The sequence below is a fragment of the Artibeus jamaicensis genome, unplaced genomic scaffold (genome assembly GCF_021234435.1).
Source record: "Artibeus jamaicensis isolate MK-2021 breed Jamaican fruit bat unplaced genomic scaffold, CSHL_Jam_final contig_252, whole genome shotgun sequence".
Classification (NCBI taxonomy): domain Eukaryota; kingdom Metazoa; phylum Chordata; class Mammalia; order Chiroptera; family Phyllostomidae; genus Artibeus; species Artibeus jamaicensis.
Window position 1 is genome coordinate 1,762,799 of NW_026521538.1, and position 498,760 is coordinate 2,261,558.

General features: G+C 47.6%; 19 protein-coding genes, 1 long non-coding RNA gene, 1 other non-coding gene and 1 pseudogene across 45 annotated transcripts; 14 read left to right on the forward strand and 8 right to left on the reverse strand.

Annotated features, from left to right (window-relative positions):
* Window positions 1-365: 365 nt before the first annotated feature.
* On the reverse strand, window positions 366-67,058 carry ARHGAP19 (Rho GTPase activating protein 19). 3 transcript variants are annotated; one of them, XR_005081632.2, is made up of 12 exons: window positions 66,988-67,058; window positions 39,703-39,968; window positions 38,729-38,809; window positions 37,066-37,275; window positions 33,844-34,070; window positions 31,762-31,848; window positions 25,645-25,710; window positions 22,218-22,409; window positions 17,622-17,720; window positions 13,841-13,951; window positions 4,306-4,587; window positions 366-707 (listed from the first exon to the last, which is right to left on the reverse strand). XR_005081632.2 is itself a non-coding variant. In XM_037138930.2 (12 exons), the coding sequence occupies exons 1-12, from the start codon at window positions 67,041-67,043 to the stop codon at window positions 4,577-4,579; spliced, it is 1,485 nt and encodes a 494-aa protein (XP_036994825.2). In that variant the 5' UTR covers window positions 67,044-67,058; the 3' UTR covers window positions 4,494-4,576. The 3 variants fall into 3 exon arrangements, 2 of the variants coding, with proteins under 2 accessions (XP_036994824.2, XP_036994825.2); XM_037138930.2 differs by lacking the exon at window positions 366-707 and adding an exon at window positions 13,212-13,290 and having other exon boundaries at window positions 4,494-4,587; XM_037138929.2 differs by lacking the exon at window positions 366-707 and having other exon boundaries at window positions 715-4,587.
* Window positions 35,588-35,694, forward strand: LOC119044559 (U6 spliceosomal RNA). Its single transcript, XR_005081635.2, has one exon. It is a non-coding gene; the product is annotated as a U6 spliceosomal RNA (small nuclear RNA).
* LOC119044486 (coiled-coil-helix-coiled-coil-helix domain-containing protein 2-like) lies at window positions 49,637-50,105 on the forward strand (annotated as a pseudogene).
* A 15,336-nt stretch (window positions 67,059-82,394) lies between the features above and the next one.
* LOC119044523 (proto-oncogene FRAT1) lies at window positions 82,395-84,713 on the forward strand. The gene has a single exon (XM_037138931.2). The coding sequence runs from the start codon at window positions 82,595-82,597 to the stop codon at window positions 83,426-83,428; it is 834 nt and encodes a 277-aa protein (XP_036994826.2). The 5' UTR covers window positions 82,395-82,594; the 3' UTR covers window positions 83,429-84,713.
* Window positions 84,714-96,520: 11,807 nt separating this feature from the next.
* On the reverse strand, window positions 96,521-99,010 carry LOC119044524 (GSK-3-binding protein FRAT2-like). Its single transcript, XM_037138932.2, has one exon. It carries the CDS (start codon window positions 98,619-98,621, stop codon window positions 97,944-97,946), a length of 678 nt encoding a protein of 225 aa, XP_036994827.2. The 5' UTR covers window positions 98,622-99,010; the 3' UTR covers window positions 96,521-97,943.
* A 17,478-nt stretch (window positions 99,011-116,488) lies between these two features.
* RRP12 (ribosomal RNA processing 12 homolog) lies at window positions 116,489-144,935 on the reverse strand. The gene is made up of 34 exons (XM_037138933.2): window positions 144,724-144,935; window positions 143,912-144,141; window positions 141,867-141,950; window positions 140,766-140,842; window positions 140,118-140,223; window positions 139,861-139,977; window positions 138,592-138,730; window positions 138,371-138,498; window positions 137,171-137,269; window positions 136,498-136,589; window positions 134,655-134,766; window positions 134,399-134,496; window positions 132,803-132,917; window positions 131,678-131,820; window positions 131,315-131,436; window positions 130,369-130,433; window positions 130,115-130,277; window positions 129,531-129,685; window positions 129,195-129,262; window positions 128,541-128,634; window positions 127,155-127,313; window positions 126,933-127,013; window positions 126,610-126,715; window positions 126,308-126,415; window positions 125,668-125,825; window positions 124,179-124,270; window positions 123,816-123,980; window positions 123,524-123,696; window positions 123,195-123,329; window positions 120,591-120,640; window positions 118,511-118,583; window positions 117,654-117,721; window positions 117,277-117,359; window positions 116,489-116,930 (listed from the first exon to the last, which is right to left on the reverse strand). The coding sequence occupies exons 1-34, from the start codon at window positions 144,860-144,862 to the stop codon at window positions 116,828-116,830; spliced, it is 3,900 nt and encodes a 1,299-aa protein (XP_036994828.2). The 5' UTR covers window positions 144,863-144,935; the 3' UTR covers window positions 116,489-116,827.
* A 15,272-nt stretch (window positions 144,936-160,207) lies between these two features.
* PGAM1 (phosphoglycerate mutase 1) lies at window positions 160,208-166,663 on the forward strand. The gene is made up of 4 exons (XM_037138934.2): window positions 160,208-160,473; window positions 163,604-163,878; window positions 164,377-164,557; window positions 165,541-166,663. Exons 1-4 carry the CDS (start codon window positions 160,335-160,337, stop codon window positions 165,708-165,710), a joined length of 765 nt encoding a protein of 254 aa, XP_036994829.1. The 5' UTR covers window positions 160,208-160,334; the 3' UTR covers window positions 165,711-166,663.
* A 4,565-nt stretch (window positions 166,664-171,228) lies between these two features.
* EXOSC1 (exosome component 1) lies at window positions 171,229-176,940 on the reverse strand. 4 transcript variants are annotated; one of them, XR_008391072.1, is made up of 9 exons: window positions 176,855-176,940; window positions 176,631-176,746; window positions 174,702-174,776; window positions 173,688-173,776; window positions 172,896-172,929; window positions 172,225-172,275; window positions 172,009-172,093; window positions 171,813-171,910; window positions 171,573-171,663 (listed from the first exon to the last, which is right to left on the reverse strand). XR_008391072.1 is itself a non-coding variant. In XM_053662472.1 (9 exons), the coding sequence occupies exons 1-8, from the start codon at window positions 176,883-176,885 to the stop codon at window positions 171,879-171,881; spliced, it is 513 nt and encodes a 170-aa protein (XP_053518447.1). In that variant the 5' UTR covers window positions 176,886-176,940; the 3' UTR covers window positions 171,578-171,663; window position 171,878. The 4 variants fall into 4 exon arrangements, 3 of the variants coding, with proteins under 3 accessions (XP_036994832.1, XP_036994833.1, XP_053518447.1); XM_053662472.1 differs by having other exon boundaries at window positions 171,578-171,663; window positions 171,878-171,910; XM_037138937.2 differs by lacking the exon at window positions 171,813-171,910 and having other exon boundaries at window positions 171,229-171,663.
* A 159-nt stretch (window positions 176,941-177,099) lies between these two features.
* ZDHHC16 (zinc finger DHHC-type palmitoyltransferase 16) lies at window positions 177,100-187,618 on the forward strand. 5 transcript variants are annotated; one of them, XM_037138944.2, is made up of 13 exons: window positions 177,106-177,161; window positions 177,319-177,548; window positions 178,441-178,551; window positions 180,688-180,935; window positions 181,077-181,271; window positions 181,420-181,508; window positions 181,890-181,918; window positions 182,558-182,691; window positions 182,829-182,876; window positions 183,737-183,822; window positions 184,447-184,570; window positions 184,782-184,852; window positions 185,677-187,618. In XM_037138944.2, the coding sequence occupies exons 3-13, from the start codon at window positions 178,443-178,445 to the stop codon at window positions 185,789-185,791; spliced, it is 1,248 nt and encodes a 415-aa protein (XP_036994839.2). In that variant the 5' UTR covers window positions 177,106-177,161; window positions 177,319-177,548; window positions 178,441-178,442; the 3' UTR covers window positions 185,792-187,618. The 5 variants fall into 5 exon arrangements, with proteins under 5 accessions (XP_036994838.2, XP_036994840.2, XP_036994841.2 ...); XM_037138943.2 differs by lacking the exon at window positions 177,319-177,548 and having other exon boundaries at window positions 177,100-177,268; XM_037138947.2 differs by lacking the exon at window positions 178,441-178,551.
* Window positions 186,496-214,698, reverse strand: MMS19 (MMS19 homolog, cytosolic iron-sulfur assembly component). 4 transcript variants are annotated; one of them, XM_037138942.2, is made up of 31 exons: window positions 214,547-214,698; window positions 206,347-206,395; window positions 204,230-204,330; window positions 203,336-203,421; window positions 202,871-202,945; window positions 202,386-202,455; window positions 201,891-202,019; window positions 201,739-201,800; window positions 196,385-196,471; window positions 195,888-195,962; window positions 195,424-195,501; window positions 194,755-194,893; window positions 194,347-194,501; window positions 193,672-193,750; window positions 193,308-193,433; window positions 193,033-193,114; window positions 192,704-192,801; window positions 192,450-192,599; window positions 191,375-191,530; window positions 190,462-190,558; window positions 189,894-189,996; window positions 189,682-189,750; window positions 189,335-189,461; window positions 188,799-188,899; window positions 188,596-188,652; window positions 188,268-188,454; window positions 187,985-188,067; window positions 187,695-187,859; window positions 187,360-187,419; window positions 186,961-187,061; window positions 186,496-186,882 (listed from the first exon to the last, which is right to left on the reverse strand). In XM_037138942.2, exons 1-31 carry the CDS (start codon window positions 214,659-214,661, stop codon window positions 186,855-186,857), a joined length of 3,090 nt encoding a protein of 1,029 aa, XP_036994837.2. In that variant the 5' UTR covers window positions 214,662-214,698; the 3' UTR covers window positions 186,496-186,854. The 4 variants fall into 4 exon arrangements, with proteins under 4 accessions (XP_036994837.2, XP_036994835.2, XP_036994834.2 ...); XM_037138940.2 differs by having other exon boundaries at window positions 192,450-192,623; XM_037138939.2 differs by having other exon boundaries at window positions 192,450-192,623; window positions 192,704-192,804.
* Window positions 214,699-214,991: 293 nt separating this feature from the next.
* Window positions 214,992-270,421, forward strand: UBTD1 (ubiquitin domain containing 1). Its single transcript, XM_037138948.2, has 3 exons — window positions 214,992-215,595; window positions 264,325-264,552; window positions 269,326-270,421. The coding sequence occupies exons 1-3, from the start codon at window positions 215,526-215,528 to the stop codon at window positions 269,709-269,711; spliced, it is 684 nt and encodes a 227-aa protein (XP_036994843.1). The 5' UTR covers window positions 214,992-215,525; the 3' UTR covers window positions 269,712-270,421.
* Window positions 270,422-271,962: 1,541 nt separating this feature from the next.
* On the forward strand, window positions 271,963-280,206 carry ANKRD2 (ankyrin repeat domain 2). Its single transcript, XM_037138846.2, has 9 exons — window positions 271,963-272,083; window positions 275,233-275,337; window positions 275,648-275,803; window positions 275,901-276,008; window positions 277,485-277,583; window positions 277,927-278,025; window positions 278,835-278,933; window positions 279,040-279,138; window positions 279,979-280,206. Exons 1-9 carry the CDS (start codon window positions 271,997-271,999, stop codon window positions 280,126-280,128), a joined length of 1,002 nt encoding a protein of 333 aa, XP_036994741.2. The 5' UTR covers window positions 271,963-271,996; the 3' UTR covers window positions 280,129-280,206.
* A 431-nt stretch (window positions 280,207-280,637) lies between these two features.
* On the forward strand, window positions 280,638-303,587 carry HOGA1 (4-hydroxy-2-oxoglutarate aldolase 1). Of its 4 annotated transcripts, none has more exons than XM_037138951.2 (7): window positions 280,638-281,155; window positions 292,710-292,838; window positions 293,005-293,132; window positions 293,584-293,718; window positions 293,964-294,060; window positions 295,640-295,773; window positions 296,457-300,823. In XM_037138951.2, exons 1-7 carry the CDS (start codon window positions 280,945-280,947, stop codon window positions 296,541-296,543), a joined length of 921 nt encoding a protein of 306 aa, XP_036994846.1. In that variant the 5' UTR covers window positions 280,638-280,944; the 3' UTR covers window positions 296,544-300,823. The 4 variants fall into 4 exon arrangements, with proteins under 4 accessions (XP_036994846.1, XP_036994847.2, XP_053518433.1 ...); XM_037138952.2 differs by lacking the exon at window positions 296,457-300,823 and adding an exon at window positions 295,880-296,399 and having other exon boundaries at window positions 280,639-281,155; XM_053662458.1 differs by lacking the exon at window positions 296,457-300,823 and adding an exon at window positions 300,830-302,661 and having other exon boundaries at window positions 280,640-281,155.
* CUNH10orf62 (chromosome unknown C10orf62 homolog) lies at window positions 282,414-291,318 on the forward strand. The gene is made up of 2 exons (XM_053662468.1): window positions 282,414-282,418; window positions 284,762-291,318. The coding sequence occupies exons 1-2, from the start codon at window positions 282,414-282,416 to the stop codon at window positions 285,681-285,683; spliced, it is 927 nt and encodes a 308-aa protein (XP_053518443.1). The 3' UTR covers window positions 285,684-291,318.
* Window positions 303,588-304,738: 1,151 nt separating the features above from the next.
* MORN4 (MORN repeat containing 4) lies at window positions 304,739-315,569 on the reverse strand. Of its 2 annotated transcripts, XM_037138954.2 has the most exons (6): window positions 315,415-315,569; window positions 308,871-308,960; window positions 308,636-308,728; window positions 306,811-306,925; window positions 306,287-306,396; window positions 304,739-306,028 (listed from the first exon to the last, which is right to left on the reverse strand). In XM_037138954.2, the coding sequence occupies exons 3-6, from the start codon at window positions 308,700-308,702 to the stop codon at window positions 305,880-305,882; spliced, it is 441 nt and encodes a 146-aa protein (XP_036994849.1). In that variant the 5' UTR covers window positions 308,703-308,728; window positions 308,871-308,960; window positions 315,415-315,569; the 3' UTR covers window positions 304,739-305,879. The 2 variants fall into 2 exon arrangements, with proteins under 2 accessions (XP_036994849.1, XP_036994848.1); XM_037138953.2 differs by lacking the exon at window positions 308,871-308,960.
* Window positions 315,570-319,926: 4,357 nt separating this feature from the next.
* On the forward strand, window positions 319,927-348,800 carry PI4K2A (phosphatidylinositol 4-kinase type 2 alpha). Its single transcript, XM_037138956.2, has 9 exons — window positions 319,927-320,421; window positions 330,727-330,927; window positions 335,042-335,173; window positions 335,803-335,956; window positions 339,350-339,411; window positions 340,875-340,974; window positions 341,703-341,836; window positions 342,347-342,406; window positions 346,348-348,800. The coding sequence occupies exons 1-9, from the start codon at window positions 319,987-319,989 to the stop codon at window positions 346,507-346,509; spliced, it is 1,440 nt and encodes a 479-aa protein (XP_036994851.1). The 5' UTR covers window positions 319,927-319,986; the 3' UTR covers window positions 346,510-348,800.
* Window positions 348,801-349,841: 1,041 nt separating this feature from the next.
* Window positions 349,842-357,047, reverse strand: AVPI1 (arginine vasopressin induced 1). 4 transcript variants are annotated; one of them, XM_037138958.2, is made up of 4 exons: window positions 356,925-357,047; window positions 356,551-356,803; window positions 351,346-351,640; window positions 349,842-350,419 (listed from the first exon to the last, which is right to left on the reverse strand). In XM_037138958.2, the coding sequence occupies exons 3-4, from the start codon at window positions 351,630-351,632 to the stop codon at window positions 350,272-350,274; spliced, it is 435 nt and encodes a 144-aa protein (XP_036994853.1). In that variant the 5' UTR covers window positions 351,633-351,640; window positions 356,551-356,803; window positions 356,925-357,047; the 3' UTR covers window positions 349,842-350,271. The 4 variants fall into 4 exon arrangements, with proteins under 4 accessions (XP_036994853.1, XP_053518513.1, XP_036994852.1 ...); XM_053662538.1 differs by lacking the exon at window positions 356,925-357,047 and adding an exon at window positions 352,162-352,219 and having other exon boundaries at window positions 356,551-356,918; XM_037138957.2 differs by lacking the exon at window positions 356,551-356,803 and having other exon boundaries at window positions 356,925-357,046.
* A 12,912-nt stretch (window positions 357,048-369,959) lies between these two features.
* On the forward strand, window positions 369,960-375,713 carry MARVELD1 (MARVEL domain containing 1). The gene is made up of 2 exons (XM_037138962.2): window positions 369,960-373,267; window positions 374,841-375,713. Exon 1 carries the CDS (start codon window positions 371,262-371,264, stop codon window positions 371,781-371,783), a length of 522 nt encoding a protein of 173 aa, XP_036994857.1. The 5' UTR covers window positions 369,960-371,261; the 3' UTR covers window positions 371,784-373,267; window positions 374,841-375,713.
* Window positions 375,714-377,184: 1,471 nt separating this feature from the next.
* On the forward strand, window positions 377,185-381,468 carry LOC128626959 (uncharacterized). Its single transcript, XR_008391073.1, has 3 exons — window positions 377,185-377,249; window positions 380,706-381,033; window positions 381,371-381,468. It is a non-coding gene; the product is annotated as an uncharacterized LOC128626959 (long non-coding RNA).
* A 6,440-nt stretch (window positions 381,469-387,908) lies between these two features.
* Window positions 387,909-427,042, forward strand: ZFYVE27 (zinc finger FYVE-type containing 27). Of its 5 annotated transcripts, none has more exons than XM_053662453.1 (13): window positions 387,909-388,101; window positions 389,292-389,489; window positions 393,544-393,614; window positions 395,024-395,210; window positions 398,062-398,157; window positions 399,202-399,314; window positions 399,998-400,137; window positions 400,681-400,752; window positions 402,024-402,044; window positions 402,207-402,351; window positions 406,041-406,087; window positions 406,268-406,349; window positions 406,622-407,270. In XM_053662453.1, exons 2-13 carry the CDS (start codon window positions 389,293-389,295, stop codon window positions 406,765-406,767), a joined length of 1,317 nt encoding a protein of 438 aa, XP_053518428.1. In that variant the 5' UTR covers window positions 387,909-388,101; window position 389,292; the 3' UTR covers window positions 406,768-407,270. The 5 variants fall into 5 exon arrangements, with proteins under 5 accessions (XP_053518428.1, XP_036994858.2, XP_053518429.1 ...); XM_037138966.2 differs by lacking the exon at window positions 406,622-407,270 and adding an exon at window positions 407,359-408,953 and having other exon boundaries at window positions 387,912-388,101; XM_053662454.1 differs by lacking the exon at window positions 402,024-402,044 and having other exon boundaries at window positions 387,910-388,101; window positions 406,622-407,265.
* On the reverse strand, window positions 415,457-420,942 carry SFRP5 (secreted frizzled related protein 5). The gene is made up of 3 exons (XM_037138967.2): window positions 420,298-420,942; window positions 418,162-418,239; window positions 415,457-416,500 (listed from the first exon to the last, which is right to left on the reverse strand). Exons 1-3 carry the CDS (start codon window positions 420,818-420,820, stop codon window positions 416,154-416,156), a joined length of 948 nt encoding a protein of 315 aa, XP_036994862.2. The 5' UTR covers window positions 420,821-420,942; the 3' UTR covers window positions 415,457-416,153.
* Window positions 427,043-478,189: 51,147 nt separating the features above from the next.
* On the forward strand, window positions 478,190-493,944 carry GOLGA7B (golgin A7 family member B). Of its 2 annotated transcripts, XM_037138847.2 has the most exons (6): window positions 478,190-478,435; window positions 485,555-485,632; window positions 485,781-485,906; window positions 490,441-490,593; window positions 490,677-490,778; window positions 491,954-493,944. In XM_037138847.2, exons 1-6 carry the CDS (start codon window positions 478,424-478,426, stop codon window positions 492,056-492,058), a joined length of 576 nt encoding a protein of 191 aa, XP_036994742.1. In that variant the 5' UTR covers window positions 478,190-478,423; the 3' UTR covers window positions 492,059-493,944. The 2 variants fall into 2 exon arrangements, with proteins under 2 accessions (XP_036994742.1, XP_036994743.1); XM_037138848.2 differs by lacking the exon at window positions 485,555-485,632.
* Window positions 493,945-498,760: the final 4,816 nt, after the last annotated feature.

Here is a 498,760-nt window from a genome sequence, read left to right on the forward strand (position 1 = left end):
ATACTTGCCATCTGCCAGGCACTGCGGAAGGCTGATGGTTCTCAGTATTTTGGTGGTGGATGACTCCCTGGGATTTTGGCAGAAGCTTTAAAATCTCTCCCTTAGAAAAGTTCAAATATACACAAAATTTTACATAGAATTACAGGGGCAGACGACATCCTGAAGTACAACCACAGACCCCAGATGAACACCTTTTGTGCTAAGCCCTTCCATCTGAGAGCACGGCACCACTGAGACTGGGTACCGCTGCCCCCACCTTTCAGGGAAGAAGGTTACACCCAAGTGACAGACACAACAGACACCCAGAGGCATCTGAACACTGTAACTTGCCACCCTAGATGAAAACGTCATTTGGTGTTTACTACTACTGTACACATCACTCTTTATTTTTAAATGAGGAAATCAGGGTTATACAAGAAACTGAAATCTGCGCAGAGCATTCCAAACCCAGCCGTGGGAAATCAGGGGGCTCTGAATTCTGGGAGGCTCCCATCTCACAGCCTATCGGCCGAGACTCACTGCCCCCGAGCCCACCCCTCCCACAGGAAAACAGGCCGAAGGTTTCCTTGGAGGTCTCGTGCTCCTTGGAACAAGAGGCAGCCTCTCTGGCAATAATACCTCAGTAGTACTGGGGGAATTTTTAAAAAGGCAATCTCTCTTTAAAATAATCCATGAGTCAAAATTTGAACGAAGAAACCAGTCCAAGCCTATGGATATGAAACAAAAGAAATTTAATTTCAGAATATTACATGAATAAAAAAGAAAGACAATGCATATGATTATTTCTTTACAATTACATATATATAGGATATATAGTCAAACAAGAGTAAAAAAATGGTGAGAGTTAATAGAACCTTGTTTCTCTCGAGCGCACTCAGGGATAAGTGCAAAGGCAGCTTTTTGCTCAGCACAAAGGACCCTGGGGCGGGGGAGTTTTCCCAACAGGTTCTGCTGGTCCCCAAACATGTCTGGGGGAGTGTTCCATGGCTCTTTAGCATCAGCTGTGGCCTTGCACACTCCAGTTTCCATGGTAACCCAAGCACTCAGGCTATTATGTACGCCACCTCCTCACTAGCCCCTCCATCAACTCTCAGCATTAGTTGTCTAGGAAAGCCAGGTTTTTATAGCAGTTTTAGACTGGGTTAATTACCACTGGCCTGAAAAGCTCATGCATCTTAGCAACCCAAATCTTCCCCCCCGAATCTAGGGCACTCCTGCCAGATGCTGGTATCCAGATGTGGGACTGGGTGCTGTCTTCAGCACAAAGACTTCAGGGCAAGGATGAGACTCTCCTGGGGAAAGGTGTTCTACTTAGAAAAGACTCCAGAACGAGAGCCATCAGCTTCAAGCATCTGTGCAAGGTCCTACATGAAGTAAGGACACAGATGAGGTCCAGGGAAGTCTGATCCCAAAGACGGCTCCCCCAGTTATGCATGGCCACACCGCTGGTCACGTGGGGCACAGCCCCATGGCCACAGGTTCTCCTAGAAGGCAGGATTTTAAACCATGTCCTAACAGAAGGTCCTGTGAGGGGAGCTGAACAGAAACACTGCTTCTCGGGAGGAGAGAATGGCTCTGCTCTGCCACTCCAGAATCAACTGGCTTCCGTACAGGCCAACCAGACCACCACCTCTGAACACCCAGTGGTCACTGCAGTCAACAGCCCTGCGCTATTCCATTCCCCAAGGGGGCTCCCTTGCCAGCGCTGACTGACTCTGGAAGGGCGTTCAAAGTAAAGAGCAGCTGTGGTTTCACTTGTGAGTAAGTAACAGCTCCTTTAATATGTTGGCCGTTCAGATATAATCAGTATCTCCAAATCCTTTCACTGCTGCAGTGGAGTTTTTCAAGCCAGATTCATTGGTCCCAGTGCAAAAGTCCATCCTTGTAAAAGGTAAGAAACTGGTTTTCACTGATTCAACCAGTATAGCTCACCCAGGGCAGATCTGAGCCAGTGAGGTCTGTGTTCTCACACTTGAGCCCTCTGGCACAAAACACCGCCTCGTACTGACCCATAGCAAACCCTTCGCAACTGATCCCAGGAAGAAATGCAATTTTACAAGCCAGAAGAAGAGGCATTTCCAAAGAGACTGTTCCAACGTGAAAAGTAAACATTTTTTAAAATCTTACAGATTTAAGAAATTGTTAAATACTGACTCAAAAATACCAGCCCACCGAGTCAGAGGGAGGCAGTACCCTTCTGTGGCAAATGGAAAGGGTTTTTGTCTTTGAGTTCTCCATGAGGTTCCACAGGATTACAGCACTTACAAATTACAAGGCAGAAGGCTATGCTATTTCATTTCTCAAATTTGGATTCCAACTGGATCACAGCTTCTATAAAAAATGACCTATCACACCCTTAAAGCAAGGAAAAGCATGTTTAATAAATAACTTAAATGAAACACATGTACCCAAACACAGACATCCACTGCCCCAGGGACAAACTGCAGTGCACACGACGGCCCTGTGTCCCCCACCCCAGCACTAGAGCACCGCCGACTCCACAGGATGCAGGACAGTCCCCCGGTCCCAGGTGCCTCCCTCCAACAGGACCATGGAACAAACTCGATGACAAGGGGGGGTCAGGTCACAGCTCTGCTCCCTCCGCCTGAGGCCAGACCACGAGAGACAGTCCGCACCTGTCCAGGTGGGAAAGACGGACCATGCATGGAGTGAGGGGAGGACACTCCTTCAGTCTGGTTGCACCAGAAGGGGCTCCCATTTGAATTCACTGGCAGCTGGTACAAGGAATTCTATTTTTTTTCAACAAGGAAAAAAGCCAAATAGAAACCTGTGCAACTGAAGTTGCTAATAAGGACTTTTAAGAATAAAACTGCTCTAGAGAAAGGGGCCTGTAAGCAGGTCTCTACTCCTAACCATCAACTGTTCACAACCCATCAAATTGGAAGGCCAAATTTTAATTTATTTATTTTTTCTTCACAACTGCTGTTACGGCAGCAAAAGAAACAGCATATATGGAAAAGAGGGTTCACTCAAGACACAAAATCCGACTCCGCTCCCAGGGTCACCTTCCATTTCGGCAGTAACACAGCATTTCCAACGGTCTGAACACAGGGCAGCCAAACAGACTCTGCTAGGCAGCTGCCTCCCCACAGAGGGCCTGACTCAGCTCCAGCACACGGGCTGAGAGCAGCTGCCCAGCCTCTCGGAGCAGGCCCAACAGGCGCCTTCTCTCCCTCGACATGCTGCTCCCCTGGCTGTAAGTATTTACAAGAGATCAAAGCCACGCCACTGCTCACCTCAAACACTTGTGAACATCACCACCCAGCCAAAGCCCCAGCTCCAGCCCCCTCTCCACATCCTCCCCGTGCGCATTACAAGGAGAGAGGCTGTGCTGCTCTTTCTCAGAGCTCTGGTGATAAGCCACACTGCCTCCAAGTGAGCACATCCTCTCCTTCGAATCCTCTCAGCCCTGCAGAGACTGCTGCCATGCACTTCCTCCCTCTCAGTCCAGCGGCTCTCACAGCCCGCCCTGCCCGCGGGTCCCTCAGAAGGGTGCAGCATGACCCCGCCCTGAGGGGGAGTCCTGGACATCAAGCTAGCCGGCCTCATCCCAGTTACAGCCCCGCTTCCGCCACACACAGATATTTCAGCAAACCTCCGCTAGGCAGTCAGAGACTTCGCTGGAATCACAGTGATCTGGCACAGAAGGGCTGCCCCCCCCCCCCCGTGGGCGCCAGAGATGCTCTGCGTTCAAGAGGAAACTGAACAAAGGACACGAGTTCGGCAATCACACCATTATTGGCATCACTAAGGAGAAAAGATCAGGGGGAAGAAGAGAGAGTGGAGGAAAGGAGAGACACAATTTAATAATTAACATTTGTTAGAATATTAGACCATTCTGAATTCTCCTTTTTCAATACTGCAAGCCAAATACCTTGCAATGTCAGGCCCAAGAAATAACGAAACCTTCCCAAGAAAGCCATGAAGTCCATGGACACAAACAAGGTACTGAGGAACACAGCCTCAAGAGACAAAGATTTCCCAAAGGTGCAGGTGAAAAAAGGAAAGACTTCCGGCTGGGAGCCCATTTCAGTTACACACACAAAAAATAGCTTTTAAAAATGAACAAACAACAAATAAACAAGAAATGACAACAAAAATACCCAACACTATCAAAACAGAAAAATACAAATTATCAGTTAAAATATGACATCAACCCACTAGGATTGACAGTACTTAAAAAAATACTGGCAGTTGAACACAAATCTTGTATTTTTAAAAAACAAAATATGCTTAAGCAAATACATGGAATGAGCACCAGTCTGCCTGGTTCTACCCACTTACTGTGCGCTGTGTAAGCTGCTTGGCTGGTTAGTGGTTTCCCCATAATATTAAAAAGGAGAGAGGGTTGCTAGCACTGGTTCAGAGGGCAGAGGCTGCAGAAAACATCCAGTGAGTGGGGTTAGAGATATCAGTCAAGTCACAGGATTAATTAACTTTCACAATTCAAAACACAGCAAGCAAGCTGCCGGCCCAAGCTTCTCTGTGAGCAGGAATGACACTTGGCCTGCTATAGAGAAACTTCTGGGTGGACAACAGGAGAACTCTGGATCCTTCAGAGGAATCCTAGATTGAAAGAAAAATAAGAGCATTAAGCACGTTTAGAAATATTTCTTTTTGAAAATATCCCACCTCAAAGCTAGGGAATCTACACTTAATATTTTCTAAAAAGTTTGATTGAGAATTGATGAATCTCTACCAAGTAAACCTCAGTTTGTCCACTTGCTCTAATCTCAGTTCATTACATCATCTCTTTTGTTTAAACCACAGTTTATATTCAATACCACTCTGCACCAGTGTCAGATGTTTGGCAAAGTGGCCAGAAGACCATGCACTCTACAGAGTGGTCCCCCTGCCGCCCCAAGCACCCACCTGGCCCACACCCATTATCTTGACATTATCGACGACAGTCCCCACACTGCAATCTGCGTCTCTGTGGCTAGTCTGCAACTACTAACTTGTACTGCTTAGTCCCTTCACGTTTTTCACCCAGATCCCCAAGCCCCTCCCCTCTGACAGCTGTTAGTCTATTTTCTATACCTATGAGTCTGTTTCTATTTTGTTTGGTTTGTTCATTAGGTTCCACATATAAGCGAAATTATATGGTGTTTGTCTTTCTGTCTGGCTTACCTCACTCAACATAATACCCTCTAGGTCCATCCTTGCTGTAACAAAAAGTAAGATTTTCTTCTTTTTTATAATCAAGTAGTATTCCATTGTATAAATGGAATATTACTACACAGCTTTTTTATCCACTCATCTACTGATGAGCACTTGGATTGCTTCCAAACCTTGGCTATTGTAAATAACACTGCAACGAACACATCATCTTAACAGCAATAACAGCTACCACTTTACTAAGTGCCTATTTTGTGCCAAACGCTACTCTAAGCTCCTTACTACACTGTATCATTGTTCCTCACAACAACCTGTACATGACATGATGCCCTTGCCATTTCACAGATGAAGAATCTGTAGCCTACACAAGTTAATTTGCCCCAACATCAACACTAACCAAGTGTTTTTCAAGTTCACATGATGTGAGATAATATTTGGTAAATAAAGCTAATTTAAGTTTGGTTTAATTAAAACTAGTATGTCTTCAGAGTATCGACATTAAATAAGTTTCTGTATAACACCTTTGGGGATACAAGATTCTAGTGTTATTAAGTGTTTATCTTTCTTTCTCTTCTTTTTTTTGCTATTAATTGTTTTTGAGGTTTTCTTTACGACCTGTAAACGGGACTCAATCCTTAATTCTTCTAGTTTCCTGCAATATTTAGAAACTACAACTCTTCAAACTAACATTTCCAGCTTTTCTCCCACCCTTCTGTCTTGGCAACACTGAGAACTGAACGCCCCTTTACCTGGAACCTTGCAAGCTAAGGTGGGACAACTTGATATGAGCTTCAGAGAAATTACCACAACAGCTCATGTGTGGACAATCTTCATGCCTACTGTTGTATGAGCCACTCAGAAAGGTCAGCAGAGACATTCAAACTACAAACCAAGAGAACCTATCCCATTGCCACTGCCTGCCCTCATTCTATCTGAAGATGCTTTGAACTTGGCATGGAACAATCTTCTTGATTGGCTGCCTTCAGAACTCAGAAACTGAGGTTATAATCTACTCCAATCATTAGCCTTTGTTCTTTTTTTTTTCTCCACAGATACACCTCTTACTACGTACCTGCACCATTACTAGGAGAATGCACTTGCACCACCACTTCCCAAAATGAAACACAACCGTTTAACTGAACTGACCTATTCTCAGAACTAAGAGACCGCTTAGATGACATTTAAAGCAACTCAGGACAGGTTCGAGTCTGCTTACACCAGACAGCTAAAGGTGTTAAAGCATTTCCCATTACCTAAATCTTCAAACAAATTCATAGGGCCCCTAAGATCACTGACTTAGTTTCACTGCAAGACTCCTCAAGTTTGGGACAATGACTACAGGCTAATTTCAAATTACTGCCTGTGTAATTATTATAGAATTTGCTACTATAATCCTATTTAGATGTATACTTTCTGTGTTACAATGTGCCCTTCTACCCCTGACTTTTAACATATCAGCTACCCAGGCAGTTAAAGTCCTTGCCATTAACTCTGATGCCTCAGCAACATGGTGGATGGCAGTGTTATTCCTGACAGCTACTTTTCTTTTTGGTAACGTAAGTGTCTGACTTAAGCTTTGATGGCTGAGGCAGCCATTTCAGAGAAACATCCACTTCAAAGACAGCTCTCTCCAATGAATGCATGGCCAAGCCACAGTGAGCAGATACAGAGCCAGGCCCTCTCCCCCTGAGGCTCCTATGCTTTAGAGATATTGATTTCAGTAAGTGACCATTTGGGCCACATGTTTTTTCTTTTCTTACCCTTTAAATTCCCACTCATATGTCTTAAATTCACCAGTGAAGACTGAGTTCATGAAACCCTAGGCCCCAGTGAAAGCAGAACTCTAGACCAATGCACTCTCTCTCTCCTCATGGCCTTGCTATATAGCCTAAGGTGGGCTGTGTAATTTCTAGGTCTTGTAAGTAGTAAACCTATTTTTTTCCCAAAAAAAATGCCCTGAAGGGCATCTTGCAATCATAATAAGAACCACAATGGCCAACCCAACCACAACACTGGTTAGTGATAGGCTGAGAGCAGCACAATACAGCACTGGTACCTACAGCACAAGGCATGGTCGCCACTTAGAGGAAGAGAAGAACAAATGACAGGAGGCCACGAGTATACCCCTAAGTCTGGCCTCCTCTGCCTTCCAAAAGACAGACCAGTTACAGAAAATACATGTGAAGTAAGCGTTTTAGTTCACTTGGTGTACTCAGTAAGAATTCAAAGGAGCGAGTACATCTGGCTGGGTTAGCTAAAGAAGGTTTCAAAGAGGAGTTGCGGTTTAGGCTGGGCTTTGAAGAATAAGTAAGAGGCTATCTTTATTTTTAATTGAATTTATTGGAGTAACATTGATTAATAAATTAGAATGGATAAGATTATTTTCTAATTATATTTTATTGATTATGCTAGTACAGTTTTCCCAATATTTGGCCCTTGGCCCTCTTCCACACAGCACCCCCATTCTCTCAGGCAGTCCCCCCACTATTGTTCATGCCCATGGGTCATGTGTAAAAGTTCTTTGGCTACTATATTGTAGCCAAATGTACTTTACATCCTCTTGGCTATTCTGTAACCACCTATTTGTACTTCTCAATCCCCTTAGCTCTTCACCCATTTCCCCACAGCCCCCTCCTATGTAGCAGCAACCTTCCAAAGGCTCTCTGTATCCATGATTCTGTCTCTGTTCTTGTTTGCTTAGTTTGCTTTTTAGATTCAATTGTTGATAAATATGTATTTAATGCCATTTAACTGTTCATAGTTTTGATCTTCTTTTTCTTAAATAAGTCCCTTTAATGTTTCATATAATAATGGTTTGGTGTTTGAAACACACAAAATTGACAAGCCTTTAAGCATACTCATCAAGAAAAAGAGAGAGGACCCCAAAAATAAATAAACAAATAAATAATGGTTTAGTGATAATGAACTCCTTTCATTTTTTTCTTGTCTGGGAAGCTCTTTATCTGCCCTTCAATTCTAAATGATAGCTTTGCTGGGTAAAACAATCTTGGCTATAGGTCCCCACTTGTCATGATTTTGAATATTTCTTGTCAATCCCTTCTAGCCTGCAAAGTTCCTTTTGAGAAATCAGCTGACAGTCTTATGGGAACTCCCTTGTGGGTAACTAATTGCTTTTCTCTTTCTGCTTTTAAGATTCTCCCTCTTCACCCTGGCTGGTGTAGCTCAGTGGATTGAGCACTGGCCTGCAAACCAGAGGGTCATTGGTTCAATTCCCAGTCAGGGCACATGTCTGGGTTGCAGGCTAGGTCCCTAGTGGGGGGCCACGTGAGAGGTAACCACACATTGATGTGTCTCTCCCTCTTTTTCTCCCTCCCTTCCCCCTCTCTAAAAATAAATATTTTTTTTAAATAGGTGAATGCAAACAGAAACTTAAAAAATAAAATTAAAAGAAAAGAAGATTCTCTTTATCTTTAACCTTTGCCATTTTAATTATGATGTGTCTTGGAGTGGGCCTGTTTGCATCCATCATAATTGGGACTCTTTGTGCTTCCTGGGCCTGCATGTCTATTGCCTACACCAAATTAGGGATGTTTCCTTAAATTACTTTTTCAAATAGATTCCTAGTTTCTTGCTCTTTCTCTTCTCCTTCTGGCACCCCTATGAGCAGAATGTTGGACCTCTTGAATTTGTCCCAGAGGCTACTTATACTTTCCTCATTCTTTTTTCTTCTTCTTGTTCTGACTGGTTGTTTTTTGCTTCCTTATATTCCAAATCATTGATATGATTCTCAGCTCCATCCATTCTACTATTGATATCCTATATACTGTTCCTTATTTCAGTTAGTATATCCTTTGATTCTGACTGGATCTTTTTATGCTGTTCAGGTCCTCACTAAGTTCCTTGAGCATCCTTATAACCAGTGCTTTGAACTCTGCATCTGATAGATTACTTATCTCCATTTCCTTTAGCTCTTTTTCTAGAGTTTTGATCTGTTCTTTCATGTTGGCCATGTTTCTTTGTCTCCTCATTTTGGCAGCCTCCCTGTGTTTGTTTCTATGTATCAGGTAGAGCTGCTATGACTCCATCTTGGTATCATGGCTTAATATAGTATGAGTCCTATAGGGTCCAGTGGCACAGCCTCCTCTATCACCCATGCTGTGTACTCAAGGTGCATCCTCTATGTGAGCTGAGTACACCTTCCTCTTGTAGTTCAGTCTTGATTGCTATTGGCAGGTCAATGGGAGGGGTTTACCCAAGCCCGTCAGCTGAAGGACTGGCTGTAACCACTGACCACCAATCTCCACCTTCCATGGAGGATCACTGTGTGGGGTAGGGTGGTGGTGCTCCGACGTGGTCTACAGCTGTCCACTGGGTGCAGTGGCCCTGGGGTTCCCTGATGGTACAGGCCAAGGTCAGCCACCACCTACCTTTTGCCAAGGGCCACCCAGCATGAGCTACAAAGCAGTCTGCAGATGGCTCCCACTTGTGCTGGGCTTGGAGGTTCCCAAGCGAAGCCAAGCTGTGAACCTAGGCTAGCTTCTGCTAGTGCCAGGCATGGGTCCACTTAGCATGAGATATGGGGGCTAGGGGCTGGCTGAGGCCAGCTATTGCCTATTTGAGAGGACTTAGGAAAATTGGCCAAGACAAGCCATTCATATGGCAAAGCCACTGTTAACAACTTGGATGGGCCCATAAATTATGTGGTGGAAAGCCTCAGGGAATCACCAGGGCTGAGCAAACAGTATAAGCCAGGTTGATGGAGTCTCAGATATGGCACCCAACTGCTGACTCTGTGGTTCTATGAGGGGGAGGGTTCAGAAAAGGAACAATGGTCTCTGCCTGCCATGCTGTCTGGGAGAAAGCTGTTCCCTAGCTCTCACCCTGATGCTGGATACTGCAGTTCCTCCCTGTATGCCACTAGTGCTTTTCAATCTGCCACCCCGGTGCTGGAGCTCAGAGGGAGTGAGTCTGAGTAAGTCTATGTGTGAATCCCTTTAAGAGGAACTGCTTGGGAATCCAGTAGCTTCTTCCACTGACTCAATCCTCACTGGTTTTTATAGCCAGAAGTTATGGGGACTTATCTTACTGACACTGGAACCCTGGGCTGAGGTGCCTGGTGTGGGCCTCAGACCCCTCATTCCTGAGATATCCTTCCTGAATTTTTATCCACCACATGTGGATGTGGGACCACCCCATTTCTCATCTCCATGTCTCCACCCCTCCTACCAGTCTGGATGGATGTAATTTCTTTAATTCTGTAGTTGTGGGACTCCATTCAACTCAATTTCTGATGGTTCTGAGTGATGGTAGTTGAGTTGTAATTTTGACGTGGTTGTGTAAGGAGGCAAGCCATGTTTACCTATGCTACCATCTTGACCAGAAGTCTAGAAAGGGTAAGATTCTGATTGCTGAAATTAATAAGTGCGTGCCTGTACTCACATATACACTCTCACTCACACACACACTTTTATACTCTAAATACCAGAGACTGACAATAAATAAATATAAAGGTCTTTAGTAGTAGCATGCAAGGATTGCTTAAGAACCCAACACATGGGCCTCCAGGTATAGGGAGAGGACCGTTTGCCTTTCTTAATCAAACTGTCATCCTGAATCAACTCCATGACCCACCAGATCAGCAACTTGTTTTGAGCAGGGACACTCCCCATCCCCCAAAAATAAGTAGGTGCTAATTCAGCGGTTCTCATCTGGAGGGGATTTTGCCCCCTTCTCCCCGGCAGACTTGGTAATGTCTGGAGGCATTTTTGATGTCACGACTGGGGAAGGGTGCTACTGGCATCTAGTGGCTAGAGAGCAGGGATGCTGCTAAACATCGTACAATGCACATGACAGCCCCACAGCACAGAATTATTGAGTTCCAGTTTGAGAAACTCTGTGCTAAATACATGCCTTTTTGGAGTACTATAAATGATGTAAATTACATTACCTTCTTCAAAAAATATTTGTTCCTTTTCTAAAATCACCATCAATAAAATTGAGGGTTGTATTCATTGTGTAAAAAAAAAAAAAGATGATGCAATTCAATCGGTGGGACTGGAGACTGCAGAGAGTTTATACATATGGAGATGCAGTTATCACACAGGGAGCAGAACTGAGCTGTTGAAGGAAACCAACCTGCTAAGAGGGGAAAGTAAGGGCAGAGGTGGGCCAAGAACTTAAGGCAGAGTTCTGAAAAGCACAACAAGGTGGAGGTGCAGTAGCTTACTCTCAAAAATGACAGTCAGCTACTGCAGAGAAGGAAGAGAACTAAAGAGGAAGGAGGAGAACAAGACTTGTGTAACATCATGGCAACCAAGGAAGGCACATTTTGAGATAGAGGAAGTGACCAGGGAGAGAGCATGATGAAAACGCCATTGCCTAATCCTATGGAAGGTCATTATCAGTGGGCCTCAACTTTTCTGAATCACTAACATTTTTGAGAATTTAATAAAAAATACATATTCTCTCTGCCAGAAAAATGCACAAATGAGCCTATATATGAAATTACATCAACGGTACCAGGAACTGTATTAGAGCTTTATGAAGTCCACAGTTAACAAGGCAAGCATCCCTGCTCTAAAACTTCTTGGTAAATTATTATATTAAACTGGCTTGTTTTTTTAAATGTATTTCTTCCAAAAGCAGAGTTGTCGATAATAGAAAGATTTAACTATTTCTTGGCTATCTTAAAAAATGAGACCTGGCTGATGTGACTCAGTGGATTGAGTGCTAGCCTGCGAAACAAAGGGTCACTGGTTCAATTCCCAGTCAGGACACATGCCTGAGTTGTGGGCCAGGTTCCTGGTAGGGGGTGTGCAAGAGGCAATCATACACTGATGTTTCTCTCCCTCTCTCTTTCCCTCCCTTCCCTTCTCTATAAAAATAAATATATAAAATCTTTTTTAAAAACATTAAAAAAATGAAAGCAACAAAAGGTGTAACTAATACAAAATAATGTATCCTTCAAAAATACCTTATGCTTGGTTTTGACCTATGGATATATAGGGAGAACTATTTAGACACGCATAACTCAAATACCAAACATGCCTCAATCAAAGAGCCCAGCTAGAAATCAGAAGCAAGGTAGAAAGAAAAGAGTTCAGATAATTTATTCAAGGATAAGTAAGGAAACTGTACTGAAATCTAATCTTTTGGAACACTATAAAGATGTATCCATAAATACTGGACTTTTGTTCTCTTTCTATTGCTGATGTCTCAATAGTAATTGTGCTCAAGTCTCAGACATAAAATGAGCCTGTCAAACCAAAGATCACTTCTGCTGCCACACAAGCGTAATAAAACAAGACCAAGTCTCATCCAGTTGTCTTTAGTAACAATTATGACCACTTGTTTATCCTTAGATAATCACAATGTGCTTCCAAAACATTATTTCAATTGAGCCTCAAAAGAAGTCTCTCAAGCAGATACAACTACTATCCTCCTTTTCAGAGGAGGACACTTAGGCTCAAAGAGGGTGGATGGTTTTCCTCGGCCAGAGGAATGATGACTCCAGTCAGGTCTCACTACAAACCCCCTGGTCTTTCCAGTAAAACACATTCCTTGAAGGAAAGCACAGTAGCTGCTGCCTTTTGCCAGAAAAACCCGGGCAACCAGCAGTCCTGGCATTAAATAGTCCTCTTTGTCCTAAACCTCAAAAACATCCTGTATGTGACTGCCAGCGTCCGTCAGCAGGAGCTACCTACCTGGAAAACCTCACTGAATAAACACAGCTGAAGTCCACAGCTAAAAGGAGCATAACTATTTCATGTTCACTGAGCATATCTGTACTTGGTTTCACAAATTAGTTATTGGCTTTTAATCTGTTTAACAAGTACTCTGAAGATACTTTACATGTGTCCCATCTGTCCAGGAACACAGGGAGCGGGCGGGCCTGTGTTCACAGCTCGGCCCCTCAGCACCTGGGACAGTGCTGAGTAGATGTTCAATAACCATCTGCTAAGTAAACTCAAGGGCAAGGGCCCAGACTTGTAATTTTTACATTGCTTCTAACTACAACCATACCACACTGGGAATTTTTAAAATGCTACTGACTGACTAGATGCAGAAAGGAACCACATTCAGTAAGAACACAGAGCAAGTACAGTTAGTACCTTTTTTCCCCTCTTTTTTCCCCTCAGACCATTTCAGTATTGTTGGTGTCGTCACAACAGCTGGAGACCCAGGAAACAGCTGTAACAAGAACATTTTATAGTGGCTTCAATACTCTATGGCATTCCTACAGACAGGCTTTGCTAACAGAGGAATTATTTACTGGTTCTATTTCAATGTGAAGAGTTTTACTGACATACTTATATCTCCTGAGTAGCCATGCCCGGGATACCCTGGAGGACTCCTCTGCGGGTGATGCAGCGCCAGGCTGCCCGGCTCAAACGCTACCCACCCCGTGGAGTCTCCTAATGAGAAGTGCTCTCTCCAGCACTTCTGCGTTCACAGAGCTATTTCACTGTATTTGTCTTCTTTGCTTACAACAACTGGCCCTGTCTTCCTTGAACTCAAAATGTGTTTGTTGAATGAATCTATAAACACCTATAGAAAGATGACAGTCAGTATAAATAAAAGGACTAATTGAGAAAAAGACATAGTTCACAAAGAGAAACACATAAGAAACATAAGTTCACATAGTTCACATAAGAAACACAAAGAGGAGGCAGTGTATCCACCCCCCCCCTTTCTACAAGTGCACACATACACAGAGGAAGCGCACAGAATGGCATCTTACTAAGCGCAGATTTTCTTTGCTGGCTCTCTTCGATTCACCAGCCGCTAGAGATTCCGGAGTAGGGGCCTCATTCTTCTTTTCCGACATCACTTGATTTCCCAGAACCTTCCGCTGATTAAGAAAGAGAAAATACTGGATTTATAAACGGCTGCTCTACCTCTATTACAGCTATTCTGGCCTTAAACACAAGTTTCTTTCGTTAAGAAAATCTCAGCTTCCTAATCAATTCTCCCAGACCATTTTATACGAAGGAGGGCAGGCAAACTGTTTTACAAAACAAGAGAAAAAGAAAGCCCTGAAATTATCGCCTGCCTTTAGGCGATCACTTTACCTCTACATTTAAAAAGACTGCCGCATTAAAAGCAACTTTATGGTTGATTTAAACACGCTAATACAGGCAATCACAGTATGCTTGAGACCATAAAAGAAACACCAGTTGCTTACGCGTACAATTTCTTCCCCAGACATGTTATCTCTGGCAGTTAAGAGTCCTCCCCTCCCCTCCCAACTCAAAAACAGTTACACTGGGTCCAGCTACGTACGCCTTTGCTTTCCTGTCGTGTCCTCGCCCAGGACTGGGAAATTTGGAGAACTTCTCTAAGACTTTCTAACACAGCCACAGGAGGGTACAGGCCTTCTTAGAGGGTCACATGACTGCACGGACACGCAGAACGAGACTAAAAGCCCTTTCATCTCTGAACAGCTTAGAAGTTGGTGTGACCTAATGTAACAGCTGGCAGTAACAATTCCACCGTCTTTGGAGAAATCTTCCCTTTTTCCTTCTCAGGGAATAATTTGAATTCCCAAAAAAGAACATATGAAAACTAGAACATTAAATCCTACAATATAGGCCCTGGCTGGTGTAGCTCAGTGGAGCACGGGCCTGCGAACCAAAAGATCGCAGTTCAATTCCCCGTCAGGGCACATGCCTGGGTTGCAGTCCAGTTCCCAGCAGGGGCCAGTTCCCAGCAGGGGAGCCATACATTGATATTTCTCTCCTTCTCTCCTTCCCTTCCCTTCTAAAAAGATAAATAAATAAATAATTTTAATCCTACAATATAAATATTACCAGCCATACTCAGAATGTTCTGATGTGATAAATTAGTTACATGAGGGAAATTCTGGAGGAAAAAGTCTAGCCCTCCTCACCCCCCAAAAAAGGAATCAAAGCAGGATACAAATAAAATAGGTAAAACAGAAATGTTCAACTGACTCCTTCCGGAAGTCAGACAGCACCCCAGGGTAAGCTGATTTAGGGATGCTGGGGCCAAAGGCCTGGCTGTAAAGCCTCCAATGAACTTTTATTTAAAAGACATGTTGCTCCACTGGCATTGAGCTGAAACCTACATCTACTACTAGCCCAAAAGCCTCTTTGCTTATAATGAAAACACTTTACCCTTCATTTTACAAAATGTACTAATATTTGTGTTTAAAATTATTGTTCTAAAATGTTGTATCCTGACAGAATTATAAACTCCTTTGTAATTCTAAAGCTCTGAATTCCCTCTCAATAAAGTCATGGGCAGCTGCCAAGAGGATGCAATATATTTACATTTCAAGCAACAATTAGCAACACATCTAAACCAACTGCAGCAGAGCTCACTGTGAAAAGAACACTATACCCATCTACCTTCAGTTAAAGAACACTGGTTTGACCAACAAAAACTTCTTTGACTCTAGCTTTTCTTGCTATCAATCATCCCCACACAGGGAAGTCAGAGAGAATGACAGACTTCCAAGTAAAATGAACCAAGGATGTTCATTTTATCTGCCACGTCTAAGCAGGTGAATGGATGTCTACAGTTCTAACAATGGGAATTTTTTTTAACTATGATAAAACAGACATAACATAAAATCCGCCACTTTAACCATCTGCAATGCACAGTTCAGTGGCATTAAGCACAGTCACAGTGTCGTACGACACTCACCACCATCCATCTCCAGAACCTTCCATCTGCACCCATCACACAGTAACTACGGTTCCCCTCACATTCCTAGTCCCTGACAACCCTTCCACTTTCCGCCTGCAAGAACTTGACCATTCTAGGTACCTCATATAAGTTTAATGATACAACACGTGTTCTTTTGTGACTGCCTTATTATACTTAGCACAATGTTTCCAAGGTTCATCCATTTGTAGAATGGATCAGAATGTCCTTGCTTTCTAAAGCTGACTGGTGTCCCACTGTATGTGTCACATTTGGTTTGTCAGTGGACACAATGTCCTCTCCCTTCTGGTTATTATAAATATGCTTACTATAAATGTGGTGTACAAATGCCTGTTAGTATAACTTGCTTCTAATTGGTGGGGTGGGGGTATACTCGTATATCCAGAAGTGAAATTATTAGACCATACAGTAACTGTAATGTTTTTAGAAACCACCACTCTGATTTCCATAGTGGTCACTCCGTTTTACAACCCCGCCAGGGCGCACAGGCAGTCTGGCTTACACACACCTCGCCATCGCTCGCCTTCTGTCTTTTCTGAGCACGGCCACCTAGTGGTTATGGGCTGGCATCTCACCATGGCGGGGATTTTCATTTCCCTGATGATAAGTGATACTGAGCGCATATTCATGTGTTTGTTGGCCATTTGTATCTCTTCTTTCTAGATATATCTGTTTACAGACCTGTGGCTATTTTTTCATTGGTTTGGGGTTTTTTGGGGGGAGGGGTGCTATTGTAAGAGTTCCTTTTATATTCTGGATAATATTAGCCTCTTATCAGATATATGTTTTACACATATTTTCTCCCATTTTGTTTGTTGCCTTTTCTCTCTGTAAATACCAAAGGAAATTTTAACATCAAGCAAACCTAATATTCCAGAGGTTCCTGATCCCCCAGGGGATCAGGATTGAGAGTGAATTCTAAAGTTCTATCAATGACGTTAACTAGGACCAAAATTAGAGTTAGATGAAGTTGCAACTGCTAACAAGTGCAGCTTCCTGGAAAAAGTATATATGTTACAAGGTATATACCTATTTTTAGGGCACACTTTTTAATTTCGAGCAAAGAGATCCTTAATTGTTGCTAGACTTATAGATTTTAATAATGTTAAAACAATTTTTAAAAGAAAAACAGTAGAATACAGAATAGTGCTAACCTTGATCCAAGTTAACCAGAACCTTGCTTACTTTAGTTACGGCTGGAAATTTGAACCCCATAACCCAGTTATCTACTGCCACCTGTTGACAATATCCCTCAACTACAAGCTCAGTTATCCACAAAGACTGGTAAATTGAATCTGCAAACAGTGATGCCAGCAACAGCACAGAAGTACATACTGTATTTGTTTTAAAAACAAGGTTTGTAATGAATTGTACACAAAGGAAGAAAATACAACTAATCAAATGTTAAGCTCACAAAAATTTGAGTTACCTAAAACTCACAAAATCCATTTTCTAACAATTTTCCTAGTCTCTGTCAACCATCTACCTTCTCCATAACTTCAGCAAACTGCATAATGAAGTATGTAGCACAAAGCAGGTCACGAAGCAGAAGAGACTCTCTACACAGCTCAGAAATACAGGCTCTGTCCTCAATCCCGAAAGAAGGATGAGCCTTCATTTCTTTTATTCCTCACTTCTCCGGTCCCAAAGCTTCTCTGATTTGAAGCATAGCAAATGCTCAGAAAAATAAAAGCCTTTCCGAATTCTATCCTTATCCCCTTACACAAGTGCCCTTCATAGGACCCCAAAGAATAGAAGAAAGCTGTTTATGCATAAGAACAATCAAACTCTTCAGCTTCCTCAGCCAAGGCTGAAATTGATCACACACCTACCTTAATAAGGCCACTGAAAGAGCGTGAACGGGCTCTCTTCTGTACCTGGGGAGTAGACGGTTCTCGCCCTGGTGTTTGGGTCACAGATTGCTTATTAAACTAAAAGAAAACATAGGGAACATTTTGTTAATATTCTCCCATCAATTGATAGCATTCTGTGACAACCATATGAATAGCTAAGTGTAAATACCAAGAAAAGTCGAGGGATAAGTGAGTCTGTGCATATACGGATTAGTAAGTAGGGTGGTGAGCAAATCACGAAGGCAGAAATGACACCAAAAAACAAGTCCAAACTTACTAAATTAGTCTAATGGTTAATTAAATTAAGTGCTGTACACCCCAAAAAATTGAATGGGAATCAGATCAAGCTTCTAGAATGAGATCTAACTACCAGTTTATGACAAACAGAGGACTGAGGAACGTCCTAAATAACACAAGAATGCAACCAGTACGATCCAGACCGTGGGAGATAAGGAGATCAGCAACCTGATTCATTTCACAAATAAAGTGTGGAAACAGGGCTGGGGAGAGGTAACGTGTGTATGTATCTTTAAATGCAATGCAGTGTCCTGGATTGGACCCCAGAACAGAAAAACGATATTGGCAGGAAACTGGTAAAATCTGAATAAAGTCTGTAACGTTAATAGTGATGTAGCATTGTAAAGTTCTTAATTTTGACAATGTTAACATTAGGAAAAAACTGGGTGAAGGGGATGTGAGAATTCTCTACACTATCTTTGCAATTTTTCTCTAAATGTAAACTATGTCAAACTTAAGAGTTCATTCCAATAAAACTTTGGCAATGTGTAGGGGGAACAAGAGGGATAAAAGAGAGGGAGGGACCTGTATAGTAAAGAGACCTGGCAGATGTACCACCACCACCACAAAATGCATACCCTTTGATCATGCCATCTCTAGAGAAAAATCTACAGTGAAATACTTGTAACAAAAATGTATAAACTAAAAATTGATCATATTTCCCCCAAATGCCCGATGGACGGCAACCTATGTATACATTAGGTTGTACATGATGAAATATTGTGCAACCATTAAAATGTTTATAGCCTTTTAATGACATGGAAAATGTTCATGACACAATTTCATTTATTTATTTATTTTTCCAAACCCTTACCCAAGGACTCATTTACTTATTTTTTTAGGAAGAGGGGAAAGGAGAAAAAGGGAAAGGGAGAGAAATACTGACATGAGGCAGAAACACTGACCAGTTGCTATCACTGACTATCTATAGTGATAGTCATTATTTTTATAATTATGGAAAAAAATAAATAGTAAAATTATAGTTTCTTCTAAAAGAAAGAATAGTATTTTAGGGGACTTGTAGTAAAAATGGAGGCATAGGTAAACATGCCTCACCCCTGAACACAACTATAGCAAAAAATACTAGACTACAAAACAAGTATCATCCAGAACTGTCAGAAAATTGAGCTGTGTAGAAGTCTGACAACTGAGGATTTAAAGAAGCCATGTTCATCCAGACATGCAGGGGGGCAGACACATGGAGAGGTGTGAAGAGGTGCCCAGAGGCACAGAGAAATGTGATGACAACAGGAGGTGGATAAAAAACAGGAGGGATACCTCGGGAGTGAGCCCCAGTGCAGACCACCCAGCCCAGGGTTCCAGCACCAGGAGCTAAGTCTCCATAACTTTTGGCTGTAAAAACCAGTGGGGTTTGGAGGGGTAGAAGAAACTGTGGGATTCTCAATAGATTCCTCTTAGAAGACCCACAATGGACTTAGGACTCATGCAGACCCACCTGCTCTGGCATTCAGCACCAGGACAACAGCTGGAAGAACATCAGTGGTATATGGGGAGAAAGTGAAATGTGGGTACTGGGAGACAGCTTCCTCCCAGGCAAAACTCCAGAGGCCAAGCAGCAACACTATCACCTCTGCGAGCCCTCCCCAACACTGAGCAACAGGGCCGTGACAAGGGTTGCCCCACCCTGGCAATTACCTAAGGCTCCATCCCATATAACTTTAACAGGAGCAATTTTCTACATAGGCTATGCTACTAAGACAGGGAGTCAAAGTAGCTCTATCTAATACAGAGAAACAAACACAGGGAGGCTACCAAAATGAAGACAAAGAAATATGGCTCAAATGAAAGAACAGAACAATACTCCAGAAAAAGAACTAAATGAAATGGAGATAAGTAAACTATTGGAAGAGCAAAAAATTGAAAACTTATTTGAAAAATTAATGAAGGAGAACTTCCTTAATTTGGTGAAGGAAATAGACATACAGGCCCAGGAAGCACAGAGTCCCAAACAAGATGAACCCAAAGAGGCTCACACCAAGACGCAGCATAATTAAAATGCCAAAGCTCAAAGATAAAGAGAGAATCTTATAGCAGCAAGAGAAAAGCAGAGAGATACCTACAAAGAAGTTCCCATAAGACTGTCAGCTGATTTCTCAAAAGAAACCTTGCAGGCTAGAAGGGACTGGCAAGAAGTATTCAAAGTCATGAAAAGCAAGGACTTACAACCAAGACTACTTTATCCAGCAAAGCTATCACTTAGAATTGAAGGGCAGATAAAGAGCTTCCCAGACAAGGTAAAGCTAAAGGAGCTCATCATCACCAAGCTATTAAGATATGAAAAGCTACAGGGAATTAATTACATAAGAAAAAGAAGACTAAAACAATGAACATAAAATAGCAATAAATTCACAGTTATTGATAATTGAATCCAAATAACAAACTAAGCAAACAAGAAGAATAGAAAGAGAATCATAGATAAGGAGATCATTTGGAGGGTTATTAGTTAGGAAGGAGAAGGGGGAAATGGGGGGGAAAAGGTACAAAAATTAAGAAGCACAAATTGGTAGGTACTAAATAGACAGGGGGATATTAAGAACAGAATAGGTAATGGAATAGCCAAAGAACTTATATCCCACAGACATGAATTAAGTGGGGGGATTGCTGGAGGGGGTGGGTGTACCAGGTGGAGGGGGACAAAGGAAAAAATTGGGACAACTGTAATAGCATAATCAATAAAATATATATTTTAATAGCAATATTTTTAATGCAGGCAAGGAGTTTTCGGACAGACATAAGAACATCCTTATGCTGTAATATTTAGTGAAAAAGGAGAAGTAAAAGAAAGTATATGGTATAATCAAACTATTTAAAAATATATCCATATTTGTTATCCAAAAAAGACAGAAAGAAATAGACAAAACGTAAACAATGGTGGGATGCGTGATTTTATTTTCTTCTTCTTCTTCTCTATAATTTGTTTTTCTTAAAAAATTAAAATTAAAAAGAGCAAGCAAAAAACAATGTTAAGACTTTTCCTTTATATCATATTTAACCCTCAGTGTTCTAGATAAGTCATTCTACCTGTCCTATGTGAATTGCTATCTTCATTTCTACCAAGAATCAAATCACTACACTGCTTTGAATCTGTAAAAATACTCAGCCAACACCCTCTAAAATTTCAGTCATATCACACTTTGCTAGATGTCAAAGTAACTTCATAGTGACAGAAAACTTCTCTTAAAGGACCCTGTCAATTATTAAAAACAGCTCAAGTCAACATTTTCTGAGCACTTAAATCTGCCCTTATGGTTGAGATTAGTTATTAAAAAAAAATTAAAGACAAAGACTCTTCCCCCAAGAAGGACCCAGCTAAATAAGAAGCAAAGAGACTGCCCTAGCTGGTGTGGCTCAGTGGATTAAGTGCACACCTGAGAATCCAAAGTTCACTGGTTCAATTCCCAGTCAGAGCACATGCCTGGGTTGCAGGCCAGGTCCCCAGTTGGGGGCATGTAAGAGGCAACCAATCACTGTATTTTTTGCATGTTTCTCTCCTTCTCTTTCTCACTTCCTTCCCCTCTCTCTAAAATAAATAAAATCTTTTTAAAAATTTTAAAAAGAAGTCAAGAAACTGACTTTGCCCATTCAACTAAAATGCAAGAGGGTCTGAGATAAGATAAATTTCCTGAGAAACTAATCAAGTCAGCAGGATTTACTCAAGCTACACTTTCAATCTCAAAATGGCAAATGAAAGACCTCCCATGACTCCAAAATAAACAAACTTAGCCAATTCCCATTTCTAATATCAAGGCCCTTGGCTAACAGTGTTTTCTAACTGTAAACGACTTACTAAGAGTTTCCGCTTCTGCTCTGCTATGCCAATCACTTTACAGAGATTCCCTCTAATCTTTACAACATGGGCATTACAATCACCATTTTATGAAAAAGAAAACTGAAATTCAGAAAGGTTATTTGACAAAAAAATATGAAGGATTTAAACTTCAGGATAACATACTCGTATTGCAATTGCTGGTTCTCTCTCAGCAAACTTGGTACATGACCAGATGAGAGAAACTTTAACCACACTTGGATCCTTCCGTTTAACTGGGGAAACCCCAGAGTCTCCACCCCTTTGTCTAATGGGCAGCAGCACAGAGATGGCATTGAGGTTCCATAAACAAGTTTGCTTTCATGGCTGAGCCAAAGCTTGAGCCAATAAGAGCCAAATATTAAATGAGATTCTTAACAATATTCCCCAGTGATTCTGCACCCATGATCACATTCCTAGAGCCCTGTCACCGTTCCCCTGCTCTCCGGTACCTGTCTGATGAGCTGTTTCTTCTTTGCCGACTCTGGCATATTGTGAACGTGTTGGAATAGCTCTCTCAGCGCCTCCTCCGTGCGCTGCTGGGTCTTTTCCTCATGACAGCAGGAGTCCATCCGGTTCCGCTTCTGAGGTGTTGCCAGTTGGAAGGATGCAGAATGACATGAAGTTGTCAGATCAAGATCATCCTAGAGAAAATTTAAAAGTAAATTAATATATCCTACCAGCTTTATATCCAGGTTCCCACAACCCCGGAACTAAAAGAAAGGTAAGGGTGTGGGGAACATGGTATATTCTTATATCCAGGAACAAGAAAAGCGTAAAAACTATTATCAGCCCTGGCCAGTGTGGCTCAGTTGGTTGGAGCATCGTCCTGTGCACCAAAAGGTCGCACATTCAATCCCTGGTCAGGGCGCATGCCTGGGTTGTGGGTTCTGTCCCCAGTAAAGGCACATATAAGAAGCAACTGATCGGTGTTTCCCTCTCACACTGATGTTTTGCTCCCTCTCTCTCTCCCTCCCTTCCCCTCTCCCTAAGCATGTCTTTGGGTGAGAAATAAGAAAACATCTCTTCAGAGTCTATATAAACTTTATTTAAAAAAAAAACTAAAACTCTCATCAGATAAAGAGAAACCTGTAATCACAGACTACATTAATAGCTACTCCCCTGACCTGCCCAGTCTAACCCGACCTAAACCTAAATTCATTCAGAATTATTTCCACCAAAAGTAATACAAGAGCTCAGTGTTCAAAGCATTTGTTATTCTCATGTATTTTCACTGCTATCCTATGAAGTAAACAAGGAAAGTATCATCATTCCTATTTGATTAAAAAAAAATGAAGCTCAGCCATATGTTTAAACTTCTCTAAATACTAAGTGACAGACCCATCGTTGAGCCCAAGTGAACTGGTTCTTGGCTGATGCTCCTTCCCACACGACGGCGTGATGTGACAACTGAGTAGCAGTGGTGGAGGGACAATAACAACTCTCTAAGAAAAATCACACCCCAGTTAAACTAGTTGAATCAAATACTGTGTTCCTGGTCACACCAGAAACATACAGGAGCAGGAAAAAAGAGCGTAAGATGACAGCTTCAGTTTCTAAACAAGGCAAACTAAATAAAAATTATGAAAAAGTACTTGTGGAATTTTTTTTAACTTGTTACTTCTAAAGCTCAATAATCATATGTCATCTTGTTACTAACATCACACATTTGCTTTCTAAGCTCATGTGGTCTCAAGTCTTCTAGCTATTTGATAGAGCGTTTTGTCAGTACCTTACTACTGACCCTGAAATAAGACTGCATTGCGTAAAATTGTACTTTTATCACCATAAAACATTTAATACATTGGCCATTTGCAGACTGTTTATCCCATATGCGATAAGGATGCATGCGGACTTTCCCGAAAGCCTTTAAACACACAGCCCAGTCGCCAGTGAAGCGCCTCAGAGAGCAGACTCTGTGTAGGGGCATTTTTATTTCAAAGTATAACTTTCTTCTCAGTCTTTTTCTTATCTCAAAATAGATCTCCCCAGAAAGAAACTAACCAAGTCATCAGGATTTACTCAAGCTACACTTTCTTTCCCAAAATGGCAAATGAGACCCCTCTCATAACTAGAAAATAAGCAAACTTAGCCACAAGAATTCCTATTTCTAATATCAAACAAGGCCCTTGACTAGATTATTTTCAAATCTAATAAAAACATTTTGTTTTCTATGGCTTTGATTTGATTACATACTATGTTTTAAAACTCCATTAATTTTATTTTCAGAATATGTTTTTAAAAGCTGGGAACAGTGAAACAAGAGCCTAGGATAGACGAAGCAACAGGAGAGAGATTAGGTAGGGACTGCTTCGCTCTCTAGAAGTGTTATAAAAAAGGAATTTGTTTTTTAGACTCAGTTGTTGATAGATATGTATTTATTGTCATTTTATTGTTCATAGTTTGGACTCTCTTTTTCTTAAATAAGTCCCTTTAACGTTTCATGTAATAATGGTTTGGTGATGATGAATTCCTTTAGTTTTTTTTCCTGTCTGGGAAGCTCTTTATCTGCCCTTTGGTTCTAAATTATAGCTTTGCTGGGCAGAGCAATCTTAGCTATAGGTCCCTGCCTTTCATGGCTTTGAATATTTGTTACCAATCCTGTCTAGCCTGCGAAGTTCCTTTTGAGAAATCAGCTGACAACCTTATGGGAACTTCCTGTAGGTAACTAACTGTTTTTCTATTGCTGCTTTTAAGATTCCCTCTTTATCTTTAACCCTGGCATTTTAATTATGATGTGTCTTGCTTGGTGTGGGCCTCTTTGGGTCCATCTTATTTGGGACTCTGTGGTTCCTAGACTTACATATCTATTTCCTTCACCAAATTAGGCAAGTTTTCTTTCATTATTTTTTCAAACAGATTTCCAGTTTCTTGTTCTTTCTCTTCTCTTTCCAGCACCCCTATGAGGCAAACGGTGAAATATTTGAAGTTGTCCCAGAGACTACTTATACTTTCCTCATTTTTTTGGATTCTTTTTTCTTCTTGTTATTCTGATTGATTGTGTTTGGCTTCCTTATGTTCCAGATCATTGATTTGATTCTCAGCTTCATCCACTTTGATGTTGATTCCCTATAAATTTTTCTTTATTTCAATTAATGTATCCTTCTTTTCTGACTGGATCCTTTTTTATGCTGATGAGGTCCTCACTGAGTTCCTTGAGCATCCTTGTAACCAGTGTTTTGAACTCTGCATCTGATAGGTTGTTTATCTCCATTTTGTTTAGCTCTTTTTTCTGGAGTTTTGATCTGTTCTTTCATTTGGGCCCAGAATCACAGACACAGAAAGCATTTGATGGCTGTCACATAGGAGGGGAGTGTAGGGTAATGGATGAAGAGGTAAAGAAACTAAGAAGTACAAATTGGTAGTTACGGAATAGCCAGGGGCCAGGGGATGTAAAGTACAGTATAGGAAATGGAGTAGCCAAAGAACACGTGCACATGACCCATGGAAATGAACAATGGTGGGGGGACTGCCTGAAGGAGTAGGGAGTGCTGGGTGAAGGGTGGAAAGAGGGAAAAATTGGGACAACTATAATAGCATACTCAATAAAATATAATTTAAAAAATAAAAAATAAAAATCTTAAAAGAAAAAAAAGAAAAGAAATGAGCTGAGGTGGGTCTTCTTTGGCTCACTGGAAAATCAGAGAAAGGGGGCCTTGGAGACAGGTCTGGGGGTTAGCCAGGGACAAGCTGCCATTGCCCACTGCTCCTCTTTTGCAAGTCTGATGGGGTCTCTGAGAGTTGAGGAGACACACCACTGAGGAAGAGGAAGAGGGGGAAGGGAAAGGCTCAGGTATGCTCCCAGGAGTGAGAGTACACTAAAATGCCATTAATTTTATGTTCTCCTTATTTGGTCTAAAAGCAATTTCCTATTCTTACCTTTGATGCTTGAGTTCTGGAGCCCAAATAGTGCAGTCTGGCACATTCCCGAATGTAAACAGGAGCCTGGGCAGGTTATAAAAGAAAACCAAGACCAAATAATTATAGTATCTAAAATTTTTTATGACTTGAGGACAGTGGTTCTTTGTTGCAGACCCCAACCAGCAGAGTCCGCCTGTTGTGGTATACGACGAGAATCAATGCACAGGCAAAACAACCCTGTGTGGAAAAAGGGAACAGGCACGACTACTCTCTCAAGGGGAGAGTGCCTGTGGTGCCTCGGCCACTCCCTGAAGAGGGGAGTGCCCTGACCCTTGCCTAGACAGGCTTTTATTGTTTTACTGGGGTCTTACATCAAAGAAAGACTTATTATCTATCACACAGAGCATTATTATCTACATTTTAGGTACAATCAAGGAAACAGAAATAGCATGCAGAGGGGGATGGCAATGAGCTCCTTAGCTCTGTCCTTGGGAGAGCTCACACGGGTTTTGGGAGTTACCTTGAGGATAAACAATATACATCTGTCGCTTTAGACCAGGGTGAGGGGGTTTTAGCAAGAGCAAGCCATAACAGTCTGTAAGTATTTTCTAGGCCTGATTCCCATGGGAAAACTCGGTTTGAAGGTCTGGCTCCTGTCCACCACTTCGCATCTGTAGGTTTTCCATACAGAGCTGAGTCACATTTGCCAGGCCAAGACGAACTGGTCCCCTACAGTTCTTGAAATAATTTGACTGCCAGATTACTTTGAAAAACATTCTTCAAAATGTCCTATTCTATAGATTCCACCAAAAAGATAATATCAACAAATCTGATGGGAAAATTGTGGGAAGACACCACTGTAGTTGTTCCTGTTTTCAGAATCAAATATGGCATAAAATACTCAAATGAGCCAGAAACAAAAATATACATATTTGTAGTCATGCTTACACTTGACCAAAGCCACCCCTAAAATTCTTACAAACTACAAATGGTCATATTTTAGAATCGCTGTATAGAAAATGCCATTTAGAACTCCTGTGGGGTAACAACAGACACAGAAGAACTCAGCTTACTGCTCTACTGCTCAGAATCCTGTAATAAGAATCCTGATATAGTCCTAGTAAGTATGAAATAATATACAACCACTATGGAAGAGAATTTAGCAACGTCTAAGAAAATTACATTTGCATTTACCATCTACCCAGAAATCTCAATTCTACAAATCTATCCTGAAAATATAACTTCAGAAACAAATACTTTTGGATAAGATTAATCAAAAGATTAAATACACCTCAAATATCTGATAACAGGGGACTGACTGAATGAACTTTTATACATCCGTTCAATGCCATCCTATGCTGTCATTAAAAATGAAAGAAGGAAGGGAAGGAGCGAGGGCAGGAAGAAGGGAAAAAACACTATGTGAACTGACATGGAGTGATTCCAGGAACTACTGTCGTGACAGTATATAAAGTATTGGGGGGAAAATGAAGAGGAAATAAGAATATACAAATATACACATTTATTGGGTTTTACAAAAAGAAACACTAAGGATAAACTAGAAAACAATGTAAATAATAAAGAAAAGAACTGAGATTTGTCTGAGTAAACCTTCTCATGCAGTTTTGACTTTTCAACCATGAAAATATACTACAGATTCAAAAAATAAAATTAAATCCAAAGGAAAAAAGGCAAACCCTAAAACTGAGCCCAAAGAGGAAAGATAAACATACCTGTATATCAAATTGATAATACAAGCACAGAGAAAGGAATTATCTCCCCTAACTTTTGCAAACTGTATTCTGATGACACATCCTCAGTGAGATAGATCCAAGGGAAAAGAAACTGCAAGGAAATCTTAAACTTCCATCAGTGGGTTTATGTAGGTTTGCTGTTAGTAGTAACAGTTATATTATTTTGAAACCAATTTATGTACATTATAGGATAAAGCAAATAATATACATAAATGCTATAAAAATCTGGAATTTACAATAAAGGAAAGAAATACAAATATAAGGTAGAAGTCAAGGGAAAGCTCTGTAATGCTAAATCTTAACTGGAAATATTAATATGAACTACTGATTTTTGTTAAAAATTTTAGTCTACTTCCTTGCCCTCAAAGAGCCAATGACACCACAGAAACAATGAGTAAACCTAGTGTTAAAGAAACTGAGGCTCCTTGGAGAAAATTACTGATTCTAGTCCCAGGGTAAAGCAAGAACAGAATGAGCAGGAGACACTTTTTTTTCCACTTTTTTTTTGATTGGTTGATTTTTAGAGAGAGGAAGAGAGAGACATCAATTTGTTGTCCCACTTATTTATGCAGTCATCGGTTGCTTCCTGTTGGAACCCTGATAAGAGATTGAACCCACAACCTTGGCTTATCAGGACAATGCTCTAACCAACTGAGCCCCCCACCCAAGGCAGCTGGGGACATTTTATGCCGGAAAGGAGACACTCGAAGAGTAATAGAGTCCTGTCAAAAAGACACAACAGGAACTAGCTGTCAAGGACAATCACTAGCCAAATCTGCGACAATCTGATTATCAAAATTAGTACTAATTTGACTAACACTTTGAACAACTAAAAATATGAGTCTATAGTGATATTCATAAAAAAAAGAATTAGACAGAAAAAAGGAAAACTATTGTAAAAGGAAGAAAGTCAGCTAATAAAGATCAAATAATAGAATGAGAAAAACCACTATTTTATAATACCCAGTCTAATCATAGATTCCAGCAGGATTATCAATGGATTCTAAAATTATTATATCATACAGTCTCTCTGCAGGTTACTTACTGTACCAAAGGGGGAAAAATATGTATATTTATATTGTGATATGTGGCAGTTAGCAAATAAGCATCATAAGAGTGAGGCAATCTGATATTCTGTGCCTTGTAATCTGATGTAATAGGATGCAATATGATATACACAAACATCTTTGCCAAAATTGCTTAACTTGAATCTAACTTCAGTTTATAGGAACTATTGATTATAGAAGGGGATAGAGGAACAAGTTAAATGGCCTCAAGAAAACAGTAAGACTAATTTAGAATGTGGGATATTCTATAACACAGTTGGCCTGAATACTTCAATATATCCGTGATGTAAAGAAAACGCATGATTGTTCCAGATTTCAAGAATGACATAATAATCAAAAGGAATTCATTAACCTCAATTAGCTTATGTTTTAAAAAGCAGCAGCAAAATATAATCTTAAGATGAGTGAAGAAATTCTTGTTGATTATCTGGGATATGATAATGGGACTGTGACTGACAGAAGGATATCCTCACTCTCAGGGGATATGAGCTTAAGCATTTAGGGTGCAGGACAATGAGGTCTGCCATTTACTATCACAACCACAAAAAATGTATGAAAATATAGAGATAAAGCTGAACATCTGCTGAATCTGAGGGAGAGTTACATGAATGTTCACTGTTTTATTCTTGGTACTTCTCTCTACATTTGAAAAATTTCATAATAGAGTTGTTTTAAAAAAAGTCTTCTGACAGAGATTTTATCTACAATTTAATTTTTAGCTTGAATACTATAAAACAAAACTTAGACTAAAAAGAATTTCCTCCAAACAAGAATATGACAGAACCCACACCACCTATTCTATAAACTTTAAAAACAAACAAAAACAGCCCTGGCGGCTGTGGCTCAGTGGATTGAGCACCAGCCTGCGAACCGACAGGTTGCCAGTTCAATTCCCAGTCAGGGCACATGCCTGAATTGCAGGACAGATCCCGGGCTGGGGGCGGGCGAGAGGCAACTGATTGATGTTTCCCTCCCTCTCTTTCTCCCTCCCTTCCCCTCTCTCTAAAAAATAAAAATCTTTTTTAAAAAAGCTTTCTTTCTCTGGAGTGATCAACAAAGGCTCAAACAGTGCTCATAATAGCCTGGAAACAAAGATCGAGTAGCGAACAAGAATCAAAACTGCACGGATGAGAAGCTGAAAGAGGGATCTGTAGGACACAAGAAAAAAAAACAGTAAAAACACAGACTGAAAGACTCTGATCATAAGAATTTGTACCAAGCTAAAGAACATCTAAGAGACTGCTCTAGTTTTTCTTTAAAGTTTGTATGGCCTGTACTCTCAAAATCCTCCACAGTGATTTGTTATCTTACATGGTTAAAAAAGTGGGGGGTGGGCTTTGCTAGTGTTAAGGACCGTGCAGTGGGAAGATTATCCTAGGTTATCAGGGTGGGTCCAATATGTAATCACATGGGTCCTTAAAAGCAGGGACCATTTCCCAGCAGTAGTCAGAGGAAATGTGACTAGAAAAGAATGGTCAGAGGTGAAACATTGGTGACCTTGAAGACGGAGGAAGGGGACAGTGAGCCACAGAATGTGGGCAACCTCTAGAAGGTAGAAAAAAGGAAGTAAACAGAGTCTCTCCTGGAACATCCAGGATGAAATACAGCCTTGCCAACACCTTGATTTCAGCCCAGTGAGGCTCATCTCAGACTTCTACAGACCCATTAAGATAATAAATTTGCTCTGGCTGGTGTGGCTCAGTGGACTGAGTGCCAGCCTGAGAATGAAAGGTCACTGGTAAGGTTCTTGGTCAGGGTACATGCTTGGGTTGTGGATCAGGTCCCCAGTTGGGGGCCTGAGAGAGGCAGCCAATCAATGTTTCTTTCCCTCTCTTTCTCCCTCCTTTCCACTCTCTCTAAAAATAAATAAATAAAATCTTTTTAAAAAAAGAAATCTGTGTCATTTTAAGTCACTTAATAAAAATTCTTGATAATGAAGTACAAGTATACAGTTTCAGTTTTGCAAAATGAAGAGCTCTGGAGATGGATGGTGGTGATCACTGCACAGCAATGGGGATCTAATCTGTGAAAGGGGGGGTTCTAGGACAGTGACCTCACAGGGTGATCTGATCATAAATTTCTACCTGGGGAGGTCATGGTGGGTGGTCACAACCAAGTCCTCTATCCTCTTCAGTAAGAGGTTTATAAGCAAGCCCTGTCTGTTGTTCTTGTGTCTCTAGGTTAATACACCTTTGAAATACCAGAGTAATGCCCCTTGAAGAGAGGATTAACCCTCAAGAAAGCATAATCTGGTTAACTATCCCATGATCCAATCCCTGCCTTGCTTTCTCCTACCTCCACATGATCTTCCTTACATTCCCCCCTCAATTTCAAATGCACAAAAGAAGCTACAAAACAGTTATTCTCCGGAGCATTTTCAGATCTTGCTCCTCAGCATATGTCATCAGTTTGGTTGAAACAAACTCTTATAAAAATTCTCTACAGTTTTGGATGCTACTTACATTGACAAATTAATGCCACTGAACACAGTTAAGAGGATAAATTTTGTCATGGGTATTTTACCACAAAAAAAAAAAAAAAAATTAAAGAGGAAACAAAAGAAACCAGACTGGATAATCTTAAAAATTTTCAGCCTTTCCAGATAGCAAAAGATGCTAAAATTAAGAAATTCGCTATCAGAAAAGTGAGCTCTAAAGGAAAGACCGAGAATGTGACTGTGCAACCTTTACTTATAAAATCTTACAAACATCAAAAGGTCAGAATATTCAGTCACACAAAGGGCCCTTTCAAGAGAGTCAAGGTGTGCTTCGAAGATCCTCTCAATCAAACCAGAGGGTCCCTAGGAAGCTTAAAGGTATTGTCCCTCAGCCTTCTCAGCAAGAGATCAAGTACAGAAGGGTTTTTCTTCAAAAGATTTGTACATGTGGCTTTTGTCTAATGAAGTAAATCCCGCTGAAATCCACAGAAGACCCACACAGTTCTTGAGAAAATTATGTTGGCAGCCCAGCTACTTTGGACTAAAAGGGACAAAGTTCAAAATGAAAGAAGGCTGTCGGACCCTCCAAATTCTACTGGCAGGAAGCAGGCAGGATAAAACGACTCAGTGGCTAACATACGTGGTTCCTGATGAAATAGGAAGGATGGCCAGACTGCGAAGCCAATTACCAGGGGCAGAGCCCTAGCAGCCTTCAGGTACCTGCTATCCCCCTACCTGGGTTGCTCCCTCCAGGTTTTGCTGTCTAATCTGCTCTTCTGACCCCCTTTGTTATCTGCTCATTTTTACAGCCCTCCCTAGAATCACACCCTGCTCCACCCTCCTCGTCTGTTACCACCCAATCCCACTCCTTACCTACCTTAAAAAGTTTCTGGGAGTGTTTAATCATAAAAGCCATCCCATTGTTTAACTTTGTGATATTCTCTTGAAGGTCATTTGCAGTGACCTATGCAGAGAAAAACAAAAACAAAAAGGGGGGATTAAGAATTGGCAGATACTCCATTTACTTACCAATAAGCTTATTCTTTTAAAGTCTCAATATTTCCACAAGAATGACAAAATCTAGAGGAACCATATATCTCTGCAGTGACCAGGAAATCCTTAAGAACAAATCTTCATTTCCTGATCCTGCTTGAGAATCAGACATGCAAGCAGAGTTGCTAAAGATCTAGTCTGGGAAAAAGTCAGGAAGAACAGAATCTATACCAGCCACCAAGGACACCAATTCCCTCTTCAGAGAAGCTGGAGTTTCTCCAAAGACAAGAGAACTGTCACTACCGACTGACACCGGAGGTGTCATCTGTCTCTCGAGAGCACACGGTCACATTTGATTGCCTTCTCCTGTTTCTCCTGCCTCTGTTGTAAGCACTTAAGCATCTCTACTATCCTAAAGCCCTCACCCTCAACACGTATTGTTAGTACTTAATTTTTGCTTTTAGTAAGATCTCTTATATACTTTTCTTTACAGGCACGGATTACTCACTCACTCCTTTCCCACAGTTTCATTTAGCTGGTTCTAAAATCCTTAATGTGGACAGGCATTGGTGTGTCCTTCCTTCTCGTCATCCAACCATCCTCCCACCCTCACCCCCGCCCCCCACAACCTTTCTCTGGGGAGAGCTTTCTGGCCCGGGCACTTTGTATTATTTTTTTCACTAGTTACTTGTTAAGTAAAAATGTACCATATAACCCCTTCTTTACCTTCCTTTTCTCATTTCTTATATCCCCCAAATATAAGTCAACTATATCCATCTATTTTTATTATCTTGCCAACCACCTTGTCAGGTAAGTGGGAAAGGTATTATTATGCCCAATGTACAGAGGAGGAGGCTAAAGCATAGAAAGAGTAAAGAATACAGGCCACAGCTGGTTTGCAGCTTCCGACTCAAGTAACCTGGCTCCCAGTTCATCATACAGTAAAACCTGTGCTATGAATGGTCAGGGATATGAACCTATGTACCTCCAGACCAAGAATCAGGTCAAAAGATTTTAGATAATCTATTTTTCATGTAAGTCTTTGAGAAGACCATGTTCTCAGTAATAAGAAGCACATTCAGGATAGTTAGGACAAAGCAGGATTGTTCTACATGTCATCTAAAAGCTTAGTGACATTATCCTGTAAGATTAAACAGCTCTATTTTTTTTTACTTATTTATTTATTTGTTTATTTTTAAGTATTTTTATTTATTTATCTTTAGAGGGGAAGGGAAGGAGAGAGGAGGAGAAACATCAATGTGTGGCTGCCTTTCATGCGTCCCCTGCTGGGAACTGGCCTGCTGGAAACTGGCCTGCAACCCCGGTATGTGCCCTGACTGGGAATCGAACTGCAATTGTCTGGTTCGCAGGCCCGCGCTCAATCCACTGAGCTACACCAGCCAGGGCTATTTATTTTTTTTTAGGCAGAGAAAGGAAAGGGGGTAAAGAGAGAAACGCTGACTTGTTTGTTGTTCCACTTATTTATGCATTTGTTGGTTGATTTCTGCATGTGCCCTGACCAAGGATTGAACCCTCAACTTTGGTGTACTGGGACAACACTCTAAGCAAATAAGCTACCCAGCAAGGATCAAAGAGCTCTATTCTAAATTTATACCGTGCAATCTTCAGGAATCAATTTGATTTCCCAAGATGGGTTTCATGTTAGGAAGGAATTTATATTAACCAGTCAAAGTGAGTATTCTTGTTTACTTAATAGTGACAATTTTCCAGAGTTTCCACTAGCAAATTGCCATTCAGGTTTGTCAAAGATTGATTTATAAGTGAGATTAACAAGAAGTGGCTCCTTCAAGTTTGACGACTCTTAAAGGAACTAATAAAGTCAGTCCCTAAACTTGTTGAATGAAAGACTAGACCTTGGACCCTTGATGGCCTCACCAAGGAACAGTCACAGGATAAGGCCCAGCCCAAAAGTCTCGCAATCTTTGCTCTTCCCCTGAACACTCACATTTTTTGGCCACAGGACATGGGGTGCAAACATAAGGGCTAGGTTATATGCAGACATCTTATTCTTGTCTTGTTTCTTTGCTGTCTGGTACAGGAGATCAAGCAATAACTTCAGCAGGTTACGATTTGGTGGAGGGAGAATGAGGAAGAGCAACTGAAGAGCCTCAATTTGCCGCGCCTTATCCGGTACATTGGTCTTGTTTCCTTTGTCATCAAACTGCATCAAATCTTGAGGACAAAAGAAATGATTGCAAAGGAGGGATGAAATACGAGCAAGAAAAGGAGAACATTGTCCCTACTATTCCCCTCCCCTCAACTCCAATCAAAAAGAGAAAAAAGAAAGAAATCTGGCATAAACAGAGATTATAGCATAATATAACAACAAAATAACGTCAATATGATTTAATTATAAAAAGAAAAACCCAGTCAAAAAATGGACAAAAGACTCCAAAGAAGATACAAACCGCCACTAAGTGTATTCAGTATCATTAGCTATCAGGGAAATGTAAATCAAAACCAAAATGAGATACTACTTCATACCCACAAGTATGGCTATAATCAAAAAGACTGAACAAGTTTTGACAAGAATGCGGAGAAAATTAAATCCTCCTACACATTGCTGGGGAGAATATAACTTGGGACAACTACTTTGGGAAAAAGTTCCTCAAAAAGTTAAACACGGAGCTACCATATGACCCAGCAATTTCACTCCTAGGTGTACACCCAAGAGAAGTAACAATGTGCCCACACCTACCTTTCAAAATTCCACCCCCTCCACTTTTCCTCACCCAGATGCTTGTCGTCAAAAATAAATGTGAGAGTGACTTATGCCCTGATAGCAGGACAATCCGAATTCAGGCTGCTCCTCAGGGAGCCCGAGTCACTGTTTCTCCCCAACAGACTATACAGGTTGTCAATGAAAACAGTCCCCTGGTTCATCGAACTTTCAAAGGACACAGATAACTATTTGGGTGTAACTCCTATCAACCTGAAATGATCGCAGCGTGTTGTTTAAGCTGTCAAACTGCAATAGTAAGTCCAGGTTTAGGAAAGACAGATCCTACTTCGAGAAACTGTTCCCCGTTAATATGAAATAGAAAATAAAAATCACTTCCAGTGATCAGCAAGGCATAGCAAGCACTACAACTGTGCCACACCTCAATATGACCTCAAAGAACAGTGAGTGGTGGGGTAATGAAGGGGAGGGTTTCAAACACTGCCCTAAACTAACCCAATGGGAAAGCAAACAGAAAAAGCCTTCTTCATGTTACCTTTGTAAAAAGAATTTATCAATATTTTCCATATCTTTTTCAAAGATTCAACAATTTTATTTCTCTCCAAAATAATTGCAAAGTTATATAATGTTCTGCTAATATTTTTTCAAGTATATCATCTGGATTATTACTGATAGCACTAAAAAAATCTAACCTTATTAGGTTTTAGAAATTTAAATTTGGTTTTCTTTTCAGTAGTAAAAATTATTGAAAAGAAAAAATCTTATATTTACTTTTCTAAAAATTAGAAGCAAGAGCCCTGGCTGGCATAGCTCAGTGGATTGAGCGCAGGCCTGCAAACCAAAGGATTGTGGTTCGATTCCCAGTTGGGGCACATGCCTGGGTTGCAGGCCAGTTCCCAGCAGGGGACACACGAGAGGCAACCATACATTGATATTTCTCTCCCTCTCTCCTTCCCCTCCCCTCTAAAGATAAATAAATAAAATCTTTTAAAAAAATTAGAAGCAAGAAGTGCTTGCTTCGGCAGCACATATACTAAAATTAGAACAATACAGAGAAAATTAACACGGCCCCTGTGCAAGGATGACACACAGATCTGTGACGCATTCCATGAAAAACGATCAGAAGAGGGAATCATGGGCGGGGAAGCCGCAGCAGCGTAACAGCTGTGCAGCTGAAGAATGAACCCTCCACCACACAGGCACACAGGAGGATGAGGAAACTAGGAGCTGGAAACGAACAACATTCTCCAAGGCACATTAAGTAAAACAAATAAATAAATATAATAACGTACCATCACATAAAAAGAGGGAAAAGGAATATAAGTACTTCTAAGTCTATAAACTATCTCTGAAAGGCTACATTAGCAATCATAGCATGGTTTGCCTCTGGGAAGAAAAACTAGGTGCTGGGGAATAAGGGTGGGAGAGAGTCTGTTCACTGTATACTCTTTTGAACACTTTGAACTTGAACCATGTGCGTGTATTGACTATTTAGGAAGCAAATAACATTTCTGAAAAAACAAACTTCAAGGAGCATATACGGTAATGGAAAAAATACAATAATAAATAAAATAATAAAGTAAAAACAAACTTCCTTGGGATAGTGAACACACAATATAATATGCAGATGATGTATAATAGAATTGTACATCTGAAACCTATGTAATTGCATCAACCAATGTCACCCAAATAAATTCAATTTTTAAAAAATCCTGGGGAAAAGAAAAAACTCCCAAGAGTAGAGATGATCTCAATTGAGGCATGACAATACATACCTAAAGCCCCAAACTAAGGGAAACATACCAAACCTATAACCATCTTGGTAATGTGAATTGATCCAATGAAAGCATACATTTATTAGGCAGCTAAATATTCAAAGCACTATACTAGGATCCCTGAGAAATAAAAAATAAATAAAACTCAGATTTTATCTCCAAAGAAACTAATTTTTCCCTGGCTGGTACGGCTCAGTGGACTGAGTGCTGACCTACAAACCAAAGGGTCACTGGTTCAATTGTAGTCAGGGCACATGCTTGGGTTACAGCCCAAGTCTCCAGTTGGCAGCAGGCGAGAGGCAACAGACTGATGTATCTCTCACACATCAATATTTCTCTCCCTCTCTTTCTCCCTCCCTTCCCCTCTCTCTAAAAATAAATAAATAAAATCTTTTTTTAAAAAAGCTAATTGAGCAAGAAAAGCATTTCATTAAATCAAACTTAGCTGGCCAATACTTCTGAGTACCCAGGGAAGTGCAAAAACACCATGAAGTTTTAACCAATATTAGCAGAAGTACTTTTTTTTCTTATTTTGTTCTGTTTTTTCTTTTCCTTTTTTTGGGGGGGGGTCTAGCTGTGGGTGACTAGTTGTGGTTCTTGGGTTTGTTTGGGGTTTTTTGGTATTGTTATGGGTTACAAACAGAAAATTCCAAAGAAATTTACTAAATTGAAAGAAATGTATTGACATCTTGATCTCACCTCCCATACTCACCAGCAATTTTGAGATGTGCATGGAAATGTTTATGTGTCAGCAAGGGCTCAGGTAACTCTCCTAGAAACATCTTCAGCAAGGTGGCAATGTCATTTGAGTGAAACTCCCCTGATTCCAAGTCAATATCAGTTCCATTATTGAGAGCATCCCTTAAAATCTGCTGTCGGACACTATTCCCTGGCACTCGAAACAAACCCTCTACCCGCAAGTCTGTTTAGCATGAGAGAAAACAGGGGACATGCAAAAAGGAAGCAAAAAGAGAAAGTATGATTAAAATAAGTCATCTAAAAGGCTACTTTACACTTGAAAGTCCATGGAAAAGGTTTTTGCCCATTTGTCCAGAGTAGTTTAGAACCCACTCTCCCCTGAGGAGATATCCTGAACACCCGAGCACCTGACTGAGCCGGTCCACCCAGGAGTCATTCAACATCCTGAGGCATATCTGGAGACCAACTTTAACCTAAACAATAAAAATGAGCTTGAAAAATAAATGCGAAGAAAAGACAGCTCTCCCTGGAGGCCCCTCTCCTTTGCCATCCAAGACTTTGTTTGAAGGGGCTGAGTTCATATGTGGAGGTTTGTTGCTGCTACAGTTTCCCAGCCTAAAATAAATCTAGAGTCTCCGTTTCCTCTGGAACTGGAACTCTAACCTGTCAGATCACCTTTGTCGAAGATTCCTGGAACCTTCACGCCATCCCAACTAAACTATGCTTCCCTCCCAACCAGGTTCTAAGCTAATATCAAGGGATAAAAAAGAGAAAACGTACAGTTTTGGTTTGCTCTGAAAGAAGCATGCGAGTTCATGTGTTCAGTTTGGGTATGTACTTATCTTCATAGAACTCCCTAATTGAGAGGACCAAGTTCAAACCCCTAAAGGGCCAGGCAGGTAACAGTACATGAACAAGCAGGAACCATCACAAACGGAGAGCACACACCTGTGCTCCAGCTGATGGGGAAGTGGCAGCAGGGCCCAAGGATGTCAGAGCTTCCTGTCACCCCAAGGAATTAAAATCCTGGATTTTCCCCATTTTAAAACACTGGTAACTAATTTTATTTTTAATTTAACCCTTTGCCAGCCAAACAATACATGAATGTAGATGATAAGCCCTCAGGCTGCCAGTTTGCTACCTCTGCTCTAGCTCCTAGCGGTGTCCCACAGAGAATAAGCCATTTATTGATAAATGTTGTTGCATTTATCACATAACGGCCCACGTTTCACATACACTCAGCTGTGCCAAGCACTTACAGCAGTGACGTAAGCAGCATGACTACTAAAATAGAAAATGGGAATTAAGTGAAGAGTGTATTTTGATCATAGAATTCTAAAGAGGAAAGTGTCTTTGGTGATAAACCATGCTTCCCTGAGTAAATGTTATAATTCTCAAGAGACAATGTATTTTTCCAGAAAAAAGGTCTCTCTGAGTCAAGGGGAAGATGTGATTTCATAGACCGTATCTAATTTATATACATCATTGAGAATAAAAACAAATCAATACATGAGATGAAATTTAAAAGAGAATAGAAACATGCTACCTGAAAGCATCACTGATTAGTGCCTTTGTAGATGCTTAATCGGCACACACTAACTCAAGGACGTCAGCTCTCCGCAGAAAGCTGACAATTCTTCATTAACAAAGAACAACAAAATTTCAAGTAGTCTTACTTTTATGTAGATATTCAATTAACTGGTATATCTGGGCAATGCCTTCCTCTGTCAGTGGGGATCCAAATATTACTCCTTTTTCTAAAAAAAAAAAACAAATACGATAGGACAGGACCATATTTTCCACAAACAGTACACAATCAGCAGACTGAAACCTACGTCACAGTTCAGCAAACGCTTTCACAAGGTCAATTAACAAAAACCTCGGAGCTGGAAGCACACCAGAACATGCAATCAAAACAACTCTCAATCAACTCTGCAAGTTTAATGTTAGACTGCAGGTTCCTTGAAGGCAAAGACCATCTTCTTATTTAAGTAACAATACCTGAAATGCTGATATTTAATTTAAAAAAAAAATAGGTAATAGCACCTCAGAGTCATAATTGTCAAAGCATGACAGATTATCCACTGGAGTCGGCACAGGGTCTGATCGCTTATCATGTTTAAACTTTTTGCTACCTTAATAATTTCCTTATATTTAATAAAATAAAATAGTACCTCTTTAATATCAAAAGCAGCACTACAAATTATTTTCTGAGAAGGCTTTTTTTTTGTTAATTCATAGGTATTTGCTTCTTTAGAGCATTCCATGGAATGAAAATATTTGGAAACTTAACAACTGCAGTGAAAATAGGAAAAAAAAAGTTCAAATTATCTTTACTGTACTTCTAGCTGTATAATTGGTTTTCTTAAATATTATTTTAGTATAGTATTAATAGGGCATGAAAATCAAGGTGCCCCTGATAAATATGTAAACTAATAACTAATATGTCATCTCTTGAGGACCGATATATATTTGCTTCAGTTTATCTAGACTATTTTTACAATTTTTATTGTTACACTACTTAGGAAAATGAAAAAAATGACTGATTTTGCTTTATGGTATTATCAACTCCTCAAGGAACATGCAGATGTGAAGAGTGACACCCAGGAAGCCACCGAGACAGGTGCACCCTTCCCAGACATTCTCTTACCCTTTCGCTTGAGAGACATCAGAGACCGGAAGAAGCCTGTCGCCACACCAGCCCCACCGGGCAACTTCAGGTCCACTTCTCCCATCAGCTGAGCCAGCTCGGTTCCAGGCAAATCAATGAGCCTTGTGATATTGCTAACCACCAGCTCAGTGAACACCTCAGGTTTCTCATGCCGGAGTTTTTCCACAAAAAAGTCAGGGTTGAAGATGATGGGCTGGCCTCGAAGGGAAGAGTCATTGCAGATAACAAAACTGCAAATGGCATCACTGAAAAACGTGAAACAGAAGAACCTTGGGGGGATCGTTTTTATGTCCTTCTCATGCCCTCTCAACCACATAATTATTCACTCTTTCTGAGGGTTAATCTACACATTGGCCTTTTGGAAAACCTTATTCTTAATCTGTTCACCGCACAAAAGAAGACAGTTTTGGACTGGTTGCTGTTTAAGCTATTCCCACCTAGTTCTCAGAAATTGAGTTTAAAGAAAAGACACCAGATAGACAGCCTCTGTTATATGACCTGAACTTGCCTCTTAATTTCAGGGATACAACGTAGGAAGACACAGACCCCTACAGCCTCCCAAATCTAATGACATACTAGAATTGGTTGTCACATAGACGTTTCCTCATTAAAACAGTGAAACCCTGGATTATCACTTGTAAAACATCAGACCTGCAGCTGTTCCCCTAACACAGCAATGGGTAATCATCTGACTAAGGCCTTCTTGGGAATATAGCCAATACTAGACAGTATTTCCTATGCAGTGACCAACTGCTGCCAGCACCATGTTCAGACCAGTCTCAAACACCACAGGAACCATGTGCCAGTAAACCTAATACTATTTAGGAGCTAAAACTAAATTTAAATAGTGTCATAGGCATTTTAAAGACAGTTATCCATAGGGTTCTTGGGTTCCTGGGTCTCTACACAAGAAGGCATTTCTTTATAATTAACTCCCTTTAATTGAGCCAGGCCCTCTTGAATTCTGTTCCTCATAACCAAAAATTCTTCACTAGAATGTAAGGCACAGTATGTAAAATATAAATTTAATTCAGCCTTGCCCAGATCCAGAAATAGGTTTTATTTAAAAATCCTTCAATCCTGAATGCCTCTGTCCCATCACCGAAGTGCAACTTTTTCTCAGACAGATTCTTCTCCCTAAGGCACTTGAAAAAGTCAGGAGTATTTTGCTTCTAACCTCACTCTCCTATCACTGAATAAAAATATTCAGCAGATATGTTCTGTTGGCCCCTGATCTTCGCTGGTATTCCGCTCCTCCATTATTTGGGTTGTACTCCTGGCAAAGCATCTTAGACTCTCAGAAATAATTCTCTCCCTGTTCTTTGTTTCCTAATGCCTACCTTTTACTTTTAATATGTTACATATAAGAACTGTGTTATTCCATCTCTTTTAGCAGACCCATCATCGCCTGTTTGTACCCATTACCAATTATCTCTAATGGCTTGTTCTACTTCTTATTATATAAACAGTAATCTATTATATAACCGATGAGCAGCTATAACACAAGCCCGAAAGGACAAGTAATCACATCTGTCAAGCAAGGTCGAAATTCACCTGACTCATTCAAACATTTCCACAATAAAAACAACCACAACTTAAAAGCCTTCCACAACACCTAAGCACCAAAGCACTGTTCCAGTGACAATGACTCCTCTAAATAATAAACCTAACTAATCTATAACACTTTGCCAACACTGCATGGATAATTTTTAATGGTATAATGAAAACAAAGCACAGGTAAACTTCAAAGTTCAGCTCTACTTCCTTGAAAAATTATTACATAATTTTAATCAATAACCCAAATCTTCAGTTAGTAGCTACTATATTCCTTCTTTTCTCTAAAATGATAATACATAATAAGAATTGACACAAAAATTAAAAATTATTAATGTGTTCTCAAGCCAAAAAGTCATTAAAGAAAGAAAACTTAAAATGCCTGCCTCCTCAACCTTTTTACACACTAAGGTAGGTTATTTTTTCTGTATAAACTTAAAGATGCCAATGATTATAATATAAGCCAATTAAAATCAAAAGCGACTTTATCCTAAACTGTTCACAATGTCAGTTTATTTCAGTCAAAAGACGAAAGTCAACATGAAACAATTGTTTATAATCACTATGAATGAAAAATTACTACTCCACAGAGAGAGAGCCAGAAAATCATGAAATGTGTCAGCACTGAAAAGTCTTACGGTTCATCAGTTTAAACTGTCATTTTACAGATTTCACATCCCTTTTCATTCTGAAAACCAGATTTCAGATCAAATAGTTCTAACATATAAATGTACATAAATAGCATCCATTGTGTCCCTAAAATATAAACACATACTCACATGTAACCTCCGGATCTTTATTATCATCCCAAGTAAGACTCAGTTAAGAGTCTAAAACTTGTACCTCAGTCGACTCTATGGCACTAAACTGGATCAAACACACCAGCAAGAGAGGAGCTAGAAGTAGCTAGAAGAACAAAGTCCCAACTACATTGTTTCTCAAAAGACTCCTTCCTACCTGACCACTGCCCCCAAGTCCACTCCTTCCTAAGTAGGTAGAACAGGTAAAAAAATGAGTAAGTTCAAGGCTGCCCCTACCTGTTCACAAAAAACACAAGAAAAAGATACCTTGGGAGTCCTAACACACAAGTAACAAGCAATCTCCATTTCCTTTCCCCTTCTGCTTTTTTTCCCCTTCCTTCCCACAATCATTCACTCTTGTTTTGCCACACTTTAATTTCTTTAACTTAGTTTTTTCCCCTTCTTCCTCACTTTTTCTGAGTAGAGCATCTGGCAAGGTAAGATGTAAGAGAAACTATTTTAAAAAAAAAAGAAGCAAAATGGAAGATGAGAGATGGAAAAGACAGGCATGGTGGGCTATGTTTTTAAATTATCCCCATATCACGAAGACTGCTAACCCCTACCACAGAATACAGGATTCCACAATATAAAGCAGAGAATATCCAAAAGCATGGCTAAGAATTGAAGAGATTTCAAGGAATAAAGAAAAAATACTATATTTAAGCAAATACAACATCCTACTCTGCCATATCTTATTTTAAAACAAACTCTAAGTTTGTTCCAGTTCAAGAAAAATAAATTTCTTACATAAGAGTTGAAAGCTTCGGATGAGGCATTGGTAAATGGAAGAGACAGGGAAAAAGCTTTCTCCTTGTTTCTTGTGACAAAGGAACCCTCCTTTCCCCGCCCCCCTGGAGCCTACACAAATTCCAGGCATGTTACAGGACACAAGGACACATTATGGGGCCTGAAAGGCGGTACTTATTCGGACTCTAAGCACTCATCTGCAAAAAGGAACAAAAAAGAAATTAAAAACTGGACCAGTTCATTGCATTTGCCAATACACAGATGAAATCCAACAGTAGTCTCCCATCACACTGGAAGTTGTATTAGGTGAAACAATCACGTAATGCAGGAATATAAGAACAAGTAGTTTTATAAAATGGAAGGAAGGTGATCCCTACCTCACCTCATACACAAAAAAATAAATTCCAGGCAGAAATAAGATCTAAATACAGAAAGCCAATCTTTAAAAAGTTTAAAAAGAGTATAGAAGAATAAATTAATGAAGCAGAGGAAAGGTTTCTTAAACAAGATAAAAAGTACAATCCACAAATAAAAGACTGATACACTGAACTACATTAAAATTTAAAATTTCTACAAGCAAGTGGCATTTTAAACAAAGTTCTTAAAAAAATGAAGTCACATGCCTCTGGAGAGAGGAACTGCATGAAAGCAGTGGGGGAGACACTTTTCACTGTATGTATGCTCTTTTGTACTTTCTGGATTTTTGATTCATGTGAACATATCTATCTATTCATAAAAAATAAAAAGCAAATTTCAAACTTTAAAAGTAATAATAAAAGATAGCCATAAACTGGAAAAAAACTGTTTTGCATTTAAAAGGATTAGCATCCAGAATTAATCAGTATGCCTAAAATTTATTTTAAAAATACACTCAACTCTCTGACTGGCTTTATCCAAATACCATATGATCTCACTTATATGCGGAATCTAATGAACAAAATAAACTGATAAACAAGATAGAAACGGAGGCCTGGATAACATGGAACAGACTGACAGCTGCCAGAGGGAAGGGAGGCAGGACGGGGTAGAAGTGGGCAAAGGGGGGATATCCATAATAGTGTCAACAATAAAAACAAAGTTAAAATAAAGTTTAAAAAATGATAATAATTTAGAGAAATTGTGACCATTCTTTTTTCATTTGTCTTTTCTTCCTTTTTTGAGGAAATCCAATTGTTCCATAGGTAACTGAGGTTCTGTTTATTTATTTTTCAACTTCTTCCCCTATTTTAGTTTGCTATGTCTTCAAGTACATTAATCTTTTTCCTTTTTTTTTTAAATTTTATTTATTTTTAGACAGGGGGAGAGAGGGAGAAAAACATCAGTATATTGTAGCCTCTCACATGCCCCCTACTGGGGACCTGGCCCACAGCCCAGGCATGTGCCCTGACTGGGAATCAAACCAGCAACCCTTTGGTTAGCAGGCAGCGCTCAAACCACTGAGCCACACCAGCCAGGGCAAGTTCATTAATCTTTTATTGTCCAGTCTCTAGTCCACTATTAAGTCCATCCAGTTAATTTTTCCTCTCAGATATTATGTTTGTCAACTCTAATAATTACATGTTTTCCTAAATCATTAATCTTTTTGTCATTATGTTCTTGTTTTTATTTAAATGTTTGATCAAATTGGCTAATGAAACCATGTAGATATAGATATTTCTTTGTGAGAAGGTTTTGAATTATATATTCAATTATGTGCATTGGCTATTCAAATTTTCTATTTCTTGTATTAATTTTGGTAAGCTGTGTATTTCTAGGAAAATATCTATTTCACATAAATAAGCTTGTCTGTAACAGCCCTGCAGGAACTTTTTAGTGTGTCTGGGTTCCATGGGCATGTCCTCCTCCTTGTCCCTGACATTGGTAATTTACGGTTTCTCTTTTTTAATGTATGGATCTGATTGAAGGTTTCAATTATTATCAATTATTAGCTTTGTCAAGGTCTTGTTGAATCCCTCTATTATGTTTGTTGCTTATTTCATTCATTTCTGCTCTTTTTTGCTTCCTTTTTTCTACTTTCTTTGCTGGATTCAAGATCAAAGTGGCACTGCCAATCAGTGGGAAATGGATGACCGGATAGGAGGAAGAAAAATTACAACTGACACCTATCTCACACCGTACACAAAGATCAATTCCAAATGAACTGTAGGTCTAAAGGTTAATAGCAAAATGATAAACCTACTAGAAGGTAATATACAAATATATTCTTAAACTTAAGATGGGTAAATAATTTTTTGAAGTATTAATCATAAAGAAAAACATTAACAGATTTCACTTCATTAACATAAGAACTTATAGTCACCAAAAGAGACCATTAAGAAAGTGAAAAAGCCAGAGAATGGGAAAGTATAACTGCAATATACATAGCCAAAAAAGGGGAGGGTCAAATCTTGATTATATTAAGTATCCTTACTAATCAATAAGAAAAAAAACAATGACCCAGCTGAAAAGCTGGCATGAGATTTCAACAAAATCTCATAAAAAGAATAGCCAAATGGCCAATATATTCATAGAAAAAGCTACCAATACATTAGTCATCAGTGAAATGCAAATCAAAAAACAATGATAGACTAGCCTGGCTGGTGTGGCTCAGTGGATTGAGTGCTGGTCTGCGAACCAAAAGGTCATGGGTGGGGTTCCATCAGAGCACATGCCTGGTTGTGGTTGCGAGCCAGGCCCCCACTTGGGGGTGTCCAAGAAGCAAACTTTCTCTCACACATTGGTAGGTTTTTCTCCCTCTCTTTCTCCCTTCCTTCCCCTCTCTAAAAATAAATAAAATCTTTTTAAAATAAATAAATAAAAATAAAAATTGTGGCATATACAATGGCATACCTTACAGCAATGAAAACGGACAAATTCTAGTTATATGTACCGTCATGGATGAATCTCACATACAATGATGAGCAAAAGAAGTCACACATACACAGAAACCATTTACTATATAATGCTATTTATATCAGATTTTAAAAACAGACAAAACTAGAGTATTTAGAGACACTTGCTTAAGTGGGGAAAATTGTAAAGAGAAGCAAAGATTTATTTACCATAAATTTTAGGATGATGGTTACCTCTGGGGATTAGTACTTAAGAGGAGGCCTGAGAATATGAGAGGAGATTCTAGGCTGCTAGAAATGCTCTTGTGATAATCCCTGAGCTATGGGAAAAGGGAGGGGTTCATTTGAAGTAAATATGGCAAATATTAAGATTTGTTGAATCCAAGTGCAGGAAAAGTGTTGATATTATTCTACATATTCATATGTATAATCAACATTTTTCATGTCAAATTATTTTAAAGAACTAAGTAGTTTTGACCTAAACTTTGGTATAACTTGATGTACATATCATAGAAAATCAAAGTACATACTAAAAGTTAATTTCCTGATCATAAAAGTTTTAGATAGCCAGAACCAGAATTAGGCTAGGTGTGTAGGCACAGAGATAGCAAATGGCTTCAGAATTTAAATGCATATACTAGGTAACTATCCCAAAGAGTGATAAAGGCAAGACCTATCCCTCAAAAAGGATAATTTTTATATCCTATTTATAGTCTGCAATGATTACTTTTACCACTAGATGGAACCCTACATGAAAGGTGATATGCCTAGTGAAAGAACTAGATACAGAACCCACAGCTAAAAAATCAGTTACAGAAAAATGAAATGCATGTACCTTTGAAGCATGTTGAAGCCATCAATCAGCAAAATCCAAAGGGAAAAAACCTGTACCTGCCAATGTATCTCTTGGCTGACTCCTATTAAAACTTCATACCCACAAAACTAAATGTTTCCTCCCTAGTGAATTGCTTAACTTGATTTGTTCTCCAAGAACCACAACCTTGGCAACTCCATCAAAATATGAGCTATATTTAAAGTTCCCTAAACCTAACTTACCACCCTGAGAGAAGTATGCACTCTCTCACTGCTTTCCCACCCTATGAAGCATGGCTCTGAAACATGACTTGACACGCGTCCCTTTGTTAGACAGGAACACATACAAGTAACAAGCAAGAGGCTATTATTCTTTCCTTTTCTACATGTCAAATTTAAACTGGTATCATAAAAGTTGTGCATAAAGAAATAAAACAGACCCCATATGCCTATACTGGCCGGGTTTTGTTGTTTTTTGCAACAAAAACAATACAAAGTTGATAAGTAGTACTGTAAGATATCAGGGAACAATATCCAATTTCTTAGACAAAAATCCTGAAACATTTACATCCCAAGGTCTGCCTTTATGAGTAGCTGTCCAAAGTTTTGTATTATGAACCTCCTATCTTTAATGTAGATTCCAAAAGTCTGCAAAAATATATTTGGCCATTATATTTGGTCTCAACTTGAACTATTCAATAAATTCAAAGTATTAGAGTAACTTAATCTAAATTAAATTGGAAAACTACTTAGAGATGAAAGATTTTTTTCAAGACAGTATGCTTATAAACCAAAATTAATGACATAGGGCAAACAGAATACCATATTTTGCCATGTACAATGTGTTCCCATGTATAATGCACGCTCACATTTTTTGCCCCAACTTTCATGAAAAATTTTTTTTCATTTTAATTTTTTAATTCAACTTTTTATTTATTTATTTATTTATTTATTTAAGTTTAGAAACAAAACTGATTATCATATTCCAGGGTGTTATTTTGCATATAGATATCATTGCTTTCTACAGTTACATTTTTAATGCATAAGCCTAAGTAAAAGAATTAAAAACATCAGTCCTGCCCTGGCTGGTGTAGCTCAGTGGACTGAGCACAGGCCTGTGAACCGAACAACCGCAGTTCGATTCCCAGTCAGGGCACATGCCTTGGTTGCAGGCCAGTTCCCAGCAGGGGACTCACGAGAGGCAACCATACGTCGATACTTCTCTCCTTCCCTTCCCCTCTAAAGATAAATTTTTTAAATCTTAAAAAAAAAAAATTAGCCCTGGCTTGCGTGGCTCAGTGGATTGAGTGCCAGCTTGCAAATTAAAGGGTCACTGTTAGATTTCCAGTCAAGGCCATGCCTGAGTTGCAGGTCAGGCCAGATCCTCAATTGGGGGCGTGCATGAAGCAACCACACACTGATGTTTCTCTCCCTCTCTTTCTCCCTTCCTCCCCCTCTTCCTAAACATAAATAAATAAAATATTTTTAAAAGAATTAAAAACATACAGATACAGAATTAGTACTACCCATGTAAAAATGTAAAAAAAAATCCTTATTTTTCCCTCAAAAATTTGAGCAAAAAAGTGTGTATCATATACAACAAAATACAGTAATCTGTTTTTAATTCTAATCAGAAGAAAACTCATATCATCACTTGAAATATATTTACTAAAGACAACCAACACTCTGCTTTTACTTTTAACATTTATTTTATGCTGAATTTACTCCCAGACCATAAGCTTTCGTTCCTTCAGTTTCTTCTTGGTATCTTTTCCCTTTGTGCAGCCTCCTCTTCTGATTTAGGGACAGTCTGCTCCTTTTCAGTAGGATATCTCAACGTGGCAGAGACAGCTCATGTGTGGGTCAACCTGCCCGCGAGCTTGGTAAGTTCTGTGCCACATCTTGGGAGCTTTGCTCACCTGGATGTGCTCAATGATCAGAGAATCTACATCTAAACCCTTAAGTTCTGCATTACTCTCTGCATTTTTAAGCACGTGCAGCAAAAATTCAGCACTCTTTTTGGGCCACCGACCCTGTGTCTAGCCCCACTGTTTGGCCTGAGTACACCTACCAAGCTCCACCACTGTAATGACGGAATGGCACATGTTGCTTGTGACGTCTTTCAGGTACTTGGTGGCTTTTCAAGTGTGCATACCCTTGAGGGTCTGGGCAGTTTCATGATTGTTCTTAAAGTGAACATGAAGATTTGAACCTCTCGATTTGCATAAATTCGTGGAGGTTTTTTGGATCAAGTGAATAGCAAACCATTTTCAGAGGTCACCTCTGGCCACTTTCAGGAAAAACGCAAGATTTCTTGATTGCTTATCTCTTAACCTAAACATTTTTGGAAACCTGACTTCAGATTTTTGCCCTATGGAATAACATGTAATGTTCTCAGTCAAAAAGGCTAATTACTCTTCCTCAGAGTAACAATAACACTAATTTATTGATATACATTTATTTGTCAATTTTTATTATTTTGGATATCACAAGAATTGGTGTTATAGTCACCCCTCCATATTGGCTTGTTGCAGGAACAAAAAACATTTTAAAAATGTTACATTGTTGCCGACATGACATCAACAGCCAGGCCTACTGGTGGGTGCATCTATACTGAACATGTAGAGACTTCTGTCCTTGTCATTATTTCCAAACAATACAGCATAACAACCATTTACATTAGGTATTAAAAGTACTCTAGACATGATTTAAAGTACACAGGAGGATTTAAGTGGGTTATATTCAAATGCTACACCATTTTTAAAAGATTTTATTTATTTATTCTTAGGAAGGAGAAGGGAAGAAAAAAGAGAGGTAGAGAAACATCAATGTGTGGTTGCCCCTCACGTGACCCCTACTGGGGACCTGGCTGGCAAACCAGGCATGTGCCCTAGACTGGAAATCGAACCGGCAACCCTTTCGTTTGCAAGTCGGCACTCAATTCACTGAACCACACCAGCCAGGTCTAAAATAGTACACCATTTCGTGTAAGGGATTTGCACATCCATGGATTTTGTTGTGAGGACCGGGAGTCTTAGAACCAATCCCTCTAAGATACCAAGGGGTAACAACAATTCTGTTGCTGCTCATAGGTGGTATGCAATAGGTAGTTTACTTGTATTAGAAATGTAACACCAGGCACTTCAGACACAGAGCCACAGCCCAGTTATGATTCCATGTGGAAGCTGAAGTCCCACCTCCCTCGTGGCCCCCCTGGCCAGCAAGGCACCTCAGGTAAGAACTGCACCCAGGCCAGCACAGGCAGCTCAGCCACCAACACCAGCTCTACCATCTGCTATGGACTCACCTGCTGCTGCCCTCCAGAAGCCAGGTCTCATGGTCCAGATGGCAACCAGTACAGCTGGTGTGGCTGTGGGCTCTGCTGTCAGCCACACGCTAGGTCATGCCATCCCTGGGGGCTCCAGTGGAGGAAGTAATGCTGAGCCCTCAAGGCCTGACATCACTTACCAGGAGCCTCAAGGAACTCAGCCAACATCCCAGCACCAGCAGCAGTTTGGCCTGTGCCACTGTGTGATGAAAGTTTTTGGACTGTGCACAGAACCAGAGTGACCTTAAGCTTTGTGAGGTTTTCAGCAAGGTACTAAAACAGTACAGGTTTGCAAATGGATTAGCCTAATCAAGAGGTTCATATAGAGGAAATGGAAAATCATCTCTCATGACCAAGTTAATTTAGTATAAAGATATAATTGATAGTGAAAGTATGAAACTACCAGTTAAACCTCTCTACCATTAACTTCCTTGCCTCAGAACTGCAATGGAAAACAGTGTTCTTACTATATAGCAGTTCACTGAGGTGGCATTGAATTTGGGGCTGGGCAAATGTTTGTGTGGCCTCCTTAAACCAGCTTGTGTGATGCTATGTTTGTGAATCAATTAGAATAAAGTGATTTTCTTAAAAAAGAAAGAAAGAAATGAAAAGTAACACCAAGCCCTGGCTGGTGTAGCTCAGTGGATTGAGTGCACGCCTGCGAACCAAAGTATCACAGTTCAATTCCCAGTCAGGGCACATTCCTGGGTTGCAGGCCAGTTCCCAATATGGGACGCACGAGATGCAACCATACATTGATATTTCTCTCCTTCCCTTCCCCTCTAAAGATAAATAAATAAAATATTTTTTTTAAAAAGTAACACCAAATATCCTACTTATTTAGAGAAAGTTCTGTAAGATACTTACTGAAAATAAATATGGTGCCTTGTTATCTATGCATAAAAGCTATTGACCCCTTGCCCTGGACAAGTGGCTCAGTTGGTTGGAGCACTATCCCATGCATCAAAAAGTTGCTGGTTCAATTCTGGTCAGGGTACATATTTAAGTTGCAGGTTCAATCCCTAGTCAGGGCTCATATGAGAAATAACCAATTGAGGTTTCTCTCTCACATCAATGTTTCTTTCTCTCCCTTTCTCTCTGTCTAAAATCGGTAAACATATCCTCAGGTGAGGGCTAAAACAATAGCTATTAATCCTTCAAAAAAAGTAGTCAAAGCTTCAGGAAACTCTCTTTTCTACAGACTTTAAACATCATGAGCCTCAGGCTATTAAAACTCATAAAGTATTTCTGTATATGATCATATTAGGTTTCAAAAGACTATTACCAAACCCACTTGTTCCAAAGTTCAGAGTGACACTATCCAAGAGACAATAAATGGTTTTGCTCTGGCACATAACTGGTTCATATCTATACAAGTTTACATATTGAAAATTCTCAAGAGAGTCAATACCTTAGTCAATATTCTATCAACCTAATCACAAGTATCTTCATCAAGTAGCATAAGGTTAATTGCTTTTCTGAGACACACGGTAGCCAAACAAGAAATCAGAGCCACTCATGTGTCATTAAAACCAAACTAACCATGATGTACTGAATGCTTTGCAATTTTAAGAAATTATAAGATATAGGAACAAGAGACCAAAGTAAGTCTCTGGCCTCCAAAGGTTAAAACCACTAAGCACTACAAGATTGTATTTATTTTGCTCCACTACTTGTATTTTCAAAAATACAAATGGCCAATTCTAGTTGCAATTAGCGTTTGGAGGCCCAATTAGATGACTTTGAAAATTAGGTTGCAAACAATTTTTGTTTTATTGCACCTGCATATATTAGCCTCCTAAGCACCAGTATTTTAAAGAGATCTTTGGACATATGTCAAACTCCTCTGAAACTGAAAGTTATTACGAGACTTTTTTCCCTGTAGCAAATCTTAAGCAACTGCCACCTTGGTAAACACAACATGTACACTTTCCCGCCCAGCACTCTGAATGACACCAACTGATAAGATGATGTAATATTGAAAAGATAAATTCTAACATATGAGATTTTATGCTACATAAATTATATAATAATTTTGAAATTGTTAAAAATGTAAATATTCCAATTTGTTTCAACACTTTTATTTCTGAACACCTAAAAAGAATCTATTGTCAGTTAAAATGTTTATGCTTTAATAAAATTTAGATTTTAGCCTCTGTACAATTTTAACACACATACCCCAGACTCAAATTTTCAATGAAAATTGTTAACATGATGCCATAAGTGCATGTTTCACATTGGTGCACTGATTTTTAATATTTAAAAGCCATGTTTATTTAATGAAAAGCACAGATAAAAAAAAACAACTGATCTCTTGCTTAAGGTCATCCTAACAATTAAAGCAGACTGAACACCAGCTAATTGAGGAGAGCTTGGTCACAAGGATAGCTGCCACAAAATGACCTCACCAAGAGGAAATAACGAAGTAGACCTTGTTACTTGAATGAAATAACTATTATTGCAAACAACAGAGCAATTGGGGGATTCTATAATTCAGAAACCTATAAAATGATAAACAGATTTAAGTATATAAAAGTTAGCCAAACTTCAAAGGGCTTCTTATACAATGCATGTAGTGATCTCTGACTAAAGTATAAAAAAAATTTTTAGATAGTAAAAAGTATATAATGATAGTGTTGAGTAAAATGTTACTAAATACATTGCTGTACACTTTCTTGGCTTTTGATCTTCCCCTATTTCTTGTTTTTTGGTGAGTTTTTCTTTAGTTTCACTGTCACTATATACTTGGCTTTACTGTTGTAATTGTATTCAGTATGAAAATAAGACAAATGAAGAACTCTGCATTATATATATAATCCCAAAGTAATTCTATAGTTAGTTTCTAAATAATGAGGTTCTCTCCTCCCAAAAAGTATAACTAAAGCACAGTAGCAAATTTAGTTATCATTATAGTGACATGCAATTACAAATTTAATATTAAGAACTATGTAATTTCTATATTTCATTCATGATTTTCTTTTTTTATTGATATTTATAGAACCTGGTTGAGACACCTTTGTCTCTAATCAGATAACATAGTATTTTAAAGAATGTAAAATACTGTTTTACTTTTTTATTACAACACATTTCAGAAACTTGGACGAAGATGAACCAAATCATTTCTATGGTGAAAAATTTTAAAAAAAAAAGAAAACTCAGTTCATATAATCAGGAACATTTTGAAGTGAATGTAGCTTTATATGTTATGTTGGATAACACTTTCTGTTGAACTGGGAGAAATTTATCTGTTATAGATTGGCTAAGATAATTGTTGTATTTTGTAATCTTACTGAATGCCAAATTAGTTTTTGTGCTATGTAATACACTCTGGTCAGTAAGCAAATAAATAAATAAATAAATAAGGCCTAAACTTAATTACCTTTATTTGAAACTGATCTATATGCTTTTAAGGAAAACATCTAATTTTCATACTTGTAAGTATAAATAATATTTTAATTATGTAATAACTCTTCAAAAGCTCAAGGGTTGCCCTGGCTGGTGTGGCTCAGTGGACTGGGCACCAGCCTGTGACCCAAAGGGTCACAGGTTTAATGCCCAGTCAGGACACAGGCCTGGGCTACAGGCCAGGTCCGCGGTTGGGGGCACTCAAGAGACAGCCACACACTGATGTTTTTCTCAGTCTTCTCCCTCTCTTCCCCTCTGTCTAAGAATAAAATAAATAAAATCTTTTATTTATTTTTTTAAGATTTTATTTATTTTTAGAGAGGAAGGAGAGAGGGAGAGAAACATCAATGTGTGGTTGCCTTTTGTGCGTCCCCTGCTGGGAACTGGCCTGCAGGGAACTGACCTGCAACCCAGGCATGTGCCCTGACTGGGAATCGAACCGCAATCCTCTGGTTCACAGACCTGTGCTCAATCCACTGGGCTACACCAGCCAGGGCTTTAAAATTTTTTTTTTAATAAAATCTTTTTTAAAAAGCTCAAGGGTTAATATTATGGCATAACTAAATTCAGCTGGCAGGAGTTTGAATTGAATTTTTCTTTTTCTGTGGTTCTGTTTCATTCTTGCAGTAACAAAAATTGGTGTCTAGCTTTTAGGTGATAGCTCAACCTGACCAATTGCCTATATTTAATTTAGTAAATAATTATTGTTATTTATTGCTTTCATCTTAATATCTTAACAGCTACAGCTCCACTGCCCCAGTAGCTCAGTTAAAGCATCCTCCCATACGCCAAGGTTGTGGGTTTGATCCCCAGTGGAGGCACATACAAGAAGTGACCAGTGAAGGCATAAAAAGGTAGAACTATAAATCCATGTCACTGCCTGTCTGTCTCTCTCTCTCTTTCTCCACCCTCCACCCACTCCTCTCTTTCAAAAATTAATTTAAAAATCTTTTTTAAAGTCCCTGGCCAGATAGCTCAGTTAGAGCGTTGTCCCATACACCAAAGTTGCAGGTCCAATCCCCAGCCAATGCACATATAAGAATCAATCGATGGCCCTGGCCAGCGTAGCTCAGTGGATTGAGTACGGACCTGTAAAGGAAAGGGTCTCCAGTTGGATTCCCAGTCAGGGAACATTCCTGGGTTGCAGGCCAGGTGACCAGTAGGGGGCATGCAATAGGCAACCACACACTGCTGTTTCCCTCTCTTTTTCCTTCCTTTCCCCTCTCTAAAAATAAATAAAGAAAATCTTTAAAAAAAAAAGAATCAACCAATGGATGTATGAATAAACGGAACAACAAATCAATATTTCTCTCTCTTCCTCTCTCTGAAAAATCAGTAATTGTTTTAAAACATTAATTTAAAATTTAAAAATTAAAAGTTATGGATTCATACAAACGTATAGTTGTGAATTTGATAATAACACACTTCCCATGATAAAATGTCATTAGCAGTCACTAACCTACTCCACATTTGAATAATTATTCATAAGGTAAGTTTTGAGCAAAGCTTGTCAGCATCTGACAAGACTGCTCTAATACTCCCCATGATAGCATTATACTTAATTACAAAAAAGAACATTGGTGGATGGTCTAATCTACATTAATATAACAGCTGAACATTTTTAACTTTTTTGAAAAATCATAATTATTAATAAATTTTCTAAAGAACAATGGTTTTCCCACCAGATTTTAAATAGTACAAATAACCATCACACAAGACAGCTAATTGCCAATTGCACAGCACAGACAATAAAAGCTCTAAGAATTCAAAAGTAGGAGAGTATCTCTCCCCCACATATAAGAGTTGAGATCTAAGCTAGGTCTTAAAAATGAGTAAAGTTTGGACATTGGAAAATAATAATCATAATACTTAAATAAGGAACTGTTTGTTTGTTTGTTTGTTTGTTTGTTTGTTTGTTTGTTTGTTTTTAAGAAACATACAATGTCTTCTCCACATAACAGTGGAGAGCCCTTGTCATGACAAACCTTAAACAGAGGGAAGTTCACGGGAGAGTTAGACGGCAGCAGGCACCTGCTGTTTGGGCCCCCTAACCTCTACTTCCCCCTTCCTCTGGTAACAGCACCCCTATTCTCCTTGGAGCACTAACCTCTCTCCAGCTTTCAGTCCACGTGGTTTGGTGAGCTGATGCTTCCTTCCCCCTGGACACCAAATGCGAGCAAAATGACCCAGGAGTAACTAATCAAAACACTCTATACTCCCCAATGACTGAGGCAAAGACCCACAGGCCAGAACAGGACCAAAGGACTCAATTCCAAAACTCTTGCTAGACAATAAGATTGCTTAACTAACTAGTGGAATGTATGGCTAAAGCTGTTGGTGGTCCTTTACTGCCACCTTTTGCGAAGAACCTGCCTTCCTATGAAGCAACAACAGAGGACACCAGACCTAAGAGAGCCAGAAACAGATGCCTAGTGACACTGAGATTTGAGATCACCAGTACAGATTACGCTGAGCTTGATCTATACGCTGAACTTTTCAGTTTCTTAGGCCAATCGATAATGTCTCTTTTTACTCAAGCTAGTTTGAGTTTAAGTCTCTGTCACAAACAACTGAAAGAATCCTAACAAATATAAATATACAAAACTGCCTCTGCCCTGACTGGTGTGGCTCCAGTGGCTTAGGCAACATCCCTCAAACGGAAACGTCACTGGTTCGATTCCTGATTAGGGCACAAGCCTGGACTGTGGGCCAGGTCCCAGGTTAGGAAAGTGCAAGAGGCAACAAATCCATGTGTTTCTCTCCCTCTTCCTCCCTCCCTCCCCCTCTCTCTAAAAATAAATAAATAATCTCTTTTTAAAAGAGAAAACTGCCTCTGACAGGAATCTGGGCCCTCCTTTCCCCATCTTCACCTTCGGAGCACAGAGTGGTCATCCTGGGTCCCCTGCCTCCCTACCTCCTCCTCGGCCTAGTCTCACTTCTTGCTAGACTCATGATGGTCCTGGCCCCCAAAGCCTGCCCTTGTGGCTGTGGCTGGCAGCCCCTCCTAGAAAGCCACCCTCTCCTCTCTATATTTTCCTTTGTTAATTTTTGTCTTCTCTCTTGCGCTTCTCCCTTTCACAACATTATTCAAATGCTTCTTAGCTTTCCATAAACCAGTCTTGGTTTTTCTTCCAATGTGACTGACCTTCAGTTCAGCCAAATGCACCAATCACAGCATACACAAAAAACAGCCTTTAGTTCTTCAGCTCAACTTATTTCAGCTATTTTCACCGTTCACATTATTCAACAGTTCTCGTAAAAATAAAAATAAAAACTTCCAAATTTAATGCTGTTATGCCAAATAACTGATTAAATCTAAATGAAGAATAAGAAAGTATTAGTCTGATAATACTACCCTTGTTCAAAAGATTCATGTGCAATACTCAGCCCTTGGCAGAAATGTAGTAACTCTTCTAAAATTATATATACATATATATATTTTTCAAGATCATTAGAAGCACAAATTTCTAAAGCTTCATAGAACTACATAGCAGTAACCCCACATAAAAAAAAAAAAAAAAAAACCAAACAGGGAAACGTGAAATGTCAAAGTGGCTTGCTCAGAGACACAAACTGCTTTAGTTGAAGGAAAATTATCCATAAACAACATACCCTCCAGAATCTTTGCAAGTTTGAAACTGCAGGATCAACAAGGCAATACTATATATTTTAAATATCAACATGCTTCAAAGTGTATATATAAATAGTTGGTAGGTTAAACATAATTTAAGAGTCTTGCTTCAGGTTTAATATTCTAGAAAACTGTCATTCCATTTGGAATGCATATTGACTTTTTGTTGAGGGGTTTTTTTTAAGATTTTATTTATTGCCCTGGCTGGTATGGCTCAGTGGATTGAGCGCGGGCCTGCAGACCAAGGAATCACGGTTCGATTCCCAGCCAGGGCACATGCCTGGGTTGCGGGCCAGCTCCCAACGGGAACGCACGAGAGGCAAACATACAGTGATGTTTCTCTCCCTCTCTCTTTCCCTTCCCCTTCTGAAAAATGAATAAATAAAATCTTTTCTAAAAAAGATTTTATTTTATTTTTAGAGAGAGGGGAAAGGAGGGAGAGAGGGAGTGAGAGAAATATCATTGTGTGGTTGTCTCTCAAATGGCCCCCACTGGGACCCTGGCCCGCAACACAGGCATGTGCGCTGACTAGGAATCAAACTGGCGACCCTTTGGTCCGCAGCCCACGGTCAATCCACTGAGCTACACCAGCCAGGGCTGTTGAGGTTTTATTTATTTATTTTTTTAAGAGGGGAAGGGAAAGAGAAAGAGAGGGAGAAAAACATCAATCGGTTGGCTCTCACACACACTCCGAACTGAGGACTGAACCCTCAACCCGGGCATGTGCTCTGACCAGGAATGGAGCCAGAGACCTTTCTGTTTGTGGAAAGGCATTCAACCCACTGAGCTACACACCAGTCAGACCTAGACTTTTTTTTTTCAGCCAAGAAAGTATGGGTGTATTAGTTGAGGAAACAGCACCAAGCCCAGAGTCACACGTAAGCTAGTGCTCAAAGACCTGGCTCCCCGCTGGCTTCCAGAGTATGGGTTATGGGGAAAATCATTAATTGTGGTGGCTAATGAAGTTGGGGTCAAGGACTGTACTGATTGTGGGGGCCAGGGTAGGGAGTGGTTCATGCATACAGACTTTTACAAGCTTACATGTGTTTTGGTGCAAACTTAACCACAAATTACTTTTTTGTCCTCTCTGATTTCTTTCTGTCCCTCCTCATTCACTAAGATCTTACACACCACCTCATACTTTTCTATAATTAGACTTAGGAAGTGCTAAACAAAAGGAAGCTTTGAACATGGAGATAAGATGATTCTTCACATGTACCAGTTACCGATTTATTCCCTCTTACCCATCATTGCTTACTCTGCAAAAATGGAACCAGAGCCTTTAAATAGACTTCCTTTTCCAGCTGGCACAATATTAAGCATTATAACAGAGGACACTGAAGAGACACTGCAGGAGAAAGGGCCTTTCCTGTCTGGGCCCAGGGTGCCCCTCTAGGCAAGCTCCTGCTGTGTGCACAGCCGCCCCAGCACCGGCCCTGGCAGCACAGGCAGCTTCTCCAGTGATGGACTCCTTCCTGCGGTATACAAGTCAGCAGCACCCACAAGGCAGTAGCTTCCCAAAGCTCCACAAGGCAGTAGCTTCCCAAAGCTCCTCTCTATAAACAACTTTCCCCAGTGCCCTAAAGGGTGAATTTCTAGCAGATTCCACAATGTGAATTTCCAGTAAGTTCCATCACAGCAACTTCTCTGCCATTCAAGGATCCAAGGCCATGCCTTCTCTAACAAGGTCCAGATCTCTACCCTAGGGGGCTTCTTCCTTACACAGACTATCTCACCCCTTAGAATTATAGCTGATTCTTTTTACCAGTTTATTAAGGTATAATTGACAAACAAAATGGTAAGGTATTTAAAGTGCTTCATCTTAAAAATAATAATAATAATAACCTAATCAAATGTGATGTCTTTCCCAAAGATAAAATGTGCTAGCAATGTGGCATATATAGCTGTCATATTCCTCATGCAAATTACCAAATTTGCATAAAGCAATTGGCTTCTCCTGAGTCTGAATGGAGTCGGTCTCCCCAAAGAGATCTAACAGACACAATAATTCTTGACTTCCAATTAAAACAAGAAAAGTGTATGGGAAAACATATTTGCCAATGATACCTCAGACAAGGATTTAATCTCCAAAATATACAAACAACTCACACGACTCCTCTCTAAGAAGACAAGCAACCCAATTTAAAAGTGGGCAAAGGACTTGAACAAACACTTCTCCAAGGAGAACATACAGAGGATCCAGAGACATATGAAAAGATGCTCAATATTGCTAGCTATCAGAGAGATGCAAATTAAAACCACAATGAGATACCACTTTACACCGGTTAAAATGGCCATCATAAACAAAGCAACAAACAAGTGTTGGAGAGGTTGTGGAGAAAAGGGGACCCTAGTTCACTACTGGTGGAATTGCAGACTGGTACAACTACTATGGAAAACAGTATGAAATTTTCTAAGAAAACTAAAAATGGATCTGCCTTTTGACCCAACAATTCCACTGCTGGGATTATATCCTAAGAACCCTGAAACACCAATCCAAAAGAACCTATGCACCCCAGTTCATAGCAGCATAATTTACAGTAGCCAAGTGTTGGAAGCAACCTAGGTGCCCATCAGTAAATGAATGAATCCAAAAATTATGGTACATTTACACAATGAAGTTCTCTGCAGCAGAAAGAAAGAAGGAGCTCCTACCCTTTGCAACAGCTTGGATGGAACTGGAAAGCATTATGCTGAGTGAAATAAGCCAGGCATTGAAAGACAAATACCATATGATCTCGCCTTTAACAGGAAGCTTAACAACAAAACAATCAAGCAAGCAAAATATGACCAAAGACACTGAAATACAGAAAAGGGGGACAGCGACTAGAGGGGAGAGAATTTCAAGGGAAAAGGGGAAGGGTTTACAGGAATAAGTATAAAGGACACATGGACAAAAACTAAGGGGGATGGAAATGTGCGGAAGGTGGGGAGCACTAGGAGGGTGGGAGGGAGGGAGGGAGGAACACTTTTACTCCATCCCAATGGTAGTAAAAGACAGAAAACTGTACTTGAACAATTAAAATAAATAAATTAAAAAAAAAAAAAAAAACAAGAAAAGCCCTGACTGGTGTGGCTTAGTGGGTCAGGTATCACCCCACAAAGTGAAAGGTCACCACTTCAATTCCAGTCACAGCACACATCTCATCTGGGTGTAGGTTCAATCCTTGGTCGGACAGCATGCGAGAGGCAACCGATAAGATGATTCTCTCCCTCGTCGATGTTTCCCTCTTTCTCCCTACCTTCCTCTCTCTCTAAAAATAAAGAAATAAAATCTTTTAAAAAATAGAAAAAGAAAAGATTGCCAGTCTCTGAAGAACTTCCACACAACCAACTGGCAAACTCCCTTACCTTTTTTTTCCTCTTTTTTTGGTTTTCTTTTGTGGGGGTTTCTTTAAAATCATTATTCTACCCACTCTGTTCAGTATCTGATTCATTTGGTTCTAAATACATTTCACCCTCTGAAAAAAGGATATGTGGTCATCATTAATTTCAAGATCTCATCCTATCAGGTGATAGTGGCTCTGCAACCAAAAGTTAAGGGGCAAAGAAAGGTGAGCCACTTACCAGTTTATGCAGATTAATTTTATAACTCTATTTCCTTTTCTCCCCCTCCACCAAAACTAGCCTTATCTACAAATGATCAAATTTGCTAAGTCAGATAATTGATAAAAATATAAAACATAAAAGATATAGATTCAAGAAAGACCCCTGAAATAGCTACTCCTAACTACTCATCAGATAGAATTTGACAGCGGAAATACATAACTGGACTCAGATATTTAAACCATATTTTCCCACTTAACTTGTTTATGTGAGAACAGAAAGGCCTTCCTAAGATCAACAAAGGTTCCATCTACCAGTTTTCTTGAAGTGCCACATTGCTGTCTTATTATAGAAAGAACAATATAACTAAAACGTCTTCAGGAAGTCATATGTTTAGTCACCAATATTCCATATTCTAAGGTGTATGGAAATTAAACTAGCAAGATACAAGACCATTTCCGCATCTTCAGGCAACTTCCTTATTCCAAAACATTTCCAAAATGGGATGCAAGCACACTGTAGTCTTCACCTAAGCTTCCTGCTGCTCCTAAGATCCAGGAGAAGCCTTGGGCCCCCATACTTTGACACCGCTAGCATATTAACGTCACCAATTTTTCACAACTGATAACTACCACAGCTTGCTCCGACTCCCCCACCCCACATGTTCCTATTTGCTTTTTCTGATTCACGGTGGGGTTTTTCCCCCGTAAATATTGAGGTTAAAAAGTTTGTGACTCTTTGTTATCAATTTCCTCTCTTCATCTAATAATAGCACTTTCTTTTTATGTCTCTTTTCCAAATTCAAAAATTTCCCAATTCAAAAAATAGTGAGCTGTATTTTCCTACTGCCAATTTTGTGGGGAGGTGGCAATATTTTGCTTTCTACTTTAGCTTTTTCCTCTCTTTGACCAGTAGTAGTCTCAATATTTTTATGCTACTATTGGCAGCGTGGATGACTTCTGTTTGTAAATTTCCCTTTAGTATAATCCATTTAAGAGTAACTTGAAGGTATAATAAATGAAGTAAGTTCATTTTTAAAACATCATTCTAGCTGACAATGGTCAGAAATAGGGGAAACGGAGTGTTTATCATCAATAGGTCAAAATATAACCTGGAAATCTGTTGGGGAACCTCTGCCCACAGACCACCACCTCCCGTAAACCACGAATGAGAATACCATATTTTTCAGACCATGAGACGCACCTAGGTTTTAGAGAAAAACAGGAAAAAAAAATTTGAAGCAAAAAACGTGGTAAAATATTTAATAACATAAATAACATAATATTTCACCAATATTATGTGTCACCCCACCAAGTGTAAACAGACCTCAACAACAGCATTAACAACCACTATTCCTCCCAAATTAGGGGGGGAGGAGGGGCGTGTCTTATAGTCCGAAAATACGATAAGTCTACCAAGACATGATCTGCTTGGGGAGGAATGGTAGCCGATCTCTCAGAGAAGGACCTTGAGCCTGTTCCTCAGTGGGCTTTTATTGGGTTCAATTTGCACAGGAATACAGGTAAAGCTCATCAGTAATTGTCAGGCAGTAATGAACATTCAAAAAACTAGGAAGGCTTATTCTGAGTCAGGGTCAGTAAGCTAAAGGGCCAGGAAACTTTGGAAACTCATTTCAGGCTTGGACCCTTATCAGAAAATTGAGGATAGTCTTAGCAAAGCAGCTGCACAGGATTTTATGCATTCTTTCCAGGTCCTGATTGCCCTGGGGGACCTCCTGTTCCTGCCTGCCCAGGGCTACACTGCATTGTTTCAGGCTTAAGTCAGATGGGGGAAGTAAGGCAGCTGAGAGATTAGGAAACTTCTTACAGACAGAATGAGGACTCAGGCTATGTCAAAGCTGAGGGGTGAGGGTCCATCACCCCCTTTTTCTATGGCCCCCCAAGTCCTTCCCTGATGGCCCCATCATGACCATGCCTGTCTTAGGTCATCTCTCCCTTGAAGAATCTTACCTATCTTTGGCTAACCAGTCATCTGCCCAGGGCCAAGCAGGATGAAGTAAAGGGGGCAGAGGCAGTGCCCCTGCCAGGTAAATAAGCTCTGTCTCCCTTAGTGCCTTATGGTCCCAAGGTCTTTTTACTCAGCTTTAGCCATGGTGGATTACAGCTTCTGAAACCAGGCAGGGAGGTTCTCAACAGAAATCTTTATAGACAGAACAATTTTTCTTATTTAATTCTTTGATTAAAACAATTTAAAGCATTTCTACTTATTAAAAACAGGCTTAAAATAATGAGGAAATAGAAAGCTAGACAGTTCTAAACAATGGTCACATATTCAATATACAAATATGAATGCACATCATAGTCAACGTTACTGTAATCATCAATATTGTCATAATAACTTGTATGGTAACAGATGATTACTAGACTTATTGTAGTGATCACGAAGTAAGGCATATAAATGTTGAATCACTATGTTGTATACCTGAAACTAATATAAAATTGTATGTCAACTATATTTGAATAAAAAATATGAGAATATGTATTATCTTGCATAAATCAGACAAGTCTTTTCTCTTCTTTATGGAATACAAAGGACCACAACATCAGAAAGGTTAATACCTGAAGGGCAAACAAGAATTTGTATGGTATTTATTACCACAAAGTAATATTTTATATCTTAGAAATGATAAAGACTATTATTCATTACTAACCACCTACAGAACTGGAAATATGAATAATAATATATGTGTCCTGACCTCAAAAAGCCTTACAGAAACCTAACTTGTCTTTTACAATATGGAATTGATAAAATGGTTTCAGGTTAAGATAAGATTCCATGAACACCTATTGATCATGTAACTAATACTATCACCAAAATTTAATTCAGTTGGCAATAACCTTTCAGAATACAAACTATTTCTGCTACAGAATAGTATTTTATCTTCAGGTTTTCATCACAATTCAAGATTTTACAACAGGATGAGGGATTATCTAAGCAAATTTATTGATCACCTCTATGGTTTCTGGGCTAAAAATGGTCGACCATTTATAGGTAGCTCCAAAAGTGAAATACCCTTCCCTATATTTAAAATTATTTTTAAAGATATTATTGATTTATTTTTAGAGAGAGGGGAAGGGAGGGGGAAAGAGGGGGAGAGAAACATCAATGTGTGAGAGAAACATTGACTGAGTGGTTGCCTCTGTCGCACCCGCAGCTAGGGCCTGGCCCGCAACCCAGGCATGTGCCCTTATGAGGAATCGAACCAGCAATGGGACAACACCCAACCCGAAGAGGCACACCAGTCAAGGCCCCTATAAAATTTGTAATAACACATTCAACCACTCCCATATCAGCTAGGGAAGGAGCTTGGTGCCCACTCATAAACCCAGCTTCCCAAGGCTTGGAATCCCTAATTCTGAGGCCTACTCAGTATAACCAGTACAAAGAGACACTAAACTAAAGAGTTAACCAATTTACACTGACACAATTTATATAAGATTCCTCTACTGTAGCGATCTTCAACAGGTGCGCCACAGTGACGCAAGAATTTTTAAAACATGCAACACCTGACTATTAAGTCAGGGGCAGTGACTTCTTTTCCATTAAATTGTCCAAATTAAGAAATGACGGCAGCCAAAACAACAGCTGTCCAGTGTGAATGCCCTGACTTGAACCATAAATATATAGGTTCATATATCAGAGTTGCATCTTATTGGTCATGTCACATAATAAGGTTGTGTCTGATTAGTTAACTCTTGGTACCAGAAACCCTTATATATAAATATAGGCACCTGGATTTTTTAAAAGTCACTTTGGAACCCTGGCCAAGTAACTCAATTGGTTAGACAGTCATCCCGATACATCAAGGTTTCAGGTTAAATCTCAGGTCAGGCCACATACAAGAATCAACCAATTAATGCATAACTTAGTGGAAGAATAAATCAATCTTTCTTTTTCTTTCTCTCTCACTCTCTCCCCCTCCTTTCCTCTCTCTAAAAAAAAAAAATCAATACATTAAAAGTCACTTTGGAGCAAAAACGATAGGTGTTACTAATTTTCTTTTTGTAAATCAATCAAATTACACCAATTTTTTTGTCAGATCAGCAAAAAGTGTTTTTTGGTGTGCCACAGAATTTTAGTAATTGGTATATGTGTGCCATGAGACGAAAAAGGCTGAAAATTGCCGCTCTACTGAATTCTAATATACAGGGTCCGGCAGAAGTAAGGTCTGAATATGGATGGTAGGGTAACAATATGGGTATGACAAGTTACCGTTTTAATTTGAACATTTCACCTCAAATGTCATATGGTGTGCTTGAGTGTGATACTGTTATGTTACAGCATTATGATTTTGTACTAAAAAAGGGGTGTTAGTTATGCCAGACCCTATATATGTAATCAATTAAGACAACTAAGATCTCAAAGCTGGGCCAAGACCAACTGAAAGTTCCTTCTCAGAAATGCTGAATTTCAGTGTGATGGCTTAGAAGAATATGCTCTGTAGAAATAATGATTTTCTAAACTGCAGATCTCTATAATCTGTTCTTTTAGTTGCTCTAGGAAATAGAAAATCTATCAAGTATTGAATGGCTACCTGCAAGGCTCAGTGCTAAGCACTTTAAAGGACTTGTCTAATTTAATCCTGACATTTTCTGGAATAGACATCATTACTTCCATTCACAGATTAAAAAAATGAAGCTGAAAGAGGTTTAAAAATTGTCCCAAGTATTCTATTCTTTTTGGTGCTATTGTAGATGGGATTATTTCCCTAGGGTCCTTTTCACATATTTCATTGTTTGTGTATAGAAATGCAATGATTTTTGTATGTCAATTTGCATACTACAACTTTATTATTTATAACAAGTTTTTTGTTAAAATTTTTAGGATTTTTCTATATATAAGAATATGTCTGCAAACAGATTACTTTATTTATTCCTTTCATATTTAAATGCCTTTGGTTTTTTTTCTTGCCTAATTGCTCTGGCTAGGATTTCCGGCCCTACGCTAAGAAGTGGCAAGGGTGGGCTTTCATGCCTTGTTCTTGATCACAGCGAGATATTACTTCACACCTGTCAAGATACTATTATCGAAAAAGGGAGGAAAAGACACATGTTAGTGAGGACGTGGAGAAACTGGAACTTTTGTACACTGTTGATGGGATGTGGGTGCTATGGCAAATAGTATGGAGCATCCTCAAAAAATTGAAAATAGCACTATCATACAATCCAGCAATCCCACCTCTGGGTATTTACCCAAAAGTATTAAAATCGGGATCATGAAGAGTAATTGGCATTCCCATGTTCACTGAGCACAATTAAGAATAGCCAAGCCCTGAACCGTGGCTCAGTTGGTTGGACATGAACCAAAAGCAAAAGGTCGCCAGTTTGATTGCCTGTCAGGGCAAGAAGCAGCCAGCCAATTGATATTTCACCTATCAGTGTTTCTCTCCCTCTTTTTCTCTCTCCCTTCCCCTCTCTCTAAAAATAAATAAATAATTTTTTTTTTTAAAAAAAGGCCCTGACCAGTGTAGCTCAGTTGGTTGGCCATCATCCTGCAAAGCAAAAGGTCACCAGTTTGATTCCAGTCAAGGCACATGTCTGGGTTGTGGGCCAGGTCCCCAGTCACAGAATGTACAAGAAGCAACCAATGGATATTTCTCCCTCACACTGATGTTCCTCTCTTTCTTTCTCCCTCTCTTCCCTTCTTTCTAAAATAAATAAATTAATATTAAAAAAAAAACCACTAGCCAAGATGTAGAAACAGTCTAAATGTCCATGGACAGATGGATGAATGAATAAACAAAATGTAGTAAATACAAATAATATTACTCGGCTTTCAAAAGAAAATTCTGCACATGTGAAAACATCATGCTAAGTCAATAAGCCAATTACAGAAAGACAAGTACTACCTGATACTATGTATAGGAGGTATCTAAAATACTCAAAGTCATAGAATTAAAATGAGTGGAAAAATAGTTGCCAGGGGCTGGAAAGATCGGGAAATGGGGAATTACTAACAGATAAAAAGTTTCTGTTAAACAAGATGAATAAGCTCTTGAGATTTGCTATACAACATTGTACCTGTCAACAATACTGTATTGTACACCTGAAAATTCACTGAGTGGACAGATCTCTTGTTAAGTGTTCTTACCACAATAAAATAAATTCTTATTCTTAAAAAAACTGGCCTAAGGATTCAAAAGCATTTCTCACCGACACCCAAACCTTCGCTCTGCTCTGACTTAACCACATATACTGACTCTGCGCCCAGCAAAAAGTACCGAGAGTTCTCTCCCAGAGCTGTGTGACGTTGGGGAATTCACTTAACAGTGCTGGGTTTGAGATTCCTCCCAATCAAGATGGGTCTCAGCGCAAACGCAGGCAGGCAGGCAGTGCTGCCATCACCAACTGGTCGGTTTGTGCCGCGGATGGACCTCCAACGGGCCGCAAGGCCAAGCGGTTTGCCCAGCGCCTAAAGCACAGCGCCGCGCGGGACCACTGAGCCTCAGTCCCAGCAGACGCGAAACATAGTGGGAGGATGGCACAGTGTCCGGCTCTGTTAGGTCACCATGACCCAAAGAAAAGGCGTCAGTACGGCCAGCCCACGGACTCGTTTCCTAGGCAGCTGGACTAAAAACTCGGCTCATACCTCCGACCAGATTCGCGAGCTGGCACCTCCCCTTCACTGTGCGTCTGGGTCGCCATCTTAGTCAGCAAACTTCTTTCACCGCCCCCCACGTTAGGCCCCGCCCCCACACCTCTGGATTGGCTAAGGTGATTCCCCTTCTTCCATACGATTGGATAACTTGACCAAGTAGAACAGTTTCTTTATATTACTGGTCTATTCAAATCACTAACCGTCATTGGTCTCCTCCTGCCCTGGCGGAATTGAGACAGGTTGGGGCTGGGGAAGAGACCCAACCGGAACGCCTGCCAGGAGTTGCAGTTTCTCATTTTGAGTAATCCTTCGGGCTGCACCGACGTTTTGGTTCAAGTCAGATATTGGTAGCCTACGCTCGAATTTTGTCTTGATGTGTAAATCTCAGAATTACAAAACTGTCGTATTTAAAAGTCATTCTCAAAAATGCACGATTTCGTTTTCTGTCTTTACACAGAGAGAGCAGCCTAGAAGGGTAGGTACAGAGTGGAAACCAAGAAGTATTTATTATTACATTTAGTTCACAACCTTCTCTCTGCAGATAGTCACAGAGCGTAGCAGCAGGTCACTTATGCTTCATTCAACCCGCTCCCTTGTGTCTTCCCAGAAAACCCACAATGTTTGCATCCCAAGTTTGAATCATGGAACCAGAACCGGCAAAACTTTGTCCCTGGCTGAGCTTTAATCCTCAGTGGTAGAAATAACCATAATTATGCTTGCCCCCCTGCCTCAAGGGCTTCTAGTGAAGATTAACTGGGGTAACAGATATGAAACATTGTAAACTTAAAGCATTATCTTTTTTCTGTATTCTTTTTTTATGCTGGATTTTTCTAGGGATATTATTTCTATTGCGCCTTCTGACATCTTTGACCTGAAGTTCTCCCAGCACTCTCCTTCTCTTTCACTAAGCTCTGCCCACATGTTTCAGTTTCTCAACAAACCCTGCCTCAGAGCCTTTGCCAGTGTTGGTTGTAGTGGCTGACCCAATTTTTACTCAATTATCTTTCAGATATCAGCTTAAATGCCGCTAGTTCAGATGCCTTCCATGATCCTCCCTCGTATAAATCAGTTCCCCTGCTAAACTTTCTCATAGCACTCTATATTCTTCCTTCATAGTTCTTATCACAATTTATAATTACATAGTTATTGTGTGATCATTTGTTTCACGTGGAGCTTCCCAACTAGACTTTCTGCCACAAGTGGACAGAGACTACGTCCATTTCGCTCTCCATGACCTCTCGCACATAGCAACCTTTCAAGAGTTATCTTTTGAACAAAGTTGGGTTGGGGAGGGTTTGCCTTTTTTATTTTTTAATTACAATTGACATTCAATATTATTTTATATTAGTTTCCAGTGTACAAATAGTTAGACAATTATATAATTTATGAAGTGATCCCCCTGATAATTCTAGCACACTTGGTACCATACATAGTTATTACAATATTTTTTTACTATATTCCCTATAGTAAAAAAATTCCCTATGGCCCTGGCTGGTGTAGCTCAGTGGATTGAGCACGGGCCTGCGAACCAGACAATCGCAGTTCGATTCCCAGTCAGGGCACATACCTGGGTTGCAGGCCGGTTCCCTGCAGGCCAGCTCCCAGCAGGGGATGCATGAAAGGCAACCATACATTGATGTTTCTCTCCCTCTCTCCTTCCCTTCCCCTCTAAAGATAAATAAATAAAAATCTTAAAAAAAAAAATTCCCTATGTACTTTACATCCCCATGATCTTGTGACCAAATTCACAAACAAATCCGTAGACTATATTATCCAAACCAAAAACTGAATCACATGTTCTAATAGATTATTTCAATTGATAATTCATATTAAAATTTGATAAAAGTATCAAATACTGGAAACTATATTTTATTAACCAATGTCACCCCAATCAATTCAATAAAAAAGAAAAGAAAAAAATGATAAATATATCAAATAAAATTGCACCTAGTTTTATGTTTAACAAATTGTTTTTGTTGAGCAAATACATGAACAGAAATACTAAATTCAACAAACATATATCAGTGAAATTTTTTATTGAATACCAAACAGCCTTGGAAAATCCAGCCTCATAATTTACATATCTATGTAATTTACATGTGTGTAATTTACATACACACGCACACACACACAAAGCAGGGGACCAAAGACTCAAATTCTGCTCTTTCCTCAAAGTATAAACAGGGTTTTCTCCCTGCCCCACGACACCCAGCAGATCAATTGATTGACTAATTGAATGAAATTGATTCTTTCACTCAGAGGAAATATTCAAAACTTTAAAGTATTACCACTATGACTAGGAAGACCACCACACAACTATATTTCTAGTTCATCTGTTCTGATGCCATATGAGGGGGGACCCAGAAAAAAATGGAATTTATTTATTAAAAAATTGTGTTTATTCTTATATGTTTAAACTTCAGTCACCTTCAAAATACTCTCCATTTTAGACAATACACCCAATCGAGACAGTTTTTCCACTGCTCAAAACAGGGTTTGAACTCACCGATTCTGATGCCCTTTAGTGCTTCTGCCATTTTTTGTTTCACCTCTTCCACATCAGGAAAACATTTCCCTTTGGGGACTCTTTTCATCAGGGAAACAAAAAAAGTCACTCTGGTCAAAATATGAGGTAGGTGATTAGGGAGGCTGGGGCACAGGGGTCATGCTGTTTGGGGTCAAAAACTGCTGAACACTCAATGCGATGTGGGCCAATGCATCTGTAAGTCACCCATCATGAAACAGGCAAGTGCCTTGAAAGAATCTTCAAAAAATATTCACTGCAGCTGAACACAGCCTCTCACAACACCAGCTTGCACACTGATATGAAAGGGTTCCTAGAACACTCACCGAGCAGAGAGGCCTATACTACAAGGGGCCTGCCATCCACAAGATAATGCCAGAGTTTTTTTGGGTCCCCCCTCATATTTAGCGTTTGGGGTAATATAGTACAGTAGTTAACATCAGGGGCTGTGGAGTTAATGAGCCTAGGTTCAAATCCTGGCCCCATCACTTCTAGCTATGTGATCCCAGGCAAGTTACTTAACTTTCTGATTTCACTTCGTTTTCTGTAGAATCAGGATAGTATAACTCTCAAAGGGGGATTAGGAAGATTAAACGAGATAATCTCTGAAAAGCTGCTTAGCAACAGAGTCTGGCACATTCCAAGACTAGATAAATGTTCCGGTTATATGATAAATATCAAGAATGCTGAACACCTGCCCTGGCCAGTGTGACTCAGTTGGAGTAGCGACCTGTAACCTAAACAACATGAGTTTGCTTCCTGGTCCGAGCACACGCCTTAGGCTGTGGGGTCAACCGCCAGTCTGAGCATATCCAGGAGGCAACTGATTCATGTTTCCCTTCCTCCCTTCCTCTTTCCCTTCCTTTCTAAAAGTGGTAGGAAAAAATGTCCTCAGGTAAGGATAAAAAATAAAGACTGCTAAACTCCCTTCTCACATAAGGCTTCTATCTCCATCGCTGTGTGGTAAGGACACTACATTACCCTTGCCGTTACAGTTTAATCAGTTACTCTGGAGAGGGGACTGTTTCTCCCCAAAACCGACAGTTGTCCTGTGACTTCTGATTAAAAGCAAGTAACATTGCTGAGTGCTCTCAAATCACACACCCACCCCAGCTGACAAACCCTCACACTCTGGGTCTGCAAGGGTGTCTCGGCTCCCCTGAAATCATCCTTACTCCGACTGGGTACTGTTTGTCAGCCTGGTGATAAGCATGGTTGTATAGAAGGAATTCATGCAAGTTCAGAAACTCATCTTGTTTCCAACTACCTGGCTGAACAAAAGGTCACAGAAAAGTGGCCCCTGCCCCGGAGGAGTTTATAATAGACTCAGGAGACAAAGTGAACACACGTAAGTCACATAGTGTCTTACGTGTGTTCTAAACAGAAGACAGTTTAGACTTGTGGAGGGCTAAGTACCTCAGTGGAGATCGGACTCCCAAAAATTCAGAGGGGCGGAGAAGGGAAGAAGGGCCCGGGCTTTCAGGGATGGTTTAAGAGTCAAGGCATGGGTTTGAGTGGGCCGCAAATGTCACTGCACGTCCATCTACCTACCGAAACAGACTTCAAGCTTTGGGGGCAGAAGGAGTGATCTAATCATCTTTGGGTTTCCAGGCCCTATCCTCAATGGAAGGGGGGGGCGGGTAGACGGGGAGGAAGCTGGGAGAGAAGTAGAAGAAGGAACAACATGAAAGAGAAAGACAGAAAAGGAGGATCTGTCCCTGACCCTCACCCCAACATCACGCTCTCCAAACCTCCACCTCTAACCACACACCCCAACGATGCAAGTGACTTGCAGTCCGGATGAATTGTTCTGTTTTCCACTTTTTTTCTTGCTGTTTCCTCTGCTTCAATTCAAACAGGATATTTTGATGCCCACATCAAAATATAAAATTATCACATGCACAGCGAACATTTCTGAGCCTTGCATTCAGACTGATTAGGAATGTGGTGAGGGTGCCTACTGAACACTTTTTTAAACAAGACTAAAAATTTAATGGCTCATTTTCTTGTCAAAATGGCCAATAACCCCACCAAAATATCACTTCCTCACGTGTGATATCCACTTCCCCTTTCTTTGCCAGCTAAATTCTGTTTGTTATGATAAAGTCTTTGAAACCACCTCTTCAATGGCTTTCTCATCATCTGTTTATATTTAGGTATATGCTCACTTCAGCAGCATATATATGGAGATTAGAGACATCCTGCCTTTTGCAACAGCATGGATGGACCTGGAGATTATTATGTTAAGTGAAATAAGCCAGGAGGTGAAAGACGAATACCATATGATCTCACTTACATGTGGAATCTAATGAACAAAATAGAAACAGAGGTGTGGACATATAGAACAGACTGACAGCTGTCAGGGTGGGTGTCGGGGAACTAGATGAAAGAAGGCGAAGGAATTAACCAAAGAACATATATGCATAACTCATAGACATTGACAACAGTGCGGTGATGGCCAGAGGGAAGGGGGTGCAGAGAGGAGGGGGCTGGGTGGAGGTGGGCAAAGGAGTGTAAAATGGGGATATCCGCAATAGTGACAACAGTAAAAACAGAGAAAAAATATAAAAAATAAAATAAATGATTACAGATGGGAAAAAAGAAAAAATATTTAGCTTTTTTCTGTTTGTATTGTTTAATTACACAAGTAATACACAAAGGCATTTTCCTTGTAAAAAAAATTTCACCTGACCAGCATAGCTCAGCTGGTTGAATGTTGTCCTGCAAAGTGAAAGGTCGCCAGTTTGATTCCCAGTCAGGGCACAGTTCTGAGGCGCAGGCCAGTCCCCAGCTGGGGGTACGCAAGAGGCAACTGATCGATGTTTCTCTCCCACGTCGTCATTTCTCTTCCTTTGCCTCTCTCTAAAATAAATAAATATAATCTTTTTTTTAAATTTCACATACAGGTAAAATCTTTCTCATCTACCACCCCCCCGTTGTAGTTCTAGAAGCCACTATTTTCAATTTGATACGCGTCCTTCCAAGTCATTTTCTCTACAACACACTTATTCAACAAATATTTATTGAGAGCTTACTGTGTGCCAGGCACTGTTCTAGGCCTGGAGATACAGGCATAAGCAAAACAAAGTCCCTCTCTTATAGCATTACGTTCTAATGATACCACATGTATACCTAAATAAGTACTTTGTTTTTCTTTATTTTTAGATTAAATGGTGACACACTATACATATTATCTTATACACGGGTCCTAGTGATCTTTCTGTGTCAGAACACAGCCATCATTCTTTTGAATTGCTGTGTAGTGTTCCACATGACAGATGTTCCCTGGTTTATTTAATCCATCCCCTCCAGTTGCACATCTAGGTTTATGTCAACCTGGCTTGCAATCACTGGAAACTGACCTTGACTAACAGCAAGTAGATTTGTTGGAAGAATACCAGGTTAAAGAACTGGCAGAAAAGAAGGGGTTTAGGGACCCAGATTCCCCACCAAGGTCACACCATTCATTGCCACTTGGCTTTCAGCACAGTGACCCTCCGCTGTTTTCCCACATGTTCTTGTGTCTCTGTGTCACTCCCTGGAGAGGCAGAGGCGCAGGGGCGAACATCAGGCTGAGCCTAGGAAATATGCCTCCCCCAACCCTTTTTGCCAGGAGGAAAGCCGGGTCTTCCACCAAAGTGGGAAATTACCCCCCAAAGGGGAGAAAAGTTGAAGAACAAATGTGTGCTACAAATTATTCCTCTTTGCTTCCTGGGGCACCTGTTTATTCTGGACTGGGGCAAAGCTTAACCCTTTAGTCTCCTTCAGATACACCAAAGACTAATATCTGCAGTGTTCCGTTAGCTGAAACAAGAAAACTGTCTTCAGCTTTGCTGTAAAATCTACTTCAAGGTTGGCTGCCGCAGGGTGAGAGAGTCGGGGAGAGAACTCAGTGAGACTAAGGGAAGAGGAACCAATTCTGTGCAGCTAAAAGCGACCAAGTTCCGGGCAGCAACACCCAGGTAAAACTCTGGGGGTCATTTCCCCCAGCCGGAGAACAAGCTGAGCAGCAGCCGGGTCACCGGGCAAGAGGCTGGCAAAGAAAAGGAAGGACTAGAAGCACCAGCATTTGTGAGTGGGATTCACCATCTGTCAGGCACTGGCACTGGGCCTGCGTTGGGACTATAGTTGAATTAGCCCTGAATCCTACCCTCAGAAAGCTCAGACATAGCTGGAGGGTGAGGGGGGCAGGCTGCCTGGGCTGCAACAGAGGCAAGGACCGAATTCTCTGAAAACGTGAAGTTATTTCAAAGCAGCCAGGCCTGAGAGAGACACGGGGTGGTACTGAGTCTTACGGGACAAGGTGGAAGGCCGACAAACCCACCAAATCGTTTAGAATTGGAGTCTCTCTGGCCTCTCTCATCAGAAACACCCAGACCTCAGGTCAGGAGGCCCCAGGTGCTGATAATGTTTCTTTTTTTTATTTTTATTTCTTAATTTATTGATATGAAAGAGAGAGAGAGAGAATTATTGTTCCAGTTATTTATGCATCCATTAATGGATTCTTGAGCACACAACCCTGACGTACCGGGATGACACTCTAACCAGCTGAGCTACCCGGCCAGGACTGATGGTAAGTTTCAAAGCGGTAGCACATGCAATGTTCAGGAATGAGTGGTACGTAGTGACTCACTGTGTTGAGGGTTATCTCCACAGCCACGTGAGCTGAAGCACGGATGGATCCTTTCTTCCTGCCACTATAGCCCATTCTCATAGAGGATATTTTTGTATAGAGAGAAATTTTGCATCTAAGTCTTTATAGCTATTAGGAAGTAGGGTAAAGGTCAGGAAAGGCCCCAAGCCTTCTCTCACCTCCCTATCCTCTACACAGGAGCCTTCTGAGTCAGCTTCCAAGAGTTTCCCATTCAAAATCAGAAAGCAAAGGAAACTGTCCTTCAGCCCTTTTTAGGCCTCCAGTCATCCCCACCCATAGGATCCATCCATCTCCTCTCAGAAATGTAGGAAGCGGTGCCCTGGCCAGGTAGCTCAGTTGGTTAGAGCATCCTTCCCAGGCATCAAGGTTGCAAGTTTGATCCACAGTCAGGGCATATACAAGAAACAACCAATGAATGCATAAATAAGTAGAACAACAAATCTCTCGCTCAAATTATTAAATTTTTAAAAATTAAAAAGAATATAGGAAGTAAGATCTGCTTTGCTCATGTATTCACGCTTTCCTGTGAATTAAATCCAAGGTTACCTCTTCTGGAATATGAATTTAAAGGACTATTCTAATTGTGAAATAAAGGCTTGTCACCTAGTTAAAATAATTTCACACAGTCATTTGGATTGAGAAACCTGAAAACCTTCTGGGGACTCAACAATTGTGTCTCAGGTTACCACTTTACATTTGCTGTAGAAATAGATTTGTTGGTGTGATTGGTTATGCCGTTGGCTTCTCCCACTAGACTGCAGGCTCTACGGGTTAAGGATTATATTTGGTTTTGCTTAACCAACTATTTTTTAAATGAATAAAGGAACAAATGAATCAAATAAATCAAAGAATAAGTGAAACAATGAGGTTACTCGGGCCCTACAGAAAAACTATATGCTGTCTCTACTGGACTTAGGTTTTCGTTTGGACACATCCAGCATCTCTTTGGGGTCCTCTGCTCCCCTTTCCTCAATCCCTGCATTTTGGGTGGGACTGACCCTATCTCTGCCTACAGGGGTGGGCAAACAACTCAGGCCTGGCCAATCAAAGGACCTTCCAGAAGCAAGGAACTTACAGTCTAAACCAGTCTAAGTGTAGATAACTATAGTATAGTAAGTACAGTGTGCAGTAAGAGCCCCACTGGGGCAACTGAATGGGGTGGGAAGGCAGAGGACAGGAGAATCCACTGCCTACCGGGGAGAGCAGAGATAGCCTCATGGAGGAGGTTTATAGCTCAACTAAGACTTCAGTGGGTGGAGTCATTCTCTGCACAAAGAATAGGACCAAACACGGGGATACAGGAACATGTAAGAAGTGTTTGAAAGCTGGCAAGTGCCCCGTTTCACAGGAGCAAAGGTCTTCTGTGGGGGTGGAGGACAAGATAAGGTTAGAAGAGCGGACCAGGGCCAGGCCTCTGAGAGTTGTGGATTCTGTGTTAAGAAGCTGAGGGTTTTACTCAGGAGGCAATGTGGACCTATTCGGAGCGGGGGTGGTGGGTAACCTGAGTAGGGTTGGGCATTAGGAAGTTGATCTGCCAGAAGAGTGGATTAAAGGGAAAGAGGCTAGGGCCCAGCCAAGGAAACATGAAGGGCATTGGCAATGGGACCAGAAATAGGGCATGACTACTGGCAGAGGCACCGAAGGAAAGAATCAGCAGGCCTTGGGGAATAAGAACCAGGCAGAGTTCAAAGACCAGACTGCAAAGCCTGAGTAACAGCATCTGGGAGTGGTTTGAAAATGGCAGGTTCTGACATCAACCAAAACCAGGTTTGAATCCTGGCTCTGGCACTGGTAGTTTGTATCATCTTGGGCAAATTTTCTCATCTCTGTGCCTCGGTTTTCTCATTCATGAAAGGAGATAGTACCTAACTCAGAGGTTATTGTAAAACTAAAGGAAGTAATATTGGTAAAGCCCTTTTTGGGGTGCAGGTGCCAAGCATGGAGTTAAATACTCAGTACAGTTAATGGGTTTTGGGGATTATGTAAATACCCTGAAGTTCAATTATGGTGATGATTGCACAACCTTGCAAATATACTAAAAACTGTTGAATTGTAAATAAATGGATGAATGTAAGGTATGTAAATTATATCTCAACAAAAACAGCTTTTAAAAATAATCAATATGTAGTAGGTACTATTATCATCTGCTTTGTTTCTTCCTCTGAGTACTTCTCATAGGCCTAATTGGCATTGCTCTCCAAACCATCTTTGTGGATTTTCTGATTATATTAGCATTGTCTTTTTAAAGTTCCTGGTTGGCATAAACACGATAAGAAAGAATGTTATTTCTTTCTCACATAAATGTTATTTCTTTCTCACATAAAAGAGATAGAGAGGTAGGCAGTCTATGACTGTATTTTGTCTTCAGACATTGTTTGAGATTCCTTCAAGTCCACTGCTGTCTCATATTTTAATATGGCTGCTAGAGCTCTAACTGTTACACCCACATTCCAGGCAACACAATTAAAGAAAAAGAGAAGATCTTGCTTTCAAAAAGTACCACACAGCACTTCACATTTACATCTCATTGGCCAGAATGTAATCATATGGTCCCATCTAGCTGCAAGAGAAGCTGAGGAATGTGGTCCCATGGCTCTGGTGCTGCTACAACTTGGGGCTTACTGAAGGGGAGAATGGTAATTGGGAGACAAACAACCACCTCGTTATAGCTACTGTTTAACAAAGGGAGGCAGACTACCTGCAGAATAAACCTGAAACCAATATAATATTGTATGTCAAGTGCAATTGAAAAATAAAAAAATATTTTTTAAGATTTTATTTATTTTTAGAGAGAGGGGAAGGGAGGAAGAAAGAGAGGGAGAGAAGCATGGATCAATTGCCTCATTCAGGAACCTGGCCCACAACCCAGACATGTGCCCAGTCCTGGAATCAAATCAGTGACATTTTGGTTCACAAGCTGATAATGCTCAATCCACTGAGCCACACCAGCCAGGGCTAAAAAATGATTTTTTTTTAAATGGAGGCAGAATACAAAATAATATGTAAATGCATAAAATATCTTTGAAAAGAATCCACAGAAAACGATAGTACAGTTTGCATCTAGGGAGGAAAACTGCGTGGCTGGTGACAGAGATGGGGGAGCGCTTTCATGTTACTCATTTTGACCTTTAGAACTCTGAACCATGTAAATGTATTTCTACTCAAATAAATAAAATCAAAATCTTTAAAAAGATGTTGTGAATCTTTTCACAAAAGGAAAATGAATTCACTATGCTTCTCACAAAATGGAGAAGCATAGTAACTATGCTGCCTGACCACATGTCTCCTCCTGATTTCCAATTCGGTTGACACTACCACTGTCCCAGGCATCCAGGCAGCCAGATCTGAAACTGCCTTCCCCCGACACCCCAATCACTCTGCAAGTTTGTGCATCTACTTTTCCATTCCCACTGCCACTATTTGGCAAAGGCAGTGCAGTCATTTCTGCAGCCCCAGAAATGGGAACACTAATTGCATCAGCCTATTTGGGATTATCTAATAGTCCCTGCAAAAATATTTTACTGACACGGCCACTTTTTACCTATGATCAACATGCAACAGGCTTTATGGGCCCCTTGTCTTTTCATCTCTTCATTCGTTATTCCTGTTCTAATGGTAGACCTCCTCGCTGGGCCTAGCATAGCAATCAGAGAGGCTCTCAACCCTTCGGTTTTTCCAATGATTCTCAGAACCACCCCAGAACACATTCCAAACAATTCCTCGAAACAAGTGCTAGTTTCCTGGGGCTGCTGTAACAAATTACTACAGATGTGGTGCCATGAAACGACAGAAATTTATTCCCTCAGAGTTTTGGAGGCCAGAAGTCTGAATCATTCGGCAAGGGCTAGTTCCTTCTTGGGGACCCAGTGGGAAAAGCTGCTCCATGCTCTCAGCTCATGCTGATCGCTGGCTGTCTCTGGTGTGTTTTGTGCTGGTGGCAGCACCACTCCAGTGTCTGCCTCGGACAGGTACATGGCAGTGTCCCTGTGTCTCCGTGTCTCCGTGTCCAAATCTCCTTTTCATACCAAGATACCAGTGCCTGCATTGAAGCCCACCCTAACCCAGTTTGACCTCAACTTAACTTCATTAGCTACAGAGACCCTAAAGATCACATTTACAGGTTCTCTGTGGACAGGAATTTAGAGAAAACCCTTTTCAACTCGGTGCCCTACTCAAGTCTCCACCTTTGGGACTGCATTCCTCTAAACCTCCTCCCAAATCTTGAATCCTTTCTACTTCCATAAGTAGCAAAATATTCTAGGCTGCTCCATCAGAGTTAGCCCAAAGCCAGTTAGTTAACTACCCAGTTACAGACCCACCTGGCTCCTAAAAACTTGTTCAACCAGAGGCCTGGCTGAACCCTATCAACAGCCTCAGGACATTTTCCACCCTATCTTCTCCACCCTTCCAACAGCCTCAGGACATTTTCAGTTTCTGCCTTCAGGTTTCCAGCCTTCTCTAGCCACTCTACTGAGAGGTGTTTAATACTTCATTAGCACCTCTTTGCATCTCGGTGTGAATCCCTTAATCTCTTCCATTCTCTCAGTACAAATCCCCTTTCTCCCACCAGCCCAGCTCCAAAAGGCTTCCTATCTGGGAGCTGGGAGGCAACGCAGGAATTCGTAAAGGCGCCAGCCTGCGTCTGCCTGCCTTGCCACCCCTATGGCCCATAACCCTAGGGGTGCCGCGAGCCTCTGAGGGTGTCGAGCCTCATTCCTGCCATACCATTTGAAATCCTCCACAGTGGGCAAGAACTCAGTCAACCCATGGCAGACTGTCCGCACCCTTTCCACACCCGAAGACTGGGTCCACACAATCCCCCTGCCAACCAGCCAGCAGGTGTATACTTCCTCCCTTCCTTCCCACTAGTCAGCCCTCAGCGCCCCGTGCCCTGGGCAGTTCTAAAGGAAGTCACAAAATGAATCACTTCTTTTCTGTAGCTTTTTTTTTCTAACATTTTATTCTCAACATTTTTAAAAAGTCAACAAAAGCAAGGATTTGATAGTGGACTACTCTATTAACCCAACACCTAGATACTACCACTATATGTGAACATTTAGAAACTGAGACCTACTTCACATAGCATTAAATTCACTTTAAAGTGAATTCTAAAAACCACAGACACTCCACGTTGCAGATGTCAGGCCACAGAAAGGTCAGCATGGCACTTCACACTCTCCTGGTAACAGACTCTGAACCGGAGCAGCCTAGAAGATGAACTCTTCACAGGAAAACCCACATTCTAAAGGCAATAACCCCAGAGCGTTTTATCGCATGGGTGGCTGGCCTAGCTGCCTTACCCAACTTTCTGGTACCAGAATTCTGCCTGTGATCCATTCTCTGTCCCCGGGGCAGGACTCAGAAACAGTAACCCTACTTTGCTATGCGAAGTGGTGCCCAGCGAGCACCTGGGGTTGTACCCCAACCCCCTTTGCCCACTACACCTAACCAAAAACCTAACTTCTGTGTGTCTTCGAATCCAGCAAAATTCCTGCACTACGGTGCCTCTGGGATGGGGGGGGGCGGGGATGAGAACCGAAGGGGCTCAGACTAACTTCAGCAGGTATAGGGAATTCACAGAGCTCCTGGGAAAGTAGGGGTGCACGCAATAACGCTCATGAGGGTGAAGACCCCTCCCCAGATAAAATGTACGGCGAAGAAGTGGGAGACTGGGACAGCTTCCCCCCAGGGGGCCTGTTACCTCTGCTGCCTGCTTGGCCCAGTGTAACTTCGTCAGGGGAGCCGTCCAGTGTGATATGAGTGGGTGGCAGGATGCAGAGCTGGAGAGGTCCCCTGAGCAGATGCCCTGGTAAATGAAGAGCTATCACCACACCACACAACAGAGGGATCGAGGGAAAAGTCCAGGAAGAGGAAATTAAACCAGGCCAGAAGCATATTCTTAAATCGACAATGTACTTGAACAAAAATGCTACCTCAAACATTGTGCTTCCCGACCATTCAGATGACTGTGAGTTGAAGACAAAATATGTGAGGTAGAATGGTTCTTTGAAGACCTTAGTAGTCTAAGTTCTAAAGAAAGGTTTTCATGTGAGGCACACAGGGCAACTGGCTTATCAGCAAGCTCTTTCTCTCCCTAGCTAGTCAGCCCAGCAGCAACAAGATCAACAACAATAATAAGAGTACTGGATATGAGAACATCCCTCTGGTTAGTGTGTTGATGAGAAAACAGGACTTTGAAATCATTGATAGCAAGTTTCAAACAGAACATGACCACTCGGAGAGACTGTGTCCATGACATCAAGCTCAGGGATCACTGGAATGGAATGGGAAGAATTACTGAGTTCTAGCTACAAAGAAGAGCTACATATTGCCTCATCACAATGGGCTAGAACATGTGATGTCTTCACTGGAACCAGTAAAACTGTTTGCCAACAAAAAATAAAAAACAAAATGAATTTTGAAGTATACACTTCAGTGGTGTTTAGTATATTTGCTCTGTTGACTCCAGAACGTTTTCATCACCCCAGAAAAAACCCTGCACCCATTAACACTCCTAGTTTCCCTCTCCTCCCATCCCCTGGCACCCACTAATTTACCTTCCATCTCTTCAAGCTTGTCTGTCCTGGAAATTTCATACAAATGGAATCACGTAATATGTGGCCTTTTGTGTATGGTTTTAAATTAGGTAATGTCTTCAAGATTCCTCCACGCTACACTAGTACTTCATTCCTTTTTATGACGACTAATCTTCTGTTGCATGAATAGATAACATTTTATTCATCCATTTATTAGCTAAGGAACACAGGGGTTGTTCTACTTCTGGGCTATTACAAATAATGTTGCTAAGAACATTTCTGTACAAATTTCTGTGTGAACATATGTTTTCGATTATCTCAGGTAGGAACCTAGGAATGGAATTGCTGGGTCATACAATAACATCAGCATTTTATATGTATGCTTTATCACGAATCTACCCACTCTTCTGCCCATCTCACTTTTGTGCACTCGAGAATAAATTGAAAACATTAATACACCTCACTCCTAAACTCATCAGCATGTCTTTTAACCAGAATTTAATATTTGTTTAAAGCTTTTTCATGTACAATTCACAAGCGATAAATACAATGAATTTTAACACACACATACACCTGTGAAACCCCTACAGTGTCACCAAGATAGAGGACATTACCACCACTCTAAAGTTTGCTCAGGCCTTTTCTAACTCAGTCCTTGCTCTCACTCCACCCTCTCCAAGGGTGATGAGTCTCCTGATTTTTTTCCCACCATAAATTAATTTTTCCTGTTCTGGAAATTCATATAAGCAGAATCATGTGGTATGTGCTCTTTTTTCCTCTGGCTTCCTTTTCTTATAGTGCTGTTTCTGAGATTCGTCCGTGGATTGCATGTAACAACATTTCCATCCATCTCGTTGCTTAAGAGTATTCTGTTATATTGTGTATGTGCCATAGTTGATTCATTCACCTGTCGCCAAACACTTGAGCTGTTTCCAGTTCATGGTTTTTAGGAATAAAACTTCTGTGATTACCTGCCTGTCGGCGTGGACGCAAATCTATGTTTTTACTTCTCGTAGGTCAATATCTGGGATTGGAATTGAATCATAGGGTGGGTGTGTGTTTAGGTTTTCTTTTATTTTTATTTCTTCTTTTATTTATTTTTAAATTTTAATCTTGTGTATTCTATTACGGTTGTCCCAATTTTGCCCCGTTTGCCGTCCTCCGTCCCACCCCGCCCCCTCCTCCCGCAGTCCATCCCCCACCTCGTGGTGCATGTCAAATACCAAACAAACGCCTATCCTCAGTCCTTCTCCTCTCCATCCTCGCCTCACGCTCCGGGTTGTGACTGCCCAGCCGCTGGCACCCTGGACCTCAAAAGCGCAAATGCCAGAACCAGACAAGTTGACACGCTTAGAGGAGGGGAGCGTGTGGGCGTGTGAGTGTAAGTTGTAGGTGCTGTGTGTGGAAAAAACCAATATAGTCCACACAGGTATCCATTGGCCAGAAATTCCAATCACTCCCGCCTAAAAGAGCGAGGATCAGCTCGCCATTGCGTCCTCGCCGACAGTATTTAAGACTGTGGAGCTCAGAGGGAGCGAGGCTTCACGCGGGACCCGCGCCCCGGGGCACCCCGCCCCCCAAAGGTACGGCGCACCCCTGCTCCCGCGCAGTGGTTGCGCCCAGCCGCGACGTCACCCATTGTTTACAAATCAACCCGAGCCGGTAGCATTCCGGCTCTCACTGCTGCGGCGCGCGGCACGAGTGCCAGACGGTCTCCGGCTTCCGCGTCTGCCCAGCCCCGGCTCCAGCCCCGGCCGGATCCTGGCCCCGGCCCCGGCCCCAGCCCCGGCTCCGGCCTCGGCTTCGGCTCCGCACCCGGCTCTGCCGCGGCCCACAGAACCGCCAGCGACGCCAGCGAAGCTTCGAGTTCCCAGGCTGGGGGACATGCCGTGCCCGAGGGAGGAGGAAGAGGAAGCCGGCGAGGAAGCGGAGGAAGAGGAGGAGGAAGACAGTTTCCTCCCGCTGGAGCAGTCAGAGCCGCTGGGTGGCTCGGGCGAGGTGGACCGGCTGGTGGCCCAGATGGGCGAGATGCTGAAGCTGAACGCGGCGCAGGACAGCCCTGCCACCCCGTGCGTGTCCCCCGGGCCACCGTTGCCGCCCCCGGCAGCGGTGCGGGCAGACGGGGCAGGGCCCCCCGTTCTGCCGCTGCTTCTGCCGCCCGCGCCGGCCGAGTCGATGGGCACAGCGTCCCCGGGGGCCGTTCGCTGCGCCCTCGGGGACCGCGGCCGCGTGAGAGGCCGGGCTGCGCCCTACTTCGTGGCAGAGCTCGCCGCGGGTCACGGCGCCCTGTCCCCATTGCCTCCTCAGTCCAGCCTAGACGGGCCTTCGGGAGACGACAAGTGGAGCGCCCCAAAGCAGCTGTCCGGCCCGTGCCGACGAGGATGGCTTCGGGAGGCCGCGGCCGCCCACCGCCTGCCGCACCGACGACGACGTGGGCCCCGGACCGACGTCCACGGCATCGACGACGATGACCCGTACCGGCTCCTGCAGCAGCTCGTGCTCTCGGGGAACCTCATCAAGGAGGCCGTGCGGAGGCTTCGATTAAGAGGGCCGCGGCCACGCGAAAATGTTGCCCAACGCCCGTTCCCGACACCCCCGACGGCCACAGCACCCGAGTCCGCGTCCTCCAGCCCTCGCGCCGTCTTCAGCGACCCCGGCGCGACCGGAGGGAGCGCGCCGCTCAGAACTGGCGACGGCGTCCCTGTGCCGGGCAACTAGTGCCCCGGCAGTGCGCGCCGCGCCGGCCTGTGCCCGGAGCGCCAGGGAATCCTCCAGAGGCTGCATCTTTACTCAGACTGATGAACTCACACTTCCGACGCGGGAAAAGAAGCTAACGACGAGGAATCGAAACATCGCCAATGTGTTCGCGGGGCACTGAGGCCAAGGGCCCTGGTGTTGAAAAGCAGGGCTCGGTTGGCCCTATGTAAGGCATATTACAGAGCGCACCCCCAGGTCACAGTCAGTAGGGCCCCTTATTTGGCGTGACCATTCTCGGAGGCACCTACAGCCTCCCTGGGCCTCCAGCCCGGCGACCATGAGGCCACAGGTCGTGCTTCTCGGGATCGCCATGCTCCCTGAGGATGAGGATGACCCCAGTTACTTGTTTTACGTTTTCAGGGTTGGTTCCTGACTCACTTTGGGGGGAGGGGAACACGAGTAGACGATCATTTCAGGGAGTACCTCAAAACTGCCAGACTTGAAAATTTACAACACTTAAAAAAAAAACCATTTTGTGTCTTTTGGGGTGCTGATTCTTAAAACACACGGTACCATGAAAGGACCTTTTCTCTGTCCCTGCTTTGTAACTGGCCGCGGTTCCCCCGGTGGAGGGGAAAGCCGTGGTGTGTCCAGGGTGGGGATGGGAGGTGGGCGGTGCAGCGCTGGAGTCTCCTGAGGACAAGCGCACAGCCACCGCCGCGGTGCAAGCTGGCGGGGACGTGTTGGGCGCCGGCACCTCCCGCGGGCCGCCGTACTCAGGGCTTTCATGGAAACAGTCCAAAGACGTGGCCTCGGGTCCCTCCTCTCCCCCTCAGCTCTGCTGTTTTACCCAAGAGGGTGGTGCTGGTGCTCCTGGGGGCCCCGTCTGGGGGCTGGGGAGACGCCACGTGACGGGCACTCCAGGGACACCCAGCCTCACAGCAGCTTATAATGGGCTCTCCAGGGCCATTTGCAATAACAGCTGCAATTCCCCGGGTAGACAGAGTTGATTTCCTCCCTCTGCCCCTCCCCCAGCCATGCCAGCTCGCCTTTGTAAGTGAAGGAAACCGAGTAGAAAATGTGACCCTCCAAATGGAGAAGCTGCACGTTTTGCCATTGTAAACCGTGGTGAAGTTCGTAACGTACTGTTCACTCACTCTGAGGGATTGAAGACCGGTTAGTTGGTGTTCTAGTTTTATAAGATTCAATGGCCTGTTCATCATCCAGATGTGGCTATTGACATATCTACACTTCGTGCTGGAGTGTCTGGAATTGTGGCCATCCTGATAATAGGATTTTAACTTAACTGAAGTATCTGTTTTCAATAAATGAGTTTCATTCCTTGTTTGGTTGTATTTTATACTTGCTGTCTGTGGGAAAGATGCACAGTACACATTTCTCTGATCTCCATAAACATGAAAACACTTGAAATCTTTGTCAGCCCAGCTTGCAGATGGTAATTAGAGTGTCTTTGTGTCTGAGCAGCTCACTAGTTAGACAGGGTCTGCTCGGGGTGTGTGTTGGTGCTGGCATGAAATTAAATCAAAGTGAGGTCAGGTTTTAGACCAATCCCTTTCACCAAAACCCAGGTGTCCAACCATTTGGCATCTCTGGGCCACACTGGAAGAAGAAGAGTTGTCTTAGGCTACGCATCAAATACACAAACACGAATGAAAATGAGCCAAAAAAAAAAAAAAGGTTTTAAGCAAATTTTTGTGTTGGGCCACATTCGTAGCCACTGTGGACCACATGTGGCCCATCGGCCATGGGTTGGACACCCCTGCTAAAGCCTGTGGATTACTAGTCAGTGATGGAGATGTTTTATGAAGCTGCTTCTGCCTGTTTTAGCAGAGAACATCAGCTCAGTCACTGCAGACAGGGAGGCTTATCTTTTTTTCTACTGTGGTCACTCATTATGTGGGCCTGTTCTACAAGGGGGCCCAAAGGCCGAGCAGCTCTGCTGTAGGGGCTGCTCAGGACGCAAGCCTGTAGTGGGGAAGCGGTGGGAGTGTATCAAAGGGTTGCTCTCAGCCTTTGGCTTATCTGCTGCCTTCTCTCCCTAAGAAGTGACCTAACAGCCCATCTCTGTCCCTCTGGTTCTGAATTACTTCAGTCTACTTCTTAAAGGAAGGAGCCAGGCTGTGGACAAGGGTGTTCGTTTAGATTCAAGTTCACTAATAAATGGGGACCTTGGACAAGCTGCTCAGCTGTGGACCTCCATTTCCCCCCCCTGTATGACAGATGAGAAGTGAGATGAGTAAAGCGTTCGTGGAGCCTGGCCCTCACCAGAGATAAACAGCCTTTAGTCCCCACCCCTTCTTCCCAGGACACTCCTAAGAGGCTCAGTGATCCTCTGTCTCTCATGAAACAAACACATACCATGCTTCCAAAAGTCCTTTCTGGACCACTTAGAGTTCTTTCTAACTTCCTTTTTCACTCAGTGCTTGTGGTCTATACCTCCCCATTCTCTCCAACACACAGACCCCGAGGGTCTGGGAGCAGTACCTCCAGAACACACCTAGCCAGCCATTTCCCACTACTTGCCCAGAAAAGGTTGTAAGGGGCTCAGTCCAGTGCTACCTGGTGAGGGGAGGAGGATTATGAAGGCTCTAACACAGAATGAGGAAGGGGACCTCCAACAGTGCAGTGGCCTGTCACTTCTGGGCACCGCAGCAGGAGAAAGTGGTGCTAACTTGCCGCGACATTGGAGCAGCCCTGAGGTCCACGGCCTGCTTCTTAGCTGGGGTGGGATTTCTGGGAGGTCAGTGGGTTACGGTCAATCCAGAACCCAACTGGTCATGATTTGATATCACTGCACCAACTGTGTTGACTTCTCGTAATGAATGGTTAAAGCTAGACTAAACCATAGGACTCATGTAGTATAACCCCTCATCACGAAAGGAAGATTGGAGAAAACTAATGCCCACTATCAAACACTTTATTTATATTGTTTATTGATTCAAGAGAGAGAAACATCGGTTTGTTGTTCCACTTATTTATGCATTCATTGGTTGATTCTTGTACCCAGACCAGAAATCAAACCCACAACCTTGGCATATCAGAACAACGCTCTAACCAACTGAGCTACCAGCCAGGGTACCAGCTACTTTAAATGTACTGTAACCCTATACCTGTCCTCCTTTTTCAAAGTCCTACAAGGTCTTGTTCATCATCATAAAATCCTTTTTTGGAAAACAGGTTTACAGAACTGATTTTTCAAGCTTATTAGACTATTTATAGGTGGAAAAATAGTCCAGGGAGGGGGCAGAGCAGAGTGACCAACCAAAGTCATTTTTTGAAGTCATTTCAGAGCACAGAATCCAGATCTCTTTCCAACAGCCTGATAACCAACACACAGTTCAGTACTGTTTACTGCACAACTCCACACACACATGCAATAGGAACAGTGCCCCTGTGGCTGTCCGGTGTGGCGGCCCTGCCAACGGAACTCTGGGAAGCCGTACTCCAGACCCCTAGGCTGAGCAAGGGGAAGCTGTAACCATTCTCTCACAAAATGCTCAGCAACCTATGAAGACAGTTGGCCACAGAAAAGGGCCTGAGATAAAAGGCCAGAACTATACCCTCAATGAAAAACATGCAGCATAAGCACAGAAATTGGCAAATAACAAATGATTCAAACAAAAGAACACAGCACTTCACAGAGAACTCCAGAGTCAGCCACCCAAGGACTTTATTCTAAATTAGGCATAAGTGCTACAATATTTGGATTCAATTTTTACCCTCTTTGGCTCTCTCCTTTTCCAGCTCAGAAGCAGATACATGGAGCGAAGATCAGACACCACTTCCCTATCCAGCAAGGTCTGTGTTGAACCCTGTGATCCCTTCCTTCCAATCAGAAAAGAGTTACCCTGGCAACCAAATTACTAACTCACTCAATTAGCTCCCCCTTCTTCCACTGATGCTCAGTAATCACAGAATGCCAGCCCTGGGAGAACTCAGCCTTCCTTGGTCTACTGCTACCACTTCATTTGGAGATGGAACCCCAGAGATGTTTCCACGTGGAGGTTGAACACCGTGAAGGCAGGTGCAAGCAAAGGGCCAGCGCTTCTGCCTGGATTGCCATCCATAGCTGAAGGGAGAACAAGTCACCCGCCCATAACGGTGTTTCCTGGAAGGCATATAGATAGCAGGGTGGGCTCTGCAGGAAGCCCTCCTTTGCTAGCCGCATGGTTTGGCACAGGGTCCTTTGCCTCAATAATTTCAATGAACTCATCTGCAAAAGAGGGAATAAAAATAGAGCCTAGCCTGAAGAATTGGGTGAAGATTAAATTAGATAACATCTGGGAAGCAAATAGCAAACAAACAGTCAAATAGTAAAACAAGTGGTATTTTATTATTTGTTCTTCTTTCCAGGAATATCTAGAAGCTATTGAACCAAGGCCAATACTTTAAGTCCTGCCTCGTAATGGCGTCTTCAGCCTGCTTCCTCCAAAGGTCAGACCACTTCCTTGAGCACACATGCCTATTGGAGAGGTAAGCACTCAGGAAAGTGCACAGGAAGGCATTACTCCATCTAGAAGAGGTTTACTCAGAAAAGGGTGGAGGTGCCCCCCCCAACCTAAACCCTGAGAGCAACTCAGGACTGGAGCTGGTAGAGGAGAGGCCGCAGGGGTTGTTACAAAGGGAAGGGTTTGTGGCGAGGACAGCCTGGGGCCGCAGCTCTTAAATCCCCTATCTCCTCTCAGAAAACCCACCCCCTCCTGACTCAGAATCAGTGCTTGCCTAAAGTTCTATGAGCCTGCCCTGTCTTCTCCCCTCTATAATTCATACTGAGAAAATTATGCAATTTCTCCACAGGACAGGATCTTCACATTTATTTTGCTCTCACTCTTCATTTGATTTACTTCATCATAGGCTTATCTCAGGAGCTCATATATGAGTGTCTTCATTTCCCAAAGAGACTGTATATGCTTTGGCAGCAAAGGAGTGACAAGACAAAGAGAGTGTTTTAGGCAGATTATGTGGTACCAGAGCGTGGGGGATAGACAGAGGTTACGGGTGAACATTTATGGTCAGCGAGACCAGTTGGATGGCTGTTAAAACCTCCAGGCACCTGGTGATAAGGGTCTGGATGGGAAGAAAGAGGAAAAGACAAGATACACATTCTGAAAACTCTAGGCCTCAGTACAGTGCAAAATGCTGGCTCTGGAGCCAGCTGTCTGGGCCACAGTCCTGGCTCTCTCCTTTAAAGCTCCTTCCTGTGGCCTTGGGCAGGTCACCTCATCTGTCTAACCTCACGTTCCTCATCCACGAAGTTCCATAATAAAGTCCCTGCCTCATGAGGTTGTGAGGATTCATTGAACCAATACTAGTAAAAATGCTGAGGATACTGCCTGAAAAATCGCTGCATTTAGTAACAACACCTGGGTATTGGCATCTAGTAAATATTTGCAGAGCAAACAAATTGGGCAATTTAAACAGACTTGTGGAAGCTAAAGGTGTGGGGTGCTTGGGGCAGAGGTGATGAGTGGTGGTGCCTAGAAGTTCAAAGAAGATGGAAAAGGAGGGATAACTGCTAAAAAGGGAAAACAGGGCCACAGGAAGGATCTGCTCAACCAGGAGAGACATGCGCCTGCCTGACTGAAGGATGAGAAACTGAAGGGAAGATGCTATAAAGGACGACGCTCCTTGAGGCGGGAAGGGATGGGGTTCCCTGGGCTGGCCAGGGTCCAGAGGGATTGTAGGGGTAGGTGTCCACATGACAGCATCTTATGTCACTAACTGTCATACCACAGCAAAGCTTGGTGTTGAAACTACCTCATATAACTGTCATGCCCAGAATGGCCATGTCTCTGTCATTACTGTATGAAGGAGGCCTTTCTCTCCTTACCTTATCTACAATAGAATGCAAACTAAATCTAATACCAAAGAATTTTTCAAATGCTCCCCCTTATCAATTAACTGACTCATAGGAGGTAAAATTCACAACCCCCAACTGATAAGCTAATTCAGGCAGTTTATTTGACTTATTGATTTGGGTGGGTTAAAAAAGTCGCAAGCTCATTATCTCATCTTGTTACCTTTGCCCTGCCATTTGCCCATTTCTTTTTTACTGTCTAAATCAAATGCTGTAGCCTAAAGGGTGAAAGCTGGTTTCCTTAGGTGTACCTGAAAATCTCCCCAGACACAGGAGTGAGTCATAATCACCTTTCCCCAGATGCACCAGAAATTGTACTTTTCTTCAGGTGGGTTAAAGAGGGGAAGAACTCAGGGTGCAGATGTTCAAAACACCACTTAATAGTGACGGTAAAGGGAATCTGAATAACTTCAGTACTCAAACAGACAATGAAAGTCATTGAGATGGAGAGTGAGATATAAGGGTGTTGGGAACTGCCCTGCCATGGGGGTGTTCAGAAGCTGTAACCCCCCCCCCCCATGGCTAAGGCTGAGTAAAGAGACCATAAGCCGCTAAGGAGACAGAGCTTATCTTCCCATTAGGGGTGCCACCTCTGCCCCCTTTTACTTCACCCTGCTTTGCCCTGGGCAGATGACTGGTTAGCCAAAGATGGGTAAAATTCCTCAAGGGAGGGACAACCTAAGACAGGCATGGGCATGGTGGGGCCATCAGGGAAGGACTTGGGGGGCCATAGAAAAAGGGGGTGATGGACCCTCACCCCTCAGCTTTGACATAGCCTGAGTCCTCATTCTGTCTGTAAGAAGTTTCCTAATCTCTCAGCTGCCTTACTTCCCCCATCTGACTTAAAAGCCTGAAACAATGCAGTGCAGCCCTGGGCAGTCAGGAACAGGAGGTCCCCCAGGGCAATCAGGACCTGGAAAGAATGCATAAAATCCTGTGCAGCTGCTTTGCTAAGACTATCCTCAATTTTCTGATAAGGGTCCAAGCCTGAAATGAGTTTCCAAAGTTTCATGGCCCTTTAGCTTACTGACCCTGACTCAGAATAAGCCCTCCTAGTTTTTTGAATGTTCATTACTGCCTGACAATTATTGATGAGCTTTACCTGTATTCCTGTGCAAATTGAACCCAATAAAAGACCTCTGAGGAACAGGCTCAAGGCCCTTCTTTGAGAGATCGGCTACCTTTCCTCCCCAAGCAGATCATGTCTTGGTAGACTTATTTTTATCCGTGGCAGACAGGGGTGCTTTGTGAGCAGAGCCCCCCCCCCACATAAGGGAGGGCTTTTTGCCAGTAATGGAAAAAATATAATAAACATTAAATTTAAAAAAAGAAAGAAAGTCGCTGAGCAAGATCTGATTTAAATACCCTGGACTTGACCACAGAGGACATAGAAAGTGGTAATACAAATAGATATAGCTCTGTGTTTGTAGATACACTCACATACCCACAGTTCCTCAATTTACCTTCTAGTCTCCCTTGGTTTTTCTTGATTATGCTCTCACTCTCTGTCTGGTCTTTTGTTTCTTCCTCCTCCCACATAGATCTAATGAGCTAGTCTTTGTAAAGTACTTAGACCTGGCACAAGGTAAGCACTCTGTACATTAGCTAGTGTTATTAACTACTTCTCAACTGACAGCATCTCCCAGGCTCAATCCACCCCTCTTAGCTCTTTAGCTCTAAATGCCAAATATTTCATCTTCAACCCTGATCTCTCTCCACCTTCTAGTCATTTATGAGGCAAGAGGCTGCTGTCTATGTAACTTCCCAATGAAACTTCTAATCTGCTCTCAGGGCACCTCTTCCACATTCATATATACACAAGACAGTGAGCCTCTCCTTACCACTTCTCTATTGCTTCGGTCCTTCTGGGCTCAAGGCTTGCAGATGTTACCAGGGAAACCCAGGCCTCAGTCCCTGCAGAAGATGAAGTTGTCTCAACTCTGCCCACACCCATGCCCCTAGATTTGTGCCCATCTGCTCCTAAGGGTTAGACATATCCCAGCCACAATCATTCCTGAGCCACGTACTGGGAATATGCTATCCCAAGCTGCAACACCTTGGAAAGGACCGTTGCCTCCTTGACACAGAGATCCTGCCCCAAGCCCAGGCTCAGAACTAAGCTCTCTACAGCCTTTGCCAATGGCTGATCAGTTCCAGTGGCTCGGGTAGAGGAATAAAGGTGTATGTAGACACAGCCAGGTGACAGAAGAATCACCTTAAGAGCCATGAGTTCAGATCCTGCTCTACCACCAGTATTTCCTACCTCTCCCCTTTGAAAAGGAACATCTTGTGAGAGGCGCCTGCAGAGCACCTGCCTGCAATAGGGCTCTGTTCCCTTTCCCTCCTTGTCCATAGTCACCATTCTAACTTCATTCCTGAGTGCTGTTCCAGCCATCCTGCAGACCCACAGGACATCTGCACTTGGTGACACGCTACCAACTTGGTCCTGTGCTCTTGTCTTATAGGACTTGAGGGTCTACAAACAGCAGCCATGTACCACTTTTTATCTGTGCTCCTCTTATGAAGTTCCTAGTACCTTATGTGAAGATTTTGGCCCCAAACCTGCTTGTGGGTTCTTCCAGGATGTGTGAAATCCTGCCTCATCCTGGATTCCCAGCACCTTCCACATATGTGTCTGGTATTCAAGACAAGTTTGAGAATGGTGATGCTGTTGTGTTGAGGTATTTAGTGGGCCAAGGTTTGTGGGATGCTCTTAATAACTTTAATAAATCCAATGTGGGAGAGCCAAGATGGAGGCATAGGTGGAAGCACTTCGCCTTCTCACACAACCAAGTTTAAAAACAACAAAGTTTTAGCAACAAAAATGCAGCCAAACCACAGAAAATTGAACTACACGGAAGTCTGACAACAACGAACCCTTCAGCCAAACCGGTAAGAGGGGCAGAGCCAGTGGCAGAGCCAGCAGCAGAGCGGAGTCGGGCAGGAAAGATCCACCAGACCCATCCGGGTGAGCAACCCAGGTGCGCCAGCAGCCGTGGGCGGATCCCAGGTGTGGAGAAGTGGGCAGACCCACTGAGGGTGCAAGGTGGCGGACCCACTGAGGGCGGACTGTGGTCACACATTCATGCGCAGATAAACCAGTGAAGGAGCTAGCGGTGGTGAGACAGACCACGCAGGCCCCAGCGGTGAGAAGCGGCAGAGAGAGTCGCCATTGTCCCTCTCTGACCCCACCCCCACATACAGTGTCACAAATCAGCGACCTGGGTGGCCCCTCTCTGTCCATGCCCCCACATACAGCGTCACAAAACAGTGACCTGGGTGGCCCTGCCCTGGTAAACAACTAAGGTTTTGCTCCTCATACATAACAGGCACGAACAGATCAAAACATGGCTCAAGAACAACTCAGAGCCCCAGAGCCAATAAATCTAAATGATGAAGAAATAGCAAAACTTTCAGATGCACAGTTCAAAACACTGGTGATCAGGACACTCATAGAACTGGTTGATTTTAGTCACAAATTAGAGGAACATATGGAAGCTAAACTAATTGAAAAGAAGGGAAATACACAGGAAACCAATAGTAATGGAAAGGAAACTGGGACTCAAATTAAAGGAGTGGACCAGAAGAAGGAAAAACATGACCAAACAGAAAAGGATGAAGAAACAAGAATTCAAAAAAATGAGGAGAGGCTTAGGAACCTTCAGGACATCTTTAAACGTTCCAACATCTGAATTATAGGAGTACCAGAAGGGGAAGAGGAACAGCCACGAGTGGAAAACTTATTTCAACAAATAATAAAGGAGAACTTCCCCAATCTGGCAAAGGAAATAGACTTCCAGGAAATCCAGGAAGCTCAGAGAGTCCCAAAGAAGTTGGACCCAAGAAGGAACACACCAAGGCACATCATCATTACATTAGCCAAGATTAAAATGGAGGAGAGAATCCTAGAAGCAGCAAGAGATAAGGGGACAGTCACCTACAAAGAAGTTCCCATCAGACTGTCAGCTGATTTATCAAAAGAGACCTTACAGACAAGAAGGGGCTAGAAAGAAGTATTCCAAGTCATGAAATCCAAAGACCTACATCCAAGATTGATCTCTCCAGCAAAACTTTCATTTAGAATGGAAGGGCAGATAAAGTGCTTCTCAGATAAGATCAAATTCAAGGAGTTCATCATCACCAAGCCCTTATTATAGGAAATGTTAAAGGGACTTACCTAAGAAAAAGAAGATAAAAAAGAGGAACAGTGAAAGGACAGCAAACTCAGTTATTAACAACCACACCTAAAACAAAAGCAAACTAAGAGGACAGCTAGATCAGGAGCAGAATCATAGAAATGAAGATCACATGGAGGGTTAGCAACAGGGGAGTGGGAGAAGGAGAAGGGGGGAGAAGGTACAGAAAATAAGTAGCATAGACAGTAGATAGAAAATAGATTGGGGGGGCAAGAATAGCATGGGAAATATAGAATCTAAAGGACTTGAGACACATGGTCATAAACTAAAGGGGGGTTAATGGTGGGGATGGGGGTGTAGGGTGTAGGGGAATGAAGAGGGGAATAGAACAACTGTAACAGCATAATCAATAAAAAAATTTAAAAAAAAAGAAAATAGGGGGGAGGGCAAGAATAGTATGGGAGATATAGAATCTAAAGAACTTGAGACACATGGTCATAAACTAAAGGGGGAGGAATGGTGGGGGAGGGGGTGTGCAGGGTGGAGGGGAATGAAGGGGGAATAGAACAACTGTAATGGCATAATTAATAATATATATATTTTTTAAATCCATGGAAAAATAAATAAAAATAAAAATGCTAAAAAATTTAAATAAATAAAAATAAAAATTAAAAGTGAAAAAATCCAATGTGGGAGAAAATGGTGCTAAGAAAGTCTCATGTAGGTGGTACAGTATGACTGGAACACCTGGTTGAAGGAAGGAGATCCTAGAGCTGGACTGCCTGGGTTCAAATCCCAGCCTCGCCACTTAAAAGGTGGCAACTTCAGGCAAATAAATTTCCTGGGCCTCAGCATCCTCATCTATTAAATGGACAAAATACACATGCGCTCCCTCCCAGGAGCATGCCCACGCCTCTCTCCCCCCGCAGGAGTGGATCTCCTGAACTCCGGGGGTCCCCATAGACCTGCAACCAGAGGAGCAGTGGGCAGCAGCAGCCGAGCCCGGGCTGACCCCCCTGAACCTGTCTCCAAGGTCCCCCTTTCTCTCCCTTTCCCGAGAGCCAAAGGAGCCCTGCCAAGGGTCTCTCCTGTTGCTTCTGTCCTAAGCCCTTCCTTGTTTCACTGTCCCCAGCTTTCATAAACATACTGTCCGATACCCTGGCCAGGCAGCGAGCTCAGTGAGTTAGAGGTTAGAGGGGTACCAAACTCATTTTCACTGGGGGCCACATCAGTCTCCAGGTTGCCTTCAAAGGGCCGAATGTAATTTTAGGGCTGTATAAAAGTGACTATTCCTTAACTAGGGGCAAAGAACTTCGTGCCGCCGCTGGATAGAGACAAGGTGCCAGGCTGGATAAAACCAGATGGAGGGCCTTGTGTTTGCCATCTGTGGGTTAGAGCATCATCCCGACACAACAAACCGCCAGTTGGATCCCAGGCTGGGGCGCAAATAAGAATCAATGAACACAGAAGTGGGCCAACAGATTGACGTCTCTCTCTCTTCCTATCTAAAATCACTTTAAATAACTAACTAAATAAATAATGCTAAAAAAAATCAAAGAATAAAACAGCGCCCACTTCATGGCAGCCATGACAGGATGAGATGCTCTAATATAATTTAAAGCACCCAGAACGGTACCTAGTACCTGTGTGTTCAGGAAATCCTACCCCCTAGGATTTTGAAAGCAGAGAGGCAGTGTGGAGGTGGCTTTCTGAAAGGAGTTCAGGAAAAGGGACTTAAAGGGCACAGAAGCAAAAGAGGAAGTGACAGCTTGTGCTCGTTGTGGAAAAGAGGTGGCTGAAGTGTTGGGGCGAGTGAGGCGCATTCAGGAGACATATATGGGCCCCCTAGAGGAAGAAGGGCCAGTGGTGGTAAGAGTCAGCAGCTATGCCTTGGCTGATGTGGCTCCATGGATTTAGCCCTGGTCTGTGAAGCAAAGGGTCACCGGTTTGATTCCCACCCAGCACACATGCCTGAGTTGCAGGCCAGGTTCCTGTTTGGGGATGTGAAAGGCAACCAATTGATGTATCTCTGACACATCAATGTTTCTCTCCCTCTTTCTCCCTTCCCATCTCTAAAAATAAATATATAAATAAAATCTTAAAAAAGTAAAATCAGCATAGCCCTGACTGGTGTGGCTCTGCTTGGTCATCATCCTGCAAAGTGAAAGGTCACCAGTTCCATCCCCAGTCAGGGCACGTGTCTTGGTTGCGGGTTCAGGTCCCAGCCGAGCATACACGAGAAACCAACCCATGTTTCTCTCTTTCTCCCTTCCCCTCTCTCTAATAAAAAGTAAAATCTCTTTGAAAAAAGAATAAACAGCTATCATTTGGGGGCATTTAAGTATCCCAGACAACTCAGATCCTCACGTGACCCTCCCAACTACCTTATTATGTATTGGTTTACAGGTGAGAAAAGGGAAAAGCACAGAGCAGTGACTTGCCCTAATGACACAGCTAGTGAGCAGCGGGGCTGACTCCAACAGTCACTGCGCACCAGCCTTCCCCCTGCAGCTTCAGCGTGGGAGGGTGCCGGGCAGGACAGGCCCCTGGGGGGGCTGGTTAACTGCACTGGGCCAAGAAAATCTTCTTAAAAAGGGCAGGGGAGCGAGTAGGACTAGAAGGTGCTGCTTTGGTTAATCTCCTGCTTCCAAAACCCAGCCCTTTTCCCACATGTTGGTACTTTGCTATAAAACCATTTCCCTTTCCCTAGACCACAGCTCCCGAGTGGGCCAGCCTCTCAGGGGGAAACAGGCTGGCTTTGCCTGTACCCTTCCCATTCTTTACACAAAACATTCAGTTGCGAACACTCCCTCCACCCCTCTCCAGATATGAATCCTTGGCCTCCGCCCTCCAGCCTAGAAAGTGTTTCTGGAATAGGTTCTCATTCCACCAAGGGAGTGGGAGCCCACCTAGCAGCTTTTAAAACCCTGGCCCTAATTCTCTGGTCTTGTGGACCATCAATCCAGAAAGCACCAAAGTCCTGCAGGGCTGCCAGGACTCTGAGCTGAGCCCGGGTCTCCCCAACTGCCTTCTTCCTTGTTAAGGGTACCCCCAAGTTCTTTTCTTTCCCCCACCTCCCACCAAAAAGCCAAAGCATGCTCCAAAACAAAAGACGAATTTATTCAGCAGACATTTTAATTAAGAAATCCTATAAATCAGGACCGCCACAATTTCAGACACTCCGGTGCGAAGTGTACGTCAATAGCTACATCTGGAGGATGAACGAGCCATTGAATCTTTTTTTAAAAAAATGGGTTTAGCTACCTTCAAGTCTGGGGCTGGGGGGTAGCACTTCACTTAAAGTGCCATCAAGTTTCACAAGGGTAAAGCCGGCGGTTTCTCCTCTCAGCGAGTCACATTTTAAAGATGGTTTCAGTCACTTACAAAGAAGAGTTAGTGGCAGGAGCAATGTACGAGGGAAGAGGACCCATGGAGGCTCAGGCCCACGGATCCACACAGGGCCAGATCAGAGCAGAACCACCACCAGGGTCCCGGTGTCCCATGCAGACACCAGAACGGGTGGATTAATACAGGCAGACTAGGAGAACTGGAGAGAGGCTCAAGAGATTGTTTATGACCGTTTCTGAGAAAGCTCAGGGCATGGCCAAAAGTGGCCTCATGAGGAGGAGGAGTCTGGAAGGAGGAAAGCACAGGGAAAAAAAAAACCAACAAATAACTCCCCCCACAAGTCCCTCTATGCCTGTGTCTCTTCGGGAGACTCCAGAAGGTAGGAAAGCACAGACTTGGCTTTTTTTTGGAGCAAGAGGAAGAAAGGACAAGGGGATGAGTTAGCTCTCCCAGGAACCCCACAGCATTCCCCGTACAGCAAACCGTGACCTTGAACCACAGGTGGCAAGGTCAGTCATTAAAAAGCCCAAATCCAACTCCAGTTCGATCCACCTTTCCACCTTCAAAATTCTCCACCTCCCACCCCATAATTGGACCTCACATCTCCCACCTTGACCAGCCCCTAACTAAGTGGGAGGGAAGGGGCGATGCTAACTACCCACTGCCAAGCTTTTACATTCCTCTTTCCTCCGGAATTTCTTTGTACACCAATTGTAGCACCATTTTCACAAAGCTCCTCCACCGGAAAATAAAGAAAATGTACTCGTGTCATTAAGTTTTCAAGTATTGTTCTAAAGCCCTCACGAATTCCCGCCCCTTGTGGCCCTATCTTTAAACAATCCAAGAACACGACACCCCCAAGGGTTAAGTCAGGTACAAATCAATAAAAGTAGCTGCCATAGTTCTCCCAGTTTATCCCAGGTCCTTGGCCCAAAGGTGGCCGGGAAGTTCTCACGCGGCACAGACGTGTCCTGGCCGGTGCATTTCTCCACGTTCAAGTTTTTTCCAACAGCCTTGCTGGGGCCGGTAACTTCTTGGCTGGAGGTCTTTCCCAACACTCCTCCCTGCAGCCTCGGCTCTCGCTCCCAGAACGGCGACGGTGGCTTCAGCTCAGGGTGGGTGAGGGCAGGACGTCTGTGCAGCGGCCTCCACTTCCTACTTCGGGGACCCCGGGTCAGTGCAAGGCACCCGAGGACTGCAGAGAGACCGGCTCCGGTCCGCCGCGGCCTCCCCCAGTCCCGGAGGCGCTGGCCGGGCCTGCAACCACAGCGACAGCTCGCTGGATCCTACGCACAGCTTCCTTGATGAGGTTCCCCGAGAGCACGAGCTGTTGCAGGAGCCGGTGCGGGTCATCGTCGTGGGCGCGCGTGCTGGCTGGGGGCCATCGTCGCTGCTGCAGGCGGCGGGAGGCTACAGCGCCCCGCAACCATCCTCGGCGGCACGGCCCTGGCAGGGCGCTGTGACCTGCGGCGAACTCGGCCACAAAGTAGGGCGCAGCCCGGCCTCTCACGCGGTTGCGGTCTCCGAGGGCGCAGCGAAGGGCCCCTGGTGGCGCTGGGCCCACCGCCTCGGCCGCCACAGGAGGCAGAACCGGAGGCTCGGCCTTGTCTGCCCGCACCACCGCTGCCGGGGGCCGCAGCAGCGGCCCGGGAGGTGCGCACGGGGTGGCAGGGCTGTCCTGCGTCGCGTCCAGCTGCAGCGTCTCGCCAATCTGGGCCACCAGCCGGTCCACCTCGCCGGAGCCGCCCAGCGTCACTGACTGCTCCAGCAGGAGAAAACTGTCTTCCTCCTCCTCTTCCTCCGCCTCCGCTTCCTCACCGGCTTCCTCTTCCTCCTCCCTCCGGCAGGGCATGGTCCCCAGCCCAAGAATCTGAAGCTCTGCAGGAGTCTCTGGCGACTCGGTGGGCCGCAGTGGAGCTGGGTGCAGTGCTGAGGCCGAATTCGAGGCTGAATCCGGGGCCAGGGCTGAGGCCGAAGCCGGGTAGCCGGGGGGAGGACGCGAAAGGAGAAGACCGGCTGGCACTCTTGCCGCGCGCCGCAGCCGCGGTAGCCAGAATCCTACCGGCTCGGGTTGATTTGTAAACAATGGGTGACGTAGTGGCTGGACGCAACCACGGCGCAGGGGCGGGAGGAGAAGTGCGAGCAGGTACAGCGTCGCGGGCAGTCGAGGGCAGGGCAGGGCCGTGGCCGGAACCTCCCCTTGTCTGACCTCGGTATCCCTCTATATGCGGCTCCTGGGTGTGGGAAGACCTTCGTGGGTCCCCGAGTGGATGAGCCACACAAAAAAATGGTGACTCTGAGGCGACCTGGGTTGGTTTCTGCCACTCGCAGACACACCCACCCACACTCCTAACCCCTCCTCCTACTCCGACACTAGCTCCCTCCCCACGTGTCATCAACGCTTGAGATGGCCCTGCTCCTCCCCCGCGCACCCGCCGTCACCGGACTGGGGGTGGTGGGGGAGGAGCGGGCCGCGGTCGGACTTCCGAGAGGTGGGGGTGGGGAGAGGGGAGAGAATTGAGGGTGCTGAGGAGCCATCGCAAAGGTAGGCGGAATCGATCTCAGGTGGGGTTTCCGAGGTACGCCCAGTCCTCAAGCACTTCGTGAGAAGGACGTGCCACCGCATGGCTGAAGAGTTGACTTTGTTCGTTAAAAAAGGAAAAGATTCAAATTGAAATATAGGGCGATGAAAACACATCTCTCACAATCATAGGACTCAAACGCGATGCACATGAAAACATTTTTTCCTTTACAGTTTTTTCCATGAAAGTGTTATACGACAGCCACGTATACAAAGTTACACTTTTCCCCTTTGGTATTACACCATAAACGGTGTTCTTGTTATTGCATGCACTTTGAGAATGTAATCATTACGTAAGTTTCCATCAAGTGGCTGTACCATACATTATTAAGTCCTTTAATGTTTACTGTTTATCTAATTTCACTGTCGTAGATAAGTTTGTGACTGACATTTTTGTGTGTAAAACTTTCCATGTTGATGAGTGTTTTCTAAGAATATATTCCCACGAATGAAATTTAAGGTCAAAGGATATGGATATTTTAAGGTTTCTGAGAAACCTAACAAACTGCTTTCTAGTTGGGTAAATTTCCTCTCCCATCATTAATTTGTGAACACATTATTCATGGCACCTTCAACTAGTATTTGAGTACTATTGTTAACTTTTTTGCTGGATTCATAGATGGAACTGATAATGCCTTTCAGGTTTTTTAAATTATTATTTTACTTAAGTACAGCAGTTTTCAAAATGTTAATTAACTGCATTTCTTTTTTTGTGTGTGTGAATTATTTCATAAGTTCTTCCTATTGAGTTTTTCTTATTTGCATGACTCCTCTACATCCCAGGAGTTAACTCTTTTCTTTCATATTTTGGTATGAATATTTCGGGTATTTTTATTGGCTCTGTACAGGGTTTTTTTCCCCCCACTAACACTTAACAAACTTTGATGTAGTCAAATTTATAAAATCCCTTTCTTTGAGACTTCTAACACATTGCTAAATTTAGAGTCTTCTTGCCTCCAGAAAGTTACTACTCAGTTCAATTTTTTTTTTAAAGATTTTTTCTAATGCTTTGATTTTTTCCAAATCTATCTGGATTAATTTTGCTCTTGGGTGCAGGGAGAGGACATAATTTTTTTTTTCTTCAGAGAGCTTGCCACTCAGGGCTATATTTTTTCGTTAGGACAGAGGTGTGTGGGAAGTATAAACACAAGCTTGGGGTGGTGAGCTCCCAGCTGCTGTTAAGCTGATGAATGTGAGCAAGGGTGGGGCTGGGAATATTTTGATCAGGCTGTGATGGGGAGTCAAAAGAACACTGAACAGGTTGTACAAAGACCCAGATTCAAGTCTCATTCCTGCCATGTCTGAGGTGTGTGGCTTCTGGCAAATCAGTTTACAAGTGTGTTCACTTGTAAAATGGAAAAAATAATCCCTGCTCTGCCTCCCCCTGAGGATTGTGTTCAGGATCAAATGAGATAATGGGAACAGGCTTTGTTGGGCATTATACAAATGTAATGTGGGATTAGGTCCATGGTTTACTAACTGGGGCCTGGCCCAATTCCAGCAACTCCCCCAGGGAAACAGCTAATATAGTAATGATGAGGGACAGCTCCCCTTGCAGCCCACTAAGTAAAACATATCCTAAAGGCATTACTTCCTTGAACTTGCTAGGTGCCTTGTATTCTGCCTCACATCTACCCTGACCTGAGAGTGTTCAAGGCCCTCTTGGAGTCAGCCCAGAGGCTCCCAAGTTCCAAGGTGTCACTACAACCAGTTCTGCAGGTTTTGGTGACAGATCCCTTCCTGACAGGCAGCCTTCCTCCTCCATCTCCGTTGAGGGCTCTTCACACACTTTACTGATGAGCACTGAAAGCCGTTCCCCCCAGAGAGAGTGATTCTCATTTCACTCTGATGGTACTTACTGGCGAATTTCAAGGGGAATGAAAATTAGGGGAGGTCTATGGATTTCAGCAGAGTTAAATGGTAATTTTTTTCCTCCTCTCTGTAAGATGATGCTGCCTATAAGTAGAGAAAAGCAGTTTTATGCTCCATTGACTTTAAACATTAATGGGGCTGGTGTTATTGTGTCTAACCCCGCATGCCTGGAAGTCGTTTTTGTCTTCTTGTCAGGGTAATTCCCATAGTGTTCTTAGTACTATAGGAAATGGAGCTTTGAGATGGCATTCTTTTAAAAGTCTTCCCTTTGTTATGTTGCTTGTGTGTGGAGATTGCTATGTAAATATGCCCGGAACTTGGATATTATACTATTCATTATAGAGATGAATTCATTACAGAAGACCAGCTCCATTTTCTGGGGGCACCTCTCGGGAGAGCTTTGAGAGAGAGAGAAGTGCTGTGTCGGACCAGTGGGAGGCAGAGAAGTGCCCTGGATTAGGAATCAACATATAAGATGCTAGAGAGGCTCAGATGCAATTAAAAGTAATGAGAGGGTATCAGAAAGGGAAGCGATGGGAGCTGTGTGCCTGGCATTCTGGCGGCCTCCCTGGAAAGGCACAGAGGGTGTTCAGAAGCAGCGGTGGAAGGACACAGAATGCAAAGATTTTCTGCATTAATGTAGACTGCATTGAAATCCTTCCCAAGGAATCTGCTTTCCGCGAATGCTTTGTTTTTCAACTACCTGCACTCGGAGACCCCAGCTGAGGTGAACAGGGGTGGACACTGGGCTGGGAAACCTGGCTGGATCTAGTCACTTCATCCTTCTATGCCTCAGGTTCCAAATCTGAAAAATGGGGAGGGGTCGATCCCTTCTTTACAAAATTGTTATGTTACATGAGAACGTGTATGGGAAGGCTTATCACACAGACCCAGGTAATGATATTAGAGTTAGGTTCTGAGGAGTGAAAACAGTTGTAGTGATGTTCAAGTCTAAAACAAAGGCAAATTCTGTGCTTTGGTCCATCAGTGGGTGAATGGATAAAATAAACTGCGGCACACCCATACTCTATAATATTAGTCTTAAAAAAATGAATAAAATATTGATGTGCTGCAACATTACACTAAAAAACATTGTACTCAGTGAAACACACCAGGCACCAAAAGGTCCTGTCTTGTGATTCTGTTTATATGAAATATCTAGAATAGAGACAGATAAATCTGTAGAGACAGAGAGCAGGTTGGTGTTTGCTTAGGTCGAGGTGGGAGGGCCCTGGGTGGGGGAGGGTGACTGGTAATGGATGTAAGGTTTTCTTATGGAGTGTGGAAATGTTTTGGAACTTGTTAGAGGTGACAACATTCTGGGTGTACTAAATGCCACTGAATTATACACTTTAAAATGGCTAATTTTTGCCCTGGCTGGTGTGGCTCAGTGGATTGAGTGCTGGCCTGTGAACCAAAAGGTTGTTGGTTCAATTCCTGGTCAGGGCACATGCCTGGGTTGTGGGCCAGGTCCTCAGTAGGGGATGCATGAGAAGCAACCACACACTAATGTTTCTCTCCCTCCCTTTCCCTGCCTAAAAGTAAATAAATAAAATCCTTTTAAAAATAAAATAAAATGGCTATTTTAAAAATATATATTTTATGTATTTACTTTTAGAGAGAGGGGAAGAGAGGAAGAAAGAGAGGGAGTGAAACATGGATGTGTGAGAGATACATCATTCAGTTGAGTCTCACACGCCCCCAAGCGGGGACCTGGCCCACAACCCCACATGTGCCCTGACCAAGAATGGAATCAGCAGCTTTTCGGATGGCAGGCCGGCACTCAATCTACTGAGCCTCACCAGCCAGGCCTAAAAGTGGCTAATTTATGTTATGTGAATTTCACCTCAGTAAGAAAAATTCTATGCTGTATCTGCTACTTGATCTAGTTCTTTCTTCCCCTCTTTGTAATTGTGACTGTCATCCATTTGCTGATGTGAAGTAATCACGTTTTCACCATCGTTTTAAAGCAGCTTGCAGATCTTTCTCCACTTTGAGATCACCCAATTCCCTCGCTCCTATTGTGTGGTTTTCTGGCTGAGATGGACGGGGTCGTTGCTTTTCCTCAACATGGAAGTGAAGGCTGGCCCTGGGGCAGCCAGGGGCCCACAGTGGGCCCGAGAAAGACCTGCAGTGATCCTTCCCATCCCCAAGTTTTCTTCCAGTCACTGCCCCTCTCCTTTGTGCTAAGGATGTAGGCCGGGGAATTAGCTGCGATACAATGCATAAAGGGAAAGGGATTCTTTTAAATAAATTTACCAGCCAGGTAACCATGATTAAAATTTGCCTTGGAGAAAACTCTGTTCAGATGAAAGATTAGTGGTTGCCAAAGGCTAAGGGAGTCAGAGAGGCTGTTGTTACAAAGGGAAACAGGCGAACTTGGGGGTGGCGGTGATGGACCCGCTCAGTGTCCGATTGTGGTGAAGGTCACACACATCCTTATGGGCCTTAAAAACTCAGAACTATACACGGAAGCAGCAAAACAAACTGCAAACACACATACCATATACTGATAATGGTGGTGATTACATGGGTGAAGACATTTGTCAAAACTCAATGAGTGCATAAAACAACAAAAAGAAAAAACTCAATGAACACTTATATGGGTGAATTAATTATTTGTAAAGTATACCTCAATGAAGTTGATTTCTTAAAATCTGCCTTGAAACATGAAAGACACGGGCCCTACGAGTTCTCCGTAAATCACACCACTTGGGGAAGTAGGAGAGATGACAAGTGGGCCCCAGGCTCTGCACCAGACCAGGCCTCTCAGGGAGAGAGAAGTCCTTCCCGTCAGGGACCCAGCTTGGGAGGCTGTAAATCTGCTCACTCCATCACCCAACACATCAGAGAGCACCTGCACTGTCCTGGAGTCTGTGCCCACTTCCAAAGCCACAGCAAACAATAGAGGCAGTCCTCACAGAGCTTCGCAGTCCCTGGTGGGCAAAAGAATGGCCCTCCAAAGAAGCCTGCCATCTAATCTTGGGAGTCTGTGAATGCTACCTTATATGGCAAAAGGGACTTTGCAGATGTGATTGAGTAAAGACCTTAAGATGGGAGATGACCTGGATTACTAGGTGGGCCCAATGCCATCACAACTGTCCTTATAAAAGGGAGGCAGTCAGGGAGTCAGAGAAGATGTGATGATAGAAACAGAGGCCAGACCACTGTAGCTGCTGGCTTTGAAGATGGAAGGGGGCCGTGGGCCAAAGAATGCAGAAAACTCCTGGATGCTGGAAAAGGCAAAGAAACAGATTCAGCCCTCTGTTGGGAACCATCCTGCCTGGTTTCCGAAGCTGTAACCCCACCAACAGGTGAAAAGGCTCCACAGCTTGAGGACCTTGAGACCATAAGCCACTAAGGGGATGAAACTTATCCTCCCAGCAGGGGCGCAGCCTCTACCCCCTTCACTTCACCCTGTTTGGCCCTGGAGGATGATGGGTAAGAGTCCTCAAGGAAGGAACAACCTATGAAAGGCACAGTCACCAACAGGCCATCAGGGAAGAATTTAGGGGATTGTGGAGGAGGGACAAAAGACCCTTACCCCTCTGCTTTGACATAGCCTGAGTCCTCATTCTGTCTGTAAAATGTCTCCTAATCTCTTGGCCACCTTACTTGCCCTGCCTGACCTAAGCCTGAAACAATGTGGTGCAGCCCTGGGCAGGAACAGGAGGTTCCCCAGGGCAATCAGGACCAGGAGAGAATGCATAAAATCTTGTGCAACTGCTTTGCTAAGACTGTCCTCAATTTTCTGGTAAGGGTCCAAGCATGAAATAAGTTTGTTTCCCAAGGTTTTACAGCCGATTGGCATCTCCCAGTCTACCAGACCCTGACTCAAAAGGACCCTGTGATCCCAGAAGTGTTATCTGTAAATCATACCTCCTTTCTTTGGTATGCGTTGTCCGGAACTGCCCCACCTGGCGTCTCCCAGTCTACCAGACCCTGACTCAAAAGGACCCTGTGATCCCAGAAATGTTATCTGTCAATCATACCTCCATTCTTTGGTATGCGTTGTCGGGAACTGCCCCACCTGGCGTCTCCCAGTCTACCAGACCCTGACTCAAAAGGACCCTGTGATCCCAGAAATGTTATCTGTAGATCATACCTCCATTCTTTGGTATGCGTTGTCGGGAACTGCCCCACCTGGCATCTCCCAGTCTACCAGACCCTGACTCAAAAGGACCCTGTGATCCCAGAAATGTTATCTGTAGATCATACCTCCATTCTTTGGTATGCGTTGTCGGGAACTGCCCCACCTGGCGTCTCCCAGTCTACCAGACCCTGACTCAAAAGGACCCTGTGATCCCAGAAATGTTATCTGTCAATCATACCTCCATTCTTTGGTATGTGTTGTCGGGAACTGCCCCACCTGGCGTCTCCCAGTCTACCAGACCCTGACTCAAAAGGACCCTGTGATCCCAGAAATGTTATCTGTCAATCATACCTCCTTTCTTTGGTATGTGTTGTCGGGAACTGCCCCACCTGGCGTCTCCCAGTCTACCAGACCCTGACTCAAAAGGACCCTGTGATCCTGGAAGTGTTATCTGTAAACCATACCTCCTTTCTTTGGTATGCATTGTTGGGAACTGCCCTGCTTGGTTTCAGGAGCTGTATCCCCCCACAGCCCCCCCATGGCTAAGGCTCAGTGAGTGACCTTAGGACCATAAGCCACTCAGGAGACAAAGCTTATCTCCCTGGCAAGGGCGCCACCCTCTGCCCCTTTTACTTCACCCTGCCTGGCCCCCAATGCTTGGTCGGTTAGCCAATGACGGGTAAGATTCCTCAAGGGAGGAACGACCTAAGACAGGCACGATCATGGCGAGTCCCCAGGGAAGGACTTGGGGGGCTATAGCAAAAGGGGGTGATGAACCCTCACCCCTCAGCTTTGACATAGCCTGAGTCTTCATTCTGTCTGAAAGAAGTCTCCTAATCTCTCAGCTGCCTTACTTTCCCCTGCCTGACTTAATCCTGAAACAATGATAGAGGGCGGTGCAGCCCTGTGCTGGAAAGGGTGGGTTCCCCAGGTGATCAGGACTATGAAAGAATATATAAAATCCTGTGAAACCTGCTTTGCTAAGAATACTCTCTATTAAATGATGAGGGTCCGAGCAGGAAACGAATTTGTTTCTCAAAGTTTTGTAGCCCTTTAGCTAACAGACCCTGACTCAGAATGGGCCCTTGTAGTTCTTTGTATGCTATCTATCGTTTGATCCTTACTGCCTGACAATGATTAATGAGCTGCACCTGTATTCCTGTGCAAATGGAAACCCAGTAAAAGCTTGTCAAGGCAAGGGTGGGCACACTCTCCTCTTGAGAGAGTGGTGGAGAGGGTTAGAGGCACTCTGCCCTAGAGAGAGTGGCTGTGCTGTCCCTTTTCCTCCATAGGACTCAGTAGTCCATGTGAATGTATCTCGTCTCATCCATAATGCCGTGGACACTGGGCCGGTGTCCAAGTGAACGCATCCCTATGCAAGCTAAACTCAGTAAAAGCCCATTGACAGAGAAGCTCGAGACCTTTCTCCTCTGAGAGACTGGTTAGCCTTCCCTCCCCAAGCAGATCATGTCTTGATAGAATTATTCTTATCCTTGGTGGCTGGGAGAGCCTTGCGGGCAGAGCCTGGACACCACCCTTGGTCCCCAAAGCCTGTAAGACGGAGCACAGCCCTGCTGAGCCACCTCAACTATAACCCAGTGAGATCCACTTCAAGCCTCTGAACATCAAAACTGTAAGGTAATAAATTTGTGTTTTTTTAAGCCACTAAGTTTGCAGTGATCTTTTTTACAACACCAATAAGAAATTACTACATGGTCTAATACAGAAAAATGTGTAAATAAGCAACGACTGTGCCCTGCCTTAAACACGGGTTGTAGAAGGACTGGGCACCACGTGCGATGGCTTCAACACCAAGGAGCGGCTCAACCCAGTCACAACGAGTTAGGAAATAGGTTTTGTGGAAGTGACCCAGGCTGACAACTCAAGTGTGGTGTTGCGAAGTGTTCACGAAAACCTATTCCCGCTTCCCTGGGGACACAGCTGGAATGTTTCCCAGTCTCCCTTGCAGTGAAGTCCTGCCAAATGACTGACTTCTAGCCAGGGCAATGTGAGCAGAAATGATGCGTGCTGATCCACAAACACCTCCTATGACCATCCAGTGCTCTTTCCTATTGTGCTGCGGGGTGTCAGTGCTCAGGGCAATCTTGGAAGCTCTGCATGGCAGATGGCACGCCCACCCCCATTCCCACTGCACAACATCTAGGAACACCAGTACAGAGTCTCAGCAAATCGGAAAACAACTGAGTTGATCACTGAGATTTTGAGATGTTATAGCATCTAGCATAACGCTAGTACAGATGGAAAAAGGTTAACAGCAAAAGTGGAGCCCTGCCTGGGGTGGCTCAGTGGATTGATTGCCGGCCTACAAACCAAAAGGTTGCTGGTTTGATTCCTGGTCAGGGCACATGCCCAGGCTGCAGGCTGGGTCCCAAGTTTGGGAGGCAATTGATCAATGTTTCTCATATTCGTGTTTCTCTCCCTCTCTTTCTCCCTCCCTTCCCCTCCCTCTAAAAGTAAATAAATAAAATCTTAAAGAAGTAGAGAGTAGCAGGCCAAAGCAACTTGACAGAGCTCAGTGTGGCAGGGGCGGTGTCTGGGGAGATAGAAGGGGAGCTGCACTGGTAAACACTAGGTTGGTGTGTGAGCACAGACCTGATTTGCATTTTAAAAAGAGCAGTACCCTGGGGGTACCATGCTCCAGAGGAGGGCAGACCCCAAAGAAGCGAACACAGTGGCCAGATGCCAGTTCGGATTGATGGTGGAATAGAGGCCTCCCTGCAGTAGAAGGGCTTCAGGGTCTAATGGGATTCAGTCCCACACCTCCACTCCCACAAGTCAGAGTAGAGTGGCTTTTGTTATTATTGCTGGCCTGCCCCCTTGGGGGCCCACCACTGTTTCCCACGTCCCACAGGCCCTCTGCTTCGTGGAACCTGAGTGGGTTTGTCCTCAAGAAGGCAGGTTGCTTCAGTTTGGTCATTCTGAGTTAAGTAGTTTCCTCCCCAAGTAGTTTTGCTTTTGGTTTCCTGGAGGTGGGAATGGATAGGTGAGTCCACGAATCTGTAGACTCTGACAAGCAAGTGTACTCGCAGCCTTCTCTTTCTCACTTCAGACCCCTGCAGGCAGACACCGGGGGTCTCCTTGGAGACTGTGCTGGTCTCAGCCATAGAAGAACCACATGACCTCATTTGGGAAAATGTAAACCCCTCCTACCTACCTGCCCATTTGGATATGCAGAGTTGAGGACATTGAATACATTATTCTTACCCTTCGAGGGCCTCTGACGTTAGACCAACGAGCTGTCCGTGGACCTCTGTGGCTCACAGCCTCCCCGTGTAGTCCTGACCAATGTCAGAGGGGCCACTGGATTGGGAGTTGGGGACCTGGGTTCTAGCCCTGGTTCCTCCAGTCCCCAGAGGCTATGGGACAGCAGTCCTCGCTCTGGGCCTATGTTCCCATTTGCAAAGTTGCCCTGAAGGCTGCCCTGGCTCTAAGGTGCTGGGAGGGCAGCTTGGCTGTTATATCCAGGTCTGTAACTTCTAGCCCTTCCTAATGTTACTCTCACACAACGAGGACGGCCAGTCCTGAAACCGCTGACTGGGTGACAGGGAGACATTCTGGTTCCAGCCCTGTGAGATGGACATCGTGGAAACCTCTCTCAGGAGCTGCTCTCAGTGCCCTGTGCACACCGCGGCTCTGCCCTCTGGCTCCAGGCCCACCACAGGCACTTGTAGAAACCCATTAGCCTCCATTCGGGGGCTCACTCTTTTCTCCTATATTATGTGGTTTTAATAGTCTCCTTTCCAGCAGTCTTGCTGTATACTTGGCTTTTACTTTATAAATTTGTAGCTATAGATGGACTATGCAACTATGCATTTAAATAAAAGAAAACTGCTGTCTCCCCCAAAGAACAGACCAACCCTGCAATGTTAAATCAGATAAGAATTTAGGTAATAATGCCTAACATTTATTTGTGGTTATTGCATGCTATATACTGAGCCTCCTGTCAGTTCTAGCAAGGCCAAACTCTTTTTGGCTCCAGGGCCTTTGCACATGCTACTCCTTAGCCTGGAGCATGGTTCAAAAGTGGGTGAGAGGACCTTTGGCAGCTCCCTCCCCCAACACAAACACACGAGCGACATTGGTATGCAACGGGGCGCCAAGACAGGTCCCTGCCTGAGCCCACTTTTCAACCAGATCACTGTGCTTAGGCCCTGGGTTTCTGGAAATTTTGGAGTCTTGCTTGTTTAGGCAAACAACCTAACCTGAAGCCTGCTCACCATTCCAATCCTAGAGGCTCTCCCACCATGGCTCCCTTGTCCAAATCAGGTCCCTCCATGACATCTGCACCTAGATTTAACAGCACCACTCCATTCGTGTGTTTTATTTACCTGTCCCCTCCTCAGAACCTTTGTGAAGGCAAAGATCCTGTCTGGTTTGCTTACTGCCGTATCTCCCATACCTCACAAATTGTTTTCTGGAAAGAAGTCCTTTGCTCAGAATAAATGCACAATGCAAGTGTGTGTATGGGAGGTGGGGAGGGATCAAGAATACGGAAGAAAATGACATAAAGGAAGAAAGGAAAGACTCGCAGGCCAGCTCCATATCCCTTCTGGAAAGTAAAGAGAAAGCAATACCCAGCAAGCAGCCCCACCCCTCCCTGCCCTACCCTGCTGCCCTGCCCCTTACAGGTCTCAAGAAAGTCAGCCCTGGGACAACTCCACCCTCCTCTCCCCTAGTATGAAGAAACCTGTTCTGTAATTGTCTTTAGTGCCTGTCCCAGGGTTTTAGGGGTGAAGAGCCTGCAAGTGGATGAACGGGAAGGGGAACAGCCTCCCGGGTCCCAACTGTACCAGGTGTTTTGAAATTCACAGGCAAGCCTCTTTGGAACACTATGTTCTCTGGGGCTAAGTTGCCTAAGGTGCAACCACGTGGGCTTGAATTCTGGAGGCCTGGGACCTACCTTATGGCACCTGCTTAACTTTGCCTTTGGGTTCTCAGCTGTCAAGTGGGATCATGTTCATAAAAACTACAATCATAATTTGACCGTGGCAGGGATCAGAGATGATGCATGTGACCGAGTTTGCTAAGTCGGGAGACTCCCTGCAGCCCGAGTCATTGTGGCTTCTGTGTCAGCCCAGGAGATGCAAGTCGGCCGGGTGTGCATTGGATGTGACCGTGCCTGTGTGGGGTCCTGAGGGGTCCACGGGGAAGTTCTCTCGTGGGCAGGAAAGGACTGTGTTAGGGTTAACACAGATGTCAGCCTAGGCAGCTGATTATTGTTTGTTTGGAAGGTGTACCCCACCTACTTGCAAGGAGTTGAACTAACTGCTGGACTGACCAAGGCAGAAAGTTTTAGATAAGTGTTATCTCACAACGATCCAATCAAAGTACGTGGTTATGTAAAATGGGCTCGGGGAATAATAAATACTGCACCTCGTCATGTTTATAAGCATATTTACAACTGAGGGCTGGTCCCAGGTTATCGGCTAGGTATGTACTTCAGGCTTGGTGGCCTTGAATCCAAGATGTACGGCACAGCAACTGCTCTGGTTCAAAGCAAGCCTTCCCAAGAGCCCGCGAACCTGCAGAGGAGCCACAGGGGCTGTACAGGCTATTCCTGGCACCATCCATCTCCCTGTCATCGGTGCCTCAGATCCTCCCTGAAATCCTCATCTACAGTCCTACCAGTGTTCTAACTGGTACTTACGGGCCTAAGGGGTGAAATTCCTGGAATCTGGAAGTCAAGCTGCCCTCTAGAAGTTAAACCTTTCAAGTCCACACATGATGGATAAAGTAAGTTATCTGTTCAAGGTCCCAAAGGGAAGAGGACTCCTCCCCGGTGAAAGCTGTACAAGTAGGGTTTGGAAATTCAATCCAGGCATGCCTGCACCGAAGGAAGCGTGAGCCAAATGAAATCTCAGAGAAGCTTCTGAACAGCAGGTAAATGGCTCCAACGAGACCAGAAGACACCAGAGAGGATGGATCTGGCTAGCCTTGCAGCACTAACTGGAATAAAGGGGGACTCAGGGCAGATGTGTTCCATCTAAAGCTGTTCTACCTAATGACATTTTAAATGTAACACTTGTATGTTTCCCTTTGCCCTGCTTCACAGTCACTAAAGCCTCGAAGCCTGACTTTCTCTGCAGGGGACAGTAGGTACAGAGAAGTCACCACAACACCAAGTCTCAGGTTTTCATTTTGACTAAGCCCCCTGGAGTTATTATTTGTCCTCTCTGAATGTGACCCACTCTGATCTTAGACTTGCAAAGCTGGTATCCAGACTGAACCCAGAATGAATATGCGGCCTGCGACAGGGTAGCAGGGGATCACACCCTCCATCCACAGTCTTAACATGTACTGGTAATTGACTACAGCCTTGAAATCTCATTCTAGGCCCTTTCGTGACCCATCAGTGAGATTCAGAATGGGAGAACACCTTCTGCCACTGCAGCCATGGCTCTGGGTGACTCGGCTAGCCTCTAACAGGCTGGTAAATGTTTATAATGGCAAAAGCTACACTAAGTATGATTTCAGGAAATGGAAAGCCAGCTTACATTGCTCCAAATCAAGGTTGTTTCCCAAGTACAGTTATCTGTCTATTCATAATAATGTATACCAAAAATAGAACAAGAGCAGTCATCATGTCATTTTCTAAATATTGCTTTGCACATGTTCCAGCATCTAGTGATGGCATTGAACTCCTGTGTACATCAAGGAGCAACATACTTACAGGCTCGAGATCCTTTGTAAATAACTGAGCCAGGTCCACAAGACAGATGCTTAAGCCAGGCCGTTGAAAACAATGTTCATGGGACTTCCAGCCAACGTGGAGGGGTAGGTAGACACATTGTGCCTCCTCACACAACCAAAAGAGGGACAATAACAAATTTAAAAACAGAAAACAACCAGAACTGACAGAAAATCGAACTGTATGGAAGTCCAAAACCAAGGAGTTAAAGAAGAAACATTCATCCAGACCAGTAGGAGGGGTGGAGACAGGCAGCAGCTGGAGGACTGGGGCAGGCTAGGCAGCAGCTGGCGGAGCGGGTGTTCCCACATCCGCGTGTGGAAAAACTGGGAGGAGCAACTGGGGAGCGAGACAGACCATGCGACCCAGGGCTCCAGCTTGGGGAAATAAAGCCTCAAAGCCTCTGACTGAAAACACCTGTGGGGGTTGAGGTGGCAGCAGGAGAAACTCCCAGCTTTACAGGAATTTGTTGGAAAGACCCACAAGGTCCTAGAACATACACAAACCCACCCAACCAGGAATCAGCACCAGAAGGGCCCACATTGCTTGTGGGAAGTGGGGCAAGTGACTGAAAACCAGCAGAGAGCAGAGCAAGTGGTTGTTCCCTCTTGGCTTACATACATCATCATAACGCAGCAACGTGGGTTGCCCCGCCCTGGTGAACACCTAAGGCTCTGCCCCTTACTACGTAACAGGTGTGCCAAGACAAAAACCAAACAAACAAAAAAAGGCCCAAAGGAAAGAACAGATCAAAGCTCCAGAAAAAATACAACTAAGCAATGAAGAGATAGCCAACCTATCAGATGCACAGTTCAAAACACTCGCAATCAGGATGCTCACAGAGTTGGTTAAGTATGGTCACAAAATAGAGGAAAAAGTGAAGTCTATAAAAAGGGAAATAAAGGAAAACGTGCAGGGAACCAATAGTGACGGGGAAAAAAAGGGATTCAAATCAACGGTTTGGAGCAGAAGGAAGAAAGAAACATTCAACCACAACAGAATGAAGAAACAAGAATTCAAAAAATGAGGAGAGACTTAGGAACCTCCAGGACATCTTTAAATGTTCCAACATCTGAACCATAGGGGTTCCAGAAGGAGAAGAGGAAGAGCAAGAAATAGAAAACTTATTTGAAAAAATGAAGAACTTCCCCAATCTGGCAAAGGAAATAGACTTCTAGGAAGTCCAGGAAGCTCATAAAGTCCCAAAGAAGTTGGACCCAACGAGGAACACACCAAGGTGCATCATAATTACATTTCCCAAGATTAAAATAAGGAATCTTAAAAGCAGCAAGAGAAAAGGAGACAGTCACCTACAAAAGAGTTCCCATTAAGACTACTAGCTGATTTCTCAAAAGAGACCTTACAGGCAAGAAAGGGCTGGAAAGAAGAAAAGGCAAGGACCTACATCTACGATCGGTCTATCCAGCAAAGTTTTCATTTAGAATAGAAGCGCAGATAAAGTGCTTCCCAGATAAGGTCAAGTTAAAGGAGTTTATCATCACCAAGCCCTTAATTATATGAAATATTAAAGGGACTTATCTAAGAAAAAGAAAAAATATGAATAGTAAAATGAAAACCAACTCATAGTTATTAACAACCGAACCTAAAAACAAAAACAAACTAAGCAAACAACTAGCACAGGAACAGAATCACAGAAATGGAGATCACATGGAGGGTTATCGGTAGAGGACTGGGAGGGGGACAGAGCGGGAAAAGGTAGAAGAGAATAAGTAGCATAAATGGTAGGTAGAAAATAGACAGAAGGAGGTTAAGAATAGTATGGGAAATGTAGAAATCAAAGAACTTACATGCACAACCCATGGACATGAACTAAAGGAGGGGAATGCAGGTGGGAGGCTGTGTGCAGGACAGAGGGGACTAAAGGGGGGAAAAATGGGACAACTGTGATAGCATAATCAATAAAATATATTTAAAAAATGTTCATGAAGTGTGTGCCCTGGTAGGGTAAAAACTTTGTGAGTCAAGTGGAAATTTAGAATATAAACTTGTATTTTAAAACTACTATTTTTTAAATATATATAAAAGTGCTGTGTATAGAAAAATAAAATAGGAATAAAATGTACTAGGGGTAACAGAAGAATTTGGATGAAGGGTTCTAACCTTTTTACATTTACTTTTTGTTTTGCCCAAATGTTCTGTGAATCTTTATTACTTTAATGGTGAAATATAGAATACATTCTCATTTTCTAAGTTACTCTCTGAAGAAGTATATGAAACCAAGAAGTATGAAAAAGGACTTCTTGATTGTCTTAAGTAATTTTCTTACATGTTGCAAACAATAAAGGAGAAACCACGATCAAGCAGGACCGAGGCAGCCTTGAAACGAGACAGCAGACTAACAGGACAGTCTCTGCGTATTAGTCTACTAATAGACGAACTGTGAGGGCAGTTCCCACCAGGCCTGCGGCCCAGAGTCTAGGGTGGGGTTGGCTGAACCTGCCCCACCTGTGTCCAGACATGTGGTGAGCAAAGGGCCTTTGAAAATCCCCAGTGTTGACCAAACCCTCCACCAACACAAGGGTTGCTGTCTTGGTGCAGTCAGGTGGGGTATTCTGTCTTCCGCAGCTGAGAACGAGTAGAAGATGGACACCAGAAAGGAAAGCCAGAAGAAAGTCTCTGAGTCTGACATTGCCAAAAGCACGGGGAAATTAAAGTGGCAAATCTGGCTCTGGGTGGAGGCCCTCAACCATTGTAGTTGCCTTTCAATGGAATGAGCCTTGTGGGGAACACTCCTGATTCCCCCTCCCCCTGCAATGTTGAAACAAGTAGCTTTGCCTTTTGTAACAGCTGTTTCAAATACCTGCAGTTTCTGGGACAGATTCTTGCCTCTACATCCAGATAATGTGCATTTGAAGTCTACTTCCAAAATTGAGTTCAGCGTAGCACAAACACCAACCTTTCTTGGTCACCTGCCCCTCCCACCTTTGAAATAAAACAAAGCTTCTTAGAAAATATGCTATAATAAACAAGTTGGTATCAATTTCTTTTTTAAGACATGGGTAATTGAAGGGCCCGTGGACATGGATAACACTGCGAAGAGTGACTATGGAAGTGGGAGGGTGGGCTGGATGGAGGGGGCGAAATACAGTACATCTGTAATAGCATAAACTACAAAAGAAAACACTGGGCAACTGGCTCATGCCTGTACCTACTTACATGAAGCTCCTATTACCTGTGGTTATATTTCCCAAGAAAAGAAATTGTAAAGGGCTGGCCCTGACTGGTGTGGCTCAGTGGGTTGGGCACTGTCCCACAGACCAGAGTCCCGAGTTCAGTTCCTGGTCAGGGCACATGCCTGGGTTGTGGGCCAGGTCCCCGGTTGGGGGCATGTGAGAGACCACTGATCAGTTTCTCATACATGAATGTTTCTCTCCCTCTTTCCCCTTTCTAAAAATAGTTTTAAAAATATTTATAAAAAGGCCAGATAGGCTTAATTTGACCCGCCTTGTGACCAGAAGTGTGACAACAGGGGGACGCCTTTGCAAATCCCTAATACCACCTCTACTGGCCACCTTTTCTTGCTTGCTATCCAATTTCCAGACTGTGAACAAGGAATGCAAACAGCGCCACCTGTGGGTGAAGTGTGGTTCCTTTATGCTTCCTGGCCCAAAATCAGCAGGAGGAAATGTCCTTATTTGGGGACAGAGGATGAGCGCCCTCAGAGGATGAGTGGAAAGGTGCAGAAGGCCTCCTGGGAGCATTATCAGAGCCAAGGGCATTAAACCAGAATGGAAACCATTAAGGAGTGTTTATGTGGTCTCATCTGAAATGGGGAGATTCTGAGATGAGAAATGCTATCAGTCAAATGCCAGGGGACAAAGCCTAATTCCTCATATTCTGGGGCACGGAATAGCACTGGGGCTTTTGCTTCTTGATGCCTGCCGGGAAAACACCCCCCCCTCGGGCTGATGGACAAGTGACCCGAGGAGCAAGGCAGGTCTGCACCACTTCCTTCTCTGCTCCAGACCAACAAAGCTTGGGCTTTTTGGAATCACATGGCTCTTTGTACCAGAATTTGATCTACTTGTCTAGGAGAATGTGAGGATCAGACAGGTGGGTGATGGGGCTGCGCTTGGCAGATGGAGGGACTCCTAAACACTGCTGCATCAACGTGCAAAGTGGCTGGGAGAAGCCTGGGCCCTGGGGCAGCCATGCTGTAGCTTGACCACAGCTCCACAGACCAGCCCCGGGGCACTGGCTGCCTCTCCGGATGCCCCACATGTCACCAGACTGGGACCATAAAGTGAAGTAGGGGAGACCTCCTGACACAGGTAAGTGTCCCTGAGCAAGATCCGGAGGCTGACCTTGGGCTATCATGCTATGCCCCAGACTGGATCCGGGGATCGAGAGGAAGGGGTCAAGACACTGATGCCAAGGACCAGACATTGTTCCTGTCCCTGAAGGGGGTGAGTGATGAAACACAATGTTTCTAGGGACAATGTGTATGGTGGTGCCTGTTTATTCTGTCTGGTCACAGCAAACCTCACACACCAGGATGACAGCCGAGCTGAGAGTGCCACGTGGCAACAAGCAGCTGGAGGAAACAGAAGACCGTCTCCCCTGCTGCACACGGCCACTCTGGGCGGAATGCGCGGACGCCCCACTGGCCTTCTCAGAGGCACCGAGGCCGCATTCCCATCTCCAGGTCCCAAGGACATCTCTAGAAGGCAATTCCCGTTTTGAACTTCCAACATCCTGGGTGCCGCTAGGAACCAAGCCCTGGTCCCAACAAGTCATTCCGAGTCCAGGCTCTGCCATGGAGCAGCCCCGGGGCCCTGGGGCTCAGGGCCGACGGTCCTTTCTGCGGAGCTTGTGCCCCACCTGGGATCCCCGCCGGGCGGCCTTCACTAGGCCTTTGAACTGTCCCTGCAGCTTCACCTTCTTCCTACAGGAGCAAGGAACAGAAAAGTCACATCTCACCGAGAACAGGCAGCCCCCTTTTCCCATAATGTCAGAAGATGGCCCCTGCACGACCAGCAGGGACAGGGGCGTGGGAGTGCTGCCCAGCACAGGGTGGCACGCAATCTGCATAGACAACACATTGCCCACCACATTTAAAAGGGCAATTCCAGTTAACTACACACGTAGGTACCAACTACATGAACTATTTAACTTTTTACAAGTTAAAAAGTAAATATAAAAAAACTGGAAGAGACGTGAGCAATCGAGTTGAGAGTTTAATGAGAACACAGGTCCCCGCCTCCCTGCCCCTACCCCGCCCAGCACCGTACCTGTGGTTGAGCTTGGTTCTGCTGAGGGGAATGTAGGCATAGGGGTCGAGCTGACCTTTCTTCTTCATGTCGCCCTTTGCTTTCTGCTCAGAGAAATGGAGTCCGCTAGGAGGGTGGGGTTCCCCTTCCGCCCATTCCCTGTTGACAGACCCCACATCCTTCCTGCCCTTCGTTCCCTGCCTTAGGTGGCACAATGACTTTCTGTGGCTCTGGAAGGCCAACCAACAAAGGCCTGGACTTTCAACACTCACAAGACCTCAGTGTGCTCCTAGTCTGGCTTCACAAAGGTGACTTTCCAAGACAGGGGTAGGCACAGCTTCCCACCCTTTCCTAGACACTCTGCCAGGAGACCCCTTGCCCCCATGGGCAGCTCTTACCTTGGCCTTGTATTCAGCCCCAGGTGTAGCCTTCTTGCCCACAGGGCGATGGATGCCAGAGCCTCCAGCTAGAGGGAGAACACCGAGGCCAACAGTCAGACAAAGCCAGCAGAGCCTCTTCCTGGGAGAAGGTGATGGGCACCTTCTCTCCGGAGAGCTGCTGGGGAGAGGGGTCCTGGCCAGGAATCTGGCTCTGTCCTCTAACAACCGAGGACAAAGACCTTTCTCAGAACGACTGTCCACTGACTTGAAAGACTACTGGGTTCCTCAGACTGACTCGAATCCAGAGACCTACCAGTGACCTCTGGGGGCATGTATTCTCCACTAACATAAACTTCCCTCCTCTCTTAAATGCTCAATCTGCCCCATTTGTTCTAGGAGAAAGAACACAGGCTTTGAAGTCTGACAGACCTGGGTTCAACTCCCAGCTCCAACATCAAGCAAGTGTCTTAACTTTCTGGAGCCCCTTAAGCCCACCTGTAGAATAAGGCACCATTCTCACTGTATATAATGAGGCTTTCTGTCATTCAGATTTCACACCGACACCGTGAGACAGAACCGCAGCTCTTATTCCACCATATAGATGTGAAAACTGTGTCTTAAAGAGATCAAGATATTTTCTTCAAGATCAGTGTCATGCCCAGCCTGCATGTCAACACAGTTGTGGATGGAATCCGACAGTACTGCCTCAGGAGGATTACATCACCTGGTTGTACCCAGTTGGTATCAGTCAGTCTTTGCTGATACCAACTGGGTGCAACCAGGTCATGTAACCTTGTGGCTTCACCTGCAACAAACCTTGCCTAATACAGGAGACAGAGAATAGAAATTCCAAAACAGAAGAGTGGAAGCCTCACCTTGGTACTGAGGGGGCATCTCCAGGTCCTCATCATCAGCCTCTTTCTGATACTTGAGCTTCTGGTGTTTTTTCTATAAAGAGGTAAGCAAAGTTCATGAACAAGGGGATGTGATCATCTTCACTAATAGTAACAGTACAAGCAGGCACAACCTGCATTAGCAGAAAAGGGCCTCTGCCAAGCACCTGATCACCTCCTTATAAATGAGGACACTAAGGCTCAGAGAGGGCAGGTCACTGTCCAAGACTACACAGCTAGGCAGTGCAGAAGCAAGCTTCCAGCTCGGGTCCCCACTGCTGAGCTTGTCTCGGCTGCTCCATTGCTCTGCCTCTCCATACTGAAGTCTTCCCATGGGGCCATAAGTGCCCATCTGGGTACCTTGACCTCAGCTGAGCCCCATTCTTCCTAGCAGGGTCAATGAGGTCCTCAGCCTCGTTGGAGAGAACGGTGTTACCAGTTCCTTGCTATACACAAACTCCACTCTGCCCTCTCCAGGAGTCAAACACTCACTGATCCCCTACTAAGTGTGAGACCTTGGGGTACCCATGGCACAGGACCAACTTCCTGTGGCCCAGGGGCTCTCAGGAAGATGGGAGACCCCTGCTCACACCAGCACAGGGGTCCCTCAACGATGCTGCCATCCCAGGAGCTGTGAGCACGAAGCAACGAGACAAGTCACCTCACCTGATTATATCCAACAGGAAGTGACTTAGCACTTAGTACATGCCAGCACCATGTTAGGGGCTCCAAGCAGGAGAGGTGGGTCTGGCAGCGGGCAGCTCAGACCCCCAGGATGTCTGAGTCTAGAGACTGACAACCAGGCCAGGCAGAGCAACACTATGCAGGAGGCCTCAGATCCAAGGGCTGGCTGCCATGCTGTGGTCTGTGCCATAATGCCCGGGAAGTCTCTTCAAACGACAGATTCCTGGAGCTTAAGTTGCCCAGGGATCCCCAGGCCGGGGGGCTTCTGACCCCTACTCTGAGGAACACTCACTGGCTTAAGCCAGGGAGAGTGGAGGGTGTGCTAGGCAAAGGGAACAGGCTGGAGCACACACAGGGTGTGTCTGGGAGACGGGGGCACTAGTTCCATTGGCTGTACCCCAGAAGAATGGACTCCTAGTGGAGACACAGAAACTGGCTAGAAATGGGACGCAGGCTGCATCAGAGAGTGACAGCTCAGCTTGTTCCTGGTTCAGCTGGCAGCTGCAGCTGTCACTTGTACCCTGGCATCTTGATAGTGCCATAACTGCAGGCAGAGGAGTGGGATTCAGCAACTGCCATGCATAAGAGCCCCTGGGGATCTCGATGGCAGGTGATAATCTGCCATGAGCCGACCCTGGAGGTTGGCTACCCCAGGTCCTTCTCCCGTGCCCAGAGATAAGGAGCCCCAGTCCTGCTGTGCTGAACCATGGGGCCATTGGGCGCGAGGGCTGTGGTCAGTTCCCACCTGCCAGCAGAAAAGCAGGCTGTGGCCAGAAAAAGATTTCCAGGAAAAATGCAGTAACAAGAACTTGGTATCACTAAGTACCACACACCTTACATATAAACCAGGATTTGTTTAGGCCTGAAGAAACAGACACTTAACAACCCCATGACCTTGGGCAGGATACATATCTTTTATGAGCCCCTCTGGAAGTGGGGATGGTAAGTCACCCCCATCTCCTGTAACTCGTGGGGCCCTCGGCACCCCTCAATGGTGGGTGCCCCCACCCCATGCAGCAGCTTGCCCCTTGGTGCCTGCAGGTCAGCTGTTGCCCTTGCAGCCTGCACAGCACTTGTCCTCACGGAGAGACAAGGGCTTTATCTCCTTCCTCTTCAGCCAGACAGCCCAGCCAACACCTAAGGAAGCCCCAGGTGCTTCTGAGAGAGCCTCGCCCCTCCCTCACCCTGCAGAGAGGTTAGCCATGACACAGGCCCTGCCCCCAGCACACACACCTACCATCCACAGACAGCCTGTGGTGCATGTCCCTGATGCTCTGTGGAGCAGTCGGGGAGCAGTGCAGGTGAGGTAGTGAGAAGCTGTTGGGCCTAAGGCTTAGGTCTGAGGGCCCCCAGCCCTCCATCGGCAGGAATTACTCACATTCCTGATGCCCAGGTCTTCCACCAGGTCAGCCATCTCTTCATCCTCCCCTGGAGCCAAAAGGAAGAACAGCTTGTGAGCACTCAGAGAGGCCTCATTTCCCCAAAGCCCCCCAAATTTCATCCTGCCTCCTCCTGGCTCATCAGGCTGAAGGTGCTGTGACCTCCAGCCCTGGAAATCCTGTGTCCGTCTGTGGGAGACAAGACCCCTGAACACTGAGTCTCCCCTCCCCATGCTCGGTCCCAGGGACAATAGCCCTTTCAAGAAGTGGGGATCCGCTTCTGAGGTAAATACAGCTTTCTTTGCAACTCTAAGAAAACCCCAGGTTTGCGGGGAGCCAGGCACTCCTGCAGCCCCAGACGCCACTGTGCTGGGAGTACTGCTTTACTCTCCTACCTGAGAACTTTTTGTTTGCCCTGTACATGCTGGGCATTCTGTGGGGATATTAAGAAAGTATGAATCAACAAATTCATTCTAAATTGAGAAACTGGACTGTATTAAAATTTAAAAGCTTCTGTGTGCCAAGGACACATCACCAGACTAAGAAGCCACTATGGAATGGGAGAAAATATTTGCAAATCATACATCTGGTAAAGGGCTAGGAGCTGAATATATAAAGAACCTCTACAACTCAATAACAGAAAAACACTCTAGTTAAAAAATGGGCAAAAGGACCTGAGCCGACATTTCTTCAAAAAGATACCCGAGTGTACAGGAAACATAAAAAAAATACTGACCAATCACAAATCACTAAGGAAACGCAAATCAAAACCGCCATGAGATACCACCTTACAACTATTAGCATGTCTACTACCAAAAAAAAACAGAAAATAAGTGTTGACGAGGATGCGGATAAACCAAAACCCATGCGTCCTGTGGGCGGGCACGGGACACCGTGCAGCTTTGGGGAGAACAGTGTGGTGGTTCCTCAAAAACCTCAGCACAGAATTCCGTGTTGTAATATGACCCAGCAACTTCACTTCTGGGCCTGGGCTCGACCCGAAAGTGGGATCTTGAAAAGATTATTTGTACATTCATGTCCACAGCAGCATTATTCACAGAGGTCAGAAAGTGGAAGCAACCCAAGAGCCCAACAGATGAGCGGATAACAAAGCGGTGCACACACACAACAGAGTAAGGCCAGCCTTAAACAGGAGGAAATTCTGACCCCTGCAACTGCCTGGGGGAACTCTGAGGGCACTAAGCCAAGTGAAGTAAGCCAGTCGCAGAAGGACAGGTACAGAATGATCCCACTTATATGACATACCTAGACTCAATTCACACTCAAATTCACAGACAGTAAGCAGAATGGTGGATGTCGGGGCTGGGGAAAGAGGACATCGGGAATTGTTCAATGAGTACAGAGCTTCAGTTTTGTAAAATGAAGAAGTTCTGGAGATTGGTTGTACATCAGTGTGAATATACTGAACACTGCTGAACTATACACTTAAAAATGGTTCAGATGGTAAATTTTACGTTACATGTATTTCACCATGATTTAAAAAAAAACTATCAGTATATTTTTAAAAAAGGATGAAATTGACCAATTCGAGGGAAGACAAACTCAAAGTCAATCAACAATCAGGTGACATCACAAGAGAGCGCGTGACTACCTGCTGAAGACTGGGCAGTCCCTGGACTTGCCAAAAATTCTGAGGGAACAAGGCTTTGGAGGCTGAAGGGCCGTGGAAAGGCCCCAAAGGACTGGAGCTGACTGTAAAGAGCGGGAGGTTTTCGGAAGGAAGGAGAGGCGGGGGGCATTTTAGCACAGGGCGACATGCACAAGAAGGGAGAGAGACGGGAATTACCGAGGGTGAGAGGGGAGCTGTGACGAGGCCACACCAGAAACTGCATCGCCACATTACCCCTGCTCGCACAGTGCTGCTCAGGTTACCCATGTCATCTCCACAGCTCCCCTCTGGGGCAGGTGTTGGTACTGCACCCATTTTGGTCCACAGTCAGAGTTCAAGGGGCAGGGGTAGTGGGAAAGCACTGTTTAGGAAGCTGCAGTGAGCCAAGGGTCCAGGGATGATGGCAGTGGGGGTGAAAAAAAGAAGGGGAAGACAGATCTACTGTAGAAGACCCAGGCTTTTATGAACTGACAGATGACGCGTGCAGAGGGAACAGGAAAGAGAACGCAGTACTCAGAGGTCTTACACCTGAGTGGCTCCCGGACCACAGAGTACAGTGGACTCAGAGACCTGGGAGTGTCCGAGTCCGCCTCTTTCTACCTCTCCACGAGATTCTGGGCCTCAGCCAAGTTCCCAATTTGGCAAAAAAAAAAAAAAAAAAAAAAGGAAGAGAAGAAACAGAAGACAATAGAGACCAACAGGGTATATCACACATGGTAAGGGGAAGTACTGTATTTTGAAAGTTTTGTTTGAATTATAGAATTGTATAAATGGCTGCGTTACAACATAAAAAGGTTTCTTAATGTAGTCAAAAAAGTCTGAGAAACTCAACAAGTTTGAGAACGCTGCTGTAGATACAAGCTGTTACTACCTCTGCTCCCACAACAAATGGACTGAATGAGTGAGTGAACAAATGGGCAAACGAAGGATGAACGACTGCTGCTGCACTCCCAGAGTAGACAGGTGCCCCCACCTTTAGTGCCTTCCTCTTCCTCCATCTTGGCGGTGGCAGCATCTTCTTCCTCCTCCCGGATGATCAGGCGGCCATCTGCGCTCACTTTGAAGCCATGGTCCTTCTTCTTGCCCCGCCCGGCCCCAGGCTGTGTGGCTGGCATGACAGAGCCGGGCAGTGAGGAGGTGGAAGGCCAGTCCTAACCCACTCAGACCTCATCGTAACCGACAAGACCAAGTCTGTGTCCTGGTGCCCACCTGCCTCTGTGGGAGCCACCGTCACCCCCACCCTGAATCTGGCACCCAGGCAAGCCTGTTTTCTGAGCTCATGGGCCACTACTTCTCACTTACCTAGGACTCGCTGGGCCACCTTGGGGTCCAGGAAATTGAGGGGCTCATCCCCACCACCCTCCTTCAGCCAGGCACGGCTCCTCTGCCCAGTCAGCCTCCGCTGCTCCTTGCCCCGGCTCCTTTCCTCCTCCTCATTTTCCTCGTCCTCGGAGTCGGCCAAAATCTCCTCGATGCTAAAGAGAGAAGCCCTGAGTCAGGGCACTCCCAGGACAGACGGAAGCAGTTGGACGCCGTCTTGGTAGGCTTCGGCTTAATGGGGACCAGATCACCAAGGCCCCATCTTAGGTCTCACCTGTCACCTTTGCCCTGGGTGGGCTCTTCCTTCTCCTCCTCCTCCTCCTCTTCCTCAGCAGTCTGGCTCAGAGCACGGTGCCTCTTGGCCCGGGCCTCAGCTTTTCGGACATTGGCCAGGACTTTGTGGTACTCCTCAGGCAGCAGCCCCTTCACCAGCTCGAACCTGAGGGGCAGTGAAGGGCAGGTGAGGTGCACTGGTCAGAGTGCACCACCCAGAAGTAGCAGGGGTGTAGCCAGTGCTCTTCTGGCCACAGGGGAGAGACTGGTCCCCCGGCCCATCCCCTACTCTGCAGGGTTCCTGGTGGGATGAAAACCCCTCAACTCCTCCCCTGACCATCCTCCCCCCATCCAGTGCACAGACCCAAACTTGCGGATGAACTTGGTGAACAGGTTCCGAAGCTTCATGCGGAAGTGCCGCCGCATGTCATCCGACAGCTTCCCGATGGCATCCATCTGCAGAACAAGGCACCAGGGGGTTAGGGGGAGGGTGCCCCCTACCCTGCATGCTCCTGCACTGCTGTCCAGAACAGGGACATGTAGGGACCAAGCTGGCTAAGAGGTGAGGGCAAGCATGGCCCTCTTCCTGGCTCAGCCCTTGGTCCACGTAGGTTCCCCAGTCTGGGCAGCCCCTACCTTTCCCCTAAACCCTCCTTTGTGATGATTCCTGACCACGATGCACAGATTGCAGCATTAGAGTCCTCACACGTACTGTCTCAGCGAATCCTTAGAAGAGCCCAGTGAGGCAGATATTATCATCACCCCCAATTTACAGACAAGAAAACTGGGGGACCAGAGGATTAAGTGGCTGCCAAGTGGCCACAGAGAAAGGAGTTAGCCCAGATCTACCTAATTCCATGGCCCATACTCTGTCCCCCCACCACCAGGTTTCTCTTGGTTTCACATGTCCCTTCTGCTGCCCTGAGTTAATTTCTGACTGGACTGCACTCAAGCCTTCATGTAGCCTGGCTTGGGAAACGCATGAGTGGCAAATATTATCTATAGTGTCTCATAACAGGGCCCCATCAATCCTTCAATGGGCTTTTATCGATTCTCATAACCCCAGAACAGCCACTGCTCTGGCTGTTCTTCCATCTTTGGTCTCCAGTTAGGCTGTGCAGGCTTTTGCAGGTTAGGGGCAGGCTACTCTGACTCTCACTTGCCCTTTCTGCCTAAACCCAAGGCCAGAAACACAGATGACAAGCAAGATCCCCCCTGGAGGTCTGATGCAACTCTACCCAGCAGGCAGGGGGAAACTGAGGCAGGGGACACTGCAGCAAGAGGGTCTGAAAGATGCTGCTTGCTGCATGCCTTAGGCCCAGCAGGAGGGGGCAAGGGGACCCAATACCAGAGGGCTCGGCAGGCCCTCCTGAAGCCCAGCAGGGGTATCCAGAGGAGCCTCCTCAAACTCAGATGGTCAGGATGCAAGAAGCAAAAAAGAAAAAAGAAAGAGAGAGAGATGAGGGCCCTACCGGGGAAGAGCTCAGTCTCACTCCTGAGTTTTGTGTTGTTCCCAGGGCTGCCGTCTCCAGCACTGTGACCTGGGGCAATCTCTGGCCTCAGTTTCCTCATCTACAGAATGAGGGATGGCCCTGTCCACTGGCCTCTGTCCTGTAGAGCCCTTGCTTCTGCGGAGGAGCCGAGGTGGGGGAGGACCAGCAGCAGCCTGGGCACTGTGCCCCTTCCTCCAGCAGGCCGGCCCTCCCCTAATGGTTCCTTCCAGGGCGCTGTTGTATAAGATAGTGTGCAGCTAAATAAAACTGTTTGAAACTTTCTGGCCTTGAGGTTCACTGGTTCCATGATGGCAGCCCAGAGGCCACATTGCCACCCACAGAAGGGAAAGGGGCCCTTACCACTAGCTGCACATGCTTGGCCAGATGTGCCACATCCATGACAACCACGGCCACCTTGATGAAGCCCAGTGCTGATTTGACCACGTCACGGGTGCGGGAGGCCAGGAGCAGGCACACGTTCTCCAGCAGCTGCTCCACCGTGCTGGTCCCCATCAGACCTGTGGTGACCAGAGGGCCACTGTCAGAGAGGCCCAGACCCCAACCAAGACCTGAGACCAGAGACCCTGCCGGGTCACAGAGTAAGAGCTAACACTGGAGACTTCTGTATGCCTGGTCCGGTCCTAGTCACTTTCCATGGAATGTCTCCTCTGGTCCTTCAGCTACCCCAGGAGGAGGTGCTACTTTTCTCCCCCATTTCAGAGGTTGAGTCAGGTTCCAAGAGGATCATAAACTTGCTGGTAAGAGGGAGAACCAGGACTGACAGTGGGTGGGAGACCCACCTCCTCTGACCCACTCGGAGAATGGGGAGCAGGGAGGGCTATGCTGGGCAGCAGAGAAGGAAGATGGCTGGGCTTAGTTCCAGCTTTTCTCCCACCCTCCCTTGACCTTTCCCCTATCTGGAAGCCACCCTGTCTTGACCTCCTAGGCATTGTCCTACTCTGAGGGCAGGCTTCCCAGGCCTTCAAGAAACAGCATTTACCTTTAAACTCGAAAAGGAGGTGGGTCAGGGCCAGGATACTGCAGCTGACCATGGTGACAGCGCCCACGAGCCCGGGGTAGATCAGGATGAGATAGCGCTGCAGGGCCTCTGGGAGGGCAAGAGGGCAGGACAAGCTGCACCGGGGCCAAGCCCAGCCCACACGCTGTGCCTTGGTCCCACCAGGGAGGGGGTGCTGGCCAGACAGTGCAGCCTGCCCAGGTCCAGAGCCAGTGGTTTTGCAGGGTGCTTCCCAGGCCTGGGAGCAGAGCATCCACCCCAGCCCTATGTCACCCAGGCCTCACCTTCCTGGCTCGGGCCAAACCGAAGGAAAGCGTGGCCCATCTCCACCAACAGGGCGAAGGCGTTTTTCCGAGCGCCCACTGACACCTCCTTTGTACACAGGATCACCTGCCCAGACAATCCCATGAGCTCATTCTCCTGAGCTGGCCACCCTGGGGTTTGTAGCCCGGGGCAGAATGGGCAGGTAAGGGGACCTCCTCTCCTGGGCAGTGAATCGAGTCCACCCTCAGCCCCAATACTGCCCTCCCCTGATCTCAACAAGCCTTTAGAAGCCATACTCCAAGGAACCCCCAATACACACATACACCCCTCTTCCGCCCCTAACCTCCGGCACAAGGGCAGTGATGAACTCCTCATGCTCAACAGTGAGTTTCTTCACGATATGTATAAGACACTTCAAACGGGGCTGCAGGACAGGGAGGACAATGATCAGGACCCCTTAAGGCCACCCCAGCCCCCGAAGCCTACAGAGCATCTCCACCACAGTCCTCTCCTGGTGTTGCCTGTTCTCTCTCGGACACAGCAAGGCTGCCCCTGGAGTCCTCACCCTCTTGGCAGGAGATGAAGTGGTTCGCAGCGAGTCCAGCAGGGTCTTCTTCAGGTCATCCAGGTGGCTCTGCACGAAGCGGGCCCCGGGGCCCTGGGGGCAGGCACACACTTCCTCCAGCACGCGGTAGGCCTTCTTCTGTACCCCATGGGCCTTGCTCTAAGAGGGTACACGGGGGGCAGAGGTGGGTGAAGAGGGTGGCTAGGGCTCCACCACCCATCTGACGACACTCACAGAGCAGTCACCACTAACGGAGGCCAGCACTGGAGGGGAATCAAAGAAGCTGGCCTTGACTCTGGAGCTCATGGGGTCTGACAAGAGGGCCATGAGTATGATGCTGAGAGGCAGATAACTCTGGCCCTGGCTAGTGTGGCTCAGCGGGCTGAGCTCCAGTTAACGAACCAGAAGGTGGTTAGTTCGGTTACAATCATGCCTGGGTTGCAGGCCAGGCCCCCAGTTGGGGGAGTGCAAGAGGAAACCGATCGATGCTTCTCTCCATCTTCCTCCTTCCCTCCTTTCTCTCCAAAAAAATTAAATCTTTAAAAAAACTTTTTTTTAAAAAGAGGCTAAGTCTGTGCCACATGGAGATGCTGTAGGGAGAGAAGCCCGCCCAGCCTTCTAATCACTCCACTGACCCACCTCTAAGAAACACCCACACTAGCAGCACGGACTCGCAGTGCCTGGAATGCACCAGGCCTGTTGTGCCTGCTCATCTTTCTACTGTCTCCTCTTCTTTGCCTAGCCCCTTACTGTTCCAAAAGTGCTCTGTCACTCCCCTGGGACACCTCTCCTGAGGTTAGGTGGCGCTGCCCTGGACTTCTGGGTCTGCCTGCATGTTCCACCCCAGAGCACTTCTCACTGCTGAGCAACTGCTTATTAAACTGTCGCAGTGGTGACAGCTTTCAGAGGGTCACCACTGGCCTGAGTTTTGCCTGGTGACTAGCCACAGCATATCGGCAGAGGACCCAGCATATGCAAAGGCACAGAAGAGGCCCATTATATCTGGAACTCGTTGAAACAGTTTAATGAGGCCGGAGTGGTGGCAGGGGATGAGGGGGACCGGGTGGTGGGAGTAAGTAGACAGAAGAGCAACCTGGGCTGGGACGGCCCAGTGAGCAATCCAGGCAAAAGGGGATGGCCTCATTTCTACGGGAGATGCCTTGGCAGGTGAGGCCTGAGCACGGCTGCACATTTTAGTCACTTTGGCATCAATGTGACAGACAGGCTAGAGAAAGCACAAAAGGCAGCCACAACACAAGAAAGCAGATGAAGACCTGATCTTGGGCCTCAGCAAGGGATGAAGGAAAGAAGACAGGCCCCACCCTGCCAAGGCGCCCACTCCTCCCCCAGGTGCGGTTGCATGGGGTGCCCAGACCCAGGGCTCACCTCTAGGTAGGGTCGGATGGTGGAGTACAGCTTGCTGATGGCAAATTCGTCAGCGTGAGGGGCCAAGGCCACGACCAGGTCCAAGACAGACAATCTGCACAAGGCCAGGAGACCAAGGAGGAGCTTAGTGAGGGCTGGAGGAGGGCACAGACTAACAGTGTCTTTACGTCTACTGTGTGAGGAGGGACAAGTGGGAGAAGTCAGGATGAGGAGGACAGGGAGCCTCCAAGGAGCCTGTGGACGATCACCATAGCCTGCAGCTAACTGAGCATCCATCAGGTACCAGGCATTGCTCCGGGAGCTTCACCTGTGTTACCCCCTTCACTTCTCACAGCAACCCTGCTGGCAGGCACTATGAGCATGTCCATTGTACAGACTGAAGACACGAAGGAAAAGAGAAGGCCAAGGCCTAGGCCTTGTCCAAGGCCACACAGCCTGTGGGATCTGAGCCCAGACAGTGAGTCTCCAGGGCCCTCGTCCTTCCCTAGAAGGCTGCACTGCCGCTTCAGGAAGGAGCTGGTCATGCCTCACAGGAGAGCTGGAGCACTCAGTATCTGAAGCCTTTCCTAAATTATTCCAGAGAGAACCCACAGGCTTCTGCCAGACACACCCTCTAGCTTCCTGTGCTGCCCCAGTGCAAGTAGGGCACTTTACCTGGTGAAGTCAGAGCTGGCAGGGTCGAGCACCTTCTCGCTGGCCTTTTCCAGGAAACCATTCACCAGCTGGCAGCCCCAAGGGAAAAGGAAGGCATTGTTGAAGGGAGAAACAGAGAGTACAGCAGGTCACAGAGCTGTACCTCCTCCCCGTCCCGCTTAGAAGCCTCAAGCCCAAGCCCAGCCCAACTGCCACCAACAGCATCTGGTTTCCTGTTCTCCACATGGCACACGCCCAAGTGAGCCCTGGTGAGTAGGGCCTGGGCCTTTCTAGTACACCCAACCCCAACCCTCGCCACCTAAGAGCATTCCCCCCACCCCCGGTTCACCAGCTCACCTGAGGCTGGGTAATGGTGAGGTAAGTTTTGATGGTTTCTAGCACAGCCCGGCGAGGGGCTGGGGTGTCCCCAGCTGCCACAGGCTGCCCATACAGATTGAAGAGAATGGGCAGGAAGTTCTTGGCAAAACGGCTCACTTCGGCACGGTCAGCCTCTGGCAGCAAGAGCAAAGATCAAATGAGAGGAGCAGGAGATGACCCCGTAGGCTGCAGCCCAGAGGCACCCTTTTGGAGGACCCACGGCAACACCACGGACGTGGGCTTTACAGGACTGGAGAAGCTGAGGCCAGGGCAGAGAGAACTGGGTGCCACCATGGGCTCTGCTCCCACCTCGTTCCCATCCTGGCAACAGTGAAACCCTTCCATGCTGACTGAATAACTCCCTAGCTGTCAGCGCACTAGGAGTAAAGAGAGGAAGGGGCAGTTGTTGGCATCCTTGGGTCCCCAGCAGGAGCCCCGGGTCCTTGCAAAGAATAAACTGTGGCTCGGACAACGAGCCTTAGCAGGCCAGGAGATGGGGCAAGGGGACTCACGCCATGGCAGCCATCCTCCTTCCAGCCCCTGGCCCCCCAGCCCACACGTACCTGCCTCACAGCCCTTGGTGATGAGAGTGCGCAGGGCCTGGCACACCGTGGCCCTCAGGTCTGGGCGCTCGCTGAGGGCTGTGCCCAGAGTCCGCGCCAGCCCTTTAAAGGAGACGGCCACATCTATGGGCCTCGTGCAGAACCCAGGCAGGAGGGTCCAGATCTGGGGAGGGAGAGGACGGTAAGGGAGAATGACATCCAGAAACCCACGGGCCTGCACTGCCCAACCCACATCCCTGCAAGTGACCCCTCACCTGCCACTGCAGCGTGTCATAGATCTTGGACTCCACCACGCTGCCCTCCTGGGCCAGGTCCATTGCTGGAGTGTGACAGAGGACACAATGTGACCTGGGGCATCCTCCTAGCCACCAGGCCTTACTTTCACCCAAACCAAAAGCCCAGTGATGAAGACAATTATCGGTGATTCCCTCCTCCCCATTGAAACTGTTCCTTCTAAAAACTGCAAAAGACCTGCACAAAACAGAAAGCACTGTCTCCCCATAACCACACTCCCCCAGGGAAAGCCACCATCTCTTCTGACCTGCAATGCTTTCAACAAACTCACACTTTAAAAAAAATAAACAGGACCGTACTATACATGTATTGTTCTGAAACCTTGTTTTACTTGACAACTAAAATTAAGTTGATAATATTTACAGAACAATTTCTATGTACCAGGCTGCATAATAAGCCCTCTGATGATTATTTCGTTTAATTCTCATGCAGTAATTATCATTCTCATTTTACAGACGAGGAGCAGACCCAAAGGAATTGAATAAACTTGCCTACAGTCAACAATCTGGAGTGGCTGAGCTGAGACTTGAATCTAGTCTGTTCAACTCACCCTCTCCCGAACACGCCCCCGTAAGGCCTCTCTCTGTGACGGCCACACTGCGTTCCATAGTGGGCTTCACTGAAACCCGCTGACGGATGTGGGGTCATGCTAGCATTTTTGCTCCGAACATCTCTGCATACATGTAAACTGCTGTGTGTGTGCACGATTACTTCTTAGTGGGAGAGGGGGCTGGTGTCTGCCTGCCACAGGCAGGGGGAGGGACAGCCCCACTGAGGCTCTCAAGCACTGGCTGGACATCTGTTTGGCAGAGGGAGGTTGCCGAATGTCCTAGGACTGGGGCGCTGGACCAGGAGCCTTTCCTGACTCCTTCCAGCTGAGCCCGAGGACTGTGGTGGGCCCCATACCTTTGCTCTTCAGGGTGGTAGCCAATGGCAGGAAGTAGGTGGTGAAGAAACCAAGTCGAGTTTCCCGAACGTGGTCCCGGATGACGGGCAGCAGCCAGCTCCGTGGGAAATCCAGCGTCTCTCTGGGAGGAGGCAGGACAGGCCCAGTGGGGAGGAGGCGACGCCCCGGAGGGCACACACCCAGCAGCGCACCCTTCCCCTGCTGAGCTGAGGAGCAGGTCGAGCTCTGCTCTGGACTCTCTCGCTGACCCCCCCGCCGTGGCACATGGAGACTTCGCCCAAAGGAGTGAATACCCTCCTGGGGGAGAAAAAGCCATCTCACCCCCTTGGGCTTGTACGCAAGCCAACCAGGGTCACACTTACTCAGAGCCATCAATTTCCAGAGGCACAGCCTGTAAAACCACCTCAGGCCCCATGCTGACCACCGCAGCCCCCACTGCCTTATCCAGAGCTGCCGTGTGGGGGAAATGAGGGGAGAGGCGCAGGTCACACAGGGACTGGAGACACTGGAGCAGAGAGATGAGATTATATATCAAGATGCGCTTACAGAGCGAGCACCCACGGCTGAATCTGAGCCAAAAGCTCAGGATGATGAGGTCAGGAGCGTGGGCCCAAGTTAAGCTCTGGGTCAGAGGTCACAAACCAGTAACCGAATGTAACCCGCTGATGTGTTCTACCCCTCCCCAATGCCCCAGGATTTAAAAAGAAAAATTCTGTACTCCTTAGTACATATATAAATCAGGAGACTACATACAAATGCAGGTTTCTACTTTATCGTCCGGCGAAGGCAGATCTGTGTGTGATGGGTAGCGAATGGACAGTGTGCACTGAGGAGCGGCTGCCTGCTGAGAGCTGTACCCTCTGGTTCAGCACAGTACCCAGACCCCCTCCCCGAGCTTCACTCCTTATGCACCTCTCCTAGAAAGCCAAGTCTGCCATCCACACCTACTAGAGCCCAGGTCCGGCCCCCCAAGGGAGCCTGCCATCCCAGGTGGAGGGAGGGGGTAGGTCAGCGAGGAAGGTGCCACAGGGCCTATGGATGAGACGTTTGGGGTCTGTCCTCAGGTCCCACCCTCTCCCTAAGCTGATCCCTGATCCTCAGATGGTTCATTCTGGGTTGCAGTCACCTCCCTGACACCTACAGCTGATCGAAACAAACACCCATTCATTACAGAAAATTTAGATAATTAAAAATGAGAAGATCCAGGTTGGGGTGACAGAATCATACTGGTTCCCTATTCAAAACCATCAACTCCACTCAACGCTAGTGAGAGATGGTGGGGAGGGGATCCTGCCCCCTGCCTGCTCCTTCCAGGACGGCCCGGTCACCTTCCCGGAGACACAGTACTGGGCACCTGCTATGAGCACTGCGGCGGTAGGCAGAGTCGAAGGGCACAGATAACACAGACAAGGGCCCCTTCTAAGAGCCCACAGTCCCAAAGTCCAAGTGCCACTTCCTGCCCTGGCCCCAGCAGCCCCCTAACTCACCTTCTTCATCACAGGATGGGCCTGCCTCCCAGACGCCTCGAAGAAGACACACAGAAGCTGTAACACGGAGCTCCAGGCTGCATGGAATTTGTACGTCAGGCCCTCCTCCACTGCCCTGCCAAGGGAGCAGGTGGTCAAGGCCATGGCCGTGGCCCGAATCCAACCAGGAAGTCAATGCTGCCACCGTGAGCTATGGACTGCCAGCCGGTCACTACGGGCAGGGCCCCAGGAAAGGCCAAGGGGCGAACTGACATTTCTGGAGTGCCCACACTGCTCCCCATACTAAGAGTTTAAGTTTAATTTATGTAACCCTCACACTTAAAGAAAAACATGTAAGGTAGGTTATTGGTTCAATCTTCAAATGGTGAAACTCAGAGATGAACTAACCCGCCAGGGTATCTGCTCTGTCACTGTCCCAGGCTCTCTTGGCCTGATCCAACGTGGGAAGGCAGAGTAAGAACAGGTAGTCTAAGCAGAACGGGGAAGCTGCACTAGCGATGGCTGGCCCAGCTGCCGGCCCTGTCCAGCATGTGCACACCCTGGTCTACTCCATCTCCCCAAATCTAGCCCCCTGGAGACTTCAGGCAAGAATGGCCAATAGGGGCCAGTGTGGGGAAAGGGATGGGCTGGGGACGGTGCAGCTCTATTCCTGTTTTCCTGAAACTTCACTCCAGATGTGTCCATAGGAAACGGGCCCATTTCCTCATGAGGCGCAGTACTAAAAGCACCACACCTTGGAGCTGAGCAGAGAGACCCAGCAGAGGTACCAAGGATCCTAGCCTCTTTCTTGGGACCACTCGGTTGGTGCTCCAAGGCTCCACAACGCCCACCAGGAGGGTGAGGATGGTCAGTGGCCGTGTTCATGAACGGCTCCTCTCGGAGGTGTGGAGAGCACATCACCACATGACTAACAGTGGGCTTTGTGGCCAGGCTGCCACTTACTAGCTGGGTGACCTCAGCTTGTCCGTGCATAAAATGGGGTCAACTCCTATCTCCTAGAACCAGGACTAATACTAGTAGTCCTAAGCGCTCCACTATTGGGCATCTCACTATGTACCAGGTACTATTCTGAGCACTTTACACATAGTTACCTCATTTAATCCTCACCTGTGTTAGTCCCCCAGCCCTTTAAAAAAAAGGGCGGGGGGGCTTATTTATTTATTTTTAGAGAGAGGGGAGGAGGGAGAAAGACAGGGAAAGAAATATCAGTGTTGCTTCTCACATGTTCCCTGCTGAGGATCTGGTCTACAATCCAGGCATGTTCCCTGACTGGAAATCGAAATGGCAACCCTTCAGTTCACACGGCAGCACTCAACCCACTGAGCCACACCGGCCAGGGCTGCGTTAGTCCCTTTTAACTGACGATGACCCTGAGGTATTGAGGTAGAGGAATGTGCCCTAGGTGACTGGCCTGATGGTCCACTCTCAGGAGCACCACACTCTGGCACCTGGTGCGTGGCCGGTGCTCGAATCACAGAAGCCACCCTGGCACTGTGTGCACGGCCCAGAGGAACTGACGAGCAGAGACTTCTCAGTGTGAGGAACCTTCTACAAGGTACACCTTATGCCTTCTAATCTTAGACGTTATGTTCTCACCTGAACATCTTGGCGACACACTGGGCAGGGCCTGAGGCTGAGGAGGTCACAGAGCCGATATCAGCCATGTGGGGAGCAACGCATTCCTTCAGGATCTCCTGCAAAGAGGCCACAGCTGTCTGGACCTAAGGTTTTGGGAAGCCTACCTCACCCAAGAACCTCCTCCCAAGATGCAGCTGGAGGCAGCCAGCAGGAACTCCTACGCTCTCTGCTCCTCCCACTAAAGCTGGGGCTTGGGGTGGGGGGGCCGAGGTACCTGGAGGCTCTGGGTGGCCGCTGCCACCACCTGAGAGTGGGGAGAGAGGAGGCAGGTCGTCGCAGTTCCAAAAAAGCGAGGGAGGTGGCCCAGGCCCAGGTCCCGCTGTAGCCTGCCAAGACAAAAGAATTCTGTGGGGCCTGCCTGGCCCTGGGCCCAGGGGACCTGGATGGCCCAGGTCCAGTGACAGTCACTCATCTGGGGAGCTCTACAGGGCCCTTCCTGTGGGCAATCTTTTTTTAAAGTGCTGTCATTCAAGTAATAACTACAGGTGACAAAAAAAAAAAAAAGAAAAGAGAAAAAGTTGAACGGTCCTCAGGTACAAAACTAAAGTCTTCCTTACCACACCTTTCTCCCAACTGCCCCTCAGATGCACTTCCCAGGAGAAAATCAAGGTTAAGTTTCTCTAGTGCTCTTCTAGTTTTTATACATATACAGACATACAAAACAATAACAACTGCTAACTTTTATGTAACATTTATTACAAACCAAGTACTGATGTAACACGCATTAATTAATTTAAACCTAAAAAAAACCCTCCAAAACATTAAAAAAAAACCCAAAACCCTGCAAAAACTGAGATTAAATCTTATTACAATTCCCATGTCATAGATGAGGAAACTGAAGCACAGAGAAGTTGAGTAACTTGCCCAAGGCCACCCAGCTAGTGGAGGGAGGGGTCAGGATCCAGACCCTGGTAATCCGGCTCCAGAGTGTACAAACAATCACACTACCCATGCTGTTTCACACCTTGGTTTTTCTCAGTCTGCCTTGGAGGTCTTTGCACATCAGCACGCACACATTTACTTCAATTATTTCTAATGGTGGCCTAGTATTTCACTGTTTCCATTTAACCAGCCCCCTTCTAGGACATGGTTAGGTTCTCTCTAGGTTTTTTGCCACTAGCTATGGTGCTACAACAATATCCTGGGACATCTACCTGACACAACTTTGGAGTCCTTCTACAGGCTAAATCCTGAGAAGTGGAGGACGAGGCTATTTGGCCATTTTCTGGCACCTCCAGGTGACAGGTGGTTTGGTGCAGGGAAGGTGTAGGCCTGGCAGACTTGGCCGTGCCCCTTAACAGCCTCATGACTAGCTGGTGCGCAGCACTTTAGCTTCTGGTTTATGAAACGGGCTACGACCGTCCCCATGGGGTGGAGGTAACAGTGGTGACACATGGAAGCACAGAACCCAGCATGGTGCACGGGGGAGAGCAGGCCGGCGGGACCCTCCAGTGGAGGGGAGGACAGACACACCCAGGTGGAGCCTCAGGGCCTAGAGGGCCTCCTTCCAAGCAAAATGCAAGTTGCCAATTGACACACCCATTTTCTTCTCAGCCTTACTTGGGAAAAGTGGAATTATCAAGAGGCTATTGCTATTAAATGGCCAAGTTCAACTGCGAGCGTTATCATAGAGACACAAAGCAGAATCTGGGTTCACAGGATGACCCCAGAGGAGGGGACTAGTAACCAAGGTCAGGAGTGGCGTAGACCTGCAGAAAGTAGATGACATCCTGTGAGAAGGAAACCAACTGCATGGAATGACAGCCAGAGGTGAGGAAATTAGGACAACACTTAGGCCCCACCTGAGGGGCCAGTACTCTTGGCCTGCCCTCGAAGCTCTGGGAGGAAAGGCAACAGCCTCGGCTAACACAGGCTGTGCTACCCAGCTCCGTGCTTCATAAAAACGGGAGGTGGTCTGCAGTATACCCAACGTGGAACTGCCGCCACCCCCAGAAAGCAGAACCCCTCTCCAGCTTCCAGATCTCTTCCTTTCCATGTGCACTGCAGGGCAGGTAGCCTGCCTGGAGGCCCTGGGACGCCCCTTCACCTCACCTCACCTGACCAGGTTGATGTGTGCTTTCTCCATGACCTTGAGCCAGGCCAGCAGGGGCTGTAAGTCATTCTCACTGGGAACATAATCATACAAGGCCTAGAGATGAAACAAGAAATAAGCAGGTGTCTGAGCACATGTGTTCAGCAGCAGCCCAGTGACAATGACCCCTACCACACACCTAGTCACCAGCCGGTCCCAGTGGCAGGCCTGCACAAGCAGCCCCAGAACTCAGAGCCCCCTTGCCTGGCCTTCCCAGCTCCATGAAGCCCCTCCAATTCTGCTTCTAGAGAAGAAAAGTCTCTAGAACAGTTGAGTGTCACGGGTCACACAACCCACTGTGAACCTGACAAAAGCCACAGAGCTATTCTCTGGAAAAAGGCACATGAGCACATAAACACATTTTGCAAACAATTTTTGGACTTTCTGCACCTTTCCCCAAGTCCATTCACAGATCCCTGAAGCTGAGAACCCCAGCTCAAAATACCATGAGACCACGCTGAAACCGTTTGTTCCGAGTCAGCTCCTCCAGCTTCTGTGGGTGCTGACATGGCTTTGGTGGCCAGTCTCCTGGCGGGCTGTCTACCAGTCTCCTGCAGCGGGGCAGCCTGGCCCAGCCCATTCAACCTCACTCTGCAACAGGCAGCAGGCCCGTCCCACCGCCCCCCACCAGGCCTCACCGTGATGATCTGGGCGTTGAGCTCTGCAGGCAGGGTAGCAGGGCCAGGCTTGGCATGGAAGAGGCTGTGAAAGGCCTGCATGGCACAGGCTGTCACCAGCTGGAGAGGACACACAGGCTTAGTGGGCAACCCGCAAAGCCCCAGGTTCCTCAACCTCCCACTCCCGCCAGTGGGCTGGGGGGGAACCCAGGCCCCTGAAACTCGGGCATGCTACCCACACCTGGACACTCCGAGCACGGTCACTTTTGGAAATCTTGGCAGCCAGTAAAAAATTTAAATGACTTAAGCAGAGACAATAAAGAAACATGACCAAAATGTTTTTAACATCAAGGGCTAAAAGATAAAAGAGTAGGCTACAAATGGCATGCATGCTGTATTTCCAGCTGCACTTCACGTTTTTACTATGTTAGTTTATGCAAGGAGAAAATGTCTAAAAGGACACACAGTGAGTTGGGGCACTGTTTATCTTAGGAAATGAGACTTGGAGAGAAATAAAAGACTTGTATCTTTTATGGTACATGTTTCTGAATGGTTCTTTCCTTTTAAATAAGGATCATGCAATTTTTATAGTAAATACTTTAAAACATGTGGATGAATAGACACTACAAACTTGGGACGGTTAACACACAATGTAACATATGTATGATGTATTATAGAACTGCACACCTGAAACCTACATAATTTTATTAACCAATGTTACCCTGACAACTTCAATAACAAAATATGGAAAAAAACCACTACAAGGGAATACATAAAAAGTAGCATAATCGAGCAAGGGTGGCAGAAATGTCGGAGATCAGTTTTTACTTTTATGTATCTTTAAGGTCGCCACACAGACATCAGTAAGTTAGGAAAAGAGAGAATAACTGTGACTCTGGTAGAGTAGAACCAGAGGCAGGGAGAAGACTGATGCTTCACCTGCCCCGCCACAGTCCCAACCTCCCTCTGCCCTGTCCTCTGAGAGGGCAGCTGGACCAGCACCTGCAGGACGGCCCAGCCTGGAAATGCTGGGAATGATGCCAGGGATAGGTGGCGTCTTGGCTGTAGCTAAGAGCAGGGTCAGGGCAGGGAGATACTCAGGACCTACTATGGTCTGACCAGGGAGTTCGCCAAAGCCAGCACCACGGGTCTAGGGTCTGCAGCTATATCCCCACCACCCTCTGTGTGCCCCTGCCTGCCGGCTCTAGAGCCTGAGCTCACCACATGGCTCAAGGTCATGACCCTGAGGAGAGTCTCACTGCAGCTCTTCACCAGCCCTTCCGGGAAGCAGGGCAGCAGGTCCTTCAGCAGTGTCAGCATGTGCAATGTGGTGGTGGCCTCCTTGGAGCCTGGCAGACAAAGGGTAGCAGAGACTCCATCCCACGCTCTGCAGCAGGCCCTGTCTTCCCCTGCCAGCCCCCTGCCCTCAGCCTGGCTCCCACCTCCAGACTTCTCAATCTCCTGAATGCAGAACTTGGCCGTGGAAATGGCAGCAGGGTGATGGGCAGGAGCCTTCTCACCAAACATGAATTCACTGCCCTTGATGACTGAGCACACTCCATGCTGGGCGGCCTTCCGGATCTGAGGGGCAAAGAAAGGGGGTCAGGGCAAGGTCAGCATTCAACCAGCAGCTCAGATGGTGGGCACAATGCTCCATCAACAAGTGGTGACCATACGCTCCCCACATGTCTGATGTTATACGTTGGGCTTCAAACGTATACACCCAAGCAATACATGCATATAGAGTGTATATGAGCTAGACAAACCCTGGCTCCAACTCCTGTGATCCTCCTAACTCATCCAACGGTCCTAAGCAAGCCAGAGAGCTTCATCTCTGAGCTTCCGTGTCCTCACCTTTACAACAGGCACCTGATCACTCAATCAGCAACAACACCGAATGCCCACCTAGCCAGCACTGTGGCAGTGAACAGGGCAAACAACTCATGTTCTACAAACAAACGTCCACCAGAAAATAAAAGTAGTTTGTAGACAATAAAATGAAGTTTTTTTATATGACAGTCAGTAAAGTGTCCCTCTGGTAAAGTGACATTTCAGCAGAGACCTGAAGAAAGTCTCTGAAGGGAAAAGCACGTGGGTACCCGGGGAAAGAGGCCTGAGCTGCCTGGGTGACAGTGCTCGACACAGAGGCGGTCACTGTGACTGTCGGTACTACTACCTGTTCCCTTGCCCTGACTTTCGGGAAGTTACGGCCGATCACCACTTGCTGAGCACATGCCACAAGCAGTTCCTGCGCCATACCCATGAGGAACACCTGAGTCTCCCTATAACCTCACAGCAAGGTTGATATTATTATCCCTCTTTTATGGCTGGAAAACCAAGGCTCAGAGAGTAAGTAACTTGCTCAAGGTCAGAGCATAAGCTGTGGGTCCATTATCCAACCCAGGCCTGTGTGACTCCAAAACCCTCTCCAGCTTCCTGCAATCCTCCTGCCACTGTACCTAACACGCCACTACCCAGTCAGGCAGCAGAGACCAGAGGGCCTGACAGGGAATGACTCTCCTGTAGGAGGAGCTGCCCTTGCCTTCTGGAGCCCAGCAGACGGGGCCTCAGTGGGAAGAAACGGAACCTCGGGGCAAGAGCCCAGAACTCTGGGCAAGCTGCCCACCCTACTCAGACCAGCCAGGCCAGCTGTGCCCTGCCTCCTGGAGTGGCAGGTCCATTCCCATATTCTGGCCCCCTGGCAGCCTCACCTTGGGCTTGGCATGCACGGTGAAGCTCAGCAGCCCATGGTACACCTGCAGGGTCACAGGGTAGCCCCAGGCCTCCAGGTCCTGCTTCCGCAGAAGGGTGGCCAGGCAGGAGAGAACCTTGAAGAGGAGAGTCAGAGTGTCTCAGTTCCGCCCTCTTCGGCCAGGCAGGGAAAAAGCCCAGCTTCTCACTGACTCCAGAAAATCCCAAAGGGGTCTCTCTGAGAGTCCAGAGGAGAAACTGAGAACCAACTACTAACCCATCGGAGGGCAGAGGTGGAGCCACTGCTGGCTTGGGCTGACAGGATGTCCATGAAGGCTTTGGAGGTATCTGAGAACTTCTTAATGAGCACGGGGCTGGGCACTCTGTGGGGAGAGAAGAGAAAGTCAGAACTCCAGAGGGGCCTCCGAGGGCAGACGGTGCAGCCCCAGCCCTGGTCTGAAGGAGGAAGCTGGACAGAGGGAGGCAGTGCTGGCCTGTCAACTCAGCAAGTTACCAACAGTCAGGACAAGAACTCACCCTTCCTGACACCCAGTATGTGAGCGCTCTGTGGCACCTGAGCTCCCTGCCTCCCTCACCTTCTCCACCACTCAACCCTGTACTATCCACAAGATGGGCCCTTATATACTCAGGCCAGTCCTCTCCCTGTCTTCCCCCTGCAGGTCCCCAGACAACCTGGTGCCAACATCCCACCCCATCCCTCCCGCCCCATGGGCTGCACCAGGGCTGCCCCTTCCCAGGCGCCAGCACTCACACTCTGTCCACAACCTCCCAAGCTACCCTCCTCCTCTTGCAGAATGCCACCCAATACTCCACTAACTTTTTGCCCTGATGCTATTCCTCCTGTCCACACTCCCCTTTCCTCTCCGCAAAGAGACTTGGGGTTCAGACAGAAGCCAGGACTCACCGCTTCAGGACGAGGTTCAGCAGGTAAGCCACAGCGGCCAGAGACTCCGAGGACTCCACCGCTTCCATGGTCGTCATCTGAAGGCCAAATCACAGGGTGTGAACAGGAAATGTGTCATGCTGAGCAAAGTGGGTGCTGGGGGACACCATGTGCCCAGCAGAATGATTATGACCAAGAAGGTGTCAAAGGTTCAAACCCCAGCATTGCCACTGTCTTTGGGCTAGTAACTTAACCTTTCTGCAACTCAGTTTCCTCCTTTGTAAAAGAGGGATAATAGTACTGACCTGTAAGTTATTGTGAGATTTAATTGAATTAATATATATGAAACTATTAGAATATTGTCTGGCACATGATAAAAACCCTGTATTGCCATATAATTTAGTTCATTATTCTAGAACAGAGAATGGCAAGCTCTTTCTGTAAAGGGCTGAATAATATTTCCAGCTTTGCAGGTTATTGACAGTCTCTGTTGCATATTCTTCTTTGCATATTTTAACAATCCTTTCAAAATAGAAAAACCAATTCGAGATCACAGACGGTATAAAAACAGGCCATGGGTGAGATTATGCCTTTGGGCAGTAGTTTGCTAACCCCATTCGAGAACAGTGGTTCTCAAACTTTTACACCCTTAATAATTATTGAGGATTCCCCAAAGAGGTTTTGTTTATGTAGGTTATATCTAATGATATTTACCATAACAAAATTTTAAAACACAAGAATACACAAGCACAATTCCATTAGCTCTCAAAATAATGTCATCAGACATCACATAACTCTGGAAAACTCCATGGTACACTCATGAGAGTGTGAAAGAAATAAATGATGTTCTAGTATTACTTTGGACATAATTTTGACCTGGCCAACTTCCCAGAAGGGTCTGGGGGACCCCAGACCACACTTTGATCTATGAAGCCTTAGTCATCTTCATAGATCAAGGGGAATAAATCCAGAGTAGTGGATTTTTGTTTTACAAGAATAATGCAGCAAATACCATCTGTCTTACCAAGCCACTGGAGAATGACTGAAGTACTTCCATGTGTTGGAGGCAGTCATTCACTCCCCACATGTTAGCACCTCCCCCACCGAGTCACGCCCACTCACCAGTGCTGCAAAGTACTCGGTCTCAGTCTCCTTCCCTCCCTGGGAGCGAATCACCTCTGTGACAGCAGCCAGAACAGCACAGATCTGTGTATGACAAATATTTTAGATCTAACCCCACCTAATAGTAGCTTTTTTTCCTTGCTCCTTCACAAATTAATTTTCTGAAAGCCCAGAGACTGACAAGATGAGCAGCATTCAGAGCCAGGGGTACAGACCACTAGGCCAAGGGCACAGGAAGCTCGGAACATGTTTGCTGCAATTCCACCCCTAGGATACTCTTCTAGAAATACCTGCACATAAGGGGAAGAGGAACAGCCATGAATAGAAAACTTATTTGAACAAATAATAAAGGAGAATCTCCCCAATCTGGCAAAGGAAATAGACTTCCAGGAAATCCAGGAAGCTCACAGAGTCCCAAAGAAGTTGGACCCAAGAAGGAACACACCAAGGCACATCATCATTACATTAGCCAAGATTAAAATGAAGGAGAGAATCCTAGAAGCAGCAAGAGCTAAGGGGACAGTCACCTACAAAGGAGTTCCCATCAGACTGTCAGCTGACTTATCAAAAGAGACCTTACAGACAAGAAGGGGCTGGAAAGAAGTATTCCAACTCATGAAATCCAAAGATCTACAACCAAGATTACTCTATCCAGCAAAACTTTCATTTAGAATGGAAGGGCAGATAAAGTGCTTCTCAGATAAGATCAAATTCAAGGAGTTCATCATCACCAAGCCCTTATTATATGAAATGTTAAAGGGACTTATCTAAGAAAAAGAAGATAAAAAAAGAACAGTGAAAGGACAGCAAACTCACAGTTATTAACAACCACACCTAAAACAAAAGCAAACTAAGAGGACAGCTAGATCAGGAGCAGAACCATAGAAATGAAGATCACATGGAGGGTTAGCAACAGGGGAGTGGGAGGAGAAGAAGGGGGAGAAGGTACAGAAAATAAATAGCATAGACAGTAGGTAGAAAATAGATAGGGGGGAGGGCAAGAATAGCAGGGGAAATGTAGAATCTAAAGAACTTGAGACACGTGGTCATAAACTAAAGGGGGGAAATGGTGGGGGAGGGGGTGTGCAGGGTGGAGGGGAATGAAGGGGGGAATAGAACTGTAATGGCACAATCAATAAAATATATTTAAAAAAAAAGAAATACCTGCACAAATGTGCAGGTGTTTATGTGTAAGTGTGTTCACCGCAGCAACAAACTGGAACAACCAAGCAGCTACCAACGGGGCTTTAATATTATACTCTTATTATTTACTAAATAATGATAGACTCAAATACTATGTAGCTACTGAAAACAATTAGGAACAACTATGTATATTAACAAAGAAATACTGTTCAGTGGGGGAAAAAGTTGCAGAACACTGTATATAAAATATAATCATGCTTCAGTAAACCTAAAAATGTAGATAAAAATACAAAAAAGTCTAGAACAGTAATGCTGACAAGAGGTTATTGTGCATCTAAACTGTGGCTAGTGTGACTGAGGAACTGAATCTTTAATTTTAAAATTGTAATCAATTAAATGTAGACACATGTACCTGATCCAGTTACTGGAAAATAGATTTAGAACAACTTGGATATATGAATCTACTTTTGCAACTGTAAGTTTTATGAACTCTAACTACAAATCAAGTATTTCTAATATAGATATAGCATCCAAATGGAGATGTTAAGGGTAAGATACACACTAGATTTTGACTAGTATGATAAAAGTAATGTAAACATCTCATTATTGTTTTGTAGTGAAAGGATATTTTGGATATAGTGGGTAAAGTAAAACATATTATTAGAACTAGGTACAGGTAAAGAGAAAAATGTTTGGAAAATATTTCTACTGTGAAGGACTTGACACTTGAGCATGGGAGATGCTGTTAGAAAAAGCAGGGAATGGAACCTGCCCTAGAAGAAGTAATAAGTAGGGGACACAAAGGGCAGGAGAGGTGACCCATCACCCAGACAGCAAGTAAATAAAAGATATGAGCCCATCCCCTCTTCACTATCCCATGCCCTCCTGACCCTCCCTGATACCTCCTTGTGGGCAGCCGAGTTAGACTCCCAGAAGCGCTGCACTTTGCTGAAGGTGACATTAGTGCAGTCGGAGAGGCCGCTTAGGAAGGTGGCTGAGGACTTCTCCGTGAGAGCCGGCGGCTCCTCTTCTTCCATGGCCGCCTCCCGGGCTTCACTTTTGCCCAGGCGAAAGGACCCAGATTGCAGCTCATTATGCAACTTCAGCGCATCAACTGTCAGGTCGCTCTTTCCTGCAAACCGGAGGCACAAGGTAAGACCCTCACTTCTACCCCTTTGGCCAAGAGAAAAAGAACCATCACTCGAAAACGAACCGGAGGAGTCCAGGCCCCCAACTCCAGAAGCTGAATTCTGAACGAGGTCTTCCTCATCGCGGGGAGTATGGATGGGAGGAATAGCATCAGGGAATTGTTAAAAGAACAAAGGTACTGTACACCTAGAACTTAGAAAACCCTCCAAGTAAAAGTTTCTGCTTCCCTGTCCTAATGAAAGAAACGCCGGTGGGAATCGTCTGGGGGCTACCCTCAAGGGGCATGGAAAATAAATGAAGGCAAAAGCGCTTTGAAAAGAGCCTCCGGTTAAGTGCAGCCCAGAGTCCCAACTCTGATATTCAGACAAGTCATTTCCCTACTGTAGTAGACTCAGTTTTCTTATCTGTTAAATGGGGCGGGTGGGGCTTTATAGCAGGCACCAGATCCGACGACGGTCTAAGAGATGAAAGGTCCAATGCCTGGGTCAGGGAAGCCCAGACCCATCCAGACCCAGGCCTGCCCAGAACCCAGGCGCCGACCGTGACCAATTCGCGACCCTACTACCTGAAGGCCGGCTGAAGAAGCGGCTGCGGGCGGCCTGGCGGTGGCGGCAGATGGCGGGATTGCTATCGCTGCTGTGGCCTTTCTTCCAGCGTTTCAACTTGGCGGAGACACCAGAGGGCAACTTCCCGGAGCGACCCATGCCGACTAAGCTTGAAGGACCCGCTGCCAGGGACAGGAAAAACTCCCGCAGAACTCACGTGGGTTCCCGGGTCGCTTCACTTCCTCTTCCTCTGAGGCCACTTCCGGATTTGCATCCGTTACCATGGCAAAACAGTCAACATCCGGGTTTTATGTTCCCTCAAGGCTCAAGATGCCTGAGGGGCTCCCAGAGATGCGCTGCTCCGGAGGACGAAGTGTTCCTAGGGAGACCCTTGGCTCTTACTGGAGAGTTGTACCGGAGTGTTAAGCTAGAGGTTCCCCCAACAAAAACCACGAAGTCCCCCACAAACCTGGCTTGGGGGATGGAAAAGCTTACCGTGCCTGAGCCAGAAGCATAAATCCCCGCCAGAGGCTGGAGCCCCCGCCACGTGTAGGAGATTCAGGGTGAGTATTCAAACTAAGCCCGGGCAGCCATTCACTCTTTCAGTCACGCGGGTTGAAAGGATGCAGTTTGGATTAAGAGGTTGAGAACACTGGGACACGGAAGATGGTGATGCTGGGAATTGCAGAACCTGCCTAGCCAAGCACGGATTACTGGGAGAAGAGGGTAATGCTGAACTGAGACGGAGGGAATGTTAAGCTGCGGGCTTCAATTTTGGGTTTTTGTTCGTTCGTTTTTTCTTGAAAGACAGTACCTCCTAACTGGCATATTCTGAAACCGGCCTGATTTGGCAAAAGGGAGGCAAGGAGCGCGTGTGCGTTCGTGAGTGTTTTAAGAGAGTGGGACTTAACGACAGAAGTCTGCCATTATTTTAAACTTGTATAACTGTTAAATAAAGTCCTTTCCTTTTCACTAAACTCTGGCATTGGGAGTCACGATTCTTGGCAGTGGGCAATCGGCCCCCACATCTATCTCAGAACTGCGTAACGTAGGCTGAGATTCTGTAACAGGGCCGCGGTTCTTGGCCACAGGAGGGAGCAGTATAAAACTGGAATTCCTTTACAGGTTAAAAAACAAACCTACATTTCTATTCTTTTTAAAGATCGAACTTCAAAATTTAAGCATAAAAACAAATTTATCTGAAAGGTCAAAACCTGGCCGAACCTGGCAGAGTAAAAATTAGTTTGGCTTGAAAAGAGGAAAAAACAGCGAATGATGCTCGAAACCTGCTTAGTTGTTTTAATTTATTACTGGCGATACCTAATTGCTGAGCAGTCCTTGCCTGATGAACAGCACTAAATCCACTCTTGTTAATCTCCCAGTTCCGCTTCAGAACCAGCAACCAATCCAGAATGCATTTCCAATCCCTTGCAACCCCCTCCAAAATCCTGTAGCCAGAACCCAAGCCTTACAAAAGAGCTGCCCTCCCCTCTCTTGAGGGGAATTGCCTCCTATGCTTCAAATCAATAAATCTGATTTTTTTCAGACCAAGGCTTGATCCTGGTGGGTTTTGATTGGTTAGGCTTTAGCATTCATTTTACAAATTTTTTAACTCCCATTAATTAGACACTTTGAAAGTCAATCTTCAAAATCACCGATTTTTAACTGGTGTGCCACAAGAGGAACAGTGCAAGAATTTTTAAAACATGTAATACCCCCTGACTATTTAGTCAGGGGCACTGACCTCTTTCCTTTTAGATTGTCAAATTAAAAAATGTCAACAGCCAATACAGCAATAGCCATCGGTGTGAATGAATCAAAGTTATAGCTACTTATGTTGTCAGAGGGGCAAAAAATATATATTTTTGGTATGCTTGCAGAATTTTAGTAATTAGTTTTTGTGTGCCACAAGACGAAAAAGTTTGAAAATCACTGTTTAAAATGAACTGGAAGTCAACCAAATTTTTGCATCCAGCTTCTTTCACTTGATACAACGTGAAATTTTTCCCTTGCTGTGATCTAAATGTTTGTGTCCTCCCCAAAATTTGTATGTTGAAATCCTGACTCCCCAGAATAATAGTATTAGGAGGTGGGGTCTTTGGGAGGTACTTAGGTTGTGAGATCGGACCTCTCATGAATGGAATTAGTGCCTAATTAGTGCCTACAAAAGAGAGTGCCCCGCGTGGCTGGTGTGGCTTGGTGGATTGAGCATCTGCTTATGAACCAAAAGTGGTTCAATTCCCAGTCAGGGCACATGCCTGGGTTGTGGGCTAGGTCCCCAGTTGAGGGCATGGGAGAGACAATTAAGTGATGTTTCACACATCAATGTTTCTCTCTCTCTCCTTCCCTTCCCCTCTCTAAAAACAAATAAGTAATTTTTTTCAAAAGTATTACCGAAAAAAATAAATAAATGAGACAGAGTCCAGAGAGATTCCTAACCCCTTCCACTATGTAAAAACACAGTGAAAAGGCACCAGCTATGAACCAGGAAACAGGCATTTACCATCCACTCTGACACCCTGATCTCAGACTTCCAGCTGTCAAAAACTGTAAGAAATAAATTTCTGTTGTTTATAAGCTACAAAAATGTCAACACTAAAGCTGCCCTACTTCAGGTACATCCTGGGAAGGCAAGGTTCTTTGGAAAAGACAAGGATACTGGGAAAATACAAGGCAGCAGGAGTAGAGGAAGACCAAATATGAGATTGATTGCCTCCATAAAAAGCCATAAGCACAAGACTACAGAAGCTGAGCAGGGCTGTTGGGGACAGGACATTGTGGACATCACTCGGTCGCAGAGTCACTAGGAGTCGGAGTCTGAGCCAACTCAATAGCACGTTAACACATTCATAACTGCCCAGCTGGTGGTGTTTTGTTACAGCAGCTTGAACAGAGCAAAAAATCCTGCAACAAAGTTCCTCACAACTGGTTGCAGTTGACTCTGGGGAACTTGTGAAGAACATACATTCCTAGCATCCTCTCCACAATGTAAACTCCACAGTGACGGGTTTTGTCTGTCACTTTCATTCTCAGCACCTGGAAAAGTGCCTGGCACATAGTAGGCACTCAACAAGTTACTGTTGAAAGAGTGAATGAATGAATGAATATATGTGTTGTGGAGACAAAAGGGACTAAAACAAGGGCACAGATTATAAAAATTAAAGAATAAATATAAATACCAATTATTGTAATTAGTCTTTATTTAACCAGACAGAGATAAGAGTTTCACTTCACAGTTTGAAACTGAAAGCTCAAAACATACATTTCTGAGGGAGTTAAGAGGTACCAAAAATGAGTTTCCATCCAAGAATCAAGGATCTGGGAATGGAGAGTAAAGGGAAGAATGGAGTGAAATTCACAAAACTACAGTATTGAACTTCACCTAAGTAGAATCAGTGATACTGGAAGCAGACACCTGAGGGGTCATCTAGATCCTGGACCACATGCTGGTCAGTATTTTCATTGTTCTGCAGTAAAATAAGTTCAATATAAAGATGCTGGTGTTCAAATGCCTGTTCTTCCATCAAGCAAAAGTGAAAATAAGTGGCAGGGTTTTATCAGACACTATCATTTGCCAGAATAAAGAGTTGGCAACCTTTTGTCAGTCATCTCCTTTTAAAAACAAGTTTACTAATACAGGAAACCTTAGAATATCTGTAAACCAAATATTTATTTGAATGTCTGAACCAACTGTTCATTTTGCCAAGTCCAGAAAAGGTGAAGTGATTTTCCCAAGTTCCCACAGCTTGGTGGTGTATTCAGTGAGATACAGAAAGTGCTAACCGTGAAGGAGAAGAAGGGTGCACTGGAATACATTAAGCGTAAGAGGTTCTGCTCATGGAACGACACCACAAAGAACATTTAAAAAGGAGCCAAAGAGTGGGAGAAGATATTTGCAGTACATATTACTAACGAAGTACATCAGAATATATTTTAAAACTCCTACAGATCAATAAGAACAAGGCAGACAATCTCATAAAAAGAATGGGTAGGAGACAGGAACAGGCACTTCACAAAACTGGGTATCTGTATGGTCAATACACGTGAAAGGATGTTCAATGTCATTAACCATCAGGGAAATGCAAATTAAAACAACAATGAAATGCCACTGCACACCCACCAGAACAGCTAAAATGGCTAAAATTAAAAAGACCAGCAATGTTTTTCTGGCGGGCAGCTCAGTTAATTAGAGCAATATGCTAAGGTTGCAGGTGTGATCCCCGGTCAGGGCACATAGGAATACATAAGTAAGTGGAACAACAAATCAGTGTTTTGCTAACTCTCTCTCATCCTCTCTCTCAAATCAATTAAGAAAAAAAAAAGACTAGCAATGCTAGGGGGTGTGGAACAACGGGCCATATAGTAGTACATATAGCCCATAGGAGTACAAACTGATACAACCACTTTGAAAAACTGAGAGGCAGTATCTCTTAAAACTGAAAACACTAATTATACTCCATAATGCAGCAATTCACTGCTGGGTATATACTCAACAGAGATGTATACTTACATGCATGAAAGACACATATGGTGATCTTTATAATAGCCAAATACTAGAAAGGACCCAAATATCCATCAACAGTAGAATGGATAAGTAAGTTACGGCGTGCGGGTAGAATGGAGTATTACAGTATTCAGCTGTATGCAGCAACGAGAGTGAGCCAACAACTGCTAATGCCACGGCAGGTGCGGTCTAAGTTGAATGACTCCAAACACAGAAAAGTACATATTGCGTGATTCTGCTTAGATGAAGTTCAAAACCAGGCATAACTAATCTACAGTATAAGAAGTCAGGCTAGCATTCACCATGTGGTAAGATTCTAATTTTTTTATTTATCAGGAGGGAGTTTACAGGGATGTATTCACTGTATGATAATTCACTGAGCTCTGCACTCCTAATTTGTGTACTTTTTGGCTTACTAAAACTAAGTGGTCCTCACACAGAGCAGAGGGAGCATCAAGATGGTGAGAAAGGGTCACTGCAGAGAAGACAGCCAAGCAAGCGCTGACACAGAACCCTGCACCCTGGCCACAGGAGTCAATGCCTCCACCTTGTGGCGGGCCCCCACTCCTGGGACACAGGCTGAGACCGGGGCAGTAAGGCAGAAAAAGGGAACTGGTGGCCTGTGGAGGAAGAGGAGGCCCAGTTTGGAAACTGTTGTAAGCAAGCTGGTATTCATGACCAGAGGTCTAGTTATGAGGAGAGTTTACTCAAAGTATTGGGTTCGCATTTTTTGTACTTTACCACAGGACATTGAACAAGGGTTTAACTTCTCCGAGTCTCCATTACACATTCTCAAAAGTGTTGATAATAACACTGACCCCACTGGGCTACTCTGAGGATTCAATGTGAAAGTGTGTGTGTCAACATATGCAGAACTCCAAAAATGTTAGCGGTATCTTGCGAAGGGTACAGTGGTACATCTTTGCCACCAGAGGGAGCCCTACAGCCAAAGCTAAAACCCTACAAAGAGGGAGCAATAGCAGGTAGGCAGGCTGGGATTTTGCAAATCACATGGGGAGATAGACTCATGGTCATGGCAGCCTTCCCATCCTTTTCCTAGGCAGTAGACACCTGCTGGCCTCCAAATGAGTGTGCATCACAACTGGATAGAGCCCTTGAATGGACCACCAGTCTGGAATGGGCAGTGGAGAGCCAATGGTCATCTGTGGGCCCTGCATCCTGAGATAACAGCTCCAAGCCTCCTCCAGGAGGCATGTGGTGAGGGAACAAGAGGCGTCCAGAAGGCATGAGCACAGACTCTCTCAAACCTGCACCACAGCGTTCACCTCCGTGAAGGACCAACCTCCCCAACCCTGAATTCCAGCAACATCTTCCACCTGGAAGCATTAGCCATCTCCATGATTAGCCACTCTATGTATAGCTAATGGAGACCACTCACATCTGTGGGACTGGTGCTGTGGTTATACCCTCTGGGTTGGAATCCAAGGACTACCACTTGCTGTGTGACCTGCCGCAAGTCATCTTCCTCTCTGAGCCTGTTTTCCTCACCTGTAAAATGGAGATAAGAAGCCTATCCATAGGGTTTATGTGAACTAAATATGTGAAGGTAACACATGTTAAGTGCTTAGCACGCTGCCTGGCCCGTAGCCAGCAGGCAATAAATGTAAGCTAATTATTACCTTCCAAAAAAACTCTCCTTGAAATCCAGAACACCATCTCACCTATTATTTAAGTGAGGAGGACAGAGCGAATGTCCTCATTTCACAGATGGGGAAACATGGACTTCAGTGACACCCCCAAGGTCACACAGTTGGTTGACGGGCAGGAGCCTCTTCTGTATCACTGCTCTTAAAACCATCTGTGAGGCTCGTGTGGAGGGAACAGAGGTGCTGCACTGAAAGCACTGAGCCCAGGGTGGGCAGGAAGGCCACTTTTAGGTCAGTGGGGTTGTAATCTGTTATGACACAGTGCAGGAGGAAAAGGAAATTGAGGCCTAACTTATTGGCCCAGACAAAGAGGAAGTGGATGGTCTGGGTGCCCAAGCTCTGGGGGAGGGAAAAGGCCTTTATCACCCTGGGCAGCCTGTCCCGACCATGGCGGTGGAGTTGCAGCTGCTCCAGAGGGTTTCTCTGAGTTCTAGAGCTGCATTAAAGCCCAAGCTTTGGACTTAGGCAGCCTGCCATTGGGGCCACATCCTAGGTGTGACTGTGGGCAGGGAGTTGAACTTTCTGAGCCACCATTTCCTCTTCTAAAAATGGGGCTGCTGTTCCAAGGCTAAAATGAAGTAATGTGTGCAGGATGCTTAGCACCGTGCACGGAACATCGCTGTTGCAGAAGACTGAGTGTCCCTCAGCCTCAGAGCACTGACATTCCATTTGACTGAAGAAGAGTTTTTAGCAAAAGAGATGGCTTTCCAGAGTGAATCTGAGGAAACAAGCACATGGCCTATGTGCTGAAGGGGAAGAGGACTGAAATCTGGGAATGGTGGATGAGCTCCTGTTCAAAGGCCGAGACCATCCCCAAAGTGGAGTCCGCCCTGTTTCCCACCTGAGTGTAGGTATCCATAACTGGCAGCGTGTCTGGGTGCAGAGAAACAGCATGATCACCCCTCTACCCAGGCATCCTGAGGCCTGGAAACTCATCCTTACTCCAAAATTAAACCTTTCTTCATTTGCCACTTCAACCCTGCCCTCATTCTGCTCAGGACCCTTCTTTTGGTAAGGAATCACGTTCAGCTGCTGTAACAGAGACCTGGCTACAGTGGCTTAAACAGACAGGGTGAATTCTTTCATATCCAGGCAATCAGGAGGTAGATGGGAAGTTCAGGCTAGCATGGTGGCTCCACAGAGTCTTCAGGATCCTGGGCTTCCTTTGCTTTTCTGCTTTACTCTCCACACTGTGTAACTTTCATCCTCAGTGTCACCTCATGCTCCAAAGATAGGCTGCAGGAGCTCCAACCATCACATTCACAATCCAGGCTGATACCTGGACTCAGTACGAAAGAAGGGAAGAGGAGCCAAAAGGGCCACAGCCTAGCCAAGTCATCTCCCTTTAAACCAGTTCCACTTACATCTGATTGGCCAAAAATTAGTAATTTAACTGAATGTAGCTGCAGAAAGGAAAATATAGTCTTAGTCAAGTGCATTGCAGCCTTCTACCCTCCCTTCAAATAAAATGCAGTCCCCACTGGATCCTTGTCTGGAAGAAAGGTTGACCCTTTTCAAATTCACCAATGACACCGTAGAGGCTAGCAATATTCTAGAATATGAGTGTGCCTAAGGAAAAAGACCACCTCTCAATAGGTAAAACAAAAGCTGCATCTCTTACTTCAGGAGTCAGAACAATGACTGTTAGGTGCAATCTCTTTGAGTGGAGAAGAGAATGATCTAGGTGCTGGGCACTTTCAGAGGAGGGGAGTTTAGGGACTGGTTGACAAGCCACAATGTGGCTGTTGCTGGTTGGCTGGCTTACAGACGCATGCCCACTGAGGCAAACTGTCATTGTTCAGTTAAAAAATGAGTTGTCACTGATTAAATGGTTTAAAACGTGTGTGTGTGTGGGAGATTGCTTGTTGCCATGGCAGCATGCAACTGGAAGTCTCTCTTTGGGTGTGGGAACTTACTTTTCTCCAAGTGTTCTTTAGCTCGAATCATTCACCCTCCCACTGTTACTTTAGCAGTGGGCCATGTTTGCTCAGGGTGATAAATCTCTGGAAGGATTTAGAGGCTGCCTGGGATGAGACACCTGCCTGGTCCAGGCTGTGGCCACAAGGCCCAGTTCCTGTCATCTCCCTGCAAGATCCTGGGGTGGGGGAATTATCCAGTTTGAGGATCAGGGGAATTAGTTTTATAGCAGGGAGGGCCCTGGCCCAGGGTCACATTAAATCAGAAATGAGACCTAGGTGCCTGGACTCCCAGTCACTTGTCCCAGAAGGCAACGTGAGGCACCAACAGAGTGTGGGGTCCTGGGACCTGACTTCACAGTCAGTTTTTGCTGCTGCCTCCACTGAGGCCTCTCCATCCCTCCTTCAGTCTCTCCCTTGGCTCAGCAAGAACCACAGGTGCTTGCCAACTGCACCCCTGAGGGTCACCCCAGAACCGTCTGGGGAGATCTGGAGCCGTCACTGAACGCAGATGGGCACAGCTGCCGTCACAGGTCCCCAAAGCTCTCCTCCCACACCCACTTCCCCGCCGTTGAGCAATGGCTCTTGGTGGCCAAGCTCATGTGGTTTTACTGTTGTTTTTTATTTTAAAGTAATTTTTAAAGCTTTTTAAAAAAGCTTCATTGAGATGTACCGGTACATGGTATTCACTGCGCCCATTTAAGGTGTGCAATTTAATGGTTTTAGTATCGTCGTGGGTATAGGCATCACCACAGTCGAGTTTATTTTTAAAAAACTTTTAAAGAATGTATTTACTTAACTTTAGAGAAAGGGAAAGGAAGACAGAGAGGGAGAGAAACATCGATTGGTTGCCTCTTGCGCGCCCCCAACCAGGGACCTGGCCTGCAACCCAGGTGTGTGCCCAGACGAGGAATCAAAGTGGCGACGTTTTGGTTTGGGGGATGGTGCCCAACCCATAAACCATACCAGTCAGGGCACCACAGTCAATTTTAGAACATTGCATCACGTCACAGAGAAACCCAGTATTCCTTATTTATCACCCTCAACCCCCCAGCCCTAGGCAACCAGTAGTCTGCTTCCCATCTCTATAGATTCACCAGTTCTGGACATTTCATATAAATGGAATCATTCCATTTATTCATTCCATTTATCCATCATTCCATTTAAATGATTCCATTTATATGAAATGATTTGTACTACATACTGTAGTATATTACCTTTTGTGTCTGGTTTCTGGTGGGTTTTTTTTTTAATGATTTTACTTATTTATCTTTAGAGGGAAAGGGAAGGAGAGAGGGAGAGAAATATCAATGTGTGGTTGCCTCTCGTGTGTCCCCTGCTGGGAACTGGCCTGCAACCCAGGCATGTGCCCTGACTGGGAATCGAACCACGATCCTTTGGTTCACAGGCCCGCACTCAATCCACTGAGATACACCAGGCAGGGCTAAATTTTTTTACTGAGTATGTTTCCAAGGTTCATCCATGTAGCATGTATCAGTGCTTTATTCTTGTTTATGGCTGAATAGCATACCGTTGTATGGAGAGCCCACATTTTGCTTATCCATTCTTCAGTGGGTGAACTTTTGGGTTGTTTCCCCTTTTGGCTATTGTGAATAATGCCACTATAAACATTTGGGTTTTTGTGTGGACATAAGCTTTCGTCCTCTTGAGTGTACACCCAGGAGTGGGGTTGCCAGATCAGATGGTAACTCACGTTTAACCATTTGAGGAACTCATGAGGGTTTCTGATGGTTGTTGTCTCTTGTCCATGATTCCTAGGCTGGACAACCCTGAGCCAGCTCCTGCTGTGACCTCTGGGAGACGGGCATTTTCTTCCATTGCAGTCAGAAATATAACAGCACCCCTGCCCTATCCCTGGCAAAATCCTCAACAGGAGTATTGGAAACCTGGTCACCTTGCTGTCGGCGGACAGGTACCATTAATAGCTTTCCTCAGGAAGTAGTCACTAAGTGCTGACCTACAAACATTCTGACAAATCTGTGTACTTGTGGCAGCCATGAAATTATGCCCCTAGGGTCTCATACAGCTGACTGACCGAGGGTCCCAGCTGGGTCACCCTGAAGCCCCACTTAGGTGGAGGTCATGATGCCTACAGGCCGTCCAGCCATGACTCAGTAGCTCTGCACCAAGGCTACAAACGTTGGCCTGGTCAGGGGAGACCAGGGACTTCGCTGAGGGGTGATTTTGGTTCAGATTCCCCAACAGCCTGGCTGAATTTCCCTCAGAAATGCATTGCAGCCTAAGATGCTTCCACCCACCCAAACTTCCCTCCCTCCACCCTTCTCTTGGGCCTACTCTGCCAGCCTTGTCTTATTCCCTCCGCATTTCCTGTCTCAGGCATACACTTTATGCAAATTATGTTTTGGCAATTGCTTCTCAGAGATCCTGGACTAACACACTACTAATTTCCCAGCCATTCCCTAAATATACCACAAATTATTCTCAAATAACAAAGTGTCTACCTGTTTTATACTTAGAATTTAACCCCAAAAAAATGTAGACAGAACAGTTTTATGTGAGGAAAAGGAGAAGAATCAAAAGGGTTTGCTTATTGCCCGGCTTTGAGCAGTTTTTCAAAATTTAGTTTATTTTTAGACAGAGGGGAAAGAAGGGGGAAAGAGAGGGGCAGAAGCATCGATGTGTGGTTGCCTCTCACACACCCCTCATTGGGGACCTGGCCTGCAACCCAGGCCTGTGCCCCAGCCAGGAATTGAACCAGCTACACTCTGGTTTGCCGGCCAGTGTTCAATCCACTGAGCCACACCAGCCAGCACCGACTCTGAGCATTTTGTCATCACAGTTATCACACGCAGGGTCTGGAGGCAGAGGGCCTGGCATGCCCCAATGATTTCTTTTTAGAGACTGAGTGAGTTCCTTCATCCAGAAAAAAGGGCTTGTACTGTGGCTGGGCCAGACACTCCAGTCTGAAGCTTGGTTTTAGGGTCCGAGCAGGGTGGAGGTGGGAAGCTGCTGCCAGGGGAGCCCTAAGATGCCCCAAGCCCGCAGCCAGACTCTCCTCTTTCCTTTCCATTTGCACCAGTTCTGTCTCTGTTCATCTTCAGATGGTGATCTGAGAGGGCCGGAGCATGCATTTTATCCCTCCTTGAAGCACTGCTTTCTTTCCTAGAAGCCCAGAGTCTTGAGGCCTAAGCCTTCATCATCTGGGCTCACTCCCTCTTCAAAGCGGAAATCCTCTGCTCCTCAGACACCTGGGAGACCCGAACATCCAGCAGTGAGTTCACAAGATGTTCAACAAGTAAAGACATGTGGTATCTTGACAGGGAGGCCTGTGCGTGGGCAGCCGCCCCTCCTTCCGCTCGGCAGAAGACTTGGTTTGCCCCACCACAATTCTAAATTCTACGTCTTTCGCTCAGTGTTCAGAGCATAAAAAGGGAGATACTCTTCTGTGGCAAAAATAGATACTCTTCTGTGGGAAAGGAAGGCTCAGGGGGGCCTTTGTTGTTTTAAGGGACAGTGAAGGGTCATAGGGCTGTGACCACTGATGATCCTAGTGTGAGTTCCACTGCTTAACCAATAAGCTGGCTGTGGAAAGATGTCAGTCCTGGGAGTTTCCCTGAGGCCTGAGGAATTAAAGCGCTGAGCTAGAAGGGAAGCTGTCTGCCCTAAGGGTTTAGAGGCTGTCTGGAGGCCACTGGCAGAGAAGAGGGCTGCGGTGGATGAGTGTTGCTGGCTCAGGAGATGACACTAAAAAGACTCTGAGAACACAGATGCCCAAGCCCACACTCCATGCAGCAAGGGGACTTATTGGCCACAGTTGCTTCCTGAAGGACAGAGAGGAAGGGCAATGACCTGGTTAGAAGTCTCAGGCTACCCTGTGATCAGAGCCCCTTGCACCTGCTTTGTTGTCAGAACATGTGAAATGTGTCTGGAATCAGCCCTGACAAATGTCTATGTGTCTATGTGTCAATAGAGATAACAATTAAAAATTTAAAAATGGAGTGGCAGGCAAAACACACTGGTTTATCCTTACCCTTACTGACGTTTGAGAAATCACCTTGGCTTTGTAGGCTCTAAGCTACTTCCCAGATTTGTAATGCTGTGAGAGGTACTGACTGGATGCTGTGGCAGATGCTGCGATAGATGCTGGCTTCCTGCATCCGTGGAAGCCACGGATCCTGGCTTCCAGCTGCAGCTCCTTGACGGTCCTCACAATGGTCCTTCCCATTCCCCTCACTCTTCATATCTCTCTGGGCTCCTGCATCTCTTCCTGACACAGCAAACCCCAACTTGGGGGCTTCTCCAAGGATCATCTCTGACTTTTCACTGATGGACGTGGTCCTCTGCCTATCCCCTTATGTTTTGAGTGGCTCACCTCACTTTCCTCATCTGTTACATGCGAACTGGGGATACCAGGAAGTGGGGGCTCACAGGTGAGGATCTTCAAGGTCTCGTCCAGTTCAGACAGTCAAAGATACTGAGGTTGTCTACTTAGGCAAAGGCATCATGCTCGGTGCATGTGCCCATCCTCAAGGAGTCTCTAGTTGAGTAGATCTGATGCATACATTTAAACCCCCCCACAAAACTCTAATGATCCAGGTACATATCCTGTGAGGCTTATAAAATTATCAGAGTTCTCAGAATTGCAAAGAGATGATAGACTCCTTCAAGAGACAGAAAGGGTTGGTGAAAAAAATAAAATAGGATCCCTGAACTCCTTCCAGGCTGGTGGCACAGATACCCTTAGCCTCCTGCCCAATGTATCCTACTAATTATCGAAGTTACAATCCCATTGGACAAGCCACCCCCTTCCATCCTGCTGGAATGGAAGTCTGTCCGTGGACCTCAAGATTCACATCCTTTTTAAAAAATTAATTTATTTTTGAGACTTTATTTTATTTTTAGAGGGGAAGGGAGGGAGAGAAATATGGATGTGTGAGAAATACATTGATCTGTTGCCTCGTGCACGCCCCCAAATGGAGACCCAGCCGGCAACCCAGATATGTGTCCTGACTGGGAATCAAACTGGCAACCTGAAGGGTTTTGTGATAGACTGGCCCTGAGTCCACTAAGCTACACCAGCCAGGGCTCACACCCTTTGAAATGGTACCCTTTGTTAAATCTTTTTTGCCTTCTTGATCACACTGCTAATAATATATTTTGTTAACATGTGAATAATATATTCATTGTTATTTATGACTATTTGCTAGGCACAGCGCTAAGTGCTTCCCACACACATCTCATTTATTTCTCACAACAGTGCTTTAGGTGGTTACAAATGTGATTGTTGTCTAGTTTACAGAGGTCAAAACTGAAGATGTGAAGTTTTTTTATTATTAATTTTATTTAGCTATTTTTCAAGTAAAGTTTTTTGAGAAGATGTGAAACTGAGTGACCCATCTTAGGTCCCACAGTTAACAAGAAACAGATATCTGAACTCAGGTCTCTCCCATCTCACACTTTTTATTCATTTCAGAAACGTGAGCCCCAGCTAGACAAAAAGCATAGAAACCTTGACTAGAAGCAGAGAGCAGGGTGAAGAGAAAGGAACATGGCAGGAGTTAGACTAGGAGCATGGATTAGGGCCAAAGCAGAGGACAGAAGGTGTGGTCTGAAAAGCTAGTGTTAAGCTCTCCCTGGGAGGGCCTGGGCATCTGGTTGGGATGGCCAAGCAGCAGGAATGACCAGAGTGAGAAATTCCTAAGAGGAAGTCTTTCAAGGACTTCCATTTGGGCCACACCTGCAGTTTGAACACCAAGTCCTTCCAGCATAGTCCCTGCTTTGCAGCCCCGGAGTTTTTTGAGTTCTGGGTACAGCTATTAGTGCTGGATTCACCCCAGTCACCTCTCCAGTCATGGAATGCCATCTTCGCCCAGCTGCAGAGAACAGAAGCAGTGGAACACTGTGGTTAGAATCCTGGTTTCTCATCCACTTCTCAGCTGTTTGGATAAATTATTTCTCTGGGTCTGTTTTCTTATGTGTGGAATGGAGCTATAACAGCTCCTGCCTTATATGAATTGCTAGAGGGTTGAGATAATACATTAAAAAACTTGACACACTAAAGCAACAATAGCAATTATGATGATTGATCTACAAGCCAATCGTTATGTGTTTTGGTTCATGTTGTTCCCAAAGAAACTGTTTCTTTGCCTCTCAAATCCTTCCCACTCTTCAAAGTCAACAAATTATTAAAATGTGGAGGCCATAGAGAGTAGCAGGTAAGAGTGTGCATGGATTTGGGAGCCCAGCCTAGGGTTGAATCCTGGATCCTGTAACCTTAGACAAGTGACCTCGTCTCTTGGTTTCCTCATCAGTAATGGGAAAACCTACCTCATAGGATCATTTTGAGGATTTGAAGAGTAAATAAGGTAACTTTTGCAGAACACTTATAACACTGCCTGGTGCACAGTAGTTGCTTCATGAGTGTGTGTTAAAAACTTTTCTAGAATCTCTGTCAAAATATAGCACACAGCCCTGGCTGGTGTAGCTCAGTGGATTGAGCTCGGGCCTGTGAAGCAAAGGGTCACTGGTTGGATTCCCAGTCAGGGCACATGCCTGGGTTGCAGGCCAGTTCCCAGCAGGGGACACATGAGAGGCAGCCACACATTGATGTTTCTCTCCCACTCTTTCTCTTTCCCTTCCCCTCTAAAAATAAATAAAATATTTAAAAAATATATAGCACACAGCACAACTTCACTGTGGCACAGACAGCACAGAGCTATCCACAGAAGCACATATATTTAAACTGCTGATTGGGTGGAGGAACAAGCAGAGGCTCTTCTCTTTCCGGAATATTTGAAGGGTTCTAGGGCTTCTCTGTTGGAGACCCAGGAGGTCTAAAGGCTGAGACTAGGAGATGTGGGATAAAGAGCTCTGTGTTAAAGAGCATGGCTTGGAACCAGTGGTCAGAGCCTTATATGTAAAGTAGATCAGTGCTCACTGAAATGACATCAATACAGCTATTTACCGAGCATCTTTCAGGTAAATGGGCACGCGCTAAGTACTTATGATGTCCTTTTATAGAGGAGGCTGCGTGAAGTTACTCGAACTGCCCAAAGATACAGAGCAAATAGAATGAAAGCGTGAAGATTTGTATATGAATCAAGTTCTGTGTGTGGCAGAGCTACGAGCGGTTCAAACGATAAGGGCTATTACAACGAGAGTCTTATGAGTAAGAGCTATCTAGAAGGGCAGGGTGACTTTTAAACACTCTGGCTGGCACGTACGCCCCAGTACCACCCAAGGGGCCCGCCGCCCAGGGCGCTTACGTGCGCTCCGTGACTGCCGCGGTCGACCCAGGGCGACTGCAGAGGCCGCATGCGCTCTGGTGTACCACGGCTCACCCCCCCCCCCTGCGGCCGCATCTCTCCCCCCGCTCTCGCACAGGACGCATGCGCACAGCCGGCGGGCGACAAGAGTTCCCTGCAAGTGGAAAGATTTACGGCGAGCTACTGTGCCGGTGCTGGGCGGTGGGGCGCTAGTGCGCAGGCGCGGCTGGGGCAGCCCGACTTGCCACTCCAGAATCTCGGCGAGCCCCAGTCTGCATCGCACTCGGAACTGCCGCCATGGCCGCCTACAAGCTAGTGCTGATCCGGCACGGCGAGAGTGCGTGGAACCTGGAGAACCGCTTCAGCGGCTGGTACGATGCCGACCTGAGCCCTGCGGGGCACGAAGAGGCGAAACGTGGCGGGCAGGCCCTGCGAGGTGCGGAGAGGGCCGGGCTGGGGTGAGGGTTGAAGGCCCGAGCGGGCACTCCTCGGTTAGGGCCTTCTGGCTTATCCTCGAGCCCTCCCGGAGAGGGCCGAGACCTTGGACTTCATCTCGCCAACACTTTATTTTGCACTTGAGAAAATGGGCCTGGGTGTGTGTGTGTGGGGGGGGGGGGTCAGCTTGCTCAAGGTCACCCAGTAGTGAGGGCCGCGTGCCAGGAAGTGGAGTCGGGGCAACCTCCCCGCAGCGGGTTGTGCTTTCCACCACACAGCCTCGCGAAATTCTCCTTTCTAGTCTGAGCATTTAGTAACTTAGGGATAGGTGGTCAAATTGAATGCCCGGTGTCCTCCAGCTTCTGTAACCAAGCCTTCTTAAGAGGCTGCTGTGGATCCTGTGAGGCGACGGGCCACACGCTTATCTCCCACTGTGGAGGGAGTGGCGCGGAGCCGGGGGGGTGGGGGTGGGGGGGATCCGGCAGGCATCAAGAAACCAAGAAATCCACGTTCTTGTATAGGCCTTTGCTGCTCAGCAGTATTCCACAAATCCTGTCCCCATAATGTATCCACAAACGTAATTGAATGAATGAATGATTTGAGTCAATCCTCTCCACAGCTCCATAAAGTATGCAAATGTTATGCTCCTCTTCACCATCCCCTCCTGACCCTCTTTTATAGTTGGGATAGTGAGAATTGGAAGAAAGATGACTTGTCCAAGGTCGTATCTTATTTAGTCCAGCGCCTTGGCCTCACTTCTGGGGTTGAGTAACGCAGTGGGTGTGAGGAACTGGTAGGCTGCTGGCCAAGGACTCTCTGGGCAGAGGTGGAAGTGGCAGTGAGATAAGCTTGCCTAGGCAGGGTTGCCCCCTTTGGCAGATAGGTCTGTGATTTTTGAAATGCTAATAAGGGAGCATTCCCTGCTGCAAGTGGAAGAATCTTTGGACTGAGGAGGTGATTTGTCCAGATCTGGCTCTGCTCCCTTCTAACCCGTGGACAAAGAAAGTCATTTAAAAGGGTCACTGATGCCTCGCTGATGTGGAACAGGTATTTGGCCTCAGGTTGCCTTCTCTAGCTTCTTGCCTTCACTGTAGATCCTTTTGAAATAAAGCAAAGGTTTGGAGAATCTGAGAAATGTAATTTTGCTGCAGGTGTGTGAATGCTTTGGATGGCTGGGATGACCTCATACCGATTAGGAGAGGCAGGGACAGCAAAGTGCTGGTAAAGGAGGCCATTTTCTCTCCTGCTGCCCGGCCGGAAGAACTGTATAGGTTGGTCTGGGGTGGTTTGCTGATGGCAAAGAAATTGAGGCTGTGCTCTAAAACTGATCAAAAGGTTAAATCTGTAATGTTAAAATAACAGACCCTCTTTCAGTTTTTAAGTAAATGTCGGTAACATTAGTTTTATTTTTTAGGTAACATTAGTTTTAAAAACTCCCATTAAAAAATTTAATACCTACTATGGGCATCACAGATGATTATATTAAATAATGAAAGATTAAAAGCAAAACTTTGAATGATGAAGATCATTATGAATAATCTAATAATATAAAAGACCTGAAATAAATACATTAAGTTTATCAGGGCTTTAAGTGATAGTAGCACCCTGGCTGGTTTGGCTCAGTGGATTGAGTACTGCCCTGCAAATCAAGGGTTGCTGGTTTGATTCCCAATCAGGACACATGCCTGGGTTGCTAGCCAAGTCCCCAGTGGGGGTGGGGGGGCGCGTGAGAGGCAATTGCACATTGATGTTTCCTCCCTCCCTTCCCCACTCTAAAAATTAACAAACCTTTTTTAAAAAGTGGTAGTAGTGTTTATATACTCTTGAATCTGATTCCAGGAGGAAGCTAGTAAGAACTGAGTTTTCCCTTGCAGTCTTGCTTCTGGGGGATGATGGAGTCCACATCACACCACACCGCAAATCCATCCCTGGGAGTGCCCCAGACTATGCTTTGTTTGATGGGCAAGTTAAAGGAAGAGGCTTTAGAGTTGTGTTAAAGGGCCCTAAGGGGAACTGCTTTTCTCCTTGGGGACCTATTTGTGTATCCCATTTTTGTAGTCCATGGAGAGTGGAAATAATTGCAGTGAAATAACCAGTTGCTTTTCAGCATGGGAGCTGAGACTTGCACTGTGGGTTGTTGCTTCCCACTGACTCAGCCTTTTATTGGGGCACCTTTTCTCTCCTTAAGGTTAGGGAGGAGGTAGCTGAGCCTAATAGGACTTGTCCTGAGGCTCAGTGATGAGCTGTGTCCTCTTCCCTTGTGGGTGGTTGGTGGTTTCCTAGTGGTTAATCCTTTCTTCTCCCACCAGAGTAGTTCTTATTTGCCTCATTTTCAGTTGAATGACTGGCAGGAAAATTCACTTCACATTTCATTAATGACTCTTGGCAACCTCAATATGAGGTAATATTCAGGAAAGTGTGTTATATTCCAAAGAAGGCTTTGTAGCCTCATGGAGGAAAATAGGACTGTCTTCTTGACCTAAACCATAAGGAAGAGTCATATTCCCCCTTAACTAGGGATGGAGAGTAACTTTCATGAGACATGATGTAAGATTAATCATTGTAACCTACTGGTTGGGCCAACAACTCCTTTTCAAAAAGATTTTTTTTTTTTTTAGAGCAAGGGGAAGGGAGGGAGAAAGGGAAAACATCAATGTGTGGCTGCCTCTCACGCACCTCTTACCGGGGACCTGGCCACAACCCAGGCATGTGCCTTGACTAGAAATCAAAATGGCAACCCTTTGGTTAGTAGGCCAGCACTCAATCCACTGAGCCACACCACCCAGGGCCCAAAATAAAGTCTTAAAATGTGTTTAATTAAAGCACAACATTCTGGGGACTAGGATAGGCAGCACAGATGGCAGGTTAGTTGACTCACACTACATTTAGGACTGGGGTTAAATGCATTTTTGGGAAACCACTGGGAGGTATGTCATGAAGTGTAATGTAAGTTGACAAATTTTATCTTCCCTAAAGGTGGAATATTACAGTTTTTCCTGCTGGAGTGTACAAAATTGAATATTTAGCCCAATATTTTTCTTTTGGACTGCCTGTGTAGAGATTATATGTAAGAAAATTCTGACTCCAGAGTCAACCTGATTAGCTTACTACTTTGAACTTACATTTTCCAGATGCCGGCTATGAGTTTGACATCTGCTTCACCTCAGTGCAGAAGAGAGCAATTCGGACTCTCTGGACAGTGCTGGATGCCATCGACCAAATGTGGCTGCCTGTAGTGAGGACTTGGCGTCTCAATGAACGGCACTATGGGGGTCTGACTGGCCTTAATAAAGCAGAAACTGCTGCCAAGCATGGTGAGGCTCAGGTAAAGATCTGGAGGCGCTCCTACGATATCCCACCACCACCGATGGAGCCTGACCACCCCTTCTACAGCAATATCAGTAAGGTATGTACGAGTCTGTACAAAGTGAGGTCTGGCCCACTCAACCTAGGACCAGGGATTGAGAGTCTGGGCCTCACTCTGTAGCTTTTATTAGTACAGCCTAGTCCCATGACCTTATAATCTATGTTAAAATAATTCATTGTAATTCTCCTTCTCCAAGAAAGGGCCCTCATTTGCTAAAAGATTTAATTGATTGTTTGTTATATCTCCACTGCCATATTTTGTAAAAGTCATAGGGTAGGGCCTTCCAAAGCCACAGATAGAAGGAATTGGGAAGAGCCTTGTTCTCCATTTCTGTTTCTTTGAACTATTAGTTTTCCTAGTAGTGGATGATGGGGGGAAAAGGATAATAATTTTCTCTTTCCAAGTTCTCAGCTTCATTCTGTGCCCTGGGGAGAGACCTTTATCCGTCACTTTGACCCCTTGGTGGGTGAGGCATGGGCAGAACAGATGGAACTGCTAATAACTGAAGAGCTTGGATTGGGTTCTGTTGTTGTTTAGGATCGCAGATATGCAGACCTCACTGAAGACCAGCTTCCCTCCTGTGAGAGTCTGAAGGACACTATTGCCAGAGCTCTGCCCTTTTGGAATGAAGAAATAGTTCCCCAGATCAAGGAGGGGAAACGGGTACTGATCGCCGCCCACGGCAACAGCCTCCGGGGCGTCGTCAAGCATCTGGAGGGTATGTGCGGTTTTCAGAGGGGCCCTCACGAGGGATAAGCAGAACTGCCACTAATCGGGGATTTAATTACTTCGTAGACAGAAACCTTCTGGAAAGGGTGAGGCATATGTTAGCTTTAGAGATAGTCTGGGTTGATTCCTAAAGGAAACACACCCTGTACTACATACCCTTGTTTCTCAAAGCATCTTCTAGAGAAGCAGAGGTGGCCGGATCCCCTGGGGTCCCACTTCAGACTTGATTCAGAAGCTGCAACTGTCACCCAGGTGATTCAGATACACATTAAAGTTTGAGATGCCCACCTCTAGACTAGGATTGCCAGTTGAAATTGCTGATAAAACCCTCCTTAATCATACCTTAACCACAACCTGGCACAATTTCACACACAAATCTCAATTAGCATCTTTTTTTTTAATCCTCACCCGAGAGTATGTTTATTCATATTAGAAAAAGAGGAAATGGCGGGAGGGAGAAACAGGCACAAACACTGATGTAAGAGAAACTTTGATCAGTTGCCACTGGTAAGTGCCCTGACCGGGGATTGAACCTGCAGCCTTTTGGTGAGCAGCATGACGCTCCAATCAATGCAGCCACCTGGCCAGGGTTCCAGTTCGCATCTTAAGTTGTCTCACCTGAGGGTCTAGAGGCCAGATGTGCTGATTTTTTTTGGCGGACTGGATGAACTGCATAGTGCATCTGTGACATATTTAAGTCCTGCTCCACTGTGTGCTTTCGGACCCCACTGTGGGAGATCCGTGGCACATACCTTTCATACTTTTTCCTGCTTTTCAATGGCTGAGAAGTAAGTAGTGGGGGCACTCCTTGGGTGATCGATCTGTATAACATAGATCGTTATTTCAAATTTCAGAAAGGGCATCTTGTTTTAATTCCTACCAAGGCCCTTTGTCATCTGGAGAATAAATAGTAAACCTAAGGGGTGTTGTGGAGCCCTGTCTTACTTGGCTAATCATGGTGGGTATTTTCAGGTCTCTCTGAAGAGGCTATCATGGAGCTGAACCTGCCGACTGGTATTCCCATTGTCTACGAATTGGACAAGAACTTGAAGCCCATCAAGCCCATGCAGTTCCTGGGGGATGAAGAGACCGTCCGTAAAGCCATGGAGGCTGTGGCTGCCCAAGGCAAGGCCAAGAAGTGAAGGCAAGCAGGCAGACTACTTTCCCAAGGACACCCTCCCCACCCATCCCACTCCTCTGCACCTCTCCTGTGCACATGTCACACTGACCACGTCTGTAGACTTCTTATGTTGTAGCTGCGGATGGGGACCAGTGGCTCCTAATTCCATTTCAGCCATTTTCTCTTGCACACACTCCCTTCATGCAGTCTAGTCAGAATGGCACCTCTGGGGCCTGGGGCCTCAGTCCAAGCTGAGGGAAGACTCTTATTCAAGAGAGTCCAAGAGTAGTAAACTGGTTTTTTTGCTAGTGCTTTTTTTTTTTTAATTACTAAGGACCTGCTTGAATAGGGGGATAGGGAGGAGCCATGCTAAGGCGTGACCAATGAGGAGGCAAGAGCCTCTTTGTGTTCCCAGAAGTCCTGTCCTATTCTGTAGTCAGGTGACTGGGGGGAGGTGGTGGAGCCAGGGAGGGCTCTCGTCATTCCAGCCGAAGAAGAATGCATGGTGATTCAAACTAACATTTCCTCCCTGGGCCCAGAAAAGCCAGCTCCAGAAGATTGGGATCAATCCTGAATGTTTACGTTTTGCAGTTACTTTTACAAAAAAAGTATATATATATATACATGTATAAAAAAATACAAAAGGAAAACCCTTCTGGGGTTTCTAGTGGCGGTTGAAATATTCCCACATGTGATCATCACAGAACAGGCCATTCCTCATATCGCGGTGGGATGAGCTCCTTGGCTCGTGAGGGGCGGGAGTTTGTCCTGCTGTGTGTTAGAACCCCTCCCCTGCCTTACTGTTTCACAGCCGAGAAATGTATCTCGATAACGTCCAGGTGTGTCTTTCACTGTGTCTGATTTCTGAATCATGTTCCAGTTGCTTGGCCCTGCCACTTGGGCTCAGCACACATTTTGAGCATAACTACGAAAACTGTTTTCCAGATCAGTGTAATAAAGGAGTCATGTGCAATATTTTCTGTGTGATGTAATCTCTTGTCTGAGGAAATCAGCTTGAACATTCGACTTGAAATGTCTCATTACCCAAGTCCTTGTATGACAGATTAAGAGCTTCAGGACACCCAGTTATGACTATACACAGCCTGGTCCAAAATTGTGTATTTCTTAGGTTTTCCACTTCCGGCTGGGGTCCTCAGGTGGGGGTGGGCAGGTCTTCCTGGCTGAGCGCTCTGTTCCCGTTGCCTCTATAGCTCTTGCTCAGTGGTGCTAGTTACAGATGCTCCTTGACTGGAAAGTTAGTTTCTGAAACTTGTGCCCTCTTTAGAGTAAGGTAAAAGATTTGACCAGTTTTTAAAATGCCAGTCCTTTTCTACTAATAACTTGCAGGCCTGTTTTGTACCTTTGTGGCCCCAGAATTTTTTTTTAAGATTTTATTTATTTATTTTCAGAGAGTGGGGAGAGGGAGAAAGAAACCTCAATGTGTGAGAGAAACATTGATCGGTTGCCTCTCACACCCCCAAGTGGGGCCCTGGCCAGCAACGCAGGCATGTGCCCTGCCTGGAATCAGGACCTTTCTGTTCTCAGGCCTGCACTCACTCTATCCACTGAGCCACACCAGCCAGGGCTGCCCCAGAAGTTTTAACCCTGTCAGTCAACATCCTCAAAAATCACATAACCTCATAAAATGACTTGATGCGGCAGAATAACTACATTATATACACAACTGGGGAGGGGCATTGCTCACCTTTACTTTCTCTCAGACCTTTGAAAAGGTTGCTGAAATGTAAGCCCATAAGAACTTTTCTTCTAGGAAGAAGTAACATCTGTTACGCTAGAATGAAGTTCCCCTGTACCAGCCACTGGGTGGGGCAAATAACATAAAATCTGTAATACTGACAACTTCGGAAAGATCTGGTTTCAGCAGTTTACAGAAAACAGGCTGAAAGGTATAGAAACTTGCCAGAAGGTATACTACTAAGTACTTAAACCAGGTGAAAGATTTAGTTCAACTAAATCAAGGTCCTTATTCTAAAATTTAAATACTTTCGAGCACCTTGCCTGACAGGTTCAGTTTATTTGATCTACAGAGTAACCCCAGGAAGACCCTGAGTAATTTAAGTCCCCAACAGCCTGGTGGGATGTTAGTTTATTTAGCCTGTACTGAATCTTAGACCAAGTTGATAATTGGTTTGATCAAGTGCACTTCACCCAAGTCAGACGTGGTCTTATTGGATTAATGTTCTTGTATGTCCTGACATCTCTTGAGCCTATAGGTCTTCATTCCTCACAACTTAAAAGAGGCTCTCACTAGAACTGGCTTATGGGCAAGAAATGACAGAAATTCAGCATCATTTACTATTACCACTAGGAGGACAACTACAGTCCTCAGACTACTTCTTAGCACGTCAGAATCACCCATGGAGCTGAGGAAAAAAAAATCCTAACCACCTGCCCTGGGTTCACCCTGAGATGTGAAAGCACAGTTAGGGCACCTGCCTTTCCCACCCCACTTCAGAGCTTTACAGGCAATCCTGATGCTCGCCTAATCCACGCTGAAAACCACTTTTCCAAGGCACAGCATCCTCATTTCTAGAACCAATTTTAGATAAGCAAGTATCACCATCACTAAGCATCACTGTTTAGGCACAGTTCAGTCAGCTCTGAGTACACAGCGACATTTTTTTATTGAGTATCTGCTGTTAGTACCAGGAACTGGAGACTCAAAGACAGCTAAGAGGACTCTGCCCTAAAAGCTCAGGCCGATGGGACAGGGAGGTAACTAATGTATAATTCACTAATGGAGGGTTAAGGATGAGGCCATATAACCCAGTCTGCACTAGATCAGGGAATGCACTAGATCAGGGAAGGCTATTACCCAATTATTTCAAATGCTCTTCTTTGAGACACTTCTTAAGAAATCATGCAACGTTAATTTGTTTACTACTTATCTGTCTTCCCTCACTGGGATGTAAGCTTAACAAAGAAAGGATTTGATCATGTTCACTGCTTTACCTCTGCGTTCCTGGAACACTGCAGTGCTGGGCAGAGCAGCTGCTCAATATATATTTAGTAAATGAGTAAGTGATGTACAACAGGCACTCAGTTAATGAAACAATGTCAATTTGGAAGGCCTCTTAATTGCATGCCCAAGGTTCTGTTCAGTATTTGGTAAAAGGCGCCACTGCGCAGAAGGAAGCCTGGGGTTCGCGGCAGGCAGGCCCGGGTGCGGGTGCCATGCTACCACCTGATGTCTCTGAAATGGAAATGGTCACTACTTTTGAGGGTCGCTGTGAAGTTCCAAGATATTGGGTTGGCCAAGAAGTTCGTTTAGTTTTTTTCCATACAATGGCTCTAGTAGTGCTTAGCTGTCCTTAACCTCATTTGAAATAATTTTGTTAGACTGCATTGTGACAGCTGTCATTAACAGCGTGCGTTAGAAAAAAAAAACTTACCAAAACCGGTGAATTTTTGTGCAGCCATTTTAATACTGAAGATGGAAGAAAATACGCAACATTTTCGGCATACTATGCTTTATTATTTCAAGAAAGGTACACATGTAACTGACACCAAAAAAAGATTTGTGCAGCATATGGAGAAGGTGCTGTGACTGACTGAACATGTCAGAAATGGTTTGTGAAGTTTCTTGGTACTATTGACACTTTGGCCAAATAACTCTTTGCTGCAGGGCTGCCTCATGCATTGGAAGATGTTGAGCAGCAGCCCTGGCTTCTACTCACTAGGAGCCAATAATGGGAAATATTCGACATAATCAGAATATCCAAAAACTAAAGTTATTAGTGAAAATGTGAAAAATGTCTTTGATTTTATGGAAAAAACTAACGACTTTTAGGCCAACCCAGTAAGTAAAATGGCTAACACTGTTGTTGAGAGAATCAATTCATAGCATCTTTCTGCAAGGTGAGAGGGAGAATCTAACCAAAACTGAGTAAGTCCACATTCTCACATTGACCAATGTTGCTCAGTTGGTTGGGTGTCGTCTTGCAAAGCAAAAGGTCACTGGTTCGATTCTCTATCAGGGCACATGCCAGCAGTTGCTGGTTGGGTCCCTAGCTGGTGTGCATACAAGAGGCAACTGATCGATGTTTCTCTCTCTTTCTCCCTCCCTTCCCCTCTAAAAATAAATAAAATCTTTAAAAAACATTTGTATATTCTCTGACCCAGCATCCCATGTCTGGAAACCTGCTTTGTAAAAGAATCAGGCACGCAAAAAGATTAGTGTTTTCTCTGCAGTATTGTATAAAAAAAAATTGTAAAGTTTTAAAATACCAATTAGTAAGCCACTGATTAAATAAACTATATCCAAGTGTCTGACACTCGGCCTGGATTTAGTAGACTCTTCACAGAAGGCAACACGATGCACAGTAACAGCGCACGCATAACAAACCAGTGGCGTGCACTGAGCACTTTATGCGTCTCCTCCTCACGAAAGTCCTATGAGGTCGTGCTATTTCATGTGCTGAAACAGACTTAAAGAAATAAAAGTAACTTGCTCAAAATATCAATGTCAACATCCTGGTTGTTATAATTTTGCAAAATGTTACCATTGTGGGAAACTGGGCAAAGTGTACAAGGGATCTCTCTGTATTACTTTGTTCTTTTCTTCTTTTTTATTGATTCCAAAGAGAGGGGAAGGGAGGAAGAAAGAGGGAAAGAGAAAGAGAGAGACACATCCATGTGAGAAACACTGACTGGCTGCCTGTTGCATGCGCTCGGATGGGACCAAATCCGCAACCTGGGCGCGTGCCTAGAATGGAAATCGAATCTGAGACTCTGGCAGCAAGACAACATCCAACCAACTGTGCCACCCCGGCCAGGGCTCTGTCTGATTTCTTAAAACTTTATGTGGACCTATCATTATCTGAATAAAAATTTTAATTAAAAAAAATCACCTAATCTGCTCAGGGTTAGAACTAGAGGCTGGACTCCAAAGCTCGCCTTCAACCACAGCCACGGCACACAGATGACGCGGGACCCTTGAACAACAGCTCAACAGGCGCCACCCCGTGGTTCGCTGTTCTTCCGCTCCCTCTGCAACCACTGCACACTTAACCCTCACGTCTCCTTGCCCTCAAACTTATGTCTTCATTTCTGCTTCTGCATTTTGCTAGGGCTTCTCTCTGCCTTGAGTATCTTTACTGCATTCATCTAATTCTTTAATTCCGTTTACCTGACATCACAAGTCCTTTCCTGACCTCCTCACAACAGCGCCATGCCCCTTCCTGGAGTACTAACTCTGGCAGTAACACCAGGGTTACCAAGTAACTTTCAGAACGGCTCACATGCTACCGGAATTCCCACAGGTGTCCTGTAATTTTCACTAAACCACAATCTCTCTAAATCAGGGGATGTATATAAAGTACCTGGTCCAGTGCCTGGCACAGGTAAGTACTGACTTAGCAGAAATACTTAAAAGATATTAAAAGTATTAAAAAGATTAGAGACCAGGCTTCATACAGAGCAAGCGCGCACCTGACGTGGGTCAGTTCAGAGGCTACCAGCCAACCCTGCTCCAAGCACCACGACACTGTTTAGACCCCTTTCCTGCTCAAGACAACAGAAACCATAAAATCCTTTTAATACAACTGTTTTCTCCATCACAGCAAAAATACATATTTGTAAGACTGTCAGAAAGAATAGGCTATTTCCAACATTATACAGTTTGTTTATGGAGCCCCCAAGAGAAATTTATCACTCAAGAGAATGAAATCAGCCAAAGGGTTCATGAGAAAAACGTTCCACCTACAGAGTTAGTTTCCGGCAGACTTTTCTTGAACTGGTTGCTGGCTGACCCCTGGTGTATCGACAAAGACAGTGACGCCTTACTGCTACTTTCGTACAGATATTCTGGAACAGCTTACCCCCTCCCTTGGGGTAAAAAGTAGCTTCTTAGGTTTGCAAGAATTCGGGCTGTACTCGGGCCACTTTCCGGAATTCTTTAGTGTGGGTCTTGGGGCACTGCATCTCACACCAGCTGATGGGAACCATCTGCACACCTGAAAGGGAAAAGCCGGTGTTGGAACTGGTACCCCAAATATCTGCCAGAGATCCTTCTCTTTTCCGCTGGGTATGAACTGAAGTGTCACCAAGGTATCTAGTGAACCTCTGCTCACACAGAAAAAACTTGTTTATTCCACTGACTTACGGAGAGGTCAGTAGGAGCCATTCCCTTTTCCTCAGATTTATAACAATGAAGAGAATCACTCTAACCTCAGAAGTGCAGATCTATGTTCACACCACTTCCTAAACAATTACAGAACGAAAACGAAGGAAAATAATGGATTAATTCCAAACCACAGAGTTCAGGAAAAGGCAAGCACTAGAAGCATGGCCCAACTCACCCGATTCACTGTGAGCCACCACCACCCCGAGCTCATTTTCGGCCGTGGTCAGGAGGTAGTTGGACTGTGCGTCACCTAGGGAGATCTAGTCACGCAACGTTGGTGAAGGAAAACGAAGGGTGGTAAGTCTTCCCTCCCACAGCCACCTGAGTTGTTTCTCCACTTCCATTTCTTCTTTTAACAAAGGATCATAAGTCTGCTGGGAATAAAGGATACCACTTTGGCCAAGACAATGTCGCCTGGGCGGAAACTCTTATAAATTTCAACCTGTAAAGAAAGACCAGAAGTGTTAAATGAAAGCTTTCGATTAGGTCTATAGGAAACTATAAACTGCTCTGGTAGAATCAGTCTACTTTCTAATCCCAGAGGGTGGAAGTCAGCATCACTCAAGTCAACCAACAACTTTCACTGCTTCTACAGCATCATCATATAAATGAAGGATTTTTAAAAATATATATTTATTTAACTTTATTTATTTATTTTTAGAGAGAGGGGAAGGGAAGGAGAGAGGGAGAGAAATGTCAATGTGTGATTGCCTCTTATGTACCCACAATGGGGACCTGGCCCACAACCCAGGCATGTGCCCTGACTGGGAATTGTACCAGCGAACCTTTGGTTCACAGCCTGCATTCAATCCACTCAGCCACACCAGCCAGGGCTAACTGAAAGATTTTGAATCCAGTAATCTGACCAGGAATCTGACTTGGGCAAAATGTGGCTCTGAATGGTCCCGAATAAGTCTGAGAAAATAGTGATAAATAAATTCGAGTATAGAACATCTTCAAATTCTTTAGGCTCCACATTCCCACCAATCTTTAAAATTCATTGAAATAATTTAAAAAGATTGAGAATCCTAAAGCCAAAAAAGAAAAGAACCAACCAACAACCTTGTCTTTTTCAGTAGCTCGAACATCTTCCTTGCTATAAAAAAATTAACAGAAAGATTAATTATTGTGAGAAAGAATTATCCTGCAGATGCCCAGCAGATAAAGAGCTGTAAGAGCAGAGATAGAGTCATAATTAGGACCCAGCTGCCACCCAGAGGCGCAAGGTGGAGAAGCATCCACAGGCCTCAAAGAGAGGAGAAAACCACGTTTCATATTTTTGGATCACATAGAGCAGCAGTATCAATACCTCTGATTAGAGAAAAGCTGGTAAGATTTGGCAAGAAAGGATAAGGAACTCTGCTGCCTTAGGAGAGTTTGAACAGAAACAAGATAGAACCACACAGAATCCTGAGGGTAGAAAAGGTCTCAGAAATTAAATTAACCTGGCTCACAGGAATTATCTCTCCCTTCTCAAAGACTCCACATGAAAAAAAAAAATCTATCATTTTATCCACTAACCTTTGTAATGTCCTACAACCGTAGGTTAAATCTATATCAAATTCAAGAAAGAAATGTCCTTCCTAAAATGCTTTCTACTTTGATATGCAGCATCCCACACCATTCATCTCTAGGTTAGCTCAATTCTTTTTGCTGTTCTTAAGCCCTATCTCATTAATAGTTTCCTTCTGTCCTAACTTATATATTACAGTATTTTCCTAAGACACTACCTGGGGCAAATCAAAGTACAAAGAGAAGAGAAATAGGCAGGAGGGGGATTGCAACTGTTGCTAAAAATTCCAAAGTTGTTTCAGGTGCTGAGGCAAATGTGAACAAGACAAGAATACTTCTTACCGGATAGTTCCTCGGAAAGAGTTTTTAAGTGGTGTGGACCCCACATACAGGATGTGCACTTTGGCAAAGCGTGAATTGATGCTAGAGACCTAGAAAACACAGAAAACATCAGCATTAGAGTATTAGCACTTGTCGGCTCAAGGAGGCAGCAATAAACTAGGAATCACCAGGGCTTTAGTCCAAGCAACCTACTAAGTATAGAATTTAAGACAAGTTAACTCCTACTTATCCCTGTGCAAGTGACACATGTAGAGTGGAATTAAGAACCACTCCAGCCAATGGAGTTACTCCCAAAATCAAATAAAATAGCACAATACAGCTTTTGCAAAATACAGATGTCTAATATAAATAGACACAGGGCATTATAGTAAATCTAGACCTTTAACAGATCCTAAGAGGCTTATACAGTGGATGGAATTTAAGTCTACATTTCAGCTGCTGCATAATACCTGGATCACCACCTCTCCAATTACTAAGAGCTCCAAGTTAATATAACCTGGCAGAGGGTGGGACGATGTGTTACAGCTACTGATCAGTACAGCATTCATTTGTATTTCCAATGAAACACCCTAATCAACTACATTTAACAGGAATGCTACAGTATCTTTTGCTTCTCTGTAGAAAAAGGCCTCACTTCATATATTCAAATATGGGCCTCCTTAGTACCCTTTGGAGCCCCCGTTTCCTAGATACGAGTAAAACTACATATTCAGAAAATCTGTTCTGTGAAAGAACTACGCAAACCTGAATATGGCTGCTTTGATTATTATCCTAGAAATCTCTACACCAGCAAATTCCAGTGAAACTTTCTGTGATAAACCACTAACCACATGTGGTTGTTAAGCACTTGAAATATGGCTAGCAGAACTGATAAATTTTAAATTTTAATTTACTTAAGTTTAAATGGCCACATGTGACTAGTGGCTACCATACTGAACAGTGTAGTTCTACAATAATCACGGATTTCAGAACTGGATGTGGGTATCCTAAATAGTGAGGTTAGGACCAACTAACCTTACAGGTTACAATGGCTCCCACATCTGGCAGTAACTGGGACTCTGTTTCTCTCATCACAGACACAACAGGAAGCTGCAAAGAAAACAATAAAACGTGAGTACCCTGGCTAAGCCCTGGGTACAAAAACTGAGGTATTTGCAGCTTGAGTGTAATGTATGAATGCCATGGTCCACAGTTGAGGCCAGGCAGACTACAGATTTATTTGTAGCCCAGAGAATAAAGCCTTTGAAATTTTAGAAAATAGGAGGGTTGTAGGAAGAATGCTGCTAGAAGACACAACCTAACCATTTCAGATGAGTTCTAACAAGCTTTTTTTGTGTATGATTTTCTTGTAATTTTTTGCTATACAATTTCTTACCTATAATCATGAATCATGTGACTCTTGCCTCTAACGTTATCCTGCTTCTTTCTATTTCTCATTTTATTGTACAGGCTAGAATATCCAAATGAATGTTACATGACAGTGGCTAGACTTGTTTACCTCTGATGAAGGGGAATACTTGCAGTTTTCTTTGAGCACAGTATTGGCTCTCTGTATGAGATAGATAGCATTTTAAAAAAGACAGTATTTTTAAACCTCATCTTTTATTAATCTCTCCCTTGTTCACTATGCTTTGGCTCTCCTGGTCTTTCAGTTTCACCAACTCACTAAATTTCTTTCCATCTCAGCTTTGTTCAACCTGTTCTTTCTCCAGGACTGAGCTCTCCTTATTTATCCTTTAGAGTGGTTAAACGTCACTTCCACTGACCAGGGTGGGTTTACCCATGACATGTTTTCACCGTACCTTGTGGTGTTTTTTTAATGCAGTCATTGCATGTGTAAGCATACATTCGTTTGAACATTAACTTATTTACAATTTTACAATTTGTGTCTATGTCCCTTGACAGCAGAGACCACGTGTATTTGGCTCACCGTCATATCCCTAGAGGTCAGCACTGAGCCTGGCACATAAACATTCTCAACAGATACCTATGAAATGAACAACTTACAATATTTAGGATGTTCCCAAACTGAATAAAAAGCTTCTCGTTTTATAGATGAAGAAGAACCTAAAGCCAGAGAAAGTGTTTCATACCTAAAGCAGAATTAAGGTCTAGTTAGCCAGTACCTAAATGTTCTAATCTTGAATCCTCTTTCTACTACACTACCTCTCTTTAAGCTGCTCCTTCAAAGACTGCTTATCTGATCCTCAGCTAACACTATTAGGCTCTAGAACTAGGGAGCATAGTATTACTTGTGCATTCAACAAACGTTTATTGAGCATTTACCTTGTGCTAGGCAATAAAGATTTGGTGGTGAGGCCTGCTTTCAAGAAACTTAAGTCTAGCAGGGGAGCATAAAACTGAACGTTTAATTATATGCTAAGATAGGTGCCTGGAAGGAAAGGAACACAGTTCTTTGTGTTTAACAAAACAATAAACCAACAGAAGCCAAAACTCCTTTCTTCAACTAGGGCATCCAGGAAAGCTTCTCTGCGAAAGTGATACACAGGCTATCTGAAGGATAGGTAGGAATTAAATTGTCTGCGGGGAAGATGTGCTCCTGAAAGATGGTGTGGGTATAAAGGCCCGGTGCCAGGAGAGAAGAGCTTAGCGCATTAGTGACGCTGAAAGAACCTGCATGACCAGAGGCGGGGATACCGCTGAGGCCAGAGAGGTAGGTGACATTCGGACAGGATTCAGCTCTCGGAGGGCTGAGCTCGCCTCTGCTCTTCCCCAACATATCCTTCCCTGAGTGTCAGCAATACAACTGGTCCATGCTAGCTAATTGTCCAGCAGCAGTGACAGCTGGAAGACACTCAAAGACCAGGTCGTCTTGATGAGGCACTAGAGATACGCCCACAGTGCCCTCTGCCTAAGGACCGCGAAATCAAAGACAGCCTAAGAACAAAGCAGAGACACAGCGACGGAGGCCGCCCCCTTTACCGCGCCGTTCTCGCTGCTCTTCGTCACGCAGCCAGCAAGCGACGAAAAGATGTAGCCATGTCGGGTGTAGGTGCCGCTGCCTGGGCTGCCCTCCTCCAAGTTACACAGACGTTCGCCTGCAGGAAAAAAACGCCGCATCAGCCACCGGTGCCCAGAAGCTGTTGGCCATCGACCTTTCCTGCCTTTCTCCCTACACAGGACCACTGTGGGCACCACTCACTCACCTGGGATGCAGTACCTCACGGGTGGCACCATGACTGCGACTTTCTCCAGCCGGAGTAAAACGAAGCCGACTTCTCATTGGCCAAAGTCCAGCCGCAGTTTCTCAATAAAAAACGCTCCCATTGGTACGCTTATTACGTGACCTTCGCTGCGCCTTTTTGAGACGGTAAACTACATGTCCCAGGTTGCCCCGCGGCAAAGCCAGGGGCGGAGCGCCTGAAAGCGTATAGTTGCGCTTGCGCTTGTAGTTGAGGATGGGCAGGCGGCGAGTCCGGGTCTGCGAGCAGGCTCTGTGGGCGGCGGGCCATGGTTGGTTGGATTGAGCGGTGCCGGCCTGGGGCGTTGAGCTGGAGGGGGTGATAGTGAGCGGAGGTTACGGGCTCGATTTGGCTGATTGGGGAGTCGGCAGGAGGCAGGTAAGCGCGAAGTCGCGGTCTTTGCTCCTCAGTTTTGTCCCTTTTTCTAGGATCGGGCCCTGTTCCGGGGCCTTACAGTGACCCCAGCTTCCAGCTGTCTCCTCGCCGAGCCCTGCACGTCTGTGCTCTCCTCTGTCCAGGCGGAGTGCACCTTCCGATTAGCTGTAACACGGGAAGCTGGAAGGAGGCCGACCTACCCATCTCACCCATTTCACAGATTTGCAAACTCAGATCCAGAGATAAGATTTTGACTTGCTTGGTGTGTCGAAGATAGTATAAGGTAGAGCCCAAACCAGAACCCAAGTGTTTTGACTTCCAGCCCATCGCACTTTGACCGTGCCACCCTCACTGAGAAACAAAACCTTTTCCCAGTTTTTGTAACTAACTTCCGATCTAGATCTAACAGTGGGATACTCTAAAGAGTCGTGTGAGGCCACCCGTAACTTTTTCTCTCCTCATCATATTTGTCTGGAAGGGAAGTGTGCACATGAATAAAATGCTGCTGTTACTGATGCTTAACACCTACTGCTGGCGATTGCAAACATCCTGAGAGCAGGGTCTTTGTCCGGATGAGATTTGCCAAGACTTTCATCAGTTTCCTCTGCCTTCTGGTGGCTTTGAAATCCATGTTTCCCCACCAGCAAAACAGTTTCCCTTTGGGAAACAGATGGTGACTTACAGCCCGGGTGGGGGTGGGGAGTGCCATTGCCTGCAGTCCCCTACAACCTGGTGGCAGATGTCAACATGGCCAGTGGCTACTACCGAGGGATCAGGGTGTTCAGGTCTTATGTTTGGGGGGATAGTGACGTTATACTTTGCTCTGTTCCCTCCGACCACCCGCCCCTCTCTCCCCTCCCCGCCCAACACAATTTTTTGAGTTCTGCTTTACCTCAATTTCCTGAGATGAAAACTCCGTATGTTCATTTGCTCTACTCTGGCTTCCCCATAGTGCTCAAACCCCACTAGGTAAAATGAGTGGGGGCTCAGCTTCAGACTTTGTTCACATAAATCTGATCTGTTCTTCTCTGTACCTGCAAGATTTCTATGGACATATTTGGGTTGATTTCTGGTTGAATTTGTTTTCTAAAATGCCTTCTAACTCTTAAATGCTATGATTTTAACAACGAGGAATTATAGCAGCAGACATTTATTCAGTGTTATCATATTGGCAGGAATGCCCTTGCTGTTATTTGTAGGACAGATAGACATCCGACCAGCCTCTCCACTTCAGCATCCCAGGTCATTCATTCAACAAGTATTTATTGAGCACTTCCATGGGCCAGGTATTGTGCTAAGAACTTTATAAACATTTTATTTATACCTTACCAAGTGTGTATATGGAATCATAAGGGTTAGAGTAGAAGAGACCTTAGCATTTACTCCTACCTCCTCAGTGAACGGGAATACAAGAAAATTGAGTTCAGGCAGGATTCAGTGATTTGCCTAAGGTCACAGAACCACTGGAGGGCAGAATTGAACCCTGAGTAGTCAAATTATGTGGCAGATTAGAGTTGGTGAATCTAGTCATTGAAGCAGGCATTTCGTGTAGACCTCAAGAATTCGGGAGATGGTTGAGAACAAGCCAAAAAGTGGAGAATCCGGGAAGTTTTTTGTAGACAGGGGAGATGGCATATAATTCATGTTAATAAAGACGAGAAATGCATCTTATTTGTAAGCTATCGCTATTGTGTTTTAGCAAATAGGAAACTCTCAGTTAGCCATAGTAAGGGAATAAACAGTGGTGTGGACAGTGTAAGTCACTTGGATTTGTCATGGGGTAAAATGCTTTGTCCCATTCTTACAGTTGATTGTGGTGACTGTATATACTATTTTGAAAATTGATGCTTTAAGCAAAATCATGGTTCCAAGCAATGAGAGCCCAACTCAAAGGATGTAGGAAGTCTGAGCTCTTCCTTTTCTCTCTTCTATCCGGCCTCTTAATTCTCTAACTCCCAGGAGGTGGCATGGAAATGGCCATTTCTTCATCCTGGTGCAGCGAGTAGGTCCCTACTGAGTCGTCTTTCTTCTCTTTCTCTGCCACCTTGCCTGCTGGATTTCTTTTTCGCTTAGGTCATAGGGCTTGTGGAAGGAGGTAATTAAGTGTTTGCCTTGAAAGGCTTTTTGTGGTGATGAGCCAGGATGCAAGGAGAGTACCTTGCTCCAGTTACTGAACTGAAACCATGTCTGCAGTGGAGCAGCCTCCTCCAGTTTCTGCTAGGTTTTGAGCCGCCTGTTAAATAAGTCAGCGGAGTTGCTGAGAACAAAGTGGCTGGAGGGGGAAATTAGATAATTTCTTTTCTGGTAAGGACTTTACTGTGGAATCGATGAGACTCTCATCAAATCAAAAGAATCTCTGTCTTCCGGGCATTGCCTGGGCAGCTGACCGTCCATGGCTGTTGGACGAGGTAGAAAGCACATAGAGGAGACCAAGGCACTTGCAGAGGAGCCATGAAAAGGACTAAAGAGCTGGGAAGGCTGGTTGGGAAGCTTGGGGCCACGCTCAGCAGCTGCAGAAAAGGCTCGTGAGTGTTCAACTAGAACAGGCAGGAGACACTCAGTGGGCAGGCCTTCTGGTCTCCATGAGTCACCAGCCTGGAGGCTCCCCACCCAGTGCCAGTGCCTTCCTGCCTGTGGTGTTACTCTCTTCTGAATACCCAAAGTTATCTTGGCTTCTGTATCCTGGGGCTTGGGCTTGGGCTGGAATTGGAGACAAAGTGTCTTATGCCATGCAAGGGGTAGCTGAGTTGTACTGACAGTAGACGGGCTCTCATGCTACCTGGTCGGGTCTGGTCGCTTGTAACCTCAGCCCAGAGGGAGCAGGAAGGATGAATATCTTTTGTTCAGATGGCACCAGGGAAGATCCAGGTGCCAGGGTCCACATGCTGGGCATTCATCCAGACTGGCTTTCCCTTGGTGAAGAGCAGTTGTTAGGAGGTAGGTCAGTGGGCCAGGGCAGGCGAGGACTCGGAGAACCCTCCGCCGCAGCGGCCATACTCACAGAGACACAGTGGGCAGCTTTGTGCATGTTGGCTGTGCTCCACCCAGTAATCTGGCTACACGGGCTACTCCAGTGACCTTGCTTTGTCTTGGAGCCGCCTACCTCTCCTTCACCCGTTTACCGTTACCCTTGACTCTAGCTGTGCATCATCTTGGATTTGCTGAGTAACCATGTGGTGTAATAAGATTTCTACCCAATTAGAGCCTCCAGACCCTATTCCCTATGGTCTGGTTGGGACATTGGCACCCCACATTCCATAGAGAATTGAAGCAACTTTCCTACTGCCCATAGTTGTTAACTGGCCCAGCTAGGCCTCAGTCTTAAGTCTTTGCTTCTAAGCTGGTGCTCAAGGCCTCCCCAATTGGTGGGCTAGGGAGGGACAGAACCCAGGCCAGCCCCTCACAATGGTGTGCTCTCCTAGGAGCCATGCGTGGACAGTGGAGCCTGCTCTTGGGCCCTGCCCGCCTCTGCCTGCGCCTGCTTCTGCTCCTGGGCTCCAGGCGCCGCTGCCCCCCTCTGCTCCGGGGCCTGGTGCAGCGCTGGCGCTATGGCAAGGTCTGCTTGCGCTCCCTGCTCTACAACTCCTTCGGGGGCAGTGACACTGCTGTTGATGCTGCCTTTGAGCCCATCTACTGGCTGGTGGACAACGTGATCCGCTGGTGCGGGGTGGTGAGTGATGCCCAGGGAGCAGGAAGAGGGATGTTGCGGGGTAGCAGAGGGACCCACACCAGCCCTGGAGATATTCCTGAGTTACTCTGGGCGTTGGCAAGCTCTCTCACTGCATCTACCTGACCTTACTGGTGTTGGCAGGTGTTCGTGGTGCTGGTGATTGTGTTGACCAGCTCTATTGTGGCCATCGCCTACCTATGTGTCCTACCCCTCATCCTCCGAACCTACTCAGTGCCACGACTCTGCTGGCATTTCTTCTATAGTCACTGGAATCTGATCCTCATCGTCTTCCATTACTACCAGGCCATCACCACTCCACCTGGATATCCACCCCAGGTGGGTCTCTGCAGGGGCGGGGGCAGGCAGAGGGCTGCTGGCCAGGGAGGTAGTTGCAGGAGTGGGGAGAGAGTGCCTTGGTATCTTTTGAAGTGTGAAACCGGTGCTGCCACCAGTTGTTGTCAGACACTTTCCTCTCTTTGCACAGGGCAGGAATGATATCGCAACAGTCTCCATCTGTAAGAAGTGCATCTACCCCAAGCCAGCCCGAACACACCACTGCAGTGTCTGCAATAGGTGGGTGTTGGCTTCATTCTCTGTGAACCCTAGCTCTGGCCCTTTGGCTGTAGCCCTAGGGCAAAACCTAGACCTGGAGTTTGGTGTTTATGAAGCCCACATCACATGCCAGACAATGTGCCCTCTCTGTCATGACACCTGGTCCTCAGGAAATCCTGTGAGTGAGGCATTATCACTGCCTGTAGAAACTGAGGTTCAGAGATGTGGGTTGTTACTCAGTATCGTGTAGCCAGTGACGTGGGGTTTGAAGCAAGGCCTGGGTGTCTTCAAAGTCTGTGCCTTTTCCACCTCAGCAGGATGCTGGTCCTTGTAGGAAAGGATTGGCACTGACATCTCGAGAACCTTGGCCACCGTAACAGAGCCTGTGTCCCTCCCTCACAGGTGTGTGCTGAAGATGGATCATCACTGTCGTATCCTTTTATTGTCTCTTCTGCCTGAGGCCGCCTCCTTTAGCCTCAGAGCACTGCACAGGGTTAAGGGCCACAAACCCGAGGCTCCTGGCATCACCCTGCAGAGAACATTAGGCTCATGAGAAGTTAGCGGAAGAGAAGTTGTGGGGGCTGACCATCCCCTGGGGGAAGCAGGAAGCTTAGAGGCTCTCTGGAACAGATCTCCCTGGAGCAACGTGTGTACTCCAACCGCTCTTTCTGTTGTAGACTGTCATGCCAGCATCTATTGGATGGAAAACAGTGTTTGGGCTTCAGGTGGTTGCCTGCTGGGTGTCCAGATAGAACTGCGGTTCCCCTTTTGCTGTGCCATACAGATGTCTGGTTAACCCAGCTAGGTTGACATATTGGCAGATTCATTTTAGTGAAGGGTTTCAATTTTCATGATTTCCTGGAGGGACTTTGTGAGGGCTCTGAGATGCTTTAACACTTTCACTTCAACCTCTGGAAAGTCCCATATTTTCCTGCTTTTGGAAAATAGTTCTTGGTGACTGGAAGCCCTAGGCTTGGATGTTGTCATCGTGAAGCAAGAATGAACCAGAGAGTCCTGGACACACCCCGAAGTTTTGTGTTTGATCTTGTCCTTAATTCTGCTCCCACCAGCCTGGCTAAACAACTGTGTGGGCCACTATAACCATCGGTACTTCTTCTCTTTCTGCTTTTTCATGACTCTGGGCTGTGTCTACTGCAGTTACGGAAGCTGGGACCTTTTCCGGGAGGCTTATGCTGCCATCGAGGTGAGCCCATAGTTAGGAGCAGGGCAGCTCAGGAGAGAGCACTTGGGGTGTGGAATCTGTCCCTAAGGAGTGGGGCTGGTAGCTCTTTCATGCTGGAGGCCTGAGAGTATAACCAGCACTGTTTTCCATCCCCTTAGAAAATGAAACAGCTCGACAAGAACAAACTGCAGGCGGTTGCCAACCAGGTGGGCCGTCCCCACCCCACCGCCTCCTGCTGCTCAGGCCTGGGGGTATAGAGTTGCTCAGGCAACGGGGGCCCACCTGGTAGAGTTGTAGAGACTGGTTGAGGGGCTGCTGGAGGCTGGATCAGGGCTGTTCTGGGAGGCTGTCTGCCATGGGCAGACTTAAGTGGCCTGGGGACAAGCTGGAAGTCCCTGGTATGTGACAGTTCTTGCTTCTCTATCCCATTATCACCTTGTGTGGGCTGAGCAAGGACTCTGCCTTGGTGATGGCCTGAGCAGTGAGGAGTCTATGTTGGTCTGTGTACTGGGGCTCCAGGGGACAGAGATGAGCCTGGGCCAGTCTGGTCATCCTTTGCTCCTGGTTTGTCTGCATTTGCATCTGGATCAACCCTTCTCCCCAGGCTTTTTGGACGACTTACTCTGAGCAGATCTTGGACTGATGATTGTACCTCTGCTGCCCTTTCAGTCCTTAGTGGAGCTCAGTTCTCTCTCCGCAGTCCTTCCATTCTGGGCATGGGTCTGGTCCCCCCTCTTGGGGATTGCAGCCACAGGGTGAAGGAGTGCTAGCTGGGGAGTGGAGTGGCTTCCCCTGGAGCCCCACCTGTGTTGTCAAATCCAAAGGTCCAGGGTCAGCTCGTCCTATGCTTTGCCATCCCGTCCAGACCCGCTCTGCCCAGTGTTTGTCTACATGGTGCTCCCGGGCTCAGTCCACCCACCCATCTGGCTGCTACCCTGACTCCTCTGTGGCTTAACCCCCTATTTTTCATCCTGGGCTTGGATCACTTCCCTGCCTGCAGGTGATGGGGGCTCTGGTAGAGACCAGCACAGCAAACAAGCCAGAATTTGCTGTTTTCTTTTTCTAGACTTATCACCAGACCCCACCGCCCACCTTCTCCTTCCGAGAAAGGGTGACACACAAGAGTCTTGTCTACCTCTGGTTCCTGTGCAGGTATCTGACTCATTTTCAACAGCATAAGGGAGGGGCAGCTTCCGAAAACCCTTTGTAGATGCCCGTGTAAACTTCTAACTTAGGGTGGCAAAGAGTCAGTATTTAATTTTCTTCAGCATTTGGTGCAGGGAACACTAAGGATACTGGCACTGAGTGTTTGTTGCGTGCCAAGACAAGTTCAACTCCTACCTAAATGGTAGGGGATTACATTTTATAAATGAGGAACACTGAAAATTAGAGGGTGAACTGATTTGGTCCGCAACACAGAGCTAGAAGTGAACGGTAGAGCCGGACTCTGAATTTTATGCCATCCCATTCCAATCCCTGGTGCTTTCACTACTCTTTCCAGTCTCCCAAGCATAGATAAGATACAGAACATTTTTATTAGTAACACAGACTTATTTCCCCTGCTTTCCACACAATTTATTCTTAATGTGCCCTGAAGCATTTTTGTTGGTGCTTTTCATAGACACAGTGAGGGGAAAGTTCCCTTGGGATGTGTAGGCTGGGAGATGAAGAAGATGGGCAGAGGTCCCCAGCTAATTAATCATTGTCACTCAGCTTAATGTCACATAGCCTCTCACCCTCTCTGAGCTACTCACCAATTTCTGCCACTTTTCTTAGTTCTGTGGCACTTGCCCTGGGTGCCCTAACTGTATGGCATGCTGTTCTCATCAGTCGAGGTGAGACTAGCATCGAAAGGCACATCAACAAGAAGGAGAGACGTCGGCTGCAGGCCAAGGGCAGAGTGAGTAGGGTTGAGGGCTGGGGGTGGAGTGCTGGGTGGGTAAAGGAACCCACCATCCTGTAAACAGGTCATGGTCAGTGCCAAGTAGGGCAGGCATCATAAAAGGCCTGAACTTGCCTTGCTGAGCTTTGGCTTGACCAGCTTAGGGTGGAAAATCAGAAGGGGATTCAGTAAAAAGGGGTTGTGGAAACATGTTTTTCTTTGGTCCTAGGTTTTTAGGAATCATTACAACTATGGCTGCCTGGACAACTGGAAGTTGTTCCTGGGTGTGGACACAGGAAGGTAAAGTGAAATTGCCTTGGCCAGTGCTGTCCAGCTGCACTCTGATGAGAAAGGTGTTTTGTACCTGTGCTAAGACATTAGCCACTAGCCAGCCACACGTGGCTGCTGAGCACCTGAAATGTGGCTAATACATGGATGAACTGAATTTTTTATTTTTATTTTCACTAATTTAAAAAGGTATGTGTGGCTAGTGGCTACCATATTGGACCGCACAGATCTAGAATCCAGAGTAGAGATCACTGCTAATTTGAGCCAGCGGAGCTTAAGGCCAACATCGTGTGGTTTAAGTAGCAGATGTGGCTTACACAAGACACAATAAAATTCTAAGAGAATAAAATTCTCGTTTTCGAGAAGGGATTTCTAGGTAGAGAAGGTGGCCACCAATCTCCTCTCATTTATATGGCAGTGTCTGGAGTTCAGGCCAGTAATTTCTGAGACCAAAGTAATCTATTTGTGATCGAGGTCCTAAGACAATAAATGAAGCTAGCTCCCTTCACCCAAGAGACAGGAAAATCATGTTTCCAATTGCAACAACTGAGACAGTAATAAGGTGGCCGTAAGTGCCTGCCTGCCTCCCTTTCCTATCCCCATTATAGTCCTGGCTGTCACCGTGCATACTATGGCCCCTCAGATGGTTGGCTGAATATCTCTAAAGGCCTTCAAGACACCAGACAACAGTTTATTGGACAAAATTTGGACTTTTGTTCCTTTGAGATTAATGCCAAGGTAGCTTCAGGGTAACCTGATGTAGCCCCACTGAGGAGTGAGGACCAGGAAGCCCTAGAACTCTTGGAATTCAGACACATTTCTGTCTTCTCTTGTAGGCACTGGCTTACTCGGGTGCTGTTACCTTCCAGTCACCTGCCCCACGGAAATGGAATAAACTGGGACCCCCCTCCCTGGGTGACCGCTCAGTCAGCCTCTGTGATGGCAGTGTGAGCTGGATTCTGTTAGCCACAACTTGAGCATCACTCTGCTTTCTGCATTATCTCAAGGCCTCCAAGGATAGCTTCTTGGAATTCTTGAGCAAAAAGCCAGTGGGCCTGCCTTAGGGTACCGTGCAGGGACATCTCAAGGACCTATCTCCTGGCCACTGCAGCAGCAAGGCACAATGTGGAAAAATTCCTAGGACTGATGTTCCTTTACTCAGGCAAACAGAAGTTCCAGCCACAAACTGGAGATTAGGCAGCTAGCAGCCTTGCCGGGTGCTGACCCCAACCTCCAGGTTACAGCACTGGAGTTGGCCGCCACCTCTTCCACGTGCTGTCTGAGAAATTACCTGAATGGTTGAACCGAGATTCTGCCTTCCTAACAGGGCAAAGGTACAGGCCTGCTGCTGAGGTCACTGCCACTTCTCACATGCTGAAGGGAGCAAAAATAAAGGTATTTGATTTTTAAAGATCTATAGCTTCTTACTCTTTGCCACTACTTTAAGGCAGAGAGGGGAAAGTCAGGGTCAAGGCCTAGTGGGTAGGTATTGTGGTCATGCCACCTGTGCCCTACTTGGAGGGGTTAGATGCCCTGAAGAATTTCTGGCTAATCCTTGTCATTATTATTCTTGTAACTTACACAGTGACACTTCTAGTTACGTGCTGCTGAGGCCTAAGTGGGGGCAGGGGTGGGGGAGAGAATGTCTGACAACCTCAGTATCAAAAGAAATCTTTATTCTCCAGCAGATATACATACAGGCACCACCCCTGGTCCTCAGGGCCACACTCACTTGCATTCAGCCGTCAGCAGCATCTTTTTCTGACATACAAATATGGAAGCGCCTTAACATCCTTCTTCAAACACAGGTAGTTTCACACTCAGTTATTTCATAAATCCATTATAAACCCAGATTCTTGTTTCTCATACAGCTGTGCAGCAGAGGCCCAGCATTTATGCTGTATCCGTGGGAAAGGCAGTCAGAGGCCAGTGGTCTCCCTGCCTTGGCAAGATGGCTCAATAGTCAGTAACTCCAGGTTAGACCATCAGACCAGTCTAGGCCAGGACTGAGGGCTCAGCTGCCAGGGCTTCCTAGCAGAAACCTGCAGATAACAGTAATGTTGGCAGCATTAGTGGTGAGGCTCATTCCAGTCCCCTCTCCCCAAGACCTAGCAACTCACCATTCTCCCCTGGCTGACACTGCTTCCTTGCGCACCAGTCTCTTCTTGTCATCCAGAGGTTTGGCTAAGGCTCGGATCACCTGTGGTTTGTATGGCAGCAGCTGTGGAGTAAAAAGGGTTAATCTTAGCTTTCTTCAACCAACATGACGGGGGTGGAAAAAAGCCTCTTGTCTGCCTCTACAACTAATAATCTTTGTATTCTGAAGGATTTCAGAGAATGCTAGGTGGCAGATGACTATTCTATTGTAATGTATTCAGGCAAATCCTTGCCTATCTGTACCTTGCAGTTCATACCTCCATCACACAGCAGGGTGGCCAGTCATGCTTAACTAAGGCAAAGAGGTACTTCTCTGGCTCTTAGAAGTTTCTGGGCCAGACAGGAATGTGTGAGGTACTCACCACGGGGGTAGGCAGGCGAGTGAGCGCGTGCATACACTGTAGTGCAGCAATCCGAACAGCCTGGAACATAACCATAAGGAGGTGAGTGGAGACCTTGAGAAGGTGAGCTGTGGTGCCAAAAAGTTGCTGGGGCTAGCCCTGGCCAGATACCTCAGTTAGAATGTTGTCCCTATATGCCAAGGTTGCATGTTTGATCCCCAGTCAGGGCACATACAAGAATCAACCAATGAACATATAAATAAATGGAATTGCAAATTGATGTTTCACTCTTCCTTTCTCTCTCAAAATCAATAAATGTTTTAAAAATGAAAAAAAATTGCTGGGTCTCAACATACCATGGAAGGGCTAGAGCTGAGGTTCAGGAACTTGGTAACAAGGGTGTCAACGTGGAGACTCATGACTTGGGGTGCTTCTAGTAGAAGAGGCTGAAGGCAGCTGAGGGTGGAGAGCTGGACCACACAGTCAGGGCAGGACAGGGCCTCCAGCAGCAAGGAAAGCAGCTACGGGGCCACAGGAATGCGGGGATGACCACATGAACGATGAGCCTGCTTCTCCTCCCCTCTTTAGCCTAGCTGGGGGACAATGGCTTGGTCCACTACTTAGAGGCTGTGACTCCAAGGCTTACCGTGGGCAGCTCGGGCAAGAGCACAGGCTTAGGCAGCCTGTTAAGTACATGAGACAGGCCTTTCAGGTAATTTGGCTTCACATCTGTAAAAGACGAAAAAGCTTAGGGAGAGCTTGGGAATTCAACTCCAATCTGAACCAAAGAAAGAGGGGAGCAAGAATCTGGAGGTTGAGCCCTTTAGGTACAGACCACACTATTGCTCTGAAGAAGCACTGATAAGGTCCTAAACCTGAACAAAGGAGAGATCTATGAATGTGGGACCTGCCCCTTAGACTTTCCTCACCTTGGGGAGCTGCATGGAAGCCCTGGACCAAAGCGGGCACATTATCTGTGAAGAACCGCTGGCGGAACATGATCCGCACTTCAGCATGGCCAGCACGAGTCAGTACGTCAGTGCAGTCAGACATGAGCAGAGAGAAGCCATCAGCTGCTGTTGGGCCAAGTTCTGGATCACTCAGGAGGCCCATGAGCTGGAGAAAAGAGAGCCTTTGTATATCAGGAGAAGAATCTTAAATACCCAAGAAGAGGATGGCAGTCATTTGTGGGAGGATAGGATCAACAGGAAGCCCCTATTTACGTCCTAGATTCCCTTGTTTCCAGAATGGACTTACCCGGTCTGTAAGGCAGGCGCTGAGAGGATGATACCTCAGCACTAGGGCCTTTGTTACCTGTAATCAGAGAAGAGAATGGTTAGGGAATGACACTCAAACCCCAAAACCCTGAGAAGCATGCTTATTTATGGTTCCAGGTCAAGTGGAGAAATTTTACTTAACCAGACGTAACTGTCTAACCAGAATCCATTTCAACTCCTTACCCAGAGCAGCAGTGTGAAGGCCTGTCTACGATAGGACCCAGAGCCCAGCCCAGCCTCCACTTTGTCCACAGCCAGCTGTAGGAATTCATCCAGCTGTTGCCCTAAAAAGGAGGAAGGAGATGCTGCTGTGAAGGCTACCTATTTCTTTTTTAACAACGAAGGATATAAATCATTTCAATGCAGAGCTCCCTGAGAAGCCATTAGAAAAAGTATCATTTGGCTATGGGCTTTGCCCACTCAACTCTGAAACACCAGCACAAGAGCCTGGTATCTTCATGGCACAGGCGTGCTGGCATTTGAAAAGAGTTGTCCACTCCTAATAAAGAATGACCCCTAACAGGGAGTAGGATGACAGAACTAGACACTGCTTGTACCCCCTTATCTTCCTGTGTCCTGCAGTGCTTTCCCCAACTCTGGTCTAAACTCTTGTCCCAAGGGCTGACCCCTGGGAAACCCTATTATATTTATTGTTAGCAAGCTCCTTTTTAAAACCCGAGGACTGAACTTCAAGATTTCATCAGGGAGGCTTCCAGTACCTGCAGGGTGCTTATTGAGGAGTCCTGCAAAGCACTTGGCAGCAGCGGTGGAGGAGAAGGGGCAGCCAGGGCAGCAGCTCAGCCCTAAAAGTTCCTGCATGAGTTGATTCAGCTGAGGGATTTCCACCTACAGAAAACATGGTCGTGTAACGGGCCCAGAGAACACTGGAATTCAAAGAGATACCCAGTAGAAAACAGCGGCAAGGACCAGATGGATGAGAATCACATTCTCCAGCAGGGAAAGTAGATCACTTAAGCCTGTGACAAATTTCAGCCCAGCATCCACTGCCCCTTGTCAGGGGGAATGTCAGAGTACACAAGGGTACTCTCCACATGTGTCCACTTACATTTCGAGGCAGGGAGCAGACAAAGGCCATCAGCAGTGCAACCAGCCTCCTCTGTCCTGAGGAGCCATCCTATGAAGGAAGAAGAGCATAATCAAGCCTATCATGCCAGCAATAGGCTTATCTGCTCCAATACCCATCCCACATTAGCCCTAGAAATTAGACACAGACAGAAATCCCAGGATTCTACCCAATCTGATCTATCAGATCCTCACCTGGAATGGCTGGAATCTGCAAGGGAAGCTGTTTTCAGGCAGAAAGGAGGTGTTGCCATCCAAGAAGAGGGGCACAATGTGGGTGACACTCTGTTCAGCTAAACTAGGGGTAGAGGACTAGGTGTCACCAAGAAGCCAGGGTTGTAGCCCTGGGGTTCCAGTTAGTCACCAAGTCAATGAATGGGTCAGAGCACAATCATTCACACATTCAACAATTATTAATTCAGCACATACTATATGCCAGCAACCATGCCCATTCTAGGCCCTGGTGATAGAGCAGCAAGCCACACAGATCAAATCCTTGTTCTGGAGCTCAAATCTAGTGAGAGAACTCTATATATTTAAAAAATGCTCCACAGGTGATTCTTATGCACATCAGTCCATGGCTCACCCACCCCCATGGTCCATGGTGCTAAAAACCCCTTACTTTGCCAGCAAAATGGACAAGACAAATAGCTGCCTCCACATTTGATTCTGGGTAAAAGGACAGCCCAGAGGCAGCTACTTGCTGCTTCTTCCACGACTGCTATCCTCCCTAGGATTAAGCCACATCCATCATTATACTCACTCAGGGCTTAAGTGGGTGGTGGCGGTGCTAATGACAGACACCATGGCGGCCAAGACCTCATCCTCCAACAGCACTTTTCTCATAACTGAGTGTTCCTCTGCAAAATCAAAGCACACACACACACACAAGCACACAGCTAAGCCTGGGGGGAGATGGTCAGGTCCTGTCATCACGACTGGAGCCCGAGTCTAGTCACAACAGCAGTGGTTCCTAACTTGCCCTGTAGTAGTGCTATAGACCAGGGAACCAGCAAGGTACCAGAGGCAGAGCAGTCTAACCTGGGCCAGAGAGCTCTTGATGACTCTGCGCAGTCCTTACACTGGGCAATAATGGAAAATAAGGCCAGCTAATATGAACGTTCTTAACATCAGAAATAGTTATGTTGGCCTTTTCAAATCCCTAAAAATAATATGGGCTTATCTCATGTCGTCATTATTATAGCAGCTACAATACATTGAACTATGATACCTACATACATTACTATGTTGCCAGCTATTATGTGTTATCTTACTTACTCATTAGCAACTACCCTGTGATATAGATATTTCTCTTTATCTCCTCCTTATAAGGAGGAAATAGATCTTAGAAAGGCTAAATATCTTTACCCAAGTTAGTGAGTGGTAGAGTTAAAGATGAAACCTAGCCAGGTCTACTTAACTCCAGAGATTTATTCTAACTAAACTAATTAGATAGCAATTAAACAGGAAAAGGGTGTGCATCCTTTTGAGCATTGTTAACACTAATGGACTTCGGTTTGTGCTGTTGGTCAGTTAGCACCCATTGCTTGAAGTGAAATCTTAAGCTTCTGGTGGTACAAAATGCAATACCAGCAAAACCCCGAGGGTGGCAGTGCTGTTCAACACTAGTGGAAGCCTGAAGTCTAGAGGGTAGGAGGTGAGGTGGAGATTGTTACCTGGCATGGAAGCCTGCACAGCCAAGGCAAGCAGGCAAGGTATAGTTGTCTGATGGAAATACCAGCAGCTTTCTGGGTCCAGCTGGCATTTTTCTGCCACCTGCTGGAGGCTCTGACAGACAGCAATAACTTCGCTTGGTCCTGCAACCACATTCCCTGTGTGGTGAGAAAGTATTCTCTGTAAGGTCTTCCTTAAAGTACTTCTAGGTATTTCAGATAGAGCAGATGGAAAGAATAAAGGCGAGTGATCAAGAGCGTCTTATTAAAGAACCAATTCATTTTATTTTGGGGGGTGTTTTTCATCTACTTTCTGGAGCTGAGACCTGCTCTATGCCAGGCTCTGCAGCAGAAGCATTCACACACATTTTTACATTTTTCATTACTCAAGAAAGATCATTTTCCCCATTTTATAGAGGATGTGGAGACACAATGAAACTACCAGTGGTATTTCCAGGGTCACAGAAAGTGCAAAGCCAGGAGGTAACCCAGGCCACACTCTGAGTCATGTTCTTTCTACTGTGGAACAGTAGATCACCCGTTGTTGACTGGACCTACCACAAAGACTGGGCAATGCAAAGCAGGGAGCGTGGGAACGAGGGAGGGCCCATGGTGAGCATGTATAAGTTTGCAGTGCCAATTGCAGCAGTCACTTATGCCTTAGAACATATGACAATCTCGAAGTAAAGAGTGTGTACGAGTTACCCAGAAATCTTGTTAAAATGCAGATTCTGATCAGTGGGGCCCAAGATTCTAACAAGCTCTCAGATGATGCCCATGCTATTGGTTCATGGACTACATTTTCAGAATCACGGCCTTAGAGTGGTACTTTTCAATTCTGGCTCCACATGAAAATTAACGGGCACTCTTAATAATTACTGTTGCCCAAGTCCCATCCTTCCACACAGATTGATTTAGTTGGACGAAATGAGGCCCAGGCACTATTTTATTTTGAGAGTTCCCATGTGATTCCTCTGTGCAACCACCACTAGAATTACTGCCTTAGAGGCATCAACTCCAAACCTGACCACAGCTCCCCATTCAGCCCAGCTCCTTGATGTCCAGTCCTGATAGTTACCTTTGTTCATCTGGCACAGATGCTGCAGAAGCAGAGGCAGGGTCTCCTTGACAATGCTGGGATGGGTTGATACAGCTGACAAGGCTTGTAGACAGCGCAGATGCCGGGAGCATTTGGTGGGCCTATCCCCTTTAGCCAAATCCAACTCCCCTGAAAGCAACCCAGGAGACAAGGCTTCACTGGGTGATGACAAGCATGAAGGACCTTGAGCCTCCTCGGGAAGAGGTGGGTCACAGAAGATCAGAGAAACATACCCACACACAGCTCCTCAGCAAGCTTGGGCACTAGGTGACTGCTGAAGGCCACAGGGTAAAGAGTGGTCAGGGTTCCTGATGCTTCCAGTGCTGCCGCCCTGCTGCGAGCACAGGGCAGATGACCATTAGCTGAGGCTTGGCCTGCTATCAGGCAGATTCAGGAATGGTCTCCTGAGGCCACCTTGCTGAAGAGCAGGACTCAAGTACCGGGACAGGGCTTCTTAATGCCAGAGAAAAGAGAATAGTCCCACATCTCCAAGCACCTGGCAGCCAGAGCCCACCACCCCTAGGGAAAGCCATGGGTCGGAAGTCTCGCTCTGGATTCTCACCAACTCTGGGAATCCTCCTCTAGGAAGCTCAGTCTGTAGAGGTGCCCCACTGCCAGCTCCAAGTCCCCAGGAGACAGGAGATCTGTGTCAGAAGGGAACACGAACCACATCTTTCTTTCCCTACAGCCACCACAACCTTCCAAAAGTTCCACCAGAAATCCCCAGTCAACCAGGGTTTTAGTGAGAAAAAAGAGAATTAAGACTTCTTTTCACTTAAGACAGAAAATCATAAGAAAGGGACTAATACCCCTCTCTTTTGTCTCTCTTAAGTGTACCTGGCTGGGCACCTAAGACAGTAAGAGTACGGATGCCAACAAGCTGAAGCTGGGCGTTGGGGTCTGTCAGGGCCGTGAACACCAGTGAGCATAACTGGTCCTTGAAGTCACTCAGAGGCCTTTCACCTGGGGAGAGACAGTCCAGGTCAGAGGAAGCCCCAATTCAGCAGTGATGTTAAAAACAATTCAGGGCAGATTTAAAGAGCTTAATCCATGGAACTTCCAAGTACACTGGGACAAAAATAAACTGGACCATCCATTAAGTGTTTTGGGTTTTTTTATGCTAAAACCTCACAACGACAGGACCACTGTTCTAGATAACTTATCCATGGTACTCTTTGCCTGCTCTGGAAGGTGACCTCACCCTTGTCTTCATAGTTCCATTTCTGGTGTAGCTTCAAGAAACCCAGGATCATTTCAAGGATTGTCCGCCGCTGGTTGCTCTGTAATGTTTTACAGAATATTAGAGTCAAAGAATACAGGGTGGGGCAAAAGTAGGTTTACAGCTGTGAGTACATACAACAGTTCATTCTTGTATTATTATTTATTAATTATTGTATTCTAGACGAACAATTGTAAATCTACTTAAAAAAAAGATTTTACTTATTTTTAGAGTAGGGGAAGGGAGGAAGAGAGGGAGAGAAACATGGATGTGTGAGAGAAATATCAATTGGTTGCCTCTTGCACGCCCCCAACTGGGGACCTGGCCTGCAACCCAGACATGTGTCCTGACCAGGAATCGAACTAACATTCTTTTGGTTCAAGGGACAATGCTCAACCCACTGAGCCACACCAGTCCAGGCTGTGAACCTCCTTTTGCCCCACCCTGTATGTTAAAGGATTTCAGTCCTGCTACTTTGGAAGTAGGGTGAATTATTCTTTTACTAAGTGTCAGGAAGAGTAAACAAGGGAACCAGCAGTAGCTAATAGGAGCAAACCTAAAATATACTGTCTAGGCCTAAGCTCAAGGCTTAGCTCTCTCTGTGAGAAAGTGATCCTAGCAAGGGTCCCTTGTTTTCTCAAGACTGCGCTCCCTTACCTGAGTGTGCTTGTGGAACTGTTCCAGCAGCAAAGGCAGTACGTTGCCGGTGATGTGGTCACAGGCCCGGGCAGATGCACCTGCAGCTGCCTGCAACAGTTTGGCACTGGGCCACACCAGTTTCATGTCCGGTTCACACAGATGGTGCCTGCAGTCTGGAGAGGCAGCGCATCACATACCTGGGAGTAGGCCGAACAATGGCTATGTCCCTGCAGTCCATAAAGGCTGGAGGCTGAGACCTGAGACAGTTTGCTAGCAGTTACCACTGCTGTTCGAAGCAAATTCGAAGTAGGATTCCAGATCCCAAATCATTCAACATGGTAGGGCTACACATGAAAGGTCATTGGCCTTTAAGAAATTTCTCTCTGTTCTGTTCACTCCCTTTTCTGACTTCCATGGCCCCATTACCCTGTAGAATGTTGCTAAGGAAGAAGTCAAGGAGGTCCTCAGCATCAGCCCTCAGCACAGAGCGAGACAAGCACGCAGTCAGGGAGTGGAGGGCCGCCAGGCCCTCGGCCTCCACCCGCTCACTTGCCGTCTGGAACACCTGTCAGGGAGGGATCCCATGGCTACTGAGGTGAGCCTGCACCAAGTGGGACCCCACCCACCCACTACCTATTTTCTTGGGCAGGGGGGAGGTTAAGAACCTTTAAGGCACAGCAATAAAAACTAATGCCTCAAATGAGTGTCTTAACTGGTGTATTCTCACCAAGTCCTTAGTCCCACTGGAATTCATACACATACTTTTTGAGAAACAGAATGCCATACTTGAGCCACCATTGGGATTCCTTATCTTGGGTGTCTTCCTCTCTCCCTCTATTCAGCATGGTGCCATAGGCACCATGACTATGCTCCTTACCATGGACGGACAAGAAGTGGGCACTGTGCAAAGGTGATTAAGGGCCATCACCAGGCAGCTGACCCTCACACAGGGACTCTTTCCCTTGTCATTCAACTAGAAGTATGCCCACTGCTTGTCTGTTGAATGACCAGGCACAGCTCAAGAGAGTGTATTATTTTCCCTAACACCTGACAACTGGGAGTTAACAATAGTGAATCTATCTAAGTAACACTCACCTCTCTGCGGATAGAAACCCAAAGGCTGGGGAGGAAGTCCTTCAGCTCCTTCTGTCCATACACAGTACAGCAAGCATTCTGCCAAAAAAGCTCAGGTATCAACTGTCTACACACTCAGACTTCCTCAGATATGCAGGTACCTCAGCATAATGGCATCTGAAGCCTGGCTCTCAGCAGAAAAATCAGCAAGATTTTGTAATCGTAATACCCAGGGCAAGAAAAATAGGTGTTCGCTCTCACTGATGAAAAACAAGCACTAAGAATGAACTCTGGTCAGCCTTTCCTTGACTGCAACTCAGTTACTACAAAACAACACAGTATGCAGCTGGGACCTTTAGGTCAACATGTAGGTCCAGTTCCTGGTATCCCTCTTTTGAGGCCCAGTGACCCAAAAATCTATAGTCCCTTAGCAACCCAAGTTTGTCTAAAGGCAGCTGGACCCTGGAAGAAGAAAATCCACTCACCAGAGTCTGCAGAGAATCTAGCTTGGCACTCAGAACCTCGGAATCCACCTTCTCAATCAGCAGAGGCAGCAGGAACTGTGGGGGAGACAGAAGAACTGAGTCTGCGACAGGTGGTGCTGCATCCTCACGAAGGCCAACCACAGTCTTTCTGCCACCTGTCCCCAGGGGCAGGTACTATGCCTAGGGGCTATTCTTGAGTCAGGAGTTGTGACTTTAAGCCAACCTTCCTGCCTTCCAGTTACCTGAAAAATAGTTGGCAAATCTATAGACTTTAAAAGATAGCTCTAAATAGGGACTGGATTACTATTTTAAAGGAGATGGAAAAATTTTCTACATGGAATGTCTGAAGATACTTGCCACACAAACCTGAAGACACTTGCAGGACGTCATACCTTAAAGTGTATACTGGATCTTTCTTTCCCTACATGCTTTTACTGTTCTTTATTCAGGGCCTTCTATGAGCTGAAGCTACATACCCTACCCATGGCTAGACCCACCTCAGCAAACCGTGGTGTGGAAGCCAGCACAGCTCGGAGACTCAGGATGAGATCTTCTCTCTGGATACCATAGGGATCATTAGGTGGCTGGAAAAAGGAGGGCAATGGGTCTGTATAGCTCTTTGGACACAGGCTTAAACCTGACAACCGGAGAACAGGGTGATATTTATACCCAGTCTGGCAGAATAGTATGGCATTAAGGCTCCAGCAGGAAGACATGCTCACTCTTATGCATTCCTTGGGAATGTTTGTCTTTGGAGCATTTATTTTCTATGTGACCACAGTTTCTATCTGATCTGTCTTCTCAGAGATAAGCACCATTAACTTTCTGGTGCATTGCTTTCTTTTCTGTGTATATGTATTATTATTATGTGTTAGTGGACACTTGTTTCCCTTTAAAACATACACTTTTAGAAAATGTGACTGTTCTGTACATATAATTTATAATTTATTTTTTCACTTAACATATTAGGAACATTTTTCCATGGCATTAAATTAGTTTTTCATAATATTAGTTTTAGTGGCTGATACTATTCCATTATGTGGTTGAGCCACAATTTATTTAGAAACCCCCCCTTTGATGGACATTTTTATTATTTTTTTTACTCTTATAAAAAGCTGTAATTCTGGCAATATAAAAAAACATTGATGGTTTTTGCATCAAGATGGCAGACTGAAAATGTGCACCACAGTTTCCTTTTCCTTTTTAGAAACCCCATGAAAAATACAGTTACAGGGATTTTCTTTTCTTTTTAAAAGATATCAAGTTAAAGGTTGAAGAGAACAGGGTAAGAGACATTAGCAACAAAATTTTAGAAGCTGAAAAGCAGATGGGTAAGAAGAAAATAGCAGAGCCAAAAACCAGAATCCCCAGCAGGTGTGGGGCAAGCTGAATAACCACCCATATATAGTCCTTGGAAAGCTTAACTGGCAGCACTAGGTACCTCTGGCATTGGGAGTGGGGTTAGAGAAGTGAACTGACCTCCTAGATTGCCTCCCAACTCTCCCCTAATTGCAGCATCTGAAGGTTTAATTCTCTGGAGAGGGTAGGACAGATTTCCAGTCTTGGAAACATATGTGTAGTTGAGAGCCTGGGTGCTGTACCAAAAAAGGAGGTCCAAGTAATGTGGTACTGAGTGCTGAAGTTTTCTAGCCTTTACACCTCATCTGCTTATAGCCAGACCTCTCCTCTAGGTAAATCTAAGGTCTTTTTCTAGAAGAACCTGACACTGGGGGTTCTCCAGACTGTCTATGTAAGCCCTTCTACAGTGAAGCTCACGCTCCACAAGCCCGTTCCATGTGCTCCGAGCTCCCACTTTGATCTTTTTATAACCTGTACTTTGAAACATGTGCAAACTCCTAAGGATTACCAATTATCTGAAGAAAGCCTCTAACCTGGAAATAGAGACCAAAATAAATTGGAGGAAACAAAGATCACATATGTGGGGAGAAGAAATATTTAAAAACAATATATCAATATTTTTAAAAAGGATAAAATAACTCATCTATGAATTAAATAAGAACAGAATGTTGTAACAGCCCTTCTCCCTCCCTAGAAAAAAACACATTCAGAGATTATAAACAACAAAAGGATCTTGGAAATCCAAAGCATGAAGGCAGAAGGAAAAAAAACATCAATAGAAGGGGTTGCAGGGCGATGTGCTTCTTCTGTCCTCAGGTCCATTCCTCAGGCTGACCACTGCAGGCCACATTTCCCAGGCTCCCATATGGGCTTGGGTTCACCCAATGTGAGACGCTTTGGAGAAGAATGCAGTGCAGAAGGGAAAAGTCAGGGTATTTCTTTCCATCCCTCTGATTGCACTGGCACCAGTACCTCCTTCATGGCTGCACTTCTCACTGATACTTCAAGTTTTTATTAAATACTCTCAGGCCCTAGGATCCAGTAACATCAACTCTGTCCTTTGTCCCTCCAGCCTCGGAGTGGTAATTTCTTCCTGCTACTGATAATCTCTGGGTTGCCTCATTTTTGGCTCCTCAGTTCTTTCATCACTTGTATAAACAATTTCTTGCATTATTTCTGTTTTAAATACCAAAGTGGTTTCTGTTTATGGTTTGACCGATAGAAAATATAAAATTGTGCAATTCTCTCATAAAATGACAAAAAAATAGAGGTTGAAAATATGAAAGAAAAGGTAATAGATTCAGAGGTCTAACAAAAGATTAATAGGGGTTTCAAATAAAAGAAATACAGGAATAGAAGAAATAGAGGGGAAGAAACACAAGAAAATTTCTCAGAGCTAAAGGACATGGATTTCTCGATTGGTCGGGCCTACCAAGTATCAAATACAATGCATAAAAACAGACCCATAGTAAGGCATATCACTGTGAAATTTCAGTATATGTGGGCAAAAATCAAACTTAAAAGCTTCCAGAAAGGAGGGGGAAAAGTAAATACAAAGGTGTATGAATCAGAAGGAATTTAGACTTCTCCATGGAACTAAAAATTAGAGGTGAAGAAATGCCTTTAAAATCTTGCAGGGAAAGAATTTTCACTCTTGAATTTTATACCGATGTTATTAGTAAGTGGGAGAAAAGAATGAAGACCTTTTAGATTCACAAAATCTAAAAATTTTTCACTTTTATGTATACTCTCTCAGGAGGCTAACAAAAGACGCACACCACCAAAATGAGGGAGAAAACCTTAAAATAAGACATACATGAACACAGGAAATAGAAAATTTGATCCAAGAGACAGGATAAAGGAATCTCTAGGATGAAGTGAAGGGAGAGTCAGTATTTACTCCGCAACAGGAGTAGAAAGCAACCAGTTGAGATTGTACGGTCAACTTGAGAATAGTTTTTACATTTTTAAATGGTTGAAAAAAATCAAGAATAATAAAACTTGTGACATGAAATTATATGAAACTAAAATTCATATATCCATAAATTAAGTTTAAAAATTTTTTATTCTCTAATTATAGTTTGCTTGCAATATTATTTTGTATTGGTTTTAGGTATATAGCATAGTGGCTAGACAATCACATGCTTTACAAAGTGTACTCCTGATATTTCCATTACCCACCTGGCAATATATATATAGTTATCACAATATTATTGACTCCATAAGTTAAGTTTTATTGCAATAAAACCACTGTACCATATTCCATTGTCTAGGCTGTTTTTGTGTTAGAACAGCAGAATTAAGGAGCTGCAAGAGAGACCAGATGGCATGCAAAGCCTAAAATAAATATTACCTGTCCCTCTATGGAAGTTTGCATCCCTTGCTCTACAGGGAACACACAGGTACAGTGAAAGTCAAGACACCACGCTTACACCATCATGGTCCACTAGGATGATGGCATACGGCCAAAATGCACTGATAAAACCATAAAGAGATATTTCTAACACAAATAGTTCAACACTAAAAGCCAGGTGTCTCTATTTTTTTTTTTTAAGTCCACACCAGAGGACATTATTTTCATTGCTTTTGGAGAGAGTGGAAAGGGGGTCAGGGGGAGAGGGAGGGGCAGGGGGGGGAGAGAGAAAGAGAGAAATATCAATGTGAGAGAGAAACATCAGTGGGTTGCCTCTTGTACATGCCCTGACCAGGGATTGAACCCACAACCTGGGTATGTGCCCTGACCAGGAATTGAACCAGTGACCTTTTTGGCTACAAGACAACACTCCAATTAACTAAGCCACACTGGCCAGGGCAAGGTATCTCTATTTCAATTGACAAGAGGTTTTTGCTCCCCACAGACTGCAGTGCAGAACACACAAAAAGCTGCTAAAAGAGAGAATTTTTTATCATTATCTATAACCTTGTTTCGCCTAGAATATCTCTGAGAAAATATATAGCCTCTTGGGAGCAGTGATTATCTCTTAAGGGAAAATGTGTGGTGGCTGTGAAGAGGTATATAGAGGCTTAATTCATCATCCTTTACATATTGAATCATGCTCCTTTGTATTACCTCTCAAAAAAAAGAAGTGACACACTCTTCCCTGCCCTCAAATTATAAATGCATATATTCCAACAAGTCCACATTTATGAATTTATCCTGTTGTTAGACCCATACATATGTGAAATGATATATGTACAGGGTATGTAAATTGCAGCATTGTTTGTAACAGCAAAAGATTGGCAACCAACCTTAATCCCACAGTTGACTAGTGAAATTAACTAGCTATTTCCATGCAAAGGAATATTACACAGCCATAGAGAATAATGAGCTAATTTATATACTGATACAGAACACTTTCCAAGATATACTGTTATGTGAAAAAGGCAAAGTGCAGGAAATATATATATATGTGCTCCATTTGGGGGTAGAGGGAGACATAAATCACTTGCTTATATGTGAATGAAAAAAAGCTCTGTACAGACATAACTGATAAAAGCAGCTGACAAAGAAAGAAACTTATAGGTAGATTTTTTTCACCTTTTTGGATTTTGAATCATGTGAATGTTTTACCTTCTCAAAACCAAGACAAAATAAAATAAAGCAAAATCGGAGAAGCCTGGCAACCTAACAAAAAGCTTCAAGATTTCAAAGATATAAGTTGAGTTAGAAATAGTGATACTGATTACAAAAGAAATGAAAAGGATTTCAGGAGAGAGGTGGTTCCAAGCAACACAATGTCAACTGGGATAAGCTGGTAAGAAATTCCCTGCGACAAAGATGGCTGTATAACTTTAAAGGCAGTGAGCATCAATACTCAGATACTGTTTGGTATGCTGTGATATAAATCATTTCATTTCTTCCAAGCTACTAATGCTTGCAGTAATGAGACCCTGAGTATATGGGAATACAAGGGAAATTAAGACGCAGAATGATAAGGTCCAAGGGGGTCAGAGCAAACACCTCCTGTACATACTGTGCTGAAATGTGTCTTGTTTTGCCAATTTGTTTCTATTGCCTGAGATGCCCCCCTGGACTCCAGGATCATATCCTAAGCATCTCTCAGAAATCAACTAAAATCCTGTCTATCTTATCTGTGAGGTCAGTTCCTGCCTACTCTAGCTCACACTGAACTGTCTTCTCTGAAAAGCTATAGCATCACTTGTTTTGGTCCATAATCTCATATTGTTAACTTAAATGTTTCAACGTTCAAAGGCAAGAACAATGTTTTACAATCCTGTAGCCCTCAGCACTAAGTACAATGGTAAAGATCTTAAGGATCCCCCTAAACACCTGTTGGATTGAATCGTTCCTCTGATAGCAAGTACTTCTCCACTTTCCAGTTTACTAACGTGTAAGTACCTAAGGATGGGGATTTTCTCTTGTTCACTGCTGTACCCTCAATGACTAGAACTGGGACTGGCGGAGAGCAGGTGCTCAATGAATATTTAAATAAATGAATGAATGAACAAAGGAATAAAAGATGCTACTTACAGGGGTAAAATCAATAGGGAAATAACAGGATGTCACTTCAAACAACTCCTCCACAAAGGGTCCTAAAGTAACAGAGAAAGAATAAGGTTGAATTAGTAAGCTTCACTCATTTGACAAGCCTCGATGAACTAATTCAAGGCCACAGGATATACCCAGGTTATAGTCCCTGGAGATGAGGTCATGGACAATTCGGAAGGCCACTAGAAGATTCCGGGGATCCTTTTCACCATCCATCACTTGGATGAAGCCAAAGGTGAAGTCAGCTCCTAGACCCTTCAGCTCTGGGAAAGAGAACAAGGTCACTACTGTCCCATGCAGTAGAAAGTTGGGCTTTCTTCTGGCCAATGTTCTCCCATTATCACTGCCTCCCCTTTCCTGCCTCCCAGAGAGGACCCTTTTCCCCCCTCCTCAGCGAAGGAGAGATGTGCAACAATATATAACTGTTACAGAGGTAAGAATTTAAACATCAGCCCAAATTCTACCCTTCCTTTACTTTATCAGGGAGTGAGTAGACCCCAGATTCCCGTTATCATTCTCTCAGCATATTAGCTCTTCTATATAATCCTCAAGCTCAAATGCGTCTGGTATTGGAGGACATAAAACGATGTGCTCAATCTTCAGATTTCCCAGAGAGACCTGCCTCTTACCTTCTTCCCGAGTTTGCATAAAGTTGGTGATAATACTGTAGACTGTGTGCCGGTCCACCTGTGGCAAGGACTTGGAGGTGGGAGAGACGAGAAGTAAGTAAAGAGAGTGCTCAAAGAATAACTCAGCTGACAAAACTACCTCCTGCTTTACAATCTCTAAGAAGGCAGTACTCTTTATACCAGTATAAGATGAACCTGAGGAAAGGCAGAGAAAAGACATGGCTATTAGCCCAGCACTACAGCAGTGGGGCCCGTAACAAAACCTGTCTGCTGTCTGCCTTACTTTCTTTAGGTGTAAGAAAACACAGGACAGACAGAATGGCATGCCTCCCTCTTCTTACACCAAGGAACAGCTTACAAACATGGTCAGAGACCTGAAACAGTAAGAACTTCGAGGGCAAATTTTTTTTTTTTTTTTTTTTGCTATCTAAGTCTGGTTATGTGAAAGGCTGAGAGAAAATATCAAAGTGACTGTTACCACTCACCTGCACATGCACTTCCTGAAAGATGGCTTTAAGCACAGAGACAGCCAGCCCTGGGGGCAGGGCCACACACAGGCTCTGGGGAAGAAGAGGAGACAAGTGAGCACCCAGGAAATTCCAGCATGGTCTTCAAGGTACAACCCTAAGGCCTAATTAGCTATAGTGGGAATCACAACACCCATGTTCAGCAAGAAGTGAAAAACATGGTCCCTTTTCTCAAGTTGATTAGTTCTTTGCCATACCTTCCAGGCTGGCTCTGAATTCCAGTCTCCAAAGGATCCTTTTACTTTCTTTCTAAAGTAAAACGGACTGAAAACAGAAGTGAGGCTGGCTGACATTAGCTTAGTCACACATTTGGGCTTCTGCTCCTTGAAGCAGCACTAGAAGCCTCACCCCCAAAGGGCAAAGGGGGAATTCACTGGAAAGGGGCTCCTGCAAATATGGTGTGTAATGAAAAACAAGACTCACAAGTGCCCTCAAACCCCGCAGGACAGATGGGATCACAAGATGATGGTCCTTCAGCCTGTTCTCATAGAATAGGATCAGGTGTACCACTGCACAAACCAGAAATTCAGCCATTAGTTCACACAGGCTGGAGGAGGGCTCACCAGATTTGTTCCTTCCCAGAGTTTCTGAGGGCTGATATTGCTTGAGCTTCACTACAAATTTTCTCCTTCACCAAGAAGTATGTCCCATGCCCTCCCATTTGAGGATGCCTTGATTAGACAGGAAAACAGGTGAGTATCTTTTATTATCCACTCTCACAAAAGTCTACCATCAAACCCACTCTCAAATCCAGAACTGTCTTTCCATAGAACTGGGGCTGGCAAACTTTCTCAAAGGGCCGTGTAATAAATACTTCAGGCTTGCAGGACATTTATGTGTCACAACTTTTCAACTCTGCTTAACTTGGCCATTGTTACTAAATACAGCGCAAATAATAGGTAAACAAATGGGTGTGGTTATACGCTGATAAATAACCTTATTTATAAAAACAGGCTGCAGTTTGCCTACACCTGCTATAGAAGATAAATAAGTTGCTGGTTTTTTTCCTTATGACTTCAAAGCACTTTGACATTTCATTACTTTTCCACTCCAACTATGAGACATTACTTAGTCCATTTTATAGAGGGGAGGATACTGAAGAAAAAAAACCTGTCTAAAATCCAAGACTGTCTTGTCTTTTGTTTCAATTCTTATCATTTCTGTGACATATGCCAGTGAGGAATGAAGACCCTGAATTAGTAGTTCACAAATCCCTCCCTCCCTCCCTCCTTCCCTGTAAGGTTGGTTTGAACAGACAAGCAAGGCCTTGCTTGGCTCAGCAATCCAGGGAGACACCCCTCCTAGTGATGCCAGTACCTTCCTTCTCCAGGAGCAAGGGGTGACACTGGAGTAGCACCTGTGACAAAAGCTGGATTCCTCGTGCCCGAGTTCGGGGTTCTGGATTCTCTAGAGAAGACCTGGAAGGAAGTAGGATAGAGACAGCCTGACATTATCCAGTTCAAACTTCTAAGGAGGTGAATATTTTGCAATTAATTAAACTCAGCCTCTGGGCATGGAAACCAGCAGAGGAAGGTGTTCTGGAGGTGCTTAGCATAACAAATAACAGTAAGGCCAGAGCCTAAAGGGCCAATCCCCAGATGATCTGGCATCATTAGAAGGACATGTGATGCCACAGCCACCAGAAGTGTTCATCTACATACAGGCAGTTACTGGGCACTGGGCTTACGCTTTCTCCCCAGTGGTACAATTGTGACAGTGACATTCCTCTGAAATACAGCTTAGCAGCTACCCACAGGGTTCAGGAGATGATTGGCAGCTGCAGTTATCAAAATAGGGGAAGAATAAATTATTACTGCTCAAGAAAAAAAGTTGAGCACACCCACCAGGATCTTGGTGGGAGGGGAACCCCAACAACTTTATAACTGGAAGTTTACAAAGTAATGGCCAAAATAAAGGTGTTAACTATTTAGAATTACTTACTAATATGTAAGGACCTGAACTGAGATGAGGAAGTGAATTATTGTCAACATAGCTCTATAAAGTTTACATTTAAATATACTAGAAGAAAGGAATCTAAGCCAGCAACTATAGGAAGTAGAGGATTTCTGAGGGAGACTTGGCCGGGATATTTCAGTGAGACCTCAAGGATGAGGGTATCTGTATCTAGGGGTAAAGGGGGAAAAAATTACATCTCTCTTAACAGGATCCCTAGGGTAGGACCTTATAGAAAGGTCCCTGCTAAGGAGTAGAAAATTGTGCATTTAAAAATAAACCAAGGCATGCAAGTGCTCAGAGAAGCATTATTCAGAATAGCCAAAATGTGGAAACACCTAAATATCTGTTTTATCAACAGATAAGCGGTTAAACAAAATAACAAAATGTGGCATATCCATGCAACAGAATATTATTCGGCAAGAAGTGAAAACCTGACATGCGCTACAGCAGGGATGAACTCTTCATGAAAGCATTGTGCTATGTGAAAGAAACCAGATAGAAAAGGCCACATGGGATATGATTCCATCTAATGTGAAATGTAGAACAGGAAAATCCACAGAGGCAGAAAACAGATTTGTGGTTGCCAGGGGCCAGGAAGGGGAGGGGATGAGAGTGACTGCTAGTGGGCATGGGGTTTCTTTTTTGGGATAATGAAGATGTTCTAAAATTGACTGTGGTAAGGGTTGCACAGATATGTGAACACACGTTTTTAAATGGTGAACGTTATAAGTGAATTATATTTCAATAAAGGTGTTATTTTTTTAAAAAATGGACGAAGCCCAGAATAATAAGCAGAAAGGTCAAATGGTTGCTTATGTAGGAGAAATGCATAATGGTGACTTATTCCCCCCACCGTTTTCTACTTTTCTATTTTAGAGGATATGGCCATGACTATTAACAGTCTTTGCTAAGAGTTGTCAATTAATTGGTCTACCAAGTATGAAATATGAGGGAAGCAGGCTACAAGCACATACTTCCTCTGGTGCTCAGAATATCTTGCTGTAATGCTGGTCTTTCAGCTGTTTTCCCAAACCTTTTCCTATAGTGGGGGGTCTGGGGCAAGGCCCTGGCAATTGCCCAGGCAGGACCCAAGGCGTCCTGAGTCAGATCCAGGATGCCTAGAATCCCACTGGGGGCAGGTGGGTCTGAAGAAGCACAGGAGGAACCCTGGCTCTAATTAAATGATAGTTGATGGCCTTCAACCACCCACCTCACTTCAAATCTGTGGGCTGATCCAGGAGCTGGTATGGCCCCCAGGCTGTGTGTTCCCAACACTTCCTTAGGAGTCTTAGGTGGCGCAAAACTGTTTTCAGGAGAAACACAGGCTTAGCCTGAGGTACTGATGAGGGGGTGGGGATGGGGTGGCCTACTGTAGTAGAAAGTCAGTACCAATTAGTTCCAGGAAAGCAGCAGTATACAAAACAACTTTTTGAGGCTGGGCTAGAGAAGCACATTCTAGAGCAGAGGCTCTTTCTTACCCAAGGGCTTCCACCACTTGTAACACTGTATAGCTTCCAGATTTCACATCTAGAGGAAACAAAAGAAAAGAAAGATGAAAAAGCAAAAACAAAACCCCACCTCAGGGTTCAATTGCTCTCATAGCAATGTTACCTGCCTTATCTAGGTTTGCACTGGGAGGCCCACTGTGTTTCCCAAGAGCAAACTGCTCCCCACTCCCCCTTCCCCCCTCCCCGCCCTAGAAGCTTTACTCTTAACACTTCGCATATGCAGCTTCCAGTATAAAAATTGAAAAGTAACTATATCATTTGTAGATTATACATGTATATGACCACATATAGAAAACAGGAGAGAAAAGCTAAAAAAATATTACAAATAATTTGTTAGGGTGGCTGGGTAGAAAATTAATATTATGAAATAAAAACCTTCTCACACATACACACACACGCACACACACATGCCTGTAAAATAATATAAAGGAAAAAAGATACTATTTACAATAGCCCCCCCCAAAAAATAAAGAAAAATATTTGGATATAAGCTTAAAAAATGTGAAAACTTAAACCATCGAGGACCACAAAAGAAACCTCAAGTAGAAAGTACAAATAAATAGCCCTGGCTGGTGTAGCTCAGTGGATTGAGCACAGGCCTGCGAACCAAAGGATCACAGTTCGATTTCCAATCAGGGCACATGCCTGGGTTGCAGGCCAGTTCCCAGCAGGGGACGCATGAGAGGCAACCATACATTGATATTTCTCTCCCTCTCTCCTTCCCTTCTCCTCTAAAGATAAATAAATAAAATCTTAAAAAAAAAAAAGGAAAGTACAAATAAATAAATACACATATACACTTCTGAAATACACATTTCAGAAGTAGGCAAATTCTGAAAAAGAGTAATGGGGAAGGAAGGGAAGTAAGACCTTCAAGATATTAAAAGATTGTTATACTTTTGAATATACTTGTAAATTTCCATAATAGAAGTAAAAAAATCCAACCAGTGTAATATGAGTTCATATTCAATGAAATCAATGGTACAGAAATAGAGAGTCCAGAAAGTGCCCTGACCAGTGTGGCTCAGGGGTTGGGTGTCTTCCCCCAAAGCAAAAGGTCACCAGTTCATTTCCTCAGCAGTGCACACGCCTGGGTTGCAGGTCAGGTCCCCAGGAGGGGGCGCACAAGAGGCAACCACACACTGATGTTTCTCTCCCTCTTTCTCCCTCCCTTCTCCTCTCTAAAAATAAATAAATAAAATCTTTATTAGAAAAGCAAAAAAAAAAAATCTTTAAAGAAAACAAAAAACATACCTTGAGTAACCAACATCCCAATCAAGATACAGAATATTTCTATCACCTGAGAAAGTTCCCTCATGCCCCTATTAATCAATTTCCATTTATAGAGGTTGCCTCAAATTTTATAAATGAAAAAAATTTCTTCAGCATTCAGCATACATCATTAAGATACTTGCTGCTGATTTCCCTGTGGGAGCCACCAGGTTGAGAGGAGCGTGACCTTCTCCTCTCCCCACCATGGCATGTGCTCATGTGCTCATCCACTGGATGTGTGCTCATCCAGTGTACTGCAAAAAGGGGAGTCATCTGGCAAAAGCATCACTTTGCCTGCTGTGTTCAAGATCCCCATTCGACCAGTATTATGAACTTTGTTCACACCAACTTCAGCAAAAACAAGAGACAGAGCTATGCTGTCTGTGAAATGGCAGGTCATCAAATCAGAGCTGAGTCTTGGGGTGCTGGCAGAGCTGGGGCTTAAATTCCCAGAGTTTGGGGTGGTGGGGCTCATGGTTCTGGCCAGGATGCTTTTGGAAATATGGGTTGTGAGGGTCACACGTCTGCACCAACCAAAAACTGGTGCCCTTTGCATTACAGATGTGATGCGCCACCAGCTCTGCCCTGGCTGCCTCCCCCTGGTACCAGTGTTGGTCCTGTCTAAAGATCACTGCATTGAGGAGGTTCTTGAAATTCTTTGGGTGTGAAGGTACAGTTGAAGGCTACAAAAACAAAAAGGAGGCTATTTTGCTTCTTAAGAAATCTAAGGCCTGGAATAGTATGAAGAAGGTCTATGCCTCTCAGCAAATGAGAGATGTCAAAGGCACAATAAGAAACCACCATGGTATCTAGCACAGGGGACCTTGCATCATCTATAACCAGGACAGTTATATCATCAAAGCCTTCAAAAACATCCCTGGAATTACTCTGCACAATGGAAGCAAACTGAACATTTTGAAATATGCTCCCGGTGGGCATGTGGGCTGTTTCTGCACTTGCATTCAAAGTGCTTTCCGTAAGTTGGGTGATCTGTATGGCACTTGGCATAGAGCTGCTTCTACAACTTCCCATGCAAAAGATGCCCGATACAGACCTGAACACACTGAAAAGCCCAGAGATCCAAAAAGCCCTCCAGCTCCACGCAAGAAGATTCATCACAGAGTCCTGAAGGAGAAGCCACTGAAAAGCCTGAGAATCTTGTTGAAGTTACACCCACATGCAAAGACCACGTGCTAAAACACCATTCTTTGCCAGACCAAGAACCACAAACTCTAGGATGGATAATAAAGCAGCAGCACTAGAAGCTAAATTAGATGAGAAGGGGGTTCCAGGCAAGAAGCCTGTGGTAGGGAAGAAAGGAAAGAAGGCTGTTGGCCTTAAGAAGCAGAAGATGCCTTTGGTGCATAAAAAGGCTGCAGTTACCAAGACTCCAGCAGCGGAGAAGCAGCCCGCAGAAGAAACCTACCACAGAAGAAGCCTGTGACATAAGCTTAAATGTGTTCATTTCGTAAAGGTCAAATCACTCTCGACAGCTGATTTTTTAAAACAAAACAAAATAAAACAAAACAAAACTGATCAAAGGCAATAAGAAGAGAAAAAAGAAGCAGCTTTATCATTACAAAGATCCATCCATTTGCCTTGAATCCCAGCACTTGAGTGAACTCTCCCGGCAGAGCCCTGTAGTCTTCATACCTTTCACAAGGATCCCATCTTGAATTAAATGCAGAACAAATATAAAAAGTGAAGTACAAAAGTAATATAAAATTAGGAAAAATGGAACTATTATTTACATTAGCTTTATAGCTATCACATTATAGTAAATAAGAGTAAGGAAAACCATGAGTAAGGTGACAAAAAACTAGAACAGTACTTTGAGGATGTTTTCAACAATGGTGACTAAATTTAACACCTTATTCTAGTTCTGCTGAGTCTAGAAATGTCTTTCAAATATGACTCCTTTTCATCCCTATGACCAGACTATATAGCAACAGATTTCAAAATAGCCCTCCACTTTTTTGTGTGATGAAGATGTTCTGGAATTTGTAGACAGTGGTGATGGAGGCAGAACACTGTGAATATACTAAAAGCTAATTAGTTGTGCACTTAAAATGATTAAAGTGGGGAATTTTACCTCAATTAAAATTAAAAACCCTTTTAATCCATCCGTATTGTATCTAGAATTACCTCCCTATCCCGAACATGCATAATTCCTTTGCTCCTATTGCCTAAGACTTAACTTCTTGGGACTTGAAGTCCTTCACAGTGTGGTCCCCAAATCCCCTCTGCCTTACCTTTCACTGTGACTCCCATCATTCAGTCACATGAAATCCCAGTATGTCAAATTCTTCCATATCCTTAATCCTATAAATATCCCCTGAATTTGCAACGCTTCTTACCTGCCCTTGTCAATCAGAGTAACTTCAATTCTTTAAGATCCAGCTCCAATGTCAACTCTTGTGAAACCTTCCTTGATTCCCAAAACAGAATTACTCCCTCTTCTGTTTTCTCCATAATTGTTGTACGTGTTTGTTTTCATTTATTTGTAAAGCATTTATTGAATGCCTATTGTAAGTCAGGTATGGTGTTAGGGGGCAGAGGTAGAAATATAGACAGAGCTTTTAATAAAGAGCCTGGTCTATTAAGGCAGAAAGACATCTAAAGCAATCATAGTGTAACAAGTTCAGTATTACCATGGTGATACAGAGACCGGGTTAACATAAGAAAAGAGTAAAAAATTCTTGGGTTTATGGACCATTGCTCACTAACTTTAACTGAGTCAATTCTCTTAACACTATAAATTCCCCCCAAATGAAAAATATCTGGAAGTGCCGTTAATTACGTACTTGGACTCCTGGGATGAAAGAAGCTAATAAACAGTTAATTTAACTAGGGTACCCTCACTGGCATTAAGGAAAATAAGTCAAAGTTCCTTTCCCTAAGTTTTTCCAATGAGCCCAAGACTTGCTCTCTAAAAATGGACCTATTAGTACCTCCTAACTACCCACACTTTCCTCAGCAGGGCACCAGTTTGTGTGGGGACTGTTGTCAAAGGAGTATTTATATGGGACTGACACAGAATGCACAATCAGACCTCTGTCTGATGGAACTGCAGCCACTTGAGAGTCTGGAGCGGCAGCCAAGGGATGGGGGCAGTGGGGGCAGGTCTGGTATGTGAAGGAGCAGGAGAAAGAAAAATCCCAATCAGGACTCAGTTCCAATTAAGCTCTCCAACTGTCCTTTCTGCTGAGGATGTCACATATGTCTCAGAACTATTGTTCACTGTTTTTTAATAATCTAACAATATTCTGATTCAGGAATACTGGTCTTCTCAAAGAATCACAAATGTGGGACAGTACAATATAATAAAGACTGAAATTAAGAAAAATCCAAATAAGAAAATTTATATCCATCACCTGTAAATTCAACATGTTCAAAAATCACTCTTCAAAACCAGCTCCATTCCCAATTCCATTTTTTTGAACAAAAAAAAACTTCTCCTTTGCTCATTCTCAGGCTCAAAAACTTGGGGTCATCACAAGTTCTCCCTCTCTGTCAAGCCCTACAACTAGTTAGGCCTCAAATTCCACAAATTCTCCCTTTTCCTATTTCCATTAACTTAGGTAGTTTTTTTTTTACAGCACATCTACTTATGAGGGAGGCCCCCCCCCAAAAAAAAAACCCCAGGAATTATCTTCTGGAGGGCAGGCCTCTTGTAGTACAGGCTTCCCCAGCTAGATGAGTGTTCTAGGAACCCATCTATATCAGTATACCAGTTGGCATTGCTGTGAGAGGCTGTACTCGACTTCAGTAAAATTTTTTGAAGACACTTTCGATGTATTTATCCATTTCATGATAATATATCTGCCCACACAGCACTTTTAAGTGGTCAGCAGTTTTTGACCAAAAATGGCATGACCCCCATGCCCCACCCTCCCTATCACTTGATCTCACCCCCAGCAAGTGACTCTTCCCTCTCTAGGAAAAAAGCCCTCAAAGGAAATCAGTTACTAATGGGGAAGAGGTGGAACGGCAGAAGCACTAAAAGGCATCAAAACTGATGAGTTCTAAAACCATTCTGAGCAGTGGAAAAAAAAACCTCTCGATGGGTGTATTGAATCAAATGGAGAGTACTTTGAAGGTGACTGAAGTTTAAACATGTAAACATATGAGGGGTCCTCCCTCATATGCCAGTCTCCAGGTAACTCTGGTGGTAGGAATAGGAGGGTAAGACGTGGAGATGTGTACAGAAATAGCTACTTAAGCATGTCTGCTAATAAATATACGAGTGGTTGAGAAGTAAGTACCACGGAGATTATGAAGTGTGAGATGATGTCTGGCTGGAGTACTCAGGAAACTCTTAGGGGGTAGTCAGTGAGCACTCAAACTGGGCCTCCACTGCTAGGTCTAACTTTGATTAGACAGAGCTAGTGGAGGGAACTGGGAAGGAAAGCACTCAGGGAATAGCAAATCAAGGTGGCTGCATGGAACTAAAGGTCCAGGAGAGGACTGGTGAGAGTAAAGACTGGGGCCAGGTAGTGGCAGCCCCAGAATGCCTGGCTGAGAAGCCTTTAACCCTTAGACTGCCAGAACATTTCTCTTCCATTGCTTACACCTTTGTATTTGACACTTTCATCAGAACCCAGGTAAAGAACAAAGTTGGTAGTGGCTGAATTTGTGATCAGAGGGTGTTCCTTCTGCGTCTATAACTTGTTGGTGAGGCTGCTGCTGTAGTATGGCTGAATAGATGCTGGTTTCTTCGCATCTTCGCACTGACAAAGCTTGATTTGGGATGGAGGATTAGAAAGCACATTTGATTCTCAGGACACTTCAAAACTGTCAGTCTTCAACAACCTTAACTAAAGCTGTGATCTAGGACTGAGAATATCAATTTAATCTTTCTCAAATTAACTTTCATTATATGACTCCCTTGCTCAAGGATCTACAATGACTCCTATTACCTACAATAGATCATTTACATCCCTCTGCCTGCAATCCAAGGTTATACATAATCCAACCCCACCAAACCTTTCAACCTCATGTTACTACCCGTTACTCATCTGTTACTACCAACCTCCTTTCTTGGAAGAGTTAAATTACAACAGGGCTGGTGTTACAGCCTTACCTGAGCTGAATTAAATTTAAACTATACAATAACTTAGGCCATTTACTTCAGGCAAACAAATATAAATTTTACAAAGATATTTATAAGAAATGGCATTCCTTATTCGTGTCTTGTGTTCTGAATTTGAAAGATTCAAAATTATTGTGCTCATAATATATAAATGTGAAAGAATAGTTCACATTTGTATCAGTGAAATAACACTGATTTGTATCATTTGTTCACATTTGAATCAGTGAAATAACACTGATTTAGCAATGTTCTTTATCTTGGTAGGGGTAGGTATACACATTTTTCAAAATTAGTAAACATACACTTAAAATTTGTACACTTAATGGGATATAAATTCTACACCAAAATAAACTGTAAACAAATCTAGTTAATAATATGACAGCAAAATATTTAGGGGGAAGTTTACTGATAGCCACAATTTAAATGGATGGATAAATATGTGATACAGCAAGTGATATTAAAATGGTAGGCTCTAGATGGTGTGTATGTGGGTTTCTTATGAAATTCTTTAGACTTTGCAGTAAGTTTGAAAATTTTCATAAAACACTGGGGAAAATGACATTGGTAATGCAGTGTACTTGATCACTATAAGCACTGATAAAACACTATACTTCCTGATGCTGTAAGAAGTTAAACTTAAAAAAAAAAAAGGTAAACTTAGTGGAATGGCAGCATCAGGCATCTGCTCCTTGATGCTTCCATGAAATTTTGCATGGGCCTCTCATAGTCCTTTTCATGTAGTGATGGGCACATACCTAATTTGTATTTATATTCCTGTTGCTTTGCATCTGTTTGGAGAGTAATACGTGTTCAATAATTATGAAATGAATAAAGTGGAATTGCTAAGGATCAAAGCATTATACTTCCTGAAAATTCACTATATTAATTTACCACATATTCTAAAAGTTAATATGTTCAATTTTGAAGAGAAGTTCATCCTTTACTTTTCTCCAAGCATGAGAAATTTCTAAAAATAGACAAAACTCATGTTTTCATGAGATTATTTTGTATTCTATTACTTAACACGAGATCCGAAAGCCTCCTAACATTAAAAAACTTATTTTTTTTTCCTAAGAGAGTGATGTCTCAGAATTCCAAGGAAATCGGGAATTTCTTTTATTTATTTAAATCTTAGCTAAGCTGTCTGAACTAAGAGATCCTTGAACTGGTCAAAAGCAGGAAATTGGAGATCTGGGAAAAGGATAAAAACAAATACCACATGAAAAAGTCATGAAGCAAATTAATCAAGAACTTTACCACGAAACGGAGGAAAAGCCTTAAGGAGGATACGCAGAACAACTCAAACTCCCTCAGGCTGGCTTCTCCCCTCTCTCCAATTACAGCCAGGGATCTGGCCGCCCGGCCACTCCCAACATGCCACGCGACTGGAGCCGATGCTCCAGAATATGCTTCTTCTCCTGTCAATCTCCCAGAAACGACATGCTTTCACGGCGTAAGCACCACAGTCTAAACTGGAGTATCTGGGTCCGAGTCCTGGTTCCCCCGGCTGTCTGATCTGCGAGTCTCTGGGCCTATTTCCTTACGTGTGAAGTAGTAATACCTCTCCTAAGCCGGGCCGGCGCACAAGGTGGCTATAAAAGATGAGGGGAGTAAAGGCACTTTAAGGAAGATGCAAGGGACTATCAGTTTGTTACGGTTCCTAAGTACACGATGCTCACAACCTGACTCGGACCAATCTCTCAAAGACACCGCTGTCCCTCACTCCCATCCCGCTCCGCCACAGTGCTGAGGCCGCTCCCTTCGGTCGGCCCCCAAGAGGAAGCCGCGCGGCGACGTCTGGCGTACCTGCAGCCACTTGGTCAGCGGGGCCTTCCTGCTGACCCATGACGAAGTCGTACACGAGGCCCCACAGGGCGCCCGTGGGCGCCACCGCCTCCAGATCGGCGGCGGCCGCCGCCATGACGCGAAAAGGAGACCGTGGGAGGGGAAGTGGGCTGTGGCTCGGAACAGGCCTCTCGGCGCACGCGCCTACTGAACCAATCTTCTGGCGAGGATTGAGGGGGCGGGGCGCTCCCTGGATCACGTGCTGTGCCGGCTCCTGGCAAGGCAGTTTCAGGGAGGAGTGGGACAGTTCTTTCCCCGAGGGGCGGGGCCTGGAGTCGGCGTTGTGGCGCGGGGAAGGAAGGCCACTTCTGGGCATGCAGCCGGGGGCCATTGAGTGCAAGTGATTTCTGGCCCGGCTACCCCGGAAACGGGTGGCGGGGCGGGCACCTGGCTGGGTGGGGCCGAGGGGCGGTACGCACCCTAGGGAAAACCAATGAAAAAATCAGGCCTGCCCGAGGGGGCGGTGCCGACGGTCACATGCGCACCTGCGGCGGGTGGTGGCGGCGCGGGCACCGCGGGCCGGCGACTACGAGCGGGGCTGGGCTGGGGCGGGGTTAGGCAGGTGAGTGACAGGCTCCGAGGGGCTGGCCCCAGCTGGTAGTCTTGAGCTAGCCGGGTGTAGCTGTGGCGGTGCCCGCCCCCTCTCTCCGCCCCTTCAGTGGAGCTGCTTTCTGGCCGGGCACTGTCGCGGGCCCCCCTGGCCCGGCCACCTGGGACTGTGTTGGGGAGTCGGCCACCTCCCTCTCTCCCCTCACCCGCAACCGCAAAGTTTGTGGCGAAGCCGGCGCTGGGGTAGAGCGAGCCCCCGGGGGAGATCGGGGAGCAATCGATGAGGGGCGGCAGGAGCCGTTGACCCCGGACGCCGCCGTCCGGGGTAGGAGCGCGGAGCAGTTGACCAGCTCGCCGCCTCTGGTGCATGGGGGCCGGCTGAGGAGCCAGCATGGGCAACTGCGTGGGGAGACAGCGCCGGGAGAGGCCGGTCGCCCCGGGACACCCCCGCAAGCGAGCAGGTAACAGCGGGGAAGGGAGCGGGGCTACGGGCGCCCTGCCAGTTGTCCCCCTCCTTGCCCAAGTCCTAGGTTTCCCGAACGACCTCCCACGGCTCCGGGCGCCTGGCTTTCCCCGAAGGTTGCTCCCGAGCCAGACGAGGGGCCCCCTCCCTATCCCTGGTGGCTGGGGAAGCCGAGTTGGGGCAACTGGGAGCGCTGACCCGGCTTCGAGCTCAACTCGCTCCAACTGGGAAGCTCCGGGTGGGAGTGGGGGCGGGGGCAGGAAATGTTTGCAGACCGCAGCGGGGCCGGCGGAGGGGAGGAGGGCTGGGGCAAGGGCGCCGCTGGCTTGGCAGCCGGGCCGGGGTCGGATGCCGGCCGGTTGGGACACAGCGCGGGCGTCCGACCGTCCCCAGAACTCGGAGCGAGCGAGGCGAGAACAGTCGGTCCTTCCAAAAGACTGTCTGTGTCATTATCCGGCTGCAGATCGTGTCTGCCGGAATCCGACTTGCTGAAGCACCGCAGGACTCTGGGAAAGAAATCTTTATTTTTCCCGCAGGGCGTTTTAGAGCCTCCTTGCCTTCTGGGAGTCTCGGAAAAGTGGGGTGTGGGGTGGGAATCGCCCTCGGGTTTTTGGGATCTTTCCCAGCCACGGGAATGGGATCTGCTCACTTGGTGATCCGCGAGGGCCGGGCAGCGCCGTCTCACTTTCTTGGTACACTCCTATCCTGGCACTTCGCCCTGGGAAGAGAGCTGACGGTCGTTTCTCCAGGTCTAGTACTTAACTTCCTTCTCTGAGGATGTTGCAAGGACCTTCTGAGAATGATAAAATCGTGGCCGTTTGAGCTGAAAGACACCTTTAAACTTGTCTAGAGTCCAAATAGAACCTATCTCCTCCTATCTATGAAAAAGCCTATATCCAGAGACGTTGAGCAACTTGCCCAAACCCACACAGCTAGTTAGTAGTACAACTGGGGCTAGAACACAATCTCCTTTTCCACCCAATTGCCACATATCCCTTTGTGTAAGAGGAGCCACAGGCAGAGTGGTTAATGAAGTGGAAACTCTAGTTGGAGTTTCCTGTCTCCTTTAACACCAAAGGTGTGTTGGGACGATGCGGAAACTGGGAAGGAGGGTGAGGGAAACAGGGAAGGATGTCTGTATGGTGGACAGGATGACTTGTGGAAGAAGAAATGTGTTTTTTATGGGGGGGGTAGGCAAAATTTAACATTGAAATCCTCTTGGCAACCCTGGCCATTCTGACTGAGGAAAGTTGATTTTCAAAGCCAAGGGCTTTCTTCCATTCATTCATACATTCATTCCACAAATATTTATTATTTATGTACTCAGTTCACATAATTGATTTTGTCGCATTTATCACTGTTGACAACCATCTCCTACTTGAAACTCTCCCCTTCCCTTTTTGGCATTAGACTATCCTGGTTTTTTGCTCAGATCACTCCTGGGTGTGGACATACTCTGGGTCAGTTTGACAGTCTGTTTCTTTCTCTCATTATAGTCCCTCCCAGAGAAATCTTACTCAGTTCCACAACTCTGTCCATTAGGAAGACCCCTATACTGGATCTTCAACTATTTTCTCTCAAACGTTAGACTCATATCTCTAAAATACCCACTGGACACTCTGATGTAGTTGTCCTCAGATTTAGCACTTCTAAAATCAAGCTCTGCATTTCTCCCCTTCAGCCAGTTTCCCTTTGCTCTTCCATTCTTGCAGCCGCCTAACTTCATATGTTGAAGACTTCTCTCTGCTGACTCCCAGAAGCTTCCAGGTCTCTGTCTCCCAGCCAGTCAGTCACTGGGACCTACTGTTTCTTCCTTCAGCAGGTCTTATAAACCTGCCCCTCTCTACTTTACTTCACGTCCTTGTCACCTCAAGTGCAACTCATCTCCCAGGCTGACATTAGTTCCCCACCAAAGGCAAGTTCATCTTCAGTCATTCATTCAGTGCCTGTACGCGGTAGGCCCCCCAAAAGACATTTGTTAAATTAACCTGGTCTAAACCATATAGTTCTGTGTTCAGAAAAAAATTTTGCAAAAAGTCCTTCCCTATGTCTACAAGAAGTTTAACTCTCCAGACTGTTCAAGTTGGGTCTAGTCCTTCTTTTTAAGGCATGGTTTCTTTCTCTTCCCTGACAACAGGCCACCAGTGTTTGCTGATGCTTTTTCCCCCTGCATATGAAGAGCCTTTCTTCCCTTCAAGGTCCACCTCAAATCCAATATTTTTTAAAAAGAACCTTGCCTGACAATTTCACCCCCACCCCAATGGACTTGATTGCTTCTTCTTTTTTATAAAAAAAGATTTTTATTTGTTTTTAGAGACAGGGAGGGAGGGAGAAAGAGAGGGAGAGAAACATCAGTGTCTGGTTGCCTCTGACAGGGCCCCCACTGGGGACCTGGCCTGCAACCCGGGCATGTGCCCTGACTGGGAATTGAATGGGTGACCCTTTGGTTCACAGGCGGGTGCTTAATCCACTGAACTACACCACCCAGGGCTGAGAACTTCTTCAGACACATTGCACCACTTAATTAACAATTATATACTACATATTATTAGTCCTTTCTTTGATGTTTACAGACTTATATCAGCAATTACATTGCAAGCCTTGAAGACTTGGGTTCTGTCTTTTCCACATGTGTGTCTTTCTCACTCATATAACCATCCACGCACACACATACATATACTCAGCACTAGGCACAGTGGCTTGTGCAGAGGATACACTCTATAATTGTTGATTTGAGAAAGCTGACCCAACTTCATCTTACCATCTAAATTTTTCATGTAAACATTTTACTGAGTTATACATCTGCATGTTTACCTCGTAGTGCATCATTGTTTTTTTTTTTTTTTTTTTTTGCAATTCTGTGGGTCTCACTATGAGTAGCTTTATTAATAATATCCAAAGCCAGGGGGAACTCACTCTGTAAAATGACAAGTTTGGTATAAGGGAAGAAATCCTTCTTAACTCAGTGCGCACCTGGCATTCCTGTAACATCTGCTGCTCACCCGTTGACAAGGACACAATTTTATGTTGTAACGCTAATGCCTAAAACTCCCTAGCTCCCACTGTAACTCCTGCATTTCCTTGGTCACTGGTGTAATGGAAGCAGGCCTCACAGAGAGCTAGCATCTATGCTGTAGTCCTAGGCCCATGGTTGGATAACCCTGGACAAATCATCAAACCTCACTGGGTCACACTTTCAACATCTTAGAAAGGGAAGGGTTTATACTACATCCTTAGAGCCATTGGAATCATCTTCACAAAGGCAAGTATTCAAAACTGGAAAGTTATTGAGTTGAAATCTTATGCCTTGTCACCCTTTGTCCTTAGTTCTCTCTTCCTTGTCACTTGATGGATGAAGCAGAGATATAACACCCACTGGTCAGGCAGTGTTGGATTAGCTAGAAGAATTAGGTGGTCTTCTCATCTCATCAAGTCTTGTGGTTATAACTTTATTTTTTTTAACTGTTAATGCAAACCTAGTGGTCTTTGTTCTTCCCTTCATGTGGAGTGGCCCTTATATACTTCAGAGAATACTTGGGGATTTACTCTTTTTTGGGGGGGGCTCCTGCTACCCCATATGTATATACCCTAGGTAGATCAATGTCTCTGACCAAGAAGTGAGTGGGTGAGGCTGCCCCTCCTTTGGCCACCCCTGGATGAAATAGAGGTGGTAGAACAGGCCAATCTCTTGCCCAGCTCCACCCTTTGAGAATGTGGCAGGGCTGAAACCCAGATATCTGACTCTCTGAGGTGCCAGGCATATCCACTTACATTCTGGAATCTCAGGCTTGGGGTGGACAGACCCAGGGTCCTGTTTTGGGTTAGTTGGGCTTGGCTGCAAGTCAGCCTCTCATTGTGTAGGCTGCTGTGGCTATTCTTGAGAGAGTAATTGGGCAATCTCTCCATTTGCTCAGTAAATATTTACTGAGTGCCAGGCATCTTGCTGGCTGTGAGCAGATCTGGTCCTTGGCCACATGGAGCTTACAGTTTAGGGGGACAGATATTAAATATATAGTCATGCAAATTAAGTGTGTTCATACATGAAAATCCTGTATGATTATTTTACAATGATGTATTATTATATATGCTGGAGATGCTCACATTTATCGTTTCAGCCCATCCTCTCCTTACATATTCTGCTGCCTACTCAACACATCCAGTATCTAAAAGGCTTCTCAGTTTAACATGCCCGAAACTAAATAAGTTCTCCTTCCCACCCCTGCCCTTTCCAGACTTGCCGATCTCAGTTACTAGTGATTTCATCTTTCCAGGCGTCTGAGCCCTGACTTCTGCCTTTCTCTCACATCCCACATCCGCTGAATCAATAGATTTTGTTGTCTTTGCCTTAAATATATCCAGAACCTGCATCTTGCCATTTTCACCACTTTCACCCTGGTTTAAGCTACCATCGGCCTCTTAGCTGACCTTGCTACTTCCTCCCTTGTCTCCCGAAAGACTATTTTCAGCACAGCAGGGAGTGGTGCTGTAAATCGTTTAAGTCATATTTTGTTACTCCTTTGCTCCTCATCTCAGTCAAAGTCCTTGTGTTGGTCTACAAGATATGATGTGCCTTCCAACAGCTTAACTGTCTTAAGCCATCTCTTGCTCTTCATTTCATTCCAGCCCCTGATATCCGATTGGATTCCTCCCTCCTTCTCCTCCAGGTCTCCTCAAACATTCCTTTTCAGTTAAGTCCTTATAGGCCATCCTTTTTGAAATGGACCCCCTTCCCTCCGCCACTCTCCTCCTCAACATTATCTACCACCCTTCCCTATTTTTTTTTATGGCACTTACTACCATCATCTGACATCGGCTGTCTCCCCTACTGCATGTGGCCAGAGATTTTTATTTACTCACTCCCTCGTACCTAGAGCAGTGCCTGGCATATAGTGGGTGCCTAATATTGTTGGGTGAAATTAGTGTGTCTGACAGAGCTGGTGAGTTTGCAGAAAAACAGGAATGAGAAGACCTGATTGTGTTCCCGTCTTAAATGGGTGTTAGGGCAAGTATCTGATGAAGAGACTGAACTGCAACCTTAGAGTGGCGTTTTGTTCCTGGGACTGGTTTCTCTCTCACCCAAGGCCTGGGGAAGGTCTCAAATGCCTGGGATATAATTTCCTGTGGTTTGAGAGCCTCCTGCTAGAAGATACCAAGGCTGAAGCAGGTGAGCTGAGTGAAGCCCTCTGGTAGGGTCCTAGCCAGGGAGTAGCACTTGCTAGTCTTTTTATGTGTATATTTACGTAAGAGCATCACCCGTCCCAGCTCTGCATGGTATTTGTAGTCACAGACTCAAGGGGAAGGGATGGGGTGGTCTAACAGACTGAGGCAGGGGGGAGGGTAATGTGGATTCCAGACCGCTCTACCCCATTGACTTGTTGGGGAATTTTTAGAATCATAGAATTTTAGAACTGAAAAGGAACGTAAAGATTTCTTTAACCTCTTTTTTCTTTTCCAGCTATTAAAAAAAAGAGAGAATAAAGGTATCTCTACTCCCTGCCGAGTTCACAAAAATGTGGTACAACCTATATAAAAACTGCCTGGGCTCCTTTAAGTTTCAAGTGTGCTGAGGCCAAGACATTGTAGGGAAGTGGTCAAGGTCAAATGTACTGAAAAGGGAGGAGGAGGAGGTCTAGTCTCTTTGCCACTTGTTTGGGTGGTGATCTTGGGCCAGTCATTTGTTTGTGCTCAGGTGATGCTCTGTTTAATAAATAAAAAGATGATAGTATCTTCTGTTGACTTCAGAGAGATGTTATGGGGATAAAATAAGCTGACACTGTTTTAGAAATTCCTTTCAGGGCTGCACAGTCTGCTGGTATATGAGATCCCAACCTGGAACCTCATCTGGCATTGATGGGAAATACGGCCTTTGTTCTCTGCTCCTTCCTAATGGTGTTACTTTGGACAAGCCTCTTGATCTCTCTCTGAACTCAGTTTCCCCATTTGTACAATGGGATGACTGTGACCCTGCCGTGACCTCCCAGAGAAGTCGTAAGAATCAAGTGAGATCCTGGATGAAAAGAGACTTTGTGAACTTATAAAGTTTCTAGTTCTCAAAGCTATAGAATTTTTACACACAAAACCATAGCCAGTGATTTCCAACCCCCCCCCCCCCCCGACACACACACCATATCACTGAAGCTTACTGTTTTTTTAAAGGGCAAAACTGTAAATGTTTAAAAACTGTTTTGGATGGGAATCTTCTGAGATGGATAATATGCTTCCAAGCAAAGTATGCTGAGCACAAATGACTTCTCTTTGCAACCTGACAGTGTTGGGTTCGCACCTGTATGTACAAAGCGCTTGTTCGGTGTAGGTGGGGACCGCAGAGCTTCTTTCTCTCAGAAGTCTTTATGTCTGAAAGAGGGCGGAGGAGGGGTGAACTGGTGGCAGGCAGAAGGACATTACCTGGAGAGCCTGTTCAGAGGACCTACCTCCAGGTCCAGGGCAGCAGCCTTGTGAGACGGCTGCTTGAGTCCTGTTCCTGGCTCTGATGGAGAAGAGCGGCCCCGCCTGATGGGTGTTGTGCTTGTGACAGCGTGAGGCCTTTGGGCTTCTGAGACTCTAGGGCAGTGGGCCCCAGACCAAGTGGTGCCCTGCTGCTGTGCTTTTGGGGTTCATGTTTCTACCTATACTTGTTGCCGTTTTCTCCCTGGTCACTCCTTCCCCCATTAAAATTGTGTTTAAATATACATACCATAAATTTTACCATTTTAATCACTTGTAAGTGTACACTTCTGTAACATTAAGTGCATTAAGTACTGTTGTGCTACCATCACAACCATCCATCTCCAGAACTGGTTTTGTTTTCCCATACTGAACCTTTGTACCCACTAAACAGTACCTCTCCATTCTCCTCTTCTCTTAGCTCTTGGCAACCATCATTCAGCTTTCTGTCTTTATGAGTGTGACTACTTTAGGTACTTATGTAACTGGAATCATACAGCATTTGTTCTTCTGTGACTGGCTTATTTCACTCAGCATAATGTCTTCAAGTTTCATGCATGTTGTGGCATGTGTCAGAATGTCCTGTTTTAGGACCAAATAATACTCCATTGTGTGTGTATACAGTGTTTTGCTCATCTGTCATCCATTGTAAGACACTGAGGTTGTTTCCTCTTTTTGGCTGTTGTGAATGATGCTGCCATGAACACGAATGTACAAATATCTTTTTGAGACCTTACTTTCTGTTCTTTTGGGTGTGTGCTTCAAAGTGGAATGCTGGATCGTATCTTAACTTCTGAGGAAAACAGTAAGCAGTTTTCTTCAGCAGCCACACCATTCTACATTCCCACCAGCAGGGCACCAGGGTACCCATTTCTTCACATCCTTGCCGATACTTACTATTTTATGGTTTTTTGTTTGTTTGCTTTTTTTTTTTATCGTAGCCATTTTAATGGGTGTGAAGTGGTATCAACAAAGTAGTTACTTCTTGAGACCCTATCTGCTAGGCTCCAAGAGCAGCCCCTCTAATTTCTTGAGCTTCTTAGAGCTGTGCCTAGGGAAGGAGTGGGTGGGCTCGGAGGGAAGCCCGATGGGTGCCCCACAGAGGCAAACACAGGCACTTGGGTGGCAAGAATCTGTGACGTTTTTCTGGTCAGTCAGAATTCGGTTTCTTTTTTTTTTTAATATTTTATTTTTTTAAAGATTATTTATTTTTAGAGACAGGGAAAGGGAGGGAAAAAGAGAGATAGAGAAAGAAACGTCAGTATGTGGTTGCCTCTCACGTGGCCTCCACTGGGGAGGCCTGCAACCCAGGCATGCGCCCTGGACTGGGAATCGAACCACCAACCCTTTGTTTCTCAGCCTGTGTTCAATCCATTGAACTACACCAGCCGGGGCAGAATTTGGTTTCTAACTATGCAGTCAATGGTTAGGGTGGGTGGATGGACAGACGGATGGATGGATGAATGTCTTCAATTAAGCAGAGCATTTCTATATTACCATTTATCTGGCTCCTAAAGAAGGTTAATGCTCTCTTAGTCTGAGCGCCCCTGTTTCAGCTTCTTTTTGTACACGAGAGTTGCAGGACTGTGGTTCATCCAGAGGATGTGGGGTGAGTGCACGGCACAGCATGTGACAGTGATGCGCCAGCATGGCACTTGTCTGCTGCATGAGGCCATGTGCTTCACTCCGAATTGCTCGGGACAAGGCTCTCTGCTTTCTGAACCCACAAGGAAGGGGGACTGAGCTCAGTGTGTACCCACACCTCTGACCAGCCCCACCTCCTCAGCGCCTTGGTAAGAGGAACCTGCCAGGAAAAGAGGCTGGAGCACCTTCTTTCTGCAGGGTAGTGGAGAAAGAAGTCCCCCTACTCTCAAGAGTGGGGGACAAGGATGGCCTCGTTTTTACCTGTCTTCCCTGGGAGGCTGGCACCAGAACTTAAACCTAGGTAGGTAGGCAGCCAGCCAGTCCCCAGGCAGCCCGGATCTAGTCAAGCCTGTGGACTTGGAGTTTTGTTGTGATTAGGGCTTGAAGAGATGCAATAGCAACAGCTCTCCTTTGCTGGGTGTGTACCAGGTGCCAGAAACATCACTGTGCAGTATCTTCGTCAGTCCTCACAACCACCCTATAGATGAATACTACTGTTATCATTTTATAGATGAGGAAGTCAAACCTTAGGCAGGTGACATCTCCTGCCCAAGGTCACACAGCTGTAAACAACAGAGCCAGGACTGGAACCCATGTGGTCTGATTTCAGAGCTGGTGGCCCCTGTAGTTTATTTTCGCTAGAATGTAAATGTTTTTTAAATAGGCATTTATTATTGAATGCCTTGGTACAACATGCTAGATCTATTCCGACAATCACCTTATTTCATTCTCCTCATTTTGCCCATGGGAACATTTTTGCCCATTTCCCATTTGGGAAAGCTAGTGGTCTTGATGCTGAGAAGATGCAGAGCTGGAACTCAGCTTAAGTACTTTGACTCAATTCCGGTGAGGGTCCCACTGTGCTGTGAGCTCTCTCCTCCACCTCCCATGACAAGAATCTGGGAGGTCACCTGTGAAGTCCATAGAGAGAGCTTCAAGGACAGTAAGCACTCCCTTCCCCTTCCACTGCTATCACCTCCCCCTTCAATTTCCCAGCCCCTAGATCCCAGCCTGCACATCTAGGGGCCACATATACCTGCCACGTAGTAGGCGCTCAATAAATATGCATTGAATGTTATTTGAAGGCTAAGTGTCCTAGGAGCGGTAGAATCTCAGCCAAGATTGTGTTCCTAAAGAGAAACACAAGTAGAATGCAAACATCGTTGTTTTCTCCTCCTTCTCCCAGAATGAACCTCTGCTTTCCAACTCCCAGATGCCAGGGACTTGAAAAGAGTGCCCTGGCTCTGCAGACTTGGAATTACTCCCAAATTCCTAAGGGAAAGGAGGCAACAGAGTCACATTAGCAAAGCACTTGCAGGATCAGGTGTCACTCTTTGTAATTAATAAGACTAACAATCCTTTGCTCTGCTCAGCATTTTTACAGTTTTCAAAGTGCTTTCTCAAGTATAGTATGTCATTTGATTGTCATAGCCATCCTGTGAGGTAGGCAGGGCAGGAATCATTTTTCCTGGTTTATGGATGAGGGTACTGAGACTTAGGGTGTTAAGCTACCCAGAGTTGTTGACAAATAAGTGACAGAGAGGCAGAACGTGGAAGGCAATGGCTCCGCTGCTTTCTTACTAGTAAGAAAGGCTCAGGTCAGAGCCTCAGTTTCCTCCTCTGTAAAATGGGGGCAAGACCAGTGTATTCAAGGGTTATATATATGGAATGCTGTGTATGAAGTGATCGGCAAGAATGCCCACACACAGCAGACGCTTAGTGAACAATGGCAGTGGGCTGTCAATGACAACCAAGGGTAAATCCAGTGTTCTTTCAGGACTTGTATTCTACTGACTCTCGTTCAGCCTAGAGTGTTGGGAGGGGCAGAGAGGAGCTTCCCCTGCCCAACCTGGGAAATCTGATTTGGGCCACCCTCTGCCCTTTCCCCTGGAGTCAGTGTACAGAAAGCATTTCTTTTGATTCGTAAGATCTGAGATCCTTCATAGAGGATGTTTATAAGATGCAGTTTTCTTTTTGTAGCTGGTAATTCTAACAGTTTTGACAATTATTTTATTCATGTAGTATCCATTTGCATTTTATTATCCCAGCTCCTCCAGCTCATTAGCCTTGGGCAAGTTGTTTTGAATTTTGGGAGCCTTACACTCCTCATCTGTAAAGTGCAGATAACAGTACCTACTGCATGGGGTTGGCGTGAGAATTAAATGATTAAACACATATAAAGTCCTTATAATGGTGCCTGGGACATAGTAAAATACCCAATAAATGGTAGTTATTACTTTTTACCATTATCACCATGCTTGTCACTATTTAAGCCACCTGTCTCCAACCTTCCTCTGCCCCTCAACTTGAGAAGCATGGCCGGTGAAGTTTACATACAAAACCTAATTTCCAACAAGTATACTGACTGGTTATCTATCTTTCTTGTCATTATAGTCATTCATTCAGGAAAGCAAATTGGAAGCAAGTTGCCCAAGAGTGATGTTATTATAGAAATAGGCTTGAATCCAGCTTCATTTTTAAAAATATGAATCATTCACAAAACTTAGGAACTTCAGTTCTTGTCAGTAACAAATCTCTTACAACACCCCCACATTCTTGCTGATTCCAGCAACAACCAGTGGCTACTTTTCTGGGCTGTCTCCTTACAGATGCAAACATTACTTGCCTGGTAGGTCAGAGCTCTCGAGTGCCCTCGGTCTGCTGTGGCCCATCTTCAGCCTGGCTGACATCTCTGGGGCCATCACGCATTCCTGCCTGGATTCTACCACATTTCTCTTTGTCAGTTGCAAACACCTCCTCCGTAAACTTCCAGGAAATGGTGACAAACATCCACAGTAGAGCCACTTTTCCGCACTTGATATACAGCCCTCTGCAACTAGAATAAAAAGCATTTGTTTTATAATTATTATATACCACTCTGTATTGAGCCGTGACTGTGTGGCAGGTGGTTCAGTAGGCACTTCGTACACATCCCATTGAATCCCCTTCGTGATTCCTTGAGGGTGCGATCGTCCTCATTTAAGGGGAGAGGCTCAGTGACATTAACTACCATGTGCAGGATAACACCGTGAGAAATGGAAGGTTTTGGGTTCCAGACCACTGTTTTTGGTTCTCAGTCCTGGGTTCCTTCCATGCAACATCTACCTCACTGTCAATTTCAACTTCAAGGTTCACTGGGCTCTAAACAGGTATAGCCGGTTTACTGACATCATTGCTACCCATGCCTAGCAAATAGTCCACTTCTGCCAGTTTTCACACTACACCTGAATGTGCCAGCAAGTGCACTTGGTGACAGCCTTCATGGATTTGTCCCTTCTTCCTCCTCTCCCGCCTCTCCCGCCCCCCCCCACCGTATGCCATGTCTGAGAAACAGACCACTCTGTCCTCTGTAATATGGGGTATCACACATGATATTGGTTATTTAGAGAATGCACTCTGTTCCCCCAATAGGTCATGTGACCCGAGCATTTCATTTCCTGAGGCCTTACAGCAGCTCCAGGAATCATCATTACTGGAATCTGTACCACTTACTAATTTTCTGTCACCTGTGTGTTAGTCACCCTACTGGGTGTTTGGCTTCATTGTTTTCAACTTTCACATCAGCCCTGTGAGGTAGGCATAATTGCCTTCACTTTACAAATGAGAAAACCGGGGCCCAGGGAAACCACTTGCCCATGAAAGCTGAGGAACTGCTGTTTGAATCCTGGTAGTTGTATCCTGAGGCCTGTACCTTTATCACCGTGGGTAACTGCCTCTAAACATTTACTGCATCTGCTTTATCCTGGGCACTGCAGTACATGTGGCACGTCGCAGAGAGTCCATTCTTCTCCTCAAGGAGCTTGCAGTGTGATGGACTGAATAATACTGGAGCTTTTGTGATTCGTTTTCCTTTTTTCCAAACCTATTTCTGCCTGGGCACCCCTGGTGGGCAGATCCATGACACAGTGCCAAGGGTCCAGGGTGAGCTAAGGGGACAGTCCTGGGGAGCTGGCAATGCTCTTGATGCCATGTTTATGCCCCAGGCTGACTTCTCTGGTTGCTGTTTGCCCTTCTTTGCTCTGTGCTTTCACATCAGGTTCACAGAACCCAGTCTGGGCTCATCCTCGTCTGGCCCAGCATAATATTCTTGTTTATGGCCCAGTCCAGGGCTGGCTGCTGAGAAGAAAGGGGGCCTCATTTGGCTTGAAACTTACTGTTGCTATGGCTTTTTATAAGGTCCCAGATGACATTTTAAAACCACCACATGCTGTATGTACTGTCATTTGGACCCTCTCCCTGGGAAGCAGGATGGGCTAGTTTTTGTGGTCAACAGGCAGAACAAAAGTTTCATCAGGCCCTTTAATCTGCAGCCGACCCCACCTGCTCGAAGCTGAGCCTAGCTCAGTCCCTGTGACACGTGTCCCATGGGAGATCCAGGCCTGTTGTTGATCATCAAACACTTTTCCTGTGGCTCTGGACAGAGATGGATCAGCCTGCTACTTCTGACAGCCCCATTCCTTGGGCATTTGTCTGTGCCAGGGCCCTGGGCCAGAGGACACGTCCAAGGGGAGACTTCAGTCTGCAGATCCTGTCCTACCTGAGTACAGCCCACCACCCGGTGCTAGTTTGGGTATGGATGGCTGGAGGCCCCCCCTATTTTTTCTACCTGAGGACATGCTTGTTGATTTTAGAAAGAGAAGGGAGGGAGAGGGAAAGAAGCATCAACGTGAGAGAGAAACATTGTTTGCCTCTTGTACGTGCCCCAACTGGCGACTGAACCTGTGGTCCAGGCATGTGCCCCCACTAGGAGTCAAACTTGCGACCTTTGGTGTTTGGGGTGTCAACCAATTGAGCCACACTGACTAGAGCTGGAGGCCCCTTTTGTAGGCTGGGTCTGGGGCCTTAGTTTTAGAGGTAAAACAATCCCTTCTTCAGAAGCTGTGAGGTTGGCAAGCTTGCTCAGAACCCATTCTTATCGTTTAGGGAAAGGGAATCGGCAATTATAAGGAATTCAGCTGAAGGAACTGGTTCAGGGAGGTCCAGCTACTGTGAAGTCAGAGATGGAACTGGTGTTTGACCCAGGAAATCTGACTCCATTTCCTTTGCCCTTTCTACTTTATCCTGCTTCATTCTTTCAAACATGTGTGCACATATTATACATGTATATCTTATCATCCACGATGGTTTTCCATCTGTCTAGGGGAAGAAGCAAAGACAAAGGTGTGAAACCATTTCAAGCAAGACAATGTGCAGACAAGTGGAGATGAAGGCAACGTGTAGACACTTTGGAAAGAGTCGAGGCGGCACAGGGCAGGTATTGGGGGTGAATGAGGAGAGTTTGAAGGGTAAGGTTGGAGAGAAGCAGTTAATGTTGTTTATTGTAGAAGTACTATGTGTTCATGTAAAAATATAAACAATACCAGAAGACCCAAAGAAGAAAATTTTATGTTCCCACCACCCAGAAAGACCCCCCATTCCCCATTTGTTATTACCTTCCTCCCTTCTTTCCTCCCTTCTTCCCTCCCTCCCTCCTTTCCTTCCTTCCTTCTCTGACAGTAGAATCACATTGGCTATATATACCAAGGTAGGGATGGTCCTGAGAGTAAGTGGGGTTTAGGTCAAAGGGAGCCTCTGCTGGTTCCTACAAATGGGGTGCAGATGACTGATATGGTTTGGGAAGAGCCACCCAACATCTGTGAGCCGTGAGGACTAGAGCCTGTGAGGAAGGAGGGGCTCCAGCACCCCAGACTTGGGATTCACATTTCATAGTGTCTCAGGTTTGCTCCCCTCTGCCTCCCCAGGGGTCAGGGGAAGGAATTTCTCCTTAGTTGTCTCAGAAGCTGGCTCCCCCCCTCCCCCATTGTATAGATCCCTTTCTTTCCCATCTACCACCCGGATTCTTGAGCAGAGTTCTCCGTCTCCTGAGTTGGGGACACATAGCCAGTTTTGCCACATCACACGCTCTGCTGCTGTGTGAGGTCATTTCAGGGGAGAAACTATATATAGCGGAGGACTAGCATCAGGACAGCTCCATATTGTTCGGGCTGTTTCGCAGTGCCCTTCCGCTGATGCAGCCACGGTCACCGCAGACTCCGTGCCCGATGGTGGGCGCTGCATTCTGTCTTCAGTGTCTTCTCTGTGTTCTCCAGCCAGTGCTCACCCACATCGCTCCCCAGTTCTGGCCCCACTCAGGCCCAAATGAGCTTTTGAAGGAGCAGCCTCAGGAGAGAGACATTGGGGAGAGTCAGGTGGTCAGAGTTCTCTTCCAGTTCTACCACTTGATACCTGTACGTATGGCCGTACACCCATGATTCCCTGATTCCTTATGTGAATGATGAAGGAGTTGGTCTGGAACAGGAATTCTGTGCTAATTGTTTAAGCCAACAGAACCCTTTCAGATGCAAGCTTACAAGGTAGCTTAATATATACAACCAAGTGGATGCTACACTGTTGAAGCCAGGGAGACTGGGGCCGCAGGAGGGTCCGCTGAAGTCTCGGGGTCCTGCAGAGCACACAGATTGAAAACCACTGGTCAGGACGACTGTCTGAGGTTTCTTCCAGCTTAGGGATTTGTGGATCTGGCCTTGGGATGGCCTCTGGCATAAATGACCCATCAGCAGAGTTACAAGCTTTGTGACCTCGGGAGACTTTGACGCTGGTCTTGGGTAGACTGGAGGTGTGGCATAGGACAGAACTCTTGGGGCAGATTTTTTTTGTAGTGGGGCATGCAGGGGATAGAACAGAGTTTGCAGGTCCGATTTGACTTACTAGCCTGCATTGTCATGGGCTGTTTCTTCTGGCCTGCTCCACCTGCTTCTCCTTTTAGTGCTGGTTTTTCCCAAAGAAGAGATGGAAATGAAGATATAATGCATTTTAGGCAAGGAAAGTACATTTAATTTAAGTTGCCTGGGGCTGAGTTACACATTTTGTATGTGGAGTATTTGTAGAGCACAGCGGTGCCTTTGGCAGACAGCAGAAAGCCAAAATCTGGGGCCAGTTTTCCTTCATTCAGCAAGTTTGTTTGTCAAGCCCCTGCTTTGTATTCCTGGAGGAGCATAGGGAGATCCCAGCTGTGTTAAGACCTCTTGATTGCAAGTAACAGAAACCATCCAAACCAAGCTTAAGCAAAAAAGGTGATTTATTAGAGGGTTTCAGGACCCCATGGCAGGATTGCTGCCCTGCTTTAAGCAGGGATTGGAAAAACCATGTTAGATTTTTCTCTTTGTTTCTTGTCATTGCAGCCTGGCTTCCTGCTTCCTCAGCCCACACGGTCCCAAGTGTTCCTGCTACAGTTCTAGCCACACTCACAGGGATTCATATCTCCTAGTGCAAACTCTAGATTCCCGGGGGAGTTCCATGGGCCCAGCTTAGGTCATGTCTCTACCGTTGGTCCACTCCACCCTGGTTAGGATGGGGTCACGTGCGACAAGACATGCCTGGCAGGGACCCTACTGACCCTGTGCAGATTCAGAACAGCTTTAGAAAAGAACTTGTAAGCCCCACAGACAGCCCCAAAGCTGTCTGCTCCTCCAGTCCTAAACGAGGAGCTATAGTCCAAGGAGGAAACACTCACTGGCCATACAGGGAAGACAGGAAAGAAGTGACCTTTGGCAGAGCCTGCGTGTTGACGAGTGCACAGCTCTTCCATTTGGGATGATCAGACGGAGGCACCAGGCTCCTCAGCCTGGTGTGGACAGCATTCCACACAGGGGACAGAGGCCCCTCCAGGTTAGCTCGGGGAAAGAGGGCTCGTTGGCAGGATTGTGGCAAGTCATCCCACCTTCATGGGAGCTGGGGCTGGAGAGCAGTCAGGAACGGAGGCAGCACTGTCTTTTGGGGGCTGTCTTTTTAGAGGCCGATAGTCTCTCTGCTTTAATCTGAGCCTCTGCCTTGGCTTTCCTCTAGGTAGACCCAGCCCTCTCCCCTTATTCTTTGGTTTGTTCCATGGCTGAGCACACCAATACCAAATTCTGGCAGCCAGTGGATTGGATAATCTAGGTCACGGGACCACCCAGGTACAGGTAGCTCAGGTAGCTGTGGAGGGCGGGCACTGATCATGTGGGATATGAGGTTGTCCTTTTCAGATCTTGGGGTGAGGCAGACATTAAGAAACAGTCTCCTCATATTTTCTACAGTCGGGGTGCTTATGGATGTAGGAGAGCAGAGCCTTGAAGGATGGAATGAAGGAGGGGGCTCAGGAAGTGGATGAGCCTGAGCTAAATAAAGCAAGGGTGAAGGGAGGGGCCAGGGGCAGGTGTGCTTTTCAGGGATGGGGCAATAGGCCTGAAAGGCGCCTTGCAAGCTGACTATGGAGCAGGGGTATGGAGGTGATGGTGAGCTACTGGGACACGTGACCAGGGGAATGCCCGGGACTTGAGGGGGTGCTTCTGGACTCAAAGGATGGCTAGGGAAGGGACAGAGCAGGACAGAAGGCAGGGAGGCCAAGTAGAAGGCTGGCAGTATGCACAGGCTGGAGGGAAAGGGTCTGTGTTGATAGATACAGAGTGGAAGTGCAAAAGGTGTGGAAGCCCCTTAGGTAGAAAGTCCACAGGATTGGGCGACAGGTTGGCCAAAGCAGAGGGAGGGCTGGAGATGTGATAGGCAAGGATAGGAGCACTGGGGAGGCTCTGGCAACACTGGGGACTTGGGGAAGGGAAGCTCTTCAAAGGAGAGAGATTGTTAGGCTCCAGAGCAGTGAGGCTGCTGGAGTGCTCATCATTGTTCTCAGCTGGGAGAACTGTGCGCGTTTAGAGCAGAAAGGGAAGTTCCGGGGTAAGGGAGGAGACTGCTGGAGGTGGGTTGTGGGCCCACCAGCTCTGCTTCTCAGGAACTATGACTCTGCCCAAGTCACCTCAGCTTCTGCATCCTCAGAGTTCGCCCAGTCCCCTCCTACAGATGTGGGGAGGTCAGAGGTTATGTACATGACAATGCGTTGTGCACAGGAAAGGCTCGTACAGATGCAGGCAGCCTTGTTGTTGTTGTTGCTGCCTGTAGGACAGCCTGCATGGTGACCCCTCTGTAGGGTCAGGGAGCCTTCCTTCCTAGACCTGCCACTATGTGACCTGACACTGGCTCTGTGCAGCCAGCCTTACCTCCCGGGTGGGTGACATTGCTGTTGACTCCATGTCACCTGGGGTTATGTCAATAATAGCGCCTGTCTGGAACTTGAATCTGGGGGTCCCTGACTGACTGATTAGGTCTAGGATTAGTTCACCCCACCACCGACCTCCAGCATTCCCGATGGGTCCTGTGTCGGGGGAGAGCCCAGGGGCCAGGACTGAGGCTGAGCTGTCCTCTAAGAGTGAGAAAAGAGCAGCTGGGGCAGGAGGCCGCTGTGGACAGCTTACCCCAGGTGCATTTCAGACTGGAATAGGAAGGTGATTTCTGCTCCACATGGGCCTCCTTGGCCTGTTCCCCATGGAGAAAGCCATGGAGCACTTATTCCAAAGTTCCCAGGAAAAGGGGAAATGATTAAACCTGCATCCTGTTTTGCCACCAGCCTAGACGAGGACTTGGCCAGGCATAGTAAATGGGGGCAGTGATGGGAATACTGGCAAAATCCTGGGGCTCCCAGAGTCAGAGTAACAGAGGGCTTGAGGAGGGGACCCGAGGTCAACCAGCAGGAGAGCCAGTGGCACTCCTCATTCATTCCTGACTTCTCCATCCATCAGTGCCCGGCAGCCTGGTCCTTTCTACCCAGCTGCCCCTTCTTCAGGATGTGGCCCAGCTTTCCCCTGCTGCCCACATCCTGCTCTCCCTGGCCTCCCTGGCCTCCCTGGCCTCCCTGTTGCTCACCTACAACCTGCCTCTCTCCTGGAAGGCCAGCTTCCTGTGCCCAAAGTCTTTGGCTTGGGTCTTTTCCTTCATGCTGCTTCTTCTCCTACAGCCCCTTTGGCCTCCTTTGGAGTGCCTGCTCCACCCCCACCCCACCCCCCAAGCAAGACTTTGTATGCTCTTGCCAGCTCATTTCCAAACTTGGGCCTCTTGGAGTATTACTTTTCCTAAAGCACAGCAGCTGTGCATTTCACTGGCCTGCCCAGCTGTTCTTGTCCTCGGCCACAGAGGTCATGTCATTTGTGACAATAGATAGGAAATGAGAATGAGAGAGTTGCCAGGTGCCTCTGCACTGCCCATCCAGCTGCCTGCATTCCTACTAGGAAACAGTAACAGTAATAAAAATAATAAAGCTAACACTTATAAATACTTTCTGTATTCACTTACCATTTTCTAGATGCTGTGCTAAACATTTTACATTAACCTACATAATAATGTCGTGAGACAAGCTTTATGACTGTGCTGTCACAGCTGAGGGAAACTGAGGCTCAGAGAGATTATGTAATTTATGTGACATCGCCAGCAAGTCAAGTGGTAGAATAAGACCAGAACTCGTGTGGGTCTGACTCCCATGCCCATCTCTCAAGTGTGGCGATGCATCTGCCTCCCGCTGGAGGAGAGTTGTGGCCTGACATCCCACATCCCACATCCCACGTAAACTTCGACTTCTCCTTCCCTGCCAGTCGCCTGTTGCAAGAAGGAACTAGTCCAGATGAGGAAGCGCTGCACTGTCCCTCTCAGAGCTGTGCTCTGTTTCTCTTGTCTCCGCACCACAGACAGTGAGGAGACCTTCGGGTGCGAGAGGTCATGGTGTTCTTCTTCGCTGTCGATTCCCCCAGACCAGTCTCCCGTTTTACAGCTGGGGAAAAATGCCCTCCTACTCTTTTTTTGAGTATATTTTATTGACTATGCTATTACAATTGTCCCGTTTTTCTCTCTCCTTTCTCCCCATCCATCCTGCACCCACCTCCCACCAGCATATCCCCCTTTAGTTCATGTTCATGGGTCATACATATATTTTTTGCCTTCTCCATTTCCCATGCTGTTCTTAACCTTCCCCTGTCTATTTTGTGCCTACCATTTACACTTATTCCCTGTACCTGTTCCCCCATTCTCCCCTCTCCCCCTCCCCACTGATAACCCTCCATGTGATCTCCATTTCTGTGATTCTGTTTCTGTTCTAGTTGTTTGCTTAGTTTGTTTACATTTTTGTCTTTTAGGTTCAGTTGTTGATAGTTTTGATTTTGCTGTCTTTTACTGTTCATAGTTGTGACCTCCTTCTTTTTCTGTGTCCTCCTGATCTTAAGAACTTACTGGACATTACCCTGACAAAGGAGCCTCAGAACTAGAAATAATAACCTCCCCTCTTGAACTTCCATCTGGTGGTCTTCCCACTCAGATCATGTTGCCGTTCTATCTCAGGGCTAGAAGCACTCCCCGATGTGCCTCTTCTACGTGTTCTGCATTGACTTAGAACATCGCTCTTTGCGGTAGGCCCTTGGTGTTCTGTTCTTGTCTGTGACTGATGATCGTCAGTGGGAGAGAGGAAGAGAATAAGAGAATATAAAAATCTCTGGGGATAGGGCATATATGAAGTTTGAAAAAGTATATGCAGTATCATAATCACTTTTGGGATTTGAAAAAATACATATATTGTTTTTTAAAGGTAAACCACTGAAAGTGGAATTTAACAGAAATCTTGCCTGATGTTAGAGTCATTCTCCAGTGGGCCTGACAGAGTTTCGGGTGGGGGCATGTATGTGAGGCCTGTGTTTATCAAAAGACGACATGTGTGCTTTAAACGGCTGAGATACACGGTCTTTCAACAGGAGAACACAGTGTTCTGTCATTTTGTGTCCTGTGGCCCCTTGGTGGTTGACAGTAGGGTCCGAGAATGGTGCTCACTGTGTGAAGGCATCCTGCCTGCCTTGTCTCAGTCGGGCAAGATGCCCAAACCCTCTTGGCGCTCTGGGTAGCCTACCCGATGGCTTGGCCGTTTACTTCCTGCTGTGTACTAGATGAAGGCAATACCTAGTGTAGAGGCCCAGTCTGGAAGCGTTAAAGGCTGGTCTGAAGCACGTACCTCTGTAGAAGCTCAGATGTACATCGAGTTTCTGCCTGCCAGGCTCCGTGCTTGGCCCTGAGTATGCAGCTGAATAGCACAAGTACGCCCTGTCCTCGTGTTACTCACAGAGTAGTGGGAAACAGATTATGCTCAAATAATCAAAATGTAGCGCGTGCTACAAAGGACAGAAGAGGATGTTGGGAAGGAATGGTGGGGCAGGAGGAATGAATTGTTTGGAGTGGAAAATCAAGAAGACTTTCCTGGAAAAAGATACCTAAGTTGACACCTGAAGGCTGAGCCTGAGGTAGCCATGTTTGTCTCATGTAGCCTCACCACTGGCCAGGGCTACTTGCTGGCTTTGGGCAGAGGCAGTCCTCCCAGGGCCCGCTGCTGGTAAATGAACATGAGCTAGGTTTCAACCTCTGCTTGCCCCCGCTCCAAGCAGTCATATGTTAGGCACAGCCCTGGGGTAGGGGGCCCTCGTCTGAGCTGGGTAGGAGGAACTGCCTGAGTGAAGGCCCTTGGTCAGCAAAGAACATGATGCCTTCCAAGAAGGAAAAGAAGACATTGGAGGAAGCATGTGGCCACCTCATCTTTTCTCTCCATAGTGAGGATTTATTTTCCCTTTCAAGGAGAAAGGAGAGGGAGGTCAAGTGTGGAGCACTATCTAGAGCTACCAGGCTGGTCAGTGAGCATTCAGAGTCTGCCTTCAATGGGGCTGCAGTTGGTGAACTCAGCTCTGACCTTCTTGCCATAGCAGATGTACCTTCCACAGTGTCCTAGGAAGAGAAAAGAGTTATTAGGAGCAAGTTTTGGGGAAGCTGGGCCAGAGACCGAGGCCCAGGGCCTGCGAGCTTTCATTCAGCCTCCTGAGACAAGTGCGTACTTTGTGCTGAGTTTTGTGCTCATCTTGTTACTTTGGGATATCATGAACTTTGAACCTTCTTCTTTGTCTTCTCACCTGAAACACACTCTCTTCCCACAGTTAGGGATAACGGCCTCACATGCAAATGATGGCTGGTAAAGAAGACGACACTGCTGGGCAGAGAGTTCTGCTCATCCTGGGGCATGCTTGAGGGAGTGGCATTCCTAATTTAGTTCTAGATGCTTGGACATACACGGACCATTAATTTATGGAGTAGACTAAACTCTAAGCTCTTGGGGGAGGGGTCATATCTTGTTGACTAGTGAGTCTGCAGTGCTTTGCATGATGCTGGGCTCATCAGAGGGCAGAGGTGCACAGCGTGACTTGGAGATTGAATAGTCCCCTCCAGCATCTCTTCAGGAAGGCTGTCCATGTTCTAATCCAGGTTTTCAGTCTTCTTGCCCAACACCTGCCTTTGTGCCACAGCTGCATTGTGACGGAGCCACCAAAGGATGTTTGGGGAACTTGAAATAATGACTTGAGGAACTGGGGCTGCTTAGCAAGAAAACACAAAGGCACAGGGAGATCAGGAAGGTGGTCCTGAAATCCTGAAAGAACTGTTGTTGTGTTATTATTACCACTTACTGAGCCCTTCCTCTGTGCCAGGCACTGTCCTGGGGCTTCATGTACACGAATTCATTAAATCCTCACAATAATCCAAAGAGGAACATATTATATCTCTACTTAATCAGGGAGGGAACTGGGGTTTGGATTAGATGATCCACCCAGGATCATCCACCTGGGATTTGGAACTGATCTTTGACTTCCAAGCTTATAATTGCTAAGAGATTTTAACCTCCACACAGAGCTGCCTAGAGATTTTGTCATGTTGTTTCAGAAGACAAAGCTGGAACTCATGGGCAGAAGTTCCAGGAAGGTAGTTTTCTGTTCCCCATAAGGGTGGTTTCTCTTCCTGAAGGAGAGCAGCCTGAAGTTAGAAGGAACTTCTGTCCAAGAGCCCAGCTTCCACTGTAGGACCTCTTGGCTCCAATGGGATCTGGTTCAGCAAAAGCTGAAGCTCTCCTGCCCTGGCCTTTTTCTGAATCAAGTTGTGTGGGCCACCTGAGACAGGCACAAGCAGCCAGACTTCCTGTATCATCCAGCCCTGATCTCTGTGTTCTATTCTCTTGTTCTTTCAGAAACCCCAACTGCAGGGCTGGGCCCACTTTTTCTTCAACAGGAGGTGGGCAGCAGTGTGTGCCTGACCCACTTTGGGATGAGATTCAGGGGAGGGCAGACTGGATGTGCAGACCTCTTCTGGGTTCCATGAGGCTATAGATGTTTGCACGATGACACTGATTGTCCTCTGACTTTTGCTTCGCCTCACTGACTTCCTATGGCCATGTGTCTGGCTCCCGAATACACAGGGGCGTGGTATAGTTCTAGAGCCCCTGCCACAACCTCAAGTGAGTTGATTATGAGAGCTCTTCTGTAAACCCCAGGAGGCTGCAGGAGCAAGTGACAACTGATGGAAATTGAGTCCGGCAAGACACAGATGAGATCGCCTTTCAGCGCCAGAGCGTTATGGCAGGACAAGAAAGTTGGAAAAGCCTGAACTGGGTGTTGTCTAGCTGCCCACCCAACGTGGAGTTTTTCCACTTGGCACCCTTGCTGAGTCTGATCAGCTAGACTTTCCTTGAGCAAGGCTAGCTTTTGATGTCTCTAATGAGGAGAAAGTCCTTTCTTGTGTTGGCCTGGTCCTCTACAGAATGTGTTCCTGTATGCTGCCTCTTTGTTCCTCACTGGCCTGGTGGTGGGGGTCTGTACTCACTGAGCTTGAACGAGCCTGGCCAGGCCTTCTTTGGTCTCCTACTCACTGGTTCTGCATGAGCAGATCTGCTTTTCTTTGGTGAACTTTTCTTGTTCCCACCCCCAGTAATTTAGTCAGAGTGAGCATTGATGACCTGATAGCATGGTGAGGTGAAGAGAGGGCATGGGCCATGCCCAGGTCATCCCAAATGTGTGGCCAGGCGAAAAGACCACCCTGAAGATGCTCAATCTTGTCTTTTGCTGCCCAGGTGTATTCTGCCTCCTCTTGACCACCTCATGTTTAATGGGTAAGATCTAAAAGTCCTTTCTGAGCAACAAGGTCAAAGCTTTTGGCTTTCTTCCCCTTTAGTACCTGGCTAGTAGGCTAAGATTGTGGTTGGAAACATAGGAGCCATATGGTGCCAGGAACAGGACGTAACAGCTGGGAGGAGGGACTTGGAGAGGGCCAAGGTGTGATGGCCAAGCACCTTGGAGAAGGGCCACCGTTGCTGGAGGCTGGGGCCATCCTCGTGACTCCCTCCTGCTTCTCCTTTAGAGGCCTTTCACCTTCCCGCCTTCTCTCTTTTTTTCCTTTTTCTCTTCTTGTGAGGCACCCCTGAGCTATTCTGCCTTCTAGCTCTTTAGCATCTTCTCTGCCCTCCAGAAGATTCCCAGATCTGAAGATTTGGCATCCTTGACACACCATAGTTTTTCTAATATCTTCTCGTCAGTGTTCTGCAGCCACGCCTGCTACTTCCGAGCAACTCCTGTCTGCACCTGGGAGCTTTAACATCAGCACCACAACCATACATTCTGGACGTCTGCCTGCTAGCCTGCCCAGAACATTTAATTGGCTCTTGCAGGAGGTGAAATCTTACTCCACAGGGATGCTTCGTGATAGTGCTTTAATCCTGAAGGCCAGGTTCTGTCGTAGAAATTTCATGTGTTGTAGCAGGCCAACAAGGAGGCCGCTTGGGGGCAGTGGACAGAAATGAGCATCGACGGGCACCTTCCAGGGGCCAGCGTTCCCGGGAGGTGGGGACAGATTTTTACATGTCTGAGAACTGTTTTACAGATTCGAGAACTCAGGCTTGCTTGGGGTCACAAGGCCAGTTAATGGGTGGGATCAGGATGTGTGAATCCTCTCCTGCTTGGCTTCAGAGCGCAAGCTCCTTGCTCTAGTCTGTGCGGCCTCCTGCAGGTGTCTGTCTTCTTCACCATTTCCTCACTAGTGCTGAGCCCACAGCTGGTGTGAACATGTGGCAAAAGCTATGGAAGGTGGGATAGGGCTGCTGGGCAGGTACCAGAGAAGAGCTGGGTGGTTCGACACATGATTCAGGCACTGGGAACTAGGGAAGGCAGTGGCCATCATCTGTCCTTGTACCTTCTGGTTGGGTATGACTTGGTGGGCACCTAAGCTCAGAGTGGAGAGATCCAGAAGTGGAATGAAGCAGAGTTGGTGCCAGGAATAGCAGACCTGAAGTTGTATCAGGATTGTTATCTCTGCAGGCTTCTGAGGCTCATGAAGACATAGCCACCTCCTGGGCTGGCTCCTTCCCTGTTTCTCTTGTTCTCCCCTTCCGCCCATGACAGTGAGCAGGCTGAATGTGAAGAGACCCATAGAGGGGCTAAAAAAAAGTTTGTGTGCATTTGGTTTTGTATCCCTTAACCCCCTTTCTCTCTCTTTCTTCCTTTCTTTCTTTCTTTCTTTCTTTCTTTCTTTCTTTCTTTCTTTCTTTCTTTCTTTCTTTCTTTCTTTCTTCCTTCCTTCCTTTCTTTCTTTCTCTCTCTCTTTCTCTCTCTCTCTCTCTTTCTTTTTTTCGGGATTCAGGCTTTTAAAACTTTGGGGGCCAGATTTGTCTTTCTGGTTCCTCCCGTCCGCCCTGATGCTGCCCTTTTCCACCATTACCACAGTGGTCTTCCACCCCTTTCGTGCCTCTTTATAAGTTCTTCACAAAGTGAGTACTCTGACTTGTGCACTCCTTCATCCTGCCTCCTCTCTTGGCACTCTTAGCTCTTAATGAGTTGGCAGAGGATGTCAGGACCCACCCTTCTCTGGTTGGCCCTGAGAAATATTTGAGGACCATGAAGACTTAGGTCCTACTGGTGCTCGGCTCACCCCGTGAAGGCAAATGCATTTGTCCATGTAACACTGCACTGCCTGGTGGAGAGGCATAGTGATCCAGGGGCTTAAAGAATGAAAAGTTTATTGTTCTGTTTCATTTAATGGCCCTGATATCCCTGATGTGAACAGACCGGGCAAGAGGCGCATCTCTGTTTGTAGTCATTTGGGGATCCAGTTCCTTTGGAGACATTAGTCCATTTGGGACATTGTTGTCCACATGGTTGAAGCTGGATTGCCACCATACTCAGGTTCTGACCAGTGAAAGGGACAATAGAAAGTAGAGGAAGCATTCCTGCTGTCCTTAGGGTCAGGTCTTCTAAGGCTCCTGTCCCCTAAAGCTTACATTTCATTGGCAAGAATATAATCACATGGCCACCCTGAGTGCAAGGAAGACTGGGAAATGTAGTCCTGTTAGGCTGCTGCTTACCAGGAAGGAGTGGAGAATGGATTTGGGTAGACAACTAACAGTCTCACTGCAAAAGATAGACAGTGTTTTTATTTGTGCGTACTGAGAGATGGAGAATGTTTTCCTGCCAAAAATACGCCCCCTGTCTATGATAACTTGAATACATGCCTCCCTCTTTGGCAAACATCTGTGTACCAGACTCAGTGCAGCACAAACTGGGTGAACCAGAGGCTGAGTAGGGTAATTCTTGCCTTATAGCAACTCAGTGTAGTCTGGGGAGGGCCAGCATGAAGACCAGACAGCTTTTCAGAGTCCAACATAGAGATTCCTCATTGTTGTGTGTGAGGCACTGCAGGTATGGAGCTAAAGACCACCTATGCCCTTGATGTGCTTGCAGTCACGTGGACTAGGAGATGGGAGTGAAGTGCTGGGAACAGGGTTGGCTTGGGGAATTAGGAGGGTGTCACAGAAGAGGTGATGTTCAAGCTGGGTACAGATGGGTTCAGTTTCAACAGGTGGAGTAGGGGGACCAACAACAAAGGCATGGAGACTTGGAGGTTCTTGGTAGGTTGTGGGCCCGGGTGAGCTGTGAGAGTAGTGGGAGAGAGTGAGAGAGATGTCTGCCTGGCTCACTTCTTGCTCTCTTCTGACCTCTGCATCTGTCTGTTTGTACCTGCCTTCCCTGGCCACACTGTTTAAAATTCTGCCCCCTCTTATCGCTTTATTATTCTGCTTCATTTGTAGCATAATGCATAAGCTGGCACATCTGTATTGACTGTGCACCATCTACCTCTTCCACTAGAGTGTAAGCTCCACAAAAGCATGGACTTTGTAAGTACCTGGCAAATAGCAGGTACTTCAGTACTTGTGAAATGAATAAATGAGTAAATAGAGATATGCATTGAAGATTATAGTTTTGGAAAACCTTGATTTCTGTGCTATGGAGTTTGGCTTTTATGTTACAAGCAGTGGGGAGCCATGGAGAGTTTTTGAGCAGGGAAGTGACATAATTGGTTAAGGTTACTGGCAACACAGGAAGATGGGAGAGAGCATGCCCTTTCCCTGGCCCCAGCTCAGCTCCAGAGCAGCATAACCTTCAGCCCGGTGCCCTCTTGTACAGTCTTGAAACCTATTCCTGGCCACAGTCATTTTGTTCGGGGCCAAGCAGAGGACTCAGCCTCTGGCGAGTCTGACGCTGGCAGTGGGGTGGATGTGAGCCGACCTCTGCCCTTCTCCTGGGGGCCAAAGAGTGTCTGACGAGCACTCCTGGGCACTGCCGATGGAAGTGAAAATTGATGCAGTCTTTCTGGAAAGCAATTTGGGAAAGGTACCAAGAACCTTAAAAATATCCCTACCTTTGACCTAGAAATTTCACAACTAGGACTTTATCATAGGGAAATGAGCCAAAGTGTGCAAAGCTTTATGTACAAAGACGTTCGTCCCAGTGGGAAAAGTTAGAAATAATGTAAATGTGCCCTGGCTGGTATAGTTTGGTGGATTGAGCATGGGCTGAGAACCAAAAGGTCATCAGTTCAATTCCCAGTCAGGGTATATGCATGGGCTGTGGGCTGTTCCCCAGCAGAGGGTGCACGAGAGGCGGCCACACATTGATATTTCTCTCCCTCTTAGATCTCCTTCCCTTCCTCTCTCTGCTAAATAAATAAAATCTTAAGCAAGAAAAAAAGAAAGAAAATCTAAGTGTGTGACTCAAGTACATCTTCACTCAAATCCATCTCCACTAAAACTCTGCCTGCCATGTAATAGACACTCCATCAAACCTGAGTCTGGGCCCGTGTTTGGTCTCCTTTGCTAACACAGCAGTCTAACTGGTCTTCCTGCCTCTAGTCTAGGCCTGTTAAATCCACTCTATACGCAGATTCCAGAGTGAGCTATCAAAAAAATGCATGTTCTTCCCTCGTTTCACCTTTTCAGGGGTCTCCCGTCTCTTGGCGGCAGTGTCCACAGCGTTGCACTGGTCTGACAGGCCTCCCTGACCTGTTCCCACCTCCCCCTTGGCTTTGTTTCTGGCTACTTCCTGCCTTGCAAGCTACACTCTGGCAGCACTGCTGTGGTTCCCCAAAGTCTGCTCACCTTGTTCACATTGCGTCTTCTGCCCGGCTAATCCCCACTCTTCCCCTGGACTCTGAGCAGACGTCAGGACCTTCCACAGGCTGGGTGAGACTCCCTCTCCCGAGTTCCCATGACTGTACGTACTGCAGCCCTCACACGTGTACACCGGCTTCCATCACCTCCTGATGTGTCTGTCTCCCTCACTAGCCCTGACCTTGGGGGGGGTCTATCTTGCTGATTCTGTGTCCCTGTTCCACAGCACAGGGCCTGATACATAGGAGAAACTCAAAATATGTTTCTTGAGTAGATGAATGTGTGAATGGAGAGTGAAGTGTGTTTCGTTCCAGAGAAATGCATCCTACACTGTACCCAGCGCTGAGTGATTCCTGATTTGATTCCTGATTCAAGACTGATCCCTGAGCCTCTGCGTTTCTGTGGAGCTTCCCTCAGGTGACTCTGATGAGCAACAGGGTTGCAAATTGCCTGTGTAGCATTGAGTGTCAGATTAGAATAAAACCAGGATCACGGACATACTACTGATGATAGCTTGGACTGTACATGCCATGTTCCCCAGCAGTGTGTGTGCGCATGGAGAACAGAGAGAAAAATCTCCCAACAGATCAAATCGTTGGCTATTTTGGGTGATAGGATTTGGTTGGCTTAACATTTTTTTGTTTTATGTTTGTATTATGTATTTTTCCTCCATTTAGCATATGGCAACTTTTAAACAGCTTGAAAGTGAAAAGAAGGGCAGCTGGACCAGGGAGTCCTGACTGTACCCAGCACAGCAGGCCCTGGGGCCAGGCCCTACACTGCAGTTTCCAGCTGGCTCCTGGGGATGACTCCAGCATTGGGTCTAGAACTTGACCTTTTAACCCTTTCTGAGCACCAGCAGACTGCCTGGTGACTGCAGACTTGCAGGGGGACCTTGCAAACTACTGTGCTCTGAGTATGCTGCTTTGTGGTTTCCGAGTCCCCAAGTGAGGAATGTGGCGAAATTTTAGCGAGAATTTGCCACTACAAGGTAGTCCCACGATGGATCCAGAATAGAAAAGCTGAGCTGGGTGGGATAGGGGGGTGGGGCCACAGACCTGGGGGCCAAGGCCAGAGGGGTGTTGTGACACCAGGTCAGCTGGCAGGCATGAGGTCAGGAGGGGCAGCCCAGTAGGACACGGAGGATTAGAAAGATAGGTGGGGGGCAGTTGGCAGGGGACTGACCAGGTTGAAAGCAGCCAGCCAGAGGGAGCGTCTGAACCAAGGTGTTTTCAGTTTGCAATCTCTCGGCTCTGGAGGTAACCTAACAGCTAACAGTTGTCAGGGTAGGAGTTGGGGATATATGTGCGTGCTTGCTTATTTATTGTTGAATGCTATCTTCCTCCCAAAAAAGCCTTTATGAGTCTTTTTCCCATTGTATTTTCTAACAGCATGGTGAGTTCTTTCTCTCCTTAAAGCCCCATTGGTCTTTGTTCGTATTTTTTATGGCCTTCATCTCTTTCTGATTTTTGTGTTCTTGTTTCCAGGCATGTCTTGGGCCCTCCCAAGGCAGGATGGATGGGGACTTTGCATCTTTCCAGTCTTCATGGGCCATGGTTAAGTCCAGGGAAAGCGGCAAAGTGCTTCGCATCCACTTTCCTAGCTGAAAAGATCAAGGCCAGTGCTAGAGCAGGGAAGGCTCTGCTCCTGGCCTTGTGGCTGGCCTCTGCCTGGTGCTTCCCTTGGTCACCACAGCGACGAGATGCTCACTGCAAGCAGATCACATTCTGGCACAGGGCTTTCAACCTTAGCAATTCCTGACCTCCAGCTGAGTTGAAACTGAGAGGGTGCCTTTTCCAGCAGCAGGGAGCTGAGCCCACAGGGCTGCCTCCCGGTCCCTTTGGTGGATGTGCTAAAAACAGATACCTTCTGCTGCCCCATGTTTACTACTTCTTTTTCCTCCCGCCACCCTACTGCCATAGTCTGTCTGTGTGGATTCATGGTGGGGCAGAGGCTTGGGGCAAAACAGGTGGTCTCCCCCTAGCACAAAGCTACCAGCTGCATCCTGTCTGCAACGGAGCCTTCCAGGGCCTTGCCTTCTCCTGGGTCTCAGCACTCAGAAGCTTACCTTTCTCGTGTGCTCTGTGGCTGGGAGAGTGGGAGAGGATGAGGAGGCTGCTCCTACCTGGCCTCTAACCGGCGGAGTACACTCGAGAGAATGAGAACTGACCTGTCTACCCTGTCCCCTTGCAGCCTCCTCCTTCCAGGTCTGACTCAGCTCTTGCTTGACACAGATTTTAAGCCCTTGTCAAACTGGTCTCAGAGAAGGCAGGTGATGTGGGCCATGGTCCAGCTGCCCCAGATGGCAGGCCCTGCAGCCTTCTACACTGGAAGACCCTGCAGACAGGGCCAGCTGCAACCTTCCTGGCCACTCAGCTGTCTGCCTTCCCCTGAGTTAGAGACCTAAGGATGGCACCACCAGGAGGTCAGCTGGCATCTGCTTTTGGCCAGGTCTTTTCCATTGCTTCCTTTCCAATTTTTACCCAACCAGGATACCTGAGTTCTTATCGTCCACCCATGTGATCTCTTCCTTGGTTCTTTCTCTTAGTATTTATTGAGCACCTGTTGTGTGCCAGGCACTGACTGGCCTGAGCCCTCAGGTTCCTGAGATGGGTAAAGGTCCAGCCTTCCCCTTATAGCTGTTTGTGGTTCAGTTCATAGACAGCAGCTCAAACGGGAGCTTTACTGGGTCCAGAACGATTAGAAAGGCTCTTTCCTTAGAGATGCCTTATGGGTAGAAGACACTCAGAGTCCCAGGTGAGCTGTTTCAGCCTTATCATGACACAGATCTTTTATGGCCTTTCCCCTTTAAGGCTCATAAAATTTTCTGTGAAACCACATTTAAACAAAAGCTTAAGGAATGCACATGCGGAGTCCCTTTAAAAAAAAAGTCAATGCATATACAAATATATATCCTAGAAAGTAAAAGGCCCATCACCACACCCTTCCAGTGCAAAGACTGGTGTGTATTCCCCCAGATTTTTTACCTGTAGATGCTATAAACCTGGGTTCCTATGGAGCTGTCTGTTTTCTTGTACTTATTATGCACTCATTTACTTTTGTGCCTCATTATGCACTTATTTACTTTTAAGTGCCTCATTATACACTTATTTACTTTTAAAAATATGTTACAGAGTAACACATTACAAGGGTTTCCTAAATTATGCATTCAAGTATTATCAAAATAGGGAATATGAACATAATATATCACAAAACCAAAAAGGACTCCTGTGCGTCACTCGAAGCACTTGTCTTCAGAGGGCTACCATCTTACTTGTGACAGTTACTCCAGCCATGGACCTCTGCCCAGAACAGAAATGGTGTCAAGTTCACAGTCCTCCGTTCTCTCTTTACCACCCAAGTTGCACCAAGTCAGCATCTTAAAGCTGTGTTGAACCATTGATTGGCCAGGATTTCAGCTGCCTCCTACCACTCTCTGCCCTTGTGCCCCAGGCTCCTCTGCCCTTGTGCAGGAGGACTGTGTGGGCAGTGGGCAAATCTCCCCTGGATATCGAGGTTGGGGACCTCCGGGGTCTCCCACCCATTCTTCCCCCCCTCTGGCTATATCTCTCAGCTGCTTTGTTCCTGGCCTCCAGAAACTGAGTGAGTCACGGTGACATCCAGACCTTCCAGGTTGACTGAAACATGTTTTCTGGGCTGGTATTCTATCAGCTCAGTGTGAACCACTGGTTTCCATTTGCTGATCAGAAGCTTTAATTGACAGATATGTCTTAGCATTTCCATTTGAAAAAATTATAATGTAACTGTAGTTGGAGAGGAATTTTTTGAGACATGGGAGAGGGGAGAAGGTAGTAAGAGATCTTTGTCATGACAAGGTTGGGAGTTGTCCTGCAATCCCCCAGTGGTGGCACAGATGTTTAGATTCAGAGCCAGTCAGCTGGGGCGAAAGGAACCTAGAAAAGGAGAAATCGGGGCAGTTGTGTGGGGACCACGGTTTGATTTAGAAATGACCCTGCTCACCACATTTCAGATTTGTGTTCAAATGTTTATGTAGTCCTGACTTTGTCAATGAGGATTGAAGCCCAGTATTTAGTAGGAAGCCCATAGGCCAGGGCCCTGGGCACTCATTAGGCCCCTTGGGGTCCAGGTGGACTCATCGGGCCTCAGCCGGTCTTGTGGGCTGCACTTGCTACCCCAGCCCTACTCCAGGCCTTTTCTGTTTCTGAACCTTCCACCTGGAATGCCGCCTCCTCCCTCACCCTCCTTCAAGGCCCAGCTTGCAATGTTTTCCCTCCTCCGTGAGGCCTCACAGATGTGCTTGTTCCCTCCTCTGCTTCCCCACAGCCTTCTGAATCTTTTACGCCACTTCCTGCTTCATCTGGCGGTGCATTCATTCATTCATTCATTGATGCATGCATGTAGTTAATACTGAGGACCTTCTCTGTGTGAGGTGCCAATACCACTGTGAAGGAGAGACCAGGGTCCTCCCTGCCTGTTAGTGACTAACATTCTAAGGGGGAGACAGACAGACAGAAAAAATGAGCCAAAAACCACAACAGAATTAGGATTGATGCTACATAGGAGAAAAGGGACTAGGGTGGGGAATGGGGGAGCCCACTTTAGGTAGGTTGTCAGGGAAGCCTTATGAGGAGGTACTCTTTAAACCCTGAGACACACTTAAGGTAATTAAAATGTCATCCTCATTTTTGGAGGCCCCTGGAGTGCTTGGCAGGATCTAGAAGACAGTGGGTGCTCAGGAATTGTGTTGACATGAATCTGGGCCATGACCTCTTTGTCTGGGCCTCAGCACCCTGGGAGCCAGTAATCGTTGTCCTCTCCCGCCTTAGAGCTCCCTAGCCCCACCTCCAGCTGTCATTTGATCGTGGAGAATTGGGTTACCTTAGGGATGGGGTGGCAGGGTCCTGTGAACATGGGTGTGGACCAGCGGGACTGCTCCCAGGACAAGCGCGAGAGCATCAGGGGCATAACAGAGAACGAGACTAGGGGCTCATGACCTCCAGAAGCCTGGAGGCTCTGCATGTGACTTGTCCTCTTGCATCCTGACCCTCCATCGGGGATGTTTTACCTCCCCTGGCCCACCATTATTCCAGGGTAATCCGAAGCCAGAGCTTGGAAGCTGCCTCTTCCTCTCGCGGTGGGCAGGTCACTGGGTGTGGGTATGAGTGCAGGGCTTGCCCCAGCTTGCCCTCTCAACCTGCTGGAGTCTGCTTGTTTCCAGAGTCCTTGTCACACAGGGTCAGAGCTGGAAGTGGCAGCAGAAGAGGTAGTCCAGTCCAGCTCCTGTTCACCCCTTTGGCAGATGTATAAACAAGGCCTGGTTAGTTGGGGTGTAAGCTCCCCATATAGGCTTACCTCATTTTATTGTGCTGCTCAGCTACTGGCTTTTTTACAAACTGAAGGCAAGCCATCAATTGGTATTTTCCAAACAGGTTCAAATGGTGGTTAACATTTCATAGCAATAAAGTATTTTTATTTTTTTTTAAGATTTTATCTATTTTTAGAGAAGGGAAGGGAAGAAGAGAGGTAAAGAAACATCAGTGTGCAGCTGCCCCTTGCACACACCCCCACTGGGAACCTGGCTTGCAACTCAGGCATGTGCCCTTACTTGGAATTTGAACCAACGACCCTTTGCTTTACAGTCTGGCACTCAATCCACTAAGCCACACCAGCCAGGGTGCAATGAAGTATTTTTAGACGTGATGCACACTTAATATTCAATTAGACTACAGTGTAGTGTAAACATAACTTTTATATGCACTGGGCAACCGAAAAGGTTTGTGTGACTTGCTTTATCGCAGTATTTGTCTTATTGCAGGGGTCTGGAAACGAACCTGTGATATCTGTAAGGCCTTTCCACATACCTCTGCTCTGGGGTACAGCAGTTTGGCTGCCTGTGTGTATGTGTGTAGGGGGGAGTTCTTTAAACAGAATTTGTGTGTATCATTTATTATGCACTTATTTACTTTTAAAAATATGTTACAGAGTAACACATTACAAGGGTTTCCTAAATTATGCATTCAAGTATTATCGAAATAGGGAATATGAACATAATATATCACAAAACCAAAAAGGACTCCTGTGCGTCACTTGTGTGATTCAGGCCAGGCCCAGAAAATGACAGGTGCTCGTCTGGCCAGGGACTTGCCATGCTCATCTGGACACCCTCGGCGTCTGGCACAGGTGCCGGACTGTGTGAGCCTGAGCAGCTTCCACTTGAACAGGCCTCCATGGTGTCTGAGGTCTCTGTCCATGGGTTCTCACAGCATTTTTTTTTGCATAGAATCTTGTGTGTGTGTTGTGTTTGTGTTTGTTATCCCATGTGCTTTGCCTTACAGTTTTGTGCAGGAGTGGTAAGCCTTGGTAGGGTAGGACGAGGATCTCACCTTAGCTGACTTTGTGCCCTTCAACAAGCTCCACACAGGTCTTCTTCCCATGCACGGGTTTGAATGGAGTCTTAGATCTAGAAGGGGCTCTGAATCCATTAGTTTAACCACAGCATTTTACAGGTGGGAGCCCAGGGGCCCAGAGAGATGACCGGTATGCCCCAGGTCATAGGGCTGAACCAGCCAGCCTTGGGCCGAGATGTCCAGCCTTCATGGCTGAGTTGGGAGCTTCCCTGGAGGTGAAGGGTGCTTGTCCCTGAGAGACTCCGGGTGGGCAGGGTGCGTGGGAGCTGAAGCCCACTTGCACCTTCAGAGCCTGGGGTCCCTGGGAGCCACCAGAAAGGTGTCCAGAGGAGTGGGCGTGTGGGTGTTGCCTCTCCCCCTCCCCCAGCAGAATCACTTTACCTGCCTCACGTGGTAAGTGGGATTCTCTGAAAGGCTTTCACTGTTTTCTTTGAAACAGGGTTTTTGCTTAGAAAAGAGCTCCCCTGGCTCTGGAGACCCTTCTCCTTGTTTAGTTTGGGGGCCAACCCTGGTAGCCTGGCTGGAGGGTGGGAACGTGCTGTGTGGGAGGACTGGGGGCCCTGCTTTTCCTGCCCTGCATACAGGTGCCGGGGCCAACTCCTAGAGGCTGCTCAGGCCCCCGAACCCCCTGCCCTTCCTGTCCACCAGCACCTTCACCTCGGGCGTAGCCAAAACAAACTGCTCCGGAAGAGGTGCTTGGGCAGCCGAGGCCCTTTCACACCACCCCCGCCAGTGCCATGCACAGCCAGAACCCTGGGCCAGTTCCACCCCCTCTTCTGAGGGGCTGGCACCTACATCTGGAACCTTCTCTGTGGAAGGGGGAAGGGTGTGGAACTTGCAGGGTTGGGGCCACAGCCTCTTGCTCCAGCAATCTGGATTCTGTTAGCCTCCTGTGGAAGGGTGAGAAGGCCTCACTTTTTAAATTTTTCTTTTTACTTTATATTTCATAGGAACTTCAAATAACTCAGAGGCTATACACAGAATAAGACTCAGTAATAAGTGCTTGTGGATGGAAATGAAATTAGACCAAAAGAGGCTCATCCATTGGTTTATCTTGGAAGTGCTTCCTGAGTACCCACTAGACTAGCTCCCATGTACTGAGCACTCACAACCTACCAGGCACTTGACACTCAGGAGAGGGGGTATCCTGTGGGGGTTTCAGAGCCAGGCCACCGTCCACCCATGTGGCCTTCGTTTTGAGTGATTTATACATATAAAGGACGTAGGACAGTGTCTGGCATATCATAAGAACTTAATAAATGTTAGCCATGATTGTTAATGTCACGGTTATCCCATTTTCCAGGTGAGGAAACTGAGGTTCTTGGAGGTTAAATAGCCTGCCCAAGTCATGCAAGTGGCAGCACCAGGTTTCCATCTCAGGTCTGGAATCCGCGGCTTTGGGCAGCCTACCTGTACTGCTTATTTGACTCCAGGCTAGGGGTCAGGCATCCAGATGCCAACACTAAAAAGACCAGGTGCTGCCTTAAGAAAGTTACAGCCTGGTGTGGAGACCCACACATATGGGCATCAGTGAGTGATTCTCCGGAACTACCACGTGGATTAGAGTCAAGCCGGGCTGGGTAGGAGGCAGGGCAGGACTGGCAGCAATGCTGTGCCACACGGAGGGCTGGTCAGTAGCTTTGCCAGCCCGGCCTTCCCTCCTGGGTTGGAAGCAGAACTGGTTCTGTGCCTGTCAGCTGCATGTGTGTGTCGGGGCGGGGGTCAATCACCACCTTCTTTCCCCACCTCCCCAGCCCCAGCTATGTGGTTCTTCTCACTGCCTTGGGAGGTGGCATGCAGGACAGTAGCTGGGACAAGCCCTGAGCTGGGAGGGACAGGACCTAAAATCACTCACTGGACTCCTGCCCCTGCCCCCAGATCCCTGAACCCCAGTGTTCTCATCCGTAAAGTGAAAGTAATATAGTACTTGCCATGCAGGGCTGTTGTAAGGATGAATTGAAATTATGTAAAAGAAAAACTCTTTATAATGCTAATTCTCTTACACGAAACGGTAATAAGCGTCACCATGTTTGAGCTCCTACTTTGTGCCTCACACGTTACTAGGCAATCATATACAGCATATGCATCTTGTATAATCATCTCAATAGTTCTTCCAGATGGTGTGATTGCTCCCACTTTATGGAGGTGTAAACTGAAGTCCAGAGGCTCAGCAGCCTGGGGTCACACCTGTGAGGGGTGGAGTTGAACGACACACCCAGATCCTCTCTGATTCCAAAGCTACCTCTCTGTGTTCCAAACCTTCTAAGTTATGTCTCCCTCCCAGCTTCACTCCTCACTACAAAGTTACTGGACCAGCCCCAGCTGTCAAGGGGCCAAGCTTAGTGAGGCACTCCTGCCAGGCCAGGCCAGCCACCCAGGCCTGGCAGCTGATGGGAGGCAGGGATGGTGGGATGGGCTGTACCTGCCCATTGCCCCCAGTTGTGGTGGGAGCAGCAGGCTTTCCTCCCTGCCAGTCTGGCAAGTAAATTTTGTCTGCCTGTGAGTCACACAGCACTGTGATGAGTCAGGTTTTTCCCTTCTTCTTGCCCAGAACAGCTGGGGAGGGGGTGGGAGGGTTTTCTTAGGGAATAGGACCTCCCTCGCTCCTCTCTCCCACCACCCTCCTTGCCTTGGAGCTGCTCATCTTCTATCCATAAGTCTGTGGCTCGGCCCTGGAGAAAAATTCCTCTGTGTCCTTACAGAAAAGGGTGTCTGGGTGCTGGCCCCACAGGCCCAACACATCGGGCCTTTGGCTGAGCAGAGTCAGGAGGGGAAGGGCCCTCCTTGTTATTAAGGAGAGTAAGATGGCCAGTCCAAGGGCTGTCTGACTCCAAAGCCCCTGCTCTTGGCCTCTTGGCTCGGTTCCTTTTTCTTCTTTCTGCAAAGAGGGGCTTAGCCCTGTATCCACTGGACAGTGCAGCCAGATTTCCCCGGGCATAGCTCCCCTGAGCTATCTGCTTCTTGCCTTATGACTGGCCTGGCTGAGAGCCTTGAAAGAACTCTGTCCAGATGGCCAACCTCAGGCAGGCCTGGGGTTCTCCCTGAGCAGCTCCCTGCTATGTGACCTCAGAGGCCTAATTAAACACAGTTGAAGCAGCCAGCTAGGCCGGGCAGCCTAGTTCCAGATCAGTACATCTTAGCCCCTGCCACACGTTAGAATCATCCAGAGAGCGTTTACACCCCTCTGATGATCAGGCCATACCCCAGAGCAATGAAGTCAGAATCCCAGGGGTAGGTGCCAGGCAACTGTGTTGTTTGATACACCACTCTGCATGGCCTCTCAACAGCCTGCCCCCCAGGAGTTGGCAGCCAAGTTGCAAGGACAACGCAATCGGAAGGGAACACACACATTGTAACTCAGGCTGGCGTGGGATACCCACGCCCCCCAGGAGAGAAGTATGGGCCCCTGTATCCTGCATCCTGACAGATGGAGGTGGGGACCAGGCAGTGCTTGGGAAGGAAACCAGCGAGGCCACTGGCCTAACAGGGCTGTGATTCACGGGCTGTAAGAAGGAAGGGGAAGGAATGAGTCAGGCACAGCTGCCTCTGAGGCCATAGCCCAGCTTGGGAGGATAATGAACGTGCTCTAACGAGGATTTCTGTTGATATGCAGACCAGATGTGTGGGTCCTAGGCTGTGCCACATGAAGAAGTGGGTGAGCCTTGAAAAGATGGGGTTCCAGATCTCAGGGGTATCAGGTATCTGTGTGCACTTTGCACTTGACCAAGGCAGTTCTCGAAGAAACTCCTGGAGCATTTTAGCATCTCTCTAAGCTACAAAGAAGATGGGCATTTGTGTTTGGCAGATGTGCTTGGAGAGGTTAAGTGCCATGTCCTGGGTCACACAGCAGGAGTCACAATGGCACCAGACCCAGGCCTTCAGACTCCCAAGTTCACCCCACTCAAGACACAGACCTGAATGACAGTAACTGAGGGCCAACTGCTGGGCCGTGGACTATAAATGAACACTAGGACTGAGAGAATGGGGAGCCACAGCCAGCAGAAGGGTCATAGGCCTTCTTTAACTGCAGCCCCAAAAGCTCTGGCAAACTTGCTGTCCTATTTGCTGTAGAGGCAGAGGGGTCAGTTCTGACTCAGATTCAGAAAGCAAGGTCCCGGTGGGTCTTGGTGCTGGGCAGACCCCACCTGTGCTTATGAGGTGAGTTAGGTGAGTTGGGAGGAGGGTGTGTGAAATAAAAACAATGGGAGGGGATGGGGGTCTTCAGTCTGGAGAAGAGCAAATTGTCAACCCTGTGGTAGCAGCTGTTATTCCAGACAGCAGAGCCAGTAGATTCCAGGTCAAAATAGTAATGTTAACAATAACGATGGCAAAAACAGCTTCAATGACAGTAATAAGTGCCTACTCTGTAGCAAGTATGGTTCTGGTGTGTGTGTGTGTGTGTAGATTGAGGAAACAAGGATTGGGATTAGTGCTACAAAGATCACACCTGGGGTATTAGGTTACTTGAATATATATATAGTCTTCTTGATTCTATTAGTCAATTTAGTGTGTATGTAGGTATCTTCAATCCTCCCAACCTCCCTAAGACGTGGGCTGTTGATACTCACTACTTCCCAGAAGAGGAGACTAGAAGACTTAAGGCATTTACCCAAGGTCACTCAACTGATTTATGATGAAGCTGATGTTCAAACCCAGATCTGCCTGCCTCCAGATCTGTTTCTTTGTTCTACTCCCTGTTGCATAGTGAGTGCTCAGTAAATGATGACTGTAAATCTGTTAACTTTCTAACCATCTGGTCCATCTAACAACAAAATAAGCTTCCTCGTGGCATAGCAAGCGCATTGTCCCCAGAAGTGCCCAGAGAGGCTGAATTGGGGTGGGAGGTTGGTCTCCATCACTGAACCCCGAACCAGCCATGTGGAATTAGAGTTTCAGGCTAGTGCCCATGTCTGTGTTTCTATTCAGCTGACAGGAGACCTGGGCACACGACTGGGGCCCCGTGTTCCGGGAGGGCCCAGCTGGTAGGCCCTCTGCTTCCCCAGTGGGAACTGGAAGGTCAGGCAAACTCGTAATTCCTCCACTTGCTATGTGTGTTCTGCTTGCTGCTTTTCCCATTGGCGTATTTGTCATCTCCGTGTCAAACTCCTAACATTTTAATATTCTAGTTAAATGCCCTGACCAGTGTGGCTCAGTTGGGCATCGTCCCACAAGGCAGAAAGCTGCCTGTTTGGTTCCCGGTGAGGCCATGTGCCTGCGTTGTGTGTTTGGTCCCCGGTCAGGGTGCAAATAAGAGGCAGCCGATTGATGTTTCTTGAACCTTCTCTTTCTCCGTCCCTTCCCCTCTGAATCCATCAGTCATTTAATCTGTAAATCTGTAAATGGCTGACTTCACCTCACTAACTCATCACATCTTTATGAGGGAGGTGCTTTTAAAAAATAATATTCTAGTTATAATTCAGCTTTCACTGGCTGTGGAGTGGTTTGGTAGCCTTTACCTCCCACCCTCACTACACACACATGCACACACACAACAGGCCTGAGCTGGGGCCTTGGGGCAGGTCACATCCTCCCTCAGGACCTCTGTTTTCTCGTCTGCAAAACAAAGAGGCTAGGGCAGGTGACTTTAATGTCACTCCTGGCTTTAGGATGCTGCCATACTCTGGGGCACCTGCCCTGATGTGGTCGCATATGTCTGAGTGAATTGCTGTGTCAGTTGACACCCAGTGGGTGTCAGAAGGCAGGGTGTGCCATTCGGCCGCCAGACACCTGGCTGCCAGGCTGGGACTAGCCCGGGTCTTGCCCGCGGGGAGCCTCCTTGACAACAAGCTTGTGGAAAGCACAGTGGTAGCGATGGCCAAGCTCGTGGAGATAGCAAGGGGAGCTGGCCAGATACCATAGACCTTTCTAGCAACCTCTGGAGAGTTCCTGTTTTATTTATGAGCTGCCACCCTCCCCCTCCTGCCCCAGGAAAAGTGCTGACCCTGTGCCGTGCAGCCTCACAGGAAAGTGGGCATCCATCAAACCTGCTCTTGTCCCTGTCAGATTTAACCTCATTTAACCCCTGCATCCTCCCGCACTGCAAGGTAGAGATGAAGAGTTCCCTACAGCAGGGTTTTTCAGAGTTTCCCCAAATCACAGCAGTTTTAAGGAAAGAAAAAGAAAAAATAATAATCTTTAATTCTTTTAATTGCACATTACTAATTGATTGCTAATTACAGTAGCTACTGTTGTTTTTTTTTAAGCACTGAGCAGAGTGGTCTCTGTAATGCTTACAGCAGTCCATGAGGTGGGACTTAATGTCCTCTGTACTGACGGGAACACTGAGGTTTAGAATGGATAGGTCGGCTGACTTCATCCACCCGTACTCACACAGGTGGTCGAAGTAAACCACGTCCTCCACCCCACCCCCAGCCCCTCCAGGCCATCTCTGAATCCCATGTGTACGTAAGTAGCGAGACTGGAGAGCGAGGCTGTGCTGATGTGTCTCTGAACTCATAGTTGTCTGAAACTGCATGCAGTCAAGGTTCCCTCTAGAGCCAGTAGTCCCGGAACTGTTCACATGCAGGCCAGGCCTTTGTTGCACCTGGGGACAAACACACCAGTACATGACGGAGGTGGGAGTATATTCATTATAAGAAAGGAATGGGCTGTATTTTTTTAAATTTCATATGATCTTGAAACAAGGAAAAATGCAGAAATTTCCCAAGCAGCTAAAGTTTGAACTCTGCTTATGAAGTACAGTGTTCTCTCCCAGCCAGCCTTAAAAAGGAGCTGTTGGTTGTATGCCAGGTTAGACCCCCGAGCCAACCCTGAGGATTTGGGAGTTCTGGTGGTAGTCAAGACCAGATAGGCCGGTTTTCAAGCAGGGGGCAGCTTGGTGAAGTCAGCTCAGGTCAGGGGAAGAGTTGGTTAGTGTCCAGCCTGGCATGCATGCCACTTTTTACCCTGCCCGGCCGCACACAGCTTGGGCCTTGGGCAGGAGGCAGAGGGCAGAGGAAGTCCCCGCTCCCCCCAGTAAATGCGCGTGTTGTGTGCAAGTGCAGAGAAAGCACACACTGTCTCCAAGGTATGTGTGCCCCTTGTCCACACCCACAGCCGCCCAAGCAGGGGGCCTCTGGCTAGGTTTATTTTTCTTGGCTGCACTTTCGCCTCTCCGGTTGCTATGAAGGTTCCAGGCTTTCACTGGGTGTGGTTGCTGACATCCAGCCCCTAGTCGTCCACAGGCTCCTTTACTGTGCAGCTCAGGGACTGCTTCTGCCTCTCCCACACTCCCACCTCAGCCAGCCCCTTTCCTCCTCCCTCTCTTCCTTACAGGGATTTCTTCCAGGCAGCCCCAACTGGGCTCCCCCAACCTCTGATCTCCCCTCTCCCCTCTGCAGCTCTTCCCACTTTCCTAAACCGCCTGCTTACTTCATTCAGTCACTCATTCATTCAGCAAACAGTTCTTGAGTCCTCCTGTGTGCCAGACCCTGAACCTGTCTCCAGGATCCCAGAGATGAACTGGGAATGGTCCCAGCCTCAGGGGGGAAAAACAAGGTCATTGCACAGAACTGCAGTTGCCCTGGGCTGGGTGTCATCCCAGAGCCACGTACAGAGCTCCCAGAGGAGCGTAGAGTCGAGTCCTTCAACCTGCCCTGGACCACCTGCCCATGGGACCCAGTGTGCCCCATGAGGGGATGCAGTATAGGAAGCCTGGCTTGTCACTTAGCGACTGGCTCCACCTTTTTCCCTCCTGGAACTCTGGAGCTGCACCGGAGGGAATGAATGGGAAAGAAGGGCCCATGCACCAGAAAGAGGCCACATGGGGAGGCCCCAGGGGAGCAGAGCTGAGCCAGCACTTTTCCCTTCAAAGGTCACCCAGGCTCTGAGGGTCATCCTGGCTAAGTCTGACTATAAATACCACATTTCCTGAAGGGATTACCTGGGCTTCACTTCCCCTGGCGGATTCTCCTCAGCTGGGCTGATCCTCCGCAGGGCCTGCTGTTCTTCCTGACCTCTTCTTATCCCCTTCGCCAGGTGCCTTCCTTTAGTCCTACCTCTCCAGCCTGCTTCATGCCAGCTGAGACTACTGGGGTGAGAGGGCAAGAGGAATGAATCAAGTCTGCATCTTGGCCAACAGGCCCGCACAGCCCAGGCTGCTGGGATGGGCAGGCCCTTGTCCCTGCTTTCTCTTTCCTGGAACCTCGTCTCTCACACCAGCCAGAACAAGCCCAGACTTGTCACATAACCAGTACCTTTGGGGAGGACACTGTTGGCCCTATCCCTGGAGTAAGGGCCTGGGGGTGAAGCTTGTTAACAGTGTGGAAATAGAGTTTAGGGATTGTTGCAGGTATAAATAGGTCTGTCTCCTGGCTCGGGTGGGCTGATTGTCCTGGGAAATCTCTGGCTCCCTTGTCTGGTCTCAGAATTAGCGTCACATCCCAGTGGCTCAGATCTGCCAGTCCCTGAAGCCACCATAAGGATCCCTCGGGTCCAAGATCAAGAGGTGAAGGGACTGCCTGTGTTCTCCCTCCCTCATGCAGACTTTTCTGCTTCCCCTGCCTGCCACCTGTGCTCTTAGCTGTCATTCCTCCAGCGTGCACTGCGCCCTGCTCAGTGGGGACTGCTGCACGGTGCCTTTGTCAGTTCCATTTTCAACTCAGCAGACAGCTTGCTGAAAGCCTGCACTGGTCCGGCGTGCTGTGAGGCCCTGAGGTACTCGGGGAAGCAGCCAGGGCCTGTCGTTCTCTGGGGGTTCTTGAGGGTCCCCTTTTGTGTAGCCATTTTGAATTCAGTGGGGTGAATCAGGTATTGGGAGCACATGTACACACTCATGTACGGGTGCATGTACACACTCTCAGAGACACGCACCAGCTCCAGGCAAGTTGGAAAGGATGGTTAGTGTTCTGTCTCACAGTCTTCTTTCAGTGCCCTCCCTTGGGGGTAGTATGGCCAGACACCATTCATTATCAAGGCCAACCCACAGCGTCCACCATCATTATCCTCCCCCGACCCAGACAGCATGCCCTCTTGCTGTCCAAATCTGCTCTCAGCAGCAACTTTGCAGATGATCTGTTGAACAAACTTATCTTAATGCATAGATGAGCCTGCCATTTCCACTTCGGTTTTGCTGTGTTTACAAAGGGGCTTTTTTCTGTCAGAATCTCTGGATACCCTGCCTAGCCCCCACTACTCCAGTTAATGAGTCTGAGGTGGGCCCAGGGAGTCTGCCTTTTTAATCAGCATTCCAGGAGATCTGAATGCAGGTGGTGTTCTGGACAACCCTTCAATACCACAGCTTTTGACTCTGTGCTCAGAAACATACATTCTCTTCTCAGTCACAAGTATCTTTCCTGTTCCCTGCCATCGCAATCATAGAAACCCATGATTTTCGTGGGTGTTTTGTACCTCCCTGTCCAGGTGTGTACCTTGACTACAGCATGGTCTTTTGTGTTTTTCTTTCTAATCTCTCTTCTGTCAACTTCATTAGGGATAAGGCCCATTTCTGTTATTCTGTCTTTGACCTGGAACTTATCTAGGACAGGTGGAGACATAAGTAGAAGCCACTACATGCTCCTGCTGCTGAAACCAGCAGAGCCTGTCCTGGCCCTGGACAGAGTCACTCAGAGCCAGCTGCCAGCAACTGAAATCTTAGAGGTTGTTGACCTTGAGCTTTCCAGATCATCAGCACCCTCACACCCCCTTGCTTGGCTCTGCAGCTCCTCCTACTTTGTTGAAGCTGCTCCCCAGGACTGTATGTACTTCTTTTCCTTGTTAGCAGCTTTCATTGTATTAGTCTTATTAGTAACAAATTCTTATTGTAGAAAACTTGTAAAACATAAGCCAAAAAAACCAAAAGCTTGTAACTGCCAACCGGGTATAACCAGTTAACATGTTGGTGTAAGTCCTTCCAGTCTTTTTGATACATGATTTACAGTCTCTCTTAGAAACAGAATCTGGCGCGCAAAGCACTTGCTGTTCTGTAACCTTTTTTCGACGTATTCTGGACATCTCCCCATGTTACTCAGCGTCCTCCCGCCCATCACCAAACGTCTGCCGTGGATGCACAGGCTTTCTGTAGCCTTTCTCTGGCCGTGTGCAGTTCCTGTTTCTAGGTTTCCCGTGTAAAACTGCGCCGAGTTAAACAGCGCTGTAGATGGACCTTTGCCACCTACTTGCGATTATTTTCTTAGAATACATTCTTAGAAACCAAATAGCTGAGTCAAAGGGGTGTACATTTTGGGGGAGGGTACATACCAAATGCCCCTCAGAACATTTACACCAGTTTGTTCAGCATTTAAGAGTATTCACACCCTTTCCAATGCCCATATTTTTGACTCAACTAATTACAAAATGTTGGAGTTTTTTAAGTTTATGAAATTAGAAATATTCATCATCAGTTTGCTTTTATGTTTGGATAAAAAAAACTTCTTTTTCTTTGTATCTGTGCCTAAGATTGTCAGCACCATTGTGTAGGGATCCAGACATTTTAGCATGTCTCATACATGTTTGCCTTGGGCCTGCAAAACTTTTCTGGGTATTTTGGTGCTATTTTGACTCACTGATGAAGGAAGCCAGAACCTGGCCTAGAGATGCTGCAGCTGCCCCCTGCTGGCTCTGATGTGTAGTGCCATCTGAGAAGGTATAGCTGGGGTCCTGCTGCCATTTCTTAAAAAAAAAAAGTGTTTAAAAAACTTATTTAAATTTACGGATTTTACAGAGAGAGGAAGGGAGAGAGAGAGAAACGTCGGTTTGTTGTTCCACTTATTTATGCATTCATTGGTTGATCCTTGTATGTGCCCTGACCAGGAATCCAGCTTGCACTCCTGGTGTTTTGGGATGAAGGGCTACCCGAGCTAGGCAGCCAGGGTGTGCTGCCCTTTTCTAATAGCAGCAGCCCCTCCTGCTTCCCGCTATCACCAACCCATTCCAGTATTTTCTAGTATTTTCAGCCTGAGAAGACCAGAGTGCAAGGTGAGGAACTTTTTAATCGTTGTATCCTGGGTAGCGGCAGATGCTGTTAATACCGGGAAAGGCTCACTGGCATCGTGTCCATCCACGGGTGAGAAGTGTGCCTCTAAAAGGAGAGTGTGCAGCTGTCTGTGTGGAGGGGGGCGGGGCTCTGACGGTGAGGAATTAAAGCAAAGCATCCTCAGGTACCCGTGGCCTCCTGAGATGATGGCTTTGAAAGGTGACACCACAGCAATGTGTTCATTTTGAAGAGAGAGCGAGATGCATGCAGATACAGTTACACTTCAGGTGTCCTGGGCTCGTCAGTCTGGCACCCTGAATTGTTAGGAACAGAACCAACATGTGACCACCAGAGGGGGGGGTCCGAGCAGGAACAACAGAGGTCCTGAAGCCTGGGCTCTTTCTTCATTAGGAAGCCTCTGCCTTACAACTGGATGCTCTTGTTTCACAGTGCCGACAGGCTTTCTGCACCCTCAGTGCATGAGGAGTGGCCCATTAGCTGGACCTAACTTCCATCCATAGGAGCAGCAGATGGAGATCAGTAAGAAGTGACCTCTGGCACAGAGGAAGGAAAGCTGCAGATCAGCTTAAGAAGTTAAAAAGCCCCCAAGGGTGGGGTCATTGAGTAGAGGGGCAGACATACCACACCATAGAGGTCCCTGAAGGTGTCAGTGCACAAAGACCATGAATCCTGTTGGACCAAAGTTCTTGTCAGAGAGTCATCACTGCTGAAGGGCCAGAGGGAGAGGAAGTCAGCAGGGTCCAAGCAGGAATACCTCTGGGCCCGGCCTCCACCAGAAGTGCACGGACAGAGCTCACCTTCTGTTCCTCCGGTGCCTCCTTTCTGTCCATCACACTTCGGCCTTTCTTTTGATCTGGTTTTGACTTTGGTGGCTGGTGTGAGGCAGGGATCTTGTTTGATGTGTTTGTTCCTGTATGGAGACCTCTGTCCCGACACCATTCATCAGTAACCCATTTGAAGAAAAATCTTTCATGTTTCTCCTTTGCTGCTCCACAGACTACTTCTGAAGCTAGTTGTGTGGGTTTTTCCCACACCAAGCAATTCTCCAGTTCTCATCCTATCCAGAATTAGCACAGACCCCACAGTGGAAGGGCTCAGTCCCACTAGTCTGGCCCCCTCGGCTTCTGTTCAACTTGGCTGCAAATTGGAGATTCCTACGACCCCCTGCTTGGGTTCCATAATTTGCTGGAGTTCCTCTCTGGAGGACCCAGAGCAGTTTACTTACTACTGCCAATTTATTACAAAGGATATTTTAAAGGATACAAATGAACAGCCAGGTGCAGAGATACAGAGGGTGAGGTCTGGAAGGGCCTTGAGCACATGAGCCTCTGTCGCTGGACTCGAATGGCGCCCCCTCTCCCGGCACGGGGATGTGTTCACCAGCCTGGGAGCTCTCCAAACCCCACAGTTTGGGGCCTTCCATGGAGGCTTCATCACATAGGCATGATCAGTTATTAAACTCAGCTTACAGCCCAGCCCCTCTGCCCGCTCCAGAGAATGGGAGGCACAGCTGAAAATTCCCAGAGTATCACGGCTTAATCTTTCTGGTACCCAGCCCTCATCCAGGATCCCAGCAAGAGTCTCCTCATTAAAACAAAAGACACTTGTGTCACTCAGGAAACTCCAAGCAGTTTAGGGACTCTGTATCAGACATTGTTGTCACTCAGGAAGTTACAAGGCTTTTAGGAGCTCAGTGTTAGGAACCGGGTCAAAGATAAAATAGGAGAAGAACGGGGGGCAGAGCCGATATGTGTATTTCTAATTTCATTTCACATCCATCTTAACACACACACACACACACACACCCTATCTGCAGTGTTCCTTCTTACGTGAAGCACATTTCTGTGCGGGCCTGGGTCTGTTTCTGGGCTGTTTCATTCCACTGGCCCTGTGGAATGGTCTGTTCGCATTCTGGTCCCACACGCACCGTAGCTTTATAGTCCGCATTGATAACTGTAGTGCGTTTTCCCTCCTTATTCTTCTCTAGGATTGCCGAGTTCCTTGCAGAAAACCTCCCAGTTAGGAACTTTATTGGAATTTCATTACATTTAAAGACCAGTCGAATGTCACTTTGTCCCATTCTTCCTGTTGTGTCCTCCTGGAAAGTCTGATTAAAAGTGTCAGACCATCTGAATTATAGTTACTTCAAAAGACTATATGGCTCTTAATTTCTGCTCAGATTTCTTTATAATCTCATTTTCATATTTTTAAGGCTCTCTTATTTCTTAAACTTGGTATTTCATAATCCATGTCTGACAAATCTCATATCTGAAATTTTTGTGAGTCTGATTCTTCCGTTTGCTGTTTTTGCTGGCTCTGGCTCATGTTGTCTTGTTTCCTTGCATGTTATTTAAAAAAAAAACTATGACCTTATTATTTGTTTTCCTTGGAACTTTATCTCGGAAATTCTTTGAAGCCTGGTTTGAAGATGTTTTCTTCCTACAGAGACTTGGACTTGCATTTCTGTCTGCTAACCCAGGGATACTTTAAATTAAATGTCTGGCCCAAGAGCTTTCTGCCTGTACAGGTGTCAGCAAACCCACAGGAGGGCCGTTTGTATATTCAGTCTGACCTGAGGTGAAACCCTCAACGCTGTCAATTACTGTGTGACCTCAGGCAAGTCATTTATTCTCTCTGCCTGTCCTATCATCTGTGAAATAGTGATAATAACACCTGCCACCTAAGGCTATTGCCAGGATGAGATGGGGTAATGTATATAAATAAAGTGCTTGCGTGCGGTTCTTTCACACAGTTCGTAAGCAGCGAACATCATTCTCTTCCCCGGAGGGGCCCCCCTGTCCTGCCCAGGCAGTGGGGGTGACCTAGTGGGAGCCACCAGCTTAGTCCAGTTTCTCTCCTGGAGGATTTTTTAAAATATTTTATTTATTTATTTTTAGAGAGAGGAGAAGGGAAGGAGAAAGAGTGGGAGAGAAACATCAATGTGTGGCTGCCTCTCATATGTCCCCTACTGGGGACCTGACCTGCAACCCAGGCATGTGCCCTGACTGGGAATCGAACCATGATCCTTTGGTTCACAGGCCCGCGCTCAATCCACTGAGATACACCAGGCAGGGCTCTCCTGGAGGATCTTAAGTGAGGATGGGAACCAAGTTCTTTGACCTGGCTCCTGTGACTCGTTCTGCCCAGAGCATTGAGATGACTGTGTCTCCCAGGCCTTTGGGAGATACTCGGGCTTCAGCCTTGACTGAGGTCCAGAGTTGCCTAGGAGGCCACTTGGGGCCAGGTGACAAGAAGAATGACATTTAACAGACCCAATTTCTGCTTCAGGTGCTGCAGGATTTTTGGGTTCATTGCTCGTGGTTTCCTAAAAAAATACTCTTTGAAGTTAAATGGTGAAATATGAATAACAAGACATTAGAATTGTTTATAATCTCAATCATGGGAACATATTTATAGCCATAGAAATGGAAATAAACAGAAAGTTGTATGTTGGCATGTAAACATTATAAATCCTTTGTACAATAAGGAATATAAAATGTTTAATAATATGCATCAACTACATTGAGAAAAATGGGGAAAAGCAAGCTGGATGGAAATATGTCAAGGTGTTGGTAGTGGTCACTTCCGAGTGGTGGAATTCTTGAGTAATTTTTTCCTCTGATGGCAGAATGGTACAGATAAGGGTCAAAGGGTGGCCGTTGGGGTTGGAAAGTCTTGAGTTGAGTTGGTGCCTGTGTGGCCTTAGACAGACAATAAGCTCTCTGGGCCTTGGTTCCCCCACTGTTGGGCTGTTCTGAGGACCAAAGGAACAATGGGTCCAAAGCGCCTAGCCTGCGATCTGGCACAGGCTGGCTCCATGAGTGGTGGTGATTACTATTTTTATACAGCTGTATTCTCTCTAGATTTTTAAAATACTGAATGTGTACTACCTTATAATCAGTTAAAACTTAACAGCCACAACAACAGCAAAGACGGTCTGTGCTTTGCTGACAAAGTATTTTACGTTCCCAGGTTGGGTGAGTTTCCAGACTCTTCCCTAACTCTAAGGATGGGGCCAGAGCTCTTAATACTTGGGAGCCACTGCACTGGGGGTAGGGTGGGCTGGGCAGTGGGTCTTGGTCTTGGCCTAGGGAAAGGAGGGGCTCAGAAGACAGTGAGCAGCAGACCTGGCTTTAGATAAGCTGAGCTTCTCCCTTCTGTCCTGTCCAGGGCGCAATGAGCCCCTGAAGAAGGAGCGGCTGAAGTGGAAGAGCGACTACCCCATGACGGATGGGCAGCTGCGGAGCAAGCGGGATGAGTTCTGGGACACAGCACCTGCCTTCGAGGGCCGCAAGGAGATCTGGGATGCCCTCAAGGCCGCTGCCTATGCAGCTGAGGCCAACGACCATGAGCTGGCACAGGCCATCCTGGATGGAGCCAGCATCACCCTGCCACATGGTGAGCGGGCATGGTGGGGGGCCGCCAGTGCCCTTTAGGGTGGGGGAAAGCCAGTGGCAGGTGTGGCTAGTCACTGGTTCACTCAGCAGCCCTTAGGAGCATGGACCAGAAGTGAGCACACAAAGGAAAATAAGACACAGCCCCTGTTTGCTCAGTGAGGGAAGGGAGAGGTACTAGCAGACCTCAGAGCAGTGTGATGAGGGCAGGCAAAGGATTTCTCAGGGTGCTTTGGGATCCCCAAACATCTGAGGTACCAACCTTCTGTTGGGTGCTTATGTGCTGGGCACTGAAGTAGAAGCTTCTGCGTTACCTAATTTACATCCGTAATAGCCTGTGGGACCATGTAAAAAGGGAGTAAGGGTAGAGTTCTATAGAGTCTGAGACCTAGGTCTAAGATGTAATATGAGTATCTCTGTTTCCCTACTTTGTGATCCTGAGCTGGGAGCTTCTTGAATTTAAAGCCTCAGTGAGTTACTTCAAGTGGGGACGCCTACCTCATAGGCTGGTTATTGGGATTCAGTGAGAAGCTATAACATCATTTAGTCTGGTCTTGGCATTTAGTAGCTGCTCAAGGCACAGTGAATATATTTCTACATGCAGTGCATTGTAAAGATAACGAAACTGAGGCCCACTAGGTGCACTCCCCAGGTAAGACATGAACAGCAGGGCCTGTGCTATTTCATTCATCCCTGTAACCCCGGCACCCGGCACATATGCTGAGGAAAGAGCTGTTGAATGAGCAAATGGAAAGTTACATAATTTGCCAGGGTTGTGCCAGCCCACATCTTCCTGACTCTGCCTCAAGCTCCTCCCAGCTCATCTAGGGACACACGACTACAAGGGTTGGTTTGGGGCTGTGGGGTCTCCACAGCAGGTGTATGAGACTGCTTGGGCCGCTGTGACAAAGGATCACAGGCCGGGTGGCTCATTAAACAACAGAAGTCACCTTTCACAGTTGTGGAGTCAGGAAAGCGCATTGCCAAGGTGCCAGGAGGATCAGTGTTCAGCAGGAGCCCTGCCTGGCTCGCAGACGGCCACCTGCTTGCCATGTAGAAAGAGAGTGAGCACTGTGGTGACTTTTTAAAAAATTTTTATGTATTTATTTTTTAATTTTTAAACTCTTTTACATTACCTTTTAGCCCCGTTATGCCCCCCTCCCCCAGCAACCACACACTGCGGTCCATGTCCACGAGTTCTTTTTCCTTTTGCTCAGCCCCTAACCTCCCCCACCTCACTGTCATCTACTCTCCATCTGTGAGTCTGTCCCCATTTTCCTTGCTGGTTCATGTTCAGTTCATTAGATTTACATAATGAGTGAAATCATATGGTATTTGTCTTCCCCTGACTGGTTTGTTTCATTTAGCATCATGTTCTCCAGGTCCATCTATACTGTTGCAAAGAGTAAAATTTTCTTTTTTTTATGGCCAGGTAGTAGTCCATTGTGCAAATGTCCCATAGTTGTTTTATTTTATTTTACTTTTTAAAAATATATTTTATTGATTATGCCATTACAGTTGTTCTATTCCCCCCTCCGTTCCCCTCCACCTTGCACACCCCTCCCCCACCATTTCCCCCTTTAGTTTATGACCACGTATCTCAAGTTCTTTAGATTCTGTATTTCCCCTACTATTCTTACCCCCCCCTATCTATTTTCTATCTACCATCTATGCTACTTATTTTCTGTACCTTCTCCCCCCTTCTCCTTCTCCCACTCCCCTGTTGCTAACCCTCCATGTGATCTTCATTTCTATGGTTCTGCTCCTGATCTAGCTGTCCCTTAGTTTGCTTTTGTTTTAGATGTGGTTCTTAATAACTGTGAGTTTGCTGTCCTTTCACCGTTCATCTTTTTTATCTTCTTTTTCTTAGGTAAGTCCCTTTAACATTTCATATAATAAGGGCTTGGTGATGATGAACTCCTTGAATTTGATCTTATCTGAGAAGCACTTTATCTGTCCTTCCATTCTAAATGAAAGCTTTGCTGGATAGAGCAATCTTGGTTGTAGGTCTTTGGTTTTCATGACTTGGAATACTTCTTTCCAGCCCCTTCTTGCCTGTAAGGTCTCTTTTGAGAAATCTTCTGACAGTCTGATGGGAACTTCTTTGTAGGTGACTATCCCCTTATCTCTTGCTGCTTCTAGGATTCTCTCCTTGATTTTAATCTTGGCTAATGTAATTATGATGTGCCTTGGTGTGTTCCTTCTTGGGTCCAACTTCTTTGGGACTCTCTGAGCTTCCTGGATTTCCTGGAAGTCTATTTCCTTTGCCAGACTGGGGAAATTCTCCTTTATTATTTGTTCAAATAAGTTTTCCACTGGTGGCTGTTCCTCTTCCCCTTCTGGTACCCCTATAATTCGGATGTTGGAACGTTTAAAGAGGTCTTGAAGGTTCCTAAGCCTCTCCTCATTTTTTTGAATTCTTGTTTCTTCATCCTTTTCTATTTGATCATTTTTTCCTCTTTCTGGTCCACTCCTCTGATCTGAGTCTCAGTTTCCTTTCCATTACTATTGGTTTCCTGTGCATTTCCATTCATTTCAATTAGTTTAGCCTTCATATGTTCCTCTAATTTGTGACTAAAACCAACCAGTTCTGTGAGCATCCTGATCACCAGTGTTTTGAACTGTGCATCTGAAAGTTTGGCTATTTCTTCATCACTTAGATTTATTGGCTCTGGGACTCTGAGTTGTTCTTGAGCCATGTTTTGAGCTGTTCGTGCCTGTTAGGTATGAGGAGCAGAGCCTTAGGTGTTCACTAGGGTGGGGCCACCCAGGTCGCTGCTTTGTGACGCTGTATGTGGGAGCGGGTCAGAGAGGGACAATGGCAGTCCCCTCTGCTGCTTCCCGCCACTGGGGCCTGCACCATCTGTCTCACCACTAGCTCCTTCACTGGTTTATCTGCTCGAGAATGTGTGACCATGGTCAGCCCTCAGTGAGTCCACCGCCTTGCGCCTTCAGTGGGTCTGCCTGCTACTCCACACCTAGGCTCCGCCCATGGCTGCCGGTGTGCCTGGGTTGCTTGCCCAGGTGGGTCTGGTGGATTTTTCCTGCCCAACCCCGCTCTGCCACTGGCTCTGCCCCTCTTACCGGTTTGGCTGAAGGGTTTGTTGTTGTCCAACTTCCGTATAGTTCAATTTTCTGTGGTTTGGTTGTGTTTTTGTTGCTAAAACTTTGTTGTTTTTTAAACTTGGTTGTGGGAGGAGGCACAGTGCTTCCACCTACGCCTCCATCTTGGCAGAAGTCCCCCATAGTTGTTTTAACCACTCATCTTTTGGTGGAAACTTGGGCTGCTTCCATATATTATTGTAAATAATGCTGCAGTGAACATAGGGCTATTTATTATGTTCTTTCGAATTAGTGTTTTGGGTTCCTTCAGATACATTCCCAAAAGCGGGATTCCTAGGTTGAAAGGCAGGTCCATTTTTTATTTTTTTTTAAGATTTTATTTATTAATTATTTTTAGAGAGAGGGAAGGGGGTAAGAAAGAGAGGGAGAAACATCAACTTGTGGTTGCCTCTCATGTGCCCCCCACTGTGGACCTGGCCCACAACCCAGGCATGTGCCCTGACTGGGCATCGAACCGGCGACCCTTTGGTTCACAGGTTGGCACTTAGTCCGCTATACCATACCAGCCAGGGCCATTTTTCATTTTTGAGGGATCTCCACCCTGCTTCCCACAGTGGCTGCACCAGTCTGCATTCCCACTGACAAGGCAAAAGGGTTCCCCTTTCTCCACATCCTCGCCAGCACTTGTTGTCTCCTAATTTATTGATGATAGCCATTCTGACAGGTGTGAGGTGATATCTCAGTGTGGTTTTAATTCGCATTTCTCTGATAATTATTGACATTGAGCATCTTTTCAGTGTCTATTGGCTATCTGTATGTCTGTCCTCCACAGAGAAGTGTCTGCTCAGGACCTTTGCCCATTTTTTAATTGGGATGTTTGTTTTTTTTGGTGTTGAGGTTTTTAAGGACTTTATAAATTTTGGATATTAACCCCTTATCAGGTGTATCGGCAACTATGTTCTCTCACTCTGTGATTGTCTTTTTTTTCTCAATGATTTCCTTTGATATGCAGAAATGTTTTAGTTTGATGTAGTCCTATTTGTTTATTTTTTTCTTGTGTTTCCTTGCCTAGGGAGATATATATGATACAAAAATGTCCAGGATTTTGCTGCCTGTTTTCTTCTAGGATTTTTATGGTTTCAAGTCTAACTTTTAAGTCTTTGATCCATTTTGAATTCATTCTTGTGTGTGGTGTAAGAAGATGGTCTAGTTCCATTTTTCTGCATATCTATCCAATTTTCCCAATGCCATTTATTGAATAAACTGTCTTTAGCCCATTGTATGTGTTTGCCTCTTCTGCCAAATATTAATTGACTATAACGGTGTGGGTTTACAATTGACATACAACATTGTATTAGTTGCGGGTGTACAGACTCACGATTAGACATTTATATTAACTTAGGATGTGATCACCCCAATAAATGCAGTACCCCTATGACACCATACAAAGTTACTACAGTATTATTCACTATCCCCATGCTGCACTTTACATCCTTACGACTATTCTGTAACTGTCTGGAGTCCCTCATCAGGACACTAATTCTGTTGGATCAGGGTCCCACCTGAAAGATCTCTTTTCACTTTAATTACTCTCATATAGATAGGCCCCTGTCTCCAAATACAGTGCCATCGGGGGTTAGGGCTTTGATGTAGGGATTTTAAGGGGACAAAAGTCAGCCCCAAGCAGACTCGGATGGCCCTGTCTTTCCCACAGGCACCCTCTGTGAATGCTACGATGAGCTGGGCAATCGCTACCAGCTGCCCATCTACTGCCTGTCACCGCCCGTGAACCTGCTGCTGGAGCACACCGAGGAGGAGAGCGTGGAGCCCCCAGAGCCCACGCCCACCGTGCGCCGGGAGTTCCCGCTGAAGGTGCGCCTCTCCACAGGCAAGGACGTGAGGCTCAGCGCCAGCCTGCCCGACACGGTGGGGCAGCTCAAGAGGCAGCTGCACGCCCAGGAGGGCATTGAACCATCCTGGCAGCGATGGTTCTTCTCTGGGAAGCTGCTCACAGACCGCACACGGCTCCAGGAGACCAAGATCCAGAAAGATTTTGTCATCCAAGTCATCATCAACCAGCCCCCACCGCCCCAGGACTGAGGAGCCCACAGACCCCTGGGAAGAGAGACCAGGGAGGGCCTCTGCAAGGCTGAGAGGCCCCCAGGCTGGAGCACCAGGCCCCCCACCCTTCTGCTGCCTTTGAGTGCTGATATTTTCTTCAGGGGCACCTCCCCGCCATACGGCTGCTGGGCGAGCCACCAAAGGACCGTGCCTCCCAGGGACACCGTGCGCCACTGTGCCCAGCACCCAGGAAGCAGTGCTGCCACACAGGCCTTGCCAACCTTGTCAGAGAAAAGGAAAACTGGGGCCTTCACCCTGCCTCTCACCCACAGCAGGTTTGAGCCGTGAGGGCCAGCCTGGAGGTCCCTGAGGCCCAGATCTGTCTGGTGCTGCCAGCTGTGCTCACTCCGGTTTTCTGCTCAGGGTCTGAAGCAGCTGCTGTCTCCCTCCCCTGCCCTCACCTCCTGAGTCTGCCCTTGGCACAGTGCCAGTCCCCTAGAGGGGAGGGGACCGCTTGTGAGCCCCAAAGGCAGGGTGCCGGAGGCCAGCTTCTGTCTCTCCTGCCCCCAGCACAATTGGCAGAGATGAGGCGAGTGGCTGGACAGCTGGGCTGCTGTGCCAGGGGTCTGCACAGGGCCATCCCCTGGCTGTAGTCCCAGTGGTGGGGGGTCTGCAGCCAGTCATGGCCCCACAGCAGGTCCCTGTATACAGACATATCCGCATATTTATCAATAAAGCCTTTTGCTCCATCTCTCGTCTGGCTTTGCCTTTAGGCTCCGCTGCAGTTCTCTGGAGCCCCGGGAACCCATTCTGGTGTGGGAGCAGGTGGGTGCACGCTCCGCCAGCTGCTCCGGGTGCAGCGAGAGTACAGTGGGGCAAGCCTGGCACTGCGAGTGCCTGGGCTGTGTGTTCTCGTGGGTCCTCGGGAAAAGCCACTTAACCTCTGAACCCACTTTGCTTGTTTGTGAAGTGGATGCGATACCTTCTGCCTTGCCTCCTCCTCCCTCTCAGTTGCTGGGAGGATTAAGTGGACTGACAGATGTGAAGAAGGCAGCATCTCAGAAAGGTCACGTTAGTTACCTGCTGGGCCATGTCTGCAACAGGAGGGTGCTGGCTTCCGGCTGCAGCCCTTGAGCCAGCCCCCAGGACTGAGATGTGTGCGCACATCCCGGAGACCCTGCGAACTTGGTGTTGTTAAAGCCAAATCTCTGAAAAATTTAGAGCATGATGGCTTACTCAGAGAAAAAAAGGAGTGGTTCCTGGGTGTCCTCGGGGAAAAATGTGCATGTACGCAGAGAGGGAAATCTTAGATAAGGTGGTTTAGCCAAGGGCAGGCCACGTGAGTGTTGCAGAACTGTAGGGCTCTGGTGGCTGTGATTCACGGGCAGGTTAAACACTGGTCATGGCAACCCAGGGCTGGCTCCCACAGTTCTAGGTGTGGGGCTGAGCAAGTTCATGTCTGCTTCTCCAGTTGGGATTATTTTTCTTTCTCAGTGAGCACGGCTGGTCCCCAGTCAGGGCGGCTTGGCAGGGAAACAGGAGAAAAGGACGGTCATCGGAGCTGGTGTCGTCCTCTGGGCTTGGCGCTGCACTCTGGCTCTTCCACCAGTTTCCTGAGGCCTCTCTTGAAGCAAGACCGTGCAGCTCCTGCAGAGGCCCCCTGAGACAGACAGGTGGCTGGCTTTTTGTCAGGGACTGAAGGATATAGAGCCAAACGCAGGGATGCTTTTCTAGGGGGCATCGTGGAATCCCAGGGAGGCAAATGCCCGCGTGAGCTGGGGCACAGAGAGGCAGCCGCCCTTGCCCCCACCAACCACCCGGCACTCTGGCCCGGATAAAACAGTCTGCCCCTTCTCAGAGCCAGCAGGGCCTGTTCACAGGACAGCCTGGGGACATAGAACTGTCTTGGGTGCCCACATTTGGCTCTCAGGCCCCCTTACAAGCACTGGCTGGGTATAGTTTCTGGGCGTCCAGCAGGTGGCACTGCCAGCAGCGCTAGGGGCAACCAGCGGGTCCTTTGTGCAGCCCAGCTGTCCTGGCTAAGGACCAGCTGGGCCCAAGCAATCAAGACGGGCTGGGCAGGCTCCTTGTTAGCCCCTGCTCTCAGGGTGCTGTGCCCTTTGGCTCCAATAGGCCAGAGGTTGTGGGGGGCAACTGTCCTTGCCTCCTCCTGCTCCCTGGGGCTGCCCAGGGTGAAGGTGACAGGTGGGGGAGGCAGGTGGAGAATTGAGCCAGTGAGCTCATGGCAAAGGCGCCCAGCAGGGCGGGGGTGGGTGCCCTGGTCTATAAAGCCCCTGTGGCTCTTTGGCCAGCAGAATCGGGCTATGGACGGCACCATGGCGGGCTCCGAGGCGGTGCAGAGGGCCACAGCACTTATTGAGCAGCGGCTGGCACAGGAAGAGGAGAATGAGGTATGGGCAAGGGTGTGGGTGCCTGAGGTGTTTCCGAGGGAATCCAGCTCCGCTTGTCAAGGGAAGGAAGAGACTGGCTGCCACACCTGTGGTGGGAAGAACAAATGTCCTTGGGGCTCCATTCCAGCCATAGGGTGCTCCTGGTGGAGCAGAGGGTTGCTGGCAGTGGGAAGCTAAGGCATCAGCCCCAAGAATGGAAGAATAGTAGGGTGGGTGAGCTATGCTGGGCTCCTCCGAGACCCTGCTCACCCGCCTGGGCCTTGAGACATGACAGGCCGCACAGTAAGGCAGCTAGGGAGCTGCCTGGGAATGTGGGTCCCTGCGATCCCCCGGTTTCTGCGTGGGAGAAGGGGACAGGAGAAACTCAGTGTTGGGTCACTGAAGAAGAATAAAGACTGGGAGCAGAGGGAGGGAGGGAGGGAGGGCGGGCCGGATGCTGGGGAAGGAAGCATTGTCTCCCCAGGACGGCAGCCGCACTTGGGGAGGCCTTTGGAGCATGGGGCTCTGAGCAATTGCATTTTCTCTGGAATAAAGAGATGGGAGAGGAGCGTGCGAGCTTGTCCTACTCCTCATTTTATTTTAACTCATACTTGACCTAGAGTCTGCTCTGCCAAGGGTCCAGTGCTGGGAGGAACGGCAGGACCAGTAAGCCAGCCCCTGCCTCCTTTTTACCAGCCAGCATGCAGTTTAGCCAGCACCTTCCAGGTGCACGGTCACCTGAGAAACAAAGCAGAGTGAGGGAATGGTGAAATGGAGGTGTTAATCAGAAGTGAGGGAGCACCAAGGGTGGGTGAGTCCTTCCGGCAGTGGCTCTCAAGCACGTCTCTATGGACAGGGTGGCATTGGAGCTGGGCCTTTGAGAGTGGTGGGTGGAGATTAGGACGAGGGAGGGTATGGGGGACAGGCTGGGGGAAAGACAGGTGTTAGAGTTTGGGTGCAGGGCAGCATGACTGTCAGGAGGAAGTCTGGTAGTAGGGGCCGAGGCTGGGAAGGGAGACAGGACGAAAACCAGAGAGGGCCATGGGAAAGATGCTTATTCTGTGGGCAGTGGGAGCCACTAAATGTTGAAGGAGGGAGGGTGGTGCCATCTGACCTGTTTTAGGAAGGCAGCTTTGATAGCCCTGAGAAGGACTTGTTGGGGGGGGGAAGACTGGCCCTAACAGGAAGGGAGGGAGAAGATAAGTCAGCTTTGAGGTAGACTCCATGCAACAAAGAGAAGAGGGGTGAATGGGGTGAGGAAGAGGGAAGCAGCCAGATTGCAGTGGGGGAAGAGATGACTCGGGGAGGGACGGCAGGCCTGCAGGGAAAGAGCTTGGACCGAGCCTGCTGAACCCTGGCCTGGGCATCCTGTGTGTGCAGGAATGCCACTTCCCACTCCCCAGGGCATGTGCATCAGTGCTGGGCAGGTGAATCATGCCACTGTGACATTTTTGGAGTGCTGGACACAGAGACCTTTAGCAAGGGGACGGAGCAGTCCTCATCCATTCATTCATACAACAAATATAGCAGCAGGGCTCTCAGGACTCTGGGTGCCACAGAGCCAGCCGTCCTGTTGAGTCTATCCTGGGTCCAGGCACTATGCAAGGTATCGTACAGGCATTCTTCCATTCAATCTGTACACCATCTATCAAGTAAAGTGGAAGTTTTGTTGTGTTTCACCAGCTAGCACCCAATGCAATAAGCATGTACTGAGCACCTACTGTATGCCAGCCCACAAAGACAAATATGAAGCTGGGACCATAGAGTCTGAGTAAGACATGATGGGCATTAGAGTCCCCAGTTGTTCCCATCAGCCCCGAGCCCAGCGTGGTCCTCAGAGGAAAGCCTCTGTCCAGCCTGTGCCTTCTTCTCGGGGTGGGAGGGGAAGGATGATCCTGGAGACTGGCCCAGGGAATGAGACTCTGTTGAGAAGTATTTATCAGGTCAGGTCATCCCTGGGGACTTTGGGGTGGGCAGAGATGCTGGGCCCACCTGCAACCATCCATTCACCCATTCATTTATTCTCCAAACCTTGACTGAGCACCTACCATGTGTGAGGCCCTGTCCCAGATTACCAAGATGATTCTCTTCCCCCACCCTTTCACTGCTCCATGAGGAGCCCAGCCAGGGTCCCGCATGCAGTAGTGGCTGCAGCCCTAGGTCACCTCTTGTCCCTGGAGAAGATGCAGTGTTTCAGGAGAGGCCAGCACTGGGGAGACTTCAAACCGTATAAGCCCGACATGGAGGGGAGAAGCCAGTGGACAACAGGACCGCCCAAATAAAGACCTGGGAAATCATCCCTCAAAACAGCCCTTGAAGAGTGTAACCCCGGAGCTCAGTGGGAAATGCTGAGAAGGCAGCTGAGAGCTCTGTAAGGGCGGCCATGCCTCCCAGCCGCCCTCTTGATAAGCGCCCTCCAACCTTGCGAATGCTCTGAGCGCACTGGGACCTCAGAGATGGGGCACCACCTCTCCACAAAGGGTGGTTTCCTTTAGAAGACAGAGGAGGAAGTAGTCCAGGCAAGTCGGAGCCGCCCCTGGAGAGGAGAGTTGAAGGAGTTCTACCTGTAGTTTTACAGTGAGAATAGGGTAGAAGAGTCCACCTCAGGCTGGAAGCCGGGCACTTTGGGCACCCATCTCTTAGGTTCCCCAAGAGCAACGGTTTTTTACATGTTAGGATTTCACAGATTGGGGAAATCTGGGGGGAAAAATTGGCAGCGGACATTGATTTGCAAATTTTTATATTGCCAAGTAAGCTGTTTTAAAAAGTATCATCTCTTATCACAATTATTTCAGCAAAGTAAGTTTTTAAGGCCAAAAAAGTTTTTAAAATAATCTTGGTGCTTCAAAAAGTTAATATATGTAATTTCATGCAAACTCATTCCAGTAGCATTTAATTTTGTTTGTTGGGGAGGCAGGGACATCAGTGGGCAGGTGTTTGAGCTGGAGTTGGGCTGGGGGTTGAGGTGGAGAACTGAAACTTGCCCCCTTTGGGGGGTCTCTCCAGGAGCCCTGGTCTGGCCAGGGGCCCTCCAGGACCAGTGAGGAGTGGGGCAGAGGAAGGGCTCTGAGGCCACACAGGAGGAGGTCCTTGGAGTGGTTAGGGAGAGGCCACCTGCCTCCCCAGGCCCTGCAGACAGACCCTGGAGCACGCTCTCCTTGGCTTCTCAGAAACTCCGGCAAGAGGCCCAGCAGAAGTTGCCCATGGACATGCTGGTGCTGGAGGACGAGAAGCACCACGGGGCAGCTCCCAGCCTGGCCTTACAAAAGGTTAAGGTAAGTGGGAGAATCCAACGCCGGTGCTCAGGCAGCTGTGGCCTTGCTCCGCTGAGTGTGGTCCTCGCAGCAGCAGCAGCAGCAGCAGCAGCTCAGCACCTGGAAGCACATTAGCAGTGCAGCGCATACGCTAACCCCCACCCTGACCTGAGCCACCTGCATCTAGGTCTCATCTGCATCTCCTAGTCCTGGGAAGGAGAGCTAGACTTAGATTCTTTCTCTCTAGAAAGTCTCCCATCCTCCCCCTCCAAGCTTAGCTCAGCGGGCCCCATGTCCCCGCCATGGGGGTTGATGGGCCATGCCCACGCAGGGCCAAGAGCGTGTGCGCAAGACATCCCTAGACCTTCGGCGGGAAATCATCGACGTGGGTGGGATCCAGAACCTCATCGAGCTGCGGAAGAAACGGAAGCAGAAGAAGCGAGCAGCCCTGGCTGCCCAGGAGCCGCCTCCAGAGCCTGAGGAGATAGTAAGCCTCCTGGGAGGACACCCGTGTGGGCAGGGGAGCCCTGGAGGGCCTGGATCCCCACGCAGTGACCCTCCATGATGGCACTTATGCCCTCCAGACTGGCCCTGTGGAGGAGGAGACATTCCTGAAAGCAGCGGTGGAAGGGAAAATGAAGGTCATTGAGAAGTTCCTGGATGAGGGGGGTTCCCCGGACACCTGTGATCAGGTGATGTTCTCACCCACCCCTTCATGCATGCTGGCCTCCCCTTCAGAGTTGCCCCCCACCCCGCCCACCTGTGCACCTGCCTGAGAACAGGTGTTGAGTGTCCTTTGGGAGGGGCGTCCTCAGATTTGGAATTCCTCTTTCCTGCGCAGGAATTTGTCTAAATCCTTAAACCCTTTCAACGTGAACCCCATCCAGAGTACCAAGGGTCACGTGATTTTTTTTTAGGAAAGAAAGAGGAATGGAATCAAATAAAAAGAGCCCAAGACCAGGAGTTTGGGGCTTGCATTCCATCTCCTGCACTCCCTAGTCATGTGAGCTCTCCTTTGGCCCATCACCTCTCTTCTCCTCAGTTTCCTCCTTTGTAAAACGCCTGCCTCCCTCAGGGCGTATTATGGAGAGCAAAGGGCATAATAGTGCTTTGATAAGTGTTGAATGAATGAAAAAAACTGTAAAGCACATGCTAGGACATAACAGTTTTGTGTTGTATGTATATCATAGTCCTTTAACATTTTTTAAATTTTGTTACGATAAAATATATATAACATGGACTATGCCATTTTAGCCGTTTTAAGTGTACAATTCAGCAGTCTTGATTAGATTACATTTATAATATTGTGCAAAATATCAGGACTATTTTAAAAATGTTTCCATCACCCACCCTATTTTTTCTTGTCATTTCCTTGAAACAGCCTCTTTCTCACTGTGCAGGGTGCTCTCCCGCACTCGTAAACTGGGGTTGAGCAAATTAACCGGCACCTCCTGCAGCCTGCATTATTGTAGATTTAGATTACATATCCTTTCAATTTTTCAAACTCCAGAGTCTTAATATTCTTGTTCTATCTAAGCATCTCCGCCCTCTGAGCACTGTGAGGTACCGAGTACAAGGAATAAAAAAACAAGGGTTAAAAGTAGTAGGGAGCCTGATGTTTCATGAGACCAAAGCAGAAAGTCGTTGGGAAGGGAGGAAGTTCACTCTTTTCTTGAATCAGTAATCTGGGTGTACCTGCTCATCTGGGCCCTGGCTAGGCACTCGGGAAAGGGTCAAGTAAGATGCAGCCTGCCCTCAAACACTCTCTCACGCTGAAGGGTTGTCTGGGCGCCTGGGTTGGCTCTTGCCTAGAGGTTTCAAGAAGTTGATAGCACTTGAGCTGCATCTTGAAGGAACAGCAAGAATTCATCAAGCACTCAAGGGAGTGAGGGCCAGATGGGCATCCTGGGACACGGGGAGCAGCCTGTGCAAAAACCTGGCTTGATGTACTTGGAGGCAGTGAGAAGGTCGGAGTCTCCAGGGCAGAGAAGGGATCCAAGGGTGGCCTGGTTAGCGCATGAGGAGCTGGTAGAACACAGAAGAGGTGGAGACCCAGTGCGGGGTTCAGAATCAAGCTGGGGTACAGCCTCGGCCTCAGCCTCAGGCTGAGGGAGATGAGCTCAGGCCTGGGGCCAAAGGTCAGGCCTTGACAATCGCTATGGAAACAGTTCCGAAGGACTGCACTGCACAGAGCTTCCCTGGAGGGCCACATGGAAATCCTGGAGAAGCTTCTGGAGAGTGGAGCCACTGTGGACTTTCAGGATCGGGTGAGCAAGAGGGCAGGTATTGTATGGCAGGCGGAGGTGGGTCTAGACTCCCTCTCTATGTGACAGCCTGAGACAGCGACAGGCTGCCTCAGGAGCCAGGCCCCACCTCTAGTGCATTGGATGACCTTGGGCAGGCCCCATCTTCTCCTCTGGGAATCCAGCTTGGACTAGATGGGCCCCAAGGGTTTTTATGTTCTGCCTGATCCATTGTCCAGGCACTGAAGTGCCCCATCCCTTCCCTGTACCCTTCTCCTAGATACCTCCCTCCCCTTTTGGATGGGGTCCTTTCCCCCAGGGCACTTTCCCTGAAGCTCTGCAACTGGGTCCCATCCTTCCCTTCTAGCTGGACTGCACAGCCTTGCACTGGGCCTGCCGTGGGGGCCACTTGGAGGTGGTGAAACTCCTGCAAAGCCGAGGGGCAGACTCCAACATGAGGGACAAGGTGGGGCAATATGCTTACAGATATTGGAGTAGCTGCAGGCGGGGGGGGGGGGGGGGGGGCAGAGGGCAGAAAAGCCAGGAAAGGCAGGAAGGCAGTGAATGAGCCTGGTTGCTGGATCATTTCCATCCACTGCAGGCCCTCGGAAACCATCATCTGGGGACGGGAGCAGGAAGAGCAGCCGAGGGGGGAGAAGAAGAGATTCACTATCTTGGGGGCTTTGGGGCCACCACAGAGATGCAGGATTTGTTCATCCATGCAGTTCTTTATCATCCTTCTATCTGTCTACCCATTTATCCATCCATTCGCTTATTTATTCATTCATCCATCTTTTATTTATTTATTCCTTTGTATGTGACCTTGAGAAGTGACAGCCTCTGAGCCTCCGTTGCTCATCTGTAAAATGTCTTGCAGAGTTCTTGTGTAGATTAGGTGAAAAAAAGTATGCAAATTAATTATTTATTCAACATAAGGCTAATGTTTTATAAGCTTTTAGCATGCCCATCACATAGTCATCTTTCAATAAATGATATCTATTCTAATTATTAAAACAGGGCAGATAGTGAGCAGTTGCTCATAACTGGGTGAGAGGGGAATCATGGAAGGCTTCCCAGAGGAGGCAGCATGTAATGCTTCAGAACTAGGCCATTGGATAGGATGGTGAGAATGGTAGTATTCCTTGTCCCTTCAGGAATCAGGACTTGGAACTAGGACATGGGGAATGGATAACTCTAGAATCAAGACAGCCCGCCTCCCAAAGGCACACAGTCCAGGCCCCTTTAGCCAGCATTTCCTGCTTCCTCCCTACCCAGCTGCTGAGCACCCCCCTGCATGTGGCTGTTCGAACGGGGCACGTGGAGATCGTGGAGTACTTTCTGTCCCTGGGCCTGGACATCAATGCCAAAGACAGAGTGAGTGTCCGAGTTGTTGCTCGCCCATCCCCACCATAGGGGTTCAGGCAGCCCGAGGGCTCCCATGTGCCCATGTGGGCCACGCTGAGTGTCTCGCTGGCTCTAGGAAGGGGACAGTGCGCTGCATGATGCTGTGAGGCTCAACCGCTACAAAATCATCAAGCTGCTGCTCCTGCATGGGGCCGACATGATGGCCAAGAACCTGGTAAGTTCGTTCCTTTCCTGACTCAGCCATCAGTGTGCATGGCACTCCCAGGCCCTGTGCTGGGCACTCAGAGGAAACAGAGCTGAGCAGGGCCCAGCCTGCCCGCCCTTGGAGCACTTTCACAGCGGAGAGTCGCTCGGGGACCCTGGGGTTTTCAGGCCCACCCAGCTTTTCAATCCTCTCTATGCTTGTCTATGTCCAGAGAGCAAGTGCAGAGAAACTGCCTGGAGGGCAGTTAGGGAACTTCCCAGAGGCCCCCAGATAGACCAAAGGGGTCCTGACGTCCAGCCCCAGGGAGGCCAAAATCATGGAGGGAGAGAGCTGGAAGGAACCTAAGCACCTAGTGGGTGTGACCATTCTTGGCACACAGTGTTTGTTCCTGGTGTCCCTGAGTTCTCTTAGGACCCCATATCCCCTAGTCCAAGCTCTTCTTTGGGATGCAGAGTAATCATGAAAAGAGGGGAGAATGGTGGGGGGTGGGCGGTTCCCCATAAATCAAGAAAGACTGAGGAAATATGGGCAAGTCAGGAAGCTATGGGGAGGGTGTAAATGAGAACTTCTCCACCTTGACATTATTGGCATTTGGGGCTGGATAATTAATTCTTTGTGGTGGGGTCTGTCCTGTGCATTGAGGGATGTCTAAGCAGTGTACCTGGACTCTACTCAAGATGCCAGTAGTACCCGTCCACCACCTACCCCCACTTCCACTCCCCAGTTGTGATAACCAAAAGGTCCTCAGACATTGCCAATTGCTCCCTGTAGGGACCTGCTGGTATGGATGAGGGCACCTTCTGGTACAGCCTTCTGAGCAGTGACCTGATCTCCTCTTGGTTCCCCCAGGCAGGAAAGACTCCCACGGACCTGGTGCAGCTGTGGCAAGCTGACACCCGCAATGCTCTGGTGCACCCTGAGCTGGGGTCAGAGCAGAACGGGCTGGAGGGTGCTGCTGAGAGTGGGCGGGAGAGCCCCCAGCCTGTGCCAGCCCAGTAAACACTTGAATGGCCCCATTTTTCTGGGGAAGACCCAGGAGCACCCACAACCTACTGAAATAAAAAAGTCATTTTGCTATGTGTGATATTTATTTCTTTTTGAGTCTGAAATAGTGAGGAATGCAGGAATGAGCTGGGGAGGAGGGGACTGGGAGCTTTCTGGCCGCTTGAGCCAGCCCTGCTGTGTCTCTGCTTCTCCTCCTTCCTTTACCCTGTCACCCCTCTTCCCAAGTGCTAGAGTGGATCAGCTTCACTGTGCACTCGTCCTGGCCCGCCCCCCACCTTGTGACTGCTGTCCTGTGGGGCTGCGTGTAGCCAGCGCAGGCCTGTCACGTGGCAGCCTTGACAGGAGGAGCCTGGTTGGCAAGTGGGGCAGCCAAGGGACTGTGGATCACCCAGGCCTGCCACGCCTCCCACAGGCTCAGCCAATTGGCTCCTCCAACCAACCACGGAACTGCCAAGAGCAAGCTGGCAGGGCTCCTGGCTTTGGGGCTGGGAATTGTGGAAGGAGGGCCTAGGCCTCACTAGAGACACCCTTTAGTGTCAGGACCCCGGGAGCCAGCCCTCCGGCTGGTAGAGGGACGTGGGGTTGTGGCCTCTCTCTAGCTGCTCTCCAGAGACAGGAAGACCCCCCCCTGGGACCTACAGGCCTAGCCTTTGACCCTGGGGACACCCAGCCCAGCCTTCACCAGGGCTGACAAGTCAGGGGGCAGCGAATTTTTAACTAGACACATTGATCATTAACAGCGTGGACAAGGAGTCCAAACAGCTCTCCCATTAGGGCAGAGCCTAGCTGGACCCCGGGCCTCCTGTGGAGATGCTGGGCTCTCGAGTCTTGTCCTCTGTGAGGCAGGGGCTGAGCAGGGGCTTATCTAGGAATGTGAGGGGCCAGACTTCAGGGGAGGGGAGGAAGGTGGACATCGCAGGCATCTACCCCCCTGTGACCACTCCCTTCACTGCCACCGCAGAGGTGGACTATGGGAAATTGGAAGAGAATCTGCGCAAACTGGGCACCTTCCCCTTCAGAGGTAAGTGGGCCTGTCCACTGTGGGCTAGGGGGAGATGTGAATGATGCTGCTCTCTTCGGCCAGAGGCCAGAGGAAGGCACGCGGGCTCTGTCAAGCTGTTCAGGACCAGTGGACTACCCTGAGGTCATTTTATTATGGAACAGGGACAGAGGGCACTTGTCTGAAGTCAGGAGATAGGTGGGAAGCTGGCCTGTGACCTTGACTGAACCTCTCCTGCCTCAGTCCTGCAGCTGTAAACTGCTAACGCACCGTCTTAGCTCCCAGCATTAGCGTGGGGATCAGACCAGATAATGGGCGTGAACGTCCTTGTCCAGCAGGCCCTCCGTGCAGGTTCAGGGGCGGCCAGGGTGCCAGGTGGCAGCCCAGCCAGCAGGCTCATTTCCCTCAAAGCCTTGTGTACACTCTTCTGGGCAAAGCCTCCCTTGGCTGAATTAATTCCTGTTCTGGGTCCTCTGACTCACTTCCCCCTGCACACTGGTCTTTCCTGGCTGAGGCCAGGGCCCAGGTCATATCTGTGGCACTCAGCATGTAACACAGCCACAAGCACAATGAGTGGGGGCAGAAGGAGTGGGAAAGCCCTTCCGTCCTGCCCTGCCCACCCTCATCTATTGCTCGTGAGGACTCCCTGAGGCAGTCCTCTCAAGAGCCCTACTTCCCAGATGGGAAGATGAGGCTCAGAGTGACACAGTCACTCGCCCGAAGTTACTTACTAGTACATGGCTGGGCTGGGCCTCGAGCCCCGGTCTCACTGCCCAGCCATGCTGAGTTTCACTCCATCGCACTGGCTGCCAGAGTTCAGGTGATTTCTGCAGCGCCTGGGCAGCACCAGCTTTGGGAATGGAGTGGCTCCAACCGAGGCAGTGAGTGGAGCAGCTAAGAGTGTGGACTCTGGCCCGGCTGGGTGGCTCGGTTGGAATGTCATCCTGAACGCCAAATGGTTACAGATGCGATTCCTGGTCAGGGCACATACCTATGTTGCAGGTTCGATTCCCCATTGGGGCTTGCACAGGAGGAAACCGGTCAATGTTTCTCTCTCTCTCCCTTCCTTCTTTTCTCTCTAAAATCAATGAACAGCCTCAGGTGAGGATTTTTTGAAGGGGGACATGATGGGTTCTAGATTCAAATCAAGCTCTGCCACTGACTTAGCTGTGAGCTAGCCCCTCTAAACTTTAGCCCCCCCACATCTGACACCTGGGAATAATAATGTCCAGCTCATACGATAGTTGGGGGAAAAACCTGGGAGAATGCAAGTGAAAGCATGCTGTGAGTTGTAGCGACACATTGGAACCTACTGATTCCAATAATAACAATTATTAGGATGACAGTACTATTGGAACTGTGGGCAAATCTGTTTTGGGACAGTGACTGCTGGCCTGACCGAGACCCCATTCACATCTCAGTGCTGAAGTGATACGATCCTTCCCTAGGGGACAATGAATGTTCTGTGGCCACACTCACGCTGAGCTGTGGCACCAACTGTTAAGTAAATTTCTGCTGGGGCTCAGGGCTTTGGGGCCCGAAGGTCTGAGCTGAGGCCTTGTTCTCCTGAAGCAAAGTGAGGAGCTCCTTGAACCTCTAAGAGAAGAGATTCTGCTTCACCTTCCAGGTTCGAGGACACCTTAGTGCAGGGGGTGGGGAGGGTAGACTTTGTGTCTGATGTACGCCTGCTGCCCAGAGAATCCACAGAGACCCCGGGTTATTTGGACTCCTTCACCCCCCGCCCCCGCAACTCCTGCATAGGGTACAGTGGTTCCCCGGGGAACGGGGAACGCAGGCAGCAGTAGACTTGGCAGGATGCTAGACTGTCTCCCCTGCAACCCACGCAGGCGCCTGCTCCCACCTCATCTCTGGGTGGGGGTGCGGAGAGAGGCAATGGGCTGTGTAGAAAGAGCCCAGCGTCTGGAGTTAGACGACTGGGAAAGAATTCTGGTTCCACCAATTACAGCAACTTTGGAGAAATCACTAAACCTCTCTAATGAAGTTTCCTCATTTTAGAATGGGACTTGAGCCATAGGGTTCAATGCATTTCTCCCAAGGAGCTCAAGCATGAGGCCCTGGCACAAAACACATGAAACCATCAGGTCCTATCACTGCTCCCAGAACACAGCCAGATGCCTGGGAAGGGAGCGGTGAGCCACCTTAGCTGCAAGATTTGTGCATCACTTCCCTGATCCTTGCCCCACATTGCAGTTCAGCGCTTCTGGACCAAGGAGAGACCCATCCCCTTTCACATTGCCAAGGCCTCCAAAATCGAAAGTCCTCCAAAGAGGGGAACCTGCCCTTGATGAATCAGTGAGCAGCTAGAGACTGGTCAGTGAGCAGCTAGGGAAGGCATTGCCTAAAACTCTGTAGCTCTTTTTAAAAATTTTTTATTACAGTTGATTACAATATTATGCAGTGATTAGACATTTATATAACTTACAAAATGATCACCCCAATAAATCTAGTACCCATATAACACCATATGTAGTTATTCAATATTATTGATGATTGTAGTTCTTTTTATTTTTTTCATTGTTAATTTGAACTCATTATTTGAATAAAGAGTATTCTTTTAGATAACAGAGTTTATCTAAAAGACTAGCAGTGGAATTGCTGCAGAGGGGACGTTTGGTCCTGAACTCACTCCCACAAATAACCTCAGAGATGAACTTTGAGTTGTTATTTCCAGACGAGGTCGCCGGACAAGCACAGCTGCCCTGGCTGCCTGGGGAGTCGATGTTCCCACAGAACCTTGCACTGGCGTCTCACTCCCTTAGTATGTGGACTAGACCATGGTTTCTTTGGATGGGATAGAATATTTTCATGTATATTAAAGCCATTACTCTGTTAAATAAAATGCTTTGTTTAAAATATTACGCTTTTTTTACAAACCCCTTTTGGCATTTTTTTTCGTTTTAAAAAATGTGTGAAATGTTTCTGGGTGGAAAAGAGCGTGGCCCAGGCCTGCTTCCTCCCACAGAGGCCCGGGCACAACGTGGGATTACAGGCCAGGCCGTCGGCTGTCTGTACGTACGGAGAGCCTGGCCAACGGGCCAACCCGCTCACAACATCCCTGAGCCCACCTCCAGGGGTGGGCTGGGCGGTGGTGCTAAGTTCTGGGTTGCAGGTTCATCACTAGGGTAAGAGGTAGCAGCCCCATCCTGGAATGGCCCCAGGGATCTGGGGCCCGGTGACCTCTTTTGTCCTGTTCTTATTTCTCTGTCCTGCTGACCCCCGCCCACCCATTTGTGACCTCATGTTATTCCAGAATGAGCTCCTTTCTGGGCCCCTTTTCCTTCTGGATCTTGCTCCATAGTGGGGCTGGGAGGTGACAGTGGGGGTGGAATGCGGAGGTGGCAGACGAGGGTGGTGGGTGGAGGAAGAGAGAACCCAAAGACTGGAAGATAAGGAAGACTGAGTTGCAGAACCAGTCACAAGCAGAAGACAGAAGGGACTCAGAGTTGAGGAGGCTGCTCTTCCACTGATGTTGGAGACAGCCATCAGGGTGGGAGACAGAAGCTGGACCCTCAGGCAATGTCTGCCAAACTGGACAAGAGGGATGCTGTGGCCTCACCCCACCCGGCCCCCCCACCAGCGAACCTCATAATGGGTTTCATTGCTGAGGCGGGAGGGGCATCCTAGGAAGGGTGCAGCGGGGGGCCTGCCTGCCAGACACCCACAGGGAGCTTGCCCTTTCAAGCATGAAACATACCATCTGGGCTCCCCCACTCCCAGTGTGCTCTTAGCTCTGCCTGCCTGGCGTAGGGTCCTGGAGAACTTCTTGGAGCTCATCCAGCAGCCATCATGCAAGGTGGTGCTGGGGACAGTCCTCTTACTCGGAGGCGGAGGCCTCATACTGTGGCTTCAGAGGAAGAGGAGAAGGAAGATAACTTCTGAGTCTCTACAAGATGAGCACCAGCCACAAAGCACACAAGGCCACAAAGCACAGAACGACAACTGGATCAAGTCTCACTTCAGCCGCCTTTCCGAAGAGAAGCTGGCCACCTGCAGCGGTACCGCCCCTCCGCAGCCTCACAGTGGCCACAGAGAGGCCAGCACCATGACGCTCATGGAGATCGCCACCCCGAGGCAAGGAGAAGCAGGCGCTCCTCGCCACCAGGGGCCCTTCCCTAACAAACAGAAGGTATTTGGATCCTCAGTGGTCAAAGAGACCCACAAGGAGTCCTCATCAACAGATGAGGCTACATGGGCTGCCGTGGCTACTAGCACTAAGGAGATTGATGCCAAGGGACGGCAGCTGGCTAACTCCATGATGCAGCGTGCCGTGGTTTACCAGAATTCGGGCCACGTGGAACCCAAGGACATCAACCAGGAGGAGCTGAAGGCCCTCGGGGAGGTGGAGATAAAGCTGAAAAGCAATTTCCTCACCCAGCGGGAAACCACTGTAGCTGGTATGAACCACACACACACCTTCCATGGCCACAGTCACCATGGCCACCAGGATCATCCAAGCCACCCGAGCCACCAGAGCCACAGCCTGCCCAACCGCAGCCATCAGCCCTATCACCCCTTCGAAGCCACCTAACCACGGATGGAGCGGCCCCTTCCCCCAGCAGGGTTGGTACACAACCACAGGCCTGTTTTCTCTTCCGTGGGACAACCTGTGTGGCCCAGAGTAAGATGCTCCACCCTGATCCCTTCCCTCTTAGGCCCCTGCGGGGGTCCTGGGCCCCTCTGACTTCATGAGTGGGGTCTGCCACAGAGGACAGCCCTTCATGGAGGGAGAGCTGGGAAGAAGCGCAGCAACTGAAACAGACTCACAGGCCCCTGTACCCACAAGTGCTCACCCACTGAGAGAAGACAGATGAGGCAGATCCCAGGAGCAGCTGAGAGCCCTGTGCTGATGCCACAAGCCTGGAACTGAACCAATAAAGCCTGTACACCCTCACTCTGAGTCTGGGGGCTCTGTGGCCAGCCTCGGTGCTGGGCAAGGATATGGGGAGAGGGCTCCTTCTCCCTCAGACCTCTTGACGTGGGCCTTGACCTGGGGCTTTTTCACTGGGCTGATTTGAGACACCATAAAATGGCTTCTGCAATATCTCTAGAGGGCTTCACATCCACCAACCTGCTGTTGTCAGGGAAAGAGGAAGCAGCCAGGAATGGGGGGAGGAGGTGAGATGGACTTCTAGAAGCAAGGAGTAAGCGGGGTGGGCTCTAGGCCCTTGTCCTATGGGTGCCATCCTCACCGGGTCTACGGCCTCTCCAGTCATGTGGCATCTCACCCTGCGGTGCCCTCTCTGCCCGCCTGCTCCCTCGAGCCCCGGGGGTCCCCGTGGTGCTCCCCCATCACCCTTAGAGCCACGGCGATCTATATTCTCTCCTTGCTTGCATTAGCATGGCCAGGGCTGAGATTGCCACTTCTGTTAGTACGACCAGCAGCCCTTCTTTTTGAGGGTTGGTTTGTGTGTCCTTGGTGGGTGCCACGTTCTCTGTTAAGTGTTACAACACAGACCCGTGAGGGAGACCCGTACATTCTCTCCATATTGCAGACGAGGGTCCTGAGGCTCAGAGACATAATCTGCCTGAGATGGCTCAGACTGTCCGTGGTGTCGCTGGGGTTAGAGCCCTGCTTCGGCTGACCCGGACGCCCAAACCCAGGCCCCAGATGAGTCCACCTCTCTCACGCTTATTCCTGTCCTCTTCCCACATGTTCTGACACTTTCTATGCTCCCTGACAAGCCTCCTGCTTCCTCTTTCAGGATCCCAAGAGGCCATTTCTGAGGCAGCATGTGACCCCCAGGGAGGCAGTTAAGGGAGGCAGTTGTCTCCCCCCACCCCGGGAACTGAGAGAAATGGGCGGCACGGCACTGCCCAACCCCTAGTAAGCCCTTCGAATAGAAATTTCTCCCCATTCCCGTCTATTATGGGTTTACTGGTGATTTCCAACCTGTGGGCCTCAAACTCCAGGGAGAAGATGTGTAGAATCATTGCAAAGAATGGATAGATCAACATCCTAAATATTGTCTGTGAGTTTCGGTATAGATTTGGGAATATTTAAATATTTTTTACGATACTAGTAAGTGACTTTATATAAATGCTGATATATATTTGCATATTTAAAATACTTTATAATAAAAACTTAAATTGGAAAAAATGGGATCAATCGCACGGGCAAATGTTGGAAGCTGCTTAATTAGACAAAAGGCAAGAGTGGGGAGTATGGCTTCAAGGCTTACAACATATCTCTGGCCAGTGTGGCTCAGTTGGTTGGAGTGTTGTCCCATAACTAAAAGGTCGTGGGTTCGATTCCCAGTCCAGGCACATACCTGGGTTGTGGGGTTTTCTCCCCGGTCCGAGCATGGGCATGTGCGACCCCTCATCTCAGCACAGATCCCAGTCTGGGTGCACACAGGAGGCAGCCAGCCGGTTCCCCTCGCTCCCATCAATGTTTCTCTCTCTCTCACTCTCTCTCTCTTTCTTTGCCTTTTTGTAGAAGGAATGAAAATGATGTCCTCAGGTGAGGATTAAAAAAACCACTTATCACATAAAATTTAAGATGAGCTAATTGTGACTTCAGAATCTTTACTTTTAAAAAGTTTCCAATTGGCAAAATTCAAATAAAATCTGTAGTTAATATGGTACCAAGGTTAATTCCCTGGCTCTGACACTGTTTGACAGTTGGGTAAGACGCTGTCATTGATGCGGGTTATGTGAGTGATCTTCGGAAACCTCCTCTACCAGTTTTGCACCTTTTCTATACATTTAAAAGCAGTTCAAAATTAAGTCAAAAAAATTTTCAGACAACTTAGCTATGAGTGCATATTAAAATTTCATTACAGTGGCACTGTAAGGAAAATGGTACTAAGCAGCCAACTCAAAAATGGACTCTGATCAGGATATTTCTGTAAGAAAACAGTTAAATCATTGTTGGACTAGCTACAAGGACAGTCAACAGCCACCAGACTCTTGCCCGAAAGTCAGCTGGAGAGGGGAGTGGCCGGTTTCCCAGACCAAGGCTCAATTCCTTTAAAGCTCCCCCAGAAATTGCTTCAGCATCTTGTCAGGAATGTTCATTTCTTCCCTGTGGGAGGTGGTTGTGAATCACATCACAAAGGAGCTCTGCCCCAGGCCGGGTGTGGGACAGCTCTTCTTTGACACAGCGTGCTGTTGGCAAGCCCCTCAACTGGCAGTGTAGGAAGATGTCATGGAGGAAGCGGAAGTGAGGGGGACACCATCCCTGACCTTGATGATTCCAGGCAAAGTAGGGCAGGTGCCATGTGAGGAGAACAAGGTGCTGTGGAGAACACAGGGAGGGGGGCATGGAGGAAAGGCCCTGTGGCCCTCGAAGTCCTGGAGGAGCTGAGACCAGGAGGGTGTTCCAGGCAGAAGAGAACAAAAAGCAGGAGCAAAGGTGTAGAGGCAGGAAGGAGACAGTGTGTCCGGGTGATCTTGACAGTCAGTTTGGCTGCAGGGCAACATTTAGAGATAAACAAAAGGTAGGAGAAACGGCCAGAAAAGGGACTACGGGGCCCAGAGCCCAGGAGGATTTAGGAATGTAAATGTAAATCCATTATATTTCCTCTCGAGAAATTTTGCCTAACCCCATAGGTGGGGTGGAGGAGATTGAAGGGTTTGAGCACCTTTGTGAAATTTTGATTAGGCAACAGGGAAAGGTAAGGAACATGTAGTAGAAGAAGTTCAGAGGGGAGACGTCCAGGGGAGAGATCCCAGGAAGACTTCTCGGAGGAGGTGGCGATGCTGAGGGGCCAAGGGGACGTAACAGTGAGAGAGTCTGTGATTCTTTGTGGCCACAGTAAGTCTCTAGGTTGCTTGCGCATCCCCAGCCCCAGATACCTGTTCCTCTTCCCAGGCCACTCTGACTGCCCAGAACAGTCAGCATAACCGAGGGAGAGAGGCTTTTTGTCTTATAACTGGAGGGGCCTGAGAGGTCCAAGGGCTGCCTCCCCCCCCACACCCGCTGTCCTCGGATCGCACGCTGCCACGCTCCTGCTTGAAGCTGGAGTACTTTCTCCTGACTCTGGAATAAAAACAGCTAACACCGAGTGCCAGGTTCTGTTCTAAGTGCTTTACAACTCAGTTGAGCTTCACAACAACTCTTCGAGCAGGGTGCTCCTATTATCCCTGTTTTTCATTCAGTGAAGCTGGGCTTTGGTCAAGCTAGTGGCCCAAGATGTCATAGCTGGTAAAGTGTCGCTCTACCGCCTTGGTCCGCTTCTCATTTTCCTTGCTCCCACTGGGACTCCAGCCTGTTCCTCTAGTCCCCGCTCTACAACAGCAGAGACACATGGGGCCTGAAACTGGACAGCCCAGTAGGAGGAAGCTCTTGGGGCAGCAGTTCCTAGATTTCAAAGGGCTTTCTTGTAAGTTTCCTTCTTTGTGCGTTTAGGGACAGCCCTCTAAGGTAGGATTGAGATGGTTTTTATTGTCATCCCGTAGAAAAGGAAGTGGCTGCCTTAGGTGGTGTGGCTCAGTGGAATGAATCCAGGCTGTGAACCGGGATGTTGCCGGGTCGATTCCAGTCAGGGCACAAGCCTGGGTTGCAGGCCCAGTCCCCAGTAGTGGGCGTGCGAGAGGCAACTGCACCTTGGTGTTTCTCTTCCTCTCTTTCTCCCTCCCTTTCTCTCTCTCTGAAAATAAATAAATTAAAAATTTTAAAAAGGAAATAGAGACTCAGAGGCGTGATTTCACTGGCTCAGTAGCCAGGTGACTTGCGTCCAGTGCTTCCCTGACTCTTACCACTCTCCCTCCCCAGCCTGGCATTTCTTCCCTCTTAGGGGTCAGGCCTGGGTCAGATGCTCCCTTAAATGACACAAGGAAGAGGCCACTGGGAGTCTTGAGCACAGGGCCTTCCTTCACCCCCCAGAGTGTTAGACCCAGCTGTCCTGCTGTTGAGGCCCCACTGGTGGGGGGCCCAGGGGCCTCTGGAGCTGACCGCTCAGAATGAAGGGGTACTTGGGAGTGAGTGGCTATGGCCGAAGAAGTGGCTGGAGCAAGAAGTCACCTCAGACCCCTTCGAGGAGGGATAAGGAGGGACAGCAGGCACAGTTCCGGGGGGAAGATGTTCTTCCATTTGGCTAAAGAGAGTAGCAAAAGCTTGATCTCTGTCTTTGATCTCCGAATCTGAGGGTGCTGGGCGGACCACGGCTGCCCTGGGGCCCTCTCCAGGCCTGGCGGGTCTGCGAGTGGGGATGACCCACCGGGAAAGCCCTGGGGCCTTATGTAACAAGGCAGGAGGAGGCTCCTACCATCGGCTGCCAGCCCAACACGAAGGAATTGGCCTGACACGGAGGAATTGCTTCTAGGGAGGCAATCCAACAGAAGCCAAATGCTATTTGCCTCAAGATGTTCCCTGCAATCTTAGCAAGACAAGACAAAACAAAACCATGGGAAAAAATGTGAAGTGTCCAGAGCTATCCTGGCAATCTACTCAGTGGACTCTAATGGCCTGTGAGCAGCACGGAAAAGCTCTGTGGTGTCACAGGGACCCTTCATCACACTGTGTCCCCTGGAGATGACTCACGGGAATAGTCTCTCTTGGTCCCAGTGCCAGGAAACTCTGTGTCGCTCCAGGGCAGCTGCCTGCTTTTGTCTTGGGTCCTGCGTACCTGTCAGCCGACCACGTTTCCCTTTCAGCTTTGATTGTCGGGAAGCTCCAAGTCCAATTCATGGCTGGTGGCTCACAACTGCATGGCAGTGGGTTTGAAATCAACATCGTTCCCGAATTTATTGTTTTCCTCTCTAACGCTTCTAGTTACTAATAATCTTGTTGTATTTTATGCTTTATTTGCCAACTATTGAAGAAAATATATTTTGGGGCAGAGAGGAGAAAGAAGAGGAAAGAAAATTTTTTTTAAAAGGAGGCAAATGGTTTTACTAACATTCCTTTCAGATTTAGCTGAACGGTGGCAATTCTGCTGGTCTCTCATGGATATAAAAGCACTGACACCTTTAACTGGTAATATAAGAAACCATTTCAAGACCCTGGCTGGTGTAGCTCAGTGGATTGAGCACGGGCCTGCGAACCAGACAATCGCGGTTCGATTCCCAGTCAGGGCACATGCCGGGGTTGCAGGCAGGTTCCCTGCAGGCCAGTTCCTAGCAGGGGATGCACGAAAGGCAACCATACATTGATGTTTCTCTCCCTCTCTCCTTCCCTTCCCCTCTAAAGATAAATAAATAAAATCTTTAAAAAAAAAAAAAAGAAACCATTTCAGTGATAGATAGAAAATGAAAAAAATAAAAGAATGAAATGTCACTTTTCACCCAGAAAATTGGCAAAAATTAGCGCGGACCGTCCCCAGGGTTGGCGTGCAGGGCACCGACAGACTCCTCTCTGTGCTGATGGGATGGAACCGGCTGATCAGAGAGACGCGTGGCTCGGGCAGGTGCACACACATGTTCGACTCGGCAACTACGCACCTCAGTAAACTGTAGGGAAACTCTCAGGCCTGGGCACCGAAGACTTCACAGAAAATGTTTGTTTCAGCATTGCTAGGAAAAATAAGGAAACATTCTGCCCTGGCCACTGTAGCTCGGTTGGTTGGGTATCATCCCACAAACCAAAGGGTCACAGGTTTGATTCCCATTCGGGGCACATGCCTGCGTTGCAGGTTCGATCTCCACTCGGGCCACATGTGGAAAGCAGCTGATTGATATTTCTCTCACATCGATGTTTCTATCCCTCTCTTTTTTAACTTCCTTTCCCTGTCTCTAAAAATATTTTTTGAAGTATTTTAACTAACTAAATAAAACAAGCCCTGTCTGGTATGGCTCAGTGGCTTGAGTGTCAGCCTGTGGACCGAGATGTCGCTGGTGCCATTCCCAGTCAGGGCACATGCTTGGGCTGTGGGCCAGGTCCCCAGCTGGGGGCACGTGAGAGGCAACCAATCAATGTATTTCTTACATATCAATATTTCTCTCCCTCTCTTTCTCCCTCCCTCCCCCTCTCTCTAAAAATAAATAAATAAATAAATAAATAAAACAAGAAACCATTCTAAATGTTCTCAAGGCAAGAGTGAAAAGTAAAGTGTGGTCTGAGCTCAAATAGAATATTATATAACAATGAAAAATGAACGACTCAGCGTTGCCTGTCCTGCTGTGGACAAAGCTTGAAGCCCAATGTCGGGCAAAAATGGCAAACTGCGGGAGATACATATGTTTGCTTTCATTTCTACAAAGTTTAAAGTGACGAAACCCGTTATGTCTTCCTTATGGGTCCAAAAGTGTGTCTTAAGGGTATAAAGACATGAATGGGAATAATAACCCCTGAGTCAGGGCAGCAAGAGGAGGAAGGAGAACGGGACCAGGGAAGGTTGCCATGGGTGCTGAATACAAACACGTGAATTCTGTTATTACCTCTTCCTTGGGGCCTGGCTAAAACAGCTCATTAAAGCAAAGGAAAAAATGGTGTGAACACTGTTACTGCAGCTGGGTAAACATTCTGGCTGCATCAGGACAAAGATGGGAAGGAAATGTGTGAAAAACTATGGTTTTCAGGAGGTAGGAACACTGGTGAAGGTAACAGGAATGTTCCTTTTGTTCATAAGAGGATGGGAAGGTGACTCTTGATGTGATGTGATCTCTCCTGCAGGCTTTGTGGTCCAGGGCTCAAACGGCGAATTCCCCTTCCTGAGCAGCAGTGAGCGCCTGGAGGTGGTTAGCTGTGTGCGCCAGGCCATGCCCAAGGACAAGCTTCTGCTAGCTGGCTCTGGCTGCGAGTGTGAGGCCATAATGCCCTGGGCCCTGGGGGTGGCTGGGGATCGCTGCACCCCCTGGGGGTGCCTCTTTTGCACCCCTTGCTTGCCCCAGGGTCCTAGCCCAGACTTTCTTCCTCCTGTTCTCGCCCTCCATGGCCTGGAAGGAGGACTCTCTCTTTCCTCCTGCAGCTACACAAGCCACAGTGGAGATGACTGTGAGCATGGCCCAGGTAGGGGCTGACGCCGCCATGGTGGTGACCCCTTGCTACTATCGCGGCCGCATGAACAGCGCTGCCCTTATTCACCACTACACCAAGGTGGGTGTGAGGGGTGGGCAGAGTGTTGAGGTCTGGGACCAAGTGGAGGCTGAGTGAGGGGGAGACTTTGCCTGAGAAGAGGAGGCCAAGAAGCTGGAAATGGAGTGGTGGGCCTGGGAAGGGGAGAAACGCCCCAGGTACCAGCTGTGTGGTGTTGGCTGACCGCCCTAACCATGCTGTTGCTGTTTCCTCCCTTCTCAAATGGGAGGAATAAAGGTACCTTTTTCATAGGGTTGTTGTTAGGACTAAATTCTATCAAATCATAAAGAACTTGGGACTATGTGCTCAGCACATAGAAGGCACTCGCTAGTTACTATCCGTTATCGCTGCTTACAGGCAAGGCACGGAGCACTTGACTTCTAGTCCAGCAGGTGGGACTGGCCAGGACTCCCTGGCCTGGACATGTTGGATCTGAGCGGCTGCCCCTTCCCCTCTTCTTTTTGTCCCTAAGGTCGCTGACCTCTCTCCAATTCCTGTGGTGCTATACACTGTCCCAGCCAACACAGGGCTGGACCTGCCTGTGGACACGGTGGTCACACTTTCCCAGCACCCAAATATCATCGGCATCAAGGACAGTGGCGGTGATGTGAGTGGCAGTAGTTCCTGGCTGAGGGACCACCAACGTCTCTTTTGCTACCAGCTTCAGGGCAGCTCTGGGACCTGCTTCAGTTTGGGTTCTCTCAGTTGGTGGTCTGGGCTTTCCCAGGCAGCCTCCTGGGAACTTGGGAGTACCTCACAGGTGCCTGGGCTCTCATCCGCCCACACTGGCCCAGCCCCCACCCAGGCTGGCCTGGGGCTCTGGGCCCCACTTCACCAGGTTTGCTGTTACAGGTGACCAGAATCGGGCTGATGATTCACAAGACCAGGAAGCAGGATTTCCAGGTGTTGGCTGGATCTGCTGGCTTCCTGCTAGCCAGTTATGCCATGGGTAAGCCTCCCGCTGCTCCCACACTGTGAAGGGTGACCCAGATGCACGCAGGCAGCTGGAAAAGACCATGAGGTCAAGGGCTGGGTCTGCAGAGGGCCTCTGTCAGCTTGCCTGCTCTGAGACCTCAGAAGTCCGGTGCACTGCTGGTCTGGACACTGGGAGCTTGTGAGTGACCTTGTTTTTGGTGGAGGAGGGTAGCCATGTATAAACCCTGGCCTGTCATAGAGATGCCTGCAATTTGCTCTAAGTCCCAAGCTCCCTGCTTTAGTGACAAATTTAGTTCTTCTAATCTCCCATAGGCCTTGAAGTCCTCTTCTGTATCCCAGAGTCGATTTTCCTCTCTCTGTCTGGTTCTAGGCTAGAACGAATGCTCAGACCTGTGAGGCTGGACCAGGGATCTTCAGTTGCCTGATCAGACTCTGTCCCAGTCCAGGACACTAGGAATATTCATTTGGGGTGAAGGTCCTTGGGTTCGGGTTGGATTGGAGCCAGAGGGAGCTGTGGGGGGTCAGGGGGAAGAGCATGTGCTCCTTCGGTTGACACAGATTTAGGTTACTTTTCCAAAGCTGCAGGGTCCCATCCTCTCTGGTCTGTGCAGACCTTGGCTCGTCACCTAGATCCTTGCACATCCCCCTCTGCATATGACCTTGCTAAAGTTACAGGGGAAGAAGGGGGTATTCAGTTATGCCTCATTCCTGAGACTGGGGTAGATGGAAAAGCACAGGTTCTGGAGGCTGGAGGAATCTGACTGGAATCTCAGCCCTGTCGTTTATTCACTGTGTATCAGTGGGCAAGGTACTCAACCTCTCCAGGCCTGAATTCCTAAAGCAGGGAAGGTGGGAGGGAGCACTGGCCCTCCGTCTGCCATCGTGCTTGGCACATAATAGGGATTGGATAAATGGCAGCTATATTAGCCCATTCCTAATTGCCTACTCTCTCCAGTTTTGAAGCCTCTCTGCTTAGGGTCACCCCTAATTAGCCTCAGCATCACACTCACAGGCTGGCAGAAGTGGCAGGGCCCTCTGAGATCATAGCCAGCCCATATTCACTGCCAAGTGAGAACAAAGAGGATCAGAGGGTTTGTGACTTGTCCAAGTTCATGCAGCCAATGGGAGGAAATTCCTGGTGTCCTGTGTCCAGAATGCTTTCCATTCCCCCACTCCTGTTCCAGGCTGAATTCACATGGGGGGGGGGGTAAGATTTCAGAACAAAGGCTTCCCATTCATTTCACCCCCTTCCAGGACTGGTGAGTCAGGGGGCTGGTGGAGTGTGGAGGTGTCAACTGTCAGGTGGGATTTGACTTTTTTGGGAGGAGGGGAATGCAGGGGAGCAACTCTCCTTGAGTTAGCCTTCAAGCTCTGCTCTCTGACCCTCAGCCTGTGGGGTTCTGCTTCAAACATGATGGCATCATTTCTCTCTGTACCCTGCGGACTTGCAGAGTGGACCTTTCACACGGCCACCCAGTGGCACAGAAATCCATGTCCTAGCTCCCCAGAACAAAGAGGTCCCTGGGGCCAGAGTTTGTAACTCTCTGAGAGAAGAGGCTCTGGCTGATGTTCTGCATCTCACTCCGGGGCAGGAGGTGTGGGGGGCATATGTGCCCTGGCCAATGTCCTGGGGGCCCAGGTGTGTCAGCTGGAGCGACTCTGCCTCACAGGACAATGGGAAGATGCCCAGGAGCTACAGCACCGCCTCCTCGAGCCAAACACTGCGGTGAGCTTCCTGCCAATGGCAGCAGAGGGTTGGGGGTGGGGATCTCCTCACTGGGCTGGGAGCCAGGGTGGCCGCAAGCGTCCCCACTCATCCTCTTTTGTTTCAGAAAGTCTTTTCAGAGAACGTCCCTGTGGGAACTCCTTGTGCCTCCCCAGAAAATCCTGACTTCAGATGAAGTTGAGCCCCAACTTAAGTGTGCATTAGAATTCATCTAGGGAATCTGGTTAAAACTGTGATCCTTTAGGCCCAGGCAGGCATAGGCACTGAGACAAGGATGACAAGTGATTGTGACATAAGTCATCCTGGGATATTATGTAGGGATGCACGACCTAGAGAAAGGGGCCATGCCCTTTATGCCAGCTTTATAAGGGGCCAGACCCCTTATTCGTTTTTAAAAACGAATTAACAAAACAAACAAACAAATCCAGCCAGAATGATGGCGAGAATGATTGGAACACTGGAGGTGTTCAGAGCCCAGCTTTCCCAGGAGAGTTCTGTCGTCAGATAATCCGTTCTGTAGTCAGACCATATACCCCAGGTCTGGGCTGGGCAAGTCAGGAAGAGCGGAGGTAGAAAGCTGTCAAGTGCCAGGCAATGCTGTGTGGAGCTGCACTGGAGTCTGAGGCAAAAAAAAAAAAAAAAAAAAGCGTGCCCCTAGAGACATGTTTTTCTGTATGTTTTAGATGAACACAGTACAGGCAGAGCACGTGCACCCACGTCCCAGTCTCCCCAGTGTCAGCTACATCCCAGCCAGGACCCCGACTGACTGAGATAGTCAAGACAGCACTTCCATCAGCACCAAGACCCTCCAGGTCCCTCTTTACAGCCACAGGAGCTCACTTCCTGCTCCTGCCCCCTTTCTAGCCTGTGGCAACCACAAATATGTTTATCAGTTTTAATTTTGTCAGTTCAAGGCTGTTATATAAATGAAATAATATAGTCCATAACCTTTTGAGATTGGCTTTTTTTCCCACTCGGTACAATTTTCTGGAGATTCATCCACATGGTGCATGGGTCAATAGGTAGAGCCTTTTTTTTCATTGTTGTTGTTTACATACACTTGTCTCCATTTTTCCCCCACGGCTCCCCCCACCCCCACCGACCCCACCTCCTACCCAGGTGGTTCCTTTTTATTGATGAGTAGTTATTTCATGGTATGGCCACACCACCACTTTGTAGCCATTCCCCTGTTGAAGGATAGCCAGGTGTTTCCAGATTTAGCTATTCAAAGCTGCTAGGAACATGTACTTATATGTTTTTCATTTTGGGGGAAAGGCATACAATTGCTGGGTCACATGATGGTTGCATGTTTAGCGTTTTATAAGAAACTGCCAAACTGTTTTCCAGAGTGGCTGGAAAATTTTTACATTTTCATTGGTGTAAATGTATCAGTGATCTAATTTTTCTGCATCCTTACCAGCATTTAATCATGTGACTATATTTTATTTTAATCCTTCTGATAGGTATGTGGTCCTTGTGGTTTTCATTTGCATGTATCTTATGGCTAATGCTATTGAACTTGTTTTCATGTATATATTTGCCATCCGTATATGCTCTTAGATGAAATGTCATTTTATGTCACTTGCCCATTTTCTAATTGGATTATTTTTTTCTGCTGAGTTTTGAAAGTTCATTATATCTTTTAAATACTAGGCCTTTGTTAAATATGCGGTTTGCAAATATTTTCTCCCAATCAGTAGCTTGTCATTCTCTTAAATGTCTTTCGAACAGCAAAAGTTTTCGATTTCGATGTCCAGTTTATCAATATTTTTTGTTTATGCTTTTGATGTTAAGTCTAAGAACTGTTTGCCTACCAGCAAATTGTGAATATTTTCTCCAAATTTTTTCCTAAAAGCTTTATAATTTTATGTTTTACAAATTTTTGAACTACCAGTATTTTGAGTTAATTTTTGTGCAAAGTGGGAGACTTAGATCTAGGTTCTATTTTATTTTATCTAATTTTATTTATTTTTTAAAAGATTTAATAAAAATTTATCTTTAGAGGGGAAGGGAAGGAGAAAGGGAGAGAAATATCAATGTATGGTTGCCTCTCGAGTGTCCCCTGCTGGGAACTGGCCTGCAACCCAGGCATGTGCCCTGACTGGGAATCGAACTGCGATCCTCTGGTTCACAGGCCTGCGCTCAATCCACTGAACTACACCAGCCAGGGCTTTTTTTTTTTTTTTGCCTATAGATATACACTTGCTCCAGCAGCAGTAGTTGAAAAGGTGATCTTTCCTCTGTGGAGTTACTTTTGTGCTTCTGTCAGAATCAGTTGGGTGCATTTGTGTGAGTCTATTCACGGGTTTGATACTCTTTCCACTGATCTACCCTTCGTGATACCCTGCAGTTTGATTACTGTAGTATATCATAAATCTTAAAATCAGGCAGACTGATTCTTCCGACTTTGTTTTTTTGATATTGTTTTAGGCAGTCGAATTCCTTTGTCTTTCCTTATAAATTTTAGAATCATCTGGTCCACATCTACAAATATTCTTACTGGGATTCTAGTAGGAATTGGGTTAAACCTGTACCAATTTTGAGGCAATTGATATGTTACTTATGTTGTCTTTGAATTCTTCAATGTGACATATCTCTCCATCTGTGTAGACTTCCTTTGATTTATTTCATCAGCATTTTGTAGTTTTTGGCCAACAAATCCTGTACAAGCTTTGAGAGATTTGCACCTAAGTGGCTCATATTTTTTTTAATGATTATAAATGGTACTGTATTTTTAATTCCACTGTTCATGAGCTCATGGTTAGTGTATAGAAACACCATTGATTTTTGCATGTTTATCTTGTATCTTAGGACTTTGCTGAACTCACCTACTAGTCCTAGGAGTTTTTTGGTAGATTCCTTGGGGTTTTCTACAGACAATCATATCCTCTATAAATAGGGGTGGTGTATCTTCTAGTTCCTTTCTCGCCTTATTGCCCCGGCGAGGACTTCCTGCACAATGTTGAGCGAGCGTGGTGACAGTGGACACCCTCACCTTGTTCCCGATCTTAAGGGAAAACACCCAGCCTTTCTCCATTAAGCCCAGTGTTAGCTACCGTTTTCTGTAGCTGCTCATTATCAAGTTGAGGAAGTTCCCTCGCCATTCTAGTTTCCAGAGTTTTTTTAAAGTTGTTAATGGGGATTGAATTTGGTCAAATGTTTTTCTGCATTGACTGATATGATCATGTGATTTCTTCCCCCTTTTAGCCTGTTAATATGGTAGATGACACTAATAATTTCCAAATATTGAGCCAGAATCGCACCCCTGGAATAGACCCGACTTAGTCATGGTGTGTAACCTTTTTCATATGTTGCTGAATTCCATTTGCTAATATTTTACTGAGGATTTTTCTGTCTCTATTCATGAGGGATACTGGTATGTAGTTTTCTTCCCTCTTTCTCTCTAGCGCTACCTTTGTCTGATTTTGGTATCAGGATAAAAGTAGCTTCATAAATCAACTGGAAAGTATTCCCTCCTCTTCTGTTTTCTGGAAGAGGCTCTGTAGAATTGATATCAAATCTTTTTTACAGTTTTGGTAATTCTCCAGTGAAACCATCTAGGCCAGGAGATTGTTTTGGGGGGAGTTTTAACATTTTTTCAGCTCTGCGCTCGGCCTCCACTGATGCAAGCTGGGCTGGGGAGGGTGGGAGTGCGTCCTCAATGCTCCCGCGTGGCCTCTGAGGACACCTTGCGTGGGTCCGCAGGGTCTGGCCTCCCTAAGGGCGGACTGCGGACAAAGCCAGAACTCCTCACTAGGCCTCCTTCACAGACAGGGAGGAGCACTCTCTTCTGCTAAGTTGTGAGACAGAAGATCTGGCTCCCTGTTCAGAGCCAGGCCTGGGTGATGGCGGGGACACAGAGTTTTTGAGGGGTGGAGTGTGGCTGGAGTAGAGTGGTTGTTATCTAAAAGTTTTCCATCTTGCTAGGCTGCTCCATTCCTTGGCTGGAGAGAATGGCCTTTTGTTGGGGCTTTTATTGTCTGCATTCAGTGGCATTTCAGGGCCGCTGGCTCCTGAAGCTCCATGGCTGGGCCAGCTGCCCCCGCACAGTGCTGTTCCTTGCTCCTGAGGTCCCCACTCGGTCTTCCTTCTCTCTACCCTCCAGTCCTTGTGATGCTTGTTTTTATATAATGTGCAAGGATTTTTAGTTGTATGTATTAGGAAGAACGGGGAAAAGTACATCTATTTCATCTTCTTGGAAGTAGAAGCTCTAGCTAGTTTCTTAAATGATGATTTTTTTCAACCTCCAGACCATTAAAAATATTGAAAAATTTTAAAGTAGGTATATTAAAGCTCACACAAAGCATTCTTTTAGTTTTAAATATTTTATCTACACCCCAAACATAATTTGTTATAATTTTACTTCCCCGGCTTGAATGGAAACAAAGTTATGAAAACAATTTTTCCCCAAATCTACTTCTAGAAAACAAATTAACTATGAAAAAATACACAGGTTGTGGATTTGATCTCCAGGCAGGACACACAAAAAAAGAAGCAACCAATGAATGTGTAAATAAGTGGAACAACAAATAGATGTTTCTCTCTCACTCTCCCCCCTTCCTCTGTCCCTATAAAATCAATTTTAAAAAATGCACAAGCCCTGGCTGGAGTGACTCAGTGGAGTGAGCAATGGCTTGCAAACTGAAAGGTCACTGGTTCCATTCCTGATCAGGGCACATTTGCAAAGCAGGTTGCAAAGCAGCTCCCAAGCTGAGGGTGTGCAAGAGGCAACCAATCCATGCTTCTCTCTCATGTTGATGTTTCTCTCCCTCTCTTTCTCCCTCCCTTCCCCTCTCTCTAAGAACAAACAAATAAATAAATGAAATCTTTTAAGTAAATGAAATCTTTTTAAAAAATTAAAGGTATACAGGAAGCTTACTGCCTTATTTTGCCTCAGGCTACAGTATGGCAGGGCATGTTTCTGTTGGATCCTGTCTTCATTCAAAACTTTGGTACTTTGTTCACTATGGATACTTTTTCATTGATTTTGATTTTTTAAAAACTGCATTAACTATTTACCTTGATGACTGCGTTTTCTGGCATCCCTACCCCTTAGGTTTTGCATCTGAGATGAGAGTCCCAGACTGAGCGAGGCCATGTTTTTCGTTTGGGTAAACTGATGAGAAGGCTCCAGATCTCCTCACACTTTGTATCTTTACCTCAAAGGGGCAGACTAACTCAGATTTAGAGACAGGACAGCTGAGGAGGCAAGCATGAGTCGCCCTGGATGTGAAGGTTCTTCTGGGATAGGATGCTCTGCAAATAGGAAGCAAGAACTGCAGAAATGAGGACCTTTCAGCTGAGTCCCATGGGGCACCTACTGGCCAGTCCACAGAGGTGGGACCTCTGCTCTCCCACCCCCATCCACCTGCAAGAGAGAAGGTCCCAGAACCTGTTTACCACTTTGACAGGAAGAGAAGCTTCCACGATGTTTGGGGTCTGGTCTAAGAGTGGCATTTTTCTTGTTCAATTCTTGTGACAGGGGACAGGTGTTGCCATCACGTCATTTTATAGATGAAGCAGCTTGGGCTGCCTCTTGGGAAGAGAGGGTGCTTGCTGCCATCCGATGCTCTGCATGCCATCCTGCCTCACCCTGTGCTCTGCCCCTCCTCTGTCAGCTCTGGGCACACACTCAGGAATCCCTGGGACGCCTTCCTGCTGCCTGGGCTGTAGGCTCAGCCACCCCAAGAGGGGCTTGATGTCACCTTATTTCCCAGCCCTGATCGAACACAATGTCCTGCCTCGCCTCCCCACCCAGCCAGGCTCCTGCCCTGGCTATATTTAGGACTTTGCATAGTCTTTACCACCAAAGCATCCAACCCTTTCCCAGTGTCTAAACAGGGGCAAATCAGAGATCTTCAGGCTGCTGTGGTGGGAGGAAGCTTTTCTCTAGGCCTTTCTTGTGTCCACGCTGTCCCCTACGTCTTTTCCGCCCCACTCGGGTTTTAGGTGAAGTGCCTGGGTTATGAGAACATCATGGCTGGGTGGGGCCAGGCCTGGGAAGACAAGGGGCTTGCTAAGGCCTACTGGCCTCCAGTGCTGAATAGTTATTAGCCACTCTTTCATTAGGCTGCCAACATTTTTACCCCAAACCACCTTTATGTTTGTCTGTTTGTTTATCCTCCAGAAGCCCATACTTCTAAGGCTTTCCCTTTCCTCCAAATAAAGCTTTTATTAAGTAATGATACTTTCCTAGTTTTTAGGGACTCAAAAGATTCATCTGTTGCTTCTGATCAGCATGAAATAACCAGTTGCTATGCTAAAAGCAGATACTTGATGCATCATTTTCTGTAAAACTCAGCATGATTTTAAGTAAACAGTAGCCTTAGGTCTGTCATGACAATGGAAAAGACTAGAGATCATGTCCAGCCCTCTCCTTTTTTTAGGCAAGAGAACTTGCTCAGAGCTCACAAGTTAATGATAAAAGATTGTACAATGAAACGTCTGTGGACAGAGATGCATTATTTTCCCCATGAGAGCAGTTAGAGTTGGGCCAGGGAGGACCCTGCACAGGGAGTGGCGGTCTGGCTGTGCCTGACTTCCCAGGCCTGCTGTGCTGAGTCAGGTTCCGGGGAACTGGGCTGCAGACTGGTCACATTCTAGCACCCAGCCTGTAGCGTTGCTTTCTCTCCTCCATGTGGGATGGATTTTTCTCCTCAAACCAAAGGAGGCCTCTTCCTCAATTTGAGGTTTCAGCATTGTGTTCTCTATAGCTGGCCTGCCTTCTGGTCTCTAATCTGGATTCCCAATCTACCCTGGGTGTCGTAGACTTGGTGGAGTTATTTCAATGACGGAGAAGGACAAGAACCCCAACTTTCTGAGAGTGACCCATGTCTCAGTCCTGGGTACATCTGTGCAGGGGTTCCCCGGACTCTTCTAACAGGCCCTGCTTCTCAGGTGACCCGGCGCTTTGGGATCCCGGGGCTGAAGAAAACCATGGACTGGTTTGGCTACTATGGAGGCCCCTGCCGGGCCCCCTTGCAGGAGCTGAGCCCTGATGAAGAGGAGGTACTGCGCAAGGATTTCACCAACAATGGCTGGCTCTGAGGGCAGGGATGGGAAAGGCAGGAGCTCATCCTCAGCCCCTGACTTGCATCTGCAGCCCAAAAGGGAACGGGGGGACGCGGGGGTTGGAGTCCTTTCCTGCTGAAGTCCTCCACGTGCCTCGGACCAGGGGCCATGCACGCTCATTCCCTATGCCCATGGCCCCCTGGCTTCTTAAAACTGTGCCCTAAACTCTGGGTCTCCAGAGACCTCAGTCTGGGCAAAAGCAATTGTTTACTTGTCTTTCCACTGTGGATTCCCACGGCCCAAGACACACGAGCCAAGAGCCAGAGGGGAAGGGCAGGGGCAGCTGGGCACAGGAGGGCTGCGTGTTTGAAGGGAGGGCTACCTAGACTTGGGGGTGCAAACCTGACTCTAGCACAATGCAGGGGGAGCCAGGGCCACTCGGAGAACCCAGTTCTGACTCTTTCCAGGGGAAGTGATCAGATAAATGTCACTTGTCTTTGAAAGGTACCCCCAAGACACATTCCAGCCACAGTGCCCTTTTCTAAATCCATGTTGATTCATTTCACATTCTTATCTCTGGCTTTGATCTCAACCGGCAAGGGCACAGACAAGCCAGAATTGGTAAATAATGACACCTAGTGGATAAATGTTACATTCTGGAAGGCTGTTGCCATCAATCCAGGTCTGAAACGTTAAAGAAGGGGGTTGGCCTGAGACAGGACCATCCTCTTGCCTATGGGTACTGTGCCTTTATTGTTAAAAATAATTACTTTGTTATTGCAATAAAGTTTTCATAAGCTTAACTAGTGTGGCTGTGTAGAGATCAATACTTCACTGTTATGCAGTTCTTAGGTTTCCTGCCCAGATGTCAAGAAAGCACCTACAAGCCATTTAGCACTCCGGGTCAGCCTGAGAGAGGCCCGCACAACACTGAGCAAACATGGGCATTAAACTGGTGACAGCCTAGGGTAAGCCTTATTTAAGTTTAAATGGGAGAGGTAAAAATGTTCTACTGGTAATTTAGAAACACAGCCGCTTTCTCCAAAATGTTTAAGCTTACTCAGTGATATCTGACCTGTAGCAGAAAACCTGCGATGAATTTTTTAAGAATCTCTTAAAAAGAGATTTCTTGGTCAAAAGAAAGGTAAACGGATTTCTTGCTTGGGAAAAAGGCTAGGAGAGAATATAAAAAGTATCGATCTTCAACTGAAACTGGGCATCTCTGGCCAGCACTGAAGCTTAAAGACTCGTCTAGTACCTAGACTTGTCTTACAGGCAACTTCTACAGGATCTGAGCTCAGAGGAGAATCAAGTTCGAGGACGCGCCAAAAAGCTAGGGCAAGAGAGGCAGGCTAGTGCACTGGCCAAGTGCTTGGCCCCTGGGCTCACACAGGCAGCAATGAAGTTCTTGGGTCTGCCCCTTAGTCTCTACAGGACGCTACTGGGGAAACTCCTTAACGGCCATGAGCCTCGTCTGTGCACAGGGACAGTGACAGCACCATCCTCCCAGGACTACAGAAGACCAGGCATGTGACAGGGTTAGTGTGGCCCAGGGAGCGTGCAGAGAAAGGGAAACCCAGGTGGGAGTGACTTGCTAAGGTGACTTGGCAGGTGTGACGGGGACATGGGTGCTCTCGTGCACAGGGTCAGGGGGGTAGAGGGGAAAGTGCTTCGGAATCAGGAAGATCCAGAAACAAATCCCGCCCGGCTCTGCCACCAGGCTGGGTGGCCTGAGCCTGATTCTTTTTTAATTGAATATACTGGGGTGACATTGATTGGTTAAACTTGATTTTTTAAAATGCTTCCTACCGTGCAGAGGTCTGAGACTCAGGTGATATAATGTAGTAAAACACACAGTGTCAGCTCCAAGCCCCCTCTATTATTAATTTTTTGAAACAGCAAATGGGTTCACAACCACAAAGACCCAGAGCAAGAAAGTAAGGAAAACTAAGTGTGGGCAGTTCTGGTGATTTGTTTATTCCTCATAAACACTTGTTTCTACAGTACAATTCAGAGAATAAACAGAGGCACACGGCTATAATTTCCACCACAATCTGCTGTTGAGGAGACATTCAGTGTGAGGGTAAGCGGTTGGGGGCGGGACTGGATCACAGGGTAACTGGTGGCCTCTGTGATGACCTGTGCAGGATCCTATCCATCAAGATCTGCCCCCAGGTCCGATGGCCAAGGCTCACGGTGGAAGAGTTACAGTGACCCAAACGCAAGGAGCCAGACCTGTTCAGTTCACACACTTTTAGGGCAGGTCCAGATCTACCTACACTACCAGTCCACTGGGACAAAGCTGAGTCAGCCCTAAGGATTCAGTTCACCCCACGATGGGGCCTGAAGTGGCCCTGAGAGGCCTGCCTTTTGCCTTGGAATAAGTAATAAATACAATTTTAAAGATAACTGTTTGCATCGGTTTCTTCCTTGACTATCCCATAAAGAGATCCTGTCCCACAAGTAATGAGAGGCACAGTGGGGAGCATCTGCTAAAATCAGGTAAGGAAGACAGCCTGGAAAGTCGGGGAAGGGAAATGGCACTTGCACCTAATCTTTCACAGCAGGAACAGGCAGACACGAACACCCATCTGGTCAAAGTGCAGCCTGGAGCCATGCCGCCCTTCAGCAGCAAGCGAGGGAGTCCCACACAGAAAAGCCCCGGTCTGGACTTCCACAGGATGGCTGCACTATCTAGGCAGTCTCTGTCTGTTTATTTCTCCAGGGTAGCCCAAAGCCCTGGCCCTGGTTTGGGGCTAGGATCATCTGCCCCGAACATCAGCAGGGTGGAGAGATCCTGTATCACTTGGCAGAGAAGGAAGTCGAAGGCAGCGGCAGGTCTGCACTGGGTGACCCAGGATGTTATCACGGGACACAGAATGCCAACAAGTGAGACAAAGGAGAGACAGACCTGGCACCACCACCGCAGGGCCTGGGCCTGAGTCCTCAGAACTTCTCTGTGGTCGCATCCCTCCCTGACTGGCGGGTGAGGGGGCACAGCACGAGGCTTCTGCTCCAAGATCATCCCATCTCCTCTCACATCCGGTTCATTGTTCACCTCGAGTGAATAACGGCACTGCTTTACCCAACCCTTGTCAGGCGGTGAGATTCCTGGCTGACTTGGAGGCGGTCTGGGCCCGCTGAACGACCCCAGAGCACTTCTCACGCCGCAGCAGCTTGTTGTTCTCAAACAGACCTTCATTTCGGGGTATTCCATGGGACCCATCGGGGAAAGTCAGCAGGCCTTTGAGGGGTAGAGAGGAAATATGGGAGTGACGGTGGCATTAGTGACTCAGAAAGATCAGGTTGACAGTTAGAGGCTGAGGAAGAGAAAACCTCGCAGCCCTTGTCAGGAGTACTCTGTAAGTTCAGGGCCAAGGCAGGCACAGGGCACCGTCACTCTGGATAGCCGGACATCCACAGAAGGATTAAAGCCAACAAGGTATACTTCTACCCACACTACGCTCGCCTAAGTCTCCCGTCCTGCTGGGCTGCAACTTACCAAAACCATCTACTCTGCCATTTTTAAATTCGCCCTCAAAGGTCATGTTGTCATGTCGAACGAACACTCCAACGCCATTGAACTTGCCCTGGGCAAACTCCCCCTCATACCTGCAGAAACATAAGACGTTAGCCCTTAGGGGGGTAGTGAGCTGCTGGAACTGAGTCCAGCAGCTACCAATTCGTGTTATTTTCTAATGCCAAGGAGCAAAGCTGATGTCACTTACCGTATCTCAGAGCCCCACCCACCCCACTCTGACTAGCAGAGGTCAGACAGCGTGTATGTTGTGAGGCCCTAACCTTAAGGAGATAACAGAGCAGCGGTGGAGCAGAAGGTCACTCATCTCTTGCCACTTCAAATTTTAGATCTGTTTATAAAATAACCAATAAAAAACTAATGCTTAACCCTTGCCTATTTTCAGAGGGCATGGGACAAGCTCTGGTTTGGGCAGATATTTATCATGATCATTTTTAAATCAGAATCTCCCTGGGTTAAGGCTGAGAAAAGAATGCTCCAGTACCCACCTTGAGCCATCTGAGAAGGTCAGTACCCCAAAGCCATTGAAGAGCCCATTCTCAAAATGACCCAGGTAGGTGCCGCCATCTGCAAATATCAGTTGACCAAAACCATGTCTGCGGCCTGAGCAAAGAGAAGGACAGGTTTCAATTGGAATGGGGCAGCTTCAGGGTTCTTGATCACTGTCTGACATCCCTTGCCTTCCATTACCCCCCACAAGAGAAAGAAGAGGGTAGTGACATTGTCAGGGTGGAGAACTAATACCCAGAGTAACAGCCTGGCTCCTGCGACCTTCCCACCTTAAGGCACAACAGTCAGATTTGGAGCAGGTCTCAAGTATGAAGGGTAAGACAGTACTTTAAAATAGCACGAAGTGCTTTTATTATATGCCAGGCACTCTTGTAAGCACTTTATATTTATCGTATTTAATCCTCACAGCAGCCTTATGAGGAAGGCACAGTACTACTATTATTCCCATTTAATAGATGTGGAAACGAAGGCAAAATGAAGCTAAATAACCTACTCAAGATCTCAGAGCAATTAAGTGGTAGAGCAGGAAGGCAAACGCAGCAGGCAGCCTTACCTTACAGCCCTCCGCACTTAAATACACTGACACTCTGAGAAGAATAAAAGCACATGTCTTAGCACCATGGAGCTCCTGTGCAAACCTACCAGCCTCACTGGGACACCGGCTTGAGCTCCTTTACATGAGTAGAGCTAAGCTAACCCAGTGAACTGACCAGAAAACAGAGCGAGATGCGGGAGGGGCAGTAATACTCTTCCAACAGAGCAGAGGCCGTTCTTTGGTGGACAGAGCTTCCCCAGCAGAGCCTCAGGGGACCTCTAAAGGTCATATCAAAGGGGACAGCAGGGGTTTGGGAGGCAGAAGAAAAGCCTGGAGATGTAGAGAGGCAAGGTCCCCTCCCACCTGCAGTTTCTCCTCTCAAGGCTCGGGAATTCTTCAGCAGCACATGCCTGGAAACAGTGTGAGGGTGTTGGCTGGCACAACTGTAGAGTCGAGTCTCTTTGGGGCAGTTCCTGGCTCACTAGGACTGGACCCACGGGACTGTTTCCAAATTGAACATCATTAAGCTAATTCCTGTACAGTCTCAGGCTCTGAAAACATGTTACTGTTCCGAAGAACAGATACTTCTTAATGTAATGAACTGCCACAGGAAATTCAAGGCAATGGGTGTCACTTGCTTTTTTGAGTGTCTGGCCTAATTTCCTTAAGTTCTTAAGGCTCATTGGAATCAAGTCATTGCAATAAATTCTGTATTTCCTGATTTGTGAACACTAAACTCATTTTACTCTGAGGATACATTAACATTTAGAAAAACAATTCCCAAATACTATCAATTCAAGGATAAAAGGGTTAAAACACATTTCAGAAGCAGAAAGATTTGCCCTGGCTGGTGTGGCTCAGTGGATTGAGTGACGGCCTGTGAACCAAAGGGTCACTGGTTTGATTCCCCGTCAGGGCACATGCCTGGGTTGTGGGCCAAGTCAAGTTCCCAATAAAGGGCACATGAGAGGCAACCACACATTGATGTTTCTCTTTCTCTCTTTTGCCCTCCCTTCCCCTCTCAAAAAATAAATAAATAAATCTTTTAAAAAAGTAGAAAGATTTAACTTACTTCTGGAGGTTGGATTAACAATAGTATTTTTTAATTCCTTTACTTATAATCCTATATTTAAATAAAGGAAAGGCACTATCAGATTAAATCTTGGAGTTAGACCTGAAGATGAATCAAGTCGGTTTATCTGTCCTGAGGTATTTGTCCTTCAGCCAAATGAAGTGTTCATCACTGGACACCCCCGGGGTCCTCTCACCCTCCTTCCACTCGCCACGATATTCCTCCCCACTGGAGTAGGTGAAGGAACCTTTTGTCAGGGTCATGGTGACAGCTTACAGAAGGATGAAAACTGCAGGACACAAGCAGAGGAGAACCAGTGTCACGGGATGGCTGGAGGAAAGGCCTGCACAGCAGCTCTGTAGATACGTTCTAAAGGCGCCCAGCTCAATTAAGTGCATGCTACCTTGAGTGCATTTAACAAAAGTACCCACCTCTCCAACCATCACCACCACCACCTCTGCCCAAGCAGTCTTATCCTCCTACTGTCTTTAACATTCCAGCCAGTTCCAGTTTTCTATGACCTGAGATGGAAATTTAGGATTAACCTACAAACATTTGCTTGACACTTACTATATACTTAGTCAAAGTGTAAAATGTGGTCTCTTTCCTCAGTGAGTAGTTTATAATCTAGTTGGCACGACTAACAGTCAAGTGCCAAGCTGGATGGGCTTAGAACCAGCTGTGCAGAAGCGAGGCAATCCCAGACTGAGAAGACATGGGGACGAAGGCACAAAGCAGCGTAAATACAAGATGTGCAGCAGGAAAATAAGAAGCCGGGTCTTCCTGGAGAGGAAGGTATATTTACGGAGTACTAGGAAATAAATTTGTCTAGGTACACTCAGCCTAAATATTAAACTTGAAAAGAACCTCTCAGATTCAATCCAAACTCCCTCTTATTATAGACAAAGAAGAGCCTGGAAAGTGAAAAGCTAGTCAGTGGCCAAGCTGGACCTGGTGCCCCAGCCTCACCTGGCCCCGCTAGGTCTTTTTCCCAGGTACTATGCCCTCTACTTTAGGTCAGGCAAGCATAAGAGATCTTTGACAGCTAAGCGGAAGAGTTTATAGCTGATGAGGTGAGTAAAGAGAAAGCTTCAGGGGGTGAAGGAGGTTGAACAGGGATATAATATGATGACAGCAAAGTTTAAGGAAAATGAAATTGGCAGCAGGAAGCAGAACGGGTTGGAGCAACAAAAACCTACAGCCAGAGAAGCTTGCAAGGCAGGAGATGTGATAATTCAGCCGGTTGTGAAGATGAGCATAAACTGTTCTCCTCCCATTCATGCCTTTGCACTGTGTCGTGGCAGATCCTCCCTTTAGGAGGCAGTTTATTAACTCCTCCACCCACTGTATCTGGCTGGGTTATATAATATATAACTAATGGAGCATCAGCAAAGGTGATGTAGCAGAGGTTAGAATAGCACTCGTACATTGGGCTGCCCTCCTGCTGCACGTGGAGCCGTGCTGTGCCCGTGTGCACGCACCCAGGCCAGTCTGCTGGAGGATGAGAGCTGTGCCACATGGCACAGCTGCCCCAGCTCAGCAGCTGCCCCACTCACTGCAGATGCCCTGGTGATCTCAGGCAAGACCAGAGGAGCTGCCCTTCTGGGCCCAGCCCCAAATCACCAGCCCACAGACTCACAGACTAAAGAAATGGTGGCTGTTTTAAGCCACTGTGTTTTGGGGTGATGTATTACCCATTAAAAGCTAACTGATACTCCCAGATATGGGATCCTAAGACCTGAGCTAGAGGGGTAGCAGGGTAAAGGACACAGAAGGGATGATGATGACAGGTACATCACAGGAGGAAACAATCACCACTCACTCAGTAGTATTTGAAGACTGACGAGGTATGGCTTCAGATGAGTGGTAAAAAAAAATGTCTGTATTCAAGGATATACTATCAAAAAGGATTTAAGACATCCAAAATATCATTAACTATAAATAGAAATGAACAGAATCATTTGATATATTTAAAAAATGTAATCCCTATTTCCTTTTTTAAATCCCCTAGGTCTTTTTTACACCCCCTTGCTGCTTTTCTAGATCAAAATAATACAATGTTTTCTCAAGTGATTGTGACAATGCATAGTCCTAGGCCCACACTGAGACCTACTGGAATCAGATTCTGTACAGTCAGAGCCTGGGATTCTGCAGTATTAACAAGCACATCATTAGGTTCTTGTACACCTGAAAGCTTGTGGGCTACCACCCCAACGAATGGAAATGCTGTGTGTGAAGAGCCCTCTGACCTAGAAATCCCCACTGAAAGGTCCCGTCATTAATAATTAACCCAGAGTCTGACCTTCAGGCACCTGAGTTCCAGCAGGACAAGGGCACCTCTTATTCAGAACTCAAGGCTAAACCTGGAGGGCAATTTTAAAAAAATCCCTGTGGGCCTGGTCCCATCAGCTACTTCCTTTTCCTTCATGTCCCAGAGAAGCCCAAACCACATACAATGTTGAGTCATGTATTGATGTGTCCATTATGAAAATCAAGATGAGCTTAGAAAAAGTACGTTAGACAGTACAAGAGGGATCTGGCATATTTTATACAAAAATGATGCTTTAGCCCCAGCTGGAATGGGTCAGTGGATTGAGTGCCAGCTTGCAAGCCAAAGGGTCGCTGGTTCAATTCCCAGACAGGGCACATGCCTGGGTTGCCAGCCAGGCCTACAGTTGGGGATGTACAAGAGGCAAGCACACATTGAAGTTTCTCTCCCTCTCTTCCCTTTTCCCTAAAAATAAATAAAATCTTTTAAAAAATGATGCCTTAAACATTCAATTAAAACAAGATATACATTGTTTTCTCTACATGGTGGCGGTGGACAGTGCTGAGTTATTTACACTCCCGGTCAGCCAACCCAACCCAACCCTCTACGATCAACTGAGCTGGACCCAGAGAAGCTATTCGAAATATCTTCATAACAGCAACTAGTGTTTATTGACTACTTAGAGAGTACCACAGCTGTTTTTAAAAATACATTATCTAATTTTATCTCACAACTTGACGATGTGGGCATTATTATTACTTCCACTTTACAGATGAGGAAACTGAGCTGCAGAAAGGGTAAGGTCATCCAGCTAACACCTGTAAGAATCAGAGTACTGGCAGCTGGCTCTCAGGTCCACATTCTTCAACACTATCCTATCCTGTGCTGCCCCTACCGTAATACGGTGCTGCTGTGGACCTTGGTAGCACCGAGACCTGGGTTCAGAACCTGGCTCACTGTGTAACCTCAGGCAACTTATTTAAGTGTCTCTAAACTTCAGTCTATATAAACCTCCTCTATTAAGTGGAGACGATATACCTACTACACAGAGTTGGCATGTGGATTAAATGAAGTAACATACATGAAAATACCTAGGACACCGTCTAGCCCTGCCTTTAAATGTTGTTCTTTTCCTCTTCAAAGAGACACATCAACTCACACCCTTATTATAACGGACATTTCTCTAAAGTCTCAATATAAAAATGTTACCCCCATAATTTGAATAGCACTTTAAAAAAAATATGGACTCATGAGGTCCATACTAAGCAGAGGAAATACAAACTACAGCGCCACCCATCTGTTCTTTATCAATACCCTATGCGGTATTTTAATTTTGGCCTATGTCACCATAATTTTTGGTACAGATGCTGCACGCCCAGACATGGTCTGAGGTGAAACCAGCCTGGCCTGAGTGGAGCAGGGCCCAGTCGAGTCTTCTAGGCCCTGGCTGTGTCTCAGAGCTCTAGTTTCATCCCAGCTATGAGGACGGATGAGTTCTGCAGCCACGAGGATGTACAAGTTCTGAGACCCCTGCGGTTTCACCCAAGCACGGAGGAACATTCATTCCTACCCCCCCCACCCCCGTAATGAAGGCCAGCTCTGTGGAGGGGCTTCTAGAGATGTCTGGGAGTCCACCCCACAGATCATCAGGGACTTTCCCACTTGTCTAGTTACTCAGAAACTTCGTTCACATCCAGGGTCTCTTACATAACAGAAGGCAGCCTGGGGAAAGGATCATCATCTTTTGTCTTAAAGCCCCTCAAAAAACCCTGAGGCTGTTTCCTCAGAGAGGTGACACCACCTCTACTCCATCCATGCTCCACAAGGTCTGCATCCAATTTCAGGTGCAATCCTCTTATCGTCAGCCAGGCATCAGACTGTGCAAATACAACATTAATGAGAGGAGGAGAAACCATTTTCCATCAAAACCGCCGGAGGGGAAACTCTCCAGTCTGGAGAGGCATCGTGAGAACGAGAGGTCATCTTCAGCTCCCCCCAGAACAAATTAAGTCAAGGTACTGAAAGTCAACTTATGGTACAAATCTGAACTATCTCCTTCGTTCAAAACAAGAAAGGACCTGAAAGGCTGTATCTTCTACTAAATCTTATGACTAAACAACCATTCCAAAACATACACACAAAATCCTTATTTATACAGAAGGGCGTTTCCTTTCGGTGCCAGACAGCAGTTTACTTGTCCTCACTCAGAACTTTGGAAGGAGTCATTGCAGTGCAACTTGAAGAGCCAGACTGACTACAGGGGGGCGCAGGGGGAGCAGCATCTCGTTTACCTTTTCTGAAGGCCAGATGAAACTCCCAAATAGTGGCATCCCACCTTGTTTCAGAGGGAGAAGGTCCCTCAAAGAGAACAACTCTCGACCTAACCCTGCCACCACCCTCTGCCATTTGTTTTCAAAAGTACATACTGTACTACAAATTTCTATTCCTTTTTTTCATCCTAGGAGATATAGCAAACCCTGTTCAATAGTTGCTTGTCAAAATAAAGTCCATTCGTAAGAACATAGAAGTGCTTATGAAAGGCAATACACGTTAACTCTGTGGGGCTAAGGCCATGGTTAAACACATTTGACCAGAAACTTTACTTATATTCAGATAATGGATATTGTCACTGCTTGGAACAGTATCAGGATTTTCATTTATGACCTCTGTAAATAGCTATGCCAAGTAATACTCAGCTGCAGAGCCAATGACCCAGAAAAAATTTTGCCAGTTACCATGGTCACTGCGACAAGTCTAGTTTTACATAGTCAGTGCTAATGAAGACTGAACACCCAGTACTTAAAGAATGCAAATCAGTATTTTTATCAGTTACTCAAAAAATCTTTTTAAAGAGAATAGATGGTCTACCAGTGTAGATTTCAGCTGTACATATGAAATCTAGTCACAAAGTCAAGATAATTCATGTTTCTTCTAAACAGATACCTTCACTTTCCATTCTCTTGTTGGATGGGTTGTAAAGAATCAATCCAAACTTTCACCTAAAGGGAAATAACTATTTTGTCCCTGTAAACTAATATGCCACTGGTCTGCACAGCAGGCTGTATTCTTGCTATGTTCCTTTTAATCTGATCCAGACATTTCCAAATAGAAGTCAGAGACAGGGATAATTTTTGTTTCCATTCTGTTTGTCTTTTTTTAAAAATATTTTATTTATTTATCTTTAGAGGGGAAGGGAAGGAGAGAGGGAGAGAAATATCAATGTATGGTTGCCTTTCATGTATCCCCTACTGGGAACTGGCCTGCAGGGAACCAGCCTGCAACCCAGGCATGTGCCCTGACTGGGAATTGAACCGTGATACTCTGGTTCACAGGCCCGTACTCAATCCATTGAGCTATACCAGCCAGGGCCTGTTTGTCTTTTTAAACGTTAGAACTCAGACTTGTTAAAAAATATTTATGCATTCATAGTAACCTGTGTCCAAAGGCAGAGAATTAGAAACAAAAATCTAACATGAAGAGGAATAAATTTTCAGCAACCTCGATTACCCACATATACCTTCAATACTGCCCCTCTCCTAAGCTACCCTCCCCTAAGTACGACAGTCTTGTAAAAATTTCTTCAGTTATAAAGAAAGCAGTTCTTCCCTGGCTGGTGTAGCACAGTGGATTGAGCACAGGCTGCAAACCAGAGTGGCAGGTTTGATGCCCAGTCAGGGCACATGCCAGGGTTGGGGGGCCAGGTCCCCCAGTGAGGGCACGTGGTTGACCTGAGAGTCAACCACACATTGACATTTCTCCTCCTCTCTTTTTCCCTCCCTTTCCCTGTCTCTAAAAATAAATAATAAAATATTTTGGAAAAAAAGCAGTTCTTACGCTTTTAGAATCCTTAAGAAAAGAAAATGAAGGCTTTGATGAACAAAGATGCAATCTAGAACAAAAATTCAAACGTTCTTTTTAAAGTGTTTTAAATGGGCTTGAAATAGTCTTTTTTTTCCCCCCAGTAAGTCTCCCTTCCACTAGAAAAGTAAACAAATGTATCGCTACTAAAAAGTCTTAGGAAGCCTGTGGGATAGTTAGATTGAAGAACCTAGGCAGAAAATCCTGACCCAAGTAAGAAGGTAAAAAAATAAAAAATAAAAAGACGACTTGGGGGTAATGGGGACCGTCAGGATACTCTTCTATTTCATGGTTAAGGATGATGCCTGGTCTGGGTTCTAATACAGCCCAATTACTCCTGCTGATACCAAAGCAGTTTGGACATTCTAGACTACAAGGATACTACTACCATCAACTACCTGAGGCACCTCATTTCCCCAAACCTTGAGGTGTGGGACGTCTCTCTACCGTAGTGAGAGAGAGGCGGGCCCGGAGCAAACAAAGCCCTACATGGCAAAAGAACAATTCCTTGTCGACCTCCCCTTTCCTTCACTCACTCGTTCTTGCCTTCTGCAACTGTTCCTGCCCTCAACCCCAGGTCTGCTCTCCTGCTCGGGCGGGACTTTCCGCTCACAGAGGTATGCCTTCCCCAACCACCTTGCTCGCTAACCCGGGTGCCGCGGGCTCTCCCAGGCCTCAGCCCCCGGCGATGAGAGACCCGAGTTTGGCACCCCAGGCAGCCACCCTCCCATCAGCGAGTCGGGCGTGGAGCCACGGTCCCCACCCCAAGATTTCGGGCTGGGCTCCTCAGCCCCTTCCTCACTGGCCACACCCTTCCGGTCCCCCTTCCACGAGTACTACCAAACAACCTGGGCTCCGTCTTTTGGGATGACCGTCACGCCTTGGCGAGGGGTTCCAGTGCCCGGGACCTTAGATCCGTCGAGCTAGTCCAGGACACCTGCCTCTCCGCCACCTCCACCAGCACCTGCCCCACTTAACGCCGCCATCGTTGGCGGCTGCACTGGGCACAATTCCCGCCGCCCATTGGTTGTTACCTAGGCAACCAGGAGCAACGCCACTTCCCATTGGCTCAAGCCGGGCTCAGCGCCATCTTTGTGCGGGGCTCAGTGTCTTGGGAGCTCCTGGCTGGATATTCGATAGAGAAATGGGCTGAACCCCCAGATCCCACTTTGGCAATCCTGATAGAGCACTCAGGCCTCCCACGGCCCGCGGCAGCAAAGCCAAAACGTCAACCCCAAACAGAACAAAATGAAACCTGTGTCAGACGCAACAGTGAAGCAGTGACCGCCAACTCCAGCGGCTCTGATTCTGCTCCGCTCTCCACAGCTGTACACTGCCCGGCTGCAGAGTTTAAGGACTGAACCTCGAGGGACAGCTTTGTAAATTGTAGGGTGCTGGAGCAGGCACTTGCAGTTTAATTAGTGTCAACCCTGTGCTAGCACTGTGATATCGAGACAATTTTACATTCACTGTAGGGATGTGTTGTCATTGTCATGACACAGATCCTTCGATTTTAAAATGTGCCAAGACTGAAGCAAGCCCTCTCAAATACCACGCACATCAGTTTATCCATACGTTTATTTACTGAACAATGGTAATGCAGCATGATGCTAGGGTTCTGCCAGGCTAGAAAGAACATGATCACTTCCCTCTTGGGACTTACTGCCTAAGTGTGAAGACGAAAAGATTTTATTATGCATATGGAAAAATCTAAAACTATATTTAATTATTAAGAGAAAGCAAACACATGAAGAAGCATATTGCCTCTCTGAACTGGGATTTTTCTTCATCTGTAGAACAGAAAAGTAGAATGATGATGGTGATAAAGGTTGCCCAGGACTTGTTTGAGAATACAGTGTCAAATGCTCAGTACTGTGTCTGAGATATTGTAAGTGCTCAGTAAATGGCAGTTTTAAATAGTTTTTATAAGACTTGGATTCTGTGTTAAAATCCCATCTCTGCCACCAACTGTGTGTGGCTTCAAGCAAGCTATTAAGCTTTCTAGCCTGTAAAATGAGATTGAACTAGCAGATCTGCAAGGTTCAGTCTGGCTGAATATTAAACATGATAAACTGTGTGGTAATAACTAGAGATATAATTACAGTAGTTGAGAGAATAGTGCCAAGAAAATAGATTTTATTAGGTTAGAGAATGCGTGTTAGAAAACATGAAGAACCTGGCTGGTGTAGCTCAGTGGATTGAGCGCGGGCCTGCGAATCAGAGAATAGAGGTTCGATTCCCAGTCAGGGCACATGCCTGGGTTGCAGGCCAGTTCCCAGCAGCTCAGGGGACGCTGGAGAGGCAACCATACATTGATATTTCTCTCCCTCACTTCTTCCCTTCCCCCTCTTCTCTTCCCTGTTAAACAGCACCTTCTCTTTAAGAAAGTTATCTCATAAAATTAAATATACATTAAAAAAAGAAAATATGAAGAAATAAGGTTAATACATTATCAAATTATGGGAAGACTTGAAGAATTAGAGGAAAGATATGTTGTGCAAAATGTAGTTTCTTGGATAGGCAACTTCAAAGTCACAGAAATTATAATAGAGGTTAGCAGGATCTAGAGGAAGAGGGAGTTATTTGTTAATGGGTACAGAGTTTTTGTTGGGATGATGAAAAAGTTTTGGGTAGAGATAGTGGTGATACATTCACAGCATTGTGAATGTATTTACGTTACTGAATTGTATACTTATGAATGGTTACAATGATAAATACTATATATATTTTACAACAATGAAAATGCAGTATCTTGATCAAAACAGTGACACAATGAAACTGGTGTTTTAATAAAGTGAATATGGCAGTCATACCCAGAGATAATCAGAGAGAAATTGGAAGAAGAAAAACAAACTCAGGAGCCGTTGTAATACCATAGCTAAGACATCCTGCAATGTGGCATCTGCAGATGGAAAGAAAGAGGGTAAATACAAAATACACTTCATAGAGGTATTTAATAAGAAGTATAGTGTTACAAGCATGGGGCTAGTCTGCCTGGATTTTGATTCAGCTGTGCAACTTACCTACTTCATGATGAAAGGCAAGTTACTTTACTCAGTTTCTGACATCATAGGAACTGTAATGCTGGTTACATGACTTAATTCATGTAATGCACTCAAAATAATGTATTATGCTCTTTCCAATAAAAGGAAAGTCAAGTTCCAAGAGGTGGATACAGAAACAAATTCTGAAGGTTTCACATAGAGAAAACTCAGAATTCAGGGGAGAACTCTAAATCCTGGAGCTCTCCTTGACCACAACTTGAAGCTCAGGAGCTAAATAAGATGAGTTATACAGGAGATCATCTTTGTGGCTATGGCCCCCAGCACACAAGAGGCAAGTATTACTTAATTATTTGATGTTTGGGTAGTAAAGGGAAACATATGTCTTGTAACTGAAAAGAGTAATTGAATCATCTGTATGGACCTTTGCTGAATGGTTTATTTGGTAAAATAAATGTTTAAGTCATCCACATAAATGTAATTAAAGAATTCAGTACTTCTAGTTAGCTGTGGCAATAATTTGGTTTAATAGAGATATGTCAAAAGAGCTTAAAGAAAATTTGGAGGCTGTGGCTAGAAATAAATGATAAAGATTTATTCAAGGGTCTTAGAGTTTGTAAAACAGAAACATAACTAGGCAAAAACTTATAAGTATTTTCCAAACAATTAAGAAAAATTAAGAGTTCTTATAGTGAAAAATGCATTCTTCAGAATATCAATTTTGCATTCTTAACCCTAGGATCGGCTCAAGGTAGTTAGTATTCAGTCAGCTGTCAGGAGATATGGATGAGGATGCTAGCTGGTCTAGAAGATGGGTGCTAGGAGCCCTGGTTACATCTGTAGTCTGGATAATAGATGTCAGATCTATGCCACATAGTCTGGATACATGAGTCCTTCAGGCATTCTTAGGAGGTCTGGTGTATGTCCAGGTACTGATACAAAATGAATTGTAGTATGTCCAGGCATTGAGGCAGGACTGGAAAGTTCAAAAGTTTAAGTTTCCAGGCTAGTTGAAACAGGACTAGAATAATTTCTTCATGCCTCAGCTGACTTGATTTTTAGTAATTTAGCAGTTTGACTATGGTGACTCCATTTTATTTCCCTACCCTATTCTTCAGAATGATTATGACATATTGGTTACTATTTAACATAACCAGTCACCTTTTGTGAAAATCCACACTCTCTCTTCTCGTTACTTTAAGCACACAAAAAAACCCACCAAAAACAAAACCAAAAACCAACATCTATGATAACCTCAGCAGTGATTTTAAAAATCTATCATTTATTGATTGCTTTTTAATGTATTAAGCAATATACTAAATTCTTTATATACTTATCATGATTCTTATTTAATCAGTTTAGGAAGAGATGATTATTCCCATTTTATAGATGAGAAAACTGAGGCTTAGAGAGCTATGTAACTCATACAAAATAACTAATAAGTGAGAGACCAGGGTTCAAACTCCAAATTCAAATGTCTATGACTCCCTCTTCTCTCCACTCTCCTGTAAACCAGTGATTTGAGTACATTCTTCAATACTTAGCTCATAGCACATGCCCCACTTAAGGCCTTTACTGACTCTCCAGCCTATCCCTAAGTCACTGAACTTCTGTTAAGGAGTTTTCAGCTCTCATTGCTGGCTCTGCTCCTCCCATTGCCTCAGAGACTTGTATGTCTTCAGCTTGAGGGCAGGGACTCATTCTTCTCTTTACCACTAATAAAAATGTACAGAGCATGAGATTTTACAGTGAGTCTTGGGAGTCAGGGAGTCTTACCTCAAACTTTTTTAGTCTAATGGACCATATCTTTCCTCGATTAATAAATAAACATTGAGCTTTTTGCAGGCACTGTGTAAGCTGCACGAGGGCTGGGATTTTGAAAAAACTTTTTATTTAGGTAGAGCAGGGATTTTTGTTTCTTTGCTTCACTGCCGTCTCTCTAGCATCTAGAGAGTAGGTGCTCAACAAATATTTAATGACCGAGTGCCAGATTGAATGAATTCAGATACAAAGATCAGATTGCTACAGTCTTACAGCTGGTTCACAGTAGGTACTCAATTAGTGATTAGTAGGCTTACTTTATTGAAAACACCCAGACATTGCTTAGCAATTGAAAGCTAAGAGGTGAGGGCGCGTCTGACTTGAGCTTGGCTCCTGGAGCATGCGCGATCCACAGGAAAAGTGACGAGAAAAAAAAGCCGAGGACGCGATTGCGTAGGCGCTGATTCTGATTGGCTAAGGTTAGCGCGCGAGGGGTTGTGCCTACTCGTCGCCAAGTAAACAGGAAAGGTGGGGGCGGGGCCAAAGAGGCACCGCTACCTGGTTGGCCAAGAGGGGGTTGGGGGTGTTGCCGATTGGTCCCCTCCCGGAGCTCAGCTGTGTAGAACGCGCCGGGTCCCGGAGCCGGCGGCCTAAGGAATGGACGAGACGAGCCCACTAGTGTCCCCAGAGCGGGGCCAACCCCCGGACTACACCTTTCCATCCGGCTCAGGCGCTCACTTTCCGCAGGTACCGGGGGGCGCCGTGCGAGTGGCGGCAGCCGCCGGCCCGGCCCTCTCTCCGCCTGGTTCGCCAGGCCACGACCGGGAGCGGCAGCCACTGCTGGATCGGGCCAGGGGTGCGGCAGCCCAGGGCCAGAACCAAACTGTGGCCGCTCAGGCCCAAGCCTTGGCCGCCCAGGCCGCGGCAGCTGCTCACGCCGCGCAGGCCCACCGCGAACGAAACGAGTTTCCCGAGGACCCGGAGTTCGAGGCGGTGGTGCGACAGGCCGAGGTGGCCATCGAGCGCTGCATCTTCCCTGAGCGCATCTACCAAGGCTCCAGCGGCAGCTACTTCGTCAAGGACCCTCAGGGGGTGAGAGCGGGGTAGGGATCGCAGCCGTCGACTGCGGTGAGGGTGGGCCTGTCCAAGGGAGTTTGGGGCTTCGCGCAGCCAGAGGGATAAGGGGGTCCGAAAGAAAAGCTGCAAAAAGGAGCAACTTTACGGTGGGGAGCCCCCTTTCCGGGATTTTGGAGTGCCACGGAGAACTGGAGATGGAGATGCTGTGCGGAGTGAAGAAATAAATCAGAACCTGTTTGGTGGGGGAGGAATGAGCGAAAAATTAAAAGAGGAAATTGACCAGATACAGGCGAGGGGCCCAGCGGTTTGGAGAGGCAATCTGCTTCTGGACTGAGACGCGCAGGGAGATGCTGCTTTCTAGTAGGTTCTGTAGCTTTAAACTACTGACTTGAGCTTTGGGCCCATTTTTCTCTATTTTCGAACCAGACCAGTGTTGTCGTTGTTAATTGAGGAGGACAGGTAATACAGCAGGGACTCCTGAGGGTTCAGTTCCAGCCTTCTGTGCTGTGGGGATATCTCCTGCCACCTTTCCAGGTCTCTCATTGGCAGACGATGGTGATTAAGTGGCTGGAATCACCAGTTTTCATCCAGGATTTCTTTTTGGGAAATTGCTTAAATCCTCTTTTATGGTTCCTCAAGCTTAGAATGGAGTTTTAGAATCACGGGACTGTCAGCTGCTGTTTCACTTTCATTTCTCTCCCAAGACCATCATATTGATGGTTTGGTTTTCAGCTAAGGCAGTGTTTGCTGACCTTTATTTTGTCCCTTGCATTTGATTAAAAGGGGATGGGATGGGATGGGGCATGGAGTGATTGATCAGGACAGCTGAGAGGTGACCTTTATCCTTTTTTGTTTTGTTTTTTTTTTAACAGAAAAACAAACTTGATTTCCTAGGTTATGGGAGCCCCATAAACATATGAGATCCAAAGGCAGTCGGGCAGTTGAAGTTTATATGCCATCCTCAGCTAAGGGAGAAGGGTCCAGGGCTTCAAAGGGGGGAGGAGGGCATTTGATGGGGAAGTTAAGAAGAGCAGCTGTTTGATGATCAGATGTTTCACCTGTCCTGCAGTAAGTCTTTCAGGTAAAAAAGTTCTCTCCAGTAATAGCTCATTTTCTGGGCCAGGCCCCCTATTTAAGTTCTTGTAGGCGGTAAGGGAGGTGAAAGTTTTCCTGCTAGGTCTTGATTGCCATGAACTCCAAACAGTTCACCTAACCTGCTCCCCTTTTGTCTCACCTTTGAAACTTCCCCAAGAAGTACAGCTCAAGAAGTTGAGTTGGTAGATTGCACCATCTTATTGAACTAGCCTCTTAGTCTTGAGAATAGGTCAGTTTACCAGCAATTCCACTGCTGGGATTATATCCTAAGAACCCTAAAACACCAATCCAAAAGAACCTATGCACCCCAATGTTCATAGCAGCACAATTTACAATAGCCAAGAGGTGGAAGCAACCTAGATGCCCATCAGTAAATGAATGGATCAAAAAATTATGGTACATATACACAATGGAATTCTATGCAGCAGAAAGAAAGAGCTCCTACCCTTTGCAACAGCGTGGATGGAACTGGAAAGCATTATGCTGAGTGAAATGAGCCAGGTGTTGAAAGACAAATACCATATGATCTCACCTTTAACAGGAAGACAAAAACAAACAAGCAAGCAAAATAAAAACAAAGACACCGAAATAGAGAACAGGGGGACAGCGACCAGAGGGGAGAGTGGAGGGAATTTCAGGGGGAAAAGGGGAGGGATTTAGAGGAACTAGTTAGTATAAAGGACACATGGACAACAACTAAGGTGGGTGGAAATGGGAGGGAGGTGGGAAGCACGGTGGGGGGGGGGGCTGGGATGGGAGTAAAAGAAAACTACTTGAAAAAAAAAGGTCAGTTTAAAGTTGTTGCATTTCAGGAAGCAGTGTGAAGGTGGGCTCTCAAAGTTAGGCTTATTATTACACAGTAATTTACTGAATAAGAGGCAGTTCTGTGGAAACAAAAACAAAGGTTAGTGATCAGAACAGACTATAGTTCCAGTTTCTGAGTTCTGAAGGCAGCCAGCTGAGATTTCTCAATGTCCAATTTGAAGCAGTTGGAGTGAGGGCAGGCAGTGGCAACATGATAGATGTTTCTGGTGATATTTGAGTGGCCTACCTTTTTTTTTTTTTTTTAAGATTTTATTTATTCTTAGAGAGAGGGGAAGGGAGAGAGAAAGGGAGAGAAAAATCCATTGGCTGCCTCTTGTATGAACTCATGACCCAGGTATGTACCCTGAGCAGGAATCAAACCTGTGCCCCTTTGCTTTGTGGATGATGCCTACCAATTGAGCCGCATGGGTTAGGACAGTGGCCTGCCTACCTCTACTGTTTTGAGAACTTCAGAGGTATCACTGGGATATCAGAGGGTCAAAAAATACCAAGTCCTCCACCAGGTGGGCCAGAATGGTTTAGTGCTGGGGTGTCCAAGCTGCAGCCCACAGGCCATATGTAGCTCAGGATGGCTGTGAATGAGGCCCAAATAAAATCCTGAATTTACTTAAAACATTATGAGATTTTTTTCTTTTTTGTGATTATGTATACTCATGTATTTAATATGTTGCCCAAGACGGCTCTTCTTCCAGTGTAGGCCAAGAGATGCCAAAAGTTTGGACTTCCTGATAGTGAAAAAACGTATTGTTGTTTTACTTATTAGAATGATGGTGTTAAAGCTCTGTCACATTTTCTCTGCATCTCTCTTGTGTGAATTTTTTTCAGTGGGGGATGTGCTATTTTGATAGGAGTGCTGAGTGGCAAGGATGGTAAGTCTTTAGAGAAAAAAAAGAAAGAACCAGAGAACAATTTTGCCATCAACCCAGTTAACATGGACTGAGTTGGGGAAAGCTTTGAGAGTAAGGGGTCTTTACAAATACCTCAAGTAAGGGAGCAGTGAGTTCAGTGGAAAGCTCAAGGGGGAACCATCACTTTGGAAGAAAAGAAAGCTGGGTGTCCTAGCCCTGGCTGGTGTAGCTCAGTGGATTGAGCGCGGGCCTGCGAACCAGACAATTGCGGTTCAATTCCCAGTCAGGGCACATACCAGGGTTGCAGGCCGGTTCCCAGCAGGGGATGCATCAAAGTCAACCATACATCGATGTTTCTCTCCCTCTCTCCTTCCCTTCCCCTCTAAAGATAAATAAATAAAATCTTAAAAAAAAAAAAAAGAAAGAAAGCTGGGTGTCTTAAGGTCTAAATGTTAATCAGATGCTTTTGTTTTTTTTATTGGGGAACCAGAATGACATGAAAGGTATAAGCGGATTTTATTTTAGCTTGTTGACTGACTTTGCTAGGTACAGGAGCCAGAGGAAGGGTTTTGTTTTTCTCCTGTGACACTGTTACAGTTGTGTTGGAAGTGTGTCAGATCTGCCGAGGAGTGATCAGGTGCTCTGACAGATCAGAGTAATATGATCTCTCAGTTCTACCTAGCAGGTAAAGTACTCCTGCCTCGGAATATAGGCCACAGAGAATGGCACGCTATGGGGATGTTTCTTGGTGATTTGCAGGATCCCAGTCTCTATAATTTCCTGGCTACTGTCTTTTCTTAGAGGGGATGCTGAAACACATATGCCCCGACGAAACTTATTAATGTAACAGTCCTGCTCCCACTGGGCAAAATGTGGTTTAGCGCAGAGGCCCACTTTCTAAATACTGTGGTGTCACACTGGCCCACAGACTCACTGCAGTTGGTCTTGTCATCTTTGGCCCTGCTCCAAATGTGTTTATTGGACTTAACAAATACTTAGATAGCACTTATTATGTGCTAGGCACTGGTTTAAATGCTTTACAAGTAATAACTTACTTAATTCTCATAATACCCTCAGAAGTAGGTACTGTTATCACCCCCACAGATGATACCAAGGCACACAGTATGAGTAATTGGCCCAGGGTTTCACAGCCAGTAAGTGGGAGGCAGGTCCAGGCCGTCCAGGCGAACAGGCTCCAGAGCTCGTGCTCCTGAACAGTGTGATCTGCTGCCTCGGAGTTAGTCATTGACTGATTTCTCTTTTCAGTTACCATTTTGGTGAGAATTAAAGTTGAATGTGTGGCAGAAAATTTAAATTAATAATGACTCAAATAAAAAAGTACATTTAACTCTCATAGAAGAAGTCTGTAGGCCACTCAGGGCTGGCACAGCATTTTCCTTTATCAGGATGCAAACTCCTCCCATCCAGCTGATGAGCCATCCTTAGCCTGTGGCTTCCACTCATGACCCAAGATGGCTACTCAGACTGCAGACATCTTACCTGCTCTTCTGGCCGTCATAAAGAACAGGGAGCATCTCCCCTGTCCCTTTAGGTCATTTCCTAGACATTGTCCCAGGTTCATCTCTTAATAGCCCACTGTCCAGAATTCAGCTGCAGGAGTGTTTGGGAACTATAGTCTTCATTTTACCCAGCTAAAAATCAGGGTCCTGTGTCCGAGGAACAGGGGGGAACAGCAGTTTATGTGACAGTTACATTTAGAGAGAGAGAGTCTGAAAATTTTTTGATGATTACAGTCCTGACACTGGTTCTCATTTTAGGATGGTTTCTCCCTCAGGGTGAGCAGGTGGGGACCTGGAACAACAGTAAGGTGGAAAATGCTAGATCAGAAGTCATGCTGTTACCCTCCTCACTTGCGTCCTTGCACTTCACATCTCACACTCACCTACAAAAAGCATTTTTTGAGCATTTTCTGCTTTGCGAGTCTAGTAATATTAGATATCCATATTGCCAAGAATCATATAATAGCATGTGATTCCCTAGTTTGTTGAGAAGATTAAATAAGATACCACACCTGAAAGCAGATTCCTACTTAGTCAATCAGAGCGTTTTGCTTTTAAGTTATATTCCCATTGACCTCTGGAGTCGGCTTTCTTGACTACATTAGCATTGAGACGGAAGTCATGATTTTGAGAAGATGCTTTCATGACTACTGAGAATAGTAAGTAATTCATTAGATAACCCTCATTGGTATTTGCTTCAAAATTTTACATATTCTACTTACATATTACATGATCATTTTCAACCTTTTAAAATATTCACTAAGACTTTGTCATGATAACAGCACAGTGTATTTTTCCATTTTTCAAATGTTAAAAATGTTGTAACATTGAATGTGCATCTTCTAGCTACCTGTGCCTTCCAAGAAATTCTTTTTTTTTAACTTTTTTTATTGATTATGCCATTACATTTGTTCTATTCCCCCCCTCCATTCCCCTCCACCCTGCATACCCCTCCCTCAACATTTCCCCCTTTAGTTCATGAACACGTGTCTCAAATTCTTTAGATTCTGTATTTCCCCTACTATTCTTACCCTCCCCCCATCTATTTTCTATCTACTGTCTATGCTACTTATTTTCTGTACCTTCTCCCCCCTTCTCCTCCTCCCACTCCCCTGTTGCTAACCCTCCATGTGATCTTCATTTCTATGGTTCTGCTCCTGATCTAGCTGTCCTCTTAGTTTGCTTTTGTTTTAGGTGTGGTTGTTACTAACTGTGAGTTTGCTGTCCTTTCACTGTTCATCTTTTTTATCTTCTTTTTCTTAGGTAAGTCCCTTTAACATTTCATATAATAAGGGCTTGGTGATGATGAACTCCTTGAATTTGATCTTATCTGAGAAGCACTTTATCTGTCCTTCCATTCTAAATGAAAACTTTGCTGGGTAGAGCAATCTTGGTTGTAGGTCTTTGGTTTTCATGACTTGGAATACCTCTTTCCAGCCCCTTCTTGCCTGTAAGGTCTGTTTTGAGAAATCAGCTGATAGTCTGATGGGAAGTCCTTTGTAGGTGACTGTCCCCTTATCTGTTGCTGCTTCTAGGATTCTCTCCCTCATTTTAATCTTGGCTAATGTAATGATGATGTGCCTTGGTGTGTTCCTTCTTGGGTCCAACTTCTTTGGGACTCTCTGAGCTTCCTGGATTTCCTGGAAGTCTATTTCCCTCTGCCAGAATGGGGAAGTTCTCTGTTATTATTTGTTCAAATAAGGTTTCCATTCGTGACTCTTCCCCTTCTGGTACCCCTATAATTCGAATGTTGGAATGTTTAAAGATGTCCTGGAGGTTCCTAAGCTTCTCCTCATTTTTCTGAATTCTTATTTCGTCATTCTTTTCTGTTTGATCATTTTTTCCTCTTTCTGGTCCACTCCCTTGATTTGAGTCCCAATCTCCTTTCCATTACTATTGGTTTCCTTTGTATTACCATTCATTTCAATTAGTTTAGCTTCCATATGTTTCTCTAATTTGTGACTAAAATTAAGCAGTTTGATAACCAGTGTTTTGAACTGTGCATCTGAAAGACTGGCTATTTCTTCATCGCTTAGATCTATCGGTTCTGGGGCTCTGAGTTGTCCTAGAGCCATTTTTGGTCACTTCGTGCCGTTAAGTAAGTGGAGCGAAGCCTTAGTTGTTTACCAGGACGGGGCGACCCAGGTCGCTGGTTTGTGACGCTGTGTGTGGGGGCATGGTCAGAGAGGGAGCAATGGTGGTCCTCTCTGCTAGCCCAGCCCATCCAGTCATACCACTCGCCCTGGGCCTGTTTATCCAATCGGAATTGTGTGAGCCTGCTGCCCCGCGCAGGCTTCCCTCCTCACTGGTTTCTCCGCACGCAGATGCGCAACCACCGCAGACAGCCCACCGCGCCTCTACCTGTGTGCTCCCGTAGCCAGCCCGCGATCTGCGCCTTCGGCTGCTCGCGCACCACCCGTTCGGGGATTTTTTCTTGCCAACCTGCTCCGCTGCTGGCTTTGCTCCTCTTACCTTTGCTGAGCATTTAGTTGTCTTTGGACTCCGTATTGTCGATTTTCTGTGTGGCTTGGTTGTGTTTATTGTTAAAAATAGTTGTTCTTAGATTTGGTTGTGCACAGAGGCAAGGTGGTTCCACCTACGTCCCCATCTTGGCGGCCTTCCAAGAAATTCTGATGTCCATACATTTGGTTGAGAACCACATTGATAGCCAAATAAAGAATAAGATCAAATAGAATCATTTTTTTACTAAAATGTTAAGAGGCGGTCAACTTTGATTATCACATATAAATATAAATCTCTTCACTATATTCTGTTTGGATCCCATCTTCTTTCAGGGTCTCATGTATTTAGACTAACCCCTCCCTGTCTTTTGTAAGAGTTAATTTGTAAATAAGACTAAATAGTTGAGTCAGGGGGTGCTGTTTTCCCTCCAACCTCTAATACAGAATACAGAAATTCTCCGAGTGTGGTCCAAGAACCCCTAGGAGTCCCTTTTGGGGTCCATAGGTCAAAACTATTTTCATGATAATTTTAAGACTTTGCCTTTTTCATTCTAGTTTCCTTATGAGCATATAGTGGAGATTTCTAGAGGCTACATGATGTATGATATTGAAACAGATTTAATATTATGGAAGATGTGAAAATCCACTTGTCTTTTATAAGCCAGACATCAGAGAGATCTGCAAAAATATAAAACAATGCCAATCTTACCACAAACAATAAAAATTGTTTTTGAAAAATACTTTTTAAAGAAAACATGACCTTTATGTTGACATGTAGTGGGTTTATTTTTATTAAGTTAATTCATAAGGGGTTTTAACATTTCAGTTTTAATTTCTACTACAGCAAATATAAATTTTACCCATATAAAAAAAGCTTTTGAGGGCTCTTCATGAGTTTTAAGAGTTTAAAGGGACCTTGAGACCAAAAAGTTTGAAAACCGTCTACTTCATATTTACTGAACTTTAAAAAAACTTATTAAAAGTTATTTCTGCATATTTCACTGCGTAATATGAGTAATGTGCTTGTAAGTGTCTTGGATTTTGGGCTCCTGGAGGAAAATGTCTGTTAGCAAAGCATAACATCCTACTACCCTCTCCCTGGTGGCTGGTGGGTACACAGGGACCTCTGTAGGGCACCTGTAGACACAGGATTGCAGGGTCCTCTCGCTTCCCTGTGCAGTTCCGTTTTCATCCCCAGCGTTATGGATTGCTGCTGCTTAAGTTATTTGCACCTCACCCCCTTCGTTAAAAGGGGGTTAGTCAGTGGGTGTTAAGGAAAGGTGTTTTTAAAATATTAGTATCAAAGCGAAGCTTTCTTCTAAACGTAACTAAGGAATTGAAAGTATGTTACATGGTGAGAAAAATTAGGCAGTGCCCATTTTCTTTCTCAACCAAATACTGGTTGGGTCTCTTTCCAATTTGAGTGGTTTTAGAGTTTGTTTTTTAATAATAAGGACAGTATTCTTGAGTATTCACCAACACAGTTGATTGTGTGAAGTGACCATTATTAGCTTTGGAAATCAGGCCAAGGTGGTTTTAGGTATCTATCTAGGAAACCTGCAGGGTGCTCATACAAACTAGGTACTGAGCAAACATTAACAAAATTGAATTGGACTGAGACCTATACTTAGTCCCAAAAGGCATTTGTCTCCTCTTCTGTCTGAATGTCCTTCTGTTCTTCCATCCTTCCCACCCTACCATTCTCTCATTTGTCCAGTCTAGACATTATTTAATAAAACCCTTGTTCTGAGATAACCATGATTATTAATGCCTTTGGAGTTGATGAAATGCTTTCTGATTCTCCTTCTGGTGGAAGAAAACTGAGAAGTTTGAAAGGTTAGTCTATAAATGATGCTTGGCTGCACTCTTGGCCTTCGGGTTCTGCTTTCTTTAAGTGGAAATGTTTAAGCCTCAGCCCTGGCATTTTTCAGCCTCGCTGGTAGTAGGAGTGCCTTGTTTTCCCTCTTGGGGACCAGCTTACTGAACTCCAAGTGGTGCCACATGGAACTGATTGTTGGGTTCTGGGACATGCCGCACGTTCTCCTGTGGTTCACTGTCCAGATTCCATAGAGTCCGTGGACTGATCAGGCATTGTCTGAGGGGCGAGCTAGTGTGCGGGTCAGAGCCCAGGATTCCAGGGGAGCAGAGGCAGAGGAAGATTGCTAACTTAGGCCTCTTGCTAGTCACTTCGAATAAGAATGTAATTCTGATTTAAATATAAATGTATGTATTTGACATTCTGACTTTCTCCAAGTGGATGAGTAACTTTGTTTGCCTTTAAGACTACATTGATTCTTTTGGAGGGAGGAAGAGAGTTGTCTTTTTCTAGCCCTCTCAGTCCTTACCAGGCTTCTTGAAGGAACTGGCCTCATAATCGACCAAATATTGTTGGAGACATGTGCGTGTCTAGCCAGTCCCTAATATGAATACTTACTTAATGCAGACAGATGGCTGTATGTTTTCTGCTGTGACCTGCCATTCAGGAAGTGACACAGGAAAATGTCTTATGACCCAGAGTAGCTTGAGTTGGTTGTGGACTGAGGGGAGAGGGAGAGTCATATGAAGATGAATCACTGGGACAGCACATTTACTTCTCTTCCTTTGAAATAACCAGTTTGGGGACTGCAGGGAGTGAGAAAAATGAAAAACAGCCTCAGAGAGCTGACTGGTCTGGGGAAGTTTGTGGGTTGCAGGAGTGTCCCGTGTTTCCTAGCACCTTTGAGTACTTAGTTGTGTCTCCCAGAGAAGATGAGTTTAATTTTTGTGGCCTCTCATGTCCTGGTCTCTTGCCTATCAGAATGACTTAAGAGAATCCCATTCTAACCAGGTAACAAATTATTTTTTCTGCTGTGATTTTCTTTTCTGCTGTTTATTTTGTCATTCCTAAACTTTTTATTGTAAGGTTTCATAAACTTCCAGGGGGTGGGATAGTAAGGCTGATAGAGGAAATCAACCATTGATGAAGGAATTTTCTTATCCTCATTCCATAATGCTTTCTGAGTCTTTACAAATTGATGCAGAGCAATAGTGTGTATGTATGTACCTTAGAAGTTGGGGTTTCATGGTATTAAAACTTGCTGTACCGTAGCCCTGGCTGGTGTGGCTCAGTGGATTGAGTGCCGGCCTGTGAACTGAAAGGTTGCCAGTTTGAGTCCCAGTCAGGGCACATGCCTGGATTGTGGGCCAAGTCCCCAAGTTGGGGGTATGTGAGAGGCAACTGATCCATGAATCTATTGCACATCAATTTTCCCCTCCCCCCTCCCTCCCCCTCTCTCTAAAAATACATAAATAAAATCTTTAAAATTTTTTTCATATCACATATACCAGACTTGGCACGTTCTTTGGCCACAGCCCTTTCTATCAATGGATCTCTTGGCTGCATACAGGAGCTGGTGTGTTCTTCTATACTGGGGAGACACCAGTGTCTGACAGTAAGTACAGGTGGTCTGCCATGCCCTCTTTCTGGTCACGGCAGACCACCTATTGCCGTTAACCATTCCTGCTGACCTGGTCTGTGAGCTACTTCAATCAACTTGCCTTTAACACTCTCTTTTCCTTTTGCCTGTGTAGAAGATCATCGCCGTCTTCAAACCCAAGAATGAAGAGCCATATGGGCACCTTAATCCTAAGTGGACCAAGTGGCTGCAGAAGCTGTGCTGTCCCTGCTGCTTTGGCCGTGATTGCCTTGTCCTCAACCAGGGCTATCTCTCAGAGGCAGGGGCCAGCCTGGTGGACCAGAAACTGGAACTCAACATTGTACCACGTACAAAGGTCCGTGACCTGTCTCCAGGGGGTCTTACTGCCTGACCAGCATTTCCTGGGCCTAAGCCCGCTACGTGTTAGTGAGACCATTAGGTCCAATGAGGGCTCTTTATGTCCTGAGCTTAGGGTTCTCAGCCTTTTTTTTTTTACAGGGGAGTGTTGTGGAGAGGTAGGTTTAGGCTCCTGATTGATCATCTGATGAAAGCTCTCCTGAGAAGGATACACATAAGATGCATACAATTTTAGGAAGTTTACCAACTTCCTTTGATGTACCTTTATGGCTGGCTCCCTGCATCTTTGGATTCCAGATAATCCCAAAGTGGTTAGAAACCTAGCTGCTTCTGCGCTCACTCTCTTAGATTTGCAAGCCATTCCAGGATTTAGATGCAGTCTAGAATGGACTTACTGATGTCAGCTAAGCACTTACATAGGCCCTTATGCATGGAGGACTAGAATGGGCTGAGGGTTAGAGGAGAGATCTGGCCAGAACCCCTTATAGCACAGGTGGCAAACACAAGGCCCGCAGGCCGAATCCGGCCTTCTACTTTGTTTTATCCAGCCCTGGCACCTTTTTTCTACCTGGCAGCAGCACCGAGTTCTCGCTTAACTGTAAGGAGTAGTTACATTTATACAATCCTAAAATTACATTCAGCCCTTTGAAGGCAACCTTGAGGCTGATGTGGCCCCCAGTGAAAGTGAGTTTGACACCCGTGCCCTATGGGGAACTAACATGGAATTCTCACTTTTCTTCATGCTATGGATATCTGGTATTTGTCTAAACATATCAAAATTAGTGTCCCAGGAGGCAAGTCCACACTTAGAATGGATTTGCACATATGTTATATGCGGTGTAGACTTAGTTGAGGTTCTGATGAAGGCTCCGGATCATACTCCTTTACCCCCCCAAAATGCTTAAATACAGAATTGATTGCATACCATATCAGGAAGTGTATTGAGGCCAGGTTTAAAACCCCTGTAACTACAGGGTGTTTCATGAAACTTTCCAGGGATTATGAGGGGAAGGAATCTGCTAGTCAGCATATGACCACTTCAGGATGTCATCACCTATTGAGTACGTGGCTGTCCAAGGTTTAGTAGCAACTTAAGGTGGAACTCTGATATGAAGGCTTTAGAGGTGTGGTTGTGGCTCTGGGTCTTAATTTTCTTGGAGAATCCTAGGAAAGCTATTGATCTTGTTCCCTTGCAAAGCATGTGTATTTGCAATTACTGTTTTACATATAGTTTCAGGAAATGCTTCATAGACCAGTTGAAGTCTGTGCATTGACCTTGTAGGAACCATGCCTCTGGATTAAAAACTCCTGCTTGAAGTTTTCTTCACGGGTTTAGTTAGTTGACTATACAGAGAAGACTGATCAGGAGACAGGACCTTCCCTTCAAACCTGTTTTGATGTTTTCCCAGGGTATTTGAGAAGAAAAGGTGTTTGTTGTGGGCATTTAACATTGTCAGTTCCTTTGCCACCAAACTCCAAACAATAAGCCAACTAGTTTATAAGTCCGTAGTAGTCAGGGAACATTTCCTGAAATACCCTTCTCCCATTCTCAGCACCTAGGAAAGCACTGTACCTACAGAGTAAGCGTTCTGTAAGGACCAACTGAATCAGTGAGTGAATATTAAACTATGAGAAACAATACCAGAGATTCTGCAACTTCAGGTCTAGGAGGGACTGATCGTAATTCTGGGTTTGTAGCCACCACTTAACATCTAATTCACTTCCTGGCCTCGCACAGCTCACTCTGTCCCTTCGTGCGTTAGTCCTCTCTGTGTGCCTGTAATTAAGTAGGCACTCTGACCATCTTACAGAATAATTAATGCTGCTGTGATCTCCTGCCTAACCGGAAATTCTTCTACTACACCCCTCCTAAAGTCTAGAGACTCTTAAATACTCCTTGCTCGTTACTCTTTAATTTCCTTTCTTCACTAGGTAAATAGCAGAGTGCCCCCAGCCCCTGTGCCTTCCTCCTTTGCCTGTACTTCTGGAGTGCAGTGCCTAAGAATCAGAGGGCTTAAGTTTGAATTCTGGCTCTGCAGCTTTTTAGTGGGTGACCCTTGGGCAAGTTACTTAAGAGTTGCCCCCTGCCACCTCCACTCAGTTTCCTCACTATAAAAATAGGGATATAAATAGTTCCTACTTTATAAGGTGGCTATTAAAATTATACAAGATAATCTATGTAAAACACACAGCCCAGTGCTTGGCACAATATAAACACTCCATACATCTTAGCCTGCGGTATGTTTGTGACTGTTTTAATCATCAATATCACTACCCCACACACAATCCCTTTCCCCCATCTCTGGCCTTCTCTCCCTATTAGAGAACCTTAGTGAGGCCTGAGGAACTTTCGCATCAAAAAATCAGCAAAAACAAAAGTACTTGTCTTTTATGAGAACAAGACGAAACAGAACTTCACACACTTGTAACATGCAGCTGCTGGAGAATAGTCAGAGGAAGCCTCTCCCCGCCCTGTGGTAGGGTTCTATCCAGTCAGTTAGAGCATCCGTCACTAAGGAAACGGGGCTCACATTGCAGTGGAGCCTCTACTAGTAAGGCTCTGGTTCTCACTCAGTAGTTCTCTCTGCTCGCTGTTGCTGTACCGTTTCAGGTTATGATAGTTCATTAGTCATAGGGGGAAAGGGGCTGTTACAAAGAGTGGTAGCAAATAAGTTTGATGTGGGAAAAGGTAGTTTATGGCCTAAGAGAACCAGGGTTTCACCATGGAAACTGGTAAAATAATCTTAAGCAAGCCCTTTCCCCCTTTATTCCTGTGCTTAAGTGTCCCGATTTGTAAGGCTGAGAGTGCCGTCCTTCAGTACCTTACACACACATTTTAGGTATACCTTCAATGTGGATGGATACATGAAACAGGGAGGGAGGGAATTATTTTGCCCCTTTCTGTCTCTGTTGTTCATGGGCAAAATATTTATAATGAATTTTGCAAGGTTTAGGAAAAGAAAAATTTTGCTTATAAATTTGATTTTATGTATTTGTGAAAATTCACTTGTTGCTGTCTCTGAAAGAAACTTATAACTCATTCATTCAATTCATTTAATATTTTTGAGCATGTGCCAGCTGCTGTGTTAGGTACTAGGAATGCTAATGTGAACAAAATGTTCATTTCTCTTTTAATTTCATTAGGATTAAGAGGTAATTTAGATATACAAATGGATGCCCACAGGACAGTTTGATAAGTGTGACAGTAGTTGTATATATGGACTATGGGTTATATTGATGTCATCACAACTTAAGGACCAAGTATAACATTGACAGTCCACTAAAAAGTTTTCTGAATAGGTAATGCATACATTCAGTGCTAAAATCAGAAGGCACAGGAGTGTGAGTAGAGAAGGGTAATTCAGCCTCCCTCCCACCCTTGTCTTCCAGCCACTCAGTTTCCTTCCTCGGAGGCAGCTACTATTACTAATTTCTTGTGTAATATTTCACATATAGTCTGCATAAGTATGGATATAAATAATAATTTACTAAAATCAACTTTATTTTTTTAGTGTGAATAATTGTACATCATACAGAATTCGGAAGGAAATAAAAAGATGTAGAGTAAATTGCAGTTTGTTTTTATTTGGAGAGAAAATAGGCATTGGGACATCTTTTCCTAACCCAGGAGGTAGCTGTATTAGTCAGTGTAATTCATGTCAGCTGCTGTAACAACCCCCGAGTCACAGTGGTTTAACATAATAGGAGTACTTTTTGTTCACATTGGAGGTGCATGTCAGTTAGGCAGCTCTCTTAGATCCTATGTCATTTCATGTAGTGACAAGGGCTCTAGAGTCCTTCTGTGATGTGGGTCTGCCATCTCAGAGCCCTTCATTTCAGCTGCAAAGATTGGGGAATGCGATACAGATCATGGGAGATTTTAGGGACCACGCCTGGAAGTGATGTACATCTGTCACTTTGTCAACATTCCATTGGCCCAGACTAGTTGTATACTCTGTTTTAGCTGCTAGGAAGGCTGAGAAATGTATGCTTTCTGTGCATCCTGGAAGAGAAACAGTATTGGTGAGCATCAAGCTATTCTATGCTATAGTGGGATAGTTCCTTAAACTTGACTCTAACATAGTTATTTCTTCTCTCTCCACTGTATGTAGGTAGTACACATGGCCAGTGAGACCTTCAACTATAGTGCCATTGACCGAGTGAAGTCCAGGGGCAAGCGGCTTGCGCTAGAGAAAGTGCCAAAAGTTGGGCAGCGGTTTAACCGCATCGGGCTACCGCCAAAGGTATAGACTACACTTATGTGACTTACTTTTTTTTTTTTTTAAGATTTTATTTATTTTTATAGAGAGGGTAAGGGAGGAACAAAGAGAGGGAGAGAAACATCGATGTGTGAGAGACACATCGATATTGGTTGCCTCCTGCACGTGCCCCAGCTGGTAACTGGGCCTGCAACCCGGGCATGTGTCCTACTGGGAGTGGAACTGGCAACCTTTCACTTTGTGGGATCACGCCCAACCAACTGAACCACACAGGTCAGGGCTTATGTGACTTATTAAAGGTGATGATTTGTAGTGGCCTAGTCATCCAAGTGGTGAAGCAAAGTGCCTGTGGACTGGCATATGGGCACCTGAATAGCCTGCCCTGAGGCACCTTTCTTCCTCATTTCTGTCAGGGGCCTAAGACCCTACCTTTCTCACTTCTCTTGACCATTTGGATTGGGCTTTTTGAATTTGGATGGGCATTCACCATCAAAACCCTTTTCTCCTTGCAAGGGAGGTGAATTAAACATCTTGGAAACGTTATCTTACTCTGGTACAAAATCCACAAGGTTATAGTTGGTCCCTGGCTTACTCTTGGGATCTTTGAACTTGGGCTGCAGGGAAATAGCTTTCTTCCTCTATCTTGGTTGCAGGTTGGTTCATTCCAGCTCTTTGTTGAAGGCTACAAAGATGCAGATTACTGGCTGCGGCGTTTTGAAGCAGAACCTCTCCCTGAAAACACTAATCGGCAGCTACTGCTGCAGTTTGAGCGGTTGGTCGTGCTGGACTACATCATCCGCAACACTGGTGAGCACCTGTGGGCGGTCCTCTCCCTGTGCCAGACTGACCAGTGAGGCACAGGGCAAGGCCTGGAGCCTTGCAGGGCTTGGTATCAGACAGCCTTATCAGGGTTTTATCAAGTCAGAAGGGTTATACACATTTGGGGAGGGTCTCAGAACATGTTTTTCCAAGACAAGCTTTGCCCAGGTGCATTATGAGCATTTATAGAGGTGGTGAGGCCTGGAGCTAATATTTACATTTTATTTTGGCATCTTTCCTGATCCCAGACAGAAGACACTTGGTCTTCCAAAGCAACATAAGGGTACTAAGAGTACTTTTATACTTGGTCCCTAGTCATTATAACAGCAAGGCCTATTATAGGACCATTTTGTCTTTAATTACCTCCTATAAGTGGATTCTTGCAATATTTGTCATTTTGTGACTGGCTTATTTCATTTAGTGTAATGTCCTCAAGGTTCATTTATGTTGTAGCGTATAGCAGAATTTCTTTCCTTTTTAAGGCTGAATAGTAAGTAGTCCATTATATGTGTGTGCCACAATTTGCTTCTTCATCTGTTTATAGACACTTGGGTTACTTCCACATTTTAGTTATTATTAATAATGCTGCTGTGAACATGGTTGAACAAATCACTCTTTGAGACACTGCTTTCAATTCTTTTGAGTGTGTCCCAAGAAGTAGGATTGCGGGATCATGTGGTAATTCTATTTAATTTTTGAGGAATTGCCACAGTGTATTCCACAGTGGCTCTACCATTTTACATTCCCATCAACACTGCAGAAGAATCCCAGTTTCTCCACATCCTTATCGCCACTTGTTATTTTCTTGTTTTTTTGATAGTAGTCATCCTAATGGGTGTGAAGTGGTATCTCATTGTAGTTTTGGTTTGCATTTCCCTAATGTTTAGTCACGTTGAGCATCTCTTCAAGTATTTTTTGGCCATTTATATATCTTTTTTGGAGAAATGTCTATTCATGTTCTTTCCCCGTCTTTAAATCAGGTTGTTATTGTTGTTGAATTATAGGAGTTCTTTGTATATTCTGGGTATCAGTCCTGTATCAGATACATGTATCTGACTTGCAAATACTTCCTTCCATTCTGAGAGTTGCTTTCTTACTCTGCTGATAGTGTCTTTTGATGTGATTATTTTTATTTTCATGAAGTCCAGTTTATTTTTTCTTTTCTTGTCTGTGCCTTTGGTATTATATCTAAGAAATCATTGCCAAATCCGCTATCATAAAGCTTTTGCCCTATGTTTTCTTTTAAGAATCTTATAGTTTTAGGACTTAGATGTAGGTCATGGATCCATTTGAGTTAATTTTTGTATATGGTGTTAGGGAGGGTACAGCCTCATTCTTTTGTATGTGGATATCCAGTTTTCCCAACACCTTTGTTGAAGTGCCTGTATTTTCCCCATTGAATGGCCTTGCCACCCTTGTCAAAGATATTTGATCGTGTATTTGTAAAGGTTTATTTCTGGACTCTGTTCTATTCATTGGTCTGTGTGTCTGTCTTTACAGCGTGTTCAGTACTGTACTGTGTGGAAATCAGGAAGTATGAGTCCTCTAGCTTTGTTCTTTTTGTGGATTGTTTTGGCTATTCAAGGTCTCTGGAGATTCCATATGGATTTTAGGGTGGGTTTTTCTATTTCTGCAAACAAAATTGTTAAGGTTTTGCTAGAAATTGCATTCAGTCTGTAGATTGCTTTGGGTATTATTGACATCTTAACAGTATTGTCTTCTAGTCTATTAACGTGATAGCTTTCCACTTATTTATGTCTTCTATAATTTTTTTCAGCAACATTTTGTAGTTTTCATTGAACAGGTCTTCAACCTTCTTGGATAAGTTAATTCCTAAGTATTTTATTCTTCTAGATTCTATTACAAATGGAGGAGTTTTTCTTAATTTTCTTTTTTAGTTTGTTCTTTGTTAGTGTGTAGAAATACAGCTGGTTGTTTGGTTGTCTTTGTATTCTGATGCATTGCTGAATTTATCAATTAGTTCTAACGGTTTTTGTGTGGAATCTTTAGGGTTTTCTACATACACAATTATATCACCTGCAAACAAATCATTTTACCTCTTCCTTTCTTACTTCGATGACTTTTATCTTTTTCTTGCATAATTGCTCTGGTCTTCCAGTAGTATGTTGAATGGAAGCTGTGTAAGTGGGCATCCGTGTCTTGTTCTAAATCTTAGGGGGAAGGCTTTTGATCTTTTCACCATTGAGTATGTTTGCTGGGGGGTTTTCATATATGGCTTTTATTTTGTGGTAGGAGTTTTCTTCTGTTTCTGTGTTGTTGAGTGTTTTTATTATGAATGGATGTTGAATTTTGTCAAATGCTTTTTGACATCATCAGTCTACTAATGTGATGTTTTGCTTTGATCCATTTTCCTAAGTTGAACCTTTCTTACTTTCCAGTGATACTGGTTGTAGTGTGTGATCTTTGCAATGTGCTGCTGAATTCAGTTTGCTAGTATTTTGTTGAGGATTTTTGCATCAGTATTCATAAGAGATAGTGGTCTATAGTTTTCTCCTTGTGTCTTTGTCTGATTTTGGTATCAAAGTAATGCTGGCTTCCTAGAATGAATTATGGAGTGTTCCCTCTTCAATTTTTTGAAAAAGTTTGAGGAGGATTCATGTTAGTTCTTTAAATGCTTGGTAGAATTCACCAATGAAGCCATTAGGTCCAGGGTTATTATTTATTGAGTTTTTTTTTTTAAGACTTTATTTATCTTTAGAGGGGAAGGGAGGGAGAGAAATATCAATGTACGATTGCCTCTCGTGCATCCCCTGCTGGGAACTGGCCTGCAACCCAGGCATGTGCCCTGACTGGGAATTAAACCGCGATACTCTGGCTCGCAGGCCCGCGCTCAACCCACTGAGCTACGCCAGCCAGGGCCCAGACTTTTATATTATTAGTGTTATGTGTTTAAATTATATATGTATATGTGTATACATATATAAGCACATTTTTATATAAAACTGTAAGATAATACTGTTTTCGTTAGTAATAGTTATGGAGACTTTTGGACATACACAGATGAGCAGAATGATGAACCAGTCATGCCACCTCTTAGCCTCTTCTCAGATCAGCAGGTGCTCCAAGGGAAATGAAGCCACAGGTGCTAGATTCCCTCTCTGGATTTCCTTTCTCCCAGATCTTGACATTTTAACTCTTAATCACCTCTTTAAAATCTCCAAAAGAGATTTTAACACTCAGAGAGATCTAAAGATCTCTCTTCAAGAGATTTAAAAATACTTTTTACATATTTTGTCATTGTTCTCAGTAGAATGATTGTCCAAGTGTCCAAAATACCTAACCTACCATGAAATCAAAAATCACCTCAGGGTTTTTGGGGTTTTTCCCCTAATTTCATAATTTTTGTATTTCTGTTCGCAGATCGTGGCAATGACAACTGGCTGATTAAATATGAATATCCCATGGATAGTTCTGGCTCTCGGGTAAGAGCTTCATCTGTGCCTTGCAGAAGGGGATAAAGTGCAATATATGCATCCAGGAGAATTATGATAACTTGTATTTAAAATTGATAGGTTAATATTTGGTAGAGTTTTTCCTCTTTTTTAAGGAATGTGCTACTAAATGATGTTAATAGGAATAGGATAAAGAGAAGTTCCAATGAGTTTGGGACATACTTTATGCCTTTCTCAGAGATTCACATTGCATAGTAGCATAGTAAAGGTCTGAAAAGTTGTACATTAAATGAACCCGTTTAATTGTGATTGGCCCCGTGATTTCCAAACTTTTTTGACCACCGAGCACTTTTTTCACAATGGAGCACAATTCCACGGAACGTCAGTTCAGAGAAAGCTGCTTCCTGCAGCTTTCTTTACTCTCGTTCTTTGGACACCTATCCCTGCCCAGTCTGCACATTTAAAAAATTAAATGGAAGGCTACCTGGAGAAGGTCAGGGGTTGGTTTTTCTTCCTTGTGTTTTTTTGTTTCCTTCCAGCTTTACTGAGATACAGTAACGTAGAGCATTGTGTAAGTTTAAGGTGTACAAATATGATGATTTGATACAGGTACATATTGTGGAATGTGTACCACAGTAAGAGTAGTTAACACATCCTCATGGTGTTTTTCACTTCCTTCTTTAATAATCTTTCCCAAATTTTGTGCACTAGAATTACCTGAAGTACTTATTAAAAATAGTGCAAAGTTTTCAAGCTTTTTCCCCTATGATGTTGAGTAAAGCTCAGGATTCTGTACTTTGACTGAGGTACCCCAGAGGATTCTGATGCAGGTGTCCCGGCCCCATGTTCCCTGTTTCCCTGATGGCACCAGTGAACCTAAGGCACGGACCCACGTAGACGGTCATGAAGGTGTCTGACTTGGGCAGGCGCAGTAGGTAACCCACCCCACTCTTTTTGCACTCAGCTCTTGTCCTTTTCCTTTTTGTGTATCAGTGAGGCAGGGAAACAAACTCCCTCGTGCAAGAGCAGCCAACTGTTACCTCCCATGGTTCTGTTATTCACTGGAAAAATGTGGTCGCCACCAGTGAAGTGGCATCTGAGTCAAGGTCCACACAGGATTTTGACCAATTGATAATGATTTGGGGTTTTTTGGTTTTTGTTTTTGTATTTCATACCCTAAGGAATCTCATTGTCTATCTCTAGCAGGAATGGCTTATAGTTATCTTTTGTTATTGTCATTTCCCTTCTTACCAACGACTGTGGCAACTCCTGGGAAGTGCACCTTTTCTAAGATGAGAAAGGGACTCAGAACCTTGAAAAAGCCAAGTCAGAGGTATCATAAATATGCTAAGCTCAGGCAATAATGTAGAAACCAGATCAGAGGTTGAATAAGGATTGATGCCTCAGGAGGATGAGAGGAGGTGATTTACTACTGCTTTAAAGGGCCTGAGGCACTTGGGACCCTATGTATTTAGTGTTTCTTTGCTCTTCAGGACACTGACTGGGTGGTGGTGAAGGAACCCATTATCAAGGTGGCTGCCATTGACAATGGGCTGGCTTTCCCCCTGAAGCATCCTGACTCCTGGAGGGCATGTACGTTTAAGACCACTTTGGGCTGGCTCTTCTCTTGCTAAGTCTCAGTTTTCCCAGCTGTTCAAGGTAGATGATAATACCTGTATCGTGGGATTGTTCTAAGAATTAGTGGTATGAAATAATGCAGCTCGTGCACTTTAGTGCAATGGCTGCCATGTGGCAACAATTTGATTACATAAACTAGTATTATAATTTTCACCTTATATCATTCCCATTAGAAGCATAGAGTTGAATTATTCTCATCTCTGCTTTGCATTTTTCTTATTCTTTCTGAGGACTATCTTTTAAAAAATGTATTCTATTTGTGTTTAAATATAAGCTGTTATCAGTGTTCTGTCTTCCTTGTTGACATTCTGGAAGGCAGCTCTTGCCCTGTTATTACCAAGAATCATTTAGAAAGAGGAAGAGATACAAGTAGGTGATCACTAGTCCTTTTGTGGCACTAGTTTGTCTTTTCAGAAAGAGTATCTCGGTCTCAGGGGCAAGTCCTTAACCCTTCTAGATAGGCTGGTGTCTTGAGAAGTCATGTAATCCCTGGGAAAGAGCTTGAGCTCCCGGGGTAGGCAGACCTGGGTTTGAATGCTAGTTCTGCCACTTACTGTATAACTTTCAGGGTTCACAGCTCGTGTAACTTTTCTGCTGTCTATCAGGGAAGAGGGGGAGGACCTAGATGGGCAGGGATTTTTTTTTTCAATACCAGCTTTGCTTTTGACCTTCCCTCTTTTCAGATCCTTTTTACTGGGCCTGGTTGCCCCAGGCAAAAGTTCCATTCTCTCAGGAGATCAAAGATCTGATTCTTCCAAAGATATCGGACCCTAACTTCGTCAAGGACTTGGAGGAGGACCTGTATGAACTTTTCAAGGTTAGCCCTGGAAATGTCAGCCTTATAACCATATAAAAGAAGGAATTCTTAAAGGTTTTCCTAATTGGTCCTAGTATAAGCCAAGAGAGCATGGCTAACGCCCTTCTGGCACCCTTCTGACCTCTGTTAGCCAGTGAAGAGCAAGATTCCCACACGTGGACAGCAGGAGCTTGTTGGGATTGGTTTGAAGAAAATTGGCAGCTCCGATGGATCGCACCATGTGTGTATCCTGTGTGTCAGGTGGCTGCAGTGAATCTGCAGAACTTTCATTTTCCAGTAGCACACTGGAGCCTGGAGTGCTTTAGTTAATAATGAGAGTCAGGACAAGGTACTACTTCTCAGTTTTCCTAACTGTTAAACAGAGTTCTTGGGGTGATAGGTAACTTCACTGAGCCTTATAAGCCTTGTGTAGGTTTTCTTTATTAGCAAGTTTCTAAGTAGGGTAGGAAAATGGGTTCTTCTGAGGGAATTCACGCAGGTTCCATCTCTTTGTCTGCCCTTCCTTTGCAGAAAGATCCTGGTTTTGACAGGGGCCAGTTCCATAAGCAGATTGCTGTCATGCGGGGACAGGTAAGCCTGGGACATCTCCTGGGGTCTCTCTGGGAGAGTTATAGGCTCATGTTGGGTTAATGGATAAAGATTGTTATACTCTTTCAGTCTATGTCATACATATTTGTGACTCTGCATTAACACATGAGAGGAAAGGTAGCCTTCCCCAGTCTCCCACCTCTTCCAGGGTATCTGGTGGTTGGTGATACACTTACTATGTGCTTGCTTCTATGCTACTTGCTGGATACGTCACTGGTAAGTTTACCCAGTGGTCCCTTGTCCTCAGGTTGCTGCAGGCAGACCATATACCTTGCTGGTTAAGAGCCAGTCTCCAGAGTCAAACTGCTTTACCACTTACATGCTTTATGGACTCGGACAGGAGCCTCTGCTTCTTTGTTTAGAAAATGGGACAGTAATAATGCTTTGCGGAGTTGGCCAGAGGATTACGTGAGATAATACACATCAAATATTCAGTAAAAACAATGCCAGGCACATGCTAAGCACTCAGATATAGACTTTGGTTTTATGTCATATTATTTCTACTCTTTCCACTTTACCTTCAAAGAGAGCTAAGGAGACACCCAGGGCATTACTGATCTTCCAAAGTACTGTAAAGAATATTCTTGGAAATTCGTTTAAAAACTCTGTAGGACACTGACATTCTACCAATCATGCTGCAGTCTTCTTAAAGAGAGTGGGAATGGCCTAACGGTTAAGGGCGCAGACTGGTCAGAGTGCCTGCATTTAAATCCTGGCTCTGCCATTCACTAGCTGTGAAATGTTGCACAAGTTACTTAATTTCTTTTACTGTCTTCATTTGTAATGTGGGATTGATAATAGCACGTACCTCACAGGTTTAGCATGCGATAAGGGATTTAAAACAGAGTAGTGCCTGGTATATTGAAATACTCGATATGTGTTAGCTATGTTGAACACCATGAAGTTCTGTGAGCATCCGGCTCCTCGCAACATGTAGGTGGCCAGTATATTAGTCATATCCTTACTTGCTTACCAATCACACATTGAAGCAAAATGAGCCTGTGCCCTGCAGAGATCTGACATACCGCAGGGAAAGGAGGTTACAACCCTCTACCTACATGAATCACAGTAACTGAAAGGGAAGAGTGAAGAAGCCCCAGAGAAATGACTTGAGTGGTAGTTGTTACTCACTATAAAAGCTTCTAACCAGGAGTTAGAGAAAGAATTCAGCCTGGCTGGCATAGCTCAGTGGATTCAGCTTGGGCCTGTGAACCAAAGGGTCACCAGTTTGATTCCCATTGAGGGCACATGACTGGGTTGCAGCCCAGGTCCCTCACAGGGGAAACAGGAGAGGCAGCCACAGATTGACAGTCCTCTCCCTCTCTTTCTCCTTCTCTTCCACTCTCTCTAAAAGTAAATAATTAAATTATTTAAAAAATATAAAAAAGACTTCAGGATGTGAGGGAAATCCTGTTTATTTATTCATTTATTTTTTAAACATTTTATTTATTTAGAGAGGGGAAGGTAGGAATGAAGAGCAGGAGAGAAACATCAGTGCATGGTTGCCTCTCTTGTGCCCCCTACTGGGAACCTGGCCCACAACCCAAGCATGTGTCCTAGACTGGGAATCGAACTGGCAACCTTTTGGTTCAGAGGCCAGCACTCGATCTACTGAATCACACCAGCCAGGGCTAGAAATCCTCTTTAAATAACACGTGCTCTAGAATTATGTGTCTGCTATAAATTCCTCTTCGACTTTTTAATTTGAAACATTTCAAACCTCAGTAGTGTTATCCTCTTCTAGATTCACCATTGTTAGTTAGCCATACTTGCTTTATCTCATATCTATGTATATTATCTATCTCAATAATACATGTATATATAATATATATAATAATAGGTATTATATATATACACCTATATGTATAGGTATATATATGTACATAATTTATCTCTCTCTATATATAGATTTTTTTTTGCCAAATCTTTTGAAAGCTATACACAATTGACATTTTACCTTAAATGCTTTGACATACCTGAAGGGCACTCCTAACTCAAAGACCAAAGGAAACCCAGGAAGAACCAGCTAGGGCAGGTTTAAAATCCTCTGTCTTAAGTTGGATGATCCTTTGCACAATTCACTCCAATTCCATTTGAAGCTCTTTTTAGTTCTCTACCCTGATCTTGTGCTCAAGGCTCTTTGAAGCAGTGTAGGATGCTGACAAGTTTGAAAACAAAAGTAAAAAAGGAATGAATTACTGGTAGGATCCATTTCTGACTTCTGACCTCTGTTCCAGGTGAATCTCTGCCTCATTATGGGTAGCATTTATAAGTCAGTGGTGTTTGGCTTGAGGGCTGTGTGAATGTGATTTGAGGGTGCAGCCTAGCTTACCCTCCCATGTGACTGGCCTGGGTGTGAAGATCTTCAGCATCTAGTGGTTTAGAGAAAGCTATCATAGGAAAACTTTAGCTTTTGTACTATCCTACCAGAGAGCATAAATGGTGGTGATTCTAATTTTGACAAGGGAGAGAGAATGCGTTCTCATGGGCTCATATCTGAAATAACTATAAAATACAGACACAAGTTGGTAGGGAACTAAATGCAACGTGGTGTCCTGGATGTGATCCTAGAACAGAAAAAGCACAGTACTGGAAAAGCTAATGAAATCTGAACTAAGTCTGGACTTTGGTTAATAGTAATGTTCCAGCCTTGACCTCCTAGTTTCACTAAATATACCATGGTTATGTAAGATGTTAAAATAAGGAGAAAGTGTGGTCAATCATATACAGGAACTTTTTGCACTATCATTGCAAATTTTATGTTGATATGAAATTATTCCAAAGTATAAATTCTATTTAAATAAAAAGATGATGAACAGACAGCATTAGAGGGAGAATCCAGCTGAAATGTTGGCTTTTTAAGATACATGATCTCTATAGGAAAATCAAAATAAGGATAAATGGTAAAAAGCAAATAAAAATCACCTGTAATTCCTTGACCCACATATAATCACTGCCAACTACCAGACTTTTTATCTCTGCAGGTGGGTAGATAGAAAGGAGTTTAGAAAAGTGAAGTCATATTATGATACTCCTTATCTCCTTTTTTGTTTTTGACTCAAATAATATTGTGATCAGCTTCCCATGCCAAAGAAATATCTATTTTAATTGTTTCTTATTCCTTAAATTATTAACTGATCCCATATTCTTGGGCATTTATATCATTTTCACTTTATAAACAATACTGCATTGTAGCTAAAACTGTCTTGTGCATGTTCACAATTGTTTGTATCTTAGTCCTAAAAATGGAATTGCTGAGTCAGAGGGCCTGGCCTGTTCATGTCTCAGTCTTCATTGTCCACTGGCCTTTCAGAGAGACAGTCCCACCAGCCAGTCCTGTAGCCCTGTCTCCGAACTCTCCCCAACTCTGAGTCACCATCTTCTGTATCTTTACCGAACTGGAAGGGCAAAGTATCAGAGATATTTGTTATAATTTTTATTTTTAAAATGACTAGAGGGGTTTTCTAGTCATTTTCTAGAATGCCCATTTTCTTTTCTTTATATTGCCCACTTATATTCCTACTCATAAAGTAACTATTTGTATAATTTTCTATTAGCATGTTTTTTTTTTAATTTTTATTTTTCAGGGTAGGATACTTAATTTAGATTTTATTTATTTATTTTTAGAGAGAGGGTAGTGGAGAGAGAAAGAGAGGGAGAGAAACATCTATCAGTTACCTCTTGCATGCCCCCAACTAGAAACCTGGCCTGCAACCTCGGCATATGCCCTGATTGAGAATCAGACCAGTGACCTTTCGGTTTACAAGCTGGCACTCAATCCATTGAGCTATACCAGCCAGGGCTGGTTTTTGGGGGTGTTTTAATGGATTTCTAGGAGCACTCTTATCTGCCAGTCTCCCTTCAGAGGCAGACCTGGATGCCTTATAGGTCTTTTCTTAATTTATCTCATTTTCCCACTGCAGATCTTAAATCTGACTCAAGCCTTGAAAGACAACAAGAGTCCCTTGCACCTGGTCCAGATGCCACCCGTGATTGTTGAGACGGCCCGTTCCCACCAGCGGTCTGCTAGCGAGTCTTACACACAGAGCTTTCAGAGTCGGAAGCCCTTCTTTTCGTGGTGGTAGCCCAAGACAGGGGACAAGGGCGTGTTGTCTGAGACTTAGGCTGGGAGGAAGCCTGGGGATCGGGTTGCAGGAAAAGCCAGAGAAGCCAGTAGAGAGCAATGCCCTTGAGAGCCCTCCCTCTCTGCTTACCACCCCCTCAGGGCTTTCCCATGTACAGGGAGAAGCACAGACAGAGGGGCAGTGAGTGCTGGTGGGCCCTCCTGGGTGCCAGAGAGGACTGGAGCTCTGTATAAGGAGTTCAGGTGTCTGGGACGGAGCATCTGCCTCCAGTGTCTCCGGAGGGCAGGCTGGGAAATTCCCTTTCCTCCCTGACATCTTGCTCTGTTGCAATTCCTCATTATATTCTGCATCAGAAACGAACAACAAAAACTAATTTAAATTATTAGCAAAACCCAGGCAGAATTCCAGATCCTTTCATCATCAGAAACTTCAAATCCAGACCTAGATTAGCATGGACCCACATATTCAGGTGCCTCGCAGTTCCTCACTCCTGGGGGCCAAGGCAGCTGTGTGACCCTCAGTGCTGGGGCAGACAGAAGCCACACCTGTTCTTCGAGATTTTGCCAAGTCCTCTCCTCCTCCCACCAGTGCAGTAGGCTGACTGAAAACCTTCAGATGTGATTCCCACAGTGGGGGTACTTTTGCTCTAGACCTCCTAGCAGTTCTGTATATGATTCTGTCAATCAGCTCTGCTCTCTGCCCTGCTAGGGACCCAGACACTCTAGTTTGGGCCTGTAGTTTGCCTGCCACTCAGGTAAAAGCAGGAGGGAGGACATGGACTCACCATTATGTACAAGGGATTTGTGTAGCCTGAGTGTGTGCTGGGAGTTTAATAGGTCTGTGGGTAAACTTACCCCAGCCTTGCTTCCTGAGTCCTTTGCCCTACCCACAAGTGATAAACTCTCCCAGGCCTTTCATTTGTTTGTTATTTTACATGTTTCTTTTCTCAACTCTGGACTTAGGGGTTCAGTTTTGGGTTCTGGAGTGGGTCTCAGCTCCTAAGAAGACAGGATATTAGGTCCTCCAACTTCTTTTTAAGCTACCACTGCTGCTTGGTGGAGGTAACAGGACTTGTATTCTGTCTCCTAATTGGTAGCCGCCCTTTGCTCCCTGAATTCTTGATCCAGGCCAATTTTTCCATGGCTTTTTAAGAATGGTGGGGCCCAAAGGAGAGAGGCCTTCAAGCTGTTCCCCAACGCTATTCAGCTCAGTGTGCTTCCTGCTTCCACATCTCCTGCCCTCAGCTATCCCCTTGCCAGGTGTCCAAACCCTTTCTACACCAAAGCAAAGAGTGGCCTCATGAGGGACTAAAGAAGATGCTGTCTGTGGCTCAGGGGCAGCCCTATGCCACTGGACACTTCAAGTTTCTGGAACCCTGCGGATTGGTCAATCAGCCTTGGAAAGAAACTATCTTGAAGGTTTGAAAAACAACCAAAGAAAGGGAGCAAGGACTGTGGCTCTTTGCCCTCTGCTTGCCCAGCTCCCGCCATCCAGGAGGCAAAGCAGAGATGTGCAGCCCCCATGTCAGCTGGGCCAGGCTGCTCCTTCCATTCCAGCCCCCAGGAGCCAGCCTCTCCCGGGCTTCCATCCAGCTGACAGGAAGAGTCTGTGAAAGCTGGATGCATGTGCCCTGTGGACGAAGGCGCAACTCCCCTGCTGGCCCCAGCCCTGACAATCCCAGTCAGCCGACCTGGACAACTAGCCTTGGGGACCACGTTTTATGAGAACGCCTGTGCTCAGACCGTAGGAGCAGCAGGGCTTCCAGGGGCCAGAAGGGACCCAGGTGTGTTTAGCTCTCCATAGACATCTTGATACAGACTTGTGGTAAAGCTCCCTATCTGGGTGTCAGTGAAACCTGAGGGTCTGAAGAGCAGCCTGGTTGCTGCCCCCAGCCAAGCAGATCTGCACATTGCCCTCATCCAGACCGGCTCTGTGAGAAGGAAACTGGCTCCAATGACAGAGGGGGCTGGTCCCAGTCCTGGCAGGCAAGAGAGTGGCGATGGTGGGGGGATCCTTCCCTGGCCTCTGTTGTCTGTTCTCCTTGAAGCCTGTACTCAGGTTGCCTTGAATGTGGACTTGGGTAAAGCCAGGGACCCAGAGTGCTTCTGGGTGGCACTCATGGAATGGCCCAGCCCTCTGCCAGCCATAGGCCCCATCCCTCAGTGTCAGGGAGTAGAGGCTGGGCCGTGAGAGTCCTGCTGCCTCTGTATTGTTCTTCTAATGCACTGTAGAAATTGTATGTAATATATTTAAATCAATGCAAATGTATGAATAACAAATCTGATTCTGAACTTTTGTCTTTTTTTCTTATGGTGGAAGGAAGACGAGGTAGAATACAATTTTAAGGACAGAGAATCTTGTGTTTCCCTGAGTTGACTGAGACATGGCTCTTGAGTCTATTTTCCTCCAGTAGGGGGAATACAGGTCCTTATTTCCAAAGTCCCAGTGCTCTGAAAACCAAAAATATTTTCATAACCTAGCTTCCGAAACTGACCTGAACCTACACTGAAGCTATTTATGACCGTCGTCATATTCCTTAGTGTGAATATTTGTTGCAGAAATACTGTTTTGTTGAGATATTCTCCTAGTAGGGATTATACAGTATTTACACTTATCACTTCCAAACAGCTGAACAAAATTCTGAATTCCCAAATCATCTAGCCCCAGGGATTTGTAATAAGGAATATGGACGGGTCTCTCTTCTTGACCAGAGGGTGGCCCTCTGCATGTGCTTGGAGCACAAGGAACCCTGGCTCCTTTAAAGTGAAGGATAATCAAAATAATAATAATAATATAATAATAAAGTGATGGGTAATCAAGCAGATAGTTGGTGGGAGGGGAGCTAAAGGCGAATGAGCACATGGTATGCTTTTTTGAGGCTCACCTCAAGGGTTTTGGGGCTGTGGAAACCTTGGATAATGCAGGAAGTGCAAGGATAACTGGTTCAGCTCTTGACCCACTTCTGGATGTCTGGCCAGTGGGGTGAAGAAGCCAGCTGAGGAGCTGGTGCCCATTCACGTGACTGGGCGCACCACCCACTCGGCAGTGCTGGTGGTAATGGCCTTCCTCCTAGATCTGGCCAGGGGCCAGGAACCCTCTTCTCTCTTGAGGATCAGGACTCACCGTGGAGATGTGTCCCTCTCTCCATCTGACCACCTCTGAAAAAGGAGGCTTCCGCACAGGGGCTCTACAGGATGGCGGGGAGGAAGCGAAGGACGCCAGCCCTCTTTTCTTCCTGGGAACACGCTTTCCTGCAATGTGCCCAATCCCACACCCATCAGCTCCAGAGTATCCATTGTGGGACCCTCCCCTTCTGTGACAGACTCACACAGTTCTTGATGCAAATGTTTTTATTTTGCCACTTAAACCAGTTTCCTTGTGTGACCTGACAGGGACAGGGGTACAGGACAGGCCGCTTGGCCATTGGTCGTAATAGCAGGAAGGTTAGTAGCAGGAGTGGTGAGATGATTAGTTTGAGTGCCCGTCACTTGAGTCCAGCGGGAATGTCATGCAGTCCAAGTATAGTGTTAGATGGGAAAGGGTCAAGGCGAGAACGGACGCTGTTTCTCCTGGTGAGGAAAGGGTCCCACACAATGGAGAGCTCAGTGGACACCTCCAATCCTGTTCTGAATTGAGCAGGCCAGCAGCAGCGTGTGGGGCCGTCTGCCTCAAGTCTCTTCCTCCTTCATCTTCCCGGGCCCTTTGGCAAAAGTGCCTATGATTCCTGGGGGAGATACTGCTGCTCCCAGCCCCTTCCCTGGATCAGTGTCTGATCTGATGGAGGTAGCTTGTGGGGCCTGGCTTCCTCCAGTTCCGACGGATCCTGGCACTTGTCCTCCTAGTGTTCAGGTACTGGTCGCCGGAAGCACTGCTCTGTGGGTCGGCCAGTGGATTGTGGGGCTCTGGGATTCTGCAGGAAACAAGTGTATGATATGCCAACATCAACCGGAAGGACAGAATGGGGACTAAGGATTTTGATCATGCAAACTATTAAAACATTGGGGTAAAAGGAGACCAGGGGTCTGGTCTCATCTCTGCCCCCGGAGAGCTACATGAGAGGCAAAAGCTTTCAGATTTCTGTGCAGAGTGGGACTAGATCGGGGTGAGTACCACTCAGCATTTTCCCAACTTCCTCTTCCTGTACTCACAGCAGACATTAGTAAGTCATACAAGGATCCTTACCAAGATATGTTAAGTAGGGATTACTGGCCAATTGGAACTAATACGGACCTGATGATTTCAGAAGGCTTGTTAAGGTCTAATTTTGACTGGGCCCCAGAGAAGGAATGACGCCCGTGTATACCCGTAGTTGTTGGGTTAGGCCGTGTGGTTCAGCTTGATCTCTTGGGGAGATCCCCTGTTCCTGGGCTGGCAGTGACCTAAGCAAAGAGGTGGTTGACTGGGTAAAGTTTCTCAGTTTTAACCTTTGATGCCTCTACAGCACTTTGTTGTGCTGTATTCTCTCTGATTACACAGCCAAGATTCTCACCAGGCTGACTATTGAATGTTACCTCCTCTTTAATAGGTAAATAGGAATTGTTTTCCCTTCCAAACACTAGCCTTCCTACCTGTTAAGAGTCACTGTGAAATGAGGTGGCACTGATAGGATCCTGGCATCCCTTCCCACCTGAATTCACAGGGTCATGTAAGACTCCAATAGAACAGCAGCCTTTCAAGTGCCTCCATGTGGCAGGCACTGTGTAGACCTTATGATAATCCCAATGGTAGGCACTTCACGGCGAGGCCAGGTCAGCAGCCCCAGGTCCCACAGCCAGGAACTGCTGGGACGGGCATGAGTGTCCTCCCGCCCTCCGCCCTCCAGTCCCAGGGACCTACCTGAGCCGGCTGCAGTGGTGTAGCGAGTGGCCCAGGGGTTTCTGCCTTGGGGGTCTCTTCCTGCGCAGCCTCCTCAAAGCCTCTGCCATACGGGGGTCCCCTGCACACTCCCAGATGATCTGTGCCCGTTCCTCAGCCAGCTGGTCCCCACTGCGCTGGAACAGGCCCTGGATCTGCAGCAGCTCAGCGCCCTGGAAGATGTTGGCTGACGCCTGCTTGCGGCCCCGGGCCTCAGGTGGGGCCTGCCAGGGGAGTGGCTCGCTCACCACAGAGGCTGGGGTGCCCATCCTGGGTGCTTTGGGGAAGGAAAGATGGACGGACATCATTACCAGCTCCATAGGCCCTTCCCAAACCTGGGGGCCCTGACTAATACGAGGACTTCTGGTGTTGCTGTTGTCAGAGGCAAAGTGCAGTAAGTCCTGATTGAGATCACTGGTTTCCCAGGGCACCGTGGGGAAACAGTGTTGATGACAGGCTCACTTTGTGATAGAGTGCCTGTGTGTCTGACACGTGTTAAGACTCACAGGAACCTGGGAGGTAAGACTTGTTTATCCCCACTTTACCAACGAAGAAGTTGACTGTGGTTCGGTGACTCTCCCGTAAACCAAACCCTGTGTAAGTGCAGGGCCAGGAGAACCCGGCCTGTCTGGCTCGAGTCCAGGCAGACCCTAGGACGCCCAGGCCTTAATGACACCAGCAGCAGAGCTGAAATGTGGCAGGCACTTCACGTGTGTCAGGCGCCCCTGGAAGAGCCATGTTCGCCTCACACCATCAGAATGTGAGCACAGCAGCCCTGTGAGGTGCTGTCATCCTCACCTCGCAGATAAGGACACCGAGGGACAGAATCCAGGTTTCTGACACCGAGGCCCAGGCTCTAGGGTACAGAAGCGAAAGGGGGGTGTGGAGCTGGCTACCCAGGTTGGCATCCGGGGCTGCCTCGACCACTCCCTGGTGACGCACCGCATCCAGTCCTGGGTAAGCACATCAGCTTCGCAGGGTGGTTGTGAGGACAGAGTGAAGACACAGTGCTCAGTGTCCTACTCTTCTGCTTTTCCACCCATAAAATTGACAAGAGTCATCCTGCCTTCTAGCTTCAAGACCCTGGGGATGAACCAAGTCCATACGAGGTGGGGCAAAGACAGGTTTACAGTTGTTTGTACGGGGAATAACAATACAAGAATAAACTCCGTTTCATGTACTCCCAACTGTAAACCTACTTTTGCCCCACTCTTGTGTAATTTAGCAAAGAGTATGAAACAGACTCTTTGCTAAATCATCTAACTACAGTCCAAAGGACCATAGAGAGAAAGGGGCAGAAAAAGCTACATACAGGGTTAGGATACTCTTATCACAGGACAGAGGCTGAAGTTTACAAGAAAATTCAGTAAAAGTTAGCTCATGGCAATGCCCGCCCCCCATATCCAGGATATGAAAATTAAGCCATCTCCCTGAGGTCTAGATAGTGCATGTTGGATAATGAAGTCTCCAGAGTGTGGGAGCCACCTCTCCATGCCAGTCTGACTTCCCAGATGATGACTGTCCCCCCTTACCCTGGCCTCCCCCCCTCACCTCAAGAGCCACCCTCCCAATTCCCGTAATTTCTACACTTCTCTGTCCTAGTTTCTAGGCCTTCTAGCATAAGAACTCACTTTCTTCAAAAGATTTAATAACTAAAATAAATCTGCAGAAGAGTTTTAGATGAATTATCTTCATTAAAAATGTACTTTTTATCTGGTAGGTTTTACCAAACCTAACGTGTGGTAATTAAACCCCCAAAACTGAATTATATAAACATATTATGGCCAGAAAACAGTAGTCACCAAGTAACACTTTCAGGCTGGTAAAGAGAAACCAAAGCTGGCTCGGGCATTTATTCTGCATCAGGCAGTGTGCCCACACCATCTCACCCTGAAAAGAAGTCTAGGCACCAGCCGCTGTTATCTTCACCCCCGTTCACAGGCGAGCAAAGGGAAGCTGAGACATAGACATAAGTACCAGGGGCTCAGCCAAGGCCAAAACCTAGTCTGACTGCAGTCCAGGCTCTTTTAAAAGATTTTTTAAAAATTTATTTTTAGAGAGAGGGGAAGGGAGGAAGAAAGAGGAAGAAAAACATTAATGCGTGGCTGCCTCTTGCACGTCCCCCACTGCACCCCCCACAGGGGACCTGGCCCTCAGTTCAGGCATGTGCCCTGACTGGGAATCAAACCGGCGACCTTTTGGTTTGCAGGCCAGCACTATGTCCACTGAGCCACTGTAGCCACACTTTTAAACAACCTATTTGTCTCCAAAGCCAAACAGCTCAAAGCACATTTCTTCCCATCTGTGAGGAGTGCTCATTCACAAAAGGGAAAACCCATCAGTAGCAGGGAAAGAACACGGAATACCCCACACGGGAGGCAAGGGTGGGGTGTGGAATTTATTTGAGTCTTTTCTCTAACGTCAGGGCTGTTCTCTGGGTGGCAGGCAGCTCCAGTTTTGAACCCATGGCAGCATGAAGAGGAAGATCTCTAGCTTCCACTAGAGAAATCTGGAGTACAATTCAACCCAGGGCACAGAGCACTGGACTATGAATCCGAGACTTTGGGTTTGAGCCCCAGTTCTGCCACTCGGTGACCGAGAGGCCTCAGGCACTTCACATGTTTCTGTGGGCCTGTTTCCTCTTACATCCATAAGAACAGGTAGATGCTGATGGTCACCAAGGGCCTGTGCTGGTGGTGAGTCAACAATTCCACGAGAAGGCTAGGTCTGAACGAAGAGATGGTTTGCTTGTCTGCCAGGGCCTAGGAGCAACGTGTGTGGACAGGTCTGACTAATTAGGTATCACAAGACACCCCAACCAGTAGCTCCTCTTCTCAATCTCCCCTGGAGGACAGACATTGCCACTGTGGGCTGTGGGGTTAGGGTCTGGTAAAAGAGAACTCACTGCTCTAAAGCACTCTAGTGACCTGGGCTGGCTATGTCCAAGCCTGGGACAGACTCCTGGGAGATCTGAGTGGTGGGAGAAGGGGTCATGTCCCTCCTCACAAACGCAGTCAGTCTCACCCTCCCCTCATGAGAATGGCAGCTGCCTCAGGGAGGAAATGGCTTGGAGCCTGACTTCCCAGATAGTCCCAGTTGCCTCTGCCAGGGCTGCAAAGGCCCTGCAAGGCCCTACCTCCAGCCTCTCAGAGAGAAATGTACTAGCGAGAAAGCACCTGGGGGTGCCTGAGCCTCCAGCACACCCTCTATGAGCCTCAGGGTGGGGGGTGGCACCTCCAGATTTTGAGGCCCCTACTCTGGGTTCTGCCTCCCACCCCAGGGTTCAGACAGCAGAGTTAGGATAATAAAAATCAGCCATATCAGGTAGGATTAGACTTTAAACTTGGGGAAAACTGAATCAGAACACTTTTATTATTAGAAGAAACTTCCTATCTCTTCAATGTGTTCAGTAGTTACTTTCTTCCTTATTTCCTGGACAAGACTTGAGTCCAGGGAAGTCCATAAATACTTTCTTTTTTAAGGTTTTGCATTTTACTTTTTAAAAATTCTAATTGTTGTTCATGTATAGTGTTCTGTCTTTTACTCACATCACAGCCCACCCCCTCCAGCCCTCCCCACCTCCCTCCCATTGCCCCCCCCCCCAGTTTTTGTCCATGTGTCCTTTATACTTGTTCCTGTAAGTCAGTAAATGCTTGAACAATGGTACTTTTTAAACTGGAAGATGAAACGACAGGGCTATTAAAAGATTCCAAATGAATCTTCCATTTCAGAACTGACAAAAAAGATAAGTCCATAAGGGAATACATAAAGACTAATCACAAAATCAATTTGACACAAACTAAGTTAAAAATGAACCCCCCCAAGTAAACACCAAACGTTGAAAGTGACAAAGTTCAGCTTTGAAACAGGCAGTAAAGGAACTATTAGCTCTAACAAAGAAATATAGTTAAAAAGTGACTCACCATGCAACGGATTTGCAATTTATAAATATGGTGCATTACTGAGCACTCTTTGTAATGTATGAAGCTCAGTTAAGACATCTATCTATGCTCACTGTGCTCTCAGGGAGGTGTAAGTAACCGTGAGAGGCAGAACCTACTTGTGTGAGCTCTGCAGCAACTGGCTCCTCACTTGGTTCGCCACCTTTAGATAACCCTGTTGGTGGTAATCTGTAATCGGAGGCCAAGGGCCTCTTAGAAACAGAACTGGAGGCTCTGGCCCAAGGCCCAAATCAACACTTGTGGCCCTGGCCTGGTTCCCTGCACAGACATGCCACTGGATAGCAGCCAAAATCTGTGGATCCTCAATTGGGAGGCCCAGTGCAAAGGGATGCATGTTCTGCCCCCACCAGGAAGGGCCTAGCCTCAGCCTCCAAATCTGTGTCCCAGGAGGTGGAGAAAGGAAATGGGCCCTTCCCCCAGACCGATTCTCAGATATGACCTGGAAAAAAGTCCTACTAGATCCAGGCATATCTTTTTTCAACAGTTCAAGAACCCTGAATTCTGGCTGTGCCACTGATAAGGAGGTAATTTTGGCAAGCCCCAGTTTTCCCCTGCCTCAATTTGCTCGTTGTCAGAATGGTAAGAACACATAACCCCTAAGGAGATAAGGGAGATAAAGTATACCGGAAGCATCCATCCCAGTACATTACTTTATGAAAGCGTGGTGTAAGGGAAAGGCTGTTTAACCACCCATTTTTGTCATCACCACTATCATGACACTCCCTCAAAAGAGGCCTTCACTCTTGGGAGATGATGGTAAAGGGTGATAGAGTCCTCTGGGGACTTTAAAATCATTGCTGCCATTGAGGCACCTAGCTCCAAGTCAAAAACAGAGCAGCACTTTCAGACAGGTAATATCTTTAATCCTTATGACACTCCTATGAGGAGGTACTGCTTATACCCATTTTATAGATAAAAAGCTAAGTTCAGGAAGGTTAAGTAACTTTCCCAAAGTCACACAGGTAGTAGGTGATAAGGCTAGAATATGAAAACCCAGGTAGTCTGACCCCAGCGCCTGCGCTCTCAACCTGTGTTATTTTTGTTCCCGCCAGATGGCTGCAGAGGTCTTCAGAGGAAGGACCCAGGAGGCTCTGAAACCTCTGGGAGCCTGTTCTCTGCTTCTGCAGGTTTTGGAAGGTGCAGGGATCGAAAGTCAAGTTTCCCCAGCCAACCTCTGTGCCATTTGCACTCCATGGCCCCGCGGGTAATTAGAGCAATTACTCACCACACTGAAGGGCTGCGCCGACGGACCTCAAATCGGGATGGGGCAAGATAAGATGCGCCTACCCCAAACCTTACCCCTACCCGGCCTTTTGAAAGGGCGGACGCAGCTCTGGGCTTGCTTCTGCTGCGAAGGTGTTCACAAGGACCAGGCGGCGTTTATCTACAGGTCGAGAGCTTGGGAAGGGGTATCCTGACGGAGATCACACGGCGAAATCCCCAGAACAGGTCGGACCCCGGGACTCGGACGTGGCGCTCTGCACAACAACGGGCCGTCGGTGGATCTGGGGGCTTGGGTCCTGGCCGTACCCCGGCTCTGATGACTCGCTCACCCGCCCGCTATCAGCGCAGCAGAAGCTGGATCACGAACCTACGTACCTGGCTATCTGAGGCCGGCCACCTCGGTCACAGCCGCGGCTCTCCGGAGAAAGCGCTCCCCAGCTCAGGAACAGCCAATCCTCAGCCGAACCTTGATGTGAGCTCCATAACAAGCCTTCCAAAATCGAACGCGGAGACTCCGTTGGCCAATCAGCAACTAGAGAGAGCGAGGGGCGTGTTATGGCTCCTCCCCCTTCCCACCCCAGGCCTCGAAACCCGAGTGCCTAGATTCCCGGGTCCAATCAGCGTCGGAACAGCGATGAGGGGCGTGTCCGTCCGGGTTCCTACCCAAGCCCTCGGCCGCCCACGCTTCTCTCCTGGAGGCGCCCCGCCTTCATTGACGTCAGTCCCCAGGGTGAACGCGGTTTTGCTGGCGCGGGACTGGGGCGAGGCTGCATTCCTGCCCTGGGGTGCGGCAGCGGTTGGTCCTGCAGCGTACACGTGATGGGTGCCCCTTTCCCTGAGCTCGAGGCCTGTGGACCCGACGCCGGTTCCTTGCAGCTTGTGGCCCTCTGCAAGAAGACCTGCAGCTGCTTTAACTCACTCCCCAGAGCACTTATGTTTCAGCTTCAGCTTTGGGGGGAGAGGAAGGGATAGTCAGTGCGGTGGACAAATCCTGGGCTTCAAAGCCAGAATGTCTTAATTCAAATTTTGGATCAGCTGTGCTACCTTCAGCCAGTTACTTAAATGAGACAGTATTAAAAAGGTTTTTATTCATTCATTCGATGGTGGTCCACTAGCGACCCACCCTGTGAGCGCTTCTAGACTGGCATTGAACAGGAAACACCTATAAGCCCTTCTCCTGGGGAAGTTTACAGCTTAGTGGGAGGCAGACATTAATAAGCCTGGGAACTTCCGGATTGGTGAACCCGTGGAGGTGCTGGGAGAGAGGCTGCCTGAGAGGGCATGGAAGCTCAGTGCCCTTTTCCCATGCCCTGTCCTACGCGTCTCTTCCACTTGGCAGTTCCTGAGTTATATTCTTTTATAATAAACTGGTGACTTAGTAAGAAAAAAACCCCTAAAACATTTAGTTGTGATTACAATTGTGATAAACACTGCGGCTATAAGAGGGTAAAATGGAGGAATCTAGGCATTCTTTGGGAGCTCCTTGAAGGAAGAAGTAACATTTAAGCTGAGATATGAAGTTGGTCACACGAAAAATGGGTGTGGGAAGAATGTTTAAGAACGAGAGAATAGGCCTTGGCCGATGTGGCCCGGTTGGAGAGTCATCCAGTAAACAAAAAACGTCCTGGGCTCCCCTCTGAGGCAGGTGCCTAGGTTGCAGTCCTGGTTGGGGTGTGTAGGAGAGGCAACCAATCCGTGTTTCTCTTCCTCTCCCCCTCCCTTTCACCCTCTCAAAAACCAATAAATATGTCCTCGGGTGAGAATAGAAAAAGGAAAGGAAAAAGGAAGAAGGAAGGAAGGAAAGAAGGAAGAAGGAAGGAAGGAAGGGGAGCAAAAAAACCTGTGTTAAGGCCAGCAGGTACCCTGACCAAAGACTCGAAATTAGGCCTAATGTAAGGCTACCAAAGGAGAGAGAATGGTAAAGAAGCAGAAGACAGAGGCAGACAGTAGTTTCCATTTCTTCTTGTGATGATCCTCCAAGGAGAATACAATTATATGTATTTATTTCATAGACATTTAATAGCACTTACTATGTGCAAGTAATGCCAGTCAGCACTTTACTAATATTTGTTATTTCATCACATTTGTGTTTTTAGAAGGTCACTTGGGCAAGAGCTTGGATTAGAGGCTGCAGGAGTGGTTGTAGGTTATCCAGTATGGGTCTTGAGAAATACTTGATTACTTCCTTGGAAAATTAGGGCTTTTTTTGTGCACCGGTTCTAAAATAGTCAGGAAGGGTGTCTGTGAATAGGCAGCTAGGTCTTCCTGACTCCTTTTCCACTACAGAGCTCAACTTCATAGTCATTTGATTTTTGTTCTGTAAAATTTCTGAGGGGCAAAGAATAGGAGCCAACTCGCCAGGGTTTGTGAATCCCTTTTCGCAAGGTAGAAGGGATGTTGGGGAGCTGTTCTTCCTTATCCTTGTTTCCAGTTCTTCTTTCTGTCCTACACAAAAAACTACATCAGCATGTACATTGCTGTAGTTCAAAGGGTTTGAACAGTGGCTTCTCTTTGGTTTTCCTGAAGCCCTGGGGAAAGATTGAAAAAAGCAAAGAAATCAGCAATATTCTTCTCCAATAGAAAGTAGTGCTGAGAACCCTATCAGCCAACTGCTTGGCTAAGAAGGGGACTGTGCAGATTGGTAAACTGGGAGGCTGGGCTTCTGAGTCACAGACTCTGTCTACCCCATTCTAAGCAACAGGAAGGCCAACCTCTTGGCAAATCAGTGCTTGGAGAGCCTAGGAATTCTGACACCATGAGCTCAGATGAGCATACCAGCATAGGAATTGGGAACCTGTGAATTCTGGGTCATATGTGACTAAGCCTGGGTGGAGAATATGTGATGTCTCCAAACATTTTTGCAGGCATGTGACCATGTGCTTACTACGCAATGGAACCATTTCTGTTGTTGCAGCTTTATGGTTCAGTATTTCTGAAGAAAAGATGGGGCACTTCCACAGTTGTGTGGACCATGCAGGACATGGGGACTGCAGATCCACGCCCTCAGAGGGCCCTTTTTGGAGAAGGTCAACCCTGGGGATAGAACCCTGGAGTCATTCAATCCAAGCCTTGGTTTTACTAGGAGTCTGGTTAAGGTGAGGGGAATCAGAAACACTCTTTGGGCACAGTGTCTAAGAAGGTGCCCCCCAAAACTCAGTTATCAAGATCAATATTTTAAAGTAATATTTAAAAAAATCAAAATTAATGCAAAACATTCACAATGAAAAAAAATCAACATTTAAAATAAAGACAGGCTGTTGCTTGTTTTATGATCCTGCATCAGTTTGCAATGGGAAGAGTAATTTCTCATCAACCCACAGCTCCTGCACAGGTCACCCACCATTGAGTCCCTTGTCCATCCACTTCATTGAGGGCTGATGATAGTGTGGGAACAAATTGGGCAACACAAAACTTTATATACCGTCACGTTTTTTTAGAGCTCTTATCCTCTTTTTCCATTTGGTTCCAAATGTGGAGAATATTTTGGTAAGTACATATAGGACCTCACATTTCTCATTTTGCCGCAAGCTATTGTGTTGCAAAATACAATAAGCAAGGTCCTAAGCAAGGTGTTGGTTTTTAGGGGAGAAGAGTCTAGGAAGGGGTCTAGCTGTTCACCTCTGAGCAAATTACTTAAACTCTCTGCCTCTCTATTACCTCATCTGTAAAATGGGAATAATCATACCCACTTCTCCGTGTTGCTGTGGGGATGAAGTGAGGTGCTAGAGACACTGTGCCTGCCTAACATACACCTTGCTACAGACTCCAAGCCAGCATTCATTCCACTCCTTCCCTCTCTACCTGCAGAAGTTGTTCAAGTAGCTGGACAGTTAGTTGCAAGTGGTCCCCCAGTGGAGCTGAGACTTGTTCCCTTGGGTTTCTTGTTGCTATCCGTCTACTTCTAGGGAGAGGAGAGGGAAGTTTCACACTCTGCTGACAAGCAACAGTGTGGCTTAGTAGTCAGCTCTGTTTTTCTTGATAATGACAGTGGTTATTCTAAACTTTTTTTCTTAAGTGCCCTTCTGCTTAGGATGTTATACATGGTCTTACTACAGCCCTCTTCTCTGAACTTAAAACCTGAACAGGCCAAAAATAGCAAAGTCCTACAGGCAAAGGGTACATTACTGAAACACTAAAAGCAAACAAACAAAAATACCAATCATGGATGTGAAAGGTCAGTTTTGTATTAGTCAGTTTGGGCTGCCATAACAAAACACCACAGATTGGTGGCTTAGCAACAGAAATGTGTTTCCTCACAGTTCTGGAGGCTGGGAAGGCCGAGATCAAGGCGCCAGTGCAGTCAGTTTCTGGTGAGAGTTCTCTTTCCGGTTTGCAGACGGCCACATGCTCACTGTGTCCCCACATGGCAGAGGAAGAGAGAGCTCTGGTGTCTCTTCTTATAAGGACACAAACCCTATCAGATCAGGGCGCCGCCCTGTGCACGCCCTCATTTAACCTTACTTTCTTCACCCAAATGTGGTCACATTGGAAGTTAGTGCTTCGACAGATGCATTTTGAGGGACACAGTTCAGTTCTTAGCAAGTATGAACTTGTGGTATTTTATACATATAAAAGGAGATATAGAGATAAATCTAGCCATACATGTATGTTTGTATGTATAGATGTATATGTATACATAGGAGTACACACAACACACACATTCTCCAGATGTGTCTGCTGGAAGCGGTGACATTCCAAAAGGAATGAGCACATTTAGCATCTAAATATTGGTTGCTCGCTACCATTCTCCACAAAAGGAGCCACGGCTTCTTGGAAAAATAGTTGCCTGTACCGCTGGGGTTGAGGAAGTTCAAGGCGGTCCCAGAGCATCCTGTGCCAGAGTGTAAGGAAGGACTCGAAGAACAATGGAAGCCCGTCAAAATGCCAGGAGTCGGTGTATAAGGGCTCCTGTTAGTCAGCTGCAGAGCATCAGATAAAATATGACAGTCATATATGATCACCCAGTGACTAAAATAAGAATACATAAGTCCAGAGTAATATAAACAAACAAACAAATAAATAAAGGACACAGGAGACAAGGTCTTCTTATAGTAGAACGCCAACTAATAAATGTAGAAGAAATGAGGCCGTAGGAAAGCCACCAGTGACTGACTACTAAAACAGCTTCGGGACCATTAGAAAAACAGGAACTGTGGTATTTTTGCATATTTTTTCTCTGTTTGTTATGTATGCATGGCATCTTTGTACATACTAAACTTTTTCTCTCTCTTCCCATGTTAGTTTTATATGTAAGTTTTGGGAAGTTAGTGTTACGACTTAGTCCTTAGGTAACAGCACAGTGCGTGGGACTATGTCAAAGTATGAGAAGTATTTTTTATTTTTTTAAAGATTTTATATAGAGAGAGGGGAAAGGAGGGAGAAGGAGAGGGAGAAGCACCCACATGCGAGTGTGAGACAAACACTGATTGGTAACTTCTCACACGTCCCCAGCCGGGGACCCGGCCGGCAACACAGGCATGTGCCCTGACCAAGAATCAAACTGGCAACCTTTCGGTCCGTAGGCGGGCGCTCAACCCACTGAGCTACACCAGCCAGGGTCTGAGAAGTACTTACTATAGACTGTTGGGACTGTGTATCTCCTCATTCTGGAGACGGGGTGAGAGCTTCTCCAGCTGTGAGAAAGATAGCTGTACCGGATTGGGTGGCGATGTGGAGCTGTTTCCTTGTTGCATGGAAGTCTAAATGTAGACAGGAGGTTGCATATGGAAGCTGAGTCTCTGAAGGGTGGACTGTGCCATTATCTCTTTGACAAGGGAGCAGTCCTTTAAATATTTCTCCTTTTCCAGCTGGCGCTATGCTCAGCTTTGTCAGCAGATGGAGCCAGTAAGACACTATAAGTAGAAAGAGTTTCTCCCTTTGGTTGAGCTGTTCTCTCATCAGGCTACTTCAGCTTGCTTCTCCATGGCCCACTCCTGGAGCACAGGCTCCTGCAGTGTGTTTATAGGTAAGGTATTTGCTCTCTTCAGGAATTAGCTAACCCTAGGAGGAGCAGTCCCTCCCTGGACAGACCCAAGATATCAAAACATCATAAAATAAAACACATGATCGATAACACAGAAATTCAGAGCTCAGGGGGAGCGACTTGTTGTTGCTCCCCAGTGTCAGGACTTCAGCTGGAGTCCTGAAGGTCTTGAGCACTGAGGCTGACGGGCCAGCCAGGGGTTAGAATCATGTGAAAGCTGATTCCCGATATGCCTGGTGCCTAGCCGGGGAAAATCTGAAGGCCAGAACTGCTGACTGGAATGCTTCAGTGGCTTCTGGATGTGGCCTCAGAGAAGCCAGACTTCTTCCACTGTGGCTCAAGGCTGCAAGTGTGAACTCCAGGGAATAAGGCAGAAGCTAGAGTGCCCTTTTTGACAAAACTTAGATGTTATACAGTATTGTTTCTGCCATTCTGTTAGTTACAATCAACTCACAACTTGCCCAGATTCAAGGAAGGGGGACATAGACTAGACCTCTTGATGGAAGAGGAGTCAAAGAATTTGTAGTCGTTAAAAAACCCACAAAGTGAAACTAGGATTCAGCCCTGGCAGGTATGGCTCAGTGGATTGAGTCCTGGCCTGCGAATCAAAGAGTCTCTGGTTCGATTCCCAGTCAGGGGACATACCTGGTTTGCAGTCCAGGTCCCCAGTGGGGGGCATGCACAAGAGGCAACCACACATTGATGTTTCTTTCCCTTTCTCTCTCCCTTCCCCTCTCTCTAAAAATAAATAAATAAGATTTTTTTTAGAAGGAAGCTAGGATTCAGATCGCAGTAGTTAGGTTCCAAACCCTACTTGATTCATTAAAGTGCCATTATAATAAACAGAAATCTGTTTAAGTTAGCTCAGGTAAAGAAGTGGGGAGGGTGTTGCTCTAAAGCAACAGTGAGTTCAGAGAAATGAAGCCCAGCTAAAAACGGAGCAAGTTCTAGGCAGCTCTCATCCTCTTTCATCTCTCCATAATCAGCTGTGATGGTTAATTTTTTTTTAATCCTCACCTGAGAACATTTTTTCATTGCTTTTTTTAGAGAGAAAGGGAGACAGAGAAACATTGAAATGAGAGAGACAGAGTATGTGTCCAGACGGGTGATCAAACCTGCAACCCAGGCATGTACCCTGACCGGAAATCGAACCTATATCCTTCTCGTTATGGGATGGTGCTCCAACCAACTGGGCCACACAGGCCAGGGCTATGGCAGTTAATTTTATATGTCAACTTGACTTGGCCATGGGGTGCCCAAATGTATGGCTAAACATTATTCTGGGTGTGTTTATGAGGGTTTTTTGGATGAGATTAATATCCGAATTGTCCTCCCTCATGTGGGTGGGCCTCATCCAATCAGCTGAAGACATGAATAGAACAAAAAGCTGACCCTCCCGCCAGTAAGAGGAAACCCCTCCTGAGTGACTGAGCCTGGACATTGGTTTTTGTTATTGTTGCTGTTTTCGTGCTTTCAGACTCAAACTAAAACACTGAATCTTCTTACATCTTGAGCCTGCATCCTGCAGACTCAACTATACCATCGGCTCTCCTGGGTCTCCAGCTTGCTGGCTGCAGATCTTGGAACTTGTTGGTCTCCATAAATGCATGAGCCAATGCATCTAAGAATAAACCTATTCTATCTCTCTACTTACTTATTCTGTTTCTCTGGAGAACCCAGAGAGTTTTTTAAAAATAAAAATAAAAAATTTTATTTTTAAAAAGATTTTATTTGTTTATTTTTAGAGAGAGGGGAAAGGAGGGAGAAAGAGAGGGAGGGAAGCATCAGTTGGCTGCCTCTCATATGTGCCCCAACCAGGGACAGAACCCACAACTCAGGCACATGCCCTGATGAGAATTGAACAGGTGACTTTTTGTTTTGCAAAACGATGATGCCCAACCAACTGAGCCACACTGGTCAGGGTGGAGAACCCAGACTCTTTTGTGCAGACCAGCTTCCTCTGCCTGTTCAGAATCTCTACTCCCCACAACTCTGCCAGTGCACTAGCTCCACTCAGGAACGGCCACTCAGCCAAGCTCCAGAAGAAGCAATCGGACAGGCCCAGTGTGGCTCTGCAGTGGAGCAGGGGTAGGGACAGGGCCTTAAAGAATAAATACACCATCTATATCTAGAGCCACCACTCCCACAGGGAATGCGGGTGGGGGAGAAGGTCACCAGGCAGAGGCAGGCCTCCCAAAGCCTTTCACTTGCACTGAAGATTCTTGTTGCTTCTCTTGATCCCCGAATGCCATGATGCTGGCTATTTCGGCCTCTTTCTGATGGGTCAGGGCAAGGTCCTCTTAAGTCTCTAGCGACTTCTGTGACCTTCGATCTCTTTGAACCATGGCAGCAGTGTTCTACTCTCCCTGTCCAGGTTGGGGAGGGGTTGTTTCTTGGCTGTAAAGAGAAAACTGGAGTTGGGGGAAAGTCTCCATGACTCAGCACACCTTTGAGAGGCCCCACTGGTAATGTGAGGCTGGAAACCCAAGTGGTAGTGGAGGGGAGATCACATTTGCTTGCTCTGTGGTCTGAGCAGATAATGTCTTACAAAGAGTATATTGTGAGACTGGACTTTTGAGGAGTGTTCACTGTTAAAGCAGACTTGGAGACACTAAGACAGCATTCTAGTGGTCTGGAAATCTAAATTTAGTTGCTAGCTTAATCCGTCTGAATCTCATTTTCCTCATCTGTCAAGTGCAGGTAATGAATTACTTACCTCACAAGGTTGTAGCCAGAGCTGAGAAGGTGATGCTGGTTAAACACCCCGCACAGAACATCATTAGATGGGAACCCTGGGCTCTGCCAGCCCCCTGAGGTCTGCTTCTCCTGCCTTAAAGCTCCAGCCGTGGGTAGGGAGGATGAGAAATGGAGACAGCGCACATGGTCAGGCCTGGAGGCCAGGTCCTGAGGCCTGTAACAACCACACTCACCGCAGCAGCCCCTCTCCTGGACCCCTACCTGCTGACCAGCTCCCCAAAATTGGGACCACTGTCTTTGTCACCACTAAGGTGCCGTCCTCTGATGTCTTGCCTCCTGGACCAAAGCCGAAGTGCCAGATATGTACAGTGATGAAAAGCCAGAAAGTGGAAATCAAATATTTGAATTGCATTCTCCAATAGCTGTGGGCCATTAGGTAAGTCACATAAGCTTCCTGTGTCTCAGTGTCCTCATTTTAAAGCAGAGGTGGTTTAATAGCCCCTAGCTCTCACAAGGCTGTTGCGAAAAGTAAATGAAACCTGTGTGGAGGGTACTTAGCGTGGCGCCAGGCACATGGCGGTGCTCTGCAAATGTTAGTTATTCCTGAGGAGCCACTGCCACTTTTACCGAGGCTGACTGGCACAGTGGTGTGGCTGACTCCATCCGTCCCGGCCCAGGTTGTCCATCCTCAGAGGGGAGGCCCCTCCTTTCCCCCGGGAATGTGGTCTGCTGGGGTCTGCACGTCCCCACCACAGGTCCCAGCCGGAGGGAACTTTGAGCAGCTCCTGGGCAGCCACTTGATGACCTGGCCTCTGGGCCACCTGCCTTGGTCATCCACAGTTAGTTACTTAGTCTTAGGGACACAGCCAGCGTGCTGGGCGGCTTCACACCTGAAGCCTCAGGAGGTACCTGTGGCTCCTGGTCTGGTCCCTGTCAGCCTCCCCTGGAGAGCGAGGGCTGACCTTTACCAGAGTTGAATGCCTTCACCTCTTGCCCAGGCCCATCACATGACCCCTGACCTTTGCCCAAAGCTTTTATGGCCCCAACAAAGGCCAGGTATTCCTTGGGGACTGGATTAACAAACTCTAGAGCAATCCAAAGTCTTACCCAACTCCACCCAGACACCCCAAGGGCTCCTATGTCCACAGCCTGGTGGGAGCCACCTTGGGAACAGGCCTGGAGGCATGAGCCCTGGCCCACAGGTGAGTGTGCATGTGCTGGCCTGACCTGCGGAGCTCCTGCGCAGAGCCCTTGGCCCTGTAGCTGCAGGGAACTTTCTGTCTGGGTGCTGTCCCAATGGTGTCGCTGAGTGAACATTGGATTGAGTCAGGAGGCCTTAATTGTAAACTTGGCGCTCACATCACCAACCAGCCGCGTGATCTAGAACAAGTCACCTACATTCTCAGTTACCTTTCATAAAATGAGAAGCCCAGGCTGGTCCAATGGTAGGGAGTTATCAGAACTCAACTAAAGTTAGTGTCAGTAAAATGAGAAACCTGGAACAAATGATCTTTATGGCCCCTTTCAGCTCAGGCACATAATTGTAGGCACATAGTAGGTGTCAGGTACATAGCAGGCATTTAAGAAATGTTTATTTAGTAACTTAACGATAAGATTCAAGGCAAGATTAAGGCACCCATCTTTCTCACTGTGCATTTTGCCTGTGCTGTTAATTGATTTATGTCGAGTGGCAGCTCAAGGCCTGGCACATATTCAGGTGTCAAAGCAGTGGGAGTTGAATCCATATATGCAGTATGTTTATGGTAGCCCAGAGAACAAGAGAGAATGGAATTGACTGAACAGTAAGAGCTGGACCGTGGTTATCTCAGAACTGGCAAATGTTCCTCCTTGTTACAAGTTGCCTTCTCCTCTAGACATTGGAGTATCCACCAAGCATCACTGATCCTTGTTCCCTCAAAAACCTAAGCCCTGCTTTCGCTCACACTGTTCCCTCTCCTTAGAACTCCTGTGAGGGCCTGGGATTTACACTGCATCCAAGCTAAAAAGCTAGCCTACTATTGTTTCATACATGCTGGCAGAAGACACAGGATTGCTGAGCCAGAGACAAAAGGCTTACCACTCTTGGCACAGCAAGCAGGATGGGTATCAGTGTTACATCTCATTCCCTTATTCCCAAGTGTCAGGGGAGAAACACAGAGGGGTCCAGGTGGGTGTTATACACATGGGGGGTCTGCATCATCGCTGAGGAATGCCGAGCTTGGGAAACCCACCATTGTCCCCTCTTACCAAAACCACTTTTGTTTTTATTTATTATTTTTAAATATTTTATTGTTTAAAAGATTTTATTTATTTATTTTTAGACAGAGGGGAAGGGAGGAAGAGAGGTAGAGAAACATCAATGTATGGTTGCCTTTCACACACCTCCAACCAGGGACCTGGCCTGCAACCTAGGCATGTGCCCTGACTGGGAATCAAACTGACAACCTTTTGGTTCGCAGGCTGCCACTCAATCCACGGAGCCACACCAGCCAGGCTTATTTTATTTAAAAAAATTAAATTTATGTTTAGAGAGAGGGGAAAGGAGGGAGAAAGAGAGGGAGAGAAACATCAGAGTGAGAGATACAGCAACTGGTTGCCTCTTGTGCACACCCCAACCAAGGACTGGTCCCAGACGTGTGCCCTGACTGTGAATCAAATCAGTGACCTTTTATTTTGTGGAATGATGCTCAACCAACTGAGCCATGCTGGTCAGGGCAAAAAGAAAATATTTATTTCTAGGGTGAGGGAAAAGGAGTGAGAAAATAAAGGGGAGAAACATCAATATGAGAAAGTCACATCACTTGGTTGCCTCTCTTATGCATCCCGACAGGGGACCAAACCTGCAACCCAGGCTTGTTCCCTGACCAGGGATCAAACTGGTGACTTTTCACTTTGTGGAACAATTCCCAACCAACTGAGCCAGGGCCCAAACCACTTTTCTAGTAAGCAGCAAGCAAGCCTGCTCTTTGTCAGGGACAAGATGTTCCCTCACCACTCAAAGCTGTCGGCTGCAAATACAACACTGAGAAGCGGCGGGAGAAAGAGCAGCCATGGTTTTGCATGTTTGGCGTTCCCGGTACTGATGTCTGGGGAAGACCACAATGTGCAGAGGACCGCCTTGCCCAGGATCACCTATCCCCCATCTCTGCTTGTCAAATTCTATCCACCCTTAAATGACACTTCATCTTGCAGCTTTCCACAGCCCTCCTATCCCACATACTTTCTCCTTCCCTTTCGTATTTTTATCATTCTCATCTATTGCTCTTTGGTGTCCACAACTATCCCTTCCCTATCAGGTAAGTGCAAACACTTTGAGGGCAGTTGGTTCTCTTCCTGCGTTCCACTGCCAGATTGTTTGCATCCAGCAGGTGCTTAGAACATGTTTGTTGAGTTGGAGGAATCAAGATTTGGGGGCATGGTTACACTTTTGCAGTCTGCGCCAGCCCCTTGGACTGTGTTCAGATTCCAGAGGCTCGAAATCTCTCCCAAAGCCACTGTGTTGACTTCCTTCCTTGTAAGGAGTAGGACTTGGCTGGTGAGACTGAAGGCCTATGCCCACCAGGTGGCGCCCCACTCTCAATTTTGCTTTTTTTTTTTTTTTTTTAATTATTAAAAAGAGGATTCTCAGCCCTGGCTGGCATAGCTGGATTGAGCGCCAGCCTGCGAACCATACAATCGTGGTTCGATTCCCAGTCGGGCACATGCCTGAGTTGCAGGCCAGTTCCTGGCAGGGGACTCATGAGAGGCAACCACACATTGATGTTTCTCTCCTTCCCTTCCTCTCTAAAGATAAATAAAAAGAAGAGAGGATTCTCTCTAAATGTTTGTTTGTCATCAGTCCAGCACCCAGATTAAGCCCCCCACTTGCCTGCCCTAGCCCCAGCCTTTCTCAAGATTGGTACTCGGACCTGGCTGTTGTGGCTCCGTGGGTTGGGTGAGGGGAGCTGTGAACCAAAAGGTTGCCTATTTCCAATCAGGGCACACGCCCAGATTGTGGGCCAGGTCCCCAGTTTGGGGGTGCACAAGAGGCAACCACACATTGATATTTCTCTCCCTCTCTTTCTTCCTTGCCCCCTCTAAAAATAAATAAATATTTAAAAAATATAATAAAATATGTATTCAGAGGTTGTTCAGCACCCGTAGGTGGGGCTGTGTTGGCAGTGAGAGGCATTAGCCCTCTGAGAAGCCACATACAATTTTCTCCCCCAAGGAGAGCCAGGGTGCTGGAAGCCAGGCCAGAGGTCATAAACTCGTCCCATGCCAGGAGATGAGGGACGAGTTCCGTAGGAAGGGTTAGCCAGGGCTCCGACGCATGCCCAGTCCCCAGGGTAAGGGGTCCTCTCAGGTCCATTGCTGTTTCTGCAGTCACTCAGCCATCCACTCCACTGACTTACTGAGTCTCCTGTGTGCCAGGCACAAAGATGGAAAAGCATCAATGGTTACAAAAGCACCAGTGGTTACAATGTAGCCGTCTCAGAACTGCTGCCAAGTGGGGTCTAGGAATGAGTGGTATTCCAAGCTTATTTGGGAAATTTAAGACGTTTGATAAGATTGAAATTCTGGGTGGAATCAATCACAGGTTAAGAAAGGAAGTGAAAAATCAGGAAACTCTGTGGGCTGTGGCCAGATTGTGAAATGTGCCCTGAGAAGAGATGGAGCCCGACCCTGTGGGGGAGGCTGTGCAATAAACAACCAGGTCTGTTTTAGAAAGATGCCACAGCACAGAAAAGTCGAGTCAATGGAGAGAGAAAGACCAGCTGCAAAAACCAGTTTTGTGGTCTTAACCCCTGTGGGCTTCGTTTTCTTCCTCCTTAAAGGAGGAAACTAATTGAATATATCACCTGGGTTGTTTGGACGCTCAGATGAGAATATATAAAAAGCATAGTAATAACAATGATGTAAGCAGTGGTCCCTGACTTTTTGGCAGCAGGGACCGGTTTTGTGGAAGACAGTTTTTCCACCGATGGGGGCGGGGAGGATGGTTTCCCCGGACGATTCCAGTGCCTTACATTCAGGCTCCCCTCCTGCCGTGCACCCGGTTCCTAACAGGCCCAGAAGGTACGGTCCACTTCCCGACTTTGGGGACCCCTGATGTAAAGCATCACTAGGATCCATTACAGGCTGTTTTGCCTAGTGGTTGAGGACATGGGCTTTGCTGTCTCTTGGACCTGGGTTTGTGTTCTGGCTGTGACGGGTAGCATATTTTTAATGTAGGCAAGATTCTCTGTCAAGGAGGTTTGGAAAACAGTGACTGGACTCTGCTTTGTGGTGTGTGGGAGGGTCAGTGGGGCCCCTGAGGGGCGATGGTCCCATTCTCTGACACGGAGACCTCGGAGGGCTGAGACAAAGTCTGAACCCAGCTTTCGACGGGACGCGTGTGCGGTGGACACGGGCAGGACTCTCCGGATGACCAGGTGAGAACTCATGTCAGCTCCAGGCCAGCACGGCTCTCCTCCAGAGCTTGGTGGGCGCTAATACGGGAGGGAAGAGGAAAAACCGGGCCAAGCCAGAGACTGGAGGAACGCTCCGGAAGGCACCCCCTCCAAGGCTGGACCGGAGCCGGGCAGGCGGGGTGGGCAGGGCGGCCCCAGATGTGGCAAACTTCACCCAGGCTGGATGTAGCGGAAGGCCTGCGGTTGGCTGGGGCGTGCGGGCGCCTTCCGCCCTGTCCCGAGGAGTAAAGAATCCGAGCTGCGAGTCTGGCGCCGACGGGAAAGGGTGGCCCCAGGGTGGTGAGCGAGACTGAAACAGAGATGGCAGGAAGCCGGGAAGAGCGAGTGGGGGTGGAGACCGACAAGGGGAAGGGAAAGGGCGGGTAGGAGGGGTGGAGAGAGAGAGAGAGAAAGAGAGGAGGCCTGAGGGGAGGAGAGAGGGGAGGAAGGGTGGGAGCAGGAGAAAGAGCGGAGGACTAGGACGCAGCGAGGAGGCCGCGGCGGGCGCAGCAGGCACTTTGGCCGGGCCGCCCCCGCGAGCAAGGCGCAGCCATTCCGCTCCTCGGGGCGCCGCCGCCGCCGCCACCGCGCCCGGGGGCCATGCTCCCGCCACCCCCGCGCCAGCCGCCGCCCCAGGCGCGCGCGGCCCGCGGTGCGGTGCGCCTGCAGCGGGCCTTTCTGCGCAGCCCGCTGGGCGTGCTCCGGCTGTTGCAGCTGGTGGCCGGCGCCTCCTTCTGGATCACCATCGCCACCAGCAGGTACCAGGGCCCTGTGCACTTCGCGCTCTTCGTGTCGGTGCTCTTCTGGCTGTTGACCCTGGGCCTCTACTTTCTGACGCTGCTGGGCAAGCACGAGCTGGTGCCCGTGCTGGGCTCGCGCTGGCTCGTGGTCAACGTGGCTCACGACCTGCTGGCGGCTGCGCTCTATGGCGCCGCGACAGCCATCATGATCGACCAGACCCAGAAGCACAGCTACTGCAACCTCAAGGATTACCAGATGCCCTGCGCCTACCACGCCTTCCTGGCGGCCGCCGTCTGCGGCAGCCTCTGCCTGGGCCTCTACCTGCTCTCGGCGCTGTACGGCTGCTGCCGCCGCTGCCAGGGCGAGCAGGAGGTGGCGTGAGGACGCCCCGCCGCGGGGCGGGGGACCGCGAGGAGACCAGCGCCCCAGCCCTTCCTGCCGCCCCGCGCCGGAACGCTCTGGCGCCCTCCCTTGCTCTCTGCCTTCCCGCCGCCTCCCGCGCCCGGGCACCCTGACACGCAGTTCCCGCCAGAGGGCAGCGCCACCGCCCCGAGTCCAGGCCGCTGTGCGGGATGCGCCGTCTCCAGGAACCCGGGCAGGGCTACGCCCGCGGGACGGACGCGCACTCAGACTGGCCCAACGCAGGCGAGACCTCGCGATTCCTCTTCCCCTTTCCTGCTAAGATCGAGACGTGGACAGGCGCCGCGTAGATCCGGGGGAGGCTCCCAGATCGTTAGCAGTCTTCTGGCTGCGCCCCTGCCTCCTCCCTGCCGCCCCGCCGTGGGAAGGACACTCCCTTTCCACGGCCGCTCTTCCAGCCGTGAGTGCTGTAAAAGACGAGCAGGCAGTCGCCAGTGGAGCTGGGGACAGGCCTCTGCTAGTCCCGGAATGAGCTTGGTTTTAGTTTGGGATTTTGCGGGCAACCTGCGCAGCCCTTTCCGGCCCACCCCTCTGTACATTGGTGTCTTGAGGTGGGGCCTATCTCCAAAGGTGAGGATGGATGGCGAGGGCCTGTGGGCTCTATTCTGGCGTCTGCCTGCTCCACCTTTGTCCTCGAAGTTCACGGAGGCCAGGCCCAAACGCACACTAGCTTCCCAGCCTTCCTCTCGCAGGCTTCTGCTCCATTGCCATCTCCCAGTAAGTTTCTTGCATTAGGGACCCCACCCGACGGCCCGGGAACGTTAGGGTGAGCCCCGTTCAATTTTACAGATGGAGCCCTAGAGCTTGCTCGGAAGAAAGGCCAGAATAACACGAGAGACCTGTCTCCCAGCTCCCAGTCTGGCGCTGTTTACAGGAAAGCAGCGGCTTTCCCTGGGATCCTGGCGCAGGAGTTACCCTCCAAACGAGGGTTTCCAGGCCAAATGGGTTTGTCAAAGGCGCTGCTGCTCCTTCACTAGCGGATCAAAGGCTCTGAGAAGCTCTGCTGTAAAACAAGAGAGCAGTGTTTACTGCCTCTGGGCCTGGATCGGATTCTGCCACCTTAGGGTATCCTGCAGTCCCGGCTCCCGCGTTGCGTCGTCCAAGGGGCCCCACCCATAAGCTACGGTCTGTTTGAAGATTCGGGGTGCTTGCTCTTTCCCTGGGGCTTTCTCTGACAGAGGGAGGGCCCATCCGATGGGAAAACAGCTGCTGCGAACAGGCCAGCCTGAGGCCTGGGAACTGGTGGGTTCGAACATTCCTTTACATCTTTTGGGAAACAAAGCCAAAGTTGTCCAGATGATTTCCCAGTCAAGGCACCTACCTCACCTGTAAGAGATCTTGGCGCTACCTGTAAGAGATCCTGGTGCTGACTCCCGGTCCCACTCGCCAACGACAGAAGAAAGCTCTCTGGAGCTGGGGTGAGCAGCTGGCCCAGCCGCTTCGAGGTATGACACTTAATTGGTTTTCTGGAGGGTCCTAGGCCTGTGGACAAAAGTGCAGCGCTCCGCCTTCTCTAAAAGTTAGACGTTTTTATCCGGAGAGCAAGTTGGTGGGGTGCCATTAATCACCACAATGTTTGAAGAGTTGTGACTGTCCAACCTTTTCTGCTAAGTCCTTCAAAGGTCTGCTCTTTGAACAAAAAACTCTCCCCCTCTCTGGACTGGAAACTAGAATAGGGGAGGCTGGAACGTGTCTTCGTGAGCATGTTGTTGAGGCTTAGGTGGAGAGGTGTTCGATTTCTCTGCGGTAGGTTTGAAGATGTGGGTGGGTGGGGCCTCTTCTGGAGCATCCGCACTCACCGCAGCACTGCCCTGGCCCTCTGTGCACCAGGCACCGCGCAGGGCACTCGGACCTGCTCATTTCATCCCCTCACCACCCCCGTGGAGGTGCGCTCTGCTACTATGTCCTTATTCCGTCTGAGGAAAATGAGTCACAGAGAGGTTGAGTAACTTGAGCAAAGTCTCCCAGCTGGTGAAGGGTGGAGCCAGGATTGGAACCCTGGCAGTGTGGCCTCTTCAGGACCAGGCCATACTATACAGATATACGAAGGGAGGGCAAAAACTAATTTATTTATAAAAAATTGTGAAGTTTACATTTCAGTCATCTTCTAATTATTCTCTGTTTGATGCAATGCACCTATGGACGTTTTTTTCCCCCACTGCTCAAAGCAGTTTTTGAACTTGTCAATTTTGATGCCTTTTAGTGCTTCTGCTATTTTTTGTTCCAGCTCTTCCCCATTGGCAACATGTTTACCTTTAAGGACTTTTTTCATCTGGGGAAATGGGAAACAAAAAAAATGTCACTAGGGGTGAGATCTGGTAAATAGGGAGGGTGTGGCACAGGGGTCTTGCCAGTCTTGGTCAAACACTGCTGAACACTCCGCACGGTGTGGGCAGGTATGTTTGTAAATCACCCATCATGAAATGGGCAAACGTGTTCAGAGTCTTCAAAAAAATTTCCCCGAAGCAGAATGCAGCCTCTCACAACAATGCCAGCTGGCACACTGCTACAGATGGGTTCCTGGAACACTCACCTAGTGGGGAAAGCCTGTACTACAAAGGGCTTCTGGAAGATAATTTTGCTTTTATTTAGGTCCTTCCTCATTGTAGCAGGGGGCCAATAATGTTAGACATGGTTATTAAACATGGTTATTAAAAATAATTTAAACTGTGGTAAGATATACATGAATTAACCATTTTTCAGTGTACAGTTCAGTGGCACTAAGTACATCCACATTGTCCTATAGCCATCGCAACCATCCATCTCCAGAACTTTTCTCGCAAAACTGAACTTTGCACCCATTAAAACTGTGGTGGTCTTTGTTTGCTCTGCTCTGGGAAGTCCCAGAACACTGAGCCCTGCAGTGTCTCAGTTAGGCTGGCATGCTGCCTGCGTACTTCCGGCAGGGCAGCCGGTCCCTCAGCGGCCACCGCTGTGCCGGCAGAACCTGGGCGTGGGTTTTGCTGGGACACCTGGGAGTGCCTCGCCAACCCAGTGACTTCGGTTCTTCTGTTTCAGGTTTCCGTGTGGCAGGTGCCGCGGAGATTCCTGGGGCCTGCTTCCTTGGACGGGCAGTACCACTCTGGTCTGCATCAGCACCGGTTTTGCCATGGGGAGAGGGAAGGATTGCTTTCTCATCGACACCATCCAGTTGACGAGCCAAGATGGGTGAAGACTTGTTTTGCCCCAATGTAAGAAAAACCCTGATTCTCTTTGTGCTGCGACTTGGACATGAGATCCCAAACACCTGGAACTGAGCTGCGTGCCTCTGTGCCCGAAACAGTGGGTTTTGGCTCCAGCTTTTGTCCCTTTTGTTAGACGACATCTAAGCTGCACCCTCAGCCCAGACCCAGGCCTCTGAGGACGTCTTCTGAGTGCCCCCAGCCCATGGTGCTTTGTCTGTGGTCAGGTGACCTTACTCAGGAGTAGATTTCTCCTTGGCCTTCTTGGTACCTTGTTCATCCAGATGTGCCTGAGACACTCCAGTGCTTACTGGCTCTTCCAGATGTGCCTTCAGCTTGGCCTCCAGCTGCTTCTCCAGATGTGAGAAGGATATGTAAGATGGCCCTGCACCCATCCCCTCCTCCCGCTCGAGGCCCTGTGCCAAAGGAGTGGCCACCTGACCTGGCCCAGAACTTCTGGATACTGCAGGCAGTTTCATTGGCCTTTCTCTCTGGACTGCAGGACTCAGTCTCACCCAAGTCCACTGCTCCCAGTGTGGAGTCTGGGATCACTCGCAGACCAGGAGAGGGCTTTTCCAGCATTCTACAAAGGCCAAAAGACATCGTGGGAGGGGTGATGGATGGTAGGGAGAGGGGACCAATGTGCCTCATTTAAGAGTTCAGTGGTGATTACTAACATGCTTTTCTGAATAAAGATTGGTTTGTCTGACCTCTGTGAATGTGTCGTCTCTCCTGGCCCCTGCAGGGAGCCCCCGTGCCAGGTCCCCCGTCTCCCTCCATTTTCTCATTATGCCACATGGCTCTGTTGTCTGCCTCCCCGGCTTCGCCTTTCCTTCTGGGAGGGAAAGAAAAATGAGTTCACAGCCCTGACCGGTGTGGCTCAGTGGCTCGGGTGTCATTCTGCAAAGGTTGCCAGTTTGATTCCCGGTCAAGGCACGTGCCTGGGTTGTGGGCCAGGTCCCCCCCAGTGGAGGGTGTGGGAGAGGCAACTGATCAGTGTTTCTCTCACATTGACGTTTCTCTCTCTCTGTTTCTCTCTCCCTTTCCCTTCTCTAAAAACAAATAAATAAAATCTTTAAAAAGATGAGTTCACGGATTCCCAGTGCGTTTAGGGTAGGACACAGGAACCAGATGGGGGGAAGACCTGCCTGTGTCTGTCCCTAAGGGAAGCCGGAGGGAATCCCGGGCACTCCCTTCCCAGCTTCCAATGGGCCCTCTGTCTGGGAAGTTCCACTGCCTGATGGTCAGACACAGAGTGACCGTGGGTACGGAGCCAGAGGGCCCTGTTGTTCAGCCCCGTCACTTCACGGAAGGGAAGACAGCCCCAGGGTGGAGTGGCAGCAGGGGCAGGAGTGGGTCCTTTGGAGCCCAGGCTCCGGTTCCCTTCCGGAGAGCACTGTGCCCGCTCTGGTGTGGGCTCCTGGACACACCCCACCCAGTCGTGTCCCCCCCCCACACACACACACTTCTAGCCACAGCCACAGCTTGCTGACGAAGGACCTGGAAAAGGTGGGAGGGGAGTCAACAGATTTCCTTTCTGGCCCTTCCCTCCTGTGGCCTGGGCCTGAAGTCTGCAGCCAGGACACAGGATGCTACCAACAGATCTCGAAACCCACTTCGAACAGCTGCAGGCGAGGGTTTGAGGCCGTGTGTGCTCCACACTGGCTCTCCTCCCCGAACACATGCACCCGCCCCCTCCTCTTCTACTTTGGATTTCCAGAGTGGGGGAAAATGCCACCAGCTGCCAAACACCCTGCCCTCCTCCCTTTCTCTCTCCACGTCTATTCATGAATTTCACCTAAAATGAAAAGTGGCCTCCGTTACTACAAAGGCTAGCAAGTCCCCTGCTCTACTCCAGCTCAGTGAAATATTTGGCAGTTGGAAATGTGCTTCTACTTGCACTACCTTGTATGGTCTTGTCGGCAGTCTCAGAGGTCGGCACTGACATTCCCATGCGGCAGGGAAGCTGGAGCCCCGGAGAGGAGAAGGGCCTTGTTCATGGCCGCACGGGCAGTGGCAGGGACTGGAAGGTAGATGTTCTCTCACTACCCTCGGCTGCTGGTGCTAAGCCCTGCGACCCCCTGTGAAGTTTAGGTGGAGGTTGGGTTTCCCACCTGGAGACAGTGTTTGGGAATGGTCTAACCTGACATCTCCTGTCTCATGCTGGGGGCGCGTTGAAATGAGCTACTCCTCACAGACGTCCGTGAGCCCGTCTGAGTCTGGGGAATCCAAGTGGTTTGCTCATGTATGTCTATTACTTTTCCTGCTTTTCCAGGGATGGGTGCGGGTGGTCGGGTGAGAAAGGAGAGCCCTAACACTAATATTTTCAGGGAGACGAGGAAAGAACAGGGGTATGATAGAGAAAGGTCCAGTTAACACTACGTTTTTATCATTTTGTTTGTTATAGCAGTTATATGTGAAATAAATACCAGTATGTATCCATTAAAATATGATAGAGATACATACTCATTAAAAAATTAAACTGTTCAGAAGTGCACAAAGTAAAAAAGAGAAGGCACTCGATCATCCTAATTTCACGCTCTAGGGACAAACCATTGTTAATTGTTAACTCTCCTTCCTTAATTTTTGTAACTAGTTAAATGTACATGGATGTGCACACACGTCTGTGTATTATGTGCATTCAAACTCTTCTACAACTTGCTCCTTACTGTGAAGAATAATATAGTTCTGACCCTGTCTATACGTTAGATGGATGTAACCATGTAATTTACCCTTTCTAAATGTCCATAAGAATAGTGTGGGACTGCATGAATTTTGTGGCTTTTCTGGAACCTCCTAACTTTCTCACATTGGTTGACTCTGTTCCTTCCTTGGCTCTTTCTACGCCCACGCAGCCAGGAGAAAGGGAGGGACCCCTGGGCGGTTGTATGCACTTCATAGTCTTGGGGAGTCGAGTTAGTGGGGGCAGCAGGAAAGAGGGGAGGAGAGCCTGAGACTCTGGGGGCCCTGTGGGGCAAAGGAAAGGTTTGCTGGGGAGGTGGCCAGAACCCAAGGAGAGCACCCGGGCATAGCCAGCAGGAGGGTATAGTCGGCCACACCAACCTCATCAGCCTGGAAGTTACAGGCTGGCTTCTCATCTCAAAGCCCCTTTTGTCCTCCGTGTTCTGTGATCCTTCCTTTGAGCTGGGTGGCTTTTTGGAATCTTGCAGGCACCAGAGCTGTGAGGTTCCTTCCCCAGCAGGAGGTGAGGGAGAGAAAGCTCCCAGAAGCAGCCCCTCTGGCTTCATACCTGTCTCCCCCTTAGGTGAAACGCTGGTTCTCCTTTCTACACCTCAGGAGGTGCTCTGACCTCCCAGTTAAACGCTCTTCTGAGTCAAGGTTGGGAAGAGGGGAGAAAGGGAATTAACTTTATGAGTGTCTACAGTGAGCCAAGAACGTGATGAATATTTTAGCTGGCATCTGTGATTATCCACACAAGCCTCTGAAGTATTAAATACCCCCATTTAACTGAGGTGGCGATTCAGGCTCAGGCACTGGATCTGTCCAGGGCACTGGACTGCAGAAAAAAAATTTAAACCCAGATCTCTGTTATTCATACCATGCTGTTTCCGAGGACTTCCCAGCAGACAAACTGTTTCTCCCAACCATCCAAAGGCTCCGCCCAGACCTATGCTGGGCTTTGTAATAGTTATAGCTTGCGCTAAGGCAACAATAGCTTTTCTCTACCGAAGACTGTAGATAATCGGCCTTTTCTCTACAGAAGACTGTAGAGAAAAGCTATAGCAAATCTGAATTATGTCAGCTTCTTTCTTCCCGGTTTATAGTGAAATTGGACAGTTACCTTTATGTTTCATCAGCCCACTGTGCTGAGGTTACTCTCCTGGGCCCTGGAGACAGTCCCCTCTGTCTGCCTGGTGTTAGAAGGGTGTGTAGCACCACCCCTCCCCCCAGCACTCCTCCCTCTCAAGGCTCGGTGCTATAGGTGAGGCCGCCCGACTTGACCTGAACTTTCGGACACTGAGCCTCTCAGCCTGTTGCAATCTTGCCCTATACTCTGCTGTCTCCTTCCGTGCCCCCTGGGCAGTTAGGTGAGCTCGGCCTGCTGAGTAAGAGGAGAGCCTAGTCTCTTACTTGCCATATGGCCTTAGGCAACTTACTGAAGCTCTTTGCATTTCACCTTCACATACTAAATGGGGACCACACTGCGTCTGCCTCGCTGGGCTGCTGAAAGGGCTTACGGAGGTCCTGGGCCTAAAGCAGAGTGCTTGGCGATTGGTTCCCTGGACCAGCAATCAGCAGCACCGCCTGCTGGGAGCACTTCGTGAGACCACGTTTGTGAAATGCGAGCCTGAGCCACAGGAAGTGCTCATGATTGTTCATTCTCTTCTCTCCCACTTTGGCCTGGCACCCTCCCCACCTGGGGAACGGCAGTCTCACCTCGGATTGATCCCTCAGCTGTTCTCTCATGTGTCCGGATTTTAGCTTTCTTGAAAACGTGGCCTAGAAGTGTTAAAAATTATTGTTACCTACCCAAAGGTCGAAGCTTTTTCTCTACAGAAGCCAAGGGCCTTCTTCGTGCTCCCTTTTCTTCCCTTTTGCAGCCCCTGGGCGATGCCTCTGGGCTCCAGGCAGCTCTGCCCCCTTTCAGCGTGGGAGGACTTCCTGTTCCCTGTCCCCGGGGCTGCCCGTCCGTCTGGAGAGGTGACCTGGCCAGGAGCTCTCAGGTGTCAGCAGTGGCATGTTCGCAGTCTCCCCTCATTCTGTGTTCGTGGGGTCTTTTATGATTACACTCAAATGAAAATGTGTTCAGGCACGAGGGGCACTTACAGGAACAGCTGTGTGCTTGGCTTCTGAACTAGCCCTTGCGTATCTGGGCATTTCACAACACGTCTTTCCTCACTTCCCTGGCAGACCCTGTTGTGCGTTTCAGCCTTCTCCTCCTGGCTGTCCCTAGGAACTAGTGATCCTGCTGGGTTTGCTTTTCCTTTTAAGTTAAATTGATGAACTACCTCAGTGATTGTAACGTAGGCTGCCAGAAGACCAAGGTGGTGGGGTCTTTTTGCAATGACTATGATAGTGATGATAATCATGACTAAACTGTCGACAATGGCATTAATAGTAATAAAGATTACACAATGCCCCTACCTCCTGTATTCACAGTTTGCAAAATATTTTCCTATTCATTATTTACGTCATCCTCATAGGAACAGATAACAGAGTGTATATAACACCTGCATTTCATGGATGAGTTTTGGAAAGGCAAAGTGGTTGCCTAGATAGTCCTTTAAAAAACAAACAAACAGTTATTAGGGTACACTTAATGTACGTTAAACTGCACAGAGTTTAAATGCGCACTTTGATGAGCTTTGACATATGTATACACTTGTAAAACTATCCCCACAGTTAGGACGGTGAACATGTCTATAATGCCCTGGAACTTCCTTGTGCCCCTTCCTAAATTCTCTCTTTTCTCTTCTCATCTTCCCACCCCAGGCAGCCACTAATCTCTCTCTTGTGGCTGTAGAATAGTCTATATAAGTGGAATGTACTGCATGTGTTCTCCCCCCCCCCACTGCCCTCCAGGGAAGAGGGTAGTGTCTGGCTTCTTTTTACTTAATTATTTTGAGATTCATTCATGATATTGTGGTGACAATAGTTTATTCATTTTTATCACCGAGCATTATTCCACTGTATGCATGTACTATACTTTTAAAAAACCGCCTTATTTATTTACTTTTAGAGACAGAGGAATGAAGGAAAAAGAGAGGAAGAGAAACATCAATGTGCAAGAGAAACATCAATCAGTTGCCTCTCACTCCCTCCCAACCAGGGACCTGGCCCGCAACCCAGGCACGTGCCCTGACCGGGACTCAAACTGTCAACCCTTCAGATCGCAGGCTGGCTCTCAGGCCATGGCACCACACCAGCCAGGCCAGGCTGTAATTTATTTCTCCATTCACCACTGATGGACACTGTATTGTTTCAAGTTGTTGGTGTTTTGCAAACAAACCTGCCATGGACGTTCATGTACAAGTCTCCGTGTGGACACATGCCCTCACTTCTCCTGGGTAAATGCCTAGCATGGAGCAGCTCAGGCGTGCGGTAGCCATGCTCTTTTTATTGTTTTTAAACTGACTGTGTTCCAGATGAAACTTCTTGTGTGTGTGTGCTCTTGCCCAAGATTTGTATCAGGGATGGTAATTCTGGACTCATAGAATTAATTGGAAGTTTTTCTATTTTGTTCTATTCTTTGGAATAGATTAATTATATAATTTTATTAATGGCTTTAATAAAAATATGTTTCCCCCCAAAAACTGGGCCTGATGCCTTTTAGGAAGTTTGTTGTTAATTCTTTCCATTTCTTCATGGATAATTGGTCTATTCATTTTTTTTTTTTTTTGGTAGGTTACCTACTGTCCTTCCATTGGTGGCACATTTATTGGAGTTTTATCTCCCATTCGTTCTCCCGTCTACTTCTCCAAATTAGAATGAGAACCTTTCTTGGGAAGAATTCCAGAATTCACCTCTACATTTCTATGAAAGGCATGTAATAAATAGTCATTTAATGGAATGAATAAAATTGATGCTTAGCTGCTGTAGCAGATACACCCCAACATTTCAGCAGCTTAGTATGAAAAAATCCATTTCCGTTCCTATGTCTACTTCTTCCTCGCCTAACTGTGCATTGTGTCCATTTCAGGTTAGTGGAAGGCTTTCTACCGTGTGATGTCTCTGGGCTTCTTCTACTCTGCAGTCCAGCCACACCCTCCGCGCTGAGCTGCGGTTTCGGAGAAGGGTGAGAGGAGTAGATTTCTAATTTTTAATGCCTTGTTCTAGAAGTGACTTCACTTCCATCCTGTCTTTAGGAGAGTCACATGACCCGATCTATAGGCAGTGGGTGGGGGGATTCTGGGCAATGTAGTTTTTGGCTGGGCATCTGCTACCCAGCTGCGTCTTTATACTGTGGAAAGAGAAACAGGACTTTTTGGTAGACAGCTAACTCTCTTTTACAGGAGGCCACAAGGTTTTCATTGCCTTGCTCTGCATGACTCTTTTCTCTGCCCGATGTTTGATGAATGGTTGTTTTCATGGCTGCCAAGAGCTGTTGAGTAAGAACGTAACTGCAGGCATTCATTTCCTTGCTGTGTTTGTCGGACAACTCGGTGTCTCACAGCTGGGAAACTCATTACTCATGAGTACTTCTTTTCCAGGTACAAGAACATAGAGCTGTATTTACTGAACACTTTTCCAAGCAAAGGCAGTGAGCTATTTAACCCCCAATACACTCAAACACTAAGTTTAAACACTAGAAAAAGTCCAGATATTAAAGAGGATCTAAAAACACATAACAGTCAAGTATTTCTTTCACTAATCATTTATTTTAAACATTGAACATAATTCATGTAACATGAAATTTAACACAACATAGCATAGACATTCTCAGGCTTAAAATGTATAATTCAATGGTTTTAGTATATTCACAAAGCTGTGCAACTATCACAGCTGTGCAATCCCAGAAAATTTCCACCAACCCACAAAGAACGCTTGTACTGCTCAGCAGTCACTCTAATGCTTCCCTCCCCGCAGACCCTGGCAGCCACTAGTCTACTTTCTGCCTCTGTGCGTTTGCCCGTTCTGGACGTTCGCTTCATGTAAATGGAGTCACACGGTGCGTGGCCTCTGTGTCTGCGTCTTTCACACAGCATGATGTTTCCAAAGGTCGTCCATGTTGTGGTGTGCACAATACTTTGCTTTTTTATGGTGAATAATATTCCACTGAATAGATATATCACACTTTGTTTATCCATCCTTCTCTTTTTTTTAAAGTTTAATTGTGGCAAAACTTACCATCTTTGGACCACTTTTTAAGCACACAGTTCATTGGTACTAAGTGTGTTTACATTGTTGTGCAACCATTACCATCGTCCACTGCCAGAACCCTTCTCATCTTGCAAAATGGAAACTCTGTCCCCTTAAACACTAAGTCCCCATCCCCCCTCCCTCGAGGCCCTGGCAACTATTTAACTTTCTGTCTCTGTGAATTTGACTAGGCTAGGTACCTCATGAAAGCAAAGTCATATAATATTTGTCTTTTTGTGACTGCCTTATTTCACTGACAATTAATGTCCCCAAGTTTCATGTTGTAGCCTGTGTCCGAATTTACTTACTTTTTAAGGCTGACTAATAAGAGTCCATCGTATGTAGGTACCACATTTTGTCAACCCATTCATCCGTTAATGGAAACTTGGGCTGCTTCCTCCTTTTGGCCATTGTGAACAATGCTGCCATGAACACAGGTGTGCAAATATATCTTCGAGGCCTTGCTTTCAACTCGTCTGAGCGTATACCCAGAGGTGGCATTGCAAGATCATATGGTAATGTTTATTTTAAATTAATGTTTAATTTTTTGAGGAACTGCCATATTGTTTCCATAGAGGCTGCATCATTTACATTCCCACCAACAGTGCACAAGGGTTCCGATTTCTCTCCACCCCCCACGAACATTGGTTATTTTATGATTTATCCATTTATTTTAAAGCAAGCATTCATTGAGTATCCACTACACCAAGGCTCTATACTTGGCAGAAACTGCGGCTGCCAAGACATTAAGTCTCAGTCTCTCTGCTCTCAGGAACTCAGAGTACAATGGGGGAAACGATCACATTCAAGAGATAGATTTACATGTAAGGTGACAGCCTGGCAGGATAGCTCAGTTGTTTAGAACAGTGCCCCGATATGCCAAAGTTGAGAGTTTGATCCCTGGTCAGGGCACGTACAAGAATCAACCAGTGAATGTATAAATAAGTGGAGGAGTTACTTTGGGTAGGCCTCACAAAGCCCTGACATTCAAGCTGGATATTAACAGGTGAGTGGGAGGAGGTCAGGTGGAGGGAAAGGGCTTTCTAAGTTGAAAGCACTTAGTAGGCAGCATCCAAGATGGCCTGCAGGGTGGCCCCAGGTAGTCATGCTCTTTTTTATACTCCTACCATTATGCAATGGGACATGGGACACTGAATGGGCCTGACTCATGAAACCAACAGGACTTTGTGAAAACGACAGTGTGACTTCTGAGGATGTATCACAGAAGACCTGTGGCTGCCTGCCTTGCACCCTCTTGGACCTCTCGTTTCGGGGAAGTCAACCACCTCATCATGAAGACCCTCCAGATGCCTTCTGGAGAGACATAAGCAAGAAGGAACTAAAACCTCTTGCCCGCCAGTCAGCATGAGAGCACCAACATCGGCTGCCTGCCCTGTGAGGCGGCCATCATGGAGGACAGACTGCGGCCCTGCAGGACATCTGACCTAACTGCCTGAAGTCCCTGAGGCAAAACTGTCCACCAAATCCCGCGTGATTTCCTGACCAAAACCACCCAAAAGCCAAAACTCAGTGTGAGATAATATATATTTATTATTGTGTGGAGCCACTAAATTTTGAAATAAGTTTGACATAGCAAGTGATGACTAATACAGCGAGAAGTGTTAAAAGATCTGGTATACAGGCAGACCTCAGAGATGTTTAAGGTTCAGTCTCAGACCACTGCAATAAAGCGGGTTGTAATGTGCTTTTTTTGCTGGTGGAGGGTCTTGTTTTCCATTTATTTAAAAAAAATCTGTTAAACGCAATAAAGCTAAGCGTAATGGTATGCCTGTACTGTGAAACGTCGTGACAGACCACAGCCAGGAACTCAGAGTTCAGAGATGATTTTGAACCGCCAAGTCAGTGTAAGAGTGCACAAGGGAGCCATCTGGTGGAGGAAGGTGTGCTCAGCTACTCCCTTCGCTTCCCACTCCTTTTTCTCTAGTTTCTTTTACCCAATGTTTCCCTCTAGAATTTCTCCGAGAGCCACAGTGAGGTTTATGGGCAATATGTGGGCCCTGTACCCTGTCACTTATAAATACCAAGACTGACCTCTGAAAAATGTCAATTTAAGGTATTAATTATTAACTTCTACTATTTTATTTTCTCCCTTAGTTTCTTTCACCTACCCAGGGGAAAGCATCAGTGGCACCAGGATTTGAGGCAAAGAATGAAGACTTAGAGTGCTGGAGGAGGGAGAGGAGGAACTAAGAGAACTTGATTGTAAAAAATCAGAGTTAGACCTCGGAAAGCTGGCCAGTCTCTAATTACCAGGGAGCCTTTGCTCGGTGTTGTTGGTCGTGACTGTTGTTCCTTTCTGGCCCTAAAAAAAAGAAAACAACATCATCCTAGGACATGCTTATTGATATTTGAGAGAGGGGAATGGAGGGAGAAAGAGAGGGAGAGAAACATCATCATGAGAGAGGAACACCCATCTGTGTCACCGTGCCCAGAACCTGGGACCAAACCCCCAAACTAGTCATATGCCTTGACCAGGAATCAAACCCGCCACCTTTCAGTTTATGGGACGATGCTCCAACTGAGCCATACCAGCCAGGGTTCATCCTGATTTTTGGAGGCTTCTTGTATCTTCTAATTTTTACCTTCCCAGCCCCTGCCAATTGTCTAAGAGTTCTTGAATAAGATCCCTCAATTCCATTGCTGCCAGAAGAGAGAACAAATAATACCACTAATCACAGTCAGCCTGAGGCCAAAGGTCCAGACAGACCCGAGGAGGAGAAACTGAAATTTACCTTTGGAGTAAATTACTGATGGTGGTATTGCAGGTAGTTAAGCTATCGAAGGAAAAAGGTTTTCTTCTCTACTTCCTCTAGACCCTTCCTAAAGAGAAGAGGCAGAGTCCAGCTGACAAGCCTGGGCCAGACACAAAGCTGAGCCCATTCCTTTAACAAGTAGGGATATTTTTTAATATAGTTGGTGGTATACATTAGCCCTCCTTATCTGCCGTTTTACTTTCTACTCTTTCACTTACGCGTAGTCAACCACGGTCCAATAAATTAAGTGAAAAATTACAGAAATAGCCCGGACTGGTGTGGCTCATTTGGTTGAGCATCATCCCGAAAGGCCAGGGGTCTCTGGTTCAATTCCTGGTCAGGGTGCTGCCTGGATTATGGACCGGTCCCTGTTGGGGTGCGTGTGAGAGGCACCTGATTGATGTTTCTCTCCCTTCCTTTCTCTCTCTCAGGAAATAAATAAATAAAATATAAATTATAGAAATAAACAACTCATAAGTTTTAAACTGTGTGCTGTTCTAAGTAGTGTGATGAAATCTTGTGCTGTTTTGCTGCGTCCTGCCGGGGATGTGACTCATCCCTTTGCCTGGTGTGTCCACATAGCATATGCTGCTGGCCCATTGGTCACTTAGCCATCTTGGTTATCAGATCAACTGTCATGGTATCACAGTTCTGTGTTCACATAATCATTGTTTTACTTAATCATGGCCCTAAAATGCAAGAATAATGGTGCTGGTGATTAAAAAATGCCAACAAGAAGCTGTAAAATGCTTTCTGTAAATGAAAAGGTGAGTGCAATACAATAAGATATATATTTTTAAAATAATTTTATTTATTTATGATTTTATTTATTTATCTTTAGAAGGGAAGGGAAGGAGAGACGAAGAGAAATATCAATGTATGGTTGCTTCTCATGCAACCCCTGCTGGGAACTGGCCCCTGCTGGGAACTGGCCTGCAACCCAGGCATGTGCCCTGACTGGGAATCGAACTGCGATCTTTTGGTTCGCAGGCCCCGTGCTCAGTCCACTGAGCTACACCAGCCAGGGCTACAATAAGATATTTTTGAGAGAGACCATATTCACCTTACTTATATTGCTACACTAGTTCTATTTTATTATTAGTTATTATTGTTAACCTCTTACTGTGCCTAATTTATGAGTGAAACTATATCATAAGTAGGTATGTATAGGAAAGAAAAACAGTATATGTAAGTTTTGATACTATCTGCTGGGGCTTCAGGCATCCACTGGGGGTCTTGGAACAGATCCCACTTCACCCTCTGTAAAGGGGGACTGACTACTCCATGTGGGATTCTGTCTACATTCTGGCCGTTGGGAGGGAGAAATGATTGCTTCCAGCTGGGGCAAGCAGGGAAGGGGTAGATATTTGACTCCTGCTTAGATGAATGGATTGGATTTGGACCAAAGCAGGAGTGAACAGTATTCTTCCCTAACCTCACAGCACAAACAAAGCAATGCCCAAACAATGGAGGGGTTTAGTTGGCTAAAGTGAAGAGACTCATGAAGGGGAGAAGCTGGGAATGAGGCCAGTAAATTAAGACTAAGATGGGTGGTGGTATGACTGGGTGCACCAGTCAGTTGACACATACGGTTCAAATCAAGCTTCCAGTTGCACGTTGGCTGAGTGACATTGATGAAGTTCTTTAACATGCCTCTGATTTCTCATCCGTAAGTGAAGATAACCCTGATAGGGTTGTTGGAGGAGGGGTAGCTAAGTAAGATACTGCCTATGGAGAGCTTAGTCCAGTGCCTGGTGGCAGGTAAACCCTCAGGAAGTGTTAGCATTACTACTAATGCAAAGCCATCAGGTGTGTGCTTTAAGGGCGATTAACTGACCAACACGGCGAGACGTGGACTGAGTTGGGAAAGGCTTGCACAAGCAAGCACCTGTGCACAATATGCTCAGGAAACAACTGAATGGAACTGTGCACTCTACTAGGCCTCCGAGGTACACAGGTTTCTGCCTTTAGTGGGTTCACAGTCCCCAGGATGGAGAGATAAGTGCCAAAGTTGGGGGTAGAGGATGCAGACGTAAATTGTTCAGTTTAGCGTCTAACTGTACCCTGCTGAAGTCTTTCAGAACGAGGCGGAGGCAGTGTGGTTCGGAAGCGTCTGCTTTCAGGACTCAGCAGGATTTTGCAAACCGTGTGGCGCAGGGGAAGGTGAAGCCAGGGCCCGGCCAGGGAGGGAAACGCGCGCAGGCGCAGTGCAGGCGAGAGCGGTTACCTGTGCCGGAGCGGGCGGAGCTAAACGCGGGAGCGGGGGTCGGGGGCGGGGCGAGCGCGCTGGCGTCACGGGCACGCCGCCGCAGAGCCCTCGGAGGAAGCGGCGGCGGCGGCGGGGGAGGCGGAGGAGGTTCCCGGACTGGCGGCTTCAGAGTGGCATCGGAGAGAGGCGCGCTGTCGGGGTGGGGTGGGCCTGAGCGAACGCTCCGGGGCCCAGCGGCCCCATCGGTGCCCCCCGGCCGTCCCGGCCCCTCCCTCCACCAACCCGGCGACCGGGTAGGTCCAGGTGCCGCCCCCTCCCCACTCCCTCGTCTGCGAGGACTGTGGGGAGTTGGGGGCAGCCACTTGCTGGCCGGGCGACCTTGGGCGTGGCCTTGCTTGGTCCGGGTCGCGGGGCCCGGTCAGGATCCGCGGGCTGCCGACCTGGTGGTCCGGACTTGCTTCGCCCCCTCCTGCGCTCCTGCCTGGCGCCCGCCCTGGGTCCTTCGGTCCTAACTCGGCCTGCGGGGATTTCGGGCCCCCGGTGGCCCTTTTGTCACCCTCCCCCTCGCCCCCCGCCGTTAGATTGCACCCCACTGCCGGGGACTGGTTAATGTTTCTGGACCCCGAGGTCCCGCCCCCTTGTTTTCTGCTTGGCGTTTGGGTGGGACTTTGAAATTAGGCAAGAGGGTTCGAGTTTCCTGTGGTTCTCCTCGTCAGAGAAGGGAGATGGGGCGTTGCGGAAGGTGGTGACTGCTCCGTGGGGCCAGAGGGGCGGGTAGAGGGCTGGAATGGTCCGGGAAGTTGTTGGGACCAAAGGGAGAGGGAAGGGCTGGCGAATGGGGCTGCGCGGGAGTCGCGCTGGGGTCCCGGAGGGCAGGCAGTTCACTCACGCACCGCGCTCTCTGCGAGCAGCGACATTCGCGGATGGAAGACGTAGTCCTTGACTTGGTGGAGCTCAGAATTAAAAGGGGCAGCTTGGGAAGACAGCGGGGAGTGTTACTTTGGTGTGATGAATGATGTCAAGCTGAGCACATGATCCTGGAGCATTGGGAAGGGTCTCCTAGTCGGGACCGGAGGTGTTGGCAAAGACTTCGAGTAAGGGAGGGATATTTAAGGCAAACACCCGAAGTAGAAGTAGGAGTCAACCAGAGGAAGAGTGGGAGAAAAATATTTCAGGACATCAGTTCTTTTGAGACCCCAGGCTGTCTCCCTCCGGCAACCTTGTGTGCTTGGTCTTTACTGTTTGTGCTCTTGAGGGGTCTGTGGGGAAAAGAACATTCCGTGGAGACTCAGAAGAGCAGCGTTTTGTATCTGGGTAATTCACTTCAGCTTGCTGAGTGTTATTGTCCTCCTCTGTGAGATGGACATGCTGCCTGTAGCCCACCTATCTCCGAGGCTGACTGTGAGCACCACGTGAAACAAGGCAAGAAGGGTGGTGGGCCTTGGACGTGCGATGTGAATGTCGGGCATTATTATGGTTGCAGGATGCAGTCCTCGGAGCACGAGGGGTGTGGGTCTGAGGCCAGTCCCAGCGCGATGCCCGAGGCTCCCCTGGAGTCTCCACCTGCCCCTGCCAAGTCCCCGGCGTTTGATCTTTTCAACTTGGTTCTGTCCTACAAGAGGCTGGAGATCTATCTGGAACCCCTGAAGGACGCAGGTGACGGTGTTCGGTACTTGCTCAGGTACAGACTTTGTACAATTGCTCTGACTTGCTGTCTTCCTGCTCTGTAGTTGGCTGGCCATTTAGGCAGTGTGGTTGAGCTATCCTTTCTGCCCTATTGAAAAGAGGTTCTGGGAGGTCCATCGGGCCTCTGGGCTTATTCCAGGCCCACCATGTGTCTCAGGCCCAGCCCAGGAGAGGCAGGCACTGGGAACCATCTGGCCTCTCACCAGGGCTTCTTGGTGGTTGAATAAGCTCATAGGACTGTGAGCTAACCTTGAACGTTGGGCCTCCTATATCTGGAGCAGGCTGTTTTCCCCCATCCAATATTAGCTTAATTTAATAAAATTGGGATATAATTTTGAACATAAAGTAAAGAAATAGAAACATCTATGAGGAATCAGTTACCATTTTCACTAATCCTTTAGGATTATGGGTATCAAATTTTTTTGTTTCTATTCTGTTTTGATTTTCATCCATAATTTTCCTTTTCTCCTTTCAGCTCATTTTATATCTTATGTCAAAGTATTTTAAATTACTGATATGTGCCATCCCACTCCGTAAATACTTCTGTATATTTCTAAATAAGAACTTTTTTCATAAGCAAATTAACATCATAGTTAATAAAAATTAACAATAATTCTGTGGTATCTTCTTCCACTCAGCTCATATTCAGATATCCTCAGTCGTCCCAAGAATATCATTTACAGTTTTTTTGTTTTTTTTTTTTGGCCAAATCCAGTTCCAGACCAAGATTATACATTCTCTGTGGTTACTCAGCCTCTTAAGTATTTCTCAATCTAAAATGGTTTTTGCTTTTATGACAGTGACTTGCTGAAGAGACTCAGCTTACTGTTCTGGAGAACTTCCTACATAGACATATCTGGTTGCTTCCTCATGGTGCAAACTGCAAGTTAGTTTTAAAGGTTGGATTAGATTCAAATTAAAAAGAATTTAAAAAAATTTAAGTGTTCTTTCTTTAAAAAATCCCCATCTGAGGAAATGCTCTTTGATTTTAGAGAGAGAGGAAGAGAGAGAAAGAGAAGAACATTCATCAGTTGCCTCCCTTATGCACCCAACCAGGGATCAAACCTGCAACCTAGATATGTGCCATGACCGAGAATTGAACCTGCAACCTTTTGGTTCGTGGGACAATGCTCCAACCAAGTGAGCCATCCAGTCAGGGCAAAGGTTATATGTTCTTAATACTGCATCTCAGGGGGAATACACAAAACCTGGTTTTCCTAAAGAGCAGGCATTCTTACCCTGGAGCCTGTGCTATTGGCTTTAGGGGTATATGAAGCTCCTGAACCTGAATGAAAAATTATATGTGGGCACGTGTATATTTCTAGGGAGAAGTTTCCAATTTTATCGTAGTCTCATAAAAGACCTTCAACCCTCCAAGATGCTCAAGAGAGGCGGGTAGGAGGCAGAGTAGGAGGCAGAGCTGGGTTAGCATCTAAGGGTGCTTACTGTTGATTAATCATTCTCACCTCAGCGTGGACATAGTGGGAGGTTTATTTTTAACTTTCTACTGTCTCTAATTTCTCGTATTCTTCCCGGAACCCATTTAATTTATGGCATTATCTCTGGAGATGAGCTGGTCAGTGTTCCAGAGCAATATTCTATACTGTTAGGTCACCATACTTTTGGTGCATGGAATAGTGGATAGTATGAGGAGAGGCTCATTTTATAATCCCACTGTAACCAACTCTTGGAAATGAATTTCAGTTCTCTCTAGGAGAGGGGCGGGCTCTGGAGAGCGTGGGGCTGTGCTCTCCGATGTTTTCTACTTTGTGTGCAGGTGTGTATATGTATGTACATAAGTGTGTGTGTGTGTTGCCTTTTTGGGGCAAAACACAAAAGTTAAATTCATCCTGCCCTTCTCTTTTTCTGCCACTGGTCTATAAACCTTCTTGGCACTCGTGTTAGGTTTTTTCCTTTTACAAAATTAGAAATCTAAGGAATTGGTGGGACTGACTAAAGCTGGGTAGAGAAGGAGCTGTCAGGAGCTGCGGTCTCTGTGCCATGGGGAGGCAGAGCGCTGGTCTGTGACAGTGGCTGTCAGATTAGTTTGTGCGTTTGATTGTTCTTTTCTGAGTAAAGAGGATTTGGCTTTGAAGAGGGACCTAATCTTGAGCTCTGGCTGTTAGGTCTGAAGGGTAGAGTTGCAGCAGATTTTTAAGAGACTTCTCCTTTTGGGGATCAGCTACTCCGTAGGTAGGTCTCCATGTCCAAAGTGTCAGTGGAGATGGATAGAATAGGAGAGTATTTAAAATGAAGGGGACTTCAGTGGCTCTGTGGTGCTCTTATTTCTGAAATGGGATTGGCCTTAGACCTGAGCTGCCACTAGATGGTTTGGAGGCCTAATTAGGGTGGTACAGTTGGAGTGTGTTGAATTTTAAGAGAAAGGCAGAGAGAGGTCATTTCATTCCCTTGCTATAACTGTTAAGAAATAAAAGCAGCATATAAATTAGTTAAGCTCACTTAATAACTGAAATACCCCAATCAGAGCAAAAGAAAAATACATTTAAGTTCTGAATATATTGATTACCAGCAACTTACCTATTTATTTTTCTATATGTTTCTCTCCTCCAATGGCTGACCTTAAATATACTGATGCTGCTCTTTAGACTGTAGGTGTCAGGGGCTTGGTGGCTACGCCTGTGCTCCTTTGTCCCTATTACATGTCTTTTATCAGGGACTAAGCCAGCAGTGTTTGCTGGTCCTCAGCAGCTGGGGCTCAGCAGTCCTTGGTCTCTCTTCCCTTTGTGGGGCTTCTCCTTCGCCCTTGGGTGGCGGTGGTGAAAGGTGGGTCTTCATTTGCTCCAGCCTTCCTGTTTACTTAGAGCGTGTTTGCTGAGAGAATGCTACACCCTGGTTTTGTCTTCATTTTTTAATATATTAAAGTGTGTTTCTCTTTTTGAATTAATGTATGTTTAAAAGAAACTCTCGAAATTGCAGAAACAAGAAAATCTTGAGCAAGGAATATATGTTCTTATGAAATTGTAAAAAAACAATGCTATATGTAAATTATATCTCAATAAGAAAATAAAGGAAAATTTTAAAGAAGAGTCTTTGTCACTGTCACCTTTCAGAGAGAATAGAACCTTGCAGAACACAGGCTAACTGGTATTAACTAGGTTTCGTTTGCGCGTCCCAGTGCTGGGGGGGATGTAAGTGTCAACAGGTGGCTGTGGGCACCAGCTCAGCACCGACAGGACTCCCCAATTTAGGGCTCAGTGAGAAGGAAACTGTTCAGTGCAAATTGCTCAGTTGTGATACGGGCTGTGGAAACAGCAGGCTGTGAGGTGGCCCTGGGGCCAGTCCCCTCTCTGGCCAGACAGCTCTACTGGGCCCTCTCTGTCTGCCCTGCCCTGCCGTGCCCAGCCTGCTTCGCCTCGCTCTGGTCTGGTCCTCCCTGCTCTGGTCTGCTCGGCCCTGCTCTGGGCCCTTCTGCTCTGGCCTGCATAGGTCTGCTCCACCATGCTCCAGCAAGACGTCTTCGCTGTTTCAGCTCTAGCCAGGGAAAGACAGTCTTAGGTAGAAAGGGAAAGTGCACTCCTAACTAGGTTTTTTCATAGACAACATTGTGGATATTTTTCTTTTTGGAGAAAGTTCTACAGGTCTTCTAGTTCTGAGAGGATACCTTTTCTCACCCCAGGCTCTAATATGTAACTTGAACTCCTCCCCCAGTTGCCTGTCCAAATGAGAGACCCCCCTTTTCATTTCTCCTTGACACACTGAGCTTCAGACCTCCTTCTTTCTCTTTGTTTTAAAAAATATTTTATTTATTTATTTGTGAGAGAGGAAGAGAGAGAAAAGTGAGAGGGAGAAAAACATCAATCAGTTGCCTCTTACAGTTCCCAGCCGGGGACCTGGCATGTGCCCTGACCTGGAATCAAGCCTTCAGTCTCTCAGTTTGTAGACTGGTGCTCAACCCACCAAGCCACACGAACCAGGGTGGGTCCCCTTGCTCCTGGTTTTAATGACTTACCTGTGTTGGCTCATCTTCCTCTTCCTACCTGGAGGAATGGCTGGCTTATTTTTGGTGACCAGAATGCTCTGTGTTGTAGGTGGCAGACACCTTTGTGTTCCTTGCTGACCTGCCTGGGCCTCAACGTCTTGTTCCTCACTTTGAATGAGGGTAAGAACTGCTTCCAGGGGCTGGGTTTTTCTTTCTTTCTTTCTTTTTTTTTTTTTGTGAGTGAATGAGGGGAAGAAGCAGTCCTGTGTGAAAGAGCCACTGGTCTGGCCCTAGAGTTGGCCTCCTTCAGTGTCTGCAGGATGTCAGAACACGGGTTCGAGAGAGACATGCTCTGGCTAGAATCCTGGCAGGGCTGGCATTGTGACTTAAGGCCTTTTTCCATCTCTGGAGGGAGGACAGGAAGCGCTTCCCTCAGAGGGTGGTTGGAAGAGTGAGATAGATGCTCTGTCTATAACACTTAGCTCTGTGACACGGAGTAAGCGGCCAATCTATTGCAGGGATTCATGGTTTTGCTTTCCATGGTGTCAACCTACTGTGTGCTAGCACAGGGTTTAAAAATATTTTCAAAACTATTAAATGGAAAATTCCAGAAATAAGCAGTTTGTGAGTTTTAAATTGAGCGCCAGTCTGAGTAGCCTGCTGGAGTCTCGCCATGCTGCTCTGTCCCTCTCAGGATGGGCATCGTCCCTTCGTTCAGTGTGTCCCTGGTGTGCACGCTGCCTGCCACATTCGCAGAGGGCTGTGAAAAAAGCCGAACCCCTCGGGAAATGACAGAGGACAGGAACCGACTGTTCTGAGGAGCCGGGTCCTTTATTCCATGTGTTCGTTCTTCCGTGGGACCCACGTTTCTCAAGTGCCTCCTCTGTTTCCCAGGGAGGTACGTGGACCCAGTGGGTTGAAAATAAACCCAATTTACATGAGACCTCCCACTGATGCCCAGTGGGCTCTTTGCTTGGTTGAAACTCAGATATCATTCCTAAGCTGTTAAGTTCCTCTGATCACATTTCCGGACTAAATCGGTTTACACGACATATTTGACGAGCACTTGCTCTGTGCCCAGCACCCTGTTAGCCTGCCTTAGGCGCATCGAAGTTTCTTTGGATTTCCTCTCAGCCTCACCATTTTCACTTCATAATGGTCTGGGATAGTCTGAACACCGAAGGAAGGGTTTCCAGGGGCCCAAAGGTCAGACTGTCAGCCATCAGGAGGCCCCCCCCCCCCCCCCCCCCCCCCCCCGCCAGGCTCCGGGTACGAAGCACCAACTGTGTGCTAGTGAAGGTGCTGAGTGTTAAAAACACGGATCTGGTGCTCTGGCGCGGCCGCACGGACAGTCCCAGCCCGACAGAGTCTGCATCTGTGGACCAGGCGACAGCCGTACCTGTGACTGGTCATGTGATAAGTTGTGAGGGGAAATGAAGCTGGGGCTCGGAGCTGGAGAGTGGCGGGGAGACACTGTTTCTTGCCGAACCCCGGAGTGGGTGAGGGAGTGAGTGCGTGGACCTCTGGGTGGGCGAGGCCCCGGACCCTTGCTGCCCGTTTACCTACCTTCAGTGGTGTTGATCCCACAGGTGCGTGGTACTCGGTGGGTGCCCTGGTGATTTCGGTGCCCGCCCTCCTGGGCTATCTGCAGGAGGTGTGCCGGGCACGGCTGCCGGAGTCTGAGCTGATGCGCAGGAAGTATCACAGCGTGAGGCAGGAGGACCTGCAGAGAGTTCGCCTGTCTCGCCCCGAGGCTGTGGCTGAGGTGAAGAGCTTGTGAGTATGGAAGGGGCTGGGGAGGTGAGGGACAGTCACAGTCACGCCTTCCGCCACACTGGGCGCACCAGGCACTGTGTTAGGCAAGCCACCGATGGCATTTCCTTTCATCTTTTTAACAGTTCTGGGAGGTAGCTACTGTTATTATCCTGCATTTGTGGATGAGGAAAAGGGCTTTGGCAGCCGGGGACTGACCGAGCTGGGGTGAGGATCTGGGTTCGGGTGGTTTCACAGCTTGTGTTCTTTTCACTGGAGAGACAGTTCGGGGTCTTGACTTAGCATGTGCTTGCGTGAGCCGCTGCCTAAGTTCCAGTCCCAGCTCTTACCGTTATTTACTGTGCAGCATTGGGCAAGTTGCTCAGCTTTCCTGTGCCTCAGGTTCTTCATCTGTTAAATGAGGTAATAATGGGCTTATCTCATAGGTGGTTGTGAAGATTAAATGAGTATCTGGTACCCAGGAATTGTTCAGTAAATATCAGTCATTGTCACTGCACTATGGAGAAACTTCTTAAATGTGACAATTAATACTTCTAAAAATTGTTTTAGTTTAGAGACTGGAAGGGGGGAGGGACAGGGGGAGAGAGAGAGAGAGAGAGAAACAGTGATTTCTTGCTCTACTTATTTGTGCACTCATTGGTCGATTTTTGTATGTGTCTTGACCAGGGATCAAACCTGCAACCTTGGCGTATTGTGATGCTGTTCTAGACAAGTGAGCTAGCCAGCCAGGGCCAGAGAGGAAGCACCTTAAGACTGTTGAATAATATTAACATGACTTTAACAGCAGCTGCCGTGTAGTGAGCCCTCCCCGAACTGGGCTTTCTTGACCCACGGTGGGGTTCTCATCCCTCCCCCACAGCAGCGGCATCTGTGGAGCTTTAAAAAAAAGGCTATAAACAGAGGCCTGGTGGCGTCCACCCCGCCCCCTGGAAATCCGAGTCAGTCATCTGGAGTGCGTCCTGGGTGTCTGGGTTTAAAAAAAAGAAAAACACTTCTTACTTTGAAAATGATTTAAAGCTAAAGTGAACTGGAATACGTACTTTCAATCTTTATTAAGATATAGATGGCATAATGCTTCATTGTAGTTAGTAAACCCATACATGACTTGGTAAAGTTGTGAAAGTACAAAAACAAGAAAAACACAAACTTACAAAAGAGTTGTAAGAATGATACAAAGAACTCTCATAAGTCCTTTACTCAGATAGAACCCTTATTAACACTTTGCTACATTTCTTATCTGTCTCTCCCCACATTTATGTATCTTTTCTTCCTGAACCTTTTGAAAGTAAGTTGCAATCCCGATACCTTTTTACTCCAGACGCCTCAGCGTGTTTTCTAAGAACAAGGACATTGTCTTATATAGCCACAATCCTGTAGTCAAAATGAGGAAAATTTGCATTGGTATCATTAACACTAGTGTTATTATCTAGTATAGAGTTCATAATGAAATGTTACCAGTTGTGTTAATAGGGCCTTTTATGTAAATTTCCCCTTACCCCCGCTGACTCACGCCACACAGGGCTCACCTACCACTTTCAAATCCATTGATGGGTCTTGCCTTCACCAGTTTATTCTCGTGATGATTGTAAAGGCAGTTTTTCTACTTGTCATTGTTAGCTGGCATTCTACTATAGTTCTTATTAGCCATATGAACTCAAGATTGTAAAAGTTAATTCAAAGTATTATAATCCATTAGTGTTATTATTTGTTTTGTTTCAGCTTGTCATAGATTTGGCCAGTAAGGTCTCTTTTGAACTGGCTCCTGTGTTCTTTCGATATGCTCCCATCGTTTTTGAGTGCTTCCTTACTTTTTTTTTTAAGATATTTATTTATTTATTTATTTATTTATTTATTTATTTATGGAAAGGGGAAGGGAGGGAGAAGAGAAAGTGAGAAACATCAATGTACCCTGGCTGGTGTGGCTCAGTGGATTAAGCACTGGCTTGCGAATCAAAGGGCCACTGGTTCGATTCCCAGTCAGGGCACATGCCTGGGTTGCAGGCCAGGTCCCCAGGGTGGGGGGACACTTAAGAGGCAACCACACATTGATGTTTCTCTCCCTGTCTTTCTCCCTCCTTTCCCCTCTCTATAAAAACAAATAAATAAAATCTTTAAAAAAAAAGAAACATCAATGTGTGGTTGCTTCTTGTGTACCCCCTACTGGGGACCTGGCCCTTGACCCAGGCATGTGCCCTAAACTGGGAATGGAACCAGTGACCCTTTGGCTTGCAGGCCAGCACCCAGTCCACTGAGCCACACCAGCCAGGGCTGAGTGCTTCCTTACTTTATGGTACAACAGGATGTTCAAATTGATCTTATACTTCCCCTACCCTAGCTTTAGAAATAGCCAAGATCCCTCCAGAAACCAAAACCTGAGTACTCATTGTACATGCTTGTGCGCATTGTTTCTGGGGTATATCCATTTAAAAAAACCCCACTCCAAGTGAGCCTGCCTTATACACTAGGTGGAGACACACTGACCTATCTACCTCCTGCCATTTATCCTCACAGCTCTCGTGTATCTGTGAGGTGGGTACCCTGCTCCTCATTTTATAGAGGGAAACGGCAGCCCAGTTAAGTGAACGTAAGTAACTGGCCTCAGCAATAGCTAGAAAGAGACCAAAGCAGGAACCTTTGCCCTGTTTTGTCCACCTCAGCAGGGGTTCCACAAAGGGACTGAAGTGTGTGCACTTTCTCCTGAGCTCTCTGGCCCCTCCAGAGGGTTTGAAGAGACCAGCCATCCCTAGCCAGCTGTGCCTGTGAAGGCCCAGGCTCTGCTGCTCCCCAGCTCTGTCAGGCCCTGTGGGTGAATGGGGCAGGGTGTGTGGCTCACAGAAGCCCCTTGTGTCTGCAGCTTGATCCAGCTGGAGGCCTTCCTGAGTCGCCTGTGCTGCACCTGTGAGGCCGTGTACCGAGTGCTGCACTGGGAGAACCCCGCCGTGTCCTCACAGTGAGTGGCCCCTCCGCTTTCACCACTGCTGCCCTGGAGGAATTTGGGAGTTGAGCCCCAGGCAGAGCCAGCTGCCTGTAGCCCAGGGGGAGAAAGGCCCTGCACTTGGGCCTGTAGGCGGGAACGCACTGCTTTTCTGTAGACAGGCGCCTTGTAGATGTGGTAAAAATATTTCAGTAATAGGAAAATAACTCCCATCCCCATATAGCAGCTGATCTCCTGTTTAGATCAACTGCTAGTTTGATCATATGCGTATACACTGTAGCTGCATAGCCTACACGATTCTGTGTGCTTCCTTTTCCCCTCCCCATTACAGATCCTAAATGGTTTCCTGTGCTGCTGCATGGCTTTTGGAATTATTGTAATGCCACATTAATATTGATGGTGAATATACTGGGACTTATGGAACCATTCTGTTATACATCTAGTCAGTTTTTACTTTTATTACTAACCTTATAGTGAACATTTTTATGGGTTTAGCTGTAATCTTTTGAAAAAAATGTTTAGAATAAATTCAAAGGTGGAAGTGCTGGATCCCATGGAAGGAACGTTCTTTAGGCCCTTTATCTGTGGATAATACTCAGTTTGCCCCTCGCATCGGCCCGAGCTCAGCGCTTCCTGTGTACTGTCTCGCCTTCCTAGCAGCTCCAGGAGGTGGGCGCTATTTTAATCCCCGCTTTACCTGTGAAGGAAGTGACGCCCAGAGAACCAAGGGACTTTTCTAACAGCACACAGCCAGAGAAGCGGCAAACCTGGATTCACAGCCAAGTTTGTCTTTTTCTAGACTTAAGTCTGGAGACAGGAGTGATGCGTGTTGAGCCCGTTTACAGGGTCTCAGCCACCGTGGTGGCCTCTCCAGGGTCTGTCTTTGGCAACCAGTGACTTGTTGTAAAGCCTGCCTCCTCTCTGTTGTCCATTGTTTGGTCAGCAGATCTTGTCCATTCATGAACGGCACAGAGCTATTTCTTGCCTGACCCCTATGTGTGTGTGCTCCAAATTGTTGCCTTATGAATTTCTGACCAGGTGGTTCCTCTGTTCATCCAGGTTCTACGGGGCTCTTCTGGGCACAGTTTGTGTGCTCTATCTGCTGCCGCTGTGCTGGGTCTTTGCCCTTTTAAACAGCACCCTCTTTCTAGGGAATGTGGAGTTCTTCCGAGGTAAGCCCTGGAGAGCCGGAGGGATGGGCTCCTTGTTCATCTGTCTCTGCAGCTGATCATCTGTTTGCTGTACCTGCCACTAGGGGGCAGCACCACGCCAAGAGGGCTCTCCTGGGCTCTGTCTCTCTGGGATGTTAGCTGGGAAACTGGAGGCTGCTAGGCTGCTACCCAAGGGGTCCCTCTGTCTTTCTGAGAGGGGCGGGGGCACGGAGGGGCGCGGATTTCCCAGTGCTGCCACCCGACTCCTAGGATGCAGCTCCCTGAAGTTGCTGCCACATCTCTGTGTGATCCCAGAGTCCCCGTCTGCCATCTGGCTTCTGAAGCAGTGAGGCAGTATGGAGAGGCCCTGAGTCACAGAGGCTGCCGCCTCTACATAGGTTCTGCTGGTTGCTATGTTCCTTTTCCTTGCTGTGGTTGGGCAGTTAGCTGCAGAATCCCTGATTTATTGAGCACTGACTACATCGAATCTCTCTATAGAGGTCTTACAGGGTAGGTGGTGGTATCTCCTGTTTGTTTACGAGGCTTAGGTTAGGTGACCTGTTCAGAATTAAGAGGGTGACTCTTTCCTGCAGCAGAGGGTGGGGTGCTGGAGGAAGAGGCAGCCAGCGGCTGAAGTGGACACCCCAAAACGCCACTCATTCCATCCCGTTTCCGCCTTCCACCCCACTCCTTTCCCCGGGTAGTGGTGTCTGAGTACAGGGCATCCCTGCAGCGGCGGATGCAACCCACCCAGGAAGAGGGTGCCTTCCAGAGCCCACCGCCCCCAGATGCTGGGGAGAAGGGCGTTCTGCTGGACTGCACGCCTGTGCCCACGCCCACAGAGGTGAGCACCCTCACTGCCAGGGCAGAGCCTGCTGTGGGCAGGTTCCAGCGCCTTCCTGTTGCCAGCTGGTGTATACCCCATGGCTCCTGGGCTGCAGTTCCTGTTTCTTCCCAGGCCTCATCCCCTCCGAAGTGCTTAATAATTGTAATAATAATAGCCACTCTGTGCTTTACTGAGCAGCTATTCTGCTGTTCCACTTTATAGATATCAGCCCCATGAGGCATATAGGTTATTTCTGACGATGAGAAGGCTGAGGCATAGAGTAGCTGCCTGTGGGCAGTGTGGCCAGGACCCAGACCAGACCCTCAACCACTGCGCTGTGCAGCCCTGCCGTCCCTCACGGTCTTGGTCCCACTCCTGTCCCTGCTGGGTCAGAGAGTACCTCTTCCCCATGGCATCCTTCTCTCTTGCAGTTGTGCCATTTCCTCTGGGGCAGGAACAGACGTTTTGGGAAACCTGGATGCTGGCTCAGGGGAGGGGGCCTGTGCTTCAGGGGCCAGGGCTACGCTCCCTCTCTGTCTGTAATGCAGTCTCTCTTCCCAGGACCTCACGCCAGGCAGTGTGGAGGAGGCCGAGGAGGCTGAGCCTGATGAGGAGTTTAAAGATGCGATCGAGGTGGGTGGCCCTTCCCCGCACCCTCCACTGACCAGGCCAGAAGTTGGGTGGTCCTGGAGCCGTGTGGCTTCTCACATCCTAAGTCTGGATTTTTGAAATTTCCTATATCCACTGAGAAGCTGGGACTTGCTCTGAGCTAGGTCTCACTGGAGGGCAGGGTGCGACTGAACTTCCACCTGTCCTGCTGCTCATCTGGTGATATGTCCTGGGTGCCCAGGGCAGGGATGGCTCTGGAAGCTTCTGGGGAATGCCCTGCTGGGGGAAGTGGGTCATTTACCACCGTGGCCTGTGGACTGTGGACATGGCACCTTTGATGTGGAGAAGGCAGACTTGGGGCAGGGCACTGCTCTGGGTCCCCTGCAGAGTGAGGTCTGAAAGGTGCTCCTTTGTGGGGGTGGGGAGGGGAGGTGGAGAGAGTGGTCGAAGGCCACGTGCTAGGTCAGAGCAAGTGAGTCTTTTTGATTTGAAGACAGTGGTTCAAACTGATAGTTTGCAGTGTTTTATTTGGCATATAAACCTTAAACATTTTTTTGAGCCAGTATTTAAAAACAGGGAGATTTCTGTGAAAACTGGATTTCATTTTTATTTCTGAAAAATCAGAAGCTTTGGGTGGCCCCAAGTCTGCAGTGGTTAGTGTAGCTGAGGAGTAACTGTGCCCCTTAGAAAAGTCACATAGAGCCCTGGCTGGTGTAGCTCAGTGGATTCAGTGCGGGCCAGCGACCCAGAGCATTGGGGTTCGATTCCCAGTCAGGGAATGTGCCTGGGTTGCAGGCCAGTTCCCAGCAGGGGACACACAGGAGGCAGCCATACATTGATGTTTCTCTCCCTCTCGCCTTCCCCTCCCCTCTAAAGATAAATAAATAAAATATTTTTTTAGAAAAGTCACATAGTCCCCACCACTCCCTGTCTTTCCTGGTCACTCACTCCTAGTGGCAGTTGTCATTTTGTCACATTCGCAGTGTTGTTTTTTTACAGTAGGAAATCATTGCTGAAACAAGCTTCCTAAAAAATACATCTGTTCTCTTCTATTAACATAATGATCCACTTAATAAATTTCACCCAGTTTGAAAAAAACAGTACATAGCTTCTCCCAAGCTTATTTGATGTCGGGATCCTTTTATAGGGGCCTCTGTTAATGTCACCCTTGGGGACATGCTTAGGACTCACAGCAGCACCCCAGCGTTTCCTTTTGCTTGGGGTGCCCCTCCTAGCAGCTTCCTTCTCCTTGCTATCTGTCTGTTTTCTTTTTCCCCCCGCACCTTGGGAGGCAGGAGACCCACTTGGTGGTCCTGGTGAGTAGGAGCCCTGATGAGGTGGGCAAGGGCTGGGCGGGGGGCGGGGGGTCGAGGCAGCTGTCCCCGCACCCCGTGGGGTCTGCCGTGTGGGTGCCTCGGCACGCAGGCGCCGGAGCCCTGCCACATGGTGGGCAGGACTGGGAGCAGCTGTTCCCGCAGGAGGACGAGGAGGGTGCCCCGTGCCCAGCAGAGGACGAGCTGGCCCTGCAGGACAACGGGTTCCTGAGCAAGAACGAAGTGCTGCGTAGCAAGGTGTCTCGGCTCACAGAGCGGCTCCGCAAGCGGTACCCCACCAACAACTTCGGTATGGCCGGCGCCCAGGGGTGCGAAGGGGGGCCAGGCAGGGGGCCAGGCCACAGGGCCGGAGCCTTAGAATTGTGGGTGCTGCTTTGGGACAAGTGCGAGGAGTGCAGTGGCGTCCATGGGACCCTGGGAAGGTATGAAGCACATAGTGGGATCGTTGAGAGAGTGCGTGTAGGTTCCTCCTTGTCCCTCTGTCCTTACTGAGCAGGAGTTGTGGGAAGATAAGCAGTTCGGCTCCAGAACCGCCGCCCCTGGACCGCAGAGGGAGGCGTAACCCTGGGACAGGCAGGGTCTCGGGAGGCGGTGTGGTGCAGTGGCTGAATGTGGAGTGTGGGGCCTCACTGTGGGGTAGCTCCCAGCTCCACTGGTGTCCTGGAGCAAATTGTTTAACTGCTCTGTGCCTCGGCTTCCCCTTTTATACAAGGAGGGTAATAATACTTCTTACGGGTTGTTTTGGGACTCCAATGAGATAATGCTTAGTAAGGGTTTGCACAGTGCTGGCTGCTTCATAGTAAGTGCTTAACAAGGCGCACTGTTAATAGGAGAGGCCCTGGTCCCTCCTACAGGCACTGAGGAGCCTGTCTAGATCTTTCCTATCCAGGTGGGAGCAAGTTAAAGCAAACAGTGTCTTCCTCTGGGCATCACAGGGCCCTGAGGTCCCTAGCCAAGATCATAGATTGGCCAGTCCTGTTTTACTGGGGGCTTGGCAGTGGGTCAGCGAGGGCAGTTGTGGGGAAAGGTGCACCGGACTGGCAGCCCAGCGTGGAACCCTGGCTCAGGTCAGGGGGACGGGAGCTAAGCTGGGTGGAGTTACGGCTGAAGCCCAGGGACTGGGTGGCTCGGGTCACCCTGGTCCTGAAGAGCCTTGCTTCTGTGCGGGGTCAGTGGCCAGGGAGGAGGACGAGGGGGCTGTACTCTGTGTTCTGGTGGCAGTGACCTCTGAGGTCTGTGACTGGGGAGAAGCCCCCGGGTTTGTCCTGAGGAATCTGACCCAGGACATCCTGGGGCTGCCTTCCTGTTCCTGCAGCAGCCAGGGTGGCCGTGTCCTCGGGACCGGAGGCCCTGGACCGCTGTTTCTTCCTGCCGTGCGACTGCCCCTGCCATGCGAGACCCCTTCCTTCTGTCTGTGACGACCGCCGACTTCTCCGGGCACCGTGCTCAGTGTGCTGTGGCACGTAGTCCCGACGGCAGATGTGACAGGGGAGGCCGTTCTCGTGGGGCTGGAACAGCCAGGCTCCAGGAGTCCCATGTGACACTACGTTGGAATTGACACTTTAGCTCTGGCAGATGATTTGCTCATATCTGTGAATTTTAAGTAAAGGCCCTTCCTTAGATGTTCCCATTTTATAGGCTGAGTAATCTGAGGTGAAAAGAGTGATTTGCCCAAAGTCTTCAGCCGGTTAATGGTCGAGTTGTGATTCAAATGCAGGCCGCCTGATCTGGCTGCTGTGGTCTTTCTAACCCATCATCCTCCCTTTGCCCCTGGGGTGATGTCTGCTCATTTCTGCATTTGGTTTTCATTCAGGTAATCCCTACCGGCCTGGTGAAGGCCCGTTCAGGGCCCTGTGGGGATGGCAAGGGCAGACAGCGCTCCTCTCCCTAATCCCTCCTAGTTCCCCATTCTTCTAGACCTTTCGCTGTCCCTTCCCTGAGAGGCTTTCTGGCTGGGAGGGCAGGTGTACCTGCTCTGCTCCTGGGTCTGGCTCCTGCTGGCCAAGGGGAGGTGAGTGGCTTTGGGGGCCGTTCCCTTCCGGCTGCCAATGGACGGAGCGGGTGTGTGGGAAGGGTGAGGACCGGCTGCACGGGAGCTTCTCTCTGGCCTCCAAGCCGAGAGTCCTGATGGAAGGGGCCCCTCTGTCCTGGAGGTGCTGTTGGTGCAGCTGCCCTGCAGCCTGTGCCCTCCTCCCTGCTGTATCGCCCCATGGCGTCTTCACCCTGCGAGTCGGCACCTTTCTGAGAACGGGGGCAGGGGACTTGGCAGATGCTGGAAGGGAGCAGGGTGCCCTCCTCCTCCATACACCTGTCTGAGGTGCTGTTCGTGCCCGGAGCCCCGCCTTGGCCCCAGGCCCATGCCTGGCTACGGTGTCTTTCACTAGACCACGTGGCTGCCTTGGGGTATGTGGTCCTGGCACTCTGTCCAGCAGAGAGGACGCCCCAAACATGGGCAGGTGTCAGTCTTTGAGCAGCTCCTCTCCACGGCCCCGTACGCCCACCCCCCTTGCTGAGGAGAAGCAGAGGCAGGCTGCCTTGCCCACATTCTTAGTGTTGGGCGCAGGGTCCTGGAGGCACCACCAGCCTGCAGCACCTGCTGTGCTGTTTCTCTCTGTCCCCTGCTGGGGCCACGACCTGACTGACAGCAGCACATGTACCTTAAGCACCTTGGCTTCAGGTTCCTCCTTGCCCTAGTCGAGTCCGCCTTTCCTTGAACACCGGGGGTGACCACAGTGAGAGCGGCAGTGGTGCCTGCACCTGGCCAGACGGCCTCCAGAAGGCACAGCTGTGCTCCCTGAAGCTGATAGTAAGTCTGGCCAGAGCTCTGGAGGCCTCTGGGCCCCAAGTTCTAGAAACCTCTTCCGGTAGCCTTATCCCTTTTCAAGCTTTTCTAGGGCCCAAGTTAGCCTCTTTCTGGGCCCACAGGGCTCTCTGGCCCCCTGATGGGAACTCCCTTGCGCCTACTGCGGGCCCTGCTTTTCTGCCCTGGCTCGGTCCCCTGCCTGCGTGGACGTGCCTGTGCTGAGCCACAGTCAGTGCTCCTGGGGCAGCCCTTGGGTCTTTCTTGGTTCTTGTCGGAGTTTGCTTTTGTCCCTGAGGCTGGTTGAAGTCATAGCGCCCAGGGTGGCCTTTGCTCTCCTCCCAGACCAGTTTGCTGCCATCCTTTCGATCCTCTCCATTCACCCTCGGGCACCCCTTGCTCAGACGACCCACTTTTTCTGTCCCTGGGGCACGGGTGGGAGGGGAGCACCTGCAGTAGGCCTGCTTGCCTTGGAGTGGCCTCTCGAAGAGTGATGTGTCCCCTCCTTCCCATCCTCCGTCTCCTCTTACACCCTCCTCGCCTCCTCCCAGCCATCTCCTCGCCTGCCATTGACCCCTCTGCCGTTGGCCGAGGCTTCGTCATCTTGTCTCTGGGGTGTAGGCAGCATCCGTCCCCCAGCTCTGTCGCACCCCATTGTGTCCGCCATTCACAGTGCCGGCATCTCTCACCCTAAACGTCGTCTGGGGAGGTGCCTGGTTCTGAGATCCTCTCCGGCAATGTTCAGGTGACAGAAGGCAGGGTCTGGGGTTTTAGGAGGCCTTTCTCTCGTTAGCTGTAAGGAGCATTTGTAAGGGCACACTTGGGAAGGGGTTGCGTCGGACAGGTTTCATTCGAGGCCGCTGGGGCCTGTTGTCAGGTGCCGGCCAGCTTGGTGTGGCTTCCCGGGGGTGGATTCTGCCGGGTGCGCCACGTCAGTGGGACCTGCAGGTGGGGTGTCCGAGCCCCGGGAGGGAACAGGGCTGGCAGCTCTGTGTAGTCTGGAGACCGGTTCCTTCCTTCGTCTCTGGATCTGGACTTGGCTCCCTTGCTCACTGCTCCCACCAAGGAGTCTGGGCCAGGCTGGTGTCCTGAGTGTCCCTGTTTAGAAGACCCAGGAACGGGTGACTGTTGAAAGAGGCCCAGGCTGGGTCAAGGCTGAGCCACTGCCTCTTTCTCAGGGAGCTGTACGGGCTGCTCGGCCACCTTCTCAGTGCTGAAGAAGAGAGTAAGTCTTGAGGGGGTCCCATTGGGTCTCAGTCCTGCCCCACCTGACACCTCCCCAGCCCCACAGTAGTCCCCAGTCCCTTGGGTGGATTAGCGGGTGCAGAGGAGTGGGGGGTGCTGGGGGCTCCAGGTGCCTGGGCCTGGGGATGCGTCTGACACTGACCTTGGCTCATGTCTGCAGCGGAGCTGCAGTAACTGTGGAAACAGCTTCTGCTCCCGGTGCTGCTCCTTCAAGGTGCCCAGGTCTTCCATGGGGGCCACAGGTGCGTGGGGCCGGCGGCTGGGAGTCACCACCGGTGGTGGGAGGGCTTGGCTGGTTCCTGCCTCCTCTGAGGAGGTGCTGTCCCAAGGGATAGGAGCGAGGGGTCAGTGAGAGGCCAGGGGAGCTTGGGGTCCTAGTCTGGCCTGTAGTGGCGTCTCATCCACCACCCTTTAACAAACAAACTACGGAAGTACCTGATGCATGCAAAAGAGTATTTATGCTGTATGCGAATTACAAAGCATGATGACAAGTGCCCGGCACTCCTCACCGAAGGTGACAGAGCAGTGCTGGCCACACCCCCGAGGCTCCCCAGCGCCTCGCCTGCCTTCCCGGAGGAGACCACCACCCTGAGTTTCCTTCTTTTTGTTGCCTTGGCAATACTTTTAACCAATAAAGAAGAATGTCTTTTCCTTCTATAAAAGCTGTACGTACTGTACACACTCATTGTAACCCAAACAAAACACACAGGTGAGCAAAAGGCAGGGCACCAAGGCACCCGAAGGGAAAGTGCATAAAAAGGAAGCCTGTTCTGCGTGGTTCCTTGTGCGTTACAGCGAGAAATCAGGGTTTTTTGTTTCTCCTTCTGGTCATGCAAGTAGCACGTGCTTATCCTAGAAGTTTGGGAAATGACTGTGTAGAAGAGGCAGGAGGAGGAGAAGAATCCTACGACCTTGCCACCCAGGAAAGCCACTATTAAAACATTTTGGAAGTTTTTCTTCTGTACTTTACTTAAAAACATTTTTGAGGGTGTTGAGTTGGTGGCAAAGTCATTTCTGATGCATAGAAAGCCTGGGAGAAGCCTGCTGCTGGCCTGGCCACCCCCAAGAAACCTCGTTCCCGTATGAAAAGAGGAGTCTCCAAGAGCCGGCCAGCGAGCTGGGCCCGCGAGGGTGTGGGCTGGGCAGTGGGTGCTCCGTGGGGTTTGGGGGCTGGGGAGGTGGCTCTGGTAGTTGGGGTCATGAGCCAAAGGGCACGAGGAAGCGTCTCACCAAGTTCTTCCTCCTTTTCAGCCCCCGAAGCCCAGAGAGAGACTGTGTTTGTGTGTGCCTCGTGTAACCAGACCTTGAGCAAGTGAGAAGAGGGACACGGTCCAAGCAGGTGCTGGTTCCTGGCCAGCAATAGACCCCACTCTCCCTGTCCCTAGCCCCCTGTGGCGTGTGCTGGGCAAATGTGGCCCAAACGCTAGGTAGGCTTCCCCTTTCTGCCCTTGCTGTCTCCAGCCAGGTTCTGCAGCTGTTCCCCCCTCCTGCAGGTGGCCGTGATGGCTGCTCTCAAACCTCATAGGGGACAGGAGCCCCTGGAGGGCCTGGCATGTTTGTCTTGCTCTGTCCTAAGCTGTCAGCAGACTCAGGGCTGGGCAGGCAGCGTAAGCTAGAGGGCAGCAGAGAGCCATGCCTGGTCTTGATTGGGATCTCTGAGGGTCAGGGCGTCTCTCTGAGGCTGGGAACACTCTGAAAACAAAGATGAGAAACTGGGAAAAGAGATTCTTCCTTCCGCTGGATACTGGGCCAGGCCCTTTGCCTCTGAGAGTCTGCAGAAGGGCTTGGGAGTGCCATGACTGCTGTTCGAATGTCCCTCTGGCACTGGGCTCTCATTATTCCCCACCAGATGCTATGACCTAGTCTAACAAGACCAAAAAGGTTTCTAGAAACAGGGTTCAAGTTCCCAAGTTCCCCCAGGGGAGGGCATGTCTAGGAGGGCCTGGCAGAGCCAGTGCAAAACGTAGGGAGCTGCAGCAGCTCAAAGGACCTCAGCCCCACCTTGCAGAGACCTTGACTTGCAGAATCGCAGCCCACGTGCTGCCCTGGTGTCCCTCAGCCCTGCTGGGCAGATGCCAGGTACTCGGATCACTTCTGCTTCCCCTGCCCTGTGCCTCGGGCACCCGTCCTCTGGCTCAGAGCCGCATGCCCTCCCCAGCACCGCGTCTCACGGAGTGTGAGACCAGGCGAACAGAGCAGAGGTCCCGAAGCCCTTGACCCTTGGGGGCCTGGGAAGTATATGATCTCCCCAGGCTGGGTCGTAGATTCCAGGGCTGTTTTTCAGTAGGACAGTCTCAGTTTTGGGAGAAGGCCATCGGGGTCCCCATCCTCTCTCACTTGCTTCTGCTCTCGAGGCGCTGTGTCTCTGAGCAGTGAGCGGGTCCCAGCACTCCTTCCTTCCCCCGGAGCTGCCCTGCCTTTTCGAAGTATTTATTTATTTATTGCATGGTTCCTGGGAACATGTAGCACAGGGAATGGGCTGAGGAAGATGGGGCCTTCTCCTGCCCTAGGATACTGCCCTGGAGTACTGAGCCCTTAGGAGCTGGAGATGTTTCCACACCCTAAGGAGAGACCCAGGAGAGAGGTTGGGGAGACAGAGACCATCGTAGGCCAGCTTCCTTGCTGGGCCGACCAGTCAGGCGAGGGCTGGGAAGACAGCGGCCTGCTCCAGGCCAGTGAGGTGCAAGTCTGCAGGGAAGCAGGGAGGCCTGGGTGTACTCCCTCAAGCTCCTCTGTCCTGTTCAGAGATGAGAGTTAAGTACCCTGTGCTTTATTTACACTGGAGAGGAACTAAAGGATTTCTGTGTATATGGAAAATTAACAATAAAAAGGCCTCATGCTTCTTATGTTTTTGGCCTGGTCCTTGTGTTCACCTTCTCCCCGAAGCTGGTGAGCTGGATCCCGCCAGTGCCGGCCGAGTATGTGGGCCTGGGCTGTGCCTGCAGGACAGGGCGCCGGCAGGGCAAGGAGGCTCAGGGCCGGGAGTGAGCAGGGGGCAGGGGAGGAAAACCGTGCCTGGCACAGCAGGGCTCAGCATGTGTTGTTGGGTTGGCGTGAGCCTCTGTCTTGTGACCAAACTGAGGGAGCTGGGGTTGGTCGGGACCAGAATTTGTTAAACTCTTAAGCAATGCAGGCTTTAGAATGGAAAGACTTTAGCTAATTTCTCTGAGAAAGCAAAAAAGGATCAGCCCTCCGTAAGGCTCAGGCAGCCAGAAAGAGGATTGGCTGTCCCGAGACGGGGTGTAAGCCGTCCTCTGAAGCCAGGGCATGGGGTGTCCCCTGGCTGCCAAGCACTGCAGTGAGTGCTTTACACACAGTATTTAATTTAGTCCTCACAGCGGAGCATAGCACCTAGTATAGCACCTAGGAGGCAGGTGCTGTACTTCCCATTCTACAGGCAGGGACACTGAGGTCCAGGGATGTTAAGCGGTGGTTTTGAAGGGCTTAGCATGGCACTTTGCAGGCCAGGGGAGGAGCTATGCCTTCTAGACAGCAGGCCTGGGGCAGCGAGGGAGGGAGTTTGGGCGACGGCCCCGTGCATGTGCACCTCGGACTGAGCTGCGGGGCGTCCTCACGGCACCCTGCAGCCTCGGTCTCGTCCAGGTTGGATTCCGCAAAGCTCAGAAACTTCCCCTGGTGTTGGGGACCCCAGCAGCTCCTCAGGGGCCCTGAGAGGCAGGGAAGCAGCTGGGACCTTGTCCCGGCAGTTTTTTTTTTTTTAAGGAGTCAGAGTATCTTTTTTTTTAAAATAAAGGTTTTATTTCTTTTTAGAGAGAGAGGGAGGGAGGGAAAGGAAGAGAAACATCAGTGTGTGGTTGCCTCTCACATGCCCCACAGTGAGGAGCTAGCCCACAACCCAGGCATGTGCCCTGACTGGGAATTGAACCAGCAACTCTTTGGTTCACAGCCTGTGCTATTCCACTGAGCTACACCAGCCAGGGCCTGGCAGTTTTTACAGATGAGCCCGTTCACTTTAAAAAGTATTAAAATGTGGCTCAGTGGATTGAATGCTGGCCTGCGAACCAAAGGGTTGTCGGTTTGGTTCCCAGTCAGGGCACATGCCTGAATTTCCCACCAGATCCCTGGTGGGGGGTGCACGAGGGGCGGCTGCTCATTGATGTTTCTCTCTCTGTCTTTCTCCCTTCCCCTCTCTCTAAAAATGAGTAAATAAAAAATATTTTAAAAAAAGTATTAAAATGTAAATAAGTATGTAAGTAAGTAAATAAATAAATAAAATAAGGCTGCCTCAGCAGTCTGCGGGGCCAGAGGACCGGTGAAGACGGAGGAGTGGGAAGGAAAACGGCCTTGGAGCCGGAGGGGACAGGAGTGCCAGCACGGCCGGGGGAAGAGGCGCCGGGCTGTGCAGGCGCTGCCGGGGAGGACGTGTCACACACAGCCGGTCGGTCGGTCGGAAGGGGGCCCAGATACCTTCCAGCCCAGCCTCGCTGTGGAAGTGACACTGCGTCCACTTGAGGAGGCGCGTTCCCCACGGCGGTCGGTGGAGCAGGGGACACAGAGCCCGCAGTAGCCAGGGAACGCCCTCTGGGTGGCGGGGGCGGGCGTTTGCTGTGGCCGCCCCCTCCCTGGGTCCTGCTGCAGCATCGGCTGTCGGGGTGCCCTGGGAGCTGCAATAGGGGCACTGCCTCCCGACACTGGTCTGCTTCTCTGTGAAATGGGCACGAGAGTGACATCGGCCTCGCTGGGCCACCGTGAGGATTGGAAGAGGTAGTCCACGTGAGGCTGGAGCTCGGCGCCTGGCGCAGGGCAAGCGCCCAGCGCACACCAGCGCGTCACCGCATCCTGGCTGTCCCCAGAGAAGGAACAAACAGCTCTGCCCTGGACGGCTTCGAACAATGAATTTTTTTTATACCAGAGAATAATCTAGGTTGTCATTCAGGAAAGAATCTCAGAGGCCAGAGTATAGTTGAAATAAGCAGAGTCAATATCATTTCATTTTGGGAAAATGAAATTGCTTCTTGTCGGTGAAATACCGGCTGTAGTGCAAGCAGCCTGCAGGGCACGGGACACAGGTGTGGGAAACGCAGTTCCCATCCTCGCAGGTCGGCAGCTCCACAGAAGGGAGGCTGGGGGGCCGCCTCCTGGTCTCGCATGCAGTGTATGTGAGGGCCCTGGGGACAGCAGGCCAGGGATGGTGCCCCACAGTTGGCTGGTTGGGGCTGACGGCGTGGAGAGGGCTGAAGACCCGTGTGGTGCCCTGGAAGACAGGCTGCCCTTTGCAGAGCTGGGCTCCTGCTTAAAAGTCCCTCCAGTTCTCGAGCACCCAGGAGGAGGGGGCAGGAGCCAGGCTGGGTGACAGCCCCCGTGTCTGCCGGGGCAGCCCTGGGCCGGACCACCAGCTCCCACAGCTTGGTGTGGGTTGAGGGTCCTGCCTGTCTTTTCATGGTTTGGTAGCGGAGGGAGCAGCCTCCAGAGGCCCTGGCAGCCCCTGGCCTGGCCGTGCCGTCTAGGACCTTTGTGGTCCTCGGTGGTCACCTTGGACGCTGAAGCCAGACGAGGCTCCATGTTCATCCCCTGGTCTCCACGGAACTCTCCGTCTTGCGGCTGGTGGCCCTACGATAGCGATGATACCTATGTTTATTGAGCACTTGTGCCAGACGACACCCTGAGCACGTTATTGAAATCTTAGGAGAGTCCCCGAGGCTAGGTTCTGTCATTTCTCCACTTAACCGGTGGGTGAACAGAGGCCTGGGGTGGCGGCGGGGGGCGTTGAGTAACCTGCTGCAGGTCACATAGCTAGTAGGCCACTGGGCCGGGATGTGAATAGCGTCACAGGTCCTCGTAGCTGCCTCATAAGAGAAATGTTGGGAGAACATAGCACTCCTGACTGTCACCTTCCCCCGTCTGCCTTGCCCCCACTGGCTCCCAGAGCTTCTGAGCCACAGAGTGAACAGGAGGGGCCTGCCCACCCCTGGCCCTAAGAAGTGGGCTCAGCCTCCAGGGGAACAGAGAAGGCCTTGTGGCCCAACTCCGCCAGCTCCCAGCAACGCCCCCTTCCTTGGCTGGGTCTGTTTTAACACCCAGAGCAGCACATTCCATTCTCCGGCACAGCTGGGGGCTGGGGACTCCGGATTCCCCGGCTGCCTGCTCTCTTCGCAGCCCCGGTCGGTAGGGCCTGCCATCTGGGCTGGGACACTGGGTCCCAGCCACACACATTCCAGCACAACCACCCCCCACGTTGTGTTTCCCAAGGAGTGAACTTTAGCTGGGATTACAGCCGACTAAACAGTTGTGGGATGTGAGCTTCCTTTGTGGGACCCAGGAGGCTGAGTGCTGATGGGACCGAGAGGGGAGTGGGGGGTCAGGGTGGGCCGCCCTGGGATTCGGGAGAAGAGCCACGGTCTGAGAGGGCTTCCTGGCTGCTGTCTGGGCTCTCGGAGTGGGATTGGAGCGGAGCTCCCTGAAATCTTCCTGGGAGGCAGGGGGTCGGCAGAAGCCTGGCTGCTCACACCCCTCTGGCCTGTCCTTGGCTCTGATCCTAGCACCGCCACCACGTACAAGCTGCGTGACCTTCAACAAGTTCCTCCACCTCTCTGAGCCTCAGTCCCCTTATCACCAGCATGGGGGTAATATAACAGTACCCAGCTCAAAGGGCTGCTGGGAAGCCTAAATCAGAATGTTAAAACGCTTTGAGTGGCACCTGCCACCCAGCATAGGCTCGACACTTACTGATCACTGGTGTTATATATCTCCTCCCCTATACTGGCCTACACACCCCCTAGGGATGTATTTTCTGAAGCAAAACTCCAAATGTCAGTTCTATTACCCTTCTGGAAGTGACAGTTCTGGCTTTTAGATAAGCTCTTTCTGTCTTTCCCCTGCCTTCCTGTCAGTGGTGGTTTCTTAGCTGATTAAGAAGTCCATTAGGGATTTACAGAGTGCATATTATGTGCAGACACAGTCCTAGGCAAAGGCCTTTGGTGGATAAAAGCACTAACTACCATTTGGTGGACATCTTCCAAACGCTGGGATTGTTTCCAGGTACTTTGCCTACATTTTCCCACTTAACACTCAGCTCCCTTGTGAAATAGACATCATCGCTGTATTTTGCAGCTGGGCCATATTCCCAGTGTCACCTGGCCACTGAGGCACAGGGTTGGAACCCAGAACTGGGCTTTACTGCCTCCTCTCCCCTGATTCTGAGTGTTCAGCAGCCTTCCCCAAACCCTGTCATGTCATCAGGAGAACCTGATTTTGCACTGGCTGCAACACTTGACCGCCTATGCTCCCTTGCCACCAGGGGTGGCCGTGTGACTTCGTTCTGGCTAGTGAGCCGGAAGTGGGAACCCGCCAGGTGGGACTTGTTGGGAAATGACTGTTTTCCTGATCAGAGGGGCCAGGGACAGCTGACACGCTGCTTTTGCTGTCAGCCCTTCCCCACTCGCTGGTCGCTGCCTGAGTGAGGCTGAGAAGCTGGGAGCGGGAGGCACCGTCTGGTGACCGTGAGCACAAAAGCCACCCCTGGCAGAGCAGGAAGACAGCAGGAGTCTGGCACATGGGCCTTTCCACTGCCCATCTCCAGCCTCCTTGCGTGGAGAAGCCCCACTGTTGCTTGGAGTTGCCGTTCCCCGCAGTCAGTTGCAGTCACTCACAACACACGGCCCAGAGGCTCGCTGGCGGCAGTAGCCGCCTGTCTCCAGACCAGCCGGCGGGGAGCCTTTAGGACCGAAGGGACTGGAGGCTGGGCTCTAGGGCCTCCCTGGTCTCCCGGAGGATTTTTCTGGGTCCCAGGAAGAGACTGCTGGGAGTCTGACAGCAGATGCGTGGGGCAGAGCTGGGGTGCTGAGCAGGCTGGACCCCTTCGTGGGGGGTGGGTGAGAAGCACTTTCCTGGGCTGGCCTGGCCCGAGGGAGCCTCTCCCCGCCTGCCCCGCCGGCTGCCAGCACCTGACAGAGGTCAGCATTGTGCTGCAGCCAGAAGAGGCCCAGGCCTGTATGTTCAGTGGAAAAAGAATCCCTGGTCCTGGTTGACCATAGAAGTGTCCGTAAACATTCGGTCAGGATAGAAGGCCGGGAGACAAGGGGCGGATTCAGGGAGCCAGGTGGGCTGGGCGCACTTGGGGCGAGGGTGGGTGGCAGCGGCTTCCTCAGAGGCGAGGAGGAACAAGCCGGCCTCTGCTGCTCCTGACCTGTGGTGAGGCCACCTGACGGCCCAGGGAGGTGATTTATGGGCAGGCCGGCAGACCACCTGTTAGCCCCGCCGGCCCCACTGCAGAGTCCAGACCCCCTCTGGTCTCTTGATGTCTCCGAGGCAATTTGTGCCCCCGGGAGCCGCGGAAGTGGAGGCTTTTCTCACCTCAGGAGCACGGGCTCCATTGTCTTGGAGGAGCAGCTGGCCTGGACTGGAGCTGAACCCTCTGTGGTGAGGGAAGCCCCTCCGGGGGTGTCCCCAGCTCCCTGCTCTGGGCCCATCTGCCCCGTCCCTCAGCATCCGCTGATGGACACCCCGCCCTGGGGTTCTTCCTGGACACCACCTCTTTCAAATGCTGGACATTTGACTGGCAACAATCTGTTGTCTCCATTTCAAGGCCTGTCCCCTCCCTGTCCCATTCGGCGCAGGACAGCAGCCTGCATTTGCTCTGAGCTCACTGAAGATGCCCTTGGGCATTAGAGCCGGTCCCCTCCCTGCAGGTCCAGCCCAGACCCAGCCTGAGGAAACCTCAGCCCCTCGGCCTCCTCCGGCCTCAGACATCGGCTCATCCAGGTGACCCAGATGGGGGTTCTCAGCCCGGGCTGCAAACCGCCCCAGGGAGCACCTGCAGGTGCTGATTTCTCAACACCCTCCAGAGATTCGGACCTAATTGCCTTGGAGTACGGCCAGGGTCCAGTGTGTCAGAGAAGCTCCCTAGGTGATTGGAAGGTTTATGTGTTAAACTCTAGGTTTGACCCTGCGGGTGTGGGGTGGGACCTGAGCTTCGCCGAGAGACCCCTGTTCCACCTCATCATCCCTACAGGTCAGGACCTGTGCACAGGGGCCTGTGAGTGCTCCGGCCTCTGGCTTCCTCGGAGCAGGCCGTGCGGGGCTGGGGAGACTCCTTGGGGACCTGGGAGCCTTGTGACTGTGAGAGTAGGCGGGGCACTTGGCACCTCTGTCCTGCCTGGGGGACAAAAGGCGCTCCTCTCCATTCTTCACTGGTGGTGGAGATCATAAGGTGACCCTTGTCATGTGCTCTTGGTGGACCCTACACACACATGGACTCAGCTCTTCAGGCACTCTGAGTGTGTCTCTGTGACAGGCCGGGGTTGTGACAAGGGTCTCTTTCTAAAAGTCCCTTCGGAATCCCCTCTCCCCACCTCTGGGGAACCAAAGAAATCACCTGGTCGAAACCAACTGTTGTTTTCATCAGTTTAATTAAAAACTTAAAAAACAATTGAAAACCAAAGCCTACTTGCATCATAAGTTTAGTACCTGTTGCCTTGTAGCAGTAGCAATAATTTACTTGTCGTCAAGGTGGAAGGGAACATGTGGGGTCTGCAGATGAACCCCAAGAGTGAGCCTATAAGGGGGTCTGGGCTGGGCTTCGCTCCAGTCTGGGGGGAGGGCACCAGCAAGAGATGGGGACAGTGGGGAGGTGTGACTGGAGGGCACAGTGACCCTGATGCCTTTCCCTTGGGGGTCGCGAGAGGGTGTGTAACGGGGCAGTGGGGCGCAGACTCCTCCAAGCAGCGCGGCCTGACGTCCAGACCTCCCTCTCTCAGGCGAGGCCCCGCCACCAGCACGAGGGGTAGACGCCAGAGTCCACCCGGAAACCGCCTTGGCTGCTCACGGCCCCTCCATGCTTCCCTCCATCCCTCCCAGCTCTGCCTACTTTCTGAGACCCTGGGCCTTCCCTCCAAAAGAGAAAGCCTCACTTCAAAGAAAGGAAGCTCGCAGACACTCCGGAGCCCCTCAGTCAAGGACAGCCCCAGGCTCCACGCCCACCCCCTAGCGCCTGTGCTGGGACTCAGGGCCAGGAGGTGTCGATGCGCCCCAGGGATGGGAACAGAGGGCAAGGCACAGCCAGCCGGTGGGGCAGGGCAGGGTGCCCTTCAGTGGGGCTCAGCTGCCCCGTAGAAGAAGGGGTAGTAGAGGGAACAGGGGTAGGAGAACATGAATTTGACAGCAAACTTCATCTCCTTGTTCTTCTTGTCCCAGCGGTAGACGGCCATGAGCAGCAGCTGCCCGTCCACCTTGCGGCCCATGACCAGGAAGCTGCCGGCCAGGCTGTCCAGCTGCGGGCAGGGGCAGCCCGCGCCACTCTTCATGTGCAGCACCAGCCTCTTGGTGTCCTTGCGCTTCAGGGGGCCCGCCTTCAGCAGCTTCTTCTTTTTCTGGGCTCCAATCAGCTTCCGGTCCCCATTCTCTATCTTGATCTCCTTGATGCGCATCTTGACCACTGTGTTTGGAGGGTGGACAGAGGACAACACGAGAATGGTCAGGTTCACTCAGGATGCTGGTGGCCCCACAGCTGGTGCTTGTGGCTGAGACTCCCAGACTGGGGCTTGGAGAGGTGGAGCTTATACCTGCACATTTTAGTATTTACGAAGCTCCCGTCATGTGCTGACTTCACGGAGTATCGCATTTCTTCCTGGAGGTACAGGTGGTGGTGGGGAATGAGGTCTGGGGAGGTGGCGAGCTGTCTGAATTCTAGAGCCTGGCATGGGGGAAGGGAGGTCTGGCCGACTCCAGAGCCCACGCCTGTCCTGACATGAAGCGTCAGGAGAACTCTCGGTGGGGAGCGGGGTGCCGGGCCCTCCAGGGAGGGCGTGCCGGAGGTGAGGCGGTGAGTTGGAGGGTTCAGTGCAGAGGGGTCCTGGAGCTGGAGGGAATGTCTCTGGATGGGAATTCTGGCTGCGTGTGTATGTGGTGTGGAGTGTGTACGGGCGGGTGTGAGTCTGTGTGCAGGCACACATGGTGTGAATGTGGACTGGTGAGTGTCTGGCAGCTGGCTCTGCAGAGGCGGCTGCTCTGTGGCCTGTGCTGGTTTCCCTGGGGTGAATATCCCACTACGACGCCCCGCATCACGGAGCGCGAGGCTGTTGCTGGTGTGAACACACCACTGTAATCTGTGTGAGACTGTGCGGTGCAGGTGGGAGTGTGTGTGTGTGTGGCGCTGTTTCCTGTATGAGGGTAGGTTTGTGGTGTGTCGGGGGGTGGGGAGTGTGGTTGAAGATCGAGACTGGTCAGAGAGTGACAGTCCAGGCACTCCAGGGTGACCACAGCCTAATACAGGTGGGGACAGCAAGTCCTGAGCTTGGGGAGAAGTCACTTGGGCCAGCCCCGCCGTCTTCAAGCCTCTGGGCCCCATCTCTGTGCGCATCCAGCGAGAAGCCAGAGAATAACTTTTCCACCCAGGGAGGAAATTGTTATAAAATCTCTTCCCTTCTCTTTCTCCCTTTGCCCCTACCTCCTCTCATTTTCTCTTTCGGGTGCACACACACACCTTACTACAAACAGACCAGTGGCATGAAAGACCTTCTGAAGTAAGGATTCCATCGCTCTCTCTCTTTTATAGACAGGGAGGCTGAGACACAAAACAGGAGCTGACTTGGCAAAGATGACAAGCTGGGCTATGTGGTCCATGCAGGAGCCAGGGCCCCACCAGACTTGGCTCAGCTGCCCCAGGGAAAGGGGGGGGACTCCAGGAAGAAGCTGCGGGGCAGGTGACCACAGCTCCCCTGGCCAGGGCGTATGGGGTCCTTGGCAGAGGTGCCCAGGGACAAAGGAGCTTCATCTCTCCCCTCCTGCTGCCCCCATCCATCTTGGGGCTAAGCCTGCTCTGCCCCCCAAAGAACCCAGCCCTGGCAGCCCCTCTGTGGCCCCTCAGGCACAAGCACCAGGGAGGGCTGCAGGAACCTGGCCAGGGATGATTTCTGAGGCCTGTGGACTGTGGTCTGAAGCCCTCAAGATGATGTTGAAAAAGAGGTGCATTTCCCTGAAGGGTCCGTAAGACAAGAACTGCGGGAGCTCCTGGTGAAGGGTGTGGGCATATGTGTTCACGTGTGTGTGTGTGTCTCGGAGGAGGCGCTGGGGTGGCTGCGGGGGCCCCACACTCACCAAAGTCACTGGAGCACATCTGCTCCATGAGGCCGTCGGCACTGTGCTCCGTCTCACACTGGGCGCAGGTCTTGGTCACTGGAGAGAGAGGCAAGGGCGGGGTCAAGGGCGGCTGACCAGAGTGCAGGGAGCCACTGAGGGCGGGGCTCGCGCACTGACGAGCCACCTCCCCCAGCCCAGCCTCCACCTCCTCACCAGGAAACGGGAGGGCGGCAGCGGTAACTAACGCCACCTGCTTGCCGAGTGGCTGCGAACCCACAGAGGCGAGGCTGTGCAGGGACACGGCTGCCCGGGCGGGCGCGGCTGCCTGGGACCCTGGTGGCTGCGGCCCGGAGGTGCCCTGTGTTCCGACTTTGCTCTCATTTAATCCTCGGCCATTGAAGTGGGTGATTCTTTACTTTAGAGAGAAGGAAGCTGAGGCCCGGAGTTGCTACCCAAGTCTGCAAAGCTGTGAGAACCGAGCCCTGCAGGCAGGCTTCGTGACTCCCAGGCGGGTGCAGGGGTGGGGGTGGGCATGTGGGGGGGTCCTTCTTGGAGCGGAAGGTCCAGGCGTGTGGGCGACACTGGCAGGGCAAGCTCTGTGCCAGCGGATCGCCCACCCCTCTGACGTGGGCAGCCTTAGCACTGCCAGAGTTTCTGATTTTTCAGAGGAAGCCAAAACTCGTACTTTTTATATGAAATATTCTGAGTTTTGTCTGTTGGCCACACACTCAGGCTGCTTCGGGCCCAAGGCCACCCCATAGCACCTGACCCCTGCTCTCCTATGTGTGTCTCCAGGGGGCGCCCCAACACAGGGTAGAGAGGGGCTCAAGGAGGGTGGGAGTGCAAGGGCAGAGCCCGGGAGCCTGGGGCTTCCCCGCCGTCCATGCTGGTGGTGGTTGGGCTCTAAGAAAACTGGAAAAGGAACCAGCCGGGTAGGGACTCCGGCCTCCGCTTGAGCTGGCTTTCTCCCACCTTCAACCTGTGGGTGGCGGTGGGGTTGTCTCCTCTCAACACTCCATAGTCACAAGGCCCCCACCCAACCCTGACTCTCCTGAGCGGGCCTGACATGCAGGACTGGGGAAGGAAAGGACCGATCGGACCTGCCCTTCAGGGAAGCCCGGGTGTCAGGGGCTCCGCGGACCCTCACGGTGACCGCCCAGGCAGCACCCTCCTGCTCAGCGCGGCGTGTCCTTCCGCCTGTTGCCAGCTGTGGCTGACCCTGCCTGGAAGGGGCTGGGCAGACAGCGCGAGAAGGGGACGGGGACCCACGGAGGAGGGAGGCTGAGACCGGGGAGGAATTCAGGGTAACAGGACTTGGCGGGGGGTGGGGGGTAGGGGGTGGGAAGCGGCATTTACGATGCCGCCGTAGGGTTCAGGAACCTGGGGTCTCTGCTTTACAGATGGGGAAGCCGATGCCCAGAGTTAAGCAGCTCCTCCCAGCGGCAGAGCCTGGCAATCTGCTCTTTCTCCTGCTCGGAGACTCGCCCAAGGTCTCCCAGTCTGGAGGACTGGGGAAGGGAGTGGGAAGATTTAGGGGTTCCCAGGAACAGAAAACGGGGAATGAAGATCACAGCCCAGGCGTACACTTAGCCCCGAGTGTTTCACTATACCCCTTCCTTTTGCCCTCCTCCCCTCCCCAGGTCCCCAGACGGGGTGGGGACTTTTGTCTTAGTGTCTTGGGGTCCAGGGTTGTGGGGGAGGTAAAAGACACTGTTTAGCGACTGCCAGCTGATAGAGGCAATAAGGCATTTATCAGGATGCCCTAGGATGAGGGGACAATATTGGGACCACTCCAGGGATTCCAGAGGCTTGGGAAGGTGGGCACTGGAGAGAAGCCTGGGGGGGTTTCAGAGCGGAGTTGGGATGCGGAGAACCACTGGGAATGTCCAGAGCCTCAGCGAGGCACTACTTTGGCAGTCCCCGGGGAGGTGGGAAGGCTGGAAGGCTGTGGGAGACAATCCCCTCGTGCTTCAGGATAAGCGAATTAGGGGTGTGAGTGTGTGTGTGCGCGCGCACGCGCCCGCGCGTATAGGAGTTGACTCCCCCTGGGGGGGGGCCGGTAGAGCTGTGCTAAGGGAATGGGGGAGCGGCATCTGTCCCGGGCCCAGCACCCAGGGCCATCGGAGCGCGCGGGGACGGCGGCGGTGGCGCTACCTGGAGGCGCGGTGGCGGGCAGGTGCCCGAACTGCACAGCGATGCACAGGTCGTTGTCCAAGGGGAACTTGTGGCAGTGCAGCATCTCCGGCCAGGGGAAGCCGTAGGCCTCCATGAGCGGCGCGCACCCGGCGCGCACCGCCTCGCACAGCGAGCGGCACGGGTAGATGGGCTGGTCGAGGCACACGGGCGCGAAGAGCGAGCAGAGGAAGACCTGCGTGTCCGAGTGGCAGCGCTTGGCCAGCAGCGGCAGCCAGCTGCTCGCCTGCTGCTTCACCTCGGCCAGGCTCTCGTGCTCCAGCAGGTTGGGCAGCCGCATGCGCTTGTAGCCCACGGTGTGGCAGAGCGGCAGGTCGGCGGGGATGTCGAGGCACTTCGGCGGCTTGGAGTAAGAGCGCCCGTGCAGCGGCTCGGTCTGCCAGCCGTAGTAGTCGTACTCCTGGCCGTGCACCGGCACCCAGTGCAGCGCCCCCAGCAGCAGCGCCAGCGCGGCCGCCCCGGCGCCCCCCGCCGCCGCCCGCATGACTGCGCAGTCCCGGCTGCTCCGCGCGCGGCGCCCCCAACTGCCCCGCGTGCTCCCGCCGCCACGATGCTCCCCTCCAGCCGCTACAGCCGAAGTCGTCCTAGTGATTGGCAGACTCCGCTCGCCTCCCGGGCTCACTGAGTGATCCTGGCGCCTCCCACCTCGGGTCTCCAGCCCGGGCCTCGACGCTGCCCCAGCCAATCTCCGGCGGCCGCCCCCCCCCCCCCCCCCCCGCCCCGCGCCGCGCCCCAGGGCTTCAGGGAGGCAGGGTGGAGCTCCAGCGGCCCTCCCACCCGGCTCCGCTCCCGTGACTCCTGCCCCGGGCCAACTCCAGCGCCCCTCGCCGCCTCGCGGGCTTCGGGGCCGTAGGCCAGGTCTTGCCTCAGGCCTCCCCTCGAGGTTCCCTCATCTCTCTGGACATTTCCCTAGCCCCGTGCCTTCTCCATCCTTCCTGGTTATCTCACTTCGGCACAGCCTCTCCTGTTCCCCTTCTCACTCACTTCCATTGCTTATCTCTCCGTCTGGACCTTTCCCCCTCCACTCTGTTTTCTCTTCCCTGACACCTCGGTCTCCCCTCTCCCGGCAGCAGGCTCCTGGCTGCCCACAGCCTGCTGGTTCAGGCGGGTGAGGTGGGGGGCAGTTCTCTACCCCTCAGTCCTCAAGCATTTTTTGAGCGCCTGCTCGGTGCTGGGCACCGTGCTGGCTGCTGGGGAGTCAGAGATGGATGTGACCCAGACCCCACGTCCAGGGACCTCATGACCTCGTGTGGGCGAAGGGAGCCATAGCCACTGTTCAGTGAGTTCTTCCCCAGTGCGGAGACACTGCACAGCACTTCACGACTGTGTCAACGACTGTCCCTAACGACAGCTAATACTTGCTGGGCTCTTGCCATGTGCTGAGTCTGTTCTAAGCACAATGCACACACCAGCTTGTTCAGTCCACACAGGAGTGCTGTAAGGTGGGTGGGCACTATTCATACCCCCACTTTACAGATACAGGCACTTGAAAGGGGTTAAGAGAGGTTAGGAGACCACCGGTGCCGGGGCTTGAACCCAGTGGTCTAGTTCCAGAGTCGGAGCCCAGGCACAACTGGCCGCCGGGATCCTGAGCCTGTAGGCTTGGTGACTACAGGGGACACGGGTGGGGTAACTGGTCCTTGGTCACATAGCTGATAGGTGAAAGAACCTGGATTCAAACCCAGGGCTTGGGGCCCAAAGGCCAGGGTTAAGGGCTCTGCCCTAAAATGAAGTCTGACCCAGGGTGTGCAGTGCAGTGGAGGGAGAGTGCGTGTGCTCCCGGGCTGGGGAGGGAAGGACCTGAGGAGCAGAGGCAGAGAGGCATCGGCGGAGGCAGCCTCAGGAGCCTGTGTCTGGGGTCTTTTCCTTCTGTCTGGGGCCAGCCTTCCATTGGCTTTCCTGAGGGAGGGGCTTTGGATAAGGTGGCCTGGCTCAGACCTGATCTCCCAGTCTTTTGGGGGAGGGTACCCTAGGGAGGTGTCTTGTAGGAGGGCTTGGGGCGCTCTGGGGGCTGGTTTCACTGGGAGGCAGAAGTGCTGGGACACTTGCCCCTTTCCACTCCTGCCCTTACCCACCGCCACCCCCACCCCCTGCCCTGACCCCCGTCAGTCCTCCTGCATGTTTCCAAGGCTCCTGGCTTCCCGTGGGTCTGTCCTTGCAGTGATATACTTGTGGAGAGAGGAGAAGCACCCCTCCTCCTAATCTTCAGCACACACGGAGCATCTACATACACACGCAGAAGGGAATACAGAAATGCAAAAGTCAGAGTCTCTGCTTCCTCTGGTCTGGTCGTGAGAGGGCACAGGCAGAGGAGGCAGAAGAAATTGCAGCAGACAGAACCCGGGGTGGGGCAGAGTGTCTTCCGATGTCCAGGATGACCCAGTCGGGTCCAGGTAGAACAACCTGAGGGTATTTTCCTCCCCTTTTCCCTCTTCTGCCACCCTCTGGCATGAAGGGGTCCTGTGGATGACCACTGAGGTCCCCACAGGGTCAGTCAGTGTAGTGTAGGAATGGTGCAAGCATCTGGACTTCGCACACAGAGTCAGGTTCAAATCCAAATGCATTCTCACTGAGTGACCTTGGGCAAGTACATAGCCATTCTGATGCTCCATTTCCTTGTGTATAAGCTGGAACCTCCTCAGCAGTTATGGTGAGGGGCAAACAAAATGGTGCATGGCGAGAAAGCCCCCCGCACAGTGGCAGCTCCGAAAAGGCACTGAGGAATGTTAGATCTTCAAGGGATGTGTGATTTCAGGGTAAAGAGGTGGCGTGTGTTCTGAAGGCTCCCTCAGATGGATGCCTTGGCCTTGGCTCTGGCGTGGGACTCTGCTCCCTGCGCTCCAGCTCGTCCCTCAGCCCCGCTGGTGGCTTGGCCAGGCTTCTGCACTCCAGGGGAGGGGTGGCCTTGGGCACTGCAGCAGGGGGAGGGGGGCCGAAGCTCCCCAGGTGGTTCTGCAAGGTGCTGGCTCCCTGGGCAGCTGATCGCCTGTGCTGCTCTTGGAGTTCCAGTGCCTGGCCTAGACAGAGGGAGGCTTTGTTCCTGCTGCTGGCTGTGTAAGAACCGCAGATGCTCCGAGAGCAGAGTGAGCCTGTACCTGGCAGCTTCAGGGGCTCTGAGCAGCAGAGAGGCCAGGCAGGAAGCCTCCTGGGTGAGGAGGGTGGGTGGTGTTTACCCGGCTCTGCCTTGGGGACACTTGGCAGGATCCTAATGAGACTGATGAGGGAAACTCTTCACAAGAATGGTGACCAGGTGGTGGCTGCACCCTGGGGGACTCATTCGGGGACGCTCTCCCTCTGGGGCCAGGCCTTTGGTTATCCCAGCTCTGCAGCCCAAGATGGGAGGAGGCTGCCCTCTGAGGCGGTGCCCCTCCCTGACGAAGCTGTTCCAGGGCCTGGGCAGCTGGGCGGAACACCTGGCGTGCTGGCGTCTGTCCATCTTGGAGTGTCTGCAGTCTGTCCAGGCACACAGTTCCCCCAGCTGATACAGGGTCCGTTTTTAAAAGAATGTTGATTCGTGGTTTGTTGTGAGCAAAGTCCTGTGTAGATAGATACCTTGTTGCCTGGCCTTGTTAATTATGTTGTCAAATTCTGCAGCTTTCTTTTTTATTGCCTACTTCGGTGGTTCTCCAAGTGTGATCCGGATTCTCCTGAGGGGCCCCAAGTCCCTTTCAGGGCATCTACAAGTTCAAAATGGTACCTAATTTCAAGATCTACTCAAAGTACAGGATAGACCAATGGATTTTAAGGTAACAGAGCAAGAGAAGTTTTTTGATATGGAGTCAGAGTCTACATTACAACCAATATTTAAGGAACTGCCGCGTGTCAATTTTTTTGGTGGCATCAAAGAAGAATATCCACGATGTCTGGAAGCCTATTAAAATGCTCTCCTTTTTAACTGCATTTCTCGAGGAGGCCAACTTTTCTTCATACACTTTAACCAGAACAACATGTAACAGCGCACAGAATGCAGAAGGAGATAGGGGAATCTGTTTTCTGTTAAGCCAGACATGAAAGGGATTTGCAAACATGTAAAACAAGGCCCTTTTCTCACTCTTTTGTTTGTTTTCTAAAATATAATTATTTTTCACAAAATGTGTTATGTTAACGTCTTCTGGGTTTACTGTTGTTTTAAATGGCCCAGGTGAGGGGCCTTCGTGCAGCTATCAGAGCTGAGAGGGAACCACGGCCACTGCCTGGCGCTCGCCCACCCCGCCCCCAGTCTCTGTTAAGAGGAAACTAGAACTTGGCCTTCCTGATTCCTAGTCCAGTGCTCTTCCTATCACACCTACACATTGTTTCACCCCCCAGTGCTTTAGCTTTGTTGATTGCAAGGCCGACATCTGCCCCAGAGGCCTCCTGTGTGCTGGGCCCTGGCGGCCTTTTGAGGAGGCCTCTCCAAGTGCCCTGGTAGCTGTGGGGCCTGGCTTATTGTCCCTGAATCAAAAGGCCAGAAGGCAAGTTTTAGTCGTCCCTTTTATGAGCCTGGACACTGGATCTCCGGTGGCGCTGGAATAAAAGTAGGGGCCTGGGGCTTGGTCTTGCTCTAACTGTGCCTGTCTAAAGCACAAAAACCATGTTGGATGGGGGATGGGTACTGCTGGTATTCTCTGGACAGGTCTGGGGATGGAGCAAAGGCTGGGTAGTGCCCTCCTGTTGGGTCTCCAGCACACCAGGGAGTCTGAGGCTGTGGCTAGTGGGCAACCCCAGCTAAAAGCATGTAGGAGAAGCAGTCAGATGTTTTGGTTAAGAGCATGAACTCTAGAGCAAGACTGGATTCTAATTCCAGCAATGCTGCTTGACCTTGGCAAGTTGTCTGAGCTCTCTGTGCTCAGTTTTCCCACCTGTGAAATGAGGAGAGTAGCGACAATTCATTACACGGTTATCGAGAGCATCGGAGTGCATTTAGAAATTGCTGACACGGGAGGAGCTATTTATATCACTGTTAGTTAATACTATCAAAGATTGGCCTGACGATGGTCTCTAGGGACTGTCACGAAATTCTGTGGCTTCTCACTCCTAAAATTCTCTTAAATCTCCCTGTGTTCTCCCTCCTCCCTTCTGTCCTTCCTTGCTGCTCTGGGCAGCCCTTTGGTCTCACTGTTTCCCACTCTGCAGGAGCAAAGTGATCATTTCAAACTGCTGACTTGATAGCCTCACCCTGCAGCTCGAGACCCTCGGTTGCTGGGATTGCTTTTAGCATCCGGTTCTCAGCCAGGCTTCAGGTGGACCAGGCTGCCTCACCACCGGGCAAGCCTGTAGGAGCCTGTAGGACTCCGAACCGCTCTTTGCAGCCCTCCCCGCACTGGCCAGCTTGTCGGGGGGTTTATTTCCCCGATTTCTGGCTTTCCAGTAGACTGAGTGGTGCAAAGGCACCGCGGTCTCGTTTGCCCTGTTTCCCTTGCTCCGAGCGCACTGCAGTCCCACAGCGGGTGTCGGATACACGCTGCAGGAATGAACGACCGAATGGATGGCGAACGAATACTTAGTGGAAGGAAGCGGCGGAAGAAAGGAGTCTTTGGAGCCAGATGGGTTCAGGCTGAAGCCAGCGTTTTTCCTTCTTTTTTAGGCTCTGTTGAAATTCTCGGGAGGCCGAGGGAAGATCAGGATGGTGACAGGGTGACCGTGGGGAAAGCTGGTGGGGACGGGGTGGAGTAAGCTGAGCGGTATATCATGCCTGCCAAGAGGTGATGGCTATGCCCCTGAGCTTGTGTTGACCTCCCTCCTTCCTTCCCCTTCATCTGTGCACACTCGTTTAGGGCGACCTCAGTGCCTGGCATCACGTCTGCTTTCCCACGCACCACTGCATGTAGTTACCCCAATAGCACTGTGAGGGAGGCATTGTCATCGTCATTTCATAGGAGAAAACTGAGGCCCAGGGAGGTTCAGTAACTTGCCCAGAGTCACACAGCCTAGAGGCAGAGCCAGGACTTGAACACAGGACTTCCCTCTGTGGCTCGTGGATTCCTGCCTGGCTGTGAGAAGGGGCTGGGGGACTTCCGCCCTGTGAAGCTGACTCAAACTGCCTTGCAGGGGAGGAGGGCGCCAGGCCAGAGCAGACACTTTGGTGCGACACAAGTAACCCAGGCTGCAGCAGGTTCGACCCTGCTGACCACAGCCACTGCTGACCGGGGAGCTCAAGGTCGAGAGGGCCAGCCAGTCGATGGGCAAACACACAGTCCGTGATCATCGCAACCACAGTTTCTTCCCAGCTGGGGGGTGAGAGGTACTTGAAGCCTCCTCTTCGTGGAAAGGACAGTGAGCCCTGAATACAGAGTCGAAGGCTCCCACCGTTGGGCGTCTGCCTCTACCACTTATGGGCCATGATGACTCAGAGTGGTATGCACAGCTCCACGTGCCTCAGTCTCCCCATCTGCAAAACAGGGACTTTCTTTTTCAGATTTGTCGGTGAGACTGAGTGAGAAGTACCCGAAGGTGCCCCAAGCCTGCCGTAGCCTGAGTGTTCACGCAGTTCTGTGCGGTCGCAGGAGCTGGCCAGTGCGTGCCCCCAGCTCAGCCCCAGCGGCGGCCCCTTGAGGCCCCAGATTTATCAAATGTTTCCGTGGAAAGCTGTCCTGTATTCGGGTGGTTCTCGACCACCCAGGGGCTCTGGAGATGCTGCTAAATGTTCATAAACTGTTCCCCATGTTTCCCCAAATCTACACAGAATGGTTCATTTGCCCTTAAATAAAACAGCAGATTTCTTTGCTTTTGGCTGGAATTACATGCTCTTGTTCTCTCATGCTGCACAGAAGTCGATTGGCAGCCCGTGCATCTTTGATTAATTTGAAAAACAGGCTGGGAGAGAAAAGTGAGTGGCCCAGCAAGGGGAAGGATAGGTCAGAGAGGCCCCGGAGGAGGAAGTCAGGAAGCCCCCGGGAGGTTCCCGAGGGCAGGATTCTGGAGGGGAAACCCAGGGCAGGAGTGGTAGGGGTGGGGGCCAGCGGTTGGGACACCCGGGCAAACAATGGCCTCATTAAGGAGAGGGTGTGGTTGGGGAGGGGCTGGGCAGGGCTGCAGTCAGTGAATCCACTCTCCCTCTCCCAAGCCAATGGACCAATTGTCCTCTCTTGGGAGAGCGCTGAGGCCTAGGCCTGGGAACTGCTGGGCTCTTGCCCTGAGGGACACCGCGATGGTTGCTGCCTCTTTGCCCGGTCCCAGAACGGCTCCTCAGTGATCCGTGCTGGGGTTTAGGCCACAGCAGGAGGGCTACCCAGTCCTAGCTTTTCCGAATGGCGGTTCGGGGTGTGGGTGCCCACAAGAGGCCCTCTGAGAGGGGCCCCTACTTGCCTCCTGCCCACTTCTGGGAAATCGAGGCCCTGGTGAGTTTGGTCTGAGACCGGAGCTTGGTCACCTTTTTTTCTTTTCTTTTTTTCCTGGCTGGCTGAGTCTCCACTCGCCCTCCTGGGCTTGTGGCCTTGGGCCAGGGGCTTGGCGTCTAGGGTCTCAGCTGCTCCACCCATACAATGAAGAGAGCTGAGCTAGAAGAGCTTCATCACTGGGCATCTGTCATCAGGATGACAGGGATGCTACTGGCATTAAGTGCGCAGCAGCCAGGGGTGTCAGCTGCCCGCATGTCCAGCTCAGCCCTGCGAGGCCAAGAGTTGTCCCGTCCTCATGGCCTGACTGCGCCCCTGTGGAGAAGCGCTCATAGATCAACACTTTTCACCACTGGTGTTTTTAAAGTAAGATGATCCTGTTTTCAAAGGATGTGGCTTGTGGGGACTCAGCCGATGAAACAGATGAGAGGGGAGTGAGTGCGGTTAGGCTGGGGCGGGAGCCCCGCCCTTGAGCATTCTCGTGGCCCGCTGGTGGCCCCTGCAGACTCACTCCAGGGCCTCATGCAGCGCCCTGTTGGGCTGGTCTGGCTGTTCCGATTGGTCGGACGCACCCGTCCTGCTCTATTGGACATCTGCTGAAACTGGTCAGTGGCTGTGCTGTGCCCATCGTCACTCCTCGCCCCTGCATACGCCCCACGGTTCTTTGTTGTTTACTTGTTGGAGGTGTGGCGAGCAGATGAAGCCTGGGGTTAGCATCCTGTGGCTGTAAATTGTCCCCGGCCTTCTAGGCCTACCTGGAGTAGGCCGGCTGACTTGGGTATTGCAGGGTACACCTGACTGTCAGGAGAGGAGAGACGTCCCTAAATTTGCAATGTGAACCAGTGACCTTGGAAGTGGGTCAGAAGACATTTCAGGTTGCTGGGCCACCTGCAGGCTCCAGTTCAACACGTGTCTCTCTCAGGTGGCTCTGATGCAGTCCTCCGGGGCCCAGCGTGGGAAGTGCTGGCTGTGCAGGGCGCTGAGCCTGCTTCCCTCCTCCAGCCTCCATGGCCAGTTACAGCCTCTCTCCAAGGCTCATGGGCCTCCTCGAGGCTGAAAGGAGAACTCTTTCCCTTCTGGAATCTTCGCACAACCTGCCCTGGCTGCCTGGGTATCTGGTTAGTCCGAGGTTACATTGCTCAGCACCTAACTCAGGGCTCTGATTGATAGTGATGTTAGCAGCCATTTGCATGTCTGGGCACCGCGCTAAGTGATTTATTATCTCATTTAAACATCTTCACAATGCTGAGAGTTGGCTGTTATTGTCATCCCCATTTATGGATGAGAAATCAGAGGTGATTGAGGACTCACATAGCTGGGAGCGTTCCAGATGGATTTGACTCCACTGCATGCATTCCAAGTACGGGCAGGACAGCCAGCCAGTCTGTCCATCTGGGATTTCATAATCACCCGTCAGTCGGTCTGACATGGTGCCGTTATTAGTGTTATTATTGATGAGGACTTGAGCCTTAAGGCTTCCCAGGGGCTTGTGCTTGAGGAGAGATCCTCACGTAGCTGAGAACTAGGCTCCTGATGGGAACAGTCCACCTCTGCAGGGCTTTGCGAGTCACGTCAGGTGTTCTGTTTCATCCTTAGAGCAACCGAGGGATTCATGCACAATCAGTCCCCATTTTACAGATGAGGAAGCCGAGGCTCAGCAAGGTCAGGCAGCTTACCCAAGGTCACCCAGGCAGTCAGCGATGGAGTTACCCAAGGTCACCCAGGCAGTCGGCGATGGAGTTACCCAAGGTCACCCAGGCAGTCAGCGATGGAGCAGGAGTTGAACAGGCTCTGACTCCCCCTGCATTTCATGCTTCCCCCTGCCCCACAAACCGGGATTGTGCCAAGGTCAGGAAGAGTTTTCGGTCTTTTTAGCCCAAGAGGTGTCCCTCCCGGCCCACCCTGGAGGACTCTGTAGACAGCTCCGGGGCAGCTAGAGACAAAGAGGCCTCTGGCCTCTTGACCTAGTTGTGTGGCCAGTCCACGCCGGGTGAGAAAAAGGTACATTCTTTCCCCTCCAGACACATTACCCAGCTTCTGGCTTCCTGGAATTTTTGTGAAAATTCCAAATCACTTGGCAATAAGTCCTCTTCCCGGCTTCCAGACCGCACATGTTCACTCCCTTCCCCACTGTCAGCTCGGGCTGGGCCGCTTTAGGAGGAAGCGGGTCGGAGAGGAAACCAGGAGTCAGGTGTGCGCACAACGGCCAGGTAGAAAGCTTGGCGGTGACTTCCAGGGCCCAGGCTCCTCTCTGAGGGAGGCAGGAAGGATACCTAGTGACCCGGGGCCAGTTCCCGCCGGCCACTTCCTGTGCAACCTCGGGCTGCCCTTAGCCTCTCTGGGTCCCAATTTCCCCATCTCCTGGAGGAAAATGATAATGCCATCCTGTTGAGAGCGTCAGATGAGATCATGTAGATGAAGAGGTTTTTATCACTAGTGTTCTTCAATGACCTGAGGTCAAGTTTAGTAAAATTCTGCAGTGATGGAAATGCTCTGTCTGCTCTCCAACTCGGTAGTCGCCAGCCACATGCGGCTACTGAGCACTTGAACTGTGACCAGTGCTACTGAGGGACCGAATTTTTAATTTAACTTAAAATTTTTTTAGTGAGATAAAATTCACACACTGTAAGATTAACCATGTTAAAGTTAAGGATTCAGTGGCATTTAGTACATTTGCAGTGTTATGCAACCAGCACTTCTGTCTGGTTACAAAACACTGTGGGACTCTGCACCGTAGGGAATTGCGCACATTGGGCAGTTTCTCCCCATTCCTCACCCCGCCCCCGGACCCAGAAACCACCACGCCACTTTCTGTCTCTGTGGATTTGCCTCTCTCGAACATTTCACATAAATGCAATCGCACAGTATGTGGCCTTTTATGTCTGGCTTCTTTCACTTAACAGCTTTTCAAGGTCCACCCACCTGGTATCCTGTATCAGCACTGCATTCCTTTCTAATGACCGAGTCCTGTTAATTTCAGTTAATTTCAGTTTAAGTAGCCTCACGTGGCTGGTGGCCACTGTATCGGACAACCAGCACCTCTGGAACCCCTCCAGGGAGCAAGCAGGACCTCTGAGTGCCCGTGGGCGGCTGAGGGTATGTGGCTGGAGAGCGAGGCACCTGGTGGGTGAGAGGGTTGAGAGAGTGCCCCAGGTTCCTGAAGGGGCCGGTGACTGCCATGCAACTTGTGTCTCGTACTCAAACTTATCCCACCCTCGCAGCAGCCCTTGATGTCTGTCTGTCCTACAGTCTCCCCTACGTCACAGAGGGAAAGACTGAGGCTCAGAGTGATTAAGTCGCCTGCTCAAGGTCACACGGGTGGTAAGTGGGAAGGGATGGGTCCATGGGCTTGGGCCCGGCCCCTTTGTAGGGCCGGTGATCTTTACCATGAGGCTACACAGTCTTTGCAGCCTGACCCAGGAACTGCCCGGGGGAAGGCAGATCTGGGACCCAGGCTGCACCTGCAGGGACCTGCACAGACCCGCACAGACCCGCACACCCTGAGGCAGGGCGTACCAGTGCCTTCCCACGCCAGCCCATTCTGAGCTAAGAACCACGTGGGATTTGGGTGACTCTTTGGCAGTCAGGAAAGGGTGCTGATGGGTTACCTCCCAACAGTATTAGAGAGTAGCCTCCATTAATTTCCCATCATTTATCAATGAGTAACCTGGCCTGTCAGGGGTCCCGGGCCCTCCTTGGGCCCCCCACTATTAATTGATCTGGGAAGGAGACTCTGTTAATTGCAGACCCAGAGTAAATAGGCGAGGGTAAACGGGCTGATAGCAGATAGCTTTCCTCTGGTGTGCTGCCCTTTGCCCTTCGGGAAGGGGCGGTGGGAAGAGGCAGAGAGGGGAGGGGAAGGAGTGGTCCGAGGAGTGTCTCGGAGTGGGGGAGGGAGGACTGGTCTCCTGGGGCCCCGAAGAGTCAATCTGTGTGTCCCTCTGGAAATAGAGTCCTGTGCTGGGCGGCCTGCTTGCTGTGCTCTGCCAGAGGGATGGGGGTGGGGCTGGGGGCGGGGCGGTGAGACCCTGACATTCACCTTCTTTCCTCCCTTGGCTTGTCCATCCATCTCTTCACTCCTTCCTCTTAACGAGTTCCCTTTCTTCCATTCGCCCGCTCCTTTTTTATCCATTCGTTTTTCTCCTTCTTTCTCATTTCGTTCATCCATTCTTCCCTTGTTCTACCTGCTCTTCTGAAACTCCACCCTCCCTCCTTTCCTCTCTCCCTCCCCAACCCTCACTCATCTTCTATCCTCCGCCATATAGATGCGACCACGTGTTTCTTGGGAAAGCTGGGGAAGAGACTGGTGGGAGTCCCCTGAGTCCAGGCCGTCTGAGATTGAGGAGTCCTCATGGGTTCTGAGTCTGGGCCCCTGCGTGGCCCCGGTGCAGCAATCGCCCTGGGCCGGACAGAGTCCCTCTGTCCCTGAGGGAGGGTGGAACATCTGGCCCCCCCTCCTGAGCCAGCGCTTCTCTCCCAGTGCTGAGCCTGCATCTGCGCTTGGATTTTCAGCAGCCACCCACATCAACACGGATCCATCAGTGGGAGTTTGGGGTCCGACCCCCTGTGGGACCTCAGGATTCCGCAGGACCCCAGGATCCCATGGGACAGTCCCATTGGGGCTTCACAGATGCTGTTTCGCCCTATCAATGCTGTGTGGGGTGGGGGGGGAGAGGGGGGGCAAAGCAGAGATTGTTATACCCCTTTCACAGACGTGGAAGTTGAGGCTGTTTGCTGAATCCTCACAGCTGGATCAGTAAATCCCTAAGCCCACTCTCTAATCACTCAGAAACATAGTGCCAGACCGGCAACCTTGCTTCCAAATCCCAGATCTGTGCCCCTGTTATGGGTGGAGCGCTGAGGCTGGAGTGGGGAGGTGACTTTCTGGTCAGCCCCTGGGCTGTCCAGTGGTGGGGGCTTTGGCTACCTAACTGGGGCAGCTCAGCCCAAGTCAGGCACGGGCCTGGGGTCCAAGGGCCAACAAAGTTACCATGACTGCCATTTATCCAACCCCTGACCCGCTGCCAGGCGCTGTCTTGGTGCTTTACACAGTTTGTGGCGACTCAGCCAGTTTGGTTTAGGTAGGAGAGCCAGAGGACAGCGGGACACAGCCCCTTCTGCTCCCCCCTCCCCCTGCAACCCACCCTCCTGGGGAGCTCTGGGGTTGATCTGGGGGCCGACTGTGCCCTGCCACCACCCATTAATCCCTAACCGTGGCAGCTGGGAGATAAGATAGCACCAGCCCATTAATCAAGGCTGCCTGGCGGTGAGGTGGGGGGGTGGGGTGAGACAACACCACCTCCCAGGTGGAGATAAGTCCGCTCCTCCTGGCTCCTTCAGGGTCCGGCTGTGGAGGATGCTGGGAAATTTGGCCTCCAATTCCAATCCCAGGCCTCTGGCGGGTGGGCGGAGCCTGCAGTGAGCACTGAGGCCAGCAGCGCTGGGACAGGCCACCCCTGTGGTCAAGTCAGACTGAGGGGAACCGGGACCCTGGGTTCCGGCTGTAGGGCTCCCTCTGCTGCCTCCGTGGGGTTAGATAAGCCACCGTACCTCTTTGAGCCAGACTCTACATCCGAACAAATGGGAGGGTGGTCCGCTCGGCTGACCTGGAGGACCCGCTCATCATGAACGTGCTTAGTGACCAGCCGCGGGGGCAGGTGAGGGGTGGGCTCACCTGCCAGCAGGGAGAGGGCAGAGGCACTGACTTGGCTAAGGGACAACAGATTTGATCCGGAACCTGTGTTAGTCACTGCCCACCCCCCTTCCCCGCCTCTGCCCCAGGAGAGAGGACCCACTGTGCCCCTTCAGGGGGCCATGCGATCTGTTGGTTAAGCACCTGGGAGTTTGGTTCAGATCCCAGGTCTGCTATCTCCCTCTGTAACCTCGGGTGGACTGCTCAACCTTTTGGGGCCTAGGTTTCCCCACCTGTGCCTTGAGGACCACAAAGGCATTATTCCTTCCTTCGTGGCCAGCTTTGGGGGGCCTCTTTAACACAGGTCTGTGTAACCCCAGAGGTGGCCAGGTATGGGCAGCTGGACCCCAGAGGAATTGCTGGTCCAAGGATGCTGATAAAAAAGGGTTTGAGGACTTCCGCCAAGATGGAGACGTAGGTGGAACCACCTTGCCTCTGTGCACAACCAAATCTAAGAACAACTATTTTTAACAACAATAAGCACAACCAAGCCACACAGAAAATCGACAATACGGAGTCCAAAGACAACTAAATGCTCAGCTAAACCGGTAAGAGCAGCGAAGCCAGAGCGGAGCAGGTTGGCAAGAAAAAATCCCCGAACGGGGGGTGCGTGAACGGGTGGTGCGTGAACGGGTGGTTGCGCGAGCAGCCGAAGGCGCAGATCGCGGGCTGGCTACGACAGCGCACAGGGAAGAGGCGCGGTGGGCTGTCTGTGGTCGGTCGCGCATCTGCGTGCAGACAAACCAGTGAGGAAGGAAGCCTGTGCGGGGCAGCAGGCTCGCACAATTCTGATCGGATACAGGCCCGGGGCGAGTGGTGTGACTGGACGGACTGGGCTAGCAGAGAGGACCACCATTGCTCCCTCTCTGACCCCGCCCCCACACACAGCGTCACAAACCAGTGACCTGGGTCGCCCCGTCCTGGTAAACAACTAAGGCTTCGCTCTGCTTACTTAACGGCACGAATTGACCAAAAATGGCTCTAGGACAACTCAGAGCCCCAGAACCGATAGATCTAAGCGATGAAGAAATAGCCAGTCTTTCAGATGCACAGTTCAAAACACTGGTTATCAGGATCCTTACAGAACTGGTTGATTTTAGTCACAAATTAGAGAAACATATGGAAGCTAAACTAATTGAAATGAATGGTAATACAAAGGAAACCAATAGTAATGGAAAGGAGATTGGGACTCAAATCAAGGGAGTGGACCAGAAGGAAGAAAAAAATGATCAAACAGAAAAGAATGAAGAAATAAGAATTCAGAAAAATGAGAAGCTTAGGAACCTCCAGGACATCTTTAAACGTTTCAACATTCGAATTATAGGGGTACCAGAAGGGGAAGAGTCACGAGTGGAAACCTTATTTGAACAAATAATAACAGAGAACTTCCCCATTCTGGCAGAGGAAATAGACTTCCAGGAAATCCAGGAAGCTCAGAGAGTCCCAAAGAAGTTGGACCCAAGAAGGAACACACCAAGACACATCATCATTACATTAGCCAAGATTAAAATGAAGGAGAGAATCCTAGAAGCAGCAAGAGCTAAGGGGACAGTCACCTACAAAGGAGTTCCCATCAGACTGTCAGCTGATTTCTCAAGAGACCTTACAGGCAAGAAGGGGCTGGAAAGAGGTATTCCAAGTCATGAAAACCAAAGACCTACAACCAAGATTGCTCTACCCAGCAAAGTTTTCATTTAGAATGGAAGGACAGATAAAGTGCTTCTCAGATAAGACCAAATTCAAGGAGTTCATCATCACCAAGCCCTTATTATATGAAATGTTAAAGGGACTTACCTAAGAAAAAAGAAGATAAAAAAGATGAACAGTGAAAGGACAGCAAACTCACAGTTATTAACAACCACACCTAAAACAAAAGCAAACTAAGAGGACAGCTAGATCAGGAGTAGAAACATAGAAATGAAGATCACATGGAGGGTTAGCAACAGGGGAGTGGGAGGAGGAGAAGGGGGGAGAAGGTACAGAAAATAAGTAGCATAGACAGTAGATAGAAAATAGACGGGGGGAGGGTAAGAATAGCAGGGGAAATACAGAATCTAAAGAATTTGAGACACGTGTTCATGAACTAAAGGGGGAAATGGTGGGGGAGGGGTATGCAGGGTGGAGGGGAATGGAGGGGGGGAATAGAACAAATGTAATGGCATAATCAATAAAAAAGTTTAAAAAAATAAAAAAAGGGTTTGAGTTAGATTTTCATATGCAATACAACACAAATTTAAAACAGCAGCCATTCCCTCGTCTTCACCGTTTCTGCGGCCAGGAACTCAGGAGTGGCTTGGATGGGCGGCCCTGACCCAGGGCCTCTGTGGAGGCTGCAGTGGAGGAGCTGGCAGGGCTGCCTGTCAGAAGGCTTGCCTGGGGCCCGATGACCTGCTCCCAGTTCATTCTCAGGGCTGCTGGCCAGAGGTCTCTCGGGCTGCTTCAGTGTCCAGGGACAGGGCAGCCGGCTTCCTTGGGGGAGTGATTTCGAAGCGGCCAAGGAGGAATCACAGCACTGTGTCACCTGCTCTCAGGAGCTACTCACTGTCACTTCCACTGTACTCATGAGAAGGAAGTCGCTGAGGCCAGCCCACACGGAGGAACATCAGAGACAGGCACACGCAACAACGTGACAGTAACCGCAAATAGGGACAGCTCTCCTGTGCCTCAGTGCTCTGAGCTGGGAACGTGATTCCCACGGTGGCTGATGGCCCATTCGGAAGGCCCAATTACCTTCTGAATCAGGAATCATGTTTCTTCTGTGGTTGAGAATACAGTGGTTCAGGGAGGTAAGTGATTTGACCAAGGACATCCAGCCAGGAGGTGCCCGTAGTGCTGTCTGCTCCCCGGGCCCAGCCATTCCCCACTGCAGCCACCGGCAGGTTCAGCCACATCCCAGGGCCCCCCTTCCTGGTCTGGAGTCCTCTATTCAGGCCTTGCTTGGCAAAGACAGAGTTTCTGAAGCATGTTGTTGCTTTGCCAGCCCTGTGGAGAGGGGCTGAGGCCAGGGTGTGCAAGGCTCAGGGCAGGGCGCCCTCACTGGGCAGGGCTGAGGCCAGGGTTCAGGGCTGGGAGCTCCTCTGAGCCTTCCCAGCACGTCCGGGGTCTCCCAGCCTGGAGGGATCTTCATGCACTTGCCCACTTCCACCAGCAGAGGGAGCAAGTGCTGTGTCAGGGAACCTGGGAAGCTCCAGGAGGCCTGGCAGGGGGTGCTCCTGGGTCCCATGGAGTGGGGTGATTTGGAGCAGAGCTGGCAATGTCGAGGGCTTCGCACATTTGTAACCCATTCAGCAAGTGCCCCTGGGTACCTATTGTGTGGCTGGCACCCTGGTAGGCACCAGGAACCCATGCCAAAGGTGGATTCTCAAATGGCTGACCTTTGAGTGTGGGGCAGGAGGATGAGGGCTAGGACAGGCAAGATACACAGATGGAATAATTGTCAGTGGGACATAGAGGAAACAAAGAGAAGGCCAGACTGGCCATGGCTGGCGCCTGTGCCCCCACTTGCTCACCTAGATGCCCAGTCCGAGTCTGGGTGGGAACGGCCTCCTTCACAAGGCCCTTCTGTGCCACGAGCCCCTGTCCACACCAGAGATCACCACAAGTCACCCCAAGGGCCTGGCAATGACAGCAGGGGGGTGTTTAGTCCATGGAGTGAACCCCCTGGAGGCCCGGAGTCAGACAGGCCTGGCTTCCAGTCTGCCGTGGTCACTTCCCAACCCTGAGACTGGCTGAGACACCTCGCTTCTCTGTTTTGGCACCTGCCAAGCAGTGATAATGATTCCTGCACGGTGTGAGGGCTGGGGCATGTGTGTTATTTTTCTATGGCTGCTATAACAGGTTGCTACAAACTTAGCACTTGAAACAATACGTATTTATCATGTGACAGCTCTGTGGGTCAGGAGTCCAGGCACAGGGTAGCAGGGCCCTCTGCACAGGGTCTCACGAAGCTGCAGTCAGGGTAGCAACCGGGAGTTAGGGTCGTGTGAGGTTCGAAGTCCTCCAGACTGACGTGAGTTGTGTCAGAATTAGTTTCTCTGCAGCTCTGGAACTCGTGGGGGCTGCATCTCCAAAGCCGGCATTAGAGAACTCTGTCATGTCACCTTCTGTGAAAAGGCTCAGCTGGTTAGGCCAGGCCCATGAGGAAATATCCCTTTAATTAACTGATTAATATTCTATTCTATCTGCTGGTCCCACCCACACACAAGGGAAGGGCACTTATTCAGGCCACGAGTACTACAGGGCTGGCATCTTGGAGGCTATCTTAGAATTATCAATATGATAAAACTATTTTAAAATAATACTCTATTTTGCCATGTATAATGTGCACCCTTGGTTTTCGCCCAAAGTTTCAACTTTCATTTTAATTTTTTAATTCAATTTTGTATTTATTTATATTTAGAAACAGAACCGATTATTGTATTCTAGGGTATTATTTTGCATACAGATATCATTATTGCTTTCTAGGGTTATACTTTCTTTTTAATGAATTTTTTAAAAGATTTTATTTATTTAGCTTTAGAGGGGAAGGGAAGGAGAGAAGGAGAGAAATACCAATGTATGGTTGCCTCTCGTGCGTCCCCTGCTGGGAACTGGCCTGCAACCCAGGTATCTGCCCTGACTGGGAATCGAACCACGATTCTTTGGTTCACAGGCCCGTGCTCAATCCACTGAGCTACACCAGCTAGGGCTAGGGTTATACTTTTAATGCATAAGCATAAATAAAAGAATTAAAAACATTTACATTATGTGGAGTTAGCACTACCCATGTATAAGGTGCATCCTTATTTTTCCTCAAAAAAGTGGGCAAAAAATGCATATTATATGTGGCAAAATATGGGAATCATGTAATAATTATTTTATTTTTTATTGAAGGTTTAATTAATTTATTTTTAGAGATAGGGGAAGGGAGGGAGAAAGAAAGAGAGAGAAACATCGATTGATTGACTCCCATAGGCACCCCGACCAGGGATCGAACCCACAACCCAGGCATGTTCCCCAACTGGGGATCGAACTGGCAAACTTTAGCTTTTTGGGACAATGTCCAACCCACTGAGCCACATCAGTCAAGGCAGTAATAATTACTTTAAATTGTTCTTTAGTTTTGAACAAATAAATGCAGAAGACATTTCAATTTTAAAGATGTCCATTTCATTTAAATATTTCACAAAACCGTGCTCACCAAACAAAAGCACTGCAGTTCTCCGCACACACTCGGCATCAGTTTTCACTTTGAAACACAGGACAGACCTCCACGCGATCCATAGCATGACAGGATTGAAAGAACTCAAGTTCTGTTTTTTTGTTTGTTTGTTTTCATGCTCAGTGGGCTTTGCTTTTTGTTTAATTTGAATTAACTGTTCAAATGCAGAAATGCGCAGTACCATAGGGTTTGGGAACACAAGCTGTACCTGAAGTGAGTTTGAGTGATTCTGAACAGTTAGGAAGTTATTGTGGACACGCACAGGTGGGAAGCGAGCAAGATGAGCTTCAGCAGGCGAATGGGCAGGCAGTGGCAGATCCAGACAATGGAATAATATTCGGTGGGAAAAAGAAATGAGCCATCAAATCAGGAAAAGACATTGAGGCGGTGTCAGTGTGGATTGCTAAACATGGAAGAAGCCAATCTGGAAAGGCTACATTCAAACTAGACGATATTCTGGAAAAGTCAAAACTGTTAAGACACTAAAAACATCAGTGGTTGCCAGGGGCTCAGGGAGGGATGACTAGGCAGAGCACAGGGCATTGGGGGGCAGCAAAACTGAATCAGAACATATGATTCTGGAGTGGTGGGTGCATTATACATGCACACGAGGAGGAAACGTTTAGACTTTCTCCCCCAGGGCTGTGGCCAGAGTTTTACTTACTGAAGAGCAACACATCTTGTTACTGCACACAAAACAAAGCAGAAAAACAACATACCCACAGGGTAGGATCACGTGAAGAATGCCTCTTCACATGTTCTTTATCCTCCCTTTAGGTACTTCTTTTAAAAATATAAGACTCCTTACTTTTTTCTATGTCATTCTCTTGCTTTTGTATTTTCTACCTTTAACTCTCTGGGTTGCATTCTGGATAGTTTCTTTAGACCTAACTTTCAATTCACTAATTCTCTTTACAGCTGTGTCTAATCTGCTGTTAGGCTGATCATTTTTTTCCTCTAGAGCTAGAATTTCTGTTTGATTCTTTTCAAAATCTGTTTGGTCATCAGTATAAGTTTTTTGGCTACTCCATTTCCTATACTGTACTTTACATCCCCATGGTTATTCTGTAACTACCTGTTTGTACTTCTTAATCCCCTCACCTCTTCTCCCATTGCCCCACGACCCTCTCTTGGCTGTAGGTCCCTGCTTTTCATGACTTGGAATATTTCTTGCCAATCCCTTCTAGCCTGCAAAGTTTCTTTTGAGAAATCAGCTGACAGTCTTACAGGAACTCCCCTGTTGGTAACTTCATTTCTTTTCTCTTCCTGCTTTTAAGGTTCTCTCCTCATCTTTAACTTTGGCATTTTAATCATGATGTGTCTTGGAGTGGGCTTCTTTGCATCCATCATAATTGAGACTCTCTGTGCTTCCTGGACTTACATGTCTATTTCCTTTGCCAAATTAGGGAAGGTTTTTTTTTCACTATTTTTTCAAGTAGATTTCTAATTTCTTGCTCTTTCTCTTCTCCTGGTGCCCCTATGATGTGAATGTTAGATCACTTGAAGTTGTCCCAGAGGCTCCTTATACTGTCCTAATTTTGGGGGGTTGTTTTTTCTTCTTCTTTTTTTTTTCTGATTGGCCGTTTTTTGGTTCCTTATGTTCCAAATCATTGATTTGATTCTTGGCTTCATCCACTCTATTGTTGTTTCCCTATAAATTGTTCTTTTTTTTCAATTAGCATAGCCTTTGTTTCTGACTGGACCTTTTTTATGCTGTTGAAGTCCTCACTAAGTTTCTTGAACATCCTTATAACCAGTGTTTTGAACTCTGCATCTGATAGATTGCTTATCTCTATTTCATTTAGTGCTTTTTCTGGAGCTTTGATGTGTTCTTTCATTTGGGCCATGTTTTTTTGTCTCCTCATTTGGCAGCCTTCCTGTGTTTCTTTCTGTGTACTAGGTAGAGCTTCTTTGACTCTGTGTCTTGGTAGTGTGGCCAAATGTAATAGGTGACCTGTAGGGTCCAGTGGCACAGCCTCCCCTATCATCTAAGCTGGGTACTCAAGTTGTGTCCTTCATATGGGCTGAGTACACCTCCTCTTGTTGAGACTTGGTTGCTGTCGGCAGATCAATGAGAGGGATTTACTCAGGCCAGTCAGCTGCAAGGACTGGCTATGACCACTTACTACCAACCTCTGCCCTTTGTGGAGGATCAGCTGTGTAGGGGCAGGGTGGCGGTGCTCTGATGTGGTCTGTAGTTGTCCCCTGGGTTCAATGGCCCAGGGGTTTCTTGGGTGGTGCAGGCCAAGGTCAGTCCCTACCTGTGTTTTGCCCAGGGTCACCCTGCCTGAACTGTAAAGCAATCTGAGATGGCTGCTACATGTGCTGAGCTTGGAGATTCCCAGGGGAAGCTGTGAATCTAAGCTGGCTGCTGCTAGTGCTGGGCCTGGAGCTCACTGAGGCCAGCTATAGCTTGTTTGAGAGGGTTTGGGAAGCTGTAAAGCTTGAGTCAAGGCCAGCCATTCATTTGGAAAAGCAGCTTGGATGGGCTCAAAAGTTGGGTGGGGCAGAGTCTCCAGGGATCTCCAAGGTGGGTCAAACAGTGTTAGCCAGGTTGATGGAGTCTCAGATATGGCACCAGCTTGCCACCTCTGTGGTGGGAAGGTTTAGAAAAGGGACAACAGCCTCTGCTTGCCTGATGCCAGACACTTCAGTTCCTCCCTGTATCCTGCTGGTGCCCTTCAGGCTCCTACCCTGGTGCTGGAGCTCAGAGGGAGTGAGTCTGAGTAGGTGAGTCCATGTGCGGGTTCTGTAAGAGGAACTGCTTGGGTCTCCAGCAGTTTGTTCCACTGACTCAGTCTCTGCTGGTTTTTGCAGCCAGAAGTTGTGGGGACTTATCTTCCTGGCACTGAGACCCTGGCCTAGGGAGCCTGGTGTGGGGCTGGGACTCCTCACTCCCGAGATATCCGTCCTGAATTTTTATCCACCACACGTGGGTGAGGGACCAGCCCATTCCATGTCTGTGCCTCTCCTACCAGTCTGGATGGATGTGGTTTCTTTAATTTCATAGTTGTCAGACTTCCATTCAACTCAATTTTTTTTTCAACTAAAATTTTGATGGTTCTGAGTGATGGTTGTTTTATATTTTAGTTGTAATTTTGATGTGGTTTTGCAAAGAGGCCAGTCCTACATGCCTTTGCTGCCATCGTATAGGAAGTCCCCTTTTGCTTTTTAAATAGTTTCTCTGCGATGTGAGATTAAAAATTAGACATAATGCCTGTCAAAAATGCCCAACATCCTGCTTGACACATGTAGATGCCAAAAAATGTTTGATGAATATTAATCTTAACCAGGTACGTGACTATATCAATTTAGTTGCATATATTAGAAATATTTCCTAAGTAACAATTAAAAAGAGAGTGTATTTCTCTTCCATGAACAGACGTCTAGAGGCAGACAGTTCAGTGCTGGGGTAGCAACTCCACATTTGCCAGGGCCTTGGACGCCTTCCATCCTGCAGCTCTTCTAGCCCAAGAGGCTGCTCAGGCTCCATCTGTGTTTCAGGCAGCAGAAGAAGGAAGGGCAGGAAAAGGGCACCCTCCTATGCAAGGAGACCCGTTGGCAGTCTTGCACGGTGCAACCTGCTTAATCTCATGGACGGGGCCTTGCACATGGCTCCCACGGTTCAGGAAGAGGGGCAGCAGAGCCTCTGAGCACTCAGCTATTTGGAGAGTTCTTTTTCTAAGGAGATGAGGAAAAGAGAAGTTGGAAGGCAACTGGCAGTTCTTGCCACAGTGACTTTGACTTTTTCTCTTTGAACTTCAGCTTTTTCTTGCATAGAGATTGATGGTGGTGGCACCGTTGGCATTTTGGGTGGTACAATTCTCTTCTGCGCAGAACTGCTCTGATGCCACACAGGGCGTCGGGCATCCCTGTTTGCTGTTGCTACCATGTCCGTCGCCGTCAGAAGTGACCTAGGCATGGGGACCACCAAAATAGACCCTGCTCTTTTCTAACTGCCCCAGGGGACAGCGTACTTACTCCTTGCTGAGAATCCCTAGACCAGATGAGTCTAAAGTCCTTCAGAGAGTGGCGATCTGTGAGAGCCTGTGATTCTATAATGCTTGGGTCTCAGAAACTTCGCCTGTGGAATGGGCAAGCAGAGGGGAGAAGGTGGGATGCAAATGTCTACTTCAATCCTCTCCAACTGTGTGGGGAGAAAGGAATCCTGTAACCAGAGTCAAGGTCATTGGCCTCCAGGTGGTCAGCAAAAGAGAAAGGACAGAAAGAAGGAAGAAGCCAGGACAGAGCTTTCCAAAGAGTGAGAGAAAGGGGAGGCAGAAACCCAGAACATTTAGTCCCAGTCGGGGCCCACTGCCCCTTCCCAAGGCCCTTCATCCTGCCCCTGGCATTAGAGATGGAGGGAGAGCCATCTTCTGAGAAGCTGGCACACTAGCTTCCATCTGTCATGATGCCCTCATTAATGGCTCCCATGTCCATTGGCAGGACCTCATCAGTGGGGCTGACTGACCTTTGGGGCAGCAGATGCTACCTCTGGCAGGGTTGATCAAAGAACCTGGGGGCCAGCCTTTAGCCCCTGCCAGGGGTGGCAGTTAGGTGCGTCATGGTGAGCTCACCCCAGTGGGTTCTGAGGGAGGCAGTGGGAGGAAGTGTGGCATCGGACAAGACCATCCTACCTTGTTCCTTCCCTCTGCACAATGGAGGTAATAACAGTGCACATCTCACAGGGCTGCCCGAGATGGGCAGAGCACGGAGAGCAGTGCCCGGCACAGAGCGGGCCACTGAGAGTGGGCACTCAGTAAGTCTCAGCCCTTGTCTTTCTGGGTGGAGCCCCGCCTCTCTCTGTTCCTGGCCAAGTGACTCTGATGCATACTATATGGCTTCCCGAGTTTAGGCAATTGTCTAAAATCTCCACAGTCGGCCAAAGCTTGTTCTCTTCACCACTCCTTGCTGGACAGCAGTGTTCCAGGAGAGAGTGGGGAGTGGACCAGGTGAGGCCACATAGCAAGCAGAGTGGGCACCTGAATCCCAGCTGTGCCCATCATAGGTCAGGAGCTCAGAGAACTACCTTCATGCCACCTGCTCCCATGCAAACAGAGAAGGCCACCCGCCCCTGTGCAGGGGGAGACACGGGAAGCTTGCATGTAGTGTTACAGTATTGTCTTCGGCTGTGTCTCGGAACACCTGCCTGGAGCCCGAAGGAAGAGCTGGCTCAGTGGAGGGAAGGAAGAGGTTCTTGGAGCTGCCCAAGCTATAGGTGGGAGGTGTCAAGGAGCCCGAAAATGAGCTCCCCTGAGTTAGCTAGCAGCTCAAGGCCTGACTCGCTTGTTCCTGGGGAAGGTTGCTCACAGTGTGGGAAGGGCCTGGGTGGCCAGCAGGCCAGGCTGGCACACAGCGAGGCCAACAGAGACACCGTTTGGTGTACCTCTCACCCCCCCCTTCACAGCACCTGCTCCTGCCTGCCCTCAGCTTACTGCCTCTGGCGTGTGGAAAGGGAGAGTGAGGGCAGTGGCTGGGGAACAGCAGGGGGTTGAGGCAGATGCCCGGGGTCTGAGGTCAGAGACCAGAGGGCCAGTCTGGCCTTGCATTCATTAGTACTGAGTATAACATTTAAGCAAATGATAATTATGGCACTCATTACAGATGTCAATCACTAACGAATGAGAAGGACTATTTATTTTTAGTGCTCACTACGTGCTAGGCACCAAGCCAAATGCTATGAACTCCCTACTTTAAGCCTCCTAGTCTTCGGAGGAAAGAAAGTACCATCAGTCCCGTCCTCAGAGAGGAACTCCGTGAGGGCCTACACAACTCGTTCAAGGTCACACAGCAGGTAAAGGGTAGAGGCGGGGACTGGATCCTGCTGTGCCCACTCTGTGGGTCACAGGCTGGACGTACATGCCATTTGTGAGATGTGAACCTTTCTACCTTCCCGGACTTCCTCTTGCTCATCGGCAAAATGATTTTAAATACTTTCCCCCAATTGCATCATAGGGCAGTGGTTAGAACTGATTGAATAAGGGATGTGACAAGTATTTGTAAGTTCCTCCATTGTTCGGTCAGTGGTGACTTACTGAGCCCCTTTCTTGTGCTGGCTGCTCTTCTAGGGACCAGAGATACAGCAGTGAACAGGAGAGGCAAGCTCCTGTCTGGGTGCCCCCATGGGATCTAAACTCCAGCACGTGGGTGGGGTAGGAGACATAAACAAATCAGTCGATGATGGAGAACTGCAGTAATTTCTCATGGTGCTCTGTGCTCTGAATAAAGTGAGACACGTGTCCGGATGCACCCAGTAGGACACACCCAGCCCTACTTCAAGGCCGGTAGGAGGAGCCATCTGAGCAGGCGGTGATCGGAAGTTCCGGCCTGTGGCTGGAGACGAGGTGGAGGGGAGAGTGGGACGAGAGGGAGACAGAGTGTCAGGCGGTCTGTGGGCGTTGGCAGGCAGTCTGGATGTGATCCTCGAGGCAATGGGAGTCTGGCTGTATCAGTTAGAAACACATGTGCTGTGAAAAACTAGACTGACAATAACTTAAACATATAGAAGTTTATCGTTTTTAGTTGTAGAGAAGCCTGCAGCCAGATGGCTGTTGATTCCAGTTCAACGACTCGGCCATGTCAGGACTGACGCTCTCCCACTCTTCAGCCTGCCTGTCATGAGTGGGTGTGGCTACTCTAGGCAGCGCATCTCCCTACGAGCAGGTTCTTCTCACTTCTCAGTAACCAGAACCGCTCTTAGCTGCAAGGGGGACTGGACAGGAAGTCAAGTTTGGGAATATGCTTCCGTGGCCCCAGGAGTGGAGTCGGGAAGGGGAGCTGGGGCTGGACGTTGGGTGTTTGCTGCATCTCAGTCACTGACAGGCAGAGGGTGGTCCGGGTGGGGCCTGAGATGCTGCCCCCCAGAGAGGCTGGTGTGGCTGGTCCGTCCCCCACGCTTTGAGGAACACAGTTAGACGCCACTGGAGAGTTTTAAGTAAGAAAATAGTCATCTTATTTCTGTGGTTCTATGGAGAACACAGTGCAGGGAATGAGAAGGGACACAGAGAGGCCAAGTAAGGGCCCAGGAATCACGGTCCCTTGGGTTAGGGAGGTGGCAAGGGAGATGGTACCAGTGTTTTCTTTTATTTTTAAGATTTTATGTATTTATTTCTATTTTATGTACTTATGTATGTATGTATTTATTTATAGAGAAAGGAGAAGGGAAGGAGAAAGAGAGGGAGAGAAACATCAATGTGTGGTTGCCTCTCGCACGCCCTGTCCTGGGGACCTGTCCTGCAACCCAGGCATGTGCCCTAGACTGGGAATCGAACCAGTGTGACCTCTGGTTCTCTGGCCCATGCTAAATCCACTGAGCTACACCAGCCAAGGCATGGTGGGTGGTTTTGAAATTTTTATTAAAATATTGTGCTAAAGCATACGTAAAATTATTGTTTAAACCATTTTTGATGTTAAATTCAGTGGCATTAAGTACATCCACAATGTTGTGCAACTATTACAACCTTCCATGTCCAGAACTTTCTCATCATCCCAAGCAGAAACTCTGTACTCGTGAAATAGTAAATCCCCAACCCCCTCCCCACTCAGCCCCTGATAGCCTCTCACCTACTTTTTGTCTCTGTGAATTTGACCTTTCCAGGCACCTCACACGAGGAGTGTCATACACTTTGTGTAATATACGTCACTTTGTGTCTGGTGTCTTTCACTTTGCATCCTGTCTTCAGGTTCATTGACACTGTAGCATCGGACCTTCCTTCCCTTTTCAGGCTGAATACTGTTCCACTGTGTGTGTAGACCACATTTTGTTCGTGCGCTCATTTGTCTGTAGACATTTGGGTCGTTTCCACCCTCTGGCTGTTGTGAAAATTGCTGTGAATGTGAGCGTGCAAGTACCTGTCTGTGTCGAGTGGCTGGCTCGGAGGTGTGGTGGGGGAGGACCGTCGGAACTTGCCCATAGTGGGAAGGAAAGGCACGAATAGAGTAAAATGACTCCTGGGTTTTTCTGCTTCATGGTGATGGCATTTATTAAGATGGGGAAGAAGTTGTAAAGTGCTCTGCAAAAGGTAGATAGTATCATTATTTTATTCATAATTGTTGTAAGGAGTTATCAGCTATGGAATTGCCCTAATAAAGGGACAAAAACCTCCCTTTAATGGCTCGTGCATCTGGGGCCTGGGAGCACAGCTTCCATGGCCCTGCGGTAGCCGCCCGATTTAAGTCGGAAGTTGCCCACGATGGCCCGGGACCAAATCTAGCCCACCACCTGGTCTCGCACAGCCCGAGAGCTGAGAATAGTTTTCACAGTTTTAAATGTAAATGTGAAAAGAGACCATGTAGCCCTTTAGTTAGAACAGTTGTTCAGTTTTTCCTCTTGGCTGGGGGAACCTAAAATATTTACTATCTGGCCCTCCACAGAAAAAGTTTGCTGACCCCTTGCCTAAATTAATTGTTTTGGCTCGGACTGAAGGAGTGTGCTCACATGGAAATAAGACAAAACCCAACCAAATCCCTCCCACCGCAGCTGCACTGGCTGGCCGGCTTTGGTGCCCCTCCCCCCCGTGGGTGTGTGCTGGGCACATGATATAGTTCCACACCCGCCACTGAGCCCCCTCTGCAGGCCACTGTGCCCACCAGCCCCAGTCAGTTGAGACTGTGAACTGATCAAAGTCACAGCAGTGCTGTTTACCAGGAGCAAGTGATTTATTCTAGCATCTAAATTTTAAATGGTGTCTTTGCTTCCCAGGAAGATGTCTGGTTTAGAAAATTGCCCATAATAAATGCATGCAATAAATCCATTATTCTGAACCTGAGGAAAGGTATTCAAGTTTTACAAGGGAAGACCAATTTCTCCTCATCCTCCCTAGAGATGTGTTATGTAAATAGTTTAAAACAATGGTTCGAATGGGTGCTAAATTACCGGCTTGCTAGAATGCAATCATGGCTTAGTTTTCCAATTAATCATGCAAAACAAAATCCATTTGCTGGAATCTCCCTAGTGAGACTTCCTCTCTGCTCCTCAATTATCCAGGAATCCTTGGCACTCGCTCCATCCGATAGGCCGTTGTGCTTTGAAGTGCCGAGCGGGACAGTGTCTGGGGAGGGGGACCTGTCCACTCAGAGGCCCCAGCTTTTGGAGTCTTACTAGTTGGCCTCACCCAGGGTGGCCCTGTGCGTCCTCACCTGCTGCTGCCGGGCTGCTGCGGCCTGGTCTCGTGCAGGTTGCAAGGGTCTGAAAGCTCTAATTCTCTCAGTGCCCAAGGGACTGGGTCCTAAGTAAGAGTCAGCTTCGGCTCCAAGCTGTGCCTCTTTCTTGAGACTCCAGGGCCCAGGGTTAGGACCAGATTCTGGGCGTGCCCCTGCCCTCTCCTGTTAGTGCTTGTGGTGAGATTTCTAGCAAGCCGATCTTGGCCAGCATCAAACCTCTTCACTGGAGAACTTCTTGCCACATCCCTCTTAGAGGGTGCAGGGCTTGGGCAGGAGGCTTTTTACATCCTTTGGGAGGGCCAGGGAGATTGGGGGCCACGGTCTTTGTCAGGCCGTGGGAAGTCTTGGGCAGTGAGTGTCTACTCGCCTCACCTTCACGTGACCAGGAGGGGTTCCAGGAGTCTTCCCTTTTGCCCCTGCTGAGAACATTGGTCCCCAAGTGATTTGCTGGTTCGCCAGGTGGAAGTGGCTGGCAGCTTCTGTTTTGCAAAGTTCATTTATTCAGTCAACAAATGCTTATACAGATCTTCTATGTGCCACGCACTGTCCTAGGCACTTGGGATACACCAGTGAGCAAATCAGAAAAAGGCCGAGGCTCCGTGGGAGAGGGTGAAACCCTGCTCTGCAATACAGTGCAATGCTGGGGACCCAGAGGCGGAAGGACAGATTGCTGTGCTCTGGGAAAGGCTTCACATGGAAAAGACATCTGCTGGGGTCTCAGATGCTGAGTGGGATTCCCAAGACTCGCAGGGGCAGGGTTCAGGAGGAGTCACTCAGGGAAGAGGGCACCTGTAGGGTGAGCGGGGGCTACCAAGGGACTTTGAATGCTGCACAGAGGATTTGGGACTGTAAATGAGGCATTTATAGCCTCATTTTCAGGGACCCCAGTAGTAAGCAACCAAGGGGAAGGCATTCACAAAGATGTCAAGGTGAGTGGTGCCCTCTAAAGGTGTCCCGCCACTCTTCCTGTCCCTGGTTTATGGTCCTTCCTGTCCCCCCATTGGCCATGGGGGGGTGCCCTGACATGTTCTGTCTCATCTCCAACCTTTCAAACGATCACACTGAATAAACTTCTCTCCTTCCCAGGTGCCTACACACCACACCTCCTGATTTAGGATCAGAATTCATTAGCACCTGCTTCATTCTCTCTCTGGGCATCTTCAAGAGCCTGGATGATTCCCTGGGCCCCTCTTTCTCCTCCTCAAGGTCGTTCTCTGTATACAGTGTTTCTAACTGTGAGCTCAGCCCCAGTACCCAGGGCGCTGACACCGCCGCAGGTGGGAATGGGACCGGGTGTCCTTGAGTTTGGTCCTTGGACCCGCATCATCCCGTTGCAAACCAATGCGGACTCCACCTCAGATTACTGAATTGGAATCTCCAAGAGTGGGGCCTGGGGTCAGCCTTCTGGACACAGCCATCTCTGCAGTGGTTCTTAAGTGTGTAAAATTCTGAGGGCCACGGTATGAAAGAGAAGCCCCTTAACACTTTGGGGATTTGGGGTGAGCTTTTCTTGATTGGGTTTTATGCCTTTAGCCCCCAGGGGGAGTGGAACCTTGGGTGTGGCCTCTGCCTGCGGTGCCACCGACTCCGTGGTCACTACCATGAGGCTGGGGTTCCTGGTGGAGAGGGTGAGTCTCTCCCACTTAAGGCTGCATTTCCTTCCTGGGCTTCCCACCCGGGGCTCCAGTTCTCCCTGACGCCATTCTTCACTCGTCTGAAGCAGCTGTTGCATCGGGATCCTCGAATGTTTTGACTGGTCTTTATCTGTAGGGTCTGGCACAAATAACACCACTTTTTTAAATTACAAACTCTCTCATTACAAAACCATAAGCATGTAATTCTGTGACATAGCAATACCACACTCAAGCACACCCTATGACATTTTAGGTAAAATGTTCAAATTAAAACTATAAATGACCACACCCATGTCCTCACCCTCCCCCCCACACCCACCGGGCGTTACTCCCGCCGGAGCCTGTTTTATGACCTCCGCTCACTCCGCTCCCTTGAACACCGACGCTGTGCTGGGAGCTTTCGCTGCTTCCTCATTGGACCCTCCCAGCACTCCCATCAGGTTGCTTTGTTGTCCCCAGTTTACAAGTCAGGCAATGTGGGCCCCAGGAGGGGAAGAGACTTTTCTAATGTGACACGACTAGTTTGTGCCAGAGCTGGGATTTGAGACCAAGTCTGCTAGAACACCAAAGCCGGGGCTATCGTATAATTCCCACTTTACAGATGGAGAAACCGAGGCTTAGACAAGTCCAGGACCTACCTATATACACAATGTCAAATGGTAGAGCTGGGACATAACTTTAGAGACTGTATTTTTCTTTTTTAGTTTTAAAAATATATTGATGAGAGAGAGAGAAACATTGATCTGTTGTTCCACTTATTTATACATTTATTACTTCTTATGTGTGCCCCGACTGGGGATCGAACTGTCAGCCTTGCTGTATCAGGACGGTGCTCTAACCAACTGAGCCACCGAGCCACCTGGCCAGGGCTCAGAGCCTGTCATCGTAATCTTTATGCCAAATACCGTCTTCCCACGTAATAGTCATGCTGGTGTTGGCACCTCTGTTGCTTAACACGGGCTGGCAGGCACAGAGGAAGCGGCCAAAAGAAACACGGGTGAATACTATCACGGTGTTATTTTTAGAACTGACACTGCTCCTACCTAACGTGAAATATACATAGACGCACATACATTTATGGACAGATATACCCATTACACCAAAGAGAATAAATTTGCAAACTTGAAATCTTATAAGGTAACCAACATTGTTGTCGCTGGGGAGGGGGTGGCTGGCGCCATTCAAAGCCACTGGTGTTCATTGAGCACTGACCACACACTTGGAAGGGGGCCCCTGTGTCTGATCCCATGGCCAGCTACTCATCGTCGAACCCCCTTCCCTACAGGCTCAGACTTCCTGCAGGTATTGGGGGGCTGTGGGCTTCGTGACCCCTTCCCCATTAACGAAGGCCAGATGTTAATTATTCCAACCTCTCACCCCTGATTGCAAATTAGCATGTTAACTGAGCGCTGGTCTGGCTGCCTGCCCACTGCTGAAATAGGTGGTGATGTAAAGCACCTATGGAAAGTGGTTTAGTTTCAGGTGCCAGTCATGTGGAAGATGGGCACTCACATCTCAAAGGCCATCTCCCCCTCTCAGTGCAGCCAGAGGTTTTTATAAGGAAACAGAGAGGGACAGAACACAGTGATCAAGGAAGGGGGTTGAGAAGTACTCTGTCCCCTTATCAGTGCAGCCCATTCGGATAAGGACAGTGACGGTCCCTTTGCGTCATCCTGGCTTCACGGTCATCCTGGCTCCACCATAGGAGGTCAGCAAACCTCCCAGAGCAGGGACGCCTCAAGGTCCCCGTCTGTGTTTTTTGAAGTTAGTTCCTGGGATTCTTACACAAACATGCTGTTCATCTACAAGCTCTGTATCAGAGTCCCCACTTAAAGAAGCAACATTGAAACAAGGGGGGGTGGGTTACAATTTTCCACTGTTACAATTTTCCGCTGCTATAGCATCACCCAGGGAGGTTTTATGAGTATGATACAAGGAGAGGAACTGGGACCAATTAAATCAGACTTTTTCAAGGTGCTCGTGGGGAGAGGCAGGTGATGCTAATGTGCACTCAGGGCAGGTTAAACTAATTTTAAGAATTCTGGTCTTCGTGCTAGTGGTTGCTTTACGTCTGGGCATGTGATGCCGTGCAGGCCAATGAGACATCAGGCGACGTGTGCACAGGGAATATAAAGGGAAAGCGGGAAAGCCTCGTTGCTCTTCTCGGTGCTTTGCTCTCAGCACCTCACTCCTCTGTGGGGGCTTTCCCACACCAGGCAGTTCTGTGACAGCAGCTGGATGTCCTACTGATGCCAGCGGGGCAAGTCTCTCAGGGAGAATTGGGCCCTGAGCAGATAGGGTTCTTGGCTTCCTGCAGGAAAGAATCGAAGACTCAGGCCACACGAGAGGTTAAAGGGGAAGCAAACTTATTAAGCAGAGGGGCAGACTCCTCACGAGAGAGGGAAGAGAGACCTGCCTGCCCCCAACTGTCTCAAGGGGTTGAGCTTATTTCTGCTTGTAGTTTCTGTGGAAAATTGCCGGTATGGGGAAATAGAGAGTGGGGGAAAAAAACGTTAGGCTGAGCTCTATCCTTTACAAGGTATTGCAGGAATTTTCTTTGTCCGGTCGGCTTGCGTTCCATGCGCAGGCCACCGACTTGGCTTCATTTGACTTGAGGTAATTTGCATAGGCCTCACGCGCCTCTCCTGTATTCTACAGTCAGTTCAGTTCAGACACCATCTACCTGGAGTTAGTCTGATTCCACAGGTAAAGGGCTAAGTCCTATGATGCTGCCTTCCTACTTTGGACACTAATCTTAAATCCCAGTTGTTACCTATGCTTCTCACCTATAGGCTATAAATGGGATTAACGCCCTCACTGGGTTGAATTAATTTGTTACAACAACTCACAGCCCTCAGGAAATGTTCCTGTGTAGGTTACCAGTTTATTACAAAAGGCTACAACTCAGGAACAGCCGGTGGAGGGCAAGGTGAGGGGGAAGGGCCTGCGAGCACCAGCTGCCCTCCTGGCACGGCTGCATGCCCACCTCCCTGGAAGCTCCCCGAACCCCTCCAGTTGGACTGTTTTTTTTTCTTTTTTTTTTTAAAGGAGGGCTTCATCTCATAGGCACGACTGACTCACTCATTGGCCACTGGTGATTGCCCTCAATTTCCAGGCCCTTTTCCCTCCGGGAGGGTGGCTGGTGGGACTGAAAGTGTCACCTCTCTGATCACACGGTCACTTCCTCTGGCAACAAGCCCCTACTTCATGGTCGGTAATCTAGGGGCTTTCCAAAAATCACCTTACTAACAAATGCAGGTGTGGCTGGAAGGGCCAAGTTACAAATAGCAAAAGATTACCCTTTTACCTTTATGGCTCTTATCACGTGGGAAATTCCAAGGGTTTTTTGCACTCTCTGCCAGGATTAGGGACAAAGACCAAATATGCATTTCTTACTGCGCCCCATGATACCATGGGGAGCCTGGGAAAGTTTTAACGTCTCAAGACAAAGGATACAAGGATTCCTTCCTGTCTTTGGATGTTACTGTGCAAGAGCGGGCTGCCTGCCAGTGTGGCAGGCCCCCAGGGCTGTGCAGGGCGGAGCCAGAAAGGATGCCAAGGGAAGCTGACCCAAAGCCCTGATGTTTTTGAGCCACTAAATTAACATCATCTGGAAGACGCCTGCCTCTGGGCTTCCTGTTCTGCGAGATGCTTAATGGGAACACATTCTGGTGATAAATGCGTTGTTAGGTGATTTCAGAGCCGCGCAAGTGCTTTGGGGCCGCGAGGAGCAAAGCAGCAGGAGAGTAAATCCAGCACAGGAGCAGATGGTGTGGTCCGGAGAGGCCGTAAACGTGAGACATGTGGATACACAGCAAGCAGTTGGGCAGATGTGAGCAGGGTAGGAGGATCGGCTGGGTACCTGAGGTCACTAGGGCAGAAGCCCAGGGTGCCCAGCAATGGAAAAAACAGGCAACACGTGTATTGTGGGGTGAGACCTCAGCCCCAGGTTGACCTTTCCTCCCTTAGCACGTGGCTGGTTGTGCGGGTCAGACCCCCTGCCATTTCATATCACAGGTCATGCAGTTTAGACCCGGGCTGGCTGTTCCTTCCCTAGTGTAGCACTAGTCCCGGGGAGCATCCCCTTAGAGGAGGAACAGGGGGCCGGAGAACCACCCCCGAGGACTCCCGTACAAGCCCTCGCGTGACCACTGCCTTAACTATTGGACTCTGACTGGCATCAAATAACTGTAGGAACAAAGCCTTGGGTTTGTTGGCCACAGAGATGGAGCTTTGGTCAAACCAGAGGTAACATCGAGGGCTCAGTTGCGTTTCAGCTCCATGCCCACAAGAGCTGCAAAACCAGACCAGCACACGGCTGACTCAGAATCGGCTGCCATGACTAATGGCCCCCTTTCCTGGCCCCAGCCAATCAGTGGAGACCACCACCCTGAGAGGACACACCTGGAAAGCTGGTGAATGTTCTACTGAGATCCTCTCCTGAGACCTCCCCTAAAACCCCTGCCTTTGGGGAACAGATAAAGCCCTTTGAGATGAAGGACCCAGTGTATTTGTATTCATTCTCTCTCTCTCTGTTTTGCAGTTGTTCCTTTTAAACATTTGAATTAGGGAGGTGGGCATGAGGAAGATTACACAAAGGTGGGAAAAAGCAAGTCTGGCATCACCACAAACAGGAGGGTAGTGTGTTGCACTAACAATGTTATGACTGTGGTGGCTACACCACTAGGTAGACAGCAGTTGTTCGGCTCCATTCTAGTCTGATGGGACCACCATTGACCTGAAAAGCCACTGGCACTGCTTTGCTTTGGGACCTCTGTTACTTGCAGCTAACGGCATTCCTAGTTGTTATGATCCCTACGGAGCTTGCAGTGCTCCTGGGGAGACGAGGAATACACCAGGTCTTCTCGTTAAGTCACCACATGACAGCAAGGAGTCACTTAGCACCAACCCCGCTGTCACAGGCACCAGGAGGTGGGAGAGAAGGGCAGGCTGGGTGGAAGCTGCCACGTGTGGGAAGAGTTCATGGAGAAGCAGGAGGGGAGGTGATGAGTGGGCAGGCTTGAGATCACAGAAGTGATTCAGAGCTGGGGCTCTGAAGCCTGCCTCTACCGCTTACCAGTGGTGAAACTTGGGGGAGCCGACCTAACCTCCCTCAGCCTCACTTTCTCATCTGTTAAGTGTGGATAATGATACGGCCTAAATCGTGGGGCTTCGTGAAGATTTGAAAAGATCTTCAGCATGGTGTGTGGCACATGGCAAGCTCTCAAAAAAACAAAAAACCCACCAAACCAAAAACCCTTTGAGGTGGTTATCCCTGAGGCAGGAATCTCTGCGAGAACCCTGGCTGCAGCCCCATTCCTGCCACCTGCCCTTTACCAGCCGGAGCCTCTCCTTCCCTCCACAGGTCTAGGCTCACCTGCTGCAGGTGTGTTGAAGAAACCCAGTGGCAAAGCAGATTTCTCAGGGTGCTTCTATGTCTTCTTGCTGTGCTATGTCCTTGTTCTGCATGGTTCTGGGTTCTACCCCTCAGCCCAGACACCGCCCTTCATACAGATCCTGAACGGGTCCCCAGACTGATGGCTTTTTTTCTCCTGGGCGGTGGATTTGGACTCCTTTGTCTTTTAGACCTTGAGACACCCATTATGCTCTGAGGGTGAGACCTCCCTGCTGGCAAACTGGTCCATGGCTGCTCCGAGCCTCCAACTCCTCCCCCGGAGCCCCCTGACAGCAGACGACTGTGAAGTGCTGGAGCCTGCTATGGTGGGAGACACACCTGAAGCCCCAGGTCTGATCTTTAATTCATGTGGATTTTGTAGCTGACTTCCTAACTCGAACAGGTCATTATAATATAAAAACTTTATTAACTTACCATCAGGAAAGAATACAAAGAACTTCCACAGCTGCCCTCTTGATTAATGCATGGGCAGCATGTACAATGGCTCCAGCTACTTTTTAATATTGGGCTGAATTGGAAAAGATCTCATTGCCCAGCAGGTTGGCTTCTCTCTTCTGTCCAAGATTACAATATGCCAGAACCTCAGATCCCTGTAACTCTGTGGCTGTGAAGGGCAACGGTTCTTTTCGAGCCAGCTTTGGGTGATCACCGATGAGAGACACCTGCAATAGCATCAAAGTGGTGGGTGCAGCAGGTTCAGACTTCTGTTTTGTAGGCCAGACAGCCCAGGAAATGCCGAGAAATCATCCCTTGGCCAGACAATGTCTCCTGCTGCCCCTCCAGGTCTTTGACTGGCTTGTCCCTGCTTCTCATCTGGTCTCATTTGTGGGAGTTTAATCCTACAACCTGTGTCTATCTGCTTCTACCCTTTGTGTCAGATAGGATACACACAACAGCAGACCCAGATAGACGGTGGCTTAAACTGACTGACACTGAATCTTCTCAGTAAGATGTCTGCTCTAGAGTTGATGAGCAACTCAAAAATGTCAACGAGGACCCAGGCTCTTTTTATCTCTCTGCTCAGCAATCCTCACTGTGCTTGCTTTTCTTAAGCTTATGACCTTTTGATGATAAGATAGCTGCCACAGCTCCAGCCATCATGTCCTCGAACAACCACATTTAAGGCAGGAAGGAGGAGGGAAGGGGTAGTTTCTTCCATTAAGTGTCTGTCTCTTTTATCAGGAAGTAACAAGTGTTTCAGCAGATTTGATTTTTGTCTTGTTGGCTAGAACTATATCATGACCTCAAGGGAAACTGGGAGAGTGAGAATCTGGGGAAAGCAAACGAGGTTCCTGCATTGGCCCTAGCCCAGCCATGACTCATCTCCTGGGCTAGAAAAAAACCAGGGAAAGAAGAAAGGGGATGTGGCTTTAGGGTAGGCACCAACAGTGTCTACCACGGTCTTCCTAATTCACACTCTTCCTAATTTTCTGTGTCACCATCAACCTACTGGCTCAAGTTGTTGGGTCCATTCTGTGCCTGCTTGAGGAGCCTGAGGCTCTGGCAAAGGGGTGGCACACCTCCTGTGTGGCCACGCCATCCTGTTTTGCTGCTGATGTCCTCTCTGAGGTCTGTTATAAAATCTGTCAGAAGGAAGTCACACACCCTGCTTGCTCGAGGGACACAGACCAGTGAGATGGTGGCAGCTCTCACCGAGACACATCTCTAAGACTTCTGAGGGGAAGGATATTCTGAAGAACAGGCTGACCATTAGCTCACACACCAAATTACTCCCCAAATAAAATTTGGGTAGAATGACTGCCCCTGAAATTGGCTGCCGTTATAGACGAAGAATTCCACAAGTCGGCACTGCTCTCCCAGGGTGGGGGGCAGGGCTGCTAGGCTCACTCTTTAGCTGGACGCTGAGCTTTGAGTCCCTGAATGACCAGTGTGACCTCCGGCAAGCCTCTGCTTGGCTCCCCTAAACAGGAGACATAATCGCCACCCGCTGGGTGGGCTGTGAGGACTAACGGGATGAAGAGGCCAAAGCACTTTAAAAGGGAGAAGTCTGCATGGCTTCATGGGGCTGTAGTTACTTCTTGCCTTTAAGCCTTCTTGCATGAGCACATTTCCAATTATGTATTTGCATTTGAACTTGGCTGCCTGCTGGCTGACTAACTTTGTTAGAAGTCAGTTGCATGGCTGGCCCATTTGGGAGTACAGCTCATTGGCCTTTTTCCTCTTTTTAAGCTTTTCCAAAGAGCCGGTACCAGGTCTCCAGCTTCTTGATTTGTGCGTATCTGTGAGAGGCTTTTCCCCTCTTTCCTTCCATTGCTATTTTTTCTTTTATTGTTGAGGTAAAATTTATATCCAGTGAGGTCCACAAATTTTTATATGTACTGTGTAGTCTACGTATTTTCCCGTGTAAATACAGTTGTGTAATGCCATCCAGATTAAGCCATGAAATACTTGCATCAGCCCAGAAGGCTTCCGTGTCCCCCTCCCCACCACAACCCTATGGCCCCTCTGTCCTGTCCCCACAACACTGACCCAGCTTGTCCTCACGTCACTCAGGAACTGTCCTTGAACGTCATGTGAAGAGGCGTCACATAGCCTGAACCTCACATTGCCCCCTCAATACCTTCACTTCTATTTTTAAAAATATTTTATTTTTTTAGAGAGAGGGGAGGGAGGGAGAAAGAGAGGAAGAGAAACATCAATGTGTGGTTACCTCTTACCATGGCCCCTACTGGGGACCTGGCCTACAACCCAGGCATGTGCCCTGACCGGGAATCAAACTGGTGACCCTTTGGTTCGCAGCCTGTGCTCAGTCCACTGAACTATGCCAGCCAGGACCACTCCTAGTTTTCTTATTCTGATCAGTTTGATCAGCCACCCTTTTCGAAGGGCAGAACTTCCTTCTAGCACATCGCCTATGGCCGTCTGCTTTTGTCCCTTGAGATGGGCAGATCCCTCTGATTTACCTCCTTTAGCAAGGGGGGGCGGTCCCAGGACATGTGGGGTCCTCCAGTGACCCCATATGGGCCTCTCTCCCTCTTCTGGCTCCCTGGGCAGCTGTGCGGCTTTGACAGCTTTTGCCACTGTGGGCTCCAAGGGCGTGGGCTGGGCTGGGCTGGGCTGGGGCTGGGCACTCTCAGTTCTAAAGTGAGGACAAGGTGGGGGCTCTGTGAAATAGGGCCTGGAGGGCCAGGTCTTGGCAGGAGACAAGAGAGGCTGGGGGACTTAGGGGGAAATGCATGCAGTTGTGGACCCAAGAGAGGTCTGTACCACTGGGGATGCTCTCAGTACCCAGGGCTGCTGGCTGGGTGTGGGTGAGTTAGGCACGGGCCCGGGCCTCCTCTCAGAGAGGGAGGGGTGGGGCTCTCAGGCTGGAACCCACACCTGCTGACTGACAAAGCTGACCTGATGTGCGCTGGGGCAGGAAGTTTCCTGTCGCCTGCCTGCGGCCACTCCATGTCTCCCCTTGTTCGCTCATGTAGCACATTCACTGGGGACCCCTGGGTGTGCCAGGCACTGTGCTGGTGGCTCCAAGGGTGTTAACAGACCATGAGGTCTCAGCTCAAGGGCCTGTCTAGACCAGGCTGCAAATGGGCGGCCCACGTGGACACAGATTTCGCCCTCAGGTGTGCTTGCTTTGGGCCCCCACCTAGTTTAAAAGTTGGAAATGGCCCATGAAAATCCAATTTCTGGCTTCTCTCGACAAACTCGAAGATCTGGCAGCCCTGGTCTATACTCCTGCCTGGCGGCAGCTGGGAGAACTGAGATTCCCGGCCCTGCCCTCCTGCGTGGGCACACCTGGTCCAGTTGGCTGCAGTCCCCACCTCTCCCTATGGTGTCATGCCCGGTCTTTGTCACTTATGGCTTCTCCGCTGGCCCTGGTAAACATTCAGGTTTCTTTGGAGGGAGGGTTCAATGCAGGCTTCATGGAAGAGGGTGGCAGATTAGAGTGTGTGCCCTTCCAAGTCTCCTGCCCGTCAGGGTGGACAATGTCCATCAGATCCTTTCCTGAGAGAGGGTTTGCAGGGTGTGCCAGGGTGGGGGATGAGTGGGAGAGTAGATACTGAGGTGTGACACCACAAGCCCATAGAGGTGGTTCTCAAAGCATGAGCCACCTGCAACAGAATCACCTGGGGAGCTGGTTCCAAACACAGGCCGACTGCAGCAGAATCTGTGGGAACTCAGGTAATGGCTGAGGTCACTCAAATCTGAGGACCACAGAGAAGAGGAGGCTGGGGCTTAGAGTGCAGAGAGGTTGGACACACAGCATGGTCTCTAGGGCAAGGCTGCCCACCCCCTCCATCTAGCTGCCTTTGGAGACTTGTGCACACCCCTGTTAGAGAGCAGCTGAGGCCCTCACAATGTGCTGGCACGAGAGACGCTGTCTCCAGCCACCCTGCCCCCACCCCTGCACCTGGAGGGAAAGGTCACGCTTGCCTTTGCCAAACCCTGTCATTTCCTGGGACATCGGAACTGTCCCCTGGGCAAGGGGCCAACTCCAGGGAGTGGGACAATGGCTGGCTGGCAGGGAAGGACCACCTTGTTCCCCCTTCATCCTCTCAGCCAGGTGGCCCAACAGTTGCTAGGCTCTGGCCAGGTGGCGGCGATGTGTTCTAGTAGTGGATGCTGTCCTGAGCAGGGGCAGGGCAAAGGCCCTGGGCTGCTTTTCCCTTTGGAGCCTCCACTGTGGTGGTGGGAGGTGCAGGCTGGGGTGGCCAGGGCAGTGGCTGTGGGGTGAGTCAGGAGGCACTCACTGTCAGGGCCTTGCAAGTGAAGGGGAGGGTTCTTCAGAGTGAAGGTGGGCTGAGGGAGAGGTGCAAGGAGCCTGTGTGAAGTGCTGGGATTGCAGGCAAAGGAGGGCAGCTCAGGAACACTCTTGTCTCTGGAACAAGACCGCTGGTCCTCAGCCTTGGCTGTGACATTGGGAGTCCCTGGAAGCGTTACAAAATCCTGCCATCTAGCCCCCCATGAGGTTCTAATTTAACTGACTGGGATGCAGTGGGCTGCTGGGGTTTTTAAGGCTCCGCACAGGACTTCAGGGTGTGCAGCAAAGTGTGAGAAGCTCGGATCTCGACTGTGCAGGGCGGGTGTTTACTGGTTTTCCCTTCACTGGTTTGCAGATCACCAAGCTCTACCCGGACTTCCACGGGCAGTATAACAAAACAGCCTGCGGCGGATGGGGTAGGAGGAGGTGGAAAGCAAGCCCCAGATTCAAGTTCCCAGTCTGTGCCCAGGGCATCGTGGATGTTATTTAACAGCCAGCCCTGGGAGGTGAAAGCTCCCAGGCTCAGTTTGCACCTGCGGAGCCTGGGTCCTGGCCGCCTTGGCAACTTTGCCTGTGGGGAGCAGCTGCAGGACGGCAGGGCCCAGAGTGTGACAAGCGAGGGAAGAAGGCAGGAAAGCCAGCGCTATTGTTGTCGGGGTGATTTTCACATGAAGCACCTCAGGGCTCAGCTGATAGAGGAGAAGGTTTTGCAAGAAATTGAGGCCCCAGCTCCCTCGGCCTGCAGGACAGAGGCAGGTGGGGGTAAAGACTATTCTCATTTCTCCTCTCCCATCAGATTCGGTTGGACTGTAGCCTGAGCCAGTGGCCCCAAGTGATTTTAGAGTAAGTACCAATCTCTCCCTCTCCTTTAAGCTAAATAGGTGATAAACACAAGGCCCGTGGGCTGAATCCGGCCCTCTACCCTTTTTTTTATCCGGCCGGCACCTTGTTTCTATCCGGCAGCAGCGCCGAGCTCTCGCTTAACTGTTAAGGAGTAGTTACATTTATACAGTCCTCGAATTACATTCAGCCCTTTGAAGGCAACCTCGAGGCTGATGTGGCCCCTGGTGAAAATGAGTTTGACACCTCTGACCTAAAGCAAGTTGAACAGTGTAATAAAAAGGGGACCCCCCACCCTGCCTGCAAATTAACACACACACACACACACACACACACACACACACACACACACACACGTGTGTGCGTGCTGGAGTTGCTGCAGTTTCACTAATTAGGTCATTGGATTCAACCAGAGAGCACTCAGGGAAGGGTGAACGGGGAAGGCTGTTCAGTCAGTCCCTTTACGTTTCGGATTTCCAAGTAACTTTGTGGGGAGCCCATCCCAGCATTCTGGCGGACCCTCGCTTCCTGGCAGACAGACAGGAAACGCCCCTGAAGACGCAGAGGGAGCGTTTGAAGCCTGGAAGATGCTGACACGAGCTAGCTGATGGGGAACTCCGTGCGGAATAACGGCTGCACGGGCTCCCCGAACCTGTGACAATGCCACGAGCAGCCTTGTGCAGTGGTGGCAAAAGCTCACTGTATTCTGCCGCCAGCATCTTTTGCTTTTTCAGGGTGGGTCGGCAGCAGCAGCAGCAGCAGCAGCGGGCCGAAAGAGAGCCCAGGCCACTTCCTGGCTCCCTCGCCTTGGGCCAGGGACTTGGCCCCCTGTGCCCTGGTGTCCTCGTAAACACACTGGGGACTTCCGCTTATATCCAATATGGAGTAACAAGGACTAGATTTGCTCTTCAACCTAAAAAAAATTAAAAACAAATCAAATACATGAAATGATGGTCTTTAAGACACTGCACATTAGGCCACAAAGTTTAGGGACCCCAGACCACTGAGTACCTCTGCTTGCTGCCTTGTGAGACTTTCTAGGTCCTGGCCCAGGGGAGAGGACCAAGGCCAGAGGGGAGAGATGGAAATGTGCTGCATAAGGTTCTTACAGTTGACAAGAAGAGGTACAGTATCACCTGAGGGTCGATGGTGGTAAGATCAAGGCATCTGTTATAACTGCTAGAGCAACCACTCAATAGCAAAGGGTTAGAGCTGACAAAGGAGAAGAAATCGAACCGTCATAAATAATCCAAAAGAAGGTGAGAAAAGGGAATAAAAAGCAGGTGGAACAAATAGGAAACAAACAGCAAGATGAGAGCCTTGAGCCTCCCCATGTCAATAATTGCATTAAATGTAAAGGTTTAAAGATCATTTAGAGATTTTCATGTATTTCGGATATTAACCCCTTATCAGATAGATTCCTAGTTTGCAAATATGTTCCCCCCTTCCATCGGTCGTCTTTCCATTTTGTTGTTTCTAAGAAACACACTTTAAATTTAAAGACACAAATACATTAAAAGAAAAAGGATGAAAAAAGACATACCATGCCAACACTCCTGAAATCGAGCTAGAACGGCCTCGTCCGTACTGGACAAGGTGGATGTCAGAACAAAGCCCACCACCGGGGTGGCCTGGATCCATGCATCTCAGCCTCATCTGTGTAATGTGGGAATTGGTGATCTTTTCCTTATTGGGTTTCGGTAAGAACCAAGGGAGGCAGTATCTGGAACAGTGCTTTGTTGACTGTAAAACCTAATACACGTGTCATTAGATCTTAATTATTAGAAATTAGACTACCTGAATCCTTATAAAGAACCAGCCAACTGGGGTAAACAACTTGGTTTTCAGAAGAAAAGGGAAATAACCACACGGTGGCTTCAGGGAGAGCAGGGGAGGGCCTGGCCGGAGCCGCCGGGGCCCAGAAACACCAGGGCAGGAGGGCCTGGCCCCGCGCTCTCAGCCCCGGCAAGTTCCCTGGAATCTGCAGGAACAAGGGGCCTCCCTCCGCTGCAGGAGGAGAGACAGGCCTGCCCCGAGAGCCTCAGTCCCGTGAGCCCAGGAGCTCTGGGGATCCCAGCAGATGCTTGTCTAGAAAGAAGCACAGCTGTACCATACGAAACCTGCTGCGAGCCTGGTTTCGTTTGTGAGCCTGCTGTCATTTCTTGGTCTCACCCGGCTGTGATTCATACCATCATCTCCATTTACATTTAAGGGATGGAGGCCCCACATGACAGAGCCATTAACCCACTGAGTCAGAGAGTAGACCCCTGAAGACCAGGGCAGAGCCCAAGCCTTCAACACGACCCTCACTTCCAGGTGAGGTGCCGGGAAGGTCTCAGCCAGTAGGCTGAGTAGAGGGTTACAGTAGGCTCCACTGGAGGGAAGGGGGTTGGGTGAGGAGGTAGGGCAAGTCCTCCTCCCTCCACTCCTGGTGGGGCCTCCCTGCACCAGCCTCATCCACCCCTCCCCCTTTCTCACCCCCTCCCCCTTTCTCATCCCCCTCCCCATCCCTGTGGTCCTTCCCTAGCAGGAGCCCGTGGGTGAGGAGTGGGAGCAGCCAGCCGGAGGTGAGGGGATACCTCCAGGGCTGCGCCACATGTCCCTGGCTGGCCTCCAGTCAGGAGTCTCAGCCCTGTCTCCACGTCACACAGAACCTTGGGGGTTTTTTTTTTATGGTGTTTTTTTTGGTCTAAAGAACGGGATAGAAGTACTGACCTCTAGTAGTTGTCCCAAGGTTCTGTGTGACGCAGTTTTAAATCAAATGAGGAGCTGCTCTTACCTCTTCTCTCTGTCCTCCCCACTCCTGACCCTGCTGTCTCCTCTCTTACTCAGTGACATTTGTCCTCTGCTTCTTCATGGCCTTGGACCCTGGCTCTGCCCTGCCACAGGGTAGGTAGAAGGACCCTTGGAGGCCATGCCGGTGGTGAGAGGAGGGACTAGAGTGGGGAAGACAGGAGGGCAGGTGAGACTGAGTACTTCCAGTGTTTCATCAGTGGGTGTTTTTAAAATCGAGGTGAAATTCTGACCGCTTTAAAGCACACAACTCGGCATTTGGTGCCTTCGTCTTGCTGTGCGACCACCCTTGTCTGGTTTCACAACATTTTCATCACCCCAGCAGGACACTGCATCTGTTAGGTAGCAACTTCCCTCCCCCATCCTCTGGCCACCACTGATCTGCATCCCCGCTCCACGGGTTTGCCTGTCCTGGTCATTTCATGTACTGTCCTGTCATGTATTGCCTGTCCTGGTCATTTCATGGAGATCATACGACAGGTGACCCTTTGTGACTGGCTGCTTTCACGTAACATGATTCTGAGGTTTACCCAGGTTGGAGCACCAGTGAGCACTTAGTTCCTTCTTATGGCGAGTAATGTCTCACTGTCCGTAGGGACTCCACGTGTGTTCCGTTCACCCGGCGATGCACAGGTGGGAGGTTTCCCCCTGCAGGGCTGTTGTGGGTGGTGCTGTTGTGACCATTTGCATGGACAAGTGCCCCTGGCACCTGTTTTCAGTCCTCCCGAGTACACACCTTGGAGTGGAATTGCTGGGTAGTACGGTGATTTCAGGTCTCACTTTGGAGAAACTGCCGAACTGTTTTCTACAGCCGCTCTACCTGCCATAGTTTCAAGATTATGTTATTCTAACTGCAGAGATAATATAATACTATAATTTGGAAATTATTTATGGAGCAATTTTTTTGTTTTAATTTTAAAAATATAAAATTATATGCTTATTGTAACAGTTCAACTGAAGAAATTTCTAGAACAAAAGTGTCTTTTATTTGTTTCACTTTTTCCTTTCTCTGTGGCTGACCAGTGGTAACCCTTTGGTATATATCCTTCCAAACATTTTCTAGGCACTTAGATAGTTTTTGAATTTTCCTTCTTACATAAACACGTCACACTGTTCTTATTATCTTGCTTCGAAATCTTCCTGTCTGTTTCTTGTAAATTTTGATGGTCCCAGTGATTGTCTTGGAGCCAGGCCGAGGTCCCCGGAACCCTCAGGTCTGAGATCTGACCTTGCCCTGTTTTCAGAAAGCCTGGGCTTCAGGTGTGGGCAGGCTGTCCCTGGGTGGCTGGATAGTGAAGGTGTTGCAATTTTTCTTTTGTTATCTGCATTTATGCTTTCTTTATAAAATGAATACAAATTGCTTTTATAATAAGAAAAATAAAGCAGGGAGGGAGAACCGAGGTCCTGAGGGCCCAGCACACAGCTTGTGTCTTAATTTAGCACTTACTTCATTCTCCTGTTCCCTTGAGGAGCTGTTTGTGTTGGCCTCCCCTGAGGGCGGACAGCAGCTTTTCTTCGGTTGCCCTCCCTTTGACTGCAGAGTGTACCAGGCACACAAGTGGCTGCTCCAGGGTTGTGGCTGGGGCTGCAGAGCAGAGGGTGGGTTCCAGAGACCCCCATGTGCCCTCAGTTCGGGTTCACAAAAGGACATGCCTCTTCTTGGGGGTCGGGGGGCGGACCCTGCTGGGGTCATGCTCCTTGCGGGGGCATCTGGGCAGCCTCAGTGGGAAGCTGGGTGTGAGCTCAGGGGCAGTTATTGATGTGGCCCCAGCCAGAGTGCTTGGTGGCAGGCGGCCCCCAGCTGAGGAAGTAATTAGAGTGTTGCCAGAAGCAGGAAGCGGGGAGAGGCTTGGAGGCTTCGGCTGGCTCCCTTTCCAGAGAGATATAAATAGCTGGTCTGTTGGCGGAGGTGGAGAGCAGTACACACAGGAATAGAGGTGGGAGCAGCCAGCGCCTGGGCACGGGGGTGGGAGCTGTCTTCTTGGGCTTGTCTGTCTGCTTTGGGAGGGTGCAGGGGAGTCCCACTGACTGGCAAGGGGTGTGTGGTCAAGAGGTTACCTGGACAAGTCCTCCTTCCCCTGCCTGGGGCTCTCCCACCTGTGCCCCTATAAGACTGGCCTGCCTGGGCTCACGATCCTGCTCGGGGCCCAGACCACTAATAGGGGCATCATGACAGATCTGCAGACCCCTGCTGGTCCAGCTCCCTGCTTCTACCTTTCTACCCGCAGCTACTAAGGATTCGGTTGGGATCATTTACAGCATTTCCAGGGGAACGGCCTCTGCTGGTACTGGGCAGCTCTGCACCTGACTCACATGAAAACACTTTATAAATAACCTGGAGCAGGCACGTGGGCTGTCTGGCCGGATCCTCCACACTCGGAGGGCAGGTGACAGGCACCAAGGGCCCCAGGGCTTTCTAGATGTCAGGCAGGGCTATTGCACTCTGGCCAGGAGCTGGGGCCAGGGATGCTGGGAGGGTCTTCGGCTTCTGTGAACTGGCATTGCAGTGATTCTGCAGCTCCCAGAAGGCCTCCTCTCAGCTATAACGCTGTCAGCATCTCTGTGTTCTGTGGGGGTGCGTTGGGGATTTCTGGCCGGGCAGACTGAGCCAGTATGAGCTAAACTTGCTGGGCAACCCAGGACGAGTCCCTTCCCCTGTCCAGGTAAAATGAGAAGGTTGAACTAGGTGAGTGCTAAGGTCCTGTCCAGTAGCTTCATTTTCTAAAAAAATAAGTTTTTAAAAACGATTTTACTTATTTATTTTTAGAGAGACAGGAAGGGATAGAGAAAGAGAGAGAAACATTGATGTGTGGGAGATACATCGACTGCCTGCTTCTCACACGTCCCCAACCGGACCTGGCCTGCAACCCAGGCATGTGACCTGACTGGGAATTGAACCAGCAACGTATTGGTTCACAGGACAATGTCCAACCCACTGAGTCACACCAGTCAGGGCATCACTAGCTCCTTCTGTACTCCTCCAAACTGCACTCTGCAAAGATTTGGTAATGTAATCCCTGCCACTCTAGTTGCTCTTGAATTTTCTGTAATAGTTGACACCGTTCATTCACCCTTCCAGAAGACTCGGCCTCCCTGGGCTTCTGTGACGAATGCTTCCATGCGCTGGGTCTCCACCTACCATCTGCCCTTCTTCTTGCACTGACTCATTCTCAGCGTCCGCCGCCCTGGCTGGACACCTGCTGCAGAGCAGGAGTCGGGCTTCGCTGTTTCCGCAGGTCATCGTATTTACTCCTTACAAAAAATCCTTCAACTTAGGTATTATTATCCTCACTTTATAGATGTGGAACCTAGTTCTACAAGGTTAACTTGCCCAAGGGCATTCAGTTAGTAAGGGACACAGCTGGGATTTGATCTGAATTATCTTTGACTCCAACGGCACCATCTTGTCCAAGACTAGATAGGGTTGGTCCCTTTTCTCAAGGTCAAGAGATCCATTCTCATGGCATTAACTATTACTTTTATAGCAAGACCTCCCAAGTCTTAACTTGCCATCTCGCACTGTCCCCACAGTCCTAAAAAGATCGCTGAAGCTTCCCCTATCCTTTACATCTGTCGCATACAGAGTTACCTAGTCTGCCTTTGTGATTTCTGACCATGGCCTCTTCCAGCCATGGAGACAAATGGACAGTGCTGCATCCTCTTTGCCTGCCCCTCCCTTCTTCATCTCCTGTACTCAGTCAGAAGCAGCAGCCTGTGGCAACTCCATTTAAAATGTTTCTTGAGTCTGTCCCTTTGCCCTCATTCCTAGGCAGTGACCCATGTGCCTCCCCCACTACCCGGTCTGTCACACTAGCTTTTTCCTCTGCTCTTCTACTTTAGCCCCTCCCCTGTAATCCATCCCAGGGTGCTCCCAGGTGACCTGTTCCAGTACATTGCTTTCCTTATGCCCTCACTATTTGGGCTCCCTCTCAGGCCCCCTTTGCCTCACTTTAATAACTTTTCATTATCTGTCTCTAGCCTGGTTTCTCTGTGGAGCAGCTCAAATCAGCCAGCCTGGTGGGCTGTTTCAGATGTACCTCCCCCTTCCTTAGCTTCTAGCTGCCCATTTACCCAGCACTGCATGTCCTCCTCTAAGCTTCAAAGGCCTCTTTCAGAAACCTCTTTTGGTCCCTTGGGCCAGGGGAAGAATCCGGTGACCAGACCACTCGGGCCTCTCCCTCCCCAGCGGTCCCACAACACTCGTTACCTCCATGGGTCACTGGGGCACCTGTCAGAGGTTCATCATGTCTCGGTGTCTGAGTTGGGTTTCCCAAACAGGACTGCAAAGTTCCTTTGGGATTGGACGATAACTCTCCTTGCCTGAGGCCCAAGGTTGGAGAGTTGAATGGAGTCATTCTTTTCCCTGTAGATCAACCCACCTTCCTGTACAAATATTAATTGAGCACCTACTATGTTCCAGGAACTATTCTGAGCACTGAGGATGCAGCTGAGGAGACAAGGCTCCTGCCCTTGAGGGGCTTATTGTCTAATAAGGGAAGACAGACAAATAGATTGTGGAAAGTATGATTATTTCGTAGAGCAAGTATAGGGGGCCCATAGTAGGGGCACCTAAGCACAGCTAATGTGCCAAGGCAGGCTTCCCCAAGGAAGAAGATTTTATTCTTTACAAGTTTCAATTTTATTATTAGTTTCAACAAAGAATAACACTTTAATAAATATAATGAGAATAAACAAAATGTAGGGGGGGAAATGAAAACTGTACTTACCCAAGGAAGCAAACTTTAAATTGAGATCTGAAGAGATTGATCTGGGTGAAGAGGAGGGAAAAAACATTCCAGACAGGGCATATATGGTGGAAGGCGCAGAGGTGACACAGAACGTGTGGCATTTGTGGGACTGTGGCTGGTGTGGGGGCTGTGAGGGAGAGAAGCGGTGACAAGGGCCTGGGAGCAACAGGCAGGAGCCAGATGGGCTGGCTATGGGCACAGCAGGAGCCTGGGGTGTGTGGCGAAGAAGCCTGACACTCTTCAGCTAAGGGAGCTGTAAATACAGGGAAACCCCAAGGGGCCCAGAGGCAGGAAGACATGTGACATGGGGCAGGGAATGGTGCAGTAGCTCACAGAACTCTGAAGCCTATGGAAACATCCCAGGCCCTGGAACCTGCCCTGTGGCCTTGCTGCGGTGGTCAGGAGTTCAGAAGCTTGATAGGAGTTTACCACGCAGAGCCCAGTAAGGTCAAAGCCCTAGAAAGGTGCCTGTAAAACCTGTGTCGGGAGTGAGATGGTTCGAGAAAGGGTATCTGGGACTGATGGGCTTTGAGATGTCTCTGGAAGATGGGACTCAGTACTGGGTGTATGGGCTCGGAGCAGTATCCTCTCCTTCCTGCCAGTGCCCAGGGCCCAGCCTGTGACTAATGGTCCATGGCTCTGGGTCTCAGGGTGGCTGTTACCACCTCCCCCACCACCACAGGAAGCACCTCTGCCTCTTCTCCCACAGCAGGTGCTCTTCTTGGGGGAGTGGGGTGGACACAGGCTGTTTCCTCAACATTCATTTCCTACCCAGCCTCCACCAACCTAAGCAAAGAGCAACTTTCCTTCCAAGGCAATTAGACCAACTTGTCCAACACATGCAAAGCCAGTAAGTGGGTCTGAACTGAGGTCTCTACCAATTATAGCACCTCTCCTACCATCCAGAAGAATCTGGCATCCTGTCCAAAATAAAATTTTCATTTTTATTCATCCCTTCCCATAGAACAATTTGGATGTAAAATGATTGGTTCTCACACCATCTCAAAGGAGCCCCGTTCCTTTCTCTCCCTTTCCCAGAGAGTTTTGCTTTAGTTCAACAAATATTTATTGAGCCAGACATTATTGCAGGCATTGGGATACACCAGTGAACATAGCAAAGATCCCCACCCAAGCTCACAATTTAGCGGGAAGACAAGCAGAAGACATAATAAGTGATATTGTTTGCCAGGAACCGTGATGATTGCTATAGAAAAAGAACAAGAAAGAGAAGTAAACAGAGAAGTTCTCTATTCCCATGAGCCAGCTGGCCTTAGTGGGGAGGAGGATGGGAGAAGGGGAGGAAGGAAGAGGCAGGAAGGGCTGCTGTGTTGCTTTATAGCCCATGTTCCTGGCTGGAATTTTAAGCTAATTTCATGTGTTACTTTAGTAAAAATTAAGTTTGAACAGTGGCATAACTATATTGGGAGGTGAGGGTGGCAGGGTGAGCTAAGTTCTTTCTTGTCATGGCAGAAAACAGGAAAAGGTTTCTAAAGTCAATAAGTCAAGAAATAGAACCACAGGCATGTCTTTTATTTAGCAATGTAAAGAAAACTAACAGAAAAATTTAAAGCAGAAACAGCCAAAAGAGTAAAAAGGCAGGGGGCTCTTGCATTTTTATTATAAACCTTTTAGTATGTGTGAACTTTTAAAATCATAGGCAGGTGTTAAAAAAACACCCACATCTGCTGGGCCCTACGGGACTTGGGGGGTGTCTTGGGGGCTTCTGTAGGGAGTGAGGGGGTGGTAGAGCAGGTAAGTTCTGCCTCCCTTCATCCAAACCCACTTTCTTTTATTTGTTTTATATAGCTGACTTTCATGAAAGATTTTGTGTGAACAAAGGATTCTGCAGCTGAAATTGGTTTGAACTCCATGATCCCTTTTGGCTCACATAATTAATGATGCTTTATAAGCACCTATTACCCTTTATGCCCATGCCTATATATTTTCTCAAAGAATTTCTATCATTTAATCAGCAGCCTTGCAGTCCACCCCCAGCTGGCTGTGGCTCGGAGTGACTGGTGTGTTTGTGCCAGTTTGTTTGGTATGGAAGTGAGACCCCACAGTCAGTCATTTGATGACTGTTACTCCCAAGAGTCTCTGGGCCACAGTTAGGGCAGGGGCCTATACCTTCCGGTATTCTCCCTGGCCTCTAGCACAGTGGCTGCAGTAACGACAGGTAGCTTTTTGGCTAATAGTCCCCGCATGTCAACCCAGTATCTGCAGTTTCTCCTGGAGCAGCTATAAATTCTTATAGAAACTTGCCTCCCACTCTACTTCCTCTAGGAGAGGGAGGGAGAGGGAGGGGTATTTGAAACAGACAGACTATGAAGAAAGGAAGGCAGCCCCCCATTAGCTTAGTCACCTCCTAGTGACACCACTTCAAGATACTGTTTTTAGGGTGGGTCCCCGCCATTCATGTTTCTGGGGACTTTGCAATCAATCTTCCCTATCGCTGCCTGGCAGCTGCTTTCTTGAGTTTGGTTCAGGAAGTTCTGCACTTCCAGGCAACTTTTTTTTTCATTTTTAAGTATATTTGATTGTTTATGCTATTACAGTTGTCCCATTTTCTCCCCTTTATCCCCCTCTGCCCTGCACACCCCCTCTCTTCAGTATTCTGCCCCCCCACTCTTAGTTCATGTCCATGGATCGTTCATATAAATTCTTTGGCTTCTCCATTTCCTATACCATTCTTAGCCTCCCGGTCCATTTAGTGCCTACCAATTATGCTTCTTATTCCCTGCACCTCTTCCCCCCATTATCTCCCTTCCCCCTCCCCTCCCTGCTGATAACCCTCCGTGTCATCTCCATTTCTGTGATCCGTTCCTGTTCTAGTTGTTTGCTTAGATTATTTTTGTTTTTTTAAGGTTCAGTTGTTGCTAGTTGTTTGTTGTCATTTTACTGTTCATAGGTTTGATCTTCTTCTGTTTCTTAGATAATTCCCTTTAACATTTTATAAAATAAGGGCTTGGTGATGATGAACTCCTTTAACTTGACCTTATCTGGGAAGCACTTTATCTGCCCTTCCATTTTTAAATGATAGCTTTGCTGGACAGAGTAATCTATGTTGTAGGTCCTTGCTTTTCATAACTTCGAATACTTCTTTCCAGCCCTTTCTTGCCTGTACAGGTTTTTTTTTGAGAAATCAGCTGATAGTCTTATGGGAACTCCTTTGTAGGTAACCATACTTTTCTCTTGCTGCTTTTAAGATTCTTTCCTTATCTTTAATCTTGGGTAATTTAATTATGATGTGTCTTGGTGTGTTTCTCTTTGGATCCAACTTCTTTGAGATTCTCTGAGCTTCCTGAACTTGTATGTCTAGTTTTTGTTTTTGCTTTTTTTTTTGCCAGATTGGGGGAAGTTTTCCTTCATTATTTGTTCAAATAAGTTTTCAATTTCTTACTCATTCTCTTCTCCTTCTGGCACCCCTATGATTCAGATATTGGACTGTTTCAAGGTGTCTCAGGTTCCTAAGCCTCTCATTTTTAAAAATTCTTGTTTTCTTCATTCTGTTCTGGTTGAATGTTTATTTCTTCCTTCTGTTCCAAATCTCTGATTTGATTCCCAGTTTCTTTCCCTTCACTGTTGGTCCCTATATATTTTTTAAATTTAACTTTGCATAGCCTTCACTTCTTTATTTTGTGTCTGTACTCAGTAATTTCTGAGCATCCTAATTATTAGTGTTTTGAACTCTACATCTGATAGGTTGTTTATCTCCTTGTTGCTTAGTTCTTTTTCTGGAGTTTTGATCTGTTCTTTCATTTGGGCCATATTTCTTTGTCTCGGCGCACCTGCTTTGTTGTAAGGGACAAAGCCTTAGGTATTTGCCAGGGTGGGACAACCATCTTTGCTGTGTTGTGGTGCTGCATGTGGGGAATGGGTCAGAGAGCAAACAATGCTGCTTGCTCTGCTCTTGCCCTGCATTCAGTCACTTGGCTTCCCACAAGTGGATTGTGCCCTTTCAGGGACTGATTCCTGTGTGGGTAAGCTTGTGTACATTCTGCAATCCTGTGGGTCCCTTCAACAAACTCTCCTGTGAGACTGGGAGTTTCTCCTACCACAACCCCGACAAATTTTTACAACCAGAGGTCTGAGGCTTTATTTTCCCATGCTGGAACTCTGGGTTGCTAGGCCTCTACCCCTGCCCTCTGTTGTTCCTCCCGGCTTATCCTCACTCAAACGTGGGATATCCCAGTCCCAGTCCACCAGCCCTGCCTTGCTGCCTCCAGGCAACTTTCATGCCTTCTTGGCCTTGCATGTCTGCCTTTTTATCTGCTGTCTGGGCATGTGACACTAGTCCTTTAAGTCCAAACTCAAATGTCATGCAGTTGTAAGACCTTTTCTGGATTCCCAGTTCTGAGGCAACTAGCTCCACCTTAGCACTTATCACAGAGCCTGGGCATCACTTGATATATTTTGGTATTTTTGGAGAGTTGGAAACATCCCAAGGCCATCTTTTTGTTTAGCATACAGTAGATGTTCAAGAACTGTTCACTGAGATAAATGAAGAAGGTTTGCTGATCTTGTCTGTGTTTCTGGAAATCTTGCTGGGCCTGAAAAGAAATATCACTGTGGGAATACCTCCAGCAAGACATCTCCATAAATCTTTTCCTGTTTTCCTCTTGAAAAACCAGATTTGGAAAAGTCAGGTAACACCCAGAGAAAACTTGGAGGGATCCTATCAGGGAGGAGAATTACTGTCACCATTTTATTGATCAGAGAAAACTGAAGTTCCAAGAGACTGAGACTTATATTTACACAGTAAATATCAGAGCCAGAGGTTGACACCTAATGTCCTCTGACTCCTCTGACTCCTCGGACACTGTTTCCTACCACACACTTCCCCCTGCAAGGGGCTCTGAGGCAACACAATTTAACTTGCCAGACCATAGTTTCCCCCTCAAGCATCCACACAACTGTTTTCCTTCCAGAACCAAGTGCTGAGAATGTCCTTGGCTCCACTGCTTCTCTTTCATTTCCTTGAGATTTGCTAGCTTTTCCCTGTCTGCTCTGCAGTTTGGAGGTTTCATTTTCCTCTCATCTCTGTCCAGATATCATGATTTCCAAGTCCTTCAGTTGGTTTCTTTCTCTGGCTGTGGTCCTCTTTTGGGCGGTGGCAGTGGAGACTTTCCAGTGCAGCCATAGATTGGCAAATGATAACGGCAAATTTGTTAGTGGATCTTCTTTGATGTTATTTTGTGGGCGAACTCATTAATTTATAACAAAAACATCAAAGAGCCAGGTTCTTGTATAGGACTGGTTGGTCCCAGGGCAGTTGAGCAATAATGATTAGTCAGATTAAATCTCAACATCTCCTGCCTAAAAACTTAAAGTCCCAATGACTGGAGTGTGGGAACATTCCATCCTGTAGCATCCCATCACAGCCTGAGTCAGCAGGGCATGAAACTTTCCCCACCCTACATGGGGACCTTTCTGCATGGCCTCCACTTTGGTGCCTCCAAGCCTCGAGGTCTGTTGAAATTATTATAAGAGCCCTGGAGGCAATGTGGTGATAAAAAGCTCTTTCCAGTCAGAGGGTGCTGGATTTCAAAAGCGGTCATTCATCTTTGTGTGGATGATCTCAGGGTTCTCTCTGGAGTCTTAGCTTTGTCATTTCAATTACAAGCAGGAGAACTCCCTTTGGGTGACACAGGAAAGTGCTGGCACCCTGCTTGGCACGTGGCAAGCTTTCCATATAGGTTGACTGTACTTACCAAGGAAGGTCATGATGCATGCAATCTCTGGCTAGTTGAAGCGGAATAAGGAGTAGAGAGAGCTTAGGTCTTTGCTTATACTACCAAACCTCCTAACTCACATGCCTGGCCATTTATTCTGCTTATTCCATGGTATCATGGTGGAAAATGATCTGTGCTCCTCTCCAAAGCCATCCCTACTTGGATGCCTCCACGTTTGCCCTGAATCCCATCCTCTGCCAACCTATCAATGTTTCCCTCTACACTTGGATTATTTCTATCAGCATTCAAACAAGCTCTGATGTCTCCTATCTTAAGAGAGCCTGAGTGGCTCCTACTTCTCTCTCAAGCTGCCCTGCTACTCTGCTTCTTTTACATCAAAATGCCCCTAAAGAGTTGTCTACACTCTCAGTATCTTTGCTTCCTCTTCTCCATTCTAACTCAAATCTACTGTAATCAAGATCTCATTCTTACTCTCCACTAAAACAGCTCTTATCAGAATCACCAGGGACCTTGTTGCTGCTGTAGTTGGAAAAGGGGACACATACTAAACCTGGCAAGCTCAGGGGAGGCCTGAATGGTGACCTTACAAACCTAGGGATAGAAAATAACCACATAGTATAGTGTGAACATAAAAATCTCTAACTAAAATGGGTCATGGTGAGTAGTCACTTCCTAGGCCTGTAGCTTCCTTGACAAAGGTCAGTCTTTACTTTTGAAATTGTCTGTTGTTTTTGAGCATGTAAGATAACATGCCTTTTAAAATATCAGAGTAATTTTCTTTTCCAGACCCCTGGAAGGCACAGTACCAGAGTATGAGACCACATTGTTACCTTGTTGCTCACATACCATATCTCTGTTACTGTAAATGTTAACCGTCCTATACCCGCCAGTGTAAAAGAAGCATGTGTCTCCCTATATTGCTTTTTATCCAATCTCAGAGATATCCCTGCTTTGCTTTCTCCTGCCTCCTTAATCTACCACCAGGCATTTCAGGTAATCCTTCCTAGGTTTCCTCTTTTGATTCTAATGTATAAAATAAGTTGCTAAACTGCCAATCTCTAGAGCATTTTCTCAACTAATTGAGATTTTGTTTCCTGTAATTGCCATAAAATAAACTCTCATAAGACTTTTTCTTAGGCTGGACGTTCTTTTGTAGACACTGCCAAGTTCAATGGTCGATTGTCAGTCCTCATCTTATTCGACATGTGGGTAGCACTTAGTATAGCTGGTAAGGCTCTGTTCCCAGGTGTCTGGCTTGGCCCCAGGACACCATTCTCTTTTGGGCCTCCTCCTACTTCACTGGCCACTCCTCTCTGTCCCCTTTGGTCTCCCTAACCTGTAAGTAACAAAGTGCCCAGGATTAGTTCTTGGACAATTTTTCTAGCTCTACCCACTCTCGAGCTGATCTCATTGCACCCCATTGTTTTAAATTTCATCCACATCCTGATGACTCCTGAAGTTGCAGTTCCAATCCTCTACCTCTCCCCTAAACCTCACATGCCTACTCTTAGATGTGTATAATGTACATATTGAACTTCAATCCTAAATCAACTAAACACATCCAAAACTCTTTATTCTCCATCTCTACTCAGCCCTTAGTCTTCCCTGCTCAGTAAATGGCAACTTCTTTCAGTGGCTCAGATTTCAAAACTTAGAATCATCTTTGAGTCTTTTATATACCCCCCATCCATAGATTCTGTCAGCATTTCCTTCAAATTATATCTACAGTATGGCCCTTCTTACCACCACCACCCTCGTCTAAGCCACTACCATATCTTGCCTATCAGCCTTCTGATTGGTCTCACTGCTTCTATCCTTGCCTTCTCCAACCCTAGCATCCAGAGTAATCTTCAAAAAAAAAAAAAAAAAAAAAAAGCAATTAGATAATGCCATGCTTTAAATCTTTTAAGGTTTGCCATCTCCTTTGCTGAATAAAATCCTAAATCCTTATCAGGGCTGAGAAGCCTTTTGAGACCTGGCTTCTGCTACCTCTGTGATCTCAGCTCCCATCTGCTCACACTAGTCCAGCTACTGCTTTCCTTGCTGTCCTTTGAAGATGCTAAACCCACTCCTGCAGGGCCCTTGTACTCTGTCCTCTAATCCTTATCACTTTTTCCTCCGGTATCTGCAAGTAAAGTTCTCTCACTTCCTTCAGGTTTCTGTCTAAATTTCATCTTATCAAAAGAGATTTGGCTATTCTTTCTAAAGTAACCCCTCTCCTGTCACACATGCACACTCTCTCATTTCTATGTTTTACTTTTCTTCCTAGCAATGGTCATACCTGGCTATACTTTATACAATTTGTTAATCTGTAATAGTTAACCCAATTAATAAGTAAGTTCAATAACAATAGAGTCTTTTCGCATTTAGTCATTGCTGTCTTCCAAGCTCCTAGAAGACTGCCTGAGACAAAGTAAGAATCCGACAAATACGTGCTGAGTGAATGGATTTGTTGAATAAACTCATCCAGGTCTCTCGTCATCAGGTGAAGAGAGTGGTCTCCAGATAGTTGTTTAATAAATAGGATCAAAATGCAGTGTAAGGAACTGACAAAGTTATACATAGGGATGATCTGATTATGCAAGTATTTATTATCAGTGACCATCATAAAATTCACACTTATTTTCAGGTTGCTCCCTGATGCCAAATAGTTTGTCAAACTCGAAGGTGGAACAGAACATCTGCCTTTAACTACTTTGGCCTCTCACTTATCCTTGGGGACTCAGTGTGTTCATCTGTGAAACAGGCAGTTGGAGATGTGGTTCCTGCTCTGCTAGTTTATGGTCTACAAGATGAAAGAGGGAGGCAGTGCAGGTGGGACGATCAGCCACCACACGGGCCCTGGAGCTCGGCTGCCTGTGTGCGAATCTTGCCTCTGTTCCTCACAAGCCACATGACTGTGGGCAACTTACTCAGTTTTCTCTTTGTAAAGTGGGAATAACCAAAGAATAATAATTCATTTTATCATTTGTTATTAAATAATAATTTACTTATTTATTATTAAATGACTCATAATTCAACAATTTGTTTAATTCGAAGAAGAACTGTGAGGCTTACATACGGTAATGCATGTAAAGCACAGAGTCTATGGTCTGGAGTTTAGTTAAGTGCTCAATACATGTTAACTATTAAACATGAAAAGTTCTAGGGGAAGTTTTGAGGGGAGGGTCATTGCTATTAATGTGTCTTAGGGACAATAATCTATCTCAGACAATTAGATGACATGAAATCTTTAAAGGTGTGGCAATGACACTGTGACTAGGTAGGAGAGTGCCTTTATTAGGAGATGGCTGGTGAAGTTTTTAAGAATAAAGCCTCCCAATGTCTGTCACTGTCTAGTGATCTAGTCCAATATCCTCTGTTTCTCTCTATCAAGCAGTCGTGGTGAAACGTTAACTGTTGAAGCTAGGTGGACCCTGTAGTTTATCCTTTCAACTTTTCCGTATGTTTGAAAATTTCAAAATACAAGGGAAAAAAATGAACCCTAGAAATAGTCTAGTTTCGTCCAGCACGTTCTACAGAAAACGGCTCAGATGTAAATGCTTTACAGAAAAAAGCATCTGCCCCAGGCAGGCCACACGGCGGGCGAGGCGTGGGTCAGAAGCCAGTGGTCCTGGCGCCCGTCCCTCCCGCGTTCAGGCTGCGGCTGCCGACGCCGGGCCGCAGGGAGCGGCCGGGGGACACGCCCAGCTTCCCCTCAAAGACACAGGGGTATTACAGGTGAGGAAAACGGCACCTGTGTTGGTGTTTCCTTTTTGTTTACGAAGCAAAGAGGTCGTCCGGATGGAAGGTGCGATGCCGAAAATGAGAAGGCAACAGCAGCGCAGACCTGTCGTCCTTGGAGAGTGGGCGGACCGGTCTGGCGCCCCACGTGCGGTTTCCTAGCGGCGGTGCGGCCTGTGTCAACTCCGGGGGGAGCGCCGCGCCGAGAGCCGGAGGGGCGGGGCCCGGGCGGCGGGGAGACTCGGCTCCGATTCCGGGGCTCCCTGAAGGAAGGGACCCCAGGGTATCAAGGGAGGAACCGCGGGGTCGTTTTAGAGAAAAGAAATGATTTTCTGCGGTCTGCAGCATCCTCCCCTAGCTAACAGGGTTCGAGACAGTGAAGAGGAGAGAACGGGAGAAGAGGGTTCGTCCGTGCGCGCCCGGGGAGCGGGGAACAGCTGGGGAGAAAACAATCCGGAAGAGGCAGCGGTGGGGGAGGGGCCGGAGGGGAAAGGTGTGGGAAAGGTAAAGAGTCGAGAACGAACGGGCGGAGGATCCCGGCCCCCCGCCCTCGCTGGGCGTCTGGACTCAGCCCTGTCCTCTGCCCCCCTCTTCTGGGGTCAGTCAGCCCCTGAGGCCGCCGGCGCACAGCTCCGGGCGCTCTCACGGGGGGCGGGGCCGGCAGAAGAGGCGGGGCCTCCGGGCGCTCTCACAGGGGGCGGGGCCAGCATGAGAGGCGGAGCCTCCGGGCGGCGCGAGCGGAGCCTCCGGCCGCGGGCGGGGCTCCTCTCGGGCGGGCGGCTGCGGGAGTCTGGGGGCCGCAGCTTCCCCTCTTGGTCTGTGGAGGCGCCTGGCCCCGCCTCCCCCATTGCCGCTGTCGCTGTCGAACAGAAACCCGGCCGTTGCCTGCAGGAGCGGCGGCAGCCGGCGACCCGGCGGTGAACAGCCTCGGGCGCGGCCTCACCTCGCCCGCGTCAGCACCGCGGACAGCACAGCGGCCGGACCCAGGACCTAGGGGCCCGCCGGGCCGCCTGCCCACGGGCGCCCGGGCCGGAGGCGTCCCTGTCAGCACCACGGACAGCGCACAGGTTCCCGGCCGGAGTCAGCACCGCTGACAGCCCCTTGACCAGCCCCTCAGCCGGCTTGGAGCAGTCGGCGCCCTCAGAATATGGCCACCGAGGTAGGTAGGGGGCGAGCGCCCGTGCCCGACTGCTGGGCGGGAAGGGATGATGGGGGTGGGGTGGGTGGTGGGTGGGATGGGGCGGGGTGGGGTGGGACAGGGTGGTTTTCTGGGGCGGGTCTGCAGGGGAAGGCCGGATGGGGCAGCAGCAGAGTGGAAGAGAGGGGCTCCTCGCTGAGAGTTCCTCTGGCCCCTGGCGCGTGGATCTTTCCCACTGGAGTCCTGAAGCCATCTATGCCACTTGTTGGCACGAGCGCCGGGGTCGGTCCTGGGCTTTAGCTGGGGTTTCCCTTTCCCCTGGATTGCAAGTCCTGAAACCACTTCCCTGGGGGTTTGGAAATGAGCCTAGAAGGAATGCAGCTGGCTGCTGTTGCTATGCATGCATCCATCTGCTTCTGAGCCCCCAAACCTGGAAGGGATGACGGACCTACCTCCACATCAGTGTTTCCTTCAGGGGCCAGGGGAAGACAGCGAATGCTCAGGCCAAAACCCCACTGGTTGGTTTTTAATGAGCTGCCTAGGCTGAGCCCTGCTTTTGCACACTTACTTGCTTTTTCACCTCACTAGAGTTTCCTGTACTAAAGTGTACACGTTTCTCCTGTGTCTGATGGGAGGGGCTACCTTCTTCAAGGTGTGCCTATACAGGTGTCACCTTCCAGGAGTTTAAAAGCCGAACCAAGGGACCTGTTGGCTCAGGGTGGAATCTGTGTGCAATGCTTAAGAGATCAGGAATTACCTTCTCTACCCTCTCATTTCGTGAGGGGAATGAAGCTCTTTATGTTCCTACTTAATAAGTGGTAAAGCTCAGATGTGGAGAAGGGGAGGATCTACTTGGTACTCACACAGCCTGTCAGCAGTAGAGCTGAAAGTCTCTCCCTTTGAATTTTTGGACTGGAACCAGAGACACCAGTGTCTCCCTGGTTCTGATGTTGAGTTCTTTTGTGGTGTCTCCCCATTTACAACACAGCTGGAACGCAAGCCATGGAGACAGCAGAGGCTTTTGAATGATTCTGTGCCTCTGGGCATCCTGGTGAGCAGTGTGACATCAGCACTAAGTGTATTGTTGTTATTCTGCTGTCCTTGCCACCACAGAACAAGGTGCAGCTGCTTGGCATCACTAGGCTTTCTGACAAGCATGGTGTTAGCTAGGAGAGCTTGCTCCCAGCACCCTGTGAGGAGCAAGCCCTAAACAAACCCATGGAGCTTGGTTTTAAGGGTGGAAGGATGCAGAGTGCTCAGAAAGTGCCATAGACACTGGGAAGAGCAGGAAGAACAAAGGAGAGATGGCCAAGGAGCTGGTCACCTTCCAGATGGGGCTGCCAGACTGCAGCAGAGGCTGCTGGTGTTAGGCAGGAAGGAAGCTTCAGCCACCTGGACACAGCTGGACCAGCAGAGTGGGCAAAGAAAACAGCTACATCTGTGATGTGGTCTGATACATTCCAAGAGGCCCACCTGTCCCAGCATATCTCCCTCTCAGGTCTCCCAAGCTCCCCAGATTCCAGCCAGCAGCCTCACATCTCTAGGTTGAGGCAATGTTCCAAGAGGCTGCTGTTAGGCATGTGTGACTCTGTCCAGGGAGAGGCTCTGTTCATCTCACTTCTGTGACTCTAGCACCTTCCTGTGTTCAAAGCATTATCACATGGGCAATTTCCTTTGAGTCTTAGAGCAATCCTGTGAAGTGGGCAAGGATGTATTATTATCCCCAATTAACAGATGAGACAACAGAGGCTCAGAAAATTGCCCTGTGAAGGAGCCAAGGAAGGCATCATTATCTCATTTTAAAGATGATGTAACTGGAGTGTTGAGACAAGAAAAAAGTATGGCTAAAAATTAAAAATTAGGGGGGCCAGGATAGAACTTGAGTCTTCTGTCTCCATGGCCAGTGATTTTTTTGGCTGTATCCAGGTGTATCAATTAGCCTGTTGTGTTACCCAATAGAGAAAAGAGCACTAGGGGTCTTGACATGAAGCTTTGAGGGGGGAGGGGTGCAAAGGGAGTTCAGGAATGGCTGGAGTGTGGGGACTGGCCTGGCTGGGTCAGCTGGAGGGCAGAGGACAGAAGAATGCTCAGAAGAGATGGGGAGCTGAGGACCAACATGGTCCAGTTCTCAGTTTTGCCTTGGATGGACTCTCATGGAAGGAGGAAGCCTCAGCTCTGCCGTGGCACAGGCCATGCACATTATCTGGGCTGCAGAGTGAGTCATTCTCCCCAGGCTGTTTTTAATGTTGGGAATGAATTAGGATTACCAGGAAAAACCTGTTGGGAGAAGGAAAATCTCATGCCAAGCTCCTGTGGCCATTCTTTTAGGATTCTGAATGTGAAGTCCTTAGCTCTGACAGAGGATGTTTTGAGGGGAGGAGAGGGGAAGGGAGGAAAAGAGAGAGGGAGGAAGAGAACAGAGAGAGAGAGAGAGAGAGAGAGAGAGAGAGAGAGAGAGAGAGAGAGAGAGAGAGAGAGACACAGATTGGATGTTCCTGGATCCCTGCATGGAAGGCAGGAAACTGGATGCTTTTGCTCCCTAATTTCTGTTTAGGAGTCAGCATTGGGGGAGGGTATGTGTAAGGGATTCAGAGGAGGGGGAAGCCTCCTGAGTGATACACTGACCTCATTTGGAAAACTGTAATGAGCCCATTTTCTGAGTGACAAACCTCTGTGAATGTATGTCACTGGGAGCTGGGACTGCCCAGGTGGCCAAGGACAGCTGGGAAATGCCTGTCTGGCAAAGGTTTCTCCAAGAGGAGGAGTTTGGCACTTCGGGAATTTTAAAATGCAGGGTATTTGCAGGTTTGATCTCTGAGGCATGGAGGTAACAACCAGCAGACAAAGGATTGGGCTTGGGCTTTCCTGTCATCTGAGAAGCAGGGAGACCCTGTGCCCAGGTTTCCATCCTGAGGCCTGGCTTGGCTGCCTGTGACTCATGGTCCTCACTCCTCCTCCACAGCCTGGCCAGGCAGGGTGCATGATGTTGGCTCATCAGCTGTATCTCCTGATTCACAAGTTGAGTCTCAAAAGCATCCTCTGGAATTAGCTGTTTTTAATGAAGATGGAGATGTGGGCCAGGAGGGGCTTCCTGTGTGTCTAGGGCAGATCAGGCCTGGGAATGCTCACCTGCACTCCAGAGCTTGCTTCTTTCCACCTCTGCTAGGTCGACTATTGGTTGTATAGGCCCTAAATGTTTGACCTGGGGTACCCACTCTCCAGGCAGCCTCCCCTTCCCTCTCTGTCAAACTCCTCCTCTTTTCTGCTGGAAAGTAGGTACTAGCAGATCTCACCATTGATTTTCTCTTTCTTATTTATGACATGCCCCTTCGTACTCTCCTTAGTCTGCTGCCAGCTGGTCTGGGGTAGTGATGAGAAAGTGGGGAGGGATGAGGAAGGTGAGAGGTTGATGAAGGTGAGAGGTAGAGGAGAAGCCCAGGTGTTGGGTCAGTGCCCAGGGGGAACCACCCAGGGCAGATACAGAAGCTGTGATCTCTGTGAGAGGTGGGTGTGTGCATGTTCTGGGATCTTCCTGTGGGATTCCGGAGCACTGTAAGCTTGGCTAAAACCCCCTGCCAGCTTCCTGAAAGCTAAGTAACTGGCAAGTGGCTGGGCATTTGGCTCTTGCTCTGGTCCAAGGACCCCCTGCCGTGGGATTCCTTATTCAGAAGTTCTAAACTGGCAGCTCTAGGAATGAATCTGGCTCACAGGTATAAATGTAAGTGCTTATAAATGTAAAAAGTGTATTGGAAACATTTAAAAATCAGGATATTTGATAGTAAGAAAATCTGGATTTATAGTTTTTCTTTAAAAATCAGAATCACAACTGGAGCATACATTTTCACATGGCAATGATCAGGCGTTTTCTTGAGACAGGACATGAGTTCTCTAGTTATCCACAGTCCCCACCTGGCCCACTTCCTCTGTAGTCCCTGTAAACATTTGCATTCATAATACCTGATGAGGCTTCTAGAATGTCAGAGCTGGAAAGGGCTTTGCCAATTACATAGTTCCATCTTCAGTTTCTAGTTGAAGAAATGGGGGCCCAGAGAAGGGAAGACTTTGCAGGGCCATATGATCAAGACTAGCACCAGATCCTGCTCCTAGGTCAGTGGTCCATTTTTCCACCAGAGATTTTTGGTACTTCACAACTGAGCCCTCAGGGATGGAGACAGCCAGGGGACCCAGCCTTGCCTTAAACCCTCCTCCTCCTCCTCCTCACTAACCTCAGATGGGTCTATGACATGCATGCTCTAAGTAGGTCTGAGAAACTAAGGCTCTGGCATATAGAGTGTATCTGATTCTGTCCTCTAGCAGCTCAGCTCCTCAAGGCCCCACAAACACTGTCCAGGGAGGAAAGAAGATCTCTGGTCACCCAGAGTCAGGATCACATCCTTAAGGCTTGGGATAATGTTAGGGTTGGTAAGGGTGTTGACCCCTCCAGCTGTGGCTACTTTGAGAACCCATGGGTAAAAAAAAAGCCAAGAGTAAACAGCACTGCATTATGCAAGGTAGCACCCTGAAATTGGAATGGCATAATGTAATAGAAGTTCACTTTCCACTCAGTAAAGTCCCAGACAGGTGTTCCCCATTAGTCAGCTGGTGGATCTCCTCCAGGCTGTGATGTAGGGACCCAAACTCTTTCCAACTTGTGGCTCCACCATCTCTAGCACGTCTCCCTTGCTTTCTGTGGAAGTGAGTGATCACAGAGGAATGGCTGGTCCTTATGAGCCAAGCCTATGAATGCCATTTATCACTTCCACTCACATTTCGTTTAGTCATACCTGGCTGCAAGAGAGGCTGAGAATTAATCGATCTGGGTGCCTAGGAAGAAGAGGTGGCTGTGGTAAACAGCTAGCCACTCATTGGAGACACATAACTTCATGGTAGCTCCCAGGGCATGTGTATGAATTCAGACAAGGAGGGTGTTGGAAGGGAGGAAGCTGAGTCCGTGTTAGAATGGCTGAAGCACTGTTCTTTCTTTTCCTTTCCATTCTCACCATCATTTTTTCCCCTGGGCTACTATAAAAACTCCTCCACCTCGCCCCCAACCCAGCCATGCTCACTTCCCATCACCACTCACAAAGTTGCCAGCATGACCCTTCCTGGGCTAGGGGAATCCATCCTCAAGATGGACTGGGTCACGTCAGTTGGTTTAGAAGGGCAGAGGAAGGCCACCGCCCCTTACTTTTCTTTTGAAAATTAAAAAAAAAAAAAGTATAAAACCTTAACCAGAGAGACACAATGATGAATAACTTATTTATATTAACAAAGCATTCTTTATTTTTCAAAGTTATCATCGGATCCTAGCAGACATCAAGGGGACTTTCTCAACTGAAACCTTGACTAGAGGGATCAAGAACTATTAAGACCAGAGGAACACATAAACACTATTTCAGCAATTTTCTACCACTGTGCCGCAAGAGGCACCATGGTGTGCTGCCAGAATTTTTAAAAGATGTAATACCTGACTATTTAGTCAGGGACCCTGACCTCTTTTCCCTTAGACTGTCAAAGAAAAAAATGACAACAACCAACACAATAGCCATCCAGTGTGAATAAGTCAAAGTTATACCTATTTTTTGTCTGATTGGCAAAAAATATATTTTTTGGTGTATGGCAGAATTTTAGTGATTAGTTTATGTGCGCCACGAGATGAAAACGATTGAAAATCACGGCACTATTTAATCCAAACACAACACTTGGGGATCGCATCTCTTAGGCAGAGTGAGGTCCACCTGGGTTAGGAAGGTCTTATATGGTGGTCGGTCTCTGATTTGTATCTTTTCTGCACCTCGATCTACCAATTATCTGCTGCTACTACCATATCGATAATCTTTCTCTCATTACTTATTCTTTCCTCAGCTTTTAAGCAACATTTTTCTATCTTAAATCCTCTCTTCCACAAATCCTCCAGTAACTTTTGATCTGATTCTCCTCTATCCTATTCCCAGTGTTCTTATCTGATTTGCAACCCAACTCCATTCTTGCTGAAATCTGCCTCCAGTCATATGAGTAGACTGCCTTCTCTGCTGTCTCGATTACTTTGCACAAGCTTCTCCTTCTGTCTGGGTTGCCTCTTCCTCCCTGTTCCCTCCTACCCCCACCCTTGCCCCTGCCACTGGTAACTCCTGGCCTTCCTTTATGACTCAACACAGACCTCAGGAAGCCTTTCTGAGTCAGTGCTTCTGGGTAAGATGTGACTTCTCTGTAGCATTTATCACAGTCAAATTCATTATTTATTTACTTGTCTTCCTCCCTGGAGCTCACAGACTGTCTTCTGCTCAGCATCCCTACAGCCTGGCGATAGTAGGGACTCCATAAATGAAAGCTGAGTGACTGAATGGATTCACCTTAATTACACAGAATGAAGTGGCTGTGTGTTCACTGCCTTTGGGGCTTGGCCTCTGCGTGGTTCTAATGTCTGGCATATTTCACCCAGTGGGTTGCTTGTCTGGAACATGGACGAGTGAAGTTGGAAGTAGAAGAAAGAGGCCCTGTTCTTTTGTGAAATTGAGCCCATGTCTGTGTCAATGTCAAGTCTGCAGGTGTGTGGACAGGAGTTAGGAGTCACCCCCCTTCTCCCTACCAGGGCAGGAAATTTCTTCCATGTCTGGCTTTAGCCCACTTTATCCACAATTTTCTCTGGGGGCTTGGACATGTGTGGGTTTCTTCTAATGCATGGTGAGAAATGCTGGGCATAAAAACCATCCATGGTGCCCTCCTACTCAGGCCATACCTTGGCCGAGGTCATGGCTGCATCAGGTACTTCTCTACTCCACACTCCCCTCTCCTAGCCTCGCTGTAAGCTCCACCCAGGGTTTGGGACCTCAGTCTTGTTTAGTGCTGGGTTCCCTAAGCCAAGACCTGACAGGTTGTAAATGTTTGATACTTGCCGAATGAATGAAAGTATGGAAGGCCTCACCATGTGTGTGTGTGTGTGTGTGTGTGTGTGTGTGTGTGTGTGTGTGTGAGAGAGAGAGAGAGAGAGAGAGAGAGAGAGAGAGAGAGAGAGAGAGAGAGAAGGATTTGGCCAGCCACCAGGATATCCTTTCCTCTAGTGAAAATTTGTTTCTGACTTGATTATTCCTGAACTTCTTGCTTTGGCTCAGTTTTGACCCTGCTTCTGGCTTTTTCTAGGTTTTTCTGGGATCATTAGAGGCATCCGCTGGGGTAAACTCCACAGTCCTGCTTCCTGAAGACCTTCCTGGAGCACATGTAGGGGGCCCGACTTGTCTCCCGGTTTGCTAGAAACTTTCCTGATTTTAGTACCAAAAGACCCACATCCCCCCAAGCCCCTCAGTGTTGGACAAACTGGAAGGAGGGCCAGCCACCCAAGTCGCGTGTCTTCTCTATGTCTCCGCAGGTGCACAATCTGCAGGAGCTCCGGCGAAGTGCATCCCTGGCCACCAAAGTCTTTATCCAGAGAGACTATAGTGATGGGACCATCTGCCAGTTCCAGACCAAATTCCCTCCGGAGCTGGACAGCCGGGTAAGGATGTCTTTTCCTAAACCCGGAACATAGGCTGTGAAGGAGTGGGGAGGGGCTTATTCAAGAGTAACTTGTTCAGCTATTTCACATGGGAGAATTAAGAAACATCCTTAACATAGTCTTGCTGTCACCTCATTGAAAGTTAGAACCAGAGAAAACACAGACATTTCCTAGACCAGCAGCTCTCTGGTTTCAGCCGCAGGAGGATAACCTGGAGAACTTGTTGAGCAAACATACATTCCTGAGTCTGTTGGGTGATATTAGGTGTCATCAGAGATGCTGGCTCAGTTTTTTTTTTTTTTTTGGCTTGGGATCAGGAATCTCCACTTTTTAGCTGAGTTCTCAACCCCATATTAGTATTTTCTGGGGAGTCTTAAAAACCTTGATGCCTAGGTCATCACCCAAGGCCTTTCCTCCTAGCCCCTCCCTCCAGACTCAGCTTCCAGTGTGGCTCAGGGGCCACTGGAAGGCATCAGCTCTTCTGTTGTTGTTTTTGTAAATACATTTTATTGATTATGCCATTACAGTTGTCCCATTTTCCCTGCTTCATTCCCCTCCTCTCTGCACACCCCTCCCTCCCATTCCCCCCTTTAGTTCATGCCCATGTGTCACAAGTTCTTTAGCTTCTACATTTCCCATACTATTCTTGCCCTCCCCCCTGTCTATTTTCTACTACCATCTATGCTATTTATTCTCTGTACCTTCTCCCCCCTTCTCCTCCCACTCCCCTGTTGTTAACCCTCCTCATGATCTCCATTTCTATGGTTCCGCTCCTGATCTAGTTGTCCACTTAGTTTAGGTGTGGTTGTTAGTAACTGTGAGTTTTCTGTCCTTTCACTGTTCATATTTTTAATCTTCTTTTTCTTAGATAAGTCCTTTTAACATTTCATATAATGAGGGCTTGGTAATGATAAACTCCTTGAACTTGACCTTATCTGAGAAGCGCTTTATTTGCCCTTCCATTCTAAATGAAAGCTTTGCTGGATAGAGCAATCTTGGATGTAGGTCTTTGGATTTCATGACTTGGAATACTTCTTTCCAGCCCCTTCTTGCCTGTAAGGTGTCTTTTGAGAAATCAGCTGACAGTCTGATGGGAACTCCTTTGTAGGCGACTGTCCCCTTATCTCTTGCTGCTTCTAGAATTCTCTCCTTCATTTTAATCTTGGCTAATGTAATAATGATGTGCCTTGGTGTGTTCCTCCTTGGGTCCACCTTCTTTGGGACTCTCTGAGCTTCCTGGACTTCCTGGAAGTCTATTACCTTTGCCAGATTGGGGAAGTTCTCCTTTATTATTTGTTCAAATAAGTTTTTTACTTGTTGCTGTTCTTCTTCCCCTTCTTCCCCTATAATTCAGATGTTGGGATGTTTAAGATATCCTGGATGTTCCTAAGCCTCTCCTCATTTTTTTGAATTCTTGCTCCTTCATTCTTTTCTGTTTGGCCACTTCTTTCTTCCTTCTGGTCCACTCCATTGATTTTAGTCCCAGATTTGTTTCCATCACTATTGGTTCCCTGTGCAATTTGCTTTATTTCACTCAGTATAGCCTTCTTTTTTTCATCTAATTTGCGACTAAAATCAACCAGTCCAGTGAGCATCCTGATCATCAGTGTTTTGAACTGTGCATCTGGTAGGTTGGCTATCTCTTGGTCACTTAGAAGTGTTGGCTCTGGGGCTTTGAGCTGTTCTGCTTGAGTCATAATATTTTGGTCTGTTTGCGCCTGTTACGTATGAGGGGGGAAAGCTTAGGTGTTCACCAGGGCAGATCAGCCCAATTGCTGAGTTGTGACAGGAGGCGGGGTCAGAGAGGGAGCTACGGTGTTTTTTCCACTCTCTCTTGGATTTTGGTCCCCTCTGCCACTTCCCACAAGCAAATTGGTTCCTTTTAGTGTTGGTTCCTGGGTGGGTGGGCTTGTGTTCATTCTAGGACCCTGTGGGTCTCTTAGTAAACTCTTCTGTGAGGTTAGGAGCCTCTCCTAGAACCTCAGCCCCCAAAAGTTTTTCCAATCAGTGTTTTTAGGCTTTATTTTCTGTTACTGGGGCCCTGGGTTGCATGGTCTGTCTCACTGACTGTTTTTAAACCTGCCTGGTTTCTCTGCACGCAAATGTGTGTCCGTGGTCAGCCAGCCAGCCACCTTGCGAGCCTTACTGGGTTTCCATCTGTGCCCACCTGGGTCACCAATCACCGCCTCCTCCTGCTGGGACCCATATCCATTGCTGCTGACTCTGCCCCTCTTACTGGCCTGGATGAATGGCTTGTTGTTGTTGGACTTCAGTACAGTTTACTTTTCTGTCTGTTTGGTTGTGTTTTTATTCTTAAATCTTTGTAGTCCTTAAACTTGGTTGTGCGAGGAGGTACAGTGTTTCCACCTATGCCTCCATCTTGGCCGGAAGTCCTCTTCCTGTTGGGTTTTGTTCCTAGTTCTGTGGGTGTACATAGCCTCTATCCCAGGCTGCCATGGAGCTGGCCCGGGTTTGGGTGAGGGCAGAGGGCAGACCCTGATCCTTTCCCTCAGCAGCCCAGGCAGATCTAAAGGCATCTGGGAAGGCGGGGCAGGCCTGGCTTCTACTGATCTGACCTCCTAACCAGCTTTGGGGGAGCCATATGAGTCTTCTTGTTTTTGCCCGCCTGCCCTTTGGGGTGGAGTGACCCCTAGGGTAGAATGCAGGGCTTAGGTCAAGGGCCAGATGGCATAATTTTCTTTATGTGTTCCTTCCAGGTCTGTAGGGACAGTGGCTGGGAACCTCAAAGCTTCTGACTATTCGTGGGGAGAGATTTTGTCCTGCGCAGGCTGGGAGGATCCTAACCCGTGTGATGGGCAGCTCTGGTCCTGTGGGAGTGAGCGGGGAACAGGGGGCTGTGAAGAATGTAAAGATGGAGCAGCAGACACTCTGACACCTGCTGGGTTTGGTGCACAGCCTTCCAGTGTGGGCGGTCCAGTGTAAGGCTGTGCAGGGAAGAGTGCAGACCGGGCTAGAGCTATGTAGCTTCGGACAAGTCCACTCAGCAGTCAGCAAGTATTTATGGAGAGCCTCCTATGGAATAGGCACTGGAGATATAGGTGCAAACTCATAGAGTTTATTTCTATTAGAGTGTACAAAAAATAAAAAACCAAACAAATATCTATATGGTAGCTCAGGTGATGACAAATACTAGAAAAATAAGGAAGGAGGTCAAGGCGGACAGAGAGAGCTGAGGATAAGGAATGGTCGGGGCGGCATGTTGTATAAGGTGAAACCTGAGGGAAGTAAGGGTGAGGGGGCAGGAGACAGTGCGGGGCCTGGGGGAGGAGCATTGTAGCAGAGGGCCATAGGCACAGAGGACAGTGGCATTTTCAGGAGACAGCGGTGGAGTTGTCCGTGTGGTAAAGTGGGATCAGAGTGAGGAGGGGAGGGGGAGAAAGGCTCAGCGGGGACACAGGGCCAGGCAGTAAGGACTTCCCAGACCTTACTGTGCCATAGATGGGAAGACTTTCGAAGCTCTGGATCAGAGCTGTATGTAACCTGATCTGACCAGCAGGCTTGCTTGGCTGGGCTGGGGTCAGGAAAACCAGAGATGATGGCTGCCCGGACCACAGAGCAGAGCTTCATCATCCTCACTTGTGACGGGATGATAATCCTACTTCACTGAAAGAGTTGTAATGAGGGTTAAATGCAGAATACATTAGAAAATGCCCAGCAAATACAAAGTGCTTAGTAAATATTAGCTATTTTGATTATGAATGCAGCCAGCATAGCTTCCCAGTTGTCTGAAGATCTTATTTATTTATTTGTTTGTTTGTTTATTTATTTATTTTTAGAGAAGGGGAGGGAGAAAGAGAGGGAGAGAGACATCACTGTGTGGTTGCCTCTTGTGCATCCCCGACGGGGGACCTGGCCCACAACCCAGACATATGCCTAGGAATCGAACAGGAGAGCCTTTGCTTCTTAGGCTGGTGCTCAATCCACTGAGCCACACCGGCCAGGGCCACTTCCCAGTTGTCTAAACACACAAAGCTGTCATGTTCTCCATGAACTCTGGTCTAGAAGGAAGTGCCCCCTCCTAGAAGGACACCCCTGAGGTGTCACCCAATCAATCTCATGCAGTTGAAGTCCATCCAAACATGGACAGCCATGTTCTGAGCTGTCACAGCCACCAAAACAGGGGTGTTGGTGGGGTGACAAAGTCACCAGAATTCTTGCTTAATCCTCTGTAGAGAACATTCACATCTAGGATAGCATAGAAGTTTCCTGTTTGAGGGAAGCCAAGTAGCCATTCTTATTCCCATTTTATAGATGTGGAAACTGAGGCCAGAGTTGTTAAGTCATTAGTCCAGGGTCACAAAGCTAGTTGATGGCCAGGTCTGAACCCCAGGTCTCCTGACTCCTGGTCCAGTGTTCCTTCTGCCCATGGGCACCTGCAGCCTCTCTGGTCTTGCTGTGTGCTGTCCCCACACCTGGCATGGTCCTATCACTCCCCCTCACACCAGGTGACTGTTCGAACTCCAGGGAGGCTGACCTCCACCAGGCTTTTTCTCCCTCCCCTCCCTCTCTCCAGATTGAGCGGCAGCTCTTTGAGGAGACTGTGAAGACCCTCAACAGCTTCTACGCGGAGGCTGAGAAGATTGGGGGCAGCTCCTACCTGGAGGGCTGCCTGGCCTGCGCCACGGCCTACTTCATCTTCCTCTGCATGGAGACCCACTACGAAAAGGTACTCCCTCCTTCACACCCTGTGTCCCCTTCCCCAGGCCTCCCGGCTGCACCCTCATCCTCGATTGGCCCCTGTCTTGGCAGGTTCTCAAGAAGATCTCCCGCTACATCCAAGAGCAGAACGAGAAGATCTTTGCCCCTCGAGGGCTCCTGCTCACAGACCCTGTTGAGCGTGGGATGAGAGTCGTATCCTTCCTGTCTATTCTGTGTTGGGGCAGGGCACAGAGCAGCCAGCCTGTGGGGTCTGCGGTGAGGCTACCAGGAAATGGGATGGCCCTAGGGGCCTCTGCTCAGGGTTTTCTGGGATTCCCCCCATGTCTGCTCCCCAGCCCTCCTCCCTGCCATATGTTATTAGTGCTTTGTGAATTATAGGGTTTGCTTTTTATTTGTTGAGCTACATGTATTCCCTGCTTAGTATGTGCCAGGTGTCAGATTAGGTGCGTTGAAATTGTAGGCCCATGTAATTCTCCTAACACCCCTATAGTGAGGTGACTGTTACTATTTCCCTTTATGCAGTGGATGAGCACACTGCCGGCAGATCACTGGCTCACGGGTTTGAGCCTGTTCTGCCCCTGAGGGAATGCGCAAATCTCCACATACACTTACATGCCCACAATCTCACATAAACCTGCTTTAATCCCGTGTGGTGGTCCCATGGCCCCCCTTGCACAGGTGAGGAAAATGAGGTCTCGGTGGGAAGCTGGCGGAGGGGTAAGGAGTAGGTTTGCTCACTCCTCCTGTCAGGTGTGCATACTTCCCTCCCCAGCAGCGGCGGCAAGGGTAGAATGCTTAAAAAATAAATTTTGCTAGAAAATGGAGAGGAAGAGTAACAAAAACAAATACCAGAGTCTCATGTTTACAAAGCCCAGTGAGAGGCTCTTGCTATTACCGTGCCTGTGTGACTTGCCAGGCACTGGCACGTACTACTTCACTTAAGTCTCACCACAGTCTCGTGATCCTGTACTTAGTTCCATTTCGTGATGTGGTAGCTGACAGGTAACAAGTGCAGTGAGTGGTCAGAGGTCAGGTAGCTCTAAGTGAGCTACAGGAACTTGAACCTTGCATGTCCTGTATGGAAACAGCACATTCTGGGCATGCGACGTCCTGGGTTTGGTGACTAGACTCTGGAGTGTGAGCCCCTGATCCTGGCCGTGCGCCCGCATGGTGCATGGAGCCTGGCCCTGCAAGTCTCCATAACTGAGTTGGGTGTGCGCTGTGGGTCTTGGGTCTAGGTCACCAGGCCTCCGAGTTCTTCCTGTCTAGGAAGCAGGACAGCTCTTCCCTCTGCTCTCCGCTGGCCTCCATCTGAGGACCCTGTCCACCTTGCCGGCAGCTGGCAGCCCTCCTTAACGCTGCCCCAGATTGAGATCGCCATCTATGAGGACCGGTGCAGCAGCGGCAGCTCCAGCAGCGGCAGCAGTGGCAGTGGCAGCAGTGGTGGGGGTGGCGGAGCGGGGGCCCGGTGACTGGCCGAGAGTCCCCGCAGGGAGGTGTATGGCAGGACTGAGGGCCTTGCAGACCTTCGGCGGCTGCGCTACCAGAGCACCCGCTTCTGAGTCATTCTGTGGGCCCACCTGCTGCCCGGGGCGGGAGGACCGGCATCTGGCCAGTGTTTCCCACAGGCCATCCACCTCACCCCCTGCCCTTACCCCAGAAGGATGGTCCGCTTCCCGATCTGGCTATTCCCCATAGGGCTGGTCTGGGTCACACACAGGCGAGGGTGGGGACAACACAACTTGGACAGCCCCTTTCTTCTGCAGCAACCCTTCCAGTACCCCAGAGAGGACCCAGCTGTGTCACAGAGAACTCCCATCCTGCATGATTCCTCACCCCAAGTGCCACATCCCTGAGGGTTCTCCCCTCGGGGCCCTGCTCCCTGAGGCTGCTTCCCAGTGTCTATGCTTCCTGATGCCACCCCAGGGCCTCTGCCTGTCTGTGATCCTGCCTCCACCGAGTCTGAGGTCTGGGGAGACAGGAGTGGTCAGACTATGGGTGCCATGGTGGAGAGCTAGCTCTCAGTTCCCCCGCCCTGACCTCTTCTAGACCTGTGGCTTCCCTGCTCTCCACCCAAAGCCTGGGGCCACCTTGGCCTTGCCAAGAAGCATCCAACTCCTGAGACTTTGTAGGCTACCAGGTGCTGGTCATTGGGTACACAGCCTGGGTCTCTGGGAAGTGTCTGGAGAAATGCTTCATGGAGAGGTGTGGCCATGGGGGCTTGAACCTCCAGAACCGAAGCCCACTTCCTCAGATTGGAACCTGCACGTGTGTGAGAATGAGTCGGTGCACACATAGGCAGGAATGTGGGCACACCATGTGTATGTGGAGGTATGTGTGAGTGCGCGTGTGTTTCCCTTAGCTGCCAGGCCAATGGCTGCTCCTCTCTGCATCCTGTCTCGTCTCCCTGCACAATGGTCTGTGGCTGCTTCTGTGTGCAGGTCCAGCCCGCCCCTATAGATAAATGTCCTAGTGACCCTTTGCCTGTTGTCCCCAGGGCTGCTAGCTTGGCTTTTCTTCCAGGCTTTTTCCCTAGCTGCAAGCTCCTCCCCACCTTCTAGCTCTACTGTGTACATTCTAGCAGAAGAGAAGCTGGGGTTCTAGAGAGAAGAGCCAACCTTCTGGGGCCTTCCACGCCCCTGTCCCAGCTCCCATGACAAGGCAACAGGGCCATAGATGCTGCATGTTCAGCTGTCCTGGCTCCAGGGCTCTCTAAGGCTGTGTAAGTGAGGCTGCCTTGGACATTCCAAGGAGCTGGCAACCTGCAGAGGAAAATGCAAACCCCTTTCTTGAAAGGAGAGAGGGGCATGCAGCCCATGAGTCCCTGGCTGCCCAGGCTCAGTGGAAGGAAGCCGCCCTGTCCAGGTGTCCTGAAGACAGACAGAAGGGGGCTGCCTGCCTCCAGTGGCAGGAGGTGCTAGAAGTGGATATGAAAGACCAGCCACTGCAGGTAGCTTTCTGAAACCAAAGAGGGACCTGATTTTCTCTGGACACAGCAGCAGCACGTGGGGAGGAGGTGCATGCCCAGAGTGCTGGAGAGGGTGTCCCAGCTGTTGAGCCCAGGCAGGTTCTGTCTGACCCAAGCATCACCCCAGACAGCTGCAGTCCAGTGGGCTCCACACAGCCCCCCGGACCCGGCCTGTGTCCACCTTGGCCCACCGTGTGACTGGGCCTCATGTCTGACCTGTGCCTCTCCAGTGGGATGGCTGGCACAGGTGACACAGTGGCCTTTTGTTTTATTATTTCTTTTTTCCAATAAAAGGACTTGCTCAGCTTGAGGCCCTGTGCTGCTTCTCTCCCTGTGGTGATGGAGGACCAGTTCTATGCTCTGGGATCAGGGAGCAGAGGGAAGGGGAGGCTGTCCACCCAACCTCACGCTGAGCAGGCAGAGCTGAGCGTTCTGGAAGAGGCAGCGGCCTGACACTGCAGGATGGACCCTGTCTTCTTGGAGCTTGTGGTCGTTGAGGGAGGCCGACATTCTAGATCTAAGTCACAGGTGGCAAACACAAGGCCCGTGGGCTGAGTCTGGCCTTCCACCTTGTTTTATCTGGCCTGGCACCTTCTTTCTACCTGGCAGCAGTGCCGAGCTCTCGCTTAACTGTAAGGAGTAGTTACATTTATAGTCCTAAAATTACATTTGGCCTTTTGAAGACAATCATGAGGCTGATGTGGCTCCCGGTGAAGATGAGTTTGACACCACTGTTCTGAGCTATAGTCTGTATGGGGCACTTGTAACCTTGGGCAGGGGAACAGGTTTCATCAGGCCCCAGGGAGCACAGGAGCCCCCAGCAGCTCTGGGCTGCTTCTCCCACCAGCTCTGGGCTGCTTCTCCCACCTCGTTGCCCTAGGACTGCATTTTCTGGTTTCCTTTTGGCCAAAGGCGGTTGGGGGTGGGGGTGGCTATGGGGATGGGGCCGGGATTGTTGAAAATCATAGGTTATAGAAGCTCGTGGTGCCCCCGAGTGGCAGAATCGTATACTGCATGCAGGAATCAGCAGCCTGGGCCAGAGCTACTCAGCTGTGGAAAACTTCCCTGTGACCCCCAAACCAGTGGTTTCTCCCACCTGCAAGGACTTAACTGTGGCTTCCAGAGGCGTGGGCCAAAGGTGGAGTCAGGTTGATGGCGACTGTCCCTACAGCCAGCCCCTGGAGGGGGTGGAGTGGGGTGGTGTGTGTGTGTTCCAGGCCCCTGGGGTGGGTGGGTCTGGAAGCCTGGGAAACTCCACCTCCTTTCTCCACAACTCCAGAAGGACTTACAGTGAGGAGGGGCTCTTCAGGAAGCACCTTCACCTGGTTCAGGCCTCACTATTCATGGAAGATGAAGGCCATGCAAATGCCGCTCCAAGTCAGATCTGAACTGGAGCTCTGGCTTCCTGACAGCAGCACGTGGAGGAGACTCCTGGAGCCTCAGTGTTCCTAGCTGCGAAATAGGGATACTAGTGCTTTACAAAGCTGCTCGGGCCAGTGCCTCTCATGCTTGGCTGCAACTGGTGTTACCTGGGGAGCAAGAGAAACTGCCTGGCCCTATCCCCAGATTTCACTGCTCTGGGTGCAGCCTGGGCAGCAGGGTTTTTCAGACTTTCCCTGGAGATTCATTCTAGGGTGAAGGTGCAGCGTCAGCTGGGTACTAGATTTATTAAGGGGAATCACTTAACAAATTGCAGTAACATCCACTCACTGGGTTATCCACCTGAAACTAATACTGTGTGCCAACTGTAATTGAAAAATAAAAAAATTAAAAAATATAAAGGCAAGGTTGAGAGCCCCTGGTTGGAAGAGTGCCTGCAACCTATGAGCTCTTCACAGGCCTCTGAAAATGTCTGACACTTGAATAAAAAGTTTATGGGTCTCATGAAAGCAGCCAGACACAAAATGAGTATGAACTCTACAATTCCACTCACAAAAAACTCAACTATAGGCAAAACTAATCTGTAGCATTAGAGGTTGGGACAATGGCTGCCCTGGCATGGGGCCCGGTGAATGGAGGCACCTGGTGTGCCTCTGGTGCCCACAGTGTCCCAGGTCTTGGGCGGAGTGCCGGCTGTGCAGGTGTGCTTACTCCGTGAGAACTCACGGAGCTGCACATTTAAGATTTGTGTGTCTTTCTGAATGTATGGTACATTTCAATAAAATTTACCAAAAAGGTTTATTGGCTCCAAAATAGGGAAAGAAAGCACAAAATTGAAAATGTTTTATTATAGATCTATAAAATATAACATTGTGTCAAACAGTCAACTGCAATTCAATTTGATATGTGTATGTGTGAATATAATTTAATGTTGGCTATGGATATATATGAAAATATATGATATGATGAGGGGTGGGATATCCAAAAGAGAGGGTCCATGGTGCCTACGAAAGTCCTAAAACATCCCTGGCTGCTGGTATAGCTTAGTGGATTGAACGCTGGCCTGTGAACAGAAAGGTCATGGGTTTGATTCCGCATTAGGGCAGGCCAGGTCCCCAGTTGGGGGTGTTTGAGACACAATCGATGGATGTGTCTCTCCCTCATTGATGTTTTTCTCCTCTTCTTTTTTCTCCTTTCCTCTCTCTCAAAAAAGAAAATAACCTGGCTGGTGTGGCTCAGTTGATTGAGCGCTGGCCTGCAGAACCATAGGGTCACCGGTTTGATTCCCAGTGAGGGCACATGCCTGGGCTGCGGCCAGCTCCCCAGTAGGGGGCACGCAAGAGTCAGCCACGCATTGATGTTCTCTCCCTCATTGATGATTTTCTCCCTCCCTTTCTCCCTCTATTCCCCTCTGTCTGAAAATAAATAAAACCAACAACAGCAAAAAAAAGGAAATAAATAAAATCTTTAAAAAAAAAGGAAAATTCTAAACAGCACAGGTTTATACCAGGGGCTCTTAACCTTGACCCTCCCTTCCTGCACTTGTACCCAAATTGATGTAACCTATGCAGACGAGAATCCACAGCTTTCAGGAGATTCTCAGAGTGGTATGTGACCCCCCCGCCCCCACCCCCACCCCCACCCCCTCTCAAAATGTTGAGAACAACTGGTTTTGAGGAATCAGTGAAAAACTGGCTGGGAAGGTGCCTGCCATGAAATAGGTGTTCGGCAGTCAGTGTCTTTCCTTCCTTTCAGAGTCCAGCCTTCTGGGGTTCCCACCTGACCCTTTGCAGGCGGCTCTGGGAGGGTTTACTCTTTTGGCAGCACCTGGGGAAGACTGTGCCAAGAGCACAGCTTTTCCTCTAAGAGGCCTTTAAAAAAAATGGAATTGTTGTTCAATGACAGTTGTCCCCATTTCCCCCCATTGCCCTCCCCTGCCCTGCCCAGACCCCTTGCACTCAATTCTCCCCCCGCCCACCACTGTCCTTGTTCATGAGTCCTTTATACATGTCCCTTGACTTAACCCTTTCCCTTAAGAGGTTGTTTTTTTCAAATATTTTATTTATTTTTAGAGAGAGGGGAAGGGAAGGAGAGTGGGAGAGAAACATCAATGTGTGGTTGCCTCTCATGTGTCCCCTACTGGGGACCTGGCCTGCAACCCAGGCATGTGTCCTAACTGGGAATCGAACCGGTGACCCTTTGCTTCACAGGCCCGTGCTCAATCCACTGAGCTACACCAGCCAGGGCAAGAGGCTGTTTTTAAGGACCTGTCTTTGCAGCATCTGCCGGAGGGCTGAACTTGGCCTACAGTGTCCTGGAGCTGACCTGGGACTTGTGCTTTCAAATGGGATAACAGAGGAGGTGGAAGAGTGAAGGCCATCAGAGGGCTGCCCCAGGCCCTGGACCCTCGGTAATTCACTTAACTGTCCCGAGTCTCAGCCTCGTCATTCGTAAAATGAGAGCATTATGTCAATGCATCTTTATAAATAGCAGTCTGTTTCTCCAATGTAAGGTATTATTATTGCTGAAGTTACACTAGGACCTCATTATACGGTGGCCTCGTGATATAGATTTATAGCCAGATTTCAGATTCTTACAGAGAATAAACAGAAATTTATCCAAGGGTTCACTGATTCCCTAATATAAGCCAGGAACATGCGTGTACATTAGTATTCTGTTGAGTCCTCTAACACTCCAGTGGGTGATTATATGTGAATTCTTATTTTACAGATGAGGAAGCTGATGTTCCAGGTGGCTAGGTAACTCGACAGGTGCCCAGAGCTCAGAGACCTGAGCTGCAGTGTCCGATGCAAATCCTGCTCTTGCTCTGCTGGTGCGTCCCAGTCAGAGGGAAGGCGCCGTCCTACCTAGACGGGCTCCTGCAGATTTCAGACCCAAAGAGAAGCACGTGGGCAAATGCAGATGTGAAAAATTAGGTTGGCAGGGGCACGAAGGGGCTGGTTATTTTGGAGCAATTCAAGTCACCACTTTCTGTAATGGAAGAGTGAGTGGGGACCAGGTCCCACCTGAGAGTGGGGCTGAACGAGGCCCTGGAAGGAGGCGAGGTTACATATACACAGGGTACAGGGCTCCATGTATGGTGATGGCCTCCCCCCCTCGGCCCCCACTTCCCCTGTACACTCTTGGAGGGTGGCGACCTTGTCTTGTCTTGCTCGTTTCCACCACTGCCTTCCCCCTGCCCCAAGTGCCTGTCACAGGGCCTCACCCCGGGCAGATGAATGGGAAATGTAGCCCATCACAGCCTGGCAGGAAGAGATAAGTGTGTACAAACAGGTAATCCTCAGGCCCCTGGGGCAATGGGCCAATGAGAAGCAGCTTAGGCAGATGCAGACAGGTGAGCGGTCACTGAATGATACAATGCAACGGCAAGTGGTCTCAGGATAGCTCAATTACAGGGAAGCGGCAGTGACCGCAGGCCACCCCCTGTGCCAGGCAGCTGCCTTCAGTACTATTGCCATGGCCGTGACCTCTGTTCACGATCTCCACCTGTGCTGGGAAGGGCAGGGAGGAAGCGTGTATCTCACCCACTCAACCTCTGCCTGGCACTCCCTGAATATCATTATTTTGAGGTGGGTACATCCTGGTGGGGCTGATGCTTTGCCTGGAATGTCTGGGCCTGGAGCCCTAGAGAGTGAAGGCAGATGGATGGATGGGTGGATGGATGGATGAAGAGAAGATGGGTGCCCGGAGATGACCGATGGATCAGAGGTGATTGAGAAGGTGCCTGGCTTGAGATGGATGCCCGCAGAGCCTGGAGAGGCAGGTGAATGGATGGGTCCTGACTGGCCCTCTGCTCCCCAGGGCA

Bases quoted from the DNA above. Each gene is read 5' to 3' on its own strand.
- ARHGAP19 (XM_037138929.2), bottom strand. From the start codon at position 67,043: ATGGCGACCCAGACGCACAGTGAAGGGGAGGTGCCAGCTCGCGAATCT. The intron at 34,071-37,065 runs GTGAGTATGGGA...TTTGTCCTCAAG, and splicing joins TGCACATCTCAAAATTGCTG to ATTTGATGCAGTTTGATGAC. The intron at 25,711-31,761 runs GTAGGTAAGGAG...TAACCTGCCCAG, and splicing joins ACTCCCAGAAACTTTTTAAG to GCTCCTGTTTACATTCGGGA.
- LOC119044523 (XM_037138931.2), top strand. From the start codon at position 82,595: ATGCCGTGCCCGAGGGAGGAGGAAGAGGAAGCCGGCGAGGAAGCGGAG.
- LOC119044524 (XM_037138932.2), bottom strand. From the start codon at position 98,621: ATGCCCTGCCGGAGGGAGGAGGAAGAGGAAGCCGGTGAGGAAGCGGAG.
- RRP12 (XM_037138933.2), bottom strand. From the start codon at position 144,862: ATGGGTCGCTCCGGGAAGTTGCCCTCTGGTGTCTCCGCCAAGTTGAAA. The intron at 127,014-127,154 runs GTGAGGACTCCA...CCTGTCCTGCAG, and splicing joins CTTCATCTCCTGCCAAGAGG to CCCCGTTTGAAGTGTCTTAT. The intron at 124,271-125,667 runs GTAAGGGCCCCT...CTTGTTCTGCAG, and splicing joins CCAAGCATGTGCAGCTAGTG to ATGGATGCCATCGGGAAGCT.
- PGAM1 (XM_037138934.2), top strand. From the start codon at position 160,335: ATGGCCGCCTACAAGCTAGTGCTGATCCGGCACGGCGAGAGTGCGTGG. The intron at 160,474-163,603 runs GTGCGGAGAGGG...TACATTTTCCAG, and splicing joins TGGCGGGCAGGCCCTGCGAG to ATGCCGGCTATGAGTTTGAC. The intron at 164,558-165,540 runs GTATGTGCGGTT...GGGTATTTTCAG, and splicing joins CGTCGTCAAGCATCTGGAGG to GTCTCTCTGAAGAGGCTATC.
- EXOSC1 (XM_037138937.2), bottom strand. From the start codon at position 176,885: ATGGTGCCACCCGTGAGGTACTGCATCCCAG. The intron at 172,276-172,895 runs GTTGTTGGTTGG...CTTTCTTTACAG, and splicing joins GAGCTACTGAAAAAGACAAG to GTTGAAATTTATAAGAGTTT. The intron at 171,664-172,008 runs GTGAGTTGGGCC...TTTCCCTTTCAG, and splicing joins GGTGGCTCACAGTGAATCGG to GTGTGCAGATGGTTCCCATC.
- ZDHHC16 (XM_037138943.2), top strand. From the start codon at position 178,443: ATGCCCTTGCTGTTATTTGTAGGACAGATAGACATCCGACCAGCCTCT. The intron at 180,936-181,076 runs GTGAGTGATGCC...TGGTGTTGGCAG, and splicing joins TGATCCGCTGGTGCGGGGTG to GTGTTCGTGGTGCTGGTGAT. The intron at 183,823-184,446 runs GTATCTGACTCA...CACTTTTCTTAG, and splicing joins TACCTCTGGTTCCTGTGCAG to TTCTGTGGCACTTGCCCTGG.
- MMS19 (XM_037138939.2), bottom strand. From the start codon at position 214,661: ATGGCGGCGGCCGCCGCCGATCTGGAGGCGGTGGCGCCCACGGGCGCC. The intron at 195,502-195,887 runs GTGAGTGGATTT...CTTTTTTGGCAG, and splicing joins TAGATTCTCTGCAGACTCTG to AATGCTTGCTGTACTGTGTA. The intron at 188,068-188,267 runs GTGAGGAAAGTC...CGTCTTTTACAG, and splicing joins CTTCCATGCAGCTCCCCAAG to ATGTGAAGCCAAATTACCTG.
- UBTD1 (XM_037138948.2), top strand. From the start codon at position 215,526: ATGGGCAACTGCGTGGGGAGACAGCGCCGGGAGAGGCCGGTCGCCCCG. The intron at 215,596-264,324 runs GTAACAGCGGGG...TGTCCTGTCCAG, and splicing joins ACACCCCCGCAAGCGAGCAG to GGCGCAATGAGCCCCTGAAG. The intron at 264,553-269,325 runs GTGAGCGGGCAT...TCTTTCCCACAG, and splicing joins CAGCATCACCCTGCCACATG to GCACCCTCTGTGAATGCTAC.
- ANKRD2 (XM_037138846.2), top strand. From the start codon at position 271,997: ATGGACGGCACCATGGCGGGCTCCGAGGCGGTGCAGAGGGCCACAGCA. The intron at 275,804-275,900 runs GTAAGCCTCCTG...TATGCCCTCCAG, and splicing joins CTCCAGAGCCTGAGGAGATA to ACTGGCCCTGTGGAGGAGGA. The intron at 279,139-279,978 runs GTAAGTTCGTTC...TGGTTCCCCCAG, and splicing joins ACATGATGGCCAAGAACCTG to GCAGGAAAGACTCCCACGGA.
- HOGA1 (XM_037138949.2), top strand. From the start codon at position 280,945: ATGCTGGGCTCTCGAGTCTTGTCCTCTGTGAGGCAGGGGCTGAGCAGG. The intron at 292,839-293,004 runs GTGAGGCCATAA...TTCCTCCTGCAG, and splicing joins AGCTGGCTCTGGCTGCGAGT to CTACACAAGCCACAGTGGAG. The intron at 294,061-295,639 runs GTAAGCCTCCCG...ACTCCGGGGCAG, and splicing joins GCTAGCCAGTTATGCCATGG to GAGGTGTGGGGGGCATATGT.
- MORN4 (XM_037138953.2), bottom strand. From the start codon at position 308,702: ATGACCCTGACAAAAGGTTCCTTCACCTACTCCAGTGGGGAGGAATAT. The intron at 306,926-308,635 runs GTGAGAGGACCC...CTCTTTGCTCAG, and splicing joins TCGTGGCGAGTGGAAGGAGG to GCCGCAGACATGGTTTTGGT. The intron at 306,029-306,286 runs GTAAGTTGCAGC...TACCCCTCAAAG, and splicing joins TGGCAGAGTAGATGGTTTTG to GCCTGCTGACTTTCCCCGAT.
- PI4K2A (XM_037138956.2), top strand. From the start codon at position 319,987: ATGGACGAGACGAGCCCACTAGTGTCCCCAGAGCGGGGCCAACCCCCG. The intron at 320,422-330,726 runs GTGAGAGCGGGG...TTGCCTGTGTAG, and splicing joins TCGTCAAGGACCCTCAGGGG to AAGATCATCGCCGTCTTCAA. The intron at 335,957-339,349 runs GTGAGCACCTGT...TTCTGTTCGCAG, and splicing joins CTACATCATCCGCAACACTG to ATCGTGGCAATGACAACTGG.
- AVPI1 (XM_037138958.2), bottom strand. From the start codon at position 351,632: ATGGGCACCCCAGCCTCTGTGGTGAGCGAGCCACTCCCCTGGCAGGCC. The intron at 350,420-351,345 runs GTAGGTCCCTGG...TGTTTCCTGCAG, and splicing joins CACCACTGCAGCCGGCTCAG to AATCCCAGAGCCCCACAATC.
- MARVELD1 (XM_037138962.2), top strand. From the start codon at position 371,262: ATGCTCCCGCCACCCCCGCGCCAGCCGCCGCCCCAGGCGCGCGCGGCC.
- ZFYVE27 (XM_053662453.1), top strand. From the start codon at position 389,293: ATGCAGTCCTCGGAGCACGAGGGGTGTGGGTCTGAGGCCAGTCCCAGC. The intron at 389,490-393,543 runs GTACAGACTTTG...TCTGTGTTGTAG, and splicing joins GGTGTTCGGTACTTGCTCAG to GTGGCAGACACCTTTGTGTT. The intron at 393,615-395,023 runs GTAAGAACTGCT...TTGATCCCACAG, and splicing joins GTTCCTCACTTTGAATGAGG to GTGCGTGGTACTCGGTGGGT.
- SFRP5 (XM_037138967.2), bottom strand. From the start codon at position 420,820: ATGCGGGCGGCGGCGGGGGGCGCCGGGGCGGCCGCGCTGGCGCTGCTG. The intron at 418,240-420,297 runs GTAGCGCCACCG...CTCTCTCTCCAG, and splicing joins GCCCGCCACCGCGCCTCCAG to TGACCAAGACCTGCGCCCAG. The intron at 416,501-418,161 runs GTGAGTGTGGGG...CTCCAAACACAG, and splicing joins GATGTGCTCCAGTGACTTTG to TGGTCAAGATGCGCATCAAG.
- GOLGA7B (XM_037138847.2), top strand. The intron at 490,594-490,676 runs GTACTCCCTCCT...CTGTCTTGGCAG, and splicing joins TGGAGACCCACTACGAAAAG to GTTCTCAAGAAGATCTCCCG. The intron at 490,779-491,953 runs GTATCCTTCCTG...ACGCTGCCCCAG, and splicing joins TTGAGCGTGGGATGAGAGTC to ATTGAGATCGCCATCTATGA.